This window comes from Ambystoma mexicanum, chromosome 13 (genome assembly GCF_040938575.1).
Source record: "Ambystoma mexicanum isolate Mex_15411 chromosome 13, UKY_AmexF1_1, whole genome shotgun sequence".
NCBI lineage: Eukaryota > Metazoa > Chordata > Amphibia > Caudata > Ambystomatidae > Ambystoma > Ambystoma mexicanum.
In genome coordinates this window covers 615,301,799-615,878,514 of record NC_090938.1, presented here as the reverse complement: position 1 = coordinate 615,878,514, position 576,716 = coordinate 615,301,799, and the positions used below count along the sequence as shown (strand labels likewise).

Below are 576,716 nucleotides of genomic sequence, written 5' to 3'. Positions count from 1 at the left end.
GCCTCTTTGATTGCCCAATACTTGGCTCTTGCAGATGTTTCTCTCTTTGCTTAATCTAAGAGAAATATGTTTTACGTACATGGCTTATTCTCTCGATTCCCTTTGTGCCTTGCAATTATTCGTAGAAAGTGGCATCCTTGATCCTAGGCCAATAGACTCCTCTGTGTTCTTCACACAAAGCTGTTTTTCCAGCATCCTCTGACTCTGTAGCCCTGGTAAGTCTCTGAGGTAGTTTGATTGGTTTTAACACAAGTCCGACTTCAATCTTTTTCTCATGGCTGCCTTAGCCACGTTATAGTTTCTTCTGCAGCATGCTTCTATATGTCTCAGCTACCTTGAGTTTCTGCATATACACATTCACTTAATCTCGCCTCACTTATTTCGTTGGTGCATATGATTTCTTCATCTTCGATCACATGTTTCTCTCATCACTTGCAGTTACATCTTTATCCTTTAAGTATGTGCATATCGTTTCAGTGTGTCTTCACATCTTTCTTTCCTGACGTCTCTCTGCCCTTGTCAGATTTCACTTACAGCTCTTCGATGTCCAATGGTGTGGGCATACATGTTTCCACCTTTTCAGTGCGAAGGGGTGTCTAATCAAAGGATCGAATATAAAGGGTCGACAGGTCAAAGGATCGAAACCAAAGGGTCGACAGGTCAAAGGATCAAATGTTTTTTATTTTTTCCCACATTTTTTATTTTTATGGGGGGGAAAAAGTGTTTTTTAGCAAAAAAAGGGGCGCTTGGGGGTGAACCCCCCCAAAAAAAATAAAATGTGAAAAAAATAAAAATAAAATTCGATCCTTTGACCTGTCGACCCTTTGGTGTCGATCCTTTGACCTCTCGACACTTTTACTGTCGATCCTTTGACCTAGAACCGTGCGAAGGCACATTTGGTACAATTGTCTGAGTGCATATTGTCTCTCATACATTTGATGCGGTACTGGGACAATACCGGGTGTCCCACATAGGGCTCTTTTCCTGTTATTCCAATATGATGGAGGTGAGGAGGCGGGAGCTACGGATGACGTGTCCACCTGCGCCTCTACATTCCCCCCCTCTGGTTGAGTCCTTGACCACATCCTCCTCTTCAATCTTCTTCATCTTCTCTTCATACTTTGGTTTTTTTGGGATACATATTTTTGTCATCCCCCCTCAGCTCACCTGCATTCTTTATATGCTCATCCACACTCCAGGTCATGTGACAACATTCTGTAGTCGGTTAATACTACTTTGGGAAGTAAAGCTTCATCCCTGGGTGTGCCAGCAAACTCTTCTTTATGTTCTCATGGGTGGTGTCTTCAGTCTGTGGTGTATGGTCACCGTTTACATTGATAATGATCTTCATCCCATTAGCTTTCTTAGCTGTCTTCTTGCATTGTCCTAAAATGTCCCTTATAAAACAGAATCCTAGCAATATCAACACTAATATTTCTCCAAGTAATTTGAAGGCATTCGCCAGCCAATTTGGAATCCATGAAAACAGAGACAAAAATAAATCATCGGCTTCCAGCTCATCAGCTTCATCTTCCATCTTTGCGTGCAGGGTTGTCAGCATAAATATTGCTTCTGTGAAGGTTCCATTTTCTCCATCATGGGCAGATATGAATGTACAGCAAGAGGTCCGATCTTGGCGCACTTGCCTCCTTCCATTGCTATAAATAGGTCCAGGACATACCCGTTCTGGAGGGTCATAAGCCTGATGACCCTCCCTTCTTCTTTGATTGCATTAAATCCTTTTATTGTCGCATTGATCGCTTGTAGCAGCTACCATCTGGTGATTCGTAACCACTTGGCATTCACTGCAGTCTGGAGTCCTGGCATACATATAGATGTAAATATCATTGTCATCCTGCTGAATAATCTATGCTCCACTGGAATATCATCATAGGATGCTATTGACTTTGATGAGAAATAATTCTCCCTCTTCAGCAAATGGAGGTTGAGCGACCTCTTTTTTCTCTGCTATTCATTCATTTTTGGGAACTCTTCGATATGAAGGTCACTTCAGGGAATCACTAATGCGGGAACATGTATGACCATGATAGAACATCGTCTTCCCAGTTCTTGGGCAACTACATTTAAGCTCGATATCCACAGACCCAATATCGATATCGATCCATCAGCAGTTCCTCCATTCATTCCTGGTGCTTTGAGTATCTGCTTACATCCTTTATTTTCTCCAACTAGAACGAGGCCTTTGTTCATGAAGCATGTTGTCGCATTATTTATTGGTATTATGGACACCAGTCCTGCTTCATTGTCAACCCATGTTAGTAGCTTAGAATACTTGGCACATGACCTAAGGCACATGTCATTTACTATTTGCACTATTCTTGCTGTTTCCTTCTTCAATAAGTGTGTTGTGCAAGATAACATTCCTTCTTCCCAGCCTGTGCTTGTGGCAACTTGTCAATACACCAATAACGAAGGTCTCTCCCAGAATCCTGGTACTCCTGATTTTTCTTCATTTTTACAACCTTTATTTGTTCTCCAGTCAGGGATGGATATCTGAGCACCTTGTTTGTCCAGCCTATCTCTTTTTCATTCTTTTGGGTTTTCACATAAGCGTCTTGATATGGAAACAGTCCCCTTGATCGCTATTGTAGGGTTGCCCATCTTCTTTCAAATTGTCCTCTGGTTGTACAAGCTGCTAGATGACTGAGGCACTTCACATCACGTGCAGGTATTTCTCTTGCAATGAATGTTCTATCTGTGTTCATGGCATATGGGATGAGAGAACATACGTAGCAGCTTTCATCTGATGTTCTCTCTCCAACGTCCTACATGTGCTGATACCACATGTTATTCTTTAAATGGGCGGAATTATCAAGATATGTATTTATATTTTCTTATCTTCACCAGCATCCATTTTAAGTCAAACAATTTGTTTAACAAAATCACGGAAGATGCTACTCACGCTTTTGTTAGGGATTGTAAGAAATGTTCGGGGACTTTGAGGCACTGTTTCTGATGGTGCCAGTGCTTCCATGGCAACTCTGCATGTCGGGGTTGCTGCGCCCGGCATGGTCAGACCTGTCGGGCGCAGCGGCTCCAGCAGGCAGACTCGTAGTGTGGCGGTCCGGAATCATGGGTGCCGGTGAGCTTAGATGGACCCTTGTTTCCAGACTGCCACACTTGTAATGAGGCCCATTGTCTCTTGTAGCTATCTAAAATAGTTCCAGAATAGCTGCAAATCCATTCATTCCTTATCCTTATTCTTGGTAGCCGATCGGGTCTGCAAGCGTGGAATGTCTTCTCTTGCTTCACTATCAGCCGATGCAGGAGGGGCCAAGGTCTCTCCTTTGTACGGTTTGATCTTGTGCAGGTGCAGACAGGCTCATCTTCCTTGTAGCTTGACAGCTGTGGGAGTAACTTCTTCAACTTCGTATGGTCCCTTGAAACAGAGCTTATTCCAAGTGCAAACACATTTTCTTACCAGCACCTGGTCCCCTGGATATAAAGTAGGTTGCTTCAATGGATTGTTGGGATCAATTGGTTGCCTGTCTTCTTCAATCCTCTTGGACTCCTCCCCCCGGTTCTTGATCTGTTGAGAAATAAAAGAGACACTAGCGGTCATAGTTGCTAAATAATCATGCATCTCATCACCTAATGTCTTCGCTAGACATTGGGCATCAGTTTCTAACCGGACCGGAGATGCCATCCGTTGCATTGACCATTACTAATACTTAGCGCCCATCTGCTTCAATCGGGCAGACCCTGCAGGTAACCTTCCTTACCACTACTGCTCCTACAGGGACCCCTTCTAACAGGGCAACATCTATCCCCCTCCGAATGGGCCACTCCAATAAGAGGGCAACTCTCTCTATAATTAACTCCTCCAGCAATCCACCTCATGCCATGTGCTTTAACCCCTAATAACCCCCTGTTTGTGCCTCTCCCACAGCACCCCCACATGCTGCGCCAACATCCACGGGCCCCTTCCCGGTGCATACTCACCCCCACTCCAATTGACCGCCCCCACTCGGGAGCCACAGACGCTCCATCAATTGAGTATTGCCCCATTGGGCACACCACACCACCTGGCTCTGCGATATGCACCAGGCAGCCAGCACACTTTACATGGTAGCTCCGCCTTACCATGCCATTCTCGCATTCCAGTTGCTAACAAGCCCCCACTATTTAGCTCTTCACTGCTGCCATAATACTATTCACACCTACAGTTCATTCTCCTTCTCTTTAGTTGCTATCCAGCTATCCAGCCTCCTTACCCAAGGACCATAACCTACAATACCAATCTGGTAAGAACCTCCAAACCCAGTAACTTTGACTCCTGGCATTGTGCCCACCTCATCTAATCAATTATCTTTCCTTCTTCTCGCCCTTGGTGCAATCACTGTTTAGTATAATATGTACCCAACTTGGACACCAAATAACTGAATTATTACCAATCTTTAACCATTAACATGTACATGTATATATCTGTCACACCACATTCACTTCACATCACCAAACTGTACATATGCCAAATGTATGTCCTCATGTCACTTGACAATGTACTTTTTTTACTTATCACATCATCACATCACTACTCACGGCAACTCACTGCTTCACCAAAATGGCACTCTCACCTTGCCACAACATCACAGCCCTGATAAAGACCCTTTGGTCGAAACACGTGTTGGCTTTTCTCCATGTAAATGGCACTACAGGTGCTCTCAATACTTTGGCAATCTTTTGCCAATTAAAATCAAGAATACGCGTACAATCTAGTCTCAAAACTCATCATTTACCCATGCCACTACTGCATTAGTGAAAACCTTTGGAATCCAGTGCCAACACAGACGGAGCTTCTATCTTTTCCTCAGTTTCTAACATAGTTGGAGGAGCAAGAGGTATTCTCATACGGAATCCAGTCACCAACTAATGAGGACTTAGGTGGTGAGCAATGCAAGAGGTAGGGAATGTAACCACCCCTTATTTAAAGTGATTGTGAGAATCAAGACAGGAGCCGGTATTGTTGCTATTGAGACCGTTATTCAGACCGTTAATGTTCAGTGGTTAACAACAGGAAGGACCCAGGCTCTTCCACAGTTACTTCACTGTGAGTTCAAAGTCTGGGGTAATTACTCCTTGTGAGGCGTCTCCTACTCACTCGGACCCGGATAGGCCCACCAGTCGCTTGCACACTCCTCTCCTTCTCCCTGCAATGAGCAACAAAATTGTCATTAGGCAAGTCCTTTTTATACCCAGTCATAGGCTTTTAAGAGGGCCAATCAGGGATCAGTTCATTCCCCCTCCCTCTGATTGGCTGAGACTCGGAGAGCCTTCCCTCTAGAAAAGGAGCTGCCTTCACCTTTCCCCTGTTGATTGGACCAAGACCTCCCACCAAGCCCCAAGGCTCCTGGTTGCTGCCGTGGTACACATGTGCAGCATGGCGTGTGGGCCTCCTGTATGCTCCGCTCACTGAGTATGGCGTTTTGTTGTTGGTCTTGTGCCCTGAACGCCGTGCGGGATGACCGGGCCCCGTTGGTGTTATAGGTAAGGACAGGGGTGGTCTGGGTCTTTTCCTGGCGGTGTGTTGTGGGGTGCTTTTATCCCCTCTGACGTTGGGTGGCAAGCCCATGCCTTGTGCTCGGGTTTCCGAGGTCGGCCGCCGACCAACGCCAGAGGGGAATGGGCCGGCTTGCAGCCCGTCTGTCCTCTGCCTCGTTCCGCCCTGCCGCAGCGTCAGTGACCCTGGCCAGCTTGAGAGGGGCTGGCGCTGCGGCAGTGCGGGCACCCTTGGCAGTGGAGGCCGAAGAGGTGTCCTCGGCACCCGAAGGCACACCCACAGCTCCTCCCCAGCACCTCGCTTCTCTCCCGGCCGCGGCATTGAAGCCGGCGCCGGCACTGCAGCCAGAAGAGGTGCTCTCTGCACCCCACCGCCTATCCCTGCAGCTCCGACAGCACCTTGTTGTACCCCCATTCCGGCACCGCCGGGTTCCCCCTTTGCACCCCTATTCCCACATACCCCCACCACAGATCCAGGCTGGTTGGGCAGGATCGAGCATCGGGACAGGTAGTCAGCCACCAACTGAAACCTGGCAGGCCTATGCAGGGTGACAAGTTCGAAGGGCTGGAGGGACAAGAACCAATGCAGCACACGCTGGTTGGTGTCCTTGTGCCTAGCCAGCCATTGCAAAGGTGCATGGTCGGTGTACAGCATAAACCTCCTCCCCAGTAGATAGTAACGCAAGGTGTCAACCGCCCACGTAATGGCCAAGCACTCCTTTTCAATCGTTGAGTACACAGCTTCATGCGGCAGGAGTTTCCGGCTCACAAAACAAATAGGTCGTAAGAAGCCCTCAATTTCCTGCGACAGGACAGCACCCAACACCAGGCCTGAGGCGTCGGTCTGCAAGTAGAAGTGTTTCTGGAAATCAGGACACATTAATACAGGATGCTTAGATATGCAGTGTTTCAGCTCTTCGACTGCCCAAAGTGCCGCGGGGCTGCCAGATAGGTCAGGAGAACTTCCATTCTTCAAAGAGTCGGTTAAAGGTGCGGCCAGGGTTGAGAAGTTGGATATAAACCATCTGTAATTTCCAATAAATCCCAAGAACGCCCTTATCTGCTTCCTGGTGGTTGGAATCAGTATATTTTGTATTGCTTTGATTTTGGATACCTGGGGCCTAATAACACCCCCACCTACGGTATGACCCAGGTATTTAGTTTACTGGGCTCCTAGGGCCGTTTTCTTGGGATTGATGTGAAGACCAGCCAGGGTTAAAGTGCGTACCACCTCTTGGAGATGAACCAGATGCTCTCTCCAGGACGCACTGTATACCACGATGTCCTCCAGGTATGCAGCTGCGTAGTTGTCATGTGGCTGTAGTAGAATGTCCATCAATTTCTGAAAGGTGGCCGGGGCCCCATGTAACCCGAAAGGTAGTACCTTGTATTGGAAGAGCCCCTGGGTGTTGAGAAGGCGGTCTTCTCTTTGTCTGATTTCCGGAGCGGGATCTGCCAGTACCCCTTGCTGAGGTCTAAAGTGCTAAGGTAACGGGCAGATCCTAACCTTTCTAACAGTTCATCCATCCTAGCCATGGGGTAGGCTTCGTATTGTGAGATTGCATTGAGCTGTCTGTAATCCATGCAAAACCGGATTGCTCCATCCGGTTTGGGCACCAGCATGATGGGTGAACACCAAACACTGGTAGACGGTTCTATGATGTCCAACCGGATCATGTCTTTTACTTCCTTCCTTATGAACTGTCTTCAGGCCTCTAGGATCCTGTAAGGTCGGAGTCGGACCATTTGTCCGGGTAGTGTCTCAATCAGGTGCTCTATTTTCTTGGTCCTGCCGGGAAGCGGACAGAAGGATTCCCTATGGGATTTGAGTGTTTCCCGGATCTCGTTCTTCATTAGGTCTGTCAGAGTTGCACCCCATTGTACTGCTTCCAGGTATCTGTGTAGCGGTTTCTCCTCTGTTTAATAGGCGGCCATGACGTCTACCGTGGCGGATTCCGTCCATTTCTTCAAGAGGTTGATAAGATATACCTTATCCGAAGGAGTCCTGGCGTGTTGATGTATTCGATAGTTGACCGGCCCTACTACGTCCTTCACTACATATGGCCCTCGGCACCGGGCTAATAGTTTGTTGGTGCTAGTGGGTAACAAGACTAGTACTTGCTCCCCTGCTTCTAACTTCCTTAGACAGCTCCCCTTGTTATATGCCCTCTCTTGGTTATCTTGTGCAAGTCCTAGATTGGTTTTGGCCATTGTTCTCAGGGAGGCCAGGTGTTCCTGTAGCTCTTCAGCGTAATCTGTTAAGGAGGTTTCTTGATTGTTTTCCCAATCCTCTTTAACCAGATCCAGAATCGTTGTGGGCTGTCTCCCAAATAATAACTCAAATGGTGAAAACTCGGTGGAGTATTGGGGCGTATCCCTCAGCACCATTAGAATCAAAGGTATGGTTCGGTCCCAGTCTTTTCCTTCAGGTCCTATCGCCCTCCTTAGCATTTTCTTTATGGTCTTGTTATACCTTTCCACCAATCCATCCGTCTGAGGATGATAGACCAAGGTCCGTAATTGTCTTATCTGTAACCTCTCGCAGAGCTGTCGCATGATGGTTGACATAAAGTTTGTTCCTTGATCGGTGAGGATCTCGGTAGGCAGGCCCTCCCGTGAAAAAAAAGGAATCAGCTGATCACAAATTTGTTTTGCGGATGTCCCCTTTAGGGGGAAGGCCTCGGGGTACCTAGTGGCATAATCCACGATAACCAACATGTACTTGTACCCTCTACTGGCCGGTTCCAGTGGGCCTACCAAATCCATACCGATGCGCTGGAAGGGTATGGTAATCAAAGGCATACGTTGTAGTGGAGCCTTAGCTGGTTTTTCTCCGCTTGTCAGCTGACAGGTCTTGCATTCCTTGCAAAATTGAGCTACTTCTCCATAGATTCCTGGCCAATAGAACCTCTTTAAGATGTTTTGTTGGGTCTTTAGGGAGGCCATATGGCCCCCGCACGGGTGGTTGTGGGCCAGTTGGAGTATAAGCATGCGATGGGCTTTGGGTAGAAGTAATTGCTCCTTTCGGATGCCTTCCTCAGTTAGGTAGACTCAGTATAGTAATCCCTATCTAGAAGTGAAACCCGGTCCCTTGGTTAGGTCAGGATCCTTCTCTTGTGTAGCCCTTTCACGCGCCATCTTTAGGGTTGGATCCGTTAAGGTTTCGCCCCGGATGGATTCCTCATGATCTTCTGGGTTGCAGGCTATTTGTTGGGTGGCATACATGGATTCACACCGTCAAGACGGTTTTCCCTTTTTTCCGTACTGGTTTTCTTATGGCCCTGGGTACCTAGTTGTATGGGTTTTTGGGCGAATGGTGCTTCACCCCACCAGTGGTGGTCCAGGGCATTTAGTGCCTCATGGAAGAGGGGTAGGTCGGTTCCAATGACAACCGGGGCGGGTAAGGAAGGCAGGACGGCAGCTCTCATCTCTGTGATGTGGGGGCCTACTTCTAGTCTTACGGTTTTCATGGTATAAGCCTTTATGTCCCCGTGTATACAGCGTATAGGTACTTGTATATTAGATAGGTAAGGGGAATCACTTATGGTTGGCAGTACGGCGGTCTGTCTGCTTCCGCTGTCGAGCAATGCTTGGGTTGGGATGCCATCCACACTGATGTCTATGGTATATGTTCCCTGGAATCGGGGACCCGTGTCAGCTTTCATAAACCCGATTTCCATCGGCTCGGTACCTCTTCTTCGGGGGCAAAAGCGGGCTATATGACCCCATTCGCCACAATCATAGCACTGCGGTTGACGGAATCCTATAGCCAACGTGGGTGAATGGCCTTCGGGGCTCAGCTTCTTCTCTTCCTGTCGGTGAGGGTGTTCCTCTCCTGGTCTCCATCTTGACAGTGGAGCTCTAGGTCCCCTGGATGTAGATAGTTCATTAAGGGGAACCATGCTACGGTTGGATGGGCCTGTCCCGAAAGGTTTGTTCCCCCCTCTGGCCTTTTGGTAGGCGTAGGTGATGTCCACTGCTTCTGCTAAGGTGGGTCGGTGATGTTGCCAGACCCACCATTGTATTGGAGGGGGAAGGGCCTCTATGAATTGTTCCAGGGTAACTTTATCCAATATGTCTTGTATACCTGGGCCAGGCACTTGCAGCCATTTCTCTATGAGATCTTTCACTCGATAATAAAGCTGACATGGATTCTCCCCAGGTTTAAGATAGTGTCTCGTAGTTTCATCCTGTAGGCTTCCTCATTGAGGCCCAAACGATCTAATACTGCCTTCTTTATTTCAGTGTATGGGGTGGTTCCATTCGGGTTTACCGCTTGGTAAGCTCCTTGCATTATGCCTGATAGCAAGGGGGCTACATACTGTCCCCATCGGTCCACAGGCCATTGCGCATTCTGGGCTATTCTCTCAAAGCCCGTGAAGAAGAAGGCTGGGTCTTCGCCTTCCTTGAACTTCTGCAAGATGGCAGAGGGGACCATAGGCTGGTCTCGGGAGCTCGTCACCGCATCTGTTAAATGAAGGATAGTTTCATGTTGTTTCTCCTGGGATGCTGTCTGGAGGGTGCCCTGCAACTGGATAGCCTGTTGGAAGGCCTGGCGGACAGCTGCCCCCTGCTGGGCCTATATTTGGAGGAGCTGCTGTAGCTGTTGTTGCCCCTCCGGCAGCGTTTGGATGATTTTTTCCATGGCGTTCTCGTAATCCTGCCGACTATGCCACTTGTGAGAATACAGACAGGTGCGGGTATTGCTGCAAGTGAGACCTTTATGCAGACCGTTAATGTTCAGTGGTTAACAAAAGGAAGGACCCAGGCTCTTGCACAGTTACTTCACTGTGAGTTCAAAGTCTGGGGTAATTACTCTTTGTGAGGCTTCTCCTACACACTCGGACCCGGATAGGCCCACCAGTCGCTTGCACACTCCTCTCCTTCTCCCTGCAATGAGCAACAGAATTGTCATTAGGCCAGTCCTTTTCATACCCAGTCATAGGGCCTCATTACGACCCAGGCGTTGGACCATGGTGCTAATAGCACCATGGTCCATGCCGGTAACTTACCGACTCCGCCATGGCGGAATGGGGAATTACCACCCCATTCCGAGGTTGGCGGGGCGGTAATTCCCCATGCCGCCATGGCCCTTCCCCATTCCCATTTTTGACCCATAGGGCTCAATGGGAATGGGGAAGTCGCTAATTACGGCACCGTAAATTACAGTGCCGTAATTAGCTCCTAGGTCCCTTTGCGGTTTGGTTTTTTAACGCCTGCTAAAAGCAGGCGTTAAAGTGCAACCCGCAAAGGGATCTCGTAATCAGGCGTTAAGGGTTTAACGGCGCCGACACCTTTTACGGCGCCGTTAACCCCTTAACACCTGGGTTGTAATGAGGCCCATAGGCTTGTAAGAGGGCCAATCATGGATCAGTTAATTCCCCCTCCCTCTGATTGGCTGAGTCTCGGAGAGCCCTCCCTCTAGAAAAGGAGCTGCCTTCCCCTTTCCTGTTCCCTTTCCCCTGTTGATTGGACCAAGACCTCCCACCAAGCCCCCAGGCTACTGGTTGCTGCCGTGGTACACGTGTGCAGCATGGCGTGTGAGCCTTCTGTATGCTCTGCCCACTGAGTATGGCGTTTTGTTGTTGGTCTTGTGGGGGTTGTCTGGGTCTTTTTCTGGCAGTGTGTTGTGGGCTGCTTTTATCCCCTCCGACGTTGGGCGGCCAGCCCGTGCCTTGTTGTCGGGTTTCCGAGGTTGGCCGCCGACCAACGCCGGAGGGAAATGGGCCGGCTTGCAGCCCATCTACCCTCTGCCTCGTTTCACCCTGCCGCAGCATCAGTGACCCTGGCCAGCTTGAGAGGGGCTGGTGCTGGGGCAGTTCGGGCACTCCTGGCAGTGGAGGCTGAACAGGTGTTCTCGGCACCCGAAGGCACACCCCCGGAACCTCCCCAGCGCATCGCTTCTCTCCCGGCTACGGCACTGCAGGCGGCGTTGGTACTGCCGCCAGAAGAGGTGCTCTCTGAACCCCACCGCCTGTCCCTGCAGCTCCGACAGCAGCTTGCTGTAGCCCCATTCCGGCACCGCCAGCGTCCCCCTTCGCACCCCTATCCCCACAGTGATCTTTAGTTTTGCTATCCTCTTTTTAATGAGTCCAGTTAAATGTTCACAAATCCCATTCGCCTATGGGTGATAGGCAGAAGAGAACTTGTGCTTTATACTTAATAATAAAACCTGCGCAAATAGTTTAGTCCATAGTCAGACCGCAGGACGTCGCACACAACCCATCTTGGAACACCTCACGCACGAGGAACTTGCCAGCGCATGTGGCATCAGGGTACGTGCATGGACCTGCCTAAATCCATCTGGAAAAGGGACGTACCACCACCGGCATGCAGCTATAACCGTTGCATGCCTGCAACATGTCCACATAATCTATATGTAGATGCTGAAAGTAGCCATTGGGTCTACGGATTGTTCCTCTCACTATTCACAAAGCGTGACCTGCTGTCCATTCCTTGCCCATGATGCAATTTACAATCAACTGTGCCACAGCCAACAGGATGAAGCTGTTTCCCCCGGACCACTGCCAGCAGGAATAACCTGTTTCCCTGGCACACACCAACACAAGGGTCTGGAGCCCACAGTATTGTGGAGGCAAGTGTGCATGACACACTGAGCGAAGATAGCCATGTGGATGATGCATTGTTCAGTCCAACAGACCCTCAGAGCCCACCACCCATGCCACTACCTGGACTCCATCACATACGTGACATTGAGGGGCGCCTCACCAGGATGGAGGAAAGGCAGCAGGCAATGCACGCATGTGTGACGCAGTACCTTACTGAGGCACAACTGACACACCAGACCATGCAGGACACCTTGCAGAACATGACACAAATGCTGGGCAGAGCCACGGAGGGGGTGTACCACCTGGCGAGGCGTGTGAGGGAGGGAAATGGAACCATGTCTGCAATGGCGGAGTCAATTAACCTGTTGGTCAATACAATTGCGGAACAGCGCCACCTCACCAACCCACTGGGCCCATCCTCAAGCACAACACTGAGTTCCATTCAAAGTAGCCCTGGGCATTGGTCACAGCAGCTCAATCGCCCGCCAGAGGGTCACCCCATCCACCTAAAAGGGGGCGTAGATAGACCAAGGTTCTTTTGCATGTGGGGAAGGTGTAGTGGGGTAGGGGGTTTGGGGACAGTTGGGAAGGGGGTGTGGGGGCAGTTGGGAAGGGGGGTGGGAATAGTTGGGGAAGGGGGTGTGTGGTAGTCGGGGAGGGGGTGTGTGGTCAGTACAAGGGGATAGTAGTGTTAGGTAAAGTCATTCACCTCTGTACATAGTTTATCCTTTTTCAATACACCTGGTGTTTCAAACAAACATGACTGGACATTGCTTATTCAGTGTATTTAATCATGTACAATGTCCAGTGCTCAGTGTGACCCATGCCCAGTGCTGTGTCTCTAACAGTTGAATTAATTCTTGCTGTGTGGCACGTCCATCATTGTCATTGTGGCACGGAGCATTTCCTACATCTTCATCGTCATCTCATCCTCTGGTGGCGTCATGTCAAGGGGCAGGGGGACGTTGCGCCGGTTGCACATGTTGTGCAGCATGGCACATACCAGCATGATTTTGCCCACATTCTCTGGGCCGTAAATAAGGGCTTCCCCCGATCTGCTGAGGCAGCGGAACCTGGCCTTCAACAGGCCAAACGTCTGCTCGATGGTGCAGCGAGTGCGTACATGTGGATGGTTGTAGGCCTATTGGTGCCTGTTGTGTGGTTGTCTGATGGGGTTCATGAGCCATGCCATTAGGGGATATCTGGCATCACCTGCATGGTAGCAAGAGAAAGGGTACTTGTGATTTATTTGGTCATTCCATGTTGGCACAGGCTGTACAGTGTTGTTTTGAAAAGTCAACTAAGCACAGGGATTCATAACTGTACATGGCATGTGTTATTGGCTACGAACCCGGTAAGTGAACTCAGGGCTGATGCATGGGTGCGGGGGGGATAGATGCAGTTGCTGTCACATGGCCCATTCACTGTGAACCTGCACTCTCACAAATCAAATACAGCTGACAACAATGGACTCAGATCTCATTTATGTGTCGCCAATGAAAGTGGACTGTGCCTATACAATGCCAAAGTTCACATTTGACTCATTTGCCTTTCTAGTACTGTGGTCTTCAGGTTATGCATTCTACATAAGCAGGTCTTCATGTACATATCCATCGACACCTTTTCCCGTATGAGTAGGTGAGATTTCCATTGGTAGTATGTTTCACGGGTGAAGGGTTACATAACAAGATTATGGCTGGCTGGGTGTTTTCATGGTTGAATGAAGCTAGATTGGTTCAGGCCGGCACCTCGCAATCATGTATTGGTGGTAGTCAGGATTTGTAGCATTTTTGGATTTTGGACTTCACGTATTGCACTTGAAGGTGTCCCTTAAGGTGACATGGCAGGCGTACTGACCAGCGGTGTACGTGTGGAATGTGAGTGCAGTCACTATTAATTTCAGTGTGGCAGATAGTTTTCTCTGTGGCTTAGCATCATGACTTGTGAATTGCTTTACTGTGTTTATGAATGTCATTCATTGTCACTACAGAGTGGTGCATTGTGGTACATGTGGGTTCTGTTTTGTAATGATGATAATGATGATAATGATAATAATGTGCTAATGTGAGCACTGTGGGCCTCATCACGAGTTGGACGGTAATCCGGCAGTTTTCCCGTCGAGCGGTATTAACGCTAACGCCAAGCCCCCCAGCGGATAGTCCGCCAGATCACGAGTTTGCGTGCACGCACACAGGGACATGGCGTTAGCGCAAATAGCGTTCCACGTAAATATTGACCAAGAACCCATAAATCCAGCGCACCGCGTGCTTCCGCCATCCCGCGCTAATAGTGTGCGCTATTAGCGAGCGGGAAACGCATCAACGCTGGAACGGGAAATAAAGCGGTGGGCATTTTGGAAATCACAATCCGTCGGATATCATAGCCCCTGCAAGCCATCCACGCCCGGTAAGAGTGAAATATGTCACAAAAGCGCACTATGGGCAAGTCAGCCCTGGACAGGGTTAGGAAACCCAAATTCAGTGACCAGGAGCTGGCCGTACTTGTGGAGGAGGCAGAGACCCACCATAATGAATTACAGCAGCGCAAGACAAGCGGGCAGCGGCGTGCACAGATCTGGCGGGACATCAGCCAGAGGGTGTCTGCAGTGGGGTGCGTGCCCCGGGATGGGGAGGACTGTCGCAAGCGCCTCAATGACTTACATGTCAGAGTATGCAGCATACTCTCACAGCACAGGAGTGCAAGCAGGGGCACTGGAGGAGAGCCACCACCACCACCACCCAAGCTCACGCCCTGGGAGGAGAAGATGACTATGCTAATCGACATGGGCACCATAGAGGGAGTTGGTGGAGCGGAGGCTGGCACTGGTATCCAGCCGGCTGCAGGTGAGTTCCCCCCAAATGTATGCATCCGAAAGGACCACACATGCAGACCGAGTGAATGAATGTGCGTGAGGCACTGCAGACACCCATAACTGAGCCTTTGAACCACCGAACCGTAGTGCCCTCTAGACTCCCTTGTACGTGCACTGCATCAATACAAGAGCCAGGGGACAGACATCCATTACCATGGCACAGCTACGTAGAGTGTGAGTGTGCATGAATAAACCCCCGGACCATGTGATGATGACACACAAACATTTCCGTACAGTGTTCCCCCACACTGACACATTCCACCAATCACGACATGGGGATTGAACACAATGTAAGTGCCATTCATAATTGCTACTGCCTACAATCTCACTTGATGCCATGAACTGCATGATACTAATGTAGGCTGCCCTGAACTCAATCCACACCCTATGTACCCCACAGGCACACAGCGATTGCCACGGGATGACGATGACGGTGATTAGGCCACTTCATCATAGCGCCCGAGTCAGCGCACCTCGACCAGCACCACCAACCACCCCGCAAAGGGGCCACCCGGAAGCAAACCGACGCCGGACCCATCCAACATCACCACACTGCAGCCCAACCAGACAGCTGCAGCACCCAGATGGCCGCAGGGTGTCAGCGCCTACCTCACCCCAACCCATCATGCAGACTCTCAATACAGAGGGAGTCACCTGTGGGACAGAGCCCGATGAGGGATAGACACCTCCAGCTGCGCCTCAGGCAGGACTGTTGCATTCCCCCAGATGCAGCGACACCGAAGGGATGGCCACACCACAGGGGAGCCCAGGGCCAGTCACACAGGGAGCACAATCCCCACGTGTGCATTTGCGTTGTGTACGCACGCCAGAGCGTGATGTTGACACACCATCATATGGCACCCAGGAAGACCAGCACTCAGACCACAGCAGCCCCATCCAAGCTGCCAACATGTCCCCATGCAGCCCCCCCCCAGCAGCGCACAGCTGCCAGGCTGGTACCTGCTGCACCAGGGGTATCTTTCGTCACGTGAGCAGCTGTGATGGGACGTCTGGACATAATTGAGGCCAAACAGGCAAAAGTGGAGTCCATGGCCAAAGTGCACAGCCGGCACATCAAGGCCATCAGCGGATCTTTACGGCATGGTTGCAAGTACATAGCCCGAGACAACGCACACACCTGGAGAGTGGTGGAGCAATGCACCTCAGCCCTGACAGGTTTCGGCCAAAGGGTACGGGAGTTGTGCGAGGCAGTATCTGCAGTAGCTGATCAGACAAGGGAATCAAACAACCTTCTCCGCCAGCAGCTGCAGGTCACCGGGTCAGTCCTATCAACTTCCACTACACCCATGGAGGGAATCCCTTGAGCCTTCACCTAGGTGCCGTTCATTGCGCCACCTGAGATCCCACACACCAGAGGGCCCAGGACATGGAAAGCACCCGCGATCATCATAGATGGACATGGCATTGTTGTGGGTGCCGTGAGAACATGCACCTACCTGCACAGTTGTGGGTAGTTAACTGGGAGGATGGGGGATTGTGTGCTGGGTGTTCACTGGGGGAGGGGGGATTGTGTGCTGGGTGTTCACTGGGGGGGAGGGGGGAATGTCATTCATTAAATAAATAACTTTCGAAATTCATACTAAACATGCACAGTCATGATTGTGATAAAGTGCTCTTTAATGTTCAAGTGATATGTGTAAAATGTAGCCATCACCTGTATCAAAAATAATTCTCAATCAAGCCTTGTCTGGCCCACCTCCTATCCCTCACCCTATACCTGTGTGCACGTGCAACACCTTCTGGCCGCACATCAGCATTGGGGGGGAGTGGCACCTTCCTGCAACAGCAAATGTTTTGCAGCATGGCACATGTAAGTACGATTTTGCCAAATTTATCAGGGTCATACATCAATGCCCCTCCCGTACGGTCTAGGCACCGGAAGTGTGCCTTCAGCAGTCCAAATGCCCTACCCACACAGATGTGTGTACGTCCATGGGCAATATTGTATGCCCGCTCAACTGCAGTGTTTGGATGACACACAGGGGTCATCAGCCATGTGTACTGGGGATATCCACAATCACCTGCAGGGGAGAGGATGCAGGTATGAGGACAAGGTTGGTTCAGTGGGTGCACAAGGCTCAGCCATCAGTGACATTGGCAGCAGGATCACGTTTGTGTTGAGGAGGTCATGCTATTTTATTGCAATGCTGGCATCCACCCTTTGCCTTCAGGGACATGCATGGTGTGAGGTTGCCATGCAGCTGTGTATCGATGTATCAATGTATATATGAGTTGTAATGTGCATCACACACATGTGTTACATGTGGGCTAGTTATCACATGGTCACTTACATTGTGGTGTCTGCTGTGCTAGGGGCAACATTGATTCAATGGAGTACTTACAACTTGCAACACCCCTGTTGCTATATGTAACAGTACTCTGTCCCTTGTCACTGGAGGAGGGGACCTTTCAATATGCTTCTGCATGCAACATGTTGTTAGCCCCTGTGTCATTGGCAATCCCTTTGGCTGCTGTTGCATTTGCTGATTGGCACAATTTTGTACTGTTCTCCAGGCATGTGATTGGACAATCAGGTGTCAGTGTTTCTGGGGTGTACATTGTTGTGTATCAAACTAGTTGTGTGTAGTGCTGTGGTGGATGTGCCTACCTTTGCGCACCTTTGGCATGACTGTCAGGTGGCCAGGGTGGGATGCCTCTGCTGTGTCAGGGTGAGAAGCAAAACAGCGACACACAGGAGGCCTTGTGGTAGTTGGCCTTCCATATGTGACTGTGCTGGCACATGGCTTTGCCATTCAGACTGGGTTTTTTCTACTGTGCTGAACATGTCCAAGGGTTCTCGTGCGAGGTACATGCATGGGAATGTTGCAGTGCTGGTGCTGCCTAAGTCTCCTGCTGGCATGCAGGGATTTCACTGTGTATGTCCAGCCCCATCAGAGGTCATTTAACATGCATTTCGGACTACATTTGTACTCACCCAGCATCCATGTGTTTTGGCCTCGATGCCTTTCCATGTACGCTGGCAGGGTACTGTTGCGCAGGACCATGGAGTCGTGGGTTGATCCTGGAAAGCGGGCACAGCAGTGGATGATGGTGAGGTCAGGGCTAGATGTCATCTGCACATTCATGGAATGGTAATATTTACGGTTTTGGTAGCCTTCCTCATACGCCTGGGGTGGTACTATTGCTACATGTGTGCAATCCAGGGCTGCTATGACATTCAGGACTTCGGCAATGGCATGGAATTGACCCTTCAGCTGGTTCACCTCTGCCTGTGTGGCTGGCAATGCAATGTGCTCATTCACATTCAGCAGCAGTGCATCCAGCACCTGTCCCAGCATGGCCCTGATGGTGGACTGGGCCATGCCATGCATCATGGCAACGGTGTGTTGTTAGCTGCCAGTCCCGAGGTATTGTAGCACGGACACAAGCTTCACGAGCAGGGGCACTGCAGTCCTGATAGCTATATGGCTGACGATGTCAGCCTGGATTGTGTCCAGCAACTGGGTGATGATTGCCCTGTCCAGCCTATACTCGGTCACCAACTGCCCATCAGTCAGGGCCCAGGGTGTTGGCCTGACCCTGGGGATGGCTGGCCGCCTTGCTGATGCTGCTCTCCTCCTCCTTCTCCTCATCCCCACCACCCCCTGCACTCCTGGGGCCCTGGCCTGGTTGGCTGGCCTCTGTAGCTCCAGGCACAGCAGGTACATGTTCACATCAAGTCTCCCGGCTCCAAATGGCAGAATGGTGTTTGAAAGTGTGTGTTGTGCATGGGTGGGTCCTTTGTTGGCCTCTGATTTGCATTGGTTTCACCTGGGCCCTTATTGCTGTGTCCTGTGTTTGTTTACCTCCAGCATTTGGCTAGGGGTATTTTCGGCGGATTATCCGCCGCTTTTCTGGCGCTAATAGCGCTTACGCCAGACTTGTGATTGCTCTGTAATAGCGCGAATAGATACTGGCGCTTTTACAGGTGGCGCTTTTACAGCCGGCTGTACTTGCGCCGGCTGTAATAGCGCCGGCGGTATTTGTACTCGTGATCTGGCGGACCCTTAAATCCGGCGCTGATAGCGTTACCGCCAGATTTAAGGGTTACCGCTAAGCTCGTGATGAGGCCCAGTGTCTATTGAATGCATGGAGACACGGCTGGGAAGGCCTTACACTTCGGCATGCATTTACTGTCTTGTACATTCTGTTACATTAACAAAAGTCCAAGTTCAAGGCACTCAGTACGCTGTGTAATGTTCCATTCAATGTGTGAGGTTTGATAGTGTGCAGTTTGGGAATTATGAGGTTGCTCTGTGTTATTCCTCATGCACCTTTGCCTTCTATTGGCCTATCCAGTCTCTGTGAACTTCAATGGATTCTTGGTAATGGTTACAGGATATTTCAGAAGGAGTGATGATGGATTCATGCATGCAATGTGCACATCTACTCTTTATGCATGCCATGCTGTGCTATGTTTAAACACTCCTCATGGCCCTGTGGTTAGACTCACCAGCTACAAGAGGGATGGGAGGCTGACCGTTTCTATCCTAAAGACTAGCGGATCGACACATTTTGCAGACCACTCAGTGGTCTTCCAGAATGACACTTACAGATTGCATCCCAACATAATAAGGCCTCCCCACTTGGATCTATTCTACACACAGGGCATTGACTGGTATGACGTCCATGCAGAAGAATTCTTTTCCTGCATCCATCTGATTACATAGGAACACAGATGATTTTTGCCAACGTGCTTCTAGATTACGATTACATAGGATTCTTCACGCATAAGAATTGATCTGTCCTGATGAAGGCCGACCTAACCACGCTTCTCAATTTAGCTCAATGGCCAAAACACTGTTGTGTTGATCTGTTTCTTGTTGTCTTTCAACCCTTAGTTTTGTTCACTTGATCAGGCAATTACACCATTCACCTCTCATGTCATCCCTGTTAGGAAACATAGAGAATGTAATTGCGGATGATTTGTAATCCCAAATAATGTTGATTTGGGCACTGTTATTCATGTACTACACTATGTATGTTTTATGTATTATTTTGATGATCCTATGTTCAATTCCCACGTGTATTATAACACCTGCTGCGTACATATTCAATAAGAATTTCAGCAGCATCCATTCGAATCAGATTTGAATTGATTGAACTTCCGGAGTTATTGTGTCCTTTCACAAGTTGGATTTATATGTCCTTGCTCATTTGTGTGTTATATAAGTCTACTTACTTGGGTAGAGCAAGACATTAACCAGGCGCCCTTTTGTATAAATGACTCACCCAGCAGTCAGGTTGCCTATGCTGTTTACTGCCCCCCCCCCTCCAATTCAACACTCCTCATGGCCCTGTGGTTAGACTCACCCAGTAGTTAGGTTGCCTATGCTGTTTACTCCCCCCCGCAATTCAACACTCCTCATTGCCCTGTGGTTAGACTCACCCAGCAGTCAGTTGCCTATGCTGTTCACTGCCCCCCCAAATTCAACACTCTTCATGGCCCTGTGGTTAGACTAACCCAGCAGTCAGTTGTCTATGCTGTTTACTGCCCCCCCTTCAATTCAACACTCCCCATGGCCCTGTGGTTAGACTCACCCAGCAGTCAGGTTGCCTATGCTGTTTACTGCCCCCCCCAATTCAACATTCCTCATGGCCCTGTGGTTAGGCTCACCCAGCAGACAGGTTGCCTATGCTGTTTACTGCCCCCACCCCCCCAATTAAACACTCCTCATGGCCCTGTGGTTATAGACTCACCCAAAAGCAAGATCCGATGTCCAGCGTGTGGTGTCATGTAGCGGGGCAGCGTGGAGTTGCGCAGCACCATGGAGTCGTGTGTGCAGCCAGGGAATTTTGCGCAGCAATGTGTGATTATTTTACGGGCATTGCATACCTATGTACATTGAGGGAATGGTACAGCTTCCTGTTCCGGTACACTACCTCCACAGCATGCCGGACAACCAGCTCCACATGTGTACAGACGACCGCACCTATTACATTAGGCATGCCTGCAAGTGCATGGAATGCTATTTTAGTTGCATTCACCTCTTCTGCAGTCCGTGGTAAGCTAATATGGTCGCGTATGTGGGACAGGAGTGCATCTAGCACCTGGGTGAGCACACGGGAGAAACAGGGTTGAGAGATTCCATGCAGCTGACCCACTGTGTGCTGATAAATGCCTGTGGCAAGGAAGTGTAGCACACACACTACCTTCAGCAAGGGGGGGATGGCTACCCAGATATTAATTAGGCTCACCAGGTCTTCATGTATGAGGTCCACTATAGTGGTGATGGTGTCCCTGTTCAGCCAGTACAGTGTGTGGATCTGAGCGGGGGTGAGATTGAAAGGGGTGGCCCTTAGGCGAGGGATTGGTGGCTGCCTGTGGGGTACAACAGCCTGCAAATTGGGTAACTGCTGGGCCATAATGGCCCTCTTTCTCCTCATGCGCCTCCGCTTGCATCCTCTGGCTCACGGCCTTCTCAATGAGTAGCTGTTAAGGCATGCCCTCCAGCTCCAGTGCTAATGGTAGCATTGTGGATTTGAAAGGGGTGTGGTGTGTAGGAGTGGTCCTTTTGTGCTGTGCCACAGTCCATTGCCTCCACCTGTGCTGATTGTGAACAACTGTGGCAGGTTTCTACACACCAGATTCCTAATAATGCTTGGTCTGCGATGCCAGTGTTTCCGGCATCATTGTATCCGTTATTACCGGCATGTACATGCCGGTGGTTGCATGTCCGTACACCTCTTAATGTGGACTTACTTGCACTATGCCGGTATCACTGGCACGGCTGCTGCGTGTGAATGTTGATACCAGCAACGGTGTGGCCGGCCACGGCAGGTCCCTCCCTATGCCGGTGACACCGGCATCGCGACTCGGACTACGCCGGTACGGTAATAATAGCAACGCTATTTCCGGACTGGCATACTTGTAATGAGGCCCAATGAGTTGAAACAATTATTTGACAGTAAACCAAAGTTTGTCTGTACCTGAGCACCGACCATTAGGAATAAACTGTGCCCATCATTCTTAGATACTAGTAGAGCTTAAACATGTAGTACAAGTTACTGGCTGCGAACGAAGCAATGTTTTCACAAATGTGGTATATGCAGTATGTGCAAAAATGCACATGTGGATTGTGACAGATTTGTATTTAAGGAAGGTACAGAAATATGAATAAGGGATTTCATCAAATGGAAAACAACACGTGGCATATGCAATAAAATTTGTTCGTAAAAACTGTACATTGGAAGCACGAAAAGGCAATTAAGAATTTGCATACAATTACACTTATCAAGCCTCAACAATCCAGATCCAAGACTACCATTGGCCAATCATTGGCAGGAACGCCATCAAATAGAACAAACAAGCAATTTGAAATTTGATGGCTTACTGAAACCAAATGTGGCAAACGTGGATGGGATTTAAGACTCATACTTAGACAGATGGAAGCTAGATGCATTTGTAGATTACACAGCACAATCTAAAGTTTGAACTCGGAAAATTAAATTAATGTGTTTTTGTAAATAGCATCTAGAGCTGAGAGAAGGCATTTGAGAATAAGATTATGAACAAAGTAAGCATACATGTCACAATTGTTGCAAAGTGATAATGTTTAAAACATGTGTATTAGCAATTGCAAACATAATGGCGTGAATTTGAGACATGTCTTAGTTTTGTCCACCAAGAGCACATCGGGTCTCATTACAAGTATACCGGTCCGGAAATAGCGTTTTTACGGACCGGCGAATTCAGAGTTGCAAGTGCGAAAGCAGCATCACAGCAAAGTGACACCCACGGTGCTACCGGACCTGGTAGCACTGTGACCGTAAATAGTGGAAATAGTCGCTGGACATCCCTGAATTACCAGTACGGTGGTAGTACAGGAACATTCAGATTTCTGCCTACACATTAACACCGCCATACAAATGTCAGTGGCACCATGACCAACACCGCCTGTAATACCGGCACCGCAGACCAGGCATTAAACAGTGCCAGGTGAGCAGCAACAGGCCCCAGGTGTACAAAATGAGCCCAGCTGCACACCATTGATCATTGGGAATGTACAAAAGGACCACACCCACACCCAACCCACCTCCCAACACAACTATGCTGGCAGTCTCTATAGCAGAAATTGGGCTGGGGAACCTGCAAGGAGGGATTGAGGATGAAGCAGCTGAGAGGCAGAGGAGGTGGCATAGGTGCAGGAGGCGAAGGAGGAACCAGTTGGCCATGCCTAACATCAATGTCCAGCAGGTTGCACCCCGCAGGCAGCCCCTAGTACCTTGTATCAGGGCCTCATCATGGAACCTGACCACAAGCCAAATCCACACCCTGTACTGGCTTAACAGGGTGACCATAACATACATAGTCACCCTCATTCATGACAACATCAGCAGCCTGATAAATATTTGGACTGCAATCCCCCCCTTGCAACCGGCACATACCAACACACCGTTGGCTGTCACAACCCTGTTTTTCCAGCGTCTTGTTCCAGGTACTGAATGCACTGCTGGGGCAACGCCCTATCCTGAACCCCTGCCCAGGTTAAAGCCACCAAAGTGGCCTTCAATGCCCTGGCAGGCATGCCCAATTACATTGGTGCATTAGATTACACACATGTGGAGTTGGTGCCCAGACATGCCCTTGAGGTAGTATATAGAAACCGCAAACAATTCCACTCCCTCAATGTGCAGATGGTCTGTGATGCTGAACACCTCATAGCCTATATGCTGTGCATGGTTTCTGGGATCCACACATGACTCAATGGACTTGTGGAACTCCACATTTCCAGGGTACATGGCATGGCACATCGGAGAGCGCACCTGGCTGTTGGGTGAGTAGCATGTCTAAGGCATGCCCTTGGAGCGGGGGGGGGGGTTAGAAGCACAATCAGTGGAGCATGTTGCAAAAGCAACCCAACACAAATACATTGCATCCCTTATTGCAAAGGCATGGCACGCATGTACCAAACTGGTATATGGATCACACCCAATACCTATTAATTATAAGTCCAATGAGACAACACAAAACTACCACATGTACCAGAATGGATCAGACAACCTGCAAATGTGCCTGCTAAAAGACTGTGCACATCACCCGCTGCCTGCTGCTTCACAGACAAGTCAAAATATTGCAAACCTACGCGTCGTCAGCATTGAACTCCACACCAGGTATCCAGTACACATACCTACACAACAGGTCAGCAAGCACCAAGTGCACATTACAGGTCATACACCCACCTCAAATTGACATATGATCACTCTGAAGATGTTGATTAGCATGGTGAAGCAGGCAAAACACACAACATGAAATAAAAGTGCAGGAGGATTGGGCATCAAAATCTGTGAGACATCAATGACAACATGCAAATGGGCTACATCTGTAAGGCTGCGGGATGCTCAAACTTGCCCCTGCTGGGGTTGTGCCGGACACCACACACCTTACATGCACCTGGCTTACTGGTGCCAAAGGGCCATTACAGGTTTCTGTGGCACAGGAAGCCAGGTGCCGGTAAATTGCAAGTACCCCTAACCATGGAGTGCCACAGTACGCAATGGGTATAGGTACATGGGAGTATTGTCACCGTTCATAAAGTAGCTGGTGCTCCCATGAGCACACTGCCTACCGGCCTAGCTGTGCACAGCAGTGTCTGGCCTCTTGGCCGCTGCGGGTGAGGTAGGCAGATTGTAAGCAGTGTACAAGGTAGGAGGCTCCTAGTAGGCAGCCAGGCACCCTTGTTTCCATACAAGCAAAAATAAATGTAGAAGCATCATAGTATGACTGCAGACAGTGAGCATGCCAAACAGTCTCAGATCGAATGAGTGACCAAACATTTGAATATGGTCATGGCATTACATGTGATATTGCAAAAAACAATAGGGTCACCTGTGGCATATGCTACGTCTTCTGCTAATTAAATGGGGGAAATGTGTACATGCTCACATCACTGACATGTGATTAACACCACAAACATTAAATCCCATTCTGTCACTCCTCTGCAGGTGATGCCAGATACGCCCTCACGCCATGGCTGATGACACCCGTTAGACGGCCACGGAACATGCATGAAGATGCCTCCAACCGTGCACATATCCGTACACAGTGCACTATAGAACAGACATTTGGACTACTCAAGGCAAGGTTCCACTGCCTCCGTAGATCCAGCGGTGCACTTATGTATAGCCCCATCAAGGTTGACAAGATTGTCCTGCATGTGCAATGTTGCACAATAAGTGTATTCTACGCAACTTTGCACTTCCCCCAGACTTGGACCCTGCTGAGGAGGAGGATGGGGATGACGAGGAGGACGGGATGCCAGTGCAACCCAGGAGGGAGGCCATGGATGGGGAACATGCACGGGATGCACTGATACACAACTTCTTTTGAGTACTTATCACAAGCACATGGTGCACAACTGGTGGCACGTAATTTCAAGCACTTCTATTAAAGAATGAATACTCACGCAGAAACTGAATGTCCAGTCATGAATGATATGCATAACCCAGTGCACTGCTAATTAGACATTTGAAAAACCGGTGCAACATCAATACCCGCCCAAACGTACCCTCACACCTTCCACTCCCCAGCTATCTCTTCCAACTATGGACCCCCCTCCGTCTCCCCAACATACCCTCCCCTCTCCCACTCCCCAACAATCTCTCCCAACTATGGACCCCCTCCCTCTCCCCACCTTACCCCCCCTCCCACTCCCCAACTATCTTTCCCAACTATGGACCCACCTCCCACTCCCCAACTTACCCTCCCCCTCCCACACCCCAACTATATCTCCCTACTATGGACCTTCCTCCCTCTCCCCAACTTACCCTCCCCTCTCCCACTCCCCAACTATCTCTCCCAACTATGGACACCCTCCTTCTCCCCAACTTACCCTCCCCCTCCGACTCCCCAACTATCTCTCCCAACTATGGACCCCCTTCCCGCCCCCCAATTTACCCTCCCCCCTCACAATCCCCAACTATCTCTTCTAGTCACACGTGGAGAAAGTGTCCATGGTCCTGCCCTACTTGCGTACCAGAACAAAGGTCCACCTGGTCCAGGGAAAATTAGGGCACACTATAGGCTAACAATGGACATACTTTTAAGGAAAACTATGTATTTTGCACATATAAATACATTTAATAGAACATAAGTCCGATCAAAAGATGTACATCAGGCATACCTTAATGAATAAATGATACATTTTATAATTACCCATGCCACAGTCAACATATTTACTTGGTTATCTTGTCATGGGACCCAGCACTCATGTGCACGAAACGTGCAGTATACAAATGAGGAGCAGTACTGAATCACACAGACCCATTTCCAGTACTTTATGCTCACTGAAGGAGATAGTACTGTTATGTATTATTACATGTATAAGGGACCGTCTTGATGTGTTATTGCCATATGATTTATGTACTGATACAAATATGCCTATGTTTTATAGGTCTTTGTTGAGATTACCAAATGTATGATTTATTCATTAAGTTATGACTGATTTACATCTTTTGATCACACTTATGTTCTATTAAATGTATTCATATGTGTGAAATACAAGAGATTAGGGACATGCATGTCTGGAGGGCCAGTGCCATTGTCTCTGCAATATTGGACTGTATGCTATTGTCCTCACGGGCCCTCCTAGCCAAAAGTACGGTGGCACAAGCTGACCACCCAACAGCACGTGCAACACGCCGTCCAGTTGCCTGATTACTCTCCCTCATGAGACGGGACTCTTCCAAGTACTGCTGCACCAGGGCAGTGAGGGTGTCCTGATACTCCTCCATGCGTTGGAGATGCCCATTCATCTCGTACAGAGTGGTAGGGTGAGCGCAGTGGACTTGTCAGGCTCATGGGGCTGAATGTGCCCAACATATCCGGTGTGTGATCTGTGTCGTCGCCGGTGTTAAGGGCTGCCTTGACAGCTGCATCCCCATCACTGCTGTCTGTGGCATGTGAGTCGGGCTGCTGGGGTGGGGGTGGTGCACGTCCCCATGGCATTCCACTTGTATGTACCTGTGACACTGCCAATACTGCCAGGTGGTCTGTCACAGCCGTGGGGGCTGGCACAGGGGCTGCCTGGGTGACAGGGGTAGCTGGAGGGGGCAGGCACAGGGGCTGCCTTGGTGACAGGGGCAGCAGGTAGAGCTGGCACGGGAGCTGCCTGGGTGACAAGGGCAGCTGGGGAAAGGCACAGGAGCTGCCTGGGTGAGCGGGGCAGCTGGGGTATCCACTGGGGCTGTCTGGTGTACAGTGGCAGTTATCACTTGCACACTGCCAGATGTGCTTGCACGGGATGTTGACAGGCATTGTGATGTGCCCCTTCCACATCTGCTGGCCTTCGATGGCTCAGGTTGGCCACCGTCCGTGTCAGATGATGTTCCTGTGAGTGAATGAAAGGCGTGATGTTAGAGACCTTCCTGGCTAACAATTGTGCATTTACATGCAACATGGTGATGTTGCACTATTACATTGTGGGGGCATGCAGTGCTGCGAGGTATGTCTAACTCATGCATGTGTGTGTGGACTCATCTGCAGGCACTGTACAGACGGCACATGAGACACAGCTGTGCTGGGACTGCTGACATGTACACCCGCGTTTGGCTGTGGGGAGTGGCATGCCGGTCTGCCTGTGTGCAGGTATTTGGGATGTGGTGCGGGTGTTGTTTGGGGGGGGTGGTTGCCTGGAGTCGATGTGTGACCTGGTTGCATGCCCAGGATGTCTGTGTGGGTTTCGTGGTAGGGATGGCAGGGTCATGTAAGGGACATGCACTCCCCATTGGGTTCGTGGTAGGGATGGCAGGGTCATGTAAGGGACATGCACTCCCCATTGGGTGGGTGCCCATGTGTACGTGCAGGTGAGGGCCTACCAGTGTTGTGCTGTGGTGGCGGAGGCAGCACAGCAGACACATATGCAGTACTCGTGGCCAGGATGCACAGTGTCTGCTTCATGGATTCTGTCTTTTTCTAGTCTCAGTTGAGGCAGACTATGGGCTTCATTCTAAGTTTGCTGGTCTGGAAACAACAGTGCCGGTAAATTCACCGGCAATGCTGTTTCCAGACCGGCAAACTACGAGTCTGCCTGCCGGAGCCGCTGTGCCCTACAGGTCTGTCCCTGCCGGACACTGCGGCCACAGTAGGCAGACCCATCACGGAAGCACTGGCACCATTAACAACAGTGCTGGTGCTTCCGTGGTCCCCATTCCCATAGAGTCCTGCAGGTCTCTATGGGAATGGGGAATTACAATTTACTGGTGCCTGACTATCCTGTCTGCCAGCGTTGTAATCCCCCGGTGTTACCAGAAAATCAGGCACCGGTAAAGCATTCCAAGTCCGCCGGCAATCCGTACCGCCGGACTCAGAATGAGCCCCTATGAGTTGTTCATCAGTGTTCTCAGGTGCTTGTTATGGGGGGGGGTGGGTGCATGCTATATGCCGTAACCATGTTGTACACGCTGGTGTGTATGGGTGGCCTTGGAGGGGATGCGAGGGTGATGCAGTGTGCAGGTGACACTGGGCCTCATTATGCATCCGGTCTTAACCCTGCCAGTGCTACTGGCGGGTTGCTGCCGGACCCATTAACAATTACCATTTCCTGACTTCCCGGTGCCACTGGCCTATTACAAGTCCAGGTGCCGGTAAGGCAGGCGGGAGAAATTGTCTTGATACACATTCCCATGGAGTCCCATAGGGATCTATGGGAGTGGGTAGGCGGAAGCAGCGGCAATGTTGATGGTGCCAGTGCTTCCATGGCAACTCAGCATGCCAGGGCCGCAGCACCTGCCACGGACAGGCCTGTTGGCCGCTGCAGCCCTGGCAGCCACTGTAATGGGGCATCATCATGTGTGTGCCGGTCCTGTGAAATGTGTGCCGGTCCTGTGAAATGTGTGCCAGTCAACTTACAGGCACCCTTGTTTCGATACACATACAGTCATGTGTGGTGCCTTGTCATGTGGTTGGGTATGGGGCATGCATGGGGGCAGGGCATGAGAACGTGCTTTGCGCAACATTCACTAGGTGTGGGGGCATGATCGGGGTTATGTGGCCAGTAATATGGCCATTTATGTGCAGTGATGGTACGGGGGCAGGGTGGGCAGGTGTGAGATTGATAATTGTGCATCTTCTGTACTCACCAGCCTCAACAGGTGTCCCAGCTCCTGCCTCTGCTGCACCGACTCCCTCAATACCCTCCAAATGCAGCACACTGCTGCACTTCTCCTCCCAGGCTGTGCAGTGCCTGTGGTGTGCAGCAAGAAGGTTGCACACCCTCAGGCGCAGGTCGTCCCACCGCTTATGGCAGTCTTTAACACTGCGTGCTGTCACCCCCACAGCAGTCATTTTCTGGGAAGCTTGTTCCCAGATTGCCTTACTCCGGAGCTGCGTGCTGCGGCGCTGGTCCGCTGAGAATAGCTCCCCGGCATTGTCAACTATGTGGTCGACCAGCATGTTCAGCTCGGCCTCACCGAAGCATAGCTTTCGCTGGCGGGTTTGGGGCATCCGTTATGCCATGTCCCTAGATAGGTTTAGGATGTCAGAAAGGCTGGATGGCTTCAGGCACAGGGAGACTGCAGTGGATTGTGATTTTTGTAATGGCCGCCAGGCTCTTTCCAGTTCCGGCGATCACGGGTTACGCAGATAGGGGATGCACGCGGCCGACAAGGCGGAATCCTTCCTTGTATTTCCGTTGCCCCACGATGGCGGAACCTGTGCCACCGCCATCACGGTAACACTGTTTTTTTTCTGCCACACTCGGAATGTGGCCCATTGTCTCTAATATAACATACTAGACATACTACTGTGCAATGAGAGAATGTTGAGAATAAAACAGGGCTTGCAAAGGATTTGTTTTAGTGTAATAAGCACGCTAACCAATTATACGTTTTTGTGTCACCAGTGGAAATCTAGACCAACACTACAAATTCATATATTTCTTTGTAGCTTTAAATTAATGAGATGAGGAGAGCCATCAGCAAATCTGCAACTAAAGAACTTTGAATAAAATTAATTGCTTAGGGGTAAGCCCTTGTACATAACATACCAGCACTGGACGTTAGGCCTATTTTGAAAAATGCATTATGGTTATTATAGTGTTTGATCATGCCATTGCAGCTCTCAATGATGAAACCAAGGGAATTAGAATGATACAGAATATCCTGTTACATTGACTGACGTGTACGCATATATGGGGTAAGTGAACAACTTGCAACCCACTAACACAGTATGTAAAGGAGGTCAGAGCTCATATTGATAATAGGATTAACGGCACATTCTGTATTTTCGGAAGCTTAATAAGCAATTTGACTGAATGATAAGTATAACGCTTCAATGATTGAATGAAACTGACAGGAACAGTGTGGTGAGTGGATCCTATTCTAAAATCTCACTGATTCCCACAATATGGGTAATCACTTGGGTAAATGCATTAAAACCATGCCCTTTGATAATAACTAGTTAAATGCAGAGAAATGAGTGTCCATTTTCTAACCATTAACACCAGTGTAGGGTTCTACTGTTGGCACAATGCATGGGTGAGAAAAAAAAAGATCTGGATTGGACTGATTCCGAATATTGTCTGGAATTGTAATTTGTGTTTTTGGCTGCTTCACAGAGTCTATATTCTAAGGAGTCAATGGGGTGATAATTACACTTAGGACTGCCAGCGGTTTTGGATTGTGGTGATGCACAATTGCTGATATAGATTGATTGATAATCATGTTTCAATAATAATTTCTTGTTTTAATTTTCTTGTCTTCTGTTTACATTTGTCATGTCTCCCAATTCTGTCTTTTCTTTGTATTCTCTTTTTCTTTTTGGAAACATGTTGTATTTGAACTTGAAGTCAAACTAGATATTTAATATTGTATAAGAATAACAGCTTGTGTATTAGCATTGAGAAGGACCACGTGTCGAAACACATGTCGGCTTTTGGCTGTTAAAGGGGAATAAAACTCTTGTTGATATTCACAATTTGTATAACTTTATTGTCAGGCTACTGGCTGTTTAAGGGAATTGATGTCTATTATCTGTATAAATATCATTGTCAAAGTGGACAACAGAAGTTTATAAAGCGTACTATTTGGTTGCTGAATGCATAATGCAAGTTCTGCTTATGGTTTGTATTGTTTAAGTAGAAAACTAAAGTTTGAGACTTTAACAAAGTTTTTTGTATGTATATCAATACAATTGCAAATTGACAAACTCATTTTTGCTATCAATTTGCAGCCTTAAAGGGCTTGCACACAGCGACTCCACACTTATAGGTTGTTGGATGGTTGTCCAACAGGAAGCATCAGGAGCAGACAGGCGTACAAAAGCCTTTTTCTTCATTTGTTTCTACAACAGAAACCTATGTTTACTGCCAGTTAATAAAGATTCATTTCTTTCATGAAAATAGAGGAAAACAGTTTGAATGATTTTTTGACAACAAGAAATATCCACATTGGAAAACTTAAGGGATCATTATATGGTGTGACAGTTTAAGTCCCTGGTTTCCCTTTTCTCCCCCTTCTGTCGAACTCTCCTCACCTGAACTGCCGGAATTGCTGTCGGGGTCCTGCAGACGCCGTCGAAGTAGATAATCCTTCTCCTTTTTCCGATGAGTTTGCTTGTCACGGAGGGAGGCCACCGTGACCGCTGAGGAGAACAGCTGTCCGAGGACCTCCCTTCCGGAACCAAGCAAAATAGGGGAAAAACCCTGAATGGGGAAAAACCCTTGGACTCCTCTGGTATGTAGCACGGAAGTCGTAGTGCCAGCGGAAAGTAGACTTTCAGATGAGTATGAGGTAGGTGATAGACTGGATCCGTATGAGTATCTGAAGGCAATACTGCAGCGGAACAGGAGGAGTCCTACAGTGGGGAGCCGGAGAACAGGGCTCCACGGAATGCCCAACCGCCAATGCAACAAGCGGGCGAGGACCGGAGGAGAGGTAGGCAATGGGGAAAAGTGCCAGACAAGTAGCGGAGAGAGAAAAGAAAGGCGTAGGGAAAGGGGCGGCCCCTGTCCGCGGGGACGGGGCCGCAAAAGAAGAGAAACAGTAACCGCCGAGGAGCGGCGGCAGCAGAGAAAACTGGAGGGAAGAGAAAGAAAGAAGAACACTCGCTGGAGGGCGCGAGTGACAGAAGCCTGAACAGAGCGAGGCAGGAGCGAAGAAACCCGGAAGAGCGAGAGCTTCCAAAGGATAGCTGCAACGCAGGGACCGCTGGGCCGGGAGAGAAGATATACTCCCAGCGGCCCTGCGCTACAAGGAGGAAAAAAGAAGGGACACAAAGGAGGGACTAGTATCTCCCGTACCTACGTCCCAAAACCCAGCGCGGAAGAAACCGCCAGTCGGAACGCCTGCGAGTGACATATGGACACAATTAACAATTCTCTCCTGATGAGCCATTTTTGATTATTTGTTTGTTTGTTTGTTTGTTTATTTATTTGGTATAGCGCAGAACCAAACCCGAAAGGGTAGCTGGGCGCAAACAGTACAAGTAAGCTTAAGGACTTAGTTACAGGAGAAATGCAGTTGATACAGTTCACATTAGAGCGGCGGGTGGTGAAACACGTGTTAAGAGTTTCAAACATGAGAGTTTGAAAAATAAATAATCCTCTACTTTTACAAATATCAAACAATGGGCCTCATTACGAGTTTGGGGGTAGCAATGCCGTTTTTAGCGGCATGGCTACCCCCAAACTCGGGTCTGGGTCCGGGTCCCGGAAAAAAGGGGACTTACTGTGCCAATCTGACCTTGGAGGGCACAGTAATTCCCTTTCGCGGGACCCGGACGGAGTACGTCCCCATTCCCATTGAGCACCCATAGGGCTCAATGGGAATGGGGAGGATGATAACAACGGGCCCGTTAATGACAGGCCTGTTGTTGGCATCCTGTACTGCTTGCGGGTCCCGCTCTGCACGTCTGGTCTGGCCAGGCGTACAGAGTGGGACCCACTGCAGAGCTCGTAATGTGGCGGCCCAGTATGAACAGTGCCGGTCCCTTACCGGCACCGGTCATACCATGGCGCCACGGTCGTAATGAGGCCCAATGATTGGCTAGTGACCTCTTTATTAACAACTGGCATTATCAATTTTAAAACACCTTGGTTGGTGCAAAACACAATTATCCTTCATCTATAAACAGTGCAGCGAACTAGGTAACTCCATATACTTGTCTACCAAAACAGAGGTGCTCTTCTCTGCCAAACTCTCTCTCATCTCTCATCTCTTCCTCTGCCTATCCAGTTCCCCCTGACACTCTCCCTTTCTCTTCTTCTGCTAGAAACATCTGCATCATCTATGACCCTTCACACATCTTCTCTACTTTCATCTCCAAAGCTGGAATACCAGCTCGCCTCAACCTACTAAATATTAGGAAAAGCAGGTCCCTCCTTCCTTTCAACACCGCCAAGCATCTCTTAACCACTCTTCTCTAAAATGAACTACTGTGCCAGCATCCTCTTTGGTGTCCCCAACTATTTTTTCTGTCCTCTTGACAAGATCATTACCTTCGCTACCAGGACACTCTTTGAACTCCCTCACTTCACACCTACTTCTTCGTACCATCACCAGGCTGGATGGCTGACAATGTAAAATAGGGCCAGATTTAAATTTCTTCTCCTGGTTCCCAAATCTATCCACGTTAAGGACCCACTGTATCTATCCTCCTCTACCCAACTCTACAAGCCTTCTCAAAATCTCTGCTCTGCCTCCTCAACTACCCTTGTGGCTCCTCGCCCTCCCTGTGCTTCCTCTCATTCCGCTTTTTCTCTCTTCTTGCTCCACTTGCATGGAATCCTCTTTCCCTGAGAAACAGTTGACATGGATGTGTTCAAAACCAAACTAGAGGCCTACTTCCATGCCTCCGAGTTAGCTCCTTAACCTATCTATCATCTGCCTGCTAGCTAACATTTTTCCCTCGCCTGTAACCTGCCTCTGTTCCTCACTTCCTCTGCCTCCACTCTAGCACTTCACCCATCATGGTCACATCTCGTAACACAGCTGGTCGTACCTCCTATCTGCACTTACAAATGTCCAAGTTTGTTGTCTTTAATCTATATATGTCCACTCATGTATTGTCCCTGTTGCCTGTTCCATTTACTCCCTTCCAAAACCTGATCATAATGTCCCTCAAACATACTTGGTTGTAAGAAACGTACTGCTTCCAGTCAAATCAGGTTTCTTATCTATTGTACGTTATTTTGAGTTCAAAAGAGCACTGTTCCTCCATTATATAAATAAATAAATTAAATACATTAAAAAAAGAAATTTGCAGCCAAGGAGCACAATTCCGGCAAGAATAAATCTCTATCTACAGACAAAAAAGGACCCTGACATCTTGAACCCAAACATTAATTGAAAATTAAATATGGTGGTTCAGCCTTTTCAAACAGCTCCACGAAACTCTAGCTCCCTCCCCACGAGAATACGCACAATAGAGGAACACTTGACCTTCATAAAAGCACTAAAAACATGGCTCTTTGATTTACCGGACTAACTCATCAAACCATGACCCATGGCCAAAGAGAAGCATGCACCATTAATGCAAAGAGGTACAGCACAAATTACTTGGTCTTGGCTTGGTATCACAAGGTTATGTGATCCAAGTGGATTGACCAACCAATGAAAGAGCCCTAACATCATTAACCATTGCACAGTGGGTTTTAGTTTACTCAAATAACAACCTGTGCACCAATGATTCAACCCTGTACCCTGGTACAAGGATCACCTCCTTCTGCCTCACCAACCCTATTAAAACTGTCCATACTTCTGCAATCACCACACAGCGGCCAACTATGCCACCCATGCACAGCAACCACAACACCTCAGACCTGCACTAACAACAAACAGCAAAACTCCACACCTCCTCCAACAACTCACACAATCACTACAATGTCAGTGTACCTCTTCACCACAAACACAGAAGGCCTCCCATACGGACTCAAGCAGTTTATGTGAAAAGACCTAATCTTAAAGGTCGCAAGAGAAAAAGACTGATTTACAATCTTTCGATCGTATAAACAGCATTGTAAAGGTCTTAATCTCTTGAGACCTTTAAAATGTGTTAAAAAATATATATATAGTTGGGGTGTTCACCTCCCGAGCCCCCCATTGTTTCCCCCCACCCTCACCCTCTCCTGCGGGATTTCACTCCTGGCCGCCTCACCCCACACCCCCAAACCAAAACACAAAACTTACATACACACAACATGCTCACCAACACACACGCACCCATTCTCCTCGTCTTGCGCTTCCGGGTGCCAATGTGCCTGTCAGTCCCTGCACGCACTCATGTGCAGCAGGGGCGTGACAGTTCCATTTAGAAAGACAGCTCTGTGCGGTCATGGAGCGGTCTTTCTAAATCAAGCTTCTTATAAAGATCTTTTCACTTACAACGACTCAAGCCTTACACGCCCACCGACACACATCACCTAGAAGCAAAACCACACACAGTAACATTTTTTTCTGAGCTAAAACTACCAACACAACAGCAAAAGCAATTGTGCGTGCGCCCTCTCCTCTGACTAACAAACCTATTCATTCCTCTTTTTTTCAGATCTCGCATGGAGACCATACAAAAGACAGCAGCGAGTGGCATGAATCCCATAACATAACATAACTTAACAGAGTAAAATCTATGACATGACCCAAAAGACTACCGGATCTTTAATTGTTTTTATTTTATTTATGTATTTATTGAGTATTTATAATGCACCTATACACAGTGTGTTTCAAGGCGCAACAAAACAAGTGCAGGTGCAGTAAGAGAAGTCCAGGGGAGGGGGAGGGGAGAAAGTGGTGGTCAGTGTGGAAGGGCCTGTGAGGAAAAACGAGTGCCAGGGTAAACCAGGTGGACAGAGCCGGGGGAAAGCAGACAGTGCAGAGGAAGGAAGGTCCATGAGCTAAGGGCGAGTTAAGAGGCTGGAAGGGATGCAAGGGTACAGGCCCAGCCAGGCAAGTGCAGCGGGAGGGGTCTGAAAGGGCATGTGCAAGTTGAGAGGGGGGGCCCGGTGACCTGCAGAACTCTGAAGGATCCAGGCAGTCAGTCAAGAAGTAGATAGGGACATTAGCAGGAGAGGGAGAGATGAAAGAAAGACGATAAAAGGAAGGTCTTGAGAAGATTACGGAAGTTAAGGAGATCCGACTCAAGTCTGAGAGGGGCAGGGAGGCCATACCAGAGGGAGGCACCTGCGAAGGAGAAAGATCTACTCCCCACTCTTTGCTTGGCAAAGAGTCTAATCTGCAGAGAGTTAAAGCTAAATGACCGCAGGGAGGTATTTAGTGAGAGAGAGTTGGATGTAGAGGGTCTTGAACTTAATCCTTGCAGCAACCGGGAGCCAGTGGAGAGATGTTAGGGCTGGAGAGATGCGGTCCCTGGGCTTGAGGCCAAGGATAAGTCTTGCAGTCCTATTCTGCATTAGCTGAAGTGGGCGAAGGGATGAGTTAGGCAGATTAAGAAAGAGGCTGTTGCAGTAGTTCAGCCTAGAAAGGACCAGAGTTCTGGAGACATTGGGCCTCATTAGGACCCTGGAGGCCACGTAATGAATGGTGCCAGTAAGGGACAGGCACTGTTCATTACGGGCCGCCCTATTACGAGGACTGCTGCGGGTCCCGCTATGGAAAGCCTGGTCAGACCAGGCGTCCTTAGCGGGACCCACTACCAGTCCAGGATGCTAACAATGGACCCGTCATTAAAGGGCCCATTGTTAGCATCCTCCCCATTCCCATTAAGCCCTTAGGGGGCTCAAATGGGAATGGGAATGTACCAGGTCCGGGTCCCGCGAAAGGGATTTACCTGACCCTACAAGGTCGGAATGGCCCGGTAAGTCCCCTTTTACGGGACCCAGACCTGGTACCTTTTATGGGGGTAGCCATGCCGCTTTAAGCGGCATGGCTACCTCCATACTCGTAATGAGGCCCATTGAGTTTCTGGGGGAATGGGAGGAAAGGGAGAATGCCTCTGAGGAGGTGCATCTGAAAGTGGGCCTTCTTGGCAAAGTCCGTGATGTGAGGAGAGAAGGAGAGAGAGGAGTCAAAGATGACACCAAAGTTTGAGGGGTAGGGGCCCATGGAGGGCAGCCAGAGTGTGGGAGTGAAAGAGGGAGCAGGGGACCCAATGAGAAGGGTCTCTGCCTTACTCGCATTAAGGCAGAGATTGTTAGCAGAGCACCTGAAAAGCAGACAGGCAGTCAGGAATGAGAGAGGAAGAAGAGGAGGCGGAGGAGGGAAGCTTGAAGGAGAACTCTGTGTCATCCGCGTAACACTGGAATCTAGGAGAGAAGGTGGAGATCAAGTGGGCTAGAGGAGCCAGGTAGATGTTTAACAGCCAAGGCGAGAGGATAGAGCCCTGAGGAACTCCGCAGGTGGAGAGTTAGATGGTGGAGAGAAAGGGACCAGGTTGAACCTGAGAAGGTCGGTTCGAGACGAAGGAGGTCAACCAGTCCAGAACCAAGTCTGTGATGCCAAGGGTATCACAGAGCTGATTTATCAGTGTGGCATGATTGACTGTATCAAAGGCAGAGGAAATGTCAAAAAGGATGAGAACGGAAGGAGAGCTGGAATCGAGATTAGAGAGCAGGTCTTCACGGATGTTCAGGAGAGCAGTTTCCGTGCATCTGTCAGCTCTGAAGCCAGACTGGTGGTTGTGAAGACAACCAACAGATTCAGTGTGGTGGATAAACTAGGACATGGTCAGCTTCTCCAGGAGTTTGCACAAGAAGGCGGTAATAGAGGGCTGTAGTTTGCCAGACAGGAAGGGTTGGCAGAAGGCTTTTTGAAGAGAGGTTGCACAAGGGAATGCTTGAGGAGTTAGGGGAAGGATCTAGTGGCAAAGGAGTGATTGCAGAAATCAACCAAGGCTGGAGCAAGGGAGACAATGTTGTCCTAGATAGTTCTGGAGGAGCAGGGAAGCACCTGTTTGGAAGAGACCTTTATGGAGCGTACTTATCTGTAAACCTCATCCGGTGTTATGGGAGAAAAAGAGAGAGTAGAAAGGCAGAGGAGAGGGAGGCCACGGGAGGCCTGACAGTGGGTGAGGGAGAAGGGTGAGGAGGAGAGGAAAGTGAGTAAAAGATGACCTGAGTTTTAGAAATGAAGTGAGAGGCCAGAGAAGTGAAGAGTGCCAGGGAAGGCAGAGGAGAAGAGGAGACTGCAGTAGGGTTGGCGAGTTCATTTCAGATTTTGAAAAGTTCAGCCATGTTGTTTGTGGCTGCAGAGATGAGGGCTTGGATATAGGCCCTCCTCTTCAATCAGATGGAGATTTCTTATTGCCTTTGGAGCAGGCGGCAGGCCAGTTTGTCAGAGGATGTGCTTGAGGCCTGCCACTTCCGCTCAGCCGCTCTGCACTTGCATTTCAGAACGGGCAGGTCGGAGTAATACCAGGAATTGCACTTGAAGGCAGGTTTCATGCGGATCCTCATGACAGGGGCAAGGATGTCCAATGTCCAGAGTGTTGGAGGTGTAGAGTTGAAGGTTAGTAAGAGAGAGTCAGTGGTAAGAGTAGGAGGGGTAGTGAAGGCAGCGGCAAAGGCGCCAACTGACAGTTACTTCATGGTTCAAATGACAGAGAAGGAGGCTGGCAGTGAAGCTGGGGGCTTAGTCGGGGCACCCAAGAGGTCCAGGTGAGAGGGAAAAAGAGCATGGTCAGACCAGGAGAGAGGAGTAATAAGAGGGTTAGAGATGGGGATGTCTGAAGAGATGAGAGCATTCAAGATGCGTCCGGCTGAGTGCGTCTGACTGGAGAGAAACATTGAGAGCGAAAGAGAGTCACAGAGGTTGTGGAGGAGCCCAGCGGACGCATCAGATGAGTCAAGTTGGATATTGAAGTCTCTAGGGAGGAGAAGCTTGGAGGAGGAGGCAAGTATAGAAGAGGTGAGGTCAGCACATTCAGAGAGGAAGTGGAGACTTGGCCAGAGGGCCTGTAGATGGTGACCAGAGTCAGAGAGAGGCCAGAAGAGACACCAATCCTGCAGACAAAGCATTCGAAAGAGGAGTAGGCCTGAGTGGATATGATAGTAGCAGGGACCCACTCAGGGACAATCAGAGCAACTCTGCCCCTGGGCCGGTTTGACCTGAGTGTAGAGAGGATCTTGTAGCCCTCAGGGGGGAGAGTGTCAAAACTTGTGACAGAGCTGACATTCACCCACGTCTCGGTGAGAGCCAGAACGTGTAGGTTGCGGTCTTCAGAAGAGTGTTTTGACAGCAGAGCGAGAGTTAAGGGTAGCTAAGTGGAGCAGAGTGCCACTTTTGAAGGTTTTCCGAGGAGGGGTACAGGAGTGTGGTATACCCCTCAGAGGTAGCAGAGGGGCCAGAGGGGTGGCATAAGAAGGAGAGGCAGGAGACGGGAAAGTTGATGAGAGATGGAAGACGCCTATCAAGAAGGAGTAGGTTGGACTGAGTGCCCTGGACCATGACAGTGCCATTAATGTAGAAATTAATTATGACCCTAGAGGACATCAAGGATGCCAAAAGTACCTTCCAGCAGGTGCCAACATTAATGGGAGAGGAAGTAAAAGGAGAGAGCACAGTGATGATAAAGGTACTTCATGAGTCCGGCAAAGCAACGACTAAGAGAATGTCATGAGAGTCTGCCTCGAAGAAGCGTTGACATAGGTGTCAGTAATGGGTAGGTCTGAATTGGAGACCGGGAGATCCTTCTTTAACTTTTTCCTTCCAGACTTCATCAGATGGATAGGATAGGTAATAGAATAGGGGAAGGAAGGCATGGTATCAATAGTAGACACAGACAGAATAGATGCAAGTTTTGAAAACCTTAACCTAACTGGCCGTAACTCTAGAATGGGAGTAGTTGTTCTGATCTTGATGGTCGTGCAGATTAATGAATACCTCCGTCCCCAAGTACCACACAGGCAGAATGGCCAATCACTGCCTGTGCAATCTTTGAGGCCACAAGTGAAGTGAGCCGTCAATCTGGAACCAGGAACGCCGGAAGGACCCCCTGAGCGCTGTAATGCAATAGATGGTTATCAAACCAGGTGCAATGATGATAATGTAATATGAAAACAAGTTGTAATAAGGCTTACCTAAGTGTAATGTAAACAAGGCCGCAAAGGATGGGTTGTATCAGGGGACCAACAGCAGAGTCAATGGGTCGGTATCCAGTGAGGCTTGGATAACAGTTCAACACCTGGGTCAAGATGAATTTGCACAAAAGTCCAGAATACGAAAAACGAGATCAAAAACCAGTGGTTACAAGGCCAAAGGTTCCAGGCAAATGGCAGTCCGTTATGCAGTCCGTTGAGTGTGTCCGGGGTCAATACCAGTAGAAACAAGATCCAGGGCGATGCTAACAGATGCAAGGAGAAGGATGAAGACAAATCGTGAAGCATTCCGTGGTCGTAGTGCCTAAATATCCAATGAGATTCAAAACGCCAAACAGTCCTTAACAGGCAGCTGAGAAGCACTGATTTCGTGGCTTCTGATGCTTTTAACTGCTAACAACAGTCACATGATGCGCATCACGGAAGTGTGAGGAAAATCACGTGCTTACAGATGATGAATGTGATTGGTAGTCATTCACCTCACGTGATGCGCGAATCTCTGTGTTCCTCGGAGGCAATGCAGAAGTTTCCATGGAAGTTGCCACAGCACTGAGGGTCGAAAAACTTCCAGAGTGCCAGTCAGCGCTCTCCTTTGTCGAGCGGAATGCCGCTTCTTTGCGCCATGATGAGAGGTCGTGACTGTCGTGCCAGGTAGGTACGGGCTGATCTGTGTAATTGTGGATTGTTTAACAATGCGTGAACTGGATTGTTTAACAGTGCATGAACTGGATTGTTTAACAGTGCGTGAACTGGGAGACGTGACAGTAGTCTCGACCATTAAACAAATAACAAACAAGTCCAAGTCAGTCTAGTTACAATAAAAGCCCTATACTAAAAAAAACGAACCTTGCCCTCCTTCTCAAATGACAAATGTTTTAAGGGGATACAGAAGGAAAAATAGTGTCTTAAAAGAAATGTCAGAATGGCAACTTCTTTCCCCACGTTCAGCAGCAAAGGGTCTTGAGAGTTTCTTAAAAAGAATAGGTGGATGGCACAGTTCTAAAAGTCTTGCACACTTTGGCCTACTGGTACAATTCAACAGTTCAGGCTTGGGCTTCAAGCTTTTGGCAGTTCAATCGGTTTCTTAAGCTTCGTCCACCTTCTCATAAATACACAGTTCTACTCTTGACTTTTGCTTTGCTACAATTCAACGCAGGCTTCCCTCCGCTGAGCTCGAGCCTGCCTCTCTTTCCACAGTCACCTTTTCACTTTATCGCAGTTCAGCCCAGACTTCCCTCTGCCGGGCTCGAGCCTGTCTTTCTCTTTGTGTGGGTTCCCTTTCCCCACGGTTTGTCTTTATATCTTTTAATGTTGAAGACTTTCAAGACTGCAAGGATTTTACGTAGACCTCTGCATGACCACTTCAATCTCTCTTTAAACAATTCAACAATCAACAATCTTCCTCATCTCGCAATGCTTCTTGGTACTTGTAGTTTCTTATTCTCTTTACTTAGCCCTCTTGGCCTCTTTCAAAGTTGATATAATTTGCCCTCTTGGCATATTCAGAGTTCACATACTTTGCTTTTCAGTTATTTGACGTTTTTTCGGGATTGGGGTAACTTTCTTGCCTTTGGTTCCCATTGAATACACTTCAACTCAGAACATGTCACAGAGACTTTCGAATGTGCGATTCTGACTCGTAGGACCACTGTTATTTTGTATACTTTTTTCACAACTCAGCAATTGTTCTTTCCATTACGTGTTTTATGGCACACGCGCAACCTTCAGCTTTTGGTTACAGTTACTTTTACTTTTAATACAAAACTGACTTTTATTGCCTTTGATAACTCACTGGTCATGTTAATTGGGTTTTTTCTTCAATGAGTTTCATGTAGCAGTGAAGGCCATTACCAAGCCTCCTCTGCTCCTCCCCAACTCCGTCATTCCCCTGGGAGGCTATCGGCCTGCTTTGAAGCATCTTGAAAGTTTTTCCTTTACGCTCACTCGGTTTCAGTCTTGGAATGCTTACGGTTTCCTGAAAGTGTGGAATTCTCACCTGCCGCCCTCTCATTCTTCGCAACTGCTGATCAGCCCCTTGGCCTTCCAACTTCCATAGCCTGGATTGCATCAGCCCCGAAAGAGCTGCTCCTTCTCGTATGCAGCCTCACTCAGAGTGTGCCTGTCGCACCACCTTTTATCCTGACAGTGAGTGGTAACAAGTGGCTGGTGTGTATAGTTAGGATTACATGTCTGACTCTGCCTGGTCTCATTAAAGGGCCAGAGCCATTGCAAGTCAGTAGAGGTAATCTTCCTGGCCTCATTCCTCATCTTCATCGGCTCAGTACTGTTGTCAATGTGAAGTGGGGAAGAATTATGGGAGCTGTAGTTTCCCATGCAGGTGATCCTTCCTTGCTTGTCCACCGGCATGGTTGGGATCCAAAAGCGATGGCCTTTCCCTGGCCACTTGAGTGCTGGATCCCCGGGGACTAGGTTGTGAAACACCATCTAGTTTTTCACAATAGCAATTAGAGAAGATAGGGAAGATAGAGAGCACCATTGAGGGAGAGTTCAGAAAGGGGGAAGAGGGGCAGAGAGGGAGAAAGGGAGGAATTGCTGAAGCAACGTTACTGCTCTCATGAACATCCATGAAGACCTGCTCTACAAACTCAATGTTAATCTCCCCTCTGTCCTCATCTTACTTGATCTCTCTTCTGCCTTTGACACGGTCAACCATGCCATCCTGCTCAACCGGCTCTGTGATAACCTGGGTGTCACTGTAGAGGCTCTGGCCTGGCTGACTTCTTTCCTCTCGGACCGACCCTTCCAGGTCCAACTTGGGTCCTTCCTCTCCTCTATCTCTTTCTCTACATGTGGTGTTCCCCAAGGGTCTAACCTTTCTCCCTGGTTGTTCAACCAATACCTGGCACCTCCCACCCACCACATTGCTACTCTCGGATCCAACTTTCAGTGCTATGTGGATGACACTCAGCTAGCTTTCAGCCTCCCCTCTGCCACCTCGTTTCCTTCTGTCATCCCGGATTGTCTGTCTGCAATCCAGGAGTGGCGTGCCACCAATGATCTCTGACTAAATGCCAGTAAAACGGAGATCCTAGTGATCTGCACACCTGCACCTTCTTTTCCTGCCACTCTCTGGCCAGCCTCCCTTGGCCCACTTCCTGCTCCCACCTGTAAGGCTAAGAATCTCTGGGTCATCTTTGACTCCACACTCTCCTTCTCTCCTCACATCTATGATGTCTCTAAAAAGTCAAACTACCAACTGCACCTCCCCAGAGGTATTATTCCTTTCCTCTCCTTCCCCCAGAAGCTCTCTGTCTCCAGAGCTCTGGTTCACTCTAGGCTTGACTACTGCAACAGCCTTTTTTTAAATCTGCCTGTCTCTGCTTTCCGTCCTCTACAACTCATTCAGAACAGGACTGTGAGACTTGCCCTTGGCCTCAAGCCCATGGATGGTATCTCTCCAGCCCTGAAATCTCTACATTGGCTCCCAGTGACTGCAAGGATCAAGTTCAAGACCCTTTGCATTTTCCACAAGGCCTTCTGGGGCCTGGGACTGCAATACCTCCAACTCTCTCTTCAGAAATATCTTCCTACTCGAGCTCTTCGCTCCTTCACCTCCAACTCCTTGAGGGTCAGGCACTTCTCCAAGCAAAGAGTCGGGGACAGATCTCTCTCCTCGACTGGCGCCTCCCTCTAGAACAGCCTCCCTGCCTCTATGAAACTTGAGCAGAACCATCTCTGGTTTCGGAAGCATCTCAACACTTTCTTCTTTCCTTCTGCCTTCGCTCTTCCTCTTCCCTGCTGATCTCTTGTCTAATACTGCAATAGTAACCTTGCGTACCCTCTGAACTTCAGACCCAGGACCATGCCACCCCAGTTGCACACCTGCACTGCCTCCTGGCAACCCTTTCACTTGGGTCTGTATCTGCAACCCTACAGTCCCTTTACCTGCACTTATCAGACACTTGTCTGCACTTAACCTTTGCACTGCCACCTGCTGGCCGCACTACTTATTTCTGATCCTGTGTTCTGCACTTGCCCTTCCTCCCCTTCCCATGGCACTTTCCCCTCCCCTGAACCCTGCACGTCTGCGATCTAATTGTCACTAGGCCTAGTAAGATTGTTGTGTTTGTCCTCCCTTTGTTTCCTCTCCTTTGCCTCATCGCGCCTTGAAACACTTGTGTATAGGGGCCTTATAAATGTGATATCATATCACGATACCAACTACAACCAAAGCAATGACAAAACTAGAGTCAAGTGTCAACGGAGGGAGAAGGCCCAGGTAACATCAACTAGCCAAAGCACAACACCTAGAAGTGAGTTATCAGGACATGGGGAAGACACAAGATAAAGGGAAAAGAGGGGAAACGCCTAATTTGTAAACAGAGCAGCAAATGCAAGACCATACAGATTCAACTTTTTGTGCAAACTCCATTCATTACATTTGTGACACCTATACCTTCCCTCCCCTCTCAATCCCCAACACCCATGTCCTCCCTCCACCCTGAAACACAAATCAATATCCACAAACAATTTGTCCACTTCTTGCTAGAAGTCCCTTGTCCAGATGGAGATTTTAGTGCATGCATGGCAGTGCGTTGAGACCTGCATTGAGAACTACCAGCAGGGGATCGCTCTGTTGGGGTAGCAAATGTGGAGTTAATTGAATCAAGGCCACTGATATGCTGCAGTGTTAGCAGCAGAGCACATTGCATAGCTAACTAAGGTATTTGAAGCAGTGGCTTCTGTGAGGTGTCTGCACTAGCCACCAAGTTCCCTTGCACTACTTCCCGCATTGCTTGCAGATGTTATAGTTGGAGGTCTGACACTTCCTCCATTCTTTGCTAACCCTGCTCTATCCTTGGTTGGCTTTCCCAAACGGCAGTTAGGGTACCTTGTGTCACCTCAGCTGGTGGGTGGACAGGGGAGCGGGTGTCACCTATGGAGTGCATTTCACTTCCATCATCCCCCATCAGCTGCAGAGTCATCATTCTCTGGGCCGATATCTGCATCCACTTGGGGAAGCCAATGTGGACCCTGAGGAACCGGGAGATGCACATGCTTCTCAAGGATGGGCAGGACACAAGGCTGGAAGGGATCCAGTGCAGGCAAGTCATCCTCCAAGGATGCACTCACCAGTGCACTGGCAATAACGCTTGTGACCATGGCAGTCCTGTGAGCTCCTGTTTGCTGATTGGCAGTTGTGGTGGTCGGTTCTTTGCTAGTGGTGGCCTGTCCAGCAGTAGTGGTGATTTGAAGTTCTGAAGCTACAGTGGTAGAGATGCCTGAGGTTGTTATGGGTACAGGTGTCATGGTGACTGCAGGTTTCTTGGTGGCCAGACTGTGGGCTGCATCTGTGGATGGGTGAAGGACAAACCTTTTCTGGCAGTGGTCTGCTGAGCTTGAGTTGTGCTGGCAGTCTGTGAAGGTCTGGCTATACTGCTGCTGGCGTCATTTGCCTATCTGCTTTGGGAGCCTGTTGTAGTAAAAAGAAGTTGTACTCAGTGGCATGATAAGTATGTGTTTACTTTCATTTCAGCCATGACATTGAGGGGTTGCATGGTATGCATCTGTTATGGGTCATCCATGGCACATCTCTGGGACTGAATATACATTATAGCTCAAACCTGAAAGTGTCTCACCTGCTGGTCCCCGGAGATCTGTCATCCAGGTTGCCAGAACATGGCCATTGCTATTGAATACAGTTCCTGGGGGTGGACCAGTGGGGGAGGATCACCTGGATGAGGGGTCTTTGGAGAGTGCAAGTGGGTCACTGATGAGCGAGAGCGGTACCCCCTTCCTTGTAACACCTTTTCCCCATCCTACCACGTAGGATATCTAGAAACACAAACACTTTCCTACACTGTGACAAACAACAGACTAACACCAGAGCCGTTTACGTGACATGTCCCAACACAATGGTCAGGCAAAGTCAGGCAATTGACAACAACTACACACACCTGACTGCCCTTTCTCATCCCTACAGGAAGAGATGTGGAGTGACAGGTGTCAATGGCACAGGGAACCCTCCCACGCTGTAGTGGAAAGGAAGGTGAATTTTTGCGGGTGCATTAGCCTGCTGAGCCAACCATAATACATATTAGGTCCTTAGATGGCTGCATTAACAGCTAAGACTAATAGTTTATTCAAAGTATGTGCTAAATGCTGAAACAGATCTTTATAGATGAATTAGTAATATATTAGTAGCGATTACATTAGTAGCATAAGGAGCTACATTGAATGTGCAGGCCTCAAAGGGGTGGAAGGTAACAATATGCATAGTAAGGCAGGGCAGAGGCCCAAGTTTAGTAGCCAATAGAGGCATGTATTTGAGTGCTTGAAGCATTATAGCACTTATATAGCGCCTGTCTTGTAGCATTATGACACTAGCTAGCAAAGCACAGGGCCGGTAAAGCTTGCCCACTAGGGGTTAATGGCAATGCATATAATTGCAAGCTTCTCCTGGAATATTCTTTCTTTGCAACTGTAGCACTGCCAGCCTTGGTAAACAAATCCTCTTTTGCATGAGAAGGAATGGTATGGCCTTGCATGCACTGATAAGAAACATTCCTGAATTTGCAGATGGGCTCTGGGGGAAGGAGCATCTTGGAGAGAGAGCAAGTTGGGTTTTTCCAGCAGTAAACATGTTTGCACTGAGCAAGTTCTGAAATAGTGCATCATGCTGACTGACAGCATGAGAGTACAAATGTACATGCACTCATGACTCAGGGGGGGATTCTTCCGTGGACTGCTGTGTGCCCGGTACTTGATGTTGCCCCTGAGGCTCCTTGAAGCACTGTCATCTAATAGCATATTGAAGGATATGAGGGAAGCCACCTGGTTGATGGGCAGTAGTTTGTTTAAGATGACATGGGTCCTCCAGCGCTGATTAGTTCAAGGTTCTGTGTTCTAATTATTTGTGATTTCTCTAACTTGCAATTCCATTACTTCCAATTTGCTGCTACATATACTGTTCTTTTATATTGTGCTTTCTGTCTAATAAATGCTAAATTTATGCTGAAGGTGGTATCTCTACAGTGGTGAGTTCATGGCTGTCGCACAGTCTGACCTGTATGGGGAAGGGTAAAAGGGTGTGCTATAGTGTGTGGGCTGGCCCCAAAATGGTGCTTGCACCCCTTTCTATTACACACGCTGATAGCCAAAGCTGGTTACCATGGTACCGCCCTGTACTCTTGAGACAAGAAATGTACAGCATGTTCAGCACAGCCGGTGAGTCGGAGATAATAAACTGAACTGTGCTGGGTGCAAGGCGGCAAGCGGCAACCTTGCATGAACAAATAACTTTTGTGTATGAAGCTTTAAAGAAAGTCCAGTTGAGTTCCAGATGCAGAGTGGTCAGACGCCACATGGGCACTCATTCGAAAGACTCTGATCGGGACCTGTTTACTGAAACTGCATGTACCAAGAGGCCTTGGGGAAGGCCGGTGTGAGGTGTCAAAGGAGTCATACAAGGGTCAAGCAAAACCCCTCGAACAATCAAAGGAATTTGGCATGTTGAGATGAGCAAATCATGAACTGTGTTAGAAAATCAGGAACTGTGTTAAAAATAGCTATGTGAACCCGACAGAGGGATGCCAAGAGGAAAGCTAAGAGGAGTGAATCCTGCATTGAGATTGGCCAAGAGAAAGCTAAGGGAAGGAAGTCCCGCGCTTTTTGATGAGACTGTGAACATTGTGTTAGAATAGCTGTGTGAACCCGACGAACGGATGCCAATTCGTAAGCAAGAGTGAATCTTGTATTGTGATAATGCAAGTTGAACATTGTGATGACAAGAGTGAACCTGGCCGAGGGATGTCCACAGTGAATGATTGTTGAACTTGTGATTGAAAGGCCGTAGAGAACCCGACAGAGGGAGGTCAACCCAGAGAGAAGGACTGAAATCCGACAAAAGTGGGATGCTAAGGCGAAAGGTAATCGCCCATTGTGAAATATTTATTGAAGGAACTTTCTGTTTGTTTTGGCACTTCAGGTCCTCTAAGGCAAGAGGCTTTGGGTATCAGAGACTTGGCCTCAAAAGCCCCTGTTTCTTTGGAACTGAACTATAACCTTGTACTATCGAGGCCCAAGAGTGTGCAGTGCTCAAGAGTCCCGCCTTATCCCGTGCTTAAGACGTGGGGAAGGGAGACCCCAGCCATACCATCCTGACTAATCATTTTGTGAACACGTCCTTCTTTTCTGGTGAACGTTCCCCACACTATTTTGTAATTTAGCGGTAAGGATTGGAAATAGGTCTTTTTACTATAGGTCCTTTTTATTTGATGAGACGCTACTAGGACTGCCTTATTATTTTTGGTGGTCGTAGCTTGCTCCCATCTTAGATTTAGGTTTAGATTAGGCGTTTTTCTCACCCATTCATACAGTTTAATAAACACCCCTGAACTGTGATCACATGTGTCTGTCTTTACTGTTGTCACCATGAGTTCCTTACACAGGCACTTGCCTTTGTTGGGGTTACTGTGTATTGTTTGGAAGTGTGTTGTCAGGCACATTGGTGGATACAGGATGTACATGCTCTCCGCTAATGTGTTAGGCATTCAGAATTAAGGTAGAAGGATATATGATGTCATTCATGATGGTAGCATTGATCAGGCTGCCTGGATTTCACATGCGTCATGAATATTGGGATTTGTATTGCCCTTTGGATCTGTTCCTTACTGCAGCCATCATGAAATGTTACTGCCATCTGCATGGTTCCCAAATGCTTTTGGGTCATGTACACCCTGACTGTATTTGATGGGGTCTTATTGGAAGATGCTGACTATACTGATGTGGAAGGGCTTTGGCTAGGGGGTGCGCCCGCTCTCATGAATGCATGGGATAACACTTATGTAGAGGCATAGAGACATTCCATTAATCCCTTTCATGTTGATGTGTGCTTTGTGCATTTTGTCAGGAGTTTACTTTACGATTCCTGTGAAATATCTGTTGGACATTCTGCAAGAATCTATCATCCAACCATAGGGAATCTTTCCAAACTAGTCAATATAACTCCTCTATTTCTGTGATAAAGCTGACAAACGTGGTTCACATTACTGTCACTCAAAATGTGCCACATATTGTCCCAGATTAGGGTGGTGGCATGACAGCACTTATCCCCATTTCATCCGGGCCCCTATGTTTCAGCAGGATTTTGACATTCAAGTGGAGACTGTACCTAAGATTTTTCTGGTGCAGTTTATACATGTGATAATACATTGCAGGCGTATTCATGTTATGATATGTTATGTTACTTTGCATTTATATAGCGCCTTATGTATCATTGGTATGATCTCAAAGCTCTGGTAGGTTGAACGTCCTCGGGAACCGTAGTTCAAGTCAGTAGAGAGAGAGAGAGAGTCATAAGGTGCGTTGGTGCACCGGATATGTGTGTAGCTGGTGTGGCACTTGTATGATAGCTGCTTCTTAGCGGTAGGTGTGGTGGTTTGGATGTTAGGAATATGTGTTCATTCTGGTTGGTTGATACCCAGACTGATTTTTGGCTGCGTTAGGCTTGAGGAGATGCTTAAGCTAGCGGTGTGTGCTCAGCTAGCTGTGTTTAATTAGGATGATGAGGAGTATGTGGCACATGTTAGTATGAGAACAGTCATACCGAATGTGTCATAGTATCGCTGTGTTGTAGTTGAGTGGTGGTGTATAAGAGAGAGTAAGCATGGTGGTGTGACATGGTGGTTTTCAGTAAGGCGCTTGAGATCGAGCGCTCATCTGTACCATCTATTGTATCATTGTATCTGTTTTATTCACTCTGTTCTTTCATTCAGCTCTGTCTGTTCATACGTTACATTGAGTTTATTCAATGTTTCTTTTTACATTATAATTTTTCATTAAAAAGCCAGAGGTTAAACCATTAAATTGCTCCTGAAGCGGTACAGCCACCTCTATAAATTAATTTAACCTTCTGAATATTGACAAACAAGCCACCACCATACCCAGTGACATAGTGTGGATAAACAACTGAACGAAAAACTACGATAAACGTTGAAAATAAATCAACAACTAATAACAGAAAAATCAAACTGTGTACTGTAGCTTATACACAGTGTTATGCCCCAACATGTTTCAGTTCCTAGTAGTGCGGAAAATTGTTCAGGAGGATAATTAAATCACAATGGGCCTCAATACAAGTGCAACTTGCAAGAAAATCCAGCACCTGCGAATGGGCAGTTACTGGGGTATTCCGGCCCCTTCGGACCCGGTAATTGCCCTTTCGCAGGTGCCATAGGGCTCAATGGGAATGGGGATGCCTGTAGCACCGGCACCAATCATTACGGTGCCTGTGCTACAGGCATGCTGTGCTCGTGGGGGCCTTTCATTCTGTCAGGTCAGACCTGGCAGAATGAAAGGCTCCCGCAAGCACATTACAGAGTTTGCCGGTCCGGATACAACGGTACCGGCAAGCTTACCGGTACCGTTGTATCCGTCCCGGAAAACTCATCATGAGGCCCAATGAGTAGCAGTTCCAAATAGAATTTCAGATCTCCATATGGCGCAGGTGCCAAGTGGTGTACCGTCAGTTGATATTGTGAGAAACCTCAAGGTGTCTACCAAACTAGTCCCCAGGGATCTGTCATGCAGGTGGTCAGGACACAGCCATCGCAATTGGATCCAGTTCCTGCAGGTGGACTAGTGCGGAAGGTTCACCTGTATGGGGTGGAGGGGGAACACTGACGGGTGAGATGCAGTATTCCCCTTCTAGGCTTTCTTCAAACAAAAGGCAGTTCTTGCTTTAATTCATGGAGCGGAATGTGCGCTGGGTTGCTCTTACGATTTATGGAGTACCCTAGAAAATATTTTCTGGTCTAGGGTCTTATGTTTACCTAGAGGAACTCCAAGAGCATGTATTCACCACGAGCTCAGCTTAACATCTATAAATGCATGAGTATGCTGAAACATCCTCAATCTTTATCGAAAAATGACTATGAAAGAGATTTTCCCATAGTTTAAAATCTTGCAAAATCCTGGAAATGGAGAAAAACACTCTGTACTCTCCTTGTGGGTAAACCGATGTAAAGAAACACTAATTGAACTTGACATTGGCATTGACATCCTACAAACCAACCCTGACCATGGCAAGAAAATGTTATGGAGACGCGATTGGAGTACAACTGGTGAACAACGACAAAATCATAACATCATGAAAAATGTCCCCAGTGAAAAAAGGGCCATGAATGAAATACAAAGCTTTTGGAAGAAATTCCCTGACTCCCACCGCAGAACCTTATACATGAAGTTTCGTATGAACCTGTTCAAGACTAAAGAAAGAGCAAGCCTTTGGTCAAAGGACGATAAAACCGTAGAATCCTGTAGGATGTGTAACCTTCATGAAGAAACATTGAAACATCTTACGTTATTTTGCACAGTCTTACACAGTGATAGAACAAAGCACCTTGAAAGGCTTATGTTGGAGAGACCCACTCTAAGTGCGAAGACTGGTGGCAATTGCTATTCGACAAAACTAACAGAAAACTAACAATAGCTTTGAAGTTCTTCCTAGAAGAGATGCTTACTCGTCTGTCGGTGGTGAATGACGAGTTGCAAAAGGAAATAACAGAACTTAGCACAACCGTTTCTTCTGCTTGAACTGGCTTAAATATATAAACTCGTCGTAGTGACCTAGCGTTGGTCACCCTCCTTACCTTCTAATGGCTTCTTCCTCTTTCCTCTTTTTTCTTTGGTCTGTGTCTTGTAGTACAATGAACCATGGTATAATAGATTATAGTTTAACATACTTGATTTTTAGGATAAACTGTATTTTAAAGGTTTGTAATAAACCATTAAAAAAATTAAAAAATAAAAGTATTCACCTTCTGTTAACCCCTATTCCCTATCCTACTACATAGGACACTCAACTTCTCTGCCCTCCCTCCCTTTTCTAACTCAAACGCTTTCTCACATCACGAGAGACAACAGACTAACGTTAGGGCCCTTTACCTGACATTTCCCAACACAAAGGTCAGGCAAAGACAGGCAATTGACCAGAATCACTCAGACCTGGCGGCCCTTTCCCTTCCCCACAGGGATAAAAGGTGAAGCACGAGAGCACAACATGAGCAAGGCGGTCAGCACGACGAGACAGCTGCCCAGGGCGGCAGTTCAAGAGGAAGAGAAAGGCAGCAAGAACCGACGGGGTGACAAGGAGAAAAGTGACCATGCCCTTTCTGAACCAGACCCGCGATTCCTCTGTGAAAGAAATCGTAAGACCACAAACAAAAGCTAACGTGTGCTGCAGCAGATGTCCACGGTACATGGAGCATGCCTACACTGATAAGCAGGAGAACAGAAGGTGCTTGCTTCCTTGGTACCGTCCTTGACTCCAGATAGAAGGAAAGTCAAGCGGTTGATCACAGCCGGTGAGTCGAGGGGAGAGCCGATAAGAAACCGAACTGTGTTGAACAAAAGTAGCAAGCAGCTAATTGAAGAAAGTACAAAAAAATGTTAATCTGAGAGGGGAAAGCCAGCTACAGTGGGGTAAGGCACCACGTGAGTGCTCACTCAGGAAACTCTGGGCGAATACCCTATTGTTGAAAGGAAAGTCTTTGACCGGAAGATGATTGGAAGTGAATCCTGCATCGACAAACTGTTTAAAAAGAAGTGCTGGCAAGAGTGAACCTGATGGAGGGACGCTGATGAAAAGGGGGCAAAGCTTGAAGTCCCAAGGAGTAGTATGTTGACAAGAGTGAACCCGGCAGAGGGATGTCCACAGGTGACTGTTTAAAAAGAGATTAAGATTTGTGAATGTCACAGAAGAAATTGTTTTGAGAAGCCATAGTGAACCCGACAGAGGGAGGCTAATATGCGAGAAGGGTCTGAGCCCAGAAGAGGGGGACCCAGAGGTGAAGCACCATCACTCTAAATACAAGCAGAAAGGAACTTTTTGTGGATCTGATCCTGAAGAGGGAAATCCAGGGGTGAGAAGTCATCGCCTAGCAAGCATATGAAAAGGAGCTCTTTTTTAATTATTTTGGATACATCATGTCCACGGAGGCAAGAGACTTTTTATAGAAAAGAGACTTAACGACTGAGGGCCCTGATAGCTGAAAATGGAACTGTTGGCTCGTGTTGGGATAGCTCGAGTGTGAGCTGTGCTCCGTAGTCCCACCTTGTCCCGTGCTGAAAACATGAGGAAGGGAGAAGCCCGGCTACTAAATCCAGATTTATCATTTGTGAACACTTCTTTCTTTCTCAAGAACCTTATCCCACACTTTTCTGTATTTAGTTGTAAGGATTGGCAATATGTTTGTTTTTTAGTATAAGCCCTTTTATTTTGACAAGACGCCACTAGGACTGCCTTATTTTTATTCGATGGACATAGCTTGCTCCCATCTTAGATTGAGGTTTAGATTAGGTGTTTTTCCAACCCATTTATACAGTTTAATAAACACCCTTCAACTGTGATCACTTGTGTCTGTCTTTACTGTTGCCACCATGAGTTCCTTACAATATCTGTGGACAATGTATGAAATGTCATAATTATTGTTTGTGTCAAAACATTGAACGACCTGTATCATTACATTTTGGGCTTATTATATCAAGACAAACATAATCATTAAACAATTGCCAGTGCCAGCTTTACTGCCATTTTCTTTCCACACCACTAAATTGGGGGACAACATCAAATTATCTATTGTGTGGCCTGCAGCTGCACACAGGACACTCATGTGTTTCCTTCTACAATGTACCCTGCATTCTCATTTGTAATCTGCTGTACAGATCCCCTTTATGCCATGACAGAAAGGAACCCAGTCTGCACTAGTTATGGCTAATAGAAAGACTGTTCATGATCACATATTTCAAACTGATTATATCAAGGGGCTCAGATGGCGGAGGGTTCTTAAAGTTAACACCAATGCTTATTTTGATCATAAGAAGCTATGGGTTGTGACTGTGAGGATTCTTCATTTCTTTGGTTCAGGAAGGGACCCAAATGTGTCTGTGCTCCAGGCTCCGAAATGCCTTAACGAGGCCCTACCATAGCTAAAGGAATACAGGGCAGACACCAAAGTTGCCCCTCAGAGTCCTGCAACAACATTTTTCTCGATTTAGCAGGGGCCTTCCATGAGGGCAGGATTTCTTTTTTAAGTGGTGAAAGTGGTGCCTTGTGCGGATCAGGGAATCTCCCAGTGCTAAGGAGCGGAGTAATATGAAGAAAAAAGATGTGGAAAGGGTTCTCCAATGGCAGCCGGGGCATCAGCATAGCCGGTTAGATAGCACAGCGAGTAGAGCGCTCACTTTGACATCCATGTAGAGCCTGCTGACGCAGGTTCGAATCCCTGCAAGGCCAAACTCAGCCTTTCATCCTTCTGAGGTCGATAAATGAGCACCACACACTGTGGGAAATACGCAGCGTTCAGATACCTGAGGGTTCGTAGCACTATATAAATGCACAAAGAACTGTGACGATGAAGAAGGACATAGAGATAATGGCAAGTATTGTGATGCAGTTTAGGAAACGTCATTTTGAAGACTTTGCAAATCCTCTGGATAATATGATTTCCTATATGCATTTAAAGTGGCAGTAGGCTTTGTTATTTCCACATAAAAATCTATACCACCACTGTTTGAGTTGCCAAACATAAATGACATTTCATGATGGCAGACAGGCTTATTTATTTTGGAAAGAACTGATATCTCTCTCTTTGTCTTTCTCCCCCACACCTCCGTCCCTAACAAGTCCATTTACCAGGGTCGCCAGATTGGGCTATTTCCCCCACAGTATGGCTTCTCAAAATACAGATGTGCCGAGAAGATTAGCGTGTGTGGGTTGCCCAAGTTTGGGTTACTTTGGGTTAATTTTCACAGCAGAAGGATCCATTAAAAAAGTAAGTAATAGTGACAGAAGAGGTGTCAAGACACCACTACATCAAATCTGGGATTAAGGTAATCAAAATGGCCTCATGTCTCTGCCCGTTTGAAAGGGAAGCTCTTTGTCAGTTGTGAATGGCAGCAAGTCTTCCTGAAATAGTGTTAATGTTTGGGTGATAAGAGCTAATAGGGGCTTTTGTAAATTAAAGCCCCACACAACTCCATCAGTTGACCACTGAAATCGTCTCTCAAGACACCTAAATGAAGTGACAAAATGACCAATTCCTCTGTCTTTAAACTCATTTATTTCGATGAAGTCTGTTTGACATGCATGAACAGGGTTTGTTTTATTTTCCTTTAGGAATTTCACATTTTCTTCATATTTTTCATAATTACAAGCTGATGCTCATGTGTCTTTAAGGCTTCAAAGTAAGTTCAAGAGGAAAGTTATTAGTCATACATTCATTTGGATTCGGTTATATTCTCTAATTACGAAAGGGAAATATAGAGCTACAATAATGCGCTTCCCAGAAGGATTTATATATTTGTCAGTGTGGTGTGTTATATACCTTAACTGATTAGAGCTGGGAGTATATACAGTCAGTCAAGGGCATAAATTGCAGACTGGCATGGAATCCTATCTTCTCCATTTAACTAAACGTGTGACCTTGGGCAAATAATGTTCTCTTACTGTACCTTATCTGCAAACATTTTGAGTCTGTAGGAGTGATTCAGCTAATAGTGTTGGGGTAGTTGATAAGGGTCCCACGGGTAAAGAGAAGTTTGAATTGTGCGCCCATATTGGTGGCTGGGGTTGACATGATGTGGCAATTTAGCATAAATCCACTGTAGCTAATGGGAATCAGGTATGTGTTATGTTTAGTGTTGTTTGTGTTTTAGTTGACACATTTTCAAATTGCATGTGCGCAGCAAGATAAATGTCAAAACTGCTAATACAATATAAACGCAATACAGGCGTGTCATGCCACATAGCGCTTAACAATCTGGCAGCGAGGAGCTCTACGTGTGCATGCGAGGTAGGAGATTTGCAATAGGAAGATCAGTGTGAGAGGATGCGGTACTCCTGAACATACATGTATAGTGTGAGAACCCTGAAGATGTCTCCCTGACTAGTCCCTGAGGATCTGTCATCCAGGTGGCCAGGACACAGCCATCGCTATTGGATCCAGTTCCTGGGTGTGGACCAGTGAAGGAGGATCACATGGATGGGGGGCCCTCAGGAGTGGAAGTGGGACACTGACAGGTAAGCCACGGTATCCCCCTTTTCCTAATACATTTTCCCCATCCTGCTATACAAGAAGCTCAGAAACTTTACCCACCCCTTTTCCAACACAAACACTTTCGCACATCACGAAAGACGACACCACACTGTTTACCTAAACACGTCCCAACACCATGGTCAGGCAAAGTCAGTCAATTAACCAGGATCACACACACACCTGACGGCCCTTTCCCTTCCCCACAGGGATAAAAGGTGGAGCACGAGAGCACAATACGAGCAAGGCAGACCGCACGACGAGACAGCTATCCAGGCACAGCAGTTCAAGAGGAGGAGAAAGGCAGCGAATATCGAAAGGCTGACAAGGAGAGAAGCGACCTTGCCCTTTCCAACAAAGACCCACAAGACCTTCACAGAAGGAATCATAAGAGAATAGCTCAAGTGTGTTGCAGCAGATGTCAATGGTAAACAGAGCTTGCCTATGCTGATAAGCAGGACCAAGAGAGATGCCTGCTACCATAGTATCGGCCTTGACTCCAGATACAAGGAAAGCCAAGCGGTTAATCACAGCCGGTGAGTCGAGGGGAGAACTGATAAGAAACCGAACTGTGTTGAATGGAAGTCACTAAGTGGCACGTTGAGAAAAGTTCAAAGAACTGTACATTGTTAAGGGAAGACCAGCCGCAGAGGGAATCAGCACCATGTTTGTGCTCACTCGAGAGACTCTGGCTGATCCCGTGTTGAGTGAAACTACTGATACCAGAAGGCCGTAGGAGAGTCACCAAGAAAGTGTTCATACAGGAGTCTAGCAAAATCCCTGTACAGTCGAAAGTCTTTGACCGACAAACCTTTGAGAAAGCCAGAAAAGTGAATCCTGCATCAAGAGAAAGCAAAAGGAAATGTAAAGTGGCAAGATTGAACCCGACAGGAGGGATGCCAATAAAGAGGGGCAAAGTCTAAAGTCCCAAGAAACAGTGTGTTGACAAAAGTGAACCCGGCAGAGGCAGGTCCACTGGAAACTGTTTAAAAAGACATTAAGATTTGTCAATGCCAAGGAGAAATAATCTTTGCAAAAGCCAAAGTGAACCTGACAAATGGAGGCAAACAGTTGAGAAGGAACTGCGCCCCAAGAGAGGAGCCCAGGGGTGAAGGCATCACCCACCGTACATTTAAAAGGAACTTTTTGTTTGTTATTTTGGAGCCTATCAGGTCCACGGAGGCAAGAGGATTTTTGTAGAAAAGAGACTTAACCACCGATGGCCCTTATACCCGGAGCAGAACTGTTGTCTCGTGCTGGGAAAGCTCGAGCATGTGCTGTGCTCAGAAGTTCCACCTTGTCCAGTGTTCAAAACGTGGGGAAGGGAGACCCCCCCCAGCTTTCACATCCTGACTTACAATAGGTACACATACATGGGGGTCTCTAGGGAAATAGGTTTTGGGCAGTATGAATATACAGATCTGTTTTGCCGCAGAGTTCTCTGATAAGTTAGGAATTTTCTGAAAACCTGGGTTGTGCAATTGAACTCTGGGTGACTGAGAAACTAGTTTTAGACGATTGGGGAAAAAAAGCAGCAGTTGCAATGAATATCAGATGGTCGTTTCAGGCAGGCCTTTTTATGGCCTAGGTGCATTGTGAAGAGGAGATGCAATCTCTGTAAGTATATGTAAATCACAGAGGAATTTCCGGCCACCTGGTAGGGCTAGATTTTAGGGCTGGACAATTAAACCTGATGCGGGTTGCTTGCAGGGACAGGAGCACCGATAGATCATGGATTTTCAATAGAGTTGTAAAGTTGTGGATTGGGACCATGTGGACTAGAATGGTAAGTCGCATAGTTTAGAATGAAATGTGGACACCAACATGTTTGGGCGATAAAAACAGCAACAATAGATCAAAATGGAAAGTATTTGTTCCCCCCCTCTTCCACATCAATGGAATTTCCATTGAATAGCCGTGTGTGTCACAAGTAGGGGTAAAGGTCTCCAACCAGATAGAGCCTGTGATAATTGAAATTGTTTGTAAATTGTGTAAACTGTGTAACTAGGAGATGGGGCTATGACCAAATATGGAAAGGCCCCAGAGAGGGGTGTACTGTAAATATGAAACCTGCAATTATAGGTTAAAGAGGATGGTGCTTAGATGAATGTATCCAATAAGAAGTGTGGGAACTTAAGGGAATATGGTTACATTGTATAGGTTTAAGAAATCATGTGCGGGTTGACTCTGTAAACTAACCTCTGGAAATGTTTTAACTGTTGCAAATTGTATAAAATGCATGTTCTTTGTGTGATTCCGGGAGATAGGTTAGTTTGACTCTTTGATGTCATCTAATCCCTCCCGGCTGTTTGTACAATAAACTTGCTTTAGGGACAAATCGTGTACTTACTCTTTAAAGGTGGGCCTGCTTTGGGTTACAGTGATCAAAGGCCCACTCCTACATTTGGCATCCCTGGGTGCACTCTTCGAGACCTCGGGGGTCTCCGGTCCGCCCAGCTTGGCTGTGGAACTTCTCTGCTGGGACCAGTCTTCGTGCTCGACATGGAGGAGGACTACAGGTACCATATTGGTTAGAGGCCTATCTGTCCCCCCAACCCCCTAGAGGGGTGGTATCGTGGCTCAGCTGCGCAGGCCAGATTAAAGGAGCACCACTTCAAAGCGCTTTAGGGTTCACTTTCATGTGAGTGCATCTTTGCCAGGTTAAGCAAGATGGTAACAGGAGAAGCAACAGCGCTTTTTTTATTTTTTATTCTTGGATAGGGTAAGATAGGTGTGTGTAAGGTTAGATGAGGTCAAGTAGGTTGGAAGAGTGAGTGTTTTTGGAGGAGTGAACAAATTGTTCTATGTCGCATGTTTTTACCTAGTTTGTTAATTTAGAGGTGTGATATTCCGCCCCTGCACATCCATTGTAAGTATAGTCTTGATACCCTTCAGGTTGCTTGTCTGGTTGGCAGGAGCCCTTACCTTAGAGTGAGGTGGCATCTTATGGTAAGACCACCTGTAGATACCTTTATGGAGTGTACCCTTGATAACGCCTTACTTTGTATTGATTGTGTGGACGGAGCCTGCGCCTCGCTTTTTCTTGGCTAGTCAAAGTAGGGAAGGGTATCTTCCTGTAGTCAGGAAAAGACAGCACTGTAGTCAAGAGTATTGTACTAGTAAAGAGATACAGCAGTGTTGTAGTGGAAAACATTGTGCTCCTTTTTATGCTCGAGTAAAGGAGAAATCTCAGAGAAATAAAGAGGATTTTTGGCCGACGTGCCTTTTGATAAATATGCTGTCTTTAGTGTATGCCAGAGGAATGTGTGATTACCTAGATGGTTGTGGTCAAGGCAAGTAAGGAGAGTGAGTGCGGGAAATTCTTTTTTTTAAATAAAAGGGAAAGGAAAACAGGATATTTTGTGGGTAGTGATTGTTTGTGCTGTTGGTTTGGTTCTTGGGGTTTACATTGTGAGTTTTGAAAATTTGTTAGAGTTACATTGGTCTTCAGTATGAAGACTCCATTGAATCATTTATGTCAGGTGCTCCACGGATATAAGGTGACATTTTAAAATACCAACGAGAATGCGGGAAACAAAAGGCAAAATGCTTAATTCCTGTGCTAACAAAGGGTCTTATGATAAGGTTATGTTGGAGAACTTGCATACTTTCCTAGTAACTAAGTATAAATGTTCGAAATTGGAGAATAGATTGAATATCTTGGAGTTATGGAGGTTGTATGAGAAGGACGGGAAGACCCATAAAATTATGACTGTTATGGTGGGGATAAGAAAGGAGGGTGTAGTAGGTTCTTCCGCACAGCCCCCATATGGGTGCTATACTTTGTCACCCGCAGAAGGATATACTAACCCTGAGTTTGAAGCTCCATACTGTGAGAAACCAGAAGGTGTCTCACCCACTAATACCCGGGTACCTGTCATCCAGGTGACCAGGACACGGCCATCGCTTTTGGATCAGTTCCTGGGGGTGGCCCAGTGTGAGACTATCTCCTGGATGACGGGTCTTCGGGGAGTGGAAGTGGGATACCGGATGGCAAGACGTGGTATCTCCTTCCCTGTAAAACCTTTACCCCATCCTACCATCTAGGATACGTGGAAACTTTACTGAACGAGGGAGATCCATGGTCCAACCCCAAATGAGGGAGATCAAGTACAAACATTGTGGTAAAAAGGGGGTCCAAGCCTGAAGGAGGGTGACCCATGATGAACACAGGAAGCGAGAACTTGTGCATTTGAAGATCCTGATAAGAATGGAACTTTGATATTTGCTTGTTACAACAGGCCCTCTGCCGTAAGAGACTGTTATTGGAAAAGAGGCTTTGGCAGAAGGCCCTGATACCTATGTTTTGAACTGTATCCTTGTGGCAGAGAAGCCAGAGTGTGTGCGAAGCTCGAACGTAAAGCCTTGTCCCATGCTGAAAACGTGGGGAAGGGAAGCCAACTGCTCAACCGTCCTGACAAATTATTTCTTGAACACTTTCTTTTTGCATACACAATTGTCTCACACCCTTTTGTATTTAGAAATAAGGATTGGCAATAGGTTTATTAGTATAGGCTCTTTTATTTTTGACAGGGACTCGGCTAGGATTGCGTTATTATTATCTGATGGTCGTAGCTTGCTCCCATCCTTAGATTTAGGTTAGATAGGCTTTAAGCCAACCCTTTGAAGTTCAATAAACACCCTTGAACTGTGATCACTTGTCTGTCTTCACTTTTTGATACCATGCCTTCCTTACAATACTCTCCGGTAACCACTCAGGTGGTTACAGGATGGACAAGGGTGACACCTCCGTCACTTCCAATCTTCGAAAGATGGGATCATGAGCGAGCAGGAGGATAACACCTTCTTTAGTAAAAGTTATTGATGGGTCTCAAATGGAAGGTGGAATGAGAAAGGTTTATTCAACATTTAGACCAGCAACAATTGGAGCTGAAGGAACAAGAGAATGACAGAACTGTAAAAGCAAGTAGTGATGAAGTGTTCAGAAGGTAAGAGGTGCACCCGGTGACTAGAATAGAAGATAGATTGCGGATGGTGGTAGAAAGGCAGGAACAATGGAAACGGGAAGAAGCAGAAAGATTAGCAGAGAATGTAGTAATAAAGTTACAACAGAGCAGGAGTGAAGAACAGGAAGACGGTAATAGGCAGGTGAATGAGGTTGAGGAAGGAAGATGGGGGCATGGTCAGATCCTCGTTAGGTTAGATAAATTAGTTATAAAGGGAGTAAATGTGGATTTGGAGGAAGGACTTGCCATCACAGGTACGGAATCAGAACAAGGAGAAAGAGAAGCAGCATGCTACAGCAGTGCCGAATATGCTTCTTTCCCCATAGAATGATTAGGGGATGTGATGATAGGGACACAGGAGGAAGAGGATGAATGGGAAACAGATGATGTGCAAGGAGGACAAGGGGTAGTAGTTGTGTCTCCAGCAGTAATCAGGGAAAGCACACCATGGGGCCTTCGGACGTGCAGTGAGACTCACATGGCTGTAGGGAGAGACCTAAAACAGATGGGGTAAGCCCCAGTAAAGGTAGGGACCACTACTCCAGAAGGGTCAGGGGAAGGCGTGTTATGTCCAGTGGTCACACATGGACCGGAATAATCTAATGAAGATGCTTCCTTTACTCACTGCAGCGGCTGGGAAGTGGATTTATGCTTTGGAAAAACAAACCGCCTGTATCATGTTAGCGCTCGGGGACATGGAAAGAAAAGCCTTTTTATGGCTTTGATGGGGGAATGGGCAGATGAGCTCTGGAAAAAAGCAGGATTTTCGGGGGTTCAATTGAACACGAACAACCCATGATGGAGCGGCCTTTAATAATTGTAGGGCACAAGTTTGGGGGGCACTGAGAATGATGTACCCCGATACATCCGATATAGACTCTATCTTGGCGAAAACAATGAACCTAGATAAGGATCCTACTGCCCATATTCAATTAATTCAAGAAATGTGGAGGGCAGAGACAGGAGAAGCATGGGACAAGAATGTGGCTGTCTTCTACCACATGTTAAAAAAGGGACTCCCCAAAGAAGTACAGCACAACATGGTTGAAGTGGTAGGAATAGAGGCCAAACGTTGGCAGGAAGTTCAAGCACATATTGTGCATTTTTGTAAAAGGTGTCAGGTGAAGGAGAAGGAAATCATGGAGCAAGTGCAAAAGGCTGAAGCTAAGCTGTTTCAGAAAATGCTGGCAAAGATCTGTTCAGAAGGAACAATGATAACTAGCTCCACAGAGGGGCAGCTGAGACAGTTAGGACAGCAGGGACAAATGGAAACCGGAATGGAACAAAAATGGATCGATGGATACGTACTTGGACTGAGACCACTGAGAGGGTTTCCATGGGGTAGGGGTGGATTTTCACAGAGTGGTGGGTCATTTGGCAAGTTTGGAGGGATGGGGCTCCGGTTCAATGGGCCGATGGGAGGGGGTTATGGAGGTTATGGAGTGCAGTGTTGGGCGTGTGGGAGAATGGGACACATCGCACAGGACTGTTGAAGCCAGCCACAATATTTCAATGCAGGTCCCCCACAAATGAATCCCCCAACTTTGCCATACGCCCCAAGCCCTATGCCATCGCAGCAAGTCCAGGTTGATCAAAACCCAGGAGCTGGAATGGCACAGATCTATGCACCCCCACCAACCGTATCAGCCCAGGCACAGGTACAGGCTTGGGATAAAAACCCTCTACCCCACAGGACGGTCACCCACTACATCGGAGAAAGTGTGTTCGGGGGAAATCCTTTTTTGCTTCCTGGGGCTCATATGTACCCGGAATAGGACAGCACACAGGTATCTCTGTTGTGTCCTATTCTATTGGTTACTACTGATCCGGAAGAGGAACCTCGGATACGAGTAAAAGTAGGTGAGCCGACATTTTCATTTATGATCGATACAGGGGCTACAAAATCATGCTTCAAAGAAGGTGGTTTCCCCTTTCAGGTAAAACTATGAACACCCAAGGATTTTCTGGGGGTTTACTGTCGGTTCCTTACACTGAGGATCTGTGTATCAAGGTAGGTAAACAAATGTCATCGGCTCCCTTGTTATACTTTAAGAATACCCCAGCAAATCTTTTGGGAAGGAACCTCCTGAGCTTACTATGTTGATAACTTTTTTGAAAGACGGCATAGTATGCCCTACTCCAGGATTGTACCCAGTGAGAGAAGCAGCGCTTTCCCCCCGCATATTTCATTGATAGTGCAACCAGGGGGGTGCAAGTGCATTTTGCATTGTTTCTTTATGGGGTGATGATAGTGTTGAGTTGGGTCTCGGGAATAAAAGATAGAACATGGCGTGTACCTCTTTAATTTTTGTTTCAGCCTGCTGAGTCAGAGGAGATATTACCAGGGACTATTGTTACCATTGTGAGGAAGGCATAGTAAGACAACACAAGTGACCACAGTTCAAGGGTGTTTATTGAACCTTAATTGAGTTTGAAAATGTAAGGAACACATGGTGGCAATAGTAAGACAGACACAAGAGACCACAGCTCAAGGGTGTTTATTGAACTTTCACAAGGGTGTGATAAACACCTATCTAAACCTATATCTACAGATGGGAGCAAGCTACGGCCATCAAATAATAATAATTCAGTCCTAGTGGAGCCTTGTCAAATAAAAATGGCCTATACTAAAAAAAAACTATTGCCAATCTTTACCACTACTTTACAAATAATGTGGGGTAATGTTCATGAAAAAGAAAGAAGTGTTCATAAAATGATATGTAAGGATGCTCGGGCCGTTGGCCTCCCTTCCCCACATTTTCAGCACGGGGCAAGGCGGGTCACTCGAGCAAATCACACACTCTGGCTTCTGCGGCACGAGGATGCAGTTCAGGACCTTTTGTGTCCAAGCCTCTTTACTTCTTGCAAGTCTCTTGACTCAGAGGGCCTGCTGAACCAAAACAAAAATTAAACATTCTTTTCCTTTCACCTGTATTCAAGTAGGGTGTTCACCCTGGATCCCCCTCAGCTGGGCTCAGATCCTTTTAACTCAAAAGTTACAGGTTGGATCCCCCTCTTCCGTGCTCAGATCCATTTCACACAAATGTCAGAGAATTCTTTCTCGGGTGACTGGCGGTTCACCCCGGATCCCCCTCAGCTGGGCTCAGATCCCTTTCTTACGCTCAATTAGTCTCCCTCTGCCGTGCTCGGACCAAGTATTATGTACATTAAATTATCAAAGGCTTTCGAATGTGCACAGGGTTTAGCTTGACCCGTTGCATGACCACTTCGATCTCAATATTCCTTTTTCTCTCACTCAGTATCAGTCGGATACCTAACAGAGACTTTCGAATGAGCGCACACATGGCGCTGGACCACTCTGTGTATGGTATCTTCGCTTAGCCTCCCAATCGCAAATGCCTCTCACTCTGTTCTCTTTATACAAAGTTCACACTTGCAACCTTGGTTCAAAACACAAGCTGGTTTGGTATCAGTTTCTCCGACTCACCGGCTGTTCTGTCTTTCCTGATGCCGCTTTGTTGTAGGAGCCAGGGACAGTACCATGGTGGCAATCACTCCTCCCCACCTGGGTTATCGATGCGGGAGAGCCCCAGGTACCCCACCTGACACACTGTGCAGGTTTGATCAGCCTTCATTCCTGGTCTTCAGTTTCTTACTTTCCAAGGCTCAAGAAAGTAACAGTCTTCAGAGGTCAATGGTACTTCCCCCCTTGCAACCCTCTCTAGTCTCGTCGTCTTTCTACTTGGATCAAACTGCCATCTGTGAACTGCTGTCTCCTCATGTGTTTTGCCTCACTCAGAGTGTGGTTTCGTGCTCTGCCTTTTATCCGTGTGTCGAAGTGTGATGGAAGTCAGGTGTGTGTAATAATCTGTGATTGCCTGACCTTGCCTGACCATGGTGTTGGGAATGTCAGGTATACGGCTCTGGTGTTAGTCAGTTGTCGCTCACAATGTTCTGTCTGTGAGAAAGTGTTCGCGTCAGGAAAGGGGGGGTTGAGTTCCTAGGTATCCTACTTGGTAAGATGGTGAAATGGTGTTATAGGGAAGGGGATATTGCATCTCACCCTCCGGTGTCCCTCTTCCACTCCCCAAAGACCCCCATCAAGGTGATCCTCCCGCACTGGTCCACCCCCAGGAAATGGATCCAAAAGCGATGGCCTTGTCCTAGCCACCTGGATGACAGATGCCTGGGGACTAGCGGGTGAGACACCTTCAGGTTTCTCACACTAATCCTAAATCTAAAGATGGGAGCAAGCTATGACCATCAAATAATAATAACGCAGTCCTAGTGGTAGCTTGTCAAAATAAAAGGGCCTGTACCAATAAACATATTGCCAATCCTTGCCTCTAAATACAAATAGTGTGGGAAACAATGTTATGCAAAAGAAAAGTGTTCAAGAAATGAAATGTATGGATATTCTAGCTGTAGGTTTCCCTTCCCCACGTTTTCAGCACGGGATAAGGCGGCACACTCGAGTTTAGCAGAGTCTCTGTCTTCCCTAGCACAAGGGTGCAGTTCAAAACTCCAACATCACGGCCTTCTGTACCAAAGTCTCTTTGCCATTCAAAAGTCTGTTCTTTGAGAGGGTCTGATGCATCAAACAAATAATAAAGTTCCTTTACTTTCAAGATTCTCCTGCGCACACTTTTCTCAGGTGATTTACTGTTCACCTTGGATCCCCCTACGCCGGGCTCAGATCCACTTTAACACAAAGTTCGATTTTCACATAGAGACAATTTTCTTAGGATTTCCATGCATCCAATTTCTCGGGTGACTCATGGTTCACCCCGGATTCCCCTCTGCCGGGCTCGGATCCGTTCTAACACAAAATCTTTAATCAGTCTCCATCTGCTGAGCTCAGACCTATGTATCTATTGTAACACAAACTTGCTTTAACGCAAAGCTTTCAATTGATCTCCCTCTGCTGGGCTTGGACCAACTTTACCTACTTTGCCATCAACTTTCTTTACTGTATCAATATCGAACACTTTCGATTGTGCACAGGATTTTGCTTGACCCGTTGCAGGACCACTTGGATTCACAATCCTTTGCCACTCTTTCACTTTTGTCAACTCTCAGCTGGACACCTTACAGAGACTTTCAATTGAGCATGCACATGGTGCCGGACCACTCTGTCAAAGGTATCATATATTGTGGCTTCAAAGTTCAATCACTCATCTACAGTTCAACTTTACTCATGTTGGTTATCACACGCATTTCACTCAGTGTTCTCAGATCCAGCGCTCGCCAAACAATGTTGCTGCTTGCAACCTTGGCTTCAACACAGACCGGTCTTGTAACGGTCTCTCCAACTCACTGTCCGTGTTGATTTCACTGGCACTGCTTTTTTGTTGCAGCCAAGGACAGTACCACATCAGATGGTGATTCTCCCTGCCTTAATTATCGATGCAAAGGGCCCCGGGTACCTTCAACACACAATGTAGGATTGCTCAGCCTGGTTTCCAGGTCTTATGCTTTCTATTCTCGATGTTTCGTGAAAGTAATGGTTCCATGTCGAAGAGGTCAAGGGAACTTCCCTCCCTGTGATCCCCTGTCCTGTACTGTAGAATCCGGCGAACCCTCCCGGACCCCTCCTCACCTTCTATATTTGAAGAGTCTTCCTGGGTTCCAGAAGATACCTTTTATTTGCTTATTCGTTTCTCTCCACACGCCCTTGGATTTCTTGACTTTTTTATCATGGAGGTAGGGTCTAGCTCCTCCAGAGGCCACCTTGGCAGGGATGAAAGCCCACGCCAAAGGGAACGCTAGGGAGCTGACCCCAAGTCAGGGAAAAAGCCAGAGGCACCAAAAACCTCTGAATGTAGTCCTTGTAAGATCCTTAAACACCACGGCTGAAACTTCAGTGGCAGTAGTACATGTCCGGACTCAGCGGAAAGGGGTAAGGAAAGTAGTAGCAGAGGATCGCCGGAAAGGTACTCCAGAGACATGAAGGAAAAGTGAGCGTAGAAAGCAAAGGCAGAATCTAACCAGCAGAAGGTAAGTAAAAGAGTGAATGCGAGTGTGGATGAAAGGATAGGACTGGATAGAGAGAAATTACAGTTCCTCCCGCAACCGTCTGCAGAAAAAGAAGAAGTCATAGCGGTAAGGCGGTTGAGAAAGATACAGACCGCCAACCCGGCAGTGGGTAAGCAAAGCTAGCGTGGAACGCTGGAAACAAAAGAAAACAGCGGCAAAAACAGAGCAGAGAGGACTACGAGAGATAGCAACCCAGGCGGGAAGCGAAGGAAGGCAAGATGCGGGAAGAAAACAGGAAAAAAGTGCAAAAGCTGTTGTCACTGCAGCAGGCACCAGAGACGGATACAACGCGTAGAGTGTTGGTCACGTGATCATGATATAGCATTGTCTTCCTCAAGTGGCAGCCATGTTGGTGGAGGACTAGACCATACATGCCAACATTCTGAGGCACCTGGGAGGGGGATTTCACAAGAGAATTCAGAAGAAATTAGTTTTCCCATAGGAATGTATTCGGGTTGGAATTATTTTAGGCAGGAGAACATGAAAAATAGCAATATTTTGCAATATTTTTCATTTCAAAATCGGAAGTCTCCCACCTAAATTGGGAGGGTTGGCATGTCTGCTAGACCTCTAAGTGTGGTTCTCCCAAAGATATTCATGGAGTGACTTACCGTGTGAATTTCCATCTGTTCCATAAACGCTGTGGCAAGACATATCCTTCGGTTTCGCTGTCTTTCTCCTCGTATTAAACTGCCATCTTGGAACAGCTGTTTCCTTGTGTGCTTTGCCTCGCTCCGATTGTGCTCTCGTCCTCCATCTTTTATCCATGTGGGGAAGTAAAATGGAAGTCAGGTGTGCGTGATGGTCAGTAATTGCCTGACCATGCCTCGCCATTGTATTGGGACACGTCAGGTATACGGTTAGGGTGTTAGTCCGTTTTCTCTCATAGAGGGCTGTCTGTCAGAATGTGTTTGTGTTGGAATAGGGGTAGGGGGAGTCTGAGTTCCTAAGTATCCTACCTGGTAGGATGGGGTAAAGGTGCTACAGGGAAGGGGATACTGTGTCTCACCATCCGGTGTCTTACTTCCACTCCCCGAAGACCCCTCACCCAGGTGATCCTCCCGCACTGGTCCACCCCCAGGAACTGTGTCCAAAAGCGATGGCCGTGTCCTGGCTACCTGGATGACAGATCGCTGGGGCCTAGCGGGTGAGACACCCTCTGGTTTCTCACACCATTCTGTTAGAAGCAGTGGTTGTCAAGAAGGACAGGGTGGTTCTTTCAGACACTGATGAGGTAGGAGGCGAATGGCGCACAGTGCTGTGTATCGATCCGACCTCATTGTTTAGAGGCATGTCTAATAAGCAATTAGAGGATGCGGAAGAGACAGGAGAGATGCTCTTTGAGATTGGGGTGCCATGCCAGGTAATGACAGAGCAAAGGGAAGTACCACAGACTATGCTTTCCGCTAGAAAAACATTGCCATATTGGAAGGAGGATTTGGAGAAAGTGCTGTACCACTTGTGGACCAGCAGTCCTCTTGATGTGGGGTTGTTGAAAGGTGTAGGAGCAGTACAGATTAAATTAAAACCAGGAGCAATATTGCCATGGGTTAGGCAATACCCCATGTCTAGGGAGGTAGTCGAAGGGCTTTTTGAGGCCATTATGGCATTGTTAAATCAAGGCATTATACAAACATCTGTTTCCCCATGTAATATGGCCATCTACCCTTTGAAGAAAGCAAAGAGGTCCAGTTATAGCATGGTAAGGGATTTGCAACCTATGAACAACATTGTTGAAGCATAGTGCCAGTGGTATTTGTATTTGTTTATTTGTATTGCGCACCCTGCCCAGGGGCATCTGGGCGCATTTCTTTACATGTTTACAGGTTAATTTACATGCTAACCAACATAAATTACAAGTCTTAATGTACTGTTACAGAGTAGCAGCAAAGTAGAGGAATAGCTTTGGTTCCAAATCCTGCCACCATTCTCTGTAACAACCCTACTGGGTCAACCCATTTTAAAGTAATTTATTTAAAACACATGTTTTTCTCGGTCCCCTTTGTGAAACACCTGAAGGTGTCTCACCCGCTGGTCCCCAGAGATCTGTCACCCAGGTGGCTGTCAGGAATCAGCTCACCCAACCACAGAGGCTGGCTCCTGTTCCTGCCGGTTCAACCCCTAGGGCCGTCACTCAGCACAAGCCCTCAGTACCCCACTACCGATTATCCGGGCTGACACCATCATCTTCGTTTTAGTAAAGAACATTGTTTCTCTCATGCTACCTGTTGCCATGGCGATGGTGGAAGCCCTTCTTGACACGTCACCATGCTGGAGTGAAGCACACTTCTCCCGCTCACATGAGACAAAAACATGTGACAGAAGGAGAATAAAGTCCACCCTCAGTGACAGCCCAGCGCTTCTAATTGAAGTTGCTTCGGACTTCGGCGTTCTGATTTTCCCTGTATTTTCATGTGATTCCGATTCCTGCTTCGCTTTCTGGACTTGCCTTAGCCTAACCCGCCTCTGCTTAGTTCACAGCCTGACTCCTTTTGACCCTGCTTGTTAACGGACTTGCCCTTGCCAGCCGTCTAGATTTCGGTTGCTGCCTGCTCATTGCCGACTTGGTCTGCTTAACGAACTGCCTTGCTAGACGACTTCAACCTGTTGCTGCCCGCTTATTGCCGACACTGCTTGCCTTACAGACCTCGGATACCGTTGTTTCCCAAACAGTTCTGCCTCATTCCTTGGGATTTCCTGAGCTGGACCATCTCTCAGAGAACATGGACTAGAGACGCTTGCTGCTTGTGCGACTTCTATCCAGACGTCCTTGTGCCGTCGGGGTAGGTCTTTGGAACTTTCCTGGAACCCGGACTTCTGTGGTTCAAAGGATACTGTCAAGGCATTCTGGTATCATCAGGGTAGGTCTTTGGAACTCTCCCGGCTTCAGGACTTCTGCCTTATCAAGAACCATATTCTGGTAAGGACCCTCTCTTCTTCTGAATTCAGCCGAGCCTCCTTATTCTGGTTATATCAGGGTGGTTTCTTTGTTGTTTCAGGTGCCTTACATCTGGAAGTATTCAGGGGCATAGTATCACCTAATACACTCCACAACCCGTTACCGGCCAGGGTTTTCCACACTTACTGTGAGGTGGGTCCCTGCCTTTAGTCTTAGTTTTAGGATTGACTTCTGAAATAACCAGCCCTCCCTAGTTACTCTTTTCTTGTTTCCACAGCCGGCGTGTCGTGGTTGTGTCCCCCATCTTCTGACTACTAGATCCTTCTACTTGTTACTTTCACACAGCAGAGGGTTTCTATAGTAGTAAGAATTATTCAGCGACCACTAGTCGGGTCTCCTTGTTCAGCGCTCCCTTCACGCTGTTAGGCAGTAAGTCCTAATAGTGCACAGGACACAGTCATCGCTTTTGGATCCAGTTTCTGAGGGTGGACCAGTGCGGGAGGATCACCTGGAGGAGGGGTCTTCGGGGAGTGGAAGTGGGACACCAGATGGCGAGATGTGGTATCCCCTTCCCTGTAACACCTTTATCTCATCCTAACAGGTAGGATACTTGGGAACTCAACCCTCCCCCCTTTCCAACATGAACACTTTCTCACGCACAGCTCACTGTGAGAGAAAACAGACTAACACCCGAGCTGTATACCTGACATGTCCCAATACAGTGGCCAGGCAAAGCCAGGCAATTACGGATCATTACACACAGCTGACATCCATTGCACATCCCCACATGGATAAAAGGCCAAGCACGAAAGCACACTCTGAGCAAGGCAAAGCACACGAGGAAGCAGAAGTTCCAAGATGCCAGTTTAATACAAGGTGAAAGACGGCAAGACGGAAAAGGATTGCAAGGAGGGAAATGCCCTTGACCTTTTCACCGAAAGACCATCACTTTCATGAGCCTTCGAGAATAGGAAACGTAAGACCTGGAATCAAAGCTGAAGAAGCCTGCATTTTATGTCAGAAGTACCCGGGGCTCTCCCACAGCGATAGTCAAGGCAGGGAAAATTGTTCGCCACCGTGGTTCTGTCCTTGGCTCCTACAACAAAGCAGCACCAGTGAAGTCAGCACAGCCGGAGAGTTGAGAGACTTATACCAGACTACCCAGGGCTCTCCCACAGCGATAGTCAAGGCAGGGAAAATTGTTCGCCACCGTGGTTCTGTCCTTGGCTCCTACAACAAAGCAGCACCAGTGAAGTCAGCACAGCCGGAGAGTTGAGAGACTTATACCAGACTACCCGGGGCTCTCCCACAGCGATAGTCAAGGCAGGGAAAATTGTTCGCCACCGTGGTTCTGTGCTTGGCTCCTACAACAAAGCAGCACCAGTGAAGTCAGCACAGCCGGAGAGTTGAGAGACTTATACCAGACTGGTCTGTGTTGAAGCCAAGGGTGCAAGCTGCAACATTGTACAGAGAAAACTGAAGGGAACAGTGTATGAAGCGTATGTGGCAAGCAATGCGAATATGATTAAAACAGCAGATGAGTGACTGAACTTTGAAGCCAACATACGATACCGTAGAAAGAGTGGTCCGGCACCACGTGGGTGCTCATTCGAATGTCTCTTTTAGGTATCCAACTGAAAGGTGGTAAATGTTAAAAGGAAAGGAATTGTAAAATCGAACTGGTCCTGCAACGGGTCAAGCCAAACCCTGTGCACATTCGAAAGTGTTTGATAATTGATGGTAATTCAAATTTGTCTGAGCCTGGCTGAGGGAGTCTAATTGTGTTAAAAGGGATCTGACCCCGGCTGAGGGGGATCCAGGGTGAACTGTGAGTCACTTGAAATAGTAAATCCTACAAACATTGTGTTAAGAGGATCTGAGCCCAGCTGAGGGGAATCCGGCGTGAATAGGGAATCACCCAAATTAAGTACTTGTGAAAAATTAAAGCGGAAAATAGCTTTTAATTTATTTGGTTGGATCAGGCCCTTTGAATTAAGAGACTTTGATAAGCAAAGAGACTTGAGCACAGAAGGCCCTGATGCTAAGGATTGAACTGTATCCTCATTCAAAAGAAGCCATAGACTGTGCTGCGCACGAATGAACCGCCTTGTCCCATGCTGAAAATGTGGGGAAGGGAGGCCAACGGCCTGAACATCCTAACTTATCATTTTATGAACACTTCTTTGTTTTTCATAACACTGTTTCCCACACTGTTTGTATATATATCTAGAGGTAAAGATTGGCAATTGAGTGATCTTCGCTACACCAACTGCAGTCAAAGTGGAGGGAAACAAAACCTGGAACCATGTCCATGAATTGTGAAGGGATAACAGAGTCCCTCCACTGACACCTAGGGAAGAGCAGTCCTAAAAAGATAAGTGTGCCCTAAGGAGACGCAATTCATGCCAGTGAAAGGATGAGGGGGCGTACAGAGATTGAGACTTGTTATTCAGATAGTTGAACAAAAGAATGCATTTAAAAATGTGTATGAGAATGTGTAGATCTATTTCTCTCTTGATTTCTGTTGTATATGTTCTCAATAGTAGGAATGCAAATGGATCTGAGTTATCAAGTAGTATGGATACAGCAGAAAAATTATTAAGAGCGCAGCAAGACCTTGAAATAGATTTTGTAAACAATGATGATGATGTAAATTTAGAAACAGTACATAACGCACACAGCTTCGCATCAGATAATTCATGGTATCATTATATGAAGAGGGTGGGGAGAGAGAGAGCTCTCTTATACCCCATGCTTCTTGTGTCCCTAGATTATTTATTCCCGACAAGGTAGAGGGAGCGGAGGCACGGTGTCTAGTGCGCCTAGCCTTGTGCAGGTCCGAGGGCAGTTTCAGAGGCAATCTGTAGCAGCGTCTACCCTTGCAGTAGAAGAAGAAGAATGTTTACCATTAGATGGGGAAAAACAGAAGGATGTCAGTTGCATGGAAAGAGTACAGTTCAATCTGGATGGACTCATTATCGTGAACAATAAATGGGAGCAAGGGGTGAAGAGTTGCAGAGCAGGAGGATTGGTGGGACTTCCTGAAGAAGGGATGGCGCAAATAAAACAAGTATGTGGAAGTGTATGGAAAAAGTATGTGAACTTTTTAACATGGCTCAAGGAGCCAGAGAAACCTGTTAAGATCCAGTTCATTACACATTTTTCTCTGTGTTTTAAGGGTGATGTCAAAGTGTCTGTAGGCATGAATAGAAACTGCAGCATCATACTTCGCATCCTTAATCTGGATGCAGTTACGGCAGCACTTCTCAACTTGTACTGGTCCTGTGGACCCTTTTCCTACAAGCAGTTACCTCCGACCTAGCTAGGCGTTTGCAGTCTCACCACCCTGCATGTCCTTGTGGATCCCCAGAGCCAAATGATATTTGCAAATTCAAAATCGGAGTCTACATTTGTGCCCCTTTTGTCCCCCAAGCCCCTTGCATCCCTTGTGCCATCAGATATGGACAATTCAGGAACTTTACAGACTTTCATAGAAACGGACTCCTTGAAACGATCGAGAAGATCAAACTACATCTCATCATCATCCACTGAGGCTCTTATGAACATTCCTGAACAATTTCGACTATTTAGCTGGACCGAAATGTGTTTTACTTCCCTTTTGGCCCTTTGATGTACAAACTTTGGGGTACTCGAAATGGTTACAAATTGTTTGCTATGAATTATTATAATATATGAATTCCTCTGAATCAGCAGTTAATGTAATTAAAGAAGAACTCAGGCCCTTGAGACATGTAGCCTTGCAGAATCAGTAAATCCTCGGCCTCCTAATGGCTATGGAGGGTGGGGTTTGCCAGAAGATCGGGAGTATGTGTTGCACATACACATCTCCCAATGATTTCGACAATGGAATTGTGGCCTGAACGATTGCTGTATTGTACAACCTAAGAGGGCCATGAAAAGGGAGGCGGAAATAGCTGATGACTCTTTTTTGGACTCTATTTTTTCTTGGGTTGGGTGCCTTCATGTATGAGCGTAACTATGAAAATTCTCATACCTATTGTTACCTTTTTTTTATTATCTTTTGTTTCTGTCAACTTTGTCTGCGGTGCTCCTCTACCCAAATGCCTAGAGCCACTGCTATGATGGTCGTGACCCCGTCTAAGGCTAGGGCCACTGCCATTCCATCTCACATGGCTCCTCAGACTTGATTCTGAAATAAATACAGGAGTGGTCTTGTGTCCTCCACCAGGTTGGGTGAATATGTAGAACAACGAGTAGATTGTGGAATTGGTGGAAGGGCGAATTGGGATTGTCCAGCGGAGGAGCATGATATGATATACGATATGGCATTTATAATGCGCCTATAAACAAGTGTTTCAAGGAGCGACGAGGCATGGGAGGGGGTACAAAGGGTGGACAGGCAACAATCCTACTAGGCCAGGTATCACTCAGATCACGCAAGTGCATGGGATAGGGGAAGGGGGAAAGTGCAGGGGGAGGGGGAAGGGACAGTGCAGTACATGGGAATAGAATAATAACAATAAGTAAAGTAAGGGCCAGCAGGTGGCAAGTGCAAAGGTAAGTGCAGACATCAGGTGTCAAGTGCTGGTAGTGGGACTGTAGGGATACAGAAACATTCTCCAAGTACGGGGGTTGCCAGGCAGGCAGTGCAGGTGTGTGTGACTGGTGGGGGAGGGACCTGGGCCCGAGATCAGAGGATGGCCAGGTAACCAGTGCAGTTTCAGTTTCAGCCAGGAGGTCAGCAGGGGAGAGGAGGATAAAAAGCCAAAGCAAAGAGAAAGGTTTTGAGGTGTTTCTGGAACCAGAGATGGTTCTCCTCAAGTTTCAGGGAGGCAGGGAGGCTGTTCCAGAGGGAGGCCCCAGCCAAAGAAAGAGATCTACCACCAACTTGTTGCTTGTAGAAGAGACTGAATCTGAGGGAGTTGGAGGCAGATGAGCCAAGAGCTCGAGAAGGAAGATATTTAGGAAAAGAGAGTTGAAGGTATTGAGGCCCCAGGCACCAGAAGGCCTTGTGGACAATGCAAAGGGTTTTGAACTTTATCCTCGCGGCCACTGGGAGCCAGCGCAGAGATTTCAGTCCTGGAGAGATACGATCCCTGGGCTTGAGGCCAAGGACAAGTCTTGCAGTCCTGTTCTGGATAAGTCGCAGAGGGCGAAGAATAGAGGCAGGCAGATTTAGAAAGGGGCTGTTGTAATAGTCCAGCTTAGAGAGCACCAAAGCTCTGGAGACAGTGAGTTTCTGGGGGAAGGAGAGGAAAGGAAGAATACATCTGAGGAGGTGCAGCTGGTAGTGTGACTTCATAGAGATGTCAGAGATGTGAGGAGAGAAGGAGAGTATGGAGTCGAAGATGACCCTGAGATTTTTAGCCTTGCAGGTGGGAGGAGGGAGAGGGCCAAGAGTGGCTGGCCAGAGAGTGACAGGAAAGGTCGGAGCGTCAAAGGCAGAAGACAGATCACGCAAGATGAGGACACAGAGCGTGTTAGAATCAAAGTTGGAGAGCAGGTCTGCACAGATGTCCAGGAGAGCAATTTCCGTGCTTCTGGCAGCTCTGAAGCCAGACTGATGGTCATGAAGACAACCAACAGATTCAGTTTGGAGATTAAGCTGGGACATGGCCAGCTTTTCTATGAGTTTGCCCAGGAAGGGAGTGATGGAGATTGGCCGATAGTTAGTCAGGCAGTAGGGGTCGGCAGAGGGTTTCCTAAGAAGGGGCTGCACAAGGGAGTGCTTCAGGGGGATGGGAAGACTCCAGTGGTAAAGGAGTGGTTGCAGAAGTCGACTAGGGCAGGAGCCAGGGAGTCGATGTGGTCCTTGATGGTTTTTGGAGGAATAGGGGTGAACCTGTTTTGATGAGACTATCATAGATCAGACTTGTCTAGAAACCTTGTCTGCAGAGAACAGGGATAGGCAGAGAAGGAGGGAGGAGAGGTGGCTGCAAAAGGGCCAGAGGACGAGCAGGGAGTAGAGGGAGGGAGGGGAGAGGAGGAGAGTGAAGACAGGATGTCCTGAGTTTTAGAGATGAAGTGAGAAGCCAGTGCCGTGCAGAGGGCCTGGGAAGGGACAGGAGAGGTAGCGACTGCAGCAGGATTGGCCAGTTCCTTGCAGATTTTAAAGAGTTCAGCTGAGTTGTTAGATGCCGCAGAGTCACGGGCTTGGATATGAGCTCTCTTCTTGGTGAGGACAGAGAGCCGGTATTGGAGCAGGCGGCAGGCCAATTTGTCAGAGGATGTGCATGAAGCAGGCCATTTCCTCATTGGTGCGAGGGGACTAGTATGAGAGATGACTGTAAGGTTTAATTCCCCCGTGAAGGAGAGAGCCATGAGAGCTGGAAATTGGTTTGTTAGTTAATGTATAAACTAAAGATGGGAATGGTGGGGTAGTTGATAAGGGTGCCACAGGTAAAAAGAATTTTGAATTGCAAGCACCATATTGGTGGCTGGGGTGTCAGCGATGTTGACATGATGAAGCAATTTGAACCAAGAGAAAGAATATTGCTGTGCCCGAGGTTTGGAGCAAGGGGGTTAATTAATTTGGTAGACTCTTTATGCCAAACCTCTACATAACCAAAACGAATTGATGCAAATCCCATTCAGCCATTTGCCAAGAGAAGGAAACACCAGGTGACCAAAAGCTCTAAATTAATTCTGTATTCAATTAAACAAACAGGCAACTGGCTGTTAAACAAATTAACAATTTGATTAGAAAAAACCTAAATGCATATGTTCAAAAATCTTGAAATGTTAACCCAAAACAGAAAAGGAAAGGGGGAAGGAAGGGGGAACAAACATGTAGAGAAAACGAAATTGGCAAATATATGAAAAAACTGGAAAAAACGTGACAATGGAGGAAGACAAGATCAGTACGTCATTTTCATATCTTGTAGACAAAATAATGATCTAGGCAGTCAATATGTAGCTCATAGTCACAATTGTCACTTATCAAACCTGATTGTAATATGAACGTGGGTTCAAAACATACAAAAATAATAACAAAACGTCTCGGGGACGACTTCGTTCACCGAGGTCAAATCTGCCTGATGTGGCAATTTAGCATGAATCCAGTCTAGCTAATGGGAATGAGATATGTGTTATTTTTAGTGTTCTTTGTGTTTTAGTTGATACATTTTCGAATTGCATGTGTGCAGCAAGATAAATGTCAAAACTGCTGATATAATATAAACGCAAAATATAGGTGTGTCATTCTACAAAGCACTTAACAATCAGGTAGCAAGGAGCTCTACATGTGCGTGTGAGGTAGGAGATTTGCAATGTGAAAATCAGTGTGAGAGATGCGGTAGTCCTGAACATACATCTATAGGCACACATAAATGGGGGTCTCTAGGGAAATAGGTTTTGGCCAGTATGAGTATACAGAGCTGTTTTGCCGCACAGTTCTCTGATAAATTAGGAATTGCGCTGGCTGAAAACATGGGTTGGGCAATTGAACTCTGTGTGACTGAGAAACTAGTTTTACAAGGTTGGGGAAAAACAGCAGCAGTTATGATGAATATCAGATAGTCCGTTTGGGCAGGCCTTTTTTATGGCCCAGGTGCATTGTGAAGTATATGGGAGTCTGTTATTAAATCACAGAGCGATTCCGGCCACCTGGTAGGGCTGGAATTTAGGGCCAGACAATTAAACCTGATGCAGGTTGCTTGCGGAGAAAAGAGCACAGATATGTCATGGATTTTCTATAGAGTTGTCAAGGTGTGGTTCAGCACCATGTGGGCTGGAATGGTAAATCGCATAGTTTAGAATGAAATGTGGACACCAACATGTTTGGGCGATAAAACCAGCAACAATAGATTAAAAGGAAATGTGTTTGTTCCCCTCCTCTTCACATCAACAGAATTTCCATAGTATAGCCGTGTGTGCGTCACAACTAGGGGTAAAGGTTTCAGACAAAATGGAACCTGGAAAAATTGATATCCTCATATTACAAAAAACACAAATCAGTAAAAAGGATAAGGGGAACCAGCGAATTAGAGGCCATACGCAAATTTATCAGGCTAATGCGGGAGCAGAAAAAGCCGGGGTACTAATAGCGTTTCACAATAAGCTGGGCTGGGCTTGCAAATTCAAGATTCAATGATGGATAAAGAGGGAAAGGTAATTGAAATTGTTTGTAAGTTGTGCAAACTGTGTAACTTGGAGTCGGGGCTATGACCAAATATGGAAAGGCCCCAGAGAGGGGTGTAGTGTAAATATGAAACATGCAATTATAAGTTAAAGAGGATGGTGCTTAGATGAATGCATCCAATAAGAAGTGTGGGAACTGAAGGGAATATGGTTACATTGTATAGTTTTAACCAATCATGCATGGGGGTTAACTCTGTAACAAAACCTCTGGGAGTGTTTTAACTGTTGCAAATTGTATAAAATGTGTGTTCTTTGTGTAGTTCACAGAGACAGGTTAGTTTGACTGTTTGATGTCATCTAACCCCTCCGGCTATTTGTACAATAAACTTGCTTTGGGTTACTGTGATCAAAGGCCCACTCCTACATTAGTGTACACGTTTTGAAAAAGCCGCAAAGTTAAATTGACTATAAGTGCAGTTCTTTCGTAATAATGTCAGTGACCATTCATATGCACATCACCAAGTTATTTGTTCTTTGTTATTTATTACATTGTTGGAATATAACACCCTGAAACGTACTAGAGTATCATGGATTGATGTCACTCCTTGTGATGTCATTATCCCTTCCAACAATGTCATTGGACGGCCTCGCTGGTATTTTGCCGCACAGGGCCTCACAAATCCTACAACTGGCACTGGTATTTAAAACACTTTTTCTTTTACTTCTCCTTTCATCCATAGATTAAATATCCCCAGATTAAAATTATTAAATCAACAGCATTTTTCTAACCAAATTGTGTTAGGAAAAAACGAAATTGAAGATGTGGGAATCATTTACGGCCACGTGGGGTTGGAGTCTGTGCACAGATGTGTGGGGTTGAGGAAGAGAAGTGGTGGTTGGCAGGTTGTTCCATGATCCAAAACCATGGGGCGGATTTAAAAGTCACCAGGCAGACAAATGGTGAGCAGGCCCCTGTGCTTTGCCCCGCCCCTTTCCTTCCCAGTTTCTCTCTGAGACACAGGCCACAGAGGTGTAGTGGTTAAGAGCATTAATTAGGTCATGGCTAGGGAAACCAGATTTAAAAAGTAAAAAACAGGGACAGGGCAACTAACATAAAAGTAGGACTAACTATTAAAAGTGGCTGTCAAGGCACTACACTTCAGTAGCGTTTGGAGGAGAAGGGGGTTTAAGTGTTACTGTTCAAATAAACACATATAATAATTAATTTATCACAAACTAACACTATCTTTAGTTGTAAAATGCAGCATTTCTTCTGTATGAGATTGTTCATTCCTGCCTGCCAGCTATGAAGACCTAATACCAAAAACCGGGACCACTGCAGTTTCCAATGGGAACGTAATCTTCAGGAAGGGGGACAGAGCACCAAATTCCAGAACAGTCCCGGGACGTCTGGTCATGCTAGTCATGGGAGGCCTGTGGGCTGTGTTCAGATCCCGCCTGCGACACGTACCTGTAAAGGGATGGTAAGGAAATCCATCGCCCCCTCCCTTTGGTATTTAAATAGCATGTAACAGCTTCTAACTGTATTGTTTGAGATAATCTTAACAAATTTTACAGTGGGGCTCTTGTTTTTGCGTTGGGAAAAACTTGATTGGGGGAGAATAGTAACAAGTTGGCGCTGCACGGCTACATCATTTACTTAAAACCCACAGCAATAGCTATCAGGCTGGCGGCGGTGATAGAATGGTAAAAGAGTGGTGGCCAGTAGGATCATTGAAGCACCTTGAGGGGCAAAAACAGAAGTGTCACTTCACTTGGTCCACAGACCACCTGTTGGCATTCTTGACAGCTGACTTTCCTCCCAGTTTGGTCCCCCAAAAAGCAAACACGCTGCACAAATGCTTAAAGTGTGATTTGCAGTGGCTGCCAGGCTCTTTTGGCTGGGGTGTGCCAAAGTGGGGAACTGACTTATGCATGGGAGCCATGAAGTACGAGCGCACACACATAATGATCATAGTTCAGGATAACGGAGTGGCACCTGGGTTGGCCAATCAGAAAAGTTGCAAACTAAATTGCTTGCATGGGCTCACAATGTATATACATTATGGAAATGGGTACAGCAAAAGAAATGTGAGGTTTTTTTTTGCTCATCCTGAATCAAGGTTTTCACGTATATGCCAAGCAAAGTTTATGTTGTGTGCTATATGAATGGACAGCTGCAATGCCCAGGGGCTGCGTTGTGCGCTATACAAATGTAAAAATAAAATAAAATAAATAAAATTATTATGTCATATGGGAGCTCAGTGAGTTGAGCACTTGTTTCTGTGTGTGTGTGTGTGTGTGTGTGAGAGAGAGAGAGAGAGAGCGAGAGAGAGAGAGAGAGAGAGAGAGAGAGAAAGAGAGAGAGAGAGAGATCTGCGGGTCGAAGATTCTAATACTGTCAAGGCCAACTCAGCCTTTCATCCTTCCAAGGTCGATAAATCAGTGCCAACTTTAGTTGGGTGATTATTGTATGTAAATATGTTCTATGTATTGTGGTTTGGTGAAGCGCTATTTACTCTTGAGAGTGCATAACAAAAGTTGAAAACTGAATTGCTTTTATGGGCTCCCAATGTTGGTAGATCAGGCATGATGAGATTGCATGATTTGCCCAGGATTAAAACTTTGTTTAAGTAGCGAAACCAGGATTCTGTTCCAGGTGGACATGTAAGAACTTGATGACATATCTTTCCAGGTATACTTCATATCCCTATTTTTAAGGCTTGGTAATCAAAAGGGTAAATAATTGTCTAGTGATGCCTTGAAAAGTGCACAAATCACATAATAAATTCACCTGCCAATGTATGTACATATACATTTGTTTTCCCCATCCTGGATGCCAGGTTTTCCTGTGTAAACTGAGAGAATTTTGTGGTGTGCAATATATGAATCTCATTGCATTATATTATGAAGCTTAGTTGGCAATTTTGTTTTTACTTCCCTTATTGCACAAGAATGTCTCTAAAGGAACTATTTTTATTTTTTGCACAATACTGAATTTATTGTACTACGACATGTGTACTTATTAAAGACATATTTTGACAAGTTGTTGTACTTTTGTGAAACATTTCCACAGTTGTAATTACAAACATTGGATCCAACTAGTTTTCCTAGAGCAATTTTTCTAGGAAATTGTGTGGTCTTCATGAGCTGTAATTCTTTTAGCCTTGAAACATGTTCATTTCCAACATTAGTTTCAGGCTTGATCCTCCAATATTACCATTGCCCACACTGGACTTCATTCCTGACTCGAATACCATACCGCCCAGTACACAACCCTCAACAAACCTTAAAGCTGCATTGATCAACTCTAGGTCTCTCACTGCCCACGCCCTCGACATGGTGGATCTTATTATTACTCATGACCTGGACTTTATAGCCGTCACTGAAACTTGGCTCCATGCCGCCTCAGGACCTCTTCTATCCTTAGCCATCCCTGAAGGCTACACTATTATCAGAAGTGACAGCAACACTGTTCAAACTAAAGGAGGAGGTATAGCTATTATCCACAAAACCTTGATAAATCTCTGTCTTTCCACTCCTTGCCAATTCAACTCAGCAGAATCCCTTACAGCTAAGCTTGCTGTCTGTCATCCGCAATCGGCTCCTTCCACGTTGGAGGCTGCAACCCGGCAGGTAGGGCAGTGCAGTCCCTTCTTTGTGTCTGGTCTCTAGTCATTGGCCTATCGTAGCACTGCCAGAAGTTATCTGCCCCACAAGCCCGGCAGTCGCTGCGTTTCAACCCTTTGCTGGTCCTCGCGCCAGCGGCTCTGGTTCTTACACTCTCCCAGCTGTGCCCTCTGCTCGCCTCGGCGTGTGGCGGGTTATTTCTGCCGGCTCGTTCCTTTTCCTTGGGAACGAGCTTCCTCTCCTTCTCTGTAGGCCGGTTCGTTTTTCTGGCGGCAGCCCTCCCTCTTCCAGTCTCTCTCGCGCTTCCTCCTCCTAGTCTCGGTCGCTGCTCCGCCGGTGGGCGTATTTCTCCTCTTTGCCGCTCTTTTCTCTCGCGGTTCTCCAGTTTTTCCCTTTCTTCTTTCTGTTGTATTCTCTCCTGTAGGTCCTCTCTTGTTCTACCGCGCCTGTGTTTCCCTTGGGCCGGTTGCTCAGTGGCTTTCTTCTCACCTCGGCTGGTGGATCCCGTTTATCTAGGGATCCTCCCCTCTCCTGCTCCCATTCATCGAAGTTTCGTCGTATTGGATTTACTTCCTGTGTTCAACCCTGTGGATCACGTCTCTGCTTCCAGTCCTAATGCTACATTTGGATCTTCACCTACTTCATTGCCAGAAGTCCCCTAAGGGTTTTTTTCCCATGTGTGGGTTTTTTCCCTTTTGTCCGGCCTGTTCCCGGAAAAGGGGCCCCAGGACGGCTGTCTATTCAGCAGTCACTGTAGCTTCTCACCGAGACAGGCAAGTGCTACCTAAAAAAGAACGGGACTACCTGAGCCGGCGGAATCTACAAAACTCAGGTCACTCTGAAGACTCAGGTGAGGAGAGTGTGGAGGGACGGGAAGACGAAGGGCTTCGACAGCTTAAGCATTCACAGATTGAAACGCCAAGAAAGACCAAGATGTCAGCCGAAGATCAAGTTCAGGAGTTATGGAAGGCTTTCCAAGCCATGTCACTGGAATTACAGGGGGTCAAGACTGAGAATGGCCTTCTCAAACAGATGGTAGCGGTCAGGGAACCCTCACATCCCCCAGAATTGCCCCCTATGGCTCTTTCTTCAGGAAGATTTGATGGCTCACCTAAGAAGGTAAAGGAATTCTTGGAGGCCTGTAATGTTTACTTCACCTTCAGACCGCACCCCTTCTCCACAGACCAAGCCAGAGTGGGGTTTATTATCTCCAATATGACGGGGAATGCTTTGGCCTGGGCTACTCCGCTAGTGACAAACAGTAATGCCATCCTACAGGACTTCTCTGGGTCCAGAACCTACTGAAACAGACCTTCGAGCGACCCAAACTATCTTTTACTGCATGTGAGGACTTGCTGGATGTACGACAGGGTGCTCTAGATGTGCTGTCATACATCTCCTCCTTTAAGACTCTGGCAGCAGGGGCGGGATGGCCCGAACAAGCACAGTATGCTGTATTCCGGAGAGGGTTGAGAGATGAGATCAAGGATGAGCTAGCCAGATCTCCATGCTCTCCCACATTTCCAGATTTACTTGCTGCCGCTCTCCACATCGAGTACCGTCTCCAAGAGAGAAGGGCCGAACGCCGGAAACAAAGAGGATCAGGTAATCCCGTGGACCCTCCTTCACACTCTCCCTCTGGACGTTTCTCTTCTACTCAGGGCGAAGAACCGATGCAAATCGGAGCCACAAGAGCACCCCTGTCATCTGCTTTGAGGCGGCGAAGAAGAGAAAAAGGTTTGTGCGCCTATTGTGGTTCCGACCAACATGTACTAAAGGACTGCTCTGAGGTACCAGAAAGGAAGGCGAGAAACGATTACCCTCGGCGTCAATAGGGACTGGTAGCCGGGGCTACTCAGATCTTCTTCAGCGTCCCTACGTCACACTTTCGGTGTCCCAAGAGGATTCCAGACTGATGGTAATGGTCGTTACCTTGAACCTCAAAGGGGTACCGGTGGAAACATTAGCCTTATTGGATTGCGGCGCGGCAGGGAACTTTGTGGACACTCTGTGGGCCGACAAGATGGGTCTTACTCGGATAGTCCGGAAGGTGGGTCAGAAAGTGGAAGGAGTCGACGGTACACCTTTGTCGTCCGGACTAATCACTCATACCACCGAACAGCTCTCCTTGGTCATCAACCAACACACAGAGGTCCTGCAATTCGATATTATTAGAGCCGCACATTTCCCCATAATCCTAGGCATTCCTTGGCTGCGTAGGCAGAACCCGCATATCAACTGGACGGAAAATCGACTGAGTTTTTGTTCCACATACTGTTCGGTCAACTGTCTTCCTCCCGATACCAGGGAAGATCAACAGTCGATTAGGGTTCTCTCCAAGGATCATGTGGGTATTCACGCTCTTCCAAATTTTTGTGCAAAATTCTCCGGGGTCTTCCAAGAGAATCTCCACGCTCGGCTACCTCCTCATCGGCCAGAAGACTGCTCAATCGATCTCGAACCTAATGCACTGGTTCCATTTGGGCGCATGTTCTCTCTTTCTCAGGCCGAAAAGAAGGTATTAAGGGGCTATCTGGATACCAACTTGAAGAATGGTCTTATTCGACCTTCGAAGTCACCTGCTGGTGCCTCCCTGTTCTTCATCAAGAAGAAAGACACGACTGATCTCAGACCCTATATCGATTACCGGGGCCTCAATAAGGTTACAATTCGTGATCGGTATCCTATGCCACTCATAACTGACATTATTGAGGCGGTACAAGGGGCTCGAATCTTCACCAAATTGGATCTCAGGAACGCATATCATCTGCTTCGCATCACCGAGGGGGACGAATGGAAGACAGCTTTTCGCACCCCATATGGTCTTTTTGAGTATAGAGTGATGCCGTTCGGCTTGGTGAACGCACCGGCTGCATTCCAGAGATTCATGGATAGGTTATTTTCAGATCTGCTGTCGGTCTCGGTTATAATATACCTCGACGACATCCTGATTTTCTCCCCTAACATTAAGGAACATATCCAGCACGTCACCCAAGTTTTGTCTCGTCTTCAGGAAAATCAGTTGCTAGTCAAGGGCGAGAAGTGCAAGTTTGCGGTATCCTCGGTTCACTATCTCGGATTCATTCTTTCCAAAGAAGGGGTGGCCATGGACCAAACCAAGGTGGATGCTATTCTTGATTGGCCAGCCCCTACTTCGGTTCGGGAAGTCCAAAGATTCTTGGGATTAGCAAATTACTATCATAGATTCATCTCAAATTTTTCGGAGGTAGTATACCCGATTACGCGCCTACTCAAGAAGGAGGCGGTTCAGTTTATTTGGTCAGACGAGGCCGAGAAGAGTTTCGGTTATCTCAAGAGTTTGTTCTGTACCGCTCCCATTCTTCAGCATCCTGATCAATCACGGCCATTTATTTTGGAGACCGACGCATCAGCTGTCGCAGTAGGAGCGGTTCTGCTCCAGACCATCCAAGGTGTGGAACACCCCGTGGCATACATGTCAAAAACTCTTTCTCCCAGCCAGCTCAACTATTCTGTACCGGAGAAAGAACTACTGGCTATGAAACTTGCCTGTGAAGAGTGGCGCCATCTCCTACTAGGAGCCAGACATCCGTTTCTGATTAGGACAGACCATAAGAACCTCAAGGTACTACAAGAGTTGGAGTGTTCAAATTCCAGACAGGCCAGATGGGCCCATTTTTTTGCACAGTTTGAATTCCAAGTCTCGTATATCCCTGAGTCACAGAATAGTCTGGCGGATGCCTTGTCGCGTAAAGACTCCACCAAGGAACACATGGCAATCAAGAAGGAGTCCATGTTCAACCGCAACCAAATCCTGGCTTTTGTTGGTTCTTTCCTTAAAGAGGTGAAGACTGCCCTCATTCAGGAAAAGTCCCAACTACCCCCACGTCTTACCTCTCCCTTTCAACAAAGAGGAGACTGGCTTTTCTACAAACAGAAATTGTACATTCCTGAAGGTCCTCTTCGTTCTAGAATCCTGAAGTGGATTCATGACTCTCGCTCGGCCGGCCATAGAGGGGCCGAAAATACCCTTGAGCTCCTCTCTAGAACATTTCTTTGGCCAAACGCTAGAAAGGAGACATATGAGTATGTCAAGGCTTGTCCAATTTGTGCCAGAGCCAAATATCGCCTGGGAAAACCTTTGGGTCTGCTCACTCAGGTCGAACTTCCTACTCGCCCATGGGGTCTTATATCTACCGATTTCATTGTCGATCTGCCGGTCTCGGAATCTTGTACCTGCATTATGGTTACGGTAGACGCTTTTTCTAAGCTGGCACATTTCTCTCCCCTTCCAGGTCTGCCCACTGCGGCTAAGATGGCGGAGGTTTTTTCTCGGGACATATTCAAGTTACACGGTCTCCCCGATAAGATAATATCGGATCGGGGAAGTCAATATATCTCAAAGTTTTGGACTGCCTTCTGCAACCGTTTGGGCATTGAAAGAGCTCTGTCTTCAGGGTTTCACCCAGAGACCAATGGTCAGACGGAACGCCTGAATGCGACACTGGAACAATACCTAAGGTGTTATATAACTCAACATCAAGACAACTGGGTCTCTCTGCTTCCCACGTCAGAGTTCTCGTACAACAATACCAGGCATTCCGCCACAGGACTCTCTCCTTTCTTCTGCACTTATGGGGTTCACCCTCGTGCTGTGTTTCCAGAGGTTCCCAGTTACACCAACTCCCCGACGGTGGAGGAGGTATTAGGGAATATTAAGGAGGCCCAGACTTCAGCTATTCGGAGTCTAGAGGTCAGCAGACAACGGACAAAATCATGTGCCGATCGACATCGAAAAGCATGTCCAGCATGGAAGCCAGGCGATCAGGTGTGGTTGTCCACCCGGTTTCTGCCCAGATGGACACGGCCTTCTAAACTGTCTCCTCGTTTTCTGGGACCTTTCACTATTCTCTCTAAAGTCAATCCAGTCACCTATCGCCTCCGGCTCCCTTCCTCTCTTCACGGCATTCACCCTGTATTTCATTCCTCTCTTCTCAAACCTTACTGTCTCGACCTTCACCATAGAACCATTCCCAGATCTACCCTGGCACGTTCCTCGGAGCCAGATGAGTATGAGGTATCTCATGTCCGTGATTCCAGGTATTATCGCGGACGTCTTGAGTACCTCCTGTCCTGGAAGGGATACCCTGAGTCGGAGGACTCATGGGAACCGGCTTCTTAGGTTCATGCACCAAGGTTGCTGGCTACTTTTCACCGCCGTTATCCAGGGAAGCCCGGTGCGGTTAGGTGGGGAGGGGGTCATACTGTCATCCGCAATCGCTACCGCGGGTGGCGGCTCCTTCCACGTTGGAGGCTGCAACCCGGCAGGTAGGGCAGTGCAGTCCCTTCTTTGTGTCTGGTCTCTAGTCATTGGCCTATCGTAGCACTGCCGGAAGTTATCTGCCCCACAAGCCCGGCAGTCGCTGCTTTTCAACCCTTTGCTGGTCCTCGCTCCAGCGGCTCTGGTTCTTACGCTCTCCCAGCTGTGCCCTCTGCTCGCCTCGGCGTGTGGCGGGTTATTTCTGCCGGCTCGTTCCTTTTCCTTGGGAAAAAGCTTCCTCTCCTTCTCTGTCGGCCGGTTCGTTTTTCTGGCGGTGGCCCTCCCTCTTCCAGTGTCTCTCTCGCCGACCTCTCGGAATTTTCTCGCTTCTTCCTCCTAGTCTCGGTCGCTGCTCCGGCGGCGGGCGTATTTCTCCTCTTTGCCGCTCTTTTCTCTCGCGGTTCTCCAGTTTTTCCCTTTCTTCTTTTTGTTGTATTCTCTCCTGTAGGTCCTCTCTTGTTCTACCGCGCCTGTGTTTCCCTTGGGCCGGTTGCTCAGTGGCTTCCTTCTCACCTCGGCTGGTGGATGCCGTTTATCTAGGGATCCTCCCCTCTCCTGCTCCCATTCATCGGAGTTTCGTCGTATTGTATTTACTTCCTGTGTTCAACCCTGTGGATCTCGTCTCTGCTTCCAGTCCTACTGCTACATTTGGATCTTCACCTACTTCATTGCCAGAAGTCTCCTAAGGGTTTTTTTCCCACGTGTGGGTTTTTTCCCTTTTGTCCGGCCTGTTCCCAGAAAAGGGGCCCCAGGACGGCTGTCTATTCAGCAGTCACTGTGGCTTCTCACCGAGACAGGCAAGTGCTACCTAAAAAAGAACGGGACTACGTGAGCCGGCGGAATCTACGAAACTCAGGTCACTCTGAAGACTCAGGTGAGGAGAGTGTGGAGGGACGGGAAGACGAAGGGGTTCGACAGCTTAAGCATTCACACTGTCTCCCCTAATCAGACCATTACAGTCCACATCATATACAGGCCCCCTGACCCCATATCCACCTTCACTGAGGATCTTGTTCATACCCAGGCCGAAAGAACCAAGACTACATCCCAAATCATCGTATTAGGTGATTTCGATTTAGGCCTCCTAGACCCCAATGATGCCTCTGCCGATGAAGTCAACAGCTTACTACTTAACCTGGGCTTCACCCAACGTGTTACCGCGCCTACTCATTCCAAGGGTAGAATCCTAGATTGGATAGCTGATCTTAACTGTGACTCTATTGTCAACTCCAATCTACCATGTGCCTGCACTGACCATCACTTTATCACCTTCAGTACCCCCACGAAAACCATCCATACCATCCCTAATATAGCACCTGCCACATCCACCAGAAACAAGCGTAACATAACCTGTGCTCAACTTATCCCACTCATCCTCCCCACTCTCAATTATCTTGCCTCCTCATGCTCTGATCCCACTGTCTTGGTAGACACTTACAACCAGACTATACTAAAAGCGCTTGATCTTATCGCTCCCTCCAAACTATGTAAACCTAACCCCCAGGCTCACCTTAACTCCTGGTTCACGCCTCAGCTGAGAACCTTATGAAAGGAAAAAAGGACCCTTGAAACACTTTGGAGAAGCCACCCAACAGAAATGAAAAAAGCAAGCATGGCCTTAGCTACTCTAAACTACAAAGAAGCCACACTCTCTGCTAAAAAGGAGACATATAATAAACATATTGAACATGCTCAATCCAGCACCAAGGAGCTATTTAAAATCTTAAAGGAACTGGAATCCCCTGCCACTCCACCAGACACCTGCTACAAAGACAGCACTTGGTGCACAAACATTCAAAAGGCTCTCTTGGGAAAAATCACCTACCTCCAAACCAAAATTAAAGAGAAAAAAAACAGCCTGCATTCCTTTATATCTCAGCTTGCCCCTCAGGCTAATAACAAACCCAATACTGAATCCCTGCAACCATTCTGCTTCTCACCTCTCTCTACCACTGACGTTGAACACATTATTAACAACCTTAAGCCTTCTAATTGTCAGGGAGACTCTTGCCCTGCTACCATTATCAAGGAGGCCTCGCATAACTTGGCGCCCTTCATCACCACACTCATAAACTCCTCTTTCAGCTCGGGGATTGTCCCTGACAGCCTCAAGGATGCCTGGGTTATTCCTCTCCTGAAAAAAACGACCTTGGAAGCTAACACACCCACCAATTACAGACCGTTCACCACGGTCCCTTTTCTTTTACAAATTCTTGATCGCGCTGCGAAACCAACAACCTTTTGGGTCTAAGGCAATCTGGTTTCCGCCCCCGCTATGGCACAGAAACCGCTCTCTTAGACCTCAAAACTCAAATTGAAGACCTAAAAGGCCCAAGGTAAAACTGGCCCTCTTACTCTTATTAGATCTTTCTGCGGCATTTGATTTAGTTAATCATCAAATCTTATGCCGCCACTTTAAAACTGCTGCCCACTTCTCGGATAAAGCTACAGCCTGGATCACTTCCTTCCTGGACAATAGATCCATGAGGGTCTTCTCCCCCTCCGCCACTGCTGAACCCTCCCCTGTCACTTGTGGAGTCCCCCAAAGATCACGTGTATCCCGACACTCTACAATCCCTTCACAAAAACTCTATTTGACATCTTGGACCTTATGGGTGTCACGTACACCAACTACGCCAACGTCACCCAGATACTTATCCCCATTACAGGTGACCACAAAACCGACTCTCTATCCATCAACGCCATTTATCAAGTCATCCAGGCCTGAATGGCGCAGCACGAACTGTGCTTAAATGACGAGAAGACTGAGCTCCTCATCCTTGGTTCACCACAAAAATTCAGAAGGCTTGACCCATCGTTCAAATCTTTCACCATTGAAGGCAATTCCATCAAAGTGGCCAAGGATACCAAGACGCTAGGCCTCTACCTTGATTCCACCCTCTCCTTATCTAGGCAAACCAACGCAGTTTCATCAGCCGCATCTTACACCTGCAAGCTCATCACAGCATGCCGCCCTTTTCTGTCACCAGCCAACTGCACTACACTAGCCAGGAGCCTGGTCCTCTCCAAAATTAATTATTGCAATGCCCTTTATCTGAGTACCAACCAATGCAATATCAGAAAACTTCAAATTATCCAAAACAATGCAATCAGAGCATCCCTTAACATTCCTAGGACCTCACACATTTCCGAATACAGACAGTCTCTGTTGGCTCTCAGTTACCCAAAGAGTCTCTCTTAAAGCTCTTGTACTCACACACAAAAGTATCGCCAACCAAGCCCCCAGCTACCTAACCAACAGGTTCACCTCTCACACTGCTGCAAGACCACTCAGAAGTGCCCAAACTAACTGCCTCGTCATTCCGCGCTTCAACCTCCAAAGATCAAGTGGTCGCAGCTTCGCTGTCCTGGCAGCCAAGTTGTGGAATGCATTATCTAATCCTCTCAGAGCTGAACCCTCTTTCTCAGCCTTTAAGCGCAAAGCCAAAGCATGGTTGCCCACCCACGACTCTACATGACCCCGATTATAACCTTTACCTATTGCATTATAGGCCTTGTATCATATCCTGCCTTTGTAATCTTGTATAGCCCTGTGTAACCTACATATCCTCGAATATGTAACTTGTATATCTTTTATATTTAATGTAAATGCTTCTGCCTGTAACATGCCTGTAACTAAGTGATGCGCCCAGTTGCCCTCGGGCCTGGTGCGCTATACAAATAAATAAAATACTAAATTGATAGCAAAGCCTGCTGAGGAGGCCCAGCTGTTTCAAGTTAGTCAGACCCCTAGACACAGGTAACTGTAATAAAGACAACTTTATAAAAAATAGCTTTTGTCCCTAAAGTTCGCCATTGTGCACTCCTGACCACAATTAACTACGCCCACCCTAAACTCCATCTCCTTGACCCACCCACATAGGGTCCTGTGTCAGGTGCTGCCCACGGGCCCTTTGCCTTAAATCTGCCACTGTCCAGAACCATGCACTTGTGGCGAGGACCGGTTTTAAGGCCAGTTTACAAGGCACTTGACCAGATATCTTTTCAGGCCTTGTTTGGAGAAATGTGTATTAATGTTTGCCTGTCAATTGGTTAATAGGAATGAAGTCATAATAAAGTAACTTGACAAAGCCTAAAACCTTAAAAAATGTTAAAATAAATATGTTGCTCACCTTTGAATGGAAAATAAGTACCACCATGCAAAGTGGACATAAAAATGCCGTTACGGGGTTTGTAAATGCATTTTCATTATTTAGCCACACAACAAAGGTTATTGTTTGCTAACTTACTTGCTGGACTGAAACATACTTGCCAACCCTACTTTTTTTATTTATTATTATTTTATTGATTTGGTTGAGAATCTCAACCTTTCAATATAAAAGACAAAACAGAGAACATTCAAATTCATTAACAATTCTTAATAAGCAAAATGAAAACAAAAAGAATAAAAAAACAGATTAAAACACTTAAATAATAACTCCCAATATTTCTAAAACATTTTTTAGATTTAAAATAGATATCAAAATAGGAATCAGACAGGACAAACCACTAAGGAAATACATTATCTAGGCAAGGTAATGATTGACGATTCATTACAGTATGCAATTTTCCCTCTATCAGGTTTAAATGTTCATTCTCTGGTTGGAATCATCAAGTCTAAGTTCATTCAAGAAATGTATCGTCGCATAACCCATTGATTTGGAGTATACATGAAATATATATTTCCAGAGGTCTTTAGCCTCCATGTTTTGCTTATGCCCAAAGAATGCTTTAAAATAATTAGTTCTTCTTTCCACTAACTTGGGGCATTTTGTTATGATATGTACAAGGGATTCAATTTCAACATTACAAAAACGACATAGAGTATTTGCATTGGGATCTTTGCCCCATTTTGCTGTAACTAATCTGACATGCCATAAGTTGAATCTCAGACGCAACAACCCTGTGCGATGCGAAACACTAGGCGATTTCAAAAGATACGCTTCAGTAGTACCATAGGCCTTGAGTCCAAATGGGTTCTGTTTAAAGTTTTGGTATTTATTGCACAGTTCCCTGGTTTCTATCCAGTCTGTTTCCCACATTTTGCGCTTGGCTTTATTTGGATTTTGACACAGCAGGTTAACTGATATATTTGCTTCCTGTAGGAATTTTTTTGCCTGGCTGCCCCACTTCAAAATGAATTCATCTTTAGATGCTTGTATATAATTGGCTAGATGTATAAGTAAGCCATTTTGATGATCTTCAAGAATACATTTCTTATACAATGTGCAAACTTTCCACTTGTATATAGCATAAATGGATATCAACCCTAGTTTGTGTCTTATCATAGCTGTCAGAGTAGATACTGGAAGATTTAACAGTGTCCTCCAAAACAACCCTTCTTTCTTATTCCAAAAACTGTTTGGTTTAATCGGTTTGGTTTCGGCTCCATATAGTAAAATTGGCAAAGCTTTTTGTTTATAATAAGCTATCAGAGGGGCAATGGTAAATTTGCAGTATTTACCTTTGACAATTTTCGATTGTGAAATCAAATTTTTCCATTTTATATCCAAACTATATTCATATGGGGTGTCACTTGGACTATTATTGATGTTAATCCCCAAGTATGTATATTCATCAACCGCTTCAACTATTTCACCATATATCGTCCAATTAAACTTTTTGTAGCTGTGCTTACCATTACCGAATTGAATCACTTGCGTTTTTTTAGTATTTATAGTCATTTTATTTGATACTGCATAATTTTCCAAAGCCCCTAACATATTACGTAGACCCATTGGTGTTCTAGACATCAACAACAGGTCATCGGCATACAGGAGCCATTTTACCACAATAGGGCCTAGTTTCGGAGAGTCAGTAACAATTTCAGAGAATACTTTGCCGATATCAAGAATAAAGAAATTAAAAATAGAGGACGACAGTATACACCCTTGTTTAAGACCTCTTGAGCTGCAAATTGGGTCTGATAGCAATCCTTCATTATTTAATCTGATTTGCAATGTTGTGTCAGAGTGGAGATCTATGATCCATTTTAATATATTCCAGGGACATTCGCTTTTCATCAACTTCATCACCATGAGTTCCCTTGGAATTGAGTCAAAAGCGGTTTTGAAGTCGACGAAGGCAACATACAGGGGTAATTTTAAGCTTGCTTGTTTTGCTATGATTGCATTTATGCATAATAAGTTGATCCCTGTGCCAAGTCCTCTCAGAAATCCAGTTTGCCATGGATCTCTTAGCACTTTCCTATCGAGCCAGGCATTAAACTCTCGAAGCACTAAGCGGGCAAAGATCTTACCAGGACAATCTAGAAGTGCAATCGGCCTATAAGAGGCTGGATCTGATCTTTGGCCTTTCTTATATAGTGGAATGAGGATGGATTTCTTCCATGACTCCGGGAGGCGCTCGGAGCGCATCACCTCTCCAAATATCTGCATTAGTATTTTTGACCAGATCTCGGGATTTGATTTGAGCATTTTATTAGTAAGTCCATCCGGACCTGCTGCCCTCGAGCTACTAAGTTTCGATATATACTGCAATATATCGTCCTGGTCAAATATAATTTGATGGTCCCAGTTTCGAACTTCCAATGCACATTGGCTATTCAAAAATGGAGATTCATATATCTGCAAGAAATAAGCACGCCATGATTCGGCCGAGATGGAATTGACCTGAACCGAGTTCTGGTCTTTAAATGTTGCCTCATTTAGCAGACTCCAAATTTCAGCTGAATTTTTAAGTGCAATTTTTTTTAACATGTGTTCACTATCTCTTTGAAAGCATAAGGCTTTCCTTCCCTTTAGCCAATTTTTATATCTTGTGCAAAGTAGTTTAGACTTCTGTATCATTTCTTCAATGGGCAACTGCTTTATCAAGCGTAGCTGGTATCTTAATTCCATTTTTTTGTTTTTCACCTCTGAGTCAAACCTATGGGTATGTTTATAACCACCATCTTGCACAGAATCCTTGACAACTGCGTATTTAAGCATGGATGATACATAGTCCCTCCCTGAATTTTGACACAGTTGTTTACCATAGCCTATTAGAGAGGCATTCGACCATTTTAGTTGATTTCTTGCATTGTTTACACTCATATTACCATTTATTTTCCCCCATTTTGATCAAACTTTTTTTCCTTTCCCACTCCCATTCTAGGCAAAGTTGATGGTGATCACTGTTACCACTAGGTTTAATATTCAGGGACTGGACTATGTTCATCATTGCCTTGTTTACATAAATGTAATCAATAGTAGCCTCGAATACACCATTATGCCAAGTGCTCACCATGGATGGGTCACCTTGCACCGAACCATTCACCATAACCAGTTGCATATTTTCCATGCATTGACTCCATCTTATTTCCTCAGGTGTTAGTTTCTTTCGATTTTTAGGAGCCAAATGCATATTGATGTCACCCATGACCAACACATAGTCTATATGCTTTTCTAATGCAACTCTTATACCAATTTGCTCTAAATAGGCAAAAAAGGAATCTGAAGATAGGTGGGATCTCCCCCAATAGATGTTAACTAATATGATAGTATGGGTTTCATTGCATAATTTATGACTTTAAACTCTTTTGATTTTTTAATCGCAATGAGAAGGCCAGCCATGGGTCTCCCTATAGGCAACCTAATGGCAGGTTCTAGCAATATTTCATAATCATTCCAAACAGGAGCTTGTGTCAACCATGTTTCCTGTAGTACTACAATGTCATATTTGTTCAATTCAGAGCCATGCGTGTTAGTAAAGTGTTTGAAGCCGCGGGTGTTCCAGCATACAAGGTTAATTTTTTCTTTCGGTAGGGGTTGTTATGTTTGGGCAGATCTTTCTATCCCAAAATTTGTCTGATCCCTACTAATGGAACCATAAATTCTAGGAGCCCATTTTTTTGCCCCCATTCTTTCTCCTTTTTCCAGATGCTCTTCTCTATAGATATTAAAGCCCATGTTCTGAAGGGTGTTTCTTGCTTCCCCTACCATGTCCGCCAAAACAGTTGAGCGAAACGTGATTCTAGACCTGGATAGATCTTTATTGCTCAAGAATTCCACCCTATCAATATCAGAGGATGTTATGTTTCTTAGCTCTGGTATCTCTTTAAGTATGTTGAGAACACAGGGGCGATTAAGATCATATTGTTCATAAGGATGATCTCTACATTCCAGAATAAAACAGTGAAGATTACTTGACCCCATTAATCTAGCCTTTGGTACCTGTTCTCTCCCTGCACTTGCACTTGGCTTCCACTGAACCCCCCACCTCCCATTCCCGGGAGCTATTGATGTTCTTTCAATATTTGTAGGGAACGTTAGAGGGGGACGGGTGTCAGACATATCTTTCCCCGTATTTTGCGGGAGCCGCTCATAATCCATTCTAGATGTTTCCATTTGTCTTTCAACAATATATTGTTCGATTGTCTTATTTATCTCTTCTATCGATTGGGCATCAATCTGTCCAACTACCGCAGCTCCAGATTGTGTGTCAATCAAACCACTCCTGGCAGGTACCTTTTGTATGACAGGCGGAGGAATACCAACAGGATCTTGTAACACTATCTTCTCTTTTTCCATTGCCGCCTGGCTTTCAGCCACCAACTCATCTAAAGGCTTGTAACTCATTTCAAAAGAGGATTTCCCATTATTGATCCCCAGTTGCCGGGTTACTTGGCCCTTAATAGCATTATTCTCTTTCATTGTAGGAGTCTCCCTCGGCGAGGCATTAGTTATCTTCAAAAACCGTCTTGGCTTTGCCCGTAGTTTAGAGGCTTTTTTTGTTTTTTGGGGCATTCTTCTCCTATATTGGCAGTTATCTCGCCTAGAGACTTTTTTACTAGAGAGGGAGGCATATTGAAATGGCATCCATCATTGATTGTGATATGTTCATTTCGCACTATATCTGGGCCAGTTATTAATTCTCCAGTACTCCTTTCAGTTACCTCACTCAGAGACTCGAGCTCTCTCTCTCTGCTCTCAACTTCGGAGTGAATATTACCACTAAAGGTGAAGTATCTGGGTTGTAGCAGCTCTTTGCTTCCACTGGCTTGCCTGCATTCAGTTTGTGTCTCTGAATCATGTGTATTACAGTGTCTAAATATTTCGAACTGAGGATCACATTGCCTGGATTCCCTCATATTTCCTCCTTGAGTAATTTTACTCGATAGAGATGATAATAATATTGTTTGATGATTGATTTTCTGATCCATGGCTTCATACAACTTTGCCAGGGACAATAAGGCAGAATTCATCGCCAGGAGGGTTGAGCTCAGGTCTTCCCGCTCGTCTGATTCTTCTGCCTGATTGTCCTCCAGCCTCAGGGATTCAAGACCTGTCCAAGATTTTTTTGCTGGTCTTGGGGTGGGTAGAACAAAAGACAGGGAGTTTTGCGAGCCATCTTTATCAGACATTGCCGATATATTAGGTGTCATTTCAAGATCATTGTTTGCTGGCATGAGTGGTTCACTGGTCTCATTTAGAACTACTGGCAGGACCTGACTACTTTTATTGTGCATTCTAATTGGTGACAAATCTTCAACCTGCATAAGGTCATCCGTATTAGAATGAACAAACACCACTTCTTCCTCATTTATTAGCACCTCAGACATGTTCATGAGACCAGAGGCTTCCCTGTACACTTGAGCCGTTACACACATATTATTATAAGCCTCCCTCAGCCTTTGTTGCGCTTCCACCGTACATGGTCTAGGAGGACTTTCATTGATTGTGCCAAGTGTTTTGCCTGAGGTTACTATATCGGCCTCGTTAATCTCATTTTCCATAGTCGTATCTGAGATCATCCTTTCACAATTGGCACTCTCAATTGGCAGCACATTATTTTTAATTGCAGCTACTTCCAAATTAAGACGTGTATTTAATACATGAAGGTTATCAAGTTTGTTATGGCTATATTTGTTCAAAACAATATCATTACTCCCTACACCTGGAGTCACTCCCAGGTTGTAATATTTGCGAATGTCGCTTCCTTTACTTATGGAATGGTTTCTCGGTTTGTTTACAATTACCCTCTCCCCCACATGAGGCGGAGCATATTTTTTACACTGCATTGCCGGCATGACGGGAGCCGCATTTGGCGTACAAGGGATTCCCCCTTCTCTAAATAAAGACATGTTTACATTTGGCATTCCTATTTTCCGATTAAAAGCCATTATTTCCACCCTTCCTTTTTCTTTTCCCTTTTAGTTTTCTTGCCCCTCCCTATCGACAAATATTTGTCTTGATGCCAATAGTGACTGACAACAATGAGCAAAAGAAGGTTATGGCTTTCCTTTCGTGTTAAGCCACACAAATCCCAACACGGTTAAATAAAATTACTACACAAAAAAAAACATAGAAAAAATAACCAAAAAAATAAAATAAAAATACAAAGGAAAAAGGAAAAAAAAGAATCGTATGATAAAATCACATTTAAGATCACTCACCAAGCAGTGAGAGTTTCATCCACTAACCCCTTAGCAGATGTATAAAAACACTCAAATACAACAAAGCAGCAAACAGCAAACAGTACTTTCTTGTACTTTCCGTGTGCGCGCGCGCACGAGTGCGCTACACACGTTGTATTTAAGTGATGAGGGGCGGGCTCACAGTTCGTGAAAAAAAAAAAGAAAGAAAGCCACGGCCCAATCAGAGAATAGCTGTAAGCAAGAAGAAAGGGAGGGATTACGTCAGCACTACAGGACTCAAAACACTAAAGTCAATGGAGTCAATGGAGTCACTTTAAATATTTACTTTCAATGATGTAGAGTCAGGCAGCTTCCGTATAGCGGAGAAAGACGTCCGCTCGGCGATTACCCAGCTGCCTGAACAAAACGACCGTGTTCCACGCACCGTCCTCAATGCAAATAGGCTCCAGAGTGCATTCAGCGTTCGGTCCCAGCAAACAGTACTTTCTTGTACTTTCCGTGTGCGCGCGCGATTGCGCTACACACGTTGTATTTAAGTGATGAGGGCCGGGCTCACAGTTCGTGAAAAAAAAAAGAAAGAAAGCCACGGCCCAATCAGAGAATAGTTTCAATGATGTAGAGTCATGCAGCTTCCGTGTAGCGGAGAAAGACGTCCGCTCGGCGATGACCCAGCTGCCTGAACAAAACGACCGTGTTCCACGCACCGTCCTCAATGCAAATAGGCTCCAGAGTGCATTCAGCGTTCGGTCCCAGCAAACAGTACTTTCTTCTACTTTCCGTGTGCGTAAGCAGTCCTACCACCTAAAGATTTGGGTGACATATCCTACTGCTTTTTACAGTGGCAGGTAATTTATGTGGCTCTAAGGAAGGCTGCTTGAGACCGGCCCAGAACAAAGCATGAAACACATTAGTTAGTCTGTGCAGTGAGTGGGTAAGTGATTACTTTGAGTGATGGGCTCAGACCAATCCATTGACCTGACAACTACATGGCTCTGCCCTGCACTCTGACCAGGACAGGCCTTAGGTGAACCACCAGTGAAGGCAAGTGGCAGAGCCTACCACCATAACACAACATCTGCATATCAGACTGAGGAGGCTATCAGTATCCATGTTGTTCAATTATTCATCTTGTGCTGCAGGAATAAATCATAGCTCTCAACCATTTATCTCGCAAAGGCGGGTGAAATCACCCGATTTTGTTTTTGGCGGGTGAGACGCCCATTGGAATGAATGGGCGTGCAGAAGGCTTGGCGGGTGAGTCAGCCCTTTGCAAGGCGGGTGACACCCGCCAAAAGCGGGTGAGTTGAGAGCTATGAATAAATATGTATGGCCCAGTCTGCTGTTACAAAGCAGTGGCAAACGTTGCCTACCAACACTGAGTGATTACCTTCTTGAAGTTAGGTAATTGAATTTTGTGTTAACTTACCATTCAGAATTATGCATTTTAAACATTTGAACATCTTTCCATGTTGTGCTGTTTGATGGTTTGTGTATTTTAGAATGCGCCAGTGGTGCCAACAACGTATGTTTTGTATTTTCCTTTGATGTCATTGTTATGCTAAGTATTATTTTTGAAACTTGAAAAACCCATCTTTTTGGTCAGGGAATGTTGGCAAGTATGCTGAAATATTGAAGCCGATTGCCGCCAGCACCAAATTGAGTTAGATTCATTTGGGCTTTGTTTCGGAACCATTTGGGCTATACGTTGGTTTCCATTTCTCACACCACTACAATCTGTTGTAAATCTGCAAGGCGATAAAGAAACAACTATACCTCCAACTGCAAATCGCCAGTCCAATATGCAATATTGTAATGCCGTACGGCGCTAGATGAAATATAGTTCTCGCAACACATTTAATTTGCTCTATTTCTAGACAACAAAAATGAATTCGGTAAAATGCACTCGATTTTGAAGAAAAATAGTACAATGCGTATATTTCCATTTATTTCATAATGGCTTTCTTTTGCACTGATCTTGATCGATTTTTTTCATAGTTGGAAGTCCACACAACACCAAGTTCGTACCGTAAAGCGTCGAGGCCATCTTGGAATGGGAAATTAATTAACCGAGGGAAGTGGTTTCCGGTGCTTTTCCCTGACGGCTTCGGGGTTTTGCCGGAAGTGATCAAGTTGTTAGTTTGGTTGCCAGGTTACACAACCCATGCTGGCAACAAACCGAGCTGCGTCTGGTGAGCGTGTAGCAATAGAGCCCCAACTTTTTCCTGGGTACAGACGCAGCTATGGACGACGAGGAGGTAGAGGCAGAGACATCCCCGAAGAGCTCCTTCATCACCTATATGGCCGAAGGGGAGCAGCTCTACCAGAAGGCAGAGTACATTAAGGCCATAGAATGCTACAATAGTGTGAGTATAAGAGCAATGGAATTTTGCGAATATACCTGCTAGAACAGTATGGGAGCAGCCACATGACGGTACAGCAATTTGTAAGTACAGGAGCCACATACATGCCAGCATCTTTCAGTAAACCCTAGTTCAGTCCTGGTGTTAACTTTGCATTATGGGACTTGTAGTTCTGGCTCTCCCCACATAATAAATGTAGTCCTTCAAGACCCAGAATGCAAAATTAAAACCTAGGACTGAACTAGTGCCTTCTGAATGGAACGAATAATGTTGGCATGTATCTGCCCATAGTAGTGAGAAACAAACAGCTAGAGTGTTGTAAGGACAGAAGTGAGTGCAAGAGGATAGAGCTGTTAGCATATTCCCATGGACCTAGGGCTACAGTATTATAGGTCTTATTACAAGTTCCGCTGTGCAGTAAAAAAGTGGTAATTTCAATACTATCCCTTTTGTTCGGCAGTAACAGAATTACTGCCCATTTTACTGCACCACTGAATTCCGAGTGTGGTGTTTTACGTCCACCAAAAAGTTGGAGGTAAATCCTCCACTTTATCACCAATAGTTGGTGGAATTATCGTTGGCGGTAAATCATCAGAAATCCCCATACAGTCATATGAACTTCAAAAGTGGGGATTTACACCACGACTCGTAATCCCATGGTAATGTCTTGGGACCGAATGGTGGTAACAGCAAATGAGTTGGGTGGTAAATCACTGGATTTACAAACAAACTTCTAATGAGGCCCTACTGCTATTCAGGCATGGTCCTCTGCCAACGATCTCTGCCTTAACGCGAGTAAGACAGAGATCCTACTCATTGGGGTGCCTGCTCCTTTCACCCTGCCCCCCTCTCTGGCCAGACTCCTTGGGTCCCATCCCCTCGCCCACCTTGGGAGTACCTTTGACTCCTCGCTCTCTTTCTTCCACACATCACAGACCTTGCCAAGAAGTCCAACTTTCAGCTCCACCTTCTCAGGGGCCTTCTACCTTTCCTCACCTTCCCCCAGAAGCTCAATGTCTCCAGAGCCCTGGTTCTCTTTAGGCTTGACTACTGTGACAGCCTCTTCCTCAATCTGCCTCTTTCCTCCCTTTGCCCCCTCCAACTAATCCAGAATAGGACAGCAAGATTTATCATTGGCCTCAAGCCCAGGGACTGCATCTTTCCTGCCCTAAATTCTCTCCACTGGCTCCCGGTGACTGCAAGGATCGAATTCAAGACTCTCTGCATCATCCACAAGGCCGTCTGGGGGCTGAGACCTCTTCACATCCAGCTTTCCCTCCTTAAATACCTCCCAACCAGAGTCCTTCGATCCTCGGGCTCCAACTCCCTTCAGGTCAAACGTTTCTCCAAGCAGAGAGTGGGGGGTAGACCCCTTTTCTGCAGCTGGCTCCTCCCTCTGGAATGGCCTTTCTTCACCCCTCCGACTTGAGCCGATCTTCCAAAGTTCTGGAATCTTCTCAAGACTTTCCTTTTCTCCTCTTCCTTCCCTTTCCCTCTACCGTGTTAACTCTCCCTCTGCTGCTACGACTGGGGACTAGTCCCTTCAGAGTCATACAAGGGCCCGACCATTCCCCGCCAGTCCCCCCTGCATCCTTTGCCAGCGCTTGCCCTCGGGCTCCATTTCCCACCCTAATCCAACTTGGTCCACCCTGCCCACTGCACTCATCCTCCCTTCCCCCCTTTTTTCCCCTGGCACTTGCCTTCTTGGCCCCCTTCCTTTTAGGTGCCCCATGCCTGCACTTATCCCTCTACCTCTTTACCCCCTGCACTTAAAACCTTCTCAAGTACTTGCACAGTAGAATTGTCACAAGGCCATTATAACCATCTTTTGTTTTATTATTCCAACCCCCCATCTTGTCTTGTGGCGCCTGGACACACTTGTTTATATGTGCCATACAAATGTTCAATAAAATACCAAAATAAAACAAAATATGAGTATACAAATTACATCACTGTGTACACAATATTCTGCTGTCGGAGTACAGCCACAACGAGCTGATGTCTTAGTACATCCTTAGGAAACAGCATCATTGTAAATTCTTTGCAGTACTTTGAAGAGTGACTCATATAGGGTTACAGCAATGTGAGGATAGCCAGAGCCACCCATACCAACCTATACTTGTGTTTGCGCAGGCCTAGTGTTAAAACACAATTGAAAGAATAGCTATAGGGACCATTAAAATGCTGTAATACTAAGGGACAAGGACGAGACCACAGAGAGCGGCAGCTTTACAGTCTACAACCTTGTGCAGCATTGTGAAACAAACTGTGCGGATACGCAACGGCTTCTGCCTGGGAAAGCAGGGTCCTATGCACCTGCAAAGACCACAGTAAGAACACTATAAAAGTCTAATGTAGATAGTGCACAGTAGACAGCCAAGTAGTTTGTCACTTTGGTCCCGTCCTATATCTATTGCAAGGAACACTTGGTGGGCTCTTTCCAAGGGATCTTGTCATTTAGGACGTGATGTGAAGTTAGGAACGGGAATGTGGGCCTAACCCAGGGCTGTCACAGGGTTTGGTGAGGTCTAGGGTAAAAAATGTAGTGAGGCCCACTTGAAATGTTTGCCCCTGAACAAGTGGCAGTGCAAATAGGAGATGCAAAAAATCTCCCTTTGAGTTAATGTGTAGAAGGACCAGATTTGTTGATGAGGGCCTTTGGATGCAGCTGGGCTAAGCTAAAAAGTTCCTGTTGGTTCATTGTACTTACCATCCAAAAGATTTGTAGGGTAAATCTGGAGACTGAGTACACTGAAAAGCTTGAAAAGATCATGCCATGGTCACTCAACATATGTCATCTTACGCCAGTATCTAGGTTCATGAACAATAAGCCATTCTAGTTAGGTCAAATCTGTGCTCATTACTGCTAAAGTGTGCTGCAGAATGACAATTCCTCCTGCTAGAAGCCTTTCTTACGTCACATGAGTTTTGGCTTTCTCTAATGCCCTATATTCACACATTAAAGTTACAACTAAAGAGTATGTTTGTATATACAGGCCATGATTTTGGGTGGCCCAGAGCTTCTTATTTAGAGTCAACTTGATTGTTTTGTGTTTCGGAAGCCTACCATTTTGTGCAGAAATACTCCAGATTTTTATGTCACTGTGGCATAGATTTTCTCATGTCCAAATATAATAGTTGGTATTATATTGTATCGTATTTGTATGTCTAGCACTTCATGTTTCACCCCCGCTTCTAAGTGCTGTAAAAGTGGTGTTATTACCACCAAATGTAATACTACTTAATGCTTCAGCCTCTGAAGGATGAAGGGCTGTTGGGGAGAATTCTCTGTAAAGGCTAATTTCCAGAACCTAGTGAGTCCCACAGCAGCTTTGCTGGATTTTTGGTTTTTTTTTTCTCCTGCTAAGAGTGAGACTCTTTTACTCCCACTTTTAGACATGATTTGAGGTGTTCCTTTGTCTTTCCATGTGCTTTATGGGCTATGGGGTCTTTTACTCGATAGGGTCTCATGTGTTTTGTATGTGGGTTACACAGCACCCTCTGTGCCGTAACCCAGGGGTGTCGTAGCGACCCCCAAACATAGACTCCATACCCTGGGACTAACTACTGTCTCCCAGGGCATGTAAAGTCACCATTGGCTTTACTAGTCCCAAATTATGAACAGAAACCAGTACAAACCATCATATTGTGGACGTACTGGTCGGGGCAATTCGATTGCCCCGGGGTCTGTTGTTTGAGGGGGCACGTCTCCGTCCCCCCTGATCGAGTTTTGGCTGGTGGCAGTGGATACTACTTTTTATATTCGACCGCAAATATATCTCTATTGGATTTTCCCATTGTTCGAGGCTACCAACTTTAATTATTTAATTCTTATAGCCTCGAACATACCGCCGGTTTATTTATTTAATATTAATTCACCAGTTGGTATTTTTTGCCAGAACTCGATTCTAAAATGGCGTTTGTGTTCTCTTCTGTGACTCCAACCCAAGTCGAGCCCATTGTTCCACTTTTTGGCGGGCTTCTCCACAGAAGCCTCCAAAAGTGGTGCCACTCTGTCTGGGTACCACAGGGGGTGTGGGAGGGGGTTTAGGCACCCTGGACTGAGTTGCCCTGGCAACTCAAGTCGCACTCTTGCGTGATTGGCCCAAGTGGTGAGCCTGCTGGCTCACCACTTAGCATGTTTGATTGACAGCTAGGCTGAATGAATGGGGGGTCTGCTGCATAAAAGCAGGGCTTTGGGGACTGGAACTTCAGAAGTCGCCACAGGACCTAAGAATCCGAAGAGGGAGAAGCTGAGCCGACCTGCAACGACGACACCACCGGTGGAGCCCTGCTGAACCGTCTCACCACTTTTCCCGACGACAGAGCAGATCTCTAGTCGGCAGAGTCTTCTTCCATTGACTGGTGGGGATAACCAGTTTTGCCTTCTTTTCACCTTCCTGGAGCATCTTGTGGACGCCTTGCCCGTGCCAAGCACCCCGGCAACCAGAACACCACGGTTTACCACTACCGCAAAGAGAAGGGTAGTACCTTTTAACCGAAGAACTCCGTGGCTGGTTTCTTCCCTGGCAATGCAACGACCTTCATTCCTCCACGGCGAGACCTCCTCTTCCTCTGGACGAAACACCGACTTGCACCCGCTGCTAGGAACAACTGCCCCCGCTGGAGCTTCCTTCACACTTAAGGTACTGTGTCCCGCCTGGCTTCCCTTGCGACAGATTGTTCGGGGTGACAGTAAAGCCTCGACTTTCTAACCTGGGCTGGCCTGGGACAACCTAGCTAACTTTTCCTGACTTTAATTTCATTCTTTGTGTGCGAACTATCTGCAAGACTCTTTGGGCATAACTCCACTGTGTGAACCTGGACTCCTTCTGCTTGCTCTCTCCAAGAGTGGGCCTTGCAATTGACTTCCTTGCTCTCCAGTAGAACTCTGCCTATCCTGCCTTATTGTGGTTCTTTTAAAAGTACTGAAATTTGTGTGCTTCTATAACTCTGCCTTTTTCCCTCCCTTTTTAATAACTTATTAGAGTGCCATCTTATGTTAAGCGCTCACCTCTGGCTGAAAATAAGTGGTGTTTCTCACTAAGACTTGTCTAATAAGTAATTAGGGTTGTATATATATATAATAGGGACTGTGTGCTGAATTTATAAATAATTATATACTTTTACACCAAAGCTCTGGTCAGTGTTTGCTTGTGCTACTGTATCTCTGTACCTATAGTGTATACCCTATATACTGCCTAACTCTTCTTGAGGGAAGTCTGACTGCTCAACCACAGCTACCAAGTGAATCTGTGTGGTACAGACTGCTACCAAGTGGGTTTACTGCCAAACGCCTGTAGTCTTAAGTATTTTGCAGTGGTCCTTAAGGGAACTGTACAGGTTTCTGCCTAACAAGGGCTGAGTCAGCCCTGTGAAATATGAACTTGGAAAGTGGAGGCTGGCAGAGTCAGAGTTCAGTTTCTAACTGGCAGGGCTATCCAGTTGTACACAGTATTCCGTTTAATCAACTCCACAGTTTAAAAGAAGCATTTATTATGATACCTACCCGCTACCTCCTCCTGACCCTTTCTAAAACAAAATATAGCACTGCTATTATTACATTCACTAGTGGATCATTACATAGCATTACAGTTCTTGAAAGCCGGAGGAATATGTGTAATATTAATAAGAAATGTAAACCCAAGAGCCAATGCATTACCAAACGCTGTGGTATGCACATTTAATGAAAACGGACTGTTAAGATAGCTCCACAGGTTAAGTGTTCACTGCTGGAATCTATGTATGATCTGCAGTTCATAGCTTTGAATCCTAGTGAGGTCTACTCAACCTTTTATCCATCTGAGGTCAACAAATGAGTATTAATTATAGTTGCCGGGTAATAATAACTTTATATTAGTGTTTTATGTAAAGTGCTTTGTTAAAAGCGCTATATAAGTAATGTCAATAAATCCAGGCTCAGAATGTCATAATGGTAAATTTGTGTTGCTTTAAGTGGGATTTCTGTGCCTTTTATTCAACTTCTTACATGCCTGTATAAAAAACATAACCAAGTATTTCTTTGCTCCGCCAAGATATGTGTGAATCTTATTTTATACCGACGCTTCTGAAGCGGAATGAGACAGGGTTATGAACGCATTGGCAGTAAGATGATGGTGCCTTCACACAGCTTGCTGGGAACACAAATCAGAATTATATCACTCTTTAAATTGTGTGTGTGTATTGTGAGGAACCTGAGGGCTTCCTCACCTCTTTTCCTCCTACAACCTCCTCTTGGGTGGCCCGGGAAAGGCCATCGCTTTTGTATCCTGACCCTGGGGGTGGATATGTGAGGGAGGATCACCTGGGAGGAGGAGACTTGGGGAGAGGACGTCTTTAGGTGAGATATGGTATCCCCCATTTCGCTTTCACAATGATCCCTCTATCCCTCAAAGCCTTTATAGGCTTTTGTCAGCCCTTTCCCTGTTCTTCCCCTAATACCTTCCCCAAAACCCACCAGTAGCAACTGGGACGAAGAAGAGGATAATGTAAGGAACTCATGGTGGCAACAGTAAAGACAGACACAAGTGATCACAGTTCAAGGGTGTTAATTAAACTCTATGCAGGTTGGGAAAACGCCTAACCTAAACCTAAATCTAAGATGGGGGCAAGCGTCAATGTTAGGAAAGATTCCCATTTATGTGAAGTTTTCCCTCCAGTTGTGTACCCCCCAACTTTTTGCTGATGTTTAAACACTATAGTCTGACTTTTGCCAGTGAAGCACAGCCTTAAACGGAACTCTGCTGGGTTTTCACTCACTTTATTATGGGGAAACATGCCCTTAAAGACAGTCAATACAGGTAGACTTTGATTCCATTAGTCTTTTCCAATTTTGCAACTTTTCTGCAACATGTTACAAGTGCACAATGTACCTTACAGTACAGTGTGTTTGGGTCTTCCTTTCGTTTCCAAAGGATCTAGACTCCCTCAAAGGACTTTTTAGGTGAAGTGCAGATGTGCCTTGGACAGGGCTGGTGGCAGCTTATCTTTTCGCATATTTTTAACCTTTTCTTGCCATGCAAACTGTGTTTACTGCGGTTGGCACAGGAAGGTGGCCTGGCTCCAAAATGGCCATTCCACAAGGTTATTTGTCCTGTCCTTTGGCCATCTTGCTCCTTTGCCTACCCCAGGTCGAGCCAACCCGGGTCCGTCATTATTTGGGCATGCATTCTCGAGGGAAACGCCAAGCTTTCGCGGGCTTCTGCATGACTTGTGTGTGTGCCTCCAGGATGTGGGCTGGACTGTCTAGTTCCAATACACATCCTGGGTGCCAGAGAGTCTGGTGTGCTGTGAATGACTGGGACCAGCGTGGTCCATGTCTGGTGTGCATGTATGTGAGCAGATCTCCCATTGGGGCCTCTTCATTTTAGCGCGAAGGAGATTCTGGATAAAAGAAGGCCCCAAACACCCACACCAGGTCAATCTCTTCAGTTCTCACTGAACCTAGGATAGGATCCAAGTATCCTGAAACTAAGAAGCCGAGTCGAGGAACCGCTGGTGACCCGCCGGAAGGTTTGGCACCCTGAGTCCGCTGTTGTACCGCTGGACCCCTCTGCATCTGATCGAACTGGAAGGTCTGCAAAGGTGCTTCCACCCATTTGAATAGTGGGACCAACTATTCACGGCACCTTCATCTAAACCTGCAAGTAAGCCTTATCGGAAGTGTCCCTGGGCCAACCAGTGGGTTGACCAGCTTACACAGGAACTTTGCTCTGAAACCGCCACTGTTTTGTAGAGACCCTTGAAACGTGGTACATTGCAAGCTCTGTGTACACGGCACCCTCACACTGAATTTTGTACACTTGGCATTCCCAGGTCTGGAATAAAGAGAGGGCGCCCGAACCGGAGTACACATGGTTACTGTGTCACCCAGCCGTGGTGACGAAATTCGTAGGTGCCTTGCTGCTGTGCCCCTCTGTGCCCTGAAGCCTAATACAGTGAAACTGGCCTGATCCATCCACCAGGAGCAGAGAAATCACCACTGTCCCGCCAGGGAATCATCGCTGTAACTTCGCAGCTGAAAGCTGCAGAGCTGCACAACTGCCACATTTGAACCTGCAACCGAAGTGGACTGGACTGATAGTTTGGTCCGGAGTGCGTCGGGGTCGGTGAGTACTTGCAACCCTAACCGGTGGCCCCTAGCGCATCCATCCATTTTTACGCATGAGTGTCCCCTGAGGGCCACTGATCTTTCCACAGGTATCCTGTGCTACTGTCCCATTCCCAACTCCTGGAACCTGTTCTGACCTTTTGGGGCGACCCTGCAAGAATAGTGGAAACTTGTTCTTCATTGCCTTACCCACCTTCCTGAGCTGCTGCAGCCCCTGCAAGAGACCCTGTTTTCGCCCTTCCGCACTATCGCATGCACCAGCATTGGAAAGTACATTGAGCATTAGGCTCCTCTCTTCGTAGGGACTGAACTGCCTCTCAGTTTAATGAAGAACTGCCTAAAGACTACCTGCTTGTTTCCTTCCCTTTTAGGTTGTGGACCCATTTTGTGCTTTTAACCCTTTAGGCCACTTGGTATTGTATATATGTGTTATAGTAGTGTTGTATTGGTTTGATGTATTACTATTGATAATTGCTTTCTGTTTGAATTCAAAGGCCTTGAAGACATGTACATGTGTTTTTAATATACATACACCTGATTGTGAGTGATTTGTAGTGTCCTTTACTTTGTGTGCTCATTGAGGTCTTTCAGTCACCCTCACCCCTCGTGAGACCTAGTCTTGACCGCAGCGAATGCTACCTTGATTGGTCTGGCTTGTCCAGAAGGTTACCCTGTCCCAAGAAAGTAGACTGGCCCTCCGAACTTCTCCCCACCAGGTCAGAGTTCAAAATCCATCTTAACAGTCGACCATCAAATGAAAATAAGGCAGTCCTAATGGCGTTGTGTCAACTAAAAAGGGCCTATACTAAGAAACCTATTGCCAAACCTTACAACTAATAAAAAAGTGTGTGGGATAGTTTTGAAGGAATTAAAGAAATGTTCTCAAATAATATGTCAGGATGCGGTAGCTTGGGTCTTCCTTCCACACGTTTTGAGCACACGGTTAAGGTGGGATCTTTGAGCACCGTACAGGTCTCGAGCTTCCCCATCACAAGTCGACAGTTCCGGTTTCAACTTCTCAGAAGCCTCGATGGCCAAGTCTCTTTTCAACAAAAAGTCTCTTGCCTTCGGGGATCAGTAAAATGACTGACAAACACCAAGTTCCTTTTCACATTTTCTTTGGGTGATGGATTCACTCCTGGGTCCCCCTCTTCCGGGCGCTGACCCTTCACAAATCATATTCCATAAGTCACCAACAGTTCCTTTTTCTTAATGGACCTTGGGTGATGGCTTCACCCCTGGATCTCCCTCTTTTCAGCTTGGACCCCTCTCGACTGTTGGCCTCCCTCCACTAGGTTCACTTTGGCTTTCTACAAAGTCTTCCTCTATCGTTTTCGTACATTGTCTTTTCAACAGTTCACTGTGAACCTCCCTCTCTCGGGTTCACTCGATAATGGTCATAATGGCTCACCCCTCGGTCCCCCTCTTCAGAACACTTTGGGTGATGGCTTCACCCCCTGGATCTTCCTCAGCCGGTCTCGGATCCCAAATGACAAGGGGGGCATTTCCCCTTGTCTTGCAATACTTCTTGCTTCACAAATCTTAATGTCTTTTTAAACAGTTCCAGTGGACATCCCTCGGCCGGGTTCACGTTTGTCTACAAACTGTTTCTCAGGACTTTAGACTTTGCCCCTCCTGGCATCCCTCTTCTGGGTACACTCTTGCCCACTTCACATTCACTTTGCTTTTCTTAATTTGCAGGATTCAGTTCCCTTACTTTCTTTACAGTTCTTAGGTCAAAGGCTTTCGACTGTATCGGGATTTTGCGTCACCTCCTGTATGACCACTTTGACCTAACTTGGCGGCTCTCCTACGGCCTTCTGGTATCTGTAGATTTACTCAGATGGGGATCAACCAGAGTCTCTCGAGTTAGCACCCATGTGGTGCCGGTTCCCCCTGCAGCTGGTCTCCCCTTAACACTTTTATAGTTCTTTGAACTTAGTTCAAGTTGCCACTTTGTGACTTTCATTCACCCATTCACCACAGCGCGGCTCTTATCGGTTCTCCCTTCGACTCACCTGCTGTGATGAACCGCTTGGTTTGAAAGGGGCCCCTAGGGGTCCCTCGTGCTATGGAAACAAGGCAATAACCATACACGAAAAGATGCGCCCGACACGAGGTTCAAATTCCCAATGCTAGGGTTTATTGCAAGCAAAAATAGTCTCAATTGGCCAATTGTGGTCTCACGCCCCGCGACGTGAGTTTCCTAGACCTCGAGGGACGCAAGAGAGCGAATTACGTACATCAGTTACATATATACAAAATGCATATCATACAATCAGCTATGTCATGTTTAACACCCTCCAAGTTTCTTTGAACTCGGAATGACGATGGACATTTCCAACGGGTATGACAATTATGACACTTTTGATGTGCAATTTAGAAAGTGCGGAGGCATCTTTTAGTTGTTGAACAGAACACGGTGGTTCTGTTCTTGGAAGCAAGCAGCACACGGGGGAAGAGCCACATTCCATACTTTGCTATCTATGAGGTGCTATTCGTGTCCTGGGAGCCGACACGCTTTACAGAGTACAGAGTTTTGCGAAGGGGGGCCGTAGGAAGAGCATAATTCAAGCCTTTAGCTGTTTTATTCTAACATATTCTACCATCGTACGAGACTGGCTGGCAGCTGTGAAGTGATTAAATGCCCTGCAGCTCTCCCTCAAGGCTACAGAGAGGGAGCGTGGGCATTCCTTTCTGGGCTACTCATGAGGAGTTTTCAACAAACTCCTCAGTCCCGCGACCTTGTCCTTTCATATTCAGACAACAATGTTAACAGTTGAGCAGAGTAAGCAGAAATTGCAAGAATTGCAAGCTGCAAAGCAGTTTAGACAAAAAGCAATGAGCAATGGTTAACAAGAAAAATGGCGATTTTTTGCTACGTTTAAAATGGCCGCTTGTTGGTCAAGCATGGCAGTCTATATTTCTATATTTCGGTGCATAAGACGGTTGGCCTACGGCCATCAAGTTACATCTGTCATTCAAATGAAGGGTATTCACTTTTCCAGATTGACAAACCCTCCTTTTGGCCGTATGCCAAACGTCTTATTCATTCATTGTATTCTCCTCCGATGAGGAAAAGTCTGGGGTACCTATGTCTGAACCATCTTCATCATTAATGTCTATAGCCATGAATTGTTTTACTGTTTTTGTTTCATCAGTGTCTCTGTTATTTTGGCCCTGCGTTTTTTTTCCTCTCGACACCATGTGCATACATCCCTTAGTACATCCATCAGTTATTTCAGTGCAAACTATTGGTAAGCATTGTATGCAACAGCAACATGTTATGAATATACCAAGTACCATCATTAGTATGGAAATTAACTTCCATCCCCAAGACTGCAATAATCCCCAAAACCAGGATCCTATCCCCCAAACCCCTTCTTCAGTAGAGAGTGTGGAACTTATGACATGTAATTTCCAGATTGCTTTAAATATCGTAGGGAAGTAATCATCTATATACACACAGCATGCAGTTTTTACGAGTTTGCAAACTCCCCCACGATCAACTAATATTATATCGAGAGCCATCCTGTTTTGGAGTGCCATTAGTCTTATCCCTTTTTCTTCTAACGTCATATTCAATAAAATATCAGTTGTTGAATCTATTGTATTTTTTAATATCCTAGACAGTTTTCTTATATTGTAAGAATTTTCTATTTGGGACAAGAATGGTATAAATGATTTGGCTATATCTATTGCTATCATTCCATCCTCGCTACTCCTTTGAGTTCTACCTTTTGTTCGTCTAGCTACTTCTGCTGTCTCCAGGAGGAACACTCCTGGAAATAGTAGACCTAGGTAGCATGTACCTCCCCAGTTCCTAGGTAACCATGGATATGCTTTTTTTTCCACATATAAAGTAAACAGGGTCCCCTACATACACGGGTTCTATTTCGTGCTTTAAAACCACTGTGTTCAGCTAGTTGCTAAACGTTCCTACTTTATAGGAACCCTTTTTCTGTAAACATAGGGGAGCAGTTTCAGGGCTGTGATCCACTGTATAGGCAGGGGGCACAGCATCTTTATTCCATTCATCCCTCTTTCGAAATGTCATTACTGATGTTTCTTCTGCTGGTGGGGTTGGTCTATTTTGCCTATGTAATCTATCTAGTCTTGTTGTCTTTCGTGTATTCTTCCTCATGGGATCTGGTGACAACACGCAAGCTTTATGGAATATGGAACAACCCACAGGTCTCATGATCACTTCCTCAAATTCATTCATATTGGTCTCATCTAGCTGACCCGTATTACTCTTGTTCCATTTCCCAAAGAACATTGCACTCAATGATACTTCACATGAATAAACCAATGGCAACGGTTGTACATACCAGCCTATCCCTTTCCCACCGTGCTGTGGTAAATGGGCACAAACCCAACAATCTTTTTTCTTTAAAACCGCATGGGTCATGTTCATGATGAGCAACAATGTATTGTTGCCGTATCCTTCTCTATGTCTTTCTTTCATTGGGGGCAAAGTACCAGTGATTACATGAACCGGGCTTTCAGTAGCTGCTTTTGGCAAAAGTGTTTCTAATGGGTGCGCGTACTCCAGGAACCATAGTGTAATAGCTGTTATTGTTTGTACTACCATACTTAAGAAACACAGGACCAATGTCCAAATCAGTACCTTATTCCTTTTACCATGCTTTTCCCCTAAATTTACAGTCTCTAAATCTATCATCTTTTCAGGAGGGGTGCAGCAGAAGGCTGAAACCGGTCTTGATTTGTTCTTCATCGTCCTTCTTCTTGCTGGCAAAGTTCGTCGCAAATGTCTCTCGTTCTCGATGCCAGAAAAGTTAAACGGAAAAAAAATGTCACAGTTCAATTCTGCCAGCCCTTTCACAGCCTCGATCTCTTATCCACTCCGAGCAAGATTAATTGTTCTTTCTCCCACTGCTCAGACAATTTCTGAACAATTCTTTATTGACAGAGTGCTATGTGCATCCAGCTTGTCCTGCTCTTGCTTAGGACACATGTACTCTATCAGCCTTAGTACTTATGTGCGTCCAGCTTGTCCTGCTCTGGCTCCTGACACATGTACTTTTATAATCGCACCGAGGAGCCGTGAGTCTTGAATTGTCCGATTTGCACAATTCTCACACTTCTCTCCTCTACGCCCCTGGCTCCTACTCCGTCCGTGAGTGGAACCAAAGGCAAAAGAAAAGTACCAAAGATCTGTGGATCACTTTGCCTGTCGAGGCCGCAAATTATACCGGTTCACTCCTGGTATTGTATGATCCATGAATAGTGCCGTTGCACTTCCAGTATCGGGCTCAGTGTCAGCCTGTGGCACAATGATGGGTAGCGATGAGTGCCGTGGCAATGATGTAGTTTCTTTCTTTGGCTTTGGTGCATTTGTAGAAACTGGTGGGCGCCAAAGGGGTAACGCGTTGTTTCTGCTCGTGTTTGCAATGCAGGGTTTATGTCGCTCGGCAGTGATGTCGTTTCTGCTGAGCAACGTTGGGGCACTTTTCGCCCTCTCCCCTTACTGGCAGCCTCCTCAGGCTCTGTTTTCGAGTTTCACTTCTCGCTTGGGCTTTGTGGCAATGGACTGGCAACAGTTTCTTTCGTTTCCGAGACCGTTTCCTTTCTCTGGTCGTCGGAAGTTGTCAGCAGTCCCAGGAATCTTTTGGCATGTGTCGCATGGATCCATGCCTTTCGTCCGTCCACCCGGATGGCCGTTTGCGTCGCCAAAAGTACTAGGTAGGGGCCGCGCCACCATGGTGCTAATGCTGTCTTCCGCTCAAAGTTCTTTATTATGACCCACCTTCCAGGCTCCAGCGAGTGCCCCGGTCCGGTGTATCGCACTGGTAACGCCTCCTGCACCTGCTGATGAATCAAACGCAACTTCTGCATTAAAAGGCCACAGTACGTGCTTAACGTAGGATGCTCGACCTCACATAATCCTTTGGGCTGCGGTGCGCACCATACATTTGCCGGTCTCCCAATTATAATTTCATAGGGGGAGAGCCCAGCCTTAGCCTGCACAGACGTGCGCATGCATAATAGCGCTAGGGGTAATGCATCCACCCAACTCAACTTGCTCCCAGCGCAGATTTTAGCTATCTTTGACTTTAAGATTCCGTTATGTCTCTCCACAAGCCCTGCAGAACTGGGATGCCTGGAATTGTGGAATTTCTTCTCTATCTGCAGACCTGCACAGATCTGTAGCACTACTGCGCCCACAAAGTGTGGGCCGTTGTCTGACCACAGGACACGGGGCAACCCAAACCGGGAGAAATACTCCTTTTAACATTACTTTTGCTGTTGACATGGCAGTACAGTCTTTTAAAGGATATGCCTCTACCCACTTGCTGAATGCACAAATCACCACGAACACATATTTGTAGTTCTGGCACCTTTCCATTTCTGTGAAATCAAAATGGATCACCTCAAATGACATAGAGAGTGGGCCAAAACGACCTACTGGAGTCACGGTTCCCTTCCCTACATTGTGTTGCAGGCACGTAATACAATTCTGCACTAGCCTTTCTGCATTCTTTTTTATGTGCTCATTTTTCCATACTGTGGATAAATGCTGTACCATCTTCTTCGCGCAAATGTGGGTAGGGCTATGCGCCATTGTAACCATTGCGGTTACGTAACAATTTGGCAACATCCAGTTCTTGGTCTCTTTTGTCCACCCAACATCCCTCCAAATCTAACTCAGCAGAGCCCTCAGCCCACCCCTGAATCTCTTCGGTCGTGGCCTCAGCCTGCATTTCTTTGACTGTGGCAACTCCATTCTCTATCATACAAGGTACTTCCTCAGTCTGTATTGTCATCATTTTATTTCCCAAATCTGTGGGTTTGCTTCGCAATCCTGTCTGCAAATGCGTTTCCCTCTCCCACTTTACATGTTCCCTTTTTATGCTCCTCGCACTTCACTATAGCTAGGCGCTTTGGAAACGTGAGTGCAGACAACAATCGCACAATCATAGGGCCATGCTGAATCCTGGCCCCATGTGATGTCAAGAAACCCCTCTCAGCCCAAAGTCGGACAAAGTTATGAACCACGCCAAAGGCGTACTGGCTGTCAGTATAAATATTCACGTTCAAATTCTCAGAGAGTTCACAGGCTCGGGTCAATGCTATTATTTCTGCGGCTTGTGCCGAATTGTAGGGAATTCTTCTGTTTTCTACAACACTCTCTAGGGTAGTAATTGCATATGCGGCCGTTGATGTGCCATCAGGTAATTTAAAACAAGAGCCGTCACAAAATAACTCCCCACCTGGCTCTTTCTGTGGGATGTCGCTCAAGTCAATTCTTCCCTTTGTTTCTTCTTCAGTGACCATTAAACAATCGTGGGGTGGTGATTCGTTGTCACCAATTTCTGCTATGGGCAATGGCATTAATTCTGCAGGATTCAATGCGCTACACCTCATAATTTGGATGTGGGGTGCAAACAAGATGAGCTCATATCTTGTCAGTCTAGCTGTGGTGAGGTGTTGCGTCTGTGTCCTATTTAATAGAACGTCTACAGCATGTGGCACCATCAGAACTAAAGTGTGCCCCAATACCATTCCTTCCGTTTGTTTCACTGACGCAGCAGCCGCTGCGACGGATCGCAAACATCGTGGTAGTGCGCGCGCTACAGGGTCCAGCGCGGAAGAATAATAGCCGCACGGCCTATTTCTTCCACCTTGTTCCTGTGTCAAAACTGCCAATGCACATCCTTCACTCTCACTCACAAATAGTCTAAAGATCTTTTTATAGTTAGGAGTCCCTAAAACTGGCGCAGCACACAATGCAGCTTTCAATTGTTCAAACGCTTTCTGACATTCCTCATCCCACTGTAAAGCAGCTAATAACAAGTCATCTATGTACTGCAAGAGTACGCAACCTTCGGGTAATTCTAGCATGTCTAGCTGCTCTTTTAGTGCTCTGCTGTAAATGCTCAGGCTGTCTGTGTATCCTTGTGGAATGCGTGTGAATGTGAATGATCAACCTCCTAGAGTGAACGCGAACAGATATCTACTGCTTTTATCCACTGGAATGCTAAAGAACGCGTTCTTCAGATCAACTACACTAAAGTATTCTACAGTGGCCGGTATCGTTGTCAGTATTGTTGTGACATCCGGGACCAAAGGGAATTGTGGGTCTACCACTTTGTTTAATGCGCGCAGATCAATTATGAAATGATAGGGTACTTCATTGCCTCCTTTCTTGTAAACTGGAAGAATCGTGCTGTTACACGTGCTACCTGCAATTTCTTCAACCACCCCCAATCTCACCAGGTCAGTAACAATACTTTTTAATCCCTTCTCACCTTCAACAGAAATTTTATTCTGGGGAATTTGTGGTAGTGTGACACCTTCTTTCAAAGTTATTTTTGCTGGCTCTATTTTCAAGCATCCTACATCGTTATCATGCATTGCCCACAGACAGGTTGGTACTCTACTTAGCTCTTCTGGTAACGCTTTTGACATAAATTCCGTCACCGGTGCATCGTGAGGCCACATCGTGAGGAACACCCCATCTGCCGTACAATGTATGACTGCCCCCAATTTTCTCAACAAATTTAATCCTAGCAAGTTCTCTCCACATTTTTCTGTCAAAAGAAATGGACCCTGTTCTGTAAATGGTCCTATTGTAATTGGGACAGCTTCAGACATGGGGTTAATTACTGGTGTACCTGCAAACCCTACAGAAACATTCTTTTGCCCCGACAGTGGGATCTCCGGAACCAAGTGGTGGTCTATCGAGCACTTCTGTGCCCCTGTATCTACAAGGAAACGGTGCTCCTTATTCCCGACTCTCATTTCTACGTAGGGTCCTCTCTGATTCACGGGAATAGACACTGGTTCCGACCCTTGCCGTGGGCTGTCCTATTGCGAAAATAACACATCGTCCGATGTGTAGTCACCGCTACTGCTATATTACGTGTTTGGCTGTGTATCAAAAATATTCCCATTTCCCCCTCGGTGTCCTCCACTCTGATCATTTCTCTGTTGGCCCTCCCCGCCCTGATTTTGGTTCGAAACACTTTGGTTCAATGCTTGGTTCTGTTGCGCTTGGTTTTGTCCATAGGATTGGTTTTGAGTACCTCCATTGGTATATCCCTGCTGCTGCTGCATGCTATTTCTGCCCGGGCCGTTTTACCCCTGATGTCCTCTATGAGGCCTTCTCTGACCAAACCCACCTCTATTCTGTAGGTGCGGGCATTGCGCTCACCAGTGTCCTTCCTCCTTACACTACGCACATTGATTTACTCCCAATGACACCCCATGCATATTATTCAAATTTCATCTGCCTTGTGCATTTCCTCTACCTCTATTGTATCCAATGACCTGCTGCAGTAACACCCCTACTATCGTTCGCATTGCTTCTTTTCTCATATCCAATGGGTACCCATTACATATCTCACTTACTTCCTTTACTGACGTTCTTTTGTTCGACATCCATCGCATTGTTTCCCCCACCCATAACTGCAATCTTTGTTTATCACTTATTTGTCCTGGTACCGGCAAATGCTTTGTACCACCTGAAAAAACTCTCGGCCATGATTTTTGCATATACAACCTCGACGCCTCCTTCCTACCTTTCTTAATATACTCACTACTATATTCAGGTGTAGCAAACATCTCAGCATATCTGTCTTCCATTTCATTTTTTACTTCAATGAGTTTGTGCACATGTTTTCGTACATCCTCATCTCTTTGCTCACTGCGTGCTAACTTATTCAAGTCTAACAATCGCTGTGGCGGTAAATTCCCCAAGTATCTTTTTCCATTCTCCCACCAAAATTTCCCCCATACATTCCAACACTACCTGTCTCTCGTCGCTTCTTCGGTACCCATATAATGAGGCCAGTGCTGCCGTCCCATCATTTCCTTCTATGTACATTTCTGCCTCTTGCCGTAATTCAATCTTTCTTTCTTTGCTGATCGTGCTTCGAGTTACCCGTCCAAATCCTGTTTCTTCAGCCCCGCCTCTCGCCTCCCCGGTCTCAATTTCGACTTCGGGAGGGGCGGATGGTGCTGAATCTGTCTCTGGAGCGGGAGGTGCGGATGGGACAAGTGACACAGGTGGCATCTGTGAAGGGCCTTCCTGGGTGCTGGGAAATTGCGTGTCCGCGGTCTGCGCTTGTGGGAGGGCTCGAGCTGTGGGTGGGGCTTGGGTTAATGCTTGCACGAGGGGAAGTGCTTGGGCTACGGGAGGGGGTACGAAAGCTACTGGTTGGGCCTGCGCAGTCACTACTGGCGTGTTTGGTTTCGTTTCTGGTTTTGGGCCTCGACCCGTGTTGGTTAACAAATGCTCCATTCATTCGTCTGCTATGTGTAGTTCCCGCTGCGGGTATACTCCTTCTATGTTCATTTGGTCACGTCTCCCTTCCCGTCTTAGACTTGCCGTCCACTCCTCGTCCTCCTTTTCTTCTGCTACCTCAAGCTTCGTTTTGTGCCTACGCGCATGCTTCTCTCTACTCCTAAGTCGGAGCATTGCTTCCCTCCTCCAATCTTTGACAGTCTCAAAAGCTGCGGGTCGCGCTTTTTTCCTAATCAGCACCCTTTCCAGGTTATCTATCCTCGCAATCTCAAAGCTACCATTAATCGGCCACTGATGGTCGGGTTGCTTTCTAGTTTGCCTATGCCAAATTTCACAAAATATTATCGCACCCACACCATACTTTGCATACATGTCATAAGCCGGCGTTCCCCCAGGCGCTGCACTTTGGCCATATTCCAAGGACTGTCTACCGCAGCTGAAAAGCCCCGCTAAAGTGGACAGTACTCCAGGCATGTTTTTTTTTTTTTAACCTTCCCCTTTGGTTAGCTAACCTTTACCTGGACGTTTGAATTTGCAAAATTAACACTCAGGTTTTTATTTGAATCGGGGAATGTTTCACCTTATAAAACAAGTCACCTGTCCTAACGCAACCTCTCCCAACGTCGTGTCTGCACTCCTCTGGCTTCTGCCTCGTCTCGGGACCCTCGCCTCCTTTTCCCTCTGGCCCGGTACATCGATCAGGGATCAGATGTGTGCAGATCTGCGGAAGGAATCTCTCCTCACTTCTACAGGGCGCCCCGTACACCTCTTGATCCCGGCTCGATCGTCCCGTCCTCGCCGTTCTTCCGCCTTTACTCCGTTACAACGTATACGATGGGGCAAGTGGGGGAGGGTCCCTATTCAGGCGCCATCTTGAAAGGGGCCCCTAGGGGTCCCTCGTGCTATGGAAACAAGGCAATAACCATACACGAAAAGATGCGCCAGACACAAGGTTCAAATTCCCAATGCTAGGGTTTATTGCAAGCAAAAATAGTCTCAATTGGCCAATTCTGGTCTCACGCCCCGCGACGTGAGTTTCCTAGACCTCGAGGGATGCAAGAGAGAGAATTACGTACATCAGTTACATATATACAAAATGCATATCATACAATCAGCTATGTCATGTTTAACACCCTCCTTTATTAAGTTTCTTTGAACTCGGAATGACGATGGACATTTTCAACGGGTATGACAATTATGACACTTTTGATGTCTATTCTAGTAACAATGTGCAATTTAGAAAGTGCACAGGCATCTTTTAGTTGTTGAACAGAACACGGTGGTTATGTTCTTGGAAGCAAGCTGCACACGGGGGAAGAGCCACATTCTATACTTTGCTATCTATGAGGTGCTATTCATGTCCTGGGAGCCGACAAGCTCTACAGAGTTTTGCGAAGGGGGGCCGTAGGAAGAGCATAATTCAAGCCTTTAGCTGTTTTATTCTAACATATTCTACCATCGTACGAGACTGGCTGGCAGCTGTGAAGTGATTAAATGCCCTGCAGCTCTCCCTCAAGGCTACAGAGAGGGAGCGTGGGCATTCCTTTCTGGGCTACTCATGAGGAGTTTTCAATGAACTCCTCAGTCCTGCAACCTTGTCCTTTCATATTCAGACAACAATGTTAACAGTTGAGCAGAGTAAGCAGTAATCGCAAGAATTGCAAGCTGCAAAGCAGTTTAGACAAAAAGCAATGAGCAATGGTTAACAAGCAAAATGGCGATTCTTGCTACGTTTAAAATGGCCGCTTGTTGGTCAAGCATGGCAGTCTATATTTCTATAATTCGGTGCATAAGACGGTTGGCCTACGGCCATCAAGTTACGTCTGTCATTCAAATGAAGGGTATTCACTTTTCCAGATCGACAGGTTTTCCCTGTAGCTGGAGTCAAGGCCAGTACCATAGTAGCAGGAGTCTCCCTAGCTCCGGTTTATCAGCTCTGCTACGTTGCGTGTACCGTTGGCATCTGCTGCAACACACTTGGGCTATTGTCCTCGATCTTACGATTCCTTCAGCTGACGTTTCGCGGGTCTGCGTCGAAAAGGGCAAGGTTGTGTCTCTCCTTGTCTGCCTCTCGATATTCGCCGCCTTTCTCCTCCTCTTGTACTGCTGGGCCTGGAAAGCTGTCTCTTTGTGCGGTCTGCCATGCTCGTACTGTGCTCTTTTGCTCCACCTGTTATCCCTGTTGGGAAAGGAAAGGGCTGTCAGGTGTGAGTGATTTAGGTCAATTGCCTCACCCTTGTGTCGGGACATGTCAGGTAAACAGTTTTATTACAAGACCAATGTCTTTTATGGGGTAATTTAGTGTTCATGTTGGAAAGGGGAGGGGCTGGTGTGGCAGATTGTCCTATGGGATAGGATGGGGAAATGGTGCTATATGGGATTACAACCTTTTGTTTTATAGGGGGTTGTGGTGACCGCAGAAGGGTGGGTTTTCGAGGGTTTTCGAAATGACTATGAGGGTTTGTGGGAACTGTAATTGTTGGTCACTGTCGACCGAGAGTTCGGAAATTGACAATCAAAGGGACTGGATTGGTAGGGATGTGGGGCAAACGGGACTAGCTGGGATTGTGAAATAAACAAGGGGGATTGTGGGAACTGTATTTTAATTGAGCAGGTTTGGAGTGCGGGAAATAATAATCAGAGGGACGTGAAGAAGAATGATTAGAAGTATTGAATTAGGGCAAGGAAAAACAAGGATTCTGAGAAAGATGGTTTCTGAATACAACTGGGTGTGTAATGGATTCTCCAGAGGCAGGGGGGATGTTGGTTTTTGGAAAAGGAGGTTTATCGGATGGAAGGGAGGTCGAGTTGATACATCCCATAAAAGTCTTGGGGACTTCGTCCCTTTCTTCGGTATAGTACCGCATCTCACCTGGGGCATTCTCCCGAGCACAACCCTGGGCTCCCTTACCCAGGTAATCTTCCCTTGCTCGTCCACCCCCAAGGTTGGGATCTGAGAGTGGCAGCCCTCCCCTGGCCTCCTGAATAAGGGCTACCCGTGGGTTTACCTGGGAGAATACCCTCAAATTTCTCAAAATCAATAACTAAAACAACAATCCTCATTTTGTCAATGCAGACACATACTCTCAGAATCAACAGGTTTGATCAACTCAATACCCCTCTCGCTAGCCCACTCCTCACCTGATAATTCAGTGATATCTTCCTCTGAATCTCCTGATGAAATCTACTTTCTTCTCTCTCTCCAGGTCTTATTTGCCATCCTCTTTTCTTTTTTTCCTTTCTGTTTGAAGAGATAGATAGGGTCGGGCTCCCCCCAGAGGCAACCTTGCCTAATAAGCAGCCTGCCCGGTAGCAGGGACTCCGGGGAGCCAGCCCCAGACCAGGGAAAAGCTAATGCTAAAAAACCCTGGAGATGAGAATTCTGTCCTTGGATAAATCCATTCACACTTGTGGAAAACAGCAGTTTCAAAGGTGGCACTACAATTCCCAGAATGCACCAAGACGTTGTCGGTTTGGAGGAAGATCTGGCAGGTGACCAAGGAAAATGTCAGAGCGGATAAACACACCATGTGAAGTATGTTAGCTCGGAATACAGCCAAGTTGGAAGGTACGGAGGTACCGTGCTGAGCGTGGAAAGTGCAGAAAGCAGAAAGTCGTCCCGCGTGAGACGCGGATGACACAAAGCAATGAGATCTCCGGAAATTCAGAGTGTAGGGGGAAGTAGCTTACATGAGCTGAGCAAGGGCGGACAGCAGTAGGAAGTATACCTACAAGGCAAAGCAAAGCTAAGCAGGAACAGAAGAATAAGAATAAGCACAGTTGTCCTTCTGATCCGTCTGGCATATGTATCTGGCACATAGGACTTTAATGGCGAGGAATGGAATACAGGATGGACCCTCTTCAGTCTAATTGGCAGCTTTAATCGGAAGGCATCCGGATTGATTTTGACCTCTATTTGAAAAGGGCCAATGTACCGGGGAGTGAATTTACCAGGATGAACCCACCTTGGTAAAAACTTGGTGGATAACCAAACCTTCATCCCAGAATCCCAATTTGGGTTCGGTCTTCCCTTTTTGTCTGCCCATTTCTTATAGTCCTGTCGGCTCCTCTGCAAATTGTCTTGCGCCTTCTTGTGGTGTTGTCTCGGGGTGTCCAATAAATGATCAACTCTAGGTATCTTGGAGGATAATGGGCCTGATAAAGGGATGTGTCTTGGTTCATAACCACACATACAAAAATCCTATGGCAGAGCGTTTGGTATTGTTATATGAAAATTCTGCCATTGGGAAAAGTCCATGCCAATCGCTCTGTTCTTGAATACAGAAACACCTGCTATACTGTTCTAAAGTTGCGTTGAGGCGTTCTGTCTGTCTGTTACTTTCCGGATGGAACCCCCGACGAGAATGCCCGTGGTTAAGATGGATTTCTGAACTCTGACCTGGAGGGGCAGAGGTTCAGAAGGCCAGGCTATGGTCTTGTATATACCTTGTGTTGATAGTGTTTTGTTGGTTTACTTAGTGTTACTGTGATTCTTCTGCTATGGTCTATGTAACAAAGGTGTTGTAATAAATGTGTCTATATTTTGATATAACACCTGTCTGGAGTAATTTGTAAGTGTCCTTGCTTTGTGTGCTCATTGAGGTCCTTCAGTCACCCTCATCCTTTCTGAGACCTAGTATTGACCGCATGCCATAGCTACCCTGATTGGTCTGGCTTGTCGAGAGGTTACCCTGTTCCAAGAAACTAGGCTGGCCTTCTGAACCTCTGTCCCTCCTGGTCATAGTTCAGAAATCCATCTTAACACCCGTTGGATCTTTAATTGTTTGAAGATCTCCGTCCAGAACTTGGAGGTAAACTGTGTTCCTCTATCTGTTAAGATAGTGTGTGGCAATCTGTGTAACCAGACTTCGGGCCTCATTATGAGTCCGGCGGTGACTGTACCGGAAAAACTGGCAGGCTACCGCCGGACCAGTATTACCATTCCGCCTCTGTGATTCCCGGAATCACCAGGGCATTACGACCCCGGTGACCAGGAATTCCGGATGCAGAATTCGGTAAGTCCCCATTCCCATGAAGTCCCTTAGGACTCCATGGGGATGGGGACAATGGAAACACTGGTTCCGTCTATGACGGAGCCAGTGTTTCCATTTGCGCCTGCAGGTGGGTGGTGTAAATCCCGCCAGGTCAGACCTGGCGGGAGTGACACCTCCCGCCTGCAGGACTCTTAATCAGCTGGTCCGGAAACAACGGTGGCGGCGGTTTTACCGCCACCGTTCTTTCCGGACCGGCAGGGTCGTAATGAGGCCCTATATCTCTCAAGAATACTTCAGCCGTGATTGCAGCGGATGGTGTCCCTTTCAAGGATGAGAAATGTGCCATTTTGCTAAGAGTCAACCGTGACCATGATAGTAAAGCACGTATTTGAGGGAGGAAGGTCGACAATGAAATCCATCGACAAGGGTTGCCATGGTCCTACTGGTGGTGGTTCTTGCTGTAAAAATCCAAAAGGTTTCAAATAGGAATACTTGCTCTGGGCACATGTAGGACAGGTAGACGCATATTCCATGACCTCCTCAGTCCTCGTAGGCCACCAAAAGTGGCGTGAGATTAATTCCAGTGTAGCAGACTCTCCTTTATGCCCTGCTGTGGGGATGTCGTGGCACCATGACATGGCCAGCTTTTGTAGAGCCTTTGTGGGTAGATAGTGTTTTGTACTTAAATAGAAGGTTACCCTTTTGGCTCGGTTGAGGATTAATCCTTGGTTGGTTATGAAGTGCATCTTGGATCTGTTGGAGGAAGGTATTGATCACCCCAATTAATCTTTTTCCTGCAAGCAGTCTTTCATCTCCTCAATATTGTCCTGAGTCCTCCCCTAGACTGCGTGATAATGCATCTCCCAGTTGGCTTTCTTTTCCGGGTAAGTAAGAAACCTCAGTCGAATTGGGAGAAAAAGTATGCCCATCTGGCATGTCTGGAGTTCCTACACTCCATTTGTTGCAATACTCGAAGATTTTGGTGGTCTGTTCACACCTGGTAGGGATAGGCGGCGCCTTGGAGTAGATGTCTCCATTCTTCACAAGCTTGTCGAAAAGCCAAAAGCTCCTTCTCCTGTACAGAATAGTTTCTCTCGCTGGTGTTCAGCATCCGAGAAAAGTAGGCTATAGGATGTTCAAGTCCGTCTTCCTTCTTCTGGAGCAAAGCGGCTCCAATGGCTCCTCCCTGAGGCGTCTGTTTCCACAACGAAAGGGAGTGTTTGGTCAGGTTGTCTGAGTATGGGTGCTGATATGAATGATTGAGGAGATTAAACGCCTCATCAGCTTCTTGATTGCAAACAAACTTTACTCCTTTTTTGAGCAGGGCAGTTATGGGAAGAACAATGTCTGAAAATCTTGGTATGAACTTTGTGTAAAAGTTAGAGAGGTCTAAGAACCTCTGTATGTCCTTAGCCGAGTTGGGTGCAGGTCACTGTGTGATAGACCTGGTCTTGTCAGGATCCATTTGCAGTTGGCCGACCGAGAGAATGAATCCCAAATACGGCACTGTGTCTGCTTCAAACACACATTTCTTGGGTTTTGCCAATAATTGGTTCTGGCGGAGTCTGTGAAGCAACTCCCTGACATGTTGCCGGTGATCTTTCAGTGAGTGTGAGAAAACCAATATGTCATCCAAATAAACAACTACTGATGAAAAGAGTAAGTCAGCAAAGATCTTATCCATAAACCTTTGGAACTGGGCCGGTGCATTCACTAATCCGAAGGGCATAACTCTATATTCGTAGTGACCTAAAGGTGTTCTAAAGGCCGTCTTCCATTCATCCCCCTCTCGTATCCTCGGGAGATGATATGCCCCTCTGAGGTCAAGCTTTGTGAATACCTTGGCACCTTGTACTGCTTCAATAATGTCTTTCATCAGAGGCATGGGGTACCTATCTCGAATGGTCTGGCTGTTTAATCCCCTGAAATCAATACAGGGTGTCAATTCTGTTGTTCCTTTCTTTGAAATAAAGAAAAGAGAAGCTCCTGCTGAGGAGGTTGACTCCCTGATTAAGCCTTTTTGGAGATTGGTTGCCAGGTATTCTTTCGGGGCTTCGTTCTCCGGTAGAGATAATACTACCAAATGGAACAGTGGATCCAGGAACCAACTCAATCTTGCAGTCTTCATTGCGATGAGGGGGTAATTATTTTGGTAGTACATCAGCGAATACATCAGAATAGTCCTGGTATGGAACTGATACAAAGATTGGGTAATGGTATTGTAATAACAATCTTAGGTCCTTCTTCTTTCGCCTTGTTACAATGCTGAAGACAATATGTAGACGTAAACTGAACAGTGTTGAGTTCCCAATCTATGCTGGGGTTGTGCCACCTAAGACACAGGCTACCCAATATAACAGGGAAATGGGCAGCATGTATTAAATCCAATGTTAGATTTTCTTGATGCAATTCCATCTTGACCTTAAGTTCTTGAGTCTCATGAACTATGGGACCTGAAGTCAAGGGTGTGCCATCTACTCCTTCCACGGGAACGGGTTTAACCTTTGGGCGTTTTGGAATCCGATGGCGCTGGGCCCACTGGTCATCCACGAAATTACCTGCAGCCCCACAGTCCAGCATGGCTAGACATTCTACTGGTATTCCGTCTTCCCAATCTAGGACTATCTTGAAAACCATAAGATGGTAGGAAATGTCAGAGTGGTTGGGTTGTGCAGTATCGCTGGGACTGGTTGTGGCTACCCCTTCTGTGTTCCTGTTCAGGGTCAGGGTTTGTTGTTTCCCTGCCTTCTGGGAGGCACTTCTGGGCAATTCCATAATATATGAGTGTCTGAACCACAATACATACAAAGACCGGGGTCGTTATGTCTCTTTCTATCTGTGGCGGTAAGTGGACCTCTTGCTGTACCAATCTACATCGGTTCATCGACTCTGGGTCATTCGGTCAATGAGGGCAGGCTAGGAAGAGGCGGTATAGGGTATCTGGGTCTCTTTTTCTCCGCTTTTCTTTCATTCAATCTGAACTCTATCTGTAAGGATAAGGCCACGAGTTCTTGGAATGATGTGGGCCTGGCTACTCGAGCAAATTCGTCTTTTATTTCCTCATGTAGCCCTCTACAAAACAGTCTGTTGAGCTGTGTCAGGCCAGCCGGCTTCAGTAGCCACCTTCTGGAAACATAAAACATAGGTTTGTACATCAGAGATTCCTTGTCTGATATTGAGGAGGCTTTCATACGTCGAATATAGCACTTCCGGTCTTTCAAACTGTCCACAGAATTGTTGTACAAAAATGCTGTAGTCATTAAGGGAGGCATCTGAGTTTGTTACTAGTGGGGTTGCCCATGCCAGAGCATTGCCTACTAAGTTAGAAATGAGGAATCCAACCTTGGCTCGGTCTGACTCATAAGCCTTTGGGCGAAAGGTGAAGTAAGCAACACATGCGTCCAGAAATTCTTTTCACTTCCTTGGATTGCCGTCATACTTGCCACTTGTTAAGGATAAAAGAGGCAGATGCACCCCTGTGTTCATCTCTCTGATGAACCTGCTGCCTGAGGACCGTGCTGTCGGCTCTCAAGGTTTGCACCTCCACCGTGAGTCCTTGTATGGCATTTACCAGTTTGTGGTATTGTTCTAAGCTAGCCACTGTCTCTGGGCATTGCAAACTCTCAATCAACAGGTTTCATCAACTCGGTACCCCTCTCGCCAGCCCACTCGCTAGCCCACTCCTCACCTGATAATTCAGTGATATCTTCCTCTGAATCTTCTGATGAAATCTCCTTTCTTCTCTCTCTCTCCAGGCCTTATTTGCCATCTTCTTTTCTTTCTTCCCTTTCTGTTTGAAGAGATGGGGTCGGGCTACCCCGGAGGCCACCTTGCCTAATAAGCAGCTTGCCCGGCAGTAGGGACACAGGGAGCCCGCCCCAGACCAGGGAAAAGCTAATGCTAAAAAACCCTGGAGATGAGAATTTGGTAGGAGCAGGTAGATAATGGTCCGTGGGTAATTCCGTCTTTGGATGAATCCAATCAAACTCATGGAAAACAGCAGTTTCAAAGGTGGCACTACAATTCCCAGAATACACCAAGAAGTTGTTGATTTGGAGGAATATCCGGCGGGTGACCAAGGAAGAAGTCAGAGCGGATAAACGCACCACGTGAAGTATGTTCGCTCAGAATACAGCCAAGTTGGAAGGTACGGAGATACCGTGTTGAGCATGGGCTGAGCGAGGAAAGAGCAGAAAGTCGACCTGCGTGAGACGCGGATGACAGAAAGCAATGAGAGCTCCGGGAGTACACCGAGTATAGGGTAAAGTAGCTTGCAAGAGCTGAGCAAGGGAGGACAGCAGTAGGAAGTATACCTACGAGGGAAAGCAAAGCTAAGCGGGAACAGAAGAATAAGCACAGTTCGGTAACACAGCATCGGAAACCTGTAAGAAGGTTGCAACATGCCAAACTCTTACTCGGGTGAACGTAAATAGTAATCAGCGGTCATTCTGCTGGAAGACTAGACCGTTGCACATCATTCAGCTGGATACATGTTGGAACATTCAGACGGACCTCCATTGGCCCCAAAGCCTCCAGTGTCGGTTCATGACACATATTGGCTCCAGCCAGGTACTGAGATGTGGAGAAGGACAACAATAGTAAAGCAGGACTACCGCTTTAGTGGTGAGCGATCTAGTCCTTTTTGGAATACTCATGGATGCAGGCACTTTAAAAGCCGGAATGAAGAGGGAAATTGAGTCAGCTGTGGATGCCGAGGCGGCATCTGGGAAAGCAACTCCGGGTCAGCGGTGTGGCAAGAGGAGCGCTCGAGATCCGTGTGCAGGTGCAGACTTTATACAGCAGGAAGTGATCGAAGCCAAGGTGTGCTGGAAGCCGGTAGCAGTCCGCGAGAGGGAGACTGCAGTAACTGAGCCAATCGGTCACAGGGATACTGACCTGCAGGTGGAGCATTGCTGGGGAGCCACGACACGAAGAGCCACTGCCAGAAGAAAGTGAAGTAACGCATGGGAAAGCAGAGACCCGTGGCGGCAGAGACATTGCAAAGCCATAAACTCCGACCAATGAGTCTGGGAATCAACGGGCTGGCAGGCGAATATGCAGTGAACATGCCTTTTGAATACCGAACAAAATGAAAAACTTTACAAGTGCTTTCGATTATCGCACAGAACAATTCCAAGTACTTTTGACTTGAGAACAGACTGAAAGTAATTATAAACACTTTTGAATGCCGTGCAGAGCAAAAGCAACTTTGGAGTGAAAGTAATGGATACCACAAACAGTATTTTTTGAAACATAAGTTTTGGCAAAGTCAAGATAATACCCAGAAGGGTATGGTATGAGAAATCAAGTTATGGCCAAAGCCAACAGAGTTCAAGGCTTGCATGTTATGAGGAAACATTGGCAAGTGCCAGGAAAAACCAGAAGAGGTAATTTGGTTCCGTTACCTGTAATGGTTGGACCGCGTGGTCCAACAACTTCGCCTAGACCAAGTGGCCCCTGTATGAAAGCAGGGTTGATGGAAAGCAGCCAAGAAAGGGGTATTGGTTGCATGACCTGTAATGGGTGGACCGCGTGGTCTGACAACTGCACCTAGACTGAGGGCCCTGTATGGAGAAGCCATTGAAAGTATCCATCAAGAAGCATATGTTTTGCAACAACCTTTTATGTGACTTTGAAATCAAGATATTGAACTGCCTATGTGAGCTAGTGAAAAGAACCAATATCAGCAGAGGTGGGAAGAGTCCCAAGGAACTGTATTGTTTTGAGAAAGGTGGAAGATTTGAACTCTTGGGGAAAACCCCACTATCTTGTGAACTATTTTGAACTTGGGGAAGGGGACACTGATTACAAGCCAAGAGCTAGAAGAAGCTCTGAACTTTATTTTGAACACTATTACTTTTGATGCTGACATCCCTACACATTGTACACAGTTATTTGTGAGGGCAAGTATAGGTTTTGGTCACATTTGATTTTGAGTTCCTGACACAGACTATTCTTAGTTTTCTTTAGGTAGGGAAATCCCACCTTTAGCATTGGACAAGTTAGGCCTTACTCACTATTTTTTAAGTTAATAAAGCCTTTTGTGAACCATACTTGAATCTGTTGTCTGTCTACTTCATAATGCCTCCACAGTGTGTGTAAATGTATATGTATACATAATAGGGCGGCAATAACCGCCCTATAGTTAAGGTGAGTCAGATTCCCATAGCAACCCATCAAAATTCTATTGTTAATAACCTTTGATTCGAGAAACGGATGTGACTGAAATTTCTAAAGTGATTAGGGACTCGGCCCCCCCAACTGCAACGTTGTGTAAAGATACATTAAAAAATAAGAAAGTTATTAAGAAGACAAAATAAATGTGTTCCCAAAGTTGCAGCCTACTTCCCATTCATTTTCCCATAGACAAACAAGGTCAATGTTTACTAAGCCAAGACCACTGGACGGATTTGGACCAGATCCGAAACAACTTGGGCACGAAGCGTTGACTCGCGATACATGCTCCGTTTGGGGTTATTCTGTGCAGTAGTTGTTTAAATATTTTACGGAGAAGGGGTGCCCTCTTCTCAAAAATGTATAGTTATATCTCCCATGGTGCATTGCAGGATCACGGTTTTCAGAAATTAAATAGCCGCCATCCTGTTTTTCTCTCGATGCAAGAGATATTCGGGGTTATAGCCAAGGATATGGGAAAATGAAATGCAGGAAAAAAGCTATTTGTAGGTAGAAAACATGCAAATGCCATCAGGCTAGAGGTGGGAGTGGCCGGAGGGAACCAAGTGACATTTGGGAGCTGCAGGGGGTCTAGGGACTGAGTTTGCAACACAAAGCTTTCTGTAGCCTTGGCTATAGCCGCGAATAGCTGACATCTCGAAGCAAACTCAGTCACAGAAACAGCGTGCGTTGTGGGGGGGAAGGGAGAGGGCAGGGGAGGTGAGGAGGCCATCTGGGGACAGGGGGGGTCCAGGCACAGATGAGGGGGGCACCTATGAGGGCAGGAAAACATTTTTCTTCTCCGTTCGTTTTTCTGATATTCACAACTATATTCGACTACGGATATCCGAGGGTATTATGAGAAACCTGAGGCATCTATCTCAGGCTATTCCCGGGATCCTTTGTTCAGGTAGCCAGGGCAGGGCCATCGCTCTTGGATCCCAATCGTGTGGGCAGACAAGCGTTGGAGGATTACCTGGGCAGGGGGTCCTTGGGGCCTATGGGAGACACGCCCTCGGGCGAGACATGGTATTACTCCTGTTCCAATACACCCCTACCCGACATCCCCTCAGTTGTCATGGAATATTGTCAGCAGAGTCCCATCATACCCCAGTATCTTTCTGTTAAAAAAAAAAAAGGATAAAACGACCAAGGATATTAAAACCATCTATAAAATCACCAGAACCCAATAGAAAATCCATTCACCCACCACAGTACATTTACCCCCTTCATCCTGACAAAAGCCTACATGGATTTTCCATGATCTCTGGAAAAACCTACAACTCCCACAATCCCGACTATTTTCTAGAAGTCCAACTATTGGGACGAAGAGGAGGCAGATGGAGTCATGAGGATTACCTATAGGAATCGATGGGCAATGGATTCCTATAGGCAGTCCCTGTGTTGTCCCGATAATGAAGTCAGGCAGGGAGGGACAACTACTCACACCTGACTCCAATTAACTGTAGCTGGGAGTATAAAAGCAGCAGCCAGAACCAGCATGTTGAGCGAGCAGGGGATGCTGAAGGAACCGTGAAGACCAGAAGGAGAAGTAAGCAGCTGGGAGAACCTTGGGAAGTCAGAAGGGGGATGAACTGCCAAGACACTGAAGCCTGTGAGTACAAAGGGGGTTACAGTGTGGCAGGGGAACCGCGTCCCAGGCAACTAAAACTCCAGCTACCCTTTTCTGGTAGTGTTTAAATCAGTACTTGCTCCCTGGGTAAGTTCCAGAAACCCAGGTAGTTGAGGGACAGGTACTGGGACTCTGACCTCAAGTGACTCTCCATTGAGGATCCGCTAACACCTCATCACTGAGGGTAAATGATGGAGACTCTGTGACTCAAGGGAAGCTAAGGCGGGATAACCCGTTGTGTCACAAACTTTTTGTAAATTCCAAAGGTGCCTGTAACTGGCTAAGTGGGAGAAAAACATCAAAGTAATTCTGGAACCTGTAGTCCAAAAGAACAAAGCTGTGAGACAGTGGTCCGGCACCGCATGTGTTCCCAATCGAAGGTCTCTGTAAGGTATCCAGCTGAGAAGTGGCAGAAGTGAAGGTTAAAGAGTTGTAAAGAATTGTAAATCGAAGTGGTCCTGCGACGGGTCAAGCAAAATCCTACGCAAAGTCGAAAGTCTTTGATTCTGGTGTCAAAAGGAATCTGAGCCTAGAAGAGGGGGATCCATGGTCCAAGCCCAGATGAGGGAGACCAAGTTGTGAATTCTGAATATTGTAGAAAAGGGCTCTGAGCCCAGATGAGGGGTCCGGTGGTCCGAGCTCGAAGGAGGGCGACCACCCGTGAATTTATGAATGTGAGAATCTTGACAAAGGAAAGGAACTTTTGTTGGCTACGTCAGACCCTCTGCAGTAAGTGGCTTTGAATGGCAAAGAGACTTTGGCACACAAGGTCCCGATACTGAGATATTGAACTGTACGAATAACAAAAGGAACTACAAGTTTCAGCAGTCACTGGGTAAAAAAAGGTAATACTATGTGTTTTGACGAAAAAAGGTAATACTATGTGTTTTGACAAGTAAAGTGAACTTTGTTTCAAGGTGGAGGAAGCCTGTGTTTTGCGAAGACGTTTCTTTTTAAGAATCCTATTTTTGTTTCTTAAAGATTTTGCCAGAGTGGTGTGAGACCAGCTGAACCATTGAACTGTGTCCTTGTACCGAGGAAGCCAGAGTGTGTACGAGGCTCGAGCGTGCTGAGGGAGGCCAACTGCTCCACTGTCCTGACATATTGTTTCTTGAACACCTTTCCTTTTTTGCATACACTACTCTGCCACACCATTTTGTATTTAGAAGTAAGGATTGGCAATAGGTTTGTTAGCATAGGCCCTTTTTATTTTGACAGACTCGACTAGGGCTGCGTTATTATTATTTGATGGTTGTGACTTGCTCCCATCCTTAGATTTAGGTTTAGATTGGTGTTTAATCAACCCTTTAAAATTCTATAAACACCTTTGAACTGTGTCTCATTTGTGTCTGTCTTCGTGGATGATACTAAGCCTTTCTTTACAGTATTTGTAGTTCAGTAACCGTGGTTGTGAAACAATTGCCATCCAGGTCTTCCATCCATGCAGTAACCAGGACAGACCCTGCTTAGCTTCAAAGTGAGGAAGGGGCCAGCCTCCTCTGCCATGTTGCCCGATTAATGAGCCAAAGTTGCAAGACCACTTAGAGAAATGGGCCAGTCCTTTGCTTGCTTTGAAGCTAAGCAGGGTCAGTCCCGGTTACTGCATGAATGGGAGACACTCAACAGTCCCGAATGCTGTGTGTTAAACGGCATCTGCATTATTTTTTTAACCGTGCTACTGTCAGTCCTTGGAATCTTTGCACTCGGAGACAATTTTTTTGCCTTTTGCCTTTTGCTGAATTGCGTTCGTTCTGGCATTTGCAGTCTCCCAGTCAATAATAAAAAAGAAATAGACATTTTTACAGTTACAGTGAGTTTCCCATCCGTGCAGTAACTTTGACGAACACTGCTTGGCTTCAAAGCGAGGAAGGAGTCAGCCCCCTAAGGCCATGTTGCTGAATAAATGAGCCCACCTTATAAGACCACTTGGAGAAATATGGCCTAAGGGGGCTGGATCGTTCCTCGCTTTGAAACTAAGCAGGGTCGGTCCCGGTTACAGCATGGATCGGAGACAGTCCACAGTTCCGAATGGTGTGCATTTTCTTAGTTTTAAATATGTTGTAAAAAACATCATCTGCTTTTATTATTTTGTAACCGTGCTACTGTCATTCCTTGAACGTTTTGCACTCAGAGACCCTTATTTTGCCTTTTGCTGAATTGCAATCTGGTATTTCTAGGCTCCCAGTCAAGATGGGGGAATAATGCCAAAATTGTACACTTTTTGCCTAAATTTCTATAGGGATTTATATATTTGAGTGACACTATGGAATGTGTAATTTTTAAGTTATTTTTATAAAGCAGAGTATTGTTGAATGCTAATCATGGGGGTGAGGAGGGGAAATAATGAGAGGGCAAGTTTTTGTCCACGATGTGGCAAGAGAGTTTGCAATCCTGGACACTGGTGCAGTTATCTTCCCTAATTGTGGCTGATTTTCAGGGCACAAGTAAAGTATACATGTGGGTGGACAACGTAACTTTTTTCAGAGGGCGGACGCAACCCCTTGGTTGTTTTTTTAGGTTTTCAAGACTGCTCAAGTATTTGGCTACCAGGATTTTACTCCGGCTGTCCTGTTCCCAGTGAAGACACTAACTCACAAGACCACAAGCACTTGTTTCGTATTGGGATTTAGTTTTCCAGTGAATATTTCACGACAGATTGCTGGGTTTAAATGGCGAGCACCTTTTTTTACTTTGCCAGCCTATTTATTGGAACATTTCCTCCCTGTCCTACCTGTCCTACCCACCGCATCCGTAACCACCCTACCCACCTGCAAAGGCACCCCTGCTGCCACCCAAATCAGTACCCCTCTTGCGAATTTGGAATAAGTTGCTCCCACCACAGTTTCCCCCCCCGCACCACCATCTAAGTAGATCCAGGTATTTGCGTACCATATGAGTTTCCTGTATCATTGCAAGTTGTATCCCATGTCATTTCAGAAAGCCCCCTACTTGCTGGCATTTCAGTTTGTTCCCCACCCCCCTGAACGTTCCAAGTCCCTATTCTCAGACAATCGCCCCCTGTTCCAATTGCAGTCATCTCCTTCCTCCCATCCCTTTCCAGCCAGTGTGGTTCCCCCTGGTCTCCTATGAGCCGATCCCCCCCCCCATGCCGTTAGCCCCGCTTCCAACTTCAACCAACTAGTCAACCGTGCCCACTGCATGTATACCCCCAACTCCACCCCCTCCTGCTGTCCTTCTTCCCACCCCGCCTCCCCCTGCCTCCCCCCTCCTCGCTCTCCCGCCCAACCCTCGCCAAACCCTCAACTGGCTCCCCCCTCCCCTCTATCCCCTCAACACCCTCCCCTTCCCTTCCCCAACCATGGCCCGGATCTCCCTCCCCCCAACTCTTGACCTAGACCTGTCCTCTCCTTCCTCCCCCTCCTCCAATGGACCACCAGTCATCAGTCCCGGGGTTCCCCCCTGTCGCCTTCTTTCCACCCGTCTTTACAGCCATATCCTGCTCTCCCAATTTTCAATGCCAAACTGGTGTTCCTCATTTATACCAGTCCCATCTGACCCTTCTCAATTTTTCAATCCCCCCCTCATCCTTCTCGGTCACCCAACTGTTGTGTTTCTTTCACATGTTCTCTCTGAGCACTCAACCCTTGAGGTTGTGTTTCCAGCCAAGCCCACACCTCCTGCGGTGATCCAAAGAACCATGATCTTCTCCCTGCTATAACCTTCAATTTGGCTGGAAAAAACATCATAGATTTAATGTTCAATTTTTTGAGGCGACTCCGCATTCCATCATAAGTTTTACATTGGCGCTGTACATCCAATGTAAAATCCGGAAAAATCTGCAGCTTCGTGCTCCCCCACCTCGTAGTAGCCCACGCTCCAGGACTCCTTTAGGATGGCATCCCTATCTCTAAAATTCAATATTTTTGCCACCTATGACCCTCAGTGGTCCTCTTGGGGGGTGGGGCTCTGCCCAGTATCCTGTGTGCTCGCTCTACCATAAAAAAGTTTTGATAGTCCCTTCACCCTAGGGGTGTCTAATATGAGCTACTCCACAAAGAGTTTGTGCTAGGTCCCTCTTCGCTTTCAGGGACCCCTACCAGTCGGATGTTGCACCGCCGTGATCGCCCTTCTGCATCCTCCGCCCTAGATTCCAAAGTCCTGGTCGCTACAACCAAGCATGCCACCTGATTCTTGAGCAGTTGCAGGTCATCCGCCATGTTGCTAACTCTCTGCTCCACCTCCGTAACTCTTCAGCACACCTTCCGTAAGTCCGCCCTCACCAGGGACACATCCACCCCTACTTCTGTGATGCTCCCCTCAAGGTAAGATCTTGTAGCTTGGATTGCTTCCATCAAGGCATCCAAAGTCACCCCTACCGGGCCCTCTCCGTCAGCACCTTCCACTTCTCGGCCTGCTTCCTCCTGCTTTTGGTGCTTTTTGGTTGGGTCTGTGTATCTGTCTATCCTTTGCTGACCCTTTACCATCGTCCTGGCTTCTGGGTAGCCCAGCCTCAACTTGTGCCCTTGTTCCTCCTTCTTGGAGCCAAGCCATCAGGAGGTCAGTACACTTCCAACTGGCACTCCCCTCCTCTCGGAAAGTCAGCCGCAGTAGTCACGTCGCTGTCATGATGCCTACCCCGGGCATCCGGACCAAGCCCATCAGCCCCGGGAGCAGGCATCCAGGTGCTTACTAAAAGTCCAGCAGCCCCGGCTAGTGGGCTGTCTGGGTACAGTCATGGCGCCATTGTCACCAGGCTCATAGAGGAAATCAGTCTAGGCGCCAGGCTCATGTACATTACTTACCTCATGCAGACCATGCTGCAATGAAGTCAAGCCAACGTGAGGCCTGAATGGGACTACTTTACTTCAGGGACAATTTTTTACTCGGGTGTGGTTCTGGGGGAACTTCTTACCTGGGACTACTTTGAAGGCTATTTAAACCACGCCCAAACAGCAGCACATGCTTCGCGTTATTCTGCATCCAGCAGCGTAACGCTCACCGTGCCTGCAGTCAGCATCCAGTCTTCTGCCACGCCCGCCCCGAATCCAGAGCTCCTAGAAAAAGAGGAAAGAAGAAGGAAAGGTTAGAACACAGACATTATTTTAATTCCTTACCTGATTCCGGATCCATCACGTCTTCGAACTTGGAAAGGACATTATTTCTGCACGCGTCGCATCGCCAGCTGCAGCGCTGTGCCATACTCACCAGTCCTCACAGCATTTTCCGATTCGGTGCTGCCTCCATCATTTTCTTTGCCGAACTCCAGCATCTAGGGGACAAAAGAAATATAAGGTGAGCCGAGAGAGCCAACAAATGCAATCTCTTTTTCACCACCATAGACTTACCTGATTTACCACCGCAGGCATTATTCTTTAACATCCCGCAACTTCTTATGTCGCACCTGTAAGGAGAGCGAAAACAACAAGTTAAATACACGCATCTTTTACCGGACAGTGTTGGGTAATACACACTCTTAGCTGAATGCCATCAGCTGCCACAAGACAATCTTCTCTTGGACCCAGCTGCAACACAAGAAGGGAATGGGACAAGAGTGAACATTGGACATATTGAACTCTTTGGACCTTATACTTACGTGTTCTCGCCAGGAACCTCGGAGTCAATATTCATCCGGAACTCTTCCAACGCCTTTGAACCAGTGAAATAAATGGTATCTACGCGCCCCTGCATTCCACGCAGGATGGAGAGCTCATCATTCAAAAACATAAGGTGAGATTACTGAAAGGGAATATCGGAGGTGATTAGTGGGGAGAACAGTGGGGTGCCATTACTAGAATCCACTGGTGGCTAAATCCCTTTCTCCACTTGCAGGAGAATACTTCTACTGGTCAAGCAGACGAGATTAGGCGGGCCAGTCCAGTCTGTCATCTCTGCACTACGCTTCACGTTGGAGGAGACCGCAGCTGTCCGGGTCCGATGGACGCCCCTGTGGGAGCAAGGTGAGTGTAACAGTCGCCCCTCAGACAGGGCTTCGCCCAGGAGGGTCCTGGATATTCCGTGCTTTAGGGTGCCCGGCTCCCTGTCTCTGGGCTATATGTCTTTGTGTCGCCTCCTAGTATCTCCTCTTGCATCCCAGGTGTTAGGAAGTGGTCCTCTGGGTTACCTCCCCCGTCCCCCCAGCACCAATGCGCCTCGCAATACTCGCCCTCCTGGGCTCATGGTTTATTAGTCACTTGCCAGGGGGTGGGGGGGCGCCCCTCAATTCCCATGATGTCAGGGGATAATAGTGAAGAAGGGGGAAAACTTGCCCTTAATGTCAGTGCAGCACTTCTTCACCTCCCTGGCCTCTTCCTCGAAACTGCTCCTCCCTTGATCCGTCCTGACACAAGGCTGACTCCAGTTCCCGTGGGACACTGGGATTCCCCCAGACTTCATAGATCCTCGCTCTCCCTCCTTTTATTCCGCTGCTTGCCGTTAGCTCCTCCTCACCTCCCCGGCATTCCTCTTGCCTAGAGGGAGTTTGGAATGTGTGTCCTCGGCTGCTCTCCCATCTGCAGCCTGGTGATACTTTCTTCACCTCCAAATAGGGTGGCACTTTGCGTATCCACTGGATGCACTGCTCCCCCTGACACTCTGCCTCACATGTGAGGCGTTCTGCTGCTCCGACTTGGGCACTGTCAGGTCGGGAGCCCGCGATCGGCTCCTGCGGTCATTAATCCCTTCGGATCCGCACCTTGATGGTCCTCTCAACACTGCTCCGGGCTCCCGCTGACACTCCTACTCACATGTAGGGTGCTCCACTCCTCCGACTCGGCCTGATTTCCCTGTCGGGGTCTGTCTCCTTCAGACCGATGTGCCTGCAGCAGTCTCCGGTGGTCATCTTTTCCTCTGGGTCCGTGCCTCAGCGATTCTCTCGCATCAGGGCTGCTCCTCGCCTCACCTCCAAACTTGCCCCAAGTGTTACACGGCTGTGTTGGGGTACCGTCTCTGTGGGTCTCAAGCAGGATTATAACCAGGATTTTCACGGGCGGTCTGGGAGCCACCGAGAGATACGTGCTCATGCTCCGACTGCTGGCCATGCCCCCACCACTGTTTTAAAATATACAGTGGGCAACGTTGAAAGCTGTAGTCAGTGGCCATGGCTAAAGGCCATAGCTAGTGCCCATTAATACGTGATGTGAAAAACCTGAAGGTGTCTCCCTGATTAGTCCCCGGGGATCTGTCATCCAGGTGGCCAGGACACGGCCATCGCTATTGGATCCAGTTCCTGGGGGTGGACTAGTCCGGGAGGATCACCTGGATGAAGGGTCCTCAGGGAGTGGAAGCGGGACACCGACGGGTGAGACGCGGTATCCCCTTTCAAATAACCTTTTCTGATCCAACCTCGTAGGATACTCAGAGGTTCCGCCCCCCAGCCCCCTTTTTCCAACAAGAACACTTTCCTACACTGAGACAGACAATGGACCAACACCTGGGCCATTTACCTGACATTGCCCAACACAAGGGTTAGGCCGAGTCAGGCAATTAACTATAACTATGCACACCTGAAGGCCCTTTCACTTCCCCACAGGGATAAAAGGCAGAACACGAAAGCACTCTTCGAGTAAGGCCGAACGCACAAGAAAGCAGCCATACCGGACCGGCAGTTCAAGAGGAAGAGAAAGGCAGAGAGTTTGGAAAAGACAACCAGGAGGGAATTGCCCTTGCCCTTTTCAACCCAGACCCGCGAAGCCTCTGTGAAAGCAAACATAAGAGCAGGAGGCACAGTTGGCAAGTGGCGTATCGGAGGTCCGCGGTACATGGAACCCTCCCGCACTGATTGCCAGGGCGGGGAAAGACGGTTCTCATCGTGGTACCTCCCTTGACTCCAGCGACAAAGGGAAATGCCAACGAGTTCAACCCAGCCGGTGAGTCGGAAGCAAGTGATAGCGTACCGGACTGTGTTGAGCCCAAGGTGCAGTGGCAACATTGTATATACAGAAAGAAGATAATAGACAGAGGTCTTTTGTGAGTGAAGTTGGAACCAGACATACAGTGGTCCGGTACCATGTGGCTGCTCATTCAAATGACTATATGGTATTCCACTGCTGAAAGAAGGAGAAAGTATTGAACTGAGAAAATATTTCTGCTAACGAAACTACAAAGACCAAAGGGCCTTAAGAGCGGCTGTGTTTAGTGTCAAAGTGGTCATACGAGGGTCAAATAAAATCCCTCGTACAGTTGAAAGTCTTTGACATGTGGTGAACACCAAGTGAGTTGTGAAAACTGTGGCAAGTGTGTACCCGATGGAGGGATGCCGAAAGAAAGCCAAGGGAAGTGAATCCCACATGGTGTTGAAACTAAGTGTGTCGACAAGCGTGAACCCGGCTGAGGGATGTCCACAGTAATGGTTGTTTAAAAAGACATTGCGACTCTGGAATGTTACATTGTGAATGAAAGGCTGTAGTGAACCCGACGGAGGGAGGCCCACGTTGTACGAGGGATCGGAGCCCAGCAGTGGGGGATCCTAAGGCGAAGAGTAATCGCCCCATGAAGATTTATTGAAGGAACTTTTGTTTTTGTTGATTGTTATGTTATGTTATGTTATGTTACTTAGCATTTATATAGCGCCTTATATATCATTGGTATGGCCTCAAAGCACTGGTAGGTTGAACGCCCTGGGGAACCGTAGTTCAGGTCAGTAGAGAGAGATAGTGTTGTATGGTGCGTGGGTGCACCGGATATGTGTGCAGCTGGTGTAGTTGTCGGATGATAGCTGCTTCCTAGCGATAGGTGTGGTGCTGAAGATATCGGTTGGATGTGTGCAGTCTGGTGGGTGGACACCCCGACTGGGTTCTGGCTGCGTTAGGCCTGAGGAACGCCTATGTGAGCAGCTGGCTGCGTTTTATTAGGGCGAAGAGGTGTTCGTGGGGTCGTATTTGTATGTGGACAACTAGGCCGAATTATCAGGGGTATAGTTGTGTTCTGGTTGAATGATGGTGTATAGTAGAGAATAAGAGTAGTGGTATGATATGGTGGTTATCTGTAAAGCGCCTGAGACCGGGCACATGAACAGGACCATGGGGACATACATAGCAACAAATGGATATATAGGGACAGGGTCAGTACAGGTATATATGGGGATACAGATATATATGTATGTGGTGGTTAATCGGGGACACCAGAATGGATGATACACTCAAGGATCGAGATAATCCTACAGGAGTCAAGAAAAGTTCAAGGGTGCATAGGTTACCTGGGAAATTCAGAGGATTTATAATTGAGTAAGTCAAAATGGACATTTTCTCCACAGGCACCTAATGTGTTTGGTCCTCGTCCATCACATTGCTAATGATTTTAAATTTCAGGAATTACAAGCTATAATTTCAGAGACTTTCTTCAACTTTTCAAAGAATATAATTAGCTGTACCTGATACCATATCTTGCATATGGATTGTGTTTACGTTTTTTGTTCATTTTAATCATTCGTATCACTTATGTTTTGTTGTTGCCTAGGTCAAGGGGAGGAGGATGTGTTTTATTATTAGCCTTTCACCTTTCGCTTTATTGCTTGTCGTATAGGGCTGAGCAAGAATGCTAGAGTGGAATGTTGAGGGTGGAATGTGGAATGCGGGAGGTGGAGGGTTTGTGAGAGGGTGGTTGGAGGAGAGCGAGTGATGGAAGCATCGCAGTTGCGGGGTCTGTTACAGTTACAAGATTAGACTTCTTGTCAATAAAGAAGTGTACCTACTGTTCCTGGAGACTGTGCGTCCTTACTTCAGCAGACAGGGCTCCACTGGGACTGGAGCAAATGTTGGTCACCAATCCTTCTTAAAACGGGTCCATGGGTCTTCCCATGTCTTCACAACTATGCAGGATACTTGCTTCCTCAATGGATCTTTGGAGAATGGCAAAAGGACTCCTGTTCTTATCCAAATGTTCCAGTGAGCAAAGAAACTCAGCCCAACCAATGCAAAATCTGCCCCCCACACACACACCCCAGCAGTGGTTGAATCAGGGGTCACTGTTGGCAAACTCATGCATACACTCCAGACATACTGAAACCAGTTTGTGGATTGGGACCAGACTGTCCCAGTCCACTTGCCAAGTTTCTATAAACACGGCCCTGCACTAGTCTGCGAAAAGCCTGGCTTTCCTGGGCAATGCATGCCCATAAACGGAATTTCCTTACCTGGCAAGGCAGGAAGAAGGTAACAGGACGGATCTGCATGATGTAGCTGTGGCAGAATTTGCAGCGGAATTGACCTTGGTCCATTTTTGCCGCAAATGCAATTTTACTGCAGCCAAACCCTGCAAATCTATCCCCCCCACTCGCCCAATACACCAGCCTTCACTTACCTTTTGGGCATCCGCTGCCTCTCTTGACCCTGCAACGTCAGTTCCATCCCTCTAGCGCGGGTCAGATCCAACGCTCCAGGGTCCCCTTTTCTCTTTTTTTTTCGTCCCCCGGCTCCAAATCTCAGGAAGCGGGGGACACCCCTGCTCCCCATGTTCGGTATTGATTACCCAATTCTACAGAATGTAATCAATCGAATGGTACTGGCTGAATTAGGCCAGATTTACCACTCGATCGATTAAATTTGATCAAATTGGGTAATACCAACAGGACAAGTTGGCAAGGTCCCAACACCCATTGCAGCCCCCGGTCCACTGCATCCCCCCTTGGTGGAGCGCCCCTTGGCAGGGGGCAGTTAGAGGTGCCAGAGAAGCAGGCAGCCATCGACCAGAAGTGGTGGTCGGTGTGGGTGTGGTGTGGACGGAGGTGCGCAGCGATCGCTGCACCTCACCTCTCATATCTTGTCTTACCCACCACCCAAGAGCTTATAGCCTGCAGGTACCCATTTCTATTTAGCAAATGTTGCCCCATATAGACTCACTAAGTTGTCAACATTTTTACCTCAGATGTAGGGCGCTCCTAAACCAAGCTCGTAATGAGGCTCTATGTATTATGTATATAAATGCCTAGCCAAGACTGGACTTCATTTGCTCTTTTAAAGATTTATGATGTATACCATGGGTGCACAACATGCGGCCCGCGGGCCAGTTGCGGCCCGCCATGCCCTTTTGACCGGCCCGCGAGGCACAAAGACTTTCCTAATGGAGGGCGGCCCGCGGCCACCCTCCATTAGGAAAGTCTTTGTTGTCTTCCGGGCTGGTGAAAACACTGGCCCTCATTGGCTCAGCACACACACGCACCACGTCGCTCCTACGAGCCACGTAATGCGTGTGTGCTGCACCAATGGAGGGCCAGCACTACGGCTGGCGTGGTCCATAAGGCTTGATGCCGGAAGGCATTTCAGCCTTGGACCACGCCAGTCGTAGTGCGATTCCAGCGTTCCAGCTTACCTGCCGCTTACCTGCCTGCCTTCCAGCACGTCTCCGGTAAGTGGTCTGTTTGTGTTTGTGTGTCGGGTTTGTTTTGCTTTATGTTTGTGTGTGTGTGTATGTTGCGGGGGGGGTGTCGGATGTGTATGAATGTTTGTATTTGAATGTATTTTGTGTGTAAATTGAGATGCGGGGGTGGGGGGGTGTGTCGGATGTGTATGAATGTTTGTGTTTGAATGTATTTTGTGTGTAAGTTGAGATCCGGGGCTGGGGGGGTGTGTCGGATGTGTATGAATGTTTGTGTTTGAATGTATTTTGTGTGTATGTTGAGATGCGGGGGTGGGGGGGGGTGTCGGATGTGTATGAATGTTTGTATTTGAATGTATTTTGTGTGTAAGTTGAGATGCAGGGGTGGGGGGGTGTGTTGGATGTGTATGAATGTTTGTGTTTGAATGTATTTTGTGTGTATGTTGAGATGCGGGGGTGGGGGGGTGTGTCGGATGTGTATGAATGTTTGTGTTTGAATGTATTTTGTGTGTATGTTGAGATGCGGGGGTGGGGGGGTGTGTCGGATGTGTATGAATGTTTGTGTTTGAATGTTTTTTGTGTGCTGAGTTGGGGGGTGGGGGTTCGGGTCTGTATGGGTGCTTGTTTGAGAGTTTGCTGATTTGGGGGGGTGGGGGGTTCGGGTCTGTATGGGTGCATGTTTGTGTGTGTGCTGAGTTGGGGGGTGGGGGTTCGGGTCTGTATGGGTGCATGTTTGTGTGTGTGCTGAGTTGGGGGGTGGGGGTTCGGGTCTGTATTGGTGCATGTTTGTGTGTGTGCTGAGTTGGGGGGTTTGGTTGGGGGTGAGGGGGCCATGGGGCATAGTGTTTGGTTGGGGGTGAGGAGGCCATGGGGCATAGTGTTTGGTTGGGGGTGAGGGGGCCATGGGGCATAGTGTTTGGTTGGGGGTGATGGGGCCATGGGGCATAGTGTTTGGTTGGGGGTAAGGGACATGGGGCATAGTGTTTGGTTGGGGGTGAGGGACATGGGGCATAGTGTATCTAGGGTCAATAAAATATATATAAGTTAATTAAACAGGCGAGATACAATAACTAAATAGAAATAAATTATAACTATGGAAAATGTGTAGTACAAAATGTAAGTTTGAAATGCAAATAAAAATCGTTACCCCTCAAAAACATTTTTTTTCCATGTGTTTAGTACAAATTGGGGGTTTAAAAAGCCTCCTGCCACGCCCCGCCTACCGCCCCGCCCACATTTACTTTTCGGCCCACTATAGCCCTCATGTAAGGTACTTTCGGCCCTCTGTCAAAATCAGTTGTGCACCCCTGGTGTATACCCTGAACTGCACATGACACTCATCTCAGGCCCTTTTGTAATCCCTAAATGCTACCTGGCGTGCAAGTATAATCAGGCTTTCTCGGTGCGTACTACGAACAAAAATATAGATTGACATCTGCCAGAAACTGAAAGTCCTTCTGTTCAAAGTATCCATCTCCTGCTAAATCTCACTATACAGGTGATTCTGTATTTGTTATTCTCACATGAACTTGTGGTAGGAAACAATTCGCAGTAAAAATATTCTTTTATAAACTGAGATAATTTAACATAATCTGGTTCACAGATGAGTATTTCACCTTAAAAGTCTTCCAAATCCTCCCTTTCTTGTACTCAGATTTATTTGAACAATCCCACTGACTGCAATGTCAAACATTTTGTTTTGAGATTTGAAAAAAGGTTTCATCTGGCGCCTCCCCCGACTATTGGCTTCTTTGCTTTAAGTCCTTGGAGCAAATCCCCCTGGCCCCATGACAAAAATGATGCCAATTGCCAGCTAAGTAAGCTGTCCGTTTCACTCCATCATTCCCTTTTAACGTTGTGAGCCATGTAGACCTGAAATGTAAAGCAAGACTGACAACAAAGAGAAATACTTAAAACTGTTGGAAATTAATCGCTTTCACTTGCAAAACATGTTAATAGGTGTGCGCATGCCCTGCTAAAGTGACTAATAAGCACCTTTCTGTTTGTGTTCCAGGCCTTTCTACTCCAGCCAAATGACAAGAACTGCCTGGTTGCACGTGCCAAGTGTTACCTAAAACTTGGCGATCCAGCGGCCGCCCTGAATGATGCAGAATTATCTCTACAGGAGGATAAAAACTACTTCAGGGTATCATCATTGTTACTATTTTTATGATCAGGCTTTAGTAACTCCCAAATATAACACTGTACCCATGTTCTAGTGTTTCTGTTTAGTAACAGATATAAAGTACCTGTTTACATGTTTGGACCTAAGAAATGAAATGCTTTTTGTCACACGGTCCAGTTAATGCAGCAAGTCTTTCCACATGTCTTTTTGCTTCTTTCTTTACAGTTTTTGTATCGTGAGCATGGCCTAGCGAGGCAGACATAGGTGATATAACTCATGGAAGCAAACGGACCATGCCAGTAATGGCCCAATTTAAGAGCCGGAGCACGTTGGGGGGCCCTTAACAAGGGCGATGGTGACATTACCGGCAGGGTCGTCCCGCCACCGTGCGTTATATCGCTATTAGCACCTGGGATGCGCAGACACGGATGCTAAAGTCAAGATTACGTTGGAAAAAAAGGAAATAAAACGTGCCTTTTTCCGGGGACGCCACACTTCTGGCAGTTGGAGTCCATTTTCAGTGTTGTTGGTGATTGTCATCAACACTGAAAAGTGACTTCATTTGTCAGTAACGCAGGTGGCATTTCTGGGGCAAAGTCACGATTCTACAAACAGCATGCAGTACCCTGAAAACAAATTAATGGTAATGTGCCACTGGACACGTTCTACCTACACCATACTGCACTCAGAGACACCAAGCCAGGACAGATGCGTATGAACTTCACGCTAAGCTGTTCTACTTCTTAGCATCCTGAAACGTTGCTGTTTCATGTCAACCCCTGAAGGCACTTTTGTACCATGCTTGCATGCAGCAAATCCAACCTAATGTAAAAATTAAGCTGCTTAAAACCTATACCACACCTTCAAATTACGCCTGCCTGTACTTTGAAGTTGATTTTGGGCGGAATAACCGGTTTACTAATACTCTGTACCAGCGTAAAATAGCTTCTTAGAGCTCTGGCGGTCTTTCAAGAAATAGCTTTTTTCACATGCGTTTGTGCATAAAACCCGCCCTCTTGTCAGACGCCGTGGTACCTGCTGACACAAACCCCCGTCCCCCAAACAAAATAACTTTGCCATGGATCTGCTGTAAAGTTGCCCACAGGGTTCTAAATGGACTGGCACCCAAGTGCAACACCACTCATTATGAACAATAATTCATATTAATAGGCACCACTTTCAGCCTACGCTTTGGGACAGGCCCATTCTAGGTGTAACGTTGTCTTGTTTCGATTTTTTTGTTTGTTGCAGTGCCTTCAATAATTATCTTTTAATTTTTAATATTACAAATTATTAGAATTTATAACATAGCTTTTGGCAATAGCAGTTAGAAGCTATTGCCAAAGGACATGCCCCATATTATGGAAGAATTACATAATTTCTTCCCATCGGGGCGAAGCCCTGGCGTTACATAAATGAATGCCATATTGCACAAGTGTGCAGCAAAATGACTCATTGGTCGGCTTTATTGCCCACCTGTCCAATTCCGCGTGGCTGTCCATGGGCTGAGGCCGTGTCATCATACCAAAATGCCATCCAGTTCCCCAGAGAATAGAATACAAAATGGAACTGCTGGACTGGATCAACACGGTCGATAAAGCCCAGGCGAACAAACTAACCACACATTTGCAGCCGAGCTACAACAAACTGAAAGTTCCACTACTATATTGTTCGAAATTTCCAGACAAAGGCCTCATGAAAATCTTTTTGAGAGCACGCCTGAACTTACTGCCAACACGGGAAATCCTCTGTATCAGGCTGCAGTCCGGGTCTAAAGAATGCAGGCTATGTGTGACACCTGAAGAACCCGGAAAACCTGAGACATCTATTGTTGCACGGCAAAGCACTAAACCAGGAAAGAGTTGCCTACCTCTCGCCTCTTGGGATGGCCTCTTCGGTTCTGGAGGAAGATGTCTGGTGCAACCGTCTATTGTGTGGGGAAAATCCTAAATGGACCAACACTGCAGCAAAACCTTTGACCATCGCCCTCAGCAAAATCAATCCGCAGGGAAACCAAAGTGCGGTAGGCTGCTAAGCATGAGAAACCTCATGACTACGAAGAAACTTCAAAGTTCAGTTCTTCCTTGTAAAAGTCACAATGTGATTATATAGCATGTAATAGCAGTTAGAAGCTATTGCCAAAGGACATGCCCCATATTATGGAAGAATTACTTCATTTCTTCCCATCGGGTGGCAAAGCCCTGGCGTTACATAAATGAATGCCATATTGCACAAGTGTGCAGCAAAATGACTCATTGGTCGGCTTTATTGCCCACCTGGCCAACTCCGCGTGGGTGTCCATGGGCTGAGGCCGTGTCATCCTACCAAAATGCCATCCAGTTCCTGTAGTACTGGCAAGTAGGGTGGGATTGGCATGTCCTCACGCTAATGCAGGCAGCTCTACTCCCCTAGTGGGATGTTCCCTGCTGTTTGGAGCCACAACCTGGTACCACCAGCAATTTACTGTGGGTGGCAGTGGACTTCTGGGCTTTAGCACTGCTACCGCATGGTTGCCCATTACTGCCCATTCCATGATGGCACTCTACCTGTTCTATAGTGCATGACACTCGCATATTATCCCTAGCAGAAGCTTCCCGTTGGACCTTATTCTAGTGTATGGTATCGAACACAGAACCATGCCCATTTTGTAGAAACAAGGGTTTGGGGCCATTTGCTTAAAAAGTGGCAACGAGTGCATTTGTATAGAACCTGTCAATTGCTTCTTATGTTTATCCCAATGCCGCGCATCATCTCCCAAAGCGGGGACTGGAATCCGTGAACCGTTAGCAGAGTGTCCGTAAGTTGTAGTCTGATTCCCTCCCTACTCCCCAGGAACCCATAGGCCTTAACTACACTCATCCTAACAGAGTTAATGAAGGTGTTGAACCTTTACTTCTGGCTCGTTTATGGTTTGTTCATCCTGCACCACAAGACCACGAACAATTAGTCACCCAGTTCAAAGGTTTACCTGCATGTTCTATGCTGCGAATAATGACCTTCATCTCCAGACTTGATCAAGAATTCTGTGGATTTGTGGTGTCGCCTTCTACCCTAACACTGCGTTTTCTCTTCATAGGGGCTGTACCAAAAAGCAGAGGCACTCTACGCCATGGGGGACTTCGAATTTGCCCTTGTATTTTACCACAGAGGAAACAAAGTCCGTCCAGAGCTGCGGCAATTTAGGCTGGGCATACAGAAAGCTCGGGAAGCCATTGAAAACTCTGTCGGAAGTAAGTTCTGCAACATTTTGTGGTATATTGACAGGAAGTTGTCATAATCTTGCAGTGCCAGTCAGCAGTGAGCAGCTACCGAGTGATTGACTTCTCCCTCCCTGCACAGCTTTCATTTTTGTTAACCATTTCAAGTGAACACATTGATGACCAACACAAGTATAGCCTTGCAATTTGTGGCTTGATAGTTTGCACCCTTGACGAATCTGCTCACCATTCTATTTTCTATCTTCTCCTATACTGTCCCCATGTGACCCACTGTGATTCTACACGCTGGGATTGGCTCCCAGGTGTCCCATTGTATTTTGGCTCCCGGGCACTCTCCTGTAATTTTGTTCCTCTGGGGGTTTATTCCCTGCTGTCCCACTGTGATTCCAGCCCGTGGTACTGAATGCAATTAGTGACCCATCCTGATCCCATTTAAATCATTTGGCTGGCTCCTAGATATCGCACATAGACCTCGTAGCATGTTGAGTTGTTCCTAGTGACCCCACAATGAACCTCCCCTCTATGGAATTCCTGCTTTGAAATCTCCTCAGGAACTATTCTCATCCACTCTCTACTTGGTAGACACTATTGCATGCTCTGCTCTCTATGCCTTCTTTGTCTCCATTGTGTTCCATCGCTCTCATCTAGGGTTAGTCGCTGCACGCTGCCAGAGGGTAGCAGCCCATACAAAGGTGCCTCAGGACATTTCCTCACAAGTACCTCACCATCCACGGAGCACCCCTACTGAGACATCAGCATTAGCCACACAGGATGGATGCTCCAAGTTGTACATCGCTCCCTCCACTAGCCACACTGCACAAACATTTCCAACCTCTAAGCTCAAACGCATTATACGCATGCCAACTAAGCCCCCACACTTGAATAACACGCTCAACAGACATCAAATAAAACAAAACTACATCGCTACAGTAAACCTGCATCAGTGGCATGACACAAAATATGGGGGCCCCCCTGCAAGCCCTGCTGAGGGCCCAACCACCACTGGCCCACACCCCGCTCGGCATGGGCAGCATGGGTCCCTGTGCACCGCGGGGCCCCTTTTATGACAGTGACTGGCCTATCAAAGTCCCAGCAGATGTATCCTAGCACCACGGACATCTGTGGATCCTCTTTGGACACAACTGCCACTATTCCTGCAACAAAGAACACCTAGAAACAAACCCACATACTGCACTCTGGGTACTTCTGGTCTGCATCGGCACAGCAGCAGGGCGACCTGGCATTTTCCTCTCTACTCGTTAAACTAACACAAACCTTTTCCGATCCACGAGAGTGCCTGGTAGCCATGCAAAGGGCCGCGGTTGGCAGTAGAAATTCAAGCAACATAACGTGAGTATATAGCCCATTCACCCCCCAGAAAGTAGCGTTCAGACACAGATTTTTAGAAATGAGGCTGATTTGGAAAATGACATGCAGAGATTTGATTTCTTGTTTATTTTTACACAGAAATGTACGAAATGTGCTAAAAGAGGGTAATTATTTGATTAATTTGACCAGTTTGTCACCATTTCCTCTCAAGAAAGAATTCTGCACGTTTTAGGTTGCAATAACCTTTGTTTGCTATTACATGAACAGGTATCTATTTATAGTATGTTAAAATGTCGCTTCATGTTTATTGCTAAATTTCCTGCTCATCTTGACACAACTCTGCATGCTGTGGCAGGTTGGAAGAAGGAGTCGGCCACACTGAGGTCATTATTCCATATCTTTAATGAAATTATAAATAAAAGGCCTAACTTTCCCTATTGGTAGAGGGAATACTCTACCCATCTAAAGCAACTAAAGGTGCTCGCCAGTTGTCGGAAAGTCCAAAGTAAATGTGTCCTCTGTCCAAACTAACTCTATCTGACACTAGCACTATATCTAACTAAGTTAAATAGGCCAGGAGAGTGTCCTGTAGATGCCTGGTCTTCTCTTCTCTCTACATAGTCTCTTTATTTACAACCTTTCTCTGTGGTACAGATATTGCTTAGCATAGTCTCTGAGATCAGTTCTTGTAGTTCTTCAAAGACACTCTTGGCTTTGTGCTTTCTGTGGTCCTATATTTAGAATGTTTTCTCTGGCTGTGGTTCCTCATACTCTTGTCATCCTTTATATACTCTTCCCTTGTTTTAATTTCAGGCTTTCCTGAGTTGGGTTTATCTTTACCCTTTTTAAGGCTTCCCTTGTAATTCATTCTGTCTTAGACTCACTCCCCTTTGTATCCTGTTTAAGGGTTATCTTCCCTTCCTCGCAGGCCTCTGCTTGTTCCCCACCTGGATTGGATAAACCCCTTTTGTAAATTCGTTTCACTTCTCTTGTTAACTGGCTTCCCTTTTAATATCTCCATATCTCCTCTTCAGGATTGAGACAAGTGTCTCTCGTCTTATAATAACCTTCTTCCCCAACCGGGTTATTCATTACTTGTTTTCTCTGCTTTTTACAATACCAATTACACAGTCTTACCTTTACTTTTTCGTCCTTGGAACTGGGACGAGTTTCTTCAGATGGATAATCGTGCCCAGGGGCCTCCCACTTCTCCCGTTTCCCCTGGTACCTCTCTGTATGCAGGGGAAGATGGCGGGGTGCGGCTCTCACTCGGGTATGCTTTCTCGTGCTTCTCGGCCGTCTGCTTCTCGTTCTCAGTTCCTCATTGGGTCTCTGCCTTACAGTGAAATAGATTATTGGAAGCTATCAACACTTCCAGCAATGGTGATATCGGCGTCATTGTTCAGGCATCCTGCCATCACGCTGCACTTGTGGTTACACCACAAGCGGATACCTTGTTCCTTCTGTCCTCGTCACAATGCTTTCCTCGCATCTGCACACGCTGGACCTCCGGCATTTCATGCTGGCGTTTTAAGCCTCATTGAAAGTAGGCGCAGGCGACAACTTGCCTTTGCTCCACCTCCACAAGGCTTGATGATGTCAGGGGGCTTCCCCTGCACACAAGGTTCTCCTTCTCCTCTCATTGGACGTGTCCCAGTTAAATATGTGTCTCTTGTTAAAGAGACATCTTCCTTTTTTCCCCACGTGGGTTTTTCTTTGCATTGCCTTCAGCTAAATGAAAAGATGTCACATTATTTGTTATAATAGGAAGTCCCGTGTATGTGGCCATAATAGGTGGTTTAGCTTGTTTCTTCTGAATGGGAGTCCATGTCCCCTAAGGGGGAATATCTCCCGGTGAGGTAGTACTTGCCTCAACCCCTAGGGAGGGTCTTAAGGAGCAGACTCACCTCCCACTCCTCACGGGTGAGTCTGCCCATTGGGGAGAAGGGACGAATACCTGAAATTTGTCACAATGCTTAAAGCCATGCACAGATTGGCACCACTGAATTTGGAATTACTCCCCACACCATGAAGTTTGGAGTTTACCCTACCTTGGTACACCTTAACCAAATAGGTATTTATGAGCAGAGTGGGTGGTGGCCATGTACAGACTACCAATGAGCCAGGAGGATTGTGTGTGACATCCAGGGGACAGGACGTTAGAGGGTGCAGAATACTGGAGATTAACTGACTAGAAGGGCGGGTGAACATCGAGAAAGGGCTTAGAAGAGGGGATTGGGTTAAATCAGAAGAGGAATGGATAGAGCTAACAGGAAGGCCAGGGAAAAGGCAGGGAAACTATTCAAACGTCCACCAAGGAAGAATTTTGAAAGCCCTGGAGAAGAGGAGGAGTCATAAGCAAATAGCAGGATCAAGTGGTGCAGCCCAACAGACGATGTGTTAGATTAAATGGGCTGGACCCGTAGGCATGGGATGTGAGAATTAGGTGGTTAGTAGGAACACAGGTAGGGGGGGCAGCTGTGATACGTTAGAAGGCTAGAAATTACCTTTCACTGAATTATATACCATACATTTTTGTGACCTTGGAACAATGAAAAGCTGAGCTCGTTCTGACCGAATTGGATCCGGGGACTTTCAAGCTGTACATATTGTGCTTATCTTGGCAGATTAGTAGATTACACTGATCATTTTATTTCTGATGATTGTGTTAGTGTTATTGTCAATTAGTGTTAAAAGCTACTATAAATAGATACCAAGAATCTTTATTTTAAGCTGTCAAAGCCAATGCCTGGTTGGGATAGCTCAGTGTGAACTAATTTCATTGTAGCAAGAATGTTTAGAAGCTGGTTTAGGCAAACCTTAAATTAAGCTGGCTCTTACAAATCCCGGCCAAACTTTTAGAGGCATAGGCCAGTCATACTATTTGTCATACTATTTGTCAGATATTTTTCCACCAGACTCGTACTCATTTTGTCAGTTGCGATATGAGGCTGGGCCAGGTCACTGATGTGAAACTGACTAGCCTCCATTCCTTAAAGGCTTTCACAAAAACTGACCTGTTCTGAAGTCTCCTCATTTTATCTTTGCTGTTTGTACCCCTCATGCCTGACTTCAATTAAGCTTCCACACACGGATAAAAGGTGGAGCAGGAGAGCACACTCTGAGCGAGGCAAAGCACATGAAGGAACAGCATTTGTCAGATGGCAGCTGAACGAGGGGAGAAAGACGGCAAACCAAGAAGGGTGCGAAGAATCCTGCATTGTGTGTCAGATACCCGGGGGCCTCATGCATGGCTGACCAAGTCAGGGAGGAGCAGCAACTGCCGCGGTACCATCCTTGGCTCCAGGATCAAAGCAGCACCAGAGAGATCAAGACAGATGGTGAGTTGGGTAGACCGATGCAAGACCGGTCTGTGTTGAAGTCAAGCTTGCAAGTAGCAACATTGTATAAGGAGCGCAAGACTGAAGATTGGTAACGAATGTGATGAAAGACACGAGGACATGTTAATTGCTGATGGATGTTTGAACTTGAACAGAGAAAGATACAATACCAGTAACATAGTGGTCCGGCACCGCAATTGTGCTCAATCGAAGGTCTCAGGTATCCAGCCAAGAAGTTGCAAAAGGGAAAGTAAAAGAGGAGAATGAGAAATGAAGTGAATTGATGTGATCCTGCGACAGTTTAAGCGAAATCCATCACACAATCAAAAGTCTTTGATTTTTGATACAAAGAGGAAAGCTTAGAAATTGAGATTAAGTGGTCCGAGCCCGAACGAGGGAGACCAGTTGTGAACATTGTGCTAAAAGGGGGTCCGAGCCTGAAGGAGGGAGACCCATGGTGAACAGTGGACCTAAAATCCTGATAAGAAAGGAACTTTGGTGCTTGTTTTGTTACGTCAGGCCCTCTGCAATAAGACTTTTATTTGGAAAGAGACTTTGGCACAGAAGGCCCTGATACCTATGCTTTGAACTATATCCTTGTGGGAGAGAAGCCAGAGTGTATGCGAAGCTGAAGCGTGCCACCTTGTCCCATGCTGAAAACGTGGGGAACGGAAGCTAACTGCTCAACTTTCCTGACATATCATTTTTTTTAACACTTTTCTTTTTGCATACATTGTTGTCCTACACATTTGTATTTAGAACTAAGGAATGGCAACAGTTTTATTAGTATTGGCCCTTTTATTTTGACAGAGATTTCTTTGTGGAAAGGTCCTTCTAGAGTATTTCTCCAGGCGCCAAACCAGGTTTGGTCTCTTTGTTCATTCGCCTTTGGCGGGCTCCAAGGGTGAGGACCGCCTCAGACTCACGAGTGTCAGGGGTGGGCAGGAAGTGAGGGAGGTGCCCGAAACTCCCCGTGCTTAGTCTCCTAGGAGACCCAAATGCACTCGGTGGGGATTGGCTGGCTGACTGTCCGGCAAGGACAGCCACCCTGCTGGGTGAGTGACAGCTAGGCTGGAATGAATGGGAGAGAACTGAAAAAAAGGCAAGTGTCTTGGCTTGGAAGGCAGTGTCAACCACTGGAATGAAGGAACCGAAGAGCTTGAAGAGGACAGCTGCTGCAACCTCTGGACCATTGGTCTGGCCGGTGAAGCCCTGCTGCAGGTCCGAATCGCCAAGTTCACATAGACATAGGAGCCCCTGTAAGGACGACTTCTCCCTTTGAGTCGGTGGAACCAATCAACTCACAAGTAAGCCACCTGGACACCTATCCCGGAGCTGGTTGAATTTCCTCAGAGTTGCTGCAGGAAACCGTAGAACCAGGGTGAGGGGCACCAGTTTGTGTGCTTTACTCACAGCCACCGAAATTGAAGTTTACCAAGTGCTAGCTTTTTGACCAGTCCCAGTGCAGTGCAGGAGTCCCCCCAACGTCCTCCCTCTTGTCCCCACGACTGAGGCACAGGAACAGCGAGATCTGCAGGAACTGCCAGGAACAGAAGTCATCGGCTGCATCTTTTTCTTCATTAAAAGGTACTGTGAAAGAGAGTACTTGCCTCTCGCGGTGAAAGTGTTTGAGACTTTTGCAACTCGCAGGCCTAATCAGCTTGTGACCCCACATATGATTCTTATTTTTACAAACTACTTCCAAGAACTTGTGCAGAGACTTTACCGTTTACTTACCAGAACGTCTTTATCCTATCTAAGACTTTAGCCCATTGATTTTGGCCTAGCTTATTGAATTGAATTGACTCTTCTGGTGAACTCAAAGTATTTGCACTGTCTAAGAATAAGTGTAACCTTTCATGTTCTAATAATCTTTGCCTTTTCCTCTTCTTGAAAAGTATTCTGAAATAGTATTGAAGTATATTTGTGTGTGATTATATTGCCTCCTTCTTATGAATGTTTTATAACTGACAGATAAATAAATTAATAAGCATTTATTAAAGAAACCTTGAGTGTAAGAGTTTATTTGAACACTTGTGATTGTAGGCCTCTGTGTAACATCATTACTGCTCACATTCCCCTCTTGAGATAAGCCTGGCTGCTCAGCTCCGCTACCAAAACTGTGTAGTACAGACTAATACCAAAGGTTGGTTTGCTTACACCTGTAGTCCTAGTTGTGTGTAGTGGTACTGCATACAAACTTTGCCTAACACCTGGGCGATGTGTAGTATTTGCATGTCAAAGTGCAGAGTACAGTTATGATGTTTTGCACTATGACTTTTTTAGCACATGCAGCACCTAATAAAATACCAAATAAATATATATTGTGCAGAAGGTTGATTTATTGATTGGTTTTCATTTGGGGGCGTTAGCGACAACAATTTCTGCAAAGCACCTAGATATACAAATCAGAGCACTAACCATGACCCGGTTTAAGTTTGACTGGATTCTGTTACTCGTAGGTTTGCTTTTCCTTTATAAATGTGGAGTGGTAAGTGACAGAATGCAAAAATAAGATGACTGGTTTGGATGCCCTGTTCACACCTGTTCCTGGAAAACATGAGATGTCTGCAAAGTATGCCGTGGGCTAGTTCTATTATTAATGAAGGTAGCTTGCCTTTTTTATTATTGGAAACCGGTATCTGGCTTGCTTTACATAATGTAAATAAAATGTGCAGTTTCACACAAAGTAAAACATTTTTGGCTTTCTCATATAAGCGGAAAACTCTTTACCTTTCTAAAAGTAAATAGTTAACCTTTCTTTCACAAATGCCCCAATCAGCTGGGGAAATCTTTTGTGGGGACTTTGCCCATCACAGTTAACAGCCCAAACACTATCAGTTTCTACACGTGCCCCTATGGCTCAATCCCGACAAATTGCTGCCTACTGGACACTACAACCCTTATCTGACCATTGCACTGTAAATTACAGCTTCAAGGATTTCCACAGAATTAAATGTAATCGAGAGCCGGGCAGCAAGCCCAGTCTAGACTCTGGCCCAAACACCCCTTAAAACCAAACAGGCTTTTCTCAGTGGACAACTCGGTAAACATGTGGGAGGTTGAACGTCCTACTCACACATCCTGGAGGAACGCTCTGAGTGCAAAAGTCCAAGCTTTTTTTTCTGGCACTCCAGCGTCTTGAAACTCTTGACTGCTGTGCCAGGGTAGAGATAATGAGAGAGAACATTCAGGCTTCTTACCTGCAAACCTAAGTAGGCCTGGGGCCTTCTCACGCAGTTCAAAGTTCCAAATCCCTTTCTTTCCTACACATGACGGGACTCCTGACCCCATTAAACAAATTCTCCTTGAAAATAAGTAGTTCCTGTCTTAATTCTGCAATTTGACTTTGCAAGACCTGCAGCTTAGGTCCATTCTCTCACTCTTTTGTAATTTCAGTCGCCCCTGATGGGTTATTGGACTCTCTTACCCCCTTGGGGTGTCCTTCTCTCTGATGTTTCGGTCGCCCCTCGGGGGTTGTTCTCGCGTTCACCCCCTCAGATTGTTATGGTTACTCTTGGATTTCTTGTAGCCCTCTTTGGGATGGTAACTTCATCTCCATCTGCCTGAGGCTGCCTGCAGAGGTAAGGGGACCTGAACAAAGCATCCAGGATCGATCTAGGGACTGTCTCTGTGACCTCTAACAAAGTTACTTCCGGGTTATTTTGGGTATATAAGCACTGTCCTTAAGGCGTCCATTCGCTCGGGCGTCCAGAGCAAAGTGAAGACAGAGCTAAGGGTTGCTACTATATCCTTCTCTATTTCATTCTGTGTTCCCTGTTAGCCCCTGTTAAGGGAAGAGAGAGCTACCGGTTGCTGCTATATGCTTCTCTCCCTGTGAGCCCCTGTCTGTCAAAGGTTGCCACAAAAAAGGCTTGCATACAGCACAAAAGCAACATTCAAATAGAATTCCAGCACAACACTCCACTAAAACAACTAATTGCATACACCTGCACCTGGGAGGACCCCTAGCTTCCTAATTACTATACAGTCTCTCCACATGGTGCTCCTAACCTATAATGCATTCACTCCTGCTCTTTCTGCTGCTCCTCCTACTTAACTCTCCCTACAATCACGCTACAACGTCCTCCTTTCCTATCCCGATTATAAAACTCACAACTTGGAACTCCCACTACTCCATCTCTCTTCCACCTCCTTCCTACAAAGTAGACAAGCTAACCATACCTCGTCTAAACATATCCACCTCGCGTCTCTTCGTCTGAGTCTTCTCTACTTTTCTTTATCTCATCAACTGAACATTGCACTCTGGAATGCTCAGTCTGTATGCAACAAAACTTCCATCACTGACTAGTTTCACTCCAGCTCTCCTCCCCTGGACCTACTTGCTGTTACTGAAACCTGGATTTCTCCATCAGACATTGCCACTCTGGCGGCCCTTGCACGACTCCAAACTATCCATCATTCACGCTCCTTGACTGACTGGCAGAGGTGGAGGCTTAGGACACCTACTCTCTTTCCACCTCAATGCCTAACAAATCTCCAATGCCACATCCTCTCCAACCTCTTTTGAATTCACCATCTCTACTATTTATCGGCCTCACTCGGTTCACATCATCTCCATCTATCACTCTCCTGTTCCCAGTGGACCATTCTTTGATGACCTTGGGCAACTCCTTGATTCTCTTTCCACTAAACATCACCTCATTCTCTTAGGTGACTTTAAGCTTCCTCTCCAACCACATCTCAGAAATCTGAACTTCACTCTTTTCTTAGTGACTATGCTTGCCACTCTATACATAACCTACCTACCCACACACGGGGTAACTCTTTGGATCTCGTATTCATCCCCCCCCTCTCAGCCACCGCTACTACTACTGTCACAGTATCCATATATGATCACTCAATGGTTTCCACCACCATCACCTTTCCACCCTCTGACCTTTCCTCACCACTTGCTTCACCTATTACTAAAAGGACTTTTAAACCTTCTGCCATTCCCCCTTTTCTCTCTGACCTCCAGTGCTCACTCTCCTGCTTCACTCCTGATGCCTCTTCCATCAACTCTGCATTCTTCAGCTTTGATTCCCTTCTGTATGACTCATTCTCCTCTCCCTTCCCACTGCTTACTTTCAGCCTATAAGTCTCTGCATCCTCAGTTGTGGGTCAACCCATTCACACGCTCTCTTTGCACAGACATGCATTGGCTGCTGCGCAAATGGAGGCGTACCCACTCGCATTAGGACTTGCAACTCTGCCACAAACGCTCTAAGGTCCACTCTTGATAGAGCAAAAAGGGAATTCTACCCTAACCCTCTTTGACTCACTACAACCATCCTCGCTGGCTACAGGACACCCTAAACTCGCGCCTCCCTCCACCGAAATCTATGACCATCAACTCCACTCTCACAGCTAATGACCTAGCTGAATACTTTGCTGCAAACATTTCCAAAATTAGAGACTCTCTCCTGACCTTCCACACACTCCCTCCTCCTACATTTTACACTCCACCTACTCTACCATCATCCTCTGCCTCTATCTCCCACTTAAGTCACACTAATACTAAATCCTATCACTACTGATGAAGAGTAAATCCTCTTGTGCCCCATCAGGCCCTCTTGCTAGTCAAGCCTATTGCCCCCTTAGTGCCTGTTTAGCGGCCTCTCACCGCGCTGAACTCTTCAACCTGTCCTTCGACTCTGCTTGCTTTCCCTCTGTTTTCAAAACAGCCACAGTCATCTCTCGCCTAAAAAAGCAAGGGGCTGGCCCGAACCTACCAGCTAACTTGTGCCCTGTGTTTCTCCTTCCGTACTACTCTAAAGTGCTTGAATGGGTTGTGTTCAACTGTCTTACCAATTTCTTAGACATGCAGAACATTTGAGAGCCCCTACAATCAGGTTTGTGCTCCTATCATGAAAACCGCTCTACTGAATGTGTCCAACTTCATCGCCTCTGCTAAGCACTCCAACCTATCTTCTAGACATGTCTGCTGCATTTGACATTGTCGATCACTCTGATCTCCTTAATACTCTTTCTTTTTGGGATTCGCAATCAAGCCCTTGACCTGATTGAATCCTACCTTGTTATTCACCAATTCTCTTGTCTCATGGAGCAACAACACTTCTCAACTCACTCCTCTAACTGTTGGTGTACCACAAAGTTCTGTCTTGTGTCTGCTCCTCTTAACACTCTACACCTCTGCTCTGGGGGCAGTAATTTCCTCCTTTGGGTTCTCATCCAAACTCTTTGTGGGTGACACCCAAATCGTCTTCTTTTTTCCTGAACTCTCCTGTGATCTCTCTATCAAAATTTGCAGTTGTCGCTTTGCCATTAAATATCAGATGGCTTCACACTCTCTAATGTTAAACTCTATCAAAACAGAGGGGCTCTTCTTCCCTGCCAAAAGCTGTCTCTCATCTCTTCCTCTGCCTATCTAGTTCCCACATGACACTCTCCTCTACTCTTCTTCAGCTAGAAACCTCTCTGTCATCTATTATGCTTCTCATACCTTCTCCACTTTCATCTAAAAAACTGGAATGGCAGCTCGCCTCAATCCCTCCCCGCCCCCCATCATGGTCACATCCCGAGCACAGATGGCCATACCGCCTATCTGCGCTTAAAAATGTCCAATGTTCATTGTCCTTAATCTATGTATGTCCACTTATGTATTGTCCCCAGTGACTTTTCCATTTACTACCCTCCACAACCTGGTCAGAATGTCCCTCTAACTCACCCCATTCCATTATAAGAAGCTCACTGCTTCCCGTCAAGTCTGATTTCTTATCCATTGTACATTCTGTTGTGACCAAAAGAGCATTGTTCCTTCTGTATATAAATAAATACATTTGCAAAAAACCACAAAAAAGTAGCTCTGGGGATTTCTCTCAGTCTTTGCTTGTATATAGCCCCACCGGGCCCCGTGGATAGATGATCCACTGTATTAGTGTTCTGACCTTCCTCTGGATGGAGCTGGAGCTCTGCCACCCTCCTGCCTCTTCTTATTGTGAACACGTTCCTGCTATTCCGCTCTGTCTACCATTGGGGAGGAAGCTGCTCCTTCCATCTGGGAACTACACTTCTCGGTCTTTGGTCGCCTTAGACTGGACACATCTGTTTCAACATGCCAATCTGCCGTCTGGATTGTGGCTCAGTCTCTCTAAATGCGAGAGCTCGGGACCCGGGCCTCTACTGCTCCTGGGATCGTCAGAGTTCTGCAGGCTTCCACCTCTCTCCGCCCACCACACAGATGTTATGGTCCTACCTCCAGGATGTGTCCATGCTATAGCGGCAGCCTCCTCTATGCACAGCCCCTCTCGCACTGGCCTTCTGGCAGCTGCCGACCTGTTCTGCACTAGTTCTTCCTCTTGAGGTAAGGGTCTTGTCCATTATGTCTCCCCTACAATGAAAGGGAGAATCCCATTGGTCTTGTGGTTCAGGTCTCCAGGAGGGGAGGGGGTCATCTGCACAACCAATCACATCTAAAGAGCCCTTGTCCTCAATATAGTTATCAGTTCCCATGTATTCAACAACCATTTGAGACATTGGTATTAAGGGAGGTGTTACAGATTGGTTCACTGGAAAGTCCTTGTCCCCTATGGGGCATCACTCCCAGTGGGATCCTGCTTGCCCGCTCCCCTACGGAGTATTTTGTGTAGTGGGCTCACCTCCTTAGCCCCATAGGGGTTGGCTCCATCTTGGGGGTGGGGGGGATGGCGGATTCTCTTGATTAGTCACAGTATCCAGTGGCCTCCCTTTCCCTCCTAACCCGTGAACAAGAGAAAACTGTTCATTAGAACAGTGTAGTGCGAATACACTGTATTCTGAGACGAGATATTAGTCATCACTGACTTTAGCTCACACTGATTTGTGGTTTCTTGCTTCATTTCCCTTGAGGTTCTTGCCACCAAAATAAACCCAAACAATGAATGACTGACACAATGATGAGTAGAATGAGCTTTTAGTGCCACTCGGGTTCTTTATTGGATGCACAGTAATATCTAAAGAAGGGACACATTCACTCTAGAAAGCCAGTGTACTACCCCATCTTTATACTCCTTTTGTTGATCAGATTAAGAGACATCCCTACAGACCATGTGCAGGTGTATTTTAGGTGATCTGTCTCCAAAATTAATAATCAGTTTAAAGAGTCCCGTTTTCGGACATGAAACATCTGGGCATGATTACAGTAAAGAAGCCATCCCGCCGTCCAGATGTTTCGAAAATGGATCGAGTGTTTTATTCATTTATTTATTTTTGTTTTGTTTTTGCTTTTTGTTTTGAAGAATATAATACTAAATATAACCCTTGGAAAAGGGACGCAAACGAAGTGGCAATAGTCTTGCTTGACGCGGTGAAGGCCTTCGACTCAGTGAGATGGCCTTGGCTAATGGCGGCCCTGAAAGAATATGGAGTGGGACCCGGGTATTTGAGATGGTTGATGCTATTATATTGCTCGCCAATGGCCAGAGTCAAGACGGGATCGATCATCTCGGATAAATGGCAACTCAGTAGGGGTACCAGACAAGGCTGCCCATGGTCCCCGATGCTGTATATTCTTGCATTGGAGCCCTTAGCAAAATACCTGAGGCAACAATATGATGGAATGGGAGTCCACACCAGAGAGGGGCCACACCTCATATCACTATATGCAGATGACATGCTGCTATACTTGAAGTATCCAGAAGAAAACCTGCAATATATTCTAGAAGTAATGGAACGACTTGCGATATTCTCCAGCATAGCGGTGAACCCCAGGAAGTCGAGCATATTGCCCTTAGGAATATACAAGGGCATTGCGCAAGACAAACTGCCGATATTACAAATACCTGGGGAAACTAGCACATTTCGGTACCTAAGGATAGATATTTATCATGAGGTGGAAGAAGAACATAAACATAACACAGAGACAGCAGTAGCTAATATTGAGAATATCATGAAGTTCTGGGCGAAACTCCCCCTAGCTATGATGGGAAGGGCGGCATTGTTGAAAATGGCTGTCTTGCCTAGATTATTGCATTTTTTTTTTTTGTAAACATTCCATACTTGCCACCCAAACGCTTTTTTGGTAAATTACATAGTCTATGTAGAGGCTTTATCTGGCATAACACCAGGAACAGAGTCGCTCTATGGAAACTACAAAACGCGTACGAGAGGGGAGGGATAAAACTGCCCAACTTTGAAATATATCAGTTGGCAGGGCAGCTACACTATGTAGTCAAGTGGCTAAATGAGGATACAACAGCAAAGTCCAGTCTGCTGAGGGCCGAATGTGCACCCTTCTTCCTGAAGGAAATAATATGGCTACCAAGGCCAGAGCTGAAAGGACGACCGAAACTGTTAGAACTGGGTGGAAAACGTGGCAGAAGGCATGCCCGGGTCATGGAGAACCCGACACCGTGCTCCCCCCAAGTGCCGCTAGTTGCACTAAGGGGAGTAGATAAACAGCTAAGGAAAACGATACGTAGGCATTGGGAATCGGTAGGCATAGCAACACTGGGAGATGTGTGGCGGGAAGGGAGGGCACTGGAATTCACAACATTAATGGAGGAAGCCGGAGTGCACCTGGGGCAATACATTACCCACACCAGATTGGTAAAGCAGATAAAAGCTACATGGTCAGAAGTAGAGTTAGAAGAGCAACCAGACTCGGTTATAGAGACAATGTACGACATCTCGGAGGGAGGGCATGAGGTGTCCCGGATATATGAACTATTAATGTCCAGAGTGGGGAAGGAGGTGACCCAGCTAAAACGAGAGTGGGAGGAAGATGTAGGAGAACCAATGCAAGACGGGCAATGGGAAAGGGCACAGGGATACCACAAGAAAGTATCCAGGAACGCTAGACTACAACAGATCCAGCTATACGTAACCCACAGAGCGTACATGACCCCTCAAAAGATAGCTCAATTTCAAAATGCAGATACCCAAAAGTGCCCCAAATGCAGAGAAGAGAATGCAGGGATGACGCATATGTTCTGGGCATGCCCAGAGATCCAGAAATTCTGGGGGGAGGTTCATTACCACCTCTCTGAGAAAGGTATCAAACTAGATGTAGAATCAGTGTGGGCATGTTTTGTGGGAGGATTCACTAGGCCACGTAAAATGAAGCATATATGCAAACTCAAGGACTTGGCTTACATCCTAGCCAAACATAGAATAGCTATGGGGTGGAAAGCAGGCTAGAGGCCAAGGTTAGAAGTATGGTGGCATGATCTATTAAAATGGGCAGAAGCGGAAACCGCAGCATGGTATGATGCTGCCTACAAGGAGGAAGATGAAGAAGTGGGCGCGCTGATGGCCTGGAGACAGCTAATTGCTACACTAACTGAACCTGCACGCGGCAGCTTAAGCGAACACGACACCTCTAGGAGCACTGACGAAGAGGTGCCCCAGGAGGAATAAGGTTAAAAGCGCAACATGTAAGCTCGAGTTAAAGGGGGGGGGGAGGACGACAGTGACACCATAAGCTAATGTATATGATTATCGAAAAAGTTATATTGTCGCTTCCGGGCGTGCTGTGATGTTGTGTTTACTATGAGAAAACTTAAAAAAAACTTTAAAAAAAAAAAATATATATATATATATATCTCCCTTGGAAGAGTCGTGAGTATTTATTGGACAATCTGCAGATATATGAGGCTGTATAGCCTGCAGACTGTCCAGTATGCTACCGATGGCACAGCATACCTGCTGTCAGTTCCCCACACACCACCCAGGCTAGTTCATATGCTGTCATTCACGGGCCCATGCAAATCTATTTTAATAACAAAGGCAGGTTATATTAGCTTTATAGACTCTCAACTCGGCCTGCATCAATGGTTCTGGCCTCTCACGCCCCTTTAAATGCTGCCACGCAACTCGGGCTTCATGGCCCACCATGCCCGGTATGATCATTGCTGCAGGACTGTAAAGCTATATAATATTAATTTTTAGCACCCCGCCTAGGGCATCAGATGGCCTCCCAGCCAATTGGGAAGCTTCGAAAGGGGGCTTTATCTCATGGTAAAGCCCGGGTTCTGGGCCTCCTCGGAAGCGGGAGGCTGCCATCTTCCCTGTCGCCAGGCATCAGGTAAGGTCTACCTCTTTCCCTTGCCTTCCTCCCCTAATTTCCACCTCTCTCATCCACGTCCCCACACCTCCATCCCAGTCCCACTTACCTAGAGGGCTTCCTTGTCCGTAGCCGGTGCCAGCAACATTCAGTGTTCCTGGCGCTTTCCCACCATGATAATCGCTGACATAGAAAGGGAGAAGGAACTGCGTGTAGTTCCCTTGCCCCTAGTCCATGGCGGGCATCTTGTTTTGTAGGTTTTCTTTAAGTTGAGAAAAGGAACCACGCTGTTTCTCAACTTAAAAAAACAAACTATTAGGATCCCGGAAAAGCATTCTTGGATGCTAATAGTAATAAACCCCATCGTGCGGGGTCATTACTGGGTCTGGTAAGGCCCTGGGGTAACTCGACCCAGTAAAGCCCCTGCTTGTCAGTGTTTATTGATTAAATAATGATAAAGCCATTGGGAGGTGTTCTGATGAAAATTGCAGCCAATTCTGTTCTATTTCCAAAACTACTTTTATGAAGTAGATGCTCTATTATGTGATGGCACACCTTTTTAAAATTATTTTTCCTTTTAATTGTATATTCTTTAATATACATTTTTGGGGTATTTGTCACATGCCTTTGGAATGGGACTTCGAGTGTGGGAAGGGGATTGCTTCAAAGTACGATAGTTGGTATACAGATTGCATGTAAGAAGCATTTTAAATGTGTACCTTCTAGAAAAGAGGGTACAGAACTGTGACTGGAGGAGGGTGAGGTGAGATCACATAGAGCGTGCAAACAGATGCATTTGTAGGGAGGGAGGTTCACCATTTTGTTTTCTTTCGATTTGTTATAGAGGTTAAGATTTCTATAGGTAGGTTTTTTGACACAGACCATAGGCACACTCTTTAAGTGTCTCAATCTGTAACATGTATTTTGGATTCGCAAACCAAGGGAGAGATTCCGAATCACTCCTTCAAAAGTAAAGGTGTGTCATCCGACCTATACCCGGATGGGCTAAATAACAGGTTGGACCTTGTCCCGTTATTTCTAAAATGTAGTTGAGGGGTTTAAAGATCAACATCATAATAGGTTTCGAAGTAACGAAACGTTTAATAATTCCAAGTTCCAACTCTTGTTGAAAAATAGTTAAAAGCATACATTTTATTCAAGGACAATTCATAGTTAAATACAATTCAGTGAGTACCTTTTTATAATGTGATATCAAAAATATTTTACACAATTCCTAAAAACAGCCAATTCATTCACCATAAATAAAACACATTAAAAAACATATACAAGTGACTTTGTGTATTGTCTAACCACATTTGGGTTTAGGTACCAAGATATGGTAGGGGGAGGAACATTAGATTAGTAGCTTGTCTTTCCTCTTCTCATGCTCAACATGTTCAGGTCTAAAACACTGTATGCTAAACTTTCTCCAGGAGCTTTTCTTTTGGGTGCTTCTATTCATGTTGTAATGACTTTTATTCAATAAGGCACCTCCTCCTCAACTACAAAGAAAGAAAAAACAGGGCCTACATTAGCACTGAATACTAATACAATTTTATGGTGGTGTAAAGGAACTACTCCTCCACTAATTTCTTTTCCCACACAGGTATAATTACCTGAGGGCTCTCTGGCAGTCACTGGTAGGTGCGGCATCCACGAATCCAGTGAGGCGTACACTGTTTATCCACCTAAAGTAAAGGATTTGGAGATTCAATAAAATGCTAATTCCTCCGTGCTCTTGGTGTGATTATTCTGTCTAAACCACTAATTTCCCATAACTCAGTAATTACCTTGCAAGGTTTGACGGGGTGTGGAAACTATTCCAGTTGGACTGGTGGACTTCCTAGTCTGCCGTGGTCTTTATGTCATATCTTCTTAAACAGTCCTTCAGACGCTCATCTTCTCTATGGGCCGAGGACACGTATAAGTACGATTGTTTTAGGTGTTCAGGTCTATAGTCTTTTTTCTCTCTACAGCATTGTTGCTTACCTCTGTTTTTTGTAGGCAAACCAGGGTCCTCATGTGTGGCGTTTATTTTCTTGGTCCGTTTTACAACCGTTAGTACAACCTACAAGAAGAGAACTTGTGTAAACAAAGTTGCGGTACTACAGTATTTTGTCTCTAAGGGTTGTGGTTACTCACCTTATGATGTGTTGGCATGTATTCCTATCCGACACAATCCGTTCAGGTTCTCCTTGCATTCCTTGAAGTCAGTTGATTAAAATTTCAAACATGAACAGACAATCTATATTTGTCGGTCCTCTATGATCTGCCAGCTGTTTGTGGTGGCCATCTTTGAGCGGGTAAACTGTCCTGCACCCGCTTTACTGAGCATTGAGTACTGGGCACTGCCATCTACCATTCCTAACTATTGTGTTCCTAGTCTCCCAAAATACATGCCTTTTCTTAGTGTTTAAAAAACCTTATCTGTGCATTTGATAAAGCCCTCTCAGTCCTGCGGTTGATCCAAACAACAGTGACTGGTTATGCCAAAAAAGGGCTGGGCGTAAAGGTGGTGCAATAGTCGCCCTCTCGTTGTGGCGAGGTGTGCTCCTATTTAGAATGGCAATATTGGTCTATGACCTCCCATGCATCTGATGGTATGGTGCTCATCACTCAATGAAGGATTGTCGGGCTGTTGACAGTTTCTGTATATTAGTTGATCGGGCTGGGGCTATTAGCAGGTCTCTTGGCAAGGATAGCTCCCACCTTCTTCTTCTAAGTGCCATTGCATAAGGCTCGTTCAATTTTGGAAATGCACTGCCAGTGTACACTCCTTGTTCACTAGCATCTGTGCCGCCCATTCATATTATAGTATGTATGGGAGATGTATGGTGCTCATCACTTAATGAAGGATTGTCGGACTATCGACAGTGTCCGTATATTAGTTTGTCGGGCTGGGGACATTTATAGCAGGTCTCTTGGAAGTGTGACTCCCAACTTCTTCTTCTAAGATCCATTACGTAAGACTCGTTCATTTTTGGAAATGCACTGTCAATGTAGACTCCTTTTTCACCGGCGTGTATGCCTCCCTTGCTCTTCTTCAATAGAGGGTCAGATTGTATGCCACCGGACATCCCCATTTAGGCGTCTGCTGTCGCCTTTAGTCTTGAAAATAAATTCTTGTTCAATTCGAATCAACCTCTTCTCTTTTGCTCTTCTATTAGTACCTTGAAATTGTTGCAGGATGGTCCATGAAAAATCGTCCTATTTATGTTTTTTCTGCATGAAATGATTGACTAATAGGGCAAGCTCTATTTAATTTTTTAAACAACTTTGATGTTTTATAATGCAGACTTTCACTTTCCTGTTGGTCTTCCCTATATAGTGAAGTCCACACAGGCAAGTGATCATATAAACCACATATTCCTAGTTGTAGTTTGTGAAGCCATTTTGTATCCATGGTTCGATCAAATCAATCTCAACTGTTGTTGATTTTTTTTTATGTTTGCATACCCCACATTTTCCATGGAAAGTGTCCTTTAATTGGACCCAGCCTCCGTTCCTTTTGTAGAGTGTTGTTATTCTCCTTTTGTTTGTCCAAGCCTACTTCTGCTAACCAGGTTACCAATAGAGGTACTCTTGCGGTAAGCAAAAAGCGGTCATTCTTCTTTGTTTCCCTTTTTGTCAAAAATTCTGCAATGTTTACATATTATGTTTGTATCTTAAAACTCAGCTTTTGTGTATGTGGAAACATATATCCATTTTTTTCATGGCAGTTTTTTTGGTCTTTTCCAATAGAGCTTCTCGATGGTTATTAAAGGCCTGCTTCACTGCTTTTTTCTCAATTTTCTTAGGGTAACCTCTTTTTCTTAATTTGTTTGAGTGCAACGCAGCCTCTTTTTCAAATGCAGCCTTTGTGCTACTATTGCCTTTCAAACGCAGAAATTGCCCGAACTGCAGGTTGTCTCTTAGATGATTTATTTGGTGGCTTGTGTACTGTAACACAGAATTTTTATCTGTGGGTTTATGGTGAGGTTTAATCAAGAGTTTCCCCTCCTTCTTGATAAATCGTGCTATCCAGAAAGTTAATTTCCTGGTTGCTCAGAGCCATAGTATATTTGAAATGTGGATTCTTCATGTTGTGCCATTCAAAAATAAAATTGGCTATTTCTGCCGAACCTTCCCATACCATCAATACATACATCATCGATGTATCTGGCCCATTCTTTTATGTGGTCAATGTAGGGATTGGTATCTGCATAGATCACTGCTTTTTCAAAGCTTTCAACGTATAAATTGGCCAGGCCTGGGGCCATGGTGTCTCCCATCGCAGTCTCCTCAATTTGTTGGTATATCTTGCCTTCAAACTCAACCCAGCAGTATTGCAAGAATCCGGTATACACCGGGACAGTAGCGACACGTATTCCCCCTGCTCTATCAGGGTGAGTGATCCGTGTCTGTGTGACAGCAGTCAACAGTTTTTAACACCCCTCTGAATATGTCCTTTGAGTATCCTTTTGTACCAACTATGTCCCATTCTTCTCTGCCCCCTTTAGCCTTTAGGGAGAAACTATCAGACCACATAATTCCTGCTCTTCCTCCAACTTTTGATGCCAGTTAGGCACGCAGAAACGTGTTATCCATGTGTTTTGTTCCCTTCCCGTTTGGAAGTACCCCGGGAACAAGTTTTAGATCCTACATACACGTTGGCAGATAACCATATGGCTGATCACCATATAAACCAAGTTGACTGAATGATGTCACTTCTACCAACCAAGGTAATTTTTTATACACCCTGGTAATATTTAGTCCACAGGAACAATCCATTTTCTGGGAGGACTTTCTCATCTAATTGAGTCTATTGAAAATTACTCAAACTGCTTCCTAATGAGTATATCACTCTTGGTATACTGTTGTATATATGATGAATGTTATGTTTTATGTCTCTCTTTGTCTTGATAATTGTTCTTAAACCCATGTAAAAATGTTATTTGAAAAACAATATGCATTTTGAATAAATAAACTTATTGTTTGTACTCTTAGGTCCCCTTTTCTTTGGGTTTTTGTTCCTGTGACTTTCTTTGAAAGCGCATACCCTGTACTAATATTGAGATTCAACTGAAATAATTGACAGAAATTAGGACTGTCTTTAGCGTGGGTACCTCTTTTGGTTCTTTGTTTATAACAAATTCAAACTCAGAATAGTCACTTGTATGTGTTTTTAAGGTGTTTTGTATGGTGAATGAATTGGCTGTTTTTAGGAAATGTGTACAGTGTTTTTGATATCACATTATTAGGAATTCACTGAATTGTATTTAACTATGAATTGTTCTTCAATACAATTGATATTTTTAACTATTTTTCAACAAGTGTTGGAACTTGGAATTGTGAAACGTTTCATTACTTGGAAACCTATTATGATGTAGCTCTTTAAACCCCTCACCTACATTTTAGAAATAGCGGGACAAGGTCCAACCTGAGTGTTTTTGTTACATATATTTTGGAACCTCATTTACAAACTGTAAGAATAATCCACTGTCTGGCCTGGTCAATAGGCCCATGAAATGAAGAGTTCTTACAATGTTTTTGCTGGCCCATGTCATTGGGGATTTGTTGGGGTAAGTATTGCTGTGTTTAAGTGGATCAGATTGTGTACTGATAATTCACCAGGAATTAACAGCTATTGTGGTTAAAAAGTCACAGTAAACAAAATTGAATCTCGGAGCTAGAGTTTTAATTGAGTTAAAGAATTAATGATGATAGCAATGGCTTGCCTGCACGAGACACATCTGTTACTGCTATTACTGCTGTCTCAATGGACAGTGAAGGAAGCACCCAACACGCAACTCTGTTTCTTTTCACAGTTATCAGAGGTCTACTGCACTCTTTAGCTGCAGTCTCTCTTTTTCTGACTCCACTGTGCTTCTTTATCAGCTGTATTTGCTCTCACTCCCAAACAGATCATCCCCGCATTTCTCTTCATTGTTTTCAGATGCGTTCTTTCTTTCTCTTTCTGTCTATATCCCCTCTCACTCTTCTTCCTGTCTTTCTATGTGATTGTCCTCTCCCTGTCTCGCTCTTCCCCACTCTCATCTAAAGGCCATTCTCCCTCCGCCCATGCCCTGAATGCTCCTTGATACTGTTTTTGTCTCTCATTGCCATTCTTGGCTGAAACTCTCTTACACTGTTTAGCCCCCTCGCTGACAGTCTTTGTTGAGCCAAGCATCCAAATGTCACCTTTAGCCATCTCTTTAAGAAATAATGCATGAAAATAATCTCAAATACCTTCCACAACCAATTTCAGATTAATCCTTATGGCATATACAGGTGCTCCCAATAACCTACTCAAATGAATTGTCAATACTATGCTTGGGTGTGGGGGCATCAAATGAGGCTATTTTACCCTGAACTTGCAATATATGATTGTCTGTCTGAAAAGGGAATGGCATTTGAGACTTGGGAATATAGACCGTGTTCAATAAACATGATTCGTGCCTTGAAACGCTCGTGTATAGGCACGTTATAAATGCCATATCATATCATGAACATATATTTTTATTTGCCAACTCAGTGGAATCCGGATGTTAAAGGAATGGTTCAGTCAGAAAATATTATTGTCCCTATGGTTCAGCCATGTGTTTTTAACCATAAGTCGATCATCTGCACCTTACCCGATTTTCTTTTTTTTTTTTTTTTTCCGTCTATTGAACACGCGAAATCAGGCAGCAGGGCACGGCCAACTTGTGATAATCTTATCACTTGCCGCATCGCCCTGGGTGACCTGCTTTTGCGGCGCTAAATCATATCCCCCGCCCCTGAGCCTGACATCACCAAATCATTTATATTCTCCGCTTCTCTCCGTGACGTTACTGGGCAGCGTAGCCAGACGCACCCAGTCGTCACCTACGCGACTAGATGCGGAACCCGGAAAACGACACACATCGTCTCACAGCACAGCGCGTCACAATTAGGAATATGAAACTGTACTTTTAAAAGGAAACAGCAAGACTGTACAATTGGTAAAGTACATTTATTTCACATTAAATGTTTCGATAACATTCGGCGTCTGACATAATTGATCAAAATGGGAATTTTTTCCATTGCACTCGATCCGCAAATGTTTATCGTGAGTCACGCGCTGTTCCTTTTTGGTACACAGGGTGTTCGTTTTGTCTAACTGAAGCACTTCAGTCGCACGGTGAATTGCAAAGCTGGTGCATGAACTTGGCACTAGACCACCGTAAAGGTTATGTTGCTCCTTATTGCTGGTACCGCGTACGGGCATATTGGACCTTGTCTGTCGTCCCAAAAGACGGTTAAGTAGATCCAGTGATTGACATGTAGCTGCAGCTGGCGGTTGAAGAATCCATCGGTCGGGGTCTGGAATAGATGACAATCACAGGCATGATGTACCTGTTTGCAAAAAATAAAAATAGAAATGTGTCTCAGTAGCCGATCTTTATTACAATTAATCATTTTCTTTATTAGCACAGAGGTGACACAATGTGAACCGAGAGAATACAACGTGGAATATCAAAGTACTCCGCTATTTGCTTCCGAGGATAGTGCAATGGAGTATGTTGAGCTCTAAACGTAATGCGTAAACTGGGGCAACAATTCGAGGTGCACAAACAATGTAATGATTTATTAGCGTAGAACCAGGGAGAAACGAGTGGTGGTCTACATGCGTCTCGATGCTGGCCTGCCCATGTGCTCGGTAGATAGTACAACCTTTGTGTGCTGGGCTATCAGTTCATTGCAATATGCCACACAGAAAGAACAAGTACAATGTGACCTAGCAATAACGGTCAGCTATTTGTATTTCGACTAGTTGTGGTATAAAATCGTCTAAAGAGAAACTTACACTATATTCGGCATTTCCATTCTCTTGGCGTAATGCAGACCGTAATGCAGACTCCTCCGTTCGTGTCAACGAAATTTCATAAACTGAACTTATATGTAACTAGGTCCAGTTTCGGAATGGGCTAACCTTATCATATCATACGTTGTTACATCCCCCCCTTCAATTCAATCCCTTTCGAATGGTCCCTGCCTCTCAAGGTCAAAAAACAATAGAACCTTATACTGTGCGCGGGACACGTGGGTCTCCCAGTTCCAAAGCAAAAATTCAAAGCTGTTGACCTTCACTCACAATGAACATACTTTCTTACTTTAAAATATCCAATGTCAACGCATCCATGAGAACATGATTTTTGACGCACGGGCACAGGATGAAAAAATTGAGGGCTGTCGGTGGTCGTTGTTCGTTGCGCTGCTCTGGTGTATAAGGGAAACTTGCCAATGACAGAATGCCCCCTACTCTCAAATTATAGTCGTAACACAATAACTGAGTCGAAATGTGGCTAGTAATAGGCCCACCTCTGCTTATCTCATGGCCTCCTACCCCATGGCATGTTTTCACAGTCAGTACTTCTTGCGTACCTAGAATGTTTTGTAGCCTAGGTCTAATCCCTTTTGTGTGGCGCGCAGATATTCAGCTGTTTGGGGAACTTTATGGCATGGCAACTGCCAAAACCAAAAGATTCTTACACACTGTTATCCATTGGTCATTTAAAAAATGAAGGTACCACAGTAGCTCGACTAAACTGTGAAATGTGAAAGCAATCGTAATAATTGTACTATTTTTTTTAAGAAAAGGACTAAGAGGATAGATTTCAAAAGACAAATTGCATACTTTATTTGTACATTATATTAAAAAAAATTGGCAAAAATAAAAACAGATGGCAGTCATTTGTACCAGGATTTGAATGATTGAACAAGCTCTGCTTTGGGTGGACATGGCACGTTGGCAATGTTTTGTGGCAATGTATCTGTGCGCTGAACAGATTTGTGCGCAATTCCATGAGTATGCATCTCTACGACATTAACAATAAGAACTTTCACAAAACCTAATTCCATTTTGTCATATACTGGTTTAACAACCCATTTTTTGCTTCTTTTCGTAAAGGCCATAGTGTAGCGAAGCATCCCTAAGTTTCCTGCAGTCCTAGATTGTTCCCGGCCTATATTCTCATTATGCACTAATGCCGCTAGTAAAGTCCTAGATTTCATCCCTTGGATGCCGAAATGCAATCTCTTTGGCATGTTCTTTAGGCACATATTGTGGAACACCTCCAAATCTCCTGTGTGACAGAATTCTGTGAGTCCCTTCAGATCTCTTGATAGAGTTTTATCAAACGCAATCTTCTCAAGGGCTTTGTGTGGAGATGAAGATGGGATCAACCACTGTTCTGGGGACAAAGGGCCATGTTCACATTGGTGGAAATGTTGATTTTCTGTCCAGTGGTGCATTAGTGACCGCCATTTTTCCAGTAGAATTTCCACAGACCCATCACATGTTTTGGAGCTCCACCAAAGATGGTTGCTGAAAGACTGGGACCATTGTGAAATACTTTTTTTTTCCCTGCCGCCAAGATTTTTTTATTGATTGATTTGGCAACATGCCATACATCAAATTGATGTGTAATATTTGGATACTGCTCTCTCATTGTCTTGGCTATTGAAACTTGTCTGTCCGTGGCTATGAGGTCGATTTGCATTCCCCTCCCTTGTAGATCTTCCAGTGATTTCATAAAACCAAGTTTCTCCATGGCCACTGAGGATTTACATTGGGACACCTGCACGACCACCAAACTCACAATTTTCTTAGTTTCCATGTCCTGAAAATGGTAGGTGCAGTACTTAGCAGAAAATCCAGGGTTTTCACAGTGTCCAGCGCCGGCCAACCTGAACCGTTTGTTGGAGAATGTACTTTGAATAGCCAATTGTTCAATGTTCCAAGCTTCACTAATGGCAGGGAATAGATAATCACGTTGGTATTTGTAGTATTGCGTTTTAGAAATGAAATGGAGTCCCACAAACTGAAAGAAACTGGATAACTTTGTGAAACTAGAGCTACTGAAAAGTAAAGATGCTGCACACCGGCGATTGCCAGCTGGCAGTTTCTCCAGCCTCGGTTGAGCGGACCATGAAAATGTTTATGGAACTTTTCACAGGGGGCATTTATTTTGAGGTTACTGCCTTGTGTTAGACGAGTCACGCTCACCAATGGCTTCCCACATACTACGCCTCCCACTGAATGCACACATTTCAGCATCTTTATAATCTCCATCAAGCTGCTGTCGAATACTATGTATTTGGCTTCTTTTATTAGATTGTCATCCAGCAACACTGTTTCGGACTGAACCGTTGTTGAGATATCAGCCAAACTGGACATACTATAGTCGCTAGCTTAGTCTGGTTCGTCGGTCAATAGTGTTGATGCTTCAGTCTCTGTCATTTCAACATCTGTTACTTGACCATGGATAGGAGAAAACATCAATGTGGACTGTTTTTTGGGGGCCATTTTTATGGCGGGTGTCAAGTGCTCATCGAGTAATGTAAAACTATCTTCTATAAATTCACTTTCATCTTCATCTGGTGGAGCAGTCGCATTGTAGCAATGGTCCAAAAACACTTTGCTGGATTCGCCGGTCATATTAAATTCATTTTCTGGCCATTGGACATAGGTATCTCGAGTGTGAACACGCCGCACCTCAGTTAATAGTTCCTCCATGGTGAAAACAGTTTGGCAAGCAGCATCTGTCATTTGTATCGCTGTCTGTGTCTGTGTCTGCATAGTCCGTACTCCATCGGGCAACTACAGGACAGATAGGAAAAGGGATGTTCAGTGTAAATCCAACATACAGTGTTGTACAATTTACATTAAAAAAGCATATAATGAAGGCCTCAGCACAAAACAATTGCCAAAAAGAATAAAGCGTATATAACTAACCTTATTTTTATTTCTTTTCTTTGAAACATCACTATCAGCAAGCTGGCCCACCGACTCAGATCCACGTGCCCTCTCGTTCAATAAACGGATCTTTTATACATCCCTACAAAAAATAGTATCCTTTTAAAATAAGTCATTTGCATTACATAATAATAAGACCGACTTTCTTTCATCAGATGGTACTGTAAGTACGCATACTTCTGGCTCCGGATCAACTGTAAGGTCTGGTTCAGGAACAACTTCAAGGGATAATGTAATTGTAGAGGACGCTCCAGCATCTCCCTGAAACACAGTACTTGCATTAGTAAGGACGAAAATATTGGAAACTGGACACACAATTTGGAAAGACGACAAAGGTACATATGAAAAGTAAAGTACGAATGAAACATTGTGTAAAACAATTACACGATATGTAAATATGATCAGATTATCTCGTCCAATTGAACTGCGAAGACCCATACCTCTGGCACCGGATCTACTACGAGGGATGTTGTAATTGTAGTGGATGCTTCAGCATCTCCCTGAAACACAGTACTTGCATTAGTAAGGACGAAAATATTGGAAACTGGCCACACAATTTGGAAAGACGACAAAGGTACATATGAAAAGTAAAGTACGAATGAAACATTGTGTAAAACAATTACACAATATGTAAATATTATCACATTATCAAGAATTCTGTGCATAAAACCAGTCTGGAACAGAATAGCTAGGTAAGATTACCTGATACACACTCGAAGTGGTTGATGACTCCAGGCAAGACATGGATGTTGAATCTTGTTGCTTCATATTCGGTGGATAGTCATGGAGTTGTAAAGGAAAAGTATTATTCCATTTAGAAATTCCAACATTAAAAAGTGGCATGTTTGGAGACTGAATACGAGAAAATGATGCTTGTGTAAATGCATAATATAGCATAGTTATCTGTCCCCATAAATCAATTTTCTAATTGGGTTCTCAAAAACAAGGACTGATGTTTAGCAGAATAGTCATTATTTAAACAGCTATTCAATCACATAAATATCAAAAGTATTATAAATTACATTTACACCGAAAATACAGGCGTAAAGCTAAATCTGGAAGCGTGACCCACCTGTGCCGGCATTTTCACGAATAAAGTCAGAATAGCGTTTGGGAGCAATTTCCGAGTTGTTCTCAGTTAGTTCCTCTTTGTGTACAAGGATGTGTCGTACATATCTGGGTTGAAGTGCAGGCTGCAGATGTGGTATTGATGACCACTCTTGTCCTCCAAGACTTGTTTGAGTCTACTTCCAAGCTCTTTTGGTGGATATCCGCAATATCTGACCCATTCTCTTATTCGATCAACAGTCTTAGGGAATACATGCATTGTAATGCCTTCAGATTTGTCATGGGTCTTCGAAGGTCAACCGAAAATAGAACATGCAGGCATTGTTGTAAATTCTGCAAAATAAAGGTCAACATTATTAGAAAATTATTTTGCATAAAAATGTGAGAAAGAATGAATTGGACCATACATTGTTCATTGCACGCTTTCTTTTGGGCACCACAGCAAAACCAATGCAGCGTGGGCAGCTGTATTATAGGATACATTTCACAAACGATTAATTGATGTGTTCAAAATCAGAACATGTTACTCGTCCCTTGAATGTTCTATCATGCACAAAAAGGAAACATGCTTACACTATAGACACGTTCCCCGAAGGATGCAATACGATGCCAATTGACACTAATAAAAATTGATATATCGATAACATAACAAAAAGAAACTCAAATCAATAGCAATAAGACAAATTAACATAGCACTACTGAGTATGTTACTTCGAAATAGATATAAATTTACCAATGAAGGAGATATGATTAGGATGCATGCCCTTACCTTGACCAACAAACAGTTGAATTCAGCAAGCAGAGTAATTAGTGGCAGGAGAACAGGGAGATGTTCACAGGTAGCACACTGACAAGTTCACTCGAAGCAGTCACAGAGTAGCCCGATCACGAGTTGACTTGCAGTGCTCAAAGATGTTCTCATGGTAAATATCAAGTGGTTTATAAAGAATAACAAAAAGGGGTGTGTTTGTGAATGAATGACGTGTATATGTTGTGGTATTATGTGTATTGCCGGGGAGCGCCCTGCTTCAAGGGGAGCCTGCCTGGAGACACGGGGTCTGAGGAGGCCATGTGAACAATGGCCCCTGGGCGTAAAATACCTTTTGAAGTGTACATGTTGTTTGGCACCTTGGCTGTTCGCGCCCCTGACAGAACCCCTTGGCAGCGCACATCCACTGGTGCGAACTGCCTTTGATAGTGGAGGGGGGATGGATGGGCCTGGGGCGTGCAGACAAGGCACCGGAACAATGCTGAATGGAGACACACTTGATTCACTTAAAAACAAACAATTGATAAAAAATATGTTGTGTTTTATTTGGTTTCTTATTTTGATGGCACAAAAATACTACACATTGTAAAGGTCTGGTTGCAGCTCAGCGAGGGAAAATCCCCTGTACTGACCGCTGTCACTGGGGAAAGTTTGTCTAATGGCACCAACCACACAGGCGGGTATTACTCGTCGAATGCGTTGTCCAAGCCTCCCATGAAGCCACCATGTGTACAAACGATATGCCAGCAGCCGGTACCACCTGTGAAAGAGAAAGATACAAACTGTTTTTAAATTACCAAGATAAGTGTATTAAACCTTAGTTGTCAATGACAATTCTTGTATGCAATGGCATTTTTGCCAGGACAAATGCTAACTAGACACTGCACAATATTGAACGACTTTTATGCAACTATTACTAGAGAATTGCAAGAATAAACTATTATGACAATGATATATTGAAGTTACGAGAATATAGGGGACAACCATGAAATAGTAGTGGCCTAACTGACATCACAACCAGACTAATAATCATTACTGGGATAACGAGGGCGAACTGTTATGCGAAGTTCGTGCATAAGCACCATCAAAATCCTTAACACGGACAGTGTGAGGCAGGCTGCCGTGAAGTCTGGCAGCTTGGTAACGCATTGCGTCTGTGGATTGCCTTGCGGTATGTAGGACAAGCATCCTGAGTTTTCTCGGCAGCAGCAGTTCTCCTCCTCAGTTGGCATTAGTGCGCACTAATTGCAGGTACACCAGTTGGAAACACCGTCCATGCGACTAGGCCCAGGCTCTTCGTCTGTTGAAACGTCCGCCCAACTGTCGTCCAAAGGCCCATCATTTACGCCGCTTTCTCTTTCCAGTAATTCCTCCTCGGAATACTCGGGCTCGTACAGGCAGGGCATTATTGTTGCCATTGTGTGGTAAACAAACCAAAATAGTTTATAGCAGTGGTACTGGTATCTGTTCACACGGGCTACAAGCAACGAAGGTAGCTGACCAGAGCCCAGAAACGAGTCAAAGAATACTCAAAGAAATACAGTGAGAGGAATGGAAAAGAAAATCTGCTGTTGTGTGTTGTGAAACGGTCTGTTTATACTTATCGAGGAAAGAGGCTTCCTGCCATTTCCATGGTGACACGTCATTAGCTGAAGCGCAGAGAATGTTGACACGAGACGTGCTTTGGCGTTGTGAAATGGGCGGTACGCGTCTAGTGATGTCAGGCTCAGGGGCGGGGGATATGATTTAGTGCCGCAAACGCAGGTCACCCAGGGCGATGCAGCAAGTGATGAGATTATCACAAGATGGTCGCGCCCTGCTGCCTGATTTTACTTGTGTTCAAGAGACGAAAACTCTGGTAAGGTGCATAGGAAATGTTTGTACGATCGATCGACTTATGGTTAAAAACACATGGCCGAACCATAGGGACAATAATATTTCTGACCGAACCATTCCTTTAACATTCATCTGCATAAGTCTCAGTGTTAAGATGGTTGTGAATGTTCAGCAGCTGGGTTCATGTTTATGAATTTGTCTGTAAAAGTCATACAAAGTGAGAGAGACACGTAGGAAAAACCAACGTTTTTGAGTAGAATATTCGTAGATAGATTTAATTGATGAAATATGCAGTTTAGGAGAGTATCTAAAGCACTGTACATTTTACAGAGTCAGTACATAAGTCCCACACGTAATATGCATACTTAAAAAAAAGTTTAAATAAGTTTCTGTAGGATACTTGTATTTCTTTATTTAACATAGGTTTTTATGTATTTGATGTGAGCTTACGAGAAAGTATATGAACCCCACCAGAATTGGTGACATCTTAGTAGTATATACTACTGAAATTCATAACAATGATAAATAAGCTGATCCTGTTTGCTTCATTTCCTTGTTAACATCTTTACTAGTGCTGTCCTTTCACCGTTGCTTGAGTGCAGTCGTTCGCCAATGCATATCGGACTCTGTGTCCCTCATCAGGGCTGATTCTGTCAGTTGTGGCAAAGTATCCCTGGTGAACACGGCTTCAACAGTTTTTTCTAAAGTGTCTAGGAGCAGTAAAAACAAAAAATATTTTCTTGTCTATTGACTTCTTCACCAGACACTCGAGCGGGATGTAGTGTCCCTTACGAGAAAGCATAATTTTATATTTTATTGTTTTATATATGTTAACATTTAATGGATTTTGTTCTGAAGAAACATTGTATGACTAACTGTAATTCAGCTTTTTAAATAAATCTCTTGGATTTACCATCTGTACTAGCTAAGACCAAAGAATATTTCTGTTCACCCGATCAAACCCTTTAGAGGGGGTCACAGAGGTCAAATATAGCCCACCACAGGGCCTCTCTGAGCTCCTGTGTCCAGATTTCACCAGTTACATTGTGGGATATGGAGTCTCAGCATTTCGGGATCCAGTGTGGGGTTCTTGCTTCACCTGCAACAAGCTTCAGCTTGAGCCTTCATTTGTCCTCTGTCACTGTGTGGTCATCCTGCCCCAGTAACGCCATCAGGGGGGCTTGTAAGATTTTAGTTTGGACAAGAAATCCACAACTGTAATTGTGGAAGATGCGGGTGATGGGAGAAATTATTTGAGCTTGAAAATCTTGATTAACATGAATGTTTCTGCCCGCAGGCCCAGAAGCTGTGATGCTGGAGAATACAGGATCCCTCAGTTTTTTAAGCAAGCAAGAAGAGGTAAAGTTTTTCACCCCAGGCAGTCTTAACTGGTTGTATGCCACAAAAAGTGGTACTATTTATGGAAGACAATTGGCAGCATGTGTGTTTGGACCACTAATGCCTTGCTCTATTTTCTATATACCACAGTTGATATCAGTGGGTAACACTTTTTAAGGCTTATCAAAAACATAATTGCTGGCCCTATACTGTGCAGATTACAAACAAAGTACATGTGCATGCACCCAGTGGAATCCATAGCTGCCAAACTGCAGTAGCTAAATTCAGATAAATGGGAAAGCATTGTTTGTTAATGGTTGGGATCTCATATACCTAACCACACATGCCCAGGTGGCCTCAGTGTTTGCTAATGTCTAGAATATTTCACAGGGTAGAAGATTGTGTTGTTGTTTAATGTGCCTTCTTAAGAGATCTGTGTAACCTGAAGCACACAGGTTTGAATTCTGGTGGTGATAAATGAGTGTGATTTACCAAAGGTACATCAAATAAAGACCACTGAGTAAAGTAATTGTAAAATCTAGTGTTTAGAGTGCTGCAAACCTGCTAGACCTGTGGCATGTGTTGTCTAAATCTAGTTTTTACTATAATTTACTGAATTGATATCTGCCCTTTAACTTTGATCCTTACCTTTACCAAAATTGAATCGGCCATGCCTCTACCTTCCCCAAAGTCCCCTGTCTGCATCCATCTCAACCCACAGCCATAACTACCATGGTAGAATATGTTGAGCTGGGTGTCTACGGTAGCTCAAGTGTAACCAGCAGTACTGACTGGAAAGGGCAACGTTTAAACTATTTATAGTTTCATGCTCTTCCTCTAGGTTTGGGTCCTGCTATCAATTGTACCAAACCTGACCCTTTTATTTCGCAAAGGATTGCCATTTTAAAAGTTCTATAGTCTGAACTCCATCTACATCTTTAATAACGGCCACATTTCCTCGCTTGAGGCAAATGGTCAGGCATTTAGAGCACAATTTAAAGTGAACAAATGTTTGAAAACTTTAAATGGATTTGCCAAAGCAAATTTGGTCAGTGAAAAAGTAAGGATTATGTCAATCTTTCATTGAATCTCTGCAATGTGTATGTTTCAGAAAAATATTTTGATTATCTATAGCGACAATCATGTCTTTTGCGATCAAGAATTTTCTATCTAGCACTGCTGAGACTAATCCAAGTTGTAGCAGCCCAGCAGGACCTCTGCTAATAACTGTCAAATTGAGCAGTGCTGGATTGCGTTGTAACATTCTGCTGTCAACCCTGTCCATAAGCCAAAAATGCACTTGCAGCATTGAGGTGAGGTTAATAGAAATGTGAAGGCAATCTGTGAACCAAATTAACATGGCACACGTTGGTGCTGTTAAGATCATTCTGCAATCTAAGATCTTCAACTTGTGAATTAGATGAACCTTTAGAATCATCGACACCTTTTCCCATGGTGAAAGGGTTAGATACTTGTTTCAAAACAGTATTTAAAATGCTTCCCCAATGAGGACCTCTAATCCAAAGAGATGTAGTTTATTAGATCATGGGTTCTATTATGGACAACATTCTCTCAAGTTTCTCCACTAAACCCATAGAAGGCAGATTGGCACACAGGAACCGGATACCTCTGACCTACACCCATCAACACCACAGGTTTGGCATCTGCCTCTCTCACTCTCCCACTAATGACCCTTCCCCTTTTTCTTATGAAACCATGTGCAGTGAGGCCACTAATTGTAGCAGACGGGAGCTATACAAGAGCACTTAAATGTAATGGCGTTTTGTTGCATATGAGGCTATTATGTTTGGTAGTGTCTTGATGTTGAAGCAATTCCTATCAGTGACGTCCTTGTGTGTTCCGACTTAAGCGGTTTATTTGAATATAGGTATATTTTCTTCTGCCAAGGAAATTGCCTGTTAGAAAATAAATTTTATAGTAGAGATGGGATTCCTATGAAAGCATCATGCCTCCCTTGTATTTATTTTATTTAAATTAATGTGTTGGTTGTTTTGTCCGATAGAACCCTTATTACTTGCTTTACACCTCTTACTTGCATTGAATTATTGGAGGTATTCAGTAAGAAATCCTACTCGGCAATGACTTGAAACATCTAGCTGTGAAGGTTTTTCTGATTCTGAAAGGTTTTTCCATGGTGTTTAATGCTGAACCCTGTGAATGTTTCAGAAACCATTTGTGGCATTTGCTTCAAATACTGGCATCCTTGACTGTACGAAATTAGGCCTGTCAATGCATCAATGTCAGCCAATAAAATGTAGAATTGGGCATTCAGTTATTCCTGACTGTTGCTAAAGATGCATTTTTGCACAGAAAATTCCTTGCCGTTTAAGATGTTCTCTAAAGACCCTCGGGGCCAATCTGAGGACTAGCAGTAGGACTTTGATCTGAAACTGGCAGTCTCCTGCTATGATTCAGATGTATTTCTTCTAGGATGGGTGCATGGAAATCTGAACCTGTAAGCCTTTGAAGTCTGCAGTGCGTACGAAATCTCCTTTCAGATTGAGTGCTGCAAGTTACAATATTTTAGAGATGTACTCTTTTGAAACTGTACTTATGTAAATATGTGTTTATAATCCTTAGGGCTCCTGTATTCCTTATGACCATGAAGTATCTTGAATAAATTAATTGTATTCAAATCTTCTGGGGCATAAAAAGGTTGTGCTGGACCCCTGTGCAAGCAATGAAACTGCCCCCAACCCGCTGTGTACATAAAACCACATCAAGTTGCTTTTCAATATCTTTAATAATCATTTTCTGACTTTTTCATTAAATAATAATGAAAGAAAGGCCTAGCTCTCCCTATCGCTACAGGGATATTCTCTACCTACCAAAACTAAACTAAGGGTGCTTGTTGGTCGTCCAAAGAAAATCTCATCCCTTCCAAACCCTACTTCCAACTGTCCCTACCACTATAACTAATAACTAAATAACACAACAATTCTCAGCTTCTGGTAACTTTCCTTTAGCCAAACTTCCTGGGCTTCTTCACGTGGTTATTCCATGAAAACAAACAAAATCCTTGTATTTCCAAAATGTGGGTAAAAGTCAATAACAAAGGGTTCTTCAGGTCCTTCGATTATCTCTTATAAGACTATAATATAGGTTAACCGGTTTAGCTGCTTTGCGGTTTGTGAAGGCATCATGAAGTAGACACAGACAACTGAATGAAGTTTGGGCTAGAAACTTTTATTAACACAAATGGAGGATTCGAAAAAGGCCCAACTTGCCCTGTGGTAAGGTGGAATTTCCAAACCTAAATAAAATGTATGATAGTCTGTGTCAGGAAGTCCAAAACAAATGTCTGCCTGTGTCCAAAATCTATAATTGTATACAATGTTTAGGGATGTCCGCCTCAAAATGAGAAGTGTGCAAATAGAAGTTCAGAATTTCTTCCAGCTCTTGGTTGACAAAGGGGAGTGCCCTTCTTCAAGGTTCAAGATAGTTCAATTTACAAAAGAAGAGGGGTTCCCTTCCCCAAGCTTTCAAGTATCTCAACTATCAGCAACAACACAATTCCTTGGGATACTTCCAGCTCTTCTGGCTTGGTTGCCTTTTATCAATTTCATAAAGTTCAGTTCCTGGATTTCAAATCACATACATTTTCCTTCATTCAATCACAAGCTTGTTGGTAACTTAAGTAGCCTTTCTTTAGGTGGGTGTACTAGGTGCAGTTGTTGGCCCACACAAACCACCCATTACAGATCACGCAACCAACACACCTTATTGGCTTCTTCTTAATAGGCTCTTTGTCACTGTTTCAGCTTCACAGTGGGGTTTTGACTTATTCTCATTTCACATTTTCTTGATGCTTCGTCACTGCTTAGGTTTGCCACCAGTAACATGTGGCACTTTCACATTTGCTCAGGGTTCTTGCTACTGCTTATTCTTCAAGTCACACAGTTCTTTGTATCCTTATGGTGCATGCCAGTATACAGTTCTGTTTGATCAGGGAATTGTACAAAACTGCTTTCAACCAGATCAATATTCAAAAAGGCTCTCGTCATTTAAATCAGTCACTTTGTAGGAATCAGTTTTCTGTGGCCCTCTTTTGGCCTTTTAACAGCTTGTTTAAACTCACTTTTTCATTGAATTCACCCTGGGATTTTGCTCAGCTCCAGGTTAGCCTTCCTTTCATCTCTTTCACATTTTGCTATTCATAAAACCTTTTGCTCGGTTTAACAGTTTTGTTTCATCGTTATTATCAAAAGTATTCAGTAACTTGCTTGCCTTCAAACTCGACCGGCATTCATATCACCCAAAAAGTCTCTCGCTCACTCCGGCTCCTCTGACTCACCGGGTACGCTGTCTCTAGGTGCTCTTCTCCGCGAGTCGGCAGGCTCCCTGTGGCTCTCGCTGCTCCCGGCTTGGTGTCGCTCTTCTCCTGGGTCTTCACCACCTTGGCCGTACAGACACTCTGCAGTTCGGAATTTCTGGCACACGTCTCTCTGGCTTCACCTTCACCTTCTCAAGCAGCTGTTCCACTGTCAATGCCATTGGCCTCACTTGAGTGGGCCATTTACACCACCAGCTTGGCTTCAGGTGCAGGCAATGTTAATTCATTCTACAACGATCGAGGTACTCTGCATCCCTCTTCCTTGTCCCAGTACCAGAGTGGTATGTATGTAACAGTCAATAAAGATAGGATGTATGACTCTGGTTTATCTCTTCCTCGTCCCAGTACCTGACTGTTGTCTACTGGGAGATGTTCTTCTGTAAAGATAGAGAAGGAACTGGTAATAACCTACAAAGGACTTGGGGATATTAGACTCGTTAGAAAAGGGAAATGGGGGATACTGCGCCTCACCCAAGGGTGTCTCATCCCACTACCCAAGTCTACTCCACCCAGGTGACCCTCCCTCGCATATCCACCCCCAGGGTCAGGATCCAACAGTGACTGCCTTTCCCTGGCCAACTCGGAGGAGGATATATTGGGGACGAAGTGAGGACGCCCTCAGATTCCTCACTGGTTCTGGATCCTTCTCGTCTCCTTCTTAACTTTGCCCCTTTTTGTTGACTTTTTATCTTTTAGTCTTCTCTTTCTCACTTTAAATCCTCCAAATTCGTTAAGTGTCTGATAGGGCATTCTTGATCCTCTTTATGTTCTATGTACGGCAACTTTGGTGGCCTCTCCAAAGGCTTAGACTTCTGGTTTCTCAGGTTCCCGTAACTGACCTTAACATTTACTTTGGTTCACTTTCTTACTGTTTCTGATAGAGTACTCACGGTCTTCTTGGACCACTATAATTAATGCTCTTATACTTTCTCACAAGGTTTGTACCTCGGCTTTTCTCAGGCTCTCATAAGTAGCTTTCACATTAGTATCAACTATTCTCTCATAGGGCGCCTCCAATCTTTTTGTCGGACAACTCTCGGGTTTTCTCCCCAAAACCTATAGCTCGGGTTTTTCAGATTCTTTTCATCAGCGTTCTTCTCAATGTGTCTCATAGGGCATAGCCAACCTTCTTGAATATTTATATCATACAGCTTTTGTGGGCTTCCCCAATGTCTCTTTTCAGTGTCTCTCGTAGGGACGAATACCCTAGATTCATCACAACTGATACCGCCCGACATCAAATACAGAAAACAAAAATATATTTCTATGAGCAAATTGGATATGTATGAACACTATTGAATTGTCACAAGTCAGCCCTGTCTTGACACAGGAACTCAGTGGGCCTCATTACGAGGTTGGAGGTAGCCATAGTGCTATTAGCGCCATGGCTGACTCCAAAATCGTTCCGACTCTGGTCTGGTGGATGGAGCAATTACCAGTCCATTTCGAGGTCGGAGGGACCGGTAATTCCCCATTCACCAGAGCCATTCCCCATTCCCATTTGAGCCCCCATAGGGCTCAATGGGAAGGGGGAAGGCGGCAATAACGGTGCCGTAAATTGCGGTACCGTTATTGACCCCGGTATCCCTTTGCGGGTCCTTCCTTAACGCCTGGTAAAACCAGGCGTTAAGGAAGGACCCGCAAAGGGAACTTGTAGTAGGGCGGTAAGTGATTACCCACACCGGTGCCCTTACCGGTGCCGGTAATCCCTTACCGCCCACCTCTTAATGAGGCCCAGTAGCTTGAACAAAAATTTACTTTTAAAAAGTGTCACAGCCTGATTGAGCCTTGTGTAATCAATACCAGAGTACATGATTTGATTAATAGATTGGGTCAAAAGGTTTTAATTGCAAGGTGTTCAACAATTAGCAATGAAATATAAAAAATGCAAACAATTTTGACAATAATTGTAAATGCATTACTTAGCCACACATTAACAATGTGTCCCAGAGAACATAGTACACGTTTTAGAAACATTTAAAATGAAAGCAAGCAAAAAGTTTTGAATCTTGTTGACAGTGGTAAATGAGAAAATACGTTTTATGGACTAGGGCTAAGTGAATAGCAAATTAACCTGATTCAAATCAAACAAATGACTTTAATTAGAAGTCTCAATCAACTAGAACAGGCAGCCAGATATATGTAAGAATGTAATTATAAAAAAATAAAATAGACATGGAACATACCTTAGTTGGAATCCACTGACAGGTTTGCATTAAAAGTAGTTTCCTTTAAAAACTGGAAAGAAACGCATTGCTTAAAGTGTGTACTGAAAATGACCACCTGAGCACTGGCTGAATTAATTGAATAGCATAACCCAAAGGATCTAAACCAGAGAATTTCCATTTTTTCAACCAGCCTAGTCAACATTAAAGGGACTCGCTTGAAAATAAAATTACATGTTTCATCAATAAGGTCCTGGATGCTGTTGTCCAAAGAGGTAGTGCGCTCTCAGACATTGTGGGTTCCTATAGTCACACGAAATGGAAACTAATCTTCTCCTCTGTTTTCTGTGCTCACAACTTACATTCTTGTGCTACTTTATTTGACACATTTATAAAAGAGACCATGATGTGAAAGAGAAACTCACGTGGGTATGTATAAGAGGTTCCTATTAGCTAACAGTAATGCCCTGTGTCCTAACACTCCTGTTCCTCTTCTTAAGGCTTGTCACAGTAATCTGATTTCTCCCTGTATTACTGTGTGGTATAGTCATCCTTTTCCACATATTGCTCTTTTGGAACATAGTGTTTTTTTCATATGTAGTGTGTCTTCAGGCAACTACTATTGATGCACCTCAACCTATAGTCCAGAATTCCTGACAGCAACTTACAGCCCCTTCCTTTCAGGGAAAGTGGTTTAGTCCTCTAAAGATACCTAATTGCTTTCTGATGAGTTCCCTCACTAGGGAAGTTGAGGTTCTCCTCTACTTTGCTATCTTGAACAAACCATCTTGTACCACTGGGATCCCTCTTGATGATAAAGGATTCAGTGGAGTTGGAGGAAGTTCCTTTTCAAAAACGACTTATCCTTCGAAGGAGCATTTTATTAAATATTAATGTTTTTATAGAACACATCATTTCAGATTCCTTTTATCTTTTAAGCGCTGTAATATATTTGATCATTACCTTATTTTATTGTACCCCATTTATGTTGGGAGGTTGAAGGACTGGGTAGTCCGTAATGTATTTCAAACTTGTGAACTCTAGCGTGGCCCCATGTTCGAGGCTAGCTCTCAACTCGCTGAGCTATCCACCCGGCTATATTTGACTCAGATGACAAGTAACAGAGTGTTCTGTTTCGGGAGGTGCTGCTGGCAATGGTGATGGTTGGCCCAATGGCACGAAAATAACATAAACAGGGGCACAGGGATACCCAGACCACTCAAATGCTATAGTTCTGTGAAGGTCTTAAAGAACAAGAGGGTTTTGGCAGAATGATTAGAAAAAGAAAGCTAAAGAATTAGTCAAAAACCTCCTAGTGACTTGAACGTTTTTCAGAGAACAGGCATGATAGTAGCTAAGAAGGGTAATCAGTGAGAGCAACTTTACAAAAATATAAATGTTATCATTTAATTTTGTAATTCAACATATATACGGTAATTGGCAGCTTTTAAAATAGTATTTTTACAAAACGTGACCTGGTAAGCAATGTATGACAGCAAGAACTAAAACTAATTCTGCATTAAAACGGGAGTAAGAAAGTCAAAAAAATATTCATTTTTGCAGAAGTTGTAATCTCTGAGTTTGGAAACCATGTGATCCAAGAGTTCCACGTACTTTCTGTTTTTTTCCCAATCGAGACTAAGCAAGCACTGCAGAAAGTTCTAATTCCGCTGAAACCCCCAAAGAAAGACCCGAAGAAGGATTTCAGGCAGTTACAGCTGGAGAAGGAAGAGTTGGAGAAAAAAGAGAAGAAGGTTCGACAGCTTCTCGGAGAGCTTTACACCGACAAGGCATACCTTGAGATGCTGCTAAAGGACGATGGTGATGTATCGTCTCAATTAAATATAGATTCTCATCCCAGGAAGCGTATTCATGTTTTTATTGTCTGAGTAACCTAGCCTGAAGTTCAAAATTAGTGAGGTCTTCTCGGCTTCTAGTCCTTGATCATTGGCTATAGAGGAGGTCAGGACAGGCCATGGCTTGAAGCAGTGAAGTGCTTTGAGGTAACTTGGCATGTTTTGAGTTTGCATGCGTTCCTTCCAATAAACCTACTCCAACTTACAATAGAGGAGAATCCAGTGAATTTAAAAGAGAATAAATGGAAACCTGTCACTTTATGAAACAAACCAAAGTGGATGGGCTTGTTTAATAGCAATATTGCTGAATTTCTAAAGAGAGTCCATGGTTACGTTTTTTTAAAAGCCAGCAGGGCTGTTGTTTTTTTAAGAGGGAACTGATGGTAATGTTTTTGAAGCGGGAGCACGATTGGTGGCTCTATGGTAATGTTTTTTAAGAGGTAGCAGATTGAAGGGGTTTCAAGAGGTGGGAATGCTGGATTTATTAGGAGGGAACAATGCTAATGATTTTTAGGAAGGAGCAGGCTTGTTTTTTTAGGATGGTGTCCATGGCAGTGTTTTTTCATGTGTGAGAGGGAATACGTTTTTAAGGGGGGTAGGGGGGTAAGAGATAGCTGAGTATTCTAAGAAAGAGTCGATGATGCAATCACTGAGAGGGAGCAGAATGGATGCATTTTCTGAAATGAAGGATGATTGAATTTACTAAAAGGGAGCAAAATAGTTAGACAATAAGTGGAATAGTTGAGTTTAAGAGGGGGCAAAGTGAGTAAGAGGAAGGGCAGATAAGAAGGGCTTAATGGAAGAGTACTTTTTTAAATACAAAAGAATACGATGGTTGATCTGAAAAGAAACCGAATAGCGAGTTTGTGTTTCTAAACATTGGCACAACGGTTGATTTTCTTAAAGGCAGAAGGGTGGGTCCATTTATCGGAAGAGAGGCTGATATTTATATTTCCTTTACAGGCAGGTTGATTTACATTTTGAAGGGAGCTCTATTGTTGACTTCATTGTGGAAATTCAATAAGTTGAGGAGTTTTCCAACTTTATTTTCCAAACCGTGGAATAGCGCAATTATTCCATTTGTTACATCTGTGCATTGAATGTGTTTTTTTCTGTATTCCTTCAAAACAACGTGCAAGGCATTTCTGAGAGTATAAACATTACATCCTTAAGTACTGGTCAAGAAATCAGATTGGAATCTGTCAGTGCTGCTGGTCCCTTTTGACAAGAAAGGGGCACTGTAAAATGGGACGGCTACGTTACACTTTACGCAAAGCATTCAAAGCAGCGCAGAGACAGAGCAGTGAGCCTCTGAGCCTACCCTAAGCCTCCCCAAATCAAACATCTTCATAGGCACTGCAAAGCCGTGAATATGCTTGCAAATTATCCTTTTGTACATTTTATATCCCGTTTTGAGAATTAATTAAATATTTTATTCATACATTTTAATTTACGTGTTATTCATTTTTGATGTGTAGATGCCCCTTTGAAAGTGGTTGGGATAGTGCTAAATAAATAAAGCCGGGCACAACCTTCTCCCTGTCTTTATGCAGCAAGTATTGTCAGACCTTGGAGTTTGCAGTGCAAGTTGGCCTTCAGTTTAGACCACCATTCACCCTCTGGCCTTATACAGCCTCGTGGAAGGACATTTTGGGATTGTCCATCTCAAAGCTACAGGGTATCTACATCCACTAGACAAATGGCATGTTTCCCTTTTCCCATATCAGATGTTACAATGTTTAAAAAGATTTGTTGTAGTAGAAACGAAAATAAAATGGACATCCATATTCCTTCTGTATAGAATTAATAGAAAACCACACATAGGATCAGATGATCAAAGCCTTTTAAATAATTGCTACTTAGAATGACCATAAATGTCACCAATGCATGTACTAATTTCACAACCCATGGTTTAGTTTCCAGTATAATAAGTTTCTGGACTGCTTATGCCACAAGCTCTCTTTCCGTTACCTTTAGTTTCCACAATCTACAGCTTGCTCACCCCACGTCCTTTCCCTCCTGCTTTCGCTTGCTTTATTATCAAATTGCCATGTTTGCCTACTAACAGTTAAGGTTTGATTCCCCCAGGCTTACTGCCCTTGAACAGAATTGACTCATCACCAGCACTGCCCAATTCTCAGTCCCAACCATTGTGATCCCCATTGTTTCGCTAGCCAAGACCAACCTTTCCTTCGCTTTCAGCCTTCCAGGTATAAAATCCTACATCCCCAGTCCACCTTCAGTTCTGCAACTCTTTCCTCTTTGGCTACAGTCCCTGTAACAAGTCCCTTCACTTGGTCTGGCTCTTTTGATTGGGTCAAACAAGCTAAGACATAGGCAGAATGTAAAATCCGGTGTAGGAGGTTTAGCGCAGATTGGTTTCATCTCTTGGTCTCATGTTTGATTCTGATTACGTCAATTGTGATGAAAGGGTTCTATGGGAAAAGAACCCCTCCAAAAATACCTCCACCAATAATGCTGCCAGGATAACATCACCAGCAGTAATACCCAAAGAATAAAATATCTGCAGAGTTTACTGCTGGCGATATCATTGCCTCATTATTTGGTGGGGATATTTTCACAACAAACCTATGAATCTCAATACTAAGTTTGTTTTTGTAATTAAAGTTTTTACTGTTTGGTAGTGACTGGATACCATGTTGGCATCGTGAAAAGACAGGCTAAAGATTAAATGGATGTTTATATTTAACCAGCATCTTATCTGCCTGAAAGAATTGATTCTATGTGTGGTGGAGGCACCTTGCTAAGACAGTGTTTTGGAATCTTGCCCTGCTATTGCAGCTGCATCTGACTCATAGACTTATGGATGAAAAAGAACAGCTTATCTTCGTAAATATTCTTTCTGATAGTTCTGATCTTCCTCCCACAGATTCCTAATCGTATTTAATAGCTTCAGGCTCAGACTCAATCCAGCATCAACAGAGCAACTCCAGTCTGGCTTTGTACCATGTGCGTCGCAGGCTCTGAAAATTATGTGCCTGGTATATTTGTTTATTTGCCACTGTTCAGTAACCTCATTTTCTTACACTTGCACATACCTCAGTTTCCCACACTTGAGAGGGGCACAAAGAACGGCAAAACTGCCATGAAATCACTACAAGAACCATTTCAAGTAATCCCATATTTTACACAACGTTGGTTAGTTGACTTTGATAAGATCGCATCCATCAGAAAGAACATTACACAGGTTGAGTAGTTTGTTCTTCAAATGAATACCTTCCCTCACACAGAATGCCTATCTTTATGAAAGACTCCCAAAGAAGCACCAAACACAGGATGTGTGCAATTATTACAGGGAAGCGATACACTTGAACTAGGAACTGCTTTTGCATGGTTTGGCTAAACCAGACATCCTCCCTCTGCAGTAAATCCAGAAAGTAATCCTTGTCAAACATGAGGCCTAAGTTGCTGCTCGATACATGGCCAATATAGGAACACCTCAGTGCAAAATGTAAGTATTTGCTTGACGCCCTGTCTGAATGGGCTCGATCCCTTCAGCAATTATTATGCGCCAGTTCATAACTTGCCTTAAAAGAAATAACTATCCATCTGGACATTATGGTCCTGATTCATGGAATTATTTGCGTGGAAAACAGGGATTCGCATGCTATTCTGCCCGCAAATCCCAATTCGTCAAACGGGGATTTGCGGCCACAATGGCACGCAAATCCCTGTTTCACACGCAAATAATTCCATGAATCAGGGCCTATGTGTTTGGGTATGATGTTCATTCAATGCCAGGGGTTTTTCCTGCTGAGTTTTTTGCTGCCAATTTGTGGCTAAAAAACTCATCAAAAATATGTGGGGGGGGTAAAGAGATATAAGGGGTAGGGGGCTTGGCGAACAGATTGTAAAAAACTGGGACGGGGTTTAAGTGGGAACCCCCAAATAAAATAAAAAAATGTAGATGAGCTTTTTCAGCCAAAAATCAGCAGCGAAAAAACCCTGGTGATGGAATGACATAGAACCATGTGCTTGGTAATGGCATCACCCGTTTGAGGCCCAGAAAACCCAACAAACCATCACAAATCCAGTACTCTTTAGGCCTTGAGATGTAGAAGCTGAGCACCTGTTTTGTGTTAATGAAATAGAAAGATTTCTCCATTTTGGATGGAATTTCAGATGGATGTGGAGGAAGTAACCCCCCCTTTCAAGGTGAATCTTCTGAAAGTGGTGATACTCAGAGACCACCTTAGGGAAAAAGGAAAAGCTCACTATTCAAGTTGTGTTTCTCTTCAAAAAGTAGTGGAAAAGAGGGCCTTGCTAAAGCAAGCCACGGTGAAGATGTTTTTATAGTTAGGTACTACAGCACACACAAATGCATTGGCTTAAAAGGAAACGCCATTGAAAATGTGAGAACTGGATTCAGGTCCAAGATGGAAGCCCAAAAGGCATACAAAGAAACATATAAAACCGCTCTTTTTGAAAATTAAATATTAAAGGACATTGCAAAATAGGAACCCTGTTCAGGTGTCTTTTTTTTAAACCTGATATAGCAATCAAGTAGCTCTTATACCACTGGTTAATAACCCTCCTATCATGCGAATAAGTAAAACATGTTTTGTACCTGCAGGTATTAAGTGCCTTAGAAGACGTTCTTGAATTCATGCGGTCGGCTCATAGATCTTCAACAGAGTGATCCCAGTCCTATGATCTAAGAGCTTCTCAATAACCAGGCATGAATGTGCTAGGTTTGGCGTGGGAGCTACAAGCCTGAAGGCACAGGTTCTCGGGCAGGGAATGTGCAGCAAGAAAAAGTTTCCAAACGGGGGTGAGGATAAAGGCATCTCCCGCAAGGGCAGCACCCTTTCCTGCTGTGCTCTGTGTGACGACATTGCCCTTAACTCAGGGGTAAACACTTCAAAGCTACTAGCCAGGCATAAAAAGTCACTTGCATCCTCGACACACCACATATACACAGCACATCATTTCTTACTCGCCAAAAGTCAATTATCACTAACCAACGGCTAGCAGCAGGTGTAAACCTAGCCGCCTGCCTTAATGGCATTTTGGTTAACTCTGAGGCCAGGAGGAGCCACCCTCTCCAAGATGCAAATTGCAATCACTGGAGGTGGTGAAGTGAAGATCCCTCAGCCCTTCTGCACTAAACTCAGAGGTGCAGGTAGTGCTTGACATGGGAACAGGTCCCCAAGTGGACAGCAAGAGTGTCTACTTCATGCAGGGGCAGAATGATGCTCTTTCCATTGTCCAAATATTTAATACTGAGCACCAAGTGAGAAAACCCCACATTAATAAGTCTGAGCATAAGGGTTTCCCATGTGCGCTATTAGCAAGTGATTTTATGCAGTCCGGTAGCTTTGGTCATAGGTCCATGCCCAAAGCTGTAGTGCAGAGCAAGTGCTTGCTGGGTGCGGGGGCTCCGGCTTGTACACCAGACTGGAGCTCACAAGAAATCCTTTGGCATCCACTGTAATCCAGTGCAGCGAATGCTCGCTCTCTGTGCATTGCTACCACCGAGAAGCCAAGTGAGGCTGTTGTTTGGCCTGCAGGTCACCGTGATTATTTTTCCTGATTCCAACATGATGGAAAAGTTCTTAGTACTTTGGACCATGGGAGTATTGGAAGGGCCTGGGGCATCGGCCAACTCTTATGAATAGCCTCCGTAGTTGGGAGGCCATTTTCTGTACAGGAACATCTCTCATGGCATTGGTCGGGGATCCATTGCATTATCTGACACTGCAGTTCTTGGTCACAAATAATAAATCAAGATGCGTAGTCAGGGTCTCCCTTCCCCATGTTTTGAGCATGTGACAAGGTAGTACTCCCGCTCGAGCTTTCCCAGCACAAGCTAACAGTTCCATTCTCAACTATCAGGGCCTTGGTGGTTAAGTCTCTTTTCTACAAAAAGTCTCTTGCCCCCAAGAATCTGATGTGTTCCAAATTAATAAACAAAAGTTCCTTTCTGCTTGCACGTTGCGTGATACATTTTCACCCCTGGATCCCCCTCTTCCGGGAACAGATTTTCAGAAAGTTCCTAGCGATATCAGGACCTTCGGTGTTTCAATCTCTTACTTCCGAGGGCCTGATATATTCAAAACAACAAAAAAATGTTTTGCTGCCAGAGTTTTGACTGCTGTTTTGCCGGGTGCATTCTACAGAAGCTGAATACCGCGCTCTGAGCACTTTCTACATAAGAGTTTTCACTTCAACTGATAATTCGCCAGACTTGCTGCAAGGGGAGAGGGCCCCCTTCTGCCCCTTTAATAAATCCTTGCAACGTGCTGTGGACGGCGTCAGCTGACTATTTAAAGAACATCAGAACGCCCTTACGGCGTAAACCCTGCTGTGAAAGGGCTTTGACTGCTGTTTTGCTATTTGGCATGTGGGCGCTGTGTCGCAACAGGTAGGACAACTTACCGCAAGGATATCAGGTGTCCCCCAAATAGTGTATGCCATGCCCCCCCACTATAACCGCTACTTCCCGCCTCCCTACTGTTTATCTAATGTGGGGGGAATCTTCATAGACGTGGAGCAGCGAGCGGGGATTCCCACTAATCCAAGGTACGATGAGATCTCCTTTCTCTGAGTCTCTATTGACTTTATTTAACCTGCTTAGCTACCATTGATCACCCAGCACGGCAAGTCCTCCAACACTTATCAATTAGAACTGAAGCTATAGAGTCACAGGTACTACACTGCCACTTAGGTAGCGAGTGGATCATTAAGAGCTACACCGTGACTTTTTAACAGACATTCTTTTCAGGGGACTGCGGGCAGATGCCTTTGACTCTGAGTTGCATTGTTTTGTCTGTATTTTGACTCTAACTCCAAACAGAGGCTTATTTTGTTTTTATTTCAGGGGACTGCGGGTTTAGACCTTTTGACCTTGTCAAAATCATCAGAAATATTCTAACTGGGAGGATTACAAGTGTATGTATTCTAAGATTTCACTCTGCAGCTCCAGCGACAGAGATACACTTCTATTACCTTGGTGTCAAATCTAACAAGTGCCTTTCACCAGACGTGACTTGCCTGGCGATAGATTCAAACTCCTCATGATGGTAAAGACGAAATCACCTGAAAAGGCAGCCAATTTACAGTAGGGGCCACAAACAAGAAACCGCTCAAAGTCCCATTTAAAGACTGTGACTCCCTTGCTAAAGACAGGACGTCCTTTTACCAACGCGATGGTCAATGCTAGACAAACGGCCACTACTGCTTGAATCCACACAGACAAAAGAATCACCACAAATGCTATGCTCAAAAGAAACCAAAGACTCACCTCCAAAGAAAAAATCAAGAGTCTAATGTTAATACAGAAAACTTATCTGAAATGAAACTTGAACTGATACTTTCGACCTCGAACATCAAGCAATTAACAAAACATGAAGAATCTGGTACAGACATCATGCATAGTAATTAAAAGAAATCTTCTGTTAATCATCCAAAACTCGTGACTGATATTCCAACTTGCCATGCGACTGCAGAACTTGACCAATGCCTCAATATGCCCCTTCCTGATCAATTGAAATTGAGTCGCCTTCCCACCACGCCACTGATGAGGATTACCTCCATTGACAATGTCAAATTGTATAACCCCACGACATACACTCAACAGACTCCGAAACTTAGTATAATCACAGAAAGACAAAGCTTTACTTGCTAAAAGAAGATGGCAGTCAATGCATGAAAAACAAACCCAATCAGAAGCACTGTCCTATCCAGCTATTACCCAACAAACCCCAAGAATGGCTAGTCTCCCTCTAGATATACAAGAAATTGAATTATTAATGGAAAAACAAGGAAAAAGCATAGAGTTGTTTGGTATAATGTCAAATAAAGAGTAAAGTGAAATATCCCAGCAGAAGGTCGCAAACAGAGGAGAAATAAAACTTAATCTGCCTCCGACCATTGAACTTTCAACACCTGGAGTAATGTATCGACCTCCTCAAGTGAGGGCAATGGAATTTTCAAATCAATCCACTACACTAAGATCAACTCTAACAAATTCAAAAAGGAACCAAGAACTGTGGTGTCTGATAATGCAATCGATCCCGACCAATGCCATGAGAGATGTTCCTGTACAGAAAATGGTCTACCAACAACGGAGGCTATTCCTACAACCATGCTTGACTTACAAAATATGTTAATAGCCATCACCTCACAATCCACGATTCCATTAAGTAAACTGCAAGAAGCAAATGTTGATGCAAGCAAAGAGAAACTAAGGTTGATCTCCACAATACTCAATAAACAAATTCAGATGGAGATTTTCATAGAATCTCTACAAGAACGCTTAAAGAGAGAAGCTGAAAACTCCGTCAGGTGGCAAGATCGTCTTGCCGACATCGCTAGAAGCGAAAGGATAGAAAAACAAGAGCTGACAATTTGATCCCAACTATCTCTACAACCAAGTCCAAAGAGCCAAAAAAGCTCAAAGCGGAAATAAGGCCTCTTACCAAAGAGGACATAATTGCCTCAAGCGAAAAGACGGCAAACCTAACGCAACCTCCAGTGAGAAATCTAATTGACTTGCATGATGAAGATCCCCCCCTCACAACAATCAACTGCAATCATTGTATCTCCGCTAAACCCTGCTTTAACTTTAAGTAGAAAATCCATACAACCAGTTATCCAGGTCGTGCAGAAGAACTTTCAAATATTCAACCAATAGAACAAAGAGGAAATTGAGATTGCAAAGAAAGACTTAAAAAAAATCTAAAGGAAGACAAAGTGGTTCGCGAGCGTTTCTAAGAAATCTTACTACTCCAAAACCCCCACGTAACATTAAAGAAATTATATGTCCGATCAAAGTATGCACAAAGAATGAACAAGTGTTGCAATCAATGAAATTTATGACTCGACCCAAAGTGCCATCATTATCGATGACTGACGCTCTTGGAACTTTCACAGCATTTGGATGACAACATAGAGCCTTCACAAGAGGCGCAAATCCAACCTTCGGACGCTGGATCAATATGAAGAATCTCAACCGTCCAGAATTTCATTAATGGAACTGACCTGTGAAGAGATCTCCATCTCCGCATTTAGTTCACAGATTTTTTAGAACAACCTTAGTGTATCCTAAATTAGCGATTCCACTATGACGAAGAATTCAACTTCTTCTACTCCAAGCCGCATTTTGCATGTACCAAAATGTATCAATCCGTGTACACTGCGTCAACCAATAAACTTTTCCTTGTTGATCACTCGGACACAAAACAGAAAAGATGACCTGATACTAAATGGGGCAAATCTACGCCGCCTATTTGAGGTCATTCCGAATTTGGCAAATATCTGATCAAAAGACATATGTACAGTTGAATTTGTAGATGATGCAAGATTAGATGGAATCAGAATCAATCTTTGAACCAGAGATATCCAACAGCTGATCCTCCAGAACATGCAAGATCTTTGCGGCTTGGGATTCACAGTACAGGCAGGTGACATGCCTAAAGAGGCTTACGAAGATTCCAACAAGTCCCGTCTCCATTACAACCCGAGTCAAGTCCCATTTAGAGAACCGGAAGCTAGAAACCCTGAACAAAGCCATAACTCGCAGAATTCAAGACAAGAACGGACAAACAAAGCTAATGACAAACAATATAGATATAGATCGAGAACAGAATACACTAAGCATTTCTTTTGGAGAGATCTAGATCAGTCGCAAGATTATTAACCACTAACGCGAAATAAAAAAGAAACAATATCTTTATGCACGTGGACTACGTGTGGAAATGGGCATCTATTAAACCAACCAAATGACTATGATATCATCTCTATTCAGGAATCATGGATTTGCGAGCAGTCTATATGCAATGGATACATCACTATCATGAATCCAGCAAGGAAAAATGCGAGAGGACGCCATTCGGACGGTCTACTTACTCTATTTAAAATAGGCATAAACCTAGAACTAATAGAATCTCAGAACATTCAGGAGAGAATTCAACTTTCTATTCTTAGGCAAAGAAGATTGAACAAGCTGGCAGTACCCCCTTTTAAAGAGCATTCATCAATAGAAACCGTTGCAGTAATAAACCTTTACTGGAACCCAACTGCCATAGCATATCAAAAATACATAGACCTGGTATGCTCAGCAATCGACAAAATGGAAGTACTGTATCCAGGCTTAAACTTTATTCTATGTGGCGATTTAAACATCCATATCTATGATAAGAAAGGACTGGAGCTAGAGCAACACATGTTATCACCAAGAGCCCGGATATGGAGTAAAGAAATGGCGTCGAGAGCACTCTAACTCAACAGCCACAATGGACTACATATATATGTCAGCCGACCTTCATTCCAAAATAAAGAAAACAAGAAACATTAAAACAGCTAAAAGTGATCACGAGATCCTGATGATTGAATGGACAATGGACAATCGATTAAATGATAAAATACTACTTCTAGAATTAATGCTTAACAGGTCGACCAGATTAAGAATTCTACAACATGCTTTAGAAAAACTTCCAGAACTCTTTGTTTCGAATGAACTTGAGGATAAAAAGAAATGGAACTATACTTGGCTCTTGCAACCATACAAAGCTATGACCATGCCGTCTCAAGTCACTGGCAAAGTACATAGACACGCCTACAATGAGGACATAAGGAGGAAAAAACTGGAGTTACGAAGATCTATCAAGCAACTAAAGAAAAAAATCACCAATTGATCAAGTCATGATCAAACAACTCAAACAAAGATACCGAAATTGGAGAAAAAGCAACAGAGCAACACAAGCTCAGAATGATGCAGTAGCGATGCTAAATGCCTTAAACAACAGGAACACTTGAAACCTTTGGAACTTGTTGAATCCAACCGTAACTCTTCAGAAGATGCTAACTGATGTCTCTGAGGACGCTTGGACTAAGCATATAACTGACTTATATCAGTCCTCCGAAAATTCGATTCTGACAATAAAGGAACCACCTATAACATCCTGGAACTTCGAATAGGAATCACGAGATATTGAAAACGCCATCATAAAGCTCAATCCCTCAAGAGCGCCCGGACCAGATGGTCTCTCCAACCAGATAATTAAGAAAGATCCCGAAATCTGGAAAAATAATTGCAAGGAACTGTTCAAACTCATTTCCAAAACCAATAAGATCCCACGCTCTTGGAAATTAGCAGTCTTGATACCGATATTCAAACAGGGTGATCCAAAGAACCGCTGTAATTACAGACAGATTGCCCTGTTGGACCCATTAGGAAAGATATTTGTAACAATATTGCTAGAACAATTACAATCATGGGCAAAAGAAGCAGACATCAATGCGACGAGACAAACTGGGTTTGTAAAATACATAGGCACTAATATCAACCTCTTTTTGCTAAATCTTTTAAAGCAAGAAGCAATCAGAACCAAAACAATCCTACTGGCTATTTTCATCGATTTACAACAGGCGTTCCATCTTGTGAACAGAAAACTACTATGGGAAAAGTTACAAACTTGGGGTTGTCCCGTGAATATAGTAGAACCTATCAAACAACTCTACTCTAATACATCTATAAGAGTAAGGATGTCCAAGTCAGGTATGATGACAGATTCTATATCCACCTGGAATAGCCTAAAGCAGGGCTGCCCTTTGGCAGCGACACTTTTTAATCTTTTTACATCTGACTTCGAAAAAAGAATACAAGTACCTGAAACAAACCCTCCGAGATTAAATGCGATACCGTTATCCTGTATAACCTATGCAGATGACATTGTCTTACTCTCGCAAAACAGGAGAGGATTACAAACGGCCTTGGCAATCCTTGAAACTTATAAGGAATTGAATAAATTGAAAGTCAACGTACAGAAAACTAAAATAATGAATTTGACAACTAAAAAACTGAACAAGGAAAACAACAAAGCACTATTCATGTATAAAAAAAAAACTCATGCAGGTGAAGTCTGTTAAATATCTAGGAATCTGGATAAATCAAACCTCAACAGAAAATGAACGGATGATACAGCTAAGAAACAAGGCCCTCTCTCTTTCAAGACAAGCCCAAATTTTGCATTGGAAATATGGGAAATTTTCGATGAAACCAATCGTCACCTTCTATCTTCGAAAGGTAACAGCCATGTTGACATATGGAGGTCAGACAAAGTTGAATTTAAATCTGGACATTTGGTATAAATTGGAAGGGATCTTCTGGAGAAATGTTCTGTCCCTCCCAAACTCGCTACCTATAGCAAGTATAAGATTTGAGTTAGCCCTACAATCAATGCATCAGTCATAACATGGAAGAAATTAGATCTTTTCAGAAAAATAACTTCACAGCAAAAAATTCCACCTCTACGGATATTCAACACAGAATTTACTAACTCCAATGCAACCGTATTTGAAATATGGAAACAGCATATCGAAACAATCCAACTTGAAGCTGACATCTCGAAGGATATGTTATTAAGAATACCTCAAAAAGCTAAGAAGAAATTAATCCGCAACGATTGGATTTAAACAATTAAACAAAAGTCTAAATATCAGGCAACCTTAAATTGTATTTCCGATAACAGATCGGTCAATATTTTACCAAAATATTTGACTCTGTTTCCAGACAGACACATAAGGGACACCTACTTAAGACTTTAAATATCCTCCCGACAAGAGAACTTATGGCTAGGAGGAAATTAATACCAAGCGATTTGAACTTTTGTCGTTTTTGCAAAGAAAAGTCTATTGTGGAAACACTAGAACATATTTTTATGCAATGCCCAGCCTTCACAGAAAAAATATCTATTTATAGAACTTTTTATATGAAAACTTCAACTCAACTATCGCCTGAAGAGAGATAGGAAAAAATTCTTCTGGGTGATAACAAAAAAGACATTTGCACGCTTGTGAAATTTTGGGAAGGAATTGTTGACTTGAAGTAATGATTTCATTTTTATGCTAAGATGAAAGGTTTTGGAAACAAAACCAAACCATCATAAAATTAAAATAAAAAATATATAAAAAATAAAAAGTTATTTTCTACTTGTCTTTAGAGAGATGCTTCTTCATCCCTGGGTCCCCCTCTTCAAGGCTCAGAACCCTCTCTAATGTCAGCCTCCCTCTGTCAGCTTCACTACAGCTTTCAACACTGTGTCATTCACGAATCTTAGTCTTTTTAAACAGTTCACTGTGGACATCCCTCTGTCGGGTTCACTCTTGCCAACCTTTGCAATTCACATAGTTCCTTAAACAGTTCTTATGATGCAGGATTCACTTCCCTTCACTTCACCTTCATTTGTCGGTCAAAGACTTTGGACTGTACAGAGGATTTTACTAGACCCCGTATGACCACTTTGACCCTCTTCTCACGCCGTTCCCGAAGTCTTCAGTTAACGGTAGTTTCAACTTTAGGGTAATCGCCCAAAGTTTCTCAAGTGACCACCCACGTGGTGTCTGAGTCCTCTGTAGCTGGTTTTCCTCTCTTGTATCAAAACAACAGTTTTTTTGTACTTTCTTCAATTAGCCATTTTGCTACTTTTGTTCAAACACAGTTCGGTTTCTTATCGGCTCTCTACTCGACTCACCGGCTATGATGAACCACTCAGCCTTTTCTTGTCTCTGGAGTCAAGGCCGGGGCCACATTGGCCAGCGTCTCCCATTGTCTTGCTTATCAGCAGAGGAGGGCCTTGTGTACCGTTGACATCTGCTGCAACACATGCTGGCTATTATTTGCGGTCTCACCATTCCTTCTGTGGAGGTTTCATGGGCGTGGCTTGGTATGGGCAAGGTCACTTCTCTCATTGTCACCCTCTCGGTTTGCGGGGGCTTTCTACTCCTCTTGAACTGCCATGCTGAGTTAGCTCTCTCGTCGTGAGTTCTGCCTTCCTCGTATTGTGCTCCTCCTTCCTTTTATCCCTGTGCGGAAGGGAAAGGGCCATCAGATATCTGTAGTTAGAAGGGATTGCCTGACCCTGCCTGATCTCATTAACGGGACAATATGGTTGATTCACATAGAAAGTTAAAGCCCTACTTTTCCTATGAGGAATCTTTCTTTCTTTTTGTCTGTTCTTAACCGTCCCAGTATTTCTTAGAACGGGAGAGGTGGAGTTTGAGATTGAACTCCAATACCTTTTGCAGGCGGAAAAGGGGGCTGAATGGTGGATTTTACAAAAAGAATAAATATCACGTCTCCCCTTTTGGTATTCTCCTCTGAAGTATCCATTTAACTGTGGATCAAAGTGGGAAAAGCCCTCATGTTTTTCACAGTAAGAGCCAATCACAAGACATGAAGCCAGTAGGAAACCGGACCTACAAATCAATCATTACTTTGTGAATCACTCTATCAATTTGTGTATAAAAGAATCAGAAACCACCTGGCATTGTAGATGATAGTGGAGCCGTCCTTGGAGACAATCGTCACAGGTTGGGGAGAGTTTAAATTGGAGAAGCCGGAGATGAGAAGGTGCATTTACCAACCAGAGAGGGCCAAATGGTTAAGACCAGAAGAAGAAAAGATAAGAGAAGGTGACTTAATCATGTTCCGACCAAGCCAGGAGTGCAAGATTGGGAGCTGGATAGAGAAGGGAATATGTGAAAACTAGTGGAGCCAGAGCTTTGGAGAAGCCAGCAGTAGAGAACATGCTAGGTGAAGAGGTCTGCTGTCCTGGGTTCGTAGACTGGTAGAAAAGCACGTGCCAAAATTCCTTAAGTATTGAAAGCAAAGGCTAGCTTGGCGATATGGTACAGACTTGTGTAGGAGTAGCAAGGCAACCAGTCAAACTAAAGAAACTGTGCTCAAAGCCAAGACTCTGGTGCGAGTAGCAAGGCCATCAGTACAAATAAATAACTCTAGCTAGTGCCTGAGACCTAAGTAGGGGCCATACATTCTTCCCATAAGAACCGGCTGAGGGGCAGGAGGATAGCAGCTAGGTCCTCGAAGACTTCTGCCTCTTCGCTTTTGGACCAAGACATCAGCCCAGACTGCGGAAATCACCAGGCTCCATTACTGGGTGAAGCTGTTCACCACTTGTGCGGAGGGTCCTTCATCCAGTCTGTGCTAGTTTTAACTTTTTTACTTTGTTCACACTCGTATTTTAATTTACTTTGCTTTGTTTTATTTGTCTTTCTTATGGGTCGCTCGGTCTGGCGGCAGTTTGGCCATATATTGTCTTTGATCCTATTGTAGGCCCGTAGGGCTTCTTGTTGCCAGGCTATTGGAACTGGTGCATAATAGTCGCACTAGAAGATAGTCAGTGACAAGCTTGTCTGTGCCTGTCTGTGATCCGCACATACAATATGTGCCTTCCTCTGTTCTGTTCTGTCTCACCCAATTAGATACCATGAGATTTCGGGGAAACGCTGTTGGGTTTTGCACTTACCACTTCATCGCCATCCCCGGAAGTGCTCACTGGGCTTGCCATTTCCCCTATCGGTGTTGTTGTTTGTGCTGTGATTTGTAGTCATGCAGCTATTCCTTTAATGCTTTTCTCCGCAGCATGGGCTAATGCTTGCTTTGTGGTCAAGAGAGCTATGCAAGTTGCTGATCTTTTAATGTCTGAGCTATACAATCTAGTTTTTATAACGGAGACATGACGGACCCCGGGTCCTCACACTCTGTATCAGCTTCCATATTAACAATTTGGATTGTGAAGGCAAACCTGGAAGAGGTTTAGTCATCCTCTTTAAGTCACATATTACATGCGCTAAAGTTTCCTTACCAAATATATCGTAACTGTGAAGAACTTCTAAACTTCTATTGAAGCTGGGATTCTCTTCCTCTGATTCTATTGCCCTTCACTTAGTTTACCAAGTGGCCAACCTGATTCTCATTTTGCAGAAATGTTTGCCAGGATGGTGACTTATTTATGCTTCTTTTTTCACAAAATTGATTATCCTAAGTAATTTGAATGTCTGGTGAGGCAAACACTCTCTCCGCCATTTCAACGCTATGTGACTTCTTTTCTATGATTGCTTTCTCCCAAATGCTAAGTAAACCCGCCAATACTCACAGGCATATCCCTTTCCTATGATAAGAATCCAACATCTTCTGGACACTAGCTAAATCTTTTGCAGCATTTCCAATGGCAGTACTACTGTAGGGAAGGCATGGTATCACAAGTATGACACTGACAAAATGGATACAATTTGTAAATCCTTTATTGAAAATGCTGGGGTTGGAGAAACTCCTATGTTGCCCTATAACTAAAATGGGCGTAATCTCGGCCATGAAACGATAAACAAAACAGTCCTAGTGGAGTCCGTAAAATCAAAATGGCCTATGCTAACAAAACCTAATGCCTGCCCTATCTCTTGTACAAAAAGTGTAAAAAGGAGAAATGTATGCAAAAGAAAAATCAGTGTTCAAAGAATAAAGGTAGTTGAACTAGCTCTCCTCCTCACGTTAAACCTCACGGAGTAAGGCTGTCCTTTTAGGCAGGATGACACACTCTATCTCGGTTTCTGACACTACAGTTCCAAACTGTGGATTAAGGCCTGCCTGGCCTTCCTCGTTAATGTCTCTTTCTTAAATTTCGAAATGGTATTACAACGTAAAGTTCACAAAGGTCCCCCTCTTCCGGGCTCAGACCTTACAGCACACAGATCACATAGGCCCCCCTCTGTCAGGCTCAGACCTCACAGCATAATGTAAGGTTCACAAAGGTCCCCCTTTGCCGGGCTCAGACCGTACCCATGTAACAGTTCAACACAAACTTACCGGAGGCACGGGGCTCCCTTCCACAAGCTTATTGTATTTTGGGCCTCCCTCAATCGGGCTCGGACCCCTTTCAGATGTTGAAGACTTTCGAATGTGCGTGTACCTCTTTACAGACCGCCTCAGGACCACTTTGACTTAAAGTTCACGTTTAGTCTCGCTTAATTCACTTTTACTGTTTATTCGCTTTACAGCTTAAATCAAAGTACCTTTCACAGAGACTTTCAAATGGGCTACTTCCTTTCACCGGACCACTCCGTTACTTTGTATCGCTGGTCTTGTATCTGCCTTTTACTTCAAAGTTTATTCATGGATCTTCCTTTCTTCTCGTCTCATCCACAAGCCTGCAGCCTACACTTGTCATATAATGTTGCTACTTCATTCACTTTAACACACACCAGTCTCTCAGGTCGCCTGCCAACTCACCGCTGTGTGCGCTTCTTTCTTATTTTGCTATTTCCAATTCACAAGTCAAGGTTAGTACCACAGGCTTGCCCTCGCCTCCCGCAGTCTGCCGCTCACCCGGGAGGGTCGCTGGCGTACTTTAAACACAAAGCAATCTTCACTTATGGGATCTGGCCTTCTTTTGCGTGTCTTTCGCGGTCTGTTGGAGGCAACAACCTCCAATAGGGAACCCTTGGGGGTTTCAGCCCGCTGCTCTTGTCCCTTGGTCTGTTGCTCTGCTCCAGTAGGTGTGCCTTTGTCCAGGAAGTGCTGCTCGTACTCGTGTTCCGTCTTGCTCAGTGTGTCTTTAGGTGCTGCCTTTAATTCGTGTGAGGAGAGCTAACTGGTATCAGGTGTGTGCACTTAGTATAAAGTGCCTGACTTTGCCTGACCCGATTAACGGGATATGTCCAGTACGTTGTGAGACTTAGTCAGGTTGCTCTCAGTCACTCTCTTCCTCAGCCCAGTGTTTGTGTAAAAAAAAAAAAGGGGGGAGGAGGTTTGGCACTTCGTAAAATCCTACAAAATATGATGGGGTAGATGAACAAAAAAGGGGGGAATACCGCATCTCACCATTGGCTGTCTCACCCCCAACTCCATGGGCACTAGCGAGTGGGACACCCTCTGGTTTATCACACTACTTTGGCCAACAATTTTAACAATTGCCTTTTACAGGCAGCCAAATGGTCTCACGCCTATTAAGCTTGCTAAAACCCCTCACCATTGCCCTTCTCTGCCCCTTGGTCAGTAGATTCTGTTAAGCTTATTTGAAAAAAGTATGTAATCCCAAAAGGCATTGCATCCCATGTTTCATCCAGATAAAAAAGAAGATGTGTATTGTCTTCAGCTCAAAGCCTACCTTTCCACTATTTCTAATAGCGAAGTGGAATTCTACCGAAAAGGATCACCTGCTGAAATTACTCAAAAGGAGCTTTTCAAAATAATGAAATATGTATCAATTTTCTTGTCTTATCTCTGCTACCCTCCCTCACAATCACTAGCCACCTAATGAATTCTACCTGTTCTTTGATCAGAAAATTCAATCTATCTATGATATTATTGTCACTCACCCCAAGCACATGAATTCCACTTTGTTTCATGCTAGGTACTGTAAGGAAGGCATGGTATCAAAGCAAGACAAACACAAGTGATCACAGTTCAGTGGTGTTTATTAAACTGTAAAATGGGTGAGATAAAAGCGTAATCTAAACTTATGTCTAAGATGAGAGCAAGCAACGACCATCAAATAATAATAATAATAATAATAATAATACAGTCTTAGTGGAGTCATATAAAAGTGCCTATACTAAGATAACGTAAAATGCAGATTTTGCCCAAAAGCTTGCTCCCAGTAAAGGCTGACGAACAGAGCAGCATTTCTTTGATTTGTTCATGACTGTTAATGAATATGTAAAACATTGTTTTGCCAAAATGTTTTGTCAAAGTTTGGAATACAATATACCCTATTGAATGATTTAATTTTGGAAATTCCTTTACCTGAAGAAGGGCTAGACTGGCCCGAAACGCGTAGTAGATAGACAGATGGGTATAGAACACCACCTGTCTGTTGTCCTGGAGATCCATATACATACACATATACAAAAAAGTGTTGAGAAATGATGCAACTTGTTTATCTGTGAATATAAACTTTTATGTTTTGAATTGTTTCAAGATGAATGCATGAAATGTTTACATAAGCATTCCCAGAGTTCTGGAATCCTATATATATATATGTGATTTTTTTGTTGAAATTAAAAGTGTCTGGAAAACAGACTGATACTTACCCTTAAGTGACACAAATGCTTGATTATCCATTAAGTATTGAATAACTGAAAAGTATTTTCTCTTGAACACTGTTTATGGCATATTTGACTAACTCAAATATTGAACTGGTTAGTTTTTGTGTGTGCCCCTAGTTATACCCTGTTATTTCAGGGCATCTCTCTTTGCACTTGGTTTATATTGTCCCTCTTACCCCTTCCCCACCAGTATACATAACTCAAACAAACAATGCTCTTTTGTAAAGGCACCTTAGCCTAGTACTGTCTACTTTGTAAGTCATTTCTGTTCGAAAGGACACCCATTTCGCTAATACATAAATAAAATACAAATGCATTGGTTTCATAGTCTATCGTAGCACCTGTGGCAGCACAGGCCCAAAGACCAATCCCAGAGGAGTACAGTGTTTGGGCTTAAGCTTTACCGTAATGTCCATCGAACACCCCAACGATGCAGAGTGAAAGTTTCAGGTACGGTCTGCCTGCTGACAAATTGCCATAAACGACAGCCTGTCTGGCTGCATTTGACCTGACGGTGTTTGAGGGAATGTGTTTTTGCATTTTCCCCAAAGTAAGGAACTCTGTTTCTTCGTTGGTGGTGTAATGGGGCTCTGGAGTCGGGGCCCTGCAGTGCTTCTTCCATTCATGTGAACAAGAGCAGAGTTTTTAAGATGAACATTCATTTGGTGCTTGGTATTTCTTCTTTTACATCCTATTTTTGTCCTCCTCCGCAGCAACAGTTGGCGCATTCAGTTTGCAGTGCATTTTGTGGGAGTAAATTAGAATGATGAAAAAAGTATCTATAATGACCTGCACCAAGCTTGTTCAACACTGTGAAGCCTTAAACGCTGTGCCCTTGGATGGCCCTGAAGTGCACAGTTTAGCATCACACACAGACATTGGTGTCATGGTCAAGATCAAAGCATTCACTTCATCAGACATTTACCTCTTCATGCATTTACTTCTTCTTACCTTTACTCGTCTTCATCTTCACATTGTCATGGTTGCAATGGATATGGTGAGGTTAGCTGTAAGGTTAGGGCTGGGGTCAATGGGGGGGGGTTAGGGGTCGAATATGGGTAAGAAAAGAAGGGGGGGTTTAGGTGATCTTCCCCTGTAATGAAGAAGTGAATCTTAGAAGAAGTAAAAGTATGAAGAGGTACATTTGACAAAGTGAATGTACGGTGAAGAGAATACATCCCTTGTTTAATCAAAATTTCAAAGTCAATATTATTTTGCTCTTAACTTAAGCACTTTCTAGCTCAGCTGATCAGAATCCAAAGCCTTCGCTGACTATAAATTTCCACTGTTTTTGCAGAACTTGTGAAAGGCAACATGAGAGGTGGAGTTAAACTCCAAGACCTGATCATGAGTGGCCTCTCTTATCTGGATACCCGCACCAACTTCTGGCGCCAGCAGAAGCCAATCTACGCACGTGAAAGAGACCGCAAAATCATGGAGCAGCAGTGGAACAGAGACCGGAAGGTCAAACCAGCAGACCCAACCAGATACATCCTGAAGAGCCTGCAAGAGATTGATCGTTGTAAGTAAGGCATATTCTGTTATGGGGCGTATAGCACCCACTGTAGAATGTCATCCTTTGTAGATACCCATGGGCACTTCATCATGAAAACTAAAAGTGTACTTTCAAGCAATAGTCACTGGTTCCACGGGCTGCACCAGGTGGCAACAGTCCGGGGCCTAAGTTAATATACCCGAGCGCAGTTGGCACTGTGGGCCAGGGAAACTTTTGAGGCAGAGAATGTGGTGGTGAGTGGGGCTAGAGAGGAAGCGGACCAGGTACTGTGGGGGGAAGCACCGGTTGGTCGGATGGCGATGAAGTCCGTGAGGAGCAAGGATGCAAGCAGGGTGTAGCTTTCTCAGAACCCAGGCTTGGATCATTAGATTCTTCCTGGGTTTTGAACAACTTGATTGGTTTCTACAACCTCCAGGGTGCTATTTGAAAAACAAAACATGTTCCCTTCATTAAAGTTGCCTTTTATCTTTTACAGTGTATCCCTAATCTTTGTGAATAGCGTCAAAGAATGTTAACAAAACTGTACTGGTGCTGCCTTCTTAGTGTACACAGTCCTACTCGTAGACACTCCACTTGCTGAGATGCTGCAATGATTGGTCCCAGTGATCCATCGTTTCGCTGTTGTTTAATCATTGGGAAAGGAAGGTACAAGAAAGCAAAACAAATTAATATACTGATGATTGGTTAAAACGCAGTATGTGGAAATAATTCTTTGTAATGGCTACAATCTGAATATGAAACATTTTGTTGGTGGATGTTATGAGGTGTTTTCAGTACCAGGTCTAGAGAGGCCAACTTGTAATTGACCTGCAGGATTTCCGCTAAGTTTGACCAAACTCTCACAGGTAAATGTGACTGAGCCGTAAGACTTCAACTTCTAGGAGAGGTAAACACTTGTATACGGTGTAGATCATTTAAAAATATATATCAAATAAATGAATTTGTACAGTCTTTAATGGAAAATAGATTTGGCATTTATGTAACAAGAATAATGTGTCTTCAACTTAACAACAACTATCGGGTAAGTAATCACAAAATTATATCTGCATAACAGTAGCAAAAAGTTTCCTAAGGGACATCCACAACACATTTTAAACACAACACAGTGATGCTACTGATAAACACTCAATGATACAGTTGCAGTTTAAAGGTGAAGAAACAATGGTTACAACTTGGCACAACCCTTAAAAATCTCTCACCCACTTTTAAAATTACACATACTGTCTTAAAAAGTCAAGCCTTAAGCCCTGAATTATTTTTCACCTAAACGAGATTTAGAAAAATATGGTCCCAATTACATAAGGGGGCTTAAGAGCAGGGTCAGGCTGGAAAGGGGGCAAGGTGCAGTTGCCCCTCAGGCTGACTGGGGCCTTTGCTCCCTGCGCCAAAACTGCAATATGTACAAAACATTATTGAAAGAGAGAATATCCATCTGAGCCCAGCCTGCCTCCAAGGAATCAAGTGCTAAAAAGCCTGCTCGGTTTCTGTGTAGATGGGGTGAGGCAGTCGTCTTGATTTCAGCATGGTTGCTGATGTTTTTGGGTGGCCTCCACACTTGAGGCTCCAGAGTGAAAAGGAAAAAACCCTAGGCACAGGTGCATGTTCATACCGATCAGTGGCAATGTATGCATTTAAATAACAGATTCTGTGCCCCTTGATGGTAATGTTGGCCCCACTGTGGCCTATAAATATTTAGTCTGTTACAATCCTTAACAGCCTATCCCGACTCCTACTTGCCACGGAGTTAAGGGTCCATATATTATTAGTTTGTCCTCAGTTTCATTCTGTAAGAATGCTTACACTTTTTTCTGATTCATTTTTTGCTCATCGGTGAGTACATTTTAAAAAGAGTTTAATAGCATCCTGAATAGCACCCATGGATTTTACTATATGGTGGTTATAAAAATGGCTGTTGGATTGTTTGTGGTATTCACTTTTGGGCATAGTTGAAAAACATGCAAAGTAAGGTGTAACATTCATATATCAGGCACGGGTAGAGCGTTATAAAATACTAATTATTAGGATACTGCAAACTGAGGGGGTCATTCAGATTTAGGCACATGTTTTTATAAAATACAGCCAGAAAAGATTACCACATCTACTGGTGATGGTTCTGAAAAATCACACAATTCAGAGTTTACCACCAACGCAGATAGTATAATATCTCTTTAGGGACTTCCAAAATACCACCCCTACCTATGAAGGAGAAAATGGATTTTGTACAGTAAAGGCTCAAGATGCATGTGCGGAAAGGAAGGGGATTGAATTGAGGGATGGTGAAAAAAGGGTCCAGGGGTCTGAAATTTGATTGTAAGGAAGGCAGGGTGAAGAGGCATCGAAGATGTAGTGCAACCGAAGGGAACAAGAGGGTGATGGCTAAGTAAAAATAGGGTAAATGAGATGAAGGTACAAATCTGGAAAGGTAGTTCATCAGATTCAGTGCCTGATCTGCAGGCCAATGTACCCAACTGTGGGACTCACTTGACCCTTTTCTTTTTTCTGACAAATTGATACATACTTCCTTTATGAACATCTGAATCAATTAAGATGTCTCTTATATTTTGTCAGGTTACTTTATCATGTGAGTTGGTGCGTTGAAAGTCAGATTTATTGAACAGTGCACTTATTTGTCCCTTTAATAACAACTTTGCAGAAAGTGTTGCTTCTATTGATGAAGATGGAATATGAGAAGGTGAGGTGTCCCGCGCTGTCTAACTTTGAAACTGTATAACCAGGAAGCCAGGGCTCAAATCCCTGCTTTCCACTCTTCACACATGAAATGATCCTGAGAAAATCACTTTTCATCGCTGTGCCTTATTTACCATAACTATCTATAGGGAAACAATAAATATGGTGTGACAAGCGTATCGCGCTTATGCCCTAAATCGAAAAACATGAATAATAAGAGTCTGTATGTTGTATGGACAGCAATAGTATTGAACAATGTCTTTTATTCTACGTGTTTTGACATTTGTTGTTTTCAAGGCTGGCAAAATAATCCAGCATTATATATAAAGGCAACCAAAATGCAGTCATAATAACACAATTGAATCAAAAAGAATAATTACACAACCAAGATTAATCAGCCACATATTATACCATTTCAGAAAGTTTAATAAGCAATATGAAAACATATTGTAAAAAGAAACGGAAAAAGAGATGAAAAAAACATAATATAATATTACCATGCCCAGATTGAATGGCAGTCATGGACGGAGCATTGGTGGATCCGGAAAGCACAGGAGCGAAGATAAAAACAAAGAACAAGAGTACAAACGCTGCGAGTACAAACTTGTTCCAAGTACATAATTGCTTCCCAGGGCTCTGGTCGGAGCCTGTGAAAGATCATGACCATATATGGCCATTCCTATTCCTGAAGAAGGTCATAGAAGGCAATGGTTCACATGACATAAGAGGTAGCCATTTTGACCTTTTGTAGTGGGTTCAAGGCCACCACATGGTAAAAAAATACCAGTAAAAGAAGTATGTAGATAAGGTTTACTCTGTCACCTGCATATAATTAACGCATTAACAAAAATGCATTTAGAGAAAAGGGAATGGGGACGGTGTCTGCCTGCACTACTAGCCATAGGGACGGTAGCAGTGCTGCAGCCTTGGGGAAAGACCAGTGCCGTCCAAAGAACAGAGAGGCATGTGGGGTGAAAAACACTCCTCCCTTGTTAAGAATCAAGAAAATCATAAAGAGACATCAAATATGCTGCAAGTCTCATAAGAATGAGGCTAAAAAAGCAGCAAAAAGAAAAATCTCTCATAAAGTGGAAATGCTTTCTTTGGCTATATTTCATTAATTTTACCTCCTGGCAAAATTGGACAGAACAGTACTCTTACGTCCTGTCCCCTTTCCTCCATAGTGTATGAGCGTCCCTTCCAAGGAACGGGAGACGGAACCTTTTTCACCAGAAAAAAACCTTCCCCTTTTAAATGTAGAGGCGTGCAGCGGTGCGGCCCAGGGAGCATGTGCTGCCCTGACTCCACAGCCACACCTCAGTCCCCTTTTCCGCGTCGATGGGAACGGGCCGAATTCACCAGTGCTCCTGGTTTTGGCTTCAGCCATGTAATTCCACGCCAGATACTTCTTCTCTGTCTTTTTTGTCTTTTCTATCATTCAGGTACTCGGTCCTCAGGAGTCAAGCTCCTTTCCGGCGCATGTCGACTTCTATAGGGTTCAGCAGGTGTCCATCCTGCAACAGGCTCTTCCCAACTTCAGACCCCCATGCCCTCTGCCTACGTTGCCTTGGCCCAGACATCGTTTGGAAATCATGTTCGGCGTGTGACTCGCTGTCCTCAAAGGAGCCGAAGAACAGACTAGCCAGGTGGAGGGAGCTCTTCCAGAGGTCGCCTCCAGAGGATCTCAAGAACTTTGTGAAGCATCGAACCAGGCCCAAGTTAGGGCTGATATTCTCCATCGCACCCTGCAAGGGCGACTCCTTCCCAGGGACTCTCCTTCGCAGGAGGGACTGGTCAGGTCCTTCTACCGGCACGTGCACCGAGGTTGCTTCAGCTACCTGCCTTCTGGTCGAGGGATCCACCCGGGCACAGTGTTGAGGGACCAGAAGGTTCTTTTGCCGGGTCTACACCCGAGGGGCTCTGCCCCTTTGCCAGCACCTTGGTCGAGGGGCTACGCCCTAATACCGGCAATACGGTCCCCCGGGCTGAGAGTGTCATATCTTCCGGGCCTAGGCGCGAGAAGCAGGGTAGCCCTTGTGATCCACACGCAAGAGTCTTGGAGGAGGCTGGGCTGAGCACCACGTCGCAGGCACGTGGCAGGCAGCTCGACAAAATGGCCACCGCGCCAGAAAGAGGCACCCATCCAACGCCATTCCAGGAATGCGGCAAAGACTGAGTGTCAAGGTGGGACTGGCCTCAACCAGGTACGTGGTCTACAGTCTACCCCTCAGTCTCACAGGGCGACTTTCCTTGGCGTCCATATGGACAGGGTACGCAGCGACTCCAGCAGCCCCCTGCTACCCTGTCGAGCTGCCCCCTGCCTCCTCTTTGGCCAGTGAGGAGGTGCTCTTCGAGAAGTTCCTCGGCCTCATGAAGTCACCTCAGATGGGGGTTATCATCAAAGACGCCATCAGGGAAGTCATTCCCGCCATGCTTGTGGCACCACAGATGCCTCCATCGGGCCCCCAAGTCCCGGTGCAACCGCCTCCTCCAGCTCCAGAGCCAGCTCTGCAACCTCCGCCACCTCCTCAGCCTCCGGCTGCGGTCTCTGTACCCCAGCCTCTGGCGCCAACTGCTCCTCCTCCAAAAGATCCTCCAGATACGCAGGATAGGGATGAGGAGGAGGATCCGGACACACCATCCTCAGCCAGGGCCTTCCTCAAACGTCTTGCTGGTTTGGCGGAGTACCTGGGCCTCCTCCAACCCGAGTTGAGCAACTGGCAGAGGGGGTTCTGGCTGAAGTCCTCACACGACGCCCCTCTGCCAAATTGGGGATTTCTATGCAGGCCGATGTAGTCTCCCTTGCCAAGAAGGGCTGGCTCAAACCCCACTGGGCCCAGCCGGTCAGTCGACGCCTGCACGCTTACTACAGGCAGGTGGAGGGGATACACTCTTGCTTTTGGCCCATCCTCAGCCACACTATTCTGTGATCGCTGCAGCATCACTATACTCCAAGCCTCTGTCGTCCTCGGCCTCTTCCTCTGCGGCGCTGCTAGGCAAGGAGTAGAAGATCTTGGAGGCATATGGCAAGAAACTCTATTCCAATGCCTCTTTACATCTACGTCAGGCCAACGCCGATGCCATGCTGGCTGCCGCCAACCAGAGATTATGGCGGGAAATTGCAGACTTCCTCCCGGAACTCCCCACCCAGAGCCAGTCACACTTTAAGGCAGGGCTAGCTGAAGCCAAGATGGTGGCGCATGACCTCATGGAATCCAAAGTGGCTCATATCGATACCTCAGGCCGTGCCATCTGCATTGCCACGGACATGAGAAGAACAGCCTGGCTCCGGGCAACAAAATTCAACCCGGATGTCCAGGAGCACATTCTAGATCTACCGTTCGAGGGGGGAGGGACCTCTTCCACACCTCTACGAACGAAGAGCTGGACAAAAAAGAAAAACGGCTCACAAACGGCAAAGTCTTTATCCATCTTTACAAAGACCATGCCCAAATCGTACACCCAATCTCAGCAGCACTCGGAAAGGCGTCGTAAATATGGAGGGTTCCGCGGATTCCAGGAACGTAGATCCAGGCAGCCGGACCGCTCGCTGTCTCAGAGCCGGCGCAAGCAACAAAAGGGGATGGGGGGGTGTAAGGGCTTTTTCCAGTCCCCCTCCTCAGCGACAGCCTCTAAAGGAAAGAAAGCATGGCACGCCCCTTTGGGTCCACGTGTCTCCGGTGGGGGGCAGACTTGCTCTCCATGCACATTTCTGGCGCCAGAATTTCGCGGACCCCTGGATCCTCTCCATAGTATCCATGGGGCATCGCCTTCCTATCCGAGCCTCTCCTCCCTCCACCCCTCCGCTCCCACAGGTTGGGACAGCAACTGTTTTGGCGAAGATCCAGTGGCTCACTGAGAGTTAGGCAGTGGACGAAGGCCCAGCCTCCCAACGAGGCTTAGGCTTTTACTCCCGGATTTTCTCCATTTAGAAGAAGAAAGAGGCGGGCCTGAGAGTTGTGCTGGACCTTTCCACCCTCAATCTCTCCTTACCCTACAAAAATTCAAGATGGTTACGCCAGCTTTTATAGCTGAGACATTGGACAGGGGAGACTGGAAGTGCTCCCTGGATCTGAAGGACGCGTACCTACACGTCCCGGTTTGGCAGCCAGATCGTTCTTTCCTACGGTTCAGGATCATGGGCTACCATTTTCAATACAAGGTCCTTCCTTTTGGCCTCAAATCGGCCCCCAGGGTCTTTACCAGACTCATGAATGCCGTGGCAGCCCTCCTCAGAGCGCAGCGTCTCCACATCTACCCATACCTCGACTACTGGCTTGTCAGGGCTACATCTCCGGAAGCTGTTCACCACTCCTCCCATGCCCTATGAACACACTACACGATCTGGGCTTCTCGTTCAATCTCAAGAAGTCTCAGCTGCAGCCCACGCAGACTCTGACCTTCATGGGCCTCATGTGGGACACGTGCTCCGAGAAGTTATTCCCGTCGGAGGACAAAATCTCGGCCATCAAGAGGGCCACCGCCCACTTCCTCAGCAGAGAGGTGACCTCGGCATGGTGGTACCAACATCTCCTGGGTCTACTTGCAGCTGTCCTATTAGACGTTCCGCACAAGAGACTAAGGATGAGGAGGATTCAGCTGCACTTTGCGGCCTCATGGAACCAGGAGAGGGGCTCTCAATCCAAGATGATCAACGTCCCTCCATCTTTCCACCCAGACCTAACATGGTGGTCCAGGGACTGCAACCTATGGATTGGCAAGCCCTTTCGGCCACCCTCCCCGCAGGCCACCATCACCACAGACTCCTTGCTCGAGGGCTGAGGAACCACCCTGGACCACCCTGGACAGCCTCTCAGTCCACGGCACCTGGACTCGACAGGAGCAGGAATACCACATCAATTGGTTGGAGCTGAACGCCATCTGGCTAGCGCTCAGAGCATTCCTACCGCTTCTCAGAGGCAAGGTTGTCCTCATCCAGACAGACAACTCGACCAGCATGTACTACGTCAACAAGCAGGAAGGCACCAGATCTCCTCCTCTGTGCAGACTGGCGATCAGCATGTGGGAGTGGGCCCTAGAAAATGACTCTCGGGGGAATCCAACCTGGAAGCGGACAGGCTCAGTAGGCTGGGAGCGGACAATTACGAGTGGCAGCTAAATGACCTCGTTCTTCAGGAGGTCTCCAACAGGTGGGGTCACCCACACGTGGATGTCTTTGCCACCTGGCACAACAATAAGTGTCCCCAGTTCGCATCCTGGCAAGGTCGGGGCCCCGGCTCTCTGGGCGATGCATTTCACCTCAAGTGGACCGGCATGAAAGCCTACGCCTTTCCGTCCACTCGCCTGATCCACAGGGTAATTTGCAAAATCAAGGAGTCTCGCCGTCTCCTCATTATTCTGATAGTTCCATGGTGGCCGGCCAGGCCATGGTTTTCTGAGCTTCTCAGCCTCTCGGAGGTGCCCCCGATTCACCTTCCGACAGGCCCAGCACATCTTCTGACGCAGCAGGGGGCAGGGTCATCCACTCTGCCCCAGGGAAACTAGCCCTCACAGCGTGGTACCTGAGCAGGTAATGCATCGGCACCTTAGCCTCTCACAGGCCAATCTGGAGATCATACAGGGCACCAGACGCAAAGCTACCAGGGCCCAGTACAAAATCAAATGGACCAGATTCTGCCACTGGGCAGACTCCAAGGGTATCGACCCCTTGACGTGCACTTTGGAGGACGTGATCTCCTTTTCGGCGCACCTCGCGTACAGTGGCCACCTGCTGCACATACCTTGCAGCCATTGGGGCTTGCATGAACTCAGAGGAGGGCATTTTCTCCTCCTCCAACCCTATAGTCAAGAAACATCTGACGAGTCTCGCTAGGCTCTACCCGTCCATCAAGAGACCGCACCCTGTGTGGGACCTTAACAAAGTCTTGGGCCGCCTGGCGCACAAACCATTGGCGTCCGTGGACATCAGGCTGGTCACCATCAAGAAGGCCTTTCTAGTCGGTCTTACCTCGGCTCGCAGAGTCAGCAAGATCTAGGCGCTGGTCGCCTCTGAACCATACCACCTTTCACAAAGACAAGGTAGTCATGCGGACGCACCCGGCATTTCTGCCCAAGGTTTCATCTGCGTTCCACTTGAACGAGGAAATAGTCCTTCCTATGTTTTTTTTCCCAATCCCAAGGACGAAGCACAGAGAGCTGCACTGCCAGGATGACAGGCATGCTCTAAAATTCTACTTGGACAGGACCAAGGGTTTCCGTAAGTCGGACGCCTTGTTTGTCACTTTCTGAGGCTCAAGACCAGGCTATCAGGCCTCAAAGGCTTCATATCCCGCTGGATGGTTTCTGCCATCAAAGAAGTGTACGAGGGCCAGCACAAGCCACTTCCGGCCAACATGCATGCCCACGCAGGTGTGGCCAAGGCAACGGCCATCGCATTCTAGCGCCATGTCCCTTGGCAAGTCATAAGCAGGGCGGCCACTTGGGCCTCTCTCTCAGCTTTCTGTAAGCATTACTGTTTGGATGCTGGCTCTAGATCTGATGCGGCCTTCGGACAGGTGGTTCTCAGGAACCTATTTGCTTAAGGAAGGTCTCCTCTCCACCCTGGGGCTACAATCAGTTGTAATCGCCCATACAGTATGGAGGAAAGGGGACAGGACGTAAGAATAATTATAAGTTACTCACCGTAGTGACTAACGTACTCTTAGTCCATAGTCCCCTTTCCTCCATACGTCCCACCAACCTCCCCCCTAATAATACTGGTGTCATTAGGCAATGTTAAATCTATTGTCGACGCGTCAATGGGACTGAGGTGTGGCGCCGGAGGGCAGAGTCAGGGCAGCACATGCTCCCTGGGCCGCACCCCCGCGCACCTCTAAATTTAAAGGGGAAGAAGGTTTTTTCTGGTGAAAAAGGTTCTGTCTCCCATTCCTTTGGAAGGGACGCCCATACAGTATGGAGGAAAGGGGACTATGGACTAAGAGTACGTTAGTCACTACGGTGAGTAATTTATAATTTTTTTGCACTAATTTGACTAATGAGATCACTTCTTTTTGAATGTAAAAGAGGACATTTTTTGTCAAAAATAGTTTTCTTCATTTCTTTTGTTGCATGTTGCAGAAATGTTGTTAAATTGATTTTTTGCTCTAATGCAAAACTATACTTTTTAGATTGTTTACAACCCATAAACTAGATTATAATTTTACAATCAGTGACCCCAAAGCCAGCCGTCTCACTACATTGTCGTTTGACATACAGCAATCTCAGATTTAGATCCATAATTTGGAGTGAGACTAAACTCTAGCAAAATAACAGGAAGTGGCTGTAGCAGATCATATCCGTAGTCTGTCTTCCCTGATGTGATGCAAGGGTTGCCCAGAGCAGTGCCAGAGGTGAGGTTAAGGATAATTTTAAACCTTCCAGCTATTACTTCTTTTGTCTTACTTAGGTCATCCCCGAGTAGAACTGGTTTGCTCAGACATGGGTTCTGAGCATGCTGGGTTAAGAGACCCAAACTACAACTCATTGATGGTTCCCTATGATGCTGAACAATGTTTGGGGATGATTGTGGTCTCATGCAGAAGGGTTGTGACCAAGCAGTTCTGGCTGGTCTGCTCCTTTTCTGGCTGGGCCGTACCTCATTTGCATATGGTCTTTCCCCTTTTCTGTAATGGCTTGGCAGGCTGAAAAACGATGGCCTGGAGGGGTTGCTCAGAGCAGTGTCTGCGGTTAAGATGAATTCTAAACCTTCCAGATATCACTTCTTTTGTTTTTCCGAACTCCTAAGCCATTAAAAGAAAGTGTTCCGTGCTGGAACTTGGTGTCTGATTTCCGGTGTCACTTTGAGAAAAGGAACACATGGTACATCCTGACCCTGAGCTGACCAGTGCCCGACCAGGCCTCATTTATGAACATTTACCACAAAAAAATGTGTTGAACTTTTTTTTTACTTTGATCCTTGTTAATTTCTTCGAGTCGTCACAATAAACACTTCAAAAAAGCTTCAAAAAGAGCAAGTGACATCATGCTATCTGGCAGAGCATCCTAGTGTTTCTCAAGGAGTTATTGTAATAGTATCCTGAACCAATTACTTATATTTTCAACATTAATAAGTTGGTTATGACTTAACTGAATAACCTCATCGCCGTCAAACTGGATGACGCTGCGAATTACAGCCAAGTACTGTTTGCTGACTGCTGGCAGACTTCTGTTGGACCTACTGTTGGCCCGTTGTGGCCTGCTGCCTAATTGTTCCTTCACGCGATACGGAGCAGCCTTGGTGCCGGGAAACTGACTTTGCCTTGGAGGACGTCTTTTCCGGTGACACCCAGCTTGCCTGGCCTCTCTCAGAGGAAGAAGGAGGTGACTGTGTGCTCCCTTTATTGTCTATACTGGCACCCATCGAAGCCGTGTGCTCCCCGTCTTGGTATATGGTGGAAATCTGAGGAAGCTGTGTGATTATAATCCCTTTTCTATTTTTCCCAAGGTACTTCTTTTGGTCGGCGGTCCCGCCCCCGTTGCCAAGTGACGCCCCTGCACCCTCTTCAAATACCCGCCCCCGTTGCCAAGTGACGCCCCTGCACCCTCTTCAAATACCTCTAACCCGGCGCACCTGCGCCGTGCACTGCGAAGTACAGCCAAGTACTGTTTGCTGTTCGCGGAGTGGGGCGCTGGGTATTTAGCTCTTAGCACTCAGCCTGTAGTGGTTTACAGGTCCCCTTGGTGGGATGTCTTGGGGCTGCTTGGGCCTGCGTGATGTGCCCCAATTGGTTTAGGATTCCTACTATTCATCGGCAGTAGTGGGCACTTGTGTGAACTTGATCTCCGGCGCCCCTCCATTTGAGTGAGTACTTGGGCTTTTGTGCATGGATGTCTGCAGGCTTATGGTCTTTTTGAACCTGGTATTAAATGTATAATCTTTTGTAAAGGTTTGGTACAGGCATCTGGAAAAACGGTCTGTGGTAGGGCTGGGTGCTGGGAAGCCTTGATGTTGGTAAGCCTGTGTGAGTACCAGACTCCTTATTAAGTCTATTGCGGGCTGTGCGCATTCGAACCTTGGATAAAAGGTGAGCATAAGTGCGCAAAGAGTCCAAGGCAAACAGTGTATAGATTCACCATCTCTGTACAGCTAGTGTCCACTTTGACATTGTTTGATAGTAATTGGCACTGATGTTCCTCGAGCCTTGTGCTTGGGAGAGGTATTATTGAGAAATAACTCTCTGAACTTCACATGCTTGTCAGGAAGTGTGGTTTGGGCAAACGCTACCACTGAATAGATCAGTTATTTGTTTTGCCCTCCTTGACTTGTATAGCCACCACTTTGTTGTTGAGTTTGCTTTACTCTGTGCCATTCTTCTGCTACTACCACAGGATTTTAATTGATGAGTGGGAGTGCGGGTTGGGAGCTTCTCCGAAAAACTGGTCTTGGGTACCAGTAGTGGAAAGTTGGTTGAACCGGGGTACATCTTGTATCGCTCTCGCACGCTGGTGGCTGCTTTGGTGTCAGCCTTTGTTTACGTTTGCTGACACGAAGTAGACAATGAGTCGGGCGTTGGGAAGTGGAAATAAAGCTGGAAACCCTGCTAAGGTGCTTGGGAAGACTCCTGTGCCCAAGCTCTTTAACAGCACCCTACCATTGTTGCCCCTGTGTAAAAAATTATTATTGTCCATGTCGACATCCACCTGTAATGAGCCGCCTGTGGCACTTGAGCAAGGGGGGGGGGGCCTCAATCCCACCAAGCCCGGTTCTCGGGATGGAGATGCCACCAAGTGTGGCAACCCCAGCCCGAGGTCAATCTTCATTCTCTGTTCGAGATGCTAATGAGAATGACGGGCAGATAGCTTGTGAGTACCCCAAGGGTCTTGGTTATAATTGTACTCCAAGGGAAGCTTTGGAAGGCTTTGGCCATGTTTCAGATACATCAATGTTAACACCAACCATCATGAGTGAGTTAGGGAAATGGGTACACCTCTCACTTGGCCCCTCCTTACCTGCTTCGAGGTCTTACCCGTTTCGGGAACAAGTGCATTTTCATCTTCCTGTAGATCCTAGTCCCAAAGAAATTGGTGAACAGGGAATGGGATCCCGAGATGCTCCTTCTCGGGGTTTGGGGGGCAGCGTAAATTTGGGTGCTGGTGTCAATAATAGTGTATATGTAGAGGATATGGGGTCTCTCATGCCTCGCCAGTTGGAGGACATCATCACATCAGGGAAAGATAGTGCTGGTTATGTTGCTCCAAAAGGAGATGCAAGAGCATCATCGACCCCTGAGGATTCTCCCTCCGGTATTGTCCCATAGGTCGATCCCTTCGACTTCCCTGTGATTTTGTGAATACTCAACCTGCTCGATAAGGGCCACGAATTAACTCACTGCTCCTTAAGGGAAATGCAGGGCTCTTTATTGTTTATGAAAGAAAGAATTGTCAAACTTGAAGGCTTTATATTGGCTGAGGAGCAATCGAAAGCATTTTATTTTTCTCAATTTGAAAGAATGATAGCAAGTATTGCTCCAGCTGTAAAACCTGTTGTCCCTACCCTGCCAACTAAGTCTTAGGAAACTCAAACTGACCGTGTGGCAAGCTTCACTTATCCTCCCCAAAGAACTTTCGCACAAGTGCTGCAAGGAGTAAACGTGTCTCGAATATAGCATGGTAGTAACGAGTCAATCGATCTTTTGGAGGTGGCTAAACTCCATCATGATCGCTTGCTTCAGGTAGAACAACTTTTGTTCAACGTAGTCATCAAATCTCAACCTATTGTGAGCCGAGAGCCCCTCTGTGAGGAAATGGGGACTAATATTGAGGCTTCCTCCTCTCCAGACAGTCCTTCTGCTCTGACCGATATTATTGATTCACAGGCTACCTCCGCACCAAAGGTATCTCCGTTGTTAAAGAACAAGATGGGGATTCCTCAGCACAAGGGTGGAGGCAGTTCATATCACGGAAGGCGAAGAAGTCCTTCCTGAGAGCTTATAAACGGCTAAACCTCGCCAAATCCAACCAGAAGAAGGCGCAAATGAAAGGAACGATGGTAAGCCCCTCGTGTATTCTTAAGGCAGCGGTGATGGACCCAGATGGGAAAATGGGCGTCAGCACGGATGACCTTGCACTAAATCTTCTGGAATTGAATGATATAAGCAAAAAGCACCAACAGATGAAGGCACCGAAAAGTGGCAATGTGTGCAGGTGCAGCCTGCCAAACTGTCTGAGACACAGTCCGATAAGCTCCAATCTCAACTGCATAGCTTCTATCCCAGTATTGAAAGCAAGAAGACAGCGGTCTTGCCTCGGGAAGAAGCAAGCTGTTTGAGTTCACCAAACAAAGTAATTGGGCCCTCGCCTCCGGTGACAACCATCACAGGAGTTACGGAAGGGTCGGCTACACAAGAAGTTGCTCACCCTAGCCCAGAAACACACGAAGAGAGGGTTGCAAAGGTAAAGGATACGTGCCTGCCCTATAATCTAGGGAGCAAGGACAGGCATCATGTCGAGGAGGAACTCTATGCGAGTGGGAACCAAGTAGAATCTCCACTTGAAATGCTGTTGTTTTCAGAAACTCCCAAAGAAATTAACCAAATACTTGGATGGGCAAGTAATTTGGATATCAATGGACAGGCACGAATCAATAGGTCATTCTTGATGAATACATTTTTTCAGATCCCATCTTTACGAAATTTGGCAAGTAAGGATCTAGAATGGGTTAAACTAGCACCACATAATAATTTGAGAGCACTGTGTAAAGTCCAATCGCAAATAATCACAAAACTAATCCTGGACTTTAAAGAGGATTTTGAATTATTGGGTCTTCATCCGTTCCTGTTTTGCAACATGGAGAGTGCATGGGAGTTTTTAGATTTTGAACTACCGGCACCCAAGAAACTGCCTATGGGAGTTCCAGTCTCATCATCACCATATGAGTCCCATACTAAGGAACTATCGCACCAGCTGGCTTCCTTGACTCAGGCACTAAGTGGCCTATCATGGCTGGAACCACTAATTAAAGTGGCTGCGTCCTTGAAAGTCGAAACCTCTAACTCATAACCATCGAGTATTGTTGCGGCATCCTGGAATTGCTGTGGTGCAAAAAATCTCACAGCGTGGTATGAACGGGCTGGGATTCGCCATGTACCAGAAATTTTATTGTTACAGGAAACGATGGCCACGCAGGCCATTGCGTAACGATGGCCACGCAGGCCATTGCGTAACGATGGCCACGCAGGCCATTGCGGTAGATGGTTATGTATCTTTTAGTGCTCCCGCAAAACAGAATCCTTCAGGCAGACCTAGTGGTGGAACTGCCATCCTTATTAGGAATAATTTGAATGTGACGACGTGTCTCCTGTCCACTTCTGACACCCACACAATGGTGGAAATGTCATTGAATGGCAGTTGTCAGGATTAGTCAGGCGAGTACAAAGGCAGCGAATATGGCAAGGGAAATGTGCACCCAGGAACTACGACTCAGGTATGCTAGAACCCAGGAGTGCAAATAGAGTGTGACATCGAAACCAATATATGAAAAGGGATGTGGGGTAAGCACCTGACCGCGAGGAAAGTCGGCAAGCGCCTTACCCCCAATTGCAGTTACAGGTACTGACAGCGCTAAACCCACGTGGAGGGCAAGCAATGACAGGATCTGTGTACTAACACTCTTGATGGTATTACATAAGGGAACTTAAGAACTGTACTCACGAGGACGAGATAAACCTCTTGAATGTCAGCTAGCCCACGAATCCTGTTGAAAAAACTGGGACCCCGAAAGGCTAGAACAGCAATGGAAGGAAAACTAAATACCTAAGTGGGAATAGTGTTTACAAAATAGTGAGGAAAACATAAGCATTCACACAGGGGCTAGCTACTACCGCACACCACACCTAATAATCAAAGGGAAAATAAATGCAGAAGTGCAGTGGAAAACATGGAATGGATCCTCTAGAAAGTAAGGATCAGGAGCAGGGAGAAACGAAATAACCTATGCAAACTTCTCCCTACCCCTCCAAGGAAAAGACGGGAAACTAAACTAAGAGGAAGGCTAAGGCAAATGGGTAACAGCAGCAAAGGACAGAGTCAAAGAAATATAGAACACAGACAAACTGGGCTGCATCTAAAAGGGGAAAGCACTGAGAATTGCTGCCTGCAAACAGAGGAAGACAAAAAGGGAAATCAAGGGAGCAGAAATCAATTGGTGCATGAATCTGAAATTCAGGGCGGAGGAAACAAGAAAACAGGAACAAGGAAGTAGGTACAAAGGCAAGGAACCAGGAACCAGGGACTAGTCAAAAACAGGAACACTGCAAACGATGACCAGCGCTGGACTGAAGTAAGACTGAGGCTTTTAAAGCTGCTTAACGAGCACACGCCTCGGGTGTGCTGATTGCTGCACCTGCCGCCACAGCTGTTACCTATCCTCCACCCAACCTTGTGTTGCAAGGGTGGAGGTGGAGCAGTGGGCCAGGCATTCTGGGAAGCATAGTCATTTGGTTAAAGAAGCATGCTGGCTGCCAAAAACCAGGAATGGATCCGGAAGGGAAGTAGCTGGGAAAATAGGGATTTAGCGCTCCCAAATCATCACAGCACTGTAGCATAAAGTTCGGAGGAAAAGTCCAGTAGGGAATAAACCCCAAATCATGCCCCCAAATGGTGGGAACGGGAGCGAAGGGAGCGAGTCGTGACAGTATACCCCCTCCTACGGCCGGCTTCGGGTGCCCGCCACCCGCACGAGACATCTTCTTTCCATGATGGGAGTGCTTTTTCTTTGGAGGTGGCACTGATGGAAATGGTGGCCTGTGGGCAAAGGCAGATGGACTTCCATGATAGGAGTGCTTTGTCTTTGGAGGTGGTACTGATGGAAACGATGGCTTCTGGTGAGGAAGAGACTCATGGTTCGAAGAAAGGCATGAAGGACTTGCAGGACCAGAAGCAGAGTTGGAAGGTCCAGGAAGCTCAGTCACTGGGTGTGGACCCTTATAAGTCTTTGAGGAGGGAGGCAGGCTGGTGCAACATGCCTTAGGCAATGGTAGAAACTCTGTTAGCCTTTCTGCCGAGAGTGGACATGCGGGAGGTGAGGAAAATGCTGGCTTCAGGAAAGGTTTATGCTCAGCCATTAGAGAAGGTGGTGGCTGAGGTAGAGGTTCAGATTTCCTTCTGTCATCCATCTGGGAAAAGGCTTGTGGTTGAAAGTGACTAAGGTTTGACTGCACCTGTTCTACGCCTTGGAGACCTGAAAGTCCAATGGGTTGTACAAGGCTAGTACTCCTGGTGACAGTCGTGTAGCCACTTTGTTTCGCGTGGGATACCACAGCAGGGATGTTTGGCATCCTGATAGGAGTGATAGACGCAGTACTTTGTATTTCAGGCAGACTCGCAGAAGGAGCAATAACAGACACATCTTGAACTGCAGCAGTCATTCCCTTCCTTTGGCTACTAGCACCGGACTGGTGCTTCTTGGCGGAATTCTGTTGCACAAGTCCTGTAGGTAATACGCCGGTCTGCACCACCCCTTGTGCACACCCAAGTGAGTGGTTCTGACTCACCACTTGGTCCAGCTTGATGACTCTGAAGCGGGAGCTGGCAAAAGTCTCAAACTCTGATGCTGCATCTTTAGGAGGCTCTGATGCTAAAGTGAAGCAGTTGGGAGAATCGTCTTGTGGAAAAGGCAGGCATTCTGGTGCTCCTCCTGAAGCAAAAGAAAGGCAGGCTAGACGTTCATCGACTGTAAATGGTTGGGATTCAGGAGGAATCGCTGGAGCAGAAGAAAATACAGCAGAATCTGATGGTGTAGACAGGTATACCTCTGATATTGGCAGCGAGGCTATGCAGGATACAGGCGTCTCATGAACTGAAGGCAAATACTCAGTATACTCCGGGACTGAAGACATGCTCTTTTGATGGACTACCGGAGGCTCTAAAGCTGAAGGATGATCTGCAGGATGAGTCAATGTAGCTGAAGACAGGCAGGTCAGGGGAAACCTTGAGGCTGAAGGCATGCAAGCTGGAGCAATCTCGGTTGCTGGATACAAACATGTCCAGGTCTTTGGGACTGGCTCTTGAGTACATGGCAGACATGGCAGCGGTTCATTGGTTGAAGACAGGTGTGCCAAAGATGACTGCAGGGCTGTGGATTGAATCATAGAAGAGTCAATGGTTGTAGGAGGACAGACAGAAGTCTCAGAAGTTGACAGACCCATCGGTGGCTCAGGAATGAAGGGCACCTTTAGGGCAGTAGACTCCTTGGCACCAGTAACCAAAGACTGAGCTGTACCCTTGCAGTCCCTTTCTTTAGTGGGTGACACAGAGTCTTTTTCTTTGTAGAAGTCAAAATCAATCAGTGGAATCACCATAGTAAAGTCTTTGTTAATCAGGATTTCGTCTATTGTCCATTCCTCTGTTTTAGCTTCTGAAAGAGGCAGAATATCAATCAACAGTTCAGGAACCGCCTGACGGTTCTTTGGTTCAGTATACTGTGGAATGAGTCCATCAGAACATGAATTCTGTACTGTCTCTGACTGTTCGTATTGATCAGAAGTGGCAGAAGGAAGAGTGAACCCAGAGGTAACATTGTTTTCCACATCAGCTTTAACATCTACTTCAGTCTCAGCAGCTGTATCAAGAGCAGGGCCTAAGCCTACGGTAGTGACTGAATCTGTGTATGCCACCATTGTGGATTGTGTTTGGAAATCAGGAGCTTGTATGTGTGCTAGCTCAGAATTATGACAAACTGCTACACAGGGTATTTTTGGTAAAGGAGTGGCTTGTAACTCTTCAGCTAACTGCAATCCCTGATAAACAGCAGAACAATTGTTAGAACCTGTGCCTAGATTAAGCGCTGTGCTAGACGAAAGACCTTCACTCCCAATAGATCTAACATATCGACAAATATCATGGTTTACCAAAGTCTCTGCACTCAGGGGCTGAACAGTGTTCACTTCCTCCACATCAACAGATAAAGTCTGAGGTGTATTCAGTAAAGAGTGTAAGGTTTTATTTTCCTCTTGTGCAGAAATGAGTTCTTGTCTTAACTCCTCACGTTTAGCTCTTAGCATGCCCTGCATTAACTGTACATCACTATCAGTAGGCACAGGGGGAAGCATAGTGGCATCAGGGCTGGATCCTGCACTAGCAATCTGGATGTGCATCGATTGTACATTGTCCTCTACTGCTTGCAGGTTCTGTGATTTATAGTTTATCTTTCCAACTTGGTCTGTGTTTCCCTTAAACAAACTATTGACATTAGACTTCTTGGCATTAGGGACTACAGTATGTACCTGTGCAACGGAGTATGCGTTAGACTGAGGGTAGAAAACAGAAGTTATGCAAGAAACCCCTCCATTCTTTATGTTGGTATCATGAAACTGTTCTATCTGAGGTGAAGCACAACTGGAATCATGGGGTTCAACAACAGAGGTACTCTCGTATAATAAGTCTAACAGTGTGTTGTTTTCTGCGGCTAAGGCTTGTGCTGACATAGAATCGGGATCAAAACCAAAGATAGAACTAGGATCAGGCCATGTAGGATGTGCCATCCTATGGGAAAAATACTTTGCACGTAAATGCCCATTCGTGACAAGGAGTTCATTGGAGTCAGGACTAGTAATTTGATTGTCACAGGTAAATGTAGGGGAAGCTTTCTGTACAAACTTGTTAGAGGCCTTGCTGCCTTTCTTTCTTAAACTTGCCATATTCAATGGGAATTTTGGGCTGGTCATACTGTCAGGATTAGTCAGGCGAGTACAAAGGCAGCGAATATGGCAAGGGAAATGTGCACCCAGGAACTACGACTCAGGTATGCTAGAACCCAGGAGTGCAAATAGAGTGTGACATCGAAACCAATATATGAAAAGGGATGTGGGGTAAGCACCTGACCGCGAGGAAAGTCGGCAAGCGCCTTACCCCCAATTGCTGTTACAGGTACTGACAGCGCTAAACCCACGTGGAGGGCAAGCAATGACAGGATCTGTGTACTAACACTCTTGATGGTATTACATAAGGGAACTTAAGAACTGTACTCACGAGGACGAGATAAACCTCTTGAATGTCAGCTAGCCCACGAATCCTGTTGAAAAAACTGGGACCCCGAAAGGCTAGAACAGCAATGGAAGGAAAACTAAATACCTAAGTGGGAATAGTGTTTACAAAATAGTGAGGAAAACATAAGCATTCACACAGGGGCTAGCTACTACCGCACACCACACCTAATAATCAAAGGGAAAATAAATGCAGAAGTGCAGTGGAAAACATGGAATGGATCCTCTAGAAAGTAAGGATCAGGAGCAGGGAGAAACGAAATAACCTATGCAAACTTCTCCCTACCCCTCCAAGGAAAAGACAGGAAACTAAACTAAGAGGAAGGCTAAGGCAAATGGGTAACAGCAGCAAAGGACAGAGTCAAAGAAATATAGAACACAGACAAACTGGGCTGCATCTAAAAGGGGAAAGCACTGAGAATTGCTGCCTGCAAACAGAGGAAGACAAAAAGGGAAATCAAGGGAGCAGAAATCAATTAGCGCATGAATCCGAAATTCAGGGCGGAGGAAACAAGAAAACAGGAACAAGGAAGTAGGTACAAAGGCAAGGAACCAGGAACCGGGGACTAGTCAAAAACAGGAACACTGCAAACGATGACCAGCGCTGGACTGAAGTAAGACTGAGGCTTTTAAAGCTGCTTAACGAGCACACGCCTCGGGTGTGCTGATTGCTGCACCTGCCGCCACAGCTGTTACCTATCCTCCACCCAACCTTGTGTTGCAAGGGTGGAGGTGGAGCAGTGGGCCAGGCATTCTGGGAAGCATAGTCATTTGGTTAAAGAAGCATGCTGGCTGCCAAAAACCAGGAATGGATCCGGAAGGGAAGTAGCTGGGAAAATAGGGATTTAGCGCTCCCAAATCATCACAGCACTGTAGCATAAAGTTCGGAGGAAAAGTCCAGTAGGGAATAAACCCCAAATCATGCCCCCAAATGGTGGGAACGGGAGCGAAGGGAGCGAGTCGTGACAGCAGTAAGCTGAAGGCACTTATATTGCTCTCAATTTATTGGAACCCTTATTCTGTCCCTTTGGACTCAGCTTTAGCTGAGCTAAATAACACCTTATCTAATGTGTTGTTGCTCTTTCCGAAGCACAACATTTTAATTGGCGGGGACTTGAATTCCAGTTTGGACTTAGCTGGTAATATGACCTTGGGCCTCATTACGACCCAGGCGTTAAGGGTTAACGCCGTCGTTAACCCTTAACGCCTATTCTGATTTTAACGGCTGCTTTTATCAGCCGTTAAAATCCATGGCGCTAACCTGCCATGATGCTAATTATGCCACCGTAATTTACGGTGGCGTAATTAGCGCCTTCCCCACTCCCATTATGCCCTATGGGGCAAAAATGGGAATGGGGAAGGGAAAATGGGAAATGGGGATTTACCGCCCCACTCACCTTGGAATGGGGCGGTAAATCCGCCATCCACCATGGTGTAAACGTAGTTTACACCATGGTGGTAAAGTTGGCGCAATTAGCGCCTGGGTTGTAATGACCCCCCTTGTCTTATAACTCGCACTCCTACGCACAGCGATCTTGTAGGAGAGGAAAGGTATGGGCCGAGTTTTTTGAGGCATGGGGCATTTATCCAATCCCGCTAGAGTCCCGTAGTGGTAACACTTCCTGGCAGCGTGGAAACTCTTCATCATTAATCGACTATGTGCTTGCATCGGCTGTATGTTCTGGATTGCTTGATCCTATCACATTATCGAATGTGGGCTTCAGTGACCATAGAATGTTGTTCACAAGGCTACACATTATGGTCAAGCCGTATGAACTCATGTTGTCTACTGTGCCAGTAGAAAGCGACAGGCATACTCTGTCAGTAAGATGGCACCCCAGCTCACGTCGTAAAATGGTGTTCTTGGTAAACAGGGACCTAGTAGTGTACCATGAGGGAGAGTTGTCACTTGGTGCTATGGAAAAAGTGATTGAGGATAACTTGCAGATGATCCATGGACATCTAACGGGCCTAGCAATGGAATCTGCACGTCGAGAGGTATCTATCACCGATTGTGCATATTCCCCGTGCATATTCCCCAGATGTTGCCAGCCTAAAAAACTGGAAAAATCATGAGCTTCGGTTGGCCAGATGTTTGCATGTTAATGCCGCCTCATACAAGATAGCAAAAACCAAAATTGTGTCAAGCTATAAGAAAAAGGTGAAGGAGGTGCGTTATAGGGCTCACAACCTTGCGAATCAACGCATGATTGAACATGTGTAAAGGGAATATCGGGGAAATGTGGATTATCCTAAGAAATCCTGTTGGTAAGGTTGATCACCGCATGATTGTGACCATATCTGGTGCCCAATGGCAGTCCTTTTTTGGAAAGAAATACGAACTACCTACCCAACATCTTAGGCTAGAGTCTCTCCCCCTTCAGCTGAAATTTCCCGACACATCCCCTTTGGAACTTAAGGACGTAATCTGGGCAATTGCGCAGATGAAATTTTCGAAAGCTGCAGGCCCGGATGGGCTTCCACCCTGCGTCGTTAAGGATGACCCACACTTCTGGGCTAGGTTTTTACTCTCACGCTATCAACTGATTTATAAAACGGGTGAAATACCTCCCTCCTGGCTAACGGCTATAATAATACCTATTCACAAGAAGGGCTAGCTGGATGACCCTGGCAACTTTAGGCCGATTGCTCGAATTGACATTGCAGCGACATTTTTTGCCCGCTTGGTCCTGTGTGAATCGGAGAAATTAATTTTGGCCGCTGGTTTTCTAGCTAAAGCCCAGGTGGGGTTTCGCAGGGCTATGGGTACACAGCTTAATGCGTCAATTCTTGCTCAACTGCTGGCGTCATCTCGCAGTCAGAATAATAGCCCGATTTACATGGCATCTCTAGATTTATCAGCTGCATTCGACAGCGTCCTGCGCAATCGACTTTGGCGAAAAATGCTGTCTTATGGAATTCCGCCCCACCTGGTAGCGACAATTGCCTCACTCCATCAAAACACCTCCTATAGGGTCCGTATCAACACAGAGGGCCTTCTATCTGACTGCATTTCTACGGCTATCGGAGTGAAGCAGGGATGTAATTTGGCCGCGGTACTCTTTAATCTCTATCTGGCCGACATAGAGGAAATATGGGAAGGGGGGGAAGATCTTCCTGGTTAGTCTTGGCAAATTGCGCCTGAATTGGTTAGCATTCTCCGACGATGTCATCTTGTTTGACAGGGTACCCTTTGGGCTCCAAAATAAATTAAACATTTTCCAAGAATATTGTCAGTTGAACAATTAATTCGGCCAAATCTAACATCATAGTCTTTCGGCAAATAGGAAAAAAAAAGGGGTTCTCATATACCGTGAACTCTAAAAACATTAACATCATGAGTGAGATTATATATTTGGGGTACCATGTCTCAAATGGCATGTCTGTCGGTAAATGGCGAGCAATACTAGATACCAAGCTAACCCATCTGACTGCGCAGATGAGAATTATCTTTTCTAGGTACTGCAAATACTCCATCATGCCTCTGATACACTTTTATAAAATGAAGGCGTCTATTCTATTGTATAGCCTGGATGTATGTCTACTGAATATGGGTCCCACCTTGAAAATCATGCAGGGAAAGCTCTGGAAAAAGGTGTTAGGTCTCCCGGGATATCTGCCAAATGCCATCTTGGTACACGAGTTAGGCCTCTATCCTTTAGCCGATAAGCACGAATGGCGTATGATGAATACTTTCATGAAAATGTTGTCCCCTCCTAAGAATTCCCTCTGAGGACTTCAAGTTAATGCTACATGTGAACTACCCTTCATCGATAGCTGCATTTCACAAACGTATGACTATTGCCCAAAGCATCTTAAATATGTCAGCACAGGAGCTAATTGATTCTCCGGGGGCAGCTAAACTGCGGTTCTTCAAAAATGCCTGGGCACGCAATTCAGACAAAATAGCGGGTTATCCCTCATTTAGTGTGTATGCCAAATTTAGGCACAGTATCACTCCACGTATGCAATACATTTTGTGTTTGCCCGATAAGAACGCCAGAAGGACCTATATGAGATTTTGGTTGGACATGATCCATACAGGCTCTCGTATTAGGAACTGGTCTGGTTATAAAGAGCTCGGGTTATGGGACCATTGCAGGTTTTGTGCTTTAGCAAATGAGTCTGAAACGTTGGAACACCTATTTATGTACTGTTCGTATTTTGAATCACAAAGACTCATCTGCCTAGGAGCCAATTTGGGGTCCAAATCTTGTTTTGAGCGTAATCTCGTCTGGCTGCGTTGTATGTGGGGACAGCATAAAGCGATTATTTTGGCAACTGTTAGATTGGTTAACATAACTGAGAAAGAACTGCAGTTACTTAATAGTAGTTTGTATATTGGGCAGGATGAAGGGCTGGTAAAACCGTAAAATTGTGACTACCTTTTTCACTTTTGTATTCACCTAATAAGAACGAATTGGTAATGATGTGACAGCTCTACGTCCACCTTCACGTTTGGCGTATATGACCTGATTCTTTAATATATTTGTTGGTATGTATGAATTTTGCAAACGGTGTTAGGAGGTGATTTAAGATTGTTTTGTTTTTGTATCATGTGATGAATTGTGTTAAGAATTGTAACATTTGTTTTACGTTATGTCATGGTTTTAAAACTGCAAATTATTCAAGGAACTATGTGAGTTTTATACATATATTGTAATTATGTATTTTATGTACCTGAAAACACTTCTTTTTTTTGTGAAGTTGTAAATTAATTTTTACTACCAAAAACAAAAAAATGACAGCTGTCAGCCATCCCCATGAAGTCCAGAGGACCGATCTACAAGACGGAGAAGTATATTCTGCTTTGGACCCATTTATTTTTAACCTGTGTCAGCAGTCATTTGTTGTTCTGAGTTAAATCAGACCAAAATGTGTATGTTATCTGCATACAGCATAAATTGTAAGTCCAAAAACGGTGAAATATATATGTTAAGTAATCGAGGCGAGAGCATTGAACTCTGAAGCATCCCACAGGATTATACTGACCAGTGTGACATAAAAGGTGCCAATGACACTGTGACATAAAAGGTGCCAATGACACCACCTGCTGCTGATTAGATAAAAAGGATACAATCCACTCTATTCCAATATCCGTCAGATGGGACAGGAGAATCAGGTGATCGATGGTGTCAAAGGCTGCTGACTGGTCTAATAACTTTTCCCTTTCTGTAATGGCTTGGCAGGCGAAGAACGGTGGTCTGGAGGGTTGCCCAGAGCAATGCCAGAGGTTAAGATTAATTCTAAACCTTCCAGCCATCACCTCTTTTGTTTTGCTAATGTCACCCCGAGTGGGATGGGTATGCCCAGACGTGGGTCCCATGCCTGCTGGGCCCAGAGACCCAATCTACTACTCACTGATGACGCCCAACAAGGCTGAAACATGTCTGGGGATGCTTGTGGTCTCGTGCAGAAGGGATGTGACCTAGCAGTTTGGGCTGGACTACCCCTTTGGGGGTGGGGCCAAGCCTGATTTGCATATGGTCTTTCCCCTTCTGTAATGGCTTGGCAGGCGAAGAACCGTGGTCTGGAGGGTTGCCCAGAGCAATGCCAGAGGTTAAGATTAATTCTAAACCTTCAAGCCATCACCTCTTTTGTTTTGCTAATAACATAATATAAGCAGAGATACCCCATTTCATCAGCTCACTACTTGTGTGCCCACTCCTGGGCGGAAATCTGTCTGATAGTTATGGAGGGAGGGAGCCCGAACTTTCAACAGACAATTGGAGTTGTTCTGCCTATGATTTTAGCACAATAAGGAAATGGCTCATATTGGAAGGCTCAGTTTGGCTTTTTTTAATTAATGGTACAGCCACTTCTATCTTTAGTTTTGCCCGAAAAAAACCTATACTTAATGATACAATAATTAAAGTAGTGATGTGAGAGGTAATAGTATTGCTGATTTGCTTAAATTACTCTGGCTGAACAAATATCCAGTGGTTCACCAGAGGGTTTCCATTTCTACGACGACTCAAATTTCTCCACAGATGAAATTTCTAATTGTTTTGATGATGTTGTTATCTGTAGGGTATAATTATCCCATCCAGGTAGCGATCGTTCATAAAGAGACATTTTAGTTATTAACGTATCAATCTTCTCAATAAAAAAGTGAAGTGAGAGTCACAAAACTATTGAAAAGGAAGAATAGAGCAACTCAAAACTAAGCGTTCAAAGAATTCCTGTACCATTCTATGGACCTCTTTCATGCAAAAAACCTCTGTCTCTTCCCTAGTTATGTTATGGTCTACTGCATTCCTCGCAGTAGTGGTCTTAAAGCAATGAGCTGTGTCCGTGTAAAGGTGTCACTTCCTCTCTAAATTGCGGAGGAGGTCTTGAATGTCTGTGACTCTTTGTTAAACCATTTATGAGGCCTGCATTACCCATCTTGCTGGTGCCGCCATCTTCTAGCGTTCAAAGTGGACAGGCACACCTGGCTGGCTAACCACTAACCTGGCACCCTTTCCTGGACCCATGCCATTTGACAGTTCTACCTGGTCTCACCCGCCTTTCTGATCCTCTGCAGGCACACAATAGCTTATAATTAATGCTAACCACACCTTCCTAACTGCAAATATTCACAACTTGCTGTCTTTGGTGTAACATACACTGATCTAGCAGATTCTGCAATGTGTCTGTTTGCACTTTCAACCATGCTGTTAACTTCTGAAGTTTCTACTTTCAAGCTTGCTGCCATCAGTTGCAGTGTTCTGCAACCTGCGGCTCTCCGGGTGTTCTGAGCTACGATTCCAATGGTCCCTCACTATTGTCTCAACTGGCTGGAGCTATTGGAAATTGGTGTCTAAATGATCTGGAGTGCCAAAGGTTGCAAACGCGTGATCTATTGAATAGTGCAGGTATATAGTTGCCATGCCTTCCCAAGCCCCGCCGCCTTACCTTTCTTGCAGCCCGGGCGTGCCCGTGGTCCGCGGCTCCCTCCCGCTCGGTCCACGGTGAGGCCCCGTCTCTCCTGGCATTCCTGGCGCCTCTACCCCCATCGGTCCTGGGGTTTACCTTGCCGCCTGCGGGGGTGCCCTCCGGCTTCACGGGCACCACGGGAAACCGACGCTCCACAGCAATGGGTTGCGTGATCCGGCTAGCGGTCATGTGACCCGGAAGAAATGTAAGAAGCGGTCACATGACCAGGTGGGCAGTCACGTGACCCAGAAAGACGCTTAAAAACAGTCGGTGCGCTCTTCAGCGCTTCTCAGCTGGTTTCTCGGCGGCTAGCGGCTATCCCTGGAACTTCTGCTGGATTTCATGGACTTGGACCCTGTTTTTGCATACTTGGATTACCTTTTGGACTTGCCCCTTGAATCTAACGTTCTGGAGCTACTTTTGACCCTTGGACTTCTCTGCTGTACTGCTACCTGGATTGCCCTTTGGATCTGTTTGCCTTGGATTGTGATTTCTGGTTTTGTTTTGGCGCTACCATTTTGCATTCCCGTGCTTCTTCAATCACAGCAACCTTGACTGCCTACCTGCATCCTGCTGCCCACTCCCTTGCCTGGGAACAGTTAGGTCTCACGTTGGCACCGGTCATCCTTGGGGTAGGTGTTACTTATAATCCTATTACCTTTGTTCATTATGTTCCTACATTATCTGCATTCTAACCCCTGCCTTTCCTTTCAGCCATCTGGGACCCGGTGCATCCTGTTCCTGCCTTATCCTGCGGCCCCAATAACCGATCAGCGAGTGGTATTGCTGCTCTCTGATTGGTGCTTGTGTCATGAACCGTCGTCTACGTCCTTTCTGGACCTCCTGGTCCCTGACTCGCAGGGGATTGCATGCGGTTATCCTTCCAACATGGCCGCCCGGAACAGAATACTCCGGATCAGTCTATGCGTTCCACGCTGCTCATCCTACAAAACAGACACGCCCCCGCGGCTCTGCGCGTCTCAACGCTACCGCTACCTGTAGTCGGACGTGCTTAGCCGGAGTTCGATCTGGGCTCTCGCTTGATTCCTTGTTCCCAGTTCCTTGAATTCCCCCCCCTGTTCCCTTTCCTCCCCAATCTCCTGGAAAACCTTCCGTGCTCGATTCACGGTCTTCCGTGCCTCCGAGCGTATCTTAATTATTTCTTGGAATTACCCTGGACTTGTAGAACACTCCTGGAAACTGAACCGCTACTCTCACGCTGGACGCCGAAGACCGGCATTCGGGACTATACAAATCCAGACCGTAAAGAAGAAGAAATCCCAGAAGGTTGCAAGTACACAACAAACGGGTGAGAAGGGGAGAGCATTGTGACAGCTTGGGGACGGAGGCACTATAATCTACGTGGACCTCAAGTCATAACAATAGTGGTGAGTGTATGCATGCAGCAATTTTCCATATAAATCCTGTGCTATGAATTTATATGTATATATTCGAGAGAGGCATATCTTTTGACACTTTTGGCTAACATTTTCAAAATAAATGTCTGGCAAGACCCCCTCCGAACCCGCATACATTTTTCCAACAGTTCAAAAGTTTTTCAGCGTGGGGAAAAAAAGCTGTTTTAAGCCTACTCCCATTCATTATCCATAGAGAAAATGGTGCATCCTTTTAACATGCGCAGGGCACTGTAACGTAAATGGCTCCCTGTCACCAATCATTTGCACAGTGAAGTGAAAAACTGCAGGGCAAAAAGCGGCATACTCGTGTGTTTGCCGTCTTTTGCCCAGCGCTTTTGCAGTCCTATTTGAAAAGTGATTAAACGCTGCGAGGCAGAATTTCGTTTTAATTGTGAAGGCTCACAATTACAATTAAACACTGCTCGACATGCTTGAATGTTGGGCAGCGTTTAATTGTGATTGCACACGCTGCCTGCCAATGCGAGAATGGCAAGCAGCATTCACAATTAAAACTAAATGCAGGCAGCGTATACAATGGATCCCTATGGGGTCCACCTGCTTTATGCTCATGCATAAATCTGGTAGACCCCATAGAGATCTCCAGCATATGCGCCGGCATGAAAATCCATGCCGGTGCATATGCTGGAGCAAATATATGGCAGAGAGGAAGGAAGGCAGCGGAAATGGAAATTGCGTTCCGCCCCTCCTCTCCACCTTACAAATCCTAGAAAATGAGCCGGAATGTGAATGAAAAGCATAAACGCCTGACGCAAGGCTTTTATGTCATTCATTTACATTACGTGCTCATTGAAAATGAGCTCCCCAGCATGTCATTTTACAACAAAAAGTTCATTGCATGGAGGGGTCCAACAACTTTAGTACTTAAGTGGTGTTGGTTTCTCTGCTTGCAATTTGCACATTTTAAAAATGAATAGGCGAAATCCCCTCTTCTCTTCATTTTTTCACTTAGTTTTGTAAAAAAAAAAATGTACATGCTGCATAAAAATGATGCTTTGCAGGTGAGATTTGCAATGGATTCCTATGGTATCTGCTTGCCTTTATCACGTGCTAAAATCAAGCTGATTAGTCCACATGCAAGTCTTTTGCTGCAGAAAATTGTTTTGGTCCACAAGGCAGTGCTACTTTAGACACAGCTTTATCAACCCAAGATAGGCATTCTCAAGGTATGTGGTTTTATGTAGCCAATATGAGTCATGACTATAGCCTGGTCTTTTATCCTAATCGTTGCAGTGTCAACGAGGCCATGACAGACAGTCATGGTGACTGCGGGGTCTGGTCGATTGTTGCAATGTTGGCACTGTCTGCAGCTCAATGCTGTGACCACAGGCCATGGCGGATGGGATAAGGTAATTTACTCGTGAGGGGGCATAGATGCCAGAGCCGGAGGCCATGACCACTGTGCCACTGTCTTTTATAGTAATTCTGGCATAGTGGACAGTGGCAACAGCCTAAGGTGATGGCAAGTGGGCCATCGAGAGGATATAGCGTAACAAAACCCTTGAAATTCTGTTAAGAAAATTGTAGTCAAGCTGGTTCATCTTCGCTCTCTCTTATCACAAAATCTATTCTATTCTGTGGATATGAGAAGTAACTACAGTGTTAACTCTGAGTCACCCCCATTTCTCAGCGCAGAAGAACAATGAGGAGACCACATCAAGGATCAACAATGAGAGAAAAAATGACATCATGGGTGACATCTAAGTGGGTATGTAGAGGAGCAGATGATGTCATATCTAGTGCCCGCCCCCTCACCTCCATCATACTGGAAGCATAGCAGGAAGACTCTGTGCATGGAACCAGGTATCGTCCCAATACCACACTGAAGATATGAGAGACGGTATGCACTAAAACAACTGTATCAAATGTACCCATGCACTGATGTGGTGAAAGGATGTCGGCATACACCATTGGACATAGAAGAGCTGTAAGTGAATTAAAGCCAGAGTAAAGTGACATCATGAAGAGAAGATACTAAGACATCCTGAAATGATAAGCGAATGATTTAAGAATGATAATATAACTGAAGTAACAAGAGAAACGTATGCAAAGACAAAGAAATCATATATTCAAAGAGGATAAGTAACCGGACGAGTAGTAAATGTATATACGCAGAAACGCAAGGTAGCTGAGTTACATAGAAGTTTCCTGCAGTAGAAACTATAATGTGAGTAAAGCGGCCATGATGAAAAGATGGACGTTGGATCGTGTCAAAACTACCTCGGAGACAAACCGGGACCGCAGATCAGAAATGCTGCAAAAAGAGACTTCATGCAAGAAACAAAGCATATCTGTTTTACCAAGACTAAGGATAACAGCAAGACATAATTGGAAAGTTCAAAGGGACTTAACCAGGATAAGCTATGAACAAAGGGCACATGTCTCTTAGATTAAGCAAAAGCGAAAACATCTGCGCATGTGCCAAGTATTGGACAATCAAGAGTGCAGAAAGCACAAGTAAGACGGAGCAGCCAAGTCTCCAGAGGTAAATAGGAGTAATGGCACCCAGCATAATTAAATCAAATAGCTGTAAATAACAGGTCGAAATGGACAAATTCTTGGTCTACTGACACCTGAAGCAGGACTTGAAAAAAAGGTCTATTCATTAAGCCTCAGACATAGATAGTGGTGCACCCTGACTCCCTTAAAAATCCCAGAGAAGAAAACAGCCAGCAAGGTCAACTACAAAGGAGAAGCCTTGGCTTTTGATCTAACTGATGAGAGATGGTAGGCTAATCGACCAAAGGGGGCAGCTGTCTATATTGTTCTCTGCACCTAGGTTTTGTTCTGTTCACGTGCTTCTAGCGAGCCGAATGTCCAAAGTTGGGATAGTATGCCAACCAATCATGAGTGGCTATCGAGTGTAAGGAACTCATGGTGGCAACAGTAAAGGCAGAAACAAGTGATCACAGTTCAAGGGTGGTTATTAAACTGTAGATGCAGGGTGGAAAAATACCTAATCTGAACCACTTTCCACCCTTGGATCTCCCTCAAAGAGGCTCGGATCCCAAATGTAACGTAGGACACTTTCCTTCCCGTTGTCTTGCAATTCTTCTTTCTTTCACAAATCTTAATGTCTTTTTAAACAGGTTTTCGGGCTTTGCCCCTTTTTGTCGTTTTCCCTCTGCCGGGTTCACTCTCGCCGACCTTTCCGATATACAGTTCATGTACTAATTATCACCATGCAGGATTCACTTCCCTTCGCTTTCGCCATCATCTGCCGGTCAAAGACTTTCAACGATACCGAGGATTTTACAAGACCCCTGTATGACCACTTTGACCTTTCTTCACCTCTTCCCAAGGCCTTCTGTTTAAAGTAGTCTTTCTACCATCGGGTAATTGCCCTGGGGGTGGGGGCGGGTGGGGTGTGTGTGTGTGTGTGTTTTTTTTCAATCAGGTAAACGGCTCTGGTGTTCAGTCCGTTGTCTTTCGTGTTGTGCGAAAGTGTTCATGTCTGGAAATGGGGGGCGGCAGTATTTTGGAATATCCTTCGTGGTAGGATGGGGAAAAGGTGTTGAAAGAAGGGGGTACCGCCTCTCACCTGTCGGTGTCCCACTCCCCAAAGACCCCCATCCCGGTGATCATCCCTCATTGGATCCAGTAGCGATGGCCATGTCCTGGCCACCTGAATGATAGATCCCCGGGTACTTGCCAGGGAGACACCTTCAGGTTTCTCACAGTAGTGACATGTTATATAATGTTGCAGAGGCCAATCCGCTATTATTATTTTCATAATCAGTATTATACTTATTTTGAGGCGTGCCTGCTAGATAAGTGGCAGCCACTCATGTTATTAACACGTATACATACTATAGGTATATATGTTCCCCTAACCAATCCCTCCCCTTGATAGGTTTTAATGTATGCCACAGAGGATGACGTCATAGCTGACGTGCATCGAAGTATAAAGTCGTTGTGTAAGAGAAAAGTAACCGAGAGTGAGTAAGCTGCATTTTGTATGGTCATCAGATTTCCCTACTTTATTTGAGCTGAAAATAAAGTAGTACCTTGCCATTTTCTTTGAGTCTGTGCGGTTATTTGGGTACACTGTCTTTTACTATGGTAATTCCATTCTGCACATGAGATATGTTCCAAGGTGCTACTGCACAGATAACTGCGAGTGTGTAAGATTGTCCTCAGTTCCCACCCACACCAAATTTCATAGGTTTTGTTGCGATAAATTAAATTGGTGTATCTTTCTTTCTTTAAATTAGTGTAGGCGTGGGCGGACCCACGCAGGCGCTTCCCCATCCAATTGGATGATGTGCACCTATCCACCATTCAGCATTCAACCCACGTAAACTCACAATTCCTCCCACCGCCCTGTCTGCCTTACAAAATCCAACAACACACTACTCCTCCTCCTGCCTCTCACCCCGTCACCTCCCAATAAAGCCTTCCCACTCAACTCAGCCACACCCTGCGCAGACAACCAAACCCTCATCAATTCTCTCTCTACAGCATGTCTCTCACACCTAAACAGAAAATGTTCCACAGTCTCAGACACTCCACACACCGCACAGTCCCTCGACTCTCGCTTCCATTGGTGTATCTTAACTCATTTATTTGTGTTTGCATATCTCAAACACCAGCAATGTTATGGTGGGTTTAAATACATGGAATAACCCTTCCACCAGAAATGTGAAAGCAGAATTAGCCAGTTCAGCCAAGTCACCCACATCACCACGCAGTAGCCATTACTGGACGATCACCTCCAGTTCAGAGCAAAATGAGCAATGCATTGTGGGAATGCAAATTAGCTCAAATGTCAAATCTTTGCTCCAAGAAAATCTTTTTGTCTATGGGCCAGTGCTATTTTATAGATAGAATTTTCTACTTAAGACAGATGGCTCTCAAGGATTCAGACTACTGCAAACATGTTTCACTCTTGCACTATTGGAAAAAAGCTGTTAATGCAAAGCACATTTACTTAGCAATACACGAAACGGTGCATCCTCTAGACATGCAGAGTGAAAACCACTTGACAGATTTGCACCAAATGAGGGCAAAGTTGGACACAAAGTGGTGCAGGTGTGCTTTTTGGTGGTTTGGTGTACATCTGTAGAGTCGTTCTTTTAAAGGGTGCCCCTAAGACCCAAAAAAGTTTACATATCTCCCATGCTGCTACACAGCATTGCGGTTTTTAAGAAATGAAAAGACGCTGTTTTTATTTTTGCTCAATGTGATCCGTTTCCTTGATAATCCTGCAGGAACGAAAAAATAAAAGCACTGAAATTGATATTTGGAAAAGGAAAGGCGACGGTGTGAGATCAGGGAAGATGTGGGGGAGGGTGGAAGAGAACCTAATAGTGAGTTTGACACTTTGGGGAGGGCCAAAGAGGCCTTTTTCAGTTTTCATATTTTTGCCGGAATCTCATGGGATTACCATGGGTAAATAGCGAGATGACAACATGAATTGAAGTGCGTCACCCGCAGAAGTTAGAGGAAAATGATATCGGGAGAGGGTTTGAGAATAACTTCAGTAGAGGGTATGTCGAGCGACCAAAAAAGCAGGATTGCTGAACATTTAGTCTGAAGGAGGCTGTGGAAGACATTTCAACTTTAAGGCATTTTCGTTTTAGTGTAGTAGCCAGTCTTTGGGAAGAGAAGGCTCTGCAAAGGTTTTACCAGTTATGCTACTGCAGGAAATTCTCAGGGAAAAATCTCATTGGAAGGAAACGGAGGAAAACAAAAAACGGTTGATAATATACACACGCATATATTTTTTTAAATAAGGATTTGCTCAGCGGGAGCGAAAAGCAGCTCTTCGGTATATGGCATCTGCCGCTAAGCAGGAGCTACCACTGGGAAATGAGGACCTAGTACCTAGCAGTACATAGTGTGCCCCAAATCTAACTGCCACCTGAGATCACTTTATAACCCCTTGTCTATTATATATGAACCATTGTGCTTTGCATGGGTCCCTTTGTAAACGTCTCCAGACATACACAGTTGTTGTCAGGTAAGTATGTTTCTAATGCACCAGCAGACTTGTGTGGGGGGGTCTGAAGTAGCTCGGGAAGCTGTGGTTTCAAGCTAACCTGTGCTCTCGGCTACGAGCAGGAGCTAGAATGCTCCCAGCTTCTCGCCATTTCGAAGCCTGTATATTCAGTGTATAGAAACGTACGTTGAAGTGGCGTTAAGGTGTCGATTGAACACAATAAAACCCTTGCAATTTGGCAAATGTTGAAAGCTGCACCACTATAATTTTGCCCCCACCCTCCCTGCACAGCCCATAAGCAGAATGTTAACATCCCAGATGACATCAACGACTAACTCACATATGATATCATTTATGAAATCACTTATGACCTATTGATGTGATGGCATCACTGGAAACTAGAGCACAGCGACTTCACTAATGACGGCACACAACATCACGTAAAATATCTAGGACATCACTAGTCGACTGGATGAAATGTGAAAGTGTGACATTCGTAATATTTATTGCAGATCACTACCACACGTTAAGGTATTAAAGTGTATTGTGCCAAGAACATTTGTCTCGGTTTCCTTTTAAAGGTTTTATTTTTCAAGAATAATATTCTGTTTAACATGAGACAGGCACTACATAATGAGTATTTACAATCACAAGCCATACTAGATCATGTGGATATCGTTTGCATGAAAATGCAGTCGTGAGTTGTGTTCGTAAAGTTGTAACGTGTGCCTCCAGTCTCTATGGATGCACAATATTTGCAATAGTACCCATTGGCATGTTGCACAGCATGGTGAAGGATGTAGTGGAAGAGGTGAACAGTACACGTGTGACTTTGCAGCACTGCACGAAAGGTTGTAACATTAGAGGATGCCGTTTTAAAAATCCTTTTTATTTACATATCACAACAAAGTAATTGTTAATTTGATAAAGCAAAGCTTAACTTCCAAACATAGGATAGGGTAATGCTTTTAATGGGTGACCTGTACTGGCCGGTCACTTTAAAATACCATGGAAGGTCTGGGACTCTACCAGTTCGACTTCTGTTGTGGTTAATGTAGAAAGTAGAATAAGCTATTTGAGCCAAGTCACTAATGCCACAGCGCCACCCAGTAGCCATTAGTGGAAGTTCAACCGTCGGCCTTGGGTTGAAGAAACTGTCTATACAAGATAGCACTGACATGTTTCTTGAGCTAAATGCTTGTACTAAGGATATTATGCATACCCACAATGCTTTGCTCGTGTGGCTCTGAGCTGGAGGTCAACTTCCAGTGACGGCTAGCGGGTGGCAGCTGTGGCATGAATCAAATGGCTTATTCTACTTTTCACAGGTGAAAAGATCTTTTCCAAGCCTTTTTTAAACTCACCGGAACTTGTCTGGTGTTTGCTGGTCATAATTTATATACAATGTTGATTACCTGGCTCAAGAGTTATGTTCTAGAATGCAAGGTTTCATTATTTTTGTTGCTGGAAAAATACATTTATCTTTTCTATTACGTATGCATGACATTCTGACAGTTTAGCAATAGATTTTTCAGTATGACAGTTGTATGTGGTGGATTAGCCCTTTATGATCACACTTGGGATGGTATTGCCAGTAGGTGCCCCCGTAAGAACACACCCATGATAATTTTGCCCCAACATTGCCTGTATTTGCCCCTGTATGAACAAAATTGGGATGGCTTTACCCCAACATCTCCGTAGTAGCTCCTGTAAGAACACACTTGCAATGGCTTTGACCTAAAATGGCAGAAGTTGCCTCTGTAACAATAAAGGGCCGGGAGGATAGCTTAGGGGCAACGTGTTTGTCTTGGAAGCAAGACAACGCAAAGCAGTACAGGTTTGAATCCCGGTCCTGCACTTAGAGACTTGTCTCTGGCATTAAGCGTGTTATAAAAGATTAATTAATTTTAATTAATACACTTGCAATGGCTGTCAGTAGCGGCTGAACATATAAAGCGTTGAGGCGTAAATCTTTACCAAAATAGCACAAGCAAGCTTGACCTCCAATGAGGCTGTTTGGGGGACTTCACCCCTGTCCCCCAAAAAGCTTTTTAAAAATATAGGTTCATATGTTCCATTGCACGTAAACAAATGGGCATAAATCTATACGTTTCACAAACAGTTCAGGAGGGCCCTTTGTTAGTCTAGAAAAATACCCTACCATAGCATAGACGGAATATTATGTTGCCCGAAAACCAACCGCATCATATGTCTGGCATCATCAGTACAGCATAGTCAGCATAACCATAGAGCGTCCATTTTGTATGAACATAATTCACCATTTTGCTATTTTTGCTTCTCTTTGCTTTTCTGTTCAAATGCTTTGCTAGAAGTGAATTCTATTCCGTTCTGTTCATGCACAGAGAAAGGCCACAAGATAGATGTTGAGAGACTAGCCCAGAGAGCAATGCACCGTTCCCCCCCACAAGCCTACTCTATTGTCACCTGCAAGCTTCACATTCCTCTCACACAGTGCACTAAGCCAGAAGCCAAAATGAATTCACTTCCGCCCATCACCTGGTGTTGAGGTTGCTCAATTCATTTGGTTTTAGAATAATGGTGGAACTCTGCAGGGTTCTTCACAATGAGATATGGAGCAGTAAGGATACGAGGTGGAATGTGTATTCTTCAAAGTGTGCCATCTGTTGGCCTAAAGGGAGTGCTGCAGGTTCAGGAAGGTGAAGGAAGAGAAGCATGTAGACAGAGAAAGAATGGGGGTAGGGCTGTGATGGGGTAGGATGAGCATTTCTATAACAATACAATCTTAAATTTGCAGTAACTCTGGCAGAGCTCCAAAGAAAACATCGTATTATAGCTAATATAGGAACCATGGTATTTCAGTATTTATCAAATTTTAGGGGATGTCCTTCCAGCGATAAGAAGGAACTGTCGGGCCCGATCTTATGCAATGTGTGAATTGTCCATGCAGGGGAGTCTCCAGGAGTCAAGATACGTTTTTAATGTCTCCACTCTGCAAATCCTCTTTTAGTGCTGACCCGTGGCAATCCCAAGGCAAGCCGGAAGAAAGCCATACAAGTACTAAAAACTGTTCAGGGATGGTCGGATGAAGATGTGCCCAACAAGCAGGAACTTATCGGGAACCTATACAGTTGCATCGGGAATGCTCAGATTGAAATGGGTGACATGGAGGCTGCCCTCAGGAACCAGAAGAGAGACCTAGAGATTGCAAGGCAAAAGTGAGTATTCCACCAATTTCTCACAAGATGTTTTAAGGGATGGTCTGCTGAAACTGTGTTGGAGGAAGGGGTAGATCTGATGTGGTTGGATCAGCCCAGAATGCTGTCCTCCACTACTATCTATAGTTACATAGGAGGACTGCATATACCGCTCATTCGAAGTGCCACCAGACAGGATGAGTGGACAGAGCAACATCAATCCCTAGAGATGCCTGCAAGCATATTTGTCAGAACCCTGTACTGGGAATCCCTTCAAAATTCTCTAGCCTGAAAACTGTGCACCAAGACTGAGGATTTGGTTAGTTGTCTGATGCCAAAGACCATTAGTTAATAACACAGGAAGAGCACTCTGGCCCTGTCAGCTGCATTCAAGCCTCCACCAGAAAGGAATGCATCATTTAGCCAGCCAATACTGGAGTTTTATTTCCTCCACTCTCCCACCAAATTTCGAATTTGGCGGGTTGGTAAAAGTATTGGTAATCCTATCACCACCACATTTTTACCACACTGTTATATTATTCATCATGCCCTTTGTTCCAACAACAGTGGCTCACAACTTTTCATAGCACTGTGTTTTCCAACACAAATGTGTTTTGTTGCACACTTGACATTGGTTCTTTGGTGTGACTTGGTTTCAAAAGAAATTATTCTTGGTAGTCTTGTTCATTTGTTTTAATTTTCCAAACCCTTGTTTCTGAACATGCTTCATTCTTGCTTATCTCTGTTTGCTCTCCAAACCCTTATTTCTGCACATGTATCTGTTTTGCTAATCTATTTTTTACTCTCCAAACCCTCGTTTCTGCACATGCATCTTTCTTGTTTATTATTTAAAATTTTTATTTTCCATACCATTGTTTCTGAGCAGGTATCCGTCTTGCTTGTCTCTTTGTATTTTCCAAACCCTTATTTCGGAGCATGTATCCATTTGGCTAATCTCTTTTTATTCTTGAAACCCTTGCTTATGCACATCTATGCTTACCTCTTTTTATTTTCCAAACCCTTGTTTCTGAGCAGGTATCTGTCTTGCTTGTCTCTTTTTATTTTCCAAACCCTTGTTTCTGAACATGTATCTGTTTTGCTTATCTCTTATTTTTCCAAGCCCTTGTTTCTGAGCACGTATCTGCCTTGATGATTTCTTTTTATTCTCTAAACCCTTGTTTCTGATCATGTATCAGTCTTGCTTATTTCTTTTGATCTCAAAACCTTTGTTTTGAACATGTATTTATCTATCTTATCTTTTTTTTCTCCGACCCCTTGTTTCTGCTCGTGTATGTCTTTCTTATCTCTTTTTGTTCTCCAAACCCTTGTTTCAAATGGATTGTGTCCTCCCATGTATTTCTCATTTTATGATAATTATCTCTCCATCTTCAGCTGCTTTGGCATTTTTCGACACAGGGCGCTGTGTGCCGTGTCGTTGAGTCGATGTCCCTAGAGGGCCTGCGTTCGACGGTCGATATTGTCAGCAGTATACGTAGCGCACGCAGGGCCCGTTGGCTTCAGTTCAGTTTTTCTGAGCTAACGCTTCGAGAGAATTACATTCTTCTGTGAAAATAGTGATTTTCGTTTGAAAACATTTCTTCTTCCTCGACACCGACACCCAAGTCGAGCTTCGAAAAGGGCCAAGACTGTGGGTCTAAGATGTCAATCAACGACCCCCCAACCGTGTGTCTGTGGTGTCTGGGTTTCGGGCACCGTACCTCCGACTGTAGCTCCTGTCAGGCGATGACCAAGAAGGCTCTCGGAGTGTAAAGGTAAATTGGCAGTGCATAGGTTACCTTCGAATCCACCTTCGAAGAGGTCAAAAAAGACTGATGAGTCGAGGGATTCTTCCCAACAGAAAAAAATCCAAACGGACTCGATCGAGAAGTCGATCGCACCATGCTTTGTCTTCTTCTTTGAAAAAGGCTAAGAAGAGGCGTCATAGGTCACCTTCGACCTCCAGTGATTCCTCGATGGAGGTAATCAGGTGTCCACTGAAATCGGATTCCCTTGCTAAATGTGATGCATTTCGTAGTGAGATGCTTCGAATCTTCGGGAATGCGGTCTCAACCCCCTCGAAGGACAAGCAGAAAAGCCATGCCTCAGTCGCTTCACATTAGGACAACAAAGGGAAGTCTAAGACAAAATCTTCGAAGCTGAGCTTGAAGCCAGTTTTACATTCAGAAAGTTCTCGATCCGACGAGAAATCGTTGAGGGCTTCGACGAGTCTAGAACCTAGCCCATCTAGGGTACTGTCAAAGAAGCACAAGAAGTCGAGAACTTTGACGCCTTCGCTGACTCCGTCTGTATCAGAGCACTCAACGCTGATTCTGAAGTCGACACCAACTAAATTGCCACTGATTTCGAAGCCTAGTAGTGGTAGAGGAAAAGGTTTACAAGTCTTTACCTAAGAAGGACTATTTTAAGTCTTTGTCAGCCATATATGAGGAGGAACCTCCATCTGATGACAATACACCACCTTTTGGACTACAGTTCAGCACCCCTAATGTGCCAGAGGAACTAATATCTGATCAGTCCAGGCTAAAAGATTTATATGATGACCTTCATTCAGCCAGTGGGTTGGATACCTCGCCAGAGTTAAGTTTGGCAAACCAGACCCAACTGAGCATGCCGACTCTTTATACAGAAAACTTATGGGAAAGTTTATTGCATTTTTAGGATGGAGTAGGCCTACTCCTTCTTTTGAGCAGGATGTCCTGATGGACATCTTGGACGAGGGTCCTCAGAAAGACCCAATTTTTCCCTTTGACATGGCATTACAGAAAAGGCTTTCTGTAAATTGTGAGACACCAGAAACTGCGGCTGCAGTAAATAAAAACTTTGCGAGAAAGTACAGACCATTCAGCAGTGACACAGAGTACCTCACTAAGCATCCCACACCAGAAAGTTTGGTGGTTCAGGCTTCTACATCTACCAAGCAGTCAGCTTACCCATCCATCCCTCCTGACAGGGATGATAAGAGAGTGGATGCCTGGGCGATAAGTTTTCACTGCTGGTAGTATGGTATTGAAGTCTACAAATGTGACTTGCACATTATAATGATTTACATTTACCCTGTGGGACTGTGTTGCTAAGGCAGCTGACCACATGCCAGAAGGAGAGGAAAGAGACGGCTTCCTGGCAATCATCAAGGATGGTAAGGAGGCCATGGGTGAATGTCTCCAGTCAGGTTTGGATACTACAGAGAGTATCAGAAGATCCGTGGCGGCTAGCACAGTGCTACACAGATTTGCGTGTTTGATGAAGCCTGGGTTTGCACCAGATGCGCAAACTAGACTACTCAACATGCCCTTTGACGACTCGTGGCTGGTTGGCAGTAAGGCAGATGAGAGTTTGGAAAAGCTGCAGACCTCAAAGGCGGCGGCTAAATCCATTAGCACCGCCATTAGACAACCTCAACAACCCTATTCAGGCTCATCTTTCTGGCGGGGTAAGTCCTTTCGATTCTACTCCTCATTTGGAAGAGGACAAGCAAGTCAAAGAGGTTAGAGAAGATTCCCTCTTGGCGGACGAGGGAGAGCTGCTAAATCAGCCCAAGCAGCGGCAGCCTTACCTTCAGCCGCCTTTAAACCACTCTGAGGCCTTGACTCACAAGACCCCGTTAGGAGGCACACTTACTGAGCAGCTGAACGAATGGCGGGGCATTACTTGGGCACTGGAAACTGTGGCCCAAGGTGACTGCCTTCCTTTCCAAAAAAGGCCTCACAGCCATCCCCCGGGGAACACCTCTTTCAAAATTCCGGATCCGCTTCTTGTGCAAGAAATTTCGACCCTGCTAGAGAAAGGTGCAATAGAACATGTACCTGTAGCAGACTGAAACAAGGGTTGGCATTCTCCATACTTTCTGATTCCCAAAAAGGATGGAGGATTGAGACCCATCTTGGACTTAAAAAGCTTGAAGTTCCTCAGGAAGGACAAGTTCAAGATGGTTACCCTTTCTCAGATCCTTCAGGCTCTCCAAGTCGAAGACTGGATGGTATAAATGCACCTTCAGGATGCTTACTTTCATGTGCCTATCCATCTCAAACGCAGAAAGTACCTGAGGTTCGCGGTTCTCATTATCAGTTTTGATTTCAGCCATTCGGGCTGACCTCTGCTCTGAGGGTTTTCACCAAGTTGATGACGGTGGTGGCAGCAAGTATCAGGAGAAGGGGGCTTCACGTCTACCCCTACCTAGACGATTGGCTGATCAGTGCTCATTCACCCGAACAAGCCCTGGAACATCTCAGCATGACCTGCCACTCTCCATAAGCTGGGCTTCTCCCTCAATTACAAGAAGTCCCACTTGATACCATCCAAAAGACTCCCAATTATTGGAGCAGTCCTGGATACTTCCTCTGGGAAAGCCTTGCCACCCAAGGTGAGAGCTCAACACATTCTGCAGATGGTTACCAAATTCCAGAGTGGCTAGCATCTTCCGGGCCTTCGACATTCTGAGGTTGCCCGGTCTCATGGCATCCTGCATTTTCCTGGTGCCAGAGGCTCGCCTCAGAATGAGATCCCTCCAGTAGGCTCTCAGTACTCAGTGGTCCCAGTTCTCAGACCTGCAAATTCTGAACAGAGTTGCTCAGGACCCTCTGTGGTGGGCTTGCAAAGACAACTTTCTTGAGGAAGAATCTTTTTGGCAGCCATGGCCGGAGATAACGGTAGGGACGGATGCCTAACTCACTGGCTGGGGAGCCCACACCAAGGATCTAACAATCAGCGGTCGTTGGTCTCCATCAGAATCCAAACTACATATCAACCTTTTGGAGCTGAGGGCAATCAGACTACCGCTGAAAGACCTCCTGCCATCTGTACATGCAAAGAATGTCCTGATAGTGACTAACACTGTGGCCAAGTACTACCTCAATATGGGAGGAGGTGTAGGGGTTACTACCACTGTGCAGAGAGGCAATGCAGCTCTGGTTCTGGGCAATACAAGAAGGAATCTCTCTTTCGGCAGTTCTCCTAGCAGGAGACCAGAACACGGCGGCGGATGCTCTGAGAAGGCAGAGCATAGTCTCCCATGAGTATGAACTAGCTCAGGAAGTCCTTCAAGAGATCTTCACCCTTTGGGGAACCCCTCAAGTGGATCTTTTCACAACCAGTTCCAATCGAAAGTACGAGTTGTACTGCTCCAGGCAATTTCCCTGAAGAGGCGCTCTAGGGGACACGTTCGTAGTGGACTCGGAGTTTCCAATTCTGTACACGTTTCCTCCAGTCCCCCCATCATTCCTCAAGTGATCAGTAGGTTGAGAAAGTTTGGGAAAGCCATGATCCTGATTGCACCGGATTGGACCAGGAGGACGTGGACCTTCTTGACATGTCCATCTGCCCTCCAATATGTCTCCTGCAAAGAGTGGATCTTCTCATATGGGAGGAAGGTCGGATTCTCCATTCAGAGGTAAAGACACTCAACCTTCACACATGGTTTCTGAGAGGTTGCGATAAAAGGATTGGGACCTCCCGGAAGACGAAATGGGGATTTTGCTTTCAGCCAGATACCAGTAACAAAATCCTTGTACCGCTGCCGTTGAAACAAGTTTTTCAGTTGGTGCAGAGACCGGTATGTGGATCCTTTTTATGTACAGTACACCTGCAGTGTTATCGCTTTTGTAACATCTGGCTAATCTGGGGCTCCAGGTTGGCACAATAAAAGGATATCTGGCAGCACTGTCAATTTTTGAATGCTCCTCTGAATAGGTTCTTCAAAATGGCACTAGTGATAACATTTCTGAAGGGACTGACAAATGTGTTCCCTCCAATTCCTTTTCAGGTTCCAGTTTGGGACCTTAATCTGGTTCTAACATTTCTCCTCTGTACTCCCTTCTAACCATTTCATTCTTGCCCTTTAAGGTTGTTAACCTTCAAAGCCACTCTCTTTAGTTTCTCTTACATCAGCCCGTAGGGTGAGTGAACTTCAAGCCTTGTCTTGCAAGCCTCCATATACAATTTGCTTTAAGGACAGAGTTGTCATGGTTCCGGGTCCATCTGCCCTGCCCGATCCTGGGCTCCGTCTCTACCTCATCAGATGCGTGTGCCGCCTGTTTCCTGGTCTCTATCTCACCCTTTCCCTTTGCGCTGGAGCTTGCCATGGAGGTTACCATGGTCATGCTGTACTACACGATTATGCGGCTCGACAGCGTTGCATTCCACAGCCGCACATTCATTATCCTATGGCGGTCACATGGCTCGGCACTCTGTGTTGCAGCGTAAGCGTCACCTCCCCTGACTCATTTAAAGGAATGGCTGTCATCCTGTCCGGTGTTTCTGATCTTCGTAAGTACCGTCTGAAGCTCTGTTAATTTCCGCAGTCTATTATCCTTTGTTACAGATTTCCCTGTTCTTGCATTTGCTGAATACTTACCTGTTGCTGACCCTTTGTCTGTTTCACGGACAGAGTTTTCCTGCTGCATACTTCATTGGTCACCGCCTGCATAACTCCAACCTTGGCCTGTTCCACCGCCTGCATATCTCCAACCTCGGCCTGTCCCACGGATTGATTTTGCCTTCCCCATTCATCATTGGTCACCACCTGCATAATTCCAACCTCGTCCTGCCCACGGACTATATTTGCTCACCAAAACTGCTTTAAGTAATAGTCTGCACCAATTGAACAACCGTCTGCCCCTGGGATCCTTCATCCACGTGCACTTCTTTCTCCTATACAACTCTAGTAAACAACAAAGCCAGATTCATCCCTATGCAAAGGACTTTGGACGCAGTGCTGTTAACAACTATCTGCATCAACCTGTCACTAGTGCGTCCCTCATGCCGCCTGGGTTTAGTCCCTTACAAACCCTTCCTTTCCTCATTTTTCCCTAAACTGATCTACCTGCGCAACCTATTTCTTCTAGGCTGCTCCGAGTTGTTTAATGGGTAAGGATCAGGTTGACCTTGTTTCACATCTTGAAGTGGTTTTGGCATACTTAGTGAAAATATCCTTGCATTTTCCTAGAGGAATACTCAATCCTGGGGACACAGGTGCTACAATCTATTGAAGACTTCACTGTCCGACTGTCCAGGTTAGTTTTTGGTCTTATAGTGAATTATTTGTTGTCAGTTCCTTATGTCCTGTTGACTTGTATTAATTTCCTCTTGTTACAGCCTGGTGCATTGACTGTGTTTTGGATCCCTTGCTCTTTTAAGTGATTTACTCTTCTAGCTCTCTTAATTATTATTGGCTAGCGGGCGTATCATTGGAAAGATCGCCCTCTTGCGAGGAGACTTGGACCTATCTGGTCCAGGTTATAGTACACGACAGAGCCCAGTCTGAGTACCCCTCATGGTCCCCTGCTGAGTACAGATAAGTGGTCCTTAAAGTTAAACCCATATTATTGGCCAGAATTGTGCCAAATTTTCATCTAACACAGAAAATTGCACTACCTTCTTTTTATCCACCTCCACATCCTTGAAAGAAGGAGGGTAGATTACATAGGCTTGACTGAAGGCAAGCACTTAGCTTTTATAGTTCTAGAATGTCGAAATTACGACAGGATGATCAACTGTTTGTTGGTTAAACAGCCCATAAATTGGGGGTGGCAGTGACAAAACAAATCTTGTCTAGGTAGATAATCTTACCCATTCCTGAGTGTTATAGACAAGCTGGAAAAGATCCTCCTGAGGGTCTGAGGGCTCATTCGACCAGGGGCATAGTTACATCCTCTACTTTACAGAGAGGAGTCCCAAGTCAAGAAATTACAAAGCATTATTGTCTGGACTCCTAAATTCTTACTCCCTCCTCCAAAATAAATACTGCTTTGGGAGGCAATCATAAGATGAGGGGTACGTGGGCGGACACAATCCATTGGAAGAAAAAGTTACTTACCCCTGGTAACAATCTTTCGACTGGATGTGTCTCCCACATATTCCTCATCGCCCCTCCCAACCTAACCCGCAGTAGAATTTCTGTATTGTTACACGTTCTTTTAAGGCAGCAGACTGTATTACGCAGGGTAACGCCATATAGTATTGAAGGAACACATCAAAATGGAACTGAAGCCAACAGTCACTTTGCCCGCTATATGTACCAGTGGTGACGTTGACATTGGGACAGATGCTCTCAAGCACAGAGTCAACCGGCATCGATGAGCAGCACCCCCCTACTGAATTGTTTTTCCGAGGCAGCTAAAGCTGAATATGCATATATCAAAAGATGAGGAATACGTGGGGCGGAACATCCAGTCGAAAGAACGTTACCAGGGATAAGTAGCTTGTTTTATTCCTATAGAGTTATTTGCCACTCTGGTATAGAGTTATTTTGCCACTATTGTAGGTTCTTTTATAATGGGTTTTCTATAGGCAAATTATAACTGTTGGAATAATGTTCAAAGTAAAGTTCAATTCACTTTAGAAGAAAACACATACTAATTTCACTTGAACTTGAAGTTCCCTTTTACTTCTGAACTTAGTATGTAGCAGTTCTGTTCTTTTGTAAAGTTTTCACCCAGTTGGGTACTCAAGAAAACATGGATTGCACTCAATCTGATGTTTAATAGGTAAAGGGTTGCACTTGTTAAGATTTTCATTCAGTTCGGTGTTCAAGAAATAGGCTTTGTACTAGGAACACTTTTCGTTCAACCCATGGTGTCACAGCTCCTGACAGCCATCTTCTTCGTCGCAGTACTGTCAAGTGCCAAATGTGAAGAAAAGAAGGGTACTGGCTTATGACCGCGCATGAAGACGGGCCATGGGTTGAGTTGGTCATTACTAGGGAAAGCGGGATAATATGTCTCGCTCGAGGGCACCCCACTTCCAGTCCCCAAGAACCCTCCACCCAGGTGATCCTCCCTCGTTTCCCCACCCCCAGGGTCAGAATTCAAGAGTGATGGCCTTTCCCTGGCCACCTGCGCAGAGGATCCAAGTGGTCCAGGAGTGAGAATACCCTCAGATTTCTCACAGGTCTCTGTTGTGACATGATGCATCTGTAAGGCAGATGTCACACATCTGCTCTGTAGAAGGTCACATTTGTCAAGTTAAATAACAGATCTGCCTTGGTTGGCACAGTTATTGAGAAAGCATCAGCCGTTCCTAGTGGTTTATTGATAATATGCATGCCCCGATAACGGTCACTGGTGGGGCCTTAGTTGAGCACCAGGCCAGAGGGCCTGCCAACAACTGGAGACAAAGGCAGGTGTGCCCCGCAGACTCAGCAAATCTTCCTTCATTTCACGGTGGCTTTCCTACTTACTCAGGCCTGTTAAGGAACTGGTAAGCAATTTCCGAGATAAAGTTCCCCTATGGGTAGGTGCGCGCACCCTTTTACCGATTAGGTGTTGGAGAGGTTTGCAGCGGTGGCAGTGCTTTGAAGGGTAAATCTCGGTACCCCTTCATATACAAGAAAATCAACAAAATAAGTGTAGCCTGCCAAACTGCGCTCCCTCAAAATCAGTCATACAATAGCTCTTAACATTTATCTAATACTGAGGTAATTAGTCCATTGCATGGTAAGAAAAAATAGTGTGAAAAAACAATTATTACATCCCAAGAATGAACACTGCACATATATCAGAAAGTGCATTTAATCACAATTATGAACACTACACGCCACGCCAACACGTGTTTCAGCCCTCTCCGGGCCGTCCTCAGGGCGATTTTGTTGTTACAATGATCAGTGTACTGATAAAGAGCATTAATAAAACATGCCCGTCTGCATGAAGACAATGGGTAAGCATATTTCAGCCATTTTGCAATAAACAAATGTATACAAGGCCAAAAATTAGTCCAACACTAAGTTGAGGTAACGTAATGACGAGGGGTTTGCTTGAAAGTCATGGTTTCTCGAATATATAAACAAGTTCTTAAAACGCCTCAATGCGTGTGCAGCACGGCAGGTTGGACTAATTTTTGGCCTTGTATACATTTGTTTATTGCAAAATGGCTGAAATATGCTTACCCATTGTCTTCATGCAGACGGGCATGTTTTATTAATGCTCTTTATCAGTACACTGATCATTGTAACAACAAAATCGCCCTGAGGACGGCCCGGAGAGGGCTGAAACACGTGTTGGCGTGGCGTGTAGTGTTCATAATTGTGATTAAATGCACTTTCTGATATATGTGCAGTGTTCATTCTTGGGATGTAATAATTGTTTTTTCACACTATTTTTTCTTACCATGCAATGGACTAATTACCTCAGTATTAGATAAATGTTAAGAGCTATTGTATGACTGATTTTGAGGGAGCGCAGTTTGGCAGGCTACACTTATTTTGTTGATTTTCTGTTAAGGAACTGGTACATCATATCCAGCGACACTCCTCGCCTTCCCTTCCCACCAATAGTACAGTGGTGCTTGCGACTCTCTGTCTCCACTTCAGAAGGTGCTTGAGTAGCCTGTGCTGACTACATCCTCTCCCTGGTGGAGGACATGGGGCTTTAGTCAAACTGAAGCTCACCCTGTACAACAGTGTCACGCTGCTGTTTCTGGTGAGGCCATCACACACTGTGGTGAGCCTATCCACAAGATAACTATTTTGCCGGGTGCCCAGTCACTATGGGCAGTGATGGCCAGGATGTATCATTGCCCTCATCAGTCAGACCCAGCAGGAGTGGGGCATTTCTGGTCTACCAATCTTGGCTGTAGGTGGTTCCCAGCTCCTTTCCAAAGTATTCAGTGCCAGAGTTTGATGTATCTGGTGCTCTTGCTGGACCCTCGATGAGAACTTTGAATAGAAAGGCTGGATATGTTTTTTTGAAGCCACTAAAGTGATAAATGATGCTGCCGATAGTTCCATGCTTCACCGTGAATGCCATGCGTAAAATGTACAAAGGTCTACCTGCAGGGGATGGCTCTTTTGCAGCAACCTAGAAAGATTTTCGAGATTGCTTTAGCTTCTCGTCAACATAAGACACAAGAGGTTTCAACTCTGCCAGGTGAGCCAAAGCCCATGGGAATTGCTGAATGCAATGCGTTCCATGCATGCCTGAGAAAACTGCCCATGTCGTGCACACTCATTGCTAATGACTCATGTAAAAGGGCAGAGCGAATTTAACAATGTTTCTTCTGTCCATTGCATCATCTGAAATAGCCCTCTGTTACATCCTGGAGCTTGCCCAGTTCTACTGGGAGGGCCACACGCATGGAGGCAGAATTAAAATCTGTATCTGTGGATGAGGTTCCTGTCATCAGAAAACAACTGGTACAGAGAGGCTACTCAATAGGCCTGTGCTAATCTTGCAGCACATCACCACGATCATGAGTCCTCTGGAGGACAGTGTGGCGCATGCAGAGGCTACATTCCCCTCACCCAGACTGTCCAGTGGTGGGGAAATGTGTGGATGTTGTGCAAAGTCCAACAGCTTCGCAAATGTTCGAGGAACACCAGGGCCTGCTACACCTAGTAGGTTTCAGCCCCAGCACGTATCCTCTTTTATACAGGAGTGGCAGCACTTACAGAGACGACCTCTACTGTTGTGGACACAAGGGAAGAGCAGGCTTGTGAAAATGGTTTGCTTGCTCTGGGACAATGGCTTTACCCGGAACAGGCAATAGTGTACATTTTTGCAACTGTCGGCAGAGTTCTTCAGATATGTCGTCGAAGACACTGGTCTTTCCACTGACCCCAAAAAGGTTTATGGACATCGAATCAGCTTCTCCAATGTTGGCCTTGGAGGTGAGACGTTTTTTGGAATGGTGACCTTTTGTAGGTGATGAATCTGCGACCTGGCCACATCACAGAACCGCTGAGAGCCCTCACCAAGAAATATCACCCATGGTTGTAGCGTGCTTCAGAAACAGAAAGCTTCAGATGCAACAAGGACCTCTCTTTGACCCTCACCAATCCATCGGAAATGGTGATGGACACTAGTCTGGTTCGTTTATGGTCTGTTCTGGCACAGGTGGATAAAACTGGGTCTGATGGCCCATTACCTAAACCAGCCATGCTCTCACTCCCACGAGCAGCGCTACTCATCCACAACTTTGTCTTTTGGCGCCCCATAACATGGGCTGATAGACCATAAGTCCCTTATTCCCATCATGATTGTGTGTGCTCCGAGGCCTCCCCTCTGATTGAACCGTGGGTCCCTGAAACCTCAGGATTACAGAGAATTGCAAAATGAGGTTGAGAAACCAGATAGGGAATTATTGGACTACTGGCCCAGAAGTTGAAGGTATGACACTGTCATGGCGCTCTCTTATGGAAGAGGTGGCTGAGCAGCCGTTGACATGCTGCCACGTTTCCCGAGGAACGTGTGGTAACGTTCTAGTCTTTCCCAAGATGGCCACCACTCAACTGGTTATCCTGTGCTTCCTCCCCCAGAGCGGTGTGTTGCAGCCCTTCAGACATCCCCGCTCTTATGGGGAAGTGTTCTAGAATTTCCACTCTGCCTCCCAGTGCTAATTTTTCCCCATCCATTTTCCTCACTCTGCCTTCCCTTCTTGCCTCATTTTGTCTTGTTCCTCGTGGATCCCTTGCAGTCTCCTGGTCCCCCTGTCTTCTGGAGTCACCCTCTCGAAACTCTGCTACACTTCTCAGCTTCACCCCTCATTCTGGTAGCTATTCTATTTCTCTGTGCTCATTTTCCCTTTTGTGAAGGATCCCTGCCTGCTTCTTTGAGTTTCTCTATGCAACTTTAAATAAGGATTCTCTACTCTCTAAGTACTCCAGAACCTACGCTGCAATGCTTCAGTTTTCTTTTGTCTTATTGGCTTTTTCCCCGGACTGAGCTGGACCGAGAGTGGGGTCTCTTGTATGCCTGTTCATTAGTCTGACATAGTGGCTTCACCTTATGACCGACCATATTGCTCCCAAGAGAGGAAGACCTCGAAAAAGAAAAAGAAGGATAAGAAGACGAAACGGGAAGGGTCTCCTTCGCCATCCCCCAAGGAAGATTTAGGTGAGGATCAAGGGAGTGATGATGTTACTTCTGACAGTATGCAACTCCCAGTCATTATGGCTACTGAAGAACAGGTACAGGAGCTGGTTGCCGCAGTCCAGGGTCTCGCTCTGGAGGTTCAGAACCTGAAGACCAAAAACACTGTGTTAAGGCAACTGATCACTGCCAGAAAGCACCACCCATCAGATCTCCCTACCATGGGTTTAGCTTCAGGTAAATTCGATGGATCACCAAAGAAGCTAAAGGAGTTTTTCAAAGCTTGTGTGGTTCATTTTACCTTTCGCTCAGGAACCTATGCTTCAGACCACTTTCAAATAGGGTTTATGATCTCAAACATGGATGGTAATGCTCTGGCATGGGCTACTCCTCTTGTCACCTCAGATATCCCTGTTTTACAAGATTATGGGGCCTTTCTGACTCTTCTGAAACAGACCTTCGAAAGACCCAAAGTAGTCTACTCCACCTGTGAAAACTTGTTGGACATTCGTCCGGGTACTTCAGACCTAGTGTCCTACATTACCATATTCAAACGCACAGCTGCAGAAGCCAGATGGGCAGAGATGGCTCAATATACCATCTTCAAACGTGGCCTGAATAAAGATATCAAGGATGTGTTAGCCCGCAGCCACCATCCTGAGACGTTGGTCTATTTGTTCTCCCTGGTTCTTCAGATCGACTAACAGAAAGAAGGGCTGAGAGAAAGAGGACCCTAGGGCTTTTTCTGACTCCCCCAGGGGCTACGATCTATGCTCCCCCATTTAGTAGTACTTCCAGGGACGAACCCATGCAGATCGGAGCAGCAAGAGGACACCTAACCCCAAGGAAGTCAAGAAGAGAGAAGGGGCTGTGCATTTATTGTGGATCTAATGCCCATCTATTATGTGACTGCCCAGAAGTTCCACCCCGATGGGTGGGAAATGACAGACCTCGGTCCTAGAAGGGACAAGTAACCGGGGTCAGATATCCAGTCCTTCTCAGTCGCTTTCTGTTCGTCTTTCTCAAGACGATAACCGATTAATGGTTGTAAGCATTGTGGTCACTGTTAATCAACAGCAGATCGATACCTTGGCACGCATTGATTGTGGTGCCGCAGGTGACTTTGTTGACACTGCCTGGGATGACAAGGAGAGAATCCCTAGGCTTGAGAGATGTTTGGGAGAATTCTCTGTAAAGGCTAATTTCCCAAACCTAGTGAGTCCCCCAGCGGCTTTGCTGGATTTCTGGGGTTTATTTTTTTCTCCTGCTAAGAGTGAGACTCTCTTCCTCCCACTCTTAGACATGATTTGAGGTGTTTTTTGACTTTGTATGTGTTTTATGGGCTATGGGGTCCTTTACCCCATAGGGCTTCATGTGTTTTCGGGTATGTGGGATACACAGAACCCTCCGTGCCGTAACCCAGGGGTGTCGTAGCGACCCCCAAACATAGACTCCATACCCTGGGACTGACTACTGTCTCCCAGGGCATGTAAAGTCACCATTGGCTTTACTAGTCTCAAATTGTGAACAGAACCAGTACAAACCATCCTATTGTGGACGTACTGGTCGGGGCAATTCGATTGCCCCGGGGTCTGTTGTTCGAGGTGGCACTGTCCAGTCCCCCCCGACTGAGTTTTGGCTGGTGGCAGTGGATACTACTTTTTATATTTGACCGCAAATATATTCCTATGGGATTTTCCCATTGTTCGAGGCTACGGGGCTACCACTTTTTAATATAGCCTCAAACATACCGCCGGTTTATTAAATTAATATTAATTCACTGGTTGGTAATTTTTGCCGAAACTTGGTTCCAAAATGGCGTTTGTGTTCGCTTCTGTGACTCCAACCCAAGTCGAGCCCTTTGTTCCACTTTTTGGCAGGCTTCATCACAGAAGCCTCCAAAAGTGGTGCCACTCTGTCTGGGTACCACTTGGGGTGTGGGAGGGGGTTTAGGCACCCTGGACTGAGTTGCCTCGGCAACTCAAGTCGTACTCTTGTATGATTGGCCCAAGTCTCACCACTTAGCATGTTTGATTTACAGCTAGGCTGAATGAATGGGGGTTTTCTTCATGAAAGCAGGGCTTTGGGGACTGGAACTTCAGAAGTCGCCACAGGACCTAAAGAATCCGAGGAGGGAGATGCCGAGCCGACCTGCAACGACGACACCACCGGTGGAGCCCTGGGGAACCGTCTCGCCACTTTTCCCGACGACCGAGGAGATCTCCAGCCCGGAGAGTCTTCTTCCTTTGACTGGTGGGGATAACCAGTTTGCCCGTCTTTTCACCTTCCTGGACCATCTCGTGGGCGCTTTACCCGTGCCAAGAACCCCGGCAACCGGAATACCACGGATCACCACTACCGCGAAGAAAAGGGTGGTACCTTGTAACCGGGAAACTCTGCGGCTGGTTTCTTCCCTGGCAGCGCAACGACCTTCAGCTTTCCTCCACATCGAGACCTCCTCTTCCTCTGGACGAAACACCGACTTGCACCCGCTGCCAGGAACAACTGCCCCCGCTGGAGCGTTCTTCCCACTTTCTGGTACTGTGTCCCGCCTGGCTTCCCTTGCGACAGATCGTTCAGGATGACAGTAAATCCTCGACTTTCTAACCTGGGCTAGTCTGGGACCTGTTAACTAACTTTTCCTGACTTAATCTCAATCTTTTGCAAACTTTCTACAAAGACTCTTTGGGCATAACCCCACTGTGGGATCCTGGACACATTTCACTTGCTCTCTCTGAGTGGGTCTGGCATTTGAACTTCCTTGCTCCCCAGTAGACTTTGCCTAACGTGCCTCACTGTGGTTCTTTGAAAAGTATTACAATTTGTGTGCTTTCATAACTCTGCCTTTTTCCCTCCCTTTTTAATAACTTATTAGAGTGCCATCTTATGTTAAGCGTTCATCTCTGTCTGAAAATAAGTGGTGTTTCTCATTAAGACTTGTCTAATAAGTAATTAGGGTTGTATATATATATAATAGTGACTGTGTGTTGAATTTATTTACCTCTCTTTGTGCTATTGTAATTTACAAGTGTGTCTATAAATAAATAATTATATACTTTTACACCAAAGCTCTGGTCAGTGTTTGCTTGTGCTACTGTGTCTCTGTACCTATTGTGTATACTCTATATACTGCCTAACTCATCTTGAGAGAAGTCTGACTGCTCAGCCACAGCTACCAGGTAAATCTGGGTGGTACAGACTGCTACCAATTGGGTTTACTGCCAACCACCTGTAGTCCTAAATCGTTTGCAGTGGTCCCTAAGGGAACTGCACAGGTTTCTGCCTAACAAGAGAAGAGAAGATCAAGCTGTCAAAGGGGTAGATGGGCAACCCCTCAGCTCAGGACTGACTAAGCACACCACCGAATTACAGTGGTATCAGAATTTCAACACTGGGAATCTCTACACCTCGAAATCATTCATGCAGCACATTTCCCTGTCATTTTGGGGATTCCCTGGTTAAGAAAGTGTACTGGGGAGACCCCCAGCCGGCCCATAGTCAGGGTTTGCTCCGCAATACTTTAAGACGAGATAGTTGCACCTTTGAGATGGTTGGGGGTACAGGTATATTACTCCAACACCAATCAATAAGGACAACCCAAAGGTTTGGCAAATGGGAGTCCTTTTAATGACAAGTACAAAAAACGGGGAAACATGGAAATCAACACTGATGCGATAGTCCGTCTCGCTTCAACTCCCGCGAACTTCATACAAACAGTAACATTTATACTCAAAAATCGTCATCAACGACGTGTAACACTCAAAAGTTAGCATGCAGTTCTATTGGTTAGGAAAAGGTAACTTTACTATAGGTACTATATCGGTATATGGTAACGGAGTGAGAGGATTGGATAAACACTATCAGGTGGGCGTCTAAGCCCTTCCTTCTAACATTACTCTTGTGGACGTCATTAAGAGTATGACGTCCCATTGGTTCTGCTATCTATAGGACCCTAGATTATTTGGTCCATTGTGATTGGGTTGGCTTCAACCCCATGCATACATTTCCACTTTACTTAGCAGCTCGCAGAAAGGTCAGCCAGGTGCAGGGTGCCCCACAATTCACCTGGCCTTCCCTCAATCCATCATTACTTTGGTGGCTATGTGTCAATTAGTTGGCTGTCATCGGCCTCGAAACTGTGTCTTCTTGTCAGGAAAAGTTATGATATCTCTGCCTGGGCGGCTGCCAAGCATAGGTGTGAACCTGTGCTGCTTCTTACTTGGATGTCCACGTGCTGCTCACACCGTGAATCTGCCTAGTTTCCTTCAATTTGTGCATTTAATTCTTATTCGGCTTGCCACCTGCCTACGCCTCCTTATCTTGACCTTCCAAAGATAGGATACTCTGTTCTTAAGTTTCGATTCTTCGAAGCTACTGTTCGTTCCTTCTATTGGTCTGACCTTGGCTCTTTCCTGGTGCATATTGCCTGTGCTGAGTTTCGATTCAGCTGTCCCTTCTCATTTTAGCTGGAATACGAATCTTGTCCTGTTTGGCCTCTAGTAACCTGAGTTGATTCTGCTTTTGTGTAAAGTGGACTCGCACTTGTAGAATGTGCTTCGTTGAGGTAGATATGTATAGGTGGCACTTGCTGCGGTCTATCTTCTACTAAGCATAGCAAGCCGCACTGTTTTCTTAGCTTTCTTGCGGTTTCAAGCATACGTGCAGGCGTTAGCTGGTTGAATGACGTCATCCTGCTTTATAGTCTAAGCTTCTTTATATTTCAACATCGTCTCTTCTTCTAGGTTCACAACATCCTTATTCATGACATTTCGTCTCTTGTCATCTTTGGTTCGTCTTATCTTCTATCTGAAAGTCTGTCCGGGCCTTCGTGACGTCACCATTCGTCTTCAATTAAGGCCTTTGTGGTTTCTTCCGGGACGGTATTTAGGCTATCATCATTTGGTCTTACTTGCTGGTAGGGTTTTCTCAATGGATACCTTACTGTCCATGGTTTTCTAGGTATCGGTATTTCGACAGGTGTTGTTCTCCTGATAGGCACTGGGCAGAGCCCTAGTGTGGCTCTCTTCTGGTTTATTTGCTCATCATACGTCACATATTTTGGTGCGACAGTTCCTGGTACTTAAAAATGGGCGATGGGAGTGCAGGCTTTATTTGGGACCTCCTCTACACTCCCCCCACCCCCTACGGACGATTCATCGACCACTTTCACTTCCTCTTTTGGATTCATCTCACTTAGTACCTCTGTATTCATCTTCACTTTATCATCTGGGTTCATTCCTCCATCTTCTGGGTTTGTACATGATGGTTTGAAGAAGTGTTTCTTTGCAGTCCATATTTTTATCACTCCTTTCAGGCTTCCTGCTGTTCTTACCTGTTCGTCTTTATTCCATGTCATTAATTGGCATTGTCCATTTGGGCTGGAGTTAATCGATTTTCTTTCATAAAGTCTGCGTTTTCTGGGATAAAGAAACTTTGTGCCTTCTGGCGCATAATCGCTGGCCTTCACAAAGTCTCTTATTTCATCAACAGTTAGATCTCTAGGCCTCCATCCTGGCTTGACATCAATTATGATCTTCATCCCTATGGCTTTCTTCGCAGTTTTTTGGCATTGTGAGATTATTATCTTGATGACACAAAATCCTAGTAATATCATCACTAGCAGGGCTCCTAGGAACTTGAATATGTTTGCCATCCATTGTGGAACCCATGAAAACAGTGATCCAAACCAGCTGTCATCATCAACTTCGTCACTTTCGTCGATCATCTGATTCTGTAGCTTCGTCAGCATTACTATAGCTTCTGTTGGAGTTCCATTTTCTTTGTCGTGAGAAGGTATAAATGTGCAACACAATTCTCCAATTTTTGCACAAACTCCTCCATCCATAGCTGTGATCATGTCAAGGACATATCTGTTATGGAGAGTCATCAGTCGGATTGCTCTTAACTCGTCCTTAATCGCATTGAATCCTTTTATGGTCGTGTTGATTGTCTGTAGCAATTCCCATCTAGTTATCTGTAACCATTTAGTATTCACTCCAACTTGGATTCTTGGCATGAAGATCGTTGTGAACACTGATGAGGTGAGGCTGAACAGCCTGTGTTCATATGGGATTGCATGAAATGCTTCTTCTGATTTAGCAGAGAAGTAGTTTTCTCTCTTCATTCGAGTTATCAGTTCCACAGATCTCCTCTTCCTCAGGTGAGCATCTGCTTTCAGGAAACTGTCAATGTTCAGGTCGCTTTTCGGGATTACTAATGCTGGAACATGGACATTCACTATTGTGCATATGCCTCCCCAGTTTGTCAGCAGTCTGTATGCTTTGGGTCTGCATGCCCAATAATGATCCATAATTACTGTGGTTCGTGATCCATTCCTGGAGCATCAAAAATTCCTCCACAGTTCTGATCCTCTCCAATCTTTCTTGTGCCATTGTTCCTGAAGCACAATCCTGGGCTTTCTAGTGGCACTATCTGCAAGGGTCCTCCTCTGTCCATAACCCATATCAGTAGTTTTGCAAGTTTTGGCCATACTGGCTTGCACAGGCTTTGTGAGTTTTCGATGGCTTCCTTGCAGGCTCCGAGGACCATCCATGCTCGGCAGATCACTACTCCTTCTTCCCATCCGTTCGGTGAAAGCACTGTTCCCCAAATTTGCATTTGGCCTCTGGCCTCTGTTTTTCCAAATTTGAGCTTCTTCTGGAGTTTTTCCTTGGACTTTTAATCTCGGGTTCACTTCCCATCTGATTCCTGCTCCTTTAACTCCAGGCTTCTCGTATCTAATCACATGATTCCTAGTGTGAGCTCTGTTTCTTGTTTTAATGTCCTGGACATAATCATCTTCATCGGGATAGGCCATTTCAGTTGCCCATATCAATGAGGCATCCCTTCCCATGAACTGGCCTCTGGTCTTGCACATTGCTATGTGAGAGAGACAGTGTGCTGTTGGGACATCAATTTCTACAGCTCCGAAGATCTTGGACTTCCCCATGCTGTACGGTAGGAGTGCGCAAACAAAGCATTCCCCTTCGGAATTTCGTCTTCCAACGTCCTTCATGTGCTGGTACCAAATGTTGTTACCTAGGTGTGCTGTGCTATCCAGGTAATCGTTTAGTTCATTGCTATCTTCATGCATGCTTCTCTTGATTCTTAAGGTTTTCCTGTAGTTGGCTATAACTACATCTCTGAATGCCTCTGTATGGCTTTTTCTTGCTGGAGGATCCTCGGGCATCCTGGTCCATGGTGCAGGTCTCTTCATCTGCGCCATTTGAGTGGAAGGGAGTCTGGCAGCTCTTTCCTGGTCCTCATGCATCTTTTCTTTGGGCCTGCAAATGCCCATGACAACCAGCCTGACACTGGTCCGGTATATGGCTGTATTGTAGACCTGGTACTTGTCCCTTGTGTTGGAACATGTGTGCTTGGCAATACAGTCTGTGCTGTTTTGTTCTTCATTTCCTCTTGTAGTTTCCTTGCTCTGGCTATGTACGGGAATAGTGAGTCTACTATCAGTTGTGTCCGTGCAGAGAGTTTCTCTGAGGCGGCTCCTGTTTTCTTAAGGGTTTCTGATATGACTGCTTCTGTTGGCCTTTCTCTTAATTCTTCTTGTTTTCTCACACTATCTTCTGTGAAGGTTTTTTATGGCAGGCAGTCTCATATTCTCTACTGCTTTCGTTTGTGGTTCTGCGGTCATTGATACTAGGCCTGTTTCGTGTTCATTCAGTGTGTGTGTGCGTGTAGTTGTCAGTGTTTTTTCTTCATTCATTTCATGCCGACCCCGTCTCCGGATTTCCTGCTCATTCGTTACCATAAGTGTTTGTATATCACTATTAATCACATTCACTTCAAGTTCATTTAATCTACCATCAGATTTTCTAGGGACTGGAATTACTATATAAGGTCTGGGTGCTTTTGTGGGTTTCATGCGTGTATCATCAGGTGGGTGCACTGGAATTGGAACGCTTTGTGCACCGATAAATAATGCAGTTCTGATCGTTAATGATAGTAAAATAATGATGAATATAATACATAAGTACATTATGCCCTTATAGGTCAGGCGGCAGCATTTTCTTCCAGAGAAGCGGGATGCCTTTCTGCTTGTGGGAGGACCAGGTTGCTGCTCTGGACCCCCATCTCGATCATTTGCCAAATGTCAATGTTATTGTTCCCTCACCCAGTATCGTCTTTCAGATTTTATCGTTATGAATGTCAGGTGCTTCACAAGTGTTCCCCTTCTTGTGAATGACAAATTGTCTCTTATTTCAGGATGCAGTTCCTTTGCTAGACTATGGGAAAGAAAATCAAATAAAATAACGCTTCAGTGAGTTCCTTTACTGTGCATATTCAAAGTAAGTAAGCTCCAAGTCCACTCCTCGAATCTGCTTCAGTCCTGAGGACATATTGGACACTGATCAGTATGAAGAAATAGGGAAAGAATGACAACAAATATAACAAATTAAGTTCTTGACTCTGCTCCCTCGATCTGTCCCTCGGCGGAAGGCTTTCTTAGAATCTCCTCAGATATTCTCTCTGATGGTTGGAAAGTTCCACTTGGAGAATGATTCCATGCAGGAGCATTCCCATCTGTGCGACATTAGCTGGATCTTTGATGAACGCGAGGACGTCAACATCGATAGGTCTCCCCACTATCTCTGGAAAGTCAGTGACTAGGTGAAAAAGGACATTGTGTGCCAATCTGCTGTCTTCTGGTGACAGAGACATCTGTCCTGTCTTGCTAGTTTCAGGATTGTATGTTTTTTTCTTGATGTAAACAATGTCTGCACTGTCCAGTCGCGTGGAGTGCGACTAGAATGACGATCTTATTTAAAAGATGGCTTAAATGTTTGGTGTTTGCTGGGTCTCGAAGAAACGTGAGTGTGTCTGTCGTTCTTCCAATAAGAGTTGGACAGTCTTCGATTATGCGAAAGAACAGTGTACTGACAAGCTCATTTATTTCCGCCTGAGTTGGGGACATTTAATTTCTTCTCAATGTACTTGGGGAGTAGGATAAATTGTTCGGCGATGACAGTGAGGAGTTGTCTTATTGTCTTTACGTTATCAGGATCTTGTAAAAAGTCTGTGACACTCGTGAGCCTCCCTACCAGTGACGGGTATGACCTCAGTACTAAATCGAAATAGGTGACTAGATCCTTTGTGATGTCTCTACTGTGGGACACCTTAAGTGATTCCGAATAGGGTTCCGGTGTGGAACAAGTCGGGATACTGTGTTTGCTTCTGATGTAAGTGTGCTCGGTCAAAATTTGGTAGTCTTTTTCCCATTAAGGCTTAAGTGTGCCTCAGTCCAAAGTTCAAATCAACAGATCATGTTGTGGCTTATACGCACAATTTTCTTCTTCACCCTGAAACTAGGATGCACAGTGTGTCCATTTTTTATGTCCTTATCCCCTTTTTTGCTTAGAGGAATGTCCAAAATGAGGCCACAACTTTTGCACAAAAGTTCTTTGTCCTTGTCTAGCTGGACATGCGTCCTTCTTCCTCGTCATGGATCTCGTCTGCACGTGTTGTGGTTCTTCCCCGTCGCGCGTTGATTCCTCTCGTTGGGGTGTAGGCAGGGGGTCTTCTTCGATGTAGGGTTTTATATCACTGAGAAAGATCCACGCTCTCCTGCCCTGTAGCTTCACAGCGGACGGAGTGCAGTCCTCTATGATAAAAGGACCGTTGAATCTTGGCTCGTCCCACCTTTTCCTGGCATGGTTTTTCACGAGGACGGAGTCTCCAGGGAAGATGAGTGGAACACGTAGACCTTGAACTGGGTCTGTTGCAGTGTCTCCTTCTGTGTTTTGTGCTGCGCTGCACCCTTTTCGTCGTCGCTGCAGCTGGTCTGAAATTACAGTAAGGCAAGATGTCATGCAGTTCAGATAGTTTTGCATTTCAGATCCTAAAACCTCTCCTTTTGACTGGGCATCACATCTAGCTCTATCTCGGGGTATTGGGGGTTCTCATTCTTCTTCCTGTGGCTATCTCGTGTGGCGTAAGATTATGGTCGGAGCCTGGTTGGTTCCGAAGCGCATACAGTGCCAGTGGAAGGCAGTGCAACCATCCCCTCCTTAAAATAAGCTTCAACTTGGCTATTCTCTCCTTCAACAAGCCGTTGAGCTTCTCACAGATCCCATTACCTTTTGGATGATAAGCCTACGAGAACTTGTGCTTTATACCAAGCAGCAAGTTAATTTGTTCAAATACTGCATTAACAAAGTGAGGGCCATTATCTGATCTCATGACTTCGCATACCCCCCACCTTGGGAACACTTCCCTCACTAAAAATGTGGCCGCACAGGTAGAGTCTGGGTGTGTACATGGACCTGCCTCTATCCATCTAGAGAATGGACACACCACAACAATTAAGTATCTGTACCCCTTACATACTTGAATCATGTCGATGTAATCGACATGCAAGTGCTGAAAAGGCCCATTTGGCCTGGGGATGACTCCTCTCATAACTTTTAATGTGTGCCCAGCGGTGAATTGCTGGCAGATTATGCAGTTCACCATAAAGAATGCAACATGCTCAGCTAAATTCGGTATGAACCAGTCTTCTGCGAGCGTTGCTGCTAGATTCTCCTTTGTTATATGCACCGGGTAATGTAACTGCTCCAGTGCTATTTTTAGTAGGGCTACAGGCGTTACTGGTTTACCAGTGCTGTCTTGTCGCCACAAGCTGTCAGAGGGGTTTAAAGAACACCCCTGACATTTCCACAAGTTCTTCTCTTCCTGTGGTGTCTCCCCTTGCAGTTCCATTAGCTGCGTTTGCCAAAGACTGTTATAGGCTTCAGGTGTTCGTGAAACCAATATTCTCTCATTTGTGCAGGTGATTTCCACATCCATAATTGTCTCACTTTTGGATGCCATACGCTTGACTTCTGGATCTGCTGCTTGGTTTCCGCCTGAGACAAAATCTGTCCCTCTTGTGTGGGCGGCGCATTTCACGACTGCTATGCCCACTGGGAGCTCTAGTGCCTTAATCAGCCTGTCCAATAAGGCTGCGTACTGCACTGGTGTGCCGTCTGCTCGGAGGTAGCCCCTCCTATTCCAGCACGCTAAGCCTGCGTGCACTGTTGACGTCACATAGGCGGAATCACTGTAAACCGTTACTTCCTGGTCTGCGTGATTCTCAAAGGCGGGCATCAACGCCAATAATTCTGCAGCCTGTGCTGAGTAATGAGATGGTATTCGCACACTGACAAGTACTCGAAATTCTCCATTTGCTATGTGTTTCATCACAGTGACGCCTGTCCGTCATTTTGATCGATCCTTGAAGACCCATCAATAAAGACGATCTCTCCTCCTGCCAAGGCATTTTCTTTCACCCTGGGGATTTCATCATAGAATTCTTCGTAATTTGCACAGTCATGTATCTGCTTTCCCTCAGTGACTGGCTCTGCTATAAACATGGCTGGGTTCCCTATTTTACATCGGACTATTTTTATCGAGGGATATGATCACTTCATAAGCAGAAGCTCTCTGAGATGTCAATGTGCCTTTCGGTTTCTCTAGAATAGCAAATAATGAGTGCTCGACGTACAATGTCTTTGAGCATCTGTGACGTTCTGATGTAAGTTTTACCGAAACTCATACCGAGTGGTAAAGAGATTGAAGATCAGGAAGTCCCTACTGTATGGCCTTTCCTCTAATGCCTGCAAATCTTTTCTCTTGGTCGCCTAGGAGACGAGCGCGCGCGAGGAAGGGAAGGAGGACGACGGTTTGTCCTGGGCGTATTGAGAGAGGAGAAGAAGAGCGCCGGTGAGAGAAAGTGAGGCCCGATCAAAATACCGGTTAGAAGAAAGAAATACAGACAGAGGGAGTTGCCGCGACGACGACGACGGAGCATCATCTGTAAACTCCGACGTAGAGTCGTTGGCCGGAAAGAATCAAGAAGGGAGCAGCAAAACAGTACGGGTGACCGCTGTCTCCGTAGGATAGAGAAAAAAAGAGCCTTGATGGGAAGGTTCCTCCGCGATTACCCGAAAGGATCAAATAAAAGGTACGAAAACGAGTGAAAACGAAGAGAAGAGATGTGTGATTAATAGAAGAGGAGAAACGCTGGGAAGTGGAACAAAGACATCGCTGTTGCGGTTTGCTACGAATTTAAGAGTCGGCAGAGAGGCGAAAGAGACTGTTTATATTTTATCGATTGATACCAGTTAAGCACCGTTGTGCCACCCTTTTGTTATATATATATTTTTCTGATAAGATAAACACGGACTGCATCATAACCAGGAGCAGCTCAGTGTTGGAAGTGTTTTTTTTAAAACTGAAATACAGCACAACTCACTCTGTTAGACAAGAGAAGATGAATGTTATTAACGAATGAGAGACTAGTTCGGCGGATGGGGAAGAGTAAAGGAATGACTCAAAGCAGAACATATTAGCGACAAAGCAAAGAAAATATTAATTACTGTTGACATCAAAATATTGAGTTTTGATATAACGAGAGAGAAAGAAAGAAAACAAAAGAAGGTAGAGAAGAACAACTTAAATGAGAATGAGATGGATGTAACGAAAAATGCCAAAAGAAGGAAACTTTAGTCCCTTACCTGATCTGCTATGAAAAATCCACCTGCATGAAGTTTGAAGCCACCCAGAGAAATTGTATCCTTTTTTTCAGTATCTAGAAAGAAAGAGAAAGTACATATTAACTTAATAAAAGAATTGGGTTCTCGTTGTAATCCAACCAACCTACGTAGTGGCTCTGAGTATCATTCTTGTCTTAAAGGTCATTCTCACAATTGGTGTCAGAAGTGGGATTCGAGAACGCTATGGAGGACCTTATTAAAACCCTAAGTGAGGGACAACAATTATTACAACAGGCATTACAATTACAGACTCAGCAGGCCCAAGCAGACAGACTAGCATTTCAGCAAGCCTTACAAATGCAGCAAGCCCAACTACTTGAGGTTACCACTACCAGGAACAACACTCCAGTACCCACCTCGGTGTTACAAAAATACGCAACAGGAGAAGACCCTGCACACTTTTTTGTGAATTTTGAAAGAGTTGCTCGAAATGCGCAGTGGCCAGCCGAGAGATGGTGCCATTACATTGCACCATTGATGACCGGGGAAATGCAGGCAGCTTATCAAACAGCCAACCCTACAGGAGACACTACGTATGGAGACATGAAGAAAGTAGTGTTAGAGAGGATGGGACACGATGAAGAAACGTATCGCATCAAATTCAGAGACATCAAGTTGGGTGGAGAGGAAACTCCTAGACAGTTGTACTACCGAGTTAAAGAACTGGCAGAAAAATGGTTACAACCCACTGTGTCCTCTCCAAATGAAATAACGGAGAAAGTGATATTAGAACAATTTATTGAGGCTCTTCCTGGTCCTGTTCAGAGATGGGTTAAACAACACCATAGACTGTCTTTAAGGGAAGCAGTAGATGTGGCGTCGGCATATCAAAAGGCTGTACAGGGCCGGATAATGACGTATACGACAGCTAATAAGTTACATCATCCTATGAATAAACCGGTGCCTCCATCGAGATGGCCACATTCTATGTTGAAGAAACCTGAAGGAGAAGTTTTACGTTCCCGACCAAACAGTGAGGGTCCTAGTAATTATCGTCCTTTTACCTCCACAGTTCGAGGTCCTCAATGTTTTGATTGCGGTGAATGGGGCCATCTTGCTAGGTTCTGTCCAAAGAAAACAAAGACGGAACCAATGGATGTGGGGGTCTTCGACTCCTTGAAAGAAAATGAATATTTGGAATACCCACCTGGAAAACAACCTCAATACCTGTATACTTGTGATGCGGAAGTGGATGGAAAGCACACAACTGCATTGATCGACTCAGGGAGTCTACAGACCGCTATAACACAAGAGTTGGTAGGTGAAGCTTATCGATCTTCTGGGGAAATTCCAATACGTTGTGTACATGGGGATGTAAAATCTTACCCATCAAAGAATATCCAGATTAAGCTAGGCGGGGAGACCATGGGGGTGAAAGCAGCGGTTCTTCCCAATCTACCAAAGCCATTATTAGTTGGGTCAGATATACCTGAGTTACCTAAATTAATACATAAAATTGAGAAGAGCTGGTGGGAAACTGCCCCTTTCTTTGAAGAAGAAATCGACCCTCCAACCAATAAAGCATTTAAGAGTAAAAAATTAAAGAAACTTCAAAAAAAAAGAATGGAAGAGTAAGAATGTACTTCCCATAGCAGTGGACTGGAAGATAGAGGAAGATGGTGATAGTTTCAGGACCGCTCAAGATCTAGACCCCTTACTTCAGTATGCCAGGGAACGAGCTTTGGAAGATCCTAAGGGTCAAGGTCCCCATTTCATCAAAGAGAAAGGGTTATTGTACCGAGTGAGTAAATCCCGAACTGGGGATGAGTTGAAGCAACTGGTAGTTCCTCAGAAATATTATCCAACAGTATTAGAAGTCGGGCACGTACAAGTTGGGGAGGGACACCTAGGAACAGAGAAGACGACTAAGAAGATTTTAGACAGATTTTACTGGCCAGGGGTTTATCAACAAGTATTTAGATTTTGTCAAGCCTGTGAGGAATGCCAAAAGAAGAATAGGGCCAACGTAAAGAAAGCTCCACTACAACCAATGCCCCTAGTACAAGAACCATTCAGCAGAATTGGTATCGATATTGTCGGACCTATTGATCCCACGAGAAGAGGTCATAAATACATCCTCGTTGTGGTAGACTATGCTACTCGCTACCCAGAAGCTTTCCCCTTAAAGGCCACTAATATACAACAGATATGTGACGTATTAATCCCTTTTATAGGTCGAGTGGGGATTCCCCGAGAAATTGTTACAGACCGAGGAACAAACTTTATGTCCAGTGTGATGAAACAAGTCTGCGATACATTAAAGATAGAACATCTGAAGACAGCAGTATACCATCCACAAACTGATGGGTTAGTAGAACGCTATAACCAGACTATCAAGCAGATGATACGGAAAACAACCTCAACAGAAGACAAAGACTGGGACCGAATACTACCGTGGATACTAATGACCCTCAGAAATACTCCACAATCTTCCACAGGCTTCTCACCCTTCGAATTGTTGTTTGGAAGACCTGTGAGGAGTTTGTTAGACGTATTGAAGGAAAATTGGGAGGAACAACCAGAACGGGAGTTGTCCCTAACTGAATATGCCTCACAACTGCAAGAAAGAATAGAAAGACTACGGGTTGTAGCAAGAGATAATCTTCTCCAAGCTCAGTTGAACCAAGAGAAATATTACAACCAGAAAGCCCAACTTCGTACCTTTAAGAAAGGAGATCAGGTTCTAATCTTAATGCCAACGTCAGACAACAAGATGTTAGCCAGTTGGAAGGGACCTTTCGAGATCCAAGAAGTTTTGGGACCCTTAACATATAAAGTGAAGCAACCCGGGAGTAGACTTATGTGTCAGACGTATCATGTAAATTTGCTTAAGAAGTGGATTCCACCAATACAGAACGTCGCTATGATCACTAATGATGTAGCAGTAGAAGGAAACTTTCCCCAGATAAAAGAGAAAATAGGTGTCGAAGGGTTAAATATCAACATGGAGTTAACGGTACTACAGAAATCTGAGCTGTCTCATCTTTTACAAGATTTTGATGACGTATTCTCTTCTCTTCCAGGAAGAACTAGTCTAACCTACCATCGTATAGAAACTAAACCAGGGTCTATAGTACGACTCAGACCTTATCGGATACCTGAGTCAAAAGTAAAAGCCATCAACCAAGAAGTTCAAGAAATGCTAGATTTGGGAATCATCGAACCATCATTTAGCGACTGGAGTTCCCCAGTGGTCCTGGTCCCGAAGCCAGATGGTAGTGTAAGATTCTGCATGGACTTTCGGAAATTGAATGAAATTTCTAAATTTGACGCTTATCCGATGCCACGCATCGAAGATCTCTTGAATAATCTAGGGAAGGCCAAGTTCTTGACTACCATCGATCTGACCAAAGGCTATTGGCAGGTACCGTTATCAGCAGCCGACAAAGAGAAAACGGCCTTCGCTACTCCGACAGGACTCTACCAGTTTACGGTATTACCCTTTGGCCTCCATGGCGCTCCAGCAACCTTTCAGAGGTTGATGAATCATTTGATAAAAGGGCATGAAGGATATGTTGGTGCTTATCTAGATGACATCATTGTATATAGTAAAACCTGGCAAGAACATATGATTCATCTAAGAAAGCTACTCGTAACACTGAAAGAGGCTGGTTTACATGTAAACCCTGAGAAAACCCATATAGCTGAGTTCCATACGAAGTATTTAGGGTATTATGTTGGACAAGGGATAATTAGACCCCAAGAGGAGAAAGTAAAGGCCATCAAAGAGCTGAAGTTCCCAGAAAATCCAAAACAAATACGAGCCTTCCTTGGGTTTGTGGGGTATTACAGAAGATTTATTCCACACTTTTCTACGTTGGCTACTCCACTAACAAATCTGTTGAGGAAACCCTACTTACCAAAGAAAGACTGGCAGAATACTGAAGCTATCGAAGCCTTTATTGCTTTAAAAGAAGCTCTCACCGGTAAGGCAATGTTACAATGCCCTGATTTTGAATCCCCATTTGTTCTTCAGACGGATGCTTCAGAAACGGGACTTGGGGCAGTCCTTCTACAGAATCAAGGGAAAGGCGAAAGACCAGTGCTGTTCATCAGTCGTAAATTATTACCTCACGAACTTAACTACCCAACAATAGAAAAGGAGTGTTTAGCTGTTAAGTGGGCCATTGATGCTCTTAGATACTATCTGCTGGGACGGGAATTTACCCTAATGACGGATCATGCACCGTTAGTATGGTTAGCACGCAACAAGGACTCAAATCAAAGAGTGCTAAGGTGGTTCCTTTCCCTCCAGCCCTTCTCTTTTAAAACCGTTCACAAACCTGGGAAGCTGTTGTCACAAGCCGATTATTTATCCAGGGCACATACCCTTCCCGAACGTAAGGGTTTAGTAGAGGGGGTGTGACGTTCTGATGTAAGTTTTACCGAAACTCATACCGAGTGGTAAAGAGATTGAAGATCAGGAAGTCCCTACTGTATGGCCTTTCCTCTAATGCCTGCAAATCTTTTCTCTTGGTCGCCTAGGAGACGAGCGCGCGCGAGGAAGGGAAGGAGGACGACGGTTTGTCCTGGGCGTATTGAGAGAGGAGAAGAAGAGCGGCGGTGAGAGAAAGTGAGGCCCGATCAAAATACCGGTTAGAAGAAAGAAATACAGACAGAGGGAGTTGCCGCGACGACGACGGAGCATCATCTGTAAACTCCGACGTAGAGTCGTTGGCCGGAAAGAATCAAGAAGGGAGCAGCAAAACAGTACGGGTGACCGCTGTCTCCGTAGGATAGAGAAAAAAAGAGCCTTGATGGGAAGGTTCCTCCGCGATTACCCGAAAGGATCAAATAAAAGGTACGAAAACGAGTGAAAACGAAGAGAAGAGATGTGTGATTAATAGAAGAGGAGAAACGCTGGGAAGTGGAACAAAGACATCGCTGTTGCGGTTTGCTACGAATTTAAGAGTCGGCAGAGAGGCGAAAGAGACTGTTTATATTTTATCGATTGATACCAGTTAAGCACCGTTGTGCCACCCTTTTGTTATATATATATTTTTCTGATAAGATAAACACGGACTGCATCATAACCAGGAGCAGCTCAGTGTTGGAAGTGTTTTTTTTAAAACTGAAATACAGCACAACTCACTCTGTTAGACAAGAGAAGATGAATGTTATTAACGAATGAGAGACTAGTTCGGCGGATGGGGAAGAGTAAAGGAATGACTCAAAGCAGAACATATTAGCGACAAAGCAAAGAAAATATTAATTACTGTTGACATCAAAATATTGAGTTTTGATATAACGAGAGAGAAAGAAAGAAAACAAAAGAAGGTAGAGAAGAACAACTTAAATGAGAATGAGATGGATGTAACGAAAAATGCCAAAAGAAGGAAACTTTAGTCCCTTACCTGATCTGCTATGAAAAATCCACCTGCATGAAGTTTGAAGCCACCCAGAGAAATTGTATCCTTTTTTTCAGTATCTAGAAAGAAAGAGAAAGTACATATTAACTTAATAAAAGAATTGGGTTCTCGTTGTAATCCAACCAACCTACGTAGTGGCTCTGAGTATCATTCTTGTCTTAAAGGTCATTCTCACAGCATCCCATTACAATGGTTGTCGCCTTCTCTATTGCGAACGTTGAGGCAGTAAACTTTGTTCGCATGGGAAGTGGCCTCTCATTACTGGGTCCAGATTTCCACTGTAATAAGCCAGGGGCTTGTACCCCAACAAGGTTCTTTGAGCGAGCACTACCGTCATGATGCTGCATTTGGTTGTGAAAACAAGTAAAATTCCTCTCCATAATTGGGGATCTCTAGAACTAGACCTGTGCAAATAACTCTTTTGAGTTCGCCAAACCCTTTTTCCATGGCCTCAGACCATTCGATCTTTTCTTTCGTCACTTGGGCCTTCTTTAGGGCCTGAAGTAAAGGCTTAGTGTAAGAGCTGTAGTCGAAGACCCATGCCCTGACATAGTTGCATAGGCCTAAAAAGCTCTGCATCTGCTTTATCGTGTGCTGCTTAGCCGTGTTCAATATGGCTTCAGCCCTTTCTGGGGTCACTTTCTTTCCTTCATATGAGATCAGCTGGCCTTAGTACAGCACTTACTGTTGACAATAAAGTAACTTTTCCTTGTCAACCTTATATCCTTTCTCGGCCAGTATAGTCAGTAGCTGAACAGAATCGTGCATGCATTGCTTTTCTGTTGTGCTGCAGGTTAAGATGTCATCCACATACTGCAGGACGACACTTTTTAATGCAATATTGTTAAAATCCATCTGCAGGACTCTGTTGAAAATAGACAGAGACTCACAGTACACCTGTGGCAGCCTTGTGCTTTTCAGGCGCATTTGTCTGAATGTGAATGACGTCACGGTGCAGCGGGATTGAGAAAAATGCATTTTTTAAGCAAATCACTGTGAAATATTTTGCCTCAATGGGTATATTGCATAGGATTGTAGACGGGTTATGGACTAGAGGGAACTCAGCCTCAACAGTATCGTTTATTGGCCTTAGGTCCTGTACTAGCCTCCAAGACCCTTTACTTTTTTTTCACAGGGTACACTGATGTATTGCATGGTGACTCTGACGTCACTAAGATGTCCTGGTCCATCATGGCAGAGATGGTCTTAAAAATCCCTTCATCTGCCTCTCTGGACATCGGATATTGTCGGGCTTTTGGTAGAATCGCTCCTGGCTTCAGCTTAATCCTTACTTCTCCAACCCCCTTCAAGAGACCCACGTCATAAGGTCCTGTAGTCAACACTGAGACAGGCACCTTGGCTATGTCGCCATCAAAATATTCAGGGTGTTTTAGTGCCAACATCATTCTCTGCGATACTTCTCTTTTAATAATTTTTACCCAAAAGGTGAGACTCACTTCCACCATTGTCTCTCCCATTTCTGCTTGTTCTTCAAACAGATCATCATCAGTGACGTCCGTAACTCGATATCCTTCTTCAATGGCAATTATCACGCACCATTGCCTGCCCTCGTCATCGGAACCGTCAACCAAGACCACTTTCCCTCGTATTGCAGCTGTGTGTATCATCAAGTGAAATACTTGTCCCTTTTCCTCGTGCATAGGTATTCTTGGCCTAAATAGAAATTCATTTGGGGTCCTCATGGTTTTCTCAGCAAGGCCTGGCTATCCTGCCATAAGCACACGCATGCCATGTGCGAAGATTTCTGGCTCTAATGGTATGGCCCTCATGGCTATGTGTCCTGAGTATGCTCTAACCATTTCGCATACATTTGAGTAGTGCATTCCTGGAGTGGAACATACCATGCCCTCCTCCGTGAACAAAATTGTCATGTTCAACTTTGTCATTAAGGCTCGACCCAAAATATTTACTGGGGTCTGCCGAGAATATAGTAAAGGTACATTAATTTCGTACTCACCTATGGTGACTGGTAGTGCATTTGTAAAGGGAACTCGACTGGTCGCTCCTGTAAAACTGAGTATCTATGGCCTCGCCGGACAAGGAAAAATTGCCTTCACGTATGCATGAGCGTGTCAAACCCCTTGTCAACTGGGAAGGAATATTCTTCATCTCATATAACGACATCCACCCTGGGTTCCCTGTGAGGGTCTGGTGTCACTGATAGGATAGAACACATCAGGGTTCCCAGTGAGCTGTCCTAGCTCATATATAAATTCGGCCCATCGTGTGCTGGTGGATTACCCCCATTCCCATTGTTACCTCCCATTCCAGTATTCATGGTCTGTGATAGTTGCAGCACTGCCTGTTGGAATTGTCCTTGTGGGAAATTCCCCATGCTTTGTGGTTGCACTCATTGCTGCGCTCCTTGTGCCTGTTGTTACACCGTATGAATCTTTGCACCACCCTGCTGTAAAACTGCAGGTGGATTAATCATGCCTGCTCCTGTTCCTTGGCCGTTCTGCATCATGCCTTGGTTTCTGCATGTGTGCGCCAAATGCCCTGTCATTCCACACAGCCAACAAACTGGCGGTGGTCGGATCATTTGCCCATTTGACATATCTTGGTTACCATTTTGCATATTTTGAAAGCCTCCTTGATTATTTTGGAAACCTCTCTGATTGCTCTGCCATCCTCTTCCCCTAATTCCTCTTCCACTGGGATAGAATCCCGTATTGCCCTGATTATTTTGCTGTGGATTAGCCACCTGCTGCATGCTTGATTCAGCTGCGCTAGTTAGCATGGCTCCCTCAAGAGCATATTTTGACAATTTCTTTTGCACCAGTTTTGCTTCTTCACCCTTACGAGTCGCTTCCTTTTTGCGATTCTTTTCCTGCAGCAGCCTACAATAATGTGCAATAGTCAACTGTATTTCAGACCAAGGTTTGGCTTCGATTCCCACCAATTTCTTGAGTTGTTTTTGCACCGGCTCTGGCAGCCCTTGGCACAGTATATGGTAAAACACAGGTATAGATTTCATCCAAGATTCATGCGTTTCGAACACCCACATGTCTTGGAAATTCTGTATATAAATCAAGTGATCTTCCGACTCCTTCATTTTTCGAGTCATTATAGCTCACATATCAGAAGAATATGGGTAAAGTACTCATAGCGCTTTCCATACTGCGGCTCTACAATTGTTAAATGGAGCTCCGTCATGCGAGGTATTAATTGTGGTAACACCAGGGTAGCCTGCTCGTGCCCACACATCATCTGCTCTCTCACCAAGTATGGCGATCAGGAGACCTTTGATGTCACCTATAGCTAGCGTGTTGCCTCCTGTCATTTTTTCTAACTCATGTATCCATATTCTGGCTGACGATGTCCGTATTGGAAGCTTGTTTTTCAAATTTTCTCGATCCATATGTGGCCATGGAATATATTGCAGTCTTATTCCCCCCTTCTCGAGCAACGGAAATTGGAATGTGTAACCCTCTCTCTCTTCTCTCATTGTTCTCCTATCTATTGCCAGGGTAATATTCCTGCATCACCGTCTACCTGGCAATGTCCTTAGTCTGTCTACATAGGGCGGTGAAGACACCCCCCCTCTGACCATGAGATACTCCTTCATGTCGGTCAGGCTGCGTGGCAGACTCTGACGCTCTTGGTGCAGACTCACTAGTGTCTGACCATCTTATTTTCTTTTCCCTTGGGAGTCGCCTTTCACTTTGCCTCCCTTCTTCGTTTTCTTTGCGCTCCTCCCTTTCGGAGTCAGACATTGTTTGTCCCCAATTCACGCAACTTCTCGTATCCTCCTTGTTCCTGCTTATTTCTAATCTATCCAGGGATAGTTCTCTATTCCCACTACTTCGAGTGAGCTCCTCTGTGTCATACAGCTGAGTGCTTTCCAGGTGCCCGTCTTCCCCCTGCCCTTGGGGTATTTGTTCTAGCCCACTTTCATCATATATTCTATCGATCGTTTCTCCGATGCTTCTGGTGTCGAAGTCATCATCAATGGTTGCCCTAGACGTGCCTGGTACTGAATCGTACGCAGGAAAGAATTCTTCGATGTCTTCCAAATCTACTACTGGAGTGTGTTTTTTAACCTCTCTCCCCAGATATTCAAGATCGCATGCTCTCTGTCTTCGCTTACGTTCTACGTCATCATCAAATCCTTTGCGTTTCCTCGCCTCTTCTATGACCCTATCTTCTTCCTTTCTCTTTTCATTTCTTCGTTCATCTGCCCTTCGAATTTCCTCATCTCTTCGTCTCCTTATTCTTTTCTCACATATCCTTTGCTCTTCTTCTAACCTTTGCTGTTTCTGTCCGTCTTGATCGTTGGCTGCTCTTGGGTTGCGATCAAGCTGTTTTTCATGCTCTTTGCGATATAGCTGTTCTCGCCTTTGTCTGTCTTTCCTTCTTATCCTTTCGTCTCTTAACACCTTTTCTTTCCCCTTCCTCTGTGTCTCATCTAACCTCTCCTTTTGCCTCGCGTCATCGATGCCTTTGCCATCGAATTTCAATAAAATGTGTCCTCCCATCCATTCGTCTTTCACGAATGCTCATCAGTTCTGACTTCGCTTCCCTTCCATCGCTTCCCTTCTCTCTCCTTGTCGAGAGATGCACTTGTCTGTGCCTGATCTTTCCTTTCGTCATCGCGCCTCCCCTTGTCCCTTGGGACTGCGGAGGTAATATTCTTGTCCTTATCTTTCCCTTGATTCTCGTCACTACTATGTGTAGGTGACACATATGCAGGGGTGCTGTAACCCGTGGCTACTTTAAGTTCCCTCAACAGGTGTAATCCCTCATCCTTGCTTCCTTCAATTTTCGTTTTGGGCACGGCAGGTGGCGCGGTAGTCGTCTCATCCCCCTCTGTGCATACATTAAGTATCCAATCTGTTGGCGGCTCTTCCTCCTCGAGAACAGCAAGGCGTTTTTCTAACTTTTTGCCTGTATATGTGGCATGCAAATATGTCGTCATGTGTTGTAAAACGGCTTTGGATAAAGACCCATTTTGTGGCCATGGCATAAACCTCTTGTGGGCGGTACCCTTAACCCACTTGGTACTTTATTTCTTTAGCTTGGGTGCGTGTTTTGGCAATTGCTTGCATAAGTGGGCCAATGGAGTTAGGTCTTCCATGCTTAAATGTGTTCCCTTTCCTTTTTTATAACACTTGTCAATGCTTTCGTGTGGTTTAAACAGCTTCTAACAATATGAGCGAGCACCAAATATTGCAAGCTCCAACCCAAATTTTCCACAAAATTTTATACTACCGATTTGTTAAAAAAACATCAATTAATGTGCGATTCTGTCTCAGCTATCAAATCGCATGAAATCTTTAAATCAGTTTTCTCAAAAATGTTCAATAAATGTGTGATGTCACAACAGAGAAACATGTAAGACAGACACTTAACAGACTAGACGGACACCAGGTGGACACAAATATCTCTGCCTCTAATCATTACCCCTTCATTTAGTGTAAACATACCCCTTTCACAACGTCTTTAAACGTTGTGGTAGCCTAGTCGTTCCCCATTATGTGGGACTCTGGGTACACTTTTCTTCTAGCCGCTATATTAAAGCGCAGGAATAAGGCGAATCCTCTCTCTTCTCGGGTGTCTACCCGGTAACCTCTCATTTACCTTTTATTACTCTCGAGTAATTATCCCTATATATATATATATATATATATATATATATATATATATATATATATATATATATATATATGTATATATATATCAGTCTTCTCTACTCCTAACTATATTTTGTTTTCCCTCCTCCCTCCGTTACCTTTTCCCTTTACTTGTTCTAAGGCATGCACTATTTGCCAAAGCATTCCATTTTTTGCTTCACTCACCATCCGCATAGTTCCTCTTTGGACCTTCGGGATCACAGCCTTTGTTACCGCCTCCTTTGGGTTTTCACTCGCTCAGCTGCCCGTAGGAATGGGAAGGGATGTGTGGGAAAACGGGTCCCTTCAGGCCCTTTCTGCAGACTCTTGCTTAATCTACCATTGTCTACGGCGAGCTTCACGGTCTACTCAGCCGAATGGCAAAGGACTTGCGATATTGCCGAAGACCTAGAGTTACTCTATGTCGATGGTCAATAGGTGTCTTACTTTAGTCAAATAATCGATAGTCGATAACCATCCTCTGCTACCAGGTGTACTGGGGAGACCCCCAGCCGGCCCATAGAGTCGGGGTTTGCTCCGCAGTACTTTAAGACGAGATAGCTGCACCTTTGAGATGGATGGGGGTGCAGGTATGTTACTCCAACGCCAATCAATAAGGACAACTCAATGGTTTGGCAAAGAGGAGTCTGTTTAATGATAAGTACAAAAAACGGGGAAACATTGAACTCAACAGTGATGCGATAGTCTGTCTCGCTTCAACTCCCATCAACTTAATACAAACAGTAACATTTATACTCAAAAATCGTCATCGACGTGTAACACTCAAAAGTTAGCATGCAGTTCTATTGGTTAGGAAAAGTTACTATAGGTACTATATCTGTATATGGTAACGGAGTGAGAGGATTGGATAAACACTATCAGGTGGGCGTCTAAGCCCTTCCTTCTAGCATTACTCTTGTGGACGTCATTAAGAGTACGACGTCCCATTGGTTCTGCTATCTATACGACCCTAGATTATTTGGTCCATTGTGATTGGGTTGGCTTCAACCCCATGCATATATTTCCACTTTACTTAGCAGCACACAGAATGGTAGAATGGTCAGCCAGGTGCAGGGTGCCCCATGATTCACCCGGCCTTCCCTCATTTCATCATTACTTTGGTGGCTATGTGTCAATAGTTGGCTGTGGTCGGCCTCAAAACTGTGTCTTCTTGTCAGGAAAATTTATGATATCTCGGTCTGGGCGGCTGCCAAGCATAGGTGTGAACCCGTGCTTCTTCTTGCTCGGATGGTCACGTGCTGCTCACACGTGAATCTGCCTAGTTTCCTTCAATTTGTGCATTTAATTCTTATTCGGCTTGCCACCTGCCTACGCCTCCTTATCTTGACCTTCCAAAGATGGGATTCTCTGTTCTGTTTCGATTCTTTGAGGCTACTGTTTGTTCCTTCTATTGGTCTGACCTTGGCTCTTTCCTGGTGCATATTGCCTCTGCTGAGTTTCAATTCAGCCGTCCCTTCTCGTTTTAGCTGGAATACGAATCTTGTCCTGTTTGGCCTCTAGTAACCTGAGTTGATTCTGCTTTTGTGTAAAGTGGACTTGCACTTGTATAATGTGCTTCGTTGAGGTAGATATGTATAGGTGGTGCTTGCCGCTGTCTATCTTCTTCTACGCATAGCAAGCCGCACTGTTTTCTTAGCGTTCTTGCGGTTTCAAGCATATGTACAAGTGTTACCTGGTGAATGACTTTTTCCTGCTTTATAGTCTAAGCTTTATATTTCAACATCGTCTCTTCTTCTCGGTTCACGATATCCTTATTCATGACATTTCGTCTATTGTGTCATCTTTGGGTCGTCTTATCTTCTATCTGCAAGTCTGACCGGGCCTTCCTGACGTCACCATTCGTCTTCAATTAAGGCCTTTGTGGTTTCTTCCGGGACGGTATTTAGTCTATCTTCATTTCGTCTTACTTGCTGGTAGGGTTTTCTTAATGGATACCTTACTTTCCATGGTTTTCTAGGTATCAGTATTTAGACAGGTGTTGTTCTCCTGATAGGCACTGGGCAGAGCCCTACTGCTGCTCTCTGCTGGTTTATTTGCTCATCATACGTCACATATTTTGGTGCGAATGTTCCTGGTACTTCAAAATGGGCGATGGGAGTGCAGGCTTTATTTCGGACCTCCTCTAAAAAAGCACAATCCCACCGTAGACTGGGGCAAGAACCTTCTCCAGTTGGACTCAGAATATTGTTTCAAACATTGTCTGGACAACTTCTGAAAAGAACCTGGTAAGGCCCATCATACTGTACACACCGCAGCCATAGGTGTACACTGTATTCCGACCGACCATAAGGATTTTTCAGATGTGTACCTGCACAAGATTACAAAGGACCTTCCACTGCATCGGCCAGAGGACTGTGCTATCAATCCCACCACGAAAGCGCTTGTTCCTTTTGGGCGGATGTACCCGTTATCCCTTTCTGAGAAGAAGTTCCTCAGGGAATACCTGGAGGCTTACTGTAAGGAACTCATGGTAGCAGCAGTAAAGATGGACACAAGTGATCACAGTTCAAGGGTGTTTATTAAACTGTATAATGGGTGAGATAAATGCCTAATCTAAATCTAAGATGGGAGCAAGCTATGACCATCAGAATATAATGAGGCAGTCCTAGTGGTGTCCTGTCAAATAAAAAAGGGCTTATACTAAAAAAAACAATTGCCAAACCTTACTGCTAAGTTACAAAATGGTGTGGGATAATGTTCATCAGAAAAGAAAGAAGTGTTCTCAAAATGGTAAGTCAGGATGATATGGCTGGGGTCTCCCTTCCCCACGTTTTTAGCACGGGACAATGCGGTACTCCTGAGCACAGCACACTCCTGGGCCTGGCCAGCACGAGGTTACAGTCCAGTTCCAAAATATCGGGGCCTTCTGTGGCCAAGTCTTTCACACAAAGTCTCTTGCCTCAGGGGACCTGATGTGTCACAATCCACAAAAAAACAAAATGTCCCTTCAATGACTCTTCATGGGGCCACTACTCTTCACCTTAGGATCTCCCCTCTGTCGGGCTTCGATACTTTCTGCAAAGTGGGCCTCTGCCAGGTTCACTATGGTCTTTTATTCACAACGTTACATTCAAGAGTCTCAATGTCTTTTTAGACAACCAATCACTGTGGACAAGCCCCAGCCGGGTTCGCTCTTGTCGACACAATGGCTAAGGGGGCATTCCTATTCATCTTGATTTGCAGACATCCCTCAGCCGGGTTCACGTTTGCCAAACACACAATTCACTTTGCTCTTCTTCTTGTCAACATGTCAAAGACTTTCGATTGTATAAGTGGTTTGACTCGACCCTTGTATGACCCCTCCGACTCCTCACGCCGGCCTCTCCTAGGGCCTACTGGTACTTGCAGTTTCAACAAGGGGGACCAGCCATTGAGTGCCTACTCTGCAGCTGGTCCTTCAAGGGACTTTCTTTCAATCTTAAACACAGTTGCCACCGGGTACCACAGTATAGTGGTATTAGCGGGATATTGGCTATCACCACAATATATGAGCTGTGGACACGGGCAGGTGCGCTAGCCATATGAGTGGGAAAGGAAGACTGGAGGGGTAGAGGGCCAGATGTGAAAGGAGCCTCTAAGGCCGGACGGACCAAGATCTAGACCGAGGCGCAGGGGTGCTCCCGAACCCCACCTGGGCAAATTAGAAAAGCCCAGCGCCTCAATTCAGGATAAAGATGCCAACTAACCAATTGCACTAACAATTTCCCCCTCTGCATACACCTTTCAAACTCCAAACCAAACACAACCACAAACCTACAGCACAACAAACTGCAAAAACTTCACTAAATTGCAACAACAAAACAAAAAACACATATAGACCCGCACAACAGTACACAATGACTACCGGCCCTTCTCCAGCTACTTCCCACTACCCACCCTTCTTCTCCTCTTTCAGAGCAGCCAGAGCACCAGGGGACCACTCCGGTGGTGATAGTGCGCGGTACAAATGTCCTTTAACATTAACATAACCCAGGTTATCAAGGAGCCGCTTGCGCAGGATGGTATGGTTGACTGTGTCGAAAGCAGAGGAGAGATCAAGTAAGATGAGGACAGAGGGGTGATTGCCATCGAGGTTAGCGAGCAGGTCTTCACAGGTGGTTTTGGAGAGCAGTTTCCATTCTTCTGGCTGCTTGCAAGCCAGACTGATGGTCTTGGAGACAATCAACAGATTCAGTGCGAAGATTAAGCTGTGAGATGGCCAGCTATTCCAAGAGTTTGCCCAGGAAAGGGGTGATGTAGATGGGCAATAGTTAGCCGGACAGGAGGGGTCGGCTGAGGGTTTCTTAAGATGGCGCCCAAGAGAGTGCTTCAGCGGGGAAGGGAAGGTTCCAGTTGAGAAGGAGTAATTGCAAAAGTTGGCCAGGGCTGGAACGAGGGTGTCATTATGGTCCTTGATGGTTTTGGATGAACCTGGAAGACACTGTTTTGACGAGACTTCATAGATGGGACTTGTCTAGAACCCTCGTCTGTGGTGAACAGAGGAAAGGCTGAGAATGGAGGAGGAGAAGTGGCCGCAGGGAGGCCAGAGGTAGAGGGAGAAGGTGGAGCGGACGAGAGGGTGGACAGGATGCCCTGGGTTTTAGAGATGAAATGTGAAGCCAAGGCCGTGCAGAGGGCCTGGGAGGGGACAGGAGAGGTAGAGACTGCAGCATGATTGGCCAGCTCCTTGCAGATTTTAAGGAGTTCGGCCAGGTTGTTAATTGCCGCAGCAACGCAGGCTTGGATGTGAGCTCTCTTCTTAGTGAGGGCATAGAGTCGGTATTGCCTTTGGAGCAGGCAGCAGGACAGTTTGTTAGAGGATGTACAAGATGCCAGCCATTTCCTTTCAGCCACCCTACACTTGTGTTTAAGGACGACAAGGTCTGAGTCGTTCCAAGAGTTGTACTTGGCTTTGGGCAGTTGAGGTCTGCAAGGAGGGAGAGTTGAGTGGTCACGGAGAAAGAGGAGGAGAGAGGGACGTGAAGCATCTCTCAGTGAGACCGAGAACATCACGGAGGCGCAGATGTCTGTAACGCTCACCTGATTCCCGTAGAGGCGCCGGTCTTGACTGGGCGTATACCGTATCTTCAAGGTGATGTGTAACACACGGCTGGCTCTTTGGGCTGGACCTCTGTGCACTGTATGTCTGACTCGAAGGGTAAGATGTCTGCAGATAGAAAATATGGGATTAAGGAACTGGGTTATTGAATGTCTCTCTCTTCTTCCCTTTCTCTTCTCCTGTAGAACCCCAAAGGTTAACGCTCTCACCTTAGGTAAGTGAACGCCGTGCTCTCCATCTGCCTCGGGGCAGGGTGCTGTAACCAGTTTCTTCACTGGATAAGGGGAGCAGGCCTCTTGACTTCAGAGGACTGCTGTCCGTCGTTTACTGCACGAACGGTAAGTTTCGAGTAATTCTAATGTCTTTAAAGTCTTTAGTAATGATGTTTCTTGTTTTGCAGGGTTCCGGCGATGGCGGATGACGGGCTGAAGTGAGTTGAAGATGGAGCCCGTGTGATGAATAGAAGCGCCTGGAAGCACGTAAGTAAGCGCTTGTTGCCTGCTTCACGATGCGCTCTGTCTTTTTATTTTGCAGGTACAAGTTCGGAGCGGCTGCAGGGTGCCGGAATACCCACTGGGTTAGATGTGGAAAGGAGTAATGGCACGTGAGTATTAAAGTTCCCCAATGTCTTTAAACACACCTTGTTTTGTCTTTCAGATGCGGGATGCAGCGCCGAAGGCCTCCGGAGCCTGCAAAGAGTTGGTAAGCCTTTGTCTTTCAGATGCCGGAATGCAGTGTGAAGACCTCCGGAGCGCACGAAGAGTAGGTAAGCCTTTGTCTTTCAGATGCCGGAATGCAGCGCGAGGCGTTGGTGACAGCCGATGGACCAGGTAAGTGACGAGCTGTCACTGAAGACCGTAATGCTAACCTGTTCTTTCTTGTCTTTATAGGTGTTGCTGAAGACTGGATTCAGGATGGTAAGCCTTTTTCCTTAGGCCCAGGATCAGATGCAGAAGACACGATGAGCGTTCTGCTGCAGAGGATGCAGAATAACGCAAAGCAAGATTCATCCATCGGGTGTGGTTTAAATAGCCTCCTGTAGTGCTTAGGTGTCTCCTTCCACAGCCACGCCTAGGTAAGAAAAGAGTTCCTGCTTTCCAGAAGAGTTCCAGTGTTCTGAATCTAGGGAGTGGCTCCTGCCCCACCCAACAGGAAAAGTAGTTCCAAACAGAAGAGGATCAGAGGCTCAACTGGCAGGCAAGTAAGCAGCATGGTCTGCTGCAGGTAAGTCCACCCAAGCATTATGAGCCCGGCGCTTCCAGCGCTGGGACTGGGCATATTTATGAGCCTGGTGCCACTGGCGCCAGGACTGGGTCCAAAAGGTCCCAATTGGGACTGGTTGGCACTCGGAACCTGGGTTATGGATCTGCTTCCAAGGGAGTTGGGAAAACCCTGACCTTTTGGAAGCAGAGATCATGACAATGTCAGAGGAGTGTTTGACAGCTGAGCAAGAGTTGAGAACATGTGTTAATGGGAAGGGGGTTCCGCATCTCAACCTTTGTTGTACCACTTCCACTCCCTGAAGACCCCCCCCATCGAGGTGATCCTCCACCACTGGTCCACCCCAAGAACTGGATCCAGTAGTGATGGCTATGACCTGGATGACAGATGTCCTGGGACTAGCAGGTGAGACCCCTTCAGGTTTCTCACATGACCTCCAAAATGGCCTTACTCTCCTGCAGGGGCATCTGTTTTTCTTCCCGACCAGAGACACTTACGGCCTAAGACCATGCATTGATTATCGGGACTGTTATCCCAAGCCCCTTATCTGTGATAATCTGGAGTACATACAAGGAGCCGTGGTTTTCTCAAAATAAGAAATGCATAGGGCTTACCATCTCCTGCGTATAAAAGCCAGAGACAAATGGAAGACCGCCTTTCGGGAATTTTGAGTACCAGGTAATGCCGTTTGGCTTGGTCAATGCCCTTGCCATCTTTCAACGCTTCATGGACTGACTCTTCTCAGACATGCTGTTCCACTCAGTCATTGTATATCTCGATGATATCCTGATTTTTTTCCTCCTCCCCAGCAAGAACACCAGATCCAACTCAAAGAGCTTCTACATAGGCTTTGATAGAACCAACTCGTGGTTAAACCGGGGAAGTGTCTATTCAAAGACACCACTCTGCTCTATGTAGGGTATATCCTGTCAGATAAAGGCATTGAGATAGATCACCACAAAGTATCAGCCATACACACAATAAAGGCAGGACTCTCGACTGGGTGGCAGACCACAACTGCCCTGTTACCATCACCAACAATTCACATCAAACTTGGTCAGACCATCACCTCATCACCTTTGTCATGGATGCCCATACACCCACCTCCCACAACCCACAAGCCCCCGCCATACCTACCAGAAACAAAAACAAATATCACAGCTGAAAAGCTAGTACCACTCATCCTCCCAAGCATCAACTCTCTTGCTGACCTTGGGGACCCTGGTGACCCCTTTACCCTAGTCAACGAATACAACAAAATAATGACCTTAGCACTTGACACTATTGTACCCCTGAAACCTAGGAAAAGTAAACCTAAAAAACACCTGAACACTTGGTTCACGCCACACCTTAAATCGCTCCGACTCGAGAAACGCAAGAGTGAACAAATTTGGAAACACCCACAGAGTCCAACAAAATAAACCTCACTAAAATATCCTCCATTTATAAGAAATAAATAATTCAGACTAAACAAGACACATACAACCAAAGAATAGCAAATTCAAGCTCCAACATAAAAGAATTATTCACCATTCTTAAAGAATTGTAAACACCCATCCCTATCCCTGACACCTGTGTCAAGGACAAACCCTGGTGCACCAGTGTACAACATGCATACTCTAACAAGGTGGCCACCCTACAAGACAAGATTGCTAACAAAAAAGAAAACTTACCCACCATTACCAACTCCACCGTCATACCCAAGGCCACTCCTAAACCTCCCCAATCCTTCAGCTTCTCTAAAGTTACAACACTTGAGGTCGAAAAAGTTATTCTCACCCTGAAACCATCCAACTGCCAGGGAGATCCCTGTCCCTCACAAATTATAAAATACGCAGCCAGAGATCTCTCACCCTTCATTACCAAACTCATTAACTCCTCCTTCTCCAAAAGCCTCATTCTCAACAACCTCAAAGAGTCCTGGGTTCTCCCAATACTGAAAAAACAAACCCTAGACCCCTCCATACCCACTACAGACCCATCACCACCGTCCCATTCCTGCTCAAAATTTTAGACAAGGTAGCCTACCTTCAAATACAGCAATACCTGGAACAAAACCACCTCCTGGGAGTCTGTCAGTCCGGCTTCAGACCCCAACATGGAACCGAGACAGCCTTGATTGATCTGAAGGCACAAATTGATACCCTCAGAGACAATATCCAGACAGCCCTACTCCTCCTTCTGGCTGGACTTATCACCGGCGTTTGATTTAGTCGATCATACCATTCTCTCTACTCACCTTAACACTGCAGCCAACTTTTCTCAGGAAGCTATATGCTGGATTCAATCATTCCTCAGTAACAGGACTATGCACGTTTTTTCCACATCCGCCGCGGCCGACCCCATCTCAATCACCTGCGGCATGCCCCAGGGATCCTGTGTCTCAACCACCCTTTACAATATTTTCATGAAGCCCCTTTTTGATGATCTTGATGATCTGGGTGTCACCTACACTAATTATGCAGACGACACCCAGATCCTCATACCGCTGATGGGAGATTATGATAAGGATTTGGCCTTGGTGAACGGGGTGTACCTCATCATTCAGGCATAGATGGCCTCATATGGCCTATGCCTGAATGATGGCAAGACTGAGCTCATCATCGTAGGCACAACCCCCAACATCAACAAATTAGCTCGCAACTATTCAAGTTTCACCATCGGCGGAAACGCTATCAAAGTTGCCAAGGAAGTAAAAACGCTAGGTTTTTACCTAGATTCCACCCTGTCCTTTAAAAAACAGGTCAGCTCCATGGCCTCCTCCACAGCCCACATGTGCAAAGTCATCAGAGCAGCCAAACCCTTCCTCTCCCCTCACAGTTGCATGACCCTGGCCAGAGCCCATATTCTATCAAAATTAGATTACTGCAATGCCCTCTACAAAGGAGCCAATAAATACATCACAAATAAAATCCAAAACCTTCAAAACAATGCTCTCAGAGCGGCATTGAGCAGCCGCAAAAAAAAAGCACATCTCAGACATTAGAAGAGCTCACAATTGGCTCTCCACCAAAGACAAAATTGCCCTAAAAATAGCATCACTTACTCACAAATGCCTTAATAACGCTGCTCCACGTTACCTCACAGACAGATTCACCAGATACTCCTCCAACCGCCCCACCAGAACATCCAACTCCAATACCCTCATTGTCTCTAGATACAAATGCTCCAAAACCGAAGGCACCAGCTTTCAGGTTAAAGCAGCACAACATGTGAACTCCCTCCCTCCGGCCCTATGAGTTACCCAAACTTATCCACGCTTCAGGCGCAACTACATCCGGTGGGTCAAAGAAAATTACCTCTAACTCATTCATTACACTGCACAGATCCCCATATACACCTCACCCATCAGATTACAACCCACTACCGATGACACTCGACACACCCACCTCATGAGTATATATGTATATATCACCTGCATCAGCCATAAATATAATTTGCTTTATTTGTAGATATATTTTGTATCCTGTATATAGCTGTCCTTCTATTTTGTATATTCTTTTGTATATTACTGTACAGCAATGTAACCAAGCTGAAAATATCCTTATTGCCCTTCTGCGCCCTGATACCCTCAGGTCCGGCGCGCAATACAAGCATTAAAAAAAAAAAAAAAACAAACAGTGCTTTCTTGCTCAGCCTTTTATCTGTTTGGGGAAGTCTAATGGAAGTCAGGTGTGAGCGATTGTCAGTAATTGCCTGACCTCTCCTGACCACAGTAGCGGGACATGTCAGATAGACTGCTCGGGTGTGAGTCTGCTTTCCCCCAGAACAGGCTATCCATGTGAAAGTGCTGGAAAAGGCAAAGGGGTCGGGGGTAAGGTTTGCATGTGTATCCTACCTGGAAGGATGGGGGTAAAGGTGTTGCAGGAGGAGGGCTACCACATCTCACCATCCGTTCTCCCACTCCCCGAAGACCCCTCACCCAGGTGATTCTCATGCACTGGTCCACACCCAGAAACTGGATCCAAAAGCAGTGGCCGTGTCCTGGCCACCTGGATGACAGATCCCCCAGGGACTAGCCGGGGGACACCTTCTGGTTTATAACACCCCTCACCTCAATCTCTTCAGTTGTCAACCTGGTTCCTAAGGAAGTAAACATAGAGCAGCTGGAGTTGTCCAAAGACTATTTTAAATCGTTTAAGGAGCCTGGTGCCCCACCCCCCACTAAGGGCTCAGGACTAGAGTAAATGGACACATTTTTTGCCACTTGTACTTCGATAGGCAGATAAACTCTTGTCATGTGGCCTGGATCCCGTTATCTTTCTTTTGTTATTTGGCATCTTCAGGGATCTCTGTGTAATTCTGCCGCATCTATCTTTCGGTGGTGATGGCCTATAAGAATGTCAAAAAGGGCTTTTTCTCCCTCTCAAATGAGATGATGAGGCAGCATTGATCCCTCCTGTTACAAGCCCTCATCCTAGCTGGGACCTCGATGTCATTCTCTCTGTGCTGTCTCATAAACCCTTCAAACTTTGGCCACGGTAGTCCTTAGCCGCTAGCCTGGAAGGCAGCTTTTCTGGTGCCTGCCGCATCGGTCCACAGGGTCGGAGAGCTGCAACCACTTAGCCACCACTTTCTACAAGCACAAGGTGATACTTCGGACACACCCTTTATTTTTGCTGAAAGTAATATCAGACTTTCACATTAACCAGGAGATTCCCGTTCTGTTTCCCCCCCCCCCAAAAGCATTCTAAGAGGAGGTAAGAACCGTATACAATCTGGACGTCCGCCAAGCTCTCAGGTTTTATCTGGACAGGGCCTGTGAGTTCAGGTCCTCGGATAGGCTCTTTGTTTTCTATGAGGGGCAAATCTTGCGTGCATTTGGCCTCCAAGCCCACTTGAGCTCAGTGGATAGTTTCTTGGACTTGCAAATGTCATTTAGTGCCTCCTGTTAAGGGGCTTCATGCCCATGCAGTCCGGCCCTACGCAGCCTCAGTGTCCTTCTGGAGACCTTATCATTGGGCCATGACAGCCATTTTGGGCCTCACCTTCTGCTTTTTACTGTCATAACTGATTGGACTCCAGTTCGCGATCTGATGGCAAGTTTGGGCAAGCAGTAAGTGCTTTTTCAGACAGTGTGTCGAGTCCGCTGCCTCTCTTCAGTGTGTGAATACTTGGTACTCTCCCCACAATTATGGAGGAAAGGGGTACAGGGAGTACCTAAATGTTACTCACATTAGTAACGACTGTACTCCTAGTCTACAGAGGCGTAGCCAGGATTGTCTAACAAGAGGGGCCTGAAGCAAATGTAGTTGGGCCCACCACAGTGACATTAACATCTGTAAATCTGCACAGATTTTGGGTGGGCCTTGCACACTCAGGCCCTACCCTGTCTACACCTCTGCTAGTCTATAGTCCTCTTGCCTCCATACGCTCTCCCACTTTCCATGCTAAATAAGACACAAGTCAGATATGGCCTAAGTAATGACAAAAGGCTGGAGGGCGATGCCTCGAGGGACGTGGCTATGTGCTGTGGAGGCATCATGAAGCAAGACAGACAACAGACTCAAAGCTCAAACAAAAGTAATGTATTAACTTAAATGTCAGGATGGTTGAAGGCCTAACTTGCTCTATGCTAAGGTGGGATTTTCCTACCTAAAGAAACTAAGAAAAGTCTGAGTCAGTAAATTAGTAACTTAAGTCTGTCTGTGTCCAAAACCTATACTTGCTCTCACAATTAAAGCTAAACAATGTGCAGGGATATCAGTAATAAAACAACAGTGTTCAAAATAAAGTTCCAAGCTTCTTCCAGCTCTAGGCTTGCTTTCCAGCTCCCCTTCTCCAAGTTCAAAACAGTTCCACAAATTCTCGGGGTTCCCATCTCCAAGAAAACACAGTTCCAAAAAATGGCCTCAGGATTCTCTTCTCCTCAGGCCTCACAAAATCTTACAATGTCTCAGGTTTCCCTTCCCAAAACATCAGCTTGCCAACTTGTACTTAAGTTCAGTCTCTCAGTATTCAAAACCAGTTCCAGGTCCACTTTACACTCAGTTTAGTTCTTGACAGTTCATACAGATTGCTTTCTTCTGCTTTACATTAGCAATCTCTTTCATTCACTTGTACTCGTAACTCTGTATGGTTCTTTTCCTTTCACAGATGGGGTATTCCTGGTCTAGGTGCAGTTGTCGGACCACACAGTACACCCACTACAGGTCACGCAACCAGTCACCCTAGGATTGCTTGCACACACAGGTTCTTCTGTAACTGCACCTGTGTTCTGGTTCACACTCACGTGGCTTTCTCTCTGTCAGCCTTTTGGCTTTGCCACAATGTGCTTTCCTCTTTGGCAGTTTCTGGACAAGTGATCCTCCCTCGCATCTCTACCCCCAGGCTCAGGATCCAAAAGCAATGGCCTTTCCCTGGCGACCTGAGAAGAGGATCCAAGGGGAGTAGGTGTGAAAATACCCCCAGGTTTCTCACAGTGCGCAGATCCAATCATAGTTTAACATTTTTTAAATTCACCAAATATTGCTCCAGTGCTATCCCCGCAAGCGGGAACACCCACGATATACTCCACCAAGATGATCTCTATGCCTGGATCGCTATGCCAGAGGAATGAGTGATTAGTCATTAAAAGGTAGATTTTGATAGAAAAGCCACGTTTTTTCAAGTATATTCGGAAAGTCAGGTGGTTCGTGATGGTTGGATTTAAAGCAAAAAGCAGTTTCAGAGTCCAGATGTAATAGCAATGAAGACACTCTTACCTGAGTGTGACTTGTGGAAGTAGGGGGTAGACTGAAGGTTTCAGTATCGGAAAAGGCTTCTGGTGGGGGTATATTGTAAACTGCTTGGGTTCAGTTAGTCCACGTTTCTTGTTAAACAAATATTCTGTTGTCAGTACATCTTCTCTTGCTAGTTTTGCTAAATCCCGTTGTTTCTTTTTGCCACGTATGCCTTGTGAAATCTGCCAATGTTAATCTGTTTCTCTTCAAATCTTTAAAATCCCATTTTTCCCATGGCTTGGTTATTTTCACTTTCATTTCATATTTGGACACAAGTTAATTATGTTTTCTTTAACCATAATCCACCTTTGCTCCCTTAAAGGCAGTTTTACTCTAGTTCCAGCCTGGTTGTTGTCTGGAAATTTGTTTATATCTGTCCTAATCGCAAATATCTACACAGCCTCTGTGAGGAGGCAGAAATGAAACTCTGATACAAGTTAGACATGGTTTTGGCTAAAGACTTTTATTGATGAATAAAAGGGGTTGGGAAAATGCCTTGCTGTCCTTGCACCAGAGGTGCTAGTCGAACTAAACTCAAATCTAAGGATATGTCAGTGTCAGAATGTCCAAAACAAAACCATCCTGTGATCAACGTACTATTCTGACCCTCACATTCTAAGGACATGAGTTTTAAAGTAAAATGATAATGTCTTTGTCCTTGAGTGTTAAAATGGGCAAAGCAAAAAGTAACTCCAGCAAAATGTCTCAAGAATATTGTTCCTTACTCCAGAGGGTGTCTCCCTTCCCCTGGATCCTTCTTCACATTTTCCTACAAATAACAGTTCTTGTCTTTCCTCCTGATCAATACCAAAATCATACACAATTATCCTTGAGTTGTCAGGATTCCTGGTGTACTCTCCTGCCAGGGTTTCTGGTGTCCACACACTTGTAATTGCCTAGTATACTCTACTGCCAAGGCTCCTTGTATTCTCACACTTGTTATTGCCTGGTACACCCTCCTGCCAGGGATTCTCATCTGTGTGCATCTGTCTGCACTTCCACTCTTGACAATTCACCACATTAGCCCTTCTGACTACTGCATTCTGTCCATGGAATATTGCCTCATTAGTGTTTTGCTCACACCTCCACGCTTGGTAATTCACCATGTTAGCTTTATTGGCTAGTTCACTTTGTCCATTATATATTGACTTGTTACTGTTCCTTATATGTATATTTTACACATATGGGCAAGCTTCAAAGATTCCCTTCTTTAGCAAATGCACCTTCACTTTTTCTTTTTCTGATTTAATAAACAGCTTTCTTTCTTTCTCCATTCTGTTTTGTTCAATTACTCGCATGCAGCCTAATCGCCAATACGACCCGGTGTTCCCTTCGTCCCAGCGTGGACTCACGGGTTCTTCATGGTGTTCCTTTTCCTTCTCCCAGCCTGCCGATAACAGTGTGCGGGTGATTTATTCCTCACGCAGCTCAGCTTTCTGTGTTACCTCTTCCCCCAGTTCCAGCTGGGCTTCTCTGCTTTACACAGGTCTCTGGTAAGTGTCTCGCTGCTTCCTTCTACTGCGAACACCCAAGAGCCCTGCTCTGGCTTCTGTTCTGGTGTTCCTGCCACTTGTAGTTATACTCGTGCAGCTTTCCTCTTCTCAGCACCTCAGCCAGTTAGCTCCACCGTCTCTTCCTCTTGACCAGTCTTTCACACAGATAGGAGCAGCCTGCTCCCACCATCAGTCTCTCTTGGTTTCTGGTGGTCCTGTTTGAAATGTCTTCGGCACACTTGCATGTTCCCAGCAACTATAGCGTTGTCTGTGCTCGGGGCTTCTCATGCTCTGCATTCCTCCATTCCTCTTCTTTGTCACAGTTTTAAGGTGTTTCTGGGAACAGTAGTCCCTTTTAGCTAACTTGCACGAAAACATTGGAGGAATGTTTCTGAAAGGTTTTGAAGGCAAGTCAGTAGTTGAAAGTTGGTCCGTAGATTGGAATGAGAGAGATTCAGCACTCTCTTTAGAGGGAGCAGGGGACGAATCACTATAGGCCATTAAAGTGTTACAAATGGGAGATTCTTCCTGTAAGGGTAAAGGGGGATACCATGTCTTAGCCGTAGACATCACAACGCCCCTCCGGAGGTTTTCTCCCCCATGTGATCCTCCCCAATGTCAGGATCAGGTTGCAGCTGCCGTTCCCTGGCCACATAGTGGACGGTCACCACTGGAAAGGGAGTAGTGCTATCATTGGATACATTACACTTCTTTTGGAGGCCAGAATCAAGCATACACTGGTCTGGCTCAACCATTAAGCTGTCCATATAACTGCGCCTCAGGATTCCTGTTTAATTAGGACTTGACTGTCCCAGATTTCCCCCCACAAAATGCCATTTTCGATAGGCACTCTTTCCTGCTGAAATGCAGTTCCTGCTGTCTTCCATGAGATTTCAGATCTTCCCCTCTTATGGATGAAACTAAAGCATTGATGGTGGAAGCAGGTCTATCAGCTTTTCTTTTTTTTTTCATACCCACTGTTGACTATCCTCTTTTCCAATAACCTTCTTTCCATTTTAAACAGTGAATCTTATTTTGATACAGCCCTCTTTTCCACTTGGTGTGATGGTCATACTTTATGGACATTTTAAATAATGCCTTTAGAGACCACAACACCCTCCCTCCATAGGTCTTTAGTACTGAGTAAGATTATTTCTTTCCAGCTGCCTTTTCTGCAAGAGGTTCAATATGGTGGGTGCCTGCCCCAAGACCAGCAGACCTCATGTTTAAATCCCAGATAAGTTCAAAACTGCTTGTCCTGCTTTAAAGCTCTATAAAATGAGTACCATATCTATTAGATAAAAGTAGTAATTATGAAAAGTTGTTTTTAGGGTGCTAGAAACATTTTATTAATCCCAATGGCTTTCTAAGCCCATAGAAAGGCTATAGTCAAATTCACTGGTATGCTGTTTTTTTATTGATCAACTTCTTGTGATTTGTACCAAGCTACATTGAAACAAGTGGCTTTCCAGCCCCGGGAGAAGGGAGGAGTAAGTGGGATACTGTGCATTGACAGTTTTGGGGTAGAACACAGTCAGGATTGTAGTTGGGTACCTATAGACCTATTTAGCCCATGCTCCTTTGCATATAGTAAGTTTCAGTAAGGTACCATGACAAAGTGCTTCTATTTAGCAACACACATACACCTGAAAAGGGAGTTGTCTGTTTTATGCAAGCCCTGGTGGAAACAGAAAAACAGGAAGTCACCATTAATTTTAGAACCTGTGAGAACAGTGGACAATGACCTTTGACCAAAGCGCTCCAGAGGAAAACGGCAATGAAATCCAAGATGGCATCTTGAGGTTTTATGAACTCCCCCTCCCAAGCCATTTGACTAGATGTCAGGAGCAGAGAAGGCTGGTGCGTGATACGGAGCAAGAGATCAGAAAACCAATGAAAACCAAAAGAAAAGATCCAGCGGAAGTGACACAGCAGAGGGGCAGAAGCTGTGGTGACTTGGAATAGGCAACAGAAAGGCAAAAATCGCAGAAGCCTGAGGGAGACATTGCCCTGATAGTTCTATGCGTCTGAGACACTCTGACTCGGGTTGGACTGAAACCAGGTGGAAAACTTTGTTGTTGGGGGAGACACTGAATTCTGGGTATTGCAGTTCAAGTACCAAAGTGTTTAGCAAAGACTGAGAGAGACAGGAGGCTCAGACACTGCAATCTGGGGGAGACAGCCCTGAATTCTTTACAACAAACTGTGCTTGTGCTGAAGATAATCGATAATATGTACAGTGAATGAAAGCTGGACATGTAAGCAGAAGCTCTCTGAATTGACCTTCCAATGACCTTCACATCCAAATAAAACCACCTCTGATTCCGGCATAGACTAAAGATCTTCTTTTTATAAGGTCCTTTGCTCTTGATTAGCTGCCTTACAAACTGTGTTTTCCCTAATAACTGCCTGCAACAAAGTCACTCTGGATAAGCTACGGGAGTTATTATATGGGGAATATACCTAAATAGAGACTCAGACTGTGGCCCATGGATCACAACCATTCATTGTAGACTACATTTAAGTAGCAGAGAAATATCTGGCTGGGGGAGACTAGTTCTTGAACCCCTGTTCGCAGGGCTTTGTGCACTTCATACCTTGCAAGCAAATCCAAATAAAAGAACCATGAATCAAACTTCAGAAGCACTCTACACAGCTTCTCTTCTCTGGCAGGTGAGGATGGGGGGGGGGCACACAAAGTTTGCTGGGATTTGAGAGAATGCAAACATTGTGGGACACCATGCCGGGGGCTGATGGGTTACCACCATCATACGGTCAGATGACCATAGAAATTGGGTCACCTAAATCAAAGATGGTATATCAGCCTCTGCGATGTCAGGATTTACAGCTGGGGGCAATACTAAAAGACTTGACACTTAATTCAAAACACATGGAGAGAAGGAAAGACCGACCACCCAAAACTATCACATGGTTTAGGCAGTTACATACTGCATCTGTCCCAACACAAACCCTTAGATTCACAGTCAAGGAAAGTGGAGAGGTATCAAAATGAGCCCAACCAGAGAAAGGCGCGAGAGTTAGGTACATGAAGACATATACGTAGAGAGGTGATGATGGGGAGTGGATAAAAACAGATAAGGGAGAGAATGGACTTCTCGGACTCTCTGACAGAGGGTGGGAGAGACGGAGAGCGCTTAGAAACATGTATAGTGGAGTACATGAGATGGGGAAGAGTTTGGAGAGGCACGAAAAGGAGAGAATAGAAGAGGTTGAGGACCTTTTAGCTAGAGAGAAAAGGGGAGGAGAAAGGGGGGTCAGCAAATGAAAGAAGGAAGGAGGAGACTGCGGAGCATTTAGAGAGAGTAAGGGGAGAGTAGGTGGAGGAGGAGAAGCTTCTGGAAAAAGAACAAGGAGTGGAGGGACATGTCAAAGAGGTGAAAGAGGAAGGAAGGAGGGGAGGAAAAAAGCCAACCAATTGAGGAAGGAGAGTATAACGAGGAGAGGGGGGAAGTGACGACCAGAAAGAAGAAAGTTGGTAAGTTGTTGAACTGGGCCAAGAGAAGAGATTGCTCCGGAGGTATTGAAACAGACTGTGGTTGATGGGATAGAGGTAAGCAGGATCATAGTAGAAGACCTGTCTAGTAAGGCTCAGGGTGGAGAGACCGCCTGAAGCCTTACCTTGAGGGGCACAAACTATTGCCCTGTAATCCATTTGTTAATGAAGGGTGTACCACCTGACACAAAGGTTGTGGCATAGTAACACCTGGTACCTGCAGTTCAATAGAACTGATGTTACATCCTGATGAGTCCTGTGCTGACTGGGAAAGCCCCTGACCAAGATGGAAATGCTCCTGAACCCTTTACAGTCCCAGAGAGACTAAGTGACTGCATGCTCCAAACAGGGTGACCACCCTGAACTTAACATCTGGATGGCCTAAGATCCACTGTCCTGTATGGTAGAAAATAGCCTTTCTATCCCTATTCTATGGGTTTCCCTACCTAACAAAACTAACAAAGGTGCTTGTTGTCCGTAGAGAAGTCCAAAAAGTAAACAAACGATCCACTGTCTCAAAGCTAATCTATACTGGCCCTACAAATGAGAGGAAACAACAAAAAGTCCAGGATAACGCTTGCCTTCTCCTGGATAGGTTTTCCCAGCCCTAGTAAATAATTTTTTAATAGTTTTTGGCTCTTTCTTGGATTAGCCCTGATAGTTCTATGCGTCTGAGACACTCTGACTCGGGTTGGACTGAAACCAGGTGGAAAACTTTGTTGTTGGGGGAGACACTGAATTCTGGGTATTGCAGTTCAAGTACCAAAGTGTTTAGCAAAGACTGTGAGAGACAGGAGGCTCAGACACTGCAATCTGGGGGAGACAGCCCTGAATTCTTTACAACAAACTGTGCTTGTGCTGAAGATAATCGATAATATGTACAGTGAATGAAAGCTGGACATGTAAGCAGAAGCTCTCTGAATTGACCTTCCAATGACCTTCACATCCAAATAAAACCACCTCTGATTCCGGCATAGACTAAAGATCTTCTTTTTATAAGGTCCTTTGCTCTTGATTAGCTGCCTTACAAACTGTGTTTTCCCTAATAACTGCCTGCAACAAAGTCACTCTGGATAAGCTACGGGAGTTATTATATGGGGAATATACCTAAATAGAGACTCAGACTGTGGCCCATGGATCACAACCATTCATTGTAGACTACATTTAAGTAGCAGAGAAATATCTGGCTGGGGGAGACTAGTTCTTGAACCCCTGTTCGCAGGGCTTTGTGCACTTCATACCTTGCAAGCAAATCCAAATAAAAGAACCATGAATCAAACTTCAGAAGCACTCTACACAGCTTCTCTTCTCTGGCAGGTGAGGATGGGGGGGCACACAAAGTTTGCTGGGATTTGAGAGAATGCAAACATTGTGGGACACCATGCCGGGGGCTGATGGGTTACCACCATCATACGGTCAGATGACCATAGAAATTGGGTCACCTAAATCAAAGATGGTATATCAGCCTCTGCGATGTCAGGATTTACAGCTGGGGGCAATACTAAAAGACTTGACACTTAATTCAAAACACATGGAGAGAAGGAAAGACCGACCACCCAAAACTATCACATGGTTTAGGCAGTTACATACTGCATCTGTCCCAACACAAACCCTTAGATTCACAGTCAAGGAAAGTGGAGAGGTATCAAAATGAGCCCAACCAGAGAAAGGCGCGAGAGTTAGGTACATGAAGACATATACGTAGAGAGGTGATGATGGGGAGTGGATAAAGACAGATAAGGGAGAGAATGGACTTCTCAGACTCTCTGACAGAGGGTGGGAGAGACGGAGAGCGCTTAGAAACATGTATAGTGGAGTGCATGAGATGGGGAAGAGTTTGGAGAGGCACGAAAAGGAGAGAATAGAAGAGGTTGAGGACCTTTTAGCTAGAGAGAAAAGGGGAGGAGAAAGGGGGGTCAGCAAATGAAAGAAGGAAGGAGGAGACTGCGGAGCATTTAGAGAGAGTAAGGGGAGAGTAGGTGGAGGAGGAGAAGCTTCTGGAAAAAGAACAAGGAGTGGAGGGACATGTCAGAGAGGTGAAAGAGGAAGGAAGGAGGGGAGGAAAAAAGCCAACCAATTGAGGAAGGAGAGTATAACGAGGAGAGGGGAGAAGTGACGACCAGAAAGAAGAAAGTTGGTAAGTTGTTGAACTGGGCCAAGAGAAGAGATTGCTCCGGAGGTATTGAAACAGACTGTGGTTGATGGGATAGAGGTAAGCAGGATCATAGTAGAAGACCTGTCTAGTAAGGCTCAGGGTGGAGAGACCGCCTGAAGCCTTACCTTGAGGGGCACAAACTATTGCCCTGTAATCCATCTGTTAATGAAGGGTGTACCACCTGACACAAAGGTCGTGGCATAGTAACACCTGGTACCTGCAGTTCAATAGAACTGATGTTACATCCTGATGAGTCCTGTGGTGACTGGGAAAGCCCCTGACCAAGATGAAAATGCTCCTGAGCCCTTTACAGTCCCAGAGAGACTAAGTGACTGCATGCTCCAAACAGGGTGACCACCCTGAACTTAACATCTGGATGGCCTAAGATCCACTGTCCTGTATGGTAGAAAATAGCCTTTCTATCCCTATTCTATGGGTTTCCCTACCTAACAAAACTAACAAAGGTGCTTGTTGTCCGTAGAGAAGTCCAAAAAGTAAACAAACGATCCCCTGTCTCAAAGCTAATCTATACTGGCCCTACAAATGAGAGGAAACAACAAAAAGTCCAGGATAACGCTTGCCTTCTCCTGGATAGGTTTTCCCAGCCCTAGTAAATAATTTTTTAATAGTTTTTGGCTCTTTCTTGGATTAACTTGTTCAGTTCCTCTCTGGGCCTTTTCCAACTTTCTGGTGCCTCTTTTCCTTCCCCACGCTGTGTTTGGGTTTTGATCCCTTTGTACTTTGATTACTTTAAGTGTGTCTTTAAAGTTCCCTTTCTCCGATACTTTAGGAGAATGAACATTCCTCGTTACTTGATCTTGGTACCCTGTATCCTCTGGTTCCTTACTTCCTCTTGAACAACATCTTTCATATCAAAATACTCTTGGTCTGATAAACTGACTTTCTCTTTGGGACGATTATAGCAGCCCAACCAACTGTATTTCTTTGTTCAGTTCCTGTCTTGTTGTAATGAGTAAGACATGTTCCCCAGGGAATCTCCTTCTTATGGGTATTTGACCTTTCACTGAGACAAGTAAACTGAGCCCCAGAGTTATCCTCACCCGGATTGATACCTCGCCCACAGACCCAAAACGAACAACCACCTTATTATTATAAAGCAATTGAATGAGCGCTGTACGACAATGCAGCATGTTCCTTTTGGATAAAACTCGCCAGAGCAAGTCCTGAGGTACACCATCAAATGCTGTCTTAAGATCGATAAAGACGACATATAATTTGACTTTACATAAGACAGTGTACTTCTGGATGCTCAGGGGGCAATGTGTTTTTTATAATTCATAACAAGGAATCTTTTTTATCTGATGCAGCTATTTCTATTAAGGAGACTTTTTTAAAGTAATGAATGTATTACAGAGTCACTGAGTCTAGTTTTGTGTCAGGTTTATTTCTAGTTATTTTACTGTGTCAAGGCTGTTGTATATTTTGTGGTCATGTTTTGTTGGGATTTTAATCTTTTTTAATGGACTGACTGGATGATCATGAATAGGTAAAAGCTTTGATTGACACTGTCCTTTCCCTTTTGGTAACCTTCCTATAAGGGGCTGACGATATTGTCATCAGCTCGTGTCTGCACATGCTTTAAAACAACCTTTGCAAAATGTTTGCCAGAACTGTTTAAAAGTGATATTGGCCGATAATTTGCAACTTGTTCTCTCCCTCCCTTTTTAAACATTGGCACAATTTCAGCAATGCATGCTGAAAATAATTTCCACAAAACAGGTCCCCAAATGGATAATTCGTCCTTGAACAAGTCAATAGGCACCCGGTCAGCACCTAAGATATTATATGGGGAACATATTGAAGAAGGAATGAAGAAGCATTTTGCGATCTGGTAGGGTACTTTTTGGGGTCTAACCAAGTAACTGGGATTTTTCAGACTAAAGTAACAAAGGATTCAATGTTTAAGGCATCAGTTGTATATCCAACAATTTTATTTGTTTTGCAAAGGATGTCAAGTCACTGAAATTATTTCTATAAATCCATATGAATTCTCAGCAAGTTATCCATGCTTTGAATGGATAATGAATTCTCAGCAAGTTATCCATGCCTGAAAGGTGCCTTGAAAACATAACAGTCCGGTACTCAAATAGCATTTTCCCCAAATCTGAGAGTAGAGAAACCAAGGGGACACCTGTTTGTATTTAACAATACAGTTTTAAACCTATGAAATCATTTCTGCTTCAACTTTGTAAAATTAAGCAAATTGTGTTTCCTTTGAAATCCAGCGATCTCCCAGAGGCAACATCCAGAGCGCTGGACAACATTGGAAGGGTCTATGCAAGAATCGGTGAATTCCAGAATGCTATTGAAGTGTAAGTACATTTTTCTGCATAATGATCTGCTACAGTGTATAGACTTGAAGGTGTCACTAAGGTAACACTTGTAACCAAATGATCACAAACGGCCCTTGGTTCAGTTGTAAAGTGTGTTTAGATTGGCCAACAGCAAAGCCAACAGCAAAGCCTAGAACAATGCAGGCAATGTCATGAAATCTGTTTGCCTTTATAGTTGGCGACACCAAATTCAGGTACTTTCATCGGCTTTAATGCTGAGGCCATTATTAAATTCCCCTTTCTGAGTTCCCAGATCGACTCCTCCCCTGTAATCTATAGTTCTTAGAGATAATATTGCCCTGTCGTCCAGGTAAATGCATTGGTCGGGTCAAGAACTGTTGCATATTTCGCACTACATTCTACAAATATAACGGTGTGCTACCCCATTAACCAGAATGGCATGAACTATGTTTTGATATTGTAAAATTATTTAGTTGAATATAACTAATACCATGTTTAAGCACCCCTCCCAAACCTGTGACTGGGATGTAGTCTAGAATTCTGTTGCTCACCTCTTCATTGGTCATAAAATGTATAGGCCTGGAAGGACCCATCGTGTCTTGGAAGGTCTACGCTAGCTCTCTCCTCAAACCATTCTTGGTAGTAGAAGAATTAAATCGAGGATGTGTTTCTGGTTCATAGAATTATTCAGGATTTAACAATCATTTACTTCAGCAGAAAACTAAGAGGCTGCTGTAGACCAAGTTTCTGCATCTTTTGACTGTCTAGATGTTTTGGACTACAACTGGGCACCACCAGTACGCATGCCTCCGTCAGTCCCAAAATGCAATGGAACCTCCACACCGGGTTACGGCTATGAGTCAAGAAAGTTTTTACTGTTGGTAAGACTTCTGCCACATGTTCTTGGGTTGAGAACACCTTCCCTATCTCAGAGTCCCATAAAAATCCTTTGAACTCTAGTCTTTCTGTCGATACCAGTGTAGATATTTAGGTGTTGATGGAAAGCCCCAATAAAAACTTTATGTCCAATAGAAGTTGAAGGTTACATATTAACTTATCTGGCAAGCCCGCTTTGACCAGCCAGTTGTCTAAGTAAGGGCACAGATTATTTCCCCTCAAGCAAAGGTAGGCTGCCACTGCATCATCAACTTTGTGAAGACCCTGTGGACTGGGCTGAGTCAGAAGGGCAAAACCTTGTACTGATGGTAATTGCTGATGAAGAAAAACAGAAGAACCACCTATCAGGGGCCCAAATCAGGATGTGCAGATATGCGTCATGGAGATCCACATCAGGCAGCGAGTTGGCCTCCTGCAAAGAAATCATAATCCTCATCGGAGTTAACATCTTGAACTTTTCTGGGGTAAGAAAAGGTTGCAAAGGTAGAGGTCCTGTGCCATCCAAAGGCCAGCCTTGTTCTTTGAATAGAAGCCTTACCCTCCACTGACAGAGGGACTTCCTCTATTGCCCCACTCTGTAGATACTTTTGTATCTCTTGCTGCAGGGCTTGTGAACTCTGTGGGGTGGAGAGGAAGGGAGAAGAGTAGGAAGAGGAAGACGATAACTCTTTCCCACCAATGACAGACGCTAGCAATCATTGGTTATTGACTTCCACTGGATTCTGTGGTGGTGGACTCTGCCCCCTATGAACATGCTGTAGATCTCAACCCGCTTAGATGTTTTGGCGTCCTGGGCAGGGAATGGCTAGGACAAGAAGCCTCTGGGATAAGGGCAAGGCTGTTTCTTACGAGAAGCTCTGGGGAACCTTTCCACCTGATCTCCTGGGTCATGAAAACATCAAAACCCTCCTGTGGACTTAGATGCAAAAGGCAGCATTCATGGGCCTGTTGAGCCAGACTTTGTTGGAGCCTTTGTAACAGCAGTCAAGGACTTTGCAGTCTGGCTGCTTGATTTTCTTCTTCTTAAGCTTGTCTGTGTCCAGGCTGAAAAGCTCGACCCCGTTAAAGAGGAGATGCATAATTGTTTCTTGGACATCGACTTGAAACTTGGTGGTCCTCAACAGAGCCTAGCAACACAGAGCTGCTCCTAAAACCATGCCCCAGGCTGCAATGTCAAGGTGGTGATACCATGCTTTCATCATGTTCTGTGCGACCACGAATGCCTACGCCAGTCCTGAGATGAAACCCGCCTGGTATTCAGCTAGTAGCAAAGACTTATAATGGCCCAAATCTCTCTACTTCTTCAAATTTGCTGCCACCATCACAGCTTCTGTGGCTACTTGACTCAGACTGGGGAACTCATTCTGGTAAAAAGAAAAGCGCCAGAAGCATCCAGAACTCCATCATCTCTACCTATCAGACTTTGCAAGAAGGAGGTGAATGATACAGAAGCCTGAGCTTTCCCAAATAGCGTAGCTGCAGCCACGATGATGGAGTATGCTGGAGGCTAACTCATTAAGCAGAGTTTGTTGCTTGGTAGGGTGTGATAGCAAATGTTTACCTGCTTGCTGGGCGACTGGCAGAACCAAATGCTGGTTTTTGCCACAGCTTGATAGCCTCACCTGCAACATCTGCCTGAAAGGATAAACTAGATTTTTCTGCCAATTTGCGATGACACTACAGAGGAAAGGACCCCCTGATCTGTCTGTGTTGTCTGTGGTATCAGAATATCTAGATACTGTATCAGGCCTTGAATTCTGTTTTGAACAGCCTTCACAGACATGAATACCTACTCTAAGTAATCTGTGGAGACATCCATCCCCCTGCTCATCTTCTGGCAGCCCAGGTGACAGTAGAGGTAGCGGTGGAGGAGGGTACTTCGACAATGCAGGCTGTAGAGACATTGGCAGAGCACTTAGAGGCAAAAGTGGGGGTAAAGGAGGTAACCTCTAAGGGGTTGGTGGTAAAGACGCCAAAGGGTCTGATCAGGTGTGGAACCCAAGAATCACTGTCTGGATCAGGGGTAATAGCCTTTCTTACCTCTTGCTTCCTGCAACTCTTCGAAGAGGTAGGGGCTATCTCTTGAGGTGGCAGGGCTGACACACCTGACCAACTCACGAGGTGAACAACCAGGTCACTACTAAGGTAGATCGGGATTCCAGTGGGGAAACTCTCTGGGGATGAATACAAGGTCCACAATCTCTGGACATCTGGATGTCTGAAGCAGTAGTAGCTCGAAGTGGAGGAGCCATAGTAGAAGTTATGGTCTGTAGGAAGCAGGTATCGGGCTCACAATAACGAACAAGAAGGCAGAGAGGGGAAGCGCAGAAGCAAGAAAGTGAGAAAAGGCTCAGAGTTCAACAGGAGACACAGACCACAACCAGTAGCAGAGCGAGCAAGGACAAAAGAGTTGAATGGTACAGAACAGAGCTAGTCGAAGTAACGATGCAATGCCACTGCAACTAACCGAAACGTTGCGATGTGCGGACTCCGGTGATTGCAAGCTCTAATATTTCTGGGTCTGCAAATATCATGTGCAGCGATTGGCTGCTTCAATTCCAACAACTAGACCGTGAAACGCGCCTTCCCCACACAGTGTGATGTTACCATAAAGTGTAACAAAAACATTGCGCTCGGCGATTCATGACAGGCTGCTGCCAAGTTATAAGGCTCATGTTGAATATAACTGTTATTTCTTACATTGTCATATTGCACCTTATATGATTATTATGCATCTATAAGTGTGAGGGTTAGATTCCCTTTTTTAGAGTTTTTTCCTTTAGTCGTGATTTGATAAGCAGGAAATTCCTCTTTTAGGTTAGGGATAGCAAGGCGTTGTCATACCTTTTTGAGTGAATAAAATGGCTACTTGAGAAAAGCTTTTACCAAGTTGTCCGCCTCGCATTTCTGACCCCTCATATATGGTGAAAGAAGTGGGATCGGAGTCAATTGATACAAATTGAGGGAACCCTTACATTTGATAAACTTAGTAAAAGGGCCTCCAGTCCTACTATTACTACTGAACGGTCTATAGGATATGATATCTATATTAGCAGAGGAGAAATAATTCAACCTGGAGACGGAGCATTGATTTCCACCAATGTAATCCTTATTCCTTCCAAGGGTACCTATATTAGACTCTCATCCAAGTCAGCCCTAGCCTGGCGTTATGGCTTAGACGTATTGGCAGTCGAGGAGTGTTGAGTCCACGTATGCAACACGTGTATAATGGTGAGAGCTGTCCTCACTTACAGAGTGAGGTGAACAGTTTCAGGGGGGTTCAGGTCCTCCTTTCAGGATTACCTTGCATGAATTAAGTTGATCATATTGTACTGTGCATAAACGCACCACCTTTTCATTGAATTGTGTTATTCCTTATGCGTAATTTCCATACTTTGTAAACCTGTTTTGATCCTGTTTTGTTTTATATATTGGTTAAAAATCAATGAGCCTCATTACGAGTTTGGAGGTAGCCATGCCCTTAGTAAGGGCATGGCTACCCCCAAACTCGGGTCCAGGTCCCGCAAAAGGGGATTTACCGGGCCATTCCGACCTTGGAGGGCCCGGTAATTCCCTTTTGCGGGACCCAGAGCCGGTACGTCCCCATTCCCATTTGAGCCCACATAGGGCTCAATGGGAATGGGGAGGATGGTAGCAGCGGTACCATTCATAACGGTACCGTTGCTACCATCCTGGTCTGCTTGCAGGTGCCGCTCCGCACGCCTGGTCTGACCAGGCGTGCAGAGCAGCCACCGCGACCAAACTCGTAATTTTGCAGCATGGCAACAACAGCGCTGGTAGAACTACTAGCCCCGTTGTTGCCTTACCGCAACATTTGTAATGAGGCCCAAAGTCTTTCAATGCAAAAAAAGCAAACATTCCTGCGTGCTGCCAATATGTCTGTTCCTTCTTTTGCTTAGCCTTGGCCACTCATTTCACCACTCTCATTTAACTTCTCTCATTTCCCAAATCAACATAGCGTGTGTTCAGCTCTCCACCCATTTCCAGCCCACCTAGATTTTTACACATACAATACAATTGTTATACAAGAGCACTTTACACAGTGTTTATCTTTGTGACACTCGAGCATTTCACGTATGTGCTAATTTTCTGCCTTTCTGCAGCTATGCTTTTTTTTTTTACTGGCTGTTAGACTTAACAGGGAGGAGTCTCCGATAGCAGAAAGTGTGGATCAAGTGCATAGTAGCAGCAAAAATAAAATAAAAAGTTTATTTGAGAAATCTTTGGTAATAGTACTGTTTCAGTAGGTCACAGCTCTATATACAGTGTAGGTCTCTAAGCATGCCACCAGTTTATTGGCTTCTGCTCCTCTTCGGACAGGTGGGAAGAGAAGATTCCAATGGCAAAGTCGAGTCTCGAGAAGACCTGGCTATTCCATGAGATTGGCCGCTGCTATCTAGAGCTAGCCAAGGCGGCCGAAGCTCGGGACTATGGGGAGATGTCGATGGCAGCAGCTGAGGAGGCAGAGGACGTGGAATGGCAGCTCAATGCAAGTGTACTTGTTGCACAATCAGAAGGTACAGAGAGAGTTCTTCAAACATACATGTCTCATTTCAATGTATTTATTCATTTACTAGCTGTTCCCAGCGTAACATATGCTGTTCTAGCATATCTCAAGGGTCAGTATTGGTCGATAATTCATAGGGTCACTTCTGTCCCTCTTCTTAAATATCAGAATTACCACTGATCGCTTCCAAGAAGGGGGCGTAGGTCCCTGTGACTTATTCATGATCTTTGAAAAGGCTAAACATATCTGATGGAATGAGAGGTATGCACGTTATAAGAACAGTATCTAAGTTTCAACGATGACACAGGCCTCTGTTATGTGTCTTTGTAGACATGCATTTGTCGACCTTGTTCCGTTGCAGAGACCCTGTGATGGTATAAGATTGCGTAGTGGCATAATTAGAGCCCTACTTTCAGTTTTAGCTCGTGAGGAGGCATTCGTCCTACAGCGTTTTGCTCTTTAGAGACTGAAACGTTGAGCCAGTAATTAACTGTTTATTAACACTGGACCCGCTGTGCCCTGTGTGAAGACAAGTGGGGATGGAAAGAAGTAACTTCCAAATGTTTGCAATAGTGGAAGGTGAAGGTGACCGTGTAGAACCATGCTCATTCAGTTTGTTGAAATGGTAGCTGTTGTTGAAGTGGGTGCACTTTGCCATTTGGACTTTGCCAACCTAACACTGATAAATTGCATCAGCTGAGTACGCAAACATACCCAAGCATTTTTTTATATATATATATATATATATATAATTTCTAAGGCTTGTAGAATCTGCTTAGATCACATGCTGTGCATAGGCCGACATCTAGTGGAAGCTGCAGAGTATTACAGTTTGTTTTTCGAAACTCGAAAATGGGCGTCGACACAGGGCGTGCCAGTAATACTATCCCTAGTGTGACTTCCACTGTACCCATGATCCCTCATGCATGTAGGACCCTCAGATTGTTTTTTTGCACCATACTTGTCGGAAGCATTGCGCGGAGATCCCTGGCTTTCAGCCATTTTGCTAAAAAATCGATATTAATTTCCCCGTTCTTCCACTCCCACGTCAAAGACATCGAAGATCGACGCCGGTCCAAAGAACAAACAACCGTCTAGAGCTGCTCGACGGACTTTGGGCCTCGGAAGGCCTCTGGCCTCGGCCCTACAAGTAGGGAGAGGGGGGGTGGAAACATACTCTACACTCTTATTATTTCCTACACACACAACCCCGCTGCCACAAGGTGCAAATGGAGAGTACTCCATTTAAATTTAGCCCCAATTGCAACCGCAAGTACCCTTGGGTTGACAAACGCGCCACCTGTAATCTTTGCTTGCCGAGGGACCACCCCGAGGCGAACTGCAAAAGCGTGTAAGCTTTTTAAAGCAAAGACGCTCAAAGACCGCTCCACTAAGCGTTGGGCCCACCACGCCAGGCACCTCGAGGCCATGGAAGCGGTGGGTGCCTTCAAGTGACGGCAGCAACGCCGCCTTTTCAGTCGGCGAGGGCACAGGGGCGTCGAAAGACATCCAAGCGCTAGTCCCCGACCCCGGAAGATTGTCCGGCAGGGCAGTTATGGGGACCACACCCGGCGACACGAGCGCTAACATCACTACTACACCTAAGCACACAAATCCCAACCGGGACTCGACACGAGTGTCGAGTTCTCGGAAAAAGAAGGCACGTAAAGAGCGGTCCACGGAGTCTGTGTCCTCTGGGCATTCCAGGTCGCCTCACGACACAAGGCAACCGTCCACAGTTGCCAAGAGTGCCTCACTTCCCCAAGTCATAGAGGTACATTTGTCAGAAGACTAATTCGACCTCCACCCCCAGGCCGCACACCAGAAGTCGGCTCCGGCAGCTCGTTCGGCGTCTGCCTCCGAGACCCAAAGTGCACACTCGAAAGAGAGAGAGGGGACCCCCGAATCTCGACGCCAGGCGTCGAAAAGCTTAGAAAGGGTGAAAACTTCAGGAAAACACTCTTCTAGTCAAGGGGAAGGGGGTAAACAGCAGAAAAAGTCAGTATACTCTTCTGCACCACAGACACATAAGGACAGACATAAGTCCTCAGATAAGGGAAGTTCCAAGATCCCTGTCTCTGCCCCTAAGACCAAACCTATTCCTCCCACTCCTCATAGTAGGGAAATAGAAGGGCAACCTTCACAAGAGGTTGTTATCCCCAGCTCCAGGGAATGGAGCATTGAATGATATAGACAGGGTAATGAGGGGAATGTCTTCCCTGGCTGATTTCTACTCTAAGAACTCAGAACATTTCATCAGTTACACTCCGACAGTGCTACTCCTTCAGGTTCCAGGGACCCTCAGCCCCCTAGTAAACAACCCCAGTTTGAGACTCCAACTCAGGGCCAGACTTCAGACCCTTACTACGTACAGCCTTATCAACAGTACATTGAGGATCCACAACTTTATACTGAGGATCCAGACGTAGAAATGTTGGACGACCAAACGGAGGTAGATTATTATGGAGATGACGAGGGCCAGGATGGGGAGGAGGAAGACGTTGCTGAGGTCTACAATATAGACTCCTCTGTCCACAAAGAACCTCAGGTTACCGACTCTCCAGTAGATAAGCAGCCCCTGCTTAATGAGGTCTTGGCTAGAGCGGCAGAGCACTTCCGCATTGACACTCAGGGGACACAAGAGGAAAGAGACTTCGCAGAGGAGCTAGTGGGAGACATGAAACCCATTGTTCAAGCCATTCCTATTCTCAAATCAATCCAACGTAGAATTGATCCTTCCCTTCTTAATCCTAATCTCACCAGGGCTGTAAACCCCAGAATTGAGAAGTTGTTCAGGGCCGCCCAGTCAGACCCTCTTTACATAAGGGGTCAACTGAAGCCTGACTCCTTAGAAATTACTAACACCAGAAAGAGAGCTGGGACACCGCTATCATCTTCTGAGGCTCCTCCAGACAAGGAGAGCAAGAGAATGTATGGGTTGGGAAGGAAGGTAGCCTCCACTTCCGCTTACCAAGCGAGAATCGCTAACACCACCACTCTGCTGGCAAGCTATAATTGCCACCAGTGGGAGCAGGTAGCTGCTCTCATTGACTCCGCACCGGAACCACTAAAGGGTCAGTTGGCCCAGATCGCGTCAGAGGGTAGAGCCGTATCAGGTTGTATCCTAAAGACAACCTTTGACGCCGCAGATAATGCTGGCCGGCTTATAGCAGGGAGCACTGTCATTAAAAGGCACGCCTGGCTAAAACAGTCAGGGTTTAAGCCCGAAACCCAGGGAACCCTTATTGACATGCCAGTGGAGCCGAATGCCTTGTTTGGCAAAGCGGTAGAGGACGCACTGAAAACTGCCAGAGACAAGTATGATACTCTAAAGTCCCTGGGACAATTGACAAATAAGCCCCCTAATCAAAGAGGTAATAGTAATTTTCATCGTTCACGCGGCCAAAATTCACGGAGGGCACCAATTATGCCAATGGACAGGGTACATCATGGGGTGGCAACAAGCAGACTACCCAGAGTTACGACAGAGGTAACAAGAGGAGCCGTGGTAGAGGTGTAGAGGCAGCCCCGGCAGAGGCGCTACGCCTCCCGCAAAGCAGTGACGTTCCGCTCGGGGTCCCTTCCCAAGCATACCCAGTAGGGAGGCGCATTTCCAACTTCACCCAAGCATGGGAAGGGATCACATCGGACAGATGGGTGCTGTCCACTGTGTCCGCAGGATACTGCATCGAACTGCTAGAGCGCCCCCGCAACCACCCTCCACGACAAAAAATAAATTTCATGGACCACCAGAAGATCCTCTTCGAGGAAATAGTCAATCTTCTCGCAAAGGACGCAATAGAACTCGTCCCGGGCAACCAGGTAAACAAGGGTATCTATTCAACTTACTTCCTTGTGCCAAAAAAAGATTTGACAATGCGCCCAGTATTAGACTTGCGACCCGCAAGCAAGTATGTCAAGCCCCAGAAATTTCACATGACTACTCTACAAGAGGTAATCCCACTCCTAAAAAGAGGAGATTACTTGGCAACATTGGACATGAAAGATGCCCTATTCACACCCCTTAAAAGATGGAGAAAAGGCAGCACGTCCAGCATGTCGAACCTAGTAGACCAATTCGACCAGATCTCCATGCGAAATCAGACAGAATACATTTCTATTTTTCTATAAAAGACATCTTCTACGGAATGCAATCCTACAGTCCTTCGATTAATGCTATGATGGCCAGAATCACTAATGTTTGCCATAGACCAAGAATATTAAAAAGCCTTCCCACAAACCAAAACGTTTGTACGGAGGTATTAAAAAATGAGCATTACAATTCATATTCCAAAACGGTAAGAGACAGTTGATCACAGTATAGACTGGAGGGTATAATGCACGAATGTCTAACTCCTATTGCTGACTCGTAGTTAAAAAGTTAGAAAGAGAGACCTCAATTTGCGTACATTAAAAACATGGTTAGGCAATTGACTGAATTGCCTCAATTTGTCCACTTTGAGGATTAATGGCATAGTGGGATGGGGACATGCTGTGTGGAATATATAGGTCTCATAAATGAGTGGCTAACAGATCTATCTTTCTAATGGCACACATTCTGCTCATTCTCCCAAAAAGGTGTATAATTCTTCGTCTATATTATGTCCCGAAGGGGTCTTGCTCTCGAAGTCTATAATAGACCGAGTCTCATGTTGTCTAAGCAGTTTTTCTCTATTGCCCCCTCTCGGGCCAATATTAACTTTCAACCCAAAGAAAGAGAAGTCGCATAGCTTCCCCCCGTGTGTTTCCCAAAAGTGTTTGGCTATAGGATAGGTGAAGTCTCTGTTCTTGATTGCCCTGGTATGTTGTAAAATCCTCAGTTTTAATCTGCATTTGGTGCTACCTACATACCATTTACAACAGGTGCATTTCAGAACGTAAACCATGTATTCGGAGTCACAGGTGATTTTTTCCGTGATGGGTAGACTGGTTTTCAGAATGGGATGCACATATGTAGTGCATTCATCCGCGTATTTGCAGATTTTACACTTGGAGCATTTAAAAAAACCTTCTTTTCTTTGTGTTAGCCAAGTAGATGGATTCTTCTTGGGTTCGGGTGCCATGTAGCTGCTCACAAGAGAGTCCTTAATGGATTTACATTTCCGAAAGGAAAAATTCGGATATGGTCCAAGTGTGCCTTGTAGATCTTTATCAGTGGTTAGTACATGCCCATACTTTTCACGATGGTTTTAATCGTCTTGGCAGTTTGACCATAAGTTAGTACCAGCCGTACTTTGTCTCTCTCCGTCAGAAGCTCATGATCAGCATTTGGTTCCACTAGTAATGACATCCTCTCCAGTTGTCGTGCTCTCAAATACGCACGTTCAATTACTCTTTTAGGATATTTCTGTTTGCTGAATCCCCAAGCAGTAATTTTACTTTCTCTGTCATAGGTCTCAATTTTGGTGCAGTTTCTTCTTAAGCGAACAAACTCTCCATAAGGAATACTCCAAACCAGATTCTTGCAGTGGGCACTATTGGCATGTAAAGGCATATTTACACCTGTGGGTTTTCAGAACAGTTCACTCTTAATTTTTATATATTTGCGGTATTGACTTAGCTTTGAGAAGCAGTGGAGCGCTGTAAATAAGACTTTATATGCATTATTATAAATGTAGAGTGGTCCCCTTTTTCTGTGTTAATTGTTAAGATGACAAGAAATTGAATGTGTTCCACTGAAGAAACATGCATAAAAACATTTACTTTGAAGTGTGATTTCCTCATAACAAGCCATTTAGCGTAATATAAATTAGGCTAAATGGAAGAAGGGTCTGCAAAGTGCAAAAATACCATCAATGGCCCTGTTTGAGGTCTGAGATAAAGTAATTAATGGTGTATTGATGCTGTTTTTGGCTTTATAATAGAAGTTGTCAGTGGAATTTAATAACTCCAACACAACATACAGTACCAGAGGACATGCAGGAAACAGTTATAGTTTTGTATTCTGGTAGTGTGTGCATCTCTTGGGCTTTTTTCACTTTTGCATAGTTTAGTGAAACGAGTCACACTTTAAGAGATCTATGAATACCTGCAATATGGAGACCATTCAAACCCATAGAACACTGACAGAAGATTGGCTAACCCTTCCAGCATAGACCCCCACGGGTAAATATCACCACAGTCAAGGCAAACCCACTCATCCTGTACAGCAACCTCTCATTCAGATCATTCCCATTCTAGACAGCGCCAATAGACATCTTTGCCAATTTCCACTTATGTTCTCATCTCTATTGGTGTTTCTGGAGGATAAAAGAAGTGTAAAGGAGGAACATGCCAGAGTAAGGAGGTGGCAGATTCATGTAGGTCAAGCTGTAAGTGGGAGAAGTTGTGGTTGAGAAGGTGAGGTTTGTGAAAGAGAAGTGTAAACTTGTGGGTGGGAGGAACTGTCATGGGAGAGATGGATCTGGTGTAAGGCGAGGCACAAGAGAGAGTAAATGTGTGGGTGATAGAAAATGTTTGTGTTGGAGTAAAGTTTCGGATGAGGAGGTGTGTGTGTGGAGGGGTTTGGTGTGTTGTTGGAGGGAGAATTATTTTAGTTTGTAGCGCTCACAATGCATAACTTGGGTGCTTTTTATTTTGCCCTGAAGTGAATACATCCTTAACAAAGCTCTAACCCTGTGATCAGGCAAAACCTCAAATGGAGCCCATGTTCCCCAGTTCCAGCCCAACCCCACACGTGTGTTTCTTGTCACAGGTGAGCTGTAACTCAGCAACAGGGATTTCGATTTCACTAAGACTGGAAAGTCTTCTTCAGCACCAAGTGCTCTTAACTAAACCCTTTTTTTCTACCTTGTGGCTAAAGAAAAAGTGAAATGCTACAGGGAGGTGTTGTGGACCATCTACTGGGCTCTAAATGAAAACATCAAAATGTAGGCCTGATGATCAAAACTGGCTCTAAACAATTTGTATGCATCAAACTCTCCATGTGCTGATGACTGCAGTTCCACAGTGGAGCTATTGGCAGAGATGGCAGGATCTGGCAGGCTCACTTTGTCCACTACAAGTCCCCGCTGTGCTTCACTGATCCTATCGGATACTTTGACTAGGGTCATAATTGAACATTTGGCTTCTGCAGCCCTTTAGCTGTGAAGTGCTCCTGACTGCTGCAAACTTTGAATTTGACTTTTCTCTAACATGTATTTTATGTCTTGTTTTCATACATTGTTTTTGTTGATTCATGTGTTAGAGTTAAAAATATAATGTTTAAACAAAAAAAAGATTGAGGCATTGAGAAATGTTTTTAGATAACTAAGGGATGCGTAATGCCTAATTTTGAAGTAGTTCACACGCTTTTCTTGTGATCCAAATTTGTAATATGAGTAAGGGTGCAGGAGAAAGAGTCTGACACAGGGGTGCAATTTTTTGCCGTTATTTATTAAGATGTTAAATAAAAGCCTATCTGGCCCTATCCCTGTGAGGGGTTTCCCTGCCTCAACCAAATCTAAAAGAACGGTCAGAATGTCCATCAAACAAACTGTGGTGACGACGGGATGGGCCTTCCATCACCACCTCCTCGGGCCTCCCCGCCCGATGAAATTGGCTCCTTCCACGCCATGATCGCCAGGGCATCCGAGCTCTTCCAGCTATGCCCCAAAGAACAGAAGAAGGAAGGTTTCCTCTATCAACTGCGTGAGGCCAAGAGGAAGACTGTCCTCTCAGTTCCATTGCTTGATGATATCTGGGACGAGGGGCTGTCACTCCTGAAGAACCAGTCCACGACCCCTGCCAAGAGAGACCGGTACGAGAAGAAGTACCAGCTCCCGGATTCCGCCCCCATTTGCCTTAGCGCGCAGCCGACCCCAGATTCGGTCGTCTCAGCTGCGGACAAGAATAAAGCGGCGGGGGCGACGACTTCAACTTCGACCTCCATGCCAGACGGCAAGGGGAAGAAACTGGACGCCATGGGACATCGGGTCATCCCGTCAGCGGCGACGACGATTAAAGCCCTCGCGATTGTGGCCCGCTACGACAGAGAGCTGTTGTTCAAGATCGCTCCCCTGCTGGACTTCCGGACGACAAGAGGGCTGAGGCCCTTGAGATCCTACAGGAAGGCGAGGTGGCGTCGGACCACGCCATAACTGTGGCCATGGACATTGCTGACACCGGCATCCGCCAGATGGGCAACGATGTTTGCCTTTGCCGGCGTGGTTGGCTCAAGGCAACCGATTTCCGCCAGGACGTGCAGACCAGAGTTCTGGACATGCCTTTTGACGGGAACAACCCGTTTGGCAAGACAGTGGATGAGTCACTGCAGGCCATCAAGGCCGACACGGAGACTGCTTGGGCCTTGGGGGTTTTGCAGCAACGACGGCCGCCCTTTCGGAACTCCGGAGGCAAGCAAGGTGCCCCCAAAGGATTCGGCGGCGGCTCCTCGACGTACCGCCAGGTGGTCCGCTCCTCGTCGCAGAAGGCCTACAGAGGACGCAGCAAGTCAGGAGGATCTCATTGTCGCCAAGGCGGCAAGGCCGCTGCCAAGCAGGACTGAACCGGCCGTAGCGTCGGGCCCCCACCTGAGCACTCCTGTGGGAGGCCGACTGGCGAAGTTCGTCAGCGTGTGGGAGTCCATCTCCACTGACCGATGGGTGCTGGATGCCCTGGCCCGCGGGCACACTCTAGATTTTCTAAAGAAGTGCCCCTGTATTCCACCCTGTGGCCAGGAAGGAAAACCACGTCCCTCAACTGCTGCTGGAAGTAAGGGCGATGCTAAAGAAGGAAGCCATCAAGCTCGTCCCGAAGAGGCTCCGGAGTGTACTCACGATACTTCCTCGTAAGAAAGAAGACCGGCGGCTTGCGAACCATCCTGGACCTTCGTCGTTTAAACAAATCTATCAAGTCCTAGAAGTTCTGGATGGTCACCCTCCAGCACGTGCTGGGACAGCTGGAGGAAGGCGACTTCCTATCGTCGCTGGACTTGGAGGATGCCTACTTTCACATCCCCATTCTAAAAGGACATCGAATGTTCCTCAGATTCGTAGTCCAAGGGCGACACTACCAGTTCAAGGCCCTCCCCTTCGGATTGAAGTCGGCACCCAGGGTATTCACCAAGTGCCTAGCACCAGTGGCGGCGCGGCTGCGCCTGCAGGGGATCCACGTCTACCCCTATCTGGACGACTGGCTCATCCGAGCAAAGACAAGAGAACTCGCCGTCAGGCACACAGCGAAGACCGTCCAACTTCTCACGGATCTGGGATTTTCCATCAACTTTGCGAAGTCCCACTTGGTTCTGTCGCAAGTAGCCCTGTTCCTGGGAGCCAGGCTCGACACAGAGGCGTGAGTGCCCTCTCCGTCGGAGGAAAGGACGAAGGCCATCCTGGCCAAGGTGCAACGGCTGTCGACCATGGACATGGCCAGGGTGAGGTCCATGAAGTCCCTTCTCTGATGTCCTTGTGCATCTACCTCGTGCGCCTATGCAGGCTGTGGATGCATCCACTGCAAGAGTTCCTCAACACCCGTTGGATACAAGCGGCGGGCAGCTTCGAAGACAGGATCTCGCTCAACGAGACCTTCCGCCAAGCAATCCGGTGGTGGGGCACCCACGCGCATCTAGCGGCGGGGTCAGACTTCCAGACCGCAGCACATCAGGAGACGGTGACGACGGATGCATGCAAGGAGGGAAGGGGAGCGCACACCGGAGATCTCCACGCAAGAGGCCTTTGGCTCCCGGAGGAAAGGTCCCTCCACATCAACATCCTGGAGCTCTGAGCTGTGTTCTGGGCCCTCAGGTCATTCCTTCCGTCCCTCAAGGGCAAGGTGGTGAGGATCTTCACCAACACCACCACCACAATGTTCTACATCCGGAAGCAGGGAGGCACCAGATCCCCAGCCCTATCCAAGGAGGCACAGAATCTGTGGCACTGGGCCGTTCCCCAAGGGATGTTTCTGGTACCCTTCCACCTGGCAGGAATAAAGAACACCATCGCCGACTCACTCAGCAGGGAGCTGCGCTCGTGCCACGAGTAGGAACTGCGGCAGGATCAAGTGGATCTGCTATTCCAACGATGGGGCAATCCCCAGATCGACCTATTTGTGGCGGCGACGAACACCAAGTGCCGGAGGTTCACCAGCAGGGTTCGCCAGCCGGGGAGCATGGACGACACCTTCTCATTCCCCTGGGACGGCCTGTTCCTGTATGCGTTCCCACCGTTGCCACTGCTGCTGCGACTCATCAATCAACTCAGACGACCCCGGTGCAGGATGATCCTCGTCACACTGGCGTGGCCGAGGCAGATCTGGTTCCCAGACCTTCTGGACATGTCAGCGTCCCCCCCAGTCAAACTGCCGACAGACGCGGATCTTCTCGCCAGAGAAGGAGGTGCCATCCTCCACCAAGACCCGGGGTCGCTGAACTTGCAGGCCTGCCTCCTGCAGTACTAGAGTTTGGAGGGTACGATATCCTGGTGGACTGCAAGGAGGTGCTTGGAAAGGGTGGGGCATCCTCGACTCTCAAGTGCTATGGACATAGGTGGAAGAGGTTCTTTGTCTGGTGCCGTGCACAGAAGATTAACCCTCTGCGGATTACGACCCGTCGGGTGCTGCCGTACCTACTGTCGCTGGCCAAGGCGGGGCTAGCGCATGCCTCCATCAAGATACACCTAGCAGCAATTTCCCGCTACACCAGAATTCTGGGGCGATCATCTCTGTGGTCCCATCGCCTGGTGAAGGAGTTTATGAAAGGACTGTTCTGATCATTCCTACCGGTGAAGGCTCCAGCCCCGGCGTGGGATCTCAACGTGGTACTGAGCAGGCTTATGGGGCCACCATTCGAGCCTCTGCATACGGCACCATTGAAGTTCCTATCGTGGAAGACTGGGTTTCTTGTGGCCATCACCTCCGCATGACGAGTGGGAGGGATCCAGGCCCTCTCCTGTAAACCTCCATACCTGACTTTCCACGAGACAAGGGTGGTGCTGAGGATGCACCTCTCCTTCATGCCCAAGGTGCCGTAGGACATCCATCTCAACGAGCCCTAGTGTTACCTGTTTTCTTCCCGTCACCTTCGTCGCCGGCTGAGAGGACTTTGCACTCGCTGGATGTAGCTAGAGCGCTGAAGTTCTACGTGGACCGCACGAAGAGCCTTCGGAAGACATCACAACTGTTTGTGAACTTTGGACCTGTGAACCAAGGGAAGGCCCTCTCGAAGGCTTCCATTTCCAGATGGCTCTCCGGCTGCATCATGCACTGTTGCCGGTTGGCAAACCGTCTGTTGCCCGGCCGTCCGAGAGCCCATTCGACCAGAGCGATCTCTGCTACCACAGCGTTCTTGTCGGGTGTACCCCTGCTGGACATCTGCAGGGCTGCTACGTGGAGGTCGACGCACACCTTCACGAGATTCTACTGCATCAACCGGGATTCCAGGGAGGAGTCCAGGGTCGGCCAAGCAGTGCTGCGCAACCTGTTCGCCTGAAGGTGGGCCTGGTGAGGAGGTAAGAGTTGCTTAATGTTGAGCCTTGCCACCTCCCGTGGTTGTGCATGTGTGTACTGCTATGTATTCTTATATTCATGAGCATGTGAATCCATGCCAGACCCCATGCTGGAGAAGGAACAAGTTACTTACCTGTAACTGTTGTTCTCCAGCATGCGTCTGGCATGGATTCACATGAAAACCCTCCCTCCTACGCCTCTGCGGCTCTTCTCTTGGTCCTACTGCCATTTTACGTGCTACCAAATCTGAAGATGGCTGCCAGAGGAGGGGCTTAGGTAGAGAGCAGTCATTAGCTGGGGGCAGTATGACCCAGAGACCAGTGATTGGTTACTAGTAGAAAGACAGTTCAGAAATGAAGCAGAAACTGATTTTTTCTTTACCGAGGATTCCCAGCGTGACGACGGGGAATATTCATGAGCATGTGAATCTATGCCAGACCATGCTGGAGAACAACAGTTACAGGTAAGTAACTTGTTCCTTCCCCTGTCGATCTGCAAAAAGACGACAAAGAGAAGTCAAAGATCAAACCTTCGAAACCGAGCCTTAAGCTGGTTCGCCATCGAGAACAATATCTATCTGACATGAAATCGTTGAGGGCTTTGTCGAGTCAGGAACCCAGCCCACTGAGGGTTCCATCGAAGAAACATAAGAAGTCGACTACGTTGATGGCTTTGCTGACACTGTCGGCGCCATCAACACCAGTATCGAAGAAGGTGATCCAGACCTCAAAGTCCTTGTCGACGATCACTACCAGTGGTAGTCCAGGAAAAGGTTTTCAAACCTTTGCCTAAAACAGACTTCTTTAAGTCTTTTTCAGCCATCTATGAAGATGAACAACCTTCAGATGATAACACACCACCATTTGGGTTACAATTTGGCACCCCTAATGTGCCAGATGAACTGATCTCTGATGAGTCTAGATTAAAGGACTTATATGATAACCTTCAGTCAGCCAGTGGGTTACATACCTCTCCCGAGTTAGAATTTGGCAAACTAGATCCTACTGAACATGCAGACTCCTTATATAGGAGACTAATGAGTAAGGTTATAGAGGTTTTAGGCTGCAGCAGGCCTACTTCTTCTTTTGAGCAGGATGACCTGACAGACATCTTGGACCAGGGTCCCCAGAAAGATCCAATTTTGCCATTTCACACTGCATTACAAAAAAGGGTCTTTGCAAATTGGGAGACACCAGAAACTGCGGCTGCAGTGAATACAAATGTTGCAAAATAATTCAGAACATCCAGCAGCGACCCAGAGTATCTGACTAAACATCCAACAGCAGAACGTTTGGTGGTTCAGGCTGCTACATCTACCAAGCAGTCAGCATACCTATCCATCCCTCCTGATAGCGATGATAAGAGAGTGGATGCCTGGGCAAGAAAGCTATTTACTACTGGCAGTATGGCATTAAAACTCACTAATGCAACTTGTACCTTGTCAAGGTTTACGTTTACCTTGTGGGACTGCATAGCTATGGCGGCTGACCACATCCCAGAATGAGAGGAAAGAGACAGCTCCCTGGCAATCATCAAGTATGGTAAGGAGGCAATGAGTGAATGTCTCCAGCTAGGTCTGGATATAGCAGACAGCATCTGCAAATCCATGGCAGCTAGCACAGTGTTACACAGATTTGCGTGCTTGAGGAAGTCCGGGTTTGCACCAGATGTGCAAGCTAGGCTACGCAACATGCCCTTTGACGGCTCAAGGCTGTTTGGCAGCAAGGCGGATGAGAGTTTGGAAAAGCTGCAGACCTCAAAGGTGGCGGCTAAATTCCTTACCACCACCATTAGACAGCCTCAAAAACCCTACTCTGGCTCATCTTCTTGGAGGAGTAAGTCCTTTCCATTCTACTCCTCAATTGAAAGAGGAAGAGGACAAGCCGGTCAAAGAGGTCAGAGAACATTCCCTCGTGGTGGACGAGGGAGATGTACTAAGCCAACGCAAACAGCAGCAGTTTTACCATCAGCCGCTGCTTTGCCGCCTCAAAACCCCTCTGAGGCCTTGACTCACAAGACCGCAGTGGAAGGCAGTCTTGGCATCTGAACAAATGACGAGGCATTACTTCAGATGCTTGGGCTCTGGAAACTGTAGCCCAAGGTTACTGCCATCCTTTCCAAAAAAGGCCTCAGGATCTTCCACCGGGGAACAACTCTTTCAAGATTCCAGATCTGCTACTTGTGCAGGAAATTTTGACCCTGCTCGAGAAAGGTGTAATAGAACATGTACCTGTAGCGGAAATTAACAAGGGTTTGGTATTCCCCATACTTTTTGATTCCCAAAAAGGACTGAGGATTGAGACCCATCTTGGATTTAAGAAACTTAAACAAGTTCCTCAGGAATGATAAGTTCAAGATGGTTACCCTTTCCCAAATCCTTCAGGCTCTCCAACTCCAAGACTGGATGCTATCCTTGGACTTCAGGGTGCTTACTTTCATGTGCCTAACCATCCCAAGCACAGAAGTACCTGAGGTTTGCGGTTCTCATTATCAGTTTCGAGTTCTGCCATTCTGGCTGACCTCTACCTGAGGGTTTTCACCAAGTTGATGGTGGTGGTAAGTCTCAGGAGAGGGGGGGATTCACATCTACCCCTACCTAGACGATTTGCTGATCAGGGCTATTTCACCCGAACAGGCCCGGGAACATCTCAACATAACCTGCCACTCTCTCCACAGACTGGGCTTCTCCCTCAATTACAAGAAGTCCCACATGATACCATCTCAAAGACTCCAATTATTCAAGCAGTCCTGGATACTTCCTTCAGAAAAGCCTTGCCACCGAGGTGAGAGCTCAACACATTCTGCAGATGGTTACTAAATTCCAGAGTGCCCAGCATCTTCCGGCTTTTGATTATTTTGAGGTTGCTCGGTCTCATATCATCCTGCATTTTCCTGGTTCCAGAGGCTCGCCTGAGAATGAGAGCCCTCCAATGGGCTCAGGACTCAATGGTCCCAGTTTTCCGGCAGAATGTCAAACCACCTGAAAGTTCCGAGCAGAGTCTCTCAAGACCTACTAGGGTGGGTTTGCAAGGACAACATTCTCAAGGGAGAATCTTTTTAGCAGTCATGGCCGGGGATAACGGTAGTGACAGACACCTCACTCATGGAGTTTGGAGCCCACACCAACAATCTGACATTCTGCGGTCGTTTGTCTCCATCGGAGTCCAAACGACACATCAACCTTTTGGAGCTGAGGTCAATCAGACTAGCGGTGAAGGTCTTTATGCCCTCCGTACGGGGAAAGAATTTTCTAATAAAGTCGGACAACACAGTGGCCATGTACTACCTCAACAAGAGAGGTGTAGGGTCACTACCACTGTGCAGAGAGGCAATACAGCTCTGGTTCTGGGCAATACAGGAAGGAATCTCCCTATCAGCAGTTCACCTAGGCGGAGAGGAGAACACAGAGGTGGACGCTCTGAGCAGACAGAGCAGTCTCCCATGAGTGGGAACTAGCTCAGGAAGTCCTTGAAGAGATTTTCACCCTTTTGGGGAACCCCTCAGGTGGATCGGTTCACGACTAGTGTCAACCATAAGTGCAAACTGTTTTGCTCGAAGGAATTTCCTCCAAGAGGAGCTCTATGGGATGTGTTTGTGGTGGAATAGCAGTGGTTCACTGGGTAGACCTTCCCGGCCTAGGAGATGCATGACTCCTTACGGAAGCAGAGTCGGAGAACCCACTGGCATCCTAGAGCCATGGCACCAATCTTTGATGAAGGGCCCTCAGGGTCTTATTTGAAAAAAACGGACAAATCTCACACTCCTCGATGATGTGTTGTGAACGCAGGCAGTAGAGGCACTTCTCGTGGACTCCCTCTATGAAAACATTATTTAGGCCATATCGGGTGCAGCCCTTAAAGAGTTTTCTTTCTGGCCTCAGACATTTTAGTAGGCCCAAATGTCGAGAGTTTTCAATGACGGGCCTATCGTAGACTGGCTGGAAACCTTTGAGTGAGCGTCTTCGGATAGGGGATACTGGATCGCACTCGCGGAAGTACTTTTCCGCGTTCCTAACTGCTTTTGGACCTGTGCTCCTGTGTCGGATTTCGCTACAAAGATCATTGAAGCTGTCAGTCAAGGTGATTAAGCCGGATTGGCCTGTACTTTTGTCCCACCCACCCGTCTATCAGACTTGCGGTAAGAGTACTTCCTATAAATCGAGAGCGCACGCGCACAGCGCGCGTGCACTCGCAGAAGTACTCGTGTAAGTACCGATTTTCCCCGTTCCTAACTGCTTTTGGACCTGTGCTCCTGTGTCGGATTTCGCTACGAGGATCATTGAAGCTGTCATTCAAGGTGATTAAGGGGCCTGGCGGGCGGTCACCCCTACAGAGACCATCCCTCATTGAAGGATTTTGTGACTGTGACAGTGATTATATCGCTGTTTTTGGTTTCTCTTCTAGCCGGATTGGCCTGTACTTTTGTCCCGCCCACCTGTCTATCAGACTTGCAGTCAGAGTACTTCCTATAAACCGAGAGCGCACGCGCACAGCGCGTACACACTCGCGGATGTACTCGTGTAAGTACCGCTTTTCCGCTTCTACGTGGAAAGCGGATCTTTTACTAATATACTGATTACGGGTCTCATTTTCTAATTCAAAACTGGTATCCTAACAGTCTCGGGGCTGTGTATTATTGAAATTACGTGCAACAATTGCCTTTTGCTAGCATATGGGCCTTATGTTTGCCCTTCATTGTTTGAAAACACTTTCTTCCTCTAAGAAGTAAAGCTAAACACTCGCACTCCTCTCATACCTCGATTAAATTAACCCCAATTCATGCGCAGAACTCTAATAACAAGAAACAACCTGAGACCTTGGCTGCAATGCAAAATCCAAAACAGTTCTGTGCCTCCCATCTAGGTACACTTACCAACAAGGATACGCATTGGATCTCTGACCCTACTCGCAGCTCTAATGTTGTAGTTGTTCATAATGATGTGCAGGTGGTCTCTGAACGGATGCTTTTGGAATCCACAAAAAAGAATGTTATAAATCATAAAGAAAATACTCCCTGTGAATTATCACCAATCCCCTATGCACATTATGATTCCAATTCGACGGGCATTTCAATTTATGCTAGTCAATGCGAATCCTCAATATCCATTGTTGAGGAAAGTATGAATGATGCATGTGTGATAGACGAATCTAATACACCTTCGTCTAATACTCCATCTAATATTCCTTCATTTGCTTTACCTACCCCTCGCCCCGCTGCCCACACTCAGACCATTGAACCCTCGCAAAACATGATTGAACTTACCTTGTCTGTCATGAATACGACAATATTGAGCATGTATAAATTGTTTGAAAGTTTAGATTCCAAAATTGAGAAACAATCCTTTCAATTGGATGCCCTTTCCAATTGGTTAAATACCAATGGCAAGGCCATAATAGGAGCGAATACAAATATGAAATGTACTGGAATTGCAGAGAGTCTTTCAGCAATATTGAATGAGTCCCCTCATTCACAGAGAGGTTATCACTCCTCACCAACGAAAGCTCATACAGGGTTGTTAAGGACACAAATCTTACCTGAATTTGCTGAGGTGATTCAGCTGATTGAAACATTTATCATTGCCGATATAAATGTTGTCTGTCCTCCCGATAGCGCTGCTGGCTGCTGTTTGTCTGACTAACGATCAGGGTGAGAAGCAATCTTCACCCAAAATTGTTATTATTTCCCCAGAAAAGGAACAAATTGTCTGTCCAAAGCTTAAACGACCCCGCCATACACTTAAAAAATCAAAAAATATGTTAGGCGGAAGACCCTCAAAAAATTCCCTTAATGCCTTTTTTAGAGCTATAGGAGGGACTCTTCCACCGCTGGATGATAGATCACTACAAAAATCGCAAAAAAACTCAGGCAAATCAGCAACCTCAAACACAGACAGAGCTCTCACCAGGATTACAGAAAGATATGCCAATAGGAACAAAAGAAATACCTAGTAGCATTCCCACAATACAGATAGTTTCTGAAGATACCCGAAGTCCAGTTGTAATATATTCAACGTTGAGTCAGCTTGTTTATACAATTGAATGCTCAGACAAGCTGGTTCAACCTTTTGTTAATGATGACACGCCATATTTGCCATCTGTCCCATCTAAAACCCAAAGTGAAGAGAGCATGGAAAAACGAAGACAGGCGGTTGATGATTGCTTACAAAAACGTCTATTACCACTATCCCATGACAAACCGGCAACCTCAGAAATGAATAATAGAATATGAACAACTTCACACAGAGCATAAGTATCTGAGAAAGGTCATACACAAGAAGAGGATTTTGATGAGAACTTTGCTCGCAATCAATCTGTTGTTGCGATAAAAAGGAAACCTTCTGTGTCACAACCTCCAACAAAACAGCCCTTGCAGCAGAAAATCAGGGATAAATGCCTTATTCTGAAAAGCAGAGTGGTGATTTTGAAATATATGACCTTAACAGAAGAAGCGTGCTAAATATTTTCAGTGATATAGCAGCATTACAAGATGTAACTTCTAGCGATATATCACAAATCGAGTTTGTTTCTGACGTATCAAAATCAGTGGTGAGACCATGGATTCCTTCAAATGTTGTGTTTAATGTGATTTGGCAATCTAGAATGACATTGTTTGACATGGGATTTTTGTTGGCACATGATCCTGATCAGAATGTTGAGCACGCACAGAGTCCATTGATGCAATTGAAAATATATCAAAGTTTGAACAAAAAAAATGGTGGGCCATCATGTAGTTCTGGTGGCAATAGAAATTAACCATCAACAAATGTACAAGTTTTAAATATTGCAAGCTGGAACACTAGAGGTCATTCCGATCTTCATGATTCAATTAAAAAGTTTACGCTGTTATATCACATCATTGCATTACAAGAAACCTGGATGTCTAATATCCCGATATGGGATGGTTATGATGTATCACTCGTTCCAGCATTAACTACTGCTGGTAGACCATTATCATGCTTACTTGTTGCGGTACACTCTGAATCTGGTTTTTCCATCTTACCATGGGAAGTAGAGACAGCCTTTTTACAACTAGTAAGAATTTTGCATCAAGGGAAAGAAATTGCTGTAATAAACCTTTATCGCAACCCAGCAGGAATCACTGATACAATCTTTTATACAGGTCTTTCCAAATTGTTAGACTTAATCTGTATGGATGGACATACTACACACACACTAATCATGGGACACTTAAATCTGGATTGTATAATGCGGACTTCCAATGAAATAAATACTTGGAACTTGTTTATGTCAGACAGAAACTTTCAGATGATTAATGGGTCAGCCCATGGCGATATTCCGCCCCAACCAACATGGTGTAGGAATACTAGTTCAAGCACCATTGACTACATTTACATCAATAGGGAGGCCTTCGATGAAGTCAAAGATCTAAACATACTTCCACAAAGTTATAGTGACCACAATTTGCTTTCATTAGCGTTAAACTGGGATATATCTGTGGTTGATGAGAAATATTTCACTCATTCTGTGGTAATAAATGGGTCAAGAATACGACTAAGGTGGAATCAGACAAATCTAAAAGCATTTGGTCGTACGATACACAATAAAATACACTCGAATAAGTTATTGTAATATCCAGACCTACTGTTACCTTATATTAATGCAATGACGGAAACTACTAAAAAATGTCTGACACATAAACACGCTTTTGACTGCGTCTTGCAAAATAGACAAACTGAATATAGGAAAGAAAAAAGAGCCATTCTAACAGCAAGTACAAATACAAGGTGGCTAACTTTGATTAATCTCAAAACCAAGTATTAAAATTGGTTAAAAAGTCATAAAGCAATTACATTTCAAAAAGACAGCGAAAGAATGCAGCGAGCGATAACCAATAAGAACTCGGCCGAAATGTGGCAGCTATTAAATAGCCACAACACAAATTTACAAGCAGATGCTCAACTTAATGGGGTGCATCAACAAGCCTGGGGTAATTATTATTTGAACTTGTATGCTGATGAGAAGTTTGATCAATTCTAATGCCTTTATAAGGTTTCTCATCCATGGTTTATAGAAGTCTCTTCTCTTGATATTGAGGACATCATTAGACAGGCAAGTGCATCTAGAGCCTGCGGCCCAAATGGTATAAGTAATGCAATGTTAAAAGCTAATCCCAAAGAATGGGCCCTGATTCTATTTAACATCTTCCAAGCAGTAATACGACTGCAGATGATCCCACGATCTTGGAAGACATCGATTATAATTCCAATTTATAAGAAGGGTGATCGAACATTACCATAGAATTATCGACCAATAACCCTGCTTGATTCCCCAGGTAAAATCTTCACAAAGTTGATACTACAGCGATTCAATGGTTGGACCCTAGCTAATAATTTACGCGACCCCTCATCAAACTGGGTTTGTCTCAGGTATGGGTACACTAATCAATTTATTATGTTTGAATGCCATAAAATCTCAATGTCAAATAAGGAAACAATCAGTTTATTTTGCTTTTGTTGACTTATGTTCTGCATTTGATTCGATTTTGCGTGCAATTTTATTTCAAAAACTACAGAGGGATAAGTGCCCTACAACCTTAAATGATCTTATTTTTGTATTACACTCTGGTACATCAGTTTGTTTTCGCTTATCATTGAATGGTTTATTATTTGATCTTATAGCAACCTCACGCGGGGTAAAACAAGGTTGTCTATTGGCATCGTCTATTTTTAATTATTTTATGTATGATTTGAAATATATTTTTGATGCAATACCCTCTGATTCTCCAAAATGTAATGATAAGTTTGTTAAAAGCCTTATGTATGCAGATGATTTAATGTTAATTTCAAAAACCCCTCTGGGATTGCAGAAACTTATAAATGCATTTAATACCTATATTTTCCAAAATGAACTAAGAGTTAACTCTAATAAAACACAGATTCTAGTCTATCAGCCGAACAAAACTACACGGCTCTCATATGTATGGACAATTAATGACATTCGCCTGAGCATAGTGAAACAATACACCTATTTAGATAAGCTTTTTGAAAACAACATAACTAGCTCCTCACATTTGGAGCGTATTGGAATTAAATTGGAGACTGCAATCTCCCAAACAAAAATCATCATGTATAGGTTTGGTAAATTTTCCATCAAACCATCCCTTCAGTACTGGGTTCAAAAAGCAGTACCAAGCTTATTGTATGGCTTAGAATCCTTGCCAAGTAATACACGCTTTGATTTTGTGAAATGGGAAGGGAAATACTGGAAACGGATCTTGCACCTGCCACAGTGTGTCCCTATTTCGTGGATACTCTACGAATTAGGACTGATCTCAATGGAGGCACATTACTCCTGGCGATTATGTTCATTATTCAGAAAATGTCTGCTGTCAACCTCCATGAATGTAATTTTAAAAACCTTGACTAAATACATATTTCTGTTTTAACACAATTTTGTAACCACATGGATGCAGAGCGCATATCAAAAGTTTGCCGAGGCAGATATTACCATTGACCTGCTGATTAATAATCCAATGAAGGCCAAAGAAAAAATATGACATTGTTTGGATAAAAACTTATGAAAGGTGTCTACAATATAGAGATGGCGACTTATGCCGCTTTCCACCAAAAAAACGGAAAACCCTACCTCTATACATGATTAAAGCTCCATCAATGGTTTATCGCTCGGAAATTCTACGTATGCGCTTTAACCTGTGGATAACTAAGGATGTCAGGCGAAAATTGTTAGATCCTGAGTTGAACATTTGTCGCTTTTGTAATTTACAATTGGAAAAGGAAACACTTGAACATCTGATTACACAATGCTTGCAGTTAACATCTCAGAGAGAAATTCATTTCTCAAAACACTGTACATATCTGAGGAGCTTAGATCAGAAACAATGCTGGGCGATGATTTTGAATTGTTCATATTTACCTATTCAAATCTCTACGATACATTTTTTAAATGCTCTAAAACTGAATCAATCAGGAGAGAGTATCTTGCATGGCACCAAATAATTGCATTTGAGCGTATATTGCGTTGATAAATTCAGTACACTGTAAGTGTAATCCGGGTTTATTTTGTGGTGAATCTTTCCTTGTTTGAATTGCAATCTTAGATGATGATTAAGTTGTCCATTGGTTAAGATGGCCACATATGTGTTAAATGTTTCCTAAGGTTTCAGCTTCATATTTTATTCTATTTTGACTATAATCTTTTATCATTATTAGTTTTTTCTTTGATATTAAGTGTTAAATTTCAAAGGTATAATCTTAATGTTTTAAATGTTATGAAATTATATGTAATAATAGGTTGTGGTTAAATTTTCGTTTGCAAGGTTGATTAATTTCAACTAAGACAAATAAAAAATAAAAAAGATACTGGATCCGTTGTTGAATAACTGTAAAATTTGATTCTTCTAATTCTAATTTCGAAATGTAGAGAGATTTATTGAGGACTCTCAACACAAAAACGTGCAGTATAAATCTGAAGGTGGCCTCCAGGGGTGGAGCTAAGGGACCCTTTCTATTGGCAGTATGACCAAAAATGACTATAATAGAGCACTAAATTGACTGAAGTTTTCAGTTTAAAATTAAACTGTTCTGTTACCGAGGATTTCCAGCCTAACGACAGGGAATATTCACAGCATGTGAATCTATGAAAGATCCAATGCTGGGGAACAGATACAATAAATTAAACATGAAAATAATGATATCTTCTACAGGCTTTATCAGAATTCATTGTATTACATTACAAATTAATATCACTTGATCAGTTTAAGTAAATGTCCCCATCTAAAATACAATTATATTTTGAGATTGCCATACTCCTGATGGGAGTGATACATTTGCAAACTGAAATGTGTAGATTTTGGTTGAGCAGCAAAGTGTGTAGTCCCTTTAAGAGTTCAAACACCATATTCTTGTAAAACTGGGACCAGCCATTGCCTCCTTAAAACACCTTAATTAGTGCAAAAAAAGGAGGAAGTTAATAGCAATCTTGATTTGGCCACAAACACAAAACCCTATAGAGCAGTGGTATTCAAACATTTTCATACCGGGCTCCCACACCCCTTGAGTAAAAATATAGTTTCTAACCCCCCTCCCCCACCTAGGGGGCCCCAAAGAATGTCCGGGGGGCCCAGGATCTTTAAAATATAAGCAGATTTACTATCGCTTGTATTTTCTATTTAAAGCAGTCACCTTAACCCATTTTTAAATTAAAAAGCGTATTTGAGTCTGAAAGTCTGCGGGCGGGTGCCGTTCCGCCTGCCAGGTCTGACCCTGGAGGGCGGGATGGCACCTCCCCGCAGACTCGTAGTGTAACAACGGTGCCAATAGGCTTACCGGCACCGTTGTTACTGGACTAGCACACTCGTAATGAGGCCCATAGACTTTCTGTGCATCTTGATACATGTTTCCTTTTGTGCAACTTAAACATCATTTTTTCTTATTACTTTTTCAGTGCAACTTAAAGACTTTAAGTCAGCAGTGACAAACTTTGAGAAGTCCCTCGAGAGAGCGAAACTGCTACACAATGAAGCGGCAGAGCACGCCATTATGAGAGTAAGGATTTCTTTTTGAAGAAATTGAGGGCTGTATGTAGTGTGATAAGTCAAGTAGAGTGAATACATAAACACATGTTATTCTCAAGTCTGAGCTGGGCGCCTGCATGACGAGAGACTTGCATGCCATGTTTTAGAAATTACAGCGAAGTAAAGGCACACAATCCAGTATAAAAAAGTGTCCACATTCAAGCCAGGCCCTGGGTTTGACATAAAGGCACATCAGATCCAGTGTAAAAAAGAGCCCACATTCAAGCAAGACCCTGTGGTTGACATAAAGGCACGTCAAATCCAGGATGAAACAAAATAGCCCACATTCAAGCCAGACCATGTTGTTGACATAAAGACAGATCACCAATCTTTAACTGTTTTACTCCATCTTTGCTGTGGTTTTAGTCCATTGTGAGCCCCGGTGATGGCCCCCTATCCACAGCCTACAAAAAAACATGAAATTACTATAGTCGTGATGATGGATTCAACATAGGAAAGTGAAAAAGAACTAATGTTCTTGCCTCTGCTGTCTCAGGAATGACTTTCATTCCTGTCATTGTATGGATGCAAAAGCTATCCAAACATGGTGACCCTAATCTGAACTTCATTCTAATGAACTTCATCCAATTTCTGAACAGATTTGGCACTAACAAAACACACCTTTTTAAGTTTGTTTGTAAAACTATAAAAACGTATGTACCACTATTACATGTTTAACAGCACTTCACAGTGGCTTTCTCCCAGCTGTAAGCTTTGTAATAATTGGTGTGCTCATCCAATTTAATGCTGCTCAATTTATCGGCCTCCAAAGAATGAAGGCCTCAGTCAGCCCTGCCGAAAACTTGCAAAAGGCAGGTTCCGATTTCTAAGGCAAGAGTTTATCTTGCTAAGCTAACTGCCGAGCTATGTATACAATATTGGCATACTCTTAACAACCCAGAGGTGACTATTGGCTGTTAGTCTGGAACAGGAGAGGGAAACTGGTTTAGAAGAGGAACTTCATAGCTTTCCGTCTAGAAGACATTAACTGATGCATACATGAAATGTGTTCTGGGAGGTACCTCCACTGTCTGGCTGTCCGAATGCAGACGGTGTAGCTAGCGCCCTGGCACATGGACAATACAGGTTGTCCTTAGACCGGAAGGAGCCCTGTTAGGTTTGTTCTGTTTAACTCTCTTTTGCAAATATAACAGTGATGGATTGAGTATTGCTTTATGCAGTGGTCGAAGTGAGCGGGAGCGGTGTTCCACTATGGTTATTTTGGTACTGTTAACAGTGCCACTACTTTTTGCAACCATTTTCACCATTCCGGAACTGTTCTTTATGAGGTTAAAGTACACTTCTCCACTTTACCACCGGATATCAGTTCCAGCATACACAACATAGAAGTAGTAATTGTAGCACACCAGAATGCACGACACGGGAAGGGATATGTTCCACACGCAATCAAAACAGAGGAGGTAGGATAGGGTACTGCCACTAAACACAACCACACCGCTGCAACACAACAAACTGCATGCACTTCACTACACCACAACAACAAAATAAACCACAAATAGCCTCGCCCAAAAGCACATGGCAGCTACCAACCGAAAACACACCTACACTCGGCGAACGGTATAAACCGAACTGAAGCTGTCAACAGCACATCACATCTTGTTTGCTCTTTTCGCCTCGCTCAGTCCACCTTGGCACCAAAAATGAATACAGTCACTTCAAAGTGTCCCAAGAGGAAGGAATGGGTAGAGGCGAAGCAGGACATTTTGTCGAAGGGCTTTCGGTGCCAGACATTTCACTGCAGCTTATTCACGCTGCAGTTAAATCGCCCGCACGAAAGGGCAGCTCCAAAAGAGGGTGTATCGGGGTAGAGGAGAGGGTGGTGTGGCAGTATCGGATCATTCGCAGCTTTGAAACGTTCCAGACCACTTAAGTGTAGACAGTGTAAAGGAGAAATGGGAGAAGTGCAAGTACATAGAGGGTGACAACGTTTGTCACGTTAATTACAAAAATAAGTTCATGTATTAACACATCACAGGAATAAGTGCGGCTAAGAGGTGGGTGTGTGTGGAAGCAGGCACACAGCAGCACGATGAACATTGAGACCAGACCAAAAGGCAGCTATGATTGGAAGCATCCCAGTGCCAATCAACATGCCCAGTAACCATTGCCTTAGGCGGGGTCAGAGGGTAACCTATGAGTCAAGGGAGTCTTTTCTTGAATGGCTGATTTTTCACTAATCTCATGGTGATTGGGAGATGTGTCCTCCTTGGGGCTGCTCAGATCGAGTTTAGCAGTAATCAGGGATGTTACAAAGAAGAAGGGAGTTGCAGTAGCCTGGCTTTGCACTGACGATGGCACTAGGGATAGTGGCATAGGTTTTTAGACAGGAAAATTACAATTGCAAAGAAACCTGATATGGTAATCTTAGGAGATGATTCTGGCATTGGCATGGGTGTTCATGAATATAACGAAATGGGACTTCATTTTGTGCCGGGACAGAATTTAATGAAAGGTCATTTCTGTATTCTTGTTGGGGATTTCCCAAAGTAGGATAAAAGGCTACTGAAAAAGAAATATGTTTTAGAGCGATTTATTTTTGTACCCGTCTGCTCATGCACCACATTAGATAGATATAGATCGCAGGAGAGGAGGTGGCATTTACCTTTTGGATAATATCTAGGACTTAGTCTAGTCAGAACAAAAAAAACAAATTGGCATTGTCGGTGGTCATGCACCCCATGCCATGGCTTGGTGCCATGCCAGCCTCTGATAAATGAATGATTTTGAAGAACCTGAATCAGATCTCTGATTATTTAGGTTTGCATGTGAGAGTTGCACCATACATATTTGAAGATTTTTACACAATTTCCGTGAGGGATAGGTAATGCTTTTAAAAATGCTTTTAAAAAGGCAGGATAATGTATTTTTCTTTTTCTTTTTTTTTTATTAAAAAGAAACTGTGTTTTGTTTATACAATAAAGTTTTATGCTACAATAAAATGAAGCCAAATGCACATTATCATGCGACAAACAGAACTTAGATATGTTGCAAACATAGCGCAGTCATGTACTACAGTTATCCATTAAACTGTCATAGGCGTTAGATCCATTACCACACAAATTCTATATTCCTATCCGAGTCTAAATTGTAATAGAAGTTAAGACTGTCCTCCTTGACACTCATAAATCCCACCATCCTAAGCCTGTCAGGGCTGCGTGGGCGGGTACCTCGACCTCACAGATCGCTCTACAATCTGCTTCTCCCTGCAGCATTTTGTTTTTTAGTTCCTCAAATATATGTGTCAGCAAGGTCGTGAGGGCAATTATTAGACTCTCATTCGTAGTCATCATCAGTCTTACCCAAAGGTTATCTGAAAGTCCCCTGGAGATCGAGTGGGTGCATACGTTCTTTTACATAGCAGGCCAGTGACTGTTCATCCCCTTCCCTTATTGTGGTTAGTAGGGATAATCTTTTAATGTGTTGTGCCCACCAGAGAACCGGATTCTCCTTATAAAATTGGTTCAACACCCCATCCAGACCGCATGCCCTAGAATTCTTAAGTGTGTTAATTGCCCGGGGGATGTCTGTAGTATCAAAATCGTACTTGCATGTCTCGGGCTTTGTGGTGTGGTCTAGCGCCCATGGTGGAATTATGCCCTCAGAATTCAATTTTTTGTAATAGTACTCACACCACTCAGCCTCTGATACGCAGCACGATTGTAGGCTTGCCTGTCGGTTATGAGTGCCAATCAGGATCCTCTGGATCACTCGAGTGTCTTTGCCAACCAACTTCTTGAAAAGAGTTTGATTTTTGGCAATATACACTTTGAGCTTGTGTGTCTTAAACCAAGAACTGTATTCTTTTTTTGAGTAGTTTCATTCCTTCTGAAAAACGTTCCTCTTTACTCACATCGGATTTTAGTTTTTTCAATTTCAGCCTGACCTCCTTTTTCTTATCATTTATACTTTGATCGTAGACCGAGGCATGATTTTGCATAAACTGAGTCATCGGGGGTGGCCGTGAGACAAGTCCCAATGAGCTCAGTTTCGATAGAATATTGGTAAATTGCACTTGCATAGTCAGATCATTGCGTTGATCTTCAGGCAGTTCCGCCCACCAAAGGTCAAGTTTGTGATTGGCTTTGTCGGCCTTCCCTATTTTCAGAAATCTACTATTGCTGGTAATTAACAGATTTGTTGGCCCAACCCTATTAACTACCCCTCTCATCCCCCACTCAATGTGAGGCAGAGCCAAGCGTGATCGCTCAATGGCGACGGCTCCACTTTGAATACATGTATCATTCTCCGATTAAAATTTTCAGTTAAATAGTCAATTGTGGAGGCAGCACTATGGTTCTGCCATGTTGGTATCTTCACCCCCTTTTCCCCAAAGGGTTGGTTTGATTGAGTCTCCATCTAGATAAAAACTGCAATCACTCTATCCTGTGCGCCCCTCTCTTTCCCCCCACTATGCAGGATTTAACATTGTGGATGATTCCTCCTCCTCAAAACCTTCACCCTCCTCCGTGACTGAGCACTTACAGATAAAGTCCACCCCCTAATATAATAGGAGCGAGGGGGAACAAAGCACACAATTTCATCAGCACATTCTCCAATACCTCAAGCACCTCCTCAATGGGGATGATAACAAATTAAAGTAAATGTTAATTATTAGCATCCTAGCGATTGGAGAAGTTAAGATTTCCATAATCACTGTTGCCAAAAGAGCTTCGGTCTTACATGACCAGTTCTTTATACACTGATTTTGGGTAGTTTTCACAGCCGTGAGCAGACCGCCCATGGGACGGCCCTTTGACCCTTTGATGGCGTGTTTATGGTTGATCATCCTGCCATCAATAACGGGGTTCGCCAGCAACCATGTCTATTGAAAAATAAGGATGTCATAACATGATAGTTTACTTGCTTGTTCTTTTTGTAGAAAAGAGTTGAAACCTTGTGTGCGCCAACACAATAGGTTCAATCTAGAAGCCTGGTCGGGGGGCTGGGATAGGGGGCAGGGTTCCTGCCAGCCATCTCCACCCTGCATCTGGATAGGATCGATTAGTGGGCCAACGTCAGTCATAGTCAAAATGACATGTCACCGTTAAATTCTGCTCTGGGTGGGTGGAGTGCTTCTGTCCCAAATCAGTGTAGTAGCATTCAAGGCCCTGTAACAGGATGTCCTCTTGGTACATGTAGGCCAGATCTTCAATCAGTTTTGATGAGAAGTGCACAGTGACCTTACCTAAGCATGATCAGTGACTTATATGTACACGTTTCAGGTCTCGAGATGGCATGGATGAGAGGTGTGGTATTGAGGACAGCATTGACAATATTTTTGGCCGGTTCAGCTGAGTGTTTCATTCCTTCTCAGACTGATTCAAATGTCAAGGGCTTGGGAAATGGAGCCATAGATTTTAAGGTACACCTGCGGAGACCCCCTTGGAGCATATGGCCGACGATTGTCTGCTGCACCTCTTCCAATAGCTTGCGGGCTGGTTGCGCAATTCGGGTTGGAAGCACTAGCTTGCAGACATGCCGCGTGATTAAGGTTGGGAACACTCTGCCATTTTTCTCCTCTGACAATTCGGAGTTGGTTTGGTCCCTTATGTTGCGGGGACAATGTTTGCGAAAGGACTTTCTCTTCTCTTTTTCTTTGATTTCTTCCTCTCCACCACTTGCCATTTATCGTCCAAAGAGGTCTTGTTGGCCTTGTTTTTTCTGTTATTGCAGTTTGACTTGTGTATGCGCTTGTTCATGCCAAGTCCAATAGGTATGTCTGTGTTTATCTTTGGCACACTGGGTTTAGTTCTTTTGGTCTCCAGAGCCCTCAGATTACTAGTTGTGCGAAACATATTTCTTAAAAATGTGCACGAGCCCCTATTTCTCTTCTGCTGGGGCATAGATTTAGTGTGAGAGGACACTTCCCCCGCTACCGTGTCCTTGAGATTCTTTAGCTCTCCACTGTAGCCCGATGGGAGACAGACTGACATGGACTAGTGGCAATGGGAGGTTCCGATGTGTTTGAGTGTGCCCTTTTCCAGGCCGTCTGCGCGACAGATGCTGTCTGTAGAAGTTTCATCCTCCTTGGCCGTGGTCATGTCCAATTTAAGCTTTCTCCCCTCCTCCAATAGAGTTTGGGTTTCCTTCAGGGAGTAGCATTTCTCTTGACTTCGTAGATGACTCTCATACAGCCTAATAAAAGATTGTAGATCAGTGTTTAGCGCCATCAAAGGGCTGGCCAGGCGGTGGAGGGGTCGAGACAGAGTGGAGCAGCCCCTCTACCTCCTCATAGTCCTCTTCTACACCTGCAATACTACTATCCAACAAACCTAACTGGGTTTGAGTTTCAAACATCCAAGGAAGATACGCTTAGTCTCCATCTGTTGAGTGGAGTCTATGATTTCTTTCTCCAGGCTTATTCCTCCCTCCATTGGAGAAATGCTCAATCTGTGCTCTCTCAGAGGACCAATCCCAAAATCTTGCATATTGCGATTTCAACCGGGATGGCCGGAGTGAAGTCAGCCCCTGCAACATTATCCCATGCGTTGGTTTGGCTTATTTCAATCAGTGATTTAGTTTGTCATAGGGGAAAGAAGCCAGAGATCTTAGATTTATCCAGTATAGAGGGCTTTCCTATTAGTGGAGATCCCCTTAGAGTTTTTGCACGCAGGAGGGAGGAGGTTCGCTTGCTCATAAGATTATACTGCTTCTTGGTGCTTTTCATTGTTGTCAGGATAGTAGATATCGGCTGAAGTGGGGGCACCTTATTCAGAGGATAGGGGGTGGAGGTGCCGGCAGGTAGTCCCGAGCGCCATGGGGTCAGCCCTAGCACTCACAGTAAAACGGAGGCTTTGCACCCACCTTTTATTTTCTTTATGGATTGCACTGAGTGCACTGCTGTTCTTGACCTCTACCCCATCCCCGAAACTGCAGACTGCTCCACACCTTGCAGTCACACTTTGCGGGGCCCGCTTTGTGGGAAAAACAACGTTTTGAAGCTGCAGCAGGTTGCAGGAGGAGCCAAAGCACAGCACAGGCAGCGAGGAGAGACTGCTCCACACTTTGCAGTCACACTTTGCATTTTGAAGCTGCAGCAGGAGGAGCCATAGCACAGCACAGTTAATGGAAGGTAATGGAACTCCTGAAAATGTATAGAATACTGCTGTTTTCTATTTCATAGTCCTCCACAAAGGTATCTAGGAACTCCTTTTTAATGTGCACTAAATAAGTGGAGCCAAGTACACAGAAAAAAGGTGTATGGTTGTAGGTTGAAAAACTCCCACATTTTGACTTCTATAGCGTTGGGACCTTTTGTAGATTTGATATGCTTACAACATCTTCCTCTCTAACCATGCCTTAAAAGACTTCAAGAGCACAAAAGTTAGTCTTGTGAAATCTTCTGTATGCATAACACTCATCCATTGACGAATGGCTACCTGTATCCTTGCCTAAGCCACCTGTATCCATATCCATATCCATGCCATTCTTTTTTAAAAAAAGAATGTTTTTATTATTTTCAGGAATAAAACAGCCAAATACTTTCATGTTTCCCCACTTAATCCCCCCCACCCCCCTCGTCAGAGGGACTTACATCCTTCTTTGTTGTTGTAAATCAACAGAGTGTTTTCATAGAATGTCCAGAATTTTTGACTTATGTGGACACCATTGCAGCATATAGTGACTCTGTAAGTACATCAGTACAGTTCCCCAGTCCTGCTTGAAGGATTCCGGGTCTCCCTGAATCGTATATGTTACCCATTCCAGTGAGACAAAACTCTATACCTTCTGAAGCCAGTCCTGGTTTGTAGGAATGTGTTGTTTCCAGTGTTGAGATATCGCCAACCATGCTGCTATTAGAAGGGTCGGTCATAAAGCCCCTCTTCTGTCTTTTTGAATATGTTCTTGATGATGGGTCCCATAGGCCGCACAGCCACACCCTTTTATCTACAGAATCTATCCCCTGAAACATCCCTCACATCTGTGTTTTTACTCCCTCCCAGAAAGGTTGCAAATCCCACCAAATATGTGCCCAATCTCCAATGGCCTCCAGCATCGGGCTGATACTAAGGGATACATTGCATGAAGTCTTTCTGGAATGTAATGCCCCTCAAATATAACTTTATACCACAATTCCCTCACTTGAACAGAGTGTATTAACTTCGGGACTGCTTCCGATAGGTATTCCCAGTTTTCTTCGGGTATGACGTTCCCCATTGTCTTTTACTATTTTTTCATGTACCTCCTTTGAAGTAGAGCTGTGTGGTCGTTGAGAACCTCATAGAGATTCAAAACCAATTATTTTCGATCATGTGTGGGTTGTACTGTATACTTTGAAAGGGGTCAGCCATCGCGTGGCTGCTGCTCTGATAAGTGTGTCGGTTAGCCAATTCTTCAATTGGGTATACCAGAATCTATCCCCTTCCCTTAACCCCATATCCCGAATGCATTCCTCAAATGTCGGAAGGGTCTGTCCCTGAAAAATGTCCTGGATCTGCTGGCATGCTGCCCTCTTCCATGCTTTAAATGCTCCTTTTTCCATTCCTGGCAGAAAATCTGGATTTCCAAACATTGGGAGGCATGGAGAGGGGCTCGTAGAGGGGGGCCCCCCTTTCCACTGCAGAATCCCGCACATCTGCCCCCCGCCCCACTATTTTGCTGACCCGGTCATTGTGGTGTATATGCTTTTTTATCTAGCCACAAGAACCCAGAGAAGGGTAAACCTGCTACTGTCCTGTCCTGCTGGGCCCAATTGTTCTGTTGGCTGTCTGTAAACCATTCTCTTATAACCCGCTGTTGCGCTGCTTCACAATACCTGTAGAAGTAGGGGAGTGCCAAACCCCCGCCCCCAATTTCTTGGAGCTGTCAAAGTAGACATTGCTACCCTAGGAGATTTATTTTGCCATATATATGACAATGGACAGAAATATAATTTTTTGTTTAATGCGCCCGCACGCATTGAAATATCAACTTGATCCTTGCGGAAATGACTGGAAAATGAAAGGGAACCAAAGAAATGAAGTAAAATTATTGGTTAAACCTGGAGAAAACCAGGAAGTAAATGGTTTCACTGGCATTTCATATCCTACAATATGGAAAAAGAAAGCTTTTCGGGGGGAAAAAGAAAAAAGCACTGGTACTGCGTTTGGAGTGAAAATCTATTATGTATTTATGTGGAGACACTGGCGGTTGTCAAGAAAACATGATTGGACATTAGCAAACTGCCTGGTTTCTCCATAAATACATGGAATAGCATTTTCATGAGGCCAGTTGTCAGACTGCGACATGGTAATGAAAATAAATGAATGTGACACCGGGCAGTTATGAAAAAGAAGCGGCGGCGTGTGTAACTAAATGAAGGGTACTGAATGTAGAGGGAATAATAATGACACTGGGCGGCTGTCAAAGAAGTGGCGGCACGGATAACAATATAAAGTCAGTCGCAATAAATCGGCATTATGGAATGGCACAAATGCACAGTAAACGAGAGGTCGAAATTATGTGGGCGACATTGTAGTACAATACTGGTAGTATTACCATCTTTATTGTCGTTATTCTTCCCAGCCAGGAGATTGTGAGAGGGCTCCATTTTATTAGATCAGCTTTGACCTTGGTGAGTAGTTGGGGGTAATTCGCCCCATACAGATGTCCTAGTGTTCTAGTAAGGTTTTTTCCCCAAGTATGAGATTCCTTTTCCTGCAATCTTCAATTGTGTTTGGATTCTCAGCATATTCAGCGTGCCAGGTTGCGTTAAGTTCAATATTTTTGATTTCTAAGTACTTATATTTAGTCCCGACGCTACCCCAAACCGCTTCAGTTCTTCCATCAATGCTGGCAAAGAATTCTGGGGTCTGACAGTGCATTCAGCATGCAATCTGCAAATGCTACTGCCTTGTGCTCCTCTCCCGCCATTTCAATCCCCTCTATCTGATCCGCATCGCAAACTCTGGTTAGTAGGGGTTCCAGGTAAATAGCATACAATAAGTGGGACAAAGGGCATCCTTGCTTGGTGCCACGATCAAGTTATATTGTTAAATAGAGTCCCATTCACTGCTTATCGAATCGTTGGAGATCTATAGTTGGCTCGGATCATTTGGAGGAACACCTTGCCGACCCCCATACACTCCACTGTGTTAAATAAAAAGGACCATTTGACTCTATCGAATGCCTTTTCCACATTGAGGGACACAAGCAATGTGGGCTTGTGCGTCATGGTCGTTTTCTCTATTTCTCATATTCTGCAGGTATTGTTATGGGTTTGTCTCATTGGTATAAACCCTGATTGATCTAGATTTATGAATTGTGGCAACAGCAACATTAGCCTGCCTGCGCTGGATCTTGGTGTATAGTTTGGCATCCAAGTCGATCAGCGCTATTGGTCTATATGAGCCTGGGGCTGTAGGGTACTTACCCTATTTAAGAAACAGTACCATTTTAGCCTAATTTCTGCTCATGGGCGGAGGAAGTGTACTCGGCCACCCGCTTTCACATTTGTTGCCTTCACCTCTCATCAGTCACAGAGATATTCCGTGCTCGAGGTGCCGGAGCGTTCAGCGTCTTTGCTCTCACCAGGCTTCCCTGTGCCTCATCTCTGTTTTCCCTGGGGATTGCTCGTTCTTCTCTCTGTATCCCGCTGTTTATATTGCAGTATACTTGACTGCCGATTGCAACGTTGCTTTGTTTGCTATGCTTGTGGCCCGGTGTGAACAGAGTCGTTCACACACACGTCCGCCTCAGCCGGCTGCCATCTTGGAATCCCATGCCCAGTCCGTTCTACTCACTGTACTCTTACGTCCCGTCCCCTTTCCTCCATAATGTATGGGCGTCACTTCTAAGGGACGGGAGACAGAACCTTTTTCACCAGAAAAAAACCTTCTTCCCCTTTAAATTTAGAGGTGTGCCGGGGCGCGGCCCAGGGAGCATGCGCGGCCCTGACTCCACCCCCTGGCGCCACACCTCAGTCCCCTTTTCCGGGTCGACGGGGACGGGCCGAATTCACCAGCGTTCCAGGGTTTGGCTTCGGCCATGTAATTCCACACCCGGATACTACTTCTTTGTCTTTTTTTTTGTCTCATCTATCATTCAGGTACTCGGTCCTCAGGCGTCTAGCTCCTCCCCGGCGCATGTCGACTTCCACAGGGTTCAGCAGGTGTCCATCCTGCAGCGGGCGTTTTCCAACTTCAGACCCCCATGCCCTCTGCCTACGTTGCCTTGGCTCAGACCACAGTTGGCAATCATGTTCGGCGTGTGACTCCCTGTCCTCGAAGGCGCTGAAGAACAGACTAGACAGGTGGAGGGAGCTCTTCCAGAGGTCACCTCCAGAGGATCTTAAGAACTTCGTGAAGCATCGAACCAGGCCCAAGTTAGGGACAATATTTTCTAGCGCACACCTCAAGGGAGACTCCTTCCCAGGAACTGTCCCGCGCGGGTGGGACTGGCCAGGTCCTTCTACCGGCACGTGCCCCGAGGCTGCTACAGCTACCGGCCTTTGGGTCGAGGGGTCCTCGGATCCTCCCGGGCGCAGTGTCGACGGACCAAAGGGTTCATGTACCGGGTAAACACCCGAGAGGCTACGCCCTGTTACCGGCACAATGGCCGAGGGGATACGACCTATTACCGACATGTCCAAGGAGCCACGCCCTGTTACCGGCAGTATATCTGAGGGCGCGCCTAAATGCAGCTCTACCGACCGCCGGGTCGAGGGTGTCACATCTACCGGTCTGAGGCCCGAGGAGCAGGGTAGGCCTTGTAATCCACACGCAAGAGTCTTGGACCAGGCTGGGCCCTGCGGGCGGAGCAACACGTGGCAGGCACGTGGCAGGCAGCTCGACAAAATGGCCACCATGCTAGAAAGGGGCACCCGTCTGACGCCATTCCACGAATTCGGCGAAGAACGAGTGTCGAGATGGAACTGGCCTCAACCAGGCACGTGGCCTACAGTCTACCCTTCATCCAACCTCCTTCTTAGAAGTGTTCAGTTGAAGATAATGAAAGTCTTTTTTTTTTTTATTCAGAATTTGTCTGTATTGCTGTTCCTCGCTCATACTATGTTGTATTTGGTTTGGTGATCAATGTATTCTTGTTTTTGGTAAAATATAAATAAACATTTAAAAAAAAAAAGAAGATAATGATAGTCTTTCAAGATTGGATAGCAAGAAGACACAAGGAGAGGATAGATTTGAGTGTGTGTGTGTATATATATATATATATATATATATATATATATATATATATATATATATATAGAGAGAGAGAGAAGACACAAGGATAGATTTATATATATATATAGAGAGAGAGATACTCCTGACCCCTCCTGTTTAATTTTTCTAGGCTAGAGAGAGAGATACTCTTGACCCCTCCTGTTTAATTTTTCTAGGCTAGCTGGTTGGGATGGTATTAGCCAAATTAATCGTAAAAAATTGATCGACTGGTACATTTGACCAATTTCGGTCAGTACCATTTGGTCGATTTTTCTAAATACCGAATATGGAGAGTGTCTTTGGATATTCGGTGGTGCAGGGGTGTCACCCACTTCTTCAATATTGGAGGCGGGGGATGGCAAAAAAAAGAAACAAAAAAGATAAAGGGGCCCTGCGGTGTTGGATCCGACCCATGTTAAAGGGACAGAACTGATGCCACAGGGAATAGGAGAGACAGCGGACGGTGGAAAGGTAAGTAGGGGAAAGGTGGGGGGGTTGTGGATTGCAAGGAACTCATGGTGGCAACAGTAAAGACAGACACAAGTGATCACAGTTCAAGGGTGTTTATCAAACTTAAATACAGGGTGGAAAAACGCCTAATCTACACCTAAATCTAAGATGGAAGCAAACGTTGACCATCAAATGAAAAATAAGGCGGTCATAGTGGCCTTGTGTCAAAATAAAAGTGCCTATACTAAGAAAAACCTATTGCCAATCCTTACGTTAAATACAAAAGAAGTGCGGGATAATGTTCTTAAGAAAGAAGGAAGTGTTTACAAATAATATGTCAGGATGCAGTACTTGAGATCTCCCTTCCCCACGTATTCAGCACGGGACAAGGTGGGACTTTGAAGCACAGCACATGCTTGAGCTTTCCCAACACGAGCCAACAGTTCTGAATCGGCTATCAGGTTCTTTGATGGTTAAGTCTCTTGTAATAAAAGGTCACTTGCCTTCGAGGGCCTGACGTTTTCAACAAACGAACACCAAGTTCTCTTCTACGTATAATTTGGATGATGGCTTCACCTCTTCCGGGCGCAGACCTCTCACAAGTCATATTGAACAAATCAACTAAACAGTTCCTTTCTCAATGAACTTTGGGTGATGACCTTTCACTCCTGGATCTCCCTCGGCCGGGCTCAGACCCCAAATGACAAGGGGAACAATTCACTTCTCCTTATCTTGAAGTACCTTTTGTATTCACAAATCTTAATGTCTTTTCAAACAATTCAGTGTGGATATCCCTTGATTGGGTTCACTCTTTCCAACCTTTGCAACACACTGTTCATGAGTTCACTTCACCAAGTTGGATTCATTTCCCTTAGCTTCATAATCATCTGTTGGTCAAAGACTTTCAATGGTACAGAGTATTTTACAAGACCCCTGTATGGCCACTTTGACCTAATCTCGCCTTTTCCAAGGCCTTCTGGTTACGGTAGTGTATACCATTGGGTAATCACCCAGAGTTATCTGCGTGAGCACCCACATGGTACCGGACTCTTCTAGTGCAGGTTTTCCCCCTCTTTCTGCATTAGTATCTTTATGCTTTTTTCAGTGGTTCAAATTAGCCGTTGGCTACATTTTGCTTAACACAGTTTTGTTTCTTATCGGTACTCCCCTCGACTCACCGGCTGTGATGAACCGCTTCGCCTTCGTTTCTCTTTGGAGTCAAGGTTGTTACTGCCGGGACAAGCGTCTCTCCCCGGCTTGGTAATCGGCAGAGGAGGGTCTCATGTACCGTTGACATCTGCTGCAAAACACGCTTGTTAGTGTTTGCTGAATTATGTTTCCTTCTACGGAGGGTTCACAGGCCTTAATCGGAAAGGGCAAGGTTGCTTCTGTCCTTGTCACCCTCTCGGTCTGCGCCGTCTTTCTCCTTCTCTTGAACTGCTGTGATGAGTTAGCTCTCACGTCGTGCTGTCTGCCTGACTCGTCCTATGCTCTTGTGCTCCACCTTTTATCCCTGTGGGGAAGGGAAAGGGCTGTCATATCTGTGTGTGTGTGATTCTGGTCAATTGCCTGACTTTGCCTGACCCTTGCATTGGGACATGTCAGGTAAACGGCACTTGTGTTAATCCGTTGTCTTTCATGTTGTGCGAAAGTGTTCTTGCAGGAAAAGATGGGGCAGTGTTTTGGAATATCCTACATGCTAGGATGGGGAAACTGTGTTGGAAGAAGGGGGATACCACATCTCACCTGTCAGTGTCCCACTCTCACTGCCCAAAGACCCCCCCATCCAGGTGATCCTCCCTCACTGGTCCACCCCGAGGAACTGGATCCAATAGCGATGGCAGTGTCCGGCCAACTGGATGACAGATCCCCGGGGACTAGCTATGGAGACACCTTGAGGCTTCCCACAGGATGCGCTGGGGATTTGGGAGGGACATGGGTTTGGGTTGTTTGGCTGCGGTAAAAACGTATTCGGAGCGAAGATGACTGTTCAATTCCGTCGCAAACAATTCTACCATGGCCAAACAACCCAAATCTGGTTGGGATAACCTAAAGACCATGGTCTTCTTTATTTAGACACCCACTAGCCCTACTCTTCTAACTAACAGAGGTTCCCAGGGATGGGCCTTTCAGAGACTCTGCCCGACTCAGTCTTCTTCCCATCATGTCCTGATGTGCCCATCCCTGTCTCTTTATACTATTCTCCTCTCTCTACTCTCCTGCTCCCAAGTCCACCCACCTTCTGCCCTTCTGCTCCCTTGACCTTCATTCTCTGCCCCTCTGACGACTTTCATTCCTACTACTGTGAAGGCATCATGAAGTACGACAAAGACAACAGACTTCAAGTTCAAACAAAAAGAAATATATTAACTTAAATGTCAGGATGGTTGAAAGCCTAACTTGCCCTATGCTAAGGTGATCTCTGGATTCCCTTTCCCAAGACAAGTTACACAATAGTTCAAAGTGATGCCATTCAGCACCAATCCTTGGGATTCCCTTGCCCAAGTTTCAAGTAACACACTTCAAAACAAGAGGGGTCTTCAGACTCTGATCCCAAGACAACAGGTTTAGTTCCTTAACGCTCAGGATTCCCTTCCCCAAGACTGCAATGTCTTTAATTATACTTGTTTTCATTTTTTTAGAAGTCTTTAACACCCACCAGGTCAGCCTGACTCTCTTTCTGGCTTGCTTCGCCAGCTCTTCTGCAGTGATTTTGTTTGGCTTATTTCAAGGTGTCTTTAGCTTTCACCATTCGGTGTCCTCCTGTTCTAGACACAGTTATCAGACCACACAGTCCACCCATCACAGGTCATGCAATCAGGACCCTGGGCTCCTCATTCTTCACACACAGGTTACTTGGTAATTGTTCCTGAGCACCAAGTCACTGACACTTGTTCACCTGTATTGGGCTCTTGGCTTAGGGTATATTATTGTACTCCTCTGGCTTCTCCTTGGTCATATTGTGGCTCTGCCACCGGGTATCGCACACCCCTTGCCCAACTGTAGCGCTGTCACACTGCATTCATTCATTAAAGTTCACTATTTGGCTTCCCTTAGCCTTTAATAGATCAGACTTCCAGGTTTGAAGTGATTCATTGTGCCACATATGTGTTAAGGTTCTCTTTTCAGCTCATAGTTCAATATTCTCTTGTGTGGCTTAATTAAGTTCAGTATTCAGTTTATAGTTTGCTTGAAATGGTAAATTGTTATTTAATTCGATATTCAACATTTGCTGGTTTTATTTCAATGCTTAATTTCCATTTAGTTAGGTATTCAATATGCATTGGGTTTTCAAATATCGAATTTCCATTTAGTTCGGTATTCAATAGGCAGGTAATTATGTATTCCTCTGGACTGTTAGTCACTTGTGGTCCGTCCAGAGCTGGACCGCATCTCTATCACGCACTGATCTTCTCTGCTCTCACCCGGTGGTTTCCCGCCACTTCTTTTCACCTCCTGAATTCGGAGGTTGGGAAAACCCACTGTTGCAAACTCCGCTCATTTGCCGTGTGCTCTCTGATTCACACGGCACCTTTGATGCTGGTCTCTGGATGCAGACAGCATCCTCGGCATCTCGGGCTCCTTCTCAGGCCTGGCTGCACGCGCTTAGGTCTGGAGGCTCCCAGACTTGTGGCGAATACAGAGCCCACTTAAACTGGGTCCCACAAGTCCGCTGGGACTTCTGCTGGCATCCTGGTTCTTCCTCCTGGGTCACCATAGCTGCCTTTTTTCACAGGTCTCCTGCTGCTTCACCTATCGCGCTGTGCCCTGGTCTCGCTTTATACACCTGCTGCCCCTTTACAGGCTGCAGGTGCAGAACTCTGATTAGTCCTGCCTGACCCTCATAGTTCCTTACAGGCATCTTCTTCGTCCCAGTACCAGAGGGGTCTGAAGGGGTAATCTTCATTGTTCTTAGTTGCATCTTCTTCGTCTCAGCACTGTTATATGTGAGGATTTGATGATAACTGCTTATAATAGCCTACAAAGGTTGGGGGAGGGTTAGGGTGGTTATCAGTATGGAAAGGGGGATAATATGTCTCGTCCAAACTACATTTAACCCTTTTCCCTCTCTTTTGGGTACATTTTAGTCAATGGCATATCAGACCCTTTTCTTGATAATTGGGACATGTATGACAATACCCCATTACTGCCCTTGTAATGGAGAGTTCTTCTTGGAAGGAACGGGGGAATACTGTGCCTAGCAGGAGTATATCTCACTCCCAATCCCTAGGGACCCTCCACCCCAGTGGTCTTCCCTCGCTTCTCCACCCCCAGGGTCGGGTTCCAAGAGCGATGGCCTTTCCTTTGCCATCTGTGCAGAAGATCCCAAGGGAGTAGAATTGAGAATGCCCTCGGGTTTATCACACTACTGAATTCCACCTGTTTATGTCTCTACTCCCCCCTCCACATTACCTCTCCTTCCTCCACAGTGCTTCTCCCTCCTTCACACAACTGCTCCCTCCTCACTTCTGCTCCCTCCTCCTCACTTCTGCTCCGTCTTCTACACTACTGCTCCCTCCTCCACACTAGTGCTCTCCCTCCCTATTACTGCTCCCTCCACGCTACTGTTTCCTCCTCCACACTACTGCTCCCTTCTATACACTATCACTGGCACTTCACACCACCTTCTTTCGAGTCACACTCCTTTCACTCTCACAATCAGTTCCCAATCACTCCCTATACTCGCACTAACAATCTCACTCCCTACTCATATGTGCACACTCAATTAATACCACTTGCTCTCACCTATCTATACCTCACCTTTTCCAAATATCACCTCCACTCGCCAATACACCATGCCTCCTCTCGCTGGTCTCTTAGTCTGCCACCTCGTCATCTTCTGACCTCTACAGAATAACCTACAACTTCCTACTTCCTGTTGGCTCTCTTAACCTCCTTCCCATCCTCTCGTTGGTTTGCTGACACTGGCCAATCAGGCCAGGTCTGCCCCACAGGGGAGAGGTTACAAGCACAGGAAGTTACAAAGAGCAAGTCAAATCCGGCCCCTTTTTCCAGAATGGCTGCCGTGTTGCAATGATGGCAGACCGCACTGCAAAGTTTTTGAGTTCGTTTTAGATGCCTGCAATGCAGACACCCCCAAGATGGGCGTAGTCCAGTAGAGTGCCTCTTGTGTCGAGCCTGGCCATGTCAGTGCATCGGCTTTGCCCACCGAGGCAGGGGAGTGCTGCATGGCATCTGGGAAAGCAACGTAGGCTCTGTGGGTCCTCCTGTGCTAGTGCTTCCCTTCCGCGTTGAATCTGGTATCCATTAATATAAGTACATTGCCTGTTGTTAAATATAATCTTTTCAGATTGTGACACATAAATATTTACCATATTAACCTCTTTTGATAGGGGTGTAAATATTTCCTGATTACCTTCCATAAACTGCAGCCTCGATACTTCAGCAGTTTTAAATTGTAATTTAGAGAAGGTATTGGAGGACAGCGGTAGATATTGCAGACTTATTTAGTAGATGATTTGCTTAAGATATTGCAGGGACAATAAAACAATTAGTCTAATTCATGTTTTTAGTTGCCAGCTTTCAAGCTTCTACATGCCCACTCTGCCCTTTATTTTAAAATATAGAGCACACTAAGGGAAATAGACAGGAGACTCTTCCAAATGTAAATGGGCCTTTTGACATCTTGAACTACATTTTATGAAAGAGGTTCTGCTGAGTCCACCAAAAACAAAAATGATTGAGCATCGGCCTCAATCTGTGGGATTAGTGGATTCCTCACACAATTCCGCATGGTCCCACTGAGGAGGCTACCATTTACCCCAAAGAGCCAGATCAGCACCTTCAGATTCCTAATTACTGTTGAGACGACCAGTGACATTATGCCCCCTTCCGTCGATACTCCTATTGATGACAACATGCTAGCTGTTGCATGATTCCACATAGGTATTAAAACCCCCCACACAATGAGATCTTGGAGTAGCAGTTTGTTGTCAAGAAGATGTTTCAGTGCTGAAGACACTCAGCAAATGTGTTAGGCAGAATGCACAGTGCACCCCGCTCATGTGCCCACTCCGTGAATGGGTGGTGGGGATCCCAACATACCCCCTGCCAGCTGCCATGACGGGTACAAGAGCGCAGACACTAGGTTAAATTATGCTTCGGATGCCTGCATACGCAAATTCGTCTTACTTTTGGACAGTCCCAGGACCAGGTCTGGGTGTTGTGAGAGGGTTGTATAGCAAGGTCATAATTCAATGATCTTCAGTTTCAGGTATCCACTGGACAATGATTGAGTGGCTTGGATATGGAGGTAAAGTGTTCAGCAAAAATTGGTAACAAATTATCATGCTCAAAGCTGTTGCTGAGCCCACTGCATCAGGAACATAGTTCCTTAGTCCTCTGAAAATTCCATATGCGATGGTACCAAGCCTGATTTGCATACAGTCTTTGCCATTATGATCCGGAGGGTTTCTCAGAGCTATGCCTGTGGTTATGATTAATTAAAAACCTTCTTGCCATCACTCTTCAGTTTTGCTTGTAGTTGCCAAGAGGTGGATGAGTGTGCTAGGAACTGGATCCCGAGCCTGCTGGTCCTAAAGACACAAGCTACACCTCAATGATTATGACCAATGAGCCTAAAACATATTTATGGGGTGCTTGTGGTTTTGTGCAGAAGGATTGTGACTTAGCAGCTTCCCTGTCCCTTTTGGGGTGGGACCAAGGCTGATTTACATATGGTCTTCCCCCTTCTGCAATGGATTGGCAGGCTGAAAAGCAATGGTGTGGATGGTTGCCAAGAGCAATGCCTGTTGTTATGATTATTTCAAAACGTTTCAGCCATCTCCCTTCAGTTTTACTTGTGTTCAAAGTGACTCCATCTCCTTGCATAACATGTATTTACATGCCGAATGTCCACACACCAAACCTCCCCTTCACACTACAATGAGGATGGGGTAGTGGCCCTCATAGCAGCTGCCCATTTTGACATTTGAATTTAGTCAGGTCCTCCCTTACGCCTAAGCCACATGGCATAGGTTTTCAGCGCTGCAGATCTTTGGACAAGTACTAGACAGACTCTCATGGGGTGTGCCTGGAGTGTCTGGTACCTGACAGTTATTTGCCCATCTACTTTTATGTGATGTGCTTTCAGTTTGGAGACTTCAGACTAGACTTTGAAAGTTCGAGAAGATGTACCTACAGTAAAATTCATATCTTTTGCCAAAAACAAGCAGGTGAGTAAAACATCTTTTGTTATATCTTTTGAGGCACCTTGTCCAGTAAACCTGCCCACAACAAGTCGCTGAACTTGGATGGACCCTTTGATGTGGTGCACCCATTACCCAGATTATTTATTTCCACCTTAATGTGATTGTGATTAACCTCGAATAGATTAACTAAAACACAAACTGTCCCAGGACCTCTTTTCAATTTTCATTAATGATGTAACCTTGCCTCTTCGTCTATGTGTTTCAGGCCCTAGAAGAAGCCAACAAAGGTATAGTGGATCAACTCAAGGCGGAACAATTCCCTGAAGCAAAGGAACCTGAGGAACCTGCTTCTGAAACAGGTGCGTTGAGATAGAATCCCTGTGATAGTGGTTTTGCGTTCTAACACTGACTTGTCCCATGCCACAATACTGTACGTGGGTGGAGTAGCCCACAAAAAAGAAGAAACATTCTAACTTACCTTGCAATGAGAGCTGCAGATGTGGTCTTCCTACAAGAAACACACCTGCTTGAGAAAGACCAGGATTACATTTTGAACAAGAAATACAATCGGGCTTTCTCTAGCTGTAGTAGTTGTAAATCAGCGGGGGTGTAGAGGAGAGAACATTATGTTTTGTAAAAGTCTGATAAATTTCATGGGGCAGTGACTTGAGGCGGGAAGGGGTGCTATGTTCTGGCAGAGGTTGTGAATAAAAACACATCTTTTGTCGTGGCCAGTATGTATGCTTTCTATGAGACACTGACAGCTAACCTGGCAGCATTAAGAAAGGGGATAGTATTGTTGAGGGTGAATTTGATGACGTGTGGGATGAGAAGCTGGAAAGTACGGTGCCTAGCAGGGGTGGAAACGCCAACTGCTGCCTGCACATCAGTAGGGGTATACATTGAGTTTGGTGAATGTGCAGAAGGCATGATATCTAAAAATACAGGACTACACATGCTACTCCACAGTCCATCATACTCTCTTGCGAATAGATTTGTTACTGCCCTCTCGGGATGCCCAGGACAGAGTGCTTACATCTGACATTGGGTTGATCACACTGTGAGAAACCAAAGGGTGTCTCACTAGCTAGTAACCCAGGGATTTGTCACTCAGGTGGCCCCAGGGCATGGCCATCGCCTTTGGAACCAATCTGTGGGGGTGGACCAGTGCGGGAGGATCACCTGAGTGAGGGGTCCTCAGGGAATGGGGTGGGGACACCCAATGTTGAGATGCGGTATTCCCCCCTTGCCAACACTTCTATCCCATTCTATGTTGTAGGATAAAATGACTTCCCAACTCCCCCCCTTTTCTACGCTAACACTGAGACGAGGAGGAGAGGGACTAAGAGGATGAAGAGTTCTGACAAAACCACACACCTGCAACACATTAACCTTTCACAGGTGTTTATAAGGAGCCTGCCAGGGAAGAGAAGTCTGTTGCTCTTGGGAAGACAGGAGGGAGGCTCTAAGGCTGAGTCTGGCAGAGGGTCCCTACCAAACTCCCAAGCACTCAGCCAGGAGGACTGGGCACAAGAGAAGACAGCTCTTCCTGGGCTGATGCAAACCGGGCTGAGGAAATTAATTTACCCAGAGACTGAGCAAAAGCTAATGAGAGCCAGAGGGAACCAAGCAAAGGAAATTACATTTCCAAGAGGCCACAAGGTTTTCAAGAGGCGAGACCCACAGAGTGGAGGAAGTCCCTCCTTGGAAGTGCCGCACGGATGAATGCTTTTCCCTCCAGGTTGAACGGCGGAGTTGGGGAGGATGGACAACCAAAGATAAATACAGCTGGTGAGTTGCCCAGAATCTGGCTGATAGGGAGAAAGTGAAACAAAGTGTTAAATGAATGAGGCTTGCGCCCGAGAGAGGGAAGCCTATGCAAGTTGTTGAAAGGGACTCAAAGTACCAGAAAGGATCTGGGTAAGAGAGAGTGAAGTTGACGCGTATACCGAATGGGCACGAATGAAAGGGAACTAATTGAACTGTGAAGTGAAGAAAAGAGATTAAACTCCCAGAGAAGGGGGAAAGTAAAAATTGAACTGTCAAAGTCGAAGTGGTCCCACGAAGGTCTTTGTAAAAATCCGACACACTTTCGAAAGTCTTCGACATCCTAAAAGGGGTCTGAGCCCGGCAGAGGAAGACACCGAAGGGAGCTAGTTTTTGTTGAATTGTAACCAAAAGGGGTCCAAGCCTGACAGAGGGAGACCCGAAGCGTGATAAGCTTGGGCAAGGGTGCCCCTTGCATACTTGTATTTGAACTTCATTTGTTGAGAGGTCTGAGCCCGGCAGAGGGGGACCTACGAGAATTTAGTACATGCTCTGAGCCCGAGAGAGGGGGATCTTCGCGAACTGTTTTGATTGAACATTGTCGACGAGTTGAAGGATAATGGGAACACAGCTATGCTGCTCCTCCTTGACCTTTCAGCAGCCTTCGATCTGGTGGATCACACAGTCGTATGCAATCACCTCAGGTCGGCTGCCCATTTCTCAAGTGATCCCATACTATGGGCCCAGCCCTTCCTAGCAAACCGCATGATGAAAGTCTTCTCCCCCTCAGCATCCGCTGACCCTATACAAACATCATGCGGCGTACCACAGGGATCCTGCGTCTCACCTACTATGTATAACATTTTTACTAAGCCCCTATTTGACAAGTTGGACAGACTGGGTGTCACCTACACAAATTATGCAGATGACCCCCAGATCCTCATTCCCCTCTCGGGCAACTTTCTCGAGGATTCGGCTCTGGTAAACAGGATATACCTCCTCATTCAGGCATGGATGGCATCCCATGGCCTCTGCCTGAATGACGATAAAACTGAGATACTGATCCTAGGCTCAGAGATGAACCTACAAAAACTTAGCCCTAGTTATGCCTCATTCAATATTGACTGCAATTCTATCAAGGTGATGCCCGTAGTGAAAACGTTAGGCTTCTACCTTGATTCCACACTTATCTTTAAGAAACAAGTCAACTCACTAGCATCCTCAACCTCCTAAACCTGTAAGCTTATCCGGCCCTGCAGACCTTTTCTATCCGAAACCAACTGCATCACTGTGGCTAACGCACTTATAATGTCTCGACTGGATTAATGTAATGCTTTGTACTCAGGTGCTAACAAATACATCACTGATAAAATCCAAAGACTGCAAAACAATGCCCTAAGAGCCGCCCTAAATATCCCCAATAGAGAGCACATTACCAAATTCAGAAGAAATGCCCATTGGTAAAATATAAAGGAAAGAATCCTGCTCAAAACAGCTTCACTCACATCTAAGTGCCTGAACAATATAGCACCACCATATCTTTCAGAAAGAATAATCAGGAGAACCTCTACACGACCAACTAGATCTGCCAATGCCCATCTCCTAGAGATTCCAAGATTCAAGCTAGCCACAGCTGGTGGCTCTAGCTTCCCGGTCAAAGCAGCTATATCATGGAATGCACTACCTATAGACATTAGAACTGAACAACCTTATCCTAAATTCAGACGAAACATACTGAACTGGTAACGTCCAATGACTGCTAACCGTTTTGTATTTTGGGATTTGTTGAAGTCAGCATTGCGTGAAAAAGTTATGTTTTGGGTCGCATAAGGGAAGAGTTGTGCAGGGGCTTCTTGAGGAATTGGAATAAAAATAAATCCTCCTGAGTTGTGCTTAGCTAATTTGCAAAAGGAAGAGTTGTTAAAGTTTAAACGGACAAAAGCAGAGCTGTGCGCATAACAGGATTATCGTGCAGAAAGGGGTGTGTACTTCTCGAGGCAGATATTTCAGAAAAAAGGGGAGAAGGTGGGAGATGTGTTGGCCAAAAGGCTTAGAAAAATTATAAAGCACAAGGATGTTTGGCTCCCCTAGGATGAATGCAGGCTCAGTAGGGACATCTAGTGAGGGTAATAATAGAGTACTTAGGAAGCACTACTACGAGCTATACAAGTCGAACATAGATCTAATAGAGGAGATTAGGGGTGCTTGTTTTAAAGTTATTGTGCTAACATGTTTGGGGATGTAGGAAAGGGAAGAGTTAAGGGTCATTGTGGAGGAAGTAACTACACAGGCAGTTGGGAGGAAATGAAGGAGTTCTACCATTGTTTTCAGATACTGTATGTCCCGTGTTGTGTGAGCTCTATGAGGTTTGACAGGACATGTGTACAGCATTAATCAATGTGATCCCCAAACCAGGAATAAATGGGAGGGATTGTGCCAACTACAAACCAATCTCCTTGCTGAACATTGAGGTGAAAACACTGGGTACAATATGTGCATTACATATGGAGGGAGTGCTAGATAAGCTGATAGAACCCTCACAATGCAGGTTTCCCAAAAAGCGATACAGAATAAAACAACCTTAGAACGATTTTAGATATTTTGCACGCATATGCGGAAAGTGAGGACATCGCAGCAGTCCTGGTTATAAAGCGTTTGATAGGGTTAGTGGGGGGGTTCCTTAACTATGTCTATGAACTGATGAAAATCGGATTTAGGCCCAGGTATTTCGGATTAATTTGTGCACTGTACTCGAAAGCTCAGGCAAGTTTGAACTGAAGAGGGGTAACCAACAGTGCTATTTTCCCCTCTGTTGTTAAATTTAGCGTTGGTGCCTTTACTGGGAGCAATCCGGCCTAATCATGATATCAGAAGTGGTATGTGTGTGTGTGGGTGACCTTGAGGTGAAGGTACTGTCTTATGCAGATGATGTTGTAGTCACAATGTGTGAGTCGGACATCTCTCTGGCACCTTTGCTAGGGCTGTTGTCAAAATACGGTTAGATGTATGCGTGTACGGTTAGTGCTGGGAAGCAGCAGCGGCTGCGACTATTGTAAACATGTTTCAAGGGTCATTTTCAGGCAAGTGGGATGAAGTGTGCAGAGAAAGGCGTCAGATACTTGGGGGATGTGTCCAGCTTGGGACATTGCAAGAATAATCTCATGTAAAGTGAATAAAGCAAAAAATGTCATCAAAGATGACATACAAAGATGGCACCACCTGAATCTGACACTGCATGGAAAGATTGGCACAGTAAAAATAGTTATTCTCCCAAGATTGGAATACATCTTTGGTTACCTACCCTTGCCATTGCTTAGGGGAGTTTCTGTAAGGTAGAGGGAGGTGGCCGAAATACGAGTGGTCTATTTTGCAATAAAATGTTTCCAGGGGGGGCTTTCTGTTTACAAACTAGGGGAATTACCAAAGAGCTTTCACCCTCCAGGCGACTAGGTATTCGGTCGAAGAGTAAGGGAGGAATGAGCCAGTATGGCTGATGTGTGACAGTGAATAGGTTGCATCATTTTAACTGGGGGCACTGTTGTCAATGAATTGACCCCCTAAATTCTTAGAAAAACCAACAGTTCTGTTTACAGTTAAAAACTAAGAGGGCGTCCCTATCATAGCTAAGCGATTATGTTAGACAACTACAAAATCTACTGGAAGTCATGGAACTCGGCTAGGATCAAGTGGTTGGGAGGCATTTGGCCTACAACCAGGTTAAGACGTTTGGGTATCTTAAATTCAGATACAAGTTTGTGGCCAGGGAGGAGCAGAGATACTGGGCCTCATTACGAGTATGCCGGTCTGGAAACAAGGGTGCTGGTAGCAACGTACAAGCACCCTTTCCAGACCGCCGTGCTCTGAGAATGCCGGTAGGGGCCATGGATCCCCCGGCAGGCCCGACCTGCCAGAAAATCAGGCCCCTACCGTCATGTCTCTCACTGAAGCACCGGCACCATTAGCTACAGCGCCAGTGCTTCAGTGTCCCCATTCGCATGGAGTCCTATGGGACTTCATGGGAATGGGGATTTAACTTTCTGCCCGACACTTGTGATATCCCGGTGGCACCAGGATATCAGGTAAAGGAATCTGTGTTATGGGGTTGTCAGCAACCCTGCCGGTAGCACTGCGGGTTATGCCAACCTCTTAATGAGCGTCATTGCCTTTGGAAGGATCGTCTTGAATCGGTCAGTGTATCAGTGACTGCAGGACTTTCAGGCATGCCAGAGGTTTATAAACTGCTAAAACCAGGGAGTTTTGATGTCCCAACATCAAAGGGAGCGGGTGTGATTGAAATCTTATTATATTTTAGGCAGTATTGCGCCATTCATAGATGCCTGAGCAGCTCTTCTGCATCTACCTTTTGGATTCTGATGCTCTTTGGGCCTGCAAGAATGCATCTTTAGGGCACGTGTTTTGGAAATGGGGGTGAGTTGAAGGAGTTCTAGAAAGAAATATTCGAGAGGATGGGGTTGGTTACTGGGACACCCCCTCCCCCATCCTTGAACCGATAAAAGCAGTGCTTAACTTGCATGGTCTCTCCGTGCTGTGGTGGTTCTGTGAAAACATAAGGAGGGGAGAGGGTACGGTTAGTTGGAGGAGTGGGAAAAGAGCAAGGGAGCCAAGATGTGCTGTTGGCAGCTTCAGTTCGGGTGGACCGTTCACTGAGCCTGGTGCGAGATTCCGAGGCGGCCATTGTGTGGCGTAGGGCAAGGTTTTGTGTGCAATGTCATGTTGCAGAGTGTGAAGTATGTGCGGTTTTTGTGCTGAGGAGTTCTGGTTGTCTTTATTGCAGTATGTGAGAGGGGTATGCGAAGGGTTGAGTGTTAGTCTTAGTTAACCCAGATGCGAGTGATGGCTAAGCAGCACGGTTTGCCCCAAGATGACAAATGGCTCACTAACGCAGTTCATCTGGGTGTGACAAATGGCTGATATTCGTGTTTCTGTCTAAATGACACAAGCCAATATTCACATTTCTGTCTAGATGTGATGCAAGCTAATATTCACACTTCTGTCTAGATGTGACTCAAGCTAGTATGCACATTTCTGTCCAGATGTGACGCAAGCTAGTATGCACATTTCTGTCCAGATGTGACTCAAGCTAGTATGCACATTTCTGTCTACATGTGACACAAGCTAGTATGCACAATTCTATCTAGATGTGACGCAAGCTAATATTCGCATTTCTGTCTGGACTATCTAGCACGGTTATAATGCAGTCCACGTAGATGTGAGATATCACTAACTACCAGTTCTCCTAGATGTGAGACTTGGCTTGGGCAACACAGTTCACAACTCAGTGAGTCTATATGGGGTAACAGTTGCTAAAGCTCTTGGGTTGTGGAGAAGATATGTTCTGAGAGAGGTGGGCCAGTGTAGCGGATAGCAGTGATTGCTGTGCTCCTTGTCCGCACCACACTTACTTTTCCTGTTGCTGCTGGTTGATGGCTGCCTGCTTCTCTTACAGACACCAGCAGACACCATCTGGAGCTGCTTCTGTGGGAACTGCCCTTTGCCTTGGGGCCCTTCTCTGAGGGGCTGCAATAGGCAGGGGGCTACTCTGGTTGTTGGTACTAAATAGGGTTGCAGGCCCAATCACAGCACTCTGAGGGGCAAGATGGAATGGAGCAGTCTTGGTCCCAAAAGGTGGTTTTGCCGTCCTCTGAAGGAACGGCCAACCAGGGGTAGGGGAGGTGGGTCGAGAAAGAAGGCAGGGGAGGGGTCGCACAAGAAAGCCAGGTATGCAGAGGCCGTAAAATAAGGGAAGGCAGAAGATGAAGGTTGGATGGCCACAAATTGGTTAAAACTCAATCCAAAGAAAACAGAGGTGATCCTGCTTGGCCCAAAACACATACTGGGTGAAAATAGAGGCCCTCCACTTTCATTCTTTTGGGAATTAGAATTAAAGTACGCATCCAGGATCAAGAATCTGGGGTGCATCTAGCAGAATGATTTGGGATGTGAGGGGCAGGTTACTGCTAAGGTTCAGGCAGCCTCTTATGGTCTTCGGCTTCTTCGGCAGCCTCTGTCCTAAGTTCCCCAGAATTATCTTGCCACCGTGGTGGGAGCCCTTGTCAATTCTAAGCTTGACTATTGCAACAGCATGCTGGCAGTGGCTCCCACCAAACAAATCCACTGACTTCAAAAAGTAAAGAATGCAGCAGTTAGATATATTTTTAGGGTAACAAAATCTACAACAATCTCTGGTCTGCGCTGGTCTGTCCATTGGTTAGCAGAGGAGGACCGGATAAAGATTAAAATCGGCTGTATGATCTACAAATGCCTGAATAACCTAGCACCTGGATACCTGGCAGACAAACTAAAGCCGTACTGCCCTTCTTGGTCTCTAAGATCAGAAGAAAAGCTCCTGTTGGTCGTTCCACCGACCCGATGTGTATCTTGTGGCGACTGCAGATTTTCTGTGGAATTATAATGGAATAGCCTCCCGCCGGAACTTCGAAAAAAATCCCACTCCCAGATATCATTTTGTAAAAAACCAAAAATGTTTCTGTTCAAATAATGGTTTGAGATTAGATCGTCCCAAGAGGTTAGCTGACACTCCACTCCATCAGCAATCTGGTGCTTGCGGGCTTTCGGCGCAATATAAGTAAATAAATACATAAATAATAGGGATCCAACAGCCCAGCCAAATATCTACTTGCGCCTTGATATGATTAGGTTTGTCTAGCCGCTCTGTATAAATACCTCAATCAAACAAGGATGCAAACACCAGAAAAGAACTTAAAAAAAGAGGGCCAGGGAGAGGTTGCATATGAGAGCCAGGTATTGCAGAAGCCATAGAAAAAGAAAAGGCAGAAGAAGGATGCAAACAGCAGGAAAGAACAGAACAAAGAGGGAAAGAGGACAGGCGAGAGATTGCATATGAGAGCCAGGCACGGCAGAGGCCATAGAAAAAGAAAAGGCAGAAGAAGGCTTCAAACAGCAGAAAAAAGGGGAAGAAGGGAGCGCTCAGTGTGGGGAGGGAGACACTCGCCTCTCAGGGGCCAGGACACAACATGGAGTGGAGCAGTCCTGGTGCCAGAAGGTGGTTTTGCCTTCCTCTGAAGGAAAGGCCAATCATGGGGTATGGGAGACGAGCTGGGGGTGGGAAAGCGGGCAGGGGAGAGATCGCACAAGAAGGCCAGATATGGCAGAAGCCGTAGGCAGAAGAAGCATGTAAACAGCAGAGGAAAACAGATAAAAGAGGTAAAAGGGGCAGGGGAGAGGTCGCATATGAGAACCAGGTATGACAGAGGCCATAGGAAAAGGAAAGGCAGAAGAAGGATGCAAACAGTAGAATAAAAGTGGAAGCAGGGAGGGCACAGTGCGGGTAGGGTGGACACTCAACTTGCAGGGGCCAGGACTCAAGATCCTAGACAAATTGGGTAACGTTCAGACTGCTTTCCTCAGTGTCTCAGTAGAGGGAACCACATTTTCATCATGTACAGCATGACAGCATTTAGTTTTCATCAAGTTGATTGAGTGCCAGTGCAATTGACTCATCTGAAGAAATGGTGTATTGCGGACTCACTTGTGCAAAGAAAGAAATCCATAAATTGTGAACGTCTGAAATACCCGCCCCTGCTGGCAGACTGGGTCGAGAGATTGCTGCTTCAAGCATGGCAGACAGGGTGGACAATAGATCCCTATGGGGCCCGCCTGCTTTAGGCTGGTGCATAAAGCAGGCGGACTCCATAGGGAAAATCAATGCCGCCGCAGATGCTGGAGTAATTGTATGATGGAGAGGCAGGAAGGCGCAGAAATTGATTGATTGATTGATTGATTGATTGATTGATATTTTATTTCTATGTCGCTTGTACACAAGTGTTTCAGAGCGCGACAAGGCAAGGCAAGGGAGGGGAACAGGGAGAACAAAACAGCGATCTTACTAGGCCCAGTGACATTGGGAACGCGCAAGTGCATGGGAGAGGGGGGAGGGGAAAAGTGCATGGAAGGGGGGAGAAGTGGAAGGTGCGAAGCAGAAGAGAAACAGATAAATAATAATAATAATAATAAATAATCCCCCACTCCCAACTAGAAGTAAGAAGGACATGACTGCTGAAAATATTATCCCTCTCCTCCTTCCAGCCATATCGGGATTGGAAAGTAACAACCTGGACAGCTTGGTAAATACTTTCAATGATGCCATGACCAAAGCATTAGATACAGTTGCTCCAGCCAAATTACGTAAAGCTAAACAGGAAGCCCACCTAAATACCTGGTTTACGCCCCACCTTAAATCTCTAAGACTACAAAAAAGAAAGCTCCAATCCATCTGGCGCCACTCACCCACTGAATACAACAAAAACAACCTAACCGAATTTGCCAAATCTTACAAAAAAGAAATCCTCAAAACCAAGAAGAACCTCTTTAATGACAGGATTGCAAAAGCCAACTCTAATACTAAAGAGCTCTTCGCCATCCTCGGCGAACTGGAATCCCCCATTCAACCAATAGATAATGCCCCTAAAAACAAAGTCTGGTGCACAAACATACAAAACGCACTTGCCAACAAAATTTCCTCGCTCCAATGCAAAATTGCAACAAAAAAAAGGCCACACAACCACCACTGGATCAACAACTACCACAAACTCAGAAGAATAAGACTACTGCACCGTTTAGATTCAAAACTATCTCCATAATTGACACACAAAAAATAATACTCTCACTCAAACCTTCAAATTGTAAGGGGCGATTCCTGCCCAGCACAATTAATAAAGGACGCAGCTAGGGATCTAGCTCCCTTCATTTCTAAGCTCATAAACTCTTCCTTTAAATCCGACACGCTACCCACCAACTTCAAAGAATCATGGGTCCTCCCATTACTGAAAAAACAAACTCTGGACCCCACCATCCCCACCAACTATAAACCAATCACCACCGTGCCTTTTCTACTTAAAATCCTAGACAGAGCCGCCTACTTACAAATCCAGGATTACCTTGAAGTTAACCACCTGCTTGGCTCAGGGCAATCTGGCTTCCGCCCACTCCATGGCACGGAAACAGCCCTGTTAGACCTCAAGACACAAATTGAGGAACTTAAGGATAACGGGAAAACAGCCCTGCTCCTCTTATTGGACTTGTCGGCTGCATTCGACTTGGTGGACCATGCAGTCTTATGCAACCACCTCAAATCTGCTGCCAACTTCACCGGAGATGCCATAGCCTGGGTCCAATCATTCTTAGCAAATTGCACCATGCGTGTCTTCTCCACATCCAACTCTGCTGACCCTATCAAAATAACCTGTGGTGTCCCACAAGGATCATGTGTCTCCCCCACCATGTACAACATCTTCACCAAGCCTTTGTTTGACAAGTTGGACAGACTGGGTGTCATCTACACCGACTACGTAGATGACACCCAGATCCTCATACCCCTTTCGGGCGACTACGAGACAGACTCAGCCTTGGTGAACAAGATATACACCCTCATTCAGGCATGGATGGCCTCACATGGCCTCTGCCTGAACGATGATAAAACGGAGTTACTAAACCTAGGCTCTGAAGCCAACATCCAAAAACTATGCCCAAACTACACATCCTTCAGCATTGATAATAACCCTATCAAAGTGATGTCTGTGGTTAAAACCCTTGGATTCTATCTGGACTCCTCCCTTACTCTCAAGAAGCAGGTCAACTCCCTCGCCTCTTCTACTACCTACACCTGCAAACTCATCCGCGCAACCAGACCATACCTCTCCAGCGCCATCTGCATCACCTTAGCTAACGCCCTTATCATGTCTAGGTTAGACTACTGCAACGCCCTGTACTCTGGAACCAATAAATACATTACAGACACACTCCAAAGACTACAGAATAATGCCCTGAGAGCAGCACTAAATATCCCCTACAGAGAACACATCACTAACTGCAGAAAAGAGGTCAACTGGCTAAAAATAACAGATAGAATCCTACTTAAAACAGCTTCCCTCACATCTAAATGTCTAAACAACCTAGCCCCCCCCCTATCCAGAGGCGTTGCTAGGGGGGGGCTAAGGGGGCTATAGCCCCTGGTCTGTTGTTTGTAGCCCAGGATAGAATCTCAGGAGCTACAGCCAAAAGGCTAGCTAGCCCCCGGTCCCAACAGTTCTGACATCAGCGTAGCCCCGGGTCTTTTCCAGACCTAGCAACACCCCTGCCCCTATCTAATGGAAAAAATCAACAGGAAAATTTCCATGCGACCCACGAGATCCGCCAACAACTTCAAATTAGAGATTCCAAGGTTTAAACGATCCACCGCGGGAGAAACTAGCTTTCCTGTCAAAGCTGCTCACTGCTGGAACAAATTACCACTTGACCTCAGAATTGAACAACCATACCCGAAATTTAGGCACAAGATAATCAGTTGGCTGCGCACCAATGACACATAATACTCCCTCCCAGCCATTACCTACCCCTCGCCTGGCCACCCCAAAACATGCCCTCTTCCTGGGCATATGTTTGTATATATTCTTGTATTTATTTGCTTTTTTGCCGTTTGTGTTTTATATGCATATGCTTGTATATATTTTTACATTTACTTTTGCTCCTATTGCCATTCTGTTGTATATACTCATGCCAAATACTGTAACACGCTTAGGTCTTCATGTAATCTGTTGCGCCCGGTTACCCATGGGTTTGGCGCGCATTACCAAATAAACAAACAAACAATAAATAAATAATAAAGGCAACAAACAGTGGTAATGCAGCCAGCAATTTCCAAGTGCTAGGTTTAAGGCAGCAGATAGGGTAGGTCTGATAAGTGCAGGAAGAAAAAGGGCAGGGTTGTATGGGTACAGATACAGACCCCAGTGCAAGGGGTGGCCCGGAGGCAGTGCGGGAGGGTGGCAGGGTGAGCAGGTACCTGGGCCCGAAGGACAGAGGGTGGCCAGGTGCACGGTGCCAAGAGAGAACAGATCAGCAGGGGGGAGGGGGAGCGAAGGCAGAAGAATAGGGGAAGGTCTTGAGGTGCTTCCAGAACCGGAGATGGTTCTCCTCAAGTTTTAGAGTGGCAGGGAGGCTGTTCCAGAGGGAGGCCCCAGCCGAAGACTGAGATCTACCCCCAGCTCGTTTCTTTAAAAAACGACTGACCCTGAGGGGGTTGGAGGTAGAGGAGCAAAGAGCTCGATAGGGGAGGTATTTGCGGAGGGATAGCTGAAGGTATTTCGGACCCAGGCCCCATAAAGCCTTGTGGACAATGCAGAGGGTTTTGAATTTAATCCTTGCATCCACTGGGAGCCAGTGGAGAGATTTCAGAGCTGGAGAGATCCGATCCCAGGGCTTGAGGCCAAGGAAAAGTCTCACAGTCCTGTTCTGGATTAGTTGCAGAGGGCGGAGAGTAGAGGCAGGTAGATTTAGAAAGAGGCTGTTACAATAGTCCAAGCAAGAGAGAACCAGAGCTTGGGATACCATGAGCTTTTGGGGGAAGGAGAGGAAATGCAGAGTACCTCTGAGGAGGTGCAGTCGGAAATTTGACTTTTTAGAGACCTCCGAGATGTGGGCGGAGAAGGGAAGGGTGGAGTCAAAGATGACCCCGTGGTTCTTAGCCTCGCAGGTGGGGGTAGGAGGGCCAAGGGAGGCCGGCCAGAGTGTGAGGGGAAAGGATGGTGAAGGTGTGCCGATGAGGAGGATCTCCGTCTTGCTGGCATTCAGACTAAGATCATTGACGGCACACCAATCTTGAATGGCAGTTAGGCAATCAGAGATGAGAGAGGCAGAGGAGGTGGCAGAGGGCAGCCTGAAAATGAGTTGTGTCGTCAGCGTAGCACTGGAAATTTGAGCAGAAAGTGGCAATGCAGTGGGCGAGAGTTGCCAGGTATTGGTTGAAAATCCAGGGCGAGAGGTTAGACCCCTGGGGAACACCACAGGTAGAGAGGAAGATAGATGAAAGGAAGGACCCAAGTTGGACCTGGGAGGGTCGATCTGAGAGGAAAGAGGCCAGCCAGGCCAGAGCCTGATCAGTGATACCCAGGTTTTCACGGAGACGGTTGAGCAGGATGGTATGGTTGACCGTGTCGAAGGCAGAGGAGAGATCGAGGAAGATGAGGACAGAGGGAATGTTAGAGTCAAGGTTGGAGAGCAGATCTTCATAGATGTTCAGGAGAACAGTTTCCGTGCTTCTGGCAGCTCTGAAGCCAGACTGGTGGTCATGGAGACAGCCAACAGAATTGGAATGAAGGTTAAGCTGAGAGATGGCCAACTTTTCCAGGAGTTTGCCAAGAAAGGAAGTAATGGAAATTGGGCGATAGTTAGCTGGACAAGAAGGATCAGCTGTGGGTTTCTTGAGAAGAGGATGCACAAAGGAGTGCTTCAGAGGGGGAGGGGAAGGATCCAGAGGCAAAGGAGTGGTTGCAAAAATCAGCAAGGGCCGGAGCGAGGGTGTCAATGTGGTCCTTGATGGTTTTAGAGGAACAGGGATCAACCTGTTTTGAAGAGGCTTTCATAGATCGGACTTGTCTAGCAACCTCGCCAGGGGTGAAAAGAGGAAAGGACGAGAAGGATGGTGGGAGGGTGGCTAAAGGAGGGTCAGCACGCACAGATGGAGAGGGAAGAGGAGGGGTGTGGCTGGAGAGGGTGGACAGGATGTCCTGGGTTTTTTAAATGAAGTGAGAGGCAAGGGCATTGCAAAGAGCCTGGGAGGCAACAGGAGGGGTAGAGACTGCAGCAGGGTTGGCCAGCTCCTTGCAGATTTTAAAGAGTTCGGCCGAGTTGTTAGATGCTGCAGGAACACGAGCTTGAATGTGGACTCTCTTCTTGGTGAGGACAGAGAGTCGGTATTGCCTTTGTAGCAGGCAACAGGCCAGTTTGTCAGAGGATGAACAGGAAGTCCTCCATTTCCTCTCAGCTGCCCTACACTTGCGTTTAAGTGTAGCTAGGTCAGAGTCATACCAGGAATTGCACTTGGCTTTGGACTTCAAACGGATCCTCATGACAGGGGCAAGAGCATGAAGCGTATCAGAAATTGAAGAGTAGAGCAGAGACAGGGCTGTGCAGGATGTGAGACAGCCAAAGGTGGAGGGGGGCGGAGAGAAAGTGGCAGCAAAAGCCTCAACTGACACACGCTTCATGACCCAGATGTCCGAGAAGGTAGGTGGCAGTGTTGGGGTAGGCTTGGCTTGGGGGGAAGAGAGGAAGAGATGAGATGAGAGGAGGGAGTGATCGCTCCAGGAGAGAGGAGTGGTCAGAGGGATGGAGGGGGGGGGGTCCGAGGAGATCAAGACATCAAGTGTGTGCCCTGCTGAGTGAGTCCAGCCAGAGGGGAGGATGGACAGGGAGAGGGAGTTGCAGAGGTCACGGAAGAGTACAGAGGAGGAGCAAGGTGAGTCTAAATGTATATTTAGGTCATCGAGGAGGAGGAGTTGAGTGGTAGAGGCCAGGAGGGAGGAGGAGAGGTCTGCCCACTCAGAGAAATGAGGTGATTTGATCAGGAGGCCGGTAGATGGTAACCACAGTAAGAGAATGGGTAGGCAAGAGAGAAAGCCTACAGACAAGGCATTCAAAAGAGGAGTAGGTCTGAGAGGGAATGATAGAGGCAGGAATCCACTCACAAAAGATCAGGGCTACCCCCCTCCTACCCCCACCGGACCGGGAGGATCTGGGTGCTGAGAGGATTTTGTAGCCATCAGGGAGGGGAGTGTCAAAGCTTGTGACAGAGCTGGCCGTGAACCATGTCTCAGTAAGACCAAGGACATCAAGGTCTAGTTCTTCAAGGAGGTGGCAGATGTGTTTGACTGCAGAGCGAGAGTTGAGAGTGGCAATATGAAGAAGGTTGCCAGCCTTAAAGACCTTCCGGGGAGGGGTACAGATCAGAGGTACGCCCTGCGGAGGAGAAGGAGGAGGAGGAGGAGGAGGAGGAGAGAGAGGGCAAGGTAGCCAAGGGGAGAGAGGAGAGGACAGCAGGAGATGAGAGGAAATTGATGAGGCGAGGGAAGCGCCTATCAAAGAGGTGGAGATGGGCCTGAGGGCCTTGGACCATGACAGTGCCATTTAGGTAGATATTTATGAGGAGTCGAAGGAAGCCATGAGAACTTCCCAGCGAGTGCCACCATTAATGGGAGAGGAGGAGATGGGTGTAACGCTCACCTGATTCCCGTAGAGGCGCCGGTCTTGACTGGGCGTATACCGTATCTTCAAAGGTGATGTGTAACACACGGCTGGCTCTTTGGGCTGGACCTCTGTGCACTGTATGTCTGACTGGAAGGGTAAGATGTCTGCAGATAGAAAATATGGCATTAAGGAACTGGGTTATTGAATGTCTCTCTCTTCTTCCCTTTCTCTTCTCCTGTAGAACCCCAAAGGTTAACGCTCTCACCTTAGGTAAGTGAACGCCGTGCTCTCCATCTGCCTCGGGGCAGGGTGCTGTAACCAGTTTCTTCACTGGATAAGGGGAGCAGGCCTCTTGACTTCAGAGGACTGCTGTTCGCCGTTTACTGCACGAACGGTAAGTTTCGAGTAATTCTAATGTCTTTAAAGTCTTTAGTAATGATGTTTCTTGTTTTGCAGGGTTCCGGCGATGGCGGATGACGGGCTGAAGTGAGTTGAAGATGGAGCCCGTGTGATGAATAGAAGCGCCTGGAAGCACGTAAGTAAGCGCTTGTTGCCTGCTTCACGATGCGCTCTAACTGTCTTTTTATTTTGCAGGTACAAGTTCGGAGCGGCTGCAGGGTGCCGGAATACCCACTGGGTTAGATGTGGAAAGGAGTAATGGCACGTGAGTATTAAAGTTCCCCAATGTCTTTAAACGCACCTTGTTTTGTCTTTCAGATGCGGGATGCAGCGCCGAAGGCCTCCGGAGCGTGCGAAGAGTTGGTAAGCCTTTGTCTTTCAGATGCCGGAATGCAGCGCGAGGCGTTGGTGACAGCCGATGGACCAGGTAAGTGAAGAGCTGTCACTGAAGACCGTAATGCTAACCTGTTCTTTCTTGTCTTTATAGGTGTTGCTGAAGACTGGATTCAGGATGGTAAGCCTTTTTCCTTAGGCCCAGGATCAGATGCAGAAGACACGATGAGCGTTCTGCTGCAGAGGATGCAGAATAACGCAAAGCAAGATTCATCCATCGGGTGTGGTTTAAATAGCCTCCTGTAGTGCTTAGGTGTCTCCTTCCACAGCCACGCCTAGGTAAGAAAAGAGTTCCTGCTTTCCAGAAGAGTTCCAGTGTTCTGAATCTAGGGAGTGGCTCCTGCCCCACCCAACAGGAAAAGTAGTTCCAAACAGAAGAGGATCAGAGGCTCAACTGGCAGGCAAGTAAGCAGCATGGTCTGCTGCAGGTAAGTCCACCCAAGCATTATGAGCCCGGCGCTTCCAGCACTGGGACTGGGCATATTTATGAGCCTGGTGCCACTGGCGCCAGGACTGGGTCCAAAAGGTCCCAATTGGGACTGGTTGGCACTCGGAACCTGGGTTATGGATCTGCTTCCAAGGGAGTTGGGAAAACCCTGACCTTTTGGAAGCAGAGATCATGACAGTACCCCCCCCTCAAGGCCCCTCCCAAACCGGGCTTCTCCGGGGGTTTTGGCTTGTCAGGAAATGTTCGGTGAAATCTTTTGATTAGGCGAGGAGCGTGGACATATTCAGCAGGTTCCCAGGATCTCTCTTGGGGGCCGTAGCCTTTCCAGTCAATTAGGTAAAATAGTTTAGATTTGGAGATCTTGGAGTCCAGAATGCTTTTGACTTCAAACTCGAGTTCTCCATCAACTAGGATAGGTTTTGGAGATTTAGTTAGTCGGGTTTGAGGTTGCACGGGTTTTAATAGAGAGACGTGGAAGACCGGATGTATCTTCATGTGCGGGGGCAAGTCCAACTTGACCGCTACTGGGTTTACTATGGTAGTGATGGAATAGGGACCAAGGTATCTTAGGTTGAATGTGCGTGGCCCTTTTAGAGGTAGATATTTGGTGGATAACCAGACTTGATCCCCTACTTGATATTGAGGGGCTTCCTTCCGATGTTGATCTGCTCCTTTCTTGTATTGTTCTTTAGCCCTTTGAAGGTGAGAAACAGCTTCCTTAAAGGCTTGGGTGATTGTAGAATGCAGGTAGTCTACTGCTGGTGTTTCAAGATCTTGGAGGGGATCCAACTCCGAGGTTCGAGGGTGACTGCCGTACAAAAGAAAAAACGGGGTTTTCCCAGTTCCCGAATGGACAGAGTTATTGTAGGCATATTCGGCTATCCAAAGGATGTCTTTCCAAGTTTTTTCAGTTTGTTGCAGCATGCAGCGTAAATACTGTTCCAGAGTTTGATTGGTCCTCTCGGTTTGTCCGTCGGTCTGAGGGTGGTGACTGGTCGATAGTCTCACATCAATTTGAGCCGACCGACAGCAACTTCGCCAAAAATGAGAAATAAATTGACTACCTCGATCCGAAATTAGAACCGAAGGAAAACCGTGCAGTCTGACGATGTTTTCGAGAAATTCTCGGGCCAGAGTTGCTGCTGTTGGCAAGCCTTTGAGCGGAATGAAATGCGCCATCTTGGAGAATAAGTCCACGATTACTAGAATCGTATTGTATCCGGAGCATGGAGGTAGATCGGTGATGAAGTCCATAGAAAGCGTATGCCAAGGGCGAGGTGGGATGTCAATAGGGCGTAAGAGGCCTGCTGGTCTTTCCTTTTGACTCTTGTTTTGGGCGCATACTCCACAGGACATTATAAAGTCTCTGATATCTTTTTTCCAAGACGGCCACCAGAAGTAGCGCTTGATCTTTTCTGAGGTCTTGGCCATACCGGGATGCCCTTCCATTAAAGAATCGTGATAACAAGAGATTACTTTTTTCTGTAAAACTGTGCTGGGTAGGTATAATCGTTCTTGGAAATACAATAAGTTGTCCTTTACTGCAAAGTCCTTTCCCTGCAGATGCCAATTCTGTATGTCTGCTGGAGTTACAAGTTGCCTGGCTTTATCCTTAACTTCCTCTATGGATTCTGTGGCGATTACACCCAGAATTCTTTGTTCGGGAATGATTGGTACAGGTTTAGGGTTGATCAAGTGTTCTTCCACTCCCATCCGAGAAAGGGCATCAGCTTTACCGTTCTTTGTACCAGGTCGATAGGTAATTATGAAGTCAAACTCGGCAAAGAATAATGCCCAACGGAGTTGTCTAGAGGATTGGGCTTTTGCGGTTTTCAAATATTGCAGGTTTCGGTGATCCGTAATCACAGTAACGGTGTGTCGGGCCCCCAGCAGATAATGCCGCCAAGCCTTAAAGGCAGACTTGATAGCCAGAAGTTCCTTGTCAGTAATCGTGTAATTGATTTCAGGAGGCGAGAATTTGCGGGACCAAAATGCCCCGGGTGTTAAAAACTTATAGGATACCAATCAAATGATCTATTTCTCACTCTTGATGTTGGCCGATGGGCAACACAATCAAAGTACAGCCTACCTTGTCTTCGAAGCTGCAGGAAGTGATGAAAGTTCACCTGCCGCACTCTCCTCGCGCTTGTAATTAAAGCTCTTGGAGACCACAGCAGGGAAACCCTCGAAAGGGAAAAAACCCTGGGCTGCTTGAGAGCGCTGGTCAATAGAAATTGGGGTGCGTGGCTAGAGAGCGTAGTTTGATCCCCAATGTCTAGCAGGTGTATTCTACTTCACATGGAGGTAACTATAATATAAGGAGAGAATTACTAAGATGTTCTTGACGGAAAGGTATGTCAAAGGATATAGGAAATGAGGATACCTTTCCGGACTGTATTTCTGTTATAACGGGAGAATAGACAGATGGGAAGTCCTGCTGTTTGAAACACGCTTGACTCCTTTCGGTAAAAGAGTAAGGAAAAAGAGAGGTTAGAAAGAAGGGAGTAGAAAGTCTTACTCAGAATACCTATTGAGGAGTTTAGTTTACCTAAGATGACGAGGACAAGGTTCGTAACTTGCGGAGAAGGGGTTATGGGAAATGTAGTCTGATACCACGAATCCTCGTTAGCAGAAAGGAACACAACCTGAAAGGGTCGAGAATTACTAACAGCAAAAAGTAGCCTGATGGGAGTCAAGTATCTGACGAGGTACGCGACCTACTTGGAAAGAATCTTCCTTAACAAGGGGGAACGCTGCTTGAAAGGGTTCCTGCGATAAGCTCGGGGCCGTGGGAGTACTCTCTGCGCTCGGTGGGCGCGGAGGAAAAGAATACCTGGAAATATAAAGGAGTTGAAAGGTAAGAAGCAGAGGAGTTGCGGAAAGGTAGGGAAGCAGGAGGAAAGTTCGGAACTATTCGATTACTCACGTAACGTAGCTACAGTAAGCAGTAGCAACGCACCCTCCTCCTGGCTTCTGCTTCAGATGTACCGTCTCCAGGAAAGAGGGAGGAGCCTCTTGTCCGCCATTCTGCAGGACTAGACTGTTACTCTCAGTTCGATGCGCCATTTTGGAAGAACTATACGTCAACTTGGGTTTAAAGCGATATGTTGACGAGATGTGACGCCAACGGTGCCAAACCGACCAAGTCCGCCGTCGATGCATAACACCGGGATGCAACTGATTGGTTACCGGGTCCTTTTGTGATAGAACTGCCCCCATGGCAAGGCTTGAAGCATCAGTTTCCACGATGTAGGGGAGTTCGGGGCGAGGGTGTTTTAAGATTGGTGCAGAGATAAATTTAGTCTTCAAATCCTGGAAAGCTTGTTCCGCCTCGGTAGACCATTCAAAACGTTTGTTTTTCTTTAACAAGGCAGTGATGGGCTGGACTATTCGAGAGAATTCGGGGATAAACCTGCGGTAAAAGTTAGCGAAGCCTAACATGCTTTGCACACCTTTTACGGAGGATGGTGATGGCCATTTGAGAACTGCATCGACCTTCTTTGAATCCATACGCACTCCGCCAGGTGATAATATGAATCCCAAGAATTCAACTTCAGTCACGTTGAAAACACATTTTTCCAACTTAGCGAAAAGTTTGTGTTGACGCAATCTTTCGAGGACCATTTTCACGTGTTTCCGATGTTCAGATTCCGATGAAGAATAAACGAGGATGTCGTCAATGTAAACAACAACACACACATCTATGAGCTCTCTGAGGACATCGTTCATAAAATATTGAAAGGCGGCCGGGGCATTGCAAAGTCCGAAGGGCATGACCTGATATTCAAATAGCCCATACTTGGTGCGGAAGGCCGTCTTCCATTCATCGCCCTCTTTTACTCGTACCAAGTGGTAAGCTCCTCTAAGATCCAGCTTTGTAAATATGCATGCTTTTCTGACTTGGTCCAGGAGTTCAGGGATCAAAGGTAACGGATATCTATTCTTAACGGTGATCTGGTTCAGGGAGCGATAATCTATACAAGTTCTAAGGTCTCCTTCCTTTTTTGGAACGAAGAACAAAGCTGAAGAAGCAGGGGACTTGGAAGGACGAATAAACCCATTTGCCAGGTATTGATCCAGGTATTGTCGAAGGTGAAGGTTCTCAGGCTCGGTGAGGGCATAAATTCTACTACAAGGAGGAGTAGATCCAGGTATCAGGTCTATCTGGCAGTCATAAGACCTATGAGGAGGTAGAGAGTTAGCCTGATCCTTCCGGAAAACATCTTGGTATTCTAGGTATTCGGGAGGTAACTGGGGAGTCTCTGAAGAAATTGCTGCCAGTGCAACACCAGGTGGAGGGTGACAAGTAGATACACATTCTGGAAACTGGACCGTTCTTGCTCGCCAATCGATCAGAGGATTGTGTTTCTCTAACCAAGGTATTCCTAGAATAATCTGAAACTGAGGGGCCTTGATCACATCGAACACGATCTTCTCATGGTGTCCATCTTGACTTACTAGCGTCACTTCTTGAGTGGTATGCGTTACTGGCCCGGAGGCTATCTCCGTACCATCCACCGTAGTAATGACGTCCTTTACAGCCTTGGGACAAAGAGTTAGATTCATCCTCAAAACCATTTCATGATCCACATAATTGCCGATGGCACCGCTGTCGACGTAAGCTTCAATTGCATGTAATCGATCCGGATTATCAGGGCTAATGAGGACCATAGGTATCACGAAATGCGAGGTCACGGAACTGGTTTTCACGCTCGGCAAGAGGACCTCTATTCTTGTCGGGCGAGGTCGTTTCCCTGCTCAGAGTTTGTAACTTTGGTAACTGCAGCTCCTACTGCCTTCTTGGCAGGTTTCACCGGACAGTCTCGAAGAAAGTGCCCTGAGTTTCCGCAATAGAGGCATAATTGCAACTGTTTTCTCCTTTCCCGCTCCTTTTGTGTTAGAGGACCTTTCAGACCCCCTATTTGCATGGGTTCCCCGGAGTCTACTCCTTTGGAAGGAGTTGGCGGTTTGGAAAATACTCGAGCATCAAACTTGGAACGATCGGCCTTCCTGTTCTGCAGTCTGTGATCTATTTGAACGACTAAGTCTATATAGTCCGAACAATCTTGTGGGGGATTCACTACTTGGGCTAACACATCTTTGAGCTCTCCACGTAGACCTCTATAAAACAGCGTAATCCTTTTGTCCTCAGGCCATTGAGTTTCCACTATCAGTCTTTTGAAAGACGCAATATAAGCCAAAAGGTCTTGATTACCTTGTCGCAACGAAAGAAGCTCATTGTCCAAGGCCTGCCCCTGTGAATGTCTTGCGAACAGTTTTTCCATACTGAGCTGAAAAGCTTGAAAATCATGGAGGACCGGATCATCTTGATTTACTAGAGGGATCGACCAGTCTGCCGCATTGCCACTAAGGTACGAAAGCTACTTTAGCTTGATCAGTTGGAAAGGCTGCTGGCCGGCATAAGAAATGCAACCGGCACTGATTGATATAAATACTGCAAACCTCTTTGGGTCACCAGAAAATCGTTCGGGCGGAGCCAGAGGTACATTCCCAGGTAGGTTGATCTGCACTGGATTCATAGAGGATGTAGAAGGAAGATTTCCCCCAGATGCGGGTAACGGGGTCTGTCCGGCTTGTGACTGTAGCAATTGTCTAGCGAGATCATCTGTTCGCTCCTTGGAAATAATCAGTTCCCTTCTTAGAGCGTTCGTTTCCTGACGGGCTGCATTCACTTCTGCCCTTAGTTCCCCAAGTAACTGGGCTTGCTGGTCGGTATCCGAGGTTTCCATAGCGCCTGGACGGGAGTTTTGTGGTAGGCTTTGCGTTCTGTAACGCTCACCTGATTCCCGTAGAGGCGCCGGTCTTGACTGGGCGTATACCGTATCTTCAAAGGTGATGTGTAACACACGGCTGGCTCTTTGGGCTGGACCTCTGTGCACTGTATGTCTGACTGGAAGGGTAAGATGTCTGCAGATAGAAAATATGGCATTAAGGAACTGGGTTATTGAATGTCTCTCTCTTCTTCCCTTTCTCTTCTCCTGTAGAACCCCAAAGGTTAACGCTCTCACCTTAGGTAAGTGAACGCCGTGCTCTCCATCTGCCTCGGGGCAGGGTGCTGTAACCAGTTTCTTCACTGGATAAGGGGAGCAGGCCTCTTGACTTCAGAGGACTGCTGTCCGTCGTTTACTGCACGAACGGTAAATTTCGAGTAATTCTAATGTCTTTAAAGTCTTTAGTAATGATGTTTCTTGTTTTGCAGGGTTCCGGCGATGGCGGATGACGGGCTGAAGTGAGTTGAAGATGGAGCCCGTGTGATGAATAGAAGCGCCTGGAAGCACGTAAGTAAGCGCTTGTTGCCTGCTTCACGATGCGCTCTAACTGTCTTTTTATTTTGCAGGTACAAGTTCGGAGCGGCTGCAGGGTGCCGGAATACCCACTGGGTTAGATGTGGAAAGGAGTAATGGCACGTGAGTATTAAAGTTCCCCAATGTCTTTAAACGCACCTTGTTTTGTCTTTCAGATGCGGGATGCAGCGCCGAAGGCCTCCGGAGCGTGCGAAGAGTTGGTAAGCTTTTGTCTTTCAGATGCCGGAATGCAGTGTGAAGACCTCCGGAGCGCACGAAGAGTAGGTAAGCCTTTGTCTTTCAGATGCCGGAATGCAGCGCGAGGCGTTGGTGACAGCCGATGGACCAGGTAAGTGAAGAGCTGTCACTGAAGACCGTAATGCTAACCTGTTCTTTCTTGTCTTTATAGGTGTTGCTTAAGACTGGATTCAGGATGGTAAGCCTTTTTCCTTAGGCCCAGTATCAGATGCAGAAGACACGATGAGCGTTCTGCTGCAGAGGATGCAGTATAACGCAAAGCAAGATTCATCCATCGGGTGTGGTTTAAATAGCCTCCTGTAGTGCTTAGGTGTCTCCTTCCACAGCCACGCCTAGGTAAGAAAAGAGTTCCTGCTTTCCAGAAGAGTTCCAGTGTTCTGAATCTAGGGAGTGGCTCCTGCCCCACCCAACAGGACAGGAAAAGTAGTTCCAAACAGAAGAGGATCAGAGGCTCAACTGGCAGGCAAGTAAGCAGCATGGTCTGCTGCAGGTAAGTCCACCCAAGCATTATGAGCCCGGTGCTTCCAGCGCTGGGACTGGGCATATTTATGAGCCTGGTGCCACTGGCGCCAGGACTGGGTCCAAAAGGTCCCAATTGGGACTGGTTGGCACTCGGAACCTGGGTTATGGATCTGCTTCCAAGGGAGTTGGGAAAACCCTGACCTTTTGGAAGCAGAGATCATGACAATAGGGCAGAGCACAGAGACTATATGAGGAGTCCATAGATCTGGCGAAGGAACGACAAAGAGGATGTCGATAAGGGTCTGTCTGGCGGGAGCATTGGAGTAGGTGTCGGCGATAGGAAGACCAGGGCTAGAGGCCAAGATAGCCAAGATATTCTTTTTTAACTTCTTCCTACCTGACTTAGTGAGAAGGGAAGGATAGTCAATGGAGAAGCAGTTGGAGAAGATAGGAGAAACAGAAAGCGCCATTGGGGTGGAAGTGAGGAGAGGATGGAGATACTGGGGGGGGGGGCTAAGGCAGGTAGGTGAGGGACAAGAGAGTGCCGAGGTCACTGGGCTGGCAAGTTACAGAGAAGAAACAATATACAAGCAAAATACAGAGAATTTCGCAATGGGCAGCAAGATTTGTCTTTTTAGCACAAAGCAAAAACAGCAAGATTTGACTTTTTCAATCTTGGAATCGGATGTTAGCAAAGGGTTTTAGGAAGCACTGCGCAGCAGGATGACAACATGGGAGTAAAAAGCAGAAAGAACAGTGATGGTCAAAGGCGGTAGGAGTGAGCCCATAAGGAGGGAACTAACCCATAGTTCTGGAGGTGGCAAAGTCAAGGCAGTCCGGATTTCTTAGAGGAGTGAGGTGGCAGCATCATTGTGGTTAAGGTGCAATGAGGACCCCAATTAGCATTCTGGAAGCAGAAAGGGAGCAGACAGGGGCCTTGGAAGTGGGCCTTTGCTGAGAGGGCTGGCTGAAACCTGCCCTTCCCTGATTGGATGGAAGAAAACACTCAGCAACCAATGGGAGTACAGCACAGGGAGAGGTGGTTCAGCACAGCCTGCCTACACAACAAAGAAAACCTCGGCGGCCATTTTGGAAGTGCCAAAAACAGTCAAATAAGCAGCAATAGTAGGAAAAAACTTGTGCTTTCAAAATAGCAAGGCAGCTCCAGGTATTAAAAAGCTCAAAAATGGCTGCACGATGAAAATGCCAAATAAAACAGTCCTTTCCAACAATATTATGCAAATTTCTTCTTTTTTTCTTTTTCATCTTTTTTTTCGATTTTTCAGGTTCAATAATTCCCCTGGAGGTGCAGTAATGCACAGAAAGTGCACCTACCTAATGGAATGTTCAGCAGCCAGGCACAAACTCCACATGTGCAGGAGAACAACAGATAGCCAGGAGGGTGGAAACAGGACCTCACTCACACTCGCAACAATGCCCCTCCTCTCTGCCATACAAATGAATGAAAATGTGACGTACGAAACAAGGCTTTTACTCGTATTTCTTAGGTTACACCCACCATCGCTCATCTGGGGACTCGAACTTGCATAATTTTCCTGCAGAGTAATGGGTGCTTTACTAGGTCAGGCCTTTCACCCTAAATTACATATGGGTTGTAAGGAAGATCATAATTTTCACGATTCTTGTAAAGTATTGCACTGCCATGTATTTCAAATGGAATACTTACTTATTTTAGCGTGGGACTTTGATTTTTATGATTCCCCTTTCTGAATTGTTCTGTGCTGATCTTAATTGCAGTAGAATGTAATTGAGCAGCAGAAACCTAATAATAAACGAACTTGGAAGTTAGCCTTTTTCAGAACGTTCTGACTTGTTGGTGTTCCCAAACCAAATTAGTTTGCATATGCAGTGCTTAGGCAGTAATCAATAGATATTTTGGCTTGACCATTGTGGTGGATCAGCAGAACACATGAGACGTGCTAATTTTCTAAAGATTTCATTCTTGTCATGGCCATCGTATCAACAATTAACTCCACACCAATTTGAAGTTCACAATTCACTTGATTTTGCCAGTGAAAGGGATCAGGATTGACTGTGCTACCGGTGATGAAGGAGTTAATGACTGCACAACAAGTGCTCTGGGTTAGCACCAGACTCTTCACTTCCTTCAGGACAGTCATCCCCAGTCTTTCCTACTGCCCCTTAGTCCAGGACTGCCCCTTGGGGCATCACGCATCCACTCAGTGTCTGGGATTTTATAGTGTTTCAAATACTTCTTTCTTGGCTCTGTGTCTTTACTAGCTTCTGCCAAGGATCAGGGTCACAAATTAATTCTTCTGGATTTGCCAACCAGGTACCACCATCTGGTCCCCATGGGTCATCTGACGTGTGTCAGGCTCTACACTAGTTAGACCCCGGGGTACCTTCCGTGTTACTCTTCTGTTTGGTCTTTGCACTCTGAGCTCTTAATTTGTGGCTGGTCTAAATTTCACTACCTCAAGTTCTTATTCCCGGCTTCTCCTCAACCACTCCTCTAGGAGCACCTTTCTGAGCCAGGGTTTAAATGGTGCTGCTATTCCTTTTCTCTGCCTCCGCGCACTTCTTCCCTTTTTTCCTTCTTTCAGTCTTCACTACTGTTCACACACTTCTTTATCACTGTCTCTTTCGTTTTATACTGTACTTTCTGCCCTTCGCCACCTCTGCTCTTTTCTCTCTTCTGATATTTCACTTCCTGCTCTCCTGCTCGCTCTTCTCCTTCTCTCCACTCTATCTCCCGCTTGCTGCTGCAGTCTCTCTCTCTCTCTCTCTCTCTCTCTCTCTCTCTCTCTCTCTCTCTCTCTCTCTCTCTCTCTCTCTCTCTCTCTCTCTCTCTCTCTCTCTCTCTCTCTCTCTCTATATATATATATATATATATATATATATATATATATATATATATATATATATATACATATATATATATACATATACACACACACACACACTCTTGAACCATTTTCTAACACGCATCCTTCTTTGTGAGACCATCTTTTTTATGTTATGTGTGCATGTGATTGGGATCTTAAGCCAGAGACCCTCCACAACTGTCCATTAATTAGGAACAGGCTATATAAAATGCCCCCATGTTACTCTACTTGTTTTGCATGCTGCTACATGGCTCTGCACACCGAGGTTATAAAGAGGCTTTCCGTCAACCAGCCTCTCCTTTCCTCTTGTCCAATTCCAGAATGGCATCGCAGAGGTACACAATTGTTGCAGTTTTCTCTGGTTATGAATTGTTAACATTTCGGAAGCGCTGCCAACTCTTCCCTGTCGTGGAATGGCTAATTTACAGTACCTCCGGCTTGTCATGTTTGGTTGTTTCTCTAGCTGACGTCCATACATGTTATGACATGCCAATAGAGTGGGCTTATCCAGGTTTTTTGCAGCCTCCCTGTCTTGGTTCAGTCTTTTCAACACGTCGGAAGAGAAACGCACATAATTATAGCTGAAACAAATTTTGTTTTTTTCCTTTTTAAAAAGAGAATATGTCCATATAATTAACCTGCATCTTGCAATGCCCTCTGAATTTGGGCTTGCAGTGGAGCTCTTTATTTCCCAATGATTTTCCCTTCCTGTTCGGAACTAGCATCATATGCACTATGGTGAGTATGTCAGGAAGTCAGGACCTTCATCACAAACAGTATGGATGAGTTTGAGGCACTGGAGTATCCTCCAGAATACATCCTCCAGCACCACAAGATGGGCGGCGGTCCCCTTCCCCCATGGTCTTCCAAATCCTCTCCCTTGCCTCACAACTGTGGCCTTGTATTAAGGGTAATGGGGGAAGATCCTATACATCCTAGGGGTTTCTCTACAAAGAAAAGGGTGTCCCATTCTCTGAACTACCTAAACACAAGATGGAGGAAATGGGAAAGTGCTTCCTGTTGGGATAAAGGTGTTCCTCATGTCGCTGTCTAATTTCACATTCTTGTTCAAGACCAGGGTAAAAGTGCCCAGTACACTTCTTAACAGTTTTAGGACTATAGCACCAAATATGCTTCATATCCCTCTAAACACAATGTCAGGCTTATAGCATCCAGATTGTTTCTTATAACTTTCAGGAATCTAGAATCCAGCTCAATTCCAGGATATCGTGCCCAACTTCGCTCTGCTCAACTGTCTCAAGGATTACGTGCCAAGCTCACTCTGCACCTAGTGATATAGCACCTTGCTCTCTCTGCAACAGCCTCAGCCATATAGCTCTGCACCACCCGGAGTCACATAGTAACCTGCCCACTATGAAGCTAGGGATGCAGTCCCCCCTGCTCGCTTTTCCACAGTCTTGGGGATAAAGTACCCTTCCCTCTCTGCTACTACGGATATAGCGCTCTGTGGCAGATGTTCTCACCCTTTGATTGGGTCACCTTCTTGTACAAGGTTCCTACCTTCAGATCTCACCTGATAGTCCCGGGCCCCTTGGGTTCCTCTGGATCAGTAAGTTCTGTATGGTATTTCTCTGTATCTCTCTTCTTTCTTGGTGGTGTGAGGAACCTAGGGGCGTTCTCACTTTTTTTCACCCGTTATCCTCTTCTCAGGTGGCCAGGGAAAGGCCATCGCTCTTGAACCAACCCTGGGAGTGAATATGCGAGGGAGGATCACCTGGGTGGAGGAGACCTGTGGAGTTGTGGAGAGGACGTCCTTAGGTGAGACATGGTATCCCCCATTTCCCTGTTACCACAAACCCTCCATCCCTCAAGCCTTCTGGCTTTTGTCAGCCTTCTTTCTGTTACTCCCCTAAATTATTCCCCAAATTGCAGCAGTATAGTACTGGGACGGAGAAATGGACACCTAGAACAACACATCCTCATTTTGTAAAAGCTAATATTTATCAACCCCAGCCAAGTACTGGGACGAGTAGGAGGACAACGAGAGCAAAGCAGGACCACCGCTTTGATGGTGTGTGGTCTAGTCCTTTTGGGCATGAAAATGGAAGCGGGAGCTTTAAAAGCTGGAAGCCCGAACTAAATGGACTCCGCTGTAGGAAACCAGTCAGCTGTGGGGGAACGCCCACGACCTGCTGTGTGCTGGCAGACCTCTCCGGTGTGGCGGCATGGCGGGAGAAGTGCTCAAGACCCGTGAAAAAGTGCAGATCGTAAGCAGCGGGAAGCAAAGGTACCGGACACTGGAGGCAGGCTGGACTGAGGGAAACGGTTGTGCCAGTCCTGTTTCACTGAGGAAGCACTGCTGGGTGTGCGTGAGTCACAAGAGGACAGCTGGGAGAAGACGCAAGGGACCGCACGGAGAGACAGAAGCCTGTGGCAGCGGAGGACCTCACAAGGAGCTGTAAAGCTGACCAGCGAATGAAACCAAGAAAGGGGAACACCAGGCTGGCAGGCGGTGGTTGAAATAACGCTATGAACATTACAATAAATGAAAGCAAGATACTTTGAATACCAATTGATATGATATATGATATGATATGGCATTTGTAACGCGCCTATACACAAGTGTTTCAAGGCGCGACGAGGCAGGGAGGGGGGAACAGGGGGAGGACAGACAGCGATCCTACTAGGCCAGGTGTCATTCAGACCGTGCAAGTGCAGGGGTAGGGGGAAGGGAAAAGTGCAGTACAAGGTAAGTAGAATAGAAATAAATAGATAAATAAATAAATAGGGCCAGCTGGTGGCAAGTGCAAGGTAAGTGCAGACAAGTGCTGGGAAGGGGGGGCTGTAGGGATACAGAGACAGTCCCGCACTGCAGGGGTTGCCAGGGAGGCAGTGCAAGTGGAGAGTGGCTGGGCCCAGGACCGAGGTCGGTGAGAGTGGCCAAGTTTCAGATTCAGTGCAGAATTTAGTGAAGAATTTAGCAGGGGAGAGGGAGAGAGAAAGCAGAAGCAAAGAGGAAGGTTTTGAGGTGCTTCCGGAACCGGAGATGGTTCTCCTCAAGTTTCAGGGAGGCAGGAAGGCTGTTCCAGAGGGAGGCTCCTGCCGCGGAGAGAGATCTACCCCCAGCTCGTTGCTTCGAGAAGCGGCTGACCCTGAGGGAGTTGGAGACGGATGAGCGAAGGGCTCGGGAAGGAAGATATTTAGGAAGAGAGAGTTGCAGGTATTTAGGCCCCAGGCCCCAGAAGGCCTTGTGGACAATGCAGAGGGTTTTGAACTTAATCCTCGCAGCCACTGGGAGCCAGTGTAGAGATTTCAGTCCTGGAGAGATACGGTCCCTGGGCTTGAGGCCAAGGACAAGTCTCGCAGTTCTGTTCTGGATGAGTTGCAGAGGGCGGAGAGTGGAGGCAGGCAGATTAAGATAGACTGTTACAGTAGTCCAGCTTCGAGAGAACCAGGGCTCGGGAGACAGTGAGCTTCTGGGGGAAGGAGAGGAAGGGAAGAATACCTCTAAGGAGGTGCAGCTAGTAGTGTGACTTCTTAGAGATGTCAGATATATGAGGAGAGAAGGAGAGTGTGGAGTCAAAGATGTCCCTGAGGTTTTTTGCCTTGCAGGTAGGAGCAGGAAGAGGCCCAAGAGAGGCTGGCCAGTGAGCTGCAGGGAAGGAGGGAGTGGGTGTGCCGATGAGTAGAATCTCAGTCTTACTAGCATTAAGGCGGAGGTCGTTGGCAGCACACCATTCCTGGATAGCAGACAGACAGTCAGAGATGAGGGCAGGAGAAGAGGAGGCCGAGGGTAGCCTGAAAATGAGCTGGGTATCGTCCGCATAGCACTGAAAGTTGGGGCAGAGGGCGGCGATGCAGTGGGCAAGAAGTGCCAGATACTGGTTGAAAAGCCAGGGAGAGAGATTAGATCCCTGGGGAACACCACAGGTGGAGAAAAAGATGTCAGAGAGGAAGGACCCAAGTTGGACCTGGGAGGGTCGATTGGAAAGGAAAGAGGTCAGCCACGCCAGAGCCTGACCAGTGATACCCAGGTTATCGCGGAGACGGTTGAGCAGGATGGCATGGTTGACAGTGTCAAAGGCAGAAGAGAGATCGAGCAGAATGAGAACACACGGAGTGTTGGAGTGGAGGTTCAAGAGCAGGTCATCACGGATGTTCAGGAGAACAGTTTCCATGCTTCTGGCTGCTCCGAAGCCGGATTGGTGGTCATGAAGACTACCAACAGCTTCAGCATGGAGGTTAAGCTGGGAGATGGCCAGTTTCTCCAGGAGCTTGCCCAGGAAGGGCAACGAAGTTGCAACGAAAGCAAGTTAAAAGGCATTTTGAATACTGAACAAAATGAAGTAAGGCAATTTGAATACCAAGCTAAATGAATGCAAGTTGCGAACACTCTTGCATCGTGAAAGGAGTGAAAGAGTGTGAATATAATTGAAAGGAAGTTGTTGAACTGCATTGAAACAATGAACTGCATTAACTGAAAACAAGTGATGGCAAAGCCAAGCGAGCACAACACGTTTTATGCATGCTATATCAGCATTGGCAAGAGCCAAGGGACCATAAGAAAGGGTACCAAGTGCATGGTGGCTAACCAAGCCACAATACAGTGTCAGGAGAGTGTGACACATGTGAATGAGGCAAGCCTCACTGCTGAGAAGAAGTGGACTTGTGTTAAATGGAAAAGCAGTCAAGGACGGATAACGGTTGCATGACTAGTAATGGGTGGACTGTGTGGTTCATAACTGTGCCTAGAGCGTAAGCCCCTGAATGGAAAGCTACTGAAAACACTTGGGGAAGTAAAACCCTGTGTTTGATTAACTACTTTGAACTTGTGGACGGGGAGCTGATTACAAGCCAGAGAGCAAGAAGGAACTCTGAACTTTACTTTGAACACTATTCATTTTTGATGCTGACATCCCTACACATTGTATGCAGTTAGTTGTGAGGGCAAATATAGGTTTTTTGGACACAGATGTTTTTACTTTGGACTTCCTGCCGCAGACTATTCTTAGTTTTCTTTGGGTAGGGAAATCCCACCTTAGCATAGGGTAGGTTAGCCATTAATCTACCCTGCCTTTGAGTTAATAAAACTTTGTTAAAGACGTGGAACCTGTTGTCTGTCTCATGATGTCTTCACAGTGGTGTGATGAATCCTGCAGAACCCCAGCCTAAGATCTTCTCCCATGTGGCCTTGGGAAGGCAGCCGCTACCTGATCCTAATCTTGGTGATGTTATCATGCAGGAGGATCACATGGGAGGAGTTGGCTGTCAGGGGGAAGGGGTGACTCCTTTGGGAGAGACGCAGTACTCATCTTCTTGTGAGGCTAAGAGTCCTGTAATTCCCAAATATGATGGTATTCTGTCATTGCACAAGTCCCTCTCCTGAACAAACCCAAAGAACCTTCTGTGAAAGGTTACCTAGACAGAATACGTTGCATACCTTGGGAGTACCTGAATCAAATGTGACATCCTCCAATGGCCATGATTCTGTCTTGGGTAGAAGACTTAGCCCTAATGTTAAGTCACACATTATTATTATTATTATCATTATTGTTATAGGTTCATTATAACGGTTTTTAAGTGCAGACTCGGGATTCGAACCTGTATTGCTCTGCGTCGTCTTGTTTCCAAGATGAGTGCGTTGCCACTGAGCTATACTTACCGTGCACATCACTCATATAACATCTCCTAACATCCAGTTCAGCAAACATATAGAAATGAATAGACAGAAAAGACTTAAATCCGTCATGGACTTCAAGATCCATAATGCCTGGTACGAGGAAGAAGGACCAAGAGTCAATGAGGATCAAAGGTGCCACTAAAGGGAATATGCAGTCTAGTTGTTTGAAGGCAAGGCACCTGGCCGGGACATTTAAACCTGAAAATTGATCACCGCTGAGTAGGAGAGGGAAAGGAGCAGCAGAGGCAGAAACAGTCCAGAAAGTTACCGAAGTGGTTGTAGCTGCAGAAGTGCAAACGCCAGCAGAAGCCGGCGCAGGAAGAGAAGGCATGTGGTTTTGCAGAGTACATGTATCGGGAAGCAACGTCGTGGTCAGCAGCAGGGAGAGAAGCCCAGCTGTGTGGGGACATGCTCCTGACCCGATGCAAGTTCCCTGGAGGTGCTGGAGGACATGGGAACTGAATGGAGCCGGTGGGGCTCAAGAGAAGGGCTGTGCAGGTGCAAAAGAGCTGTCAATCGGATTACCGATCTGCTGAGGGTCTGCCGCAGAAGCAGAGAGTAACACAGACATGCCAAATGAAGCCAGTGAGTTGGCCTGCAAGCAAAGGTAACCCTGGGGTGCTCCAAGTGGAACGTTTGCTAAAATGAGACTATTTTGAATACCGAGCAAGTAGAATAAGAAGGCAAAAAGGGTCCAATTGAAATGTCATTTTGCGGAACCCTGCAAACTATATTGCCAACAGCCAAGAGGCTATTCAGAAGAAGTAAGAGGGCAAAAAAGGGCACAATTTTCCATTTGAGATGTCAACTTTGGGAACACTGTAGCCCACATTGCCAACAGCGCAGGGACTATAAATAAGATATAAATAAGTATAGGGCGCAATTCTCCTTTCTTGAGGCACCAGTTTGGGGAAATCTGTAACCCATAATGTCACTAACGGAAGAGATCAACTGTAGTAGTAGGAGTTTTTCTTCCTGGCAGGAGAGTGAACAAGGAAAGGGAACAATTGTATTTGGACATGGAAGGCGATTATGCTGGGAAAGAAACAGTTGCTTTGAAGAAATGCGGTTATGGTACAAAGGTGTTTTGGAAAGACATTGGTAACTTTATCATTCTGACAAACTCCATCACCAAAGGTAGTTGCTGTGCTATCCTGACAAAAGTATTCCATTGGAACAATAATTCTGATATGCTAATATTTGCTTTGCATCCTCAGAAAGACATTGGACCTCATTACGAGTAGCCCGGTAAAAACGGGTTCATAACTGGCATGCCGGTAAGAGCGGGTTCATGCTTGCATGAACCCGCTAATAGCGGGTGATTATGAGTGCGCGAGCACGCGCGAACCCCCATGCCGGTAATGGAAATACCGGCATGCCGCTAAAGGACCTCCAACCCCCACGATAGCGGCATCACGGGACCCGCCGATACCGGCACCGCCTAGGAGCAACCCCTAAATACCGGCCCGGTAATACCACCATGCTAATAGCGGGTTTGCAAAACCGGACCCAGAAATAATGTCATCGCGCAGGAACGGGAAATGGGCCGGCGGCCATCTTTAAAAACACAATCCATTGCCATCCTCCCTAACCACCAGTCTTTTCATGTTGTGCTGTGTTGGAAAACCCTGAGGATGTCCAAGGTCACCCGGAAGACGACCCCCCGGCAGCGGAAACAGCGTTTCTCTGACGCAGAGCTTAATATGCTTGTGGACACTCTGGATGCACATGCAGACGTAATGAAAGGCAATGACATGAAGCGTGAAGCCCAGATGAGGAGAAAGGAAATCTGGCAGGAGGTTGCCCGGAAGGCCGTGGGGACTACCCCACGTACTGTGCGTGACTGACGCATGAGGTGGGACGACCTCCGCTTGAGGGTGAGAAACATCCTGTCAGCCAACAGGAGGGCGGCCATGGCGACAGGTGGGGGTCCCCACTCACCTGCTAAAATGATGCCCTTGGAGGAGACTGCCAGCACATTTATCGATCCCGAGTCAACAGAGGAATTTGGAGAGATGGAGATGGGTGCAGCATCATCCCCCGAAAGAGGTGAGTGACCCTGCACATCCCTGTAGGGGAAACCATGACGTAGCACAAGTGACGTGGAAGTGAGACTAGGCAAGGCAATGCATGTCCCTACACCCACATCAACATATCCAAGTCAAGATTGCGGCCCAAACCCTGCCACACAGAAATGCATGCTGAGTGCCAATCCCATAACCAACACACGGGCAACATACCAGGACCGTGCCCATGTAACCCAACACACAAACCCCATATCAACGGCATGCCACCTGCCATGCATTGATTGCCAATATGCCCCCTCAGAACACCAAGTGCCACACACCTGCAAGACATGGATGCATGAATTTATGAATATTGAACAGCACAATAGTATGTCGCTGGCATGTGACACCATCACTGATGATCTGCATCTCTTCTAACCCCCAGGCACCGATGAGGAAGATGCCAGTCAGGAGCGGAGCGCAAGGGCATCTACATCACGCCATAGGACAAGGGCCACCGCCACCACCACCCCCAGCCAGATAAACAGGCCAGACCCACAGGCAGTGTGCCTGACCGGGTGGAAAGCCAGCAAACACCTGCTGCCAGTGTGGCCCACACACATCAGGACCAGCAGCACACACCCACAAGAGATGGAGGGGTGTCCCTTCCAGCGCCACCAACCACCACAGATGTTGTGGATGCCAATGTGGACCCCGAAGGTCTCACAGTTGTGTCTACTACAATCACCCCAAGCCTCCTGAACACCCCCCCCACCCCACATGGAGGCCTACAGCAATGATGATCCCTGCCTCCATGACTCTGACCTCAGGGATTCGGACGTGTGCCCCTTCGAGGAGGACAGCACCCAGGATGTAGGCCCGTGCATGCTCCACCCACCACTCCAGCTACCACCACTCCAGCTACCACCAACACCTTGGAGGCACGCCTGTCGTGGGTGGAGGCACGACAGGAGTCAATGCTCGTACTCATGCAGCAGTATATTTCCGATGGGGAGGACACTAGGAGGGCCGTTGCTACTGCCATTGCAGGGACCACAACTGCCATTGGGGAGACCACAGTGGCCATTGCTGCAAACACTGTTGCCGTGAATGTGTCGGCCGTCCTCATGAGGGACTATCTGGGAGCAGTCGCCCAATTCCTAACTTCCATCCTGCTCCATATGCAACGGCCACGCCTTGGAGCAGGCGTGGAACCTGCCTCGGACACATCGACTGCTACAACACCTGCATCCTCTGTCCCCGCAAGCCCTGTGCGGATGACCCGGAGGAGTTCACGGCACTCGGAGATGCCACCCCAGACAACAAAAAGGCCAGGAAGTAGAGTGCCCAGACAATGGGAGTGGGACACATGGTTGTGGGTGAAGGGAACTATTTCTTGGAGTACATTTGGGGACATTTGGGGTTTGTAGGGTGGGTTGGGGGGATCACTGGGGGTTTTTGGGGTTTGTAGGGTGGGTTAGGGAGTTCACTAGGGGTTTTGGGGTTTGTAGGGTGGGTTAGGGAGTTCACTGGGGGTTGGGGGGAATGAGTGTACACATTTTACCCTGTTTGAAAAAATACACCAGTTGTGTGCCAAAACAATCAATGCCTGGACATTGTTCATTTTGTGCATATCCATTTAATGTGTGATGGTGTTCAGGGGCCAACTCCCAACAGTCCAAGTGTGTGCATGTCCACATGGAGCCAGTGTGTCACTGACACAGGTCTATCATAGTCCCTGTGGTTCAGACGTATTTGTGAATTAGTGCTTGGCGTACAGCATGGCCATCCCGTTCACGTACTGGCAGGGGGCTACTTCACCTCCGTCTCCATCCTCATCATCCTCACCCGGGGCATGCATGTCAATGTCAGGTGGCAGTGGTACATTTCTCCGGACGCACATGACACAGGCCATGGTGATCTTTGCCACCTTCTCAGGCCTATATAGGAGTGCCCCACCAGACCTGCTTAGGCAGTGGAAACGCGCCTTCAACAGGCCAACTGTCTGCTCATTCACAACACGGGTGTGGGTGTGCACACGATTGTACTCCTCTTCATGGCTGTTCTGCAGGTTCCGCACAGGGGTAAGTAGCCACGGCCTCAAAGGATATCCTCCATCACCTGCAAGCAAATACAAATAGGTGTGTGTCACTCTGAGCTGCCACTTCAGGAAGCACAGTCATGGCGGCATATGCAAAATTGTCACATAGATGCATTCTATACTGTTATGAGGTGTGGTAGTTTGGATGGCGTTCAATAGATGATGCAGGGTGTAATCATGCATGCTGAGGCGGATGTACTGTGGTAGTACGACAATGTTTAGCCTACCATTCAAGCAGTTAATTCTACACTATGCATGGTCACACTAGCCACATTGCCACAGTTGCCATCCTTTACAGTCATGCATTGCTTGCCATCACCATGGTGGCCTGGTTGTGCCTCTTACTTGTTGTCATCGATATGCATTATTTGTTTAATTTGTGCCAGTGATGTGTCATGTTCCGTTTGGGAGGTTCAGGTCTGGAGTGTTTGGAGAATGCATGCATTCTCCAATCACCGACAATTGCCACCTAGGTGGTGTATGCATCCCCCCCTTCCTCAACCAGGTGGAGTATGCACCCCCCCCTTTCCCAACCAGGTGGAGGATGCACCCCCCCCCCTTTCCAATACAGGTGGAGTATGCATCCCCCCCTTTCCCAACCAGGTGGAGTATGCATCCCCCCGCCCCTTTCCCAACCAGGTGGAGTATGCATCCCTACACATCAGTACCCCAAAGCACTGCCATGGGACAGTTGTGCAACTCACCAAGCAGCCAGGCACGTGGTCCAGCATGTCGGTCCATGTGACTGGGTAGCGTGGAGTTGCGCAGTACCATGGCATCATGTGTTGATCCGGGAAATCGGGCGCAGCAATGTGTGATGATCTTGCTGGAGTCACATACCACTTGCACATTGATGGAGTGGTATTGCTTGCGATTGCGGTACACCGCCTCTATGGCATGGGGGCTACCAATTCCACATGGGTGCAGTCGAGGACACCAACACAATTGGGCATGCCTGCCAGTGCATGGAAGCCTACTTTGGTGTCGGCTATCTCCTGGGCAGTCCGTGGTAGGGATATGTGGGTGCTTGCGTGCTTCAGGAGGGCATCCAGCACTTGGATCAACATGCGTGAAAATAGTGGCTTTGAAATGCCATGCAGCTGGCCCACTGTGTGTTGATAGGTGCCTGTGGCCAGGAAGTGGAGCACAGACACCACCTTTAGTAGCGGGGGGATGGCAGTGCGTATTTCTATGAGGCTAGCAATGTCATTGTGTATCATGTCCACTATGGTGGTGATGGTGTCCCGGTCCAACCGGTATAGGGTATGGATCTGCTCAGGGGTTAGGTTGAATGGGCTGGGTCTGGTGCGAGGGATTGGTGGCTGCCTACGAGGCACTGCTGGCTGCGCTGGTGGTAATTGCTGGGCCTGTCTCACCCTCATTCTCCTCCTGCGTCTCCTCTGTGCTGCCTGTTGTTGCTGCTGTAGTTGTTGTTGTAGTTGGTGTTGTTGCTGTAGTTGTAGTAGTATTGGCATGTCCTCCAGCGCCATGATTGCAACAGCTGGTGGTAGCATTTTGGTGTTGGGAGGGGTGTGGTGTGTGGGTGTGCTCATTTTATACTGGCCCAGCCTCCATTGACTCCACCTGTGGGGACTGTGTGCACCTGTGGCAGTTGGCTTGTTTCCTGATTGCTGTTTGCGGGTGGTCCGCGATGCCTGTATAGCCGGCATCGTGCAGCCCGTGATTACCGGCTTTGCGATGCTGGTATTTGCATGTCTGCGTGGGTTGGGATGTCCTCCTATTACCGGCATGCCGGTATTTGCTCCCCGAAGGGGCGCGTGTACGCGCCCATGCCGCTATTAGAGGCACCGTTATTTAGGGTGCCTCTAATAGCGGGTTGCCGGGCCAGAATACACCGGAGCGGTAAGCGATGCCGGTAATCCTTTACCAGCATCGTTTTTCGCTTACCGGCAACCTCATAATGAAGCCCATTGTGTGGAGGAAAACAATTGGCTTGGTTTATGAACTGGTGTTTTGTGAAAGAGACATTTGCCTTACCAGAGAGGATACTGTGGAGAAAACAAATTGCCTTGGTTTTTGAACAAGTGTTTGTGAAGGAGACATTTACTGTACCAAGTGAAAGGACGCAGTGTATGGAAAATACATTTTGTGTTAAACTGAACAGAACGTTGTTGAATCAGAACTTTCCCAAGGGTATTCCTGAATTAATCCAGGGCAAGGGAGCCCAACCCTGTTGACAAAGAATACTTTCTAAAAACTTGTCTGTACTTTTGCACTGTTTTGTTGAACTGAAGACAGCCAATGATTCATGGTACACTTTTGTGATATGTATTAGTTCGAGGGCCAGATGTTTTTTGGACACCAGGTCATCTTTCTTTAGTTTTGGTTTGCTTGATAGGGACATGCTGGGTAGGATAAGGAAAGATAGGCGTTTATCTCAACCCTTTTTATTTCAATAAATGGCAAACATAACTACACTTTTTTGTTCATTTTACATTTCTGACTGCTCACAGTGGTCTGCTTCAAAGTCAATTGAGTCTTGAGACCTCTCAACCTCCCCGGGTCTCATTTGCTTCTTAACACTCACAACTCTCTTTGGCTTCTTAAATTCCACACTCTCCTTGGCTTCTTTGGTATTTCTGCTTTATTGGGCCTCTCTGCTTTCTTAGGCCTCTCTGATCCCTTGGCTTCTCCAACATTGTTGTGACACACTCTATGCTTCTAGATACTTGGTCCCCTGAGGCATGATTCTTACTTTATGTTCTCTCTCTCTGAGCAATTCCTGTTTACTGCCACATTTGGTCTAGTGCCTTTAGGCCACTTATGTGTGTCTGTATGGTCATCTTTTCCTAAATAGGTTTTGTATTTATTATGCCCTTTGTAACGAATCTGAGGATTTTGTCCCTTTTTCCCTAGGGGAGTCCTTTCCCATGGGGCGAGGGGGGTGTGTCCACGGAACAATAATCCCCCTGGGGTGGTGTACGGTGGGAAGATCACATGGGAGAGGAAACACTTTATGGGATTAGGTAACAACCCTCCCCAGAGAACCCAGTGCCCCCCTGCTTTACCATATTCAGCACCTTCTCCAACTCTAAATCATCCTGCATCCTCCTTGTATAGTTTAGTTTAGTTTAGTTTATTATTTGTATAGCGCCGCCTGGCCCTGAGGCATCCAGGCGCTTGACAAGGTTACATAGTTAATGCAGTGAGGTAAGCATAGTTGAGAGCAGTAATCAATACAATACAATACGGAAAGGGTTAATACAAAGCATCCCATGTTCAGGTCGTAGAGATCTATGTACAGCAGGTGAAAGCATAGAAAATTATCCGGGAGGGTTAATATGTACAGGGAGTGGGAGATGAGTACTCCTAGTTGCCTATTGAGTATGGCTGTTGTCTTTCATTGGCAAGAAGCCATGCTTTGACTCCGCTTCTGAAGCGGTAAAAGGAGGGTTCAGCTCTGAGCGTGGTGGGTAGGGAGTTCCAAAGCTTAGATGCAAGTACAGTGAAGCTGGTGCCACCTAGGGATGATTAAGGTTTGTGTTGAGACTGATCTGGTTAGGCGGGATGGAGTGTGGATCGAGAAGTTGTCTGATGGGTATCTGGGTGCTTGGTTGTGGAGACACTTGTGTGTAAGGGAGAGCGTTTTGTAATCGATTCTTTGAGGTATGGATAACCATTGATTAGAACGTCTGATATTTGATATGTGGTCATACTTAGGGAGGTTCAATGCTGATCTAAGTGCATTGTTTTGGATTATTTGAAGTTTGTTGATGTTCTTAATGCTTGTGCCCAGATATAGGGCGTTGCAGTAGTCGACTTTCGAAAGTACAAGTGCTCTGGCAAGCGTAATGCAGTTAGGGGTCGAGAGGTAGGGTCTGCACGCATTGATAAGCTTACAAGTGTAAGCAGTGGCAGATGAGGTGGCGTTGATTTTTCTGGTCAGAGTGAGGGAGGAGTCGAGATAAATTTCTAAGGTTTTGACGTTGTTGGAGGTTGAGATGTTGTTGCCGTCAATAGTGAAAGATTGGTATGATTTGTTGAGTCTGGTTTGAGATCCTAGGAGGAGCAGTTCAGTTTTGTCGTCGTTGAGGCATAAACCGTGGTTAGCCATCCATTCTTGTATGATGGAGTATAGAGCTGATATAGTTATTTTGTATTGCTAATTTCCTTCTGTGCTATTCTGATCTACACAACTATTTTGTATTGCTAATTTCCTTCTGTGCTATTCTGACCTACACAACCTTTTTTTAGCTTCTTTGACGGTGTACAAAAGCGATTTGAAACAGAAACGTTGTGTTTCTGCACACTCTCGTGGGTAATCCAAACTACATTACCCAGCATCCGTGCAGTCCTCTTTCGCATATTTAATTTCCATCTCGGCGCAAATGCGCTGGCGCGAAAGCTTTTAGCCGGTCTGTGCCGGTCCGTGGCGCTCCGGGCCGTGGGGCTGCTCTGCTGGTAACCCTCGCATTAAGGTAAGCGCTATGGGCATTACGGACGTATTGGCTCTCATTGCTAAGGAGAGAAACGATTCGAAACTAAGGTCCGCCGGTTTTCTTAGTCAGCTGTCTGTTGCTAATCCACCCGCTCAGGTAAATCAATTACGAGCATGTCCACTGCCCCAATCTGATTCCTCTCCGAAACAGGAAGTTGCTTCTATATATGCAACTAATGATGCTGCTACTGCCGTTAACCCAGCGCTCTCTGACTGTAATAAGTACTATATCTATCCTGACTGCACAAAATAACATAGCACAGGATAAAATCTCCACTCATGTCCTGACTCGCCCCAAGTCGATAGCGATGCAAAATGTAAATGTACTCTGAAATGTTTACTACTCAACACTCGCTCCTTGCTAAAACATGCACTAGAAGTCACCTCTTACATACCCACAAATAATATAGATATGTGCGCTATTACAGAGACCTGGAACCACCCAGCCTCAGGCCCCACACTAGCCTTGGCTATAACTAATGGATACAATATTTTTTGTCAAGACAGAAAAGAAGGGATGGGGGGTGTGGCCCTTATCTTTTAAAGACTCTCTTAACGTGTGGAAAGCTGACATATGTAACATAGATAACTGTGATATACTCCATGTTAAAAATTAGAATGCATGCAAAAAATACACTAAAAATCATTCTTATTTATCGGCCGCCAGAATCCATGAAGGATTTTAGTAATCAGTTATCTGATGTGCTTTTAACCTTCCTAAAACCTCTATCTAATGTCTTACTACTGGAGCGATTTAAATGACTGGTTAGGGGATAATGCTGATCCTCAAGCCAAGCTACTAGACAGATCTGTCAAATTTAGGTTTTTCTCAATTTATTGATGTGCCAACACATGTGAAGGGACACTCCCTTGGCTGGCTGAGTTGTCTTAATACCACCCCAGTTAGTTTAGATGTGAGTCCCTGTCCGTGGTCAGATCACTTTTTCATTCATTTTGAGATGATATCGGACAAAGTAATCCACAATAAGAAACCTTCTCTTAGTACTACGCGTAGCAAAAATCTTAAAAAGCTGCCACCTGTGGCTCTTGATCCATGGATCACTACTTTGAACCGCTTGATTAAAAACGACTCCTCGGTTGAAGATATTACTGCTGCCTACCAAGATATCCTTCGATAGGCAGTCAACACCTTAGCCCCCATTTCAGACAAAAAAAAAGTGTACATAGGGAACCTAATTCATGGTTCACTCGTGACCTACAAGAACTAAAAAGTACTAAAACTAAGGCACTCTATATATGGAAAAAATCTATCAGAAGTTGACAAAGATATCTACAATAGACATGTTAGGGTCTATAAAAAAGCAGTGATCGCTGCAAAAAGAGCTTACCTTGATGACCGGATTGCTAAAGCCCAGTCTAAACCCAAGGAGCTTTTCAAAGTGTTTATAGAATTGGAAACAAAAAAGAACACTATGCAGGACACCATTACGAAAGTGGTGTAATCAAGTACAGGAGGCTATGGACGCTAAGCTCAATAGAATTAATAGAGGTATCACAAAAGCTAGAGCAACATTATCATGTAAGGGTCATAAGGATACTATTATGCCTTCTAAATGTTGGAAAGAAGAAGAGCTTTTCTCTTTTAAGCCCATTACGGAGGCTGACCTTACAGTGATAATCCAAAATCTCAAACCATCCAACTGTAAGAGAGATGTTTGTCCTGCCCTAATGATCAAAGCATGTGCAACCTCGCTCATCCCTACCCTCTGCAAGTTTGTTGATGCCTCCTTTAGGGCCTGCCGTGCCTACCTGCATCAAACAGTCTTGTGTGACTCAATTATTTTTTTTTAAAACAGACCTTTCCCCTGATGATCTACTTAATTACTGCCCCATCTCTAATTCTCAATGTTTGCTTAAAATCCTTGATAGAGATGCATATACTCAACTACTGACTCATCTAAGAAATGCTGACATTTTGAACAAGAGACAATCTGGCTTTCGGGAAAAGCATGGTACTGAGTCTGCTCTGCCGGATTTAGAATCTAGACTCATCTGCCATATGGATTAAGGTGACCCCAGCATGCTGATGCTGTTGGACCAATCTGCCGCCCTTGACCTGGTAGACCACACTGTGCTGGTCCCCAGGTTGAGGGAGGTGGTGGGTTTCTCAGCTTCGGCAGCTGATTGGGTTGCCTCTTTTCTGAAAGATCGCCAATGGAGAGTGAGTAGCAATCTGGCAGATGCTAACACCAAGAAGCTGACTCAAGGAGTCCCTCAGGGAGCTTGTCTTTCTCTGATTTTCTATAACATCTTTACGGTGCCCTTTCTGGATTTCCTGGATAGTAACAACATAGAGTTTACAAACTACGCTGATGACACCCAGTGTATCATCCCTATTACGGGTGTCTTTTCGGATGATTAATATTAATAGGATTACCTTCTCATCCAAAGCTGGATGTGCTCCAATGGACTGGCTCTTAATACAAGCAAGACAGAATTTATGCTTGTGAGTACTGACCCTAGAATCCACAAACTAGAAGACCAATACTCCCAATTTGTGATTGATGACTGTGTTATAAAGGTTAAGAAAAAAGTCAAAACTTTATTTATGGGATTTATCCTGACTATAATCTCAACATGAAGGCGCAGGTTAGCAGTCTGGTGGCCTCGTCCACCTACTATATTAAACTGCTATCTCATGCACGCCCCTTTCTCTCACAAACTAGTAGGGAAACGCTAGCAAGAGCACTGATAAGTTCTAGTATAGATTACTGTAGTAGTCTCCTGATCGGCCTTCCAAACTGCGAATTGAACAGATTGCAAGTGGTGCAGAGCAACGCAGTTAGGGTTGTTCTGGACAAGAAGAGATCAGATCACATTTCTAAGGCGAGAAGGGAGTTTCACTGGCTCCCTGTTAAGGAACAAATTCTCTTTCGGCTCCTGTCTATATCTTTCAACTGTATGAAAAATTCTGGTCCTTTCTACCTCAATGAGGAACAAAGGCCTAAGATGAGTAAACACAGTCTCAGATCAAACAGCCACTCCCAGTTAATTGTCCCAGCCTGCAGACTATCGCAGACTAGGGTGGGAGCCTTTTATTCTGTGGCACCTATCGCCTGGAACAATCTCCCCTTGAAATTGAGAGCCGAAAATTCCAATAGAGTTTTCAGAAAAAGGACTGAAGACCTATCTGTTTAATTAACACTGTCATGGTCCTACCGTTAGCTCTCCTGCACCTGTATTAATCTCTCGTGGCTTTAAGCCGTTTGTTTGTTCTGTTTTTATGTAAACGCCCTTAAGCCCTAGGCTCAGTGGTTCTGCGCTGTATAAATTGAAATAAAAATATATTTTATTGTCAGGTCAGTCAACCTAACCAACATGACAACACTGAAAAACCTAGAAAGTACAAAATATCACACCTGTAGCATTAAGGCTGGTGCTTTGACGAAGATGATATCCGGGAGTTTAGAGATCACTTGCAAGAAGCAGAGCAAGTGGTCTAGTTTCTAAAGACCAGTGATTGGCCCAAAGCAACACATCAGTCTGACACGGGGGTTTGAAGTCAGTTCAAGCTCTAACTCTAGCCGAAGCACAGGAGAGAAGCGAGAGGGAGAGAGCCAGACCCCGGAGAGGCATAGCGGAAGCCGTGCAGGAAAGCAGCTGGGCCGAGCCTGAGAGAAGTGAGAACTTGCGCATAGTGAGGTAAAATCTCTCTACCCAGTGAAGCACGGAAGGGACAGAACGCTCAGCCGGAAAAAAGGGCATGAGACTGCGGAGGCACTGCAGATCCCACCGGATGCTCAAAGGCTACTGGAACCTCAAGAAGGGAAACAGCTACCCAGGAACCACCAGTACCTTTTGAGAAGGAAGCAAACAGGTATGTGGGTTGCCCAGGAGCTGTTGTTGGTCTGTGGGAGCAAATGGGTGAACCCAGGAACTCGAAAGAGAGGGTCTGGGACCCTGAAGCAGATACAACACAATAGTGTGAGTCTGGGACCCACGCCCAAAAATAAGAGGTTTTAGCACCCTAATGAAAGAGAGGGTCTGGGACCCTGAAGAAAACAAGAGAGTTGTATACTTGGCATAAGAATGAACCAAGCATATAAAATGCAGCAGCACATGTCTGGGGCCCACACCAATATGAGAAACCAGAGTTAAAAGTAAAGAAGCTCTGGTACCCTGTAGAGGAGAAGAGACGATTCATTGGAGAACACTTGCTTGGCAGGAGAGTGAAACAAGCTGTGGAAAGTATTGTGAGTATGGGCCTCGCACCCACATGAGAGGTTGAGGATAATAGGGTCACGAACCCTAGGACTGATACAAGAAATCCTATGCTTGGTAGCGGAACATGCCATGCTGATAGGATACAAGAACTGTGAAGCTAAGAAACAGTTCCTTGTGAATTATCCAGTAGTTCAAGATAAGAATAAGTCTAGAGGAATGTAGCACAACCCCAACATTGGAATCTTGTATTTTTGGAACATTATTTTGCATCACTGTTCTTTCCAGCTAAACTGGGAACTTTCTGTTGGCTGAAAGCACAACACACACGTTTTACTTTGGGAAGAGAACATCGTTGCACAGTTATCTTAGATTATTAGTGTTAGGAACAGAAATAGATTTTGGGACACCACAGTGACTGGCCTTTTAGTTTCGGGCTTCCTGACAATTTCATTAGTTTCCTTTGAGGAAGGGAACCCCCTCTTAGCTTTAGGGATAGAGAGGCATTTTTTCAACCCTCTTTTTATTAATAAAAGTCTATTTCCAAAAACATGGCACTATATTGTGTCTGCACCCTCACACCTGTTAACCTTCCTTTTGGTCCTTCTAATTGGTTTGTAGGCTTGGAGTAGTAATCTGGCTCAGCTGCAAGTCCAGTACCCACCACCATAATGTATTGTGGTATCACACGAAAGTCTTGGTCTCTGCTTCTGCTCCTGATTAGGTCACTGTTCTCCTGCAAAGCTCTCTCGCGGACAATATGGTACATTGTGATGAAGACGTGCAGGACCAATGCAGTGAGTGTTATTCAGCTGTTCCGTTTGCTGAGCACAAGCATTGTCATTTGTTCAAGTTGGGGCCATGGTCGTGACTAGCTTGCTTATATCGCACAAATTGGGGTCTTCTAGGGTCTGCTGTTGTTCTTCTTCCAGCTATTCCAAAGACTTAGGGGGCCAAACCTGCCTCAGTGCCTTTTACAGAATGATCCCCTCTTTCCCCTGGGTATTGCTGTGAGCTACGACTTGCATCTGTGTTATATGGGCTGGGCTTGGGTCACATACTTTTTATCATGTGGCCTTAGGGGAAAGGGCTAAAAGGTTATATTAATACCTGTCACCATTTTGGATTTCAAAATGGGTCTGCACCTGTGGGTGTTTGGGTGTTCTCCTTCTCTCTCCCCCTTTGACTGGGGTAGCTTGCTTTGTACTGTGTTGCTCCAGCGTGAAAACCAGAAATCAGAGGAGCATTTGGTAAGCAGTTCCTTTGTGTTCAGAGAGCTCTGCAGATGATTTTCAAGATGGCATCCTAGCGTTAAATGGGCTTGTCCCGCATTGCCACACAGCACGTCACAGATCTACCCCAATCCGGTGCACAAATACAATGCTGCTACTCCAAATGGTCAGTTTTAACAACCATATGCAGCTATAACCACTCCTGACTGGGATGGCCTCTAGGCGAGGAGCTAGACGTCTATAAAGGTCATGGGCATTCTGAGAAGGTTGTTGATCTGAGGAGTGGTCAAGGTACAGGGATTGTAGGAGATGGCAAGAGGTGGTGGTTGAGGCAGAGATTATAGAGACGGTAAAGGGTGCATGGAGTGAGGTGGCCTGGAGCAAGAAGAGGAGGAGGAGAAGAAGCTGAGACCAATACAAAGGTGGCAGGAGGGAACATTATAAAAGGAGTTGGAGAAAAGACGAGTGAAGAATGTGGGGAGAAGTTGTTGGCAGAGAAGGATGAGAGAAAAGAGGACAGGATACTAGCAGAGATTGGGGGGAACATCAGGAGAAAGCTTAAAGGAGGCAAGGTGAAGAGGTTAGAGAAACATTGATGTAGAGTTATAGAAACTATTAAGGAGTTGATTGGGGAAACATTAGATGAGAGATTGGAGGTTACATTCAGGAGGAAGCTGGAAGTGACACAGTAAAGTTGAGGACAAGGGATATCTAACAGTAGGTAGAGTTGAACAGAAGGAGCAGGGAAGCCGTACGCTTGATCCTGGGAGTGGTGGAGGTGCGAGTAGTTTTCAAAGCAGTCAGAATGTCAGCAAGGAAAGACAGGGTGCGAGTAGTTTTCAAAGCATTAAGAATGTCAGCAAGGAAAGACAGGGCGCGAGTAGTTTTCAAAGCATTAAGAATGTCAGCCAGCAGAGACAGGGCGGAGAAGAGATAAAAGGAGGTGGAGTGGTCTTCTTGGGAACAAGGCCATTGCAGCACATGGAGGAGGAAAGTGAGGTTGGGGCCCTGGGGGACAGAGCCAGGACCCTAAAACAGTGCAATAGTTAGAAAGCTGAAGTCAACCCAGCGGAGAAACCAATGTTACTAGCAGCTTGGTGGAAGCCCTGAGGCTTTGTTTACTACTACCTTGACCAGAGAGCTCGACTAGATTTGTGTGGATATATATTGATTTGTGTGTGTATATATAAATGTGTGTGTGTGTGTGTGTGTGTGTGTGTGTGTGTGTGTGTTTTCTCTGATTTACTGTAAATTAATCTAACTCAAATGCTGACTCTTTACTATCTGTCAATACTGTCATTGTACATATTGCCATTTTGAATGAAGAGTGATGTATAGAATAAGGCATCAGCCTGCTACTCATCTATTGGATCACATAATTAAAATACCAAAGGTATATCCATTAAGGAAAGTCTGCTTCACTCTTTTGCAGATGAGGAAACGCCTGCTGAGGAGCCCGTACCGGACACGACGGAGCCAGAGGTGAAGGAGACCCCAGAAGAAGCTGAGCAGCCCACGGAGCCGGCAGTGCCTACAGAGGAGCCTGTAACGCAGAAGGAGTAGCCTGCATTTCACACGCACCCGCACACACGCACGCCCCTCGCCCCGGTCATTTACAGCAGAGTCCACCCATAGTGCAGCACTAAGTTCGTTTCCCAAATAAAACTCCCTTGCAACCATGTTGAGATTTCCATATATATTTAATATGTAAATAAAATAAAAAAAACTAGATCATTATGGCGTGCATTTTACTTTGTTTCTGCTCCATCTGAAAGATGGGCAAAAGCAGTTAAGAAGGTAACTAATTAGGATTGTATTTTCATAAGCCACACCCAATTCATAGGTTTTAGGATAAGGCAGTGCTTTCCATGCATTTGCTGCATCTATCTAACTGCACCAATAAAAAAGTGGTCTCCAATTGTAAATTACTTTATTATTTTTTGCCACAGACTGTCTGAGGAGTACATGAGTGCAAACTTTTGGAAACATTTATGACCGATGATACGTTTTAATGCACATTTGGTAAACAACATTTATCAAAATTACTATCTGCACAGTACATCAACTCGACAAACTGGCACGCATCTTCTTACAAAAGTGTCTCATACAAGCCAGACGAAGCGGATATTGAACATTTGCCCTATAGGAAATGCACAACCCACCTAACTTTCTAGATGAGGTTTATAAACAAGTGCATGCTTACCACCATTCAGCTGCCCAGCTTGCAGCTACTTGCAATGGGTATGCATATGTGGGACATTGCAGCATCAACAATCAACTTAATAGCTGTAACAGTCAAACTTGCTTCCTGGAGCTGGAGATATCCCATAGTGGATCCGAGGCATCTGCAATTTATTGGAATAAAGGTTGCACACTCCATACAGATGTCGGTGTGTATGTTGGTGCTTTTCGTGGTGTGCTTTTGCATCCATAGGTATTCAGGCTCATTATGACTTTGCCGTTATCCTGGTGGTAAATTTACTAGGATACCGCAAATGGTAATAACGTTATGGCACTCGGTCCGGCGGTAGTACTGCCAGATTACGAGGGCTGACAGTGGTGTAAATCCCCATTCCATGGAGTCCCATTGGACTCCATCGGGGGATTTGCCAGTATTACCGACACCCGTAATACTGTTGCCGGTAATACCTGCTATTTTTTGCCGGTGTACGGTAATAACTGCATGCTAATTTGTTTTCCTTTATGCATCTCAGGATCAACATTCCCCACTTACTGTTACATCCACTTTACATTTTCCCAGACTCGGGGGTCGATCTGGCAGAAGGGCAGAATAAAAGGACATTTTTGGAGAGTTTACCTGTCCAGATTGGTTGTATTAGAGACATTTACAGTGAACGAAGCATGCACACTGCTACATATGTGCTTGAAGTAAAGACTGCATTATTTAAGTCTGTTGTGATCGCATGGTCCAGTGGTTGGAACCTCCTTTAAATAAGAAGTCTGTCATCCAGTCATGGGTGTACCCTTTGCCCAAGAACCTCTATAGTCTGCCGACCTCAAGGACGCTGCTTCTGCGATCAGATTCAATGTACATTAGACCCTCCTGCATTCTGAAGCCCATACTGCACTTTGCAGCTCTCGACACCCCTGATCTGATCAATGGCCCACCCATTCATTCAATAAGGACAAACCTGGGTCTGCACCTGTTACATGAGAGGCTAACGTTGTCAACAAACAGATTAATTGTAATGCACATGAAAAACAGGTGCAAAGTAAAAACCAAGGTAGAATGCATCTCCAAAACACAGTGAGGTGGATAAAAATAAGCGCATGGAATATTCATGAAGCCCAATGCAAATATCTTATAGAATTGCCACACTGAGCAAAGCTCCACCCACATTCCAGCCAAAGAAAGGTCCACAGCATAAAGTAACCCACAGGTCCTGGGTCATCACCTGGCCCCTGGCACCTCAATGTGAAGCACTATGTGTGAAGGCATCATGAAGTAGACACAGACAATAGATTCAAAATTGGATCTCAAAAGCGTTATTAACTTAAGTCAGGATGGAATAAGGCCTAACTTGCCCTATACTTAGGTGAGATGTGTCTACCTAAAGAAAACTAAGGATAGTCTGTGTCAGGAAGTCCAAATCAATACCCTCTCTGTGTCCAAAACCTATACTTGCACTCACAACGAACTGGATGCAATGCGTAGGGATGTCAGCTTCAAAATGAATATTGTTCAAAAGAAAGTGCAGAGCTCTTCAAGCTCTTGGCTTGTAATCAGTTTCCCCTTCCCCAAGTTCACAACAGTTCACAAGGTATCGGGGCAACCTTCCCCAAGAGTTCAAATCTTCCAGCTTTTCAAAACAGAATTCCTTGGGACACTTCCCAGCTCTTTCATCATCAGTACTTTTCACTGTTTCACAGAGGTAATGTTTCCTGACTTCAAAATCACATACAACTGTTGCAAAACACAAGCTTCTTTCTAAATACTTTCATTGGCTTTTTCCATAAAGGGGGTAACTAAAGGGACAGCCCTGGAACGGGAAGGACAATGGGCTGGACAAACACTGGAACGGGGGGTGGGGAGGCGGTCCCATTTGAACAAGACTCTAAAACAAACACACTACCCAATATGGGTGACACAAATGCACTATGACACAAAATGCTAATTCACTGATGGTGTTTAACTTATAAAGTGCGTGTTTATTGTTGACTGTTGTAGACAGTGTTGAAGAACGCATAACTTTGTATTCATTTTCTGTTTGGATCACTCCTGTTTAATAGTGGCAAACAGACCCATGTTCTAACAAGTGCTCATAATGCATGCAAGCTATCACAATTGCATTAATGTATTGTGCGTGAACTGGCTCACTGCCAGCTGTTTTATTTATCTAGAACATGTATTACCTTCTGAAAAAAATCAACAGCTTAACAATAATGAGCTGCAGAAATATCACATCTTTCCAGGTGTATTTCTAGGTGGCATACCTATGAGACAAAGATGGTCTTGTCCCATTGGATTACTGCAAGGGTATACATGTTTCTGCATTAAATAATTGCAAAGATTGAAATATTAGAGGGTAGGACACCCCTTCCCCCCCACCCCGTTCCAGTGTTTTTTCATAAAGGGGGCACTCGGTCTAGACACAGCCGTCGCACCATATAGTTCACCCATTACATGTCACGCAAACGATACCTCTTCTTGTCTGCTTTCCATCAACAACTGTCCACTGTTTTCCTTTGACATTGAAATTTGTTTCATTCATCAGTGTTTAACACTTCACTCTGGCTTAGTTGGCCACCATACACTTTGTTAAACTTTCTGTACTCTTCTGGCTGTTGCCAATACAGGTTTGCTCTTAACCTGCAGTTCCTTGAACTCTCTTAGCTTTGGTTGGCCCATACTTAGTTTCTCCTCCCATACCCTTCTTGGTATTTTCTTGGCTTTGACAATACTTGGGTCGCAAACAATTCATTCAGTGGTATCTGCTATGTGCACAACCTTGCTTTCACTCCATTCACATGTGCTCACAAGTTGCTTTTGTTCTGTGAGGCATTCAAAAGTGTTTACAATGTCTTTCAGTTCATTCGATATTCAAAAGCACTTGTTTCAGCATTCAAAAGTGCTTCTAACAACTTTCAGTTCATTTGATATTCAAAAGTCGTTGTTCCAGGATTCAAAAGAGCTTCTTTCTCATTCCCGGAGCGCCCCAGTGTGTTTCCCTGTTTCCACTCACCAGTTACATACGGCAGCTCCCTTTGTTTTATTTCCACTCCTCGCTCTGCCTTCATGCTTTCAGACAGCTCTGCTCTTCCCTCACGGGGACCACAGAGAGCACTGCTCACTCTGATGGTGACTTGCAGCGGCTGGAGTGCTTTGGTGCCCCACAGCTCCTGCTGTGTGCACCCCACAAGAGGGGCAGCAGGGCTTCCAGACCCTCTCGTGGCCAGCCTTGGTCTCAGCGTCCCTCTTGCCTGCTCTGGACGGCTCATGGATCCTGTGCTTCCAGCTCCTGCCCCTTTCCGTCCCGTGCGGCCAGCATTTGTATACCTGTTGAGATTGTTAAATGACCTCTGGTGTGGGTCATTCAGTCCAATTGCCTGACTATTGCAAAATCCATTAGCTGGACATGCCTGACAGCTCCATCCAAAATCCCCCATAGCCCTTTTCTTCATCACAGTACCAGAGTGGTGTTTGGGACTGTGAATTAATAAAGGAAGTGTGTATAACTCTGTGTTGACTCTTCCTCATCTTGGTACTTGACTGATATGTGGCTGCATTACGAATAAAAGGGTGATATGTGCTTATGTCACCCAAATGTTTCCTCCTAGTTGATCTCGTCCTCATCCCAGTGTTGAGGTGATGTTTCTGGGGGACATTTTGGAGGGTAGAAAATGGAAAGGGCTGACAGTAGCCTACAAAGGCTTGAGGGATAGAGAGTTAATTCTGGAAGGGAATGGGGGTTACCATGTCTCACCTAAGGACGTCCTATCCCCACTCCCCATGTTCCCTGCACCCAGGTGACCCTCCCTCTCATATCCACCCCCAGGGCCGGGTTCCAAAAGCGATGGCCTTTCCCTGGCCACCTGAGAAGAGGATCCAGGGGGAAAAGAAGTGAGGATGCCATCAGGTTCCGCACATATAATGCAGACGATTGTCATTTTGATGGCAATGTCATTATAGAACACAGGCAAGGGTAGTATGGTCCAGAATCTTCTTCTCACTTCTGGGCTGGCATGTGTTCTTTTGTTTTCTTTGTGGACTTGACAATTCCAAAGGTTCACCTTTATCTGCTTATTGAGTAGCCCAACTCTGATAGGCCTCATTGGGGTTGCTTATGCTGGGGGGGCACCCTGGGAAATGGACCTCTCCAACTTACATTCGGAGGATGGAACAACTCTTCTCGGAACATTCACATTTATGTTGACCACCCCTTTTATGTGCACTGCTCTGATGGATAGGAGGTTGGCCTCTGCCCATAATCCCAACTCTGATGCTACTAGAAAGAGGGTATGAGATTTCGTGCCACTCTGCCTATTGAATTAAGCCACTGCCAAAGTGTTGTCCATTCTCAGTAACACTGAACTTCCCCTGATCTGGGCCACTCCTGACTGGAGTGCCCTGTAGATCACTGTTAACTCCCTCCAATTAGAAGACCTGTCCAACTCCTGTTGGTTCCAATGCTCCAAACACTGGGCTTCACCCAGAGCTGCACTTCAACTCAGGGTGCCAGCGTCAGTGTTAAGGATGATCTTGGAGGGGAAGGAGAGATCTGACCATCAGCTGAGGGCCTCCCTTGACCCCTGTGTTATGGGATCCATCGATTCGTATTCCTGAGCTTTGCGATTCCAGTGCTGTTGTAGATGATAGGCAATTACTGATCATTACACACACCTGACTTCCATCACGCTTCCCCACATGGATAAAAGGTGGAGCAAGAATGCCTACTCTGAGCAAGGCAAAACACACTTGGAAACAGCAGTTCCAAGATTGCAGTTTAATACGAGGAGAAAGACAATAAGACCAGAGAGGGTTGCAAGGGGGGGGGGTGTGCCTGTGACCTTTAAAGGCGGTTACTTTCGTGAACCTTATAAATTAAGAAACCTAAGACCAGGAATTAAAGCTGATCAAACCTGTACAGTGTGTCAGAGGTACCCGGGGCTCTTCTGTGTCGATGGCCAAGGCGGGTAGGAGCGATTGCTGCTGTGTTATTGTCCTTGGCTCCTACAACAAAGCAGTATCAGTAAAGACTGCACAGCCAGTGAGTCGGAAAGAGAACTGTGTATGATATGTATGTGTCGAGTGACGCAAATATAATTGGAAACTAAAGGAGTGACTGAACTTTGGGTGTCCACGAAAAGATACCGTAGACAAAGTGGTCCAGTGCCACGTGGGTGCTCATTCGAATGTCTGTTAGGTATCAAACTGATGCTAAGTGTGAGAAAATTTGAATCTTAAGATCGAAGTGGTCCTGCAACGGGTCAGGATAAACCCTGTGCACATTCGAAAGTCTTCGATGGTTTAACTTATATTGGTCCGACCCTGGCAGAGGGAGACTAATTGGGAAATTGCAAGGGATCTGAGCCTGGCTGAGTGGGATCCGGGGTGAACTGTGAGTCGCCCGAAAAAGAATATTCTCTGAACATTGTAAGAAGTCGATCTGAGCACGGAGGAGGGGGATCCAATGCTGAACACTTGTTTTTTAAAGGGATCAGAGGGGCTGAGGGGGATCCAGGGTGAACACCCACATAGAATTTTATTTTGAGTATAGGCCCTTTTATTTTGACAAGACTGCACTAGGGCTGCATTATTATTTTTCGATGGTCATAGCTTGCCCCATCTGTAGATTGAGGTTTAGATAGGCATTTATCACACCCTTGAGAAAGTTCAATAAACACCCTTGAACTGTGGTCACTTGTGTCTGTCTTACTGTTGATACCACGCCTTCCTTGCAAATGGCACATTTTAATGAAGTTGTTGCTTCTCCTCGTGTTAAACTTGAAAATTATTCATTCAGAACCTCTATGATCGATAATAATCAGTCACTTTTAAATATGTGCTATTTTGTGCAGCTGGAATCATTGGGTGGTGATAAGATCCCACGCCCTTGTGATGATGATGGATTGATTGGACAGAATAAGCAAGCCGTTCTTTCCGATCACAGATGATCTAAATCTCGAAATATGGTGCTATCTACTGAGAGCTTGCACTCTTTTGAAGATGTGGATTGCCTGTCTATTTCTAGGAAATCTGAACTTTTTGAACTTGTTGCAACTGTCAACACTGCCCAGGAACAGAATGATCCATTGATGGTATTGGGCTGCATAGTTGATGTCATTTTTATTAAATAGCAGCTTGAACTGACAAGGCAAATTGATGAGTATTTTACATACACCTAGCAAAATAACTGATAGGAATATAACAGATGCTGGAAACGATTTAATTATTCTTGAACCTGTCATTAATTGCAACATTTCTGAGGTAGAGAAACTGGTTGATAATAGTATCTCTAGCTCCAACGTAAGCTATAACGTTGCAACATGTACTGAAGATGCAGCGCTTAAACGCATACGCAACAAGAAACCTCTTCAATGTCAAAGAAAAAGGCTTAAAAAAAGATCTAGCACTTCAGATAATAAGTGTGGATCAGTTAAGGCTAGTACATTGGACCTATGTATTACTAAAGGATACAAGCCAGTAAATAGCATAGTTAAGCAGTGAAGTCCTATTTTAGATTGTACTCAAACCTCCGTCTGCTCAATAGTCTTTGGGCTGAATGAAACAAATGTTGACGAGAGTATAGAAGAGATTGTGGACAACAATGACCTAGTGATAAGAGAAAAGCCAAATAGGACTCAAGAGTTGGCACGCTTAAACTTAACTTGTCTAAAATGAAAATGATTGAACCATTGGCCATGGATGATAGCCCTTTTTTTAATAGAAGTCAAGTACTTCACATACTCCATAATATCCCTCAGCTACAGGTAATTTCTTCTGATGGCATATTAGCTATTGGACTGCCTGAGCTACGGAGTCAAATTAATTGGAGCATAATTAATTTTCTTCTCCATTATTTGTGGAGTATATTTTCTCCAACATGGGCTTTCATGTTCTACCAATTCAGGTGATGGAAGTTGAATTGGAGGCTGATCCACATTGGCAGTTAAAGGGGCTTATTAAACTCAAAATTGTTCAATCTAGGGACAGTCGTGATGTAAATCAGCTCCATACAAAAGTAAAAATATTTAAATTTGTTGAAGCTCATATGACGAGATGGCTTCATGCAGTGTTACAAAATAAAAGTTAATTGAACAACAATCTTAGCTGTCATGAGATAAACAGAAAAGTCAAGTTAATTTCATGGAATTCAAGAGGTCATCAATCTTTAATGAAACAAACTGAATGTCATTCAGCATTATTCAGTTCAGATATGTTTTGCATTCAAGAGATGTGGCTCACGGATTGCTGCTATATTGATGGATACACACAAATTCAGCGATCCGCTATTGTAAGAAACCTGAGGGTATTCTCACTCCTAATCCCCTTGGGCCATCGCTATTGGATGCTGGCCCGGTGGGGTGGGAGGGACGGAGAAGTGAGGGAGGATCACCTGGGTGGAAGGTCCATGGGGAATGGGGTGTTCTTGGGTGGGATATGGCGCTCCCCTTTTCTTATTGACAAACAACCCAACCCTTCCCCCAAAATTCATAGGCTGTTATAAGCCAGTTCCCCTTATTTCTCCACAATTGACACTTGGCAGTACTGGGAAGAAGAAGAAGAAGAAGAAGACTCTTTTACCACTCTGATACTGGGATGGTGAAGATGCCTGCTAGGATCTGTGAAGGTCAGGCATGTCCTCTTGATTGTGGTCAGGGAGGGCTAATTGAGCGTTCACACCTGCAGCCTGTCAAGGGGTTGCAGGTGTATAATAGGAGACCTGCCCAGTGGAAGAGAGAGCGAATGGGAGAGTGACTGAAGCATCTGGGAGAGCAACAGGAGAAGCAGCGAGGAGGCCGGAGCAAGCAGCATGAGCGTGACTCTGAGGCGCTGGGGACCAAGGAGTGAACCAGTCCATGGAAGCGTGGCAGAGGAGCTGGGACTCCCTGGAGGTGGCTGAGCATGGTGAGGGGAGCCGTTCAGGAAGACTGCCCCTTTCCTCGTTGCTTGAGGTGCTTGTTCCCCTGTGTGATAGAAACACTACAGGGGTGTCTGAAGGGCAGGCGCTGGAGCCCTAACCCTAAAACCAGAAGGCTGTGTATCTGCGCTGTAATGAGAACTGGGAAAGTGGCCCGTGAGTTTCTAATGAAGGGGAAACTCAGTGCGCAAATTAGTGAATTCTGTTATATAGTGAATACTTTGTATCACAGTGGTTACGTGCCTTGAATAGGCACGTTTCCGAAAGTCTCCGATCCCTTTCTTGTCAATTACTGAAGAACGGGGAAAAGCTGAGGATACTTGGTGTCGGAGTGGTCATGTGTGGGAAGAAACACGTTTTCGAAGGTCTCCTACCAGTGAGAAATCCAACTAAAGTAAAACAAACACTTATTGAACAACAGCTTAAGTGCAAAGGAATAACAAGCAAAACTAATTTTTATTGAATATCAAGCGGAATCAAAAACTTGTCACCAATCAGAAATCAGACACTGTGAATTCAGACAGGGAACATAACCTCCCACACAAACAATTTATGGTATATTAAAAGATTGGAATGAATACAACTTTAATGAAAACCACAACAGGAACTTTAACAATTACAAGGATTCTCTAGGTAGGGAAATCGCACCTTAGCATAAGACAAGCTAGGCCTTTTTCCATCCTGACATTTAAGTTAATAAAAGAGTTCTATTTGAACTTTGAATCTGTTGTCTGTGTCCTCCTTCATGATGCTTCCACACTAGTTTAGTTTATTATTTGTAGGGCGCGCCAAGCCCTGGAGCATCAGGGCGCACAGGACAAGAATATGCTCAACTTTGTTACAGGTACATCTACATAATCATAGTACATTCTGCAATAAATAAAATATATACAGGTACATGTGCATGGTCATAATGCAGTATACAATAAGCAAGAATGAGCAGGGCTGGAGCTAGGTCCAGACAAGAGGTGATAAGGGTACAGGAATATTTAACAATGTGGAGGTGATATACAGTGGAATAAGTACAGTAATATACAATGGTGTAAAATACAGAACGTGGTATCAGAGCTGGGGCATGCAGGTGGATCACTAGTAGGGACAGTCAGGTCAAGCAGGTCGGATTAGTTAGATGTCATTAGCTCTCAGCCACTTGGTCAAATTCTGCCTGAATTTCGCAAAGGGCTGGGGTTCTCTTATGTCATGTGGTAGGGAGTTCCAAAGCTGTGCTGCTTTGACTGCGAAGCTATGTCCTCCAATAGTGGCACGTTTAAAGCGAGGGGCATAGAGGCAATTCGCATTGACCATTCTTGTTGGTCTAGGTGAGGTTCTTAAGTGTAGCCTGTCCATGAGGTAGGGTGGTGCCATGTTATTGAGGCACTTGTGAGTAAGGGAGGCAATTTTGAGTTGGATTTTGTCCTGAGTGGATAGCCATTTATATTCTCTTCTTATAGAGGAGATATGCTCTTTCCTGTTGATCTTAAGCGCGGCTCTCAGGGCATTATTCTGTAGGACCTGGATTTTTTGGATAGTCTGTTTGTTAGCCCCAATGTAGAGACCATTACAGTAGTCCAGTTTGGACAGTATAAGGGCTCTGGCAAGCGTGATGCAGCTGTCTGTAGAGAGGAATTTCTTGCTGGCTCTAATGAGTTTGCAAGTATATGCTGTAGAAGAGGCTAGGGAGTTGACTTGTTTGCCAAAGTTTAAGGTGGCGTCAAGGTAAAAGCCTAGGGTCTTGACTTCCTTTGCTACTTTGATATTGTTCCCATCGATAATGAAGCTGGCATAGTCAGTGTTAAGTTTAGTTATGTATGTCGGGGTGCCTAGAATTATGAGCTCAGTTTTGTCGTCGTTCAGGCATAAGCCGTGTGTGGCCATCCATGCCTGAACGATGCTGTGAATTTTATTCACTAAGGCCAGATCCACGACGTAATCTCCTGAAAGCGGAAGGAGGATCTGGGTATCGTCTGCATAGTTGGTGTAGGCGATACCCAGATGATCCATTTTGTCAAAGAGCGGCTTTGTGAATATGTTATAGAGGGTTGGTGATACACAAGATCCCTGGGGTACACCGCATGTTATAGGGATCGGGTCAGCTGAGGCTGATGGAGAGAAGACTCTCATGGTGCGGTTATTCAGGAAGGATTTGATCCATAATATGGCCTCTTTAGAGAAGTGAGCAGCAGAGTCTAGGTGGCTGCATAAGACTGTATGGTCGACTAAATCGAACGCTGCTGAGAGGTCTAGCAAGAGGAGTAAGGCTGCTTGGCCATTGTCCCTATATTGATCTATTTGGGCCTTGAGATCGATAAGGGCAGTCTCTGTTGCATGCTGGGGACGGAATCCAGATTGGCGGGTTCCGAGCAGGTGGTTGGATTCAAGGAAATTATGTATTTGCATGTATGCCACTTTGTCTAAAATTTTTAGACGAAAGGGCACAGTCGTGATAGGCCTAAAATTGGTGGGAATGGCAGGGTCGAGGGTTTGCTTCTTTAGGAGTGGCAGGACCCACGACTCTTTAAGATTTTTCGGTACAATGCCGGTAGTGAAGGATGAGTTGATGAGTTTACTTATGAATGGCGATAGTTCTCTCGCAGCATCCTTAATTAATTGGGCAGGGCATTGGTCACCTTTACAGTTGGATGGTTTAAGTCCCAGGATCACTTTTTCGACTTCAGTGGTAGATACCTTGGAGAAGCAGAAACGTGTTATTTGTTTAGATTTAAGTAGGGGTGCTGGGGTTAGAGCGTCCTGAGGTGTGAGAGATGCTTTTTTGAAGGCGATTTTAGTTTGTAGGTTGACTACTTTGTTGGTAAGGGCAAACTGAATGTCTGAGCACCATTTTTTGTCCTTGGTGCAGTTTTCTTGGGGAATGATGGGTGTTTCCAGCTCTTTCAAGGTACTGAACAGTTCTCTGACACTTGATTTAGATTGGGATATTCTGGTATTGTATGTTTCCTGTTTGGCTAGTAGGATATCTTTTTTGTATTGGGATGATATCTTTGCAAGGTTTAGTTTGTTTTCTACTGTAGGAGTAAGTCTCCATTTGGATTCTAGTTTTCTTTTGGTTAACCTGAGATTTTTTAGGTGGGGGGTGAACCATGAGTTGAGATGTTTTTTTCGGTTTACTAGTCCGTAATTTGAGCGGTGCTATGTGATCAAGGGCTGAGTTCATAGTTTCATTGAATTGATCAACTAGCATATCAGGCTCCGTGTTAGCTGGGAGCGAGTTTAGTTGGGGTAGTATGATTGGCAACAATTATTCCGTGGTTCTTAGCTTTTTGTTCCTCGTGGGTATAGGAGGGGCAGGTGTGGACTTGGCTGTGGCTAAGTTAGTATCTACTGTAAATAGAAGTAGAAAATGGTCCGTCCAGATCTGGGGAACAGTGTCTGTAATGGTTACTCCACAGTTGTGATCAGCTATCCAGTCAAGGATGCAACCTTTATTATGAGTGGGACAGGTGACTCTTTGGGCAAAGCCCAGCTCTTTTAGGATCAGAGCAGTAGCTGTGGACTGGGTGTCTTTAATATCATTGTAGCCTAAGTTGAAGTCTCCTAGCACTATAGTTTGGGAGGTATTTTTCAAATTGTTGGACAGGGTGGTGGAGAGGTCCTCAACAAAGGTTCCAATAGGACCAGGAGGTCTGTAGAGCAGGACAATGTTTAATGTTTGGGAGCTGGCGGTGGCTATTTTGACCGAGAGGCATTCACAAGATTTCGTGATGGGGGATGTGGAGACTCTTATGTCGAGACTGATCTTGGCAATAATGGCTAGACCCCCGCCTCGGGAGGTGTGTCTGTCAGCTCGTATGATGGTATAATTGTCGGGAACTGCTAAGGAGAGGGCGGGACCTTCTGCATCGTGAAGCCATGATTCTGATATGGCTAGGAAGTCTAGGTGGTGTCCGAGAATAATATCTGAGATTTCTGTAGCATGAGCGACTAGGGACCTAGCATTTATGAGTGCACCTTTGAGGTGATGTTTAGTGAGCATGGTGCTTGCTATAATGGTAGGTTTGGAGCATTTTTGTGTGGGTCTTTTAGGGATATGAGCTTTCCTAGTGTGTTCTGTTTTCGGCTGTATGTTCATTTTTAGGAAGTTGATTTGTTCAATTTGCTTTGCTGGTAGTTCGTACAATTTTGGTAGGCGAGCACGAAGTTTGAGGTTTCTGTCTGTGGTACTACAGGCCCTGTATGTGGTAGTATCATCTTGATATTGGTTTACTGTAGGTCCAATGGTTTGTTGAGAAATAGGCATGGTCAGGTAGGAGAGTGATAATACCACTAATATGATGAGGGAGGCAGCGTAGAGAGGTAACTTAGCTGTCCTATCTAGTGCAGTGATACTTAGTATGTTTGGTTTTGGAGAGTACATGCTAGCTGACTAAGTCAGGTGCGCAGATAGCAGCACAGTTAGATATAGCTTTCGCTATTAACCTGGAGATAGGGAGTTGCGGCATGCGAATCGAGGCACAGCTAGATTCAGCTTTAAACTAAGGTATGCAGTTGTAGCATGCAACTAAAAACATAGCTAGGTTCTAAGTTCCATTTTAACGACTAGAAACATATCACTAAATGCAATTTTAACCTACAATTGAATGGTCTGTAAGCGACCTTAAGGCACAACACAATTGAATGGTCTGTAAGCGACCTTAAGGCACAACACAATTGAATGGTCTGTAAGCGACCTTAAGGCACAACACAATTGAATGGTCTGTAAGCGACCTTAAGGCACAACACAATTAGGGTTGCTGCGGCAGGGTCAATTAAGAAATAACCCCAGAGAGGGCTGACCTAGTGCTGCTTGGAGAGTATGCATAGCAGGCCAGCAGCATCGTAGCAGGATCCTATAAATGGCTGCAGATGGCTCAGGTCTATAGACTATAATCTCAGGCAGCACACAAGACATTGATCATAGGGGACCATAGCAAGATGAGGTAATAATAGGTGCAGCCACCTAGGTTCAAGTGTTAGCGAGTGTCATAGTGTAAGGCTAGTGGTAAAGGCAGTACAGAAGTTCAATGGAGAGCATGTAGATCAGGTTGGGTAGAGAGGTAGGTGCGGCCAAGCATGCAGAGCATAAAAATGATGGTAAAGTGTTTACAGTAGGGAATGATGCAACATTGCAAATCTAAACCTACGGGCAGCGTTGTCGACAGAATGGCTGCGAAGGGGGGGAGGACAGAGGTATGTGTGGAGTTGCGCTTGATGCTGTGCATGGATTAGGAGCAAGGGGAGCAACATATGCAGTGCGAAGTATCTTTGGGCACAGATACATCATGCAATAAGGCATGAGTGCACGAGAATGGCATTAAGAAGCTTGTGGTAACAAAGCCTTTTTAAGAATCAAAGCAGTTCAATTTATCCACGGGCTGCGTAAGCGAAGTGGTGTTTACCGTTGTGGTTGGTCTGGAATCCGGCAAGGGGTCCGGGCGAATGGCGAGGAAGGCTGAGGACAGGTGAAGACAGGTATTGGCCTTATTATCCTGGGCTTTGCTGGGAGTGGGCCGGCTTCGCCTACCGGCTGGCGATAGGCTGCTTAAGGTGGCTCAATGGCCAATCGGATGCGAGGACAGTCGGCTGTGCTCAGTTAGGCACTGGGGTTCCTTGAGACATGGCGGGCGGCCATCTTGGAAGTGTAAAAACCTCGTGGTGGCTGATGGTGGCAGGGGCAAACACAGCAGCTGTTGGCATCAATTTTAAAACATGTAGGCTGTGTAGATATTCTTGCAGGTCGGCGGATCAGTGGTGCAATTAGCAGCGAGAAAAAACGAATCTCGCACGGAATAATGATGCTTACCCGAATTCGAGGGCAATTCAGGATGGATCCAGGAAAGGGAGACCACTGCTCCTGCAGGGTCCGGGGGAGCTCCTGCTCCTCTGGTGAAGGAGGGGGTCTGCTCCACGGCTGGGACTAAGAGAGATCTTGGCAGACCCTCCAGAGGGCTACTGATTGGGGCGACCATTGATTTAAATGTTACGGAATATATTCCACATCTCTGTTCTCAAAATGCCTTTTTTGTGGTTGTAACTGGGTTTGATACTGTGCAACTATCTGAATTGCCTGTTATAAACACATATGACACTCCCGGTAAATCACTAAATCACCTCAGGATTATGTTGTCAAAATGCTGTACGCGTGGATGCATGAGTCTAGGGGCCAGGCTTTCATGATTATGGGTGACTTTACTACTAAGTGCCAAGATTTTAATGCCCGCTATTATGAATGCTCTGTCAGAGCTTTGGCTAGTGTTAGAGACTGGTCCTATGTATGAATGCGGGGGGTTGTATAATCCTGAAGGGTAAAGCCATGCCAGACTCACGACCCAATAAGGCAGCCCATACATGGCTTAGAAATCAACAAAGCTCTTGTATAGATTATATCTTTGTCTCGCGATCACTGGCTAATTTGATCAAAGATAATGTTCCAATTAAGACCAAAGTCAGCTACCACATAGTTTTATCTTGTATACACAACCTACCAATTAATTTGCCTGGAAACAGGATTCTTGGACAGGTTGATTACAAGATACAGAAAAACAGACTATGTTGGTCGGGGGAAAATGTAGAGAAATGTAATACTCAATTATTGGACTTTTTTTTCGAGATGCAGGGTTCTTGAGAGTTATTTTACACTAGCCCAGAGAAAGGCAAAAACTTTATTGTGCGCAGTGTGTTTCTTCTGTTGGACAGAGCAGTTTGTTCTTGGAAAACCAATCTGTTTTCTCGATCTACTAAACTCCTGGAGAGGGGTTGGACTAAAAAACAAAAACCTCATGCAGAGCGCACAGTGTGCGCAGTGTGTTTCCTGTGTTCCCGTGGAGACTGTGGAGACGATAAACATTTCATTAAGGTACTGTGCCTACTTTGACATTGTCACTTGTCTCTTGACTACCGGGATCTGCTGCGCACGGACTTGCATTGGCTAGTGTGATTTATGGTTCTACCTCATGTAAAAGCATCACGGTTACTTGGTTTGCCGTAATAGTGTATCTAACCAGAGAGGCTATCAGCGGAAGATAGGAACTAGTATAAAAAGTAAATTTTCTAATGCAGAGGGAGTGTGGCAGTAGTGTGCTGCCATAGCCCACTGGCCTATATTTTTTCCTATCACGCGCACGCGGAAAGCCAGTAACACTGATTTCCTCCATTTCTTCATTCCCGGCCCCTCCGTATTTAGATTTGGCTGTCTATCCTTCTTTGAAATGCCTGTTACTCAGCAGGGACGCGTGCAAGAAACCTTACGGGCTCTGCTCGGCAAAGCAACCTCCTGCTGCCACGAACCTGACAACACATGAGGAGCAAAGAGGAAGAACTGGGGTCATTCCACAGGTTTAGCCAGCTCCCAACAAAGGACCACTGGATGCTTATTTCCCAGCAAAGTCTCCAGCACGAGGGCCGGCTCCACCCGTCTCTGATATTATTTCTCACTTACCTGAGGCGGAAACCAGCTAGCATCCGCTTGATCTTGATAACAACTCTCTCCTTCAGCTGTGTTATGCCTTGCAGGATTATTCCGGCCCCCCCACACCCCTCCCGGTGGATGGGAAAGAGGAGGGGCAAGCTCCAAGGAAAAAGTGGGGGCCCCTGTAACTGGTAACGGGGACAAGCACGGTGAGATGAACCCTCTACCCCCCCCCCACTCAAACTTGTGATCAGGTGCCAGCAACCATGGAACAAGCTACAGTCCCGGTTGTGTTGCCCCTGGACCCAGTAACAGGAGGTATGCCACAGTCTGTCCCGTTATCGGCAACTAGGCTTTCTGCTAGGCCATATCTCTTGTATGATTCTGTAGCACCTGTATCTGACTCAGAGCAAGAAGACTTTAGCACTCCTGATACCATGAGCACGGCCCAGAGCAATGGAATTCTAATTTTTGCTATACAAATTCTATTGAAACTCTGTGGCACAATACATGAAGATCTAAAGCTAGGGGGTAGGGGCATTGCAGTGGTTCATAAACACTTGATTGCTCTTAAAAACACTGTAGTGATTCCAACGATAGATCTACGGGGAGAAGTGGGCCATAAGCATATGCCCCCTGTTTTGGAAGTGCCTACTTGTGTTACAACCGCCATTTCTAAAGTGGACCGTGCTGTTGTAATTGCCCCTTCGTCTGTTGGGAACTCTGATGTGGCTTCTGCCACGGTCCACCTTTCAAGGCAGCAGGTAAGGCTTGATAAGAGACATCAGGAGAAGGCGCTTATTCAATCTAAACCTGGGCTGCCCCCTTTGGAGGATAATTCTCTGGTAGCCACACAACCATTGAATTCAACTTTACGCCCTGGCAGCACCAATACATCTAAGAAACAATGCAAAAGAGCTGCGCACTGGAAAAGGAGGTCTGCGCAGACGGTGGGAACCCTTACAAGCTGGTTATTAGAAGACGTGCCCACTAAAGCTCAACCCCTGATGGCAGAACAAGCTGGCCCGGTTCTGGCACTACCTGCTTGCCCTTCTTTAACAAGTCCTGTAAACAACCAACAGGATTATAAGCGCTCTCACTCTGATCCATCGACTCCTACAAATGAAGCAAATGTAAAAGTGCCCCTTACTGGTAATTTAGACCAGAAAAACCTGACTATATTACCAGATAAAGACTCTAAAAATAGACAACAGCTAAATTGCTTTTTGCGCTGTTCGATAAGATCCTGTCCCTTAGGATATTGAACTCCAACGATTTTGACTTCATCGAACCTTTATGCTTCACGGGTTCAAAAAAAACTAAAGTCCACTGCAGTTTGCCTGAAACTGTGTCCCTTATTAGGCTGCATCAGTCCTCTCTTGGCCGTTTGGGATACGCTCTGGACTCCCCATTACCGAAGGAAGCGTCTCCTGATGGCTGATCCAAGTGCAATTGCTCTTGGGCAAATGCTAAGTTAATACAACCTTTCTTGCAGCCCACGGTTAAGTTTAGTGATAACAAGGGATGGGAGTGGCTGAAGAATATGATTGCCCAAAAGACAATATTGGAGTGAAATTGGACAGTTGTAAGCTGCAACACCAGGGGTTTTAATCACTGGCTGAATGAGGGTGGCTCTTTGGAAGTGCTTGTTACAAATAAAGTCTTCATATTACAAGAAACATGGTCTACATTTGACATTTAGTTTGATGGCTTTACCACTTTTCAGACCTTGGCTACCAAGGGGGAGCGTGGGCGCCCTGTGGGTAGTCTACTAATTGGTGTGAAGTCTACCTTAAATCCTAGACTGGTCCATCAGGCCAAACCAGGAGGCAATATTCTGGCTGTGGTAATATCCCCCCCACGGGGGAAGGTGGGTGATTCAGGATATTGTAATAGTCGGTGTATATGACCCTTCGGGTCTTTCTCTCACTGAGACCATACTGGCACCCAGGCCTAGACAATTGCCAGGTCCTCCTTTGTGGAGATTAGAATGCAAGATGTGTGGACCTGGGGGGATGTGGGGCCTATGATAATGTTTCTGCCTACTGTAGCCTGCCAGCAGGGTAATCAAATAACAAGGGGAGGTTGTGCTTGGACCTGAAAGAGTGGAACTGTACGGTATTAAATGGGTGCACCACAGGGGACCAACCAGGACAGATGACATGGGCAGCAGGGTCTAGTCGTACCATATTGAATTAAGTGGCGGTTTCAGAGTGCTTGTTGGGCTATGTTTCCCAATTACAAATCTCACTGAGCTAGTGACCATGCCCCTCTTGTTCTGACTCTGAGCGGGGGGAGGGGGGACTGGGCAGTGAGTGCATGCAGTGATGTGATGCCTAACCACCCAGGGAATGGGATCCGCTGGACTAAGAAAAATATTGAAAGGATAAATCTGCTCTCCTTTCCTAAGGGCTTTAGGATAGACAGGCTCTCTGGGGTAAAAATCCAGAGGCCATTGAAGATTGGATACATCTTTCAACCCAAGCCCTTTTTAATGGTAAGAATGTTCCTAAGATAAGGTAGAAGATGGGGGAATTCATCCTTTGATATAAAGATACAAGAACGTAAACTCCAAATGCAGCTGGATATTAGAGCACTTAGAACAGTCGGTTCCCCCATTGTAGGTGCCTCCAAGAACTCTGCCTGTATTAAAATCATCAAACGGCAATATCACTCCTTGCTCCGTCACTGTCGCCAGACCCAGCAGAGAGGGAATTGGCAAACGTTTGTTGAGACTATGTGTGGCAGAGACAGTCATAACATGTGGCAGTTACTCTCACAAGCAGGGGGAGAACAGATCTTAAGAATCCTGAATCCAAAGAGGGCGCTAGAGCGCAACCAAGATGGCGGCTCTGATGTGAGCTCCGTGAGCGCACCGAATTAATCCTGCGACAAAACACGGTTCCAGGGGCCTTACACCCCCCCGGTGATCTAAAAATCAGTCCTGGGTGGTACACAGCGGATCGCGAGCCAGCATCGGCTGCGAGACCTTCCACAGCCCCCGGACAGGCCTGGGGCCTGCGGGGTGCGTGCCGAGGCGGTCACCCGTGACGACATCCGGCGGGCTGCCAGAGAGGAGGGCGAGACACCGACACCACAGTACGCCCGGGACGCCGCTGACACCCCGCCCGCAGCTTCTGTGGCGGTTGGAGGGACCCACCAGGCGGTCTTGCGGCTGCCGAGTGGACGCCTTGGCGGGAGTACACGGACCCAGTGACCGGCGTTCCCAGGCGGGAGGATTGCAGGGGTGGAGCCCCGACACGGCGTTCCTGGGACCACACGCCTGACCTGAAGCTCCTAGACGCACCTCGTGACCTGCGAAACAGGCGAGGCGGCAAGGGGACGCTAAGTAAAGAAAATACACCAGGTGAGCCGGACCCCCCCTCTTTTCTTCCGCACCAACCATAATACCGCAGCTGGTCCGCCACGGTGGAATCTCTTCACCCCGGCGGGTGGCCCCTCCCCTGGCCCGCTGGAGTCGGGAGTGGAGGGGGTGGCAGTCCGGATCGGATACCCCGTCCACAAGAATATCGGCCCTGCCGCTGGCCCGCTGCAACCCTTAAACCGCCAGCCTTATCCAAAGCGGCAAAACTGCCCCTCACCACCCCTAAATACTCACAACGAACTTACCGTACGCAGCACTGCATCCTGCCAAAATTAAACGGAGGGGTGAGACAAAGGCAACGTATGCCCCATCTAAATACCAGCGTCCCCGCCAACCGGGGAGTCCTATCGAAAGCGCCAAGTAAACCAACAACCCAGAGGCGGGTGAGGGGAAATAGCTGACGGACCCCCCCTTCATCTGCTGTGGCGACCCTTCGCAGGACTAGCCTTACCCACAACTGCACCCTAACGAGACCGCCTGATATCTCATCGAAACGTGAAGAACCTAAGGGAAACCCGCGCCAAATCAACATCAAAGCCACCAGCATGGGGAAAACCGATAAGGCGCAAAGAAAATTGTCCTTCGAGGCAGGAACCATACTAAAAACTCCAAAAACAAATGGCGGACCGCAGGGCCCCGAAGAGCTTCCACCCCAAGACGGGGACCCCCAGGCCACAGACATCAGAGAGATCCTTTTGGATTTAAAGGCTGGCATAGGCAACATTGACTGCAAGCTAGACTCCCTTTCAGCAAAAGTTGATCAACTACAACACCGCTTAGATAAACATGGGGACAGGCTAGACACTGCGGAACAACGAATTTCAGATGCTGAAGATAACATAGCCTCCATGACCACCAAAGTAACGACACTAGAAACCCAAATGAAAGCCGTCCTAGCAAGGAACGAAGACCTCGAGGGGCGCTCCCGCCAAAATAATATCCGCATCCTAGGGATGAGAGAACGGCAAAGGACAGGCAAAATGGAGGACTTCGTGTAAAATCACATTCGGTAGTCCCGCACTTTCTAACATATTTGTGGTAGAAAGGGCCCACAGGGTCCCAACCAGCAGACCGATACCCGGGACGTCCCCGCGTCCAATAATCGCCAAACTGTTTAACTTCAGAGACCGGGACACGATCCTCCACCTTGCCAGGGAAAAAGGAAAGAGACAATACGACGGAGAGGACATTCAATTTTTCCCCGACTTCTCCGCCGCGGTTCAAGCACAGCGTAGAACATTCTCTGGGGTGAAGCGTCGGCTGCAAGATAACAAACTACTGTACTCGATGCTGTACCCAGCCAAACTACGCATCCAACATGACGGCAAAGCGCAATTCTTCAGCACACCGGACGAAGCAAACACATTCCTCGACAAAATAGGATGCAAACAAGTCAGTAACAATCCAAGACCCCAAAGAAGATACCGAGACGTAAGAGACCCGCCATGACACCCTATCGTGTCCACGTCCACGCTGTCTCTCGCTGCTCCCCTGGACCTCGGGCAATCACGACAATCTGTGCGGTGCGCCATCCTTGGAAGCTCCCTAGCGCCCCAAGCGCTGTTCAGTTATGTTTTGGGAAATGGGAAGGGGAAACTCGATGGGAATGTTGGGGGTTGCCTGTGATGGGGAGGGCTTAAGTTTACAGTTATGGAAGTGTGCATGCACCCACCCATAAATGCCCGAGATCACCGAGTTGCTGCATCCAAAACAACCTCCACACAAGTGGGCTAAAACCTGGGTACAATACAGTAGCATCCTGGCTAGCTACTACCGATCCCTTGGTGTGTTCCCAGAACCGGCAAACAGACTACCAACAGGTACATTCAAGTTAGCCACATGGAACATTAAAGGAGGCAACAACCCAACAAAATCCAGGAGGATGACGCAGTACCTCCGAAGACATAGAGTAGACATTGTGTTGATTCAAGAAACACACCTCCTTCCAGGCACAGAAAACCGATGGGCCCGAGACTGGGGTTACCACAGGTACTTTGCGTCATACTCGTCATATGCCAGAGGGGTGGCAATCCTCATACATAAATCCCTAAAATGCAAAATAATCTCAGTCAAAAACGACGATGAGGGAAGGATACTCCTTTTACATGCAACCCTGGAAAACACAGAATTCGTTATCATAAACTCATACGGACCAAACACAGATGGACACAACAATTTCGACTGGGTAATGATACACCTGGGAGTAGTGAGATCTGCGACAATCATTTGGGCTGGCGACATGAACACTACACTAGACCCTCACTGGGACAGATCCCACTCGTCTTCTGCGACTGTCCCGAAGGCAGCTCTCCAAGTGCTCGAAATCTGCAAAGCTTTTGACCTGGTCGATATCTGGAGACGCCAACATGGTGAGACCCGTGACTACACCTTCCACTCCTGGGTCCACAAAACAAGTTCCCGTCTCGATTACATCCTGGTTTCCGCACAAAGCCACGTCCAATTGACAAATAGTCAAATTCTGCCTAGAACAGTATCTGACCACTCAGTGGTCACAGTGGAATGTACCCCAGCAGATCCAACAGAAGGGAGAAGACACTGGAGGTTCAAAAACGGTTCCCTTCAGGACCAAGTATTCGCAGACTAAGTCCGATCAGAAATCACATCATTCCTTGAACTCAATCAAGACTCATTGACATCTGCTGGAACCCTATGGGAAACCCTTAAGTGCTGTCCGTGGGATGTGTCTCGCCAAAGAACAGGGCATTCTCAAACTCATAAAGCGAGAACTGACCTCAAGCGAGGCCCGTCTGAAAGAACTTGAACGCTCACAATCTGTAACATCAGAACCACACATATTAGCAGCACTCAAGAAAGAGCTTGATAACTACAGAACGACCTGCCGACCGTGAACTAAAATTTCTGTCATACGGCCACCGCATTCGACAATATGGAGAAGGACAGAAACCAGGTGCCCTCCTAGCACGATTGATAGCTGCAGACCGCAAACCAACACAGATAGAACAAATCTGAAATCCCCAAGGCGGCATGGTTCACACCGATAAAGAAATAGCAGAAATTTTTCGCATTTATTACCAAAACCTATACAAATCCAGCTACACTGCCTCCCAGGAAGAATTAAAACAATATCTAGCTGATATAGAACTATACTGGGTGGATGCAACGTTGAGAGAGCCACTAAATGTACCGATCACACTCGAGGAAATCCTCCAAGCCATCAAAGAACTTCCAAGCACCAAAGCACCGGGTCCCGACGGGCTAACGGGCGAATTTTACAAATCATTTGCACAAATGCTCGCACCAGTGCTGCTACGAGTCTACGAAGAGGCAGTAGAGACGGGCTCATTGCCTCCGACTCTACGCGACGCAAATGTAATCCTGCTCCACAAGGCTGACAAACCCCCCGTAGAATGCGGCTCCTACAGGCCGATATCATTGATCAACCTTGACAATAAAATATTAGGGAAGATTCTGGCCTCCAGACTGATCCCCCTGATGCCTGCAATTGTGATAGCAGACCAAGCTGGGTTCGTGCCGGGCCGGAACACCACATTCTGCATCAGACGTATGTTCGGAGTCATGGAGGCACTCGCTCCCTCGCAGCAAGCCGCAGCAATCCTCCTCGATGCCGAGAAGGCTTTTGACTCTGTTGAATGGCCCTTCCTCTTCGAGATCCTTCAGCGTATGGGGCTCGGCAAGCAATTTATCCAGTTAATTGCCCTCCTGTATAACCAACCCAGGTCACACATCACCCTTGGGAAAACTAGATCGTCAGCAATAGACATTCAGAGGGGAACCAGGCAGGGGTGTCCGTTATCCGCGGTGCTATTTGCATTGGTAATGGAACCGGTTGCTTCCGACCTCCGGGCTAAGCACATACAAAGAGGCCTCTCCTTCGGTCCCCATAGGCTTATAGTCTCCCTTTACGCCGATGATATCGCCCTTTTTATCGGTGACCCGGCAACCAACCTCAACCCTGTAATCCGTGACAATCAAATTTGGCAAATACTCCGGCCTAAAAATTAACCATAGAAAATCAATTATATTCCCCCTTACCCCTTCAACCCAAGAATTCACAGATGACTATGGCTTCAAATGGGAACACACAAACGTCCGGTATCTTGGCATCCACTTGCCGAGAGACCACCAAACCCTCTTCCAAGATAACTATGGTAAAGTACTCCAAACTCTCCAAAAGAAAATCACTAGATGGAAAGCTCTCCCACTCACCCTCTGGGGGCGAGTGTCGCTGGTAAAGATGGTGATACTCTCCAAACTTCTCTACCTCTTTGTGAACATTCCCCTTCTTGTACCTCAGACCCATCTCCTACGCCTACGAAGATTGGTCCTTGAACTTCTATGGGTGGGCAAACCGGCCAGAATTGCATACAAATCATTTATTCAGCCAGTCAAAAAAGGCAGTATGGCACTACCCGATCTCGAACGCTATTATTGGGCGGCTCAGGCCCAATTCCTAGGGCACTGGTACGTCACTCACTTTATAAGACCCCATGTCCAGCTCGAACAAGCTCTTGCCTCTCCCTTCCTACTCAGAGCAGTAATTTTTGGCCAAACACATACGCCTCACAACACATTAAACACGGTGCTCTCCACCATAGCAATTTGGAAAAAAATTGCACACAAATGTAAGGTCCAAACCAGATTCTCTCCTCTCCTACCGATAAAATTCATCCCCAGAATTCCCCTATCCACCGAGAAGGTATACTTAAACTGGGTCGACAAACTAAAACTAAAATCCATGGGCGACCTCTTCATCGAAGGGACCTTTCTCACCCCCCAGCAGGCCAGATACTGTGGGGTCACTACTGCACTTGATACATTTATCTATTTCCGTCTCAGACAAGCTCTTCAGGCTGTACTGTCCTCGTTCCCGCAACAACCCACTACCTGGCAACTACTACATGGCATCATTCAATCGCAAGGAGAGGGTAAACTAACATCGCTATTATACAAGTCATTGTTAACTGAAACTGCCCCAAGCCCGATAATACCCAAAATAAGATGGGAGAGAACCCTCCAGGTATCATTTACTGATGAAGAGTGGGAATACATCCTGGCACAGACCCAAAAGGTATCATTAAACACAAGGTATAAACTAATACATCTAAAGTTCATTCATCAAGCATATCATACCCCTGCCAGAATCCACAACTTCCATCCCTCTGTTCCTCCGACATGCAGCCGCTGCGGCGCCCAGGCGCCAGATTTCATACACCTCGCCTGGCATTGTCCAATAATTCAGTGATTCTGGGGGACAATACTAGAAAAAACAGCCGCAATTATAGGTGTACACATAGAACCCGACCCCAAGACCACACTCCTTGGACTCACTAAACACTTTCCCCACCGCACACGGAAACTCGGAGGGCTACTGTTGTTATTGGCGCGCAGAAGGATTGCAATGTCTTGGGGGAAAGGCCCCACACCAACCGTACAACAGTGGAGGAAGGACATATCCTACTGCTAGGACACAGAATCAAACTTTCTCAGATTACTGCCCTTACATGCACGGCCCCCCGACATCTGGGGCCCATACATCACCTATTTGATGTCCACCGGAGAAAATGACTCCTCTCGAGAAGCGTCCCCAGTGCTTCAACAACAATAACCCAGGAATTTTGCCCTGTCAAAAATCGACAAGCCATTGGCAACGAATACTAAAACCAAATGCAGATGTAGATTGGTGTTCAAGTCACGGGTTTGGGGGGTGAGGGGGGCGGAAGGCAGAGCACAAATTACTTCCATGTTTTGTTATGACGTATATTTTGTATGTTTATGTTTTAACATGTTGAAAATATCAAAAATAAAGTTTTAAAAGAAGAATCCTGAATCCTATCCCTGAGGTAGAACATATCACAAATAAGTTCTATAAGGCATCTACATGCGTCTCTACTGAACCCGCCTGGTCTGAAGCCTGGCCTCTACCATTGAGTTATACAATTGTGCAACATGCCATTCTAAAACTTAAGACATCTAATGCCCCGGGCCCGAATGGCCTGGCAAATTCAGTCCTAAAAAAGGACCCGAACAACTGGGCCCAGCTGCTATTAACCCTTTGCCCCCCATCCCCCCAGTCTGTAGATCTTGCTCTGTTCCTCCGACATTGTGGCAGTCGGTGCTTATACCGGTCCACAAGAAGGGAGACCAGAAAAATTTGACCAACTACCGCCTGCTGTCCATGTTGAACGTGACAAGCAAGATCTTCATGACGCTTGTTCTTAGGGAGCTGGAGTCTTGGGTTGTGGCTAACCAGGCCTTAAACTTTGCCCAAACAGGCTTTAGACCGGGCTCAAGCACAACACATAACATCAGAGTACTGGATCAGTTAATCAATACCACTAAGGAGGCTACTTTATACATCGTTTTTTGTAGACTTCTGTAGCGTCTTTGATCAAGTGGTGCGTGAGACTCTTTGGACTAAGTTTAGTACCTTGAATTGCCCTAGCTAGATTTTGCATATCCTGATTGCCCGGCATAGTGAAAACACCACCAGCATTAGACTTAATAATAAGGGGGAAGTAACATAGCCCATATGTATTAATAGGGGAGACAAGCAAGGGTGCCCCTGTTCTCTACAATCTATACATTGCTGACCTTCTCCCTCGCATGGCCCTAAAATCAAATTCTCCTCCTAAATTAGGAAATCTCCCTATGGTATGGATGCTCTACGCTGATAACCTGATACTATTTGATCGTACCATATCAGGTATAAAGAATATGCTAGAGGAGCTTTCGCATTATGCATTTTGCTGGGCTTAACGATTAATCTGGAGAAGACTAAAATAGTGGCAATTTCCAGAAAGGGGCCTAGCCGCTCTGGGATTAACACGAGCTTAGGTAAAATAGAGTACACGCAGTGCTACCCCTACTTAGGTCTGAAATGTGATGCTTTGCCCAATTATAATTTGATAATTTCCCAAAAAAAGAGGTAAGCCAAACTACTCGCCCTTCAAGCCTGCAAATTCGCCAGGGGAGCTGCAGGCTATAGTATGGATGGTGTTGTAAAACTATACCAGCAATGTTTTGTGCGGCCATTCTCTATGGTCTGGACGCGCTGGCGATGCAAGACTTGAATTGACTAAATATACTTCAGGGCCATTATTGGCGTGTAGTTTTGGGCTTCAGTCCATCGTGCCCTATGCAATACCTTTGCTTAGAATTGGGCCCGATCTCTCTAAGAGGAATGGCTCTGCGGGCTCAGGGAGCTTTTTATTTAAAAGCGTGTGCTTCCACTGCTTGTAAACTACTTGACCTAGCGGGTTGCAATTTCGACTCCAAACAGGTTCTACGTTGGTCCAATTTCAAACAGCTAAATGAGAATCTTTTCCTGGAAATTGATTGGCCCTTCTCCAGGAAGAGACCTATGCCATATGTTCATTTGAAAAAATCTTTTGAGCATAAGTTGAATAGATGGGATTGGTGTGATAATTACACCCATCTGCCTAAACTAAAGGGGTATGAGGCTATCCCATGTTGTTCACAGATTTAGGAAGATTCAACCCTATTTGTTACTGTGTCGAGCCCCTGAAGTACAGCAATTTATGCCAAAGTTGCGTGCCAACCAACTCCAGGTGCTTGCCTTCACGGGCCCACATTTGGGGGTTACATTGGAACAAAGGACATGTTGTATCTGTGGGAGCGCAGTTCTTATGGAGTCATCAAGACATGTCCTTACCCAATGCCCCAATTTGGGGCCGTTGTACATGTGTATGCTGGGCAAATTGGTACACAGGCTTGAGGCTATCACTGGGGATTCCTTTTGGGATTATTGCCTAAACTCAGATACTATCTCGATCCAGCTTGCATTGTTCAGAGTGTGGTCTCATATTAAGACACTTCAACCAGATCAGAGATCCTACGTGCCCTAGCTTCCGACACAACCTGTCATGGGGACCGATGGAATTCAGTGATTCTGGTCGTTAGTACTTGGCTATTAGTATACCATACCTCTGTATAAAATCGTAACTGCTTGAATGTATTGTTGGCTGTTGTATTACGAATTTTGGGACCCATTGAAGTGCCGTATGGTCCTTTGATTTTTATTGCCTTAAATGTAGTGCATTAATACGTGGTATTTTGCACAGGGTATTGCCCCCTCTTTTGATAAAGTGTAGCTGGTGTATTGAGCATGAGTTTTGTTTTAATGACATGACATGTGTATTGGAGTTATGATAGAACATGCACTTATGTTTACTGTTTATGCTCCATATGCTTATGTTTATATATGTTATAATTACGTGATATTGTATTTATATGCTTGTGTAAAGCCCACATTTTTGACTATATCACAATAAAATGATTATTATAATGTCAAGAACTAAAACAGTTATGACTGTAATACATAATTCTGACAGAAAAATTGTCTATAATAATCCACCAAGAGGAGGTAATTTAGATACCATGATTGTTGCCAGAAGGAAGCAATATTGTATGGAATTAAGACAAGCAAAACACGAATCCATATTGATGAGAGATCTAGGCTAAAAACCATTTGTAACATAAAAACTAAATAAAAAAATTGGATTAGACAAACAGTCCTAATATAATGAGAACTGGATATTTGTGTTAAAAGCGTTGGCTAGTAACGATAGCTGCAAATTCTAGCACCATTTTGATAAATGTAGGGAAGGCAGTGACAAAGCAGATATCAATGTAATCTCTAAGGAAACTTGGGAGAAAATATATTGGTAAATAATATGCTGAAGGGGCTGGTGATAACATATTGACGGAAAACATTATCCTGAGCTCAATTCATAATAGTAAGAAGGACCATATGTTCACTTTTGATGTTCAGGACATTTGCAGTATTATTAGATATTTAACTCCATCTAGGGCCCCTGTCCCAGACTGCATTCCTAATGTGGTCCTACTAGCTCATCCAGAGCTATGGCCCATTATTTTTTATAATCTTTTAATTCATGTCATTTTTTAATAAGATGGATTTCTGAACTCTGACCTGGTGGGCAGAGGTTCAGAAGGGCAGACTAGTTTCTTGGAACAGGGTAACCTTCTGTACAAGCCAAACCAATCAAGATAACATTGGCAGCAGTCAAGACTAGGTCTCAGGAGGGGTGCGGGTGATTGAATGCCCACAATGAGCCCACAGAGTAAAGGACACTTACAAATCACTCCCAGTCAGGTGTAGATCAAGAATACATATCCATTTATTAAAGGCCTTTTAAATCAAACACAAGTTAAGATCAGTAGCAATACTTAAACACATAGAACACTATTATAAAACATATATACAGTTACAGTTGGCCTGAAGGAATGGCACAAAGTAAGGGTACACAATCTGTAAGGGAAATGGAGCAAACACTGTGAATTTACTAAAGGCAGTCTGTTAAGATGGATTTCTGAACTTTTACCTGGTGGAGAGGTTCAGAAGGCCAGTCTAGTTTCTTGGAACAGGGTAACCTTCTGGACAAGCCAGACCAATCAAGGTAGCATTGGTGGCGGTCAAGGCTAGGTCTCAGGAGGAGTGAGGGTGACTGAAAGCCCACAATGAGCACACACAGCAAAGGACGCTACAAATCACTCCCAGTCAGGTGTATATATATTAAACAAACATGTACATGTATTCAAGGCCTTGGAAATCAAACACAAAGCAAATATCAACAGTAATACTTCAAACCAATACAACACTACTATAACACATATATACAATACCAAGTGGCCTAAAGGATTAATGCACAGAATGGGTCCACAACCTAAAAGGAAAGGGAGCAAGCAGTGCAAATCGACTTTAGGCAGTTCATCATTAATCAATTCCTAACTGAGAGGCAGTCCAGTCCCTACGAAGAGTGGAGCCTAGTGCTCAAAAGTACTTTCAGGTGCTGTGCACGCGACAGTGCAGACAGGCGAAAACGGGGTCGCTTGCAGGGTCTGTAGCAGCTCAGGAAGGTGGGTGAGGCGATGAAGAATAAGTTGCCACTAATCGAGGAGGGTCTCCCTAGGAGGGCAGAACAGATTCCAGGAGTTAGGTATGGGACGTAGCACAGGCTACCTGTGGAAATGTGCGTGGCCCTTAGGGGACACTTGTGCGTAAAAATGGATGGATGCGCTAGGGGCCACCGGTAAGGGTTGCAAGTACTCACCGACCCCCGGCAGTCGAGTCCACTTTGGTTGCAGGTTCAAATGCAGCAGTTGTGCGGCTCTGCCTTTCAGCGGTGAAGATACAGGGATGATTCCGTGGCAGGACAGTTGTGATTTCTCCGCTCCTGGTGAAGGGAACAGGGCAGCTCCACTGTAGCAGACTTCAGGGTAAAGAGGGGCACAGCAGCACTGCACCTGCGAAGTTCGTCACCACGGCTGGGCGACACAGTGACCATATGTACTCAGGTTCAGGCACTCTCTCTTTATTCCAGACCTGGGAATGCCAAGTGTACGAAATTAGTGTTGCGTGAGAGTGCCTTGAACACAGAGTTTACGATTTACAAAGTTTCCAGTGTCAACTCGAAACGGCAGCGGTTTCAGAGCAAAGGTCCTGTGCAAGCCGGTCAGTTCGCTGGTTGGCCCAGGAACACTTCCAAACAGGCTTACTTGCAGGTTTAGATGAAGGTGCCGTGAATAGTTGATCCCGCTATTCAAATGGGTCAAAGTGCCTTTGAAGACCTTCTGGTGCGATCAGACGCAGAGGGGTCCTGCCGGGCAACAGTAGGCTCAGGGTGCTGAACCTTCCAGCGGGTCACCAGCAGTTCCTTGACTCGGCTTCTTAGTTTCAGGATGCTTGCATCCTATCCTAGGTTCAGTGAGAACTCAAGAGATTGACCTTGTGTGGGTGTTTGGAGCCTTCTCTTATCCAGAATCTCCTTCGCGCCAAAACAAAGTGGACCCAATGGGAGATCTGCTCACATACAGGCACACCAGGCATGGACCAATCATGAACCACGGTGGTCCCAGTCATTCCTAAGGGATGCCGAAGTCCGCAAAAGCTTGGCGTTTCGTGGGAGAATGCATGCCCAACTAAGGACTCACCCAGGCCAGCTCGACCTGGAGAAGGTAAAGGGGCAAGATGGCCAAAGGACAGGACAAAGAACTTCGTGGCATGGCCATTTTGGAGCCAAGACACCTTCCTGTGCCAACCGTGGTAAATGCGGTTTGCATGGCAAGAAAGGGTTAAAAATTAGCGAAAAGATAAGCTGCCACCATCCCTGTCCAAGGCACATCTGCACTTCTGCTAAACAATCTTTTGAGTGAGCCTAGGGCCTTTGGAAACGAAAGGAAGACACAAGTGCACTGTACTGTAAGGTACATTGTGCTCTTGTAACATGTTGCAGAAAAGTTGCAACATTGGAAAAGACTAAGGGAAACATAGTCCCCCAGTACTCACTGTCTTTAAGAGCATGTCAGTTTCCCCATAATAAAGTGAGCGAAAGCCCAGTGGAGTGCAGCTGGAGGCTGTGCTCCACTGGTAAAAGTCAGAATATGGTGTTTAAACAGCAGCAAAAAGTTGGGGGTACACAACTGGAGGAGAAATTACACATAAATGGGAAACTTTCCTAACACAGTCCTTCAATTTATCATCCCAATCTGAGAGGCAGTCCAATCCCTATGGAGAGTGGAGCCTTGTGCTCAAATGTACTTTCGGATGCAGGTGCATACGATTGTGCGGTGGGGCAGAATTGGGGTCTCTTGCAGGGTTTTAGCAGTGAAGAATAAGTTCCCACTATTCGATGAGGGTCTCCCCAAGAGGGCAGAACAGGTTCCAAGAGTTGGGAATAGGATGGTAGCACAGGCTACCTCAGAAAAGGTGAGTGGCCCTCAGGGGACACTAGTGTGTAGAAAATTGATGGATGCGCCAGGGGCCACCGGTAAGGGTTTCAAGTACTCACCGACCCAAGGCGCACTCCGGACCACACTTCGGCAGTCAAGTCCACTTTGGTTGCGGGTTCAAATGCTGTAATTGTGCGGCTCTGCGGCTTTCAGCAGCTGAGTTCCAGGGATGTTTCCGTGGCAGGACAGTGACGATTTCTCCTCTCCTGGTGAAGGGATCAGCTTGGTTTCACTGAAGAATGTCTCAGGGCAAAGGGGGGGCACAGCAGCAGCACACCCTCGTAGTTTGTCACCACGGCTGGGTGACGCAGTGACCGTGGGCACTTAGGTTCAGGTGTACTCTCCTAATTCCAGACCTAGGGTTCCTAGGTGTACGAAACTCGGTGGGAGAGTGTCTTAGACCCAGTACTTACGATCTCCGAAGTCTCAAGGGTTAACTTGATACATTGGTGGTTCCAGAGTAAAGGTCCTGCACAAGCTGACCAGTTTGCTGGTTGGCCCAGGAAGACTTCCGAGAAGGCTTGCTTGCAGGTTAAGGTGGAAGTGCCATGGATAGTTGTTCCCACCATACAAATGGGTCAAAGCGCCTTTGCAGACCTTTTAGTTCGATCAGATGCAGAGGGGTCCTGCTGGACGACAGCAGGCTCAGGGTGCCAAACCTTCCAGGAGGTCACCAGCAGTTCCTCGACTTGGCATCTAGGTTTCAGGATGCTTGTATCCTATCCTAGGTTCAGTGAGAACTCAAGAGATTGACCTGGTATGGGTGTTTGGAGCCTTCTCTTATCCATAATCTCCTTCATGTCAAAATGAAGAGGACCCAATGGGAGATCTGCTCACATACAGGCACACCAGATGTGGACCAATCACGGACCACAGTGGTCCTAGTCATTCCCAGCACACCAGACTCTCTGGCACCCAGGATGTGTAATGGAACTAGACAGTCCAGCCCACATCCTGAAGGCACACAAACAAGGCATGCAGAAGCCTGCGAAAGCTTGGCGTTTTGTGGGAGAATGCATGACGAATAAGGACTAACCCAGATCTGGGGAAGGTAAAGGGACAAGATGGCCAAAGGACAGGACAAAGAACCTCCTGACATTGCCATTTTGGAGCCAGGCCACCTTCACAGAAAGTTCTTTGGAGTTCTTCATGAGAGGGACTTTTACAATGACAGCATGCCATTTGATATTTCGGGTTCAGGATTCTCAACTCACAAGAAGATTAATACTGTGTCTCTCCCAAAGGAGTCACCACTTCCCGGTGACAGCCATCGCCTCCCATGTGATCCTCCCTCATAGTACCACCCCCAGGGTCAGGATCAGGTAGCGACTGCCTTCCCCCGGCCACATGGGAGGAGATCTTAGGCTGGGTTCAGTGATGAATTGCGGTTAGACAGTCAAGAATGAGTGAGAGAGAAGAGGAGGCTGAGGGGAGCCTGAAAGAGAGCTGAGTGTCATCCACATAACACTGAAAGTTAGAGCAGAAGGTAGAGATCAGGTGGGCCAAAGGGGCCAAGTAGACATTGAATAGCCAGGGTGAGAGGATAGAGCCCTGGGGAATACCACAAGTGGTGAGAGAGGTGGAGGAGAGAAAGGACCCAAATTGGACGCAGGAGGCTCGTCCAGGAGGAAGGAGGTCAACCACTCCAGGGCCAGGGCCGTTTGATCAGGATGGCGTGACTAACTTTGTCACAAGCAGAGGAAAGGTCAAGGAGGATGAGGATAGAAGGAAGGCTTGAGTCGAGATTAGTGAGCAGATCTTCACAGGTGTTCAGGAGAGCAGTTTCTGTGCCTCACACTGCTCTGAAGCCAGACTGATGGTCATGGAGATAACCAACAGATTCAGTGTGGAGTGCAAACTGGGAGATGACCTGCTTTTCTAGGAGTTTACCCAGGAAAGACGTGATAGAGATCGGGTGATAGTTTGCTGGACAGGTAGGATCGTCGGAAAGCTTTTTAAGGAGTGCGTGCACAAGGGAGTGCTTGAAGGGAGAAGGTAAGGATCCAGTGGCAGAAGAGTGATTGCAGAAATCGGCCTTGATGGTTCTGGAGCAGCATGGAAGCACCTGTTTTGATGACACTTTCATAGATCGGACTTGTCTAAAAACATCCTCAGGTGTTGTCGGAGAAAAAGAAGAGAAAGGAGAAGGAGAGAGAGAGGAGGCTAGAAGGGGTGCGAGAGAGGTAGAGGGAAAGGAAGAGGAGAGAGAAGACTGGATGTCCTGAGTTTTAGTGGTGAAGTGATAAGCCAGAGCCGTACAGAGGGCATGGAGGGAACAGGAGAGGTGGTAAATGCAGAAGGTTTGGCCAGCTCCTTGCAGATTTTAAAGAGTTTGCCCGTGTTGTTAGAGGCCGCAGAGACATGGGCTTGGATGTGGCAGGCACAGATGATTTATCCTACCTCTTTCTTTTATGTCTAGAGCTTGAGGAGAAAGAGGAGACCAATTCTTCCACATGCTCTCTTTTGCATGCCACCTTTCTGTCACCCATGCTTGCTGGAAACTGCTCCCTTAGCTGCTTTTGTCTTTTTTTTTATAGACAAGAAGGCTCATGCTCACTTGCCTCCTACTCATTTACCAAGGGAAAATGTCCTCCCTTGCAGTAGCCATTTTCCCTTTCCATGCACCTTCTTCCATTATCTCTCTGCTCTTCGAGGCGTGATTCACTTAACTCGCACCCCGTGCGCGCTGCATGCCATCGGGGAAACACTCATTGAGGCGCTTAACTGAAGGTAGGTGATCCTTTCAATTATTGTTTTACAGAAACATAGTGTTTGCGCCAATATATGCTAGGAAAGGCGCAGATCACCTTCAGTGTCTCCCCTCTTAACTATGCATGATTGTGTATGTTGCTCCCCCCACCAGCGATCTGTATGTCGGAGTATATGACAAATGAAAACTACCATATTGTTGTGGCCTGGACCTGTAGTCGCACAGGCCAGCCTGATCGAGCCTGCGGGCATGCAGCAGGTGAATGTATAAACAAACAAAAGGTGCAAGGAAATGTCTTTAACTTGATGTTAGAAAAAGTTCAAAACCAAAAGTATACGAATGACTCCAAAGCAGGGATAGAAGTGCACCAAAAAAGTAGGGGAACTGTGACTCCAGCAGGGGACAGAGTAGGAAGCAAAGGAGCAAAGTGCAACACATTTTTCAAGGATTGCAGACATGCTGTTTGACAGCCAATTGAGTTGAAATAGATATCAGTTTAGCAGTAACTGATATCCAGTAAGTGGAGAAGTGCAGTTTAACTTCATAAAGAACAGTTCTGGAATGCTCAAAATGGTTGCAAAAAGTAGTTTGACCATTGCTCCAACGAAAATGTTCTCAAAGGTAAAGACCCTTGGATGCAGAAGGTGTTCCCCTTCCCCCTAGATTCTTAAACAGGTTGACAAAAATATCTCTTTAGCTAACAGTTTCTTTGTGGCTTCACTGGACTCACAAAATTATTGTTCAAACAAAAAGTTATGCAACAGTCTTTCCGTAGAAGTTCTTGTAATTTTACAGATTTCCTGGTATACTCCCCTGCCAGGAATCTTTATTCATTTTTCAGTTGCAGGTGTACTCGCCTGTCAGGATTCTCTTTAGGGTTTTCAGATCACCTGGTGTACTCTCCTGTCAGAAATCTCTGCACAGTTTAGACGGTTTGGTATACTCTCCTACAGTTCATTGATATTCCACAATAGCATATACCCTATTGTGTTTGGTATATCTATATATGGTAATATTGGCTCAAATGTAATTGCTCAAAACATCTGCCACATTGGCATTGGTTTGCCTTTATACTTTGCCTTTTCTCCATTCAAACATTCTTCTTATTGGGTGCTGAATTTGTACTTTGCCTTGACTGCATTCAAACATTCTTCTTATTGGGTGCCGAATTTGTACTTTGCTTTGACTGCATTCAAACAAATGTAGCTTTCGTGTATTTTCTACATTAGCCATTGTACACCCCGGGGTCCCCAGCTACTTTGGGCAGACTCACCGGTTTCTCCCAGCATCTCTGATGCTGCTCGTGCTTCTACGGTGTGGATTCTTCACCCCTTTTCCAATTTTGGAGTGTACAGACGCTCCTCCAGCATCCAGCGCAGCTCTGCGGTCTCACACCAGCTTTCCTTAATGGCCTGGGGTGAAGACTGCTGTCTTGTACAGCGGTCTGACCTCCAGGAGCTCCTGCACTACTCACAGCGTCTCCACTGCCCTCCTTGCTCACACATGGCATCTCTCTCCCTGTACCAGCGGCCTTCTCTGCTTTGCCAGCTCTTTCGGTGTGCCTTGGATTGAGGAGCCTTAGCATGGATGGCAACGTCTCCTGCGCTGCTCGTACGGCCTAGCCTGCTGCCACGGCCTTCACTGCCTGTCTTCATAGTGCAGTTGCCATCTTTAAATGTCCCGCTCTTTGAAGGTTTGGAAAAATAACTAGTATGCATGATGTACTTCGAGCTCCTGTCACTTTGCACAAACTCCCTTGTCGTCCTCCTCATCTCAGCAACCAAGTGGTTATGGGAGTGGAAGTCCATAACTTTCTTGGGGCTTTTGACTCCTGGGTGATTTTCCATACAGATTTAACAGAGAGGCACTTCAGAAACAAAAGGAGTCATGTGTGAGTTGTGGGTGTTTGGGTGAAAGGCGGGGCCTGACTAAAATGACAAATAGGCCATCAGAAACTCAGTATCATATCAGAGGGTCTTCCTCATCAGCAAAGGGGGAACACTGTGACTCCTCCAATGAAGTCATGGCATCTCCCCGGTAGTTGTCTCCTCCCATGTGATCCTCCCTCACATAACCACTGCCAGGGTCATGCTCAGGTGGCGGCTGCTGTCCTCTAGCCACATGGGAGGAGGTCACTGCCGGGAAAACAGTGATGAGTCCATCGGATTCATCACAGAGTGAACCACTGCCTTTCTTCTTTAAAGTTTATTTTTTGAGCTCCTCTCTGGAACACACAGTGGGCACCCACTCTCACTTCCTCCCCTTTTTTTGGGGCCGCTCTGAGCGCGGAGAGCTTTACAGGTCACTACCCGCTTGGCCCGGGAACACCCAGGGGGCTTTATCTTGTAAGTTAGCTCTGATCACGGAGTGCCGTATTCACTGCCTTTTTCTTCTTTGCAAATGAGTTTAACGTTAAGTTCAACCCTGCCTGGGGTCCCGGGTCCTACCATAGCAGGAACTCTGGCTCCAGAGACCAGCAAGGGCCGCTGCAACGGCGACGTCTTCTTCTTCGTTCCGGTCACAGAGCTCATCACCTTCTCCATGCTAACGGCCTGGGCTGTCATGGCAGAGGGCTGCAGCTGCAGGGGAGTTCCTCGCCCCTCGTCACCAATGTTGTAGGCTGGGCCTGTGGTCGCACAAGCCAGCCGGATCGGGGCTGTGGGAATGCAGTAGGTGAATGTATTGCTGTGATCACACAGTGGGATAGCTGCCTGGGGCCCCCAAGAATGGCACAGCTATCTGTGATCACATGGATCGGAGATACACAAGCCGCAGAGCGAAGGCCGTGAGGAAAGGCCAGCTCTACTTTTTGCAGCTCTGCTGCGAGCTGCTACCAAGACGCCGTACCATCAAGCAGCTGATCCAGAACCCTGAGCTGAATCCGCCACTCGGAGCTTCCCCTCCATCCACGAGGCCATGAACAAAGAGAAAATGGCCGCCGCCATTGTTCCCATGGAGACTGATAAACATATTGCTCACAAGCGTCACTATAGGCTGCCACACCTCAGCAGGCCCTCCCCTCCTGCTTCAAAGGGAGGGGAGGCACGCTGTGAGGCGAAGCTGCAGAGCAAAGGCTGTGAGGAAAGGCCAGCTCTACTCTTTGCAGCTCCGCTGCGAGCTGCTACCAAGATGCCATACCATCAAGCAGCTGATCCAGAACCCTGCGCTGAATCCGCCCCTCGGAGCTTCCCCTCCGTCCACGAGGCCGGGAACGAAGACAAAATGGCCGCTGCCATTGTTCACATGGAGACCTATAAACATATTGCTCACAAGCGTCCCTATAGGCCGCCACACCCCAGCAGGCCCTCCCCTTCTGCTGTAAATGGAGGGGAGGCGCGCCGCGGGGCAAAGCCGCAGAGCGAAGGCAGTGAGGAAAGGCCAGCTCTACTCTTTGCAGCTCTTTGCTGCTCGAAGGTGCGGAAGGGAGGTACGACCCTGTCCAGCCTCTACTGTCCCGGGTCCTGCATCTTAAATAGCATCATCCTCAGAAATGAACGCCTGTGCACTCGCACGACAAGGTGCTATACCCACACGTACCAGCCAAGCTACTCCTCTAGGCTTCTACGTCTGCGGGCAAGACTCCCCATAACCAGTCCCGCACACCTGCAGAGCTGACCCTTGTGCGAAACGGTTCTGCGCTCACTCGCTTTACCTGCAGACCACAGACTAAGCCCCTCCTATATTCACCCTCCCCAGACTCCCGTAAGCATGCACTTGCCTGTTTATGGCCACTGCATGCTCTCCAAAGCACACCGCCACTCTGACTGCCAGCAGCCGCACTCAAGCAATCTATTGGCCCCGTCCAACCGGAAGGATCTAACTATGGTCTATGACAAGTTCACGCTCACAATGCACAGGAAAAAACCATGGCCCTGCACAGCCACCTCTAGCCGCAATGTAATGATACCTAATGCCAAGATTAGCACTACTGCCACTGTGCCCTCTACCAGGTCTGTACCCATTGATGTGCTGCCCTGTACTACTGCCTGCACCACTGTGCCCATTGATGTGTTGCCCTGTACTACTGCCTGCGCCACTGTACCCATTGATGTGTTGCCCTGTACTACTGCCTGCGCCACTGTTGCTCTGCCTGAACCCATTGATGTGTTGCCTTATACTACTGCCTGCGCCACTATACCCATTGATGTGTTGCTCCGTACTACTGCCTGCGCCACTGTACCCATTGATGTGTTACCCTGTGTCACTGCCTGCACCACTGCCAGCGCCCCTGCTGCCGTGCCCTCACCTAGGCTTGCTTTTAATAAAGTGCTACCCTGCTCTCCTGGCAGTCACACTCAAACCCAGCACCCAGCCCCACCCAACACAGTGGTCGAAGTGAGCGGGAGCGGTCGGGAGCGGTGCTCTTGTACTTTTTTAAATTACCTATTACAGCTCCTATACTTTTATTTTAAAAAGAAACCGGTCCGGAATGGTTTCGTTTTAAAATAGAAGTTTAGGAAGAAGTTGAAACTTACACTTTCAGTGCACTGCACTGAACGTTCCCTTAAACAGCGGGTGCAAGTGTTTTGGGGGGTGTATTGTGTGCGGGAGGGGCTGGGTGATGGGGTTTGTGGGGAGTGGGTGCAGGCCAGCAGGGAACATAGTTCCACTACTTCTTTTCGTACACTTCGACCACTGACCCAACATAGACACCCCCTCTGATACCTCCCCCCCTTTTGTAGCCCACCTAAAATGTGCCCTTGTGAACTCTAGGTCTCTGTCAGCTCATGCCCTAGATGTTCATGACCTCATTAATCACAACAACCTTGACATACTTTTCCTCCGTGAAACCTGGTTAACTGATGTATCAGGACCTGCCCTTGCCTTAGCAATCCCACCTGGGTACACTATTTACAGGCGAGCTTGCTCTTCCCACAGAGGCGGGGGGGTGGCCGTCATCGCTAAAGATTCCTTTTCAATTGGAACAATCCAAAAATACCTTGACTAGAGCTCTGACTACCTTCTACTTAAGCTCAAGCTCTCCCACAACTGCACCATCACGATTCACCTCATCTACGGTCCTCCAGGCCCATCTAGTGACTTCCAAGAGGCACTCACCCACTCGATCTCAGATAACCTTAAGAAATTCTCTAAAATTCTGCTCCTCTGAGACTTTAACCTGGGCCTCCATGACCCCAAGGACACCCAAGCCAAAGCACTCAATAAAGCCCTATCCACCCAAGGATTCTCACAGACCATATCCAACCCCACCCACATAAAAGGCTGCACCCTGGCCTGGGTTGCTCACCACAACTCTGCTCCCTCAGCCACCCCTTGATCTCTCCTCTGCCCTGGACTGATCACCATTGCATTACCTTTTAACATCATCATCGCCAAGGACCTCCAACAACCCACTATCCCACTCCCAGCTGCCCTCACGTGTAGTACCAAACTCCTTACCCACTACAACCTCTCCCAACACCCCAAGGCACCCGCCCTCCTACCCCCCTTTTCCAATGACCCAGAAATCCTTGCCAACGACTTCAAAAGGGTTCTCTCACAGGCTGTTGACCTGGAAGCCCCTCTCACCCTCAAGAAAGAAAAGAAAATCAAGCACTGCAATGCCTGGTTCACCCAGGATCTCTTACAGATGCGAGGGAAAAAAAGAGCAGCCCTCACTACTTGGGTCAATAACCCAACAGAAGCCAACCGAATAGCCTTCAAAACCACCTCTAAGCTTTACAAAACTGCCATTACTAACGCCAAAGTCACATAATTCAATGCTAGAATCTCTAACGCTAAATGTGGAAGCTGGGAAGTTTTCACCATATTCAGAGAACTAGAGATCCCCTCCTCCCCACCTTCACCTATTGTGAAGGATGAATCCTGGTGCAATTCAATCCAGTCTGCCATCTTTAACAAACTTGAAACCCTACAGGCCAAAATCCTTGCTCACCAAACGGAGATCTCCAAACTTATTACCAGTAGTAAAAGCACCTACACCTTGGCCTCACACTCCAACCCCTCCCCTCGATTTGACTTTAAAAACATGAGTGTCCCAGAAGTCATTTCACTTCTCCAAACCATCAAACCCTCCAATTGTAAGGGTGATGCCTGCCCAGCACAAGTCATCAAGGACTGTGCTCCCTCAGTAGCCCCAATCATAGCGGCATTCATCAATGCCTCTTTTCGCTCTGGCCAAGTCCCTCAAGATTTAAAGGAAGCATGGGTTTGTCCGCTCCTTAAAAAGTCTTCCCTTGACCCAGCCATCCCAAGCAACTACAGGCCTATCACCACTGTCCCCTTCCTACCGAAAATTCTAGACAAAGCAGCCTATCTGCAAATTCAGAAATTCCTATAGGATAAACTCCTCCTCGGACTTAGGCAATCAAAACCAAATTGATGACTTCCGAGACGCAGACAAACCTGCGCTCCTCCTGCTCCACAATCTGTCGGTGGCCTTTGACTTGGTCAACCACAAAACACTATGCCAGCATTTATCGTCCATAGCCAACTTCTCTGATAATGCCTGTAAATGGATTGAATCATTCTTAAAAGACAGAGCTATGAAGGTTTTCTCTGACTCCTCCTGCGCTAATCCTAGCACTATCAAGTGTGGGGTCCTGCAAGGCTCATGCACGGCCCCTACCCATTACAACCTCTTCACGAGGCCCCTGTTTAAAATCCTCGACTCCTTGGGCATCTAATATATGAATTATGCAGATGACACTCAGGTACTTATCCCCCTTTCAGGAGACTACCCATCTGACCAGAATACCCTGAACTCCATCTACTCAAAAATTCAAACCTGGATGGCAGAAAATTGGCTCTGCCTCAATAGTGAGAAAACTGAGCTTCTGCTAGTTGGCTCACCATCCACTCTGAATAAGATGAGCAACCAATACTCTTCCTTCGTCATCGACAATATCCCTATCACTTTGTCACCTTCCATCAAAACCCTTTGTGTCTTTCTAGAACCTGATGTGACCATGAATAGACAGGTGAATGCCATAGCCTCGACGTCCGCCTACTATTCCAAACTCATCAACGCAATCCGACCCTTCCTCTCCAAACAAAACTGCCTCACCATCGCCATGGCCATCATCTGCTCTAGGCTTGATTAGTGCAATGCATTATTCATTGGCACCTCTGCCAAGAATATTGCCAAACTCCAAATTGTCCAAAATAACGCTCTCAGAGCCGCTACAGGCCTCTCACGCAAAGAACACATCTCTGAACTTAGGACACAAGTTCACTGGCTTCCAGTTAAACAAAGGATCATCTTCAAAGCCCTCGCCCTGACTCACAAATGTCTCCACGACCTCGCTCCTCCATTCCTAGCTCGAAGGATTACCAAACCCACCACTCACAAACCATCCAGATCCCAGTACTCAAAACTACTGGCTGTTCCCAGAACTCGCAAAGCTTGTGCAGGCGGCTCCAGCTTCCCCACAGTTGCCCCCAGCCTCTGGAACGCTCTACCACCCCACCTCAGAGTAATTGACTCCCATTCTGTCTTTCGCAAAGCCATTAAGACCAATCTATTTGTTTGACTTGACTGAACTTGTGTTATGTTTTACCATGTAACTACCTAATTTGAACAAGTTCTTCCTTTATTGGGTGGCTTCTTTGTAACCCTTAAATAAGCCTCCTTAAGTTTTGATTAGCGCCTTGATGCCTGCGGGCTGTAGCATGCTCTAGAAATACAAATAACAGAATTAAAAAAATTTAAAAAAATCAGGCACACGGCCTGACATACAGTAACAAGTCGGATACCAGAGTTGCCATGCAGGGAGTCTGCTGCCGTACTGCTGCACGTGCCGACATGACTTCCTAAAGGGTTCAACACCACATATATGATCTCTTATCGAGCTGGAGAGCCATTTGTGTTTCCATGTGGTCAACAGAGACCCGTTGCCCCCAAGCAACCATCTCCACCTGGGAGTATACCAGCTGCCCAACAGGCCCGTACCTCGACCAGGGAGCAGCTCATGATGCCCAGCAGCGTGAAGATCAATGTAGCAGCTAAAAGGAGTATGTTATTTTTCAAGTAGGGGTATCGGTTAAAACAAATGTTAAGAAAAGATTTCCTGTCTTGGCAGCTGATGCCTCACAAATAAGTACTGAGATGAGGAAGAGAGACATGGCGGTAATGTTGTCACACTAACAGGTAGTGAATGGGCCTTTCTGGCGAGACCTCCGGTGAATGACAGCGGGGCAGACACGCCTCCCTGCCCACAAGGGAAGGGCCAGTGCTTTAAGTGGGCCGGGGCCTGCCTGAGCCGGGCGCCAGCAGTCTCCAAAAAGGCCCCCCGTTCCCACCGCAACATTAGCGGGACACATTAACCCGCCGCAACGGGAGATGCGCCTGCCATGAAGTAATTCAAATGACAGAAGGGGCAGCAAGCCACAGCAACGCTGTGACTGGAGGCCACTTCCGTCAGTAAACTGCCTCTGGTGACCCCTCGCGCGAAGTGTCACCAGAGGCAGTTACTGTCCCTTTGTTTCCCCACGTCGCTGAGGCATCTTTAACCCTCAGCGAACCTGGGGATTCCTCCACATATATCGAGGTTTATAAAAGATGGTTTGAATTGTGTACTTTTCAAGCCATCTTTTATAAACCCCGAAATGTTTAACAAGATGCCCTGAAAACTACGCAAACCGTAAGGTATGCACACAAATATATATAAATGTTATATATTTGTGTGAGTGCCTTACTATGGTTTGTATACTTTGCAAGCCATCTTTTATAAACATAGAAATATGTAACATATATTTATGTGCTGTGCTCCTGAGCAGCAAGGCGGTAAAGTTGCCCTATTACACGAGTTCACTGTGTCTTTCTTGGCAACAGATATCCTGTATGGTTCAGGATACGTTTAAAAAGAGTTGCACTGCTCCCCCACTATGGTACATTTCGCCTGGTGATGGCGTTGGATGTTTTAGCCAAGTAGTTTGGCTGTCTACCCGCCCCTCCCCCATTCCACTCTGAAGGGCAGGTACACAGATGGCAATGTATGATTTAAGGCTAGAGGGGTACATAAGCTCCCTTAAATGGATAGGATGAATATGTATTCCCGTTCATTGTTCCGCGTGCTGTATGCAGGTGCCAGAACATAGGGGCTGAATCCCCTCTGTTGAGGTCTAAGGAGCATTTCGGTCCTTCGACCGTGCTCGGATCTACACTGCATGTGAAGGTGTTGGAGTGTATTAATATACTTGTTTACCTTAACTTGCACTCTTATGGTGTATTTTATCCCAGTAGTTGCACTCCACCTGCTCCGCAAATGGATTGACTCCATTGAATAAACAGTACAATGTTTACATTTCTTCATAGTACGTTGCTATGGAATGGTGATAGAGTAAAGATGTGCTATCTTTTATAATATTCTATCTTTCTCGGACTGCCTGGTTTGCTCCTTTGCTGGAGCCACATCAGAAATACTGGTTTGTATTCCCCTTTGCCTGTATGTTAGTGGAATTACGTTTATTATTGCCCTGTATCTCCTACCTGCTTGATAGGAACATATAATCCCTGCAAAGGGGCTAAACTCGTATTGCTCATAAAATTCCCTACACGTGATGTCCTTTTCAGCCAAGGTGTTGGTGCGCTCGCCGCCAAGCTCTGTACCTTTCCACAGAATTCAGTGGGATTTTTCATATCAACCTGACGACTCCAAAGGTTGAGAGTTTACACATAACAGAGTGGAGGATGGGTATACTCTGCTGGGGCTACAGGCGTGTTCTGGTTTTCCCACCTAGGCAATGGCTACCATCCTGCTCGGATGAATATTTTGGGAGTATGAATATGTGTGTTTTCTTATTGAGTGAGAATACTTCCTTTGTTTTCTTTTATCCATTAGGGGTGTAAAAGAAAACATCCCTGGGCATGGCCTTATTGCTAATTTGGTCTCCCTCCATATATCCTTTGGGTTTTTCCTGCCCTTTTCACACTATCAAGGAAGTTTAGGTGCCATGGTACTGAGGGAAATTAATTCCTGTTTAGCTTTGAATAAAAAGGAGTTACACTATATGAGACACAAGGGTGGAGAGCTGTTCCCTGTACTTTATCACTATGGTTAGGAGGAAAAACACTGCCCGAGGTATTAGAAGCTTTAAGCTTGGAACAGTTTATTGATTCACTACCTCCCCCACTCCAATGAGCAGTTTTACAGATGAATAAGCCTACGCTCTCTTTAGCCATTGAGACCGCCCAACATTTTTTGACGCCAATAAATACTTCCATTATTTACACAGGCCCAAGGAAAGAAATGAAAGGAACTCCGAAAACCTGTTTTCTCCCTAAAGAGAGGATTGAATTTCCATATTAGACTTCAAGAAAATGTGGCTAAAATAATTGAGTTACAAGCAAGAACCCTACTGCCACAGCGGGTGCTTCAACCATATTTGGACGCCAAAGACTTAGGAACCTTTATTCTGAACTTTGAACGTCTAGAGGTGCAACTGGGGTGGGAAGAGAACCTTAAATTATGTTATTTGGGCCCTCTGTTGAAAAGTAAACTACAAACCTCATACCAACTGCTGAATCTATCAAATTAAATCCAGGAGAAACCACATTAGAACTTGGGGGATAGGCCAAGACTACTGTAGCCCTATGGATCAATGATAAATCTCTAGACAAGCTAACAGAAATGATCACCCTGGAGCAGTTTATAAACTCCTTACCCCCTTTTCTATAAAATGCTGTGCTACAGTTAAATCAGCCTACTGTGGCTACGGCCATCGAAACTGCGTAAAGCCACTGAGCCGCAGCTAAACACTTCCATTCGACCTATCTTTGGGAGAAACTAAAGGATCATAGACCGATCCATCGACCTCTGTCTCAGGGAATAGAGAGACCTGGGGGTTCATACCGCAATAGAGAAGGACAGCCAAGAGAAAGAGTAGATCTTAAATAAATTGACCTCAGAGCCAGAGGAAGGTAAGAAGAAGGAAGTAAAAGTGAGTAGACCATCCCCTTCTATCTGTTTTTCCTGTAGAGAAACAGGACATGTGGCTCGATATTGCCCAAAGAACTTAAGGATGAATCTATGGAAATAGGTTGTCTAAAGGGAGAGGAATGGGATGAACCCAAAGAGGAATTAGAAACCTTTAGTATCTGTTTATGCCAGACCTCTACAGTGTTTATATACGAGAAGGCTTGGATAAACGGAACACCAGTAAAGGCCTTGATCGACCCGGGTAGTAAGCAAACTACTATCCGAGCCGATTTAGTTTCAGCCAAGGACCTAGAAAATGCTGCCCTAGTTAGTCACCTGTGTACATGGATACAACAAGATATATATCCCAAAATACCTGTACATATTAACATCCGGGGTGAATCTTGTGAAATATTGTCAGCCACAATTCCTGGGCTCCCGAAGAAGTTATCCTGGGACGAGACATCCCTACCTTTTCAAATCTCTTAAAGGAAAATCCACCTCCATTCGAAGATTTTCTACCCCAAAGTAGCTGGCAGGCAGACTATTACTCCCAAAGTTCTCCAACATGGGACTGGGAGAATGCAAAATGTATAAAACCAACCATAACCCTCTCTGTACAGAGACCAATAAAACCTCAAGTTGTCTACACAAACCAACTAACACCAAACAATGGGATTTTGCGAGAGTCCGTGGATATCTCTCATCCCTGTTCTCTTTCAGGTCTAAACAAATGGAAACATGTACAAAGAACAGATAGAACAGATAACTCAAACCCACATAGGAGAAGGGTATGTGAGAAACCTGATTGTCTTTCCCTGCCTATTCCCCGGGGATCTGTCATCCAGGTGGCCAGGACACAGCCATCGCTTTTGGATCCAGTTCCTGGGGGTGGACCAGTGCGAAAGGATCACCTGGATGGGGGGGGGGGGGTCCTTGGGGAGTGGGACACTGATGGGTGAGACGCAATATCCCCCTTCTTTAAACACCTTTTCCCCATCCTACCACGTATGATATTCCAAAACACTGCCCCCCCCACCTTTCCGACACAAACACTTTCGCACAACACGAAAGACAACGGACTAACACCAGAGCCGTTTACCTGACACGTCCCAATACAAGGGTCAGGCAAAGTCAGGCAATTGACCAGAATCACTCACACCTGACGGCCCTTTCCCTTACCCACAGGGATAAAAGGTGGAGCACAAGAGCACAGGACGAGCAAGGCAGACCTCATGACGTGAGAGCTAACACAGCACATCAGTTCAAGAGGAGGCAAAAGAGGGTGACTACCGAGAGGGTGACAAGGAGAGAAGTGTCCTTACCCTTTCCTATCAAAGTCCAGGAAACCTCTGCAGATGGAAACATAAGACCGCAAACAGAGGCCAGCGTGTGTTGCAGCAGATGTCGATGGTACACAAGACCCTCCTCTGCTGATAACCAACCCGGGGAGAGACGCTGGTCTCTGTGGTACCAACCTTGACTCCAGAGAGGAAGAAAGCCAAGCGGTTCATCACAGCCGCTGAGTCGAGGGGAGAGTTGATAAGAAACCGAGCTGTGTTAAGCGAAAAGCAGCAAATAGCTAATTTGAACTTGGCATGTAAGTACTATTGAGAAAATGGGGGAAACCTGCAACAGAGGTGTCCAGCACCACGTGGGTGCTTACGCAGAAAGCTCTGGGCGATTACCCAAAGGTAGAGACTACCATAACCAGAAGGCCTTGGGAAGAGACGAAGAGAGTTCAAAGTGGTCATTCAGGGGTCTTGTAAAATCTTCTGTACCGTTGAAGTCTTTGACCGACAGATGATTGTGAAGAAGGGAAATTAATCCTGCATGGTGAAATCAGTAATGAACTATGTCCTAAAGTTGGCAAGCGTGAACCCGGTGGAGGGATGCTATCAAGAGGGGATGAAATCTAAAGTCCCATGAACATTGTGTCGACAGGAGTGAACCCGGCGGATGGAAGTCCACAGTGAATTTTTGAAAAGACATTAAGACTTGTGAGTGTAAGAGTCTAAAGTTCTATGTACAGTGTGTTGGCAAAAGTGAACCCGGCTGGGGGATGTCCACAATATGAGTTGAAAGGTGTTTTGATGTTTAATTTCCATAGGGCACCACACTTGTTTAGTACAACATCTTTACAAAGCCATTATTTGATCTATTGGACTCTCTGTGTATACTGTACACAAACTACGCGGATGACACGCTGGTCTTTCTCCCCTTACAGAAACTTACTCTACGGACTTAAGCTCTTTAAATCTGTCTTTCTGAGGATAGAAGCTTGGATGGCCTTCCATCTTCTGTGCCTAAATGACGATAAAACAGAGATGCTCCTCATAGGCATACACCAGGCCCTTAACAAACTTGACCCACCCTACCAATACTTTCACTTCGAAGGCAATATCATACCAGTCTCCAAACCCATGAAGACCTTAGGAGTACAGTTAGACGCCACCTTATCCCTTATCAGACAAGTGAACGCCTTTGCCTTTTCTGCAGCACACAAATCTAAGCTGATCAACGGCTGTACACCGTTCCTCTACACTGACAGCTGTATGACACTAGCCAGGGCATTAATATGCTCAAGATTGGATTATTGTAATGGTCTGTTTACAGGTTCCCCTTCACTAATCATCAAGAATCTTCAGGTCGTCCAAAACAATGCCCTTAGAGCAGCACTAAACATTCCCAAGAGGGACCACATTTCTGCTGCCAGAAAGAAGGCTCATTGGCTACCTATCCAAGAAGGAATAATCTTCAAAACTATGGTCATTATTCAGAAATGCTTCTCGGACACAGCCCCAAGATACCTCTCTCAAAAAATAAAGAAAGTCCAATCGGCCAAACTTACCTGCTCCTCTTACACCAACCAAATCACAATCCCCAGATTCAGGAGGAAAAGATATCTAGTAGTCGGAGCTTCCCAGTCATCGCAGACAAAAATTGGAACTCATTACCGCTCGCTTTAAGATCAGACCAATCATAAACTTTCCTTTTCGCACTAAATGAGGCCTAACCAATGGTCACTTGCACAATGCAAAGCCTAAGTTCACCTGAAACCGTGCAACCCATTGATACTCTATTCCTGTGCATAAGTGTAATTCTGTATTCTATTTTCATGCATATGTGCAATTCTGTGTAAGCCTAAATGTCTGTTGTACTGTTTTAGGTGCCTTGATGCCCTTGGCCTTAGTGTGCTTTACAAATGAAAAATAAATTAAACAAATAAATAAATGTAATAAATAAATAAATAAGACCTTACATTTCTAAATCCGAGTGAGCTTCTTAAATGTGTGTAATTTGTGTGCAGTGTGTTCCCCCAGATCTTAATAATCAGATACATTTCCTAGTAAGTATCCATAATTATAGGTATGAATCGATTTTTTAATTTTGGCCCTTTGGGGAGGATTTAGTTCCACGCGTGCTGAAACTATTGATATGGAGAAGAGGGGAAGGAAAATGGCAGTTGAGTGTTGTCGTTTTTATTGGCTGGCTTTGCGCTCACTCTGATAGAAAGTGCCATTCTTTAGAGGATTAATCATGTCCTTAAAGCTGTAAGGACTGCTATCTCACTTCTTGCAGCACGATCTTCATTTGGTGAGAGCTAATTTGATTCATAATTTTGACATACAATGTCCTGGGTTCTGCAACAGCTCTGGGAAGTAGAACATGTGTCTCAAATAAAAGCATTGACAAAGCCAATGTTTACAGTTGTGTATTACCTTTTACCTGAATAGTTAATAAGTCATTAAATAGTTGGGCTCTTCTTACCAAGTAATTACAAACATATCTGCAGGTTAGGATTTGTAGACACATAACATAGGGGTACAGGTATGGGTTTCAAATGGGGGGTGGCCAGCGTCACAAACTTTGGCTCAAATTGATGGATTTCAAAGTCTACAGTAATAACATCTTATAGAGTTTACTTACAAAAAAAACAAATTGCATAATAAAGCTACACGACAGCATGTAAATCCTTTTAGCAACATGTTAAGCCAAAAGAATATCTTTGTGGTTTTAATTTTCACATCCTGAATGGTAAACTGAAAGTCCCAAAATGCAAGGTAATGCCAACCTGAAATATCAAGTTAACCCCACTGGACTTTCAGTGATATAAGACATGTAATAAACAAAGATAGATATGCAGATTCTTTGTCACAAACATCCAGCACGTTGATATTCATGATGTTGAAAACATTTGATTAATGACTTAAAGCAACATTATGTTGTGCATAACAAGATAGTAGATACCATGGATATAAACAAATCTTTAAATGGGCGCTTTGTGTTGCTCACTTTATCACAGATTTGCAAGGCAACTGGTGCTTTGCGAGCTCTTTTGAGTTGGAAATGTTACAGCATGCATATGAAAGGCTCTGCCATTGATAAAAGAAACGTGTTTGCAACCTGAGCACCTTAACGACCTGCAGAGCCATGGACTGTGTTTATTTCTGCCTATCTGTGACTTGGAAAACTGGCAGTGCTTGAATGTCTGGCCTGAGCCCATTCTATATTTGGCTCAGGAGAAAGACAAAGTGTCCTTCTTGAGCCTTTGACCTAAAGATACGCTCTTTAAAAATTAAAGAACTAGTGGTACGGCATACCAATGATTTATATTACACTACCATCTCTGGCTCCTACCCACAAGGGCAGCCCAGCACTGAATGGTAGGAAGTTCTCCTCTGAATAAGTACAATCAGCAACCCCAGACACGTGTTTCGGCCTTTTAGGGCCTCATCAGTGAGATGAAGCTGAACCTTTGTAAGGCACAGTCAACAAGGGGTCCATGTCTGGATTGCCCTTAGGGACTGAGGGTAAAACCTCAAGTTTTACAAAAAGTACAGACGTGTGGGAGCACCTCTACTGAGAATAAAAATGGTTCAAACAATCTGTTCTTTTGGACGCATTCAACTCAGGAGTGTCTGCAACCACGTTTTAGCTCACTGCACCCTTTACAGAAGAGAATAACTCATTTGCATATCAGCCTGGTCTCACCCACAAGGGCAGTCCAGCACCAAAATGCTAGGCAATTCTCCTCTGAACAAGACTGCCATCAGCAACCCCAGAAACATATTTCGACCTAATCGGGCCTCATCAGTGAGGTGAAGCTGTGCCTCTCTAACGCATAGTGAGCAAGTGGTCCATGTCTGTATTGCCCTAAGTGACTATACAGAATGTATAGAAGTGTGGAAGCCCCTCTACGGAGTATAAGGTTCAAATTAGCTGTGCTTTGGGGTGTATCCCACTTAGGAGAGACTACAATCTATTGTAGCTCTCTGCATCCTTCACAGAGGAGAACAATTCCTTTTGAATATCAGCCTGGTAGTCCAAACTGAAAGGCTAGACGATTCTCCTATGAACAAGAGTACAATTAGCAACCCCAGAGAGGTGTTTAGGCCTTGTTGGGTCTCATCAGTGAGGTGAAGTTTATCCTCTCTAAGGCACATTGAGCAAGGGGTCCATGTCTGGATTGCCCTTACTGACCTTGCGAAAAAAACCTCCAAATTTTACAAAGTGTACACAAGTGTGGGAACCCCTCTAGCGAGGAGGAACATGGTTCAAATAACCTGTTCTTTGGGAAGTATCCCACTCAGAGGGGTCTAGAACCAACCACATTATTAATAGACATAGTTGATAGACTTCTATTTACTGCTGTCTTCACTGCTGTCTGCAGAAGCCATTTTACGATCCACATTACTAAAGTTACATGTTAGTAAATAGTAACTGGCTGACATTTTTGGAACTTTTAAAGTAAGCGTTGTGATTTTGGGGATGAGTTAGGGTGGCAGGAGGAGTGTTGAGCCACGGTGGATGGGAGAAAGGGGGGGCTAAGGTGGCAGGCAGTAGGTAGAAATGACCATGTCAGAGACAGGCAAGCTAGGGTGAGTGAGTTGTCTGGGGAAAGGCAGTGGTAAACTAGAGTGGTTGGGTGTGGGTAGACAGGGGTGATAGAAGCTGGGAAAACACAGGGTTGGTAGGGTAGGGTGTGCATACAATGGGTGGTCAGTGGTAAGGTAGAGAGAGTTAAGCTAGCATGGGTTGGGGTGGCATGGAGTAGGGTTAGGTGAGATGGCATGGGGCCTGGGTCACGTTAGAGGGGAATTGGAGAGAAGAGAGGTGTGCAGTACAGAGGGTTGAGCTGAGGAGAGTATGTGGACTGAGAGGGATAAGTGAATATATCTAGGAAGGGGTGTGGGATGATAGCTGGTTTAGAGTGTTTCGGGATAAAGTGCAGTGGGGTAGAGATGGGTGAGGAAAGGTGGCTATAAGTAGAGGGGGTTGAGGAAGGGACGTTTGGTGGGTGCAGAGATGGGTCAGAAAGGTTGGTGAGTGGGGGGTTGAAAGGGGTGAGGAAAGGTGGGTGGGTGTTTCGGATGGGTGAGAACAGATGGGTGGGTATTCAGAGGAGTGAGGAAGAGTTGGGATCGAGGTGTGAGGTAGGGCAATGGAGGAATAGAGAGGGGTGATGTGGGGTGGGAGGAGTAGAGTGGGGTGAGGGTGTCTGAGGGCTGAGATTGGCTGGTTAGAGTGGGGAAGGTAGAGTAGGTAGGATTAGCCTGGGGTAGGTGTAGAGTAGGGGGTCATATGGATATACCATGGTGGAGTTTAGTGTGAGTAGACTGGGTAGGAGGCGTGTGGGTGTGGAATGGGATGGGGTTGAATTGAGTGAGGTGGGGCATAGTGAGGTTATCAGGGGGTTCAGTGGGTGTGATAGAGTATGGGCGGGGGAGAGCGAGGTAGATTATTTGGGGATAGAGTGGGTAGGGGATGGGGTAGTGTAGTGGGGTGAGGTAGTGCAGTGGGGTATAGTGGTGAGGAAGAATGGTGCTGCAGAGTAGTGGAGGAGGTATATGGGTGGAGGAGGCATGGATGGGACAGAGTTGGGTGAAGTGGGCATTCGTGGAGCCCGGAATCCTGAGTCACAAAAGGCTGCAAAAAGAAGCAAGTCGTGATATGCGTCAGGCTTCTGGTTCCTGGTCTACGGACTGCTCATGGGAACTGCTGGAACCAGAAGCAGGTAAGTGGAGTGGGTGAGGAGGAAGGGGTGGGAAGGGCCACACAGCAACAGGGGACTGCTGGGGGACCCTCATGAAAGGAATTGGGAGAAGGCCAGGAAGAAAAGACCAACTCTGTGGGTACAGCCTTTTGGGTCTGGAATCTGCAAGGTTGGATTTTTTTTCCAAGCCTTCAGACCTAAATCTGAGGTGGGGTACAGTGGTTTTGGTAGGGTGGGATAGAGTGGGGGTGAGATGTTGGAAACGTCAGTTGAAATGGGGTGGTGTGGATGGGGTAGAGGGTTGGGTTAGAGTAGTAAATTGGGAGTAGATAGGGGTTTGAGGAGAGTGAGGTGCAGTGAGTGGGGGCAAGCTGGTAGCATAAGCCCAGCATACATAGAAATAAGGTTTTCCTTGTTTCTTTTTCTGCCAACACAAGCCCCTGTCCCCTTGCCCTTATTGCTCCTGTCCCCTCCCTGCCCCTTATGTCCCCCCATGATTGCTGCTGTCCTCTCCCTCTGGCCGCAGCTTATTAGCGGTACAGTATTTGGTAGCCCTTTAGATTACTAAGAAACATATACACTTTTCTGGTTGTTTTGGAAAAATCATGCTGAAATATGTGTGATTTTGACTGGCTTTTTTCAAAAAAAGGATCTCGCGAGGGCAAGTCCCCCCCTGTTTAAATTCAGGCCTGCTCGCTGCATTCACTCGCTACATTGTATAATTACATTATGTCCCACCACATTTTAAGCCGACTAGATAACCCTGTCAGTTTGCCGGCCCAACAACCAGGAAGGAGTAAGCGACTGTATGGTTAACGTGGCAAATAGGTAGCTCTCAAGCTGCTGCTTAAATACAATTTCTCAATCCACAGCAAGTATTTGGCTGTCCTGTCCAAAAGCTTTTCTTTTGTCTTATATAACCTCATAAAGTATTACCTAGCACTACTGGATGAATGTTCAGACTTAGGAGTGGCAATATAACTACATGTTAGCAGCGCTTCCAAATGAGTATGTGCCGTATCGTATGCAATATTAAAGCTTGAAATGCAACACGACTCGTGCGTTCATATGATATGATATGGCATTTATAACGCGCCTATACACAAGTGTTTCAAGGCGTGACGAGGAACGGGAGGAGTGTAGAGGAGGTCCCAAATAAAGCCTGCACTCCATTCGCCCATTTTGAAGTACCAGGAATGTTCACAACGAGATATGTGATGTATGATGAGCAAATAAACCAGCAGAGAGCCGCAGTAGGGCTCTGCCCAGTGCCTATCAGAAGAACGATATCTATTGAAGTACCAATAACCAGACAACCGTGGACAGTAAAGTATCCATTGAGAAAAACCTACCAGCAAATGAGATGAAATGAAGATTGCCCAGGTACTGTCCCTGAAGAAACCAAAAAGGCCTTAATGTAAAACGAATGGTGACATCACAACAACTCGGATTGACTCGCAAATAGATGAAATGACGACCCAAGTGTAAAGGACCGGAGGGGGGTGTCTGTACTTCTTCTCTCTATATGGTAGAGGAGAGGCACAGAGGACCCCAGCCAAGATTCTCTATTATTGGTGTGTGGCCGAGCAATCAAGCCCTAGCTTCTCAGGAGGTGATGCAGGCTGGTTCTTAAGTACAATTCTGTGTGGAGATCCCCCCACTTGGGCAACCTGTAAAGCAAAGCTGTATCACAAGCCCAGTCCATGTATTGTTCTATGAGTCTTATTTCCTTCTACAATAGTTCTACAGCCCCAATGTACCTGCAATTGTAGCGTTTGTCGTAGGGGAATCGACGGCCCTTCTTGAGTGCCCTCCCTTTAACGCAGGAGTCACAGGTCGTCGAACGTCCGACGGAGAACAGGGTGAACTACGGCGGTGAAGTGGCAACTTCATTCCTAGCGGTGCTCGTCGACAACGGAGCATTGGCGTCCTGCAAGGAAGAGGCGTGTGGGGCACCTCCGTGATGATATTTGATGAGATGATGAAGAACTGTGGGCCAGCAAGGGCGTCGAGTCATCGGCATCTCTGTGGTCTTTAGGTGGCGGGAAACCCACCGGCGGATGCTCCTCGGCGCGTCGACGGTCGGACTTTCTCCAGCGGGATAAAGCAGGCGGCGATACAGACGAGAGCATCCTTGGATCAAATTAAGTTCTTAGGCAAATGGGAGCACGGTGGCTCCAGTCAGCGATGGCGGTCGTCGGCAGTGGGGGACAACAGTCCGGGCGCTTCTCTTTGGGATTCCGCGGCAGTCCCCATCTCCGGTCGGCAGCCTGTCGTAGGTCAGTCTACCAGGGAGCTTTGGCAAAGATCAGCTGGTGCACAATGGTCCCTCATAGCTCGGGAAGTGGGTGCCTTACCAGGTCCTCTCTGGGTCAGTCCTTGGAGACACAGCAGCTTTCAGATCAACGAAGTAGAGCAGCAGCAAGACTTCTCTTCCAACAGGGCTTCAAGGTTAAGTTTCAGTTTCAACTCCAGTTTCTCTTCAGCTTCTGAACACGAATTCTAGCAGTGAGAGGCCCCCAGATATACTAGTTGGTCTCCCATTCATTCTGCTTGGTCACACTCAGACAACCGATCGGTCAGAAGGGCATTCATGCAATCAGGCTGCCAATCAGGTTTGTTTGTTTATTTTATTTATATAGCGCTCCAGACCCGGAGGTAGAAGGGCGCGTAAGGAAGCGGTTACAGAGTGGCATAAATACATTTTCATAATCCAACCAAATGGGATATGTATAGTTACAGGTACATCCATTTACACAATTTACAAATTACAAACATGAATAAGCAGTATGTCGTACACTTGGAACATTAGCAGAAGGAGTGGGTGTTATGTTTTAGTCAGTAGCCAATCAATAGAGTGTTTCCGAAAAATCTGAAATGACTCAATGGTTTTTATGTTGAGTGGTAGAGTGTTCCAGAGTTGGGGGGCAAGTACTAAGAAGCTAGTGCCACCTGCTCTTTTTAAGGAGAATCTAGGTACTGTTAAGCATAGTGTGTTGGAGGATCTGGTGGTTCTATTGGCAGGTTTCATAGTGAATTTATTGGTGAATATGGTGGGGCTAGGTGGTTTAAAGCCTTGTAGGTAAGGCAGAGGGTTTTCAAGTCAATTTTTTGTTTGATGGACAGCCACTTGCATGACATTCTGATGGTGGAAATGTGCTCTCGCTTGGGGATGTTAAGAGCTGCTCGTAGTGCATTATTTTGGAGCACCTGAAGTTTGGAGATTATGGTTTGGTTGGCACCTAGGTACATGCTGTTGCAGTAGTCCAGCTTGGACTGCATGAGGGCCCTGGCAAGAGTGAGGCAGCTATTAGGGGATAGGAAGGGTCTGCTGGCCCTGATCAGCTTGCCCGTGTAGGCAGTGGCTGAGGCGGTCATATTGATTTGTTTGGTGAGATTGGTGTTAGCATCAAGGTAAAAGCCTAGGGTTTTTACACTTTTAACAATGGGGATAGTGTTGCCATCGATGATTATGTTGTTGTAGCTGGGGCTCAACTTGGACAAATAGCTGGGAGAGCCGACAAGGAGAAGCTCTGTCTTCTCGTCGTTCAGGCATAGACCGTGTGTGGCCATCCATGCCTGAATGACGGAGAAGATTTCGTTAATCCGGCTGACGTCCACAATGTAGTTGCCTGAGATGGTAAGGAGTATCTGGGTGTCGTCTGCATAGTTGGTGTAGGTGACACCCAGACGGTCCAGTTTGTCGAATAGAGGTTTTGTAAATATATTGTAGAGCGTGGGGGAGACGCAGGAGCCTTGTGGGACTCTGCATGTGATTGGGATGGGGTCTGCTGCCGCAGTGGTGGAGAAGACCCTCATAGTTCTGTTTGCCAAAAAGGATTGTATCCATGTGGAGGCTGATGGGGAGAAGTGAGCTGCGGTGGCTAAGTGGCTGCAAAGGATTTCGTGATCGACTAGATCGAACGCCGCTGAGAGGTCTAGGAGGAGTAGGATGGCGGCATTACCTTTGTCCTTAATTTCATCAATCTGACTTTTGAGGTCAACAAGGGCAGTTTCTGTTCCGTGCTGTGGTCTAAAGCCAGATTGACGTATACCAAGCAGTTGGTTAGATTCCAGGTGTTCTTGAATCTGGAGGTAAGCCACTCTATCCAGTATTTTTAGCAGGAATGGTACAGTAGTGATGGGCCTGTAGTTGGTAGGTATGGCTGGGTCAAGTGATTGTTTTTTTAAAAGTGGGAGAACCCAGGATTTTTTAAGGTTATTGGGGACGGAATTGTCCTTTTTATACAATGTGGAGATGTTTGTCAGGTTGATTTTGTTTTCAACTGATGGATTTGTTTTCCATAGGAGTTCTAACTTGGCTTTCTTTTTTCTGAGTATCTTAAATTCAGGGGTGTACCATGAGTTCAGATGAGCTCTTGGTTTACCTGAGCGTAGTTTCAGTGGGGCAATGGTGTTGATGGCATTGGCCATGGCTTCGTTGTAGGTGTCGACCAGGAAGTTTAGGTTGGCGTTAGCTGGTAGTGCGTTGAGGGTGGGTAGGACCAAAGGTAGTAGGGCTTCAGCGGTAATGTTGCGTTTATTTCTAGTCGGGCAGGCAGGTGCCATAGTGCACTTTATAGGTACTGTAAGATTGATGTTAATTTCAATAGGGATGAGGTGGTGGTCTGTCCAGGTGAGAGGTTGGGGGGCCTTGCAAGAAGTAATGCAGTTGAGGGTCGCTACCCAGTCTAAGGTTCTGCCCTTCTGGTGTGTAGGTAAGACACTAAATTGGGTGAGGCCATGCTCAGTAAGGGCGTTGGCTAGTGATATGGATGGGGTGTCATTAGGGTCATTGTGACCAAGGTTGAAGTCTCCAAGGATAATGGTTTGAGCTAGAGGTTTGGAGTTTTCAGCAATAAGTGAAGTAATGTCTTCTTCGAATGTTCCCGGGGGGCCTGGGGGCCTGTATATGAGGTGAAAGGAGATGGTGCTTTTGGGAGAGGTTTGTAGCTTGACTGTGAGAAGCTCAGAGGATTTGAGTGATGAAGAGGAGACTGATCTGCAGTCTAGTGTAGATTTAGATATGAATGCTACACCTCCTCCCCTAGCACTGGGTCTATCGGCTCTGAGAATGGAATAGTTATCGGGGATGGCTAGCGATAGGTAGGGTCCTGATGCTTCGTGTAGCCAAGTTTCGGTTAAGGCAAGAAAGTCAAGATCGTTAGTGAGAATGATGTCTGCGATTTCAGTGGGGTGGGCGGCAAGGGATCTAACATTAAGTAAGGCACCTTTTAGGGGGGGTAGTTGGGGTTTATTGGGTTCCTCAGGTTATTTGTGTGGTCTGGCGGAGGTCCTGCTAGTAATGAGGGGGAGTCTAGCGCCTAGTCTAATTTTGCGGTTTGCAAGGTTGGGAGTGATGGAGTGAGTAGGTTCAGGGTGCTTGGGTGTGGCGAGCTTGGTGTGGCATTTGGAGTGGTTTGGCTTTACTAGGTTGCCAGGTCTATGGTGAGCGGGAGAGCGGTTAAGGATGGAGTTGGCTGGGTGGCCGCTAATTTTGGTCGTGGCGTGGTGGGGGTGGTTGCTGGGTGGGAAGGGTGCCAAGGAGGGTAGGAAAGGTGTCGGGCAGGGGATAGGGTGGTGTCTTGGACATCCAAGTTTAGCTAGTCCGTTCTTAAAGGCAACATAACTGTTGCTGCTGCAAGATACATTATTTTGCATTATGCAGAAGGGGAACATAGTGAGAATGAGCCAGGTAATCATAGTTTGCTGAGAAGCTGAGGAGTGGAGCAGTAACTCTCTTGGTACAGTGGGTGGTCAGAGTAACATTCAGGCTACGATATGATAGAGAGGCAGCTGGATCCTGAGGTGCATAGTGCATTCAGCCTATCCGCTTCTCTCCAGACACTCACAATAAGTTATGTGTATTGGATCAAGTACCCAGCCATTCAACACTCCACACTGCATTCATACCAGTTTCGGGCAGGGCTGTCTCAGTCATTGTGTCAAACACCAGATACTAGACACCCACAATACAAAATGCGTATTTGTCACACACTCCATTCACCCAGGTCCCACCCACAGGCGTACCCACAACATACAGCCATTGGGAAGGATCCAGCAAGTCTGGCCTGGACTTCACAACAACACCATATATGGAACTTCCACCCAACAGCCGGTCAGGGAGAAGGGACAGAGTCAGGCTTCCCAGGACTTTGGGAAAACAAGGTAACAGACAATAGAAAGCAAGAGGCCACAGGGGCCATCTTGTTTCCTATCAGGAATCAACTGATTCCAATGGCAGGGCCTGGGTATCCCAAAATGGAGGATACTCAGAGCACATGTCAAATTCAGCATGGAGCAGCCACCAGCCCATACCCTGCTCTGTGGCCCACCCACAGGAGCCAAAAAACATACACTAGGAGCACAGGATTGAAAGCCCATCCATGGGTGCCACAAGGGTATCCCATGGGTCTGTTCACCAAAACCAAAAGAGAGAGATGCACCGCCAGGAGTCCCACATGAACACCTGCGCAGAAAACACGACAGAACACACGATAAAAAACAGTAAAGGACAAGGATACAGAGGCCCTGTCCCTCCGATGCATTTCCAGCATCACACCAAGGATGACACAAAGAGACGAAATGCCATGAATAAAGATATCGTAAACCTAGAAGAGGGGAACAATGCTGAAATATAAAGCTTAAACTGTAAGCAGGTTGAAGATATTCAACCAGCTAACACCTGTACATATGCTTGGAACCTCAAGAAAGCTAAGAAAACAGTGCAGCTTGCTATGCTAAGTAGAAGAATAGAGCGGCAAGCACCATTATACATAATCTACCTCAAAACGAAGCACAGTATTATAAGTGCAAGTCCACCTTGCACTAAAAGCAGAATCAAATCAGGTTACTAGAGGCCATAAGAGAAGATTCATATTCCAGCAACACAAAGAGAGACGGCTGAATCGATACTTGGCAGAGGCAGCTTGTGCCAAGGAAGCCAAGGTCATACCAATAGAAGCTATGAACAGGAGCTACTTTTAATTGAAACTAAGAACAGAATATCCTTCATCTAAAGGATCGAGATAAGAAGGCGAAGGAAGGTGGTGGGTGAAACGAAAATCAAATGCACAAATTGAGAGAAACGAGGCAGATTCACAGTGTGAGTAGCACGTGACCAGCCGAGCGAGAAGGAGCACGGGTTCACACCTAAGCTTGGCATCTGCCCAGACAGAGATGTCAGAACTTTTCGAGACAAGAAGATGCAGTTTCGAGGCAACCACAGTGAACTAATTGACACATAGCCCATAAAGTGATGATTGATTGAAGGAAGGCCGGGTGAAGTGAGGCCTTCCTTCAATCAATCATCACCCTGCACCTGGCTGACCGTTCTGTGTGCTGCTAAGCAAAGTGGACATTTATGCATGGGGTTGATGCCAACCCAATCACAATGGATCAAATAATCTAGGGTCCTATAGTTAGGAGAACCAATGGGATGTCGTACTTTTAGTGACGTCTACTGTAGTAATTTTTGAAGGAAGGGCTCAGATGCCCACCTGATAGTGTTTACCCAATCCCCTCACTCCATTACCATATACAGATATAGCACCTATATTAAAGTTACCTTTTCCTAACCAATAGAATTGTATGTTAACTTTTGAGTGTTACACGTCACATCATGATGTGTTTTTAGTATAAAAGTTATGTTTTGTATGAAGTTTGCTGGAGTTGAAGCGAGAAAGACTATCGCATTACTGCTGATTCATATGACTCCCCGTTTTTTGTAATTGTCATTAAACGGACTCCCTTTGCCAAACCATTGAGTTGTCCTTATTGATTGGTGTTGGAGTAATAAAACCGCACCCCCACCCATCTCGAAGGTGCAGCTATCTCGTCTTAAAGTACTCGGAGCAAACCCTGACTCTATGGGCCGGCCGGGGGTCTCCCCAGTACAGGAGAAACAGAAGGAAGACAGAGATAGCGATCCTACTAGGCCAGGTGACATTGAGATCACGCAGGGGAGGGGGGACGGGGAAAAGTGTGGGAGGAAATGGGAGGGGGCAGTGCAGTACATAACAGTAAAATAAATAAAGACACTGGGCCTCATTACGAGTCAGTCAGTCCGGAAATAACGGTGGCGGTAAACCCGCTGCCACCGTTGTTTTCAGACTGGCTGATCTCGAGTTCTGCGGGCGGGAGGTGTCATTCCCGCCAGGTTTGATCTGGCGGGTTTAACACCACCTGCCTGCAGGCGGATGTGGAAACACCGGCACCATTACAAGATGGTGCCGGTGTTTAACACTTCCCCATTCCAATGGAGTCGTATGGGACTCCATGGGAATGGGGATTAACAGAATTCCGCCTCCGGAATTACTGGGTCACCGTGGTTGTAATTCCCCGGTGATTCCAGCAATCACGGAGGTGGAATGGTAATACGAGTCCAGCAGTAACCTGCCGGAATTTCCAGCACGGTTACCGTCAGACTCGTAATGAGGCCCAATAAATAATAAATAAAAGTGCAGCCAGCTGGTAGCAAGTGCAAGGGTAAGTGCAGACATCAGATGTCAAGTGGTAGTAGGGGCTATAGGGATACAGAAACAGTCCCCGAGTGCAAGGGTTGCTAGGGGTGCAGTACAGGTGTGAAACTGGCAGGAAGGGGATCTAGGCCAGAGATCAGATGGTAGCCAGGTGTTATGCTTGAGCTAAAACATGGCGCTGGTGCGCAGTGTATTCTGGGGGCACTCAGAGCCATAATGGATATTTACTTCATGCCGCAGTGAAAAGTTGTACTCATTTTGCTGAGAGCTGAATTTACTTTGCTGAAGAAAACATGCTTTCCAAACCTGGTATGCAGTCAAGGACAGTCTTGTTATGAGTTATGGGACTGTTTTCCGTGGCGCTTGTTCTTAAAGGAGGGAAGCGCTTTGCGCCTTGAGGTTACTGTCGGTTGACCCAGCTGGCAACCAACAGTTGCCCATCAATGCGCAAGTGCATTTGCCAGAAGGTTCGAGAAATCACCACCCCTTTTTGAGGAGTGCATATATGCGGAACCCCTCAACGGTCAGACGGGACAAGTACAAAGACCTCAGTCGGAAGGGGGACGCCTTTGTCCGGCATACCTGTGGGCTGTTGTGCTCTCGGCCTGGCTGTTATCAGGGTCTTCCAGCCGCTTCTGGCGAGATGAGGGATTCAGTTACGCCCACAGTGATGTATTTTCTTTTAAATGCTCTGTCTTTTCTGTGATTTATTTCTGTGTTATCACTTGTTGCTTCCAAGCTTTGAATAAATAGCCGTATAAGTGCTCTTTATTTTCTAAGCGTGTGTGTGGTTGTAAGTCATTGCGTCGTCTACCTGCGTTTAAAGTATTGGCTCTGCAATTGCGCTGGTGATTGATGACTGTCCGTGCACTCTGGGCGAGCAATACATTTTGGTGCTGTAAGAAGGATATTTGTGATGAATTGTTCCAAATGTTAAAGAATCTGTTTGAACGCAGATAGGCTTTGTTTACATTGCAAGCGGAAGTAATTTGGCAGCGAGTGTTGGACTGTGTTAATCGTGCCTGCGCGTGTTTCTGCAGTGTGGAAAGGAAAATATATATATATATATATATATATATATATATATATATATATATATATATATAAAGAGGTTTTGTACATTATTACAATGATGAATAGTTTGTTCAGGAAAAAGAGCGTTCCCGCTGGCGGTGAATGTTCTGATGTTATCATTCCAGGCTGGGCTAAGAGCCCATATGATAAATTGGCCCAAGTGTGGGCATGCGGCACAGGGCTAAGTGAAACATGGGATCAGGGATTGGGAGATGCTGATCCGTCTGATGTAATGTTGTGCTTACAACAAGTTTCAGTGGAAAGGGGAAGGGAATGCACTGCGCTGGGTAGGCGGGGTTGGGTCCTCCTACATGCCTATAGGCAAATACATCAAAGGAATTTGGAAATTAAAAATGATATTTTGCGATTGGAAAGGGAGCTGGCTGCAGAAAGGCAGATTGTGTTAATGCAGCAGATTCAAATGAAACTTTTCAAAGATAAAGCCGACACATACCAGGCCATGGCCGAGAGGGCAGCAGTCAGAGTAGCCCGGTATAAGTATAGGAAAAGACGGGGAGGGGTCAACCAAAGAAAGGTGGCACCTGTAATCGCTACCGCCGGTGTGGACTGGGATCTGGATAATTGGGATGGTGACATTTTTAACTCAACCAGTCCAGAGAGTAGTTCGGCAAATGAGTCAGATCCCAAAACGGAATTTAAACAGAAGACAGTGGTGGCTAAGCCAGTTAGAAGACGGCGAGCCGGGCCCCACCCGCAGAATCCTGCGGGCGGGGTTGTGGATTTAACCACGCTGGAGGATTACACCCAGCAGGAGGTTGGGGAAATTATTACCCGTTTGAGGCAAAAATCAGGGGAACCTTTATTGACATGGATGGTGAGGTTGCTAGATGGGGGCGCTGCGGGGTTGTTGGTAGATTCCACAGACTCACCGCATTTTCTACCTTTGTCAACTGACACCAATGTACAGGAGGTCTTAAGGGCAGGGCCGCCCCCTGATGAGAATGGCCAAGATTCACAGGTGTCTTTGTTGCACCTAGCATCCCAAGCATGTAACTGTAAATACCCCATTACCACAGATTGGTCTAGCGAGGAAACAAAGTGGTATACTTTGAAAGAGGCAATTCAAAAGGTCAGAGAGCATGCTATGAAAGAGGCACTTCACGTAGATGCTCCAGGACACATGGGGGCCGTGCCGCTCTCAGTTTCAACTAGAAACATGGTGATCAGAACTGCGCCACCCGCATACAAAAGTGTCATTATGACTTTGCTCGTAGGTATGACGGGCAAACCCACTGATGAGGTAGTGGATGCCATTCGGCAACTGGCAGATTTACGGGAGTGGGACAAGAGTGATGACAAGCCACGGGAGAGAGAGGGGCGTAGTGACTGAAGAACTGAAGGCAGGAGGCAAATTAGTAGAGACTCCCGCGTGTCCAGAAAGGACATGTTTTTGGCTTTGTTAAAAGATGGTGTGCCACGAGAAGAAATTGATGGCATTGAAACTAGGGTAATGTATGAATTATACAAAAAGAGAAGGCTTGCAGCCAAAGAGCGCTTTCAACAGGTTAAGAAACACGTAGTAACCAAGCCACAGGGGGACACCTCACCTTACGCTCCTCCTGAGGAAGAACAAGAAGAAGGGTCTATGGGGACACCTTCCCCGTACCAGCCAACATATGCTGATTTGAGGAAGGTGGTGAGTGCAATGCTAGAGGCAGAGTCAAGTCACACTCATTCAAAATTTGACTAGGGTTACGGCCAAGCTCCGGCAGTGTCTGCTCGCATAAAAGTTGATAGGCGGCCCCATGTTAATGTTAAGATTTTTTGGGAGCCAGGAAATACGCAAGGGGTGCGAGCATTGATAGACACTGGGGCGGAGGTCTCTCTGATTCATGGCAATCCAGCACGATTCAAAGGCAGACAATTTACTATTAAAGGTCTCGGGGGAAAGGAGACCCCTGCAGTACAAACTAAAGTGGAGATGGAAATAGGCAATTTGAATAGGCAGTGTTGATTGTCCTGATACCTGAGTACATAATTGGCTTTGACATTCTGGAAGGGTTGACTTTGGGACTGGGAGGTAAAACGTACCAGTTTGGGGTTAGTGCATTGACCTGCACACCCATTACCGTAGGCAAATTGAAGTGCAAGTGCCTGTGGCAACCAAGCGGATAGCAATGAAGCAATACTGCATTCCTGGGGGTGGGCACAAGGAAATTTCAGACACCATCAAAGGGTATGTGGTGGCGGGTATGTTACGCCCTATCACTACCGCATGGAACAATCCTCTCTGGCCTATCAAAAAAGGGGATGGGTCTTGGAGGATGACGGTGGATTACCGTGAGTTGAATAAACACACTCCTCCCTTAGTGCCCGCGGTCCCAGATGCCATTACCTTGATTGAGAATGTCCAAAAGTTTGAGGGGACTTGGTATGCAGTGGTAGATTTAGCCAATGCATTTTTCTCTGTGCCAATGGCTGAAGAGTGCCAAGAGCAGTTTGCATTTTCTTGGAGCGGGCGTCAGTACACCTTTACAAGGTTACCTATGGGGTACATACATAGCCCGGCTATCTGTCACCGGCTGGTGGCAGAGCACTTAGACAAGATACCGTGTAAACCTGACCTACAAATCTCTCACTACATTGATGATATTTTGATTCAGGGCAAGGATGAGCGCAGTGTGCAAAACCAGTTAGAAGTCATTATGGAAGGATTGAAGAAGGAAGGGTGGGAGATTAACCCGAATAAAATTCAAGGCCCAGCTGAAACAGTGATATTCCTAGGGATTCAGTGGCATAATGGGCATCGAGAAATGGTGCCGAAGGCCCGACAGAAAATACTTGAGTTCACCACTCCAATGAACAAAAAGCAAGCTCAGCAGTTTATAGGGCTGTTTCGGTTTTGGAGACAGCACATTCCCCATTTAGGGCAGATACTGGCCCCCCTCTACAAAGTGACACGAAAGAAATATGAGTTTCAGTGGGGGAAAGAACAGCAGAAAGCATTTGATTTGGCGAAAGACACCGTGCAGCAGGTGCTTGATCTATGGCCATTGAAGGAAGGCAAAGTGGAATTGAATGTGTCTGTACAAGACAATTATGCTAACTGCAGTGTGTGGCAGAAACAGGACAGGAAACGTGTGCCATTGGGGTTCTGGAGTTGTAAGTTACCCGATGCTGGTAACTCATACACTCCGTTTGAGAAGCAGTTGCTGGCATGTTATTGGGCCCTTGTTGATACCCAGAAAATGATGGTGGGCCATGATGTATTGATGAGGCCAGAAATACCGATTATGCAATGGATACTAAGCTCTCCTAAAACACATAGAATAGGACATGCTCAAGAAGCCAGAATAATTAAATGGAAATGGTACGTTCAAGACAGAGCCAAATCAGGGAAGGGTGGAGTTGCAAAATTACATGAGCAAGTAGCCAACATACCGCCCTCAGATTACATACCACCGGAAGTGCCTGAAAAACGCGAGTCTCCCGTGAAATGGGGAGTACCTCATGGCGATTTGACCGTGGAGCAGACAGAGCATGCCTGGTTCACGGATGGCTCAGCCCAATATGTGGAAACAGAGCGATACCGGAAAGCGGTGTCGTACAATCCCAAGACAAAAAAGATTTTGACAATGTCAGAGAAAGGGAAGAGCAGTCAGTTTGCAGAGCTTTACGCAGTTTACCAGGCATTGGGCCTCATTACGACCCAGGCGGTAAGTTACCGCCTGGGCCGTGACTTTACCACCATGGCGTAAACTACGTTTACGCCATGGTGGTTGGCGGACTTACCGCCCCATTCCGACCTTGGCGGGGCGGTAAATCCCCAATCCCCATTTACCCTTCCCCATTCCCATTTTTGCCCCATAGGGCATAATGGGAGTGGGGAAGGCGTTAATTACGCCACCATAAATTACGGTGGCGTAATTAACTCCATGGTCCCTTAGCGCCATGGATTTTAACACCTGCTAAAAGCAGGTGTTAAATCCGCCATGGCGCTAAGGGACCTCGTACTCAGGCGGTAAGGGTCGGCGCTGTTTACGCCGTCGTAAAACCCTTACCGCCTGAGTCGTAATGAGGCCCATTGAAACCAGAGACCCCTGGTCGATGTCATTTGTACACGGATTCATGGTCAGTGGCGAATGGGTTGGTGGTGTGGTTGCCAACCTGGCAAAAGAATGGGTGGAAGATTCATTCAAAAGAGTTGTGGAGAAAAGAACTGTGGCAAGATATTGCAGAAATGTTATCACAAAGTGAAGTCACTGTGTATCATGTGGACGCGCATTGTGCTACAGACTCATTAGAATGTTGGTTTAATGTTGTTGCAGATGAACACACCAAGAATTCATCTGTGGATGCGGAGGCTCAGGAAGACAATTTGGAGGGTTTGGCCAAGTGGGCTCACCAGAAATGTGGGCACCTTGGAGAAAAGGCTACTATCAGGTGGGCACAAGCTTGAGGAATCAGTATTCCTTTAGAGGAAGTGAAAACAATCATTTTGCAATGTCCAGTGTGCCAACACCAACAGCATAGGCCTATCCCTCAGATTGTTTCGGGGTACATTGCGAAGAGGAAAATTACCAGGTCAAATTTGGCAGATTGATTATATCGGTCCCCTGCCAATCAGTAAAGGTTGTCAATATGCATGCACTATTCTGGATACCTACTCAGGATACATGATGGTTTTGCCGTGCAAGCGTGCCACACAACTGAACACCATTAGGTTGTTAGATCAGATCGTATTGCATTACGGAGTGCCTTTGCAGATTCAGAGTGACAATGGTTCACACTTCAAAGGCAAATTGATTGAGGCATATTGTCAGGAAAAGAGCATTAAATGGCTGTACCATGTGCCTTATTACCCTGCCGCTTCAGGGCTGATTGAACGAATTAATGGTTTGTTGAAAGAACAGCTGCGCAAATCTGGAGATGGCAATTTGGCAGGCTGGCGTGATCTTGTGTTTGATGCGGTGCAAGTGCTAAACAATAGGCCTGTGAATGAGCATGAAACTCCTTTGATGCGATTAATGACTCCTGCTTTACAGATTCAACCCAACTCAGTCAGAGAAACCCTATTGTACTGGGAAATTACCCCGGGTTCTTTAGCTCCCTATCGGGCGACTCCAGAGTCAGCAGGGGTAGACTTGCATTCCCATGAGGAAATCAGATTAGACCCAAGAGGGATTGTTGTAATTGAAACAGGGATTGGAGTACAAATTCCCCAGAGCATATGGGATGGATTGCCCCTAGATCTGGCCTAGCATTGAAGGGAGTTCAAGTGTTGGGAGTGATAATTGATGCTGATTACCAAGGCGAGATCAAAGTCATCCTGATGAATAGTGGGGACCAATTGTTACCGATCCACAAGGGCGATCGGGTGGCCCAATTAATTATTATCCCCGTTAAGTTGTCCATGATTAAGAAAGGGGAGCCTCCTACAGTGTTAACTACCCGTGGAGATCGTGGTTTTGGCTCTTCAGACAGTATGATACCGGGTGCGAAGGTGTGGGTGGAAAGGCCAAGTAGCTCACCAGTGCCCGCAGATGTTATTGCATCAGGCAAAGACCAAGTAGTTTTAGTAATGGAGCCGGTAGAAAGAAATGGCAATATGTGCCCGCAGACAAATTTTACCTGAGAGAGTGATTTACAACATTGATCTCTCTTTTCTGGGTTTGCCTTGTAGATCCTGTGTCTGGCTGGTGAAATTGTGGGACTAAATGGACTCCGTTCAGGAGAGTTAAACGGCATGCTGCTACCAATGAAAAATGTCACATCTGTGCCAGCGATCAAGGAGAAACTGATAATGATGAGGAATGATGTCCAAAAGCAGCCCTATGCCGATGCCGAAAAGCCAGCCAGACCGAAGACATGGATTTGTGAAATGCGGCAAACACATCAGGCGCAAGTGAAAACAACATTGATGCCAGTTATGCGAGAGGCATCTTCAGGACGGCGAAAACATGGTCCCATGATCACCCAAACGGAGAATATGTGGACATACCTGGCACACCAGGTGCTCAACATTACGCACTTTTGCCTTATTGACGTGCCCAATGCTAAGCCTTACTGACTAGGTGCTTAGTAGCAGTGCCGACGCCAGTTCCGGTTCTAAAGCATATTTTCGGCATCACGCACAATGATTCTTTGGTTCAAGATTCCGATATCAGGCAATCCTTTTCCGTCTATGAGTACTGCAGGTTTTGCCAGGAAACAGATCGCAAATGGAGAAATTTGACACGTATTATAACCTATAATATAACGCAAGGGATGTGTGTTACCTTATGTCATGCAATGCAAAAGAAATTGGCAAATGCCAACACCTCAATGTAACCAAACAGCAAAATCAAACTGTGTTCGAGAAACGATTGTGTTCCCGAATTCCATGCACATGTACCAGTGTGAATAACACTATGGGCCTCAATACAGGGTAGGCGGTAAACCATTAGGTTCATGCTGGTAATTTACCGGTACCGCCTTGGAGGAAAGGGGAATTACGGCCCTATTCCAAGGTTGGCGGGCGGTAATTCCTCCTTCCTCCATTGCCCTTCCCCATTCCCATTTTTGCCCCATAGGGCATAATGGGAATGGGGAAGGCGCTAATTACGGCACTGCAAATTGCGGTACCGTAATTAGCTCCACTGGTCCCTTTGCGGGTTGGTTTTTAACGCCTGCAAAAAGCAGGCGTTAAATTCCCCACCCCGCAAAGGGACCTCGTAGTAAGGCGGTAAGGATTTACTGGTACCGGTAAAATACCGGTACCGGTAAACCCTTACCGCCTACCGTGTAATGAGGCCCTATGTCTTGTAATCATACGGTGATAGCTGGCAGTCATCTGAATCGTGTGAAACTTCCAGCAGGATGGCTCTTTTCATGTGGCAACATCACATACACTTATATTCCAGCTAACATTTCCTGGAGGTCCATGTGCCTTAACTCGATTAGGACTAATGATGTTCCCTTTACACCCAGCGATATCTCGAGGCAAAAGGTCAACTTTTGAGTCTGTGGGTCTATCCCCTGATTGTGATTCACATGTACATTTGCTATCAGAAGCTGAGGTTCTAGCATTAACCCTTTCATTAGTGGGAGTTTGGGGTTTAGCTGCTGGGGGTTACAAATCGTTGATCAAATTAGCATGTTTAGTAGTCAAAGGACTCAATCATACTTCTTAGGCATTAGAAGAGTTACTCCTTGATAGCAAAGTTATTAGAAAAGCAACTTTGCAAAACAGGGCTGCTGTTGATTATCTATTGCTAAAGCATAATTTAGGTTGTAACGCAGTTGAAGGTATGTGTTGTTTCAATCTAAGTGACGATTCACGATCCATTGAAAGTCATATTCGAGGTTTGAGGGATCTCATTTCTCAAGTGTCCCAAGATCATACTGGGAATTGGTGGGATTGGTTATTTTCATGGATTCCTGATATTGGGGGTACACTGCGTTACGCTTTTGCTTGTATTTGCATTATATTAGCTATCATAATAGCTTGTTGTTGTTGTATTCAATGCATTCCCAACTTAGTTTTGATATTTCGTCGGTTTCAGAGAGCGGCTCCTCTGCCACTGGGCCATCGAAGATAAATATCAAAGGTTGGAATTGTTATGCTTGAGCTAAAACATGGCGCTGGTGCGCAGTGTATTCTGTGGGCACTTTGAGCCATAATGGATATTTACTTCATGCCGCAGTGAAAAGTTGTACTCATTTTGTTGAGAGCTGAATTTACTTTGCTGAAGAAAACATGCTTTCCAAACCTGGTATGCAGTCAAGGACATTCTGCTGGGAAAGCTGGCTTTGTTATGTCTTGTTATGAGTTATGGGACTGTTTTCCGTGGCGCTTGTTCTTAGAGGAGGGAAGCGCTTTGCTCCTTGAGGTTACTGTCGGTTGACCCAGCTGGCAACCAACGGTTTGCCCATCAATGCGCAAGTGCATTTGCCAGAAGGTTCGAGAAATTACCACCCCTTTTTGAGGAGTGCATATATGCGGAACCCCTCAACGGTCAGACGGGACAAGTACAAAGACCTCAGTCGGAAGGGGGACGCCTTTGTCCGGCATACCTGTGGGCTGTTGTGCTCTCGGCCTGGCTGTTATCGGGGTCTTCCAGCTGCTTCTGGCAAGATGAGGGATTCAGTTACGCCCACGGTGATGTATTTTCTTTTAAATTCTCTGTCTTTTCTGTGATTTATTTCTGTGTTATCACTTGTTGCTTCCAACCTTTGAATAAATAGCCGTATAAGTGCTCATTATTTTCTAAGCGTGTGTGTGGTTCTAAGTCATTGGGTCGTCTACCTGCGTTTAATGTATTGGCTCTGCAATTGCGCTGGTGATTAATGACTGTCCGTGCACTCTGGGCGAGCAATACACCAGGTAACCAGTGCAGTTTCAGAATCAGCCAGGAGATCAGCAGGGGAGAGGAGGAGAGAAAGCAGAAGCAAAGATGATGGTCTTGAGGTGATTCCGGAACCGGAGATGGTTCTCCTCAAGTTTCAGAGAGGCAGGGAGGCCCCAGCAGAAGTAAGAGATCTACCACCAACTCGCTGCTTGGAGAAGCGAGTAACCCTGAGGGAGTTGGAGGCGGATGAGCGAAGAGCTCGAGAAGGAAGATATTTAGGAAGAGAGAGTTGAAGGTATTGGGGCCCCAGAAGGCCTTGTGGACAATGCAGATGGTTTTGAACTTAATCTTCGCCGCCACTGGGAGCCAGTGCAGAGATTTCAGTCCTGGTGAGATACGATCCCTGGGATTGAGGCCAAGGACAAGTCTTGCAGTCCTCTTTTGGATGATTTGCAGAGGGCGGAGAGTAGAGGCAGGCAGATTTAGAAAGAGGCTGTTGCAGTAGTCCAGTTTAGAGATAACCAGAGCTCTGGAGACAGTGAGCTTCTGGGGGAACAATAGGAAAGGAAGAATACCTCTGAGGAGGTGCAGCTGGTAGTGTGACTTCTTAGAGACGTTAGAGATATGAGGAGAGAAGGAAAGTGTGGAGTTGAAGATCACCCCGAGGTTTTTAGCCTCACAGGAGGGACAGGAAAGGAGGGAGCAGGTGCAATGGAGTCATGTGAAGTCCAAACTTGCAATGGGCTCTAGCCCCGGATCTTGTACAAATGTAGCAACTCGCAACATCTCCCCACTCAAGAGCACTGAGTACATGTGGGCACTTGCCTCCATTCTCCTAGAACAACGGAGGATGGTGCGTCATGTTGCCCCTGTGTAAATTCTGCAGCCAATAACCATGAAAAAATAAACAAATTCAGTGACATGCTCTTGTAAATCACTGAGGCCGGCAGGCTTCTAGATATTCTTGTGTTGGGCACAGGCTTAGTGATGTATCACCACGACTCTTGTAAATTTAGAAAGCGCTGCTCATTTCAAAGTTGGAAGTCAGCCTTGATTGGAAGGTGGTTTGAGGACAGGCCAAGCTGTTTGAGGGCACGGGAGGAGTAGGGAATCCTAAAGCAGAATCCTAATGACAGCTCAGCAAGTGACTGCTGCTGAAATGTTATGTGTAAAGACCTTCCTGTAAATGGCTTTGTTTCAATTGCTGTTGATAAATGTGCTATAAAAGGTGTTGTTTGGCCCTGGGGATGTATTCAACCTCTATTCATAGTGTGGGAATATGCCTCCTTCCCTAACATCCAAAGTTGGAATTGCACCCAAGCCCCCAGAGCCTGAAGGTCGTCGTGGCAGGTGCGTTGGCCTCTCTCAGCCCCCAGACTATGCTCACAGTTCGAGTCAAGCTAGCTCTCAACCATTTGTGTTGCAAAGGCGGTGTGACGTCCCAGTTGGACTTAGCGCGCATGCGCGGGCCTCGTTAAGGACCCGCACATGCGCAGTTGAATAAACTGCGTCCGTGCGGCAGTTGCCGCCGGGACGCGTAGCAAGCAACATAACGTCCCGTGTCCTCATTGAGCTGTGTGCGTGCGCGTATGCATGTGAGGGCCGAGGGGCCAGATGTAACAACTGGCGACGAGGCGGGATTGGCGCCACAGCGTTTCGCCCAACGTACGTGGGCGCACAATCCACATCGGCACGCGAGGACACGACGCGGACCGAGCACGAACGTTTTTCTCCTCAGAGCAGTAGCGGCCTGAAAAGGTGCTCGTGCGCTGCTACAAGGAGAAGAAAGGGATAATTTTTGGAACACTTGACTGTCCCCAACAACTTGGGGACAATCCAAAAAAAAAAAAAAGCCGGACACAAGGATAAGGCGACAGACAACAGCAGGGGGTACGTCCAGACTTACACCAGCCAGGTTTGCGGCCTCTAACACACCCAGAGGTGCCTGTGCGACCTGTGAAGATGGCAAGTAGCAACGAGGAGACAGAAGTGGCGACAAGAGCGGTGAGGACACAACAGGGGTCGATGCTGCCCATGCAGGAGTTTGACACGTCGGGGCTCCCGTCCAAACTAGGACCCAGGTGGCTACTATGGGTCAAGAAGTTAGAGATGTACTTTACAGCGACCGGAACCACCAACGACGATGCAAAAAGGGCGACCCTTCTGTATTCGGCCGGGCTGGACATTATGCGCATCTACGAATCATTTACCCTGCCAGTAGTCACGTACGACACTATCAAGACTGCGCTAGAAAACCACTTCATCCCACAGTCGAATGTCGACTATGAAAGATTTTTGTTCTGCAGAGTGAAGCAAAGGGAGGAAGAGTCTCTCGATCAATTCTGCGCCAGACTGAGAATGATAGCCAACACATGTCGCTGGGACAACGACGAGCTGATGATAAGGAATCAGGTCCTCCAGGGCTGCAGCTCAGGTAAATTGCGGCGACAAGTGCTGAGAGAGCCGGGATGGACACTGCAGCAGATACTAGATAGTGGCCGGACGTACGAGCTGGCAGAATCCAGAGGAGCGAGCATGGACGCGGCAGTCAGGCCAAGCGCAAGGGAGGAAGCTTTTGCCGTAAACAAAAGGACGAAGCTGAAGGATAAGTGGGTCCCGAAGACAACGGAGAACAGATATCCCACTGCACCCGGATCAATCTGCCAAGTTTGCGGATATGACCTGCCACATGTAGAGGAGTGTCCTGCCAAAATGAGATCCTGCGGACGGTGCAATGGACCGGGGCACTATGCCCGCATGTGCCGCGCCCCTGCTCCGGTACCTACTCAGAGAGGCCCCGCGAGAACAAGGGGCAGCGGTTTCAGAAGGCAACGCAGCATCGCAGCTCTCGAACAGGAGGTGCGGAGGTTGCAACTTGCAGAAGAAGAAGAAGAGGAGGAGGACGAAGAAGTGTTTTTCATTTCAAACATTGCCTCAGAAAGCAAACGGAGGAGACAATCCAGGTGTGTGGTAGACATACTGGGCGTGCCGACGCAGATCCTCATCGACACCGGAGCATCCGTATGCGTGCTGGCGGAGGAAGATTATCTAAAACTCCCAGGCCTGCCGGCACTGGACAAATCCATGGCGAAGATATTTACGTTTGGGGGAGACACCCCGTTGCCACTCAAGGGTGTATTCGTGTCACCAGTGTCGAGGGGGGAAAGCACCATCAAGGCAAAATTCTTTGTCACGGACGTTAGCCCTCACTCGCTTCTCAGCTGTGCTGCGTCGGAGGCCCTCAATTTGGTTCACTTTGCATATGGAGTATACCAGATCGACATTGAAACGCTGTTGGACAAGTTTTCGGGCATCTTCGAGGGTATAGGGAAGCTTAAAGCACCCCCAGTGCGCCTGCATATCGACGAGTCCATCAGACCGACAGCCCTCAAGCACCGTAGGATTCCGTTCCACCTAAGGGAGAAGGTGGAGGAGGGACTCCGATCGCTCGTAAATATGGACATTATTGAGAGAGTGGAGGGGCCGACACCCTGGGTGTCACCAATTGTGGTGGCTCCCAAGCCGAAACAGCCCGGGGCAGTGAGAATTTGCGTGGACATGCGCCTCCCAAACGCTGCGATCAAGAGGGAGAGGCACATTACTCCAACTCTAGATGACATTATCGGAGAGCTTCAGGGGGCAAGAGTCTTCTCAAAGCTGGACCTACGAGCGGGCTACCATCAGCTTGAACTGCACCCGGACTCCAGGTTCATAACAACTTTCACGACGCATGACGGCCTATACCAATTTAAACGCCTGAGCTTCGGTATCTCGTCAGCTGCCGAAGTATTCCAGAACACCATCAGGGGGGCGTTGGCTGGCCTAAAAGGGGTATTGAACATGAGCGACGACATCTTAGTTTTCGCGGACTTGGAAAGGGAGCACATGAAGAGGTTGGAGAACACGCTCCAGAGACTGAAGAACTTAGGGCTCACCCTTCATCGACAAAAATGCGAGTTCTTCAAGGACCGTATTGGTTTCTTCGGATTCATCTTCCATGCGGCCGGTGTGTCGCCTGGCCCAGCCAAAGTGAAGGACATTAAGGAAGCCGCCCCCCCACAATCCCCCACGGAAGTAAGGAGCTTCCTGGGGATGGTAACTTACTGCGGGTGTTTCATCAAAGGGCTAGCGTCGCTGGCAGAACCACTCAGAGTGCTAACAAGGAACGACGCAGCGTGGAAATGGGGCGCCGGTGAACAAGAGGCATTCCAGATCCTGAAAAACGCCCTATCCGATGGGGACACCATGGCATACTTCAACCCCAAGGTGGAATCGGAGGTGGTGGTCGATGCGAGTCCAGTGGGAGTAGGGGCTGTGCTGCTGCAACCCGATGATCGCGGGGACATGCGTCCCATCGCCTACGCAAGTAAGGTTTTTTCGGACACGGAAATGAGATACTCGCAGATCGAACGGGAGGCGTTGGCCATCCTGTGGGGCTGTTGCCATTTCCGCTTGTACATTCTGGGCAAACCTGTCGTGGTGGTGACTGACCACAAGCCTCTACTGCCCATACTGGCGGGCGTGTCATCCAAGCCGCCCCCCAGGATCGAAAGGTGGATGCTGGCCCTGATGGAGTATGGGGTGAAACTAATTTACCGACCAGGAACGAACAACCCGGCCGACTACCTGTCGCGCCACCCCAGCAAGGAAAACTCTGTCACCGACATTGGGGCGAACGAGTGCCACGGGCTGCTGTGTCAGGTGGTGGAAGGGTCCCTTCCAATGGCAATCTCAAGAATTGCAATTGCGACAGAATGCTCCAAGGACATCATCAAGGCCGCCGTGAGGAGCGGTGATTGGAGGGAGGTACTGCATAACAACTCGCGCCGTCAAGCAGAGGCCCAGAGCGACCTCCAAGCACTCTGGAAAGTGAGGGATGAACTCTCCGTCTCAGACGATGGGCTAATACTTCAAGGGAGACAAATAGTCATCCCACGGGCACTGAGGACAAGGGTACTCGAACTGGCCCACATTGGTCATCAAGGGATTGTCAAAACGAAGGCTCGGCTGAGACACAAAGTATGGTTCCCGGACTTGGAGGGGCGAGTGGAGAGCTTCGTGAGGAGATGTGTGGCGTGCCAAGCAGCAGCCCCAGGAGACAGAGCCCCGCCGATAAGGTCGATGGAGCGTAGCAGCAAACCATGGGGAACTGTCCACGTGGACTTCGGCTCGACTGGTCGTGGATTGTACTTTCTGCTAGCAGTTGACCAATGGTCCAGGTACCCCGAGGTGGAGGTGGTGGAGTCGACAGCGACAGAGTTCGCGACAAAGGCATTAGACAAAATGTTCGCCACGCATGGGTTCCCGGACCTACTGTGCTCAGACAACGGGCCGCCGTTCACGGGCAGCCAGTTTGCAACTTACCTCCGGGTAAGGGGGATCCGGCATCGCAGGGTGTCCCCACTCTGGCCGCGAGCCAACGGGGAGGCCGAGAGAATGATGCAGACTCTTAATAAGGTCCTAAGAATTTCCGCCAGTGGCGGTGAAGACCTGGAGAGAAAGCTAGTGGAGTTTCTAAGAGAATACCGCACGACACCCCACCAGTCCACGAAAGTGGCTCCTGCGGAAGCACTGTTTGGACGATGCCTGAGGGGAATGCTACCGGAAGAGGAAGCCTGTCCGCCAGGGATAATAAACAACGAGGGTGTCCAGGAAGAACGTGCTAGGCGTAACGACAAAGAAAGTGAACGGAGGGGTCTGCAGGAAAAGGAGGTGCGAGTAGGGGACACAGTGCTGGTCCGAAACCGGCACCCCGAGGGGAAACTGTCCCTGCCATTTGAGCCGCGCCCGTGGAAGGTAACGCATGTAAAGGGCACAATGGTGACGGCAGCCTGCGACCGAGGAACAGTCACGCGCAACCGGTCGTTCTTCAAAAGAATCGAAACACCCGCTGAGAACGGGGCTTCAGAGGAAGCCATGGGTCTGGAGGGCCCACCTGGAGATCAGGAGGGCGAGCAGAACAGGGACTCCGTTAGTTCTGAACTGGAGTGTTCTACTCTGCCCACCATCTCGCCAAGGTACCCGGTCCGCCGCGAGCGGTGACTACCAGGGCATCTCAAGGACTACGTCCTGGACTCAGGTAACTGAACTGAGAAACGTAAGGTGAGACTCCAAGTTATTCATGCGCCCGCCCACACGGGCACCAGTTGTGCAGGGGTATGCACACCCCGAAGGTTTACATTGTTTTGGTTAAAGTTGAAAAGGGATGTGACGTCCCAGTTCGACGTAGCGCGCATGCGCGGGCCACGTTATGGACCCGCGCATGCGCAGTTGAATAAACTGCGTCCGTGCAGCAGTTGCCGCCGGGACGCGTAGCAAGCAACATCGCGTCCCGTGTCCTCATTGAGCTGTGTGCGTGCGCGTATGCATGTGAGGGCTGAGGGGCCAGATGTAACAGGCGGGTGAAATCACCCGTTTTTATTTTTGGCGGGTGAGACGCCCATTGGAACGTATGGGCGTGGAGGAGGTTTGGCAGGTGAGTCAGTCCTTTACAAGGCGGGTGACACCCGCCAAAAGCGTGTGAGTTGAGAGCTTTGCAATTTCGACCACGTAGCCAGCAGCGGGGCCGAGTAAGCAAGTGTTCCTGGGCCCAAGCCCCACCCAGGAAAGGCCAACTTTGTTAAAGTCCCTATACGTTTCAACGGGAGCGTTTTCTTTTTTTTTGTAGTCGGCCCCATAACACCTCCGGCCCCCTCCCCTCCCCTCCCAAACCGAAGTCAACGCCCCTGGTGCCCAGTTACAGCCGTTTATTCAGTCCCTTATATTTGATGGTGCGTGCGCCGCGCGCCTTCCCGCCAGGCGGCCGTTGGAGCGTTCGTTCCCCACTAGAGGGCGCGCGATGGCCTTTCCTGGAATAGCGCTCCTCTCCCTTGTGCGAACCTCACATACACTCACCGTCCTGCTGCGCCCCTCCTCTGTTTTTCTCGCAGCTGCGCCGCTCTTACTTTCGTTTCCTGTCTGAAGCTACCCGTTGTTGTGTGGGACTGAAACTGGCAGCTCGCCCGCCCTTTTTTCCAACGCGTGTTTGTGTGTGTGTGTAAAGGGGAAGGGCTTCTAGCGTGACTATCGAAGGCAGGGAAGAGGTTGTAAGTGTGTGGGAGTGAGAGGGGGTTTCTCTCTGTGTGTTGATAGCCCGGAGGGAGGGGGGAAACAGCTGTTCACTCAAGGAGCCGTGTAGAAAAGCCCGGGCTCCGGCCTAACCCCGAGCAGAGCCAAGCCCGCGAGTCTCCGCACATGCTGCTGACGCCGAGTGGCCTCTTACTGGGGGTGAGTGAGGGTGGCTTGCCGCGACCCGGGGACTGGGAGGGCTGTCTTTCCCACTTGGGGCATGTTTACTCAAGCCAGGGCTGAAGGAGCGTTCATGACCTGATAATGTATCAAAGGGGAGGCTTACCTAAAGGGTTATGTGGTGGGGAATGTGTTAATTTGGTAAGTGAAGGTGGGAGCCTGCTTTAGGACGTTAAGGGGGGGTCATCTCTCAGTTACATCTAAAATGGGGATGAGGGGGGGTATCGTGCTTCACAATGGCATTACTTCTATTTTCGTTTTGGGGCTTAAAATGTGAGCTTTCCAGCTCTTGCATTACAAGATGAGTTTCCTGGAGCCCTTCTGGTGGTCACTTCCCACGGGATATACAGGAGTGTTATGACCTCATTGCCTTCTAACACTGGTTCCTCTACGTCAGCCACTTGCTGACAAAGAAGAGTTTATAGCTCTTCTGTGGGCATATCGTGTTTAAGATCCCTGCTGGCTGGCTGGCCGTCTCGTGATAATCAGCGGCTATTAGACTTGTGCATCCAGGGGATGCCCCAAGACTTCGCTCTGAGCTGTGGACCTCATCCATGTTGAAATATCCCCCCACGCCCCCTGACCTCTTCGCATCTTCAGCCGGGCCTGAATAGAAGGACATTGCCCGAGGAGTCAAGGCGTCTATTGCATGACTTGAGACCGTCTCAAAAGTTTAAGGGGGAGGGGGCTGAAGGACTGTTTTAAAAAGCAGGAGTGGCACAACTCTCGCCTACTGCATCTCCATTTTCTGCTCACACTTCCAGTGCTAAGCTATGCTGATGAGAGACAACTCATTTTCAGGCTTCCCTTGGACACCTCCTCTCCTTCCCTCATCTCTGGTTGCCTGATCGCCATTCAAAACTGGTGTAGCCCCAACGATCTCCGTCTAAACGCCAACAAGACTGAGATCCTCCTCATTGTTATGTTACTTGGCATTTATATAGCGCCTTATTTATCATTGGTATGATCTCAAAGCGCTGGTAGGTTGAACGTCCTCGGGAACTGCAGTTCAGTCAGTAGAGAGAGTGTGGTATGGTGCGTGGGCGCACCGGATATGTGTGCAGCTGGTGTGGTTGTTGCATGAAAGCTGCTTCTTAGCCGTAAATGTGGTGCTGAAGAAATCCGTTGGATGTGTTCAGTCTTTAGGGTGGACACCCAGACTGAGTTCTGGCTGTGTTAGGCGTGAAGAGATGCTTAAGCTAACCGGAATGTGCTCAGCTAATTGTGTTTTATTAGGATGATGTGGGGTCATGTTGATTGTGAGAACAGCTAGACCGAATGTGTCATAGTACAGCTGTGTTCTAGTTGAATGATGGTGGATAGGGGAGAGTAAGCGTAGTAGTTTGATATGGTGATTATCATAAAGCGCCAGTGATCGAGCACGAGAGCAGGACAGGGGGCATACATTTAGGCACAACTTCTAAGTTCATCAATACCACAGTTACGCTATTAGGCACATTTTCTAGATTCAACTTTAGCACAGTGACGCTATTAAGCACACTTTCTAGATTCAACTTTACCACAGTGACTATACTACAGAGAAGCTATTGGGCACATTTTCTAAATTCAACTATACTACAGTTAAGCTATTAGGCACATTTTTTAGATTCAACTCTAGCAGAGGCTATTAGACAGACTTTCTAGATTCAACTATACCACAGTTACACTATTAGGCATTGGTACACCCTCACCATCCTTTCCCCTCACTCTCTGGCCGGCCTCCCTTGGCCCTCCTCCTACCCATACCTCCGAGGCTAAGAATCTCTGGGTCATGTTTGACTCCACACTTCCTTCCCTCAGAAGCTCACTGTCTCCCAAGCTCTGGTTCTCTCTAGCTTGGACAACTGTAGCAGCCTCTTTCTAAATCTACCTGCCGCCACTCTCCGCCCTTTACAACTAATCCAGAACAGGATGGCGAGACTTGTCCTTGGCCTCCAGCCCTGGGATCGTATCTCTCCAGCTCTGAAATCCCTTCATTAGCCACCAGTGGACTCCAGGATTAAATTTTAAACCCTCTGCATTGTCCACAAGGCTTTCTGGGGCCTGGGTCCAAAATACCTTCAGCTATCCCTCTGTAAATACCTCCCCTCTCGAGCTTTTCGCTCCTCTACTTCTAACTCCTTCCGGGTCAGTCGTTTTTCAAAGAAACAAGCTCGCGGCAGATCGGTTATTCAGCTGCAGCCTCTCTTGCGAACAGCCTCCCGGCCACCTTGAAACTTGAAGAGAACCATCTCCGGTTCCCGGAAGCACCTCAAGACCTTCCTCTTCGCTTCTGCCGTTGCCCCTCTTCTCCCCTGCTGATCTGTATTTCTCTCAGCACCGTGCCCCTGGCCACCCTCTGTCCTTCTGGTCCAGGTACTTGCTCACCCTGCCTCGGGCCACCCCTTGCACTGGGATCTGTATCTGTACCCATACAGTCCCCCATTTTCTTTCTGCATTATCTGATATACCCTATCTGACTAATCATGCACTTGCTGGCTGCACTACCACTCTTCACTGCCTTTATTTATTGTACCTATTATTTATTCTGTTCTTTCCACTTCTCCCCCGCGCACTTTCCCCTCTTTTCCCTTTTCCATACTCTTGCACATTCTTAATGTCACTGGGCCTAGTAAGATCGTTGTTTTTGTTTCTTCCTTGTTCCCCTCCCTTTGCTTGGTCGCACTCTGAAACACTTGTTTATGAGCGCATATAAATAAAATATCATATCGAATAAGCACCCAACACTAAATGCCTCTCTCCATGTACTTGCATGCCCACTGTGCGCTCTGGCGTTGGTAACTATCTTACTTAAGTTGCCTCTGCTCCCCACTGCCCTGAAATAAGTGAAGCCTAGGGAGTCAGCGTATATAAATTACTTGTTCTAGGAATTGAACAGAGCACCTTCCCGAGGTGATAACGGATCGCAGCACAGCCAGCAAAGCTGTATCCGTACCACACCAGGAACTGGATGCTTTACACATAGCTGTAGATGCATTAACCCAGGGAACCAGGTGCAGAATGTGCACTAGCCATTGGCTAGTGATATTTGACCATTGGCAAGTAGGAAATGGTGTGGTGTGTGCATGTATAGAAGGAATGTGGCGAGTACCTTTTTTTTTTTTTTTTTACGGCTGGCTAGTAGATATCATTTTTTTGCCCCTTTTGTTCTATCAACCTTCCTTCCGCTGTCCAGTCATTTGATCGACAGACAAATGGTCGATGCAATTTGGTCGAAAGACAAATGGTCGAATTTTTCATTTTATTTATATATATATTTTTCAGGTTTTCGTTTAGGAAAAAAAAGGGGTTTTTTATCAAAAAAAGGGGGTTGGGGGGGACCCCCCCAAAAACAAAAAGTGAAAATACAAAAAAAAAAATTCGACCAAATTGCGTCGACCATTTGTCCTGTCGACCATTTATTTTCGACCAAATGACCTGTAACCAAGGGCAGCTTGTGCATTTGGTCACTCACAGGGCATTCTCATTGAACCCAGCCTTTCTAATAGACTTTTGTGTCCCACGAGGAACAGCTTTAATTTGTTAGCCTGAATACATGTTTAGTTGTGGCCAATAGTTAAAACTATTGCATTGGAGTAAAAACTAAGATGGATATGGGATGTGAGGTGGAACATAGTTTGTGGTTGTTGGTTATTTACCCACCACTTGACTGATTATGTCCATGCTAATTACCGTTTTACTATCTGCCCATAACAACCCATGCTTTTATTTGTGCTAGCTTTATCAAGCAGTACCATCTGCTGTAGTTGCCTGCAAGTGTTTATTTCTAAGTGGTCTTCTGAGAGTTAATGGCTTAGTTGCATATGTAACGGTGATACTGATGTAATGAAAATGTCTCAACCACATATACCTTTACCCACTCTATTTAGAAGAGGTATGCATGTCCCTACCCCAAAGTCCTGTTAAAACAAGTATTGTCAAAGCTAAGTGTGTTTTGTTTATGTATAGGTATTAGCCAGGCACTGCTATCGTATGCACAGGCTCGCGCCTTTTTGCAGCTTTTGCCATTTTATGGTTAGATCAGGTAGTACCATTATAGCAGTGCCTGGAAAACGCCTTCACAAAAGCCAAAACTGTTGGCTTTGCCAATGCTTGATAAAACTCCAAACATAAGCCAGCCCAAATAAACCAAGGTTTTGCCAGAGTAATGCAAGTTGTACCTTGTAATTCAGGATAGGGAAATAGCTGCATTACTTGGTAGGGATGTGGTAACTGCCAAATACGTTAAAACGTTTTTCTTTTATATGGACGTAATTCTTTCGAACAAGCCTGGCTGCAAGGAGGGCTAATCACTGAATAAACAATGCTCGTGTTTATCACCCCAGCCTATCATCAGGATTATAATTTAGATGTGCGTTGTGTAGTGGGGTGTTAAATCACATACAACTCTTTTCTTTGACAAGAATACGTTGAATGACATTGATGGTATCTGTCATTGCTATGACCTTCAAGCGCTGTGGGCTGGAAGGCACTTCAGAAGACTACTTACTTGAAATTAAAGAGCATTACATTGCATGCGCACATGAATTGGAATTGAGTGACTATTCAATTACTAGCAAGATGACCAGTTTAACTTTTTTTTTTTAAAATCATGCGAAGCATGGTGTTCAGGCAGTGACTATGTGACAGCTATGTGCTTAATTTGATCTAACAATTCATCATAATGGGTGCAAGTATAACGCCTTAAATTGCAAATCTTGCTTTTAGCAAGTTACATGGCCTGATTACTTTCATAGTCGCACATGTATGATCATTTTTTTGTTCAATGTTATTTTGGTCCATGAGCCATTTAGTCTGATCTTGGACCAGAGATGTTAAAAAGATCTGATCTTTGCCTTCGCTTGCAAGTTATGTGGGGGCTAAGGGGAGTCTTTCGGCTACTGGGCCCATCCCTGCCAGCTTTTCACCTGATGGGAGAAGACTACTGCTTATGACCAGGCTAAACTTGTAGCCGCTGGCCAAAAGAGACAGCTGGTTTAGAGCATCGACAAAATGGCACTGTGATATTGGGCTGGTCGAAGACTTGGTACATTTTATCTTGATCTCTCCATTTTACAAACCAGAGAGGACGAGGTGGTTAAAACCTCGCTTTCTAGCTCATAATATTAGAACCTGCAAGGAAGTGATGACTTGGCTCTTTAACTGTATTTAGCCACAGTCCCTCTTTGACCTGATCAAGTTCTTAAACCGGGCTCTCAATGTGAGAATACTTAAAATACATTTTCGCGTGGAACCAAATTTTAGATATGATTTTAGGTCATGTTGGTTAATCTGGACTCTGAGCCATTATTTATATTTTACCTGATTGTAAACATGTTAAATAATTGTGTGGATATACTGTATTTAATGTTAATGGAGGAATGTTAATACACTTTTAAAGAAGATGATTTTGGACCAGCGGGTGGCATTTCCAGTCACGCGGCAGTCTTACATCGCATACGAGTACGCATACGGGTATGCTTTCCACTAGTTAAGTTAAAGCAAAATGTGTCTCTTAACTCACAGAGAATTACACTTCTAAGGTGGATATTTAATGACGTCTGAGTGCCCCTTATCAGAGATTTTGCCTTGGCATTTTTGTGCTTGGTCTAATCTTCTACATTGGGAAATGGGGTCGTTTCTCCTGTGTGTGCTTGAGACCTCAGTGCCGAGACCCGATCTCACTGTCCTCCCAAAGTTTGAACTTGCTCTCACTTGATAGTTCTCTTCCCATTTCACCTCTCCTCCATATTACTTTTTGTTTGCTTTACCATAGCAATATGAAACTGATTGAAAGTACTATAGTTTACATACATAACACACAGAAATATTGTTGAGCGACGAGACCATCAAATCCAATGTCATATTTTACTTCACAGGGGGACTTTACCATATAGTTGGCTAATCTGAAGCCTGTCTCAAATCACAAACGAGTGTGTTGCACATTTATACTGCACCTGTTATCACCGTAGTACTCCCCTGCCACTGAGCCTTGTCAGAGCGGATATTGCGTATTGTGGCTAGGTTTGGAGGTTCAGGCGTTGGTCTGTTGTGGATAAGATGAGGGAATTGGAGAACATGAGAGTAGCATGCCCACAATATGGCATGTGTCTGCAAATTGTGGCTCTCCGGGTCTTTTGGACTAAGACTGCCATGAGCCCTCACCAAGATTATGCTAGATTTGACTGTTGGGAGTTGAAGTCCAAAACATCTGGAGAATCAAACGTTGCAGACCCCTGAAGTAGGATGTAGTTACGGAAAAGCATGGAGGTGAGGTGCAGGGGTGTTTTTTCCACTTGTTTTGTGAAAGAGGAAATGCAAATGCAGAAAGAGTGGCAGAGAGCTCACATGCCGATATTTAGAGATGTATTCCAGCTGGCAGCTGTGGTATTCAGTTTGGTGCATTCGGAGGGAGTGTGACTGGTGGCTTGATGTGCTTAAATAGTCAAATGGAGTTTGCAGCCTGATTGGATTTGATGTGTTTTAAGCTTCCCCAATTTTCACACCAGATAAATCCTGGGTTTGCCAAGGCACATGCAGTCTGTGCATATTTAATTATGTTGACATTTGTAAAGCGCACCAAACCCGGGAGCGTCTGGGCGCTGGTTACATGTACATGAAGGCAATGGTTGCGCTTTGATTAGTTACAGCAAGAGTACAGGCATAGGTAGTACATTAGTACAGGTAGTGGTTACAAGAGTTAACAAGTGGTAAATACATGTAGTCTTGAGCAATATTTCTAGTCGGGAGGAGACAGTAGTGCCAACAGTTAGATGTGTTAAGTTGCATTTAAATTTGGAGGTCTTGTGAGAAGATCCAGGTTTTGAGACCTTTGCGGAAGGACCAGAAGGAGTCATCCGATCTTAAGGCTAGGGCAATCCAAAGTTTGGCAGCGCTCACCGGGAAGCTGCTTCTCCCTGCTTTTTGTCGCCTGTACCTAGGAATGACGAATAAATGCGAGTAGGCATCCCGGGTAGGTGATTGGGCCTTAGACATTTTTCTGGACCAGTAGGTAGGGACAGTGTTTGAGATACATTTGTGGGTCAGTGCTAGCGCTTTGAACGTTATGCGTTCTTGGACCGGGAGCCAGTGGATATTACATTTGGCTGAAGAAATGTGGTATTTTTTGGAGATGATTAGAGCTGCTCTTAGTGTTATTCTGAATGACCTGAAGTTTTAGTTGCAGTAGTCTATCCTGCATAGTATGAGGGCTCTAGCGAATGTGATGCAACTGTCGGTGGATAGGCATGGTCTGCAGGCATTGATCAGTTTTGCAATTTATGCTGCTGCGATATTTTACCTGTCTAGTTGGCAGTAGTGTGGAGTCTAAATATACTCCAATTGTTTTTACATCTTTGGTGATGTTCCTGTCGATGGAAACAGATTTTGTATGAGTTATTGAGTGTGTTTAGCCGAGGTTGAGTGCTAATACAGAGTGTTTTCTCGTCATTTAGGCGTCGGCTGTGTTATGCCATCCAGGCCTGCATGGTTTGGTGTCGTTTGCTGAGTGCATTGGAGTCAGTGTTGTAGTTTCCGGAGATGGGTAGGAGGATTTGGGTGTCATCTGCATAGTTGGTATATGTGATGGCCAGGACATCAAGGAGGTCGAAGAGGGGTTTGGTGAAGACATTATGCAGTGTCAGTGAAACACATGATCCTTGAGGCACTCCACAGGTCACATGGGTTGGCCGGGCTGCCGCTGAGAAGAACGCTCTCATTGTGGCTTTGGCCGGGAAGTGGGCAGCTGAGGAGATGTGTTGGCATAGAATATTATGATTGACCAAGTCAAAGGATACTGAGAGGTCTAAGAAAAGGAGGATGGCCATATTGCCATTGTCTTTGATTTCGTCCATTTGGATTTTTATCCAGGAGGGGGGATTCCGTTCTGTGGCCAGGGCAGAAACCTGATTGGCAGATGCCGAGGAGATTGTGGGTTTTGAGATGGTTTTGAATTTGCAGATAGGCTTCCCTGTCAAGTATTTTGAGAAGGAAGGGTCCTGTCGTGATGGGGTGGTAGTTGGTGGGGATGTTAACATAGAGTGGGCTTCTTGAGGAGGGGTTGAGGGCAGTACCCAGGCTTCTTTTAGATTCTCTGGGACGTTGCCATTTGAGAAGGAGTTGTTGATTAGCGCTGTGATGAAGGGGGCAAGCTCTTCAGCGCAATCCTTTACAAGGGTAGCCAGGCAAATGTCTCCTTGGCATTTTGATGCTTTCAATCCTTTAATGATCTTGGTGGTTTCAGTGGGTGTGATGAGGGTGAATTTGAACCAGGGGATGTAGAGAGAGGGGTGGGGGGACGCTGGTCTAGGGGCTGGTCATGTGTCAGTAGTTTATCTTTGCAGTAATTATGGTTTGGAGTAGGGACATTTTGTCAAGGAGTGTGTTTTTTGGATGCTCTTACACCAGCCGAGATCTTTGGCGGCATTATCAGGTGGGGGAGCTGGTGTTTGAAGCTCACTTAAGATGGCAAAGAGCTCTCTTGAGCCCGAGCTAGCTTCTTCCATTCTCTTGTTGTATGTGGCGCTTTTAGTTTGCAGAGTAGCTTGTTTGTACTTTTTGGAGAGGGTTGTGAAGTGCTGGATGTTTTCGTAGAGGGTATTTTTATCCAGACAGTCTCTGCTGCTCTTTTAGAGGACCGTAGTGTGAGATTGGGGGTATACCATGAATTAAAGTGGGCACTTGGTTTGGGCTTGCGTAAGCTCAGAGGTGCTACTTTTTTGATGGTTTTGCGGAGGGTTTGGTTGTAAAGCTCAACCATGGTAGTGGGGTCTGTGTTTGCGTGTGAGTGAGCTGTTAGTAGTAGTAGGGGAGTACATTGGCTGGAGATATGTTCTGTGAGTTTCTCGAGAGGGAGGCCAGAGCTGGTTGGGCTGAAACTTCTGTGCAAGCTGTCTCTGTAATATTGAAGGTGATAACATTGTGGCCTGACTAGGGGCAATGATCGTTGGTTAGAATACTGTTACAGTTAAGGTTTTCTATCCAATCTAGTGTGCAGCCTTTATCATGGTTGGGGCTTGAAGGCTGTATGCGATTTTCACTGAAACCATTTCTCCTAATTGTGGGTGAGACCCCCGGCCCTCTCATATTCGCCCCCCCTTCCACCTTATCCTATTCCCCTCAAATCTATATTTTAAAATGTATAGCCTTACCCAACCAAATCCGAAGATTTCTCATTCGGTGAAATGTAGGTATTCAGGGCTTGAAAGCAGGTGTGTCAAGCCTAGGGATTCAATAGTGTTAGCTAGGGCATGTGCATGGGTTTTTTTTAGACCCAAGTTGATATCTCCCAAGAAGATAGATTGGAGGAGGGCTTAGTGTTAGAGAGGAGTTGCGCAATAAAGCAGTGGGCCTGTAAGTTAAGTGGATCGCAAGGGTGGCTGTAGCAGATAAGGGGATGTTAATTGAGAGCAGCTCACCTGAGCTGATAGTTTGGTTTGGGATTTCTCTAATGGGAAGGATATTTTTAGCAATGAAGGCTACTCCGCCTCCTTTGGCTACCGTCTGTCTGTCCTGAAGATGGTGTTACCATCAGGGATGGCTAGGGAGAGGGAGGGACCAGCAGCAGGATGCAGCCATTTTTTGTGATTGTTAGCAAGTCTAGTTTGTTGGTAGTGATGAGGTCAGATATGTCAAGGGCATCGGCATCTGGCATTGATCGCTCCTGTGAGGTGTGTTGTGGTCACTTCTGTGTCGAGGGTGGAGATGGTCTTATTAGGTGTGTTTTTTGGGCTAGTATGGGAGGAGGGTTTGGATGTGGTGGAGGCAATGGCTCTTGCTATGGCAGCTGTGTCTGAGTCTGTAGGGACTCCTTGTTCACGCTTCAGCTGAGTGAGCATTTTAACTTCAACAGGAACTGTGCGCTCAATGTTGTAAAATGTTAGTTCATTGAGGTTCTTGGAGTTCTCTGTAGCAAAATCTGGACTTCTATTTTTGTGGACGGATTTATCAATCTGATACTTTTTATTGAAGGACGCTATTTTTGCCATGTGTTTTGTAGACGTTACAATTCAAGTACCAGTTATGACCCGATTGTAGTGTGGTTTGACAATACCAAAATGTGGGAGTTATTTACATATAACAAGAAGTGGAGTTTTACGAGACAGTCCTGCAATGTTGTGATTAAAACGACCTGCAGCTCAACTTAACCTGTATTTATTTTGCATGCCATAGACGCTGACATCGATATGAAATAACCATTTTAAACAGCTTTTCATATTTATTCAGTTTTTCTTTTCTTTTATGCAAGTGAATGGTGAGTAGCCAATTGAGAGTTTTGTGGGATTTTTGACTGAGGTGCAGAAGACCACTGCAGCTAAAATCAAATTGTGACAGACAGAATGCTAAGTAGTTGCTCTCTCTGATTATAGTGGCAGACATTCCATCACTCACGTTTAGCCCCAATGTGTGCCCAGATTTCCATCATTCTTTGTGTGCGTTTCACCTTTTTGTATCTTCGTATCATAACTGGGGTGCCTTTCTCACTCGAGTTGCATCTACTTTCCCTAATTTCTATTTTGTGTTCTTTAGATTTAATTACATTTTCGGGTGTTCTGAGTCTTAGTTCAGGTATGTATTTCTACCTATTATTTTTGTCAACAGTAGTGATATTGTACGTATAGTCTTGTTCAGTTGCTCTGCTCGCGGATTCCGTGAATTGTTTTGTGGTCAGACATGGTCTGTCAATGCAGTGGTAATTTCAAAACACAATTTGAAAGATGCTTCCCGATTTGCAAATCTTGTGTTTTTGTAATATTGACGCAGTGTCCAGTGATGCTCTTTCCATGGCCCACTCATTTTCTCACACACTTCTCTCTGAAGTCTCGGAAAATCTGCCTACACTGGCAAATTCTTCTCGTTGCAATGAATTATATTTTCCTTTTCTTTCTACATAATCTTTCTTCCAACATCGCTCTCCACATACATAATGATGCGACCACTTCCCATATCCTCATGTGTCGCATCCCCTTTGTGTTTCAATGTCTCTCGCTACCCAATTTTTCCATTCTCTATGAAGGGTTATCCTTACTATGCTCTCTTACTTCAGACTACAGTCTGGTTATCCCTGGTGGGGTCATAATGCCCCAATTTATTGGAGAAGGTCTCTGCGGTGTAGACCATAATGGTAGTGATTGGTGCGGTGTAAAAGACATAACAATTCAATGGCCCCTGAGCCAATTCCCAATGGTTCATTTGGGTCGAACACTTCATCTGTCACCTGTTTGTTATCTAACCTTTTATAAGATTTAAACTCGTCAAATGGATAAAATGCATTGTCCTTTATAATGGTTATTATAAAGGCAAACCTTTTATTTAGAGCAAGTAATTTCTGAGGGCCAAACACTTTTTAAAATGACTTTTGTCACAAGGTTCTTGCTCAACTCTTTGTGCACGTAAGTCTTTTGCAAAATCATAGTTATTGGAGTTTATAAAACCTACATAACTGTCAACGGCCAAGACTCTGGGAGTGTGACCTCTGAGAAATATTTGTGTTGAGTGCAACTCTGTGCATCTGTGTGCTATACAAAACACCTTTCGACATTGAGTGAGAGGCAGTTCAATAGAGGGATTTAAAGTTATGAAATAGCAAAATGTTTGCATTGGGAGGAGGGGAAGGGACTATTTTAAAAATTGGGTTGATGAGTATTCCCCCAGTTAACTGAGTAACTGCGGTGCACTTTTCTTTGGTGGCAGGTAAAGCTTCAGGTGTGCCCTACTTTATGTGAGTTGTGACGTTAGGCCAGCAGGTTCTATACCGGGCATCACTGTATTTTGCAGAAGCGAGTTGGTGCGTAAGGCCTGTATCTAGATTACAATTTTAATTTGTCATCTCTATTGGTCCAACAGATGGCACACACCACAGCTGAGACCAGGTCTTCCACCCAATCCTTCTGAGGTTCTGTTACATAACCATACCTCCAATCAGTGCTCTAGATAGGATTTGGAGGTGGTAGTATTTTACTCCCTATTTTTTAAAGTTGGGAGTAAAATTATTTTTTAGGGAGTAAAAACAAGTCCAATAGGAGTACTATAAACGGGTAAAACTAGTTGTATATGGTTGTTTTTACAATAATTATTTCTTTGGTTCTAGTTATTCATGTGCATTCAAAAGATGCATGTTTACTTCTTCCTGTGGTACTATGTGCACTAATGAAGCTGTGTGTGTGAAAGCAGGATGACACGGTTCTGTGTCTCGTTTTCCTTTCCTTTTCGTTGGGAGTATTTGTACGCTCTATTTACATTTTTGGGGAGTGTTCGCATATTTTTAGGGAGTGAAAGTGGCTGATAGACCCCTTATCTCTAGGGCTGCCTCCAGTATTAATTTCAGCACGCACTCGTGATAGCAATATCTTGGTGCTGAAAGGAGAGACAAGTGGTCCCTTGGTGATGACCCATGCCGCAATCCATTCTGATCATACTCGTCTGCCATCGGACAGAAAGGTGCTTGCAGTCCCAATACATGTGGGACACAAAGCTTTCATGTTTTTTTTTTTTAAAATGTTATTATAAATGCCCAGTACTGATCATGTATATTTCAGCATTTCTTTTTTTGGGACCGATATACAATATGCAAAACACTTTGCAGGTCAATCTGAAAAGTCTATTTTCATGTTGATCATCTTCGAACAAGAACGGCCTTTTTAAGCAGACGACCTCTTCCCATATTCCCCTTTATTCACCTGGTGTGAGGTGACTGGGGAAACCATAGTGTTTGTGGAAACCGTGTTTCGATCAGTGGAGCTTTTAGAACCACACCCAATGTGAGAGAGCAAGGCTAGGTGATGGTGTTTTAAAGAGACGGGATGTAGAAGACCTAATGAAGAAGCCCACTGGGGTCCATTGCAGAGATTCGTTCCCAGGGATAGCAGGCATCCATTTTGCTATACTCTTGTGACAAAAGCCTTTTTTTGTTTTGTTTTTTAACCGTTTGGCCCTCAGAAATAACTTGCACTGAATAAAAATGTTTGCCTTTTATAGAGGGAAGAAGCCAGAATGAGAGAGTGGAAATTCACGTGTTGTATGTAATGATGAAGGGGATTATTATGGAATTGTCAAAACAAGCACAAAATATATATATATATATATATATATATATATATATATATATATATATATATATATATATATATATATATATATATATATATATCCCTTCAGTTTGTTTTGGTTGTGATATGTGTAGTGCAAATATTCCACTGTAGTGGCCTTAAGATTCTTTGGAGCACCCAGAACACATACTATGTAATCCAGGTATTGCGCTACTGCAGCAAGCACCAAGGTTTCAGTTCTCTTTAGCATCTTTGGTAACTGTAGCATCTTTGATAATTGTACGTATGAGCCTAGTTGGTGAGAATTTCAAAGAACAGCTAGTAGCATTAACATTTCGCACCACCCTTTCCCACTTTGTGCAGTAGGGCAGTGGACGCAGTCTACCCCGAGTAGAGCGACGGAACCCAGTGAGAGTGAAACGGGAAATCAACCAAGAAAGTAAACATATCTGTAAATGATGATATAAAGACCCTGAACTGGACTTTGTAAAGGGAAGCCATTTCAAAACACTGTTTGTGACAGTGGGTAACTACTGTGGAAAGACTGCATGGTGGAATCCTGAGGTAATGGGCACCTTAAGTGACCATTGCATTTACATGTGAAAAAGGAACAGAAATGTCTGAATCAGGAAGCAAAGCTCCCAGACTGAAGCCCTGCTGACTTTCATCCATAGACTTTTTGTTTTGATGCTTTCTAGTATGCTACTCCCTAGTAGTTTGGAACATTGCGTCATGCTGGGATGCCAGAAAATGGCTTGTTCAGGCATCGGCAGTAAACAGCCAGTATCCGTGCACCACCAACTCTGTATCGGGCACCAGGATGGATGTAGGCAAAGCCCATGAAGCTTTGTTACAGACTGAATGGGCGGCGTAGGTGACCCTCACGACTGAGGGCGGGCTTCATTGCGCAGGTTCCCAACTGAGAATCTAATTCGTATACCCATCCCTCTTTCAATCTCCCTCCATTTTCTGCAATTTCCTTAATGTGTTCAAAGGTGATAACTGGGTACTAAATAAAGATCACAGGGTGCTGTGCTATTTGTTTGTAAAGCTGCAATGTCGAAGACGATCCAAATGTGCTTGCTCGTTGTATGAGCCAAATGTGCTTGTGTGTTTTGCTGTTTTTGATCTAAAAAGAATGCCCTGTTTTTAGTCCACAAGTGCAGATATACTTTAGGGCGTTTTGTGGACTTTGTCCCATTTAAACGTTTTGTAGCGTCTCACAAGTTCCCTTGCAGTGCAGATCTCCTGTTAATTAGTCTATGTGATTGTCTGATTTGCTGATGGGTTACTTGGTCTGTGGTGGAAGGGTAGTGACCTGTGGAGTGGGCTCAAGGCAGAGCGACTTGGACCATAATTACCAGAAAAGGTCACAAACTTTTTGTTTCGGTTTCAACTACTGGGTTGCACCAAGTTGTAAATAATCTGCGAACAAACTGCAGGTTGATTGATGGATTCTGTTTTCTGATCGGGGTCTAGCCTGGTTGTCTTCATCGTACAATGGGATAGATGAAGGGAAAGAGGAAGAGAATCCAAAGAAAGTGCTTGATGAGTTATGTAACGTGTCATAGATATGAAAGGAAAAGAGACACATTTATTTGTCCCACTACATGCAAGATAGCTCATCATGGATAGCTAACAGGGACTTGGCCACCCCTACCTTTGTATTGGCCAAAATGCACACACGCATTATAAACTCCCATACCTTGGACTTTGGTCCCCTGAGGGCATTCACCTGCAGTGCTTTGAGGCCATACCAATGGGAAAAGGTGTTATACTAATAATAAATTATATTACATTACATTTTAACTGGGAGGTGGCAATCAATGGTATGCTTCTTATGTGACTGAAGTGGCGTGAATCATCGCAAAACCTAACACTGTAAATTGATCTGATGCAAGTAGTGCAAGATTACTGCATAGGTTATAGTGGAAAATTCAGCTTGTGTATTAGAATTGGGGCACTGTTATCCTAGATAATCCCTGTATCACCGTGGAAGAAAGCAAGAACACTCATGGCCCCCAACCACAGGTCGGAGAGAATTTGACAGGAAAAGAAACCAGACGGCAATGTCCATAGACGTCTTTGATTTCCCTTGATGAAAACATTTAAAAACTGGTTTTCGAAAAGCAGGACTGAAATTCAATGAATAGGATCAGTTCTTAAAGCGAGCTCTAAAAGAAACATTCACATAATGAGGACACATGTTCATAATGAACTAGGACAAATGATATCAGAAAACTAGGATATATGGCTTGAAAACAGTGTCCCTTTGCTGTCCCACAACTGTTTTTTGTGGTGGACTGCAGATTGAAAATATTAATCTGTATCAGATAATGTATTTGATCAAGTAATCTTTGAACGTAGCGTTATTCTTCTGGGAAGGTTTATAAAATGCACTGTTGCTCACACACCTGAACAATGTGCCGTCTCCATTTTATCTATTCAGAACGAGTTGGAAAGTCCCCTTTCCCTGTTGAAACCGTTTCTAATTGCACGCGTTGGCATACTGTGACGCAGACATTCAAGAAATGGTCTCTCTCATATCATCTCCAATATGTTTACTTGCTAACAAAGTACATGGTTACCCTTCCCTGTTTTTTAAGTAGCAACTTCCTCTTGCATGCAAAGTAAATGACTTGAGTATTTGTAAAGCACAATCGGGTCGGACCAGGACGTTTTACATCTGAACGCTTTAACAGCCTGCGTTTACTGCAGTAACGAGCTAAACTTTGCAGAGCAGTGTCGTGCAATAATCTGTGAACTCTGGCAATCGGAAGTAAAACATTCGGGAGTGGACATTGGTTCGTAGCAGGGTTTCCAGGTCCTGCAAATTACAAACTATGGCATTCGTTTACTGGGTGGCAAGTTCCTACACACCGGGGCTCAGTCATGGGAGCCATCGGCTTGGAATATAGAAACTTTTTTTTTTGTGTGCATTTGTAAAGCCTCACACAGCCGGGGTCATCAAGGCGCTGTTACAGGAATTGTCTCTTAGTTGCGTATTTATACCCGAACCGTTGACCCTGGGATCGGACCTGTGTTGCTTCATGTCTTGTTTTCAAGGCAAGCACGGCTACTCTTTTGGGAACTAGTCTTCTTTCTCGCTTAATCTTGTTCAAATACATTTTATTAAATGATGTGCTTGATTTTTACATAGTCCAAGCATTGTTTTGAGCGCATTACCATTTTTTTACAGATAATTTTGGCTGTGTGCAATAGTAATACTTTTGTGCATGGTGTGTAGCCCTCTGTCAAGGATGACCTAGAATTAACAATATATTAAAAAGGTGCACATTGAAAGTAGGATTTTCATATTCATCTCCGCCATGGAACATTAAGAAAAATATTCATATTAGCGAACAATTAAATAATGGGCATGCTTTGGGACTGCTTCTAAAAAGAGGCGGAATAATCTCTCAAAAGGAAAAAAAATCCTTGTTTGTAGCCTACAGACTTTTGGTACTTTGCCTCAAACCATAATATTTATAGAAGTAATCTAATCCGGCCTCGAAATGTCCATTCGCTATTAGCGAGTGATGATTCACTCTTGGCGGGTAAGGAATAGTGTGCTGTGCCCCTGTCGAGAACCGACATTTATACAAGAAGGCAAGTTACTTTAATGCCTGGTTAATGTTATGCTACTTAAAATATTTGACCATGAAATTATGTGAAACCAAACAGTAGAGCATGTTATGTGAAGTAACATCATATAGCGCCCTTCCATGTTGTTTAGCCTCACTGTGCCTGGCTCTAAGAAAAGAGTGAGTGATGGTGTTACTGGAATATCGGATGGGAAACCTGTGGTATTGATGGTTGCAGGTAGGAAGTATGTGGGACCTGAGCACCATTCTGCGTGTATGGGCTTGGTGGAGACATTTGGGAGCACGTTCTCCAAAGGGGAAAGGCCAAGGTCTGTTGGACTACAGTGCTTTAGGCCTGGTTATCTGCTGAGGTGCAAGGCGTGGGTGTTGCATGTTTAAAGGGAAGAGCTTAGTCATGATCCAATTCGTATAGATGTGCTAATGACTAGGCCTATGGCATGCACGTGTCTGCCTCTGTCTCGAATAGAGACTGTACCTCATGTGCAACAATGATCTGGCAATTGGCACATGATGGAAGTAGGCTTTCTGGAGACCACGCATTAGCATAAAATACATGCTGAAGGTTAGGTTAGGGGAGGCAAGCACATTTAGTTCAGGGCAAATGCTGCTGGAAACAGGAGGACCTCAGGCATCCATTTCACCATCCTTCGTATGTTGTTTGCCAGGCTGAGAGGCGCCTCAAATGCTTAGGTGTCACTCTGGGCCGGACCAGAATCCCTGGTTGTTCCCTCTAGAGGTCTTCTCCAATGCCTCCCACAAGGCTCATGCTCCTTGCACCCAGCTAAAGGGCAACATTAAGTCCCCTCTCCTCCCACTGCCCCCCTCATTAAGTGTTGAGGCAGCTCCATAACTTTGGTTTCAGAATGCTAAAATCCTTCAGGGGTTTGTTTAAAATGAGTTGAGGAAATGGAAAGATAAAAGGTGGAGTGTGGATTCCTCAAATAGCCCAACGAAGCTGGGGGGGTACCATCCCTTAGGTTAACGGCCACAGCAGCTGCTGGAAGGTGGAGAGAAGCATGCGGACAATGATGGGAAGGGCATTTGGGTGTGGGGGATAGGACAGGATGTCCAACAACACTGAAATCTCAAATTTCCAATATCCCAGAGCCATTGCCGGGAAATGATCTGTTGGACTCCTTTGCATACCTTAAAGAACATCTAAATTGTGCAGCATTACACCACTCGCACCATCAGTCCCCTTTAAATGGGTTCTTGGTTTCTGTAAAATGGCCTGATAAGACCCTGCAGTACATATACTGTACAGCAACCTATGTTCAAGATGCTCCTGGTTAATTAAATGTTGACTGTAAATCACTCTTTTGCTCTTGGGGTTTAATACGGTATATCACTTACCTCAAATGAAAGACTGACAATGCACACCTGTTGACAACCGATGTGCATCTTTTACATCAGATTTCGAAGGCCTTTTCAAACTATACAATTCAAAAATTAACAAACGCCTCCTCCCCCGCTACCTCCACCCACCACAGCATACTTAATCCCATTATAGTTGTTGGATCTGGTGCCACCATGATTCAACCCACATGCACGGCCTACACCAATGCATAAATATTGTATGACCAAAACCAATCGGTGGTTGTTTACTTACTAAGATGCCTATCACGGCGTTAAAGACCTTAAATAAGGAATGACGAATAAAGTCTGACCAGATAGCTCTGGGTTTACATTGATCACCAATCCAAATGCAATAATCTTATTCTACTTGGCTTTAGTACACCATGACCTCTTGGTTCAGCAATATTTTACGTATGCAGGTAATGACTTCCACTCATTTCCCTCAAAACAAACCCAAATCTTTCAAGTTTGAGGAGAAAAGGAAAGGCTTGTCATCAGTCCCAACCAACAGTGTAGGCGAGAAGTGAATTGAACTAATTTGCTGTTAGTGTAGACGGAACCTGGGTATGTGAATAGAAGGGTGCAAACTTGCAGTGTATAATGTGTATGGACCTGATGTAAGTAAAATACCTCACATTTAAGGTCCAGCACATACACCTGGGTGGCAAGAACACGCTCGTGTCAATGCCGTGTTAAAAAAAAAAAAAAAAAAAATGCGAGGCTCCCTACCCCACATTGGCGTTGTACGCTGAGTGGTTTATTTGACTAGTTGGTGTGAAGAGGACACAAACTATTAATGGTGTAGCCACAAAGGAGCCGTGCACACATATCCGAGCTGTAAACTGTGTTTGAAAACACTACCTGCTGGTGTATGTTATCTGCTCCTTTGCTCCAATGTGTTTAAACCTCTAAAATGTCACGTCCTTTTCCTCCATAATCTTGGTATATCTTCTCCAAGTATGGATACTTTGGACCAGGAGTACAGAAGCCACTAGAGTGAGTAACTTGGGTCTTGTAGAGAATTTCAAAAGGTTTTTTGATGTTTAATGGATTCTGATCGACTCGCAAACATTAGTTCAATCAATCATACTATTGTTACTGAACGTGAACAGTGTTAGTGCATGTATGTGGCTTTCTACTTTGGTGGTGATTTGGCTGAAGATGAGAGTAACAACATATTATGTAGTAAGACCGCACTCTTGCAATTGTAAAGATGCTTTTCTTTAAAACGTTCTTTGTAATTGGTATTTTGGATTTGTATCAGTCGGCATCACAAAGGGTGTTAGTGGAAAAAGTTGTGGTGCTTTATGTCCTGCATCTCCTTTCTGTGGAGTGCCTCTTCGAAAGTGGGGACATGATCATTGTACAGAAGCTCAGGTGGTCTCTGACTTTCCAGCGACCTGTCCTTGCCTGGATATCGGAAGGAATTTTAGGTTGGCATTCATGCCAACATTATCCATTTGGTAGACTAGGTCCATCCTGCTTTTAACTTTGCATTCTGGATATGTAGTTGTATGATATATGTTACCCGCGCTTAATAACCAGAGGTTTCTAAGCCCCGGGGATCAAGCCTGTGTTTCTCTGTGTCGTCTTGCTTCCAAGTCGAGCACGTTGCAGCTGAGCTATCCTCCCGAGTATGCTTATAATGGTGGCATACAGGACCATAAGACCCAGAAGGCAGTTAAACCTACGACTGGTCTAGTGTCTCCCGAATGGAATGGATAATGTTGGCATGGATGTGTGGACTCGTCTGAATATACTCTTCAGAGTAGCAGTAGAACTCTTATTATTCCATAGCCTTCTTCAACTTGTTATGATTGCCCTTCCGTGGTTCCTGGTTATTTTTTATAACCAAACTGTTCCTGGTTGGAGCAAAGTGCATGAGGCCCAGTAACCTCCAAGACCAAAAGGCTGGAATGTGCACCCCAATACAGAAGTGAGCATGCGTGGGGGACTTTGGCAGTGTTTTTGGAACGAAGCATGAACCTATTATTAGTCACGAATTTCAGGGGGAATTTGACCCCTTCAACGTGACTGTACAACACAGTGCACTGTAGCAACTCTGTAAAAGGACCGTTTTTTTCCAGTGCTGTACCAGGATCCACAAAACACAAACCGACCTTTGTTGAACTGTGGAAAGAAGTACCAGTTGCAGTAAAAGAATGGAGTTTTTCTGTTGGCACGTTGGCCCTTTCATTTTTGTAGCATCAATGTGGGCGATTGTTAATTGTTTTATAATGGTGGTTTGTTTCATTTAAACTGTGCTCTCTGTTTTAAAATTACCACTCCTTGTTGGCATTGGAGTTGGGTGCTACGACTGACCTCTCCCACACATGGTTAATTTTTAGTACATTTACATTGGGTTCCGTCTGTTGTATGTGCAGACCTGCAATGAAAACTATCTCGCATAAGGCGTTTCGGAGCATTGGCTTTCTCTGAGGTTTGGGTGCCCCAGCACAGACCATCCATCGGGTTCATAGTTGCTTGCTTTGTTTCCCGCAGCTGCCAGAATCTTGCTTTTTCTAGCAGTGTATCATGGTGCAGTGTCTCAAAGTGCTTGGAAGCAGTTGGAAATGTTCATGTTGGAGCTACATAGCTCCTGAAAATAAACTCAAGAACAGGATATCTTTGTTTTGTTAAGGACGTTCAGTTTGTTCACCTTAATCCACAGAACGTCATTTAGGCACAATAAATTAAACGCATTAATTATAAAACTATAAATCAAATTACATTGCCAGTGTGACCAGTGACAAAATAATTAACAGCGACAGTTAACATAATAAAATTTAAAATGCATCGTGTGCCTACGTCAATAGCATGGGTCTACTTGCACTCTATATATTTTCTCCTTAGCCAGGATCTCTAGAGACATTTTGCCACGTCATGTACGTTCTTTTTAATATCCGTTCTATGGCACAGAGTTATGGCTTGTGCAGTCCCTCTGGTTCCCTGCGCAAGGTACGTAGGTTTCGGGTATCTTGATCTCAAACCCATATATAGTGGACATATCGACATGAAATGAACCCTGTTTTCCACATGCAATAGCAGCATCTCTCTGAATTTGCACTGCTCCATCCATTTGTCAACCGAGGCCAAGGGTAATGTGCCAACTCTGTAATGTGCCACCTCTAAATTTAATGTAGAGTGCTTGAAGAAACTTTGATCTCAGGTGGTCAAGAGACCGTTCATAACCAATTGAGTATTTTGTAGGCCAATATTTGCTGAGGCTTCTAGAGCGACTAATTGTCGACATAGTTCATTCTCCTTGATATTGTAATCTCTCTTCGCGATATTCTTAGTCGGATTATTTGTTTTTTATTGGGCTAGCGCCACTTCTCACTATGTCCTATCCTGCCGAGCATCCCCTTAATATGAGCGCTCCATGGCAATGAAGTGCCCCTTCTTGCACTAGCAGGTCATTTATGGCTTCTCTATATGGAACTAGCTTGGGAGATTACCACACTCGAATCCAGTAACCTAATGGACTGAATTGAACAAGGGAGTCCATTCCCTACAGATTGATTTCCAGAAAAAGCGCTACACTGGGTAAACTCGAGGGTGAACAATTATGATTTTTCTTTTTTTGTTACTTTCGAGGAGTTCATGGTAAGGCCGTTGTCAAGACAACATTCTTGGAAGATGGTTAATTGTGCTTTAAGGCATATGGGGGGGGTGCCATTTCACCAGTGAACCATTAAAATTGAGTGCCTTTCTCCTCACATACAAGGAGAATCAGAGGAGATGGATTATAGGTGATGGATAAAACTGTTGATTAATAGGGGCGTTGTTTTTCGTACATCAATGTGACCAAGCTACACGTGTTGGTGGAAGGGCGTGGTGGAGGCAGTGGGACTATGGGTGCCCTCTAAACTATCTGGTGTTCTACCACTTGTTATTGAACGTTCAGTCAATATGAAACTAAAAAAATGAGGACTTTTATCAAGTCTTTGTTTTTATATATTTTTTACATTCATTTTTTCCCTTTCCTGCTGCTGGAGCACCAGGTTAGGGCCTGCAGTCTTGTGTGCTCCAACTTGGGTGTGCACTTACTGTTTAAAAAATGTACATTTTTTAATTTAATTATCTTTTGGCGTGTGTTGTGCTAGCCTTCCCCCAAGCCCTCTTCCTTGTTGTCCCTGCTCCCTCCCCCAGCCCGACCCCTGATTGGGCCCAAGGCCCTAGTTAACTGAAGCCCTCAGGGCAGCCCCACTTCTCTTTTGCAGCCCCTTGGTCATTTTTACAGTCTGCTACACGTCATTTTGTTCTCCATATGACATTAGTTGAACTGTCGTAATTAACCATGGGACTTTTCCACCATTGTGCTTAAAACAATTGGTAGTTTTCCCTCCTTCTAGGAAAGTAGATTCTGGGTGTTTTTGCCCTTGCTGTTGTGTTTATTAATTTCCCCTTTTTTCCCTTCTCTAGGAAAGGCAAATCTCTGTTTTTGCATTGTGGCGCAGCTCTGTGCTGTGTGTGTTCTCCTCTATTCCCCTTCACGCTGTTCCCCTTCCTTTATACCTGCACCCCTCTATGGTGCTCTGTCCCACCCATCTTCACTAACTGCTTTTCTGTCTCCTGTCCCTCACACTAAGTCTGAAAGGAAGAAATTCAAGAACGATATCCTGGTGCCCAATCCAGGACTTCCCATCGCTGATACTTGCATGAATGCCTCTTCCAGACAGACTCACTGACATCCTGTTTGTCGTTTGGACCCTACATATGGTCACAGTTCTCTCTCCTTTTTCCTCCTCGCCCATTAATGGTTGCACAAGATGGGAGGTCCTATTGGCCTCCTTCCTGTCCTCCAAAACCATCATTAATGTCTATATAACTGGCACAGTCATGGTCCAGGGCACTCGGCACAACTTCCTCCTCCTTGATGGGCCTCTCCAGCATCTTATCAATGTTCTGCCTTCTCCTACCTCTCTGGCTCCTCAGCCACCTACCTCCTCTTCCTCTCTCTCTCGCTCCTCTGCCGCCTACCTCTTCTACCCTTCTGGCTCCTCTGCCACACACTTCCACCTCCTCCTCTCTGGCTCCCCCCTCTTCCTCCTCGCTGCACCCTATGCCCCTCTTCCTCTTTCACTGTGTGTACCTCTCTCCTGTACCCCTCCCCTGAAGACTTTCAAAATTGGCAACCTGCTCCACGTAGCTACTCTCAACTCTCATTCTGCTGTCAAAAACTCCTCCGACATCTGCCACCTCCTCGAAGGCCTGGACCTGGATGTTCTCGCTCTCACTAAGATATGGTTCACGGCCAGCTCTGTCACAAGTTTTGACACTCTCCTCCCTGAGGGCTACAAGATCCTCCCCGCACCCAGGACCAATCGGCCCAGTGGTGGAGTGGTCCTGATCTTTCCCTAGTGGGTATCTGCCTCGATCATTCCCACTCAGGCCTACTCCTTCTTTGAATGCCTGGTCTGCAGGCTCTCCACCTCTCCTGGCATCTCTCTGACTTATGCCACAATCTAGAGGCCACCTGGCCAGTTCGCCCTCTTTCTCTCTGAATGGGCTGATGTCGCCTCCTCAGACATCCACCTCTCAAACCCTGTCACTACTCCACACCCTTGGACTGACCACTATCTGCTTTTCTCTAACCTGAAACTGACTGTCCCCCTGGCAAAACCTTCCCCAGCATTGCCACCTTCCTTCGCTGTCATTCGACCTATGAAGTGAGTGTTGGCCGCTTTTGTCTCCACTTTCTCTCCTACCCCTGCAGCTGACTCTCTGACGGTCCTCTCCAACCTTTATCTCTCTATCTCCAACGCACTTGATATCCTTCCCCCTGTTCTGAGGATCTGACTGAAACCTGCCTCCATGCAACTCTTGGTCTGACACCGACCTGGCCACTCAAACACAAGTGGAGAGCAGCCGATGCGATAGTGAGGGCTTTGGGCACATCCCCAGACAAACTGGCCTGCTCCCTGCTCTAAAGGCAATCCAGACTCTCCATCATCTCCAAAAAGAGGGTCCACATTCAAGCCTGCATCTCTGCGGCCTCTAAAAGCACAGCCAAACTTTTCAAAATCTGCAAATCCAACTGCAGTCTCTACATCTCCTGTACCTTCCCAGGCCCTCTGTACCACCCTGACTTCTCTTTTCACCACTTAAACCCAGGACATCCTGTATTCGCTTTCCTTGTCTCCCTCTAACTCTCTCAGGCCCCCATTCTCCCTCCTCTCCTTCTCTCCTCTCTTTCCTATAACATCTGATGATGTTTCTAGACCAGTCCGATCTATGAAAGTTTCCTTTTAAACAGGTGCTCCCCTGCTCCTCAACCATTAAGGACAACATTGTTTCCCTCGCTCCAACCTTGGGCGATTTCTGTAATCATTCCTTTGCCACTGGATGTTTCCCCTCTCTCCTCAAGCACTCCCTTGTGCACCCTCTCCTAAAAAAGACTTCTGCTGATCCTTCCTTCCTGCGGCTAACTGTCACCCGATCTCTGTCACTCCTTTCCTGGGGAAGATGCCCATCTCTCAACTAAATTCACACTCAATCTGTTGGTTATCTCCATGACCATCAGTCTGGATTCAGAGCGGCCAGAGGCATGTAAACTGCTCTCCTGAACACCCGTGAAGATCTTCTCTCTTATCATGATTCCATCACTAGCACTGCCCTCATCCTCCTTTACCTCTCCTCTGCCACAGTCAAACCTGCCACACTGATTAATTGTCTCAGCGTGAACCTTGGCATCATGGGTCAGGCTCTGGCGTAGCTAACTTCCTTCCTCTTGGACCGACCCTCCCAGGTCCAACTAGGGTCCTTTCTCTCCACCACCTCTTTCCATGTGTGGTGTTCCCCAGGACACTACTATCCTTTCACCCTATTTCTATCTGGCCCTGTTGGTCCGTCTGATCTCTACTTTCTCCTCTAACTTTCAGTGTTACGCAGATGACACACAGCTCTCTTTCAGGCTACCCTTAGCCTCCTCTCCCTCCTCGCTCATTCCTGACTATCAGTCCACTACAGGGATGGTGTGCCTCCAATGATCTCTGCCTTTAATGCCAGTAAGACAGAGATTCTTCTCATGGGGACCCCTGCTCCTGCTTTCCCTCTCTCTCTCTGGCCACCCTCCTTGGCCCCCTTGCCCTTTCCCTTCTGTGGGGCAAAAAACCTTGCTGTTATCCTTGACTCCACTCTCTCCCTCTCTCCTTCTCTCCTCACATCACAGACCTTGCCCAGAAGGCCCACTCCAGCTGCACCTACTCAGCATTATTCTACCCTTCCTCACTTTCCCCCAGAAACTCACTGTCTCCAGAGCTGTGGTTCTCTCCAGGTTGGACTATTGCAACAGCCTCTTTCTTAATCTTCCCCACTCTACTCTTCGCCCCCTCTACAACTAATCCAGAACAGGGCTGCACTGCGAGACATATCCCTGGCCTCAAGCCCAGGAACTGCATCTCCAGCTCTGAAATCTCCATTGGCTCTTGGTGGCCGCTAGGATCAAGTTCAAAACCCATTGCATCATCCACAATGTTTTCTGGGGCCGTGGTCCTCACTATATGAAACTCTCTCTTCCGAAATACCTTCCTTCTAGAGTCCTCCGCTCGGCTACCTCCAACTCTGCGGGTTCAGGCGCTTCTCCAAGCATAGAGTGTGGGGGGGGGTAGACCTCACCTCTGCAGGTACCTCCCTCTGTAACGGCCTCTGACCGTCTCAGACTTGAGCCGGACCACCTGAAGTTCTGGAAGATGCGCAAGACATTCCTTTTCTCTTCTTCCTTCTGTCTGTCTCCCCTGCTAATCTATCTGCTCATCCTGCTTGGTGTGGTTGCCCTCAGTCACACAGGGTATCATGCCCCCCACCCCCTCAACCAATCACCCTGCACTGCCTTCTGGCCTACCTGGCACTACCGGTCTGGGACACTGTGCAGTCCTTTGCCGTCGTTGCACTTACTCAGAGCCCTGCTGACCTGATGGCACAACCCTTTTACCCCTTCCCTGCACTCCCCTCTGCCCCCCCCCTCGGACCCTCTCCCCTGCACTTTTTTCCTTTGCACTTGCACAAACTGAATGTCACAAGACCTAGTAAGATCGTTTGTCTTGTCTTTCCTCTTTTTTTCCCATCCCGTCTTGTGGTGCCTAGAAACACTTGTGTAGAGGTGCGATACAAATACCAAGTCCTATCAATTCCTATGTATTAATGAAATGACCGGACAGCGTTATTTTTGTAAGTGTGAATTACACCTGCGTCTAGTGAGTTTGTATTCTACATTCACCAAGGAACTTTTGTAGGTAGAGGTAGCGGTTCCAAACTTTCTATATGTTTTTCTTTCCTTGGCTTTAGCTATAATGCGCAAAAGATATATTGGTCAGGGCTAATTTGGCTATACTACCAATCAGCTTAACTGCGTATTTGCACATTGTGATCCTGTCTGTTAAACAAGCCAACATATATGAAAGCCATAGCTCTACTTGTGCGAATTGTTTACACTACCTCTTTGCACATTGAATGTTTTGCACGCTGCAAATCTTTTGCACGTAATAAGAATTCACCTCCATAACCAGGCACAGCATTATAGTGATATTTGATCTTGATTACTATGTAACAGTGCTGGACAAAACGTAAGCCATTAAGTATCTTCCCCAACTCTAAGGCGGTGAAAAGGTCAACCCAGTTCGCCAAACAAATTGATGAGGCTAGCCTATTGATTAATAAGAATGAGCACCTTCTAAGTGGCATTAACCCCCTGCAATGTGCTACGCAGGACACTGGGAATCCAGTGAAGGGAGCCAAACCTAGATTATGGAATTGCGCAGTCCGATTAACAGAGGACCTTTATCAGTTGGTGTTCCCAACTCACAAGAAACACATATTGTGGAAAAATAAAGTAACAATAAATAAGGGAATACATAAAGACCCATGTAGTCGACTGGATGGGGAGAGTCTCAAGAATGTTAATCTTATCCTTCCAGACCTGATAAATATGGGTGAAATATTGTCCGGATTTGAGGTCTGAAAGCCCCAATCCAAGTGGGGGCAAAGAATGATATAGTACTTGTTGAAATTAATAACCATGTATCGAGAAGGAGCCAGCAGACCTGCTGGTGCAACAAAGATTGGTAATGCGTTACAAAAGAATACTGTCTCATATCCACCCAGTGTTGTACCTATAAACTCTTGCAAGGTTCTACCTGTTGAAGGGTGCATAGCAAAGGGCAGAGCTAGGGACCACCCACATTACCCAGCAGATCCCATCATGGCTGACCCAGTGCCAAAAAAGGACAAATTAGTGAAGGAAGCCTCTTGGGAGACTTGTCGGGGTTGAGTTACATTGGACCAGTTGATGGAAAGCTTAAAGCTAACTGTCACTGCCATTTGCCATGATATTAGCCAGTTTAGGGCTTGCATTATTGAACTAAGAATTCCCCAACTAATGGGGAGACCACGGGAATCCAACCAGGGGGTTGTAGTCCTCTTACTGCCCTCCCCGACAATGAACAGCACCACCCTTCCCGCCAATGAACAGTCGATTTAATGATAATCACTCAAAGACCAATAAGATCTGCAGAGACGATATTTTCATTGGGAAAATTCCTCCAGCTGTAAAAATGGTGCGAGAATCTGGTAAACTGGACAGGCAATATTCCCAATAAAAGCAGCAAACAACCAGTCATATCTGTAAATAATATCGGGAGAAGGGATAATTCATGACTACCCAACTCCAGGTAAAGGAGGGTCATTTTGTACCTTACAAATGTCCCTATATAGGAGGAGGATAGCGAATTCTGGAATACTAACCAAAAAGAAATACACAGGATCTGATTGAGAAGGTGTTGTTGTCCATTTATCCAAGAACATCTAGTAAGCTGTGAGCGTTTCTCAAACCCAAATAATATTGAATTTAAACACAGAAGCTTAGTGGATGGGCTTTTATATATAGAATATAGATCATACTCCACACAAGCTATAGAAATTACCATCGACCGGGACCCCCAGATTGTGGGACTGTAATGGGGATGAGTAACCGGAGTAGAACAGATTGATAATGTGGGGTGGTGTATAACCATAGAAAAGCTCTCACCCCTCCCGCCCCCCATGCCCACCACAACTCCCCGTTCATCCACCTATTTTGCCTCTGCATGGAACATGAGTCCTGTCACAACAATCGTTGGACCTACTGGCCAGCCAACTATCTCAATCGCCGCCTAGGATGCAAACTCCCATGCCCAAGCAACAGTCTATTGCAATGCCAACTTCACACATTATCTTTTTTTAAAAACACACTGTAGTTAGTCCAACTATTGTCATTAGGTTTCATTTGTGTCACTTTGTCCCTACATGTACAACTGAAAGGAAACAGTTGTACATGTAGCGAGCATTGTGCATTACACACCAGTGCCAAAGCCACGGTAAAAGGCAATGCTGACGTCGCAGGCGCTTTTTTTTTTTTCTTTCTTTTTTAAGTATTCCAGCGTGGTTCATGGGCTTGGGCGGCTGACTCTGGCCAGATCCCGAGATCCGGCTCTATATCTGGTGCCGGATCTCGGATCTGCCAAGAGCTGGCCCATTGACCAGCACTGCCCGTACTGAAAAGAAAAGGTGTGCGCTGTGAATTATGTAAACGGCTGTGTGAGAATTTTTGAAACAATTGCATTTCCATTAAATGAGAGTGAATAACCGGATTTAATTAAGGAACGTTGTTGGTGTCTAACAAAGAATAATTGACGAGTCCTGACCGATTGGAAGGCTGGGATTTAAACAGCAAGTGAGCCTATCCGAGTCGGTGAGGTTTGAAAGACCCCCCTGTTGTATAGATAGATGGCACTGCCTAGGAGTCTGGCCTTGATGCTCCCTGGTGAGAACCAGAGCCGGCCTTAGGAGGGGGCGTGCCGGGCGACCGCCTGGGGCGCCACGCCCACCAGGGCGCCTTTTGCCCCTGCCACGCCAGCTCGGGGTAGTCTTTCAAGGGCTCCCCCGAGCTGGCGTTGTGGGACAGGGCGCAGCAGGCAGCCTTTTACTGTAAAAGGTGCCCGCGGCTGTGGGTCCATTTAAATGCGCCCCTCCGCCATGGACACTTTTCACAAGAAAAGGCGCCATTAGCCCCCCACCACGCCAGCTCTTTCAAGTGCTCCCCCGAGCTGGTGTGGTGGCAGGTGTGGCAGGCGCCTCATGTCACTGAATTAACCCGCAATGGCAGGCTCATTCAATGGCAATGGGGTGCTAACGGCACCTATTTAACCTCCTCACTAGAGCGATGAGGTTAAAAAAAAAAGTTGCCCCGCCCCCTTATGCCCCGCCCCCTGTTAACCAGGGGGGTGCGGTGGGCGAGGGGGGGGATTTTGCCAGTTCGCCCAGGGCGCTGCTGCCCTTAAGGCCGGCCCTGGTGAGAACCAAACGAGTTCAAGGACCCAACTCCAAATGAACGAATAGTTCCAAATGGATCACAAACGATGCCCCTAAATTATGGGAATACAGCTCTCTCCAGAATGGACCTACCCACAGACTCTTTGGGGTTGGGTGCTACCCACCATAGAGGGGTGGAAGCCCATAATGGGGGAAAAAAACAGCAATGCTTTAAGTCTGTTACACCGGAACAATTTCATGAGGCTATTATGAATATGAATAATGGTGAGTCAGATCTGAGGACTACCCTGAGGGAGAGCCTGCCATCCCCAAATTGGTTGGAAGTTTACAGGAAAAAATCCAAAGATGTTGATGAAATAGTCTCTTGGGGAGCAGATGCATAGAAATAGAATGACATGGAATGGGGGAGGAGGGGACTCCAGAAATGGCTGCATCCCAAGCGATGTTGGTCTTTGTTAATAACTTGGAAGACCGTAATAAAATTAGAAAACCTGCTATGGTGTCTAATTTAAAGACCCCTCAGAATAATGCTATGAAAAATTCCGAACTGGCAGCACACCTCTTGCAAGACTTAACCGAGTTGACTGCCAAAATCACCACGCAAAAAAGAAAAAGCCTGCCATCGATCCTGGACAGACGGCCCTGGAACAAGATTTATCGATTGATGAACGAAGAGTGTTGAGTGTTGGCCCATTGAAAGAATCAGCCTGGGCACATATCTTTAATCGGGGGATTGATGTGTTAATCTCGCCTGGTGACATCATACCCCATTGCCCGGCCCGAACTCAGTATTAGAGGAGAATTTACACCTCTCCCTTATGGAAATCAGTGCTGCTCACAATAATGCAGTAATGGACACGTCAAACTTCAGTGGTGAATATTCAAGATGGGAGAATGAAACTGGCCAAATTGGCTGGCAGGGTCTGGATTTGGGAGAGATGCAGAGAGTAATTATATCTGCTATCGCAATAGCCTTAATGCCTTTCACGAAGCTATATGAATTGACACATAGCTATCAAGGTAGCTTGATCCTATAATGAGCTATGTCCCAAGCCAAAATGAGTACTCTAGAAGGAAATGGCTTCTAAGGTTGAAGAACGCCTGAATAAAGAGGTGGAAACTTCACTGCAATGGCAGAATTGTTTATGATCTGGCCAGAAGAGAGTCCTGCGATAAATCCCTATTAATGGAAGCTCTAGTGGAGGATTGTAAGTGGATGTGGTCTAAATGGAAAGAAACAGCAAGGGGTTCTCCTAATAGGGGAAATACAGAACTAATAAAAGAAACTAAGGGAGTTACTGGACCCTGTCGGAATCCCCCCGATTGACCTTGACCCACCGAACTTAAATGGGCCAGGAAATGATGCAAACATATTTTCCATATTTAAAGAGAAGCCACTGTGGAGTCCTCTAAATGTTGGTCAAAAAGAAGTGGAAGTGGTGCCAAACATTGTTTCTAAAGAGTAGCCCTCTGAAGAGGTTTCTAAGGTTAACAAAAAGGAAGCTTTAAGTGCCCCTAGTAAGAAGCCTAAAAATCTACCGGCTAAGAAAAGGTGCGATCAAATGGATCCAGGGATTTCCTACAAAACCTTTAGAATCCCACCACCAATAGGTCTTCAGCAGCCAGCTAAAGGCCAGAGAAAAGAGCTGTCGCTACAAGAGGTAGTGGATCGAGAGAGTGCACAAGGGGAGGAATTAAGTAATCTGGAAGACACCTGCTTAAGTGATCTGCTCGAAGTCATTTGACCAAGATAGTGATGATGGAGATTGGAATAATCTAAGTGATTCTGAATGGGCCGAAATAGAAAGGCAGACGTGCCTGATAACTGAAAACTCACATCAACAAGAGGGGAACAGTGTAATCATGGAAAATAGACCTCTTCAACCAGAACCCTTAGAAGACCCTAATAAGACCTTTTGACGGGAAAAGACAAACACAAAATGCGCAGCATACTCTGACCTTTTGGAAAAATCATTACTCGGAACAACATCGCCAAAGATGGCATTTAAAATCTTGGATGAGAAAAGACAAATACAAAAGGCCCAATATGATCGGGAAGCCCAATGGGCGAAGTCCCAAGAAAAAAAGAGAAACCCCCAATAGTGGTGGACAAAATTGGATACCGTAAATCGCAGTATGATCAGAAAACTAAAGAGGTCACAACAAACCGTTGGAAATGATAGGAGGCCCTGGGTGAATGCCTGCTGTAAAGTCCATCTTCAGAGGATTCTAGATGGGCCAGGTTCTTTTATCCTAAATCGTCACAATGTGATGAAGCTTTTCCACTGTATATTTCCGGAATATAATCTCAGAGGACATAAAGGTGGTGGAATTCGCTACGGAAAAAAAGATGGACTCTTATCCTTCATCTGGTATCGTCGGAAATCAAAACACAGCTCTTACTAGCAAGTGGGAAGCTAAGATCAATGGGGGTATGATCCGAGTGATCCGGATGAGGGAGAAAAGCTAAAAAATGCAGGAAACCTCCCCAGCAAATCTTGGCAGGGGCAAATTGGTACGGAATCAGAACCAAGTTAGTTCTGGCCCCTCACAAGGAAAAACCTCCATAAGAAATGAGAAGAGTGCAAGCCCCAGTGGTAACTTATCCAGGACATCAAAGAGGGCAATGTCAAGTCGATCTGCACACTTTGCAATTAACCGTGGATAACCGGCATGCAGAAAAACAGGCCCCAAATCTAATGGGGCGAAAGGACACAGCAAAATCAAATTGGGAGTGGTTTGTCAGGGTACTGGCAACAAAAAAATCCTAAATAGGCTGTGGCAAATGAGGAGGAATTGGATTTTCGTATTTGCTCATGGAATAAGCACGACTTTAAACCTTTGTTTAATGAACAATATCACGATCTGGGACAATATGACCTATGTTTTCAGGAAACCTGGCTTACAACAATACCTGCCTGTGATGGCTATGAACCCTTTCTAAACCAGCTGGAAAGGGCATCTTGGGTCGACCCTATTCGGGCTTATTAACACTCATAAAAGTAGATTCGGGCTCCACAGTATTGAGCTTGGAAAATCTAAGTCCTAATATTCAGTCTGTAAAGCTACAACGAGCCACTGCAACAGGAAAAGAGGTTTTCTTGTTAACAAACATAAATTGGAGGGTGAACATGTCTAAAAAGTGGAATTTTGTGAAATTAATAATGGAGGTGATTGACAAACCTCTGTGTGAAGGAGAGCCAAGGAATATCATACTGGGGATCTGAATGTTTGTCTGTTGGATGAGAGTGATATACTCCAAAGAGAATATGAATTAGCGGGCAGAGCACTCCAATGGTATCAACAAGTGACTGCGCGCGGCCTGGCTATGTTAAATGGCCAGACTATTGGGGATATCCCTTGTGCATGCTCATGGGGGGGGTCGAGGCTTGCATAGGTCATGCCTTGATTATTGTTTTAATCAGGAGAATTGGCCAAGGGGGTAAATAGATTTGAAATTATCGAACTAGTGCCCATGATCTGGTTTCCATCTCTTTGATGAAATGTGGAGCCAGGCGAAATAATTCAAGGGTCACTAGAAGTAAGCATAGCTTTGACCCTATGGTCCTTAAAATGAAGAGTATTGAAAGCCGACTTAAAAAGGATTAAATCTGCCCGTAATTTAAATATGTTGGAACTAATTAAACTTTCCAAACAAAAATGCTAAAATTGGGTAATTGCTATTAGAGCAGTAAGAGCACAGAAGGATGCAGAAGTAATGCTGATGGCTGTCTGCCAAAGTAATGCCCATAATATCTGGGAGATAATAAATAATGGAGGCCAGTTTAGAGCTAATAGTATGCTCGGTCAGGTAAATGAAGCATCCTGGATAACTCATTATTCCACACTGTTTGCTCATACTGGAGATATAGGGGAGTATGATATGAGTGGAACTGTTGATCCTTGGAACATTGAAGTTAAAGTGGAGGATCTCGAGCTTTTGATCAGAAACTTATCCTCAGCGGCCGCTGGCCAGATGGTATCTCCAATAAGTTACTCAAAGAGCATCCGGTGGCCTCGGGCCATTTGGCTAAATCGAGCTTTGATTGTATTCTACAATCTAAATCTCTACCCCAGACTTGGCATGAAGCAATCATTGTCCCAATCTATAAGAAGGGCGATCGGAGTGATCCGCAGAACTATCGCCCGATCGCCCTTCTGGATTCACTTGGTAAATTATTTGCTTCTGTGCTTTTGATGGGCAAAGCAAACTGGTAGGCTAAACCCTAAGCAGACTGGGTTTATAAAAGAAGTAGGTATGTCTCTTAATTTGTTCATTTTAGGTATCCTCAAGCAAAGAGCACTTGCGTCGTAGGCCTGCGTTTTCATGCCTTTATTGTCTTTGAGCAGGCCTTTGACTGTGTTAACCGAGATCGCCTTAGGGATAAATTGAGCTTGTGCGGGTGCCCTAGAGATCTTTTGGAGGCTATAACGGCTCTTTGGGCAGACACCTCAGTGCATATTAGGTTAAATGAATCCGGTGCCCCAACAGAAAAAATTGTAACGCGTTGGGGGATAAAACATGGAGGGTTTGTTGGCCCTGCTGTTATTTAGCCTATATATCTCAGATTTTGGGCGGAAGGACCGGGGGGGGGAATCAGAGGGGGCTATTGGAGCCTTTCCTCCAAAGGTGAATGGCATGGACATTCCTTGGATTAACTATGCGGATGATATAGTTCTTCTGGATCTCACGCAAATTGGTCTGCAACGTAGGATTGAAGGGGTCAATATATTTTTGGAAACTAACCAAATTAAAATGAATGTTAAAAAGTCTAAAATACTGATAATGGGTCCTGCTGCCGGAAAATTAAAGAGGAAATTTAACTGGCAGAAATTGGAGGTAGTAAACGCTATGATCTACCTTGGAGTCATTATTAACAAAAATATTGATGAACAAGCTCATTGTGAAACTTTGTAGCTAAAGGCCATGAATATGGCTAACCAGGCTAAGGTGTTGATCCAGAGGCACTGTAAATACTCCTTGCTTCTGATTTTAATATTCTATCGGCCGAAAGTGACACCAGTTCTGACATACGGAGCAGAAGTGATGCTGAGTAGGCATAGGCAAGTGTGGTCTATACTTGAGGGTAGGTTTGGCGAAAGATATTAAGACTACCACGGTCATTGTCTGTGGTAACCATTAGACATGAGCTTCGTTTGCAGTTTCTCAAATCTATTGTGCTTTGGAAATCATTAACAATCTACAGGAAATGTAGGTTGGCAAAATCAATAGTCCTATTTGGTATATTTAGATCGGAACTCTATAAGAGAGATCAGGGTTTAACAAGATGGAGAAATACTATAGAGTCAATCTTTCTTGAAAAAGGGATTGAGATAAATGATCTTATATCAAACCCACAGATGGTTAAAAAAAACTCCAGCAGATTCATTGGACTGGCACTTGTAATGGGAGGGATAGAGATACGCAAATACCCACTCAAGATAGGGACCGAAGGGGCCTTAATAATCACCCCTTGTATCTCGTGATGTCCCCGTCTGCTTATTACAGAGATTTGCTACTTGGATGTTTACATATTTTACCTACAAAGGAGGTTCTGTTGTCAAGAAGGATGATTGACCAGAATTAATCTCAATGTAGACATTGCGGGTCTAATGAGTTTGTTGAATCTTGGTAACTTCCTGTAGTGCTTTGAGGAGCATCTGCAATGAAAGGTTGAAAAACGTTGCCCCTTAAGTGACGACAATGTCCCTAGAGGAATGGAGGGAATGGATTCTGATGGCAGAAAGGCCCCGCCTCACTTTGGCAGTGTTGAAGTTAGTAGAGGGTGCATTGCGAGAAGCAAATCTAATGAGTAGTATGTTGACAGGACTTCAATAATTGGAAATAAAGGGAGGGGGTGGTAAGGAAATTAAGGGAGAAGGTGTTGGGACGGGCTTGATATACAGCCGTTATTGGATTTAAAAAAAAGAACATATCATGGACATTCGGATTTTCAGCAAGATGGTGTATTCTTGGTTTTTCTTTTAATGTGTAATTTATTTTTAAGATGCATTTGGTGACTCTCCCTGCACCTTGCAGTGTTTTGCTTTCCTCCTTCCACCCAATTAATTTGCGATTCTAAATTGATAATTTTTAGTGAATGTGATGTTGGAATTTTCTGATGTAAATGATTGCTTTGTTTTTCTTTGTTTCTGCAAATAAGTAAGAATATAACCAATAAACATTTAAAAATAAAAGAAATCGGCATCTTTGGGTGGGTCACAACAGATGGCGTTTTCCCATCTGTTGGTTGTGTGGCCTGCTGCAGGTGCAGAGAGTTGAGACTGGGTGGGCTGTAAGGTATTCCCCATACACCCCTTGTAGGAGTTGCATCACTTAGTGGGGTGGCTTCTGCTGATCACCTGGGGTCCGGGAGTCCCACGTCTGGCTCCCCCCTATAAGTGATTGTCGCCTAATTCCGTGGCATGATGAACCTGACTAGCCATGAAGACGAGACCAAGGTAGCTCCTGTGATTATTTTTTTTCCACAGCATGTTCTGGTAGATGTGCTCTATAAAATTAACTGGGGCAATGACTCTGAATTTGCGCAAATGCTATGCACTAGTTGAATTCTGTTTACATTTGTTAAAGGCACCCACCTGGCTTGGAGGCAGATGTGAAAACTGCACAACTAGTTTACAGTGAAGCGTTAAATACACACACCCCGTCCAGAATAAAACTTTGCGAAACAGCAGATCCGAATTAAAGACAACACTAATGATAAAACAAACGCGATCGGACAACAACGGTTGCAGATCCTCCTGAAGAACCTGGATACCAACAATTTTCAAAACAAGGAGTAGTTGTATGTAATTGATTCTAATCTCAAATGGGAGGTTATAGCGTAGGCAGAACACTTTGCCTGGAAAATATTTCTTTTCTTAAGTTTGGGAACTGTGAGGTGTGACTTATTTTCTCTGTAGGCTTCCAAGACCTGCCTGAATCTTGTTCTTGTCTATATAGCCCTCGGCAGCAGGTTGGTGGAGTAATCCATTGTAACTTTTTTTTATAGAAGGAATTGTGTCCTCTTTTGGATAGGCGTTCGTTTTGTTCGAGCCATGCTGAGAAATGTTTTTAAGACCCTGGTTTATTTGGCACCTCCCCAGTGTTTTTCCCAAAAATGTGCTTCTTAATATTAATCTAAAAGAAACTGTGGCTAAGGCATGGAAGTATATTTAAGTCACTCATGGAATTGCGCTAGGATGTCTGGTTAGAAGACTCACCACCCCCGCTCTGTAAGGCTGTAACTTCTGTGTCCATAGAGAACAAGCACTGGCTAAGCCAAGAGTTTTGGCTTTTGTGTAGGCTTGGGATAGGCAGTTGCCCTTTTCTGCCATAAAGGTACTACATGGACGTAATATGGCAACAAGTGGACAATGTTGTGAGAACCTGGGATATGATGGCCGTGCCTGGTAAATGCCTTTTGAATAGCTGTACACGTGCCAAAACTCCAGACTTTGTTGGTGCTTGTTTTAACAGACTTTCATGCAAGGACACAAATGCTATAGATGAACCAAGTGGCTGAAGGCACACCTGTCTAATACATTTTTATTACACCACAATTGTTTTTCCAGCTGCAATTTAGACCATTAACGCTCAGAAAACTGACGAGAAATAACATTGGTATGCCCTATGCAGCACAAGGATTGATGTTCCTGTCTGGTAGAGCTAGCTCTGAAGTTCTAGGAGGATGTGTTTTGTGTGGGGTGGGGCAGATAGTGGGTGGCAATCGTGAGTAGTATATGGGTGGTGCGAGTGTGTGGAAGGAGGAGACTGACACATAGGAGGCATGCTTTTGGGCTATTTTATACCAAAGGAAACCTATCTAACCCAAACTCTAGGAGGTGTTTCCCTGCCCATGTCTGTAACTAAAAAGTCCACTGCTCTGTGCCAAAATCCTACTTCCAACCCTCACACTTGTAAAACTCAAATGGATTTGTCCAGTCAGGGTCCAGAAGAATGACTCCCTTCTTCTGGATGGTATGGTTTGCAAAGTAGGGGCAATGTCTCCCTTTCCTAGGCGTTTCTAAGGCTTCACTTGGTAGTTTACTCGACAGCCCTGGTATACTCTCCCACCAGGGTCTGCTTTTCCCAAATGTGAGTCCCAGACCCCTTCTCATATACAGGTCCCAGACCCCCTTTTATTCACTCTTATTTGCAGGTCTCCGTCCCCTTTTATTCCGGCTTCTTAAATGCGGGTCCCAAACCCCTTCGTATTGGTTTCTCAATTGCGGGACCCAGACCGCATCATACAGGTTTCTGAAGTGTGGGTCTCGGGCCCCTTTTACAATGGTTTCGGTCACCCCCTGTACTTTCTCGGGATCCCGGTCCTTCGCCTCCTTCTCGGGTCTCTGTTCGTCTGCAGCTTTTCTCAGCTGTTTCCTTTGCTTGCGCTAGTTTCTGTGGCTCCACCACTCTTCTGTGGAGCCATGCAGTGCGTAGTTGCGGCACTCTCCTGCTCCTGGCCTTTCTGTCTTGCTCATTCTTGGCACGTCACACTTCAGTTTAGCAGGTAGGAATTCCGGAAATCTCCCTGTTTCGTCACGGTCAGCAGCTGCAGGCTCAGCTCTTCCTGGTATGGGCAAGGACCTCCGCTCGCGGTGCCCCAGAGGAGGGACTAACAACTTTAGTCCCTCTTCCATCTTTAAGCTAGTTGTGACTGGATTCTTAGACCGTTCACTTTGGTTTTCTGAGAGGTTGCTTAGGACTCTCTGTATCTTCTTCACCACAGTACTTTGAGAGGATGACTCAGTGGAGTTGGTCCTGATCTTTCTCGTCTCAGCACTTTGAGCGGACAGCTCAGTGGAGTCGGCCCTACTCTTCCTCTTCCAAGTAGTAATATCACTGCTGTAACGGAGATACATAGTTACCTATAGGATCAGAGGAAGGCAAAGAAGATTAGGAAAGAAAGGTGGGTGAATGTGTGTTGTACCGCGTTGGCTCTCGATGTTGTCCCTGTATCCCAGAGCGGGAATACTTCCCCATGAGATCCACCTGCTGAGTACCATTCCCAGAGGGACGATTAGGTAGTAGCCTCACCTCCCTGGTCTCATGGAAAAGGTCTCCCCCTCAGCGAGCAGGGACAACAGCATGAGATTCCTCACAGCTTTTATCAATGCCTCACTCTCCACAGGCATCGTCCCTCCATCACTCAAAGAATACTGGGTGCCCCTGACCAACCCAACAACTACTGACCAATCACCACCGTTCCTTTCTTGTTCAAGATATTAGACAAGGCAGCCTACCAACAAATCCAACACTTCGGGAAGAAAACAACATTCTGGGCAAGAGGCAGTCAGGTTTCCGGCCATGACACAGTAATGAGACCGCCCTACTCGATCTCACAATACAACTAGATCAAATCATGGATAAAGGAAAGCCAGCACTGCTCCTATTCCTAGACTTGTCTGCGTCCTTCGATCTTGTAGACCACAAAATCCTATGTAAACACCTCAAGGATGCAGCACAATTTTCCCATCAAGCTGCCTCGTGGATCACCTCCTTCCTGGAAGGTAGACTCTTGAGAGTATTCTCTTATAAGGCATGTGCAACCCCCAACCCAATCCACTACAGGGTCCCCCAGGGATCCTGTACTTTACCCTCTCTACAACATTTTCACCCTCCCCCTCTTCAATGACCTTGTTGATCATGGCATAGCGTATCCAAATTACGCTGACGATACACACATTCTTCTCCCACTCACTGGCTCATATGATCAAGATGCAGCCACACTCCATCAGATCTATGCCATCATCCAGACTTGGATGGCGCCGAATGGCGCATGCCTCAATGGAGACAAGACCGAAATACTACTGGGCGGCCCCAAACAAATCTTTCATAAAATGGATAGTAAATACACATCCTTCAAAATTGACAACACAACTATCACTACCGCTGCGGCAGCCAAAACCTTAGGGGTATACCTAGACTCCACACTCTGTCTCATCAAGTGAACGCTATCGCCTCCTCTGCTGCTTTAACTACAAATATCATTAACGCTGTCAAACCCTACCTATCCCCCAAAAACTGTATCTGTAGCCAGAGCTACGGTGGGTGCAAAGTTAGACTATTGCAACGTCCTATTCCTAGGCACATCAGCTAAAAACATGAAGAAACTGCAAACCACACAAAACAATGCACTCAGAGCAGCCCTCAGCATCCCTAAGAAAGAGCATAACTCCCAGGCCAGACGGGACACCCACTGGCTCCCTGTAAGGGAACACATTCTCTTTAAAACACTCTCCATCACACACTCCTGCCTGTCCCAAACAGCACCTCCCTACCTATCAGAAGTTATTCACCGAGCCACCTCAAACAGACCTGAGATGACCCAACACTGCAACCAACTCGCAGTCCCTACCTTCAAATGACAAAAAGCTGGAGGCTCCAGTTTTCCTGTCCTAGCTCCCAAAAACTGGAATGTGCTACCCAGTGCTCCAGATAAGATTTTGAGGTGGGAGTATTTTACTCTCTATTTTTAAACGTTGAGAGTAAATGTGATTTTAAGAGTAAAAATGACTTTTCTCCTTCGCAAGAGAGTAAAATGTATGCGACATCCAGCCGACGTGTGAAAAAACTGTATGGAAATCATTACTATGCGGCAGCATTCTGGATTGTGACAGAATACACCTTTCATTATTTCTGCCCATTTGAGCTCTCCTGTATATATTTAAATGTTGAAATCACAAAAACCTAGCCAATTACATAGTAAAGCATACATGAATTGGTATTGTGTTTTTGGAGATTCGATAGCAGAATTGTCTTTTGATGTTTAATGAAAGTCCTAATTTCCTGGAGCTATTACTACCTAATGGTATGCCAATGTTATGAAACAACAGTGCAGAGAGGCAAGGACTCCATGCTAAATTCTATATCTAATTTTGTGGTCAAATGGTTATTTATATAACGCTTTTGGCAAAGCGCTGTACATAGAACATATTTATCCCAATTACCACTAAACCAAAGTCTGTACTCCTTTATCGACCTCGAAAGGATGAAAGGCTGAGTTGGACTAGCAGGATTCGAACCCACAGATCACGCAGAGATTGCAGCAATGAGTGCTCAACCTGCTGAGCTATTTTACTGGCTAACATCCTTCAGAGGTTGGTTAATTGAGTATCGACTAAGGTATAATGATCACAGTACCTAGATGTATGACAAACCACTTATGAAGCGCTACATAAAGTTAAATACCCATCTGGATTATCACAGGGACAGTTTTTGCTGAGTTTCTATTTCAATTACCAACGTAACTTTCATTTGTTTGTTTTTGAACAGCGCTTGCACTTTCTTGAGTCACGTTTTGGATGTTTTATTTGTAGCCTTGAAGATTTGAGAGGCTAGAACACCTGTGATCAGTGTAATGACAATTAGTCCCCCTTGAGCAAAGACTCTGCTGCCACTGACCATTTATAGTAATGTACCCCATTGACTGCAGGTTGTATGGATGTAAACTAGACTGTGCATAGTCATCATTTTACACACTGTTTTTATAATTGGACTGTAAATTAAAGTGTAAAAATGATCTGCCTCTGCATGATTATGCACACAGCAACGGAACTCTGAAAAATACAATTGTGCAATACTGGTTTGCTTTCACTGGAAAAAAAGGCATAACTTGTAAAAAAAAAAAAAAAAAAATGTCAATTGCAACTTAGTTTTCCATCGTATTAATTATAAAATCCTAAAATTCTAGGAAAACATGCATAGTGCTTCTGAAACTGAATGGAAAGAAACCATTCCTTCTATCAGTGTGCAGTTTATTTTTTTTAAAAAGACTTCAGAGAAATGCATTCTGTTTCAGAGGTGGCTTACAATTATATCCATGTAGATAAAAATCGCAAGAAGCCTTCTGGTTTCTGTCAAGTAACCTGACCTTTGCACTGCCCTCTGCTCTAAACCTGTGTGTAAATGTACCCAGGAAAATAATAAAGCTTGTGTATTTACAAGCTTTTCATGCGTAAAAAGGCCTGGTAATCACCTTATCTGGAGCCCTGGTGCTACCACCCACCACCAGGAAAGAGGCATCCCTCACTTCATTCCGCAAGGCCCTCAAACACAACTTTTCCACTAAACCTCCCCGCCTAATGCTTACATTATTGTCACTGATATGTACTACTGATTTGTAAATATGTAAACTGTTGTTCTTTGAGCTGATATACTGCTTATATGTAAACTGTTATTCTGTGAGCTCAATATAGTTAATTTGTTCTTTTAAGCAAGTATTATGTAACCGCGCCACGATGTCCGAGGGCCGTCTTGTTTTATTTTGTTTTTTGGATTTATAAAGCACCAAACCTCACTCAGCTGTGTATCCCTCTTCACATCCCATCTTCCCTCCTAGCTTTACTCCAAAGCAAAAGTGTTAGCTTATGCACCACCAATAGTCAAGGCTGAAAAGCAAATAAGGAAGCAGATGGGTGTAATGTCAGTTTAGCTCCCTTTTGCCGCAGGTTATTTCCCAACCGGCTGTCTTTACCGAACGATCGCCTGTTGGGAAGTAGTGCATGTGTGAACTGCAGCAGGAGCAGCCATTGGGTGAACTTTGGGTGTTGGCCGAGGGAAGGTAAGGAGGATGTGGGTGGGGATTGATGGGGTGCGGGGGACAAGGAAGGAATTTGCCCGGAACAAGATGGACCTGCCTTCTGGCAAAAAATGTCTTGGTGGAGTGCTATTCTGTGTAGACATGAGGCCCAAAACCCCCCAAGTTGAGGAAGCTCTTTGCCCCTGACTGCCAGGAGTCTCCTAAACACAGTGTCTGAGACAGCGTTCACAAAACTGCCACAACTCTTGCCGTCAGCGCCAGAGATCTTCCTCAACTTGGGGGAGGTTTACAGCGATTGTTGCATATCGCCGCTCAGCTGCACCCATAGTCCATAGTCGGTGTTTCTATGCGTGCAGCTGAGCCGTGATATGCAACAACCTCCGACTGCATCTGAAAGTCGTCCTTTGCTGAACAGCCCACTCAAACAATGAAACCGTCCAAAGCTGTATGTAGGTCTCATGCTTTGCACACATTTTACTGGGTGACTATTCTGACAGAAGAAATGGGCACCATACCAAATGTGCATTGCATGCTCGGAAGGAATGAACGATTGAATTACTAGCACAGATATTTGATAAATTGGTGGTCATTCTTATGTTCCCAAAATGCACTTTCAGGGCACGCGCGTCATTCAATATTTAGCTCCACCCCCAGTTCCACACACACCACTTATAATCCGGCCCCAGACCTGCACACACCACTGACATCCCCCGCCATTTCTCTGGCAGGGTATGTCAGTGGGTAGGGGGTGGTGACAAAATGGACTGAAGGAACTTTCAATTTCTCGCACTTTCAGGGGGTGGGGGACTGGTGTTGGGTGGGCGGGGTTTAATTAGTTTACTGAAACTGGCTGTGGGATGTCCCCCTCGCACATAACAGAGTGGGGTGCAGTAGGATGGGATTGCATGGGTGATCCGTGCATTTACAAGGCCTTCTTAGTGGGCCAGAGGCAAATCAGGCTTGCGACCATGTATCATGGAAGCGTTTGATGGTTAAGGGCATGGGGGAATTAAGTGGAGGGTTGGGCTTCTACATTAGAATGTGTGCTTTTGTTCTGTGCAGAAGGGCTCGGTTCCACGTCTGTACGAGATCCCCACCCCCCACCCCGCAGTCTGATGAAACATGCTGTAGGTCTTAGGGATGTATATAGCGAGTACTTTCTCATCCAAAAGGTGTCCATGCAATCATGGAGTAGAGAAGCATCTTGCTGTAATTTGGGGCATGTCAACTGTTCATAAATTGTTTTTGAAACAAATAAAATTATTTGAACATATAATGAATTACTTAAAATGTAAAGATGCACACATCAGGTATGTGGGCAACCTGTTTTTTTTCCACATAGGGGTTTCAAGTGTGGGGCTTCAAGTGTGGCGTTTGCAACAGGAGCTCAACTTGAGTGGTCTTCAACACACTAAGCCTTTATGGCAAATCTATCCACAACTGTGTTCCCAATTCACGACAAACCAACCACTTTCCACCCGCCATTACACTTATTTCACGATGGAGTGATGGATAACCACTGTATAGCCAGACAACAGACCGGGTGTGCCCTACACTTTCCCCATCCGCCTAATATTGCTCATCATGCAATCCAATTCCCTCTACCTCAATCCCATCATAACCTCCCAATTTGTGATGTCTCTGCATCCCTATTGTCTTCTTTCTCCCTGCCACCTTCAGGCACGTTTTTCCCTGCTTCCCTTTCTAGTTCCTTCAGAGTATGGTCTGGTTACCTAGTACTGGGGCGCTATGCTCAACATGTGTTCGGGCAAGGTACCAGCGCTGTAAAACCACTTCAGTGGTGATTGTTGCACTATAAAAGCTTGTTCCTGCCGCAACAAGGAAAACCTCTGCATCTCGCAACCTTTTCGCATTGATTCTTCCCTAAATATAAAATGTAGGGTTCTCAATCGGTCAATTTACCGCCAGCACAAATAAATACCTGGTGCATTTTTCAACTCCCACTCATGGCTCCTCATTTCCCTTATAAAAGACAATATATACTGTATTTTGCCAGCCCCCCATCACACTTATAGCTTCTCAGAAGCACAAAGCAACCACTCATGTTCCGCCACCATCTCGACCTCCCTTGTGGTTCCCTCCCATTCTTGAACAGAAGCAAAACGCATCCTGCACCTTTCATGAGTTGGAAAAGTACTAGGCAACTGGGCTATTCAGTTTGTAGGCGGTGCTCGGATGCGTGCAAGTGCCTGCAATCTGCTTCCTGGGAGGTGACTATGGAGGCAATGGCATCTGATAACCATTGAAGGAGGTAGCAGTTATACCAGTGGCCCACTTTCATTGCCCACCATTATGGTGTGCCAGCAGTCAACAACTTTGAGATTCCACTGCAGCCTATGCCTTATATCTCTACAATAGGCACATTCACAACACCCCCATTTTCAAAGTCCGCTTCTAACCTGTTTTTATTGATCAGTAGGTCTTGATCTTGTTTTGATACACAATGATGTTTTTACCTTTTAATCAACCCTTGTTTGACTTTTTCTTTCTTGGTCTGTAAGGTCTCGGTTCCTTCCTTCCGATCCTTCCAATTTTCCTCCTGGTTTTGATCTGTTATACTCCTCTCTCTGGCTTGTTGATTCTTCATCTTTCCCCAACACCCCCTTGAACAACTCATCTACAAGGACGATGTAAATATCTATTTGAATGCCTTTGTTTTGGCGTACTGTTTAGATTTGAACCATTAAAGAGTTGGGATGAAATGGGTTGTGCTAACTGCAATTTCTGTTGACTGCAAGCTCTGTAAAATAAAATCTCCAATTCCGGTCTCCCGGAATATTGGCCAAATAAAACCTTTTTTAATGCAATAAGTCATATAATGTATACTCAATGAATTTTCTCTCATCTCTCACTCCTAGAAGAGAGGCATAACCAGGAAGATCCAGTCCACATTTTCTACGATCCTGTCCAGCAAAATGTCTTCCCCTGCAACGAAGGATCAGGCCGAGAGCCAGAACTTTCCCTTTCTGATGGATGAACAGACAGTCGCAACATTAAAAGAATCCAAAACTCTAATCATCCTTCGCGGCCTTCCGGGCAGTGGGAAATCCTACCTGGCTAAAGAAATTCAAGACAAATATCGGGATTCGACCCGCATTATTTCTGCAGATAAACATAACATTAAGCCAGTAATAAGAACTGTAATTTCTAAGGAGTATGACGATTTGGACAAGGCTTTGATTGGAAGCTTCAAAAAACGAAGTGTCAATGTGATTGTCCTGGATGACACTCATCATGACCGGGAGCGCTTGGAAAGCGTTTTTGACACTGCAGATGCCCACAATTTTACTGTCATCCTTGTTGAGCCCAAAACCCAGTGGCGCAGGGATTGCAATGTGCTGAAGGATAAAAGTCACTGGAAACTGTCCATGGAGGAGCTGAAGGGCTTGAGAGGTCCACTCGAGATGGAGGTTTTGCCTTTTTATTTTGGCTGGTTCCTAACCACTGCAAGCATGGATACCCTGAAGAAATTAAGACACAGTTTCTTAGACACCCTGGGCGGTCTAAAAGTTTTCCGGAAGCGTGCTACTCCCTTTTGTACGTAGTCAGGGTGATTGTTGTGTAATGGATATGTTTACTTTGTGCTTGAAGAATAAGTGACCCAGACAGAAGGCTAGTGTCATTAGTGAAGAATGTTTGCTGCCACAGTTCATTCAACAATGTAAATGTTATAATTTTGATATAATATTGGGCCTGACTCTGGAAGTACTTCCAGTTTAGGTAGGCAGACTATGCCCCAGGAACATGGTGGTTTATGAAAGATCACAAAATGTGTTAAAATGGTGGAACGGGACTAGAATGTGCATATCCTGGTGCTTCACTATACAACTTGGTCTATGGACTGCATCGCCAGATGTCTGGGATGTTTTTCCATTCTGGATGCATGTAACAAACATAATTAAGTCAACTTGTATAGTATTTTTCTGTTAGTTTTTATTTTTTTTGAAAACCGACAGACTGGCACACTTTCCCACATATACTGAATGAAATTCTTGTGTATATAGCCAAGCTTGTCGCAGAAATGTTTTGTGGTGTTCTGAAGGTATTATGTGCATAAGGCACAAGAAAAAACGAGGACAGGGTTTTGAAAAATTCCTGAAGTAGGTAAATCGGGACAAGGCTCCATACAAATGGGTAAAAGAGTGCTATATAAATAACCAAATACAATAATCTGCAACGATAACCTTGGAAAAAGTTAGCTTTTTTTTTTCTTGACTCTCGAAAAATATGTTTATTATTTTTTAAACAGTTTTTGTGCATTTTCCATTATTCAACATTGTAATGTGTGTTCACCTACATTTTCCTTTACGATTGGATGACGGCCCAGGGTTCCATTAAAAATATGCTAAACAACCTAAGTGAAAAGGATCATCATTATGAAAAATGATTATGCCCCACAAACCCCGCCGCTAATGCAAAAGTGAATACTTTTTTAAAAACCTGTTCACTTGTGAATTTTGTATTCAATACCACCTTTGAGAGGCAATCAATCTAGTTGTTGGTGTAAGCTAGTATTGAAGGCTTAGAGTTGGGCAGTATAAAAGGCAGCCAATTTGTTGCTAGAACAATTTTTTGTGCACTAAATTGATTTGATGTCATTCAAATTGAGAAGATTTTATAATCCTGTGTTCTAGTCTTAGAATATTCAGTGTAAAAGTTACCTAGCAGTCGAGGATACTGATCCATGTTGGCATTTCTTATATTTGGTTACCAAGGAGTGTTTGAGCCCCTCTACTGAGAACGAACGTAGGTCCAATAATTCCTTCCACTCAGGAGGGTCTACAACAATGTTTTAGCTCACTGCACCATTCAGGAGACATGCCCATTTGCATATCAGTCTTTGTCCCACCCACAAGGCAGTCCAGCACCGAAATGCTAGGCAAATCTCATCTGAACAAGAGTACCTCCAGCAACCCCAGACACGTGTTTCGGCCTAGTCGGGCCTCATCAGTTAGGTGAAGCAGAGCCTCTCTAAGACATTGTGAGCAAGGGGTCCACGTCTGGATTACCCTGGGTTACTTAGGGTGGCACTCTAGTTTTACAAAGGAGTGTGAGAGCCCCTCAACTGAGAATAAACATGGGTCAAAACCCATGCTAAACGTGAGCTAAAATGTGGTTGTAGACCCCCGAGTGGAAGAAATTCCATAGAACATGGTATTTGACCCATGTTGGTTCCCAGTAGAGTGGCTCCCACGCTCCTTTGTACATTTCTTATATTTGGGTTAGGCTAAAAATAAGTCGGATGGCTAGGTTATCCACAGGCTAAATTGGGAAGATGTGTGAATTAAGGGGAGAGTTTCCACCACTCCCTATGTGAATCAGGGTTTCTTGGGTAATGGGTATTACTCCCACCGGTGTGTGGTGTGCTGCATGTTTCACCTGTAAATATTTCGAAGTGGTTGCAGGAAAGCCACCTGCCTTGCAACTCCCTTGTTTCTGCAACTAAGTCTATAAACGAAAGGGTAATTTCTTTCAGCTTTTCAAAACACAATCATAGTAGCCAAAGAGAATGTTGAGATGCCATAATTGCATTAAACCAGTAGGAGAAGATGAAGGTAAGCTATGTCGTCCTCCCAGACATTTGGTTTCAGCCCTCAGGATACTGCTTAGATTTCAGGCCAAGCCAGTTCAGTTCAGCCCTTCATCCTTCCGTGATGGATAAATGAAGTACCGTTAAATTGAATAATATCATTACGGTGCCTAAAAGCAGTATTAATAAGGCATGACACTTTATCTAATAGTGTTATTCTTATTACTAAAGCTGCATGTTCTTTGCTCTCTGTAAAAGGACCTGTTGATTATCTGCTAGGTTCGTACTTTATAAATCCCACATATACAACAGCTGAGGCATTGTCAAACCCTGTGAAGTTTTACAAGTTGGATAAATTCCCCCCTGCCCCCCAACCCACTTGCAGAGGATGAGAATTTTGAAAAATGATAATGGACTTCATACTGATTAGAGGGCATTGATGATTTCATAAAATTGTAATCCTAAATTTTTTTTTTTTTAACTATTGCTAGAGGGGTTCCTGGTTCAAAATATTATGCATGATGCACCAAGCAGAGTAAGTGATCCATCGGGACCTAATGCACAGAGGGTCGTGCAAGATTCACATACTGAGTTGGGCTGCGCAGTAGTGCTGTAAAGGTTCTAAATCTCTCGTTCTTTGAGAAGATCTTTAATAGCGTTGAGGTTCAGGGTATTGCAGTGGTCCAATCTGCATAGGCCAAGTGCAGGATATTTTCAAGGTCGCCTCCAAATAGAATGTAGTATCCATTATTTCAACTAGCATGTTTTTATGGGGGTGCCATGTTGTAGGATGATTGGCTGAAGTATTATTCCAAATAGCACCTTAATAGTAGACCAACGTTAGAAGTCCATTGTAGTGTGTCTTTAATGAAAATACAGGACCTATGTGTGGTGTTGTGGGTCATTGTTCTAGACCTATGTTTTGAGGGACACTTGGAAGTTAAACTTTGAGTCAAAATCTCCACAAAGCAGATTTTTATACAATATCTTTCTGCTTATTACATCTCGCAAAATGGGCTGAGACAAGTTTGCCAAATCTTTCGTGACCAGTCTGGGTCCAGTTCTTCTACTACCCTGAAGCCCTTGACTGTGCTGTTTGATATTGAAAACCAATTTGAATCCATTAAACTACTGTATTAGTCTTAATAAATTGGAATGGGGCAGAATTACATTGCTTGTTTCAAGATGGACGGTTGTTGGGGACACAAAGAGTTTCCTGTTAATGAAATGGGCTCAGTTGAAGAAAATAATGATCTCACATTCCAAAGTAGCTAGACAAATGGGCATCACTTTTCTCTTTTCACTGCCATTGGACGTGCATGTCTGCTACAGTTGTCTGTGTGCAGACCATGCATGACCGAAGTACAACTTCAGTGAGTGCATGATCTGAAGAGACACCAAGACTCTTTCTCCTTTTCAAATAATGTGCAAACAGAAGCCATCAAACAAAATGAAACCTACAATTGGCACTCTCCATTGCTTTATTTATACGTTTTTAGTTCATAGAACTTTTACATACATTTATAAATACATCCATACACATATACACATAAAATCATATGAACGGGTTCGGAATTCATTAAAGTACTACATATTCTTAACATTTCAATTTTCGAAGTCCTTCGTATTACAGACCACTAACCAATCAAACTAATTCAGACAATAGACATTCAAGGTATTAAACAATCATTCAAAATCTTAAAATTCATTAATAATAAGTGTGCAATTTGGTCCAACAAGTTGACAATCATCACTGCAATCATCTACATTAACATGTATATCCATCTGCAATCAACACCCTGCCCTTAAACTCTTTTGGATTCTAAAGTATTCAGGATTGTAAGGACTTGACTATCGCATAGCTTCGTAAACAATGCTACAATAAGATTTTTACTTATGGTTGATTTCCTTCTGAGGTTATTGCTTGTATTCCTTCACATTGTGTTCTAATGGTCAGCCAAATTTGATACAGAGCAACATGGACTGAGGTAGAATTAGTGTTGAGGCAATAGATCCAAAATTCATGTTCTAATATTGTATCGTAATTATTTACTAAATGCCCTAAGTATATCACGTTAATGAGCACAGCTTGAGGCATTTTGTGAACATGTGCCTCACAGTTTCTTTGACAGGGTTCTTACAAATCCTGCAGCATCTACAGTCCTCCTTTTAATGTTAATCGACCACCCAGCGAGGCGAGCACCGGAAGTTGGTTAATCCAGGTCAGAAGTCTGAGTCTTCTTACCTCGGGGTAAGGACAAATCAAAAGATAAGGTTGGGGGTCTCATAAATCTATGCATCACCTGTGACACCTGGACAGCCATGAAGAGTTTCTAGATGGGCATAATTGCCCAACCAATCCCACTGTGCTATCTTCCTCGCAAACACTTTCTTTAATTTCCCAAAGTTGGCCCCCCAATGAAAGTCAGGTTGCCAGTTTATAGCTATAAACCGTCATCAGCTGTAGGTATTTCTAAGCAGTGTTTGTCTCCTCCTGACTATAGGAGACCATGCAAGCCATTAACCTATCTTTGCTGATGGTTTGTGTGCAGAGAAACGGCTCCCCCCTGCGTCTCGGTACCATTGCCTTTAGAGAGAAGACCCGATTCTAATCGCAAGTACTCCAAAAGAACCCTTCAATGTGATTTTTAGCAATGGGCTTCCATTCTATACAGTATAGCAAGGCAGAAACATTGTATAACAGGATCTCACTTATCGAAAAAACCTGCCCTTACTCTTGCAAACCGGCTAATCCAAAAAAGTTAATTGCCTTGCCTTCGTGGTCTTACATTTTATTATGCCATCGTAGCTTGCATTAGGTCAAGACCAAGATATTTATATAGAGATGTGTACCGGATTTGTCCTATTTTTGTTTCAAAACACACCCTATTTATCTTTTTGAGATTCTTCATTAATAGTCCTTTTCTTATTTTCTTTCTCTAGATGTTCGTGATGAAAACCACAAAGGCAAAGTAGATCTGCTCAGCTATTTTGGACAGAAACCCAACATTATGCATTGCACTACAAAATATTGCAATCATGGAACAGAGCCTGGATCCAAGGAGTACTCGCAACTTGATGTTAGTGGCCCTTCTTTTACTTTAAAAGTACTGCACATTACTGTTACCAATGCCTGCCTGTGTTTTGATAAAGGATCGGATTGTACTGAGACAACAATGTACAAGAGATTTTTTGTTTGTTAATTGGTTTAGTACAAACCTTCAACAAACCAGCACAATAATTTTATTATTCAGTGCATAACCAATACAATGTATCAATTTACTCAATTAATTTTATTGGTTATGAAATGTATATTTAAAGTGTTGAAATGTGTATTTAAAGTGTATAGTGTGTGCTGAAAACCTGTAAAATAGCAATAATCACCAGGCCCGTGGGCTTCACGGCCCCATAACGGCATGGGTCCCAAGATATAGGCCCGGGTCCAGACCGCAGTTCATTTGTTTCATGCAAATACTCGCTCAAATGGCTACCGTGGAATTGGAAGGAAGGGTCAGGTGTGGAGCCGCTCTTCCATTTTCCTGCTGGCCCCAGGGCCTTTGGAGGCGCTGAGGGACTTGGCAGTGCCACAACCGTTAGGCAGGATGAGGCAGTATTGGGTGGGGGAGAGAAGGGCAACAGAGTGGGAAGCGATGGAGAAGAGAGGGAGTGAAGATGGCTGCCGGGTACAAGCAGCTCTGCGCTTGCTTGGAACATGGTGTTGATCATTTGAAGCTGCAACGTGATTGGCTGTCCCACCCAGCCCAGGTGCTAATAAATTATGAAAACCTAAAAAATATTGTCAATTCACAGAATACTCCACATTACATATTCAGAGGGCACTTTATCCTTGCTCACTGTTGAGAAGCAAATCGTTTGGAAGATATTTGCCTGTGTCCTAATAAGAATAATAAACATTCTAGTGAATCAAGGGTCAATCTAGCATGGTACACCCAAATACTCTAATCCAATCTGTATCCAGGTTTCCTATTGTGAAATATTGGGTCCGTGTTTAAAGCTTTTCTCTTTTAATGAAGGTATTGAACATTTCCGTAAAAAAGCCAAGTGCAATTGTACCCACCCTTCTCATTCTAAATGAAAAGGCCATTTTGCTCAAACACAGCAACTCCAGTGTTAAAATATTGGGACGCGTGGAAACATAACAAAATGCTCCTAATAAATTGTCCTCCCGTTGGCAAGTTTTTTTTTTTTTTTTTTTTAATGAGAATATTATAATAGGGGAAATTCCAGTTATTTTCACTTTAACTCGCCCTAGTCAACTCACCCACTGCGAAACCGTGACTGTTGAGGAAAGATTGTGATTTTTTTTTTTTTTAACCTCTTACTCTTTTTAAAGTACTCTTTAATACCCTACCCATTGTAACCTTTAAAAATGTAATGTAAATGTATCTTTGACTGAAGCCATCTACATCATTGTAAACAAGGCGTTTACAGTGGATTACCAAGGCATGGCACTGTTACACATCTTGTTCACATGCAAGTTGTTGGAATAAACATACTTCCTTTTTTCTTTTTAAATATAAATAAACACTTGCTCCAAAAATATTGTTTACCAATTATAAGCGGTTTTGGAGACCTCTTATAAACCATTTTTCATCCACACATAGGAATTGGATGAAGTACGGTCAAAAACACTGTTTAAAACAATCCTAGAAAGAGCTGAAATAAATTCTACATGAAATCAACAAATACCAAAATCGATACAAGTCTAGTTTTAATCTAAAACAGATTCCATTACAATGTGTGCTCTATACCTATACCATACTAACATTTTACTTGACTGAACTGTTTGCCAACAGCACATCACAATTCTCTTGCTCTTCTCCCGCTCAATCCCACTAACAAACCCTGCAACCCTCTGGGCATTTCAGTTCCTTCAGAGAACCAAGAGACCACACAGGTGGCAACAGTGCGCGGTACAAGTACCTTTAACATTAATTTTGACCGAAAGATTTAATCATTTTCATTGCACTAAAATGCAATACAAGGAAAATATTGAAGTAATTCATTGTATTCCTGATAATCCACCAATAATAAGATGCATGGTCACTGATTGGGAGGTGATGCAAATACAGAGACTAAAGAAAGTGCAAAAATGATTATAGACTTCAGAAATGGGTCTTGACATGATATTAATGTGCCCTTTTAATTGTGGTGGGAATGGAACCCAAATGCACTACATGATTACTGGACTGTGGATGCCCACTGGGTAAATAAATATGTATTTCTCCTCCTTGCTGTTCAACCTTTTTACCATACTGGTGGTTGAAGTAAACAATTTATTTCGTTCGCTAAACAAACCATAAAATCCACATAATTACAGAAAAAAATTAATCACAATATACTAATACAAAATCAGTGCGATGGCTACACCATTTAACATAGCAACTGTCATTCGATAAAATCCCAATTTAAAGACAAGTAGTTTCATAACAGTTTTGAGGACCACAATGCTCATTTACGTTATCTCTTAAGCACCACGCTTTCATCAACTGACACTCAGCCCAGAGTTCGAAGTTGCTCTGCATTCCCAGAAAACTATTCATGTCCAATAGCGAGACCCCTAATCTGGCCTTCAATACTAGATTTTCGCGTACTTGTCTTCAAGAGTCTTTAAATACTTTTCCAGTCCAAAGTGAGATTTAAGCGATCATGCTTTGCTGTTGTGCCAGTGGAGTCTATCGACAATAATTTCAGTTGATAGTACTAGTCTTTGTTTCTGTACAATGTGTGCTTTCGGGATTAAGTTCCCTAAATTGATGATGGTAGATATCAGAGGTAGCCCAATTTTGCACTTCGATTGGTGACGTAAAGGACCCAGGGAAGCATTTGTGCTCCACTTTGTGCAAGCACATCCACCAATGCTGATTTATAAGAAGATAAAGACTCCATTGTCATATTCTTATACAGGCACAAGAGTGGTTTAGTTTGGCATTGTATACTACCCCATCAACCCCTAACTCTAGTCTCAGAGAAATTGGTGCTGTTGCAGTCGGAAGTGAGAACATTTTCGTAAAAATGCTGTTCTCTTTGCTTCAACTTTCTGAGAGCGGAGTGTCCCCACAACTCTGCTCTGTAGAGCGCTGAAGAGTTGGCACACGCCCTCCGTTTCTCCAACCTTTGTTAAGTTGCTTTCCCACCATACTGTTTCAGAAAGGGTTGTGCTCTTCTCTTGTAAAGTTCAGTATGGACTTTTCAGTCTGTTTCCTCCATCAACCTCTTTCATTTAAGCGAACTCGCAGGTGAAACGTTTCTACTTCAACATTTCCCAAGTGGATTGGTGGGGATAGATTTTCCAGTGTATTTAGAACATACCAGTGATTTGGTCTTGGAAAGATTAATTTCCAATACCATACTACAAGTTAAAGCTGCAAATGAATTCGACGCCTTTTGAATGCCCATCCTTGCTCTGTTGATCAATACTATGTTATCAGCATATAAGAGAATTCCCATTTTGTCTCCCTCACAAGATTGGGGGGAATCCATATGTACATTTTCAAATTCGACAGCAATTTTGTTGGTTGTCTACTATGCAGCAGGCTTTGGTACTCTACTTCCACGGATATCCCTGCCTGAAGGGAGTATTTGGTCCTGTGCATCAAGTTAATTATGTGACCTTCAGGTTTCATTGCCTTATGTTCCATGAAGAGATCTATTTTCGATAGGTTTCCGTGTGTGTTAAAAATATGTGTCTTCCTCTTGGTTATATCTTCAAATGTTTGTATAAACTGAAGCCCTTCCTTTTCTTATCCACATTACGATCCCTCTTACATTGATAGCTCTTAGTTGCCCTCCGATGTTGGCACTATGAAAATAAAGATCACTTTAAAATCAAGTTTGCCTGGAAAACATTTACAGCAAAACGTGAATCTTTACCTTCTTAAATTCCCAAATCACCACTTACTTCAGGATTATTAGTTTGAAAGTTCTGTGCATGTAAACGACACTGCTAAATGGTTATAGAATATTGCAACACACTTTCTAGAGGTTTAGTACAGTCTAATAGAAATGAGTGAGGGAATTTGACAGTCTGCGGGTACACAACATAAATGGGTTATGCTTCCTAGGATCTTATAGACGGTGATAATCTGTTTTAATTAACCTATTCAACACAGATTACAGCAATGGCCATTACTTGTGCCTTTAGGTTTTTAACTTTGTGCCATGACCAATTCCTAGAAAGCTTTTACCCAAAAGCTCTGCGCAGATTGTACTGTTTATGTGCCCTTGTACTCTCCTTCCTTCAAAGATGTACTCTCATTCCTTCCAAGATGGCTGATCCGTTGCATCACTTTACTGGTTGTTGGAACGCTACACTTGTTTTCCTTTTTCTTCTCTTTAGTGAATTCATAATCCAAAGCACAAGGGTTTCCGTCCATTCATTTCTTACCGCTGACTGCACGCATTATTTGACCATCACAATAACTGCATTGCATTTTAACCGAGCGAGTGATTTGTGTCCTCTTTCAAATTACCTCTGAAATGCCTAGGTGCACACTCGGAGGCCTCAAGGCACCTTGGCCAAGGCCGGGGGCTAAACCACCAAAGCTGTGCCTCTGGGTAAGCCTGGGGTAGTAGCCCTGGAGAGACACTCTGCTCAAGACCTGAGATCGGGGCAATTGTCACTTCAGAATTGCCTCCAATACAGGGCATGGAACCAACCCCTTTCTCAGTTGGATACTGACTGGGAACGTGGCCCATAGTTGGAGGAGTCAGTGAAAAATGAAGGTATGCTTATCTACCTTCAGACAAATGAAAAGAAGGATGACTCCTCCGAGTTCAATAGACCTTCATGGCAAGGCATCGCACCATGCAGTTGCTCCAGAAGTGATTTGGTCCGAGGGAAAGAGAGTGCAGATCTGAGAAGACCAAAGGGCTCTGAGGGGAGGCAGTTTGCATGAACCCGGTGTCCAGAGGGCATAAAAAAGTGAGGGGAAATGGAAAATAAACAATTTTAAGTGTTGTATGCCACTGCTCTGGTGGAATGCAGCTGGGGCATGCACAAGGGAGGTGCAGCTCACGGCACAGCAGCGCATGTGCCCTGTCACCCGGTATTCTTTATTCAAATAGGCTGTCTGAAATATGCTCCCGTCTCGTCCTCAAAGGACTGAATGTCACACATGGGTACTGTCTGGCTCACATTTTTTTCAATCCATTCATTTAAAGTTTTAAGGAACCTTTCTGCGCACTGCAATACGTCTAATTTACGGCACTCTGTTATTTGATCATATTGCCCCAGTAGTGATTGCCCTTCTTTGACGCTCCCTCTGGAAGCTTGTTACTTATTGAAAAGGCATCTATAACCTACATCACAGTAGTTCCCAACGCTCAAAGCACGTGGCTGACGAGTGCAATGTCTCAGGCGGTCCTCGAGGCCTATGCAACAAACATTAGCTTCACCTAGCAAGCCTTTTTTTTCTGAAATCCTCAAACATTTTAGGCAGTCGTTCAGAGACATTGCCCCATATAAATGGAACTCCCTTTACCCTCATCTTCAGAGAAGAGTTGAGAGAAATTATTGCACTATGTGAAGCAAGAGCCTATTTGTTGCTGCCCCAGGTGTGGGAAAATTGAAGGGTTTTCCGCCCTTCTGAAAAGGCAAAAATAATTGTTCTGCCGAAATATGCATTGGTGGGAAGCTCTGTAGTTCCATTGCTAGACCTGGCTCTATATCGAACACGTAGTTGTTGCCAGTCCAAAAAGGCCTCCAAAGTGGGCAAACATGGAGCCTTCTGAAGGCTAGAACATTGAAGAAGATTATGAGGAACTACCAAACCTGATTGCTTCAAATGCAATGCAGGCAACCTTACTGCATAGTCTTTCCTGCGGGGAACAGACTGGCGGGCGGACAATTGTTGACAAAGGCAAAGTGTAAAGCATGTTTGTATAAACTACCTACCCTAAAGAACATTTGGATTACTTCTTTTTTTCACTTTCTATACCTCATTTTCTGGGTGGCAAATGTACTGTCTGTGCTCTTTTTCCTGTATGATGATATATCCTCCATACGGTATGGCAGAACACCAAATCAGGAGTCACTTTCTTTCACGGGACTGATAGTCACTGATCTTATGGAAAGGCCCACCATGCAGAGGAGGGTCTCCTTGTCAGCAGGATAGTCTGCAAGGGGCTCAGGAATCCGAAGAACGCTGTCATCTAGAAGGTCTTTGAGGCTCCAGGAAGAGATGATCCAAGCTGGTGGGAGTTGGTGGACATTGGACACTGATCTGCCGCAGTAGGGATGAGGGAAGAATACAAGCTGGACCATGAGAGTTCAGAATGATGCGAAGAGGAAATAGTGGGCAGCAAATGAGACACCAGTTGCTGGGGACATGCAAAGTCACCAATAGGAGTCCTGATAAGTTAACACACACAGGGGAACAGATCTGGAGACAAGCAGGCACCAATGCCAAGAAGCGAGATGGGAGCAAGTCACTCGAGCATATGCCAGAGGCAGGAGGGAAGCTTTGGTGAAGATCCTATGACAGTCAAGAAGTGTTGAAACAAATGACTGCGAGCAATGATGTGGCTGGAACACTGTGTTTATTACTAGATTACATTAAACAGTTACAAAGAAACTGTGCATGATGGAACTGGGACTTAGAACTCATTTTAATGTTGGTTTCTCTAGTAGTTTTATCTTATCAAATGCAACAGTGGACAGGTATTATGAAGATTAGATTAATTTGAAAGTGTGTTGGGTGCATTATGGGCCTCCAGTCTACTTTTATAAGGATTTGAGTGTAGATGCACCTTTTGCAATTGGTACAGCCAAGGAACCTCCTTATTGACGAATCCAACTTTACATATATTAGTATCAGTTGTCTCTAACGATATATACCTCTATTTTGACTGTAGAAATGTTAATTAAGAATGGTATTGTCCTTGTTGCACCAACTGATATAGTTGTTCTTTATCAAAATACTTTATCATAATTTACAGTTTGCTCCTTATTTGTAGGTACAATTGTACAGATTGTTTTTTCGAAAGCAAAATCCAAATTGATCAATTCATACATTCAATATTTTGCAAGCTTGGTTTATTTCATAGTTTCCATATCCGACACTCAGTTTTCATTAGCAACTCTTTCCATTAACATCTCTACACATGTTTCACCTTCTTACAATCTGAAGGTTCATCAGGATAGTATCTGTGGTGGTGGAATAAACAATGTAGTGTATTTTCATTCCTTTTACATAAACAGAAAATTAACCATAGGCAAAGACTAATAATATTTTTGCAATTTTTTGAGAGATCATTCCATTGTTCATAGGGCTATGTTTAGCCACTCACTTACTTGTAGTACTTTAAACTAGCTCTACAAAAAGGCTTTCTAGTTGAATGGTTGCAACTGCTTTATGTCCTTTTAATTATTCAAATTTGGGGCATCTTTTACCTTCCAGTTTAAGGTTTTTTGAAAAGCTAAAACAAGGCAAAAGGAAAGTAATTTAAATTTCTCTTTGCCTGTAGGTGTCTAATATACTTTTAGATTTAGTAAGCAAAATAAGCACACTATTACTTTGACAGCAGCTAATTTCATTTTTTGAAAAAATACCACGAGTTCTGGATCAAATGACTAGATGTCATAAAAATTCACAGAATTTGAATGTACAACAGTCACATGGCAAAATAATTGTGGGAAAGAAACCCATCCTTACAATACACAGTATTCAACATCCTCATTTGCAGCTGCACATTGTGGTTTCAAAAGATTTTGAGCACCAATAGCACTACTCTGCACATAGTACACACTAACAGGTTCATATGATGCAAGTTCATCTTCACCTTGCATCTTCTTGGGATCCGCAAACCTCAGATAAAATGAATCTCTGTTCAGGAGGATATTTAAATCTTAGGAACTAGCCAATAAAACCTTTCTTAGCTCCAGAATTTTAGAAATGAACGCCTGAAAAAAAACTTTGGTGTTAGTTCATGGCCATCTATGCTCCAAACTTAGGATACATTTTATTTATCACATGCCTATACACAAGTGTTTCAAGGTGCGACAAGGCAAGGAAGGGGTACAAGGGAGGATAAGACAACAATCTTGCTAGGTCCAGTGAAATTGAGATCGTTCAAGTGCAGGGGAGAGTGCAGGTGGCAGGGGAGGAGTGGAAAGTGCTGAACAAGGGATCTAGACAACAAGTAATGTGACCAGCAGGTGGCAAGTGCAGGGGTTAAGCGCAGACAACGAGTGTCTAATAAGTGCAGGTAGGTGACTGTAGGGTTGCAGATACAGAACCAAGTGTAAGAGTTGCCAGGAGGCAGTGCGGGTATGCAGCTGGGTGGGGGAGGGACCTGGGCCAGATTTCAGAGGGTAACCAAGTGCCCAGTTGCAGAAGCACACACAGATCAGCAGGGGAGAGTAATAGCGAAGGCGGAAGTGAAGAGGAAGGTCTTGAGGCACTTCCGGAACCGAAGATGGTTCTCTTCAAGTTTCTGGGAGGCTGTTCCAGAGGGAGGCCCCAGCCAAAGAAAGAGATCTACCACCAACTCATTGCTTGGAGAAGCGATTGACCCTGAGGGAATTGGAGGAGCAAAGAGCTCCAGTATGAAGCTATTTCCGAAGGGAGAGTTGAAGGTATTGTGGGCCCAGGCCCCAGAAGGCCTTGTGGACAATGCAGAGGGTCTTGAACTTAATCCTTGCAGCCACTGGGAGCCAATGAAGAGATTTTGGGGCTGGAGAGATATGATTCCTGGGCTTGAGGGCCAAGGACAAGTCTCGCAGTCCTGTTCTGGATGAGTTGCAGAGGGCGAAGAGTAGACGCAGGCAGATTTAGAAAGAGGCTGTTGGGGGAAGGAGAGGTAAGGAAGAATACCTCTGAGGAGGTGCGTTTGATAGTTTGACTTCCTGGAGATGAGGAGAAAAGGAAAGTGTGGAGTCGAAGATGACCTCAAGGTTCTTAGTCACACAGGTGGGTGGGAATAGGAAGAGCACCCAGGGATGCCGGCCAGAGAGTGATGGGAAAGGAAGGTGCACGAGTGCTGGTGAGGAGGTTCTCTGTCTTGCTAGCGTTAAAACAGATTTTATTGGCGGCACACGACTCCTGGATTGCAGCCAATCAGAAATGAGAGAGGGAGAAGAGGTGGCAGATGGGAGCCTTGGAGCTCTTCAAATTAAAATCATATTTAACAAAAAGACTCCTATTTATGTTCTATTTTATTACACATATTTGTATTTCTTTTTTTTTTTGTGTTCAATTATCACTTTTCTTCCTCCTATGACAGGGCCAGAAGTCACCTTTTTAATTTTGATGTGTTTACAGTGCTCGGGTTTCTCAATCCCCATTCATAATATGGTACCTTGGGCAGCTTGTGTATCCCTTCTTTAAAGCTTTGAGAATGTTCAGCTCCAGAATGTAGCATCCCCTTCCTTCTCATCCTCCTCTACCACAACCTCATCCTTGTGCCACCAGAATGTGTATATCATCCTCTGTTGGTCTATCATTTCAACTTGATTTTGAACATGGTTGAAGCCACGTTACTATAGATGCTGCTAAACGTAAAGGCAGGATCTACATTGTTTCAGACTATTTATGATCCTAAATAAGTGAGGGCAAAACACACTATGAAAAAACGAGGAAAGCGTTTTCACTGAAAGGCTGTCAAAGGGTTTCTGCCATGGAGTCTAGGCTGACTTTGACAATCCTACCTGACCCTATTATCATTTGTACCTGGACATGTATTACATCTGTATAAAGGTCAATGTCTATTTTTGCCTCATCTCATGTGTTCAGGTTTATTTTGTGGGCTTACGTTGCTTCAGTTCACTTGTCAGCCATTGAATTGTTGCATTCTCATTAAATATGTAAACACTCTTGGCTATCATGGTGGGCTGGATTAGGCCTGCAGGCCATATGTGGGGCACTCGGGTATAGCTACCTGTGCCTACCCACTTACCTGTTTTAAGTAAACCGCGACAATCAAAAAGAAGGGGTGGCAGATTCTAAACCCTGATCCTTTAGGCTATACAACGTATACAAAAAAACAATAAGTGGACCAGTGAGTGAGGGATGACAATTAGCACTTCATTTAATCGTTTCACATATATAGATACATGTATATTCAAAACATATTTTCTTTTATTTTGTATAAATTTTTAAAAATAGTTCATGTTCATATATTATTTACAACATTTCACTTCATAAACCAATAACACAAATTGCTTTATGATACAATTTTTAAAAATTCCTCCATGTTTTTGGCTTGCACACTCTAATAACACCACCTTCAATTTGCATTCATTCACTCTCCATACACTTCAGTCTTCACTCATCTGTGACCCACTATATTGGTCACATCACTGCATTAACAATATTTGACACAATTAGGTTCCTCTTGTCTAATGTCGGGTAACTCAACCTGTATAACAATGTTTCCACAGATTATATCGCCTACATGTGTTTCGGTTGTCATAATAGGACTTCAGAACTAGTGTCCATTCAGTAGTGCAACCTTCCTCAGGACACAACAAGACCCTCAATATGTCCTATTTCTCATGGTAGGATGATGCATGCCACCTCTACGTAGCATTGTGTGAGGATGAACCAAGATGTATGGACAAATCCCAGCTTTTCTCCTAGGTTTCAACCTGATAAGCATGGTGTCTCTTGTGTTCAGTTAAACACTGTTTTGTTGACGCAGAAGATGAAACAATAAACAACTAAAAGGAAATGATTTAACTTTACTAAGGAAGAACAGCCTCTATCTTATACCGGACAGTACCAGGGTGGAAGAATGTTCACTGCCCATGCAGATTTATTTGAAAACAATACAACACATGGGAACAACAATACAGTGTTTAACTGAACACAAGAGACCATATTTATCAGGTTGAAACCTAGGAGGAAAGTTGGGATTTGTCCAGCTGGATGCGGGTGGGGGTGGAAGGGTTCCTTACACAGTGTATAAAACACATACACAAAATCAACAGATATCAAGAATATGCAATTCTTGAGGGCAGTGTTGTAAATTGAAGTCTGATTGTAAAAAGTCAAGCACCTCTGCCCAGTCCGAGGAAAATGTTGTCTGTTCACCGTGTATTGCATAAGTGGTCCATTCCAATGCTACTAAGTTCCAGCTACTATAGGATCATTCTATTAACACCGGAGGATCCTTGGACGTCTACTTTTGAGCAATCCCCAATAAGGCAGCCAACTGTAGCACCACAAATGTTGTACATGTTTGCTTTGAATTGCTGCGCATAGTGGAATCAAATATCAACAATAGCTTTGATTTCATGGAATTAGGTTTCGACGTACCAAATACTTGTTGCTTATACTTGTCAATCTCTGCCCAATAACCCGGCATTACCGGACAGTTCCAACAAATATGACCCCAGTCCCCAATTGCTCCACATTGTCTCCAGCATTATTCTGACAAAGGGGATTTTATCTTACGCAAGCGGGCTGGTGTATAGTGCCACTGCGTTAACAATTTATACCAAAATTCATGCAGTTGTATAAATTGGGTATATTTAGGTATATCATTCCATAGCCCTTCCCACTCTGTCAGTGACTAGTGCGCCCAATGTAAACTGCCATCTGGATTTATAATGCAAGGTGAGAATAGGAGATGACCCGTTCAAAATTTTGTACAGATTCGATATTAAAGCCTTATTGCCTGGATTGGTAGTAAAACATTTCTCGCAAGGAGTCCACTTACTGACTGCCACCTGTCTAAGTGGGGGAGAGGCTAATATCAAGTAGCGTACCTGATAATATTGATAGTTATCTTCCAGCCCGAAATCGAGCTTGCACTGGTTGAAAGTTTTAAAGTCCCTGCCAATAAACAGACCGCAGATTTTTACTGCATCCTGTTTGCTTCCATTTAGGAAATGCCCGCTAATCACAGCCCGGAGCAAATTCAGGATTAGAGAATATTGGAGTGAGAGGTGAGGGGAATGTCGTGAGACTGTGCCTTCTGACCGCCCCATCCTAGATCTATTCAACTAAATGCCTAATTTTATTCCTGTGAATGTTAAGGGGGCATTTTTTTTTGTTGCCATAAAACTTCGCTTAGCTTTGAGACCCCCAACACCTGATCCATCCGCAGCCAACATTTCTCTTCATCTGATCCCCACCAATATTTAATTATTCTAAGTTGTGCAGCCTGATAAAATTTATAAAAATAGAGGAGCCCCATTCCTCCTCTATCGGTGGGAGCCATCAAGACTTCATAAGCCACTCGCAGAGTTTTATTATTCCAGATGTAGTCGGATATCCTCCTATGCAATGTTTTAAAAGAAATGCCAGAGGGATTCTAATTGGAAGCGCCTGAAAAAGTATAACATTTTGGGAAGGATAGTCATCTTTGACATTCATCCGTCCAAGCCATGAAATCGTTAAAGGACCCCAGTTTCGGAATTGGTTCGTAATTGCTTTCAATATAGGAGGAAAATTTGCTTAATATAAACCATCCAAATCCGGGGTTATTACAACTCTCAAAAGCTTAATACGCCCCTCTGCCCAATGCAAATTTAGTTTGTGAGTATAAGTAAGTTATGCTAGAAGGAGGTAAAGATAAATTTAATAACTCAGATTTGGCTCGGTCGATTTTTGGACCCGCTAACAAACCATACTGATCTAATCCCTTTCTATTCCCAATAAAGATGTAGCCGGTTCTGAAACTACTAACAACATATCATCAGCATATGCCATGATTTTGTGTTCTGTCTCCCCCTCCCCGCCCCCCAAAATACCATGGATATCTTGCGTTTTGTCTGATTTTTGCTAGAAAAGGCTCACAAGCTTTTGCATTCAACAATGGTGACATGGGGCAGCCCTGTTTTGTGCCTGCCTGCAGGAAGATAGGGGGGAGAAGGGGTGTCCATTAATTAGTAATCTGGCCACCGGAAGAATAATTCTTGCTATAAACTGAGGACCAAATCCCATTTTAACTATATCCTGAAAAAGGAACGACCACTCTACCCAGTCAAACGCCTTTTCAGCGTCCAATGACAGTAGCAGCGCAGGAATCTGTTTAATTCACTTTTTCTAGTACATGACATACACGCCATACTTTGTCATGCGTCTGCTTTTCTTTTTTTTTTTTATATATATATATATATAAACCCGGACAGATGATAGATGGAAGCAAGCCTTCTATCCTTTTTGCAAGAACCTTTGAGTATAATTTGGCGTCAAGGTTATTTAAAGCTGTAGTTCGATATGAAACACATCTCCCAGGGTCCTTACCTGCTTTTAGAAAAAGCATGATCTTCACTTTCTCCATAGAAGAGGAAATGTGCCCTGAGCTCAAGAATGAATTATAGGGATTCATTAACCTTGGAGCCAACACTTCAAGAAGGGAGCAGAGAACCCATCGGGTCCTGGGGGTTTATTAAGGGGAAGTGATTTAATAACTCATTACTTCTTCAATAGTAATTTCGTTTTCTAAAACGTCCAGCTCTAGCCGCGAGATCTGAGGAAGCTTTACTTTCTGCAAATAAGATATCTGTAATCTTTCATCTGGATCCTCAGTATGGTAACAATGTGAATAGAACAAGTGGAATTGGATTTGAAAAGGTTCGGTGGCACTACCCCGGTTTGGTAATATTATCGATAACATGGGTATGCGAAGCGATCTTCTGACGTAATTGTCTCACCAGCAGTCTATCCACCTTATTGGCCTTCACATAGAATGACTGGCGCAGATACAGCAGGGATTTCTCTGCCTTTTTAGTTAGAAAAATGTGTATTTGGCTCTTGCAATTCTATATGCTTTTAAAATTGCTGGATCTTTGAGTTTCCATTTCTCTCATTACATGTTGCAGTTCGGCTTTCAGTGTTTCTACCAGAGCGATTTTTCTTTTTTTGGTCGCCGTTTAATTGCCGCCTCTGCAATGTGAGAGCCACGAATTGAGGCCTTCAATGCATCCCACACCATATTGGCAGAAACATCAGGTGCCGTATGGATATTAAAAAAATCCACTATCTTTGCCTTAATATTCCCCCTAACCGCTATATCCTGAACTTCTGATGGATATCGCCATCTCCACACCCTTTGGATCATCCCTCCTATATGTATCTGTATTGTTAGCAGAGCATGATCAGAAAGCGCAATTTGATGACCGGTCATAGTCGTAACAGCCCATAGTGTTTTAGATTCCCACACATAGTCAATACGGGAAAACGAGCGATGGACATGCGAGTAAAAAGTATATCCTTTCGATTTCCCCTTTTAGGGCCGGCAACGCATCTTCCGAGGCCAGATGAGCAAACATTTGTTTTAAAAGGTTCAAGGGTGCAGAATGCGCCGAGAAGGTAATTGCGCTTCGATCCCGTAAGGTGTCCCAAGCTATATTGAAATCACTTAGTAATATAATGTCCCCCTCACAAAACATTGCTACCTGAGTAAGAACTGATTTCAAAAAGCTCTCTTGGCCCGTATTTGGAGCATATATCGACGCCTTCGTTACTCTTTTGAGGCTTATTTCCAATATAGCAAATGCATAACGTCCCTCTTTATGGATGTGCATTTTCAATACTTTAAACTGGGGGCCAGGTTTCAATGCCAATAACACACCTTCTACTTCTACCTTTGTGTTTGCCTGTACCACCAGTGGGTACTGACGCAGTTTGTGTTTATCTGAAAAACAAATGTGCGTCTCTTGGAGCGCCACCAAATCCGATTGGTGTCGCCCCAAAAGAGCGTCACGCTTGTTACGCTTCGCCGGCGTGTTCAATCCTTTAATGTTCACTGTAAAACATTTAAACTGACCCACTTGACTGACAGTCTTAGTTGGCTTATGTACCGGATATTCAAACATATTCTCATATCTGATTCAAAAATACCATGCAGGCCCTCTCCCGCCCACCTGCACGTCCAGCTTCCCCCTGCCCGTTACAGCCCCCCTTAGCCTAACTTGTCGAAAATAAACCCTCATAGTCTCCTGGTGTGAGCCATAGTTCCTAATGAAATCCGGAGTACCCTGCCCCCTCCATGTACCCACTAATGCCCCAGGACAACATGCAGGGGTATCCTAGTACCCCCATCTGTACCTTGACCGGTAATAAATATAGCATGAACTACAACCTCTCACCCTCCATGTTCTAATGATATTAAGGCTACTTCTGATCAATACAGATTTCCACTCATGCACTTGTTTATCCTTAATCAGTTTCTTTGGGAGTAGGACCTCTCAAACAGGCCTTCCAATCCTCCTTTTGCTGCTGTTTCTGCCTACTTGCGCGATGCGGCACTACCGACCATTCCCATGATTTCGATTGCTGGGATGTACGGGCAGATGCCGAGGCTGTCGCACCTTCCCCTTCGTCTTCAATTTGCAGCAGCGCCGTTTCTGCTTTGCGAGACGTGACCCTGTATTGCGTGCCCTCAAAAGAGAAAAGGATTCCAAATGGGAATGTCCATCTATACTTGATCCCCTGCTCCCTTAGTGCCCGAACAACTGGTTGCATTTCACGCATTTTATGGAGTGGTCTGGGACAAATTTTGAAAAAGCAGAATTTCCATCCCGTTATACGTGATTGTATTTGTTCTCGGGCCGTTCTCAAAATCTGTTCCTTTTGTTGATATGAGGTGCACGCAGCCAAGGCGTCAGATGGGCGGGCCCCTAGGTCACTCCTTTTTGGGCCAGTCCTATGGAGTCGGATCGATGGATACCTGTGGATTCTCTTCAACCAGGAGCACGTCCGCAAAAATCTGGGTTATTGCATCTTTATCACCCTAATATTTGAACACCGGGACCTATTCTCCAAATCTTCATATTGCAGTTCGAGGTTTCATGTTGCCCTGGCGAGTTCCTCTAATGCAATGTCCGTCTGTTTGCCTTCTTGTGACAGTGTTTGTATTGCCTGTTCTTTGGCAATGTCTTTACCAAAGTCTGACAGTGATTACTTAATTTCCATTGAAAGAGACGTGAACTGTGCTTGAAAAATGGCTGAGAATTTTTCTTGGAATGCTTGGAAGCTTGCAGCGAAATCCTCTTTAGCCGCGGCCATTGCCTCTTCCGGGGAGTCAATACTTTGAAGCAGGGTGGGTCACCTCTGGACCTATAGGGACCGTCTCCAAGCCTGTTGCTCCCCAGAGCCTTTGCAGCAGATTTTGTTTGGCTTGCGAGTCCTTTGGTGGTGGTGAATGATGGGTTTATTCTTTCCCCTCGGCATAAGCCAAAATATACCACACAAGATGCGCCGACTGTGATTGAGAATGCTACTACGTCTTTGCTCGGAGGCGCAGTGTTAATATCATTTCCTCCTTCAAAGTTCATGTAATGCGTCTGTATATTTGACTGAGGCGTACATGGCAAGGAGTACCACAAACCCCAATGTATTGGTCTCGAATTATAGATTCCGCCCGGTTGAGTGTGTGATAAGATTATATTGCTGCCCCAAAAAATGGTAACTATTTTATGCTAAAGTGCCAACTAATGGCCCACTGATATGCCCCAGTCCTCTGCTAATTCCCACCAGGCTGTGATATCTAGGGGGCACCGCCCAAACATGCACCAAGCCCTGTGCCGTAAATTGCCTCTGTCCCCTGCCTGCGCAGAGTTATATGGTTTATAGAGAATCTAGTGGCACTTAGCTACAATGCAGGCCAGCACTGAAAATGCAGTTCAAAGCAACAGTCTTACTGGAATCTCCTGCCACTGCAGATGCTAGAAATGCAGACCAGAATCTCCTGCCACTGCAGTCAGATGCTAGAAATGCAGCCCGTCTCATCCGCTTTTCGTGTGTTATTACTGCATACTTTTTCCATTTGTTTGTGAATTGAGTCCCATCATCCTTGATCAAAATGCAGAAAGCCTTGGATGTAAAAAAACGCTGATAGGGTCCCCTGCTGTGTTGCTGCTTCAGCGCTGTCCCTAGTCCATGTGTTTCCCAATGTCTCATATTGCATTTCTCCTCCTGTGTCGCTGCTGTCAAAACGAACTGCCAAATACCATGTGGCTCAAGTGCTGATTCGCTGCACTTACCATCTGTGTCCACTTGTAAGCCTGGAAGTGTTTTTGAGCGGGGGAGTGGCATGCGGGTGACGGGTGTCATGGATGACAAGTATGACAGAAAAGACAGTAATGACAGTTGCAGGAATGAGGAGACTGAAACCAGGATGTGAGGTGGAAAAACTTTGTCCACAAGCTTTATTTTAGTGCCAGCCATGGTGCAAAAGAAAAAGCAACCATAACATCACATAAGAAGCATAGCAATAATATATTCTGGGGACACAGGGATCAGGTGAGCGTGGGGGGACCTACTCCCAATCAGGGCCCGCTCGAGGCTGATCCCCACCGCCATTTATACAAAAGCTTGTGACAATTGTTTGGACACAGCGTGTGAGCTATGACTTGTTCAAAATTTGCTTGTCATTTGGAGCAGGTTCTGCCTGCTTCCTCTTTTCCTTTCCAAGTGAGGTGCGGAGGTGTGCACTTATGTCCCTTTCATTGATGTCCAACCTGACCAGGTTTAGGCCTTGCGCGCTCGCTTGCTCACATGGTGATTTTCGCTGACGTTATGGCTCTTGATCCACTTTTCTTGATAAAACAACCCCCCGTTGAGAAACCTTTAACTTGATACTCCTCGGGGTGGGTTCTTTGAGCCATTGAGTTTTTTGGTCATGTGTTTTGTACTTTACCGTTGATGGAGGCGTTTTAGCCTTTTGATGTGGTCCTTGGAGATGAATTTGGCATTTTCTACTCACATGATCCATTTGCATTTTTGAAGCCCCCACACTCTGCTTGTGGGATAGTTATTTCTTCAGGGGTGGGTTCAACGAGCCTTACTAGGGTTTTACCCTGCTCTCGATCCACTTGTGTTGTGAGACCCCATCATTGCTAGTGTTGTACTATTTCGCCGCTGGGGTGGGTTCTAAGGGCTTTACTGGGAACTTCCCCTGCCCATGATCCACTTGTGTACCCCAGTGCGCTTATCTTGGATATTAAATGCAAGGGGGGGTGGGTTCTGGAGCCTTACTAGGAACTTACCCTGCTCCTGATCTACTTGCGGTGAGACTCCCCCTATGTATGCATGGAGGTGGATACTTGAGGCTTACTAGTACGTGTTTCTGCTCAAGGTCCTCCCTCCTTTGCTATTTTGTAAGATCCCTAGAGCTCTAACCTGTGTTGATTTTATCTGAAATGGGTTCCTGGAGACTTGATGAGGGTCCTTCTGTCTCATGATCCACTTGTTGGTGGATTCTACAGAACTTTTATTTTTTGTAAAATTAAATCATCAACAAAAAAGTGTCTCTTTAAAGCCCTTCTTGGAGTTGAATTTTATTTTTATAGAGAGGTGTTTAGCCTCACTTTGTGTTTTTGTACGTCCCATAGTTTACCTGGCCCCCGCTACTGGGGTTCTTTACAGCTATTTGCAGGGTGGGAGGGAGGTATTTCTTTTATTGTTGCAGCCGTCCTGCAGCTGTCACCAGGCAAGGTGGGGGAAAGAATGCGAGGGGCTACCTTGCCCCCGCCAGATACAGGCAGAATTCAGCCTGGGGGCAAGGCGGCCCCTCTTTGAACTTCAAAGGTCCACGCTCTGCATCCGCCGGGATGCGAAGGGGGGACCTTTGAAGTTGGAGCGAGGTGACGGGGCAGGGACTACCTGTTGTCACCTGCCCCCCTCACCTCGCTTTCCTACACTGGCGATGTGCAGTCTGGGTCACCTTTGTCTTGAGGACCCAGCTGCCTGCCCCTACCGTGTACATGCCAAGTGGGGCAGCACCTTTCCGGACCTTGCACAAACCTCCCAGCTTACGGCCCCGGGCCTCCCAAACGGCGGGGGCGGGTGTAAAAGCACAAGCCTCGCACACGCGACCGGCGAGAGAGCCCCTATATTGAGGCCCGCTCCAAAATTGCAGCTGCGGGCGCCAGTGTTGTCCTGTGGGACTCTTGAGTAAGTCCACGCCCCCGCTTACCAACAGTTCTTATTGCACCTCCACCTGGAGATGCAAAAGGATCAGATGTCTAGCCGGGATTCCAGCATTTTACGGCAAAAGATTATGCCAACGCAAGTGAGCAGACCGACGCTCTATGCAAGCGAGGTGGTGCGCGGAAGGCCTGTGCTCCGACAGTTGGGTATGGTTACCAATCCGTTTTTATGCCGACCTCCGCGTCATTCCCATAAGTTATGTTCTTCAATGCAGCATTCCGGAGCCGAGATGTATTTAAATGTATCCTGCTGTGTGAAGGTTATCGGCCACTGCCGATAGCAGAAGTGGAGGAGAGACCTGTAGACATGTCCTCAAGCTGTGGCGGCCATCTTGGAATCTTCAAGTATCATCTTTGAGTCCAATTTGGAGCATATACATGTTTCTGGGAAATTATTTGGGTTCATTATGACAGAATCTGATATTCAATGCAGAGCCACTGCTTCAGATAAAATTTTGAAGCTGGAGTATTTTACATATCACTTTTAAAAGTCTGGAATTTTAGGTAATTAAAAAAAAAAAGGACTCCCCTTCCTGATTGAGCTATTTTTTTAAAAAATTGTTTTAATTAAAGTATATTTTCTAATTTTACAACGGATACCTTTTTTACTGAACTTTACTTTAATTGAATTGAGACATTGGGCCTCATTACAACTCACCCGGTATGGAAAGAACGGTGGCGGTAAACCCGCTGCTACCATTGTTTCCATACCGGGTGATCACGACTCCTGCAGGCGGAGGCGTCAGTCCGGTTTAACATCGCCCGCCTGCAGGCGGACGAGGAAACGCCGGCACCATCACGAGATGGTGCCGGTGTTTCCATGATCCCCATTCCCATTGAGTCCTATGAGACTCCATGGGAATGGGGATTTACACCATTCCGCCTCTGGAATTCCTGGGACACCGGGGTTGTAATGCCCCGGTAATTCCGGGAATCACGGAGGTGGAATGGTAATACGAGTCCGGCGGTAACCAGGCGGTTTTACCACCTCGGTTACCGCCGGACTCGTAATGAGGCCCATTGTTTTAAATGGATATTGTATTTGTATGTCTAGCCTTTACCTTGTGTTAGCAATCGTCCAACTAATCATGTGTTGTGGGGCAATCTATGTCTCAGACCTATTATGGTGTTTACGGCCCCTTTTTTTTTTTTTGTTGTAAATTTGGTTTTATTAGTTTTTACAGATACAAGTCATGCGAAGAAAAGATACATTTAAGTACACAATTAACTATCTCGTAATGGAGAAGCAAACCCTTAAAATTTGGCGTATTTAGTGTCTGTCCTGCAAACACCTTCTTCATACAAAGGGTTTGCGCAAGAACATGACCTTGCCCCCCTCCCCTTTCCTGCCCCCCTCCCCCCCTGATCAGAACCTGTATTGCAGGTCGAGCAGCGTTCGTGTGGCGAGCAGCGTCAGTGTTCAAAGCCGAAATTGCGTTGGTTATGAGAGTGTCAGTTGGAGAGTTCAACTCATACGTTGCCTAGGTCAATTCTTGTGCCTCCATCGTCGTGGTAGGGGCATTGTTATGAGAGAAGTCGGTGGGCAGCTATATACTTTTATATTCCATCCATAAGATTTCAGTCTGAGGTAGTTTTCCATGTAGCGACGCTGTTATATGTTCCATTATGCATATATTATTGGAAACATGGATCCATTAATTTTTTGTGGGAGTTGTGGGCGCTTTCCACTTCATTGCTAGTGTTGCTCTAGCGGCTAATAGCAATTGTGGTGCTAGATCCTTGATCTTGACCCAGTCATCCTCTTTCTCGAGGCCAAACAATATGAGGTAGGGAGTAGGTGTCCTGTCGATACCGTCGACTTCTTTGATCCAGTCCAGGACCTCCAACCAGAACACTTGTATTCTAGGACATCCCCACCACATGTGCCAGTAGTCTGCTGTTTCCGCATCCACGCCAGCAAACCGGGCTCGTAGTCTGAAACATTTTAGATAATCTGACTGGATCATATTGCCATCTATGTAATAATTTGATTGCATGGAGTTTGTATTGATTTGAAATGGATATTCGTGTGGCCGCCTGGCATATGGTATCCCATAGGTCTGGAGTGAACTGTTCGGAGAAATCTGTTTCCCATCTGCTTTTCAATGAGTCCGTGTTCACCCCCTCCCCTTCAATCAGTGTTTTGTACATGTCGGAGATTAGGCCTTTCATTACAGTTCTTGAGTCCAGTATTTTCTCAAAAGGGTTGAGTTCTCTCATTAATTTGGGTTTCCACATGGCTCTTGTCAAAACCCCTTTTATCTGCAAGTATTGAAAGGTGGATAATGGGCCTATTCCGAGGGCTTTGGTTAGTTCAGGGAGAGAAATGAAGGAGTCTTTCCGTTGCAGTTGCCCTACTCTCTCTAATCCAGCCTCATACCATGATTGGAACCTTCTGACTTCTGGGATGTGGTCGTTGATTCCTGGGGACCATAAGTGGCTGAGGGGAGCCGGCCAGATAGTAATGTTTTGCATGTTTTTGCCACGTGTCCAGATGTCCCAGATGCTCATTAGTATCGGGTGGTCTTTGAGTTTTCTACAGATTCTTTTTTTAGGTGCCCATAACCATTCAGATACTCTAGCTGGTGTAAAGTAATGGTTGTCCATAATGACCCACATGGTGTCCGTTTGGTTACGGAGGTGTGGAATCAATACCCTAAATTGGGTGGCCTTGTAATACTTTTGAAAATTGGGAAGCCCAACTCCACCTTTTATCTTTTGGGAGCGTTAGGGTCTTATATGGAATTCTTGCTTTTTTCCCTTGCCATATGAATTGGAGCATGGCCCTTTTGATCTCAGTAAAAAAGTTTTTGGGAATCCTAATGGGTATCGCTTGAAAAGGATATAGGAACCGGGGCAGGGATATCATCTTAATTGCATTAAGCCAGCCTAGCCAGGATATTGTGAGCTTATCCCATCTTGTCAAGTCTAACCTAAATTGTTTCAATAGGGGAGGGAAGTTTGCTTCAAATAAGTCACTTAGATTCTTCGTTAGTTGTATCCCCAGGTATTGTAGTTGTGAGTGTTCGATATTGAGACCGAATGGGGAGAATCTGATGGTATTCTCGTCTTTTTGACCTTGGAGGGGAAAGAGTGTGGACTTTGTTTTAATTATTTTGAACCCAGAGAGTTTACCATATTCTTCTATCGTGCAGAGAGCCCGGGGGTTGGAGACGGAGGGGTTTGTGATGTGGAGGAGGATGTCATCTGCGTAGAGGGCAATTTTGTATTCTGTTGTCCCCAGTCAAATACCTTTTAGTGTAGGGTCTGCCCTTATTGCGATTGCCAGGGGTTCTAAGGAGAGGGCAAAGAGAATCGCTGAGAGGGGGCATCCTTGTCGTGTTCCACGCTGTAGGTTGAACCATCGTGAGTATTCCCCGTTCACAAATATAGATGCCTTGGGGTCTGTATAAACTGCGTGTATCGCTGTCCTAAATCTAGTGCCCATTCCCACCTTTCGGAGTACTGCCTCAAGGAACCCCCATTCCACCATATCAAAGGCCTTTTCCGCATCGATGGAAAGCAGGGCCGGGTCATTCTCCATGGTCTGGGATGCGTGGATAAGGTGTAAGGTTTTGCGGATTGTGTCTGCCCCTTGTCTGCCCAGTATGAACCCAACCTGATCGGAGTGTATAAATTGAGGGATGAGGGTTTCGAGTCTCGCTGCCAAGATTCTGGTGTATATCTTTGCGTCAAGGTTGAGTAGAGAGATGGGGCGGTATGAGGTACATTTCGTAGGATCCCTCCCAGCCTTGGGGATAACAGTGATCAATGCCTTGGTAAAAGATTCTGGGGGTTTCCCTGTGTCCATTATTTCATTGAAGAGGAGTGTTAGGAAGGGGGCCAGTGCAGTGATGAAGTTTTATAAAATCCGGCGGTGTAGCCGTCTTCGCCCGGGGACTTGCCCAATGTTAATATTTTTATGGCTGCTTGGACCTCTAGTTCCGTAATAGGGGATTCTAATGATTCGACCTCGAAGTCAGGAATACGGGGTACATCTATTGAGGACAGATAGGACTCTGTCTGTGATCGTTCAGGGTCTACCTCAGAAGAATATAAAGTTTCAGAAAAGTCGGCAAAATGTTCTGAGATGGTGGTGTGGGCGTGTGATGTGGAGGAGGTATCGCCTTTAATTCCTAATACTCTTCGCTCCACTCTTTGTTCTCGCAGCCTGGCGGCGAGAAGTGCGTCGGCCTTATCGCCCTTCTCGTAGAATTTTTTTTAAAAAAATCTTAGTTTACGCACAACCTGTTCATGCTCCAATAGTTTCAGTTTGTTTCTTTTCTCTCTGGCTTCGTTCATCTTCTGAGGATCCACTTCTTCGCCTATTTTGGATGTGCGTTCTAATTGGGAGATTTCAGTTCGGAGCTTTGTTCAATAAGATTACATTCTCTCTTCTTTGATGAGCCTTCCCTTATTAAGATCCTCTCCAGGTGGCCCTCCCGGTCTCCCACACTGTTTGTTTGGGTACCTCTCCATTGTTGTTTGTTTTAAAGAATTCAGAGATTTCTGTCTCCATTTCAGTTCTGAAAACGACATCCCTCCAGAGGCTCTCGTTGCAGCGCCATTTCCCACTATTTTTAGCTAGGCCGGCCCACTGGATGTCTGTGAGGACCATGTCGTGGTCGGACCAAGTATTCAGGGTTATCTTTGCCTGTGATGTTTCTTCAGAGAGCTCTCTGGAGAGATACATGTAATCTATACGGGTGTACGTATTATGGGGAGCGCAATAGAAAGTGTAGCCTTGTTCTTCCGGATGAAGAGCTCTCCATGCGTCTACCATGTTATACAGTTCCATCATATGAGCTAGCTCAGTCGGTTCAGACTGATGAGTCATGGTAGGGTTCCCAGGATTCCGGTCTGTGGCCAGGTTCGCCCATTGGTTAAAATCCCCCCCCCCCGCCCCAAGATGATGTGCCCGGTGGCTTCAAGTAGTATCTTTTGGATTGTTCTGGAGAGAAATCTAGACTGGCCTGTGTTCGGAGAGTACAAGGTGGCAATTGTGACGTTTAGATTACCTAGTTGCCCATTTACTAACATTGCTCGTCCTTCAACGTCTGACCATGCCTTGGTCATCACAAAATCTATGCCTTTTCTAATGAGGATTCCCACCCCTCCCTTTCTGAGTGGGCCCGAGCCCCAAAATTCAGTCTCCACTCGTTTCCCAAGAATCCGTCGTTCATCTCCTTTTTATATATTTTGTTTCCTGGTGTAGAAGAATATCTAGTCCGCTTCTACGAAATTCTCTGGCTACAAGGGACCGTTTCGTCGGTGAGTTGAGCCCTTTAACATTGAGTGTTCCAACTGTTAAGGAGACCGGTTCCCTTATATTAACGTTCGTAGCAATAGTTCTTTCTCGCTGGTAGTTGTCCTTTGTATACACTTGGCAATGCTCTATGCTCACGAGCTGCCCGCTGATTTGGCTGTTGTGGTTCATTATGTTTGCTGCTCTGACCTTTTTTGTTTCCTTCACTTTTCCCTCCCACCTCCTTCCTCCTTCCTAATTGATGGCGTCCGGTCGAGCCCAGTCGGTTGTCCCAGGTCGACATCGGACCATTTCCAGGGGTCGTTACTTCACGCCCCTTGACCAGAATAAGTCATCGTAGTTCAGAGTGAGCCCCCTGGTGGTTCCCCCCCTAATTATCTTCATTAGAGTCCAGGGAATGTGTGTGCATTTGTGCATCCATATCACACCATTTACATACTTTGATTGGAATTGTCTTACTGGTATCATCTGGTGTCAGTTGTCCGTTTCTGGGGAGAGATTGCCCCTCCTGAATTTTCGCGACCCCTTCACTCTTTCTCCGGGGGCCCTGCAGTCGCCATTCTCTTCCTTCCTTATTTGTCGCTTCTTGACTAGCCTCTTCTCCTTGTGACCCTAAGAGGTCCGATATGCACGATTTTATCTCATTCTCTGATCGCAGTCTGAATCTGGTCCCCTCGTATTGGAACGTGAGGTAGAAGGGATAACCCCATCTATATCGAACGTTCGTTTCCTTGAGCATCTTCGTTAGAGGTCCGCACATTTTTCTGAGGGCCAGGGTCAAGGAGGAGAGATCTTGGTAAATGGAGATTTGTGCTCCGCGTAGCGTTATCTTCTCGTTCATTCTGGCTTTCACAAGAATTCTAGCTTTGTCCCTGAATCGGTGAAATCGGGCGAGGACTGAACGTGGTCCACTCGCTGGGCCTCCTACCCTATGAATTTGTTCGGTTACCAGTTCATCCACCTCATCATCCGTTGTCAGAAGGTTGATGTTGTGAAGTGTCTCCTTAAGATCCGCTTCCGTTTCCCCCCTCTTTCCGGAATACCAAAAATGTGTATATTATTCCTCCTTTCTCTGTTCTCCAAATCATCCAGCTTAAGTTTAAACTTGTATTCACGTCGTTCCAGTTCCGTCATTCTTTGGTCGAGTTGCCCTTCCAGTGTGTCAATGGAGGGCTGATTGTTTTCAACTCCCTCGAGTCTGTCCTCCATGCTATCAAGCCGTTGAGGGATCCTATCTATTTTGCCACCTATATTTGTTCCCAGGTTCTTAATCTCCCCCAGTAGGGCGGCTATGTCTCCTTTCGTAGTTGCAGCCAGGTCGTCTCCTGTAGTGGCGCAGTTCGCCATCTTGGCGCCAGCGGTTGTAAGCAAGGTGGGGGTGTAGGCGAAGTGAGCTAGTTTATGATTAGTACTCATACAGATCACCGATGGTGGGCCTGGGTAGAAGCTGCGTGCGCTGTAATAATACACGCCTCACTCGATCTAGGTGGATGATGACGGCCTACTCCCTCGAGTTGCGTTGCGGGTACTTTGCGGATGGGGCGGCGTAAGTTCTTGTGTGGGCCTGGGGTGGTGCCGTGGGCAGGCGGGGAGTCGTGCTGGGTAGTCGGCTCCAAGGGGTGGTAGGCACTGTCCCCTGTCGGTTCCGATTATGAATTCTGTCTCTGCTGGAGTTTGTGCACCTTTTTGGGCCTGGACGCCTCAGCCGTTGGATTCACTCGGGAAGTCGCAGATCTGTGAGGGCACCACTCTGCGGTTTTCCCCAATGTCACTCTGTCACAAATTGGTATGTTCGCGATCCGCAGTTCACTCCTTCTTGCAGCACCTATTTACGCTCACCGGGTCGGTTGGCTGATCTCACGTCCTCGTGTGAGGGTGTTGCACTCCGGGAGCCGAACACACGGCTTCTGGGCTTTCCAACGGTGAGACACACGCAGTTGGTTTCGATTTCCACGTGCCTCGGAGGCCCCGATTTTCTCTTGCATTTTCTGAGGCTGTGGAAGGCCGATTTTCATCGGGATTTTTCCTCGGGGTGGGGGCGGGGGGGCTTTCACACGGCGAAATCCCGTATTTGTTCAGCGGGGGGGTTCCAAAAGACGGGGGCTCATTCCATCTTCCGGGGTGCTGGTTACGGAGCTCACAGAGAGAGCATGCTGGTCTCTGCGCCCCCTGGTGGCCATGTGAAAAGGGGCCGTAGGACACGAAGTTAGTATAGGTCTCCCATGCACCTAAATGACAAAGGAATAAACCATAGATGACCATGGTACAGACACCCTGTGTAGCACACTCATGTCTTGGCACGAGAATGCATGTACATTAATAGTTTTTTGGAATGAAAATGTAACTTTTATTCAAACACATTCATTAACATGACTATAATCTGGTGGAACAATATACTTCTAGATCTTTTACATACCCGCGTTAGTAACGCCTGTTTTTCCAAAGTATTGCTTAATGCTCTGTTGTGGGCCAGCATAGTTTGAGTTGAGAGTAGGTGGGTGAGTTTTGCATTCCAGTCTCGCAGTAGTTTGGTTGCCTGTCCCTGTCACCTATATCTTGTATTTTTTTTTTCATGTGCCACTTAATGGGCAGAAGGATTTGGTTTTTATCCCAAGGGAGCCCATGTGCTCTTGATTTTTGGGTTCTTCCGGAACCTACTGTGCTCTCCATATCACCCCACAAATCCGTTCTTCCTCTAGATTGCTGAGAAACCTACACCTGTGTGATATTGGAGAGCAGAATTCCATTGTACCTTTGCAACACCCAGATGATGAAGTGGACTATGGCCACAATGTACAGAAGATTGGGGGGAAAAAGGGTGAACAGTCACCTATTGGTTTTTATTTCTTTTTCATTTATAGATGCGCAAAAGCTGGTGAAGGTGGTTTATGCCACTCTTTTTTGCGTATGATGTTTGGCCTTATCTAGTCTTTAACTACTCTATTGTGGTGCATTGTTGATGGGGTAATAGCCTTCAATGCTTTTTGAACATAGACGATTGGTTTTGGTCCCTCGGATACAAAAGGCACCGCAGTACCCTGTTTAGTTGTGGCATCATTTCTGGTATGTCGGGGCTTTGGATAAGACATCTTCAACCAGCTCCACACTGGTGAATACATTGTCCCCCATCATATTTCTAAATGTGTTCGTACAATGTTCCACACTACACAGCACTTATGCCTTCATTTGCCTGTCTTGATGTTAGTCAATTTCTTCAAATTAACCTAATAAGGGGCAGCATCATAAAACCTCAAACTCTTTATGCGGTTTGTTTGGTTTACTCGTGGTTGATTACGGATGGGACAGAGGCCTGTGAAGCCTTCTGCTTGTCAATAATAGGGTCAGTCCTAGGAACATAGCCTTTCCAAAAGCTGAGCCACAAACAATCATAGCCCCTACATTCCTCCTGGGTGCCGGCTTGGCTGCCTGCCCTATTTCTTGGCCTGTAGTTTTGTAATTAATGTTCAAAAACCTTGTGATACTCAGATCTGTGGAGGTGCATCACGACTTGGAAATATGGAAATTCCAAGCGCTCTGACCACAATTCTTATATCAGCCTTGACTCTCGGGTACGTATAGCACTCCATCTCAATGGAACATGGCCGTATCCCCCTCCTGCGTTGTGGCCGCCCAACCACATACATCTGCAATAATTCACTACTCGACTTCATAACGCACATCACCTCTGCCATTAGCATGCAGCTGCGTCCGATTAAAGCAATTCCGTCCAGCTGGGCACATAATCGGGCTCCTTGATTCGCCTAAGCTCCTGACAGCCTAACGCAGCACCCATCTACTAGTCAGCTCTTCATGAGTCGCTAACAGGAACTTAGCCGCCGCCCCCACCTACCCTTGAGCTGGCTATAATGCACACACGCATTCTAAAATCCTCCTTTCATTTCTCATACCTCTGACTTCAGTCCTTTGAGGCCATACCAATGGCATCAGGCAGTATACAAATGCCATATAGCATAACAAATGATTGATCCCATAGAAAGCATTGCTCCTTTGCCAACTTCAATGAACACAGGAATAATGCAACTTCAATCTAAATACAACTTGTTAGACCCTACACCAGTGCAAACAAACGGTATAATGGAACATTACCTTATTAAATACATTACTTTTGAGGAGATTTATCCAGGCATAGTTTTCAATGGTTTGACAGAGAATGAACTCCAAAAGTCAGGAACCAAATGCTCTGTAGAGACCACCTTATCCTACTGTGCCTTCACCACAGATTCAGCCAGGTGTGTCCTGATGTTTTGCAATCTCCAATAACACTTCAACTATGAACTCAGGTGTCGGCTTTACAACGTGCACTACTTGAGTTTCAATGACTGCTGGCACCATCTTCAGTTCGCTGGGTGTCTTATGTAACTTCTATGGACACAGCTGCTGACGAACCTGCGATTTCATGACTAGAACGTACAATTTCATGTTTTATTTTTACTGTTGGCACATGGGTGAGCTTGCAGGAGATGCTGCTCGTCGGAGCACTTAGGAGGTGGCTTTTGAAGTGGTCCCGATTGAGGTAAAAAAGAAATCGTATTGGATCAAAAGCAGTCCAACAAGGCTGTCTAGGGGCACGATTTCCCCATTGTATGACTTGAGTTGTACTTGGGGATACCACTCCAACATCAAACTGTACTGGAAAGTCACGCTTGCTGTGAACATTATAGGCGCTATGGACAAGGCACTAGCTCATTTCCAAGAAGGGACAGCTTCTGGAGTCAACAGTCACATTTGTGAAAGGTCAGAAGCTGTAAGACTTGAGTATGTGGGGTTAAGTAATGGGCACATCACTGTCTTTCTGTGGTGATAGTTCGCCTCCTCTGCTCCCTGGCCTTGGCCTACCCACAAAAGGGGGTGGCACCGCAATTGCAGATGCAAATATTACCTCTAAGGGAAAGTCTATGGTCTTTAGGCATTCCTTTGGTGCCAGAAGATCTATTGAAACTGAAAAAGTTAGGAAGGCACAGCACAGGGTAGCAGCAGTTTTGCCAAGCTGAAATTTAGGCATGGGGGTTCCTGAAGCTGTTTAGGTGCTTACTCATACCAGTTCTGGTATTTACAAAACATTCAGGAGTAGCGTTCATCTCCTCTCCTGGCCTCTGCACCAAAGCAGAGGCCAGGATTTGTCCGTAATTGTTAGACAAGATTGTATGTAGTAACCCTGTGGGACACCAGCCTTGTCCTCTTGGCAATAGGTAACCCAACCTTTGGTATAGGCCTGTACTACAACATTTGGTAGTGTGACTGAGCAGCCAGGCTTATCTCAAGATGGGTCAATGTGAGCTGTAAGGTTGCAACATAGAGTTTCACAGTGAAAAGTATACAGATAACACAGTAAGTAGATACCCTTTTGGGATGGCACAAAGATTTCCAACACCCTGGGGTGACTTCAATAGCTAGGGCACTGTGGACATTAATATATCACTTTTCACACTTAAATGGAAATACTGAGGTTGTGGAAAAAGGGAAAAGGTTCGGGGAAGGAAACAATGGTTAACGCGTTTCTGAAACATGTAAGCACTTTTGAACCCCCCCCCCCACCTCCCCCAATGCAATGTAGATTAATCCTTTCCCAGCTATACACGTAAAGTATGTATGACTTTTTGGAGGGACAGTTAAACACAAAGTCAGAGGTTAGAGTCTTCAGGGAGCCAGGACAACAAATGTTAATTGAGCAAACTCTAGTGGAGCTGAGGCACTTCTTGAAGGTAGGTAAAAAGTATTGCACAATGTTAGTTTTGTTGTAAGAAGAAATAACTGTTGGACCACAAGCTGGGAGGCTTGTGAAGGGCAAAGTTGCAAGCAACTCTGCAAAGGGCAGCAAATGCAGGTCTCAACTGGAAACGAGCAAGCTACACAAACAAGAGGGAATACCCCCTAGTTCACAGTACCTTAGGTCTGAAGAAATGGTTCCAGCTGCTTTCTGTTCCAGTTGTATTTCCTGCAGATCCTGTTGTTCCTGGGTCTCAGTCGTGGGGACAAGAGGGAGGATGTCTGGGGAATCCTGCACTACGATTTGAAGGTCGGCAGCAGCGCTGGGTGCAATTCAGACCAGCGGCACTTCACGGTTTCAGCTACTCGCAAATAGCACCAGTGCGGTTCTTGGACACCTTGTGGTCTGTCCTTGCTTTTGGGGTCCAGCACTCTGTTGAGGTGGCTCAGGCTTGGTTGGCCCTGCTTCGAGGGTGTCCGGAATATCTTTCTGGAGCTCGGGTCTAGCTTAAAAATGATGCACTCAATTCTGGTTTGGTTCCTGCAGCAGCAATGGAAGTACAGCCAGCAGAGAGAGGGGGGGTCAGTCGAGTTAGTCTTTGGGTCGATTGGTCCCACTAACTCAAGGGGAGAAGTTGTCCTTTCCGGGCTTCTCTTGTTGATGTCAAAATAGGAGCTTCAGCACTGAAGCAGGGCTTCACCGGGCAAACCAACGGTCCAGTAGCTGCAGCAAGCGTGTCTTCCAGTTTTTCTTCGGCTCCTTTGTCCAGTGGCCAACTCTGCCTTCCTTGCAAAAGACCTTGCCTTTTATGCAAGTCGTTCCCATTCATTCGCAGCCTAGCTGTCACTCGCACAGCACGAAGGATGTCTTCCAAGGACAGCCAGCCAGCCAATCACCTTTGGGTGCATTCCTGTAACCAAGGAGACTAAGCACAGGGAGTTTCGGGAACCTCCCTTGCTTGCTGCCCTGTCAGACACGCTGGAGCCAGAGGCAGGCTTCACCAGTGAACCCCGCCAAAGACAAAACCTACAAAGGGACAAAACCTACAAAGGGACAAAACCCAGTTTGGTGCCCAGACTAAATCCCAAGAAGGACCTTTCCAACAAGAAATGATTGAAAAAAGACCAGGGCCATTTTGACAAAATGGGCACCCATGGGTGGTATACTGCAGCTGGGAACGCAGGCAGCGGTAAAAACGCACAATGGTAGGAATAAGTAAACCACTGCCACCAGCCATTAATTGTAGAAAGGCTAATGTAAAAATGTTACACAAGAAGTTAAACAAAGGGGATACTAAGTAACCCCTCCAGCACCCTATTGTAGCAGTGTGTGCTGGGTCTATAAAGAGGAAAAATGTAAGTAAAGTCAATTTCACTTTACTATTCTTGGAAACAGTAGTTATCCAAGAGAAGGTATGTAAACCTTAGCAGAAATCCAAACAATTTCTCTGACACTGCACTGAGAGTGCTGTGTCCCAATGTAAAAAGATGATGCCTATGGAGTTTGTTAGACTCCAAAACCAAAAGAAACACTGTTCAAATCAAATAAAAATGCATGAGAGAGTGGGAAAATGTCTCCCTCTCTTCAGGATAAAATTTAAAAGTCCTAAAGTCCAGCAAAGAGCTGGGGGTCTCTAAGGTAGAAGGGCATTTTTACATTTCTGAGAAATCTCCCTAACAGTAATGGTTGTCCCTAAGGCTACCTCGGGCATTCAAAAGAATGAGCCTTCCAGGTTAGCCATCCGTGCTTTAAAGAAGGTTGGGTCTTTAAAACCCTCAGTACTGGTACCTGGGCCTTCGCCCATCCCAGTTTCCTCTTCGGAGCCGAGGAGGATTAGAAATAGGGATCAGACTGAGGAGAAAAGCCCTACCGGGTCCAAGAATGTTTTTCTGTTTTGGTATTCTGAGCAGCTCTTTCTGGTGGTTAGTATAATCTACTTCATTTGGAAAGTCCACAGTACTGAGGGGATATATCATCAATTTTTGGGCATTGGAGAATCCAATTGTTGATGCTCCTTAGTTCCTCTAAGGCAGCAGTTTGGTCTTCCAGTGAAAGATGCAGCATTATTTTTCTCGGTTTTCTTTGCCGGCTTTGTGATCTCCAAATTTTGAGGGTTCTTCTCTTCCAGTCTTCCTTAGTCGGGGATCATAATTGGCTTTGCACTTTCAAATGCTTCTAATTTATCAATCTCCAGATTTGATGAGAATCTCAAAGCTTATTTTAAAATCTCTTTTTTGAGATTTTGTAAATGAACACAAAGATAAACAATATAAACAGACAGCAAAAACCAGCAGCAGGGCAAATAGCAGGACAACATAGGCATAAATAAAAGCACATTTCGAGTGGATTGTGTCCTGCAACGTATTCCTCATCTTAGATGTATTCCATCCAGGTTTAGCTGCCTCGGAAAACATTTTCGGCAGAGGGTGCCGTGCGTCGATGCTGAGTCGATGGTCCCTTGAGGGCCTCCGTCAGGGTGACGTCATCGGGTGTATAAGTAGCACGTGCGGCGCCCGTTGGCCTCAGTTCTGTTTTTCCGCAGTATATGTTGCTTCGGATATTCGGCGCGTCTCGAGTTCTGTGAGAATATCTAAATATAACGAATATGTCCTCGTCATCGACGCTGACTACGACCCCGAGATCGGGTTTCAAGAAGTGCAAATCGTGTGGTTCAAACATGTCTATCACAGACCCACACCGAGATTGTTTGTGGTGCCTCGGAGAAGGCCACGACATGGAGGCCTGTACGAAGTGTCAGGTGATGACGGGGAAGGCCTTGCGAGAGAGGAGGGGAAAACTACAGGTAGGTCGTAAATCCGACCGTAAAGCCTCTAGCGTCGAGACGAGGTCCCGCGAGGAGAAGGCTCCTCGACGCGAAAGGCATCGGTCTGGGTCCAAAGCGATTCCCATCGCTCGTAATCTTTGACAAAAAAAATCGAAGAAACAACGCCACAGGTCCCACTAAACATTCGTCATCCGAAGAATGGGAAGCATTCAGGGTTAAAATGATGGAGGTGTTTGAGAAAGCAAAGCCTCGGTCCGCGCCTTCTTCGGAAGCCGGCCGGGAGCGTCATCGCTCCGACACTTGCGCGACCTAGAGCCCGGGTGATCGAAAGAGGATGGATAGAGAACCTTCTAGGACGCCGAGTGAGAAAAGCCAGTCGAGTCGCCCGCTCGAGGTCACTGACGCCGTCCGAGACTGAACGCACCTCAAAGGGCAAGTCTTCGAAGAGCGCCTCGATGCCGGCGTCGACGACAGGTATTACGTTGACGCCATCAACGCCTTTGTCGAACTCGGCGCAAAAGGCTCCGGTTCGGCCAAGTCAGCCAGAAAAAGGTGGTCTACAAGACCTGTAATGCCTTCATGACCCATTAATACTCCTCCACCTCTCCCAGAAAAGGTTTTCAAACCTCTTCCTAGGAAGGAATTCTTCAAATACCTGACCTCAATTTTTGAGGAACAGGAGAAATCTGATGAGGAGAATGCACCCTTTGGGCTGGAATATGGCACCCCAAATGTCCCAGAATGTCTGATTTCAGAAGAAAGCAGGATGAGGGATTTGGTTGAATCACTACACAAGTGGCATTGATACATCTCCTGAAAATGACTTTGGTAGGCCAGAACCAGGAGAACATGCCAGTCCATTATACTGTCAGCTAATGACAAAGGTGGTAGATTACTTAGGATGGACCAGACCACCAGCCGAATTCATCCAAGATGATCTGACAGACATATTGGATCATGGTCCTACTGAAGACCCAATACTACCCTTTCACGTAGCCTTGCAAAATAGGGTGGCCAAAAATTGGCAGACTCCGGATTCTATTCCGCCAGTGAATAAATCCCTCACTTCAAAATACCGCCCTGCCAGTAGCGACCCCAGCTATCTGTCTAAACATCCCACTCCAGAGAGTTTGGTCATGCAGGCAGCCACAGCTTCTAACAATTGGCGTACCGTTCTATCTCTCCAGACAGGGACGATAAGCGTGTGGATGGCTGGGCACAGAAGGTATTTTCAGCTGGGAGTATGGCGTTAAAATCGGCCACCTCCACATGTGCCTTGGCAAAGTTTTCGTACACTCTGTGGGAATGCATTGCATTGGCGGCAGAGCCCATACCAGAAGGGGACGAAAGGGAAGAAATCCTAGCCATCGTTGGAGATGGGAAGGAGGCCATGCAGGAATCCCCTGAATCTGGATTGGACACTGTAGATGGTGTGAGCAGGTCCGTGGGCACTAGCACAGTAATGCGCAGATTTGTGTGGTTATGGAAGTCAGGTTTTACACCAGACGTAGAGAACCGCCTTCTGAACATGTCCTTTGACGGGTCTCGCCTTTTTGGAAGCAAGGCTGATGAGAGCCTTGAGAGGTTGCAGACCTCAAAAGCTGCTGCCAAGTCTTTGGAAGCTGCTATTAGGCAACCTCAGCCTTTTCGTGCGCCAGGTCAATCTTGGAGGGGACGATCTTATCGTTACTACTCCTCATATGGAAAGGCGAGAGGAATGGCCAGTCAAAGGGGCCAGAGAAAGGCCACTCGCGGTAGGCGAGCAAAACGTGCAAAGCCAGCTCCAGCCTCTTTGCCATCAGCGGCTGCAGCCACCGCCACAAAACCAATTTGAGAACTTGCATCACTAGACACCTGTAGGAGGCAGGCTGTCACAGCATCTGCAAGAATGGCGAGCCATTACTTCAGATGTTTGGGCTCTAGAAATAATAGCCCAAGGTTAGTGCCTTCCTTTTCTAACGCAACCTCAAAGCAATTCACCAGGGAGACACCCTTTGAAGTTTTCAGACCTGCTCCTACAGCAGGAAGTTCTAACCCTGATGGAGAAAGGTGATATAGAGCCAGTACCTGCAGCAGGGATGGTACTGCCCTTATTTTTTTATCCCCAAAAAGGACGGAGGACTGAGACCCATCTTGGACTTAAGAAACTTGAACAAGTTCCTCGGAAAGGACAAGTTCAAGATGGTTACCCTTTCTCAGATCCTTCAGGCCCTTCAACTTCAGGATTGGTTGGTGTCATTGCACCTCCAGGATGCTTATTTTCATGTGCCGATTCATCTCAAGCACAGAAAATACCTGAGGTTCTTAGTTGGCGACTCACACTATCAGTTTCCAGTCCAGCCATTCGGTTTGACCTCCGCCCTGAGGGTCTTCACCAAACTAGACGATTGGTTGATCAGAGCACGTTCGGCCGAACAGCCACTGGATCACCTGAAAGTCACCTGCCGCTTCCTCTACAGACTAGGCTTCTCCCTCAATTTCAAGAAGTCACAAATTACACCTTCTCAACAGCTCCAATACATAGGAGCTGTATTAGACACATCCCTGGGAAAGAGCTCGCCCCCAGGTCGAGGGCTCAAGACATTCTTCAGATGGTTTCCAAATTCCAAAATGCCCAAAATCTTCAGGCCTACGACTTCTTAAGGTTACTCGGCCTCATGAGATCCCTTCAATGGGCTCTAAAGACTCAATGGTCCCAGTTCTCAGGTCAAATGACGGATCTTCTCCAGATTCCGAACAAGGTTCGAGAAGACCTTCTATGGTGGACTTGTTCAGAGAATATCCTGAAAGGAGAACTTTTTTGGCAACCATGGCCGGAGATCACAGTAGTGACGGACGCCTCACTCATGGGGTGGGGAGCTCATGCCAATGATCTGACAATCAGCGGTCATTGGTCTCCATCGAAGTCCAAACTACACATCAACCTTTAAGAGCTGAGAGCAATCAGACTAGCGCTGAAAGCTTTCCTGCCATCTGCCAGGGAAAAAAATGTCCTGATAATGACGGACAACACAGTAGCCAGGCATTATCTAAACAAAAGAGGTGTAGGGTCACTACCTCTGTGGAGAGAGGCAATGCACCTCTGGTATTGGGCAATTCAGGAAAGAATCTCTTTAACAGCAGTTCATCTAGCCGGGGAAGAGAATATGACGGCAGATGCTCTGAGCAGGCAGAGCACGGTGTCCCACGAATGGGAACTGGCTCAGGAAGTCATTCAAGAGATCTTTGCCCTTTGGGGAACCCCTCAAGTGGACCTATTTGCGTCCGAAATCAACCAGAAGTGCGAATGGTATTCCTCAAGGGAATTTCCCCCGAGAGGATCCCTGGGGGACGCGTTCGTGGTGGAGTGGAATTTCCCACTATTGTACGCGTTCCCATCAGAAGACCGAGACGGTTTAGGAACCAGATGATCCTAATTGCCCTGGATTGGGCCAGGAGAACGTGGTACCAGGGCCTTCTAGATATGTCCATCTGTCACCCAGTACGTCTTCCTCAGAGAGAGAACCTTCTCTCACAAATGGAGGGTCAGGTTCTCCATCCAGTGGTCAAAACGCTCAACCTTCACGCTTGGTATCTGAAAGGCTGAGATACAAGGATTGGAACCTTCCAGATGACGTCATGGAGGTGTTGCTTTCGGCAAGAAGACCAGCAACAAAGTCTCTATGCCGTTGGAAAAAGTTTTGCAACTGGTGCAGAGAAAAGAATGTCGATCCTTTTCTATGTTCTATTCCGGAAGTACTGTCCTTCCTCTTGTCCCTAGCACATAGGTCTAAATGTTGGAACCATTAAAGGTTATCTTGTGGCGCTTTCCATCATCTTCAAGCGCTCGTCGGAAGAATGCTCCTATTTCAAAATTCCTTTGGTAGTGCAATTCTTAAAAAGACTCACTAATGTGTTTCCTCCTTACCCATTTCAAGTGCCAATTTGGGATCTCAATCTGGTCCTAAAATTCTTAATGTGTGCTCCTTTTGAGCCTTTGAACACTTGTGCATTAAGATTACTGACCTGGAAAACTGCTTTCCTAGTTTTTTTTAACATCTGCAAGAAGAGTGAGAGAATTGCAGGCACTGTCTTCTGGGCTACCCTATACTGTGTTCCATAAGGACAGAGTTGTGTTGAGGGTTAAACCCTCATTTTTACCTAAAGTGGTTTCTGATTTTCATTTAAGTCAGAAAATTGTTTTACCCGCATTCTATCCTCCACCTCATCCTAGTAAGGTGGAGGAAAGATTACACAGGTTGGATCCAAGAAGAGCTTTAAGCTTTTACATTTCTAGGCTTTCCAAGCTTAGTGGACGATCAACTGTTTATCGGCTACACAAGAAAGAAATTGGGTCAATCGGTCACAAAGCAAACAATATCACGCTGGATTGTGCTTTGCATTTCAGAATGCTACAGACTAGCACAAAGACACACCAGAAGGTCTAAGGGCTCATTCCACCAGAGGCATTACCTCTTCGACAGCCCTACAAAGAGGTGTTCCTATAACGTCCATTTGTGAAGCAGCAACTTGGTCTTCACTGCATACCTTTTTAAAAATTCTATAGTCTGGATGCTTCCCGGTCTAAGGAGCTGAATTTTGGGAAAGCAGTACTATATTCATCCATCTAAAGGTATCAAATCTAACCCCTCCTCCAGAGAAATTGTCCATACTGCTTTGGGAGTCTATCTAAGATGAGGAATACGTTGGAGGACACAATCCACTCGAAGAATAAGTTACTTACCAACTGGTAACGTTCTTTCGATTGGATGTACCTCCAACGTATTCCTCATCGCCCTCCCAACCTACCCCCCTCTGTAGATTTTTCCGGGTTATTACCACTTCAACTCTCGCAAGGCGAATACCTGTCTGCCGGCACAATCTACACAGTGCAAAATCAACAGTAAAGGGGGGGAAAAACAGAACTGAGGCCCACGGGCGCCGCGCTTGCTACTTATACACCCGATGACGTCGCCCTCGTCGGAGGCCCTCAGGGGACCATCGATTCGACGACATCAGCGCACGGTGCCCTCTGCCGAAATGTTTTCCGAAGCAGCTAAAGCTAGATGGAATAAATCTAAAATGAGGAATATGTTGGAGGAACATCCAATCGAAAGAACGTTACCATTTGGTAAGTAACCTGTTCTTGATATTGGGCACAGAAAACATATGCATAATAGGCAGGGGTATCTAGGTTGCATATTGCGGGGGATATGGCTCAGTGCATAGCACATGACCTAGAATTAATCGGCGCACAGGCTATCGTAGCCAGGTGTACAAGTTGTGCAAGGTGGTTTATCATCAGAGCGAGGCAACATCACTTGCAAGAGAGCTCTCCAAGCTTCCAGATACATTGTAGGCTCATTCACGACACTCTTCAAGGCCCTGCACCATTCCACCGTCTCTGCCATGGACCACCTCAACCAATCCCTCTACCACACATCATAACAAAGAATCTAAGAAAATGTATATGCTTCCTCTCCAGTTTATGAAGCCTTATTTAGCTCTTCTGATTCCTCTGAAGAAGAGCAGTCAAGTACAGAGTCTTTAATTATACTGAAAGCACTTTTTGCGCTCTCTAATCTATATAAAGAACAACAAATACTGAAAACAGGTGTATCCAAATTGGTAGAATTGTTCTCTTGGCTCGTTATGGTCAGAACGATTTAAGTAAGTGATGAGGAAGAAAACAGCATGGATGCGGCAGCTCACATTTGATTGAAGACTCAGAGATCCCTTTAGCCCTGCCAATACAAGATGTGGATAATAAAGAGGAGCATACCTATGCCCCTCCCGGTATTAATGTTGCTCAAACAAATGAAATCCCACAATCCATTATTGACAGCCCTAAGCCGGTGCTAATAATAATCGTGGGCAGTTGAGGATATTAAGAAAAAAAGAAGTGCTTAAGGGGAAGGCTGGGAAACTCAAGTTAACCTTCTTTTAATGGCTAGATTGTTACCGCCACAAAGAGGCATTCCCAATCCTTAGCTCTGGTAACTGGGTCTCATTTGAAATGCGTGGAAATGGGTAATCGTTATGCTTTACTATCAGTAGATCCCCCTGCCTCTAACAGCAAGCAACCTTATGCCCAGCTTAAACCCGGTACATAGGATACCTGGATTGTGCACGAAGCGGAAATATCACCGGTTAATACGGTAGTAACAAATCAACTAGCGAGCGATCCAAGATTAAGAGACATGGAGGGGGAGGTGGGTGTCATGAACAATGTGAGTATGCCCCTTTCCAGCGGCAACCTTGGGGAATTCAGAATTAAAGCACATGGAAGTTCGACTCGGTTAGTGACAAGTCCTGGCAGTGAGGCGACACAACATATTTGCAACAAAATTATTATTACTGAATGGTTTGCATCAGAAACTAGTGAATTCTTCAATCGTAATAGAATTCTCCATCTTTTACACTACCGGGCTCAATTGCACTTGATTACGTCAATGGATCTCGCACTGGTGGAAATCCCGTCCTTGCCGAATAATACGAATTGGGCATTCGTGCACTTTATTTCACTGATTATTTCTGAACTAGTATTGGCAAATTGACAGGAGTTTTTGCGGATGGATTTTGACATTGGCTAAGTGCCTGAAATGCAAATAAATAATGACATGGCAAAGAAATGCAAAACTTCGAATAATCATGAAGGCCAACCTACTAATGAATTAGAGGCAATTATTGGCAAATTGGCATTGGAAGGCTATACCGACTCATCTCGTAAAATTAAGTCTAGCCACAAGGAAGTCAATCTGGAATTAGTTGCTTCACCAGGAAGTTGGGAAGCAAATTCACTCTTGGTTCTTTTGTGGAGTACTAGGGGCTTTAATGCATTCACCTCGGGTATACAGGTTAATTCTCTTTTATTGGAATCTAATGTTATTCATTTTTCAGGAAATGTGACTCACTAAATACTATCTGGATGGCTACCAGGTAATTTAGAGGTTGGCTCGAATTAATCTAATTGGAAGGTCTTCGGGTGGGCTACTAATGGATGCTAGAAAGTTTCTTCATTTGGTTGAATTTATGCCAAATAACTCGAATCAATAGGTCTTAATAGGGATTTTAAAGGTTAATTTAAATAGTCATCCCCAGAGTATACAGATATGTATGGTTTTCCTGGGAATATTAAAACTAGTAATATATCTTACGCAGAACTTAATTCAAAGTCAGTGGTTTCATCTCGACTCACAAGGCCTCTGTTATGGGAGATCTTAATTTTCAACGATATCCATCCAGAACGTGTAACCTGAGTAAGGACAAATGTTTCAACTTGATTAGAGACTTATAATGTTGCAGCTATAGAGTTGATTTTGGATAGGAACAGTGTGTGTAAGCATGAATAACTGGGAAATCTTTATTTATAATGTTGGGCTTGTGGAAGTATTCTGTGAGGTGCTCTGGGTTATTCTACACCATTTACTTGGTCCAATGGTGCATTCTGCTCTTGGTTTGATTATGTACTTGTGCAATATGATTTCTTTAAATGTATTGAAAAGTTTGAATTTATAAAAAAACACACATATTGATCGTCTAGAAAATATGTTTAGGGTTCAAACCTTTGAAAGGAGGATAATTCAACAAATGCCTGGGACATGTACTATTAATACGACTGCCAACAGAATCTCATGGACGGAATTTTTTTTTATGAAGCTTAATTCAGAGATTGTGAAGTTAGTTGCTGATATTGAAACAGGAGCTGATTTGAAATTTTGATATGTAATATGATTAAATGCAAATAGTCCTGGAGGCCATTAGTAAATATGCAAGGAGAAATTGCCATTACAAGTTGGGTTCTGGTAGATTATACAATGTTGCTATTGCCTTGAGGAAAAAACAACTAAGATATAATATTTGAGATCTAAAGAGGTCTTGCTGATTTAGAAACCCATAAATTGGCGATTAAATTAAGAGCTCATTATAGGAACTGGGTTAGGCAACATAAAGACTCAACTGCCATATTTCAGTAGCAAATCATGTATAATGCATTGTGAAATTCTGATTCCTGGATGTTGGGTCATATACAAATGACCTACATCTGATTTGATTGTAAGAAAGTAGATTAATCCTGTCTCGAACATTAGCTGGAGAAACTATGCATGTATTTTTTATCTTAGAAATTTCTCTTGCAATGCAATTGCTCTAAAAGGTGCTGTATAATGGCAAGGGATTTATCACTGTAGAGGACATAGAAGAAGTTATTGTAAAGCTTCGACCATCAAGGGCACCTGGCCCTAATCGAATATAGTCCTTAAAGGAAATCCTCATGGTTTGGCGATTATCATTGAAAAAATCTTCAAATAAGTTATTAAGACTGGTACGATCCTGGAGGAAAATCATTCTACTGCCAATCCATATAAAAGTCCCCCGAGACTCTCCTATCGTCTCCTTGCCATGGTAGACTCTCTGACTAAGATTTTCTATCATTTTCTGTTACAGAAAATTAATAGTTGGATAAAAAGCAAAAGAATACTGAGAAATCAACAAACCGGGTTCAGAAAAGGCATGAATTACTCTAGCCAATTTGTGGAGAATGACCCATTAGTTCTACCTAAAACGGCAAAGGAGTAGCATTTTATATATATGTTATGTTGATTATTCAAAAGCGTTCGATACTGTCAACAGACAAAAATTATGGATACAACTCCAGTGGTGGGGAATGGACCCAACAGTATTGCAATTTTTATGGCGCTTTATACGGATTCTCCTCCCAAATAAGAAATCATTCAGATTGTCGTTTGGGTGCTTCTATCAGTACTAAATACGGTTTGAAATGGAGGTGCACATTGGCCCCTGTACTTTTTAACGGATACGTGGAAGACTTAGATGACACTATGAGACTTTAAGCATTTCCTCCCCAGATTGGACAACAACCTATATAGTATAGCTGTTTTATGCAGATGATATGGTCTTTTTTGACCGTACTCCTATTGGACTGCACACAAACTGTCTGCTATGTATGAATATTCTAAAGAAAATGATCTTGTCATTGATTTTGAAAATATTAAGATTATCAATAGTAGAAAGAATAGATATAAGCACGTTGTGAGGATTTCGGGGATACAGTTATTCAAATAGTCAAAAGATGCATGTATGTGGTGATACCTAGTCATGATTCGTTTAACTATAAATTGCTGGCCAATGATATCAAGGTCAAAACAATCAAATGTAATGCCATCAGATTGTTTATATCTAATAGTGGCGGTTAGTTTATGGAGGGTTTACTAAACTATGTTAATGTTAGTACAGTTCCTAGTATCTTATATGGCCTCAAACTATTTCTTGATAATCAGCTAGGCTGGATCAAGGTCCTTGAGGGCAAGTTATGGCGTAATACGCTGGGACTATCAGCATCTACTACGATAGAGGCAATATATAATGATTTGGGCTTTATCACAATATTTACTCATTGGAAAATTCAGTGTAGCTTACATTATTTACAGATGATTGAGCATTGTATGAACAAAGTCTCTGTATTCTTGCTTTGATAATCTTAAATTTGGATAATCCATCTGAAGTTGTAGGTAGATGGTTGCAAGATATCAAAACATTTCACAACAGGATTGGATTTGAAGTCAGTAACCCTCTTAACATTGGCTCTGATAACAAAGAAATTATGAACAACACAATGAAGTGGTATCGAATACATAACATTGAACAATTGTCTAATAAGATCACTGTCTCCATATATGTTCCTCAAGGATTTCCTAGGGAGTCCCTTTTAAGTATAATATAAAGTGCAGAATTCTAAGGTGCAATGCTTTATAATGAGAATGCACTTTGAACAATTGCCCAACTTTTTCAATGCTGTGTGGTATGGATTAAGATCCCTTATTAGGATTGATTTTTTTTGTATATCTACTGGTGAGGTTGAGACATCCTGGCATCTGCTGACGCTATTTCTAAACTTGAGAAGATGTATGAAAAAGGTCATAGTAAGATGAAAAATTATTGTAATAATGTTCGAACTGAGCAATTCTCGGCTTTAATGTATGCTGGTGAAAACTTAAAATTGAATTATGCAACTTATTTGGCAGCTGATTAAGACTTATCTTAAAGATATAGACTGATAATTTGGAAATTTTAACAAGGTCATTTTACCTTTTAGCCTTGTTTTAAAGTGGTTTAAAATCAACCATGTATTTTTTGGAAAGATTGTTTTTATTGTATTGTGATTTTTAAAAGGACATTTTTTTTTATCTGGTCTGTTATTGTATTCATTGATGTAACTATTTGATGTAATTTTGGTTAGTGACATGTTACCAATAAATCTAAAAAATAAAGATTTTTAAAAAAGGGTCATCTTTCCATGCACATCTTCTCGAGATCACGATCCCAAGAGATTGCTATGAATTTGGTTGGGGTTGCCATTACCTGGATTTGAAGGCCCACGGCTTCTGGTAGCCCTGAGGCAGACACCATTACATCCACTATCTTGAGCTGTAAGCAGTCATTCTGACATTGAACTCCTTCCTTTTGCACTGGTCACCTGGTCTCCCTCACATGTGGGCCCAGGTCCCCTCCCACGCCAGTCGCACTCCTGCACTGCCTTCCTGGCACCCCCGCACTTGTGGACTGTTTCCTGTATCCCTACAGTCCCACAACCAGCACTTGACACTTGTTGTCTGCACTTAACCTTGCACTTGCCACCTGCTGGCCGTACTAACGCTTATTTATTATTTTTAGTTTGGGTTTTCTTATCTCATGTGCTGCACTGTCCACTCCTCCCTCCCCCATACTTCTCCTCCTTTCCCCCCTTCCCATGCACTTGTGCGATCTGAATGACACCTGGCCTAGTAGGATCGTTGTCCGTCTTCCCTCTGTTCTCCCTCCCTTGCCTCGTTGCGCCTTGAAACACTTGTGTATAGGCACGTTATAAATGCCATAACATATCTTCCTTCCGCTTTGATCAAAGGTCATCCCAAGCCATTATGAACAAAGCTATTACTATGTGTACTTGAACATGCAAGGGATCTTTTGATAGCTTGGCGATCGAAAATTGAGGTTGGGTACTACACCATTGCCTGGCACTTTTGGCATTATATAAAAAGGAAAATATCAATGAAAAATGGTAATGTGGATGCGCTCAGCAACTCCAGCATGCTATGAATGGATTGGACCATCAAGTCTTCAACTCTGGGGCATTCTGCAAATATCTTTTTGACACACCCCCTAGTATGTCCCACACCTCAGATTGTCACCAATATACACTTTGTTTGGGGTCCGTCTAACCCTCTCTGAGATGCTCGCCTTTTAAATTGTCTGATCATGGAATTGTATACTTTCCCTACAACGCCTCTGATTTTAAAGACTTTTCAGAATTTCAGGCCATTGGTCAAATCCTTTCAGAATTGGTAACCCCAACGTGGTCTTCAGATCTCTTCAGGCTGTCAGAAGGCAGGTTCCTGAGCGAGGGATCATGAGTCTGATCTCCTTTCTCAGCATAAGGGGTGTGTGTTTCACTCCTCCATATCTCAATAATACAAGCTGAACTTGATAGCTTGGGACCTGAAAATGTAACCGATGCGCACCCAAGAATTATCAGGTGAAAAAACGGCTGCTTTTTTCTGCAGCATGTAAGAAGTCCACTCAAAAGCTAGTGGCTTCACTTTTGCTTCTAGAATCTTGACATGGTTAATACTCTCTTGGCATTCTTGAATGATAGCATGTTTTTTATGACCGATTTGGTGGGCACGGGGATTCTTATTGAGTACAACCTGTAGGCCATTGCTTCACACCTAAACCCTCTGGGGACACCGGGGTGGGGGGTCGTGGGTCATTTTGTATTAAAAAATGAGGTCCTGAAGTTGAACTTTGAATGCCTTTTTCACCTTTCTGTGAGATGCTGTTCCTCAGTGACATTTAAACCTAGTACTAGGCTCGCTAATGCACCAACATTTGTAGCTAACAATCCCTAACTGGATAAAAATATCTTCAAATTGGTTTCCAACCAGGCTGCGTTGGAGGGAAGAGCAGCACAACCGAGAAAGGAAAAATTTCGTTCATGGTGAATCTGGTTCTTAGTCCTCGCCCTTCCTCCTTCACACAACCTCTATTCATCTGTGTGTGCATACGAGTTATCCCATCAGTCATTGTTTTGGGATAAACAACCTTACAGAAGAAAGGGTGACTGTTGGATGCTCTATTTTGAGGAGAAGAGCCTGTGCATGGAGGGAAGCTGCCCCCATACTGAAGCTCTGAAGTGATGGTACATCTTGTAGAAATCCTTCCAACCTTATGGCTATGAAGGCATATCGCTACCATGTTGGCAAGGAGGGCGAGCAAGGACTAAGAAAACCGGAATCCATACTGTAACATAGCTATCTCAATGGGTTCGCTTGTGACTTTTCCATGACTTCACCTATTGTTTCTCAAATTGAATTTAAGTAGGGGGTGGAGTACATAGGACTGACTCTTAACACTACGCCAAAAATAAATATCTTGTTAAGAGACAGTGATCTTTTGTGCACTTTGCAAGCGTCTTGATGTACAATGGATACCCATTTTGTTACAGGTAGGTAACTATCTTTTTACTTGAATTGAAAATTAATTACCATCTTGTAATCAATGATTCTTATATTTTGACCATAACAGCCTTAGAAATCCTCTTTTATTTTTGGAAGGCTTCTCAGTGAAATTTGTTATTTAAAAAATATGTATATTTGCGATTGCCTCTTCGTGTTTTGATTGTATCTCCTTTTCCTTACCAGGCTGTTAAGAAAAGCTATGGAAAGGTTTTCACCTTGAGTATCACGGCACTTTTTATTACACCCGAAACAGCCGGAGCTCGCGTCGAACTTGATGAGCAGCAGTTGTTGCTGTGGCCACTGGATGCAGAAAAGGAGGTTATGCCATCGGACAACTTGCCCAAGGGGAGCCGAGCTCACATCACTCTGGGGTGTGCCAAGGATGTAAAAGATGTCCAAACAGGGATTGACTTGCTGAAGTTTGTTCAATTGCAAGGGAAAGGGGAAAAGGGCGAAGAGATGGGAGAGATCTGCGGGGGAGATCTACGCTACTTCAATAATGGCTTATGGATGCTATCTTTAGCAAGGAAGATTGAAATTAAGGCCCTGTTTTCTGGCTTCTATGGCAAGAGCTCGTCCACTTGTGAACGTAGGAAAGAAAGTTCTCCCCTGCTGTCTTGTACCATTGCCTGAACTGATCAAATGAAAGTGCAGGCGGTGGGAGGAAATAGGGCTAGAATGCAAGCCTTCTCTATCTGGAGAGGCTACAATATTTTGATGTTCATTGGCAGCATGTTGCTCCAGTTATTATTCTTGCACCTACACTCAGAAGTACTGGTTTCATCTTGTTCCCATAAAACCGAGGTTTATATGCACTGTGGCTCATTTTATATGAAGTGCAAACTGCATAGCGGAGGCTGCTAACGTAACATTTACGTGATGTTGGGACCCCTCCATGTAATTTTTTTCATTTGTTAAACAAAATCAAGGTGTAAAATCTGGAGAAATCGCCTTTGCGTATCATTTGGCACTCAGTTTTACAAAAAGTGTAGATGCCACTGTATTTACAATGGGCTACAATGGCATCCCCCTGCTATTTAGCAAGTGCTAAAAACTGGTGGGTTCAATGGGACTCCGTTGGTTTTACACCAGCATGAAAATCTCATGCTGTTGCAAAACCAGGAGGCTTTTGAATGCAGAGGACCATTGCACGGTGGAAGTGTTAACTCTGTTATGTGCCCATATTCTAGCTCCATGTGCCATCTAAAACCTCAGAAGTGTAAACGTATGCCATAAAAGGCTTCTGCATAGTTTTTATACAATACCTTTGCATTCCCAGGCTTAGAAAGTGACCACCAGTGTCTCCTATACTAGAACGTTTCTTCTCTCCTTGAGGATCTCATTTGCGGCATTGTGAGGACCTCCTCCAACCTGTTTGGATCATCACAAGTTTATTTTGTTTAATATGTATTTTGTTTAATATGCAATCTACTTCCCACCCTTTTGCATGGCATGGAGGCCAATTCAATTTTCCCAGTTTAGCCTGCTTCATGTGTGGATTGGAAGAGTATGGTGAAATTCCTCTAAACCGGTATTCTTTAAAACGCTGCACAAGGGGGCTTAGACCTCCTCCTTGTTGTGTTTCCAAGGTAGTATCCCCACAAACAATGTTTTTGTTGGGGCGGAATGGAGTGGGGAATACAGTTATCTGTGCCACTTTGTGAGGGACTTTTATTTCTTCTTTAAAAATGTTTGAAAATCTACAGCATTGAGAGTTTAGAATTGCTAGTTTCTGCAATGCATTTACATAAAGTAAACTATGAATTGTTTTCCGCTTGGGAGCCCAGGGCCAGCTAGTACCTTTTACATCACATTTGCTAGAATTCTGAAAACTGAGTGTTTTTTAAAACTACCTATTTGGAATGCCATAATTTCATGTCAGTACTTTCCACACTAAATCAATTCTTAATTTCTACTGTAAATTAACTTGTAACCAAAGCATGCCCACTTCCACCTCAAGTAATTCCCAGAAATGGCCAAACAAACTGAGAGCCAAACTGTGTCCATTTAATTTCAATGGAATTGCACAGTGTCGCCAACTAAACTTACCCTCTGAGATGCATTTGCTGTAGAAGTAGAACATGATGATCCCTCCTGCAAGTGGGCCAGTTCCCATGTTTCCCGAGAATTGTCCACTTTGCAGAATGTGCATGTTAAATTCCCATCAAATTCAATTTATACGATCCTTACAGTATAGAAGTTCAAATAGAATTAAAGATTAGTGGCTATATGCTACAGAGATCTAGTCCACTGAGGGCTATCTGATAGAAAATGAGAGTGTAGCTGGAGTTGTCTATGTCACTCGTAACCCAGAGGTGGAATATATCCTTTGCTTGAGAGTTCTTCAATGCTTGATGTTGATTATGCCCCCCTCCTCTGCATCTTTTTCACCCTCTGTTCTGGCCTCATCAACCAGCATTGCAGCGGGCGTAGGAGTATGTTCTAGAGAAGGTAAATAGCGGACCCACCCCACTCTCCCAACTACCAAACAAATATAGGGATGTCTGCCTCCTAAACTCCACTCTCTCAGGAAGGCAGAGGAAAAGGTGTACCCTTCTGCTCTGGATTGGGAATAACCTAGTCCTCTGCTGTAATGTTAAATCAGCAGGATACAGCATTTAAAAAGCTGTTAAATTTCCAATGGCTTTCAGTCTACATTCCCAAATGAGGCTGTTGAATTTTCTTTTTTTCACTTGTATCCCAAAGAAATGCACCCAGGTGGAAACCACACACAGCTTAGTGGTAGTATTAGTACTTAGGAGGCACTCGTAGACGAAGGATATAAGCCCATATAGTGATCCTATATTGCGCATTAGTTTGAAAATATTTTTATCCTTGTCTTTAGCCTATTTATAATTGTGCACACTGTGCCTCTTGTGTGCCATTTAGTCCTCCTGCACAGAAGAAATTCAAAAATTGTGGATTTTACAAAATATATACAAACCATTTTCTTTCTAAAATGTGTAGTCTGTGTAGAGCATGCCACATTTTATGCAGAATTTGGCTAGTAAAAGTATGCTTACAGTTGTTTAATAATTCCTGCAGTATTCCCCAGGAGGTATATATTGGCATGAAAAAGTGATACTATTGATACAGGTTTTCATTCTCAACGAGGGAAAGGAATGACATTCCTTGGATAGGCATATGGCAAAAAGAACTTGAAATCTGTTTATATTAAACACACTTGGAAATCAGGATTGTTTTGTGACCTAGGCCATCATTGAGATGGCTGGCAATATTGGGCGAACTATTTTTTGTATTTCATTTGAGTGAAAATTTTTCAAGAATGTACTAGCAGGAATCCTGAAGCTCTAGTCTTGCTGTGGCTTTTCTCGAGGGTAAAAGGTGGCTCAAAATAACTTCTGAACAAGGTCTTTCTGAGTCGAATAGTTGGTGGGTAGCTCCATCTACTGTACATTATAAATGTGCCTCTCTCACATATTAGTCTTTTTTTTTTGATTACTCATTGGGTCTTCACCCCGCAGCAGACGAAATATCCTTCGCCATGGAAGCCGCAATGATCTACATGCAAAGATAATTGAAAATAATTACAGTTTAGGCCGATGGGGTGGTTTCAGTTCTATCAATGGCACTTGCAGTATTGGGAAAGCATTATGTGCTCTACAGTATTGCTCATCCAGCAGTGAGAAACAGGATGAACTCTAAAAGCAGAAAGGTGACTGCCACAGGTATCGGGTAATAATGTCCCATACATAATGTCGCTGGGAAAAGCCTTTGGTGACATGTATGGGGACGGGTTGAGTGGATGTCCCCTGCTCCCATTTAATAAAAAGAAAAGGGTTGCAGGGGTAGCCCCCGCATGTTCAATGTAATCATGTCGCCACAAAAAACGGCAACCTTTTTTTGTCGGGACATTTTTGCGGAGACATTACATGGACCCTGCCACACACACACACACACACTAGTTAGTGCGTTTCAATAGCTACATTTGATAGCCAGTAATTGCTGAAAAGTTAATACCAAGTGACAATTGAGATGGGAGTCTTTTTAAAAGAAATGTTAAGTGGTAGCCTCAGAGAGACTCTGAAGAGTAATTTCCAAGCTGTTAAATAGGAGAATTGGAGAATGGAGTTTTGTTGCACGAGTATCTTGTATAGATTCCTGTTCATGGAGCTATAGCACCCATTTTCGGCTTTAATGTTGGAACAGTTTAATATTAACGCATTTCCTAAGACTTGCTAAATTGTAATTGGAGTCCTCCCTTCTATCATGTTAGACTACAAAGTATCCAATTCCTTCCCGTGTAGCATCATTTTAATGTGTGAAGTAAATGTATTTCTTTGCAGATCTTCAGCCACATTTAAGTATATGTACTGTCTGCCTCTATAGATATTAAGCATACCTAGTGGGGTGAAAAGCTGAGGTGAAATGGGGATTACAAAAAATAGGATATGACCACCCCA

At 45.6% G+C, this 576,716-nt stretch overlaps 2 protein-coding genes across 2 annotated transcripts; both read left to right on the top strand.

Moving 5' to 3' along the window:
* The first annotated feature begins 99,338 nt into the window (after positions 1 to 99,338).
* ODAD4 (outer dynein arm docking complex subunit 4) lies at positions 99,339 to 400,055 on the top strand. Its single transcript, XM_069634493.1, has 12 exons — positions 99,339 to 99,614; positions 144,078 to 144,209; positions 147,265 to 147,418; positions 178,811 to 178,872; positions 187,008 to 187,191; positions 207,391 to 207,615; positions 244,561 to 244,768; positions 303,526 to 303,612; positions 308,833 to 309,029; positions 331,864 to 331,964; positions 352,042 to 352,135; positions 399,754 to 400,055. Exons 1-12 carry the CDS (start codon positions 99,492 to 99,494, stop codon positions 399,882 to 399,884), a joined length of 1,698 nt encoding a protein of 565 aa, XP_069490594.1. The 5' UTR covers positions 99,339 to 99,491; the 3' UTR covers positions 399,885 to 400,055.
* A 76,216-nt stretch (positions 400,056 to 476,271) lies between these two features.
* On the top strand, positions 476,272 to 573,107 carry CNP (2',3'-cyclic nucleotide 3' phosphodiesterase). Its single transcript, XM_069634494.1, has 4 exons — positions 476,272 to 476,684; positions 521,426 to 522,104; positions 527,041 to 527,177; positions 572,476 to 573,107. Exons 1-4 carry the CDS (start codon positions 476,652 to 476,654, stop codon positions 572,923 to 572,925), a joined length of 1,299 nt encoding a protein of 432 aa, XP_069490595.1. The 5' UTR covers positions 476,272 to 476,651; the 3' UTR covers positions 572,926 to 573,107.
* The last annotated feature ends 3,609 nt before the right edge of the window (positions 573,108 to 576,716 follow it).

What these genes read in the sequence shown, in the direction of transcription:
- ODAD4 (XM_069634493.1), top strand. Translation starts at nt 99,492, where the DNA reads ATGGACGACGAGGAGGTAGAGGCAGAGACATCCCCGAAGAGCTCCTTC. An exon ending in CATTGAAAACTCTGTCGGAA is followed by an intron (nt 147,419 to 178,810) that starts GTAAGTTCTGCA and finishes TTCTGCCCGCAG; the next exon opens with GCCCAGAAGCTGTGATGCTG. An exon ending in ACTTGTTGCACAATCAGAAG is followed by an intron (nt 309,030 to 331,863) that starts GTACAGAGAGAG and finishes TTACTTTTTCAG; the next exon opens with TGCAACTTAAAGACTTTAAG.
- CNP (XM_069634494.1), top strand. Translation starts at nt 476,652, where the DNA reads ATGCTGCTGACGCCGAGTGGCCTCTTACTGGGG. An exon ending in CGAGTGGCCTCTTACTGGGG is followed by an intron (nt 476,685 to 521,425) that starts GTGAGTGAGGGT and finishes TCTCACTCCTAG; the next exon opens with AAGAGAGGCATAACCAGGAA. An exon ending in GAAGCGTGCTACTCCCTTTT is followed by an intron (nt 522,105 to 527,040) that starts GTACGTAGTCAG and finishes TTCTTTCTCTAG; the next exon opens with ATGTTCGTGATGAAAACCAC.